Genomic DNA, 576716 nt, shown 5'->3' with positions numbered 1-576716 from the left:
ACTTCACACCAGATAAGAATCCGCTACACCCTTTCCCCACCCACTCACACTAACTTGCATTAACATCTGTTTAACTTACTAGTATCAAATCGCATCTTAAGTGTGATATCATAGCAGAATTAACACCGTCACTCTCCGTCAATGGTTTCCGGTCTTTTTTTTCCTTCTCATTTTTTTTTTCCCCTCTTTTTCCCCCTCTTGTTTTTATGCTGCTCACCCTTGTCCTTGGTTTCTTTCTTTCTTTCTTTTTCTTTTCTTTCACTGCTTCAATCACCTGCTTCCACACTCATCCACAAACAACATCCTTTATTTCGACACGATCACGCACAGTCATGCGCTCAACGGCAGCACATTTACATCAGTCAGACAGCGCACACAGACCTACCTACAGGATACACACACTTAAGCCAAGCGTACTCATATTAGTAAATATGCAAACACATAGTCAGACTCAGGGAGCATCTCGCCACACATTTTTTCCCTCTCTCCCTCTCTTTATTTATGAACAAGTGATGTATTCTCTCCACCTGTCTAAGCGACACACACAGCATACACTCCTAGTTATACACAGACATCTATGGGTGCACTAAGGTTTGTTACATGGAATATACATGGAGCTGGCTCCAGAGAAAAGAGGTTAAAAATATTTAACCAACTCAAAAAACTACAGGCAGATGTTGTCCTTTTACAAGAGACACACAGACCTCTTAGAGGTTCGAATGAACTTAAAACACCTGAGTTTCCTAATGTGTTCTCAGCTTGTTATAATTCTAGACAAAGGGGAGTAGCAATTTTAATACATAAAAATATTAATTTCACAGTACTCGATACAGTTATAGATCCAGAGGGTAGATTCTTAATCATTAAACTATCTATACTTGATGAAAAGCTATGTATTGTAAGTGTATATGGTCCAAATGTTGATGATCCCTCATTCTTTCACGGTTTTTTCAGTGCACTCTCTGAACACTTAGATGGCACACTTGTTCTTGGAGGCGACCTCAACCTTGGACTAAATGAAGAAATGGATAGGCTCAATACAGCAGGAACTCAGCGTAATTGGCAGTCCACAAATATAATCAAACAGTATATGAGCGACTTTGGTCTTTGCGATGCATGGCACTCCCTTCACCCCACCAGTAAGGAATATACTTTTTTCTCACATGTTCATCACTCCTACTCTCGTCTGGATTATTTTTTGGTCAGCAGCTCACTGCTGAGTGACATTTCAGACACTGAGATTCACCCTATAGCTGTCAGCGATCATGCTCCTGTATCTTTAACACTAATGCACAAGAATAATACTACGCCAAGTAAAAACTGGAGATTTAATACATCACTGCTTAAAGATGAAGACTTTATTAAATATTTTAAAAAAGAGTGGACTTCATATTTAGACTTTAATGACACTCCCGGAACATCAGCTTCTGTTCTATGGGAAGCAGGGAAAGCTGTGATGAGAGGTAAAATAATTTCTTTCTCATCACATAAAAAGAAAGAAGAAAACAAAAATATTCAGGAATTAGAAAAAACCATCAAATCACTAGAAGAAGCCTATGCGTCCGACCAAGATCAGGAAACATTGAACAAAATACGCAAAACAAAACTAGAATTAAATGAGATAATTGATAAAAAAACAAAATTCTTAGTACAAAGACTACGCTTACAAAATTATGAACATGGTAATAAATCTGGTCAATTTCTAGCAAACCAGCTAAAAATAAATAAAGAAAAAACAACTATATGTGCTGTTCAAGATTCATCTGGGAACACAATATATATAACCGAAACAAATAAACAACATTTTCAGGGATTTCTACAAAACGTTGTATTCACCACAAATAAACCCATCTAAAAAGGAAATTGATCAGTTTTTAGACAACATAACTCTTCCAAAATTATTAGACTCTCAAGCAATGGCACTGGATTCGCCACTGACATCAGGTGAACTCCAGGAAGCCCTGATAAATATGCCCAATAATAAGGCTCCAGGTCCAGACGGCTTTCCTGCTGAATTCTACAAAGAATTCTGGACGATTCTAGCACCAGTTTTTTACAGAACGCTGTTGGAAATCAAAGAAAAGGGCAGACTTCCATCAAATATGAATTCTGCAAACATTAATCTCCTGCTAAAACCAGGCAAAGACCCTGTATATCCCTCAAGCTATCGTCCAATATCCCTTATAAATGTAGACCTTAAAATAATCTAAAAAGCTCTCTCAAAGAGACTAGAGAAAATAACCCCCCTCTTAATTCATCCTGACCAAACTGGTTTCATAAAAGGTAGGCACTCATCAACAAATACACGTAGATTACTTAATTTGATAGACTACTCATACAGTAAAAACCTTGAAACTACAATATTTTCTTTAGATGCAGAAAAAGCATTTGACAGAGTTAACTGGAAATTCCTATTTGCAACTTTACACAAATTTGGGTTTGGATCCTCTTTCATTAACTGGTTAAAAATATTATATAATTCCCCAACAGCTTGTGTCAGAACAAATGACCAGACATCCTCCAGCATCTGTCTCCTGAGGGGCACCAGACAGGGATGCCCACTTTCCCCTTCACTGTTTGCAATTTTTATTGAACCACTAGCAGCAGCAATTAGACAGAATTCAGTAATTAAGGGCATAAAATGCAAGAACGTGGAACATAAAATCAGCCTTTATGCGGATGATGTGTTACTTTTTCTCCAAAACTCACAAACCAATATCTCTGGGGTGATTGAATTGATAAACTCTTTTGCAAGAATATCAGATTACTCAATCAACTGGTCAAAATCTACAGTCCTTCCAATTAATTGCTCCTTCCATAATTTTTCTTCTACCCCACTGCAATCAGGAAATATAAAATATTTAGGTATTAATGTTTCTCCCAAGCTTGCAGATCTAACTAAATTAAACCATATCCCACTTTTAAAGAAAGTAGAAGGTGATCTGGCTAGGTGGAAATGTCTACCCATATCACTCATGGGGAGGGTTGCCGCTATAAAAATTATGGTCTTACCAAAAATTAATTATTTATTCCCAATGATCCCAACTAAACCGCCACAAGATTGGTTCAGATCTCTAGATTCATATATGTCCAAATTCCTTTGGAAAAATAAACCCCCACGTATAAGCTTAAAAACACTACAAAAGACCAAGGATAAAGGAGGATTAGAACTACCTAACTTTCAGCACTACTTCTTAGCCAACAGGCTTCAGTTTATCTCAGGATGGCTAAAACATACCCTCTTAGATGAACCTTGGCTAGATGTAGAACAAGCACTTTGCAATAATCTAGAGATTTCAGATCTACCATTTATCAGCTCAAACATCCAACGACATGAATGCTTCAAAAGCGTCAACATCAGCTCTTCTCTGACAGCATGGTGGGAGTTTCTAAAATTGACGGAGTCTTCATTAATCCCATGCCAACGTACACCTATCTGGAACAACCCTGACATATTACAAAACAATAATATGATAAACTTTTCAGATTGGAGTGGTAAAGGACTTCAGCATGAACATATACTAGAAGGAACAGAATTTATTTCATTTGACAGACTAGTTACACAATATGGGATCAACAAGAAAAGATTCTTAGAATATCAACAAATTAAATCCATAGTAAAAAAGAAATTTAAACCGGGTCAAGTTGAACTACAAACTAGAGATGGCACGATACCACTTTTTAATGTCCGATACCGATATCATAAATTTGGATATCTGCCGATACCGATATAAATCCAATATATCTATTTTTTAAACTGTTTTTGTATAAGTTCAAAGTCAAATTTAAAAAGACAAAACACTAAAGCTATTCTCTTACGGTGTGTTCACACCGAATGCGATAGAGGCAGCCAGAGCGTCAGGTTTACATGTAAAGTCAATGGAAAAGTGCGATGACACGCGATTGCGCGTCCGGCGAAAATTCGGAAGCAGATTTGCGTCGCGAAAACGCCAAAACTCGTGAAACGCGCGTCAGTGTACCGCGTCTGGCGCGTTGGACTCGCGAAAAAAATCACGCGCGTCAGTTTTTGTGTTGCATTTTGTGCATACGCGTGTTTCGCCTCTACCGCTCGAGTTGGAAAAATCTGAACTCCAGCGTCAAATCGCGCCGCGTCAACCAATCAGGAGCCTGGTGACGTGGCTGTAACCAGGTCAAAGGGGCAGATCCAGCCAAAGCCCTTCATTCTTCAATGGAGGGTAGGCTAATCAACGCTGTAGCAAACAACCCGGAGCTGTACGACACCAGCTGCTTTCTGTACCAAAACAGGAATATAAAGGACCGAGCTTGGAGGAAGAAATGTGAAGAGATCGGGCAACCTGGTAAGTTCATTCATTTCTCTTTTTACATTTTTCACTGACCCGGGGAAGCCGCACAAAAGCTAGCAAGCCACCACTATTTTCCCACTGATGTACAAATACCGTTCTGCTTTTATGCATGTTGTCATATAGGAATATATTTTGTTTATTAATAAACAGCACAGTACAGCATTGCATTCTGCAGCCTGATTGACAAATCAAATTTATCATGTTTGGTTTTGATAACCATCACATCCAATAGAAAAAACAGCACAAAAACACCCATAACTATGACCTTCATTCGGAAATACACACCTGCACCGCGAGGGAAAACGGCGCACGAAAGTGGCAGGCAGACGAAGACAAAACACGGCATAATAATACTTTTACGTTTTGCAATCTACAAAGGTTTGCACTTTGAGAATCAACTTGTGAGAACTGTGACTAATGTTCATGTGTGTGGGGAAAAAAAGTGTATAAAGTGCGTGGCGAGGGGCTAGTTATTCTGACAACCCCTGCTGCAATAAATGAGGGACCACTGTATATACTTTCTCTATGACTATTGTTTAAAACCTGTTAACATTTAATATTGTCTTGATAGAACCAACTGATTCTGCAGCAGAGCATCACCTGTTGCTTCTCCTTGCTCCCCAGTCCCTGAGCTCCTGCTGCTGCACCCACAGGTATGCAATTGTAGCAACAGATGTACAGCACGCACTGATAGCTTTTTACTCGGTGGGATTCCCTTGTGATCACTTTTACTAAATATCTACAACTAATCTGATTATATCATGTTTTGTTTTGTTTTTTCAATGTTGAAATTAAAATCTAGTAGCAGCCTTCTCATTTCTTTGTGTTTTGTGCTGTGTTTTACAGGCCCAGAGAGGAGGACAGCTCCGAGGCAGATGAGGGACGGGTCCCAGGACGGTCCATCGGTGGTGGAGCTGGCCATCCTGGAGTTCCTGAAGAGGCCACGCCAGTCTCCAATGGAGAATTTCCTCAGCCTTGTTCCTGCTCTGGAGAGCAGCTGGGTCCTTTTTATTCCTGTCTCTCTGTAAATACTTATATTTTATATATTTGTTTTATGTTTTTCTGTTTGAGAATTTTAATATTATTTCAAATAAATTTTTATAATGACTAATGTCTCAGTTCTACTACACAGCAAATGTTGGCACACGACTTGACACATGTAGAATTTATTTCATATTATACTGACAAAATATACTAATACAGTGGGATGCAAAAGTTTGGGCAACCTTGATAATAGCCAGTATTTTCCTGTATAAATCGTTGGTTGTTACAATAAAAAATGTCAGTTAAATATATCATATAGGAGACACACACAGTGATATTTGAGAAGTGAAAAGAAGTTTACTGGAATTACAAAAAGAGTGCAATAATTGTTTAAACAAAATCAAGCAGGTGCATAAATTTGGGCACCACAAAAAAAGAAATGAAATAAATTTTTAGTGTATATCAATGTGTGTGTCTCCTATATGATATATGGGGTGCCTTTGTCTGGACGTGCTTCCCATCCAGAGCTCCACAGCAGAGAGGGAAGTTCCAGCGCTCCTGGAATCCCTCTGTGATGGACCGCCAGTCTCCAGGTGAAGGCACAGCCATGAAGTCGTCCACTAGACAGTCCCAGATGGCCGTCGCTACCTGGGGGGTGATCTGGCACACCGTGGACACACAGACTCTGAAACTGAACGCAATGATCCTGAAGGAGTCCCCGGTGGCAAGGGACCTGGACAAAATTGTTCAAAATTAGTATTATGTGTACTGCAGTTACAAAATACAATATTCAAATTCCAAAATACTTTTGTGATGTCAGATTTAAATTACAAAACATAAATCTTACATAAAACATTTTGTAATTATAAGGATAATTACATAATATATATTAGATATAATATAAAACAGTTGTGTTTTGTTTAACTTTAACATATCATAATTTGATTGGTAGCAACTTTTACCACTACAGTGAGCCAATCTCTCATAATTCCTAAACATGTGAATTAGGGCTGGGTATCGTCACTGATTTCTAGAATCGATTCGTTTCCGATTCACAAGGTCCCGAATCGATTCGATCCACGATTCGATTCGATTCAATTCGATTCGATTTAATTAAATTCAATTTGAATCTGGGAAATTTTGACAGTCAGAAATATTATAATTCAGATCAGTACATTTACATATTTTTGTATCTATAAAAAGGAAGCTGACACACGCAAGACTTTATCAAAGGTGTAAGCGTCACAGCAGATGCCTTTGTGTCAAAGTAGCTGAAGATAAAACACAGAAAAACATGAAGGTGATTTTCCTGGCCTGGGATTTTATAAAAATATTCTGCAGTACATCAAAAACGAAAGAAAACCATTAATCAACATATGAACGTTACCTCTGAAGTTACAGCGGTTTTATTAGAGACACGGCTAAGCGTTCTGCATTTTGCATAATTTTAAAAAGTTTAAATTTGTTCAGTATTGAACGGCAGAAATTAGGTTTTCTTTTCGGAAGAATGTAAAAGGAAAAAAAAAAAACAGCGGCCGACAGCGCTGTAAACAATAGTAGACTTGTGCGTAACAAGCAAGCGAATAATGCAGAAAACAGATTTTTAAACGGGAAACTGTTCAGAGAGAGAGAGAGAGAGCTGTGCATGAAGTGTGGTTTTATCGTGGTGGAAGCAAAACAGTAAAAGTCAGAGTGATTTCATGACAATGTTTATGTGAAGCGTAGTTTGGATCTTCTTTTGCTGCTGGTTCGGTCAATATTGTTTGGAGAGAGATAAAACTAACAGCTTTAGAATCAGCGCAAAAGGGGCGTGAACACAAAGCGCGGACCCGCCGAAACATCAGAATCAGCGAGCTGTCGGCTTTCAGCCCCGACCGCGTCCGTGCAGTTGTTGTGCCAAAAAGTGATTGTCTGCCAAAAAGTGATTGCCGTCCGCGGGAGCGCGCGCAGCCGCTTAAAGATGCAGCGCCCGTCAGGTGAGAAAGGCGACATCTCACTGATTCTGATCCGCGGGTCCGCCTGTGTGTTTACGTCCTTGTGCAGAATCCGTGTTCCTGCTCTCATTTACTGTCTTAGCTGTTTGGTGGTTGTTGAAATTTTGTGAGGTTTTACCTGAGATTCTGGCGTTTCGGGAAAAATAAATTTATATTAAAAAATCGATTCAGGATTTTAATGAATCGATTTCACGTTATCCAAGCCAGAATCGATTTTAATCGATGAATCGATTATTAAAACCCACCCCTAATGTGAATCAGGTAGGAATGAAGTAAGACATTAATAGAAATAAAGAGTTGTATGTTGACATGTAGCCCTTTCTTTGCTTAAATCATTGTTAATATTTTTGAAAAATTAACCTGAGATAAGACAGCATATCAAGATAGAATATGCTAGATAACTAAAGATGAACCAAACTGTTCACAATTTTATCTAGCTCTCAGATTTAAGAAAGGCTGGTGACCCCTGTTATAGAGTCTTGACAGCTGCAGGGATTATATACAAATATTCAACTATACCAGAATTAAACCAGGTCTAAATATAAAAAAAAAAGAGTGAGTATCACTACAAAGATTAGCCCACAGTGGGCCTCATACCACAGTTTGATATCAGCAAACACCGAGAGCATACATTGATAGACACCACAGCCATGCTATCATTGCAAACACTGATAACAGCATAAATCGAATTAAATCGGGACTTGATGAGACCTTTCGAGTATCACTAAAAATATTATACACAGTCGTCTCTGTACCACAGTTTGCTATCAGTGAACACCGACGGCATTCACTGTTAGCATACCACATCCATGTTAGCAGTGTATAAACGGATGGTTTAGCATATATTAGCACAGGTATCAATAAAGGACTACCGTATTAAAGACTTTTACTAACCTCAGGCTGATGGACAGGCGCTCTGCAGGTGGGATTGAGCGCCTGTAGTTGGTGTCTAGGCGGGCGATTCTGGGACCGACGCGGGACAGCAGGTCCTCAAACTGGGCAAGTGAAAGACAGTGATATCGCTGTCATCGCCGTCATCCAGGCGCAGCTCCTGGAGCAAGTGGTGAAACTCACCACACTGCTCACGCCTCTGGAGGACCGGACCCAGGTACGGCGAGGACGTCCTTAACGCTGCTGCTCTGCTCTCCACAGTAAATAGAGAAGGGAGACTCTCTCTTCAAGCGCTAGCTCGACAGCTGCCATCTAGCAAAGATACCGTCTGGCACAACTTCCTCCCACATCCCTCCCACATTTCCGGTTCACGCGAGTCAAAATATGCAATTTTGAGGCGCGATGGATTTCTGTTGGACACGCGTCGAGGTGCGAATGTGCACGCGTCAAATTAGGGGCGTTTAGGGCGTTTTCACTCGCGCCTATCGCGTTCGGTGTGAACACACCGTTATACTTGCATGCAAGAAAAAGACTGCACCCAAAATATTGCTCACTTCAACAATGCATATCTCTTTATTTAAACTTTAGCACTGTTTAGCTGTCACCACTATCAAAATATCCATCCTGAAAGTGCGCAACATAATGCAGAACTTTAAATCTAGAAGTATTTAAAGTAACATTCATGTAAATAAAAGTGCAACATTATGCAGAACTTTAAATGTCGAAGTATTTAAAGTAACATTCATCAAAATAAAAGTGCAACTTTATGCAGAACTTTAAATCTCTAAGTATTTAAAGTAACATTCATCAAAATAAAAGTGCACCTTTATGCAGAACTTTAAATGTCGAAGTATTTAAAGTAAAATTCAAGTAAATAAAAGTGCAACATTATGCAGAACTTTAAATGTCGAAGTATTTAAAGTAAAATTCAAGTAAATAAAAGTGCAACATTATGCAGAACTTTAAATGTCGAAGTATTTAAAGTAACATTCATCAAAATAAAAGTGCAACTTTATGCAGAACTTTAAATCTCTAAGTATTTAAAGTAACATTCATCAAAATAAAAGTGCACCTTTATGCAGAACTTTAAATGTCGAAGTATTTAAAGTAAAATTCAAGTAAATAAAAGTGCAACATTATGCAGAACTTTAAATGTCGAAGTATTTAAAGTAACATTCAAGTAAATAAAAGTGCAACATTATGCAGAACTTTAAATGTCGAAGTATTTAAAGTAAAATTCAAGTAAATAAAAGTGCAAATTTGAAAACCCCTTTGGTACTGAAAAAAGGTGCAATTTTAGCAGAGCAGACAAAGCAATTGCTCTCCAAACCCTAAAAAAAACCCAACAACCCCCCCCCCCAAACAACATTCTTGTAATAATGCATTTGTAACTTTTTTTTCCACTTTAACATGAGAGGTAGGTTCTTCTTCAGAAAGATCAACATTTCAACCTTCTCAGCTGTCAGCCTGCTTCTCCTTTCATTAATGATACTGAAGAGTCTCTCGCTCTCAATACTTGTGGTAGGTGCACAGAGAAATTTAGCTGCTGTAGAAGCCAGAGTGGGAAATCTAAGTTTGTTGACTTGCCAGTACAGCAGTGGATTATCTGAGCGTTGAATGGTTGGCTCACTAAGGTAAGTTTGCACTTCAATGCGTGCACTTGTCGTGGCTAACTGAGGAACAGGATCTTGAGTGTTTTCCTTCAGGATTTCATCAAAAACACTTTCAAGTCTGCTTTGGCTGGAAGATTCCACCCGTGGAGTCTTCTTTGCTGGCTCCAAGACTGCTGATGTCCCCTCTGCTGGCTCTGAGGAGTTTAATGTAGTTCTCAAAACTCCATCTTCCTCACCTCTGCCATCAAAGCATCTTTAGCTTGTTTTGAGGTTTCTACACTCGTGAAGTACCTGAAATAAAAAAAAATTCCAAACTTTAATATTAAACAATCATTAAATTTATCATTAGTATCATTCAGCAGTGTGATTAAACTATCATTCCTCATTCTTGCTATTTATTCCATGATCATTATAAAGACCTCAACATACTTTGCTGTACTACTCTGAATCAGACAATGCATGTTATAATGCGCAATGGTGGTGTCCTGACTGAATGACAAGTCTATCACAACTAATCTAGAATGTCCTCACCATTTTCTGACACACTCTCTCTAATGCACTATTGCTTACACACACACACACACATGCACACACACACACACACACACACAAAACAAGTTGACCTGTTAAAATAACATGAGTGAAGCCTTACATACCTGTCTTTATATCTTGGATCCAGCAGTGTTGCAACTGTGTATAGTGGCTCGGATTCCACGTCTCTGAAGCGTCTGTTAACCCAGGGCTCTAGAGTGCGACCAATTTGGTCGCAAATGCGACCAAATTTTTCCGTGGTGCGACTAAAGAAAAACATTTGGTCGCACCGGTGCGACCAAATGTTACCAACACTTGGTTGTACCTGTTTGGGTAACAAAAAAAAATCTCTGCAACTCCGTGTGGTCAACAACAGACACACATTATGCCCCTATCGTGGACTAAACCAATCAGAGATAGTCAGGGGCGGGACCTCTCTGATTGGCCGTGGTCCAGTGGAAAGTGCAGGTAGAAGAGGGAGGTGAGTAGCTTTAATAAGGCGATATCAATTCATTAACGGATTCCACACAAAGACGTAAACACAGAGCGACCCGACGCATCAGAATCAGCTTTGTCTTTCTCGGCTTTCTCACCGGACGGCCCGCAGACGGACACGCTGTCGGAGCTTAGCGATTCTGATGCGTCGGGTCGCTCTGTGTTTACGTCTTTTTGCGCTGATTCTGAGCTGCAGGTTTTGTCTCTCCAACCAAAATTCGCCGAGCCAGCAGCAAAAGAAGCAACAAACTACGCTTCACATTTGATCAATGTCGTCATGAATTCCCTCTGACTTTTGCTGTTTTGCTTCCCCACGATAAAAATTACACTTCCTACACAGCTCCCTGTGTGTACTTCAAGAACAGTTTCCCGTCTCAAATCTGTTTTCTGGATTATTCATTCGCTTATTACCCACCAGTCTACCGTTGTTTACAGCGCTGTCTTTTTCTTTTTTCATGTAAATGACGTCCGACAAGAAAGCCTAATTTCTGCTGTTCAATACTGAAGAAATTTAAACTTCTTAAAATTATGCAAAATTGCAGAATATTGCAGAATATTTTTAAGGTTATCTGTTATAAAAAGCCAGACCAGGAAAATCTCCTTCATGTTTTTCTGTGTTTTATTGTCAGTTACTTTGACACAAAGGCATCTACTGTGATGTTCACAATTCTGATGAAGTCTCACATGTATCAGTACTGATAAATGATCAGAATTATAATATTTCTGACTGTCTGAGGCTAAATTGAATCGAATCAGGACTTTGAGAACCGGAATCGAATGGATTATAGAAATCAGTGATGATACCCAGCTCTAGTGAGCAGCCTAGGCCTGACAGAAGTGGATGTAGCTGTGGGTAATAAGAAAAGATGAAAAGAACTATTGATAACTTTTGTGTTAAGTTAAGGCCTGATCTGTCTGAAATTCATAGCCAGCTCTGACACAGTGCCATCAATCTTTGAATGCTGAAAAAGCACAGTGTATCCAGAAAACACACTTCATGCTGCAATAAATGCACTGCCCAAGTGTCCTCTCTCCCCACTGCCTTTCAGCAGCAGGCAGTGGCAAACAGGTCATCAGAGGAGGCCAAGCTGATGATTAAGTTTAACATTTTCTACAATATTGACAAAGCACTTTAAGCACAAGATTGTTAGTTAATAATTTAGAAATGAATATTGTCTGTATGGACTTCCCCCCAAAGAAGGTGCACATGTAAAACTGCGGTGTTAAGCGAAGCGGTTGAAAAATTTGAGTGCGCCTAACTTTTGTGCCGGTACGCCTAACTTTTGTGCCGGTACGCCTAAATTTTTTAAGTTAGGCGTACCGGTGCGCCCATGTCAAAAAGTTAGTCTAGAGCCCTGTGTTAACCCCTTCAAGAAGAGTGCATTTCATTTTCTTTATTCCTTCGTCGGCCTCATTTTCTCGGGAGAGCATGCGCTTAAGACGCAGACAATAGGGATGACATCAGATACAGATGAGGATGATGCGCTTACCTCCTTTGTTAACTCCTCAAAGGGAGCTAGAGCTGTCAGGACCTTTTCCAGTAACCCCCACTGCTGTGCACTGAGTGTGGCAGGCAGATCATACTCTGCAGAATATGCACACAAGGCTCGCTTCTGTTCGGTGAGGGTCTTGATCATATAATATGTGCTATTCCATCTTGTTCGCACATCTTGTATCAGACGTTTGGGTGACATGTTCAGCTGCATTTGAATGTCCTCCAAACGTGAATATGCCTGTGGTGAGTGTTTGAAGTGACCCACTATTTTTCTGCCCACTGTCACAGCATCACATACACCACGTTGTGCTAGCAGTCCCTCATTCACCACAAGTTGCAAAGTGTGCGCGAAGCATCCCAAACTTGCAACACTTAGCCAGTCCATTGCCTTTTTTATATTGCTGGCATTGTCTCGCAAAACAACGTGGACTTTATTCTTCGGAATTTTCCATGCATTTAACATTTCCTCCAGCCCTGGCGCAGGGTGCCGCCGGCGCATCGAGCCATCTGGGGGGCTCTTCAACTGGTGGGGGAGGTTGTTACATCTAGCAGGAGCTCTCCTCTCTTCAGGAACTCACTTTGCAGGAGGGGGAGATACAGGAGAGGTGGAGGAAGATCTCAGCCTGGGCGTCTATTGTCTTGTATAGTCTGGAAGATGAGTGGATGACGGGGTGGGTGCAGTTTTCTCTGCGGTGGGGTCGGGTGGGCTGTCCCAGGCTCTGTGGGGCCGGGCGGCGCTGCTGCACCGGGCCCCGGTCCGGATGGGCCTGGGCCCCCTTTCCCTGGCGGGTTGCAGAGTATGGGGGTGCCTACTGGGGTCAGCGGGGGAGCTGGCCCCAGGGAGGGGTCACTTGCCCCTCCCTTCCTTCCCTCCCCATCTCCAGCTGCCTCCCTCTTCCCGCTCCACCACAATCACCCACACATGCAGGGCCTTGGGGTAAAGGTGTGTCACCAGGGTGCAGGGGAGGCATCCCTCCCTTTGTCCCCTTCTGGCTGCCTGTGCCTCAATTTTATCTCACAACGTAGACATTCACATTACTCACACTCTCATAACACATACATATAGGATCTTGGGGGTGGGCACGCTATAAGGACTCCAAAAGACCATCAGGGTGTACACCTCACCCCTGGCGTCGTTGCCCACCTCTCAATTTTAAATACATGTAGACGTTGAGGGCTAGCAGGAGGGGCTATGCGCTTACCTGCTGCTCTTTGGCAGGTAGCTCCATGCCCTCCTGGGTTTTAAATGCACCTTAGAACACACATGCATCAACACTACATATGAGCGGGCGGAGGGAGGTTTGGAGTCTTCTCACACCCCCGTTCTCTGCGGCCTGCTGGAGCGGGGGGGCTAGGAGAAGGAGTTGGCCATCCGAACTGGGGTCTGGAATGTGGGGCCTCCCTGCTGCTGTGGAGTCGGGGCGGTCTGCTTATCCCCACCGCAGGGAAAAGGGTAACGCCACCTGGGTCTGGGTGCAGTTTCCCCCTCCAGGGGCAAGGGTAGCTAGACCTGGGGCTTAGAGTACACTTGGGGAGTGTGATTGTGTGTACAGTGTCTCTCTATGTATGTCTCCACGTTTTGTGAGTGTTGAGTAATTGCTTATGAGAGCATGAGGGTGGGAATGGATGTTTGTATCTGTGTGTGCCTTTATGTCTGTGTCTATATGTCAGGTTGGATATCAGACGCCACCTCTCTAGGGACATCTCAGGCCCTCCAAGGTTTGGAGGCCTATCTCCCCCCACCACTTCCCCTGCCAGTGGCAGACGCCCTCAGACATCGGTGCGTTGGTGGTTCTTTGTGTCCGGGGATGGGCGTCCAGGTACACACCGGCTCACTCCTTGGTGGCTGCCTATCGGGCCCTGGAGCCTGGGGCTCGCTCGGGCCACTTCGGGGGTGGGGTGCCCTCGGCCTCTCGGCCTGGGGCTCGGTCACTCAGGCACAGCTGGCTGCCGGCGGAGCTCACGGGCACGTCACTGCAACCCCCCCTGGCTTCTGCTCCGCGGCTGCTGAGTGACCCCTCATCTGGGACTCTCCTCAGCTCTTTCTGGGACAGTGGCGCGGCTGCCCCTCTGTTGGTCTTCCTTGGTCTCTTGTGTTCTGGGGGCCTCTGGATGTCTGGAGTTTTGATCTCCTCCATACCTGCTTCAGGCCCTGGAGGATGGGGCTGTGGCTCCCCACACCCTCTAGCAGATCATTACATTAAGGAACCTTTTAAATACAAGCGCGCTCATGCTCACAGGTGTACACACGGGTGCTCACACACACAAACTACACCCTTTTTGGCTCCTACCTCAAAGCACACTGTGCGCTGTCGATCTTACGTGCTGCACAATAATGTTTAATATTAAGTAACTCCAGCTACTGAAGCATCTCAACGAGGATGACCCAGATCGGCGCACAGAATTTGCAGAATGGGCAAAACAAAAATTGGAACAGGACCCTCAGTTCACGCAGAAGATTTTGTTCAGTGATGAGGCAAACTTTTATGTGAATGGTGAAGTTAACAAACAAAACCACCGCTATTGGTCTGACGCTAACCCACATTGGATGGATCCCTCCAAGACTGTTGGAACATCAAAAGTGATGGTTTGGTGTGGTATATGCGGTACAACGATAGTGGGTCCATTCTTCACCACCGACATCTGCCTTTTGTTTGTGCCATCGACACCACCGTCTGAAAAAACAAAAGTTGTATCCAAGATGGCCGACTTCTAAATGGCCACCATGGTCACCACCCATCTTGAGGAGTTTGCCCCCTCACATACACTAATGTGCCACAAACAGGACTTTAATATCACCAACCATTCCCATGTTATTACGGTGTATCCATATAAATGGCCCACCCTGTAGAGTAAAATGGAAAAGAACTACTTCACCCACAATCATGACCTAAATCCTCAAATTCTGACTTGAATCCTTCTTGAAATGGAAAAGCCGCAAACAGTGATTCCAGGCAGGAACAAAGCCCTTTACTCTATTGAGAACTTCTACTTTACTACATACGCAAACACCAACTACAAAATATATTGACAGCTATTATTTTACAACACTATGATGGGGAACACGATTAAATTCAAGAAGGCTGAAAGTTGTTTCCTCTGGAATCTGGGGTGTGCAGTGCATTGTGGGATGTCTAGTTCCTTCTCCATTAAAAGTAACTTATGCCCATGTTATTGTACCTTTTGCTTTTTTTCCCTTCATTTTTTTAACCAAACTAATTCTTTTTGTGGTATTTTCTTGTGTTTTATGATTCCCCTCGTAGCTGGTTGGCTTGGTTTGAGGCTTAAAACTCTTTAACTTTCTGAACAACAACATGTAAAGTCCTTTGAGTGCTTAGAGTAGAAAAGCACTATATGAGAACCAGTCCACATAACTGGAGAAAATGAATGGGATATTCACTTCTAGAACCGGAGCCCTTAGAAACATGGGTGGTTACTGTTGAGCTAGCAACAAAACACCTTTGATTATATTAAACTGAACAAAGGTTTTTTGTTTTGTTTTTTTGCTCAAAGTTACCCTTACAGTTGAGCCGTTATGCTTTTCCTTGTTTTCTGCCGCTGAGGGCAGATTTCCATAATATATCTTGTGTTTTGTGAGGGTTAGCTAGTCAGAAGAAATTTGGCTCAAAGGGAGAGGAAACGATTTGTTTCAGACAGGGTCGACTGAAGAGTAAGGCTCAGAATGTGGTAAAAGGAGTTATTCTGAAGAGTGAAACATGCAAAGTCACTGTATTGGAGTCCAGTCATAATGATATTGAGCTGGCGTAATAAGTCTTCTTTAAAGTCTGGTGTGTGAAAAGCAGCAGCTGGGTCATAGGTTTGTAGCTTAACCCTATTCGCTGGAACGTTGAAGACAATGTAATTACACAGCAAAGCAAGACACAAGTAGGCAATGTTCTTTGTTTCCGTGCACGGGAGAGAACCGGACAGGCGCCGTTCCTTCGCTTGACCCCAGTTGCTCTCGTCCGCTCCCCCGTAACACTGCTCTTTTATTGTGGTTACATGAATATACATAGGTTCATTAACATATGACATCTTACATAGGTATACATGAGAACAAAGAATACCTTGTGTGTGTGTGTGTGTGTGTGTGTGTGTGTGTGGGGTCAGAGTGTGACCCCATAAACGACTTCCCTAAACCTGCTGGCCTGGAAGTCCAGCAGTTCATCTAAACAAAAGGTACTTAGCCTAAAACAGATATAGATACGTTTATCCTACCATAAAACAATAAGACAAGGTACGACCTCTCCCATGCTCCCAGAGTGCTCTGGAATGCACACAAAGTTTGCAGACTATTAAGGATCAAACCTCTACCAATCTACAACTAATTATAAAACTCTAAGAATATATAAGTAGATATTTCTAAGCATAAATGACAGTCAACAATACAAAAACCTAACATTCCCCCCTTTTTGGCAGTTATGCTAGAAAAGTACCCAGTTATGAATACCTCATGTCTGACAGTGTCAATGCAAACATTTTTATACTCAGCATACGTCAAATCACCCTAAATTACTGTAAATGCACACAGTATCACAAACATATTAGCAGTTATCCAATTTCTCATTGATCTCATTCAATGGTAAACTGCATCCTACAAGTGAACAAATGAATTGTTAATGGTCAAAAGAGAAATTAACATTTTCAAAAACACTCCAGCTTGGTGGTGCTCCTCTGCAAGACATGTAAATCACAGTCTCTCTGCAGAGTGGTTTAAGTTCTGCAGGGCGTCATAAATGTCTCTTACAGTTGTTTCCATCACTGTCCATAGGACCAGAGTCCAAATGTATGTAGAATAGACATTCAAACATACCAGTTGAGTTTGTTGTTTGTCAACATAGGTCTCAGCTATCGTGAAAGCTGCAGGCCTTGTCAGCACTCTAGTTTTATGGCTTCTACCAACCCCCATCACCTCACTTCAGGCCTCCGTCCTGCGAGGGGGATACATATGACTCCTCTACTGTCCATTCATCTCTGCAAACCCCTCTGTGGAAAAGGTGCTGGATCCAGTTGTTTTACTGCTGTTATGATCCCAGCAGTCTTCAGAGTGTCATCGTATGCATAGTACAGTGACACAGCATTAGGTGATGTTAATAGGAAACTGCTGTCATCACCACCATAGCTTCTGGTTCCTGTGCTTTTCACAGAATCATGATGCCATCCTTGGACTCCCTATGTCGATGGAGCGTGGCATGCTCCCCTCATCCTTCAGGTGCCCTTCTGTTATCCACAATCTCCTCTGTTGGCCTCTGGAAAGCCCCCTTGGCACAGCTCTCATTCCAACGCAGCTTCATGGTCCTTGCTGTGACTGTGGAATCTGATCTCATGATGGGCCCCAAACAGCTCGACCTTTGACCTCAACCAATGCCTGGACTGTCAGCTATGCCTGGAATGGGTTCGCTTCTCACTGGGCCTCTGAAGATTTCTCAGGAGATTCCTTCCAGCAATATTCTGACTGCTGCGCCTGTATTTCCTTGCTAGGAGGAAAAAACTTCTATCTGGAAAGCATGTCAACTATCATCAAACCACATTCTTTAGTTCAGTGAACTTCACTTATAGGCCATCAAAGCCTCATCTGAACATGGATGCACCACTTGCATAGGTTTAATACCCGTAAATTAACTGTTAATCACACAAATCACTGCAACAATCATAAAAAACATAGTTTAGAAAACATAGACAACATAGTTTCATGTAATTCATGTAATTCTGGACCCCTCCTCTTGACGCATGGACACTCCCATGAGTCAACTCATCAAAACCAGATTCCTGTCTAAAAGAAAAAGGCTAGCTAGATCATGTCCCAGGCAACCTCAGAGTATCTCCACCGGAGCAGCTCCGTAACCCTGCAGTAAAAGATGTTAGTGTGTTTTGCATATTAAGTTTGCTTAAAACCTGGCTCTGCCTGGAGCCTGCATACACACCATCATGGCCTGGAAAACAAGATTTGGAAGTGAAGTCAACCTTCACACTTATAAACAATTATATCATAAGAGTAATAAAGCAGTCAGCATCAACGGGACAAGTATCATGTGCAGGTTTTCTCAATTTAGAAAAATACAATTATTGCCATAATTTGCCCCAGACATGGATCATCCCATGTACTCAGTTAACATTAATGTAATCGGTGACTTCCCTTAAGCAAAGTCACTCCATGTATTTAACACTAGGAGCTCAGTAGTGGCCAGCTAATGAGCCCCGTATTAAACTATTCCATAAACACTGCATCTCTTATTTGCTTTCTCATGTTACTTGTCCGTCTCTGCTGAATCCTATACATGCACTCTTAGAAAAAACAAATGTTAGCAACACACATGGACAATCCTGGAGGTCAGGCACAAATTGACAGGGTCCAGAGGTGCTATAAAAAGACCATAAAGTTAGCCATCCATAGCTGCGGAAAGAAGTGACACTAGTTTCAACACAGGGAATGCTTTACATGTTATTCACATTGTCAAAGTAACCTTCACATTTTCCCAAAAACACAGTGTAACAGCATCACCACTCATTACTTGTAAACACAGTTTTCTTCATACATGAACCCAGAAATCCTGTAGTAGAAAAACATCAACCAGCTGCCCTGGTATAATTCACATGATCAAATCACGTGAAGAACTGTAATGCTGTAGAAAAGAAAATGCAAAAGTTAGCGCTGCGCAGGTGTATACACACTTTCTCACAGTGATCTCTGTGAGCAACACAAGCCTATGAATAACATCCCTGGTAGATGCACAGACACAGAAAGTGGCATTTAAAAGGTTAAATCGTCATGCAACCTCGAATGTTGCTGTCATATTTCTGCTCCTGTAAAAAGGAACACACATAGATTCATCTGCACCTTTGTCAGGTGGGGGTTAACTTCGCACAGTCGTGTTACATCAGTAAAGTCTTGTCAGCTTTTGTCAGCTTTTACCAGTCAGTCAGTTTTATGTCCTTCCACTCATTTATTCACGCATTCATTCTTCCTTTGCTGATAGTGGAACCTATTGTCGCATTTAGTTTCCACTCTCAGCAAAATGACGTCATTCAAAAAGAAAAAGAAGAATTTTAGGTCGGATTACTTCGCTGAATCCTTTTTGGGCAGGGACCCTCTTTTTAATTGTCCCAGATAAGTGACTTTCTCCCGAGCCCATTTTATTAGAGAAGCTCACTTGCAACAATTTTCTTGACAACGTGTCGTATAGCGCTTGTGTTCTAATCGTGCAGATCTGCTCCAAACAGAGATTATCAAACAAAACTTTCAGTGCACTGTGAAAGTAACAAAAATAAAAAGGCCTCGTTAAGTTATGACACATGCTCCTCATCTCAGGAGGGTAAATCATACCATTAGCATGATTTATCATACCATCATACTAATTGGCAGGCTCAACTTCACAACAAAAGAAAAATCATCAGCTAGATAAACTCCAAACCAACCATCAGCCGCACAACACACAACATAAGCCTCATGTCTTATTAGCTATGAATTTAATCCCTACGTCTGTGCTTTTCACTCATTCAGGCCACAGACCCATTTTATCCATTTTCTTTTCCATCATCATAAAACGTGTGACATGTCATCAGGTATTTCACAAAAAACGTTTGTTCTTATGTATTCAGAGTTGTGTATCTGGGTGCAGGATTCACTCGCACATCACAACAGGAAACTCAGTGTTTTAGAGTCTCCACTCTAACAAACTCCAACACCAACACATCCCATTCACTCGTGCTAGAATTCAGTCACCTTTCCTTAATCTAAGAACAATCAACTAATTTGCATATCAGCTATTAACCCACTAAGTTGACAGGACAACAGAAATGCATGTTCAAAATATTATCACAAAAATAGAATTTCCCTTATACAGTAAATTACTTGTGCTGCATCAGTCAAGCAGAAAGCATCTCCCAATTTACTATATTAACAACTAAATTTATTGTCTGATCACTGGTTGGTCAAACCAGAATCTTTTTCCCACAAAAGTTAAACTGTTGTCCTGCAACCTAGAGAGTTAATTGTCAGCATTGGATAAATTCAGCATTTGATAACAAGTGTCTGCTAAATTGACACTATTTTAACACTGATGAGAGATAACAAGCTGATTTTCATTGCATGTGTGTTTGTGTTATCAGGCAGGTTTAATCAATGTCTGTGGAGCTGCATCTCCAGCAGGGCATGTTCTTAAAGCTGCCTTTCCTACACACTTCTCTGCTATTAATTGATCATTTTTTAACTGATGTGCTATGAGTCCACTGATCTTTGCATCACTTCTCATCACACTAAGTGACTTGGACAAGATGGTAAACAGACTCACATGCTTAAGATGCTGCCTAATCTTCATGGGCTCTCTTGTGTTTGTGTTAGTAGGGTTAATGCATGTTCTGCTTGTGTGTGTGATTTTGTATATGTTTCTTTTTTGCAGTGTTTCACATCCCTTCACAATTTTCCAACTTAAGCAGTCAGTTTTCTTTCCCCCAGGTTTGCTAACCCAATTTTGATTTCCCACATTAAACAACAGCGCTCTCTGTGTTCTTACCTCCCCTCACTCTGTTGTCCTCTCCCACTTCAACAGTCCAACAGCCGGCAGTTCTTCTTCAGCTTTGTCCTGTGTTCCACTGTCTCTTCTTGCCATTTTACTCCAAAGGTGGCAAATGTCAACCTCCAACAGTCTCCTCAGTTCTCCTCAGACGTTCTTTTCACAAGCACAGTGAATTTGCAGCTTGTTGGAAACACAGTGCCATTCATCCAATCAGTCAGGATGATGGGTTTGTTTTTCTTCTCCGATGCTGTTTGTCCACACTGCCGCTGCTTGCTGGGTCTCTTTGCTCAGGACTTTGCTGCTGTCTCTTTATCTGCCATGTTATTGCTCTTTGGAACTGCATTCCTTGTCTTCAGGGAGCAGTGAGATCTCGCTTGTGAGGATGAGGGACACATGGTGCTTAGGGGTGCAACGATACTCGTATCGATATTGAACCGTTCGATACAGTGCTTTCGGTTCGGTACGCATGTGTATCGAACAATACAAAATTTTTAATTTATTTTATCAACTTTTCTTCTGACGATGCTGTCTGTGTTGAGAGCTCAGTGGATCTGCGTTCGACTACTCCGCCTAGGCTGCACTGTCGAGCGCAGATCCACTGAGCTCAGCGCAAGCTAGCAAGACAGAAGCTTAGCTCGTTGCAACATGGCAAATTGAACCTCCCCCACCCTCATTCAGATCTGGCCTTTGGAACTGTTTTGGTCTTCATGTGAAGTATGACCCTGAAGGTAAGCGCATCATGGACAAAAGTAAAACAGTATGTCGGATGTGCCACGCAATGCTCAATTACATGGGTGGGAACTAGTGCTTAGCGCAGTTTGCTCGTTAACGTGTTGACGCTGTCCAGCCCCAGGCACGGGGCGATCCGCGGTAGCTCGTTAACGGAGATTTGCCGTGTTGTGGCATTAATGTCATTTCAGATTAACGCTGACAGCACTAGTGGGAACACAACGAATATGACTGCACATTTACTCCGACATCATCCTAGTGCAAAGACAAGTGGAAGCAGACAAAAACAACAAGCACGCATGCTACAAACTTTACCCGAGTCATTTAGACAGCCGTTAGCACATGATTCTCCTTATGGGGACCTGATATGTTTAATATGCTGCTGAGAGTATACCCCAGAAGAAGCGTATAGTACAGCTTTTATTTTGGAAAGAGCCATTTGTCTGTAATAAACTCTCTTTTCCAAAGATGAGGGATTTCTCCATGAGATATTTATGTTTTTATTACTTTGTCGTTTCAGCAACATTAAATTTAAAAACTGTACTTTTGAGTTAAAATATATATTTATAATTTTAATAAATGACACATTAAAAAAGCATGAACATTTTTTGTATCGAAAAAATATCGAACCGTGACACCAAAGTATCGAACCGAACCGAACCGTGAATTTTGTGTATCGTTGCACCCCTAATGGTGCTGTAAATAAGTTAGCCAGAAACTTGGCCTGAACGTTTCCAATGATGTTAAACTATAACTTTCTTCCGACTGCTGCATGTGGAAAATTGATCCAGGTCTGCTTTTCATCTGAAAGTGACAAAACTAAAACTTTGTCATTAATATTATCATTACTGCTTAACCAACACACACATCTCTCTCTCTCTGTTTTTTGAACTCTCCTTTCTTAAAAGCAGAAAATGAGATTGTAGTTGTTCTTGGCTGATAAACACAAAGCCTTTTTCCTATGATTATTTTTCATCTACAATGTAGATTTTGTCTCCTTTTACTCTTTTTTTTTATTTTTTAATTGGTGACCTGCAGAATCACTGTTCTCACAATTAAAGGCAATTACTTTTACACAGCGCACACACACACTGCGACGTCAGGCACATTCACACTCAATTTTTTCATCTGCGTAAATAAACCATATGACTGATGAGATGTGCCATGGTGATCCATAAGTATGATCACAAGTTTATTTAATTATTTTTCAACCCAACGAAACAAATAAACAAGAACATGATGCTGATGTTATGAACACTCTACACACGTGTCAAGATGCAGGAAAACTGCTGCGCATCTGAAAGAAGAAGCTGAACTCACGGATATTCTACATACTTGAGTTATCATAGTTCTGTTTCCCTTTCTTTGATGAGTTCTCAGCCAACTCCCGATCTGATAATGTGTAGCTTGCTCATCAGCTCAGAAGAGACCGCAACGCAACCTCACACAGTGGTTGCATGCTTTGCCCCACAGTGGCAAAGACTTGCACTTTCATATTCAATTCAGCTTCTCCATCATGTAGTTTTAGCTGTTTTACACAGGGTTCAGCATAATAGTTGTTTTCACAGGCGTGCTCTATATCTCAACAATGGCTCATAATAAGACGACAGTCTTTCAAACAGGTCAAGTGCCTCTATGCACTTCATTAATTAAAATATTTACCTATTTTACTTCAGCTCATATGCGATCGTGCTGTATTGAGCAACCCTAAGCTTAATGCAGATTACTGTTAGCAATTGGTTAAATTAATGGTCTGGAGCACAGGCTGTTGTCGATCAGGGCAAGTTAAAGAATCATCTGTACATGTGCGTGTATTGGCAGTATCAACAGGTACTTGCCATGTATTACACTAGGGGTTTCTTGCATCAGGGCGTTTATACTCTTCAGGCATGCGAGCAGGACACTCTCTTGCGTGGTGGCCCATTTCCCCGCATGCATAGCACTTATCATCTCTTTTTCCACGGTTCCCCCTAAATTGCCGTGAGCTTCTATTTCTCCTACTCCTGCCTCTATTTCGCCCTCTTCCAACCTGTCCCTGAAACAAAATTTCATCTGCTAAAAAGGCAGCGGCCTCAGCGCTTTGTGACTTCTTTTTGTTATTTTTAATGACTTCCTGCGCATGGTGGGTACAGTTCATACATACCCGTTAATACTCGTCAGAGTTATGATTAACATTTTGTTTCCTAATGAAATCAGCAATGGGTGGGTGAAAGTCGTTCATCAGAGCATAGCTCAACTGCTGCTGATGTGGGCTGGCCTTCTCTGCACGCTCTCCAAGGCTGCTGTGTTTTCTGAAAACTTCCAACATTTGAGATTCTCCCGCGACCAGTTTACGCTCATGACAGTTATGAGAATATAGATACCTCGCGCTGCCGGGAGTGAATTCTTGCATGGATGTGTCATCTCCCTGTGAGGCAGTCTTACTTGCTCGGGAACCCATGATAACAACAACAACCGTGTCACAGACCACGCCTGGTCCACAGTCATTCACACAAACACAACAACACAAAATAGGCCTACTGTCCACCACAAAATGGACTCCGCGGAACTTGCCCGACTAAGACGGCGAACCAAAAAAAGTTCGAACTGTGCAACTCTGCGACTTAATGCTTCTGTACAACAACTTCACTGAGCGGTTTTGTACATCGCCCCACTAAGACGGCGAATTTTAGCCCCACTAAGCGGCCACGAACATCGCCCCACGCAGCCGGCGAAGACGTACAGTTATAGAGATGTACTCTAAACTTACTCGGTGTTGCTTAGCGTGTAATATCAGCCTCGGATCCCGCCGATTGTCATTCGTCGAGGAGAGAATTGTTACAGATTGTCTGCTTAGAGAAAGCACAATGTAAGAAGGTCACTGTATGCAAGATGCATGCAACACGTGTGAACCTGTGTGTGTTAATTCATTCTATAGAGCCTTCCAGATCACAGTAACCCATGGCACTCACTGTGTTTGAGTGTATTACAATAAAAACGATGCTTGACTTGAAACTGCAGTCTGCCTGGTGTTTCGGGACTTGGGATTTTCTCTCTTTTTCTCTCAGAAGTCTTAAAAAGACCCCTATATGTAGAACAAATGCTCATTTAACAGTCCAAAATGAAAGATGGTTGTTATGTCCAGTATAAAGTAATATTTAATAAATTATATTACTGGGATAAAAAGTCAATTTGTGTCTTTTCTGCAGTTCATTCTGTCCAGTAATATTGAGTGGAATGCCTCTTAGTGGTCACTGTTGGAACTGCAGCCAGCAGGTTTAGTGAGAAACCTTCTCAGCATGGTTCAAACTCGGGAATTCCATTTACCAGATTGATGAGGTTTGGTTAGAGATCCTCTAAGGTCTTGTACATTAGTAATGAGGTAATTGTATTAAGAACTGAAGATGCCTCTTGGATAAGAGGTGAAAATCTTCAAAAAAAACCCCAACTTGAAGTCCAGTCGCCTTTTTCTCAAGCTCTTAAGACTAAAGGTAATTGTGTGGTTAAACTTAAAATTCAGGTTATTCGCCTTTGAAAATCTAAAAACTATTGCTATGATTCCCAAACCTTTTCCTGGGTTACTTTCCCCAAAAATATTTCTCCAACTCAATGGAAGGATCCAGAATAATTTAAGGTAAAAACGCATATCATCAGCCAATCTTTTGTGTAATTTATTTTGGTTTACGTAATTCCCTCATTCTAATTTCACTGATGCACCTCAGCCATCAGCGTTGGATGTGACATGTGCCCTGCTTTCTGCACTTACCACCTGAACCAAAGCATTTACAGTAGTGTAAACACACGTAAAGTAAATTTTAGATGGACATGCATACATACGTACACATCGATGGTTAGGGTTCAGAACCAGGGAAAAAAACACTGATAATCCCCTGATGTGTATCAATTGTGTCCAACATTAAAGGTAAATGACTAAACATCCTGACCTGATTCTCCCAGGAGTCTTGTGAAAACAGACAAGGTGGACAAGGAGGTGGACAAATGCTATAAAGACAAATGCTGTCAGATTTGATTTTATTTAAAGTCAGATTGCACTTGTTGACAATCTGATTAAACAATTGCAGAAATCACTGAGTCACTCATAGTGTGGTTTCTGTTCTGGCCACTGTCACATGTTTCCCTTGACTTCCCATCACGGTGTAGAGAAAGGAGATGATACATCTTTACTTGGTTGCTCCTGTAATAAAAAAGAGAAATTTAATGTGGATTTGATCAAATTTTCTTTAGACTAATCAGCACAGAAGGGACACAGTAACAACTGAAGATGTGCTGACTCTGTTTTACTCATACTCACTTCCATGAATCCAGATATGTTATGAATGATCACCCCCTCCCTGCTCTCCTGCTGTCTCCTCATCTTACTCGTCCTCCAGGCTTTCCCCACAATCAGCATGGAAACCACCAGCATGAGTCCTGCCACTGATCCAGCGATAGCTATGACTACAGTGGTGTTATTGACAGCTCCCTGTGGAGCTGCTTGATCTGCTGCCTTTATCGGTCTCTCATCACCATGGACGGCAGAGTCGGGCATAGGCTGCGGCTTCAACAAGTCCGATATATCTGAGGGAAGACAAGAAAACTATATTGTTGGGGTAGAAAGCTGTAAAATCTGAACACATCTAAGAGCCAGGCAATTATGTTGGAGCCTCTCCAAAAATGGCAAGGCTAACCAAACAGGGGTGGTTCATAATATTTGTCTCAGAATTGTAATTCTGATCAAAACATTGTGGTTCCCATCTGTTGTCTAAAATCTTCCTCACCTTCCAGACTGAAGAGGAAGAAGGCGTCGTCTCCTTTGATGAAGTATCTGCTCCTCAGTCTGTCGTGGGTGATGAAGCTACTTGTTCCTAACCCTGGGCCTCGATAGTAATAACTGCCATCAGACTCAGTTATTTTAGAGCCCACATACTTGGGATTGTCCCAGAAGAACTCAGTACCTGAAGAGAAAACATGGAAATGCAACAGCTTACTGAAAACCTGGAATGACTTGGCAAATAATTAGTTAACCTGTTGCCCTGCTTCTTACCATCAGAGGACATCCTCGCAGGGTCAGTTGTGATCATTCGGTTCATGTTCATGTGCTGCCTGATGTCGGACTGCTGATCCATCAAGGTCATGGTTATCTGGTGCCATGGACATGGCCACTTGAGATTGTCGTCATTAGGGCCTGAGGTCAGGTGGAAGAAGATGGCCATATACCCTGGATTGCTGCTTTGTCCGTTTAGGTACACACCTATCTGAAGAGGACAGGGCAATATGAAGTACTGAGAACTTTAAAGGTAGAGACGAGCACTTTGTAGCTACCACAAGGTTTGCACTTTCCATGTTCATTACCTAATGTACACCGGTTCAAAAACCTTTTGTTTTTCTACCATTTGAAAAGGACAGGCTCTAAAATAGTGACTAAATGTATTTGAATATCATAAATAGACAAAAATTGTGTTATTTTTTTAATATGGAGCACCGTACTTTGAAGTGTTTCCAGTTATTTTTAATGCAACAGAATTAAAAAGATATATAAATATCAAATAGCAATTAATAGTAATTTACCTGGAAGGTGTAACCTGTTGGTGACAAGAAGCGAGGGCTGTCCATTCTCCTTCCAGCTGGTGTGGTGGCCAGCAGCTCGTTGATGCCACGGATGTGCCAGATGTGATGAGGACACTTTGTGGATGACAGGTTAATGTCATCCAAAGAGAAACCTCCCTTTGATGGATTCATTCCCCTCACGCCCTCGAAAACCACTCGCGCCTTCTGTGTCACATTCAGGTTGATGTTATGCAGCTCCCAGGAGCCCATGACACCTCCTACAACGATGGAAAAACAGATGTTAACTCTTAATTTATCAATTATGTCCAAACTTTAACACATCCGTGTATAAAGTTTTTCATTCATTTAAAACTCAGTTTAATTGTTCTTTTTACAAATCTCGGTTAAATGTATTGATGCTTTCGCTAAGTGTCACCAAATTCAGAACTTTCCAAATCACACCTTTAACAATAACCTTCACAATCACAACTCAGTCTGTATGTCATTTCTTACCTGAAATGCTGTGGAAGAGCTTCATTTTCCCGTTGGGGTTGGCCTTGTCGTACTCTCTCACCCAGATGTTGAGAACATCATCGTCTGCCCCGGAGTTATAGAGGAAGAACTGCAGACACTGGGGTCCAGATTTGGGATAAAGCCAGCGACTCTCCAGAAAAGCGCGCTCGCCAGGTTGTGCAGAGGCTGTGCTGAAGTGCATGAAGTAACCTTTCCCTGGGCAGCAAAAGTCAGTGGTGATATTAAGTATCAACATTGTGATGTTACAGTAAATCTGGTTGCCTGTGAATGACAAATAATTGTTGAAATACTGTATTTCAAACAACCACAGATGCTTGATTCATCTCTCTTCTTTTTAAGACATCTGCTTCTTCTTTTGTCTTTTTCTTTTGCCCAGTTTCCTCAGATTTTTTAAGGACTCATTGGACAACATCTTGAGATATGCCAAATTATCAGCTAATTGAGAATCAACTTCTTGGTGCAAAAACATAATTTTGTGCCTGTCAAACTGTTATCTTTAGTATTTTTCCTAGGTTCGACTAAAGAATTTGAAACAAATTATGTGTTTTTGCAACAGACTTCTAGTAACAAAGTTCCTACAGGTACAATTTAAATGGTTTCTTTGCTAAATTTTCTGTTTTGTGTAGACACAACACTAGTTCATCGAATTAGTTAATTGCTTTTTATGCTTAAATGAATAATAGGTCAGTGGTTAGTGGTTCAACAAACAACAAAGCATTCTGCTTACAGTGGTCTTGTAGAATATTGGACTGAAACTGAGTGAAAAAGTAGCCAATGACGAAAGAAAAACTTTGAAAGACCTTCAGAAAGCATGAAAAATGATTGCTCAACACCACTTAAAAAATCAGAAGATGGACTCAAATTTAGATTATTTGATATTATTATTTTGATTATGGAATCAAAATATAAAGAAATTAGGAGTGTCATGAGAGTTTTGCCAAGCATTGTACAGACTAGGCAGTAGCAGTAGTAGCTAGAGGGTACTACCTCAGTAGCAAGCAGTTGTGCACCTTAAAGGTACAATAAAGTACTTTATTTTCTGAATGTGTTAAATCTTTCACATTGATGAACCTTCCAGATCTGTTTTTGAAGTCCTACAAACATTTTTTTCATTGCTTTCTCTACATAACAACAGGATATAGGTTTGAAGACTCTTAGCAGGCATCAGTTTTTATTCTCTTGATGTACCACTGGTATTAAAGCACTGGGATACTGGGTTTGTATTTTTGTTGTTAGCACAGCAGTAGTTCAACTTAATGAATAGAAAAGCAAATAAAGAATGATTCTCTCTTTTAGTGAGATCAGTATCGAAGCATTTTATCCTTGTCAAGTTTATCATATAAACACTTTCAAGTTATTTTTCTAACAAACTAAGCGTGTTTTTGTGAAAACAATAAATCCCTTTATCTTGATTCCAGTCTGAACTTTGCACAGGTCACTGCTGTAAATCACCTCGGATCTCTTTGTTTTTCAGATACATGTAACCAAAGCAGTAACTCTTAACTCAGATAAGAGCACACAGGTAATCATTCCTTGGAACTCTGCTCAACATCTCTCCTCAGACATCCCCACCCTCCACAAACCAGAGTCCAGTTTTTGAAAGTGCACTAAATGTTTTTGTAGTGCAAACTATTCATTTAACTAAGGGAGAACTGTTGGGATTAAGAATCCCTTTGTGCATGGAAGGATCCTTCCATGAAGGCTTAGCATAATAACACACATTTTTGTGATTATTCATGGTTACCTTTGCATTGTCCCAAATTGGTGAAATCAGTCTGAGGTCCTCCAGCCACTGAAGCAAGCTGCTCCCACTTTGCATCGCCAGAGCCCTGAATCATCCCGCAGATGTTCTCCTCCTCAAAATTACAGCTGTCCACAAAGGTGGAAGATGTGGCTGTTGAGAGGAAGCAGTCACACTTTCACTGCTCAAAGGATTTTCCCTCTTTACAAAAAATACGTTTTGACTTTGAGGAAAAAAGACGGCTAAAATTGAGAAATAAGCAAAAAGGAGAGGAAGCTGACACTTTTAATATAATGTAATATTTGGCAGGTTTTTTAGGTTTATTGGTATTTCATAATCAATATATTCTAATTATATTATATCATAGTATAATATTTTTGTTTTATGGAAACTTGTTATGCAAGAGTTATTGATGTGCTCCGCTCTCATCAGCTGTGTTATCAGAGATCCAAGTTTTATTGGGCTACATTGAAGTCTGTTAAAAAGAAACAATGTGCTGATAAAGAGCCTGACAACTAAGTTGTGATAATTCAGATAAACAGCAAGAGTACAACCATCCACATGTGGCTATATTATGTATCATAATAGTACAAAAGGCTTCTAGGTCTAGTAAACAACTCGCAGACTTCCAGAGCACCTGTGTGTTTACCTGAAGACAGGAAACAAATCGGCACCTGCGCCGATCACCTGTGCCTTATATAACAGTAGCGTGAGGAAAGTTAATCTGTTGATTAAACTATGGCTTACTATTAAACTATGAAGACTGATTGTGGTTTATTGTCCAAGATTATCAGTGTATAATCTCATCATTTTCTGCCAGACAGACTTTAATCTGTGGAACACTGCTTGGTTATCATTGGACATTGGTTTTAATGAACTGATTCAATTTATCGTTTGTTCAAAGTGCCATCGGTCACATTCAATATACGTGTAGAATTTTTGGCTATTGTTTTACAACAACACCCATGATGTGTTATGAATTTGAATATTGTTTCCCATCTTCATGCTTCTTCCCTACTTGATGCTCAGCTGATGATGACTTAAGAAAAATAGGAAGATGTAAAAATGAGCTAGATATGCTTTCTCTGCACACTGAACACAAAGAGCAAATGTTTCTTTCATGCTTTGTTTCATGATCTGTGCTTAGACATCTTTAGAGTTCTTACTTGGAATCTCTTTGCTTTAGTAAATAACACATGAAGTGAAAGGAGATTTTCAGTTCTGTTTGTCTGCTACACTATGCACAAATTACCACATGAATTTTGCAGAACTTGTTGTTTGGGTTGAGTATGGGTAAATTTTAAATTTCCTTGCCATAATTGTCTAAATTGTTGGAAAATGCTCAAAGAGTCACCACAAAGTCAAAGGAGTTTGCAAAGAAAAGCGTCTGGACTTCTTTAAGTTGCTTGAAGACGTTTCACCTCTGATCCGAGAAGCTTCTTCAGTTCTAAGGTCAAATGGCCGAGAGTCCCAGATTTAAACCCAGTGGGAGTATCCCCCCAAAGAGGGACAAAGGACCCCCTGATGATCCTCTAATCACATGAGCCAAGGTGTGAAAGCGGGTGTGGGACCTAATCAGCCAGAGTTTCGGGTGAGCTCATTGTGAAACCTGGCCCCACCTTGTCGTGTGAATTCCTGAGGAATTCACAAACCTGGCCCCACCTTGTCATGTGAATTCCTCAGGAATTCACAAATCTGGCCCCACCTTATATAACACTGTACAGTGTAGCGTGAGGAAAGTTAATCTGTTGATTAAACTATGGTTTACTATTAAACTATGAAGACTGATTGTGGTTTATTGTCCAAGATTATCATTGTATAATCTCATCATTTTCTGCCAGACAGACTTTAATCTGTGGAACACTGCTTGGTTATCATTGGACATTGGTTTTAATGAACTGATTCAATTTATTGTTTGTTCAAAGTGCCATCGGTCACTGTAGATTCAATATACGTGTAGAATTTTTGGCCATTTGACCTTAGAACTGAAGAAGCTTCTCGGATGACTAAAGAGATTTCTTATTGCATGACATGATTAGTATTTCATTTGGTTAAACATAGTTCTAAGAAAAAAAGGCCATTAACACTTAATTTATGACATTAATAGTTCATTAGCACTCACTAGTTTTTGTGGTGTGAAATGTTTTCTTCCTTACCTTTGAATATTCTGTATTGTTTCTGCATTTCTTGTACTATTTGTGATTCATTTCTGACAAGTTGTCATGACTCACTGCAGTTGTAGAGGCGGTTGAGCTTAGTTAGGTCACTAGAACTGAACCCCATCCTCTGGCCAATCACATCCATGAAGTGGGGGATCTTTGTGACGATGGTTGGCTCTGAGCCGATGCTGAAGGCCGTTTTGCTGTAGTGCATCACAGAACCATAGTCATAGGGAACACCCAGTGCGCTGGACACTGTGTCATCATATGTGTTGAAGTTGTGCTCTTTACCTGAGGAATACCAGGAAGAAATTACCCTTATTTGACACAATATTTCAGTTGTCTGTCATTATTCTGACAACAGGGATATAAGGAAAACACAAACTCCTAATGGTTGTATAATCTAATTCTAGATTAAATGAGGTATAATTCACACTTGTCACTCTTACCGGACTGAATCTGATTCCAAATGATATTGACGTAGTCGTCACGGTCAGCTCTGGACTGTTCGTGCCAGAAGCCGAGAGCATGCAGGAACTCATGTTCAACTGTTCCCAGACTATCACAGTTACTACCAATGGAAAGCTGCTGCTTCCCCACATGCCGGTTGCCAACAGAGGAGAAGCATCTGTAGAGGAAGAAATCTAGATGTACAAATCTCTAAACACGCAGATCTCCAGTCTTCCAGGCTCAACTCACAAACTGCGTGACTATTAGCAGAAGGCAAACTGGTAATACAATTAAAGCCACCACTAATAATGTAATTTATCACTTAATTATTATCTTTTATTTTTAGATTTTGTTATTGATTTCATTTACCACTTACTGGTTATGTCAAGTGTTATGAATTATGTCTATTTATGTCACTAAGTTGTGTAAGAGTTTATGAATATATTTTGTATCATAAACCATAGTAATATATATATATATATATATATATATATATATATTTTTTTTTTTTTTTTTTTTTTAAATATATAATAGTACCATATTTCTAGGGAATGGGCATGGAAACGATTACCAAATGTTATCGTAGTTTCTTTAACAAGCCACCTGTTGGTTGAAGGCTGACTCACCCATTGCCTTTAAAAACAGAGATATAGTTCTCCTCTCCTTTCCACGGCGAGAAATCAATGCAGGTCTTCAGTCTGTACTGATCAAAAGCCTTCAGGATCACCCCCTTTGCATTCATCTCTACAAAGTGCAAAATAACATAGAGAAGCATAATGATTTGGTGCATAGAGTCATAAGTGCTGTGAATGGGAGTTTCCAGAATGTCTTACCCAGGCTGTCCTCTAAGTAGTAGGGGATGATTGTTGGCCAGCGATATTGATCACCTATGATAGAGTTTCTGCCGGATGTCTAAAGGGAAACACGAATACTGTTATGTTGTAAAAATACCAGCTAAGCCAATGAACCCTATTTTATCCAGCTTCAAGACTCTAATAATTACTAAAATTTAAAAAATTAATTTTATGATGTAATATGACTTGAAACTAGTGTTCGAGCCTATAATGAAAACTACAAACAACTGGATGTTTTTTTGCAAGCAGAAGAGACACCATCTGCGTGCCATTAAAGAAATATGCAGATTTAAAGGAGAGAAATAAAACAAAACACAGCTTGCAACAACCAAGGTCACAACACAGGAAATTTAATTAAAATTTAAACACAAGAAACAAATGACTATCAAAATAAAACAGGAAGCGACTAAATAGGAAATCTCTATCATCTTGGACAAAGATTTGGCAAGATACAGGAAGACACTAGGAACGCTAGACTAATTAAAACACAAACAATCAAAATTCTAAATAATCCTAAACACTAACAGAAACAAGATTACAAAGATGGTAAAAACTCAAGACTTAACACAGTGGCACTACTAAAATACAGAAAAACCCAAAAGAAATAAAAATATAAAACTCAGGAGTTTCATGACAAAGGATAAACTCACTTTTTCCTGATTAATATCTCCTTCCAACAGGTCCAGCCCAGCCGCTAAAGAGAAAAAAATAAAATAATTTCACCGACTCCTCAGAGAGAGATTATCAAGCAAAATGAAACAAGAACAGTGAACAAGAACAAACCTTCATTGATGTTAATGATGTCCCAGTCATGGCCTTCGTCAACATCAATTTCTGCAGGTAAGGAATCAGTGATAATAAGATAAAAGACCTGTGAACTCTAATAACATGAACGCAGAATTGGCTGAAAATGGTTGTTTTACTAAAGCATTAATATCCAGACAAGAGTAATACAAAGAAGTATATGGAACAGTGACATTATAAGTTCAACAGTCCTCTAAAACACTTCTGGGGTGTAAAATTGTAATTCTGCCCTTCAGTAACATCACCACCTAAAATATATTGTTTAGCTCACCTGTATCACCGGTTAGTTTGGCTGCTGTCTGTAAAGTAAATTAGAAGGCACAATAATCAATCAACAGAGAAAACTTTAATATTATCCACGTGAAACTGAATGGACTCAAATCCTGCCTGGAAATGTAATAGATACTTTTATTGTATCCACATGAAGAGGTTTCTCTTACCAATCCCAGAGCAAACAGCAGAATGATCCACCTGAGGTTCATGGTTCCAGCTGCAGGGCGATGCTCTCTGAAGACCTGCTGTGGCTCAAGTAAAGCTGTTAACCTGCTTTTGTGCAGAAGATTTTCATGATCATTTTATGACTCAGGTTGTTAAAGATTGTGTGGTTACATAATTCATTATTAATTCCATCCATCCATTTTCTACTGCTTATCTGAGTTCAACTCATGGGGCAGGAATCCAAACACTTATCTGGTGTTGTTGGAGCGACAGTAAATAACAGGTTTGAATTTTTGAAGTTTAATACAGTAGAGAAGCACAGGAGAGGCTCACAGATGCAGATGCGGCTTTACCTCGGAGAGACAGTGACACAGATTTAAGATAAGATAAGATAAGATAAGATAAGATAAGATAAGACTTCATTGATCCCACGACGGGGAAATTTTTTGCGTTACCTCAGCTCAGGTACAGATATCAGAAGGAAATACAAAAATACAAATAAGTACAACCAATGAAAAAAAGTAAGATAATACACTATATACAACGGTAGCATACACAGTATGTGATTATGGATATGGTTGGAAATATGCAAGACATAAACTATATAGTTTAGCATAACTATTGTACCACTACTATTCCTATGTATAGACATGTACACACATGTACGCGCTAAATATACATATGTATACATATACATACATATATACCTGCACATGTCCATACACATAGAAGGTCCATTATGCATGAAGTGGTGACCATGGATGCTCACAGTGTCCAGTGACTAATGACATCGTGATTGAGGAGTTATAGAGTCTAACTGCTGTTGGGATGAATGATCTGCGAAAGCGCTCCTTCCTGTAGTGAGGGTGTTTCAGTCTCTGACTAAAGGAGCTGCTCAGCACACTCACATACTCATGCAGTGGGGTGCACCACTTTGTCAATCCTGCTCCTGTCCCTGTCCGTGCATCCACTCCCCCAGCAGGCCTCTGCATAGAAAAGGGCAGATGCTACCACAGTGTCATAGAATGTCCTTAATAGAGTCCTGCAGACTCCGAAGGACCTCAGTCTCCTCAGCAGGTGGAGTCGACTCTGGCCCTTCTTATACAGGATGTCTGTATTTGTAGTCTAGTCCAGTTTATTGTTGAGGTGAACACCCAGATACTTGTAAGAGTCCACTATATCAATGTCTTTCCCTTGTATGTTCACCGGTGTTGTAGGGGGTGACTTCCTCCTGAAGTCTATGATCATCTCCTTTGTCTTGCCGGCATTGATTTGGAGTGCGTTGGTCTCACACCAGCCAACAAAGTCACTGATGACCCCCCTGTATTCCTGATCATTCCTGTCTGATATGCATCCAATGATGGCTGTATCATCTGAGAACTTCTGTAGATGGCAATCGTCCAAATTATAACAGAAGTCTGAAGTGTAAAGGCTGAACAGGAATGGTGAGAGAATCGTGTCCTGTGGTGCCCCCGTGCTGCAGATTACCACACACAGTCATGGAGCCTCACATACTGTGGTCTGTTGGTAAGGTAGTCGATGGTCCATGCAGTCAGCTGTTTGCCTACTCCGGCTCCCTCCAGCTTCCCTCTCAGCTGCTATTTCTGCTATTTACATAGCAGAAATCTTCTACATCTTTTGCGCCTCCATGTTTCACTATGAGATGGTCGACAATAATCCTCACTTCCAGGGCCCGTCTGATCCGGAGAGATACAGTGTTTTCACGTGACCACAAAATGTGCTGCTAATTCTAAATTGCTCATTACACTCCACTTCATAATATTTGAAAAAGACTAAGTGTATATTCTTGTTATTTTGTGGGTTTGCAAGTGTGCAACATCCATAAATGTCAGCTCTTTTCAATGGCCTTCATACTGAGTTTACCTGAAATGCTGTTTTATACAAATTACTTTTAGGCCAATTTAGAAGCTCATATCTGCTTGTTGCATGACATTAACACCTGTAAAAATATCCAGCTCCATATTTTTGTTCTTGGACTCTTCTGTAGTAACTTTGCATCATTCACAGTTTTTTCCCTCCCAGTTCATCCTTTTCCTCTACCTTTAATCAACTCTCTTCTGATTGGAAGCCCTCCCCAAACAGATGGCTGTGGGTGCTGTTGGTGGGCGTGGCTTCTGTTTTCAGAAGTAGTGTTCTGTAACTGAAAAATGGGTGTTTGGAGCTGTCTGAAGCCTGAGCTTAAATTACATGTACAATCAGTTTATCTGCAACCTAAAAACGGAAAACACATATAAGATGATATTACTGTAATTATTGACATTTTTAGAGTATTATGGAGGTGTGTACTCAGTTTTTTCATGTACTTAATCAGTACACTTTCATATACTGATTATATTTGTGTTGGATACAGTGATCTGTGATGGTGAATGGGATCCAGACTTAAACAGGGCCTATGAAACTGTTATACAGTGTCATCTTAATGTTATAATTAACACAGTAAACAAATGCAGAATATTTAGGTGTAATGAGTGGTTTGAATGATGGTTTTATAAAGGCCCTATGGCTCATATATGTGGATACAGTGACCAAAATAAATAAATAACAATCTTTATTAAACAGTCACCACTTCTTTTTGACAGGCAACTTGTGTTTATTTGGTAGTACATGTTTATGCAACAAAATGTTAGAAAGAAAATGTAAAACCAAGTTGTCTGTAGTATAACATGTGAAGCTGTGACTCCTCTAATATTAAGCCCAGCAGTCCTAATTAGGAGGCTGTAAAGGATTACCACCAATTTATCCTCTGCTTTAAAGTCAAAAAGAGTTAGATTAATGTGCTGTATTTGATAAGCAAGCTCGGTGATGTAAAGTAGATTAAAAAAATGTTCGGTTAATGGTTGATGGAAATAATAACCTTTCTGTTTACCATCATTCCTCTTAATTCCAGCTGGTTTCAGTTTATTTTAGTTTAACGACCATTTCTCATCTTTACTCCCACAGAATCATTAAAAACACATTTCAAAACTCACTTTAATTAACACTGTATAGCTGAATCAGTTCAACATGATATGAAAAAGGAAAAAACAATCTCTCAGAGAGACTATATAACTTGCAAAATACCTGACTTATTGTGCAGAAAGAATTCAGTTTTACATAAGTGTGGTTTTAAAAAAATGATTGTCAGGGTTTGATTGTTTGCTAAAAGTAGATTTTTAAAAGACAAACATGCTGCAAACCCAGAAATTCTGACATGTTTGTTACTCCTCAGCTGTGAATAAATGAACATCAGACTCAAAATCTGCATGATCTGCAACATGATTTCCAGTCAGTTTAAAAACCTACTTCTAAGAGACAAGACCAGTTAAGCATTATCAGCCTTTGGTATATGGAAACCACAATAATTTAAATATAAATATTTGATACTAAGCTAAAGTTTAAGAACTAATCTGTTCTTAAGGAAATAGTTTGACTTTTTGGTAAAATAAATCTCACTAACATAATTTGAATAACATAAAATGCTACTATGTTTTTAGCCTATGCCAACAATGAAGCTATAACCAGTAGTTTCTTATGCTAGGGTAAAGATAGGAAACAGTTCGCATTAAAAATACTACTAACAATTATTTTAAAAACTATTTAAAAAAAAAAAAGCGGCGAAAAACACCAGACTCCCAGCACATCATTTTCAGAACCCCGCGGTCTTTCGCTACTCAGGTTAAACATGATATATAAGTCACTTAGATAACTTTAAAATGTTATTGTTTGGCTTTTTTCAGTGTTTTATTTGTTCCTGAGTAAATTGGTTTGGCTATGATTAAAGTTATAGTTTTCACACAGCTGAATAAACGTCAAACGGAAAACCGATTAAACAGAAATGTGTGATGATCGAGAATTCACGCTAGTGTCCTGTTATATTTTAGATAGAAAGGAGAAGACAGCCGAGTTTATTAAACTCCACCAAGACAGCTAGTGACGCAAAACTGAAGGCTAGACCGTCCAATTCACAGCCGCTCACTTCCGGCCTTCGGAGGACCCGGCCCACGTAGACTGCGAAGGCTGGGTCCTCAGGAGGATGCAGCCTGTGAATTTGGACACCCCTCATGACTAGGGACTATGCTATGTCTGTATGCTAGTTTTTAAGCTAAGATGGCAATCTGTTACGTTTCCTTAGCATAAAGACAATTACAAATTTAAAAAGCAACCGGCAGGAGGGTTAATCTACACTTTTCTGAAACTTGGGTAGCTGTTTCAGTTGCTTTGGCACTACAGCGACCTTCTCATCCAGCTCTTAGCAAAAAGGCTAATAAGAGTATTTGCTAAAATATTTAACGAATAGACATATAAAGCAGAACAGGCACTTAAATATGTATGTAACAAGTGACATAAGTAAAAATCCTGTGATTTACCCACAGGCTCCACTGGAGTCAAGCATAATAACAAAGAGAAACGCTTCTTTGTGATTGTCAGAAAATGTTCGAGTCATAGCGTGTCAGCTGCCACAGACAAACCACATCTCAGCTTTTTTGTGTTTCAGTCTTGACACCATGACTCTGCTTATTGCCCCTTGTCTATGTAGCCTCGAAACCCTTCACCTCTTGATGCGGCTCAGTCTATCGCACACGACGGACAGGTACTGAGTCAGCTTCACCATGGCAATGATGACGCTTCCTCCAATCAAAGTGCAGGTGGGCCAGAAGAGCGAGTGGAAGACAGCGATCTGACTGTAGATTTGTGTCAGGATGGCGCTGTCTGTTTTGTCTGTGCGGTCCACGAAACACTGAAGTGTGTGCTGAGACCGAAGACGCTCAGAAATGTTCTGAACCAAGACCTGCATGGCTGCGTAGTCCTTACGGCACTTTGGGATGTAGAAGCACTGAACAGGATAGAAGAAGAGTGAAAGTAACAGCTGTGTTTGGTAACTCTTTTAGATTATGCTATTAGTGTAAATGGTGTTCTCTCATCTTTGCTGTGTGCTGTTTGGATGGAAAAGTGCACACCAAAGATGCCAGCAATTACTGAGTACCTCAGGGTTGTTGTCCTGCGTCTCCTCGTTATGGAACAGTCGTACCACTTTTCCAGATGAGTTAAGGCTGACATACACCTGGAGACAGGGGTAGCGAGACCTCTTCCAGCACTCTGTTCCACAGCTGTATGAACAGTTCACATCCCAAACGATAGTGGAGTTGACAATAGTGCAGCTTGTCTCATCGGTCCACACGCTGGAGAAAAAGACAAAGACTCCACTTGATGTTATGAGGAAACTCCTCTGATAAGATTATTCGCAATACCTTTCTTAAATATTACTGAAATTAATTCAGCCTATTACCTGTCAGAATAAGAGCGCAGGATGGTGATTCCCACAACAAAGTACATCATGATGGAGAAGAAGACCATGCTGAGGCCCAGCAGGATGGCTCTGTCCTCTCCTGCCCTCAGAGCTGTCACTGTCTTCCTCCTGTCCAGGACCTCATATTCACGAATCTTCTGGTAGATGGATCTAAAAAAAAGGTGAGTATTGATTATGCATCTCCTCCTAATTATAATTATAAGCAAGACTGAATTAAGAAATATATATATATATATATATATATATATATATATATATATATATATATATATATATATATATATATATATATATATATACATATATATATATATATATATATATCAAACCTGCGGTCAGATCTTCCATCTGTTGCTTTACTTCCTGCCCACAGAAACATTCTTTCTGAGGAACGCTCAAATTGTAGTCCACCGCTGCTGCCAGAGGTGCTGACCCAGCTGTAAAACATACAAAAAGTAGCATTTAAGAACCAACACACCATGCAGGATATGATTTCTGTTGTCTTGACAGTTTTCTGGTCAGCTTCAGAAGGTATTTCTAGATTGATCTGTTGGTGTCAAATGCACACATTAAAAAAAAAGAAAAGAAAGAAACAATACTTAGATTCTTACCAGCTGTGAAAGTGTGGCTGATACTGTATTATGTGCATCATCACACATTTGAAAGTAGGAACTACCACAAATGTGTTTGTCATTACATTAGTGGGTGTTTGTCTGTCTGTGAACAGAAGGTGGATGTGTACTAGGATTTGTTCTAGCTTTTCAGAATCACTAATTGCTCTTCTCTAGTTCCAATCCAACCCAGTCTCACAGCAAAACACGTAATAGACAGACCACCGTGTCCATTTCACGCTGCATTACCAGCAGGGGGAGATAATATATTTAAAATCAAGAAATTGGAAGTAAGCAAAAGCATATGAAGTGCAGTCCAGGGTCCTTAATCGCCAGAAACAATTAAACTAGGAGGCTACTATGTATATACATGTAAATACTTTAATAATGTGTGTTGAAACACTTTCCCATGATTATTTTCATGTTGGCTTGAAATAAAATATCTCCCTCTGCTGGTTCTTCTGCATGCTTGTCTGTTTCACACTTTAATTCTCTAAAGTGTGAAATGGACATGGTGGACTGGCGTGTCTATTACACATTTTGCTGCGATATCAGCTTGCCCAATTCCAATTCCTAATAAATCCCAGAGGGCTAATTGGTAGCCCACGGTCAAATAATGATGTGTAGACAACTCTGCATTTCTGTAGACATCATACTATGAACAGTTCGACACTGGGTAGCAAAAGATTAGTAACTCTAATGTTCCACTTTATTGTTTCACATAGATGTTCTGGTGCAGAACTACATTGACACATTTTGTCAGTGAAATCGTACCTCAACCATTCATACTATAGTCACAAAGCCTTATAGGAATGTAGCTGGCTTACATGAAGAGGAAGCTGAAGATGGGCTTATTTTAGTTGAAAAGTCACTGGTATCACAGCTGGTGTGATCCTATCACAAGACAGTCTTTAGAGACAAAACATGTCTTGAATACTATGTTTCTAATGCATTACTGTATTGCAGCAAACATCAGTAGGTGAGAGCAACCCCAGCTGTTTACCATGATGTGCGTTCACATCATGGTAAACAGCTACAGACCCAGTTACATTAATTGCTGACACACCCAAGTTTATTCATCAGCCATTAATAAGAGTTTCAAGCTTGCTCTGAAAGGTATATGTGTGTGCCGTGTGGTGTTCTAGGACAGCAAAAGGTAAAAGTTTGCCTTCATGGCAACAACATCCATGCAGGGAGGATGTTTAATGCAGGATTTTCATGCAGGAGACTGGGATTTGTGCCCCATGAAACCAAAAGTCTGTGTTGACTTATGAGACTTATTATTCACACAGTAGGTGTGTCCAGGGTCACATTTTTTAAATATTTTTACAGATCTTTTAACATCAGTTGTGCTAGTGTTAAAACGATATTTTTTTTATTGCTAATACCTGACAAGGACATGCAGGATTGCATTAAATTCATCAGTTCGCCTGCAGTTTCTTTTTACGCTGTAAGCTAAAATAAGTGTGAATGGCACTTACATTGTGTCTGTGCACGTGTCGTAACTAAGAACATATGTGGGTCTGATTTATGTGTAATGAACGTGTTGACTGACTGCATGCCTACGCAGGGTGACATGTGTGTCTTCGAGTGTTATATTTGTCAGTTATTTGGACACTTATGTCTGTAAATTAATGGAAAAACTCCACCGGCACACATGAAGTGGTATGTGGACACACTCCCCACTCCACATTGTACTCATTCCTGTGCAGTTTAAGACCTCCTGGACAAATAGACACCACACTGTCCGTAAAAGCTGACGTCACCAAGGTCAGACGCCATTGTCACCTGAACCAGAAAGAAACATTATATTATGTAAATGCTAGTGTTGTTTTATAAGTTATAGCACCATTTTATAGTTTAGAAGATGTGATCCAAGTAAGAGGTGTGCCCAGGAGACGAGATAGAGAGCAGAAATACAGACGAACATGATGCAAAGCATTTCTAGGTTGAATGAAAAGCTCTGTAAGAATGCACAGCGAGTCAAGGACACGGCCTCTCCAAGATGTTCACAAACATCTGAAGACTTCATGACCAAAACCACAGAGGATTCACCACAAGCTGCAAATCTCTGGTGTCATATTCGACCTGTTTGTTATTGGAGTTTTCCTGGTTTCTGTAAATATAAAGTAAAGGCTTCTGGTTTGGGGTTGTTTCTTTGTACCCCTGCCTCAGTTATGTTGCCCTTTATAGTGTTCTGATTTAAATATGGTTTGCCTTGATTTCTTTGTATTTCAGTAATTATTGTACTATCATGAGTTTGTTGATATTTTAATATTCTAGTTTCTGGTAGTTATTTTATTGGGTTCCTTGTATTTTGATTTATTGGTTATGTCAATAAGTCTGTCTCTGTTAGTTGCTCTATGCTTAGTCACTCAGAGTGTCTGGCCTGCCCTTGTCTTCGTTCTTTGTCAGAGCATGTGTTCCTTGTGGTTCCCTGTTATTTTTGGATTTGTGTTTGTTGGCATTTTGGACTTCTAAATCATAATACATGTCAGCTGGTAAGCCTTAGCTACAGAAAAACAGGATGCAGTCCACAAAAAGATTCAAAAACAACCCAATAGAGCACTATAACATTTTTTTAAGTTTTCTGTGAGCTCTTAGGGCAAAAGCAGAAAACAAATCAAGCTAATGAGGTTCATGTTTATCTTGTGTTTTTTAATTTCTATACAAAAATTGTTTCAGGGACGAGAAAAAGCAGAGAAGCAAATCTGCTGTTTGCACCTGTCTACTTAAACAGAAGTGGTCAACATGACAGCGCTTAATATTGACTAAAGCATGCTTCATTACACTCACATTCACACCAGTGCACACAGTCTGTTAAAAAATAGGACAATGGCTGATTAACCATGGGTGCCTGAGTCTCAATATTTACTTATCTTGTAGGTGTGTGTTGTGCAGTTGGTTGAGGTGAACAGTTTCAGACCAGCTTTTTAGCACAGCACCGTGGGGCTCTTAGTGGCAGCTTAGCGACACTTTACCTTCACTGAAATCTACTCTGACGATAAGACGATCAGTGGTGGGAAATGTCAACACTGGAAGCAAAGAATCCCATTTTATGACTGAAATGTGAACCACGGCCTAAATCAGAGGTTTCCAACCTGAAGACTGAGGTATTATTCCAGACAAAACACAAAGGACTGTAAGTCAACATGGCTTCATGATTAAAAGCTCCAGGCCAAACAAGGTGGATTTTGGCCGCAAAGAACAAACAGAACAACTACAAACGAGAGTAGAAGAAAGTAATGATGTGCAATGGTGGCTTATTAACACATGAGGAGTGAAAAGACAAGAAGCCTAGGAACAACAAATAAGTCTGCATTCTGAGAGCAAAGTGCTCTATTAAGATAAACTGGTACTATTAGTGGTATCTTTAAATAAGGGAGGGACTGATCATTCAGCACTTTGTATGTGAAGAGAAGGATTATAGACCGAATTCATTATTTAACAGGAGCCAATGAAGAGAAGTTAATATCGAAGAAATATGATATGTCTTTCTAGTCTCTGTTAGTACTCTTGCTGAAGCACGTTGGATCAGCTGAACACTCATGAAAACAATTTCTGACATAAAGATATCACACAAGTGCCTGGCTTGATGCTGGGCAAGAGTCATCTTCAAGTGAATGTGAATCTGTAAATCTCTCAGGAAGGAAGGAAAAACTTGTGCTAATAGTATCACTCTTTCAAGACCTGTGAGTAAGGCTGGTGTTTTCATTATACTACAGTGGTATTGCTGAACATGCTCAAGTACAGAGGCTCTGTTAGAGCTCAAGGCTCTGCTTAAATAGGTGTTTGTTTGAAATGGGCATGGATTATGTTGAGGCAAGTAATACCATGATATTACATAAGACTGCATTTCTTTTTCAAAGAATGTCTTTGTAAATGCAATATGTATCAATTCATCTCATTCCATTAATAAGGAAATAATTTCTTTTTTGTTATAATTAATATAAAAACGTACAAACATATTCAGTTCTGCACATTTAGTATGTTTTACTGCTTTGTTCACCTAACCTGAGCAAATAACTTACTATGTAATTACAGTCCCAATATTATTATGTTATATTAACAGTATCAGCAGTGGGGAAAAAAGAAGATGAAAAAGAAATAATAAAAAATAAAAATCACTTACCATAAATAAATATATTTCTATGACAGTATTTATAAATGGTATTCTTTTATTTTATTACTATGTAATTATCATTCTTCTTATCGTTTTAAGGTAAGATATACTTCCTTTATCTTGCTGTTTCACAGTATTAAATACAGCTCTTAACAGAGCTTTAAAACAGTAAACGCTTAATAAAATAAATACACTATAACAAGCCAAAATTGCTTAATCAGGTAAAACTTATATAGAAGAAGTGAAATTAATATAAAATTTAAGAACTTCTTCAAAGAAAGTGTAAATATAATATAAAAAGGGCTTAATAATTAATAACAAATAACGTATTGTGGTATGAGGTGGTAATGTATATGTCTATATCTGTAGCAGAGAAGATAAGAGCCATCTGCTATAAAATAACTGGCTGACATTTAATGTGTAAATATTTGTCTATTTTTAATTCAGCTTTTGCTTGAAAATGCAAATACAGTAACAATACTTTTACTTGAGTTCAGTATCCCAGGACTATCACAGACAAATATGCTATATTGAAACAAATAGTTCCATACTGATGGTGGTTTAAATGAAAATACTAAATCTAGAGAAGAAAAGATTTTATAGCTCCCACCTGAGCAGTGATGATGAAACAGAGCTCACCTGATTTCTGATGGCGGTGTTGGATAAAAGTCAATGGTCAGACTGTCGGAGCAGTTGTCCCCTACCATGTCACCTTATGCTTCACAACACCTTCACCCATCGGATAATTTAGCTCTTTACCTAAAGACTGCTGCCATTTAATACTGTGACTGCTGCCTTACAGAAAGCCTCAACAGTGCTTCAATTTCCCAGTAAAGCCCAACAAGAAGAATACAGTTATCGGTATCAGAGACAGTGAAATAATTTTCTTGTGCATAAAGCTTCTGTCGCTGTTTTCAAATTGTCAGTAATGTAATTTTCTGATCAATTGTTCTAAAAATAAAAAACAGCAAACTGTCAACGGTGATCCATCGAGATTCTGACCCCCCCTTCTCTGTGTCTGGGGTGAACGAAGCCTCGTGGCTCTGTTTTTGACTGCTGCTATGTCTGATGTGTCAAATCTCAGTCACTGAGCTTACATCATCCTCATCTGCATGTTTTAGGGTGGTTGTGGGAGGTGTCCGTGCTGCATGGAAGGGAGGGGCATTGTCAAGTCTCTAAGTCATGTTAAAGGCTTCTGGTGCCACTTTGGTCATGTTGGATTTTGAAATGAGCACATTAAAGCAGTTTTTAATTTTTTAGGTTTTTAAAAACAGAGAGCGAATCATTCTAAGCAGTGAAGATCCTGCTGAAAATCTGCAAACGCTGTACTGCAAGAATCATGATGTGGAGCATAAACCATGATGGCTGCCATTAATACCATCTACTGCTAGTGCTTAGGACTCTGTCAGCACTTTATGATGCTTAGCTACATATCTCAGGAGTATGACTGACAAAACACTGACTGACTTTGCCCTGATGGACCTGATTTATGATGCGGGAACTGAAGCTTTAGTGCCAACTGGGGGATGCAGAATGGATAACAATTGAAATTGTTAGGAAACGGTTTGAATTTTATTTTTCAGTCACACTTTTTGGTTGCATATTGTAGCAAATTGGTTTGGTCTTGGTGTTGCGTATAGTTTATACTGTCTTTGTGCCTGTTTTATGGCAATCCTGCTGCTAAACATGAGTATCCCATTTAACTGGCCATGTTGTTGAGCTGTCTTTTGCTCTGTTGTGTTGAGTGCTGCTAGGCCTATCAACATTTTAGATATATTTTTGTTATAATGGAAAGGTTAGTGCAGCTTTCAGAAATGAAAGCATAAGGCCACTGGGTTTAACTAGAAACAATTTTACAATTAGTTCTCATTCTTAGTATATTATGGCTCCTCTGAAACAAAGACATTGTGGAATTGGCTTTAACTTGTATTCTTTCTAATGACCAGCTGTAGGTTACAAAGAGTTGTCTAACTGTATAAAAATCTACAGCAAGATTAACATCTATCTCCAAATGCTCTGTAATTCTGGTAAATAATTCCCACAATGCATTGAGTATTTCTTCTTCAGTCACTTTTCTCACTTACTATGTGTTAATAGACCTCTCTGCATTGAATCACACTTGTTATTAATCTCTGTCTCTCTTCCACAGCATGTCTTCTATCCCGTCTTCCTACTCTCAACTCTCAACCCTCAACCCCTCCCTGAGCCTCGTCCTGCCGGAGGTTTCTTCCTGTTAAAAGGAAGTTTTTCCTTCCCACTGTCCCCAAAGTGCTTGCTCATAGGGGGTCATATGATTGTTGGGTTGTTCTCTGTATGTATTATTGTAGGATCTAACTTACAATATAAAGCGCCTTGAGGCAACTGTTGTTGTGATTTGGCGCTATATAAATAAAATAAAAATGAACTGAATTTAATTGAATTATTGTTGATACCTTAGGAGTGTGGAGCATCTTCTATTTCTTAGTCAAATATACTTCTCACTCATCTTTCCTGGCTTTGAAACACCATGCTGATGACACTATGCTCAGCTTGAGGCTTCACACAAGCACTTCACAGACTAGTGGGCGTTGTCATGGTGGCTCTGTCAATGTTTTTTATGCAGTCTGTATTCCAGCCCAAGGTGCTTCGGAGAGTGGGAAAATTTATGTTAATGTTATGAAAAAAAAATTAAAATACGAAAACAATGAATAGAACTTTGCAAGAATAGAAACCTGGAGAAAATTATGCTGCAAGCAATACTAGACTATAGAAACCACTGACAACCAAACTGGAAATGAAATGCTTAAATTATAAAACTTACTACATCGTATTTGTTTTTAGAGGTTTTATTATGTTATTTTTGATTCAATTATTCTAGTGCTTTTTTTTTTCAATCTTATACAGTATTGTAACTGACTGGTTTCCTTCATAATTTTCTTAATATATGCTGTGTTTTCTATACTGCCCTCATCTAATGTCTGGCACCACACACAGTGTAAAATGCTCTGAGTTTGACCTTTAAATGACAGATATTTGAAACAACAGCTTTGTATATGTATGTCCATCTATAGGTTTGTATATATTTTTTAGTATTTATCACATTATTTTACCAAATATTTAAAGCACGAGAAGTATTAAATTATGGAAACAGCACCAAAACTGTTGAATGCCAGTGCTGTTTTCCATGTGGTTGAGTCAGGATCATATTCAGATTTCTTTACAGATGCATGGCTGAATACAATTCTGTGCACAGAGACAAACAAGAACATCACAATAAAACGGGATAGTTTTTTTTTTTTTTTTAAATGAAGTGCAGCCAAATAAAATAAAATAAATCAATAGATTAAGATGTTATTACACATGTATAGAACATAAAACAAATAAAAGCAATATTTGCAAAATAAAAACTATGGCTTAGGTGTTCTCAGCTATTGCAATGTATCCATGGGTCATGTATTAGTATCATGTGCATTGTGAATTTAATCTGATGGCAGTTGGTTTTAGGTAATCCTAAAAATCTGTATATTATAAAAAGCAGAAACTCATTGTTATTTTTCCACTATGTCTGTTAAAAAGGTCATGGTCAGCATGTCCACCAGAGGAATGTAGTCTGATATGGTCAAAAATACTGCCATGAACACATGCTCGGACTTGGTGCCTACATATTACTGTCCTCATGTACATGCACAGGGCCACATACCACACACACACAGACGCACACACACACACCTACGCATGCTGGCTTCATCTCAAGCAGGTCATAACCTAAGCTCTTGTCTCTCTTTGACAACTTAAACCTCTTGGTGTTCCTGGAAGGCAGGAGCGTCAGGTGGTATAGTGATACCACAGGTGCTGCCATTCTCTGTGACAGGGTTAGACACAGAGGCATGCCTACACGTACACGTACACACACACACACACACACACACACACACACACACACACACACACACACACACACACACACACACACACAAAACCCCTAAATCACTTCTTCACTCTAAAATTTAATGGTTTCTGTAATGTGCACTCGCTTTCTGTCACCACAGAGCGACCATGAAAACAGATTTATGTCGCCGCTGAGGGTGTGTCTCAGCAGTGATGTCATGGGTCTGTTTCTGGAAGGTTATTCGGATGGCATCTGTTCAGTGTGTGTAATCTGCAGTTGTCTTTTTTCTGAGTGGCTGCTGAACAGACTGTGAAAGCATAACACAGCTGTTCAGCTTTGTTTAGAATTGAAATTCTGCACTCTATAGCTTGTAAAATACGTAATGTGACTGAAAGAACTAATAAAAGAGGACTAAACAGTAAAGATGTGCTTGTGATGTAAAGCCGAGGTGGATGGCACTGCTGTCTGATATTCTAGTGCGCGGTTTGATGGTACATCACTTAAGATCAGTCTCATATTTCAGCATTCATCTTGCATTCATAACTCTACAGCATTCATAGAACAATTTTAGATCTTTTAATGGAGTTTGCATAGGCAACACGCTGTACTGATAGATATTGGATTTTCCACTGGACTATTTTGTTGATGCAATAAGCAGAATTTGCTCACTTTGATGTATGGCTTGATTGTCAACCAAACTGGCCAATGTCTCCAAAAGCAACTAATTGTTTATGGTAAGGTCATTTATGCTAAATGGTTATTGTGACAGGATTTTTTTTCACCTAGGTTGAAATCATTCTGCATTTATGCATATCTTTTTGAACATTATCTATTTGTTCTTTTTTCCCTTTAACTGACACTCATCAGTTAAAAGGCAGATATGAAACATGAGGCAAGAGAAGCTATGGTGGCATTCATCCTCCTAGTTGGAAGTAGACCAGGGGCATTACAGTTATGTGGCATGTGCTTTAGCAATAAGGCTTACGTCAAAGGGTACATTGAATTTCAAATGTTTCACTTTTATAGTAACTGCTAGAAGTAGTACTTCCTTGTTTGTTTCATAATTGCAGGAACTGAGGATCATTGTAGTTCTTAGAACTCTGTTTATAGGGTCTTTTCCCCTTGACTTTAAAAATGGAGGTGCAATGTGATTGATTAAGCAAGTGTAGGTTGTTTAGTTGAAGGCACAGATGCAGTAGCCAGCAACCAAAATTTTATCCATGTAACAGTTGTTTATTTAGCCTTAAAAATGTAATAAAACAAGAAGAAATTAACCAACTGTGAAGACCTGACAAAGACGTGTGACAGTGGGAAGGAAGAACTCCCATTTAACAGGAAGAGACAGGACCAGGCTCAGGGAGGGAAGCAAAGCAATGTAGCGCAAACAAGATTACAGCAAGGTACATATTAGAAATCAGTGGTTGGCTATTACATAACTGATTGGCAAGCAAACAGAAAAAATGCTTCAAACATATGTAGCTCTCAGGAGACCTCGTCCAGTGGAAGGTAGTCCACAATGTTCGTTTCCCAGACATGGATTAAGTCTAGTCTTAAGTCTAAAAACTTTTTTCAGTGGAAACTTTCATTGAATTTTCCTTTAAATCAAAAACTAGGTGAAATGGACAATATTGGTTGACTTCAATGGTGGCTGCTGAAGTCCATAGCTCAATTTGGCTGTGCATAATGCCCTATTTGCAAGGCTTTAGTTTCATCAGAGACCATTGCTGTGAAAAAGAAACCTCCACTCCCGACCCATATCTGTGTTTCATGCTATGCACATTTTAATCCAATTTACTGAAAAATCTCGCTGAATTTGATAACAAATTTTGAAAGTGTCTGGTACACTCAGCTAGACATCTCATGTTACTAATAGGCTCCCAGATAATAACTGTTGAGTCACTTGAAAGACATTAAAATGTTCCTTAATGCATGCTGCCATCCATCTCATCCGTCTCATCATGCTTTAAGATTTTACTCTTCTAATGGAAATGGAGCTTTCCATTTGTTTGAATGGGTCCCTGTGGTGTGTAGAGATGTGAGTCATGATTTTTATTAAAAAAAAAAAAACGCAGCCTCTCTAAACCTTGAGTTAGAGAGAGGCAGAAAACGTGAGCAGACAAAACAAAAAACAACCTCAAATCACTGAGGTCACTATTTGTCATTTGGGACTAATAGCCACTGCAGGATCTCCTGTTTTTGTTATAATAAGGGAGGTAATATGTGGTCTTTATAAACAGTAAACACATGTGGGATGACATTCACAGGTCATCCGAGCAATTATTATAAATTAGTAGATCTGGTGATCCTAGGTAATAATAGTCCGGTGAGATTTGTAAGATAAAATTGCAAGTTCATTACTTCTTCATATCCTGATAACTGAGGAAAAATGAATCTTCCCTTTGAATGTTTTTTTTGCGATTTCCTTTCTCTATGGAGCTAAAAGAGGCCACCCAAACACATGAGATATCAAAGGAAAGACCAGGATGTCCTCTATTTAGTCCATCAGGACTTATTAGGATATCTCAAATAAGTCAAAAGATATAGACCAAAAACAAATGTTTATTACAGAGGACATAAATGAATGGGCTGGTTCTCAGGAGAATATAAACAAACAATAAACCACATGATAATATGAACATTCACTGTTTTTCTCATCCTGTAGGTGAAAAAGTGAAAGAGATGGTAAAGCAGTGTGATTTACTGTAGACTGGATTAAAGATGGTTCATCTGGCACATATTTTGTTGTGACTGTTACAATGACTGCTAATAGAGCAGTGCAGACAGCTGGTGTTAATGGCTGAGAACCAGACTCCCCGGCTCCTCACGGCGAGGTAACATTAATGGAATGATCCAGACTGCTGGAAAGTCATTTTGCTGCATGTAATTAAATTAACAGCTACAGTTTACAGTAGCTCTGTGGTGGCATCATTCAGTCCAAATATGGAGAAAACATTTTGAGACTATATCAAATTTATATTTTAATTTTAATTTTTATTTGTTTCCTCATGTGTATATTCAATTCTTAAGAATGTGACAATGAAGGCAGCAAAATTTATGTTCTCGTGTGGGCAGGAACTATGAGGACATGAAGTCCTATCACATTTGAAGTAATGGTGAACAAAGGGAGAAGGAGAAAGCAAACAAACAGACTCAAACTTGTATTATGAAAGAAAAAGAAACTTCTTTTTTTTTTTTTAGAAATATAACAACAGTTTGTACAATTTGTAGTTTGTATGAGCAGGCTTTATAGTCGCCATGACCACCAACAGCTACAAATGTCTTATTTGCACGCTAACATTTGTATTAATCCGTATTGTCTTCATATATAGACAGAAAAATGTAGGTTTGGTTTAAAAAGTCCCAAAACGTTCACCATTGACTTGCTGAAAGATTCAAAGAACTGAGAATAGAAAATTAATAATAATAGTATTATTCTCTGTGGGTTTGTCACTGTGGGTGACCCCTTTCATACTGAACAGAGTCATTTGATCATTAATATAAATCATGAATACAGCCACTATAACTAATTTAAAATATAGAGTCTTTTCAATCTCTAGCTCCTGGTTAATATGTCATATTTTCACCATAATAGAAGGCCACTAGAATGAGTCCTAAAATAGAGAAAATGAATTTGCATTTGACACTTTACATTACTTTACATTTAATTACCCAGTTGGTGACTTTTGACAGTGGCAAAATGAGACTACAGGAGCTGTCAAGGACAATCAATAGCATTGTACCAAACACACAAGCTCAGTGGTGCCAGTGCTGAAGTCATGCAAGCGTGCGATTTGTTTGTAGCCCCGTGTTAGCATTTTATTGCAGGCAAGTACATTTTTGCTTCACTATCATAGAGTTTGCATTAACTTGTGATGATAATCTAGCTGAACCAATCAGGAAACATACCTTAACACCCTGCTATGGAAAGCCTTTATGTATTTTTTTCAGTGTTTAATTTAAACATTGTTCCTCAGCTGGGCTGATACACAAACATCGACTCAAATGATCAAGCTTAACGTCAGACTTTACAGCCGTCATAAAAGGAATAGCATCGCTTTGTTTTCTTATCAGTGATTGACAAAGGCAGTTTTTACACAGCTGAGACAGAGGAACTTCACTTAGTGTGGAAACTGCTCTGATGCCAAGATTGCATCTCTGTCATATTCAATAACCCCAACCCCCTCTGAAACCTTTAGCAGTGTAATCAAACACCTTCCTAATCCACAAATATATCACCAGAGGACTCAATAGCTTCACAAACAGTTGTTCACCTTGTCTCAGTTTGATAAATTGTCTGAACTTACCTTCGAACGCAGCTGCAGTCAAAAAGTTTCCTGGCTAGGTGAACATTTTGCATTTAATATCCAAGGCTTCATCAAATAAGAGTCCTCTAGACTGAGCCAACAGGCGGTCCATGTCTATGAGGCATGGAGCAGCTCTGGCAGCCTTCAGCATGCCTCCCATACTGCAGACTGAACAACAGCCAGAGGAGCCACACTGCCCCTCACTGCTCCCACTAATAATTAGTGTGTGATGATGATTGTGGGATTTAGGAGAGAGAGGGTGTTTGGTGCAAAGGGAAACAAGAGTGAGTGACAGGAAACAAACTAAGAGGTGAAAAAAGAACAACTAAGGTGATGGGAAAAATATCTCTTAGAGAGTCTGCCATGTTAATCCTTAAAGGAGCAATTATTCCGGATGTTTCCTGAAACATCTGTCAGCTGCTAGATGCTGATCAATGAGTCCGGGGCAATCTGGGCTATCTGGGCTGTTGGGGCCCCTAAGCTGTTTAGTCCTTGACGATCAGTTATTTGGTTCTAAATCAAGACAGTTAAATTAAAGGGGACCAGTGTTGGGTGCAATGCATTACAAAGTAATAGATTACGTTTTTGTTAAGGTAGCAGTGCAACTCATTATTATACTAAATTCAGTAATCAGATCACAATTCCGATTATATTTGTACTCGTGTTACAAACAATTTCAGATATTTTCACACAGGCCGCTGTTTTCCGGACATGAAAAAACAAACACATCACTGCCTTTTGAAAATATCTGCGCAGACCGCATGTTAAGACAAAGCTATTGAAAAGCCCAGAGTGATGTTAAAGCTGAGTGGATACCAATTCCAGCCCAGCAGCCAAAGCCTGATCTTCAGCAGGCAGTGATGAGCAGTCAGGCTTGTAGCATTCTGCCCTCCCTCTCTCCCAGCACCGGTTTCTACAGTAGAACACAGTGGTGATTGTTTTGAAGTGTCTTCGGGCTGGTTTTCAATTTTTCTTTGTGCTAAAGCTTCAACACAAAAGAAATATTGTATGTATGGGCTCTTTAGGATAGGGACTGGTGTTAGTATGCGTCACAGTGCATATCAAGCCAGAGAGTTGGTTAGAGAGTAACACAAAAGTAATGTAATGAGTAGTAACACAAAGTCACAAAATTACTTTCTTGGTGAGTAATTAAGTAAAGGAATACATTGAATATGTGTAATACATCAAAGTCACATTAAACAGGGCCAATATTTCAGATAATAAAGTCAGGAGATGCACAGTTATTTGCTCAGAGCAGGAAGCTCAGTAATCAAATGGCTCTAAATTTACACTTTACAATTTTCAGGTAGTTTTTTTTTTCTATTCTTGACTGTGTTTGATGTCATTGAGTGGGGGTGTGCTTGATGTGGTGATCTCAGATACACAGCACTGGCTATCAACACAGAAGAAGAAAAATAAGGATTATTTTGAACTGTGAATAGTGCAAAGCTACTCTAAGAGAGTCCAAGAATAAAAGGTTCAGAGTGAGCATAACAGATCCTCTTTAAAGACAGTACTCATGATCAGGTACTACATATTCATGATTATGTGATGGTGTTATTACAACTGAGCCATTACAACTGAACATTAAACAGACTCTCATCCCATCCATCCATCTCTACATGGCTATAACTAATCCATGGTGAGAAAAAATACTATTACTAGTATTATTGTTGTTGTAATATAATTTATTTTCCAAGAACATTAAAGATTATTGTTGAAATTCTATATTTAAAAAACAAATGTGTAGAATAAGAGACATCTAAATGTGGATGTGGATGTTTAGGTTCTATAGAAAAATTTTTTTCCAGTACATGTGTTAGTCTCATAACACATGTACTCTCATAATCTGACAGTAAAACATGTATTTTATTTGTGTCATATAAACATAAAGCTAAAAAGAGTGAAAAGAGTTTAAAAAAAACAAAAAACAAAAAGGAAACATGTATGATCTGGTCTGGACCAAAAGGAGAAACAGAGCAGTGATCTCACCGTGGGGTGCAGTGGATGGTGGCCTTTCTGAAGGTCCTCTGGTGTAGCATGTTGTTGCTGGGTTTATGACTGAATGAGTAGCTGTGGACTGGCTTCACAGTTAGTCTACACAGTCAGTGAACTCACATATGAGGTCCACAGGAAGAGGTGGAATCCTATAAACAAACAGAGAAAGAATCGTAGGAAGTGGAAGCTTTGGTCACCTTCCTGGTGGTGAAAGATGTGCAATTGCAACTACAGCCTTCCATCCAGTGAAAGTTGATAGTTTAATGCGAATTTTTTCACAGTTATTCAAAATTACAAAACTTTTTTGCAAACTTGATGCTTTAAGCTTGATCTCTATAACCCATATTTTATTCACAACAGAACATAGGGGAAAAAAATACACTTTTAAGGACATTTTCGCTCATTTTCAATTTGATGGCAGCAGCACACAAAAGTTGTGACAGCTATGTCACATCGCCTTTTCTACTTCAGTGTGTAAACATCTGGGAACTCGGGAGTTCAGGACTTTTGAGCGACGATCGTTATCCCATTCTTGTCTGACAGTTTTTTTACTTTTCTGGGTGATAGGCTCAAATATCATAGGCATCCAATACTGAATTACAGCATTTCTCGAGATTCTCAGAATTTTTTGATGATATTTTATACTGCAGATGATGAGATATTTCAAAGTCTTCACATTATACATTGATGAATATTATTTCGAAACAGCTCCACAATTTGTTGTTTTTTGTAGATGCACTGAAACTAGGAAACATTTATGGTCCAATGACTGAATTGAATTTTATTGCTGTGAGAGAACAATTGCAGGTAGCTGCATTGTTCAACTGATCACTGAGAGGTTGAGGATACAAGACCCTCAACTTCTGAGCAACCACTTTTGATTGCAAGTCGACTGCAAAGACATGGTCTGGCTCAGACTTAGATTGCGAATGTCTGTAGCATCACGCGCCCTGACAGAGAACGTTAACCTCAGCATGAAGCTGGAGTTTTAGCTGAAAACACTTTCAGCACAGACAGCAGGTACATTTATAATTTAGCAACTGTATGTAATTCTGATAACTTTTACAATCTTTCTTTTAGAAAACTAGCTAATAGCAGCCTTGGCTTATTAATCAATTAGATTGCTTAATGATTGTGAATTATTTCAATGGTTCAGCAGTGTATGCATCACAGTATGAATTTTACTTCATGGATGAGAACATATGTTTTTAATAGGATGTTTTTTGGAATCTCTTTCGTTTGCGGAAGCCACGTGAGGGACAGCCAATCAGAAGAAAGTGCACTTTTAGGAAAGAGGGGGCTTTTAAACAAAAAAGGCTAAATGCTTATTTCAGACACAGACCTTAATCGCTGCATAATCCACTTTTTTAAAGCTTTGAATCACTGAAGGCTGTTGTAGAGCACAAGTTCACAAGGTAAAATTTGTGGAATACTTCTTTAATTTAAGTTACTTAAAAAAAAAACTGCATTACATGTGGAAACCAAACTCTACTACTAGGAAAAACTCTTCATGCGGTCCATGGAGTAAATGTAGAATGAGAGGTGCTCTTATTATTTTTACCACTAGGTAGAAGCAGAGAGGAGGATCTGACAGTGCTGCAAAAATTCAACATGGTTGCAGTTTTGACCAAGGCTCAGCAGGGGTCAGTATGGAGTTGCACATGTGAACAGGAGCAAGATGCTGTTTGTCCATAGGAGGCACTGTATCCACAGCCATCCCTGTTCTCTATGTCACACACAAACACATGCCGTGTTTTGAAACAGGGTTCACTCAAGGCTTAACTTGGCATCCCATTTTAGAACTCCACCCTTAACAGCTCTAAATGGACTTAGTGACTTCACCCCACCCCCGTCCTGCTGTGTTGCTCTGTGTGTGTGTGTGTGTGTGTGTGTGTGTGTGTGTGTGTGTGTGTGTGTGTGTGTGTGTGTGTGTGTGTGTGTGTGTTTCTAACACAATGTGCAAGAATCTGGGAAAGCAGAAAAGACGGAGAGGAACTAAAAGGCCAAGACATTAGGAGGAAATGTAGGTCATCGAAGATATGAGCGAGGATGAAGTGCAGTGAAGGGACATTGATGGAGACAAGGGGGAGGATGACAGACGAGGACAAGACACCTGAAAGACTCCCAGCCCTGATGTGGCCAAAGGCAAAGGAACGTCAGGGGCAGAGAGACAGAAAGAGTCAAAGAGGGATGAAGAAAGAATCAGAATCAATAACAAGTGTGTGTGTGTGTGTGTGTGTGTGGGGGGGGGGGGGGGGGGGGGTCTGACCAATCAAAAGCAACCATTACCTCTCTCCTTATACCTCCTCCCTCTCTTGTTATACAAAGAGGTGACCTAAATACTAAATCTGCCAAACTGTTGGAGAAAAACTAGGAGAAACTGCTTCCTGCCTGTGTGCGTGTGTGTGTGTGTGTGTGTGTGTGTGTGTGTGTGTGTGTGTGTGTGTGTGTGTGTGTGAGTGAGTGAGGGCAGTGTTGGGGTTGTGCTAAATGTTGCATCAGTAATGAAAGCCATATTATTGCAGCTCAAAGCTTTATTCTCGCCTGTTGGCATAGCAACTACTGAGCCAAACCAGGATGATCAAAGAGGGTCTGATTACAGTGTTTGCCTGAGTGTGTGTGTGTGTGCGTGCGTGTGTGTGTGTGTGTGTGTGCGTGTGTGTGTGCGTGTATGTGTGCAAGTGTGTGTGTGTTTCTGCGCTTTTTGGGGCTTCATACACTGTTGGATATACAGAGTAATATATAATGCATCAGTGGTGCAAAATTGCTCGAGTTTGATAAGAACCAGCGGTGCCAGCGGTACATCAGTTCCATAGTTTAATGAAGCTATCATCTCAGTGAGATCAGGTATCAAAAGAAACACAGTTTGGTATTTTAGCCCTGAAGAACCAGGATGAACGTAGGTTTGTAATAACTTGATTATTTTCCCTTTTGGTGCAGACTGCAGACAGGATATAATAAAAAAGTAAATATGTCAGAAAGTGTGAATATTGTTATATTGATATTAATATAATATTAATATTATATATTTTCAATCTGTGCAAACAACATATGCATTAAATGTCATTAAAAATAGAGTAAAAATTAAAACTTTCACTTGATAAAGTTTAGCTAGAAAGCTTCATCTGTAGACTATAGTGAACAGACACAGACCTGCTGATTATAACATTCCATAAATTCCATTAAAAAACGCTCCACCAAGAACCACCACCACCAATGTTGTGAGGCTCAGTGACCAGACACACAGAATTAAAGATGACCTGTAATAAATAAACATGAGGCTGTGAGGAATAACTCGCTTTTTTGCCAGCCTTGGGTGTCCATTTGGGGAACTGTAGCTTAGAAAACTAGCTTAGTATTTATAACAAAAAAGCAGACTGGACATTAAAGATGGGATTTTTTAAACTGTAATAAAATGTAATAAAAAACACATAATTCTTTTTTTTTCTTTTTTTTGGGGGGGGGGGGGGAGAGAGAGAGAGAGAGAGAGAGAGAGAGAGAGACTGAATTGAACCTAGTCCTTATGACGACAGCTGACATTCCCAAAACCTGTGTGGATGCTTGAAATACAGTTGAAGGTGAATTAAAGTCAGATGGAGATGAGGATGAACTTTTATTTGTGTTTTATACTGAACATGTAGATGCCTTAAGTTCTACAGATGGTCATTTTAAAATGAAAACACAGCTGATTAAAAGCGTTTTCTTACTGTTTACATTCACAAGAAGGGTTAGAAGAGATTGGATTTTTCCCTCTGTTTCCCTGTGGGTGGTTTGGTCGGTAGAGAATGGCAATGTTATTGTGTCAAGAAGCAACCCCTGCAGGATCCAGCAGCTTGATGAGCACATTGCAGAAGAGACCTAGTCAATACAAAGGTTTAAATGAGCTCCGTATGATATGCATTTAAAAAATAATCAGGTGATCACGAGCTTCTCTCGTCATTTGCTCCCTGCATGTGTTTCTGGCAATGGGATACAGTCCCTTACATCACAGATAAAATACGTTGGCTGAGATGATGTGCATCTGCACACCATTCCCACAGATGGAGAAATAAGTTTCAGGCTTCAAATTAAAGAGCTATAACCACTCACATCTGACTAAAAGTAAAAAACACACAACATGAAGAGACATTTAGATTAGCTGTTCAGTTAAGCAGGCTGTAGAATGGTAGGGCGTAGGGAGAGATTCTTTTTATGTGAGACCCCTATGTGAATTCATAGGATGCTTCTTTGCCACCATGACATCACCATGACATTGGCTTGTGCCGTTTTGAAGCACACTTGTAATATAGTGGATTATCAGTCACAAAGTGGCCCCGTGTTAAGCCGCACCCTGTTTTAAACAAACATCAGGAGAAGGTCAACTGGGATAGTAAATCAGTGTAGCATTAGGTTCATTTTCTCATTGTTTTACATTATGCAGTTGGATTATTGGGGCTGACTAAAAGCACAACCCTCACTCCCACTAAACGTCCAGTTTGATGCCATAGCTCGCAAGATGAATATGCCGTATGAGGCTTTTGTCCAAAATATAATGTTTCATTAAGTCACAATAATAACATTTTTTTAAACAGGATTTGAGTTAGTAAAATACATTTTGATGTTATTGTACCATGAATAAGTTTTTGTGCCTCAAGCAGCTGCTTGTGAGAACATGTTTACGTTCCTGTTTTGATTTTATTTTGCTCTTTTTATCTATTTTAGTCAGTGTTTGTAAACAGGAGCCATCAGGGGAAGGTTCCTGTAAATCCATAATGCTCAGGTTTTAAGGGCAAAATTGGTTTTGTGGAAAGAAAGTGAAATGCCATTTAAGTTATGACATATAATCAATGCTATATCTTTGCAAAAACAAAAATAAATTCATGGCTTTTTTTTGTCTCACATCTTGTTAATCAAGGACTATCTCACAAGTGTTGGCTAGATGAATTTGCAGCTCTTTTCTCTTCAGTAGCGGTAAAGGCACTGAACACAGACTTGATGCATTTTGGCTTTGCTCATCGTTGATACACAGTCTGATAATAACACACAATGTTTCAACAGAGCTAATGGCCTTTGTTGCATTTTATTCTCTGTGGTGTGTCTAAACTAACACCATAAAGACAGATAACTCTTGTTTATTTTGTCTGTCAGGTGAAAAGCTGAGAGTCAGTAATGTGTAACTGAAACCACAATATCTGCTCATGTGAATTAATCGAGCCAGTCTAACAAAGAAGAATGAAAAGAGAGCAGGTTTATTGCTTTTGCCAGCTGAGAAAAGAAGTGTGCGTGCATGCGTGCGTGCGTGCGTGCGTGCGTGCGTGTGTGTGTGTGTCTGTGTGTGTGCGTGCATGCAGTGTGAAGAGTCACTTTGGGGGTGAGCCTGGTATTACAGAGTTATAAAAAAAACATGTCATCATTTCTCAGAAACCACAGAGCCGGTTGCCATGGGGATGCTGCAGGGAGCTCCTCATCCTCCCACCAATGGGCTTCAGTGATCTGTTACCGCGGGAAACCTGGCTTGTTGCCTAGGAGACCAGAGGCTGTGTGCTCCAGCTTAAATGAGAGAAAGAGCTGAAACACAGGGCAAAAAAAGGTTCACAGAGATATCTGGGATTACTGGTGTGTGGAGGTAATATCGATCTCTTAATTGAAAATTAGATATCAGCCAATGAATGTAGCAGTTATATTGATTCTGGTGTTATTGCACTATTTGTCACTGTTACTGTATACTGTCTTTGTTTGGTAATATAAAAGGAAAAAAAGCCATAAAGACATGAGTAAAAGTGTGGCCAAATATCTAAATTATATTAGAAAAGATGATAGTTATTCAGTAATACTGTCCTTAGTTTAGAAAGAATGAAATGGAAGTGATGTTTACTGATGCACCATACACCAGCTAACTGCTATAGTGTACCTATCTTTACTTACCATTGATTGAGATCAAACAAAACATCAGTCAGAGCATAAAATATAACATAATAGTATCAAACTTATATCTTCCATCGCCTTGTAAAAGGTGATAGGCTCTTTAAAACTCACATTTTATAATATTCCTTACATTTTAAAAACCAAGAACTGGTGGAGCAAAACATGATTGGCTGAAAACAGAGGTTTTACAGTTTTTATAGGTTTAAATGTACAATAGAAGTGTAGGTAGACAGCAGAGCAGTGACTGATACTAGAAAAGGTGGTGGAGAGTGGCAAAGCCAGAGAGAAAATCTGCCATTCAGCCCCCAGTAGGACTGGCTGGCACATGAAGACAGTCTGGACCACAAAACAGACAAGTTAGCAAATAAGATATCCAGCAACAGTTTCCAGAAACAAGAGAAGTTTGAGGCATTTTCTACCACAACTGTTGAAGCAATCTATCAAAGACTGAATAAGAGAGCTGGAGTATATGTGTAGATGTCAACTAACTGTTGAGCTATGAGCAGGTCCAAGGACCAGGACCAATAAAAAAAAGGTCACTGTGCCCCACAGGTTACCTTTACTTTTAAAACTGAGGCACAGAGTTTGGTAACAAAAGACTTAAATACTCACAGCAGCAATAAGTAACAGCAGCACAACTAAGCTTATGCTAATTATTCATTTAATAGTACCTCCGTGCATCAGCCATGGCAGAGGTAACTAGCACAGACCCCACTGGGGCTCAGCAGCTGATGCTTATATCTAACAGATCAGACTTCTCAAAGTATCCAAGTACCCTTCATGTCTCATTGGAAAAAAAAAAAAAAGAGGTTAGTGTGTGCAGCTAGCTTTGCATCATAATTTCACTTGAAAATAGAAAGGTCTCGAGATTCTGCACTCCCAGTCGGTGCTGCTTTGTACACTGCCATCTCAAAGACAACTATTGACTGCATTTTTGTAAATGTGGTTACATTTTCCTATGAGAACTGTGTACAACGTTTTGTAGCTGTGCATACTGTCCTTGCAAGTGCTGAGTAGCCTGTAAAGGTATCCCAGTGTTTATTCATTGATTAGGTTTATTAATTTTATAGGCCTGCCTCTCACAGTACTGTCTTAAATGTGAATTCAGTGGTTACTTATGTGCATATTAGTTTATATCCTCTTCTTTTGCACACAAAGTAATTTTTTCAGTGAAAAATGAGAGTGAGGTGAGCCAAATGCCCCTACTGAAAGTTTGCTGTTTGACCACGTCATATGATCTGGCCCACACCCCAGTTGAGCCTAAAGTGTGGAAAAATAGTAAGAAAAAATACAGATCGTTGGTCTTAAACTTTCATTCTGATATCTTTTATTTCAGTTTTAGTGCTTAGCAGAAAAGGACAGAAATCTGGCATCATTAAAAAAAAATACAAGTGATGAGCGGTTTTACTTATGGTAATAATATGAAACTTTTCTTCATCAGTCTTTATCTCAAAAATGCCCACAGATTAGTGAGTTTCTAGTTTGAAGATACAAAGTCTGTATTTTACAGATTTGTGGAAAAAAAAGCTCCAGATGAGCATTTTATGTGAAAATACCAGCGCCAGGAAAACAAAGTGTGAGAGGACATATTCAACACACGATGAATTATTGATAAGTGAGCCATCTGGAGATGCAAATAACCTCCTACTTATTCACCAAGGACGTCACCTGAGTGCAATGCACTGCAATGCAGAGGGAAATATTACATAGTGTGTTGTATGGCATTGTGCCATAGAAATACACTGTGTGACTTAAGATTTTCCACTATTCTGAATTTTGCATTTCAAGGTTTTATATTGTACAGCTACTGAAAAGTTTATTTATAATTTATTTATTTATTTATGAGGGCTGAGTTTCTCCTTTAAATCTTTCCACATGAAGGTCCGAGCACAACCCAATGCTTTTAGACTGTTGCAGAGTGTTGGTGCATCCAGTAAAGACTAAAATTACTTTTTATAGAATGTTTTATACGTTCTGTGGTATCTGCTCAAATTCAGCAATATTCCTGCTGCTGACTCATGTTGAACAGCTGTTATTTACTCTAAGCGGTTGTGATTGGGCCCAAGTTAAAATGCTGGAGTTTCTTGGAGATTGGAGATTTGTTGCCCATTGAACTGCAGGATGTTCATTTTGTCCTTGCAGCTATGGAGCTTTTAAGTGATGAATTTAGGGAACTCCATGGATAAAGTCTGGTGCCTGTTGTGCTCACTTTCAACTCTTTGAATGTAGCTGTCAACCCAGAGAGCTATGGCCATGCCAAGCAGGGAGTCCCACAAATTCATCCAGAATGATTGGTGACTCTGTTAAGGGGAAAGCTGCCAACATCTATCTCTAGACTCTTTATTCAAGTCACTAATTAGGCACTACTGGGGAGGTTTTATCTTTGCTCTATTGGACCACTTGAACTGAGACTGCTAAACTTTTCTTTTTATATTTTCTACTAATACCTGACTAATAAAAGGAAATACAAATAAGAGATAGAGTACATAATAAGTACATATAAAATATAAGTTCTTTTTTTAAAGCTTCCGTCTTTAAAAATAAATCATACAAACCATTATACATCCAATGGCATCAATTAAAAATTCAATTTTTCAATGATGTAACAAAGTATATACACAATATTCAAATTGCCTGTGTGATATTGTTTAGGTTGCACACCTTCTTGGATCGAGTTTTGATGCATCCCGTAAATTGTTGATCGGACTGAGGTCTCAAGGTTTCCCAGCAGAACGCTGAAATGTGTCAAGATGCTGTTTTTTAAATTCATGTTTCAGTAGTAGGTTTTTGAACTTTGTGCAGTTTTCGTAAAGCAAAGAGTGGAAGTGGTATGGAGTGAGAACAGTTATCTGGTGTATGCAATTAGTGGATATTTTCCCACTCAAAGATGTCATTATGCATGAATAACTTCCTGTTAAAAACAAAGTGTAGATATTAGCTTGCCTTTTTTTAAATATTTAGGATACGGCAACAGTGTTGGAGTTCTTTTAAATTTTACACCGAAACATAAATGAAACAAAGAATGATTGATTGCCTCGAAACCAGGAAACAGATAGCTGCAGGGCATGATGCAGTAATGTACTTTTAGCCAACTAAAATAAAAGATAAGCACATCAGTACAAATAAATATTTTAAACTAAAGTTAGCATTTTTTCATTAATACAACATATGGTATTACTATTTCCCGACAGTCACCACAGACACCACTAACTGGTTACAAGTGACTCTTGAGATTATTTTTATGTTATTTACATTTGTGCAAATCCCTCTGTAGTGAAAGTAGCAAAGCAAACACTGCTTTGCGTGACACACCTGAACACCACATCAAACAGAATGCTTTCCACTGAACTCAAGCGATTTGACTGATGTCAACAGTGTCAGAGTTTATTTTCCAGTAGTGTACTGTTACCTTTGATAAGCGAGCAGTGCCTGAATATGAAATAGAAAAACATATACAAACAGTAAGTGTGCTACATGAAGACCAGTCACTTTAATGAGTCATGCACCCTTTCTGATGCACAAGGTTAACTAAATACTAACTTTTGGATATTCAGTGTTTTGTTAATTGAAACTGAAAAGCACTTTAGGTTATCCAAAGAAAAATTTTCCTACTTAAAAAGAAAGAGAGAAAAACACTTATCCACACTGCACACACAGGTTTGGTGTTTAAAGCATAAATTTGACCGTAAACGTCTTAAATTTTGCTTCAAAAATGAAAGTCCCCATTTCTAAAATTGCACCAAATAATGAGCTTCAATAAAAAGGCATAACTGATTGTGGCTTTGAAAAGCCTCTGAGTCATGCCTGGCTTACATCAGGATACTTTTTGATGCTTGAGTCACTCTGGTTTTATCTTAATAAGAAAAAGAGGTCAGTCTGATCCCCTGAGTGTGTCCATTTACAAAGTAGATAATGAATGGCTCGAGATGTCTGAAGAAAAGAAAATGTATAAAGTTGGATGTTGCTTCCAAACCTGGAAATGAAAGCTGCTTCAATGGCCAAAAGGGGGCGACATCATTGGTGGCGAAAAGATTTTAGGGTGTATCAAAGTGTTTGGGAAAACTGGCTTCAACTCCCATCGCTGTGACCTCAGTAAACACTTTCCGGTCATATTTCGTCCATTCATTACATTTTCGACATAATTTTGGTCGCCAAGAGTCACAAAGAAGGATTATCCATTAATGGTCATGAATGAGTCGTTTCATAGTCTGATCCATCCCTTATTCGTCAAGTTTGATTTCAGAACACCAAGATGTTTAGAAAACTCTCAGCTTGAGGCTTAAAGCCGGGACTTTGATAAGAAATGGGTGATGTCAAAGTTGCGTCTATGTTTTATACTGTCAGTGATAACCTAATGTCTCAGTTTTCCCTCATTAAGTCACTTATTATAATACATTTATCACAGTACAACTATTGTCATAACTCATAGTGCTAACAGGCCTCTTAGGTTTACTATCTCACATTGATGTGGTGCAGAAGGCCATGGGTAGTGTCTCTAAATCACTGTCAGTTTTACAGCTTTCTGAAACACCTATGGCTCTGATGAAACAGTTTGGAAAAACACTCCCAGGACAGGATCTATTCCAGATCTAATGTTGACTGGATCTATACATTTAATTCTCCTGGCCAAGACTAAACACAACAAGGAAATGACTAGATGTGATTCAAGACCAGCAAAAAAGAACTTAGCATTGAACAGACCTCATCTTATCTTAATGAACTTGTAGTACCATATCACCCTATTAGAGCACTTCGCTCTCGCACTGCAGGCTTACTTGTTGTTCCTAGAGTATTTAAAAGTAGAATGGGAGGGAGAGCCTTCAGTTTTCAGGCCCCTCTTCTGTGGAACCAGCTTCCAGTTTGGATTCAGGAGACAGACACTATCTCTACTTTTAAGATTAGGCTTAAAACTTTCCTTTTTGCTAAAGCATATAGGGGTGGATCAGGTGACCCTGAATCCTCCCTTAGTTATGCTGCAATAGACGTAGCCTGCTGGGGGATTCCCATGATGCATTGAGTATTTCTTCTTCAATCACCTTTCTCACTCACTATGTGTTCATAGACCTCTCTGCACTGAATCATACTTGTTATTAACCTCTGTCTCTCTTCCACAGCATGCCTTTTATCCTGTCTTCCTTCTCTCACCCCAACCGGTCACAGCAGATGGGCAGCCCTCCGTGAGTCTGGTTCTGCCGGAGGTTTCTTCCTGTTAAAAGGAAGTTTTTCCTTCCCACTGTCCCCAAAGTGCTTGATCATAGGGGGTCATATGATTGTTGGGTTTTTGCCTGTATGTGTTATTGTAGGGTCTACCTTACAATATAAAGCGCCTTCAGGCGACTGTAGTTGTGATTTGGCGTTGTATAAATAAAATTGAATTGAACTGAACATCCAGAGGGTCTGTGATATGTTAAATGATGAAAGTGGCTTTTCATTCCTCTACATATTAAACCAAAGTAAATAAAATGATTAGCTATTAACAATTGATTTGTTTTTCTATACTGACAACTGTAACTGAAATGGCTTTGACATTGAATAATTCTTAAAATCATTCTCACTTCTGAAGCAATTCATGCCTCATCAGTGTGTGGTACATTATCTCATATTTACAATTTTCTCCACAAGATCTTGTAATTACGAGATATTAGGCTAATGCGGCATTGATTGAACTGTGAATTGGGATAATTAAGAACTTTCCACGGGATATGATGTCAGCCAAAAAAATGAATAAATAAACACGCTGCTATGATGATGGACATTAGAGCCAAACTGATTTATCTGTCTTAAGACGGATACTGATTTTTGGTCATTTAAAAATACGATATATTGTCTGAAATTATTTTTTTAATACACATTAACCATAAACATTTGTTCTGTGTAGTTATTCATTAGTCCTTATAAATGTTGGGGTCATTGCTCAGAAAAAGCAATCTATACAATTACTTGTTAATTTTCTTAAAAGTAATGCAGTACATAACTAACTAATTACTCAGCATTAAAAAAAATTTATACACTACTCTTTGCGTTACGTACTCTGTAAAAACCATTTAACAGTATAAACCTTGTCTATATTGTGTCTGAGACTGTGTTGGTGCTACAGTCCCAGACACCAACACAAACCCCTACACTAAGAAGGACACACATGGGATTATTCTTTCAGTATTAACATATTAAAACTGAGTAATAAAAATAAGATAAATGTCCACAACTCCGCTCTAGACTGTGCCACCATTTTCCTCCTTCTGCCCACAAACTGAAATCAGCTGATTGTAGTGGGGTGGGGTGGCCCATTTATTGAGATGAAGAGCAGGATTTTTTACAGAGAGTCATTAAATATCTGAAAATGACTCAGCTTTTTAATTTGTTTTAATCACAAGTTCCAACTTGTGATTCCCGCAGTGAATGATTGTCAGGCTAGGACTGATCTTTCCACAGAGGAGTGTGACTGCTGCTCCGTATCATATCATCATAACAGCTGTGGAATCAGTTGCAAAGCCAACAAGCTGTGAGTGAAACATTTCTTCAGCGATGCCCTGCATATGAAAGCATTCTACCAGGATCTCACAGATAGTAGTGCTATTGCATGATTGCTGTTAATCTAATGAAAACAAGACGTTGCAGATGTCACATTCAGACAGGGGAGACTGCAACACCACAGCAGAGCTGCACAGTAGCCATGCAAAGAGTGATGAAGAGCTAACAGCCAAATAAAAGCCCTGGAAGGTGACCAGGTGAGAAACCCTTGGAGATCCGTAAATAAATTAGCTGCAATGTGTTAATGTTTCCTCCACAGGTTCGCTAATCTAAGGCCATGTCCACACTAATACGTTTTTGTTTGAAAACGCATTTTTTTTTCTCTCCCTTTTGACCTTCCATCTACACTGAGACGGCGTTTTCGGTCATGGAAAATGGAGCGTTTTGAAAACGCTCTCCTCAAAGTGGATACATTTGAAAAGGCCGTTTTCGCGTCGCAGTGTGGACAGCGAACGCGGAGCCTTTTCGAAAACGATGACACATTTTAGTCATGTGATGCAGTCATGTGACCAATTAAACTAAGATAGCGGAGGGCATTACACAGCAGTTGTTTTGTTTGCTCTCAATTTTGACAGCCCTATTAAAGATTAATATCATGCTCCAGATAGCTTTTCTTAAATTTCTTTAATTCTGACTCGCTTTTGCAACTTTGTACTTTTGTGTTACCCGCAGCAACAACTCCACCTCCATTTAAAAAAAACTCGGTCCTTTTCCTCGACATTTTGCCGCGACGTTTCAAAGAGCCGGAAAGTAAATAAACGGCAGACAGAAATGAGGCAGGTCGAATCATCTTTCCTTTCATGCATACGCAGTACTGGAACGTAAGCATTTTCGGCCGTTTCAATGTGGATGAACAACTCTATGAAAACGATAGTGTGGAAGCGGAGCGTTTTCAGACGTATACGCCATTTTCAAATTCATCCGGGCTAGTGTGGACGTAGCCTAAATCTTTTACAGTGGTAACCTCTTGTAGTTTTGTTAACTAAGGGTCAACATTTTGTCGCTATATCATCATAAAACTGAACTGAACAATGAATAAGCTGTGTTGGGTAAGGATTGGATACAAAAGTAACTGTTTATCCACATTATCTTGTTTTCATAATTGCTGGAAGCTAAAATTGTAACTGAAATTTTTCACGAGATCACATGGGGCTTCATAAATGTTCAAAGACATTTCTGAAATTATAAAACTCCCACACGTTAGTACAAATCTTCAGGTTTCTTCTTTTAGAGGTCAGTTGAGGTTATCACCAACTTAACGCCCTTTTGAACTTCAGTTGGCCCTTTTGCAGGTGTAACTCAGATTGGGATCTTTATAACAGGATCTGACAGTTGGATAGGAAGAGCTAATAATGCTGATGGAGTTTAGTTAGGAAGGCTTCTGAACATTTACCTCTCTTCTGTCCCCGTCAACCTCCTTCTGGCTCCCCGTCTGCCTCCTGCTGAATATTTCAGGTTAAGACTAATGAAGGGAAGCTATCTGTCTTTCACTGCAGCAGGAGCTTTAAATAGAACTGGAACATCAGTTCACTGCTAGCAGTCCCACAGCTCCGTCTCTGTGTTAACCTCACCAAATGGCCTGGCATCGTTCGAGCACACTGAGAAATGAATGGGATTATTGAGCATGGGAAATCTGACAAGTATCAAACTGACGATGATATGAATTGCAGGATCAAAACAAGGAGCCAAAGCGAAAAAATTACTGAAGCTCTGCTGCAGTTGAATGATGAGGTGGGGGCTCAGATCAGATGGATGCGTTTCATCAGGAAGCCTGGCTTTGTTGTATCCCTGTATGGTTGGGAGTAATTATACAGATTTATATTCATTAAAAGAGGGTTTTTGGGGGCGTTTTTTGTTTTCATCAGTGTGAGAACCAGATGGAGAACTGACATCTGAGTGTGTTATTTTTGTCAGGGCTTTTTGCACTTTAAAGGGATAGTACACCATTTTCCTTTATTGTTCAATGGTGAAATGCTTCTTTTGCTCTTTGGTTTTTATGGCGATTAAACCAAAGATATAAAGCAACACGTGCTCATCCCAGGGTGTAAAATGGTGCTGTTCTCTTGCTGCTGGCTTCTCTATTTTATCACATCTTTTAAAAAGTCCACATTTTGAGGCTGTAATGGTGGCAGTAGAATAAATCCAACTTTTTTCAACTTGTTTACCATGGTGTACCATCCTGTTTTATATTTTGTTTTTACTTGCACAGGTCTTGAGAACTGAAAAATTACTTAATTTGTGAAAAATGTGATGTTTACCCAGTGCATTTAAATGTGATGCCAAAGGATTCTTCACAACATCCACATATGAGTTTATAGTAAGACCTATTGCACTGTTACCATGAACCGGATGCTTTCAACACCAACACAGAAGGACATATTCTGTGTGATTTGGAAATAATATCAGTATTTCACGCCCTTCAAATTGAAATGGTATTAAAAGATGTTTATTATTGACCTTTAAAAAAGTTGATGATGTTGACTGTGGATAGAGCCAGGCTGGCAATTTACCCATTTCCTGTCTTTATACCATGCTTCAATGAGCCAGTATCTACTTCTTTCCATGGTTAAGCCACATGCATTTTCATCACATGTTGCAGTTGTCCATTAACCAGTTCATTAAAACTTCTCCAAGTATATTTGGCGCAATGGGGCGTTAACATTATGAGTTTGCTTGCTAAAGATGCCGGACTGTACAAAACATAAAAATAAATAAATCATTCTTCCAAAAGCATCAACACCTCACATACAGTGAGAAGGTGAAGCCTAGAAGTAGCAAAATCATTTTTTGTATCGGGATATGAATATGCCTTTTATTGCTAATTTATGATTACGACTTTTAACATTTAAGCCTATGGATATTCACTCGTTTTTGGAGTCAGCCTAGAGTGGCGGCTGGAGGTACTGCAGTTTTTATTTCTTCTGCATAGGCTTCGTTTTTTCAGCTGTGGAGGTTGCCACTTAGTCAAAAGATATGAAGTGCGTTCATTGAATGTTTGAATTTAAAAATAAAATGTGTGTGTAATAAATACCCTCAGCCTCAGACATGCCTCATCCTTCAGTGTGTGACGCATGCGTTTCCACGCATCCTAACTCTAACCCTAACCCACAGTAAAAGCGACTGCAGTAACACGCATCATCTGATGGTTAGTAATATTTTGCATTCTTCTGCAGATCACACAGGTCAACTTTCAGGTTTATTCTGTGGAATCGTTTGTAATATGGTAACTCTCCTCTGAATGAATCCTGCGCTCCACCTGAGCTGTCAGATTTATCCAGAGATCACAAACGTACATCGGCACACAGTCCCCAGCAATTTCTAACAGAAGACTTCACTCTTATATCAAAACCATATCAAGTCTGTTTCAACTGCCTCTCACTGATCTGAACTGCCATGCTGCCAGAGAAAAAGATGCATGAAACCAAAGCTTACATTGTATTATTTTGGTTAGTGCACTTGCCCCTTTCAATGCTCCTGGCAGAATACTGCCCTTTATTGTAATGAACTGGCTCTGTCTGTGTTGACACATTAGCACAGTGATCATCCAGATTACTCATTATTTTCTCTTTTCCTCCTTTTCTTTGTCTCCTCGGTTGCTACATCTTTACAGATAATCACCAGTATAATCCTGAGCTTTCAGCGTAAAGTTTAGCAAACCCTCAACAGCGAAGTAATGAGCCCGACATGAGTCAGGGTTCATTTTAAATCCTGTCAGTGTCCAAAACATACATCCTCTTTCTCACTTCCCTTCTCTCCTCTACTTCTCACTCCCTCCAGAGAGACAGCAAAAGTCTTCAGTAGCACTCCATATCCAACTGAGAGACAAGTTGAAGAGACAGACAGACACCCCGAGGATTACCAGCTTGCAGAGATAAAGGCAGGCAGGGGAGAAGAGATGGCAAGGCTGCAACAGATTTCCAGATGGAAAAGGTGTAAAGGTGATTAAAACAGAAGCTTTAAAAGTTCAATTTAAGTTAAAATGCCCAAGCAAAGTTCACTGTGGCCATGTCAATCCCATTAATAGGGTGTGATATACTGCAGCTGCATATTGATTTATTAATATCAGCTTTAATGCTCTCCAGATTTATGACTGACATGTCAACACTCCTCGTCAATCAGAGGGGAGCTGACATTTTGGTTCCGCCAGTTCCGGTCAAACCTAAATGAAAATGAAAGTCTTCATCATGCAGAATGTATTCTCAGGCTTTATTTGTGTGCGAGTGTGTGTGTTTGGGGTGTGAGCTGTGAGCACTCTGGGCTACAGTGCTATTTATAACTGACATTGGCAGAGTTGCATGAGGACACTGTGCTCCATGAGGACAGAGAGAGAGAGAGAGCAGCATGATGAACTGTTCACTGCATTCCTACATAAAATGTCCACATAGTGTACACACTCAGCACCTGTGTTTGTGCAGCGTTTTGTACTTAATATCACCGCTGTGACAGAGGCTTACGCTGTGTTTTAAATGAGAATCTTTTTGGCGGCACACAGTAAATGTGGCACCACAAATGCTGTCATTGCTTGAGCAATCCACAGGAGCTGCTGTACACTACAGCCCCTCCAGCTAACAGTCTCCCACACGCCAGTATTTTAAGGCTTCAGAAATTATCCACTGACAAGCCAACTGAAATTTTCTGTGCAGAGACTTGGCTTAGGATCACAACTTTTAGATAGCAAATATGAACAGGCGGCCAAACATTAATTACTCACCTGTTGTAAACAGCACAATCTCAAACAGTCCCTTGGCTGCAATTTTGTTTTGTTTTTTTCAATATCAATATCACCATACTGTATGATGGCACGTGTCTCTACCTATTAGACACTCAAGGCGTGTGGTACCTCGCCAAGTCACCCTAAATCAACTGGCAACCTCTAGAGCTTAAAAATGAAGTCAACACAGAGTTGCAAAAAACTGCAGTACCCCTAGTGGCCACTTGAGATTTCAAAAGTGATGTCTACTGTGATGTCATCCAGTGGTTTCTGAAGTCCCGTTTTGAAGCCTCAAGGGTGTCGGCGCAATCTTGGTTTCGAAAACCCGCTGAATTTTACCACGAGCAATCTGCGTTAAATGAAAAGGAGTTTAATTCCTTTTAAATTTGTAAATTCTGTCATCTACGCTTGACCCTAATGCCCGTGAGAACAGATACACTGATTGTATACTGAAGATGAAAATAATAATAATTTAGATCAGTACTTGTTTGCTTGTTTGGAAACTGAAGGAGCATTTTGACCTGGAGATGGCAAATTTTATATTTGGAACCTGCATCTACTGCATTGCTCAGTGTCTAGTGACGTCTCTGAAAAGCTCTCTGTGCTTAAATCCAACGCTTGACAGAGAGAAGCATCACTCTTCTTAGGAATCTTAATATATTAATTCATAAGCAATACAAGTCAAAAAGCTCTCTGCACAGCCCACGCAAGGTAGGCAGGTAATCAGAGAAGGCATACAGATCAGATGATGAGCCAGTTCAGGCAAGGGTCAGGATCAGGTATGCAAAAATGCTTGTGTAAGTGCTGTTCAAACAAAAGATATCGAAAGATTAACGGGTAAAGCATGTGTAAGGCCGCGGGGAGCTAGTGTTGCAAGTGGTGATCAAATGACTATTTAAGTTGTGAAGCTGTGGATCTAACCATCACAGGCCTCACAACTAACATGTGAATAATGCAGCTTTAAAGTGTAACTCCACACTAGTTTGTGTTTTTTGAAGGAGGTAAACGTAGCTGCACTGACCTGGTTAGTCAGCAGAACCGCCGACCACACCCAGCATCACAGCTGAGGTTGTATTTCTGAGACCACACACAGCTTTGGTCGTATAGAAACCACAGTACGCGTGCTGCACAGGGTGTGGAAAGTCCTAGTTGGAAGCCCATGTAATTACCTGGGTGTGGTTACTCTGTCCCTAAAAAACAGACACTACTGTCCCATTTACACTTGGTATTAATATGTGCACACTTTTCATTCACACCACAGACTATATTAGGATATATATTTCTACCTTACCTATTATTACTTTATACTTCTCACATGTAGCACACAGTCTTCAAAAATGGAAATGCTCTGGTTTCTATGACAGGAGCCAGGATACGTGATGTGCATTCACTCAAATTCAGTGGACAGCTACCAGCATTCTTGTCACATGGGGGAATTGGATATCACACAGGCTTTGTAAGGGTGAGAGTCCTGGCAGTTTGAAGAGCCTTAAGTGTCTAGTCACATTGTATTAGGTATGAATCTTCTCACCTGCGCCTCTGTCGGGTAATATGCTGTATGTGTGAGAATGGCTCATGAGTTCGTCCATATTTTGATCCTATCTCGATGGCTGGCTGACTTGTCAGCAACCAGGTGCTTTCCAGGCTGAAGTGAACCTTTGTAAGCGAAAACATGCAGCTTTCTAACATGTATTTAAAAGGGTGTATTTCATTCCATACAACTTTTTTCTTGATCTTACTCAAGCTGAGTAGTTTTGTAGTTCAAATCTAAAGAACGGAAGTGAAACTTAAAAACGAAGCGGGACTTGGCTGCATTTAAGTAGTTTCAGGAACATTCACAGTGGCTTGTTTGCGTTGGTAGGAATAAACAATGTCATTAAATAATGAGGGGCCACCGGGAGGTAATGGCCCCGTCTTAAAGATCTGCAGAGTTGTCAGGAAAGTTGAAGAAGTTGGAGGTGTTATTGCTGGGTTCAGATTTAACAGCCAGACATGGTGAAATTTTGTGGTTTGCATTTTATTTCACTATTGTTTTTCCTCATGCTGTTTGATTTTTCACTGCCGTTTTTAACTTTTGCACTCAGTCTCTAGTTAGGTTTGGATACTAAAAACTACTATGTAAACTGTTGGGTTTAGGAAAAGATGTGGTTTGGGTTTGAGCATGTCCCTTCACCTCAGTAACCTAAAAAGCTGAAAAATAACAAGATATGAGTGACAGCCCCGTCTTACTAATGCTAGAACCTGGCAATACACTGCGGGCAATAACTGAGATGCACAAGAAACTGCATTATTATAAGATTCTGGAATGAGAATGTCATGTGTGCTCACACTTTGCTATCCTCACTCCGATGTGACTCAGTGTAATGCCAGCTTTTTTTTCTTTTTTTACTTTCAAATCCAAATCACCACAGAAAGTAACTGTATCAGGAAGTAGCTGCTTATTTTAAAGGACGTGGCAAAGTCTGTTTTCACTTCTCCCCATGTGTACAGCCACTTGCAGAGAAGCATGAGAGGTGCAAAGAGGTCACCGGATTTAAAATACAATGCATTATGGATGACAAGAAAACGCCATGAATATTTAGTTATGTTGGAGTTTCTCAACTATTCAACAGAAGGTCAATGAAAGGTAGCTAACCTCTGAAGCAGAGGAGCCAGGGGCTGTTCTGTCTATGTTCTAACAAGATATAAACTTGGAAAACGATAATATTTAGTCAAATCTCCCCCTGATCACCCCAGGGATTTAAACCTGAACTAATGTGTCTCTAATTAAAGTCTCAGCGGGGAGACACAAAGTCAAATTTATCTTTAAATATCTGCTTTCAAAAATGTTTGTGAATCACATAAAAAAGTCAGTGTTTTTATATGCACTGTTACCCACTGCTTGTTCAGGGGTTGGGATTTCTCTTTGTGGACTTGTAAAGTGGTGTTACTGTAAACTGTGATGAGATTAGTTTTGTTAGGATTTGCAACTCTAGAAATAAAAAAATGTGGCTAAATTTTAATAACGTTCTCAACCTCTGACATGTGACACCAATCACCAGCAACTTATATCTCATTAAATAACTTTTACCCATACATGGGTAAAATACACCCAGAACCAGTCCATGGATCAGTCGGTACCCGATGTCCTAAAATGAAAACTAAAAACCAAACAAAAGAAGAAGCAATAAAAACTGCTTCAGTGGGGTGCATGTGTATGTAAAGGGAGGCACGCCCATGTTTTCTTACATACATGAACTCATTACTGTCATTTATTTTTTACAATAAATAGCTGAGCAAACATTAGCTGTCCTTCCACTGATTTTCTTATCATGTGTGTGGACTCAAACTCCACTGTCCACTGTAGTCCTGGTGCTGCACTGCAACCTCAGTGAGCTAACAGTGCAGCAGTGCATGGACCATTTCTCAGTCAGCTTCAAGTTAAGATTTCAATGCTCACAGAAGCTCACATGAGATCTTCAGAGTAGACCACAGAGTGCCATCACCAGCTGCACATAGCTGGTGATACACATAGCTTATAGCCTGCACAAGCATTTGATATGTGTGGGGATACATTCAAATATGTTCATAAATAATAAATATTATACAAGCTTTTCTGCAGTCATTGAAGCAGGTCTGAACTGCTATTGTATTAGCTAGCTTTGCATGTCAAAACAGAAATTATTTCATTTATATTCATGAATATAACAATGTATATGTACAAAGGTTTATCTGTGAATGCTTATTTTATCCATTTACTGATGCAGGCTTGTATTTCAAGTTAGTGGCAGCACACTCTTTCCCCTCGCCTTGCTATGACAACTGGGCTAGGCTCCAGCCACCCCGCAACCCTGAACTAGATATGTACGGACAGACGGAAGGACAAAGATCTTGATTTCTGGAGCGAGGACCCAGATTTATTTCAAAATAATCTGTCATGTCTTCTAAAATTCTTGGATTTCAGCATGTTTCAGCTCTTCGTGTGTCATGTTTCCATTTGTTTGTTCAGTCTGTGGCCCTTTGCTTACAGTTTCAAAGTCGCTCTGGCGCTGTGACAATAACGTATCCCCTCTCCCCATCCCAAATGGACCATTTCATTACTTCATACCCTGCAAATTAAACAGTGTTTACATCATTGTTAGTGTGATGTTGGGTAGTCTGCCTCCCCCTTTTTTATACAATGGATCAAGGAAGTCGTGATATGGTTTGAAATAGAGTAGCTGGCCTATTTCTCAGAGGGAAAAGATGTTTTTCCTGCACAAACTGACACAGAGCTGACTTTCTGAGTGCAAATGGCTTGCAAATCTTGCACACTATACAGCTGTTTTTCCTTTTAGCATTTCTGGGTTTGTTTGCTTAATTGATTCTAAATGATATTGCATTTTATTAGAGAGATTATTTATTTTATTATTACTTTCAATGTGGCTGTGTTTCAATCAGAAGAGAAACTGTAAATGATCCTGACAGATGAAAGAAAGATCAAATTTCAGGGATTTTTATAGGCCTACACTTAGCATTGTGTTTAAGTGAACTAAAGAGTTTAGCTTTAGGCTCAATTACATAAGCTGGCATAAAGATTCTTGCATAAATATGTTGACAGTAAAAAGTCAGACCTTGAAACAGCTACATTTAAAAAAAAAATGTAGCTGGGATGCTGAGTGGGTGGAGGTGTCGAGTGAAGTCTGTCACCTGCAGCTACTCTCCTGTTTTCTGACGTTATTATCCTCGGGTTGTTTCCATGCTTTCCTGTAAAATCTTAAATGCAACACAGGTTTTTTGGGATAAGAGCCAGTATCTAACAGATTTCAAATATTCGGATCATCGTAACGAAAACGTAAGCATAATAGCCTCGTATCATGAAAATCCTCCACTGCAGCGTGTGGTGTTATCTGTGCAGCTTCACTGTTAATCCCAGGATCAATAACTGGAGCCACTCTTTCATGATCGCTTCACGGTGGCCTCAATCTGTCATACGATATCATGTCAGTCCTCCACAGACACACGCATGCATTTTAGCTGTATGGAAGATCACACTTTAGTCAAGAAAAGAACACCAACAGTGCCCGCGTCGCACCATTGCTGTACATTTGGCACCTGTTTTTATATATATATAAAACTGTGACATTATTTATGGTTTCTATGTTCTTTCTCGGCAACAGCCTTAAACCATCCTTCACACTCGCGATGTTTACAACACAATCACATCTACTTTTCTTCTGCTGCAGCATCTTCAAAGGCACCTTGACTGGAATATTGGCAAGAGACGGTTTCTCATTCACTTTCTGTGCACACGCGTTCTCTGGCAGCCTGGATATTTGTGCTGGCACCATTGCAGCTCGCAGGTTCTCTAACATTTGCATAAAAGCCTTTTTTATTTTAGTCATCTGTGCAGAGTAGAGAGAGAAAAGCCACCTGGCAGGAGCTGCACTTTGATTATTCTGCTGACAAATGTAAAAAAAAAAATAGATGAAAGGATTAAGGGATATGCAGTTTTTAGTCTCTTATTTTGTTTTTTGAGTTTAACAGCAGACTCCTGTTAGGTTAGAAACATTATGTACCATACGGCCTCTAAACAAACAAACTATTCATTTGTTAATTGCCCCCATTTGGCCCATAATATGCAATGTTTGCTTTCTTTTTCCAAGTGCTCATACAAATGCAACAAATGACAATTCTCTAAGGCAAATGAACCCATGTAGTAAAACTATCCATCTATCTATTTTCTTAAGTGCTTATCCAGCTCTGAGTTTCAGGCCCTGGATGCTTTCCCAGCTTTCACAGGGCAATAGGGAGACTACACCCTTCAGTGACTGCCATTTCCATCATTGGGCAACAAACTAACATACTCGTATGTCCACAGCCAGTTTGGACTCACCAGTTAGCTGCGCTGCCTCAAATAAAATCAAATTACTGTCATAGACAGAGCGTACTATTGCCATCACTATTTTATTTACAAGCTACACTATCCTGATAATCACACTAAAAACCACATTCAGAGTATATACAGAGAAGCTCTTTGGACCTGAGTGGATAAGAGCTGCATGAGAGGTTTGATTCAATTTTATTTATATAGTATCAAATCACAAGAGCAGTCGCCTCAAAGCACTTTGGAATTTGAGGTAAAGTCTCTACAATAATACAGAGAAAACCTCAACAATCAACGACCCCAAGTGAGAAAGCACTGGGAGACAGTGGGAAAGAAAAACTCCCTTAAAACAGGAAGCTTCCAGCAGAACCAGGCTTGTGAACCGGTTGGGTGGTGAGGGGAGGAAGGCAAGTCAAAAACACATTGTTGAAGAGAGCCAGAAAGAAAAATAAGTAATGGCTGAGGCTATCTATGTCGCTAAATTCTGGAGGTGTGGCAACTGAAAAATTCAGAATCTTGTGTCAATTTTTTTTTGCAATGAGTTTGGTGCATTAAAGATTCAAAATGTCAGATTCATTACTTTCAAATATGCAGGAATAAACAATGATTGTGTCCTGATGTATTTAATTTTTGTAATTATTTTATGTTTTGTCATCACGCTGTTTAGATTCGGACTTAGAATTTGTTCTATTGAAAAAATAGCCGAAAGCATCAGTTTCACAGTCATAAAACTGATAGGCAAAATAACAAACTGTTGGATGGTGATCATTATCTAAACACTTTTTACACAGAGCTCCAGTTCGCTTGGTCTACATCACCTCCTGCTTCTCATGTTATTAAAGCTGAAGATGTGCCAAACAGCTGCAGCAGCACTCCGGCTTTTTGCTCCCCTGAGCTCGCTGTCAGTGGCTGTTTCTTGTGCGACACGACTTCTATCAGAGGGGGAAAAAAATGAAGTGTTAGCCCTAAACTAAAAGTGGCAGTGTGGTGAAAAAAAATACCAATAGCCAAGATAAGCCTTGAGCATTTTCAAATGGCCTGGTATAAAGTAAGTTACTGCTAGATCCCCGAATGCTAAATATAAAATTGATTTGGTGACAGTATGCATTAGCAAAACCTTTTTTCCTCAGATCTAGGTTCAACCTTGGAATAAACCTTGACTTCTATGATGAATTCTCTCAAACCTCCCAGTTTCTGTCATCCAGCCCAACAACTGTACAGAAACAGACGTGCCTCTGCTACTCTGCTGGCGCTGAGCCCATCTCCACTTCTTTTATATACACCCTCTGCTTCATACCAGCTATTTCTGCTGCTCTTATTTTGTATGTCTCTCTCCATCTTCCATTGTGTTTATCTCTTTTTGAGTGTGTGTGTGTGTGCGAATGAGAATGTGTGTATCTTTCTTACACATCCGAACACTCTTTCATTTCTTGGCTGCCTGCCTGCAGAGATTCATCATTAATTCATCCAATTTCTTAATGTTCCTCCTCTTCCTTGCCTTCACATGGCCTCAGTGTCCCTACCTCTTCAGCCTCCCACTGGCTCCTCTCCACCTGCACCACTTTTAGATTGAAGAGCCTTTTTCTTCTTTATTTCCTCCTGTGTCACTTCTGAGTAACTCCATAATAAGTGTTCTCAAACTGCAGAGAACATTGACTAATGGTGGCCCTCTATGTGCAGCATACAAGTGAAATAGATTTCATGTATGCACAGGAACAAATAGTTATGTACTTAAACAGTTATAACCTGTTACTGGATCGTGCATAACAAAGTCAGAATAAAGTAACATGATATTTAGAATCCCCAAAATATCATTCCCTTCAATACAAACAATGGCTGGGATAAACACTTTTAAATGGAACTATAAAACATTATCCGGTCTTTAAGTCTGACGTCATTAGCCCAGTCTGGGTCCAAACTCCGCTGCAGGTCCTAAAGTCAAACGAACACTGCGGCATCACTGAGAGTTGAAAAACTGTCTAAATTCTTTCATCTGTAATAAAATGATCAGTGTTGCTGCTTTACCAGGTGTAACAATTAAGTTTAACATCCAGGCATCCATAAAAACAGAATTTATTACATTTAACGGAGTTAGAAGTTAGCAGGAAGTTAGCTCACTAGTTTCCATCTAAATATAATATACCATGTTCAGCCTGAGGGATTTCTGAAACAAATTAAGACATGCAGCTCTGCTATCACTTCCGACATAAAAGAAGACAGGAATATCAACAGCAGTGATGTTTTGTAGGGTGATTCAAGTTTGGCTAGCTGGTATATAATGATGTGCTACGTGACTGCTAGCGACAGTTTATATTATGCTAACATAGGTTAGCATAATATAAACAGTGAAGCTGGAGGATGAATGCTAACTTTTTTCCACTCGATAAAAGTTAACGTGAGGGTTCCCGATGGTTAGGGACAAATGCAATCGCATGGCAGGATGCTGTAAACGGACCAAACTTCAGTCAGGAACATCTGAGATAATCCATCCACAATACGAGGTTAGTCATTATACTGCTGCATGGGCTGGGCTGTAGTTACATCGTAAGGTTTTAAAAACTGAGCTTTAAAATGAATAGCGGTAATAAAAACTGAGAGAGGCTGTGATCACTGACTGTTTTTAGGGGCTTGCTGAGACTAAACAGAACAAGATACAAAACATTAAAACGTGTTGAAAACACAACAGCCTTAATAAAAACTCAGAATAGTTTGGGCCCGGAAGCAGGATTCATCACGTCATCACTTAAAGACCGGATTATTATTACTTTCACCTTCAGATCAGTCTGTGGACCTTGAAGAAGAGGTCAGAGGTCAAATGTGATGTGATATTTTAAAATCTTTTTGGGGTACTTTCTATATGTCGACAATACACAGCACACTTGTAAAAATCATTGTTTCTAAGGTAAGGCTTTTTGTTAGATTTCAACCAATAAATCATTGAGTTGACCTTGAAGACCTTGGCGGTTGTAAGCCAAATTTTAATGGATTGTTAACATGACCCCATTCTAGACCTCTACAAAGTTTTATCAGAATTCAGTCAAAACTTTTGGATTTATCTTGTTTACAGACAAAATGATGACATCCATACTACCAAAAACATAACCTCCTTGTCGAAGGTAACTATTACACATCTGTACATCTGTACATATTTTACATCTGGTATAATACAATACACACTTGCTGAAGTACATCTATTCAAATGATTGATAATACAAGTGGAACTTTCAGAACCTGCTGATCTACTGGAATATTTGCTACGTAGCCAGGGTTTAAAGAGAAAACTATCCAGTGAGTGGCAGTTTTATGAGCAAAAATGCCAGAGGTCAGAGAAGAATGGCTAGACTGCTCTGAGCTGATAGGAAGGAAACAGTAATTCAAATAAACTCTCAATCAGTGTATGCAGCCGAGCGCCTCTGAATGCACAAGCAGATGTGCACAGCAGCAGAAGACCGCAGCAGGTGCCACTCCTGCCAGCTAAGAGCAGAAAGTAAGGCTGCAACTCACAATGCTATAATGTCAATACAGACCAAGATCTTTGAGGAATGCTCCCAGCACTCTGTTGAATTAATGTTAGAATAAAATTAAGGCAGTTTTAAAGGCAGCTGTGGATCCAGCCCAGAACTAGTAAAATGGTCTTTGCCTATAATTATATAATATGTAATGATACATTGCCACTACTGTATATTTCAATGATCTTACTGGCTGCCAGGAGAGCTTGGTAGTTTACTGAGGGCCTGTATTAGTTCTGAACCCTTTTTACTTGTAATCATGAGAAAATATTCACACATGATAACCATTAATAACAACTAACTCTTCAACAGGGCAAACAAGGAGGCACACAATAATTGGTGAAATATAATTCAATTCAATTCAATTCAATTTTATTTATATAGCGCCAAATCACAACAAAAGTCGCCTCAAGGCGCTTTATATTGTACAGTAGATAGCACAATAATAAATACAGAGAAAAACCCAACAATCATATCATATGACCCCCTATGAGCAAGCACTTTGGCGACAGTGGGAAGGAAAAACTCCCTTTTAACAGGAAGAAACCTCCGGCAGAACCAGGCTCAGGGAGGGGCGGCCATCTGCTGCGACCGGTTGGGGTGAAAGAAGGAAAACAGGATGAAAGACATGCTGTGGAAGAGAGACAGAGATTAATAACAGATATGATTCGATGCAGAGAGGTCTATTAACACATAGTGAGTGAGAAGGTGACTGGAAAGGAAAAACTCAATGCATCATGGGAATCCCCGGCAGCCTACGTCTATTGCAGCATAACTAAGGGAGGATTCAGGGTCACCTGGTCCAGCCCTAACTATATGCTTTAGCAAAAAGGAAAGTTTTAAGCCTAACCTTGAAAGTAGAGATAGTGTCTGTCTCCTGAATCCAAACTGGAAGCTGGTTCCACAGAAGAGGGGCCTGAAAACTGAAGGCTCTCCCTCCCATTCTACTTTTAAATACTCTAGGAACAACAAGTAAGCCTGCAGAGCGAGAGCGAAGTGCTCTAATAGGGTGATATGGTACTACAAGGTCATTAAGATAAGATGGGGCCTGATTATTTAAGACCTTGTATGTGAGGAGCAGGATTTTGAATTCAATTCTGGATTTAACAGGAAGCCAATGAAGGGAAGCCAAAACAGGAGAAATATGCTCTCTCTTTCTAGTCCCTGTCAGTACTCTTGCTGCAGCATTTTGGATTAACTGAAGACTTTTCAGGGAGTTTTTAGGACATCCTGATAATAATGAGTTACAGTAGTCCAGCCTGGAAGTAATGAAGGCATGAACTAGTTTTTCAGCATCACTCTGAGACAGGATATTTCTAATTTTAGAGATGTTGCGCAAATGGAAGAAAGCAGTCTTACATATTTGTTTAATATGTGCCTTGAAGGACATGTCCTGGTCAAAAATGACTCCAAGGTTCCTCACAGCATTACTGGAGGCCAAGGTAATGCCATCCAGAGTAAGGATCTGCTTAGATACCATATTTCTAAGATTTTCAGGGCCGAGTACAATAACCTCAGTTTTATCTGAATTAAGAAGCAGGAAGTTAGCGGCCATCCAGGTCTTTATGTCTTTAAGACATTCCTGCAGTTTAACTAATTGGTGTGTGTTACCTGGCTTCATGGATAGATAGAGCTGCGTATCATCTGCATAGCAGTGAAAATTTATGCTATGTCTTCTAATGATGCTACCTAGGGGAAGCATGTATAATGTAAACAGAATTGGTCCTAGCACTGAACCCTGTGGAACTCCATAATTAACCTCAGCATGTGAAGAAGACTCTCCATTTACTTGAACAAATTGGAGTCTATTAGATAGATATGATACAAACCACTGCAGTGCAGTACCTGTAATACCTACAGCATGTTCTAATCGCTCTAATAGGATATTATGGTCGACAGTATCAAACGCTGCACTGAGGTCTAGCAGGACAAGCACAGAGATGAGTCCACTGTCAGAGGCCATAAGAAGATCATTTGTAACCTTCACTAAAGCTGTTTCTGTGCTGTGATGAGCTCTGAAACCTGACTGAAACTCTTCAAATAAGCCATTCCTCTGCAGATGATCTGTTAGCTGTTTGACAACTACTCTTTCAAGGATTTTTGATATGAAAGGAAGGTTGGAGATTGGCCTATAATTAGCTAAGACAGCTGGGTCTAGAGATTGCTTTTTAAGTAAGGGTTTAACTACAGCCACCTTGAAGGCCTGTGGTACATAGCCAATTATTAGAGATAGATTGATCATATTTAAGATTGAAGAATTAATTAATGGCAGGACTTCTTTGAGCAGTTTTGTAGGAATGGGGTCTAAAAGACACGTTGATGGTTTGGAGGAAGTAATTATTGAAGTTAACTCAGAAAGATCGATTGGAGAAAAAGAGTCTAACTTAACATCAATGGTACTAAAAGTAGCTGTAGACGATATTACATCTGTGGGATGATTATTGGTAATTTTTTCTCTAATGATAAAAATTTTATTTCTGAAGAAGTTCATGAAGTCATTACTAGTTAGCGTTAAAGGGATTGTTGGCTCAGTAGAGCTCTGACTTTTTGTCAGCCTGGCTACAGTGCTGAAGAGAAACCTGGGGTTTGTAAATGATCTGAAACATACACAAGCCTCTGGGTAATGCCATCAGTAAAGAGCACTCCCCCCCTTTCATCCACACACGTGTGGCTCCAAAATAACAACACGGTGGTGGCAAATATGCAAACACTGAGGCTTCAGATGGAGTCAAGAAAACAATGGTTGGTGCCACGGTGGCTGCGGCCCTCCTTTATAGTCGCTCCAGGAGGAAACTGGTTTGATTAAATTTGTTGATGCTGGATGTAAATCAAAAGGTGCAGAATCATCCCATGTGTGCTTCAGTGTGACGATACTGAGTTGTGCATTTTTTGAGAAGCACTAATGACTCTATAAACACAACCCAGCCATTGTATATATAAAAGTGTGGAATGTAGACTTATGAAGGACGTGTTAAGGAGTCTAATATGAAGACAACACTAATTTTAGAACACCGGATACGCGTTGAAAAACCCCGAAAAACTAATAATAAAGTCAAAGTAGAGAGCAAAATGAAATGTCACTTTAACCTTTACTGTTCACTCCAAAGGCAGGCCGGTCCCATTTCATTTCTTTCTGCTTCTTTTGCTTTCATCATCCACTATGAGGGAGACGAGGGAGGGAGGTGAAAGTGTCCTTGAGATGGTTTTCTCATGCAAATAAGTGCCGGGAAAGAGATTTCTGCCATAATACCTTTACCAGTGTCACTGCAATAGAGCTGGGGTGAAGCACTGAATACCATAGAGCTGTAATGTAAACTATAGCTGATGCTGGATAGTGCAATCCCAGCTTCAGTACTAATGCATTACAGGATAATTAACGTTACTCAAGCACGCCGAAGCTAAGAACATCATTTTGATACAGTTATGTAGTAATTTAGTAATTTACTTTTTTTTTTTTTAAAAACACACCTAAAACTCTCCACAGAGATAATGAAGAAAGGAAAAAGAAAAAATGAAGGGTTGAAGTGGTGGATGTATACTTAATGTATACTTAATAGTGAACAAAATGTTACAATATTTACATAAGATAAATCCAGCACATGTCGTTAAGGGATTAAAAATAGGTGAGATGACAAAGTGAAGATTAAATTAATGAAGACAAAAAGCAAAAGTACATAATGAAGCATAATAAACTTGGATATGTTAAACTCTCTTATTTGCAGTTTTTATTAGCAGAAAGCATAAATGTCTTTCTTTTTTTTTTAATAAATATTTATCTCCCCTGCTCACTGAGCCAAAGACAGTTCATGTCATCATTGTCCATTGAGTGTGAGTCTGTTCCCCATGGGTCACAGATGTTACTGACTGAATTTGGGGATTTTTTTCTTCACTCGTTGCTGTTGTTTTGCAGTATTTCCAAAAGTCTGGGATTTAGGAGTTAAAGGGGGACCTCGAAAGAAGGCTGAAGATCTCATCCTGTTGCTGCTGGTTGCATTTTCATGACTTTTAGCCATATCTTTAACCATGCAGATTTATGCCACAACAAAACCCTTCCACCTTACCCAATGTCTGCGTAGCCACGAGATGAGGCAGAGCCAAACAAATTTTCTCATTACTGACAAATGTCGGAGACTGAAAAACCAGATTTAGTGTGAAATTAATGTTCTCTTCTGTTTATAACTGGTTCCAGTTCTTGACAGATTTCAGACAGATTTCCCAGCCTTTGCTCTAAATATGTCAAAGAGGATTTGGTGAGTCATCCAAAACTTGTGTGACCAACATAGCACCTTTAACCATGTTATTTGCCTCAGTGGGTGGGCCAGCCTTTCAGTTTGATACGTTTGAGAACAGTCTGTCAGTGTTCACCACAAAAATCCACAACAGAAATTCACAACAAAAATTCACAATCATCTTATTTTTGAAAGAGAAAAGAATGAATGCAGGGAGAGCTTGTACTGAACCTCTGACATATTCAAGTTTCTCTACCACCGTTTATCTTGACCCCAATTGTAGCCTTTCAGTGTATTGTGTAACTGTAATTCTTTAATGGCATCAATATTTGTGTTTTGTAAAATAAAAAAAATGTATGCAGGCCGTATTTCTCCCAACTGACCTCTTTTCTAATGAATAACAACGAGTTACTAAAAAGTGTACAAAGAGCTTTATGTCCTACTTGATTCTGTTTCGGTCCAAAGCTGTTGCTGGATATACATCACGGTAAATAATTCAACATCAGCATGTTTCAGGGGCTGTAGTTTTACTCTTCCAGTGCAGCATTCACATTTTAATGCATGGTAATCCATTTGCTCAGAAGACTTGCTGACTCTGAGAAACTGTTGGGACACAAAAGAGATAAAAAGGGAGAATGGTCTGGAATTTGAACCTGCTGATGGAATCTGTAAAGATGAAATTATTATCCGTGGACTGACTATTCCCGGACATTAACTGTTAAGCTTATAGATATGAGCATGTTTTTTTCTCCCGCCGTATACTGTATCTCTGTAGGGTTGTGCTGAGGGACAACGATCTTGGCTCAGAGTTGTCACCAACATCTCACCAGTGTCGACGTTTTTTGTTCTGTTTTTATCTGGTTTCCTATTACTGTATTAGATCATTATTATCATTATTAAAGTTGATTTCTCTTGCTATAGTTTCTCTCCATATAATGACACCTGCAACAAGGACATGTGTGGGTGAGCAGCAGCAGCTACACAGATCCATCATTATCTCAAAATACGAATGGACGATATTTCTGTGTTTTGTTTCGATTTTAAATTACAGTTTAGTGTAGCTGCTTACTTTGTTTGTTTGTGCATGAACACACGTGAAAGTGCATTTGTGGAGGACTCATCTAGCTATTTCACATATATAAAAACCAATTCAACAAGTTAGTAGAACTACAATATAGGCCTAAAGAAAAAAATTAACGGGACGACTAGACTAAGGAGAAGATGACCCGACGCCTAGAAACTATTCACCAGATCCACCAGACGGGCCAGTACCCAGAGCTAATAGATATTAATAATAGTTGTTTCATTATGTCTACCTTGTATTTCCTTTCATGGAAATGCCTGCATTGTGTGTATTAATTACACACTAGATTAGGAGCTGAGATGGTTGCCACTTCCAGCGGACCATCTGCTTACCTTTCAGCCACCCAGCCAGCATTTGTGTAACTTGAAGTTTGATCTGTATTTAGATGGAGCAAGTAGAGATGAGCTCTGATTAGTGTTTGCACCTGTTTTCTCCCCTTTTGTTAGTCTAGGTAGATGAGCGCTTGTATTTTTTTAATTACTTTTGATTAGGTTACCTGAGCTTTTATTGGTAAACAGTGTTGTTTGTTCTTTTGTCCTGTGTTCATAAATCTGTTGAAGACTAAATACAACTGATATTCGTGATTAAAACGTCTCAATTTCTTTGGCTGCTTGGGACATGGGGGGGTCGATGTATTTATCATGTTGTGCCTCAGCCCTCTAGATAGGACGTAACAAGAGTTTATTAATTATTCCTAATATAACATGACTAATGGGGCCAGAAACATTAACAGTCACACAGCAGTACAGCTTTTAAACCAAGCCAGCTCAGGGAGAGAAAATGAAGGTGAACAGAGTTCCACAGTGTTAGAGCCTGGACACAGAAGGCTTTGTCTCCCGGGACAGGGATAACAAGACGAGGATGGACAGGAAGTTTAAAAAGCCTGGCGCTGAGCCTTAACCCAGAGCTAGCAATAAGACTAGCAAAGTACGCTCTCCACATCTTTCAATGCTTGTATTCAGTTCTCAAAGGACTGCGCACACACTCTCCACACATGTGCACCTCTCCACTGAACCGGGAATAATATGAGACGGCTGATAGCGCTGGTTTGCAGTCTTCCTTCGCCTGTTTCCATAGATCTATAAATAACAGTGCTTATCATGCACCACAGCCTCCCATCACCCTGCCTGTTCCTGCAGCACACACACATCTGCAGACTTCTCCTTATGTTTCTTTTCTACAGTTTCCCACTTATTTTTTCTGACTCCTCCCCCTCCTTCTCCCATTTTTTAACCCCCCACCACTACCACCGCCTCCACCCTCTAATTTTATCTCACTTCCCTCATTATGCTGTCCTTTATTTCTCTAACTCTCCAGTTTCTCTCTCACTACCCTGTGATTCATTCTGCTCACCTCCCCTCTTCATTTAGTACCCTCCCCGACATCCATCATGTTCCCCTGTCTCTCGCTCATTAACTGTTAACCCAGCCTGTCTCTTCTTCCATCTTCACACACAGAGATTGATGGATTGAAAGAGGACATGGTAATGCTCTCTGATAATAGTAACATGCAGTATTGGACTGCAGTTGTGGATTGTACACAGAATCACCGCAGCTTACTGGACTTTCTCCTTCATCGTCTGTGGGTCTTTGAGCTCCTTTGCACCATGTAAGCTCCCACTGAGACTGCTAGCCACAATTTGTTATAATAACCAAGATGAGAATGCCTGCTTGCCAGTTTAGACGGTGAAAGCTACCTTTTGCATGCTAAACTTTGTTATAAAGCTGCATGTCTAAAGCTAAAGTCAAACTAATCTAATTCCGATCTTGACTTGATGATGAATACCCTTAAATTAAAACCACAGATCTCAAAGTCATGGTCCTACAAGAGAAGACTTGAGGTCATCGGTGTCCATGATCTTTTAGTGTCTGCCCTAACAATGAGTCTGAGACTGTGGTCACTACTATTGATATCAGAGAGAAACCTCCAACCAAAAGTGAGTCAAGACCTACAGACTCCTGTGTGAAAATGCCCAACTTTGGTCTCAATGGATTGTATAACAATTATGACAAGGGTGATTTTTGCTTTTTTTTTTAATAGCTAATGCACATGGACACTGGAGTTAGTGGTCTGGATGCAGTTGGCAATTGATAAATCGATAACAACATTTTTGTCCGATTATTGCAATTTTTGCCCTTGAAGCTTTAAAACTAGTTCAACCAAAGTCCAAAACTAATGGCTGATATCCTGGTTCCTACATCTGTCTTTGCCACAGTCTACAATATGTGTTCTTCATCAGTTCTGACTCTAGAAATCAAATTCCACAGGTTAACATGGAAGACATGAGTCACTGCTGCTCCTTTCCTCATCTAAAATATGAGTGTGTGCATGTGTGGGTTTTTTTTATTATTATTATAATTACAGGAAACTCCAGTTTCGTTTCTGTAAGTTTCTGACTTTGCTTTCTCTGTTTACATAATCAGATGTTTTGTTCTGTGACTTTTTGCGAACATTCTGATGTGAATTAGTGCATACTTGACCTTGATGGAAGATATTCCAGTGCTGGCGGCGCTGCACAGCTTTATGTTTAAGTCTGGGATCAGTTACCTTCATCATTTTCAGTTTGGGAAACATTGTAGCACTGTGGCCTCACCTGGCAGCTGACAGATGTTTCCTAGTTTCTAAATTTAATTCAAGTTCTTCTTTCATTTTGTTTCAACAGCAGACATCCTGTGAGATCTGGTTTGTTTCCTCTGACATTACTAATATCTTGCAAATTCTTTTTGGATGGGGCAAAAGAAATAGGTCGAGGTTTTGGGGGGGGGGGGGGGGGGGGGGGGGGGGGGGGGGGTTGCCACAGCAGTGGAACTAACGTTGGGTGAATAATGACCACACTTAAGTTGAATACCTGCCATGTCTATGTATAAGTAGTTTGTGGTCCCAATGGGATTTCATTCATTAACCCTGATCCAGCAATCACTGTCTGGCTGTCTCCACTGAAGCCTCACCATTAGTAACCTCCTTCCATTAGTGCAGGCTAAAAAGGAAAGAAGAAATCTTTGGTTTGTAGTGGGCGTGCACAGATGTCCACTTCTTCAGTCAGTCACTCCGACAGTCCAGTTCTAGCAAACTTCCTCACCTTAATTAAATCCTTAAATAATGCTTGACATTCACTTTAAGGCAAAGTAGTGACCTCAGCATTTCCTGTTCCCTGCTTCCAAAAACAACACACACACCAAACTGCAGCATATAGACTGAAGAATACCAAAGGCACCAGCTGCAGGTGTACAGTAGTTGGAGCTATTTCTGGCTACCTGCAGTTTAGATGGTTGCTAGTCTTATTGTATACAACATATGGTATAACATTATCATAAAAATGTTGAATGAAACCCATCATTCCTCCGAGATGTAAAACCTCTGTGTTTGTGCTAGCAGATCACTAACATAATAACCACACATGGACATAGCAGACCTTATACCAGTATTCCAAAAATCAGATTATATATATTTTAAAGTCAAAATGTTGTTACTTCTTACTTGATCTAAGACCTCAGTAACACTTTCCTTGTGATTTTATGGCCTTAGTCTCTAATGAAAAGGTTATTCACTGCAGTATGAAATTCATTTGTGCATTTTTTTCCCACATAAAAGTTAAAAATGAGGATAAATCATGCTGGGGGCTTTAGCATGCAGTGTCCCTTCATTTCTTGGGCGGAGTGACCCCTCGCTCATCATGTCCAGTTTCAAAACACTTAGATGGTGATATATTTACCTTGATGCTTCATGAACTCATGTATGACGTCAGGGCTTTGATCTATCTGAAGTATATGATGATGACAGTTGAGGGTAGCTTCGGCATCGATATTTGACGATAAATAATCATATATAAAGAATATTTTGAAGCTGTTGTAGTGTTGGGCTTAGTTATTCTGCCCATAAAAGACATAAATCTTACTTGATTTAAGCTTAGCTGTTACCCCCTCACAGTCTGTCAGCTCTCTGAAAGTCTCCTTCTGACTTCATGCTTATATCCACCTTCAGTTTCGACATGAAGCAAAACTTGTGCCATCCGATTCAAATGAGTTTCTTGTCTCTCTCTTTCTCACCAGATGTAAGTTTGGCTTGTTGTACAGTCTGCAATTTATTTTACTATAACAGATTTATAAGAAAAGCAAATTATGCTGAAGCTGCAGCTGAAGCGCTTCTTTTCAGTGCTTATCCTTGGCTTCATACTCCCACGATCCTCTTTTGCTTTTGTTTATTTTACAGACTTCTCTGTATACCATTTATTCTATTGCAAACCCATCCCACCTCTGTGGGAATCATTAAACATTTATCTAGTCTAATTCATCTGTCTCTCCATGCTAGCTTCACTGTGTCACCCCTCCTATTCTTTTCATTTTTAACTCAATTTTTCTTGTCGTTTTCTGTCATAAATCCATACTTTGTGCCCCACCCCCGCACTACCCAGACCTCCATTCCCCCAAATTCAATGCACCATCTCTCCTTGTCGTCCTCTGCATTTATTTAATACTCTTATCCAACCCCTTTCTCATACACATCTCCAGTTTTATTGGGACATGCACTTAAGGGAATCACTTTCTCCCCCCAAACTCCAGCCTCCCCACCCCCAATCCCTACTGAACAGAAGTGCTGCACCCCCATTAGTAGGACACACGGGCTTTCAAGAAAATGCCCTTCCAAGACATTGGAAACATCAGTTCTGAGATGCATTAAATCATGTATTTGAATGACAGGATTCCTTTTAAAGGGGAATTCTGTTGTTGGATGGTTTAAACTATAGACTGCATATAAAAGATGGAAGCAGCCACACTTTAACGTTAGTTTGCGATGTCCCGTTTTTGAAATCATCAGTTTGTGTTCTGGTAGACTTGACTAAATTCATCTGGTAAAGGAAGCCAGGGGTCATTTGTCTATAGACCTGTTTACAGCTGAATGTCTTTTTGTAACCACAGTTGTTGCCCCCTGGTGGCCTTTTGGAAGATTGCAGGTTTAAAGCACTTTCGCATTAGCGTCACTTTTTCAGAAGCTACATACATGTCTTATAATCACTCCTTTGTTTAACTGCTGTTTGAGCTTCTATAAACCAAGCATACACACTAAACCAAATTATTTTAGGATCTGTTTCAAAAACATTATTGGCTTTTCTAATATTACTGACAATGTATGCTGCCACAAAAGTTAGTGTAGTCAGTAATGTTAGCAACAATCATAACTTATTGCCCATTTTATCCACTGGCCACTGTTGCTTGACAATGTCTTGGTAATGTTCATATAGTAAGGCTGAGTTAAATGAGTGAACAGGTCTTTTTCTGCCTATATGCTTAAACACAAACCATGATTTTTCACGCGAAAACAGTGTCAGAATCTCTGTTTTAAGGGATTTGAGTGCCATAACACTTCATACTTACATTTTTGTGTGTACTTGACTCACTTCAGTCTTCTCCTACACTAAAGATGCCAGTGGAAATGGGATAAAAGAAGTCAAAACAGGAAACAAAGTGATTACGGAGGTGTTTTCACAGTTTTCTGTAGAGCATTTCATTAAACCTGTTATGGCTGTCTCTTTATGTGAAAACCCCTTTGCTCCTGCATTGTTCTATTAACCAAGTTACATAACTTGCGTTTTACATGAAGAATAACAATACAGCAAATTACATGGACATTGCCTGAGTGCAGCTGGCTTTGCCATCGCAGTGTCTCGCACTGGGAGCTTCTTAAGTTAAAGGGTGGAGAAGTGTTCTAAGTGTTTCCACAACGTGGCCAAATCCCTGGGAAGAATGAACATATCATCATCTGCTCACATATTAAAAACATAAAGGTCTTAAAATCTTACTAAATGTAGTTTGCGGTGTTCTACCTCCCCGTGTTTGTTGCATGGTAACCCCACCAACTCCTTAGTGAAATGAACAGCATGAAACCTGAGGCATTAATGAGTGTTACATCACTCATGTACGCGCATATGCATGTGCATGAACCCAGTGCAAACAAACTGTGGGAACGCTTCTAAAAACATTGCTCATAAGTGGTCAAAAATTGCACAGACGACCCACAAGCAATGCTGTGGGCAGCTCCAAGAGTGAATACTATTGTATGTAGAACTGAAGGGTGACACAGGACACAAAACTGTGAATGTTTACTCTGAGCATTTCCTCCGTAAATAAATCTGTGTTTTTTGTTTTGGTCTCAGCGTGTTTGCCGGGCTTTGTTTAGCAGCGCTGGTTTCATCTCCTTATTCCTGTGAGACACGTTGGCCTGAAGTGACCTCAGCCTTCCTACACTAACTCCCCACCACACCCCCACCCAGTCAGCAATTCATTATCTAACCTAACCAAGCACACAAGCCCTGATTCATTTTTCTTCTTCCCTCTCTCTCAGCTAAACCTCCCCCACCACCACCTCCATCCCCACGCCTGCCTGCCTGCCTGTAATTGTTGATTGTCCTTTCCAGTTTATGCCTGCAGCAAGCTCACGTAGGCGCCCACACACACACGCACACACACACACCGAATCTCTATCTTTTTATAGCACTGTCTTGTTATGCAGGGAAAGCAGATTTCTCCCCAGTGAACAGTAAGCATCTCCTGCAGCCAAAAGTGCTCTGTGTTATATAACAAGGGACTTCAAAGTGTGTCACAGAAGTATGAGCTGTCCATTTCCAACTCCAGTCGTATTGTTGATGGATCTCTGATGATGGGATGCATGAATGTTAATGTTATGGTTACTTGTGCTTTTAGAATTCTGAGAGAGATTGCTACAAAACCGCTGAAAGGAAGCTGTGGTTTCGGTCTAACTGTTTATTTGTGGCATCCACAAGCACAAAAGTACAGGATGTATTTTTGTCTGCTGGACTGTGTTATAAAACTCCAACAGCACAGAGAGGAGACTACACAATGTTATGTTAGTACATGTTGAACAAATATAGCTGGAAGTGTTAGTTTAAAACTTAAAACTATGTTTTGGTATTTTTTTATCATGAAATCACATATTAACACCCCAAGTTCCGAAACAGATAGGTTGGGTACATGCATGGGAAAAATTCTGTAATTCTGGCTTTGGAGACTTTTCATATATGGGCTAATAAGATGTGGTGATCACTCTGCAAAAATGTAACTTTCTGCTATAAACTGAATATTTTACCATGTCTGTGTAGAATGATTCACTTTTCGGAACTGCAGATTCTAGCACTATTTTATTACTGGTTTAGTTGGGCCACAGTAATACAGGCCTAAAGACCAGTTGGCAACAAGTGAAGGCAAGGGAAAATGGTCTTCCCTGTCAGGCATTACTGGCAGTTGCTATAAAATTGACTGCTAAAGATCCAATCACACAAACCTACAGAAACCAGTCAGAGATCCTCTGGTTGCCAGGGAAATATGTTTTTTCCCAAGTGTTTCTGGGAGGTTGGTTGCTGTTGCTAGGGGAAATTGGTCACAAAGACATATTGGGTGCTTCGTAGACTCCGACAAATGCAGCCGACAAATGCGTCGTCCTGTTCCCCAGATTTGAAGGATGGGTCGGGTGTATCCTTCGTGGCCCACCATATCCCAGAATTCATAGCACGGGATAGCCAATTCCAGTTTCCAACAATGGGGGCAGCTACTTAGTTTTAATATTACTCTTATTACTCTTTCTGGGTCACAAAATAAACTTTGAAGATATTTTCAGGTGAGAATGTAGCTGTGTAAACTTCAAATATCTGCTCGGTTTATCAAGATATCACATATTTATAAAAGTGCTCCGACATTTTCGGAGACGTCTGTTACCCACCAGCTTGATAGCTAGCCAGGGCGGGAACAGCGAACACCCAGCACATCGTTTTCAAACCTCCCACAATCTTTCGCTACTCAGGTTAAACATGATATATAAGTCACTTAGATAACTTAAAAATGTTATTGTTTGGCTTTTTTCAGTGTTTTATTTGTTCCTGAGTAAATCGGTTTGCCCGAGATTAAAGTTATAGTTTTCACACAGCTGAATAAACGTCATACAGAAAACTGATTTAACAGAAATGTGAGATGGTCGAGAATTCACGCTAGTGTCCTGTTATATTTTACATAGCAAGAAGTAGACGGCTGATTTATTAAACTCCACCGAGACAGCTAGTGATGCAAAACTAAAGGCTAGACCACCCAATTTCAAAGCTGCTCACTTCCGATCTACCCAGCCTTTGTAGTACCCGGCCAACATAGACCACCGGGTCCTCAAGAGAATGCAGCCTATGAATTTGGACACCCCTGATGTCTTTTGTGCAAAGTATAGGTAACCACGGCAACCTACTAATGACCAAAGCAATCACCAGGAGATTTTTGGTAAAACAACCTGTTTGCGAGCAATGTCACCCTGTGACAGCCAGCAACCATTCGCCAACCACTCATCATTAGTATTCATTGTATCTATATACCATAGTGGTTGATTATTACTACACTGCTTGGTTGATAAAAGTTATATTTTAATGTTAAGACCTCTAGCCTTCCTGCTTTTTAGATGGGGCAGAACTAGCCACTTATTTTCAGAGGTAATTTTTTAAATAATGTTATTTTTATGCATTGAAAGAGTTTGGCAGGAAGTGACTTAGGTGAATGACAGAGATTCATACTCCAGACAGCAGGGCTCACGTCTACACTGGCACCTTTGACTCGGTTCAGGCAACAGAAACACCAGTAAAGGTCATAGAAGATCATGGTTTGGATTAAATATAAATAAATATGGTGCATTTAAAGTCACTGAGGATTTCTTCTGTATTGAAGCAGGCCATGATCTTTCCCTGACTTTAATGAAGTGGTGTGAATGTCTAACGAGAACTGTTGAATAATGTATTCATTATAGGTGGATATTGCACGAAAAATTTAGATATTTTGCTGTGAAAATTATGTCAGAATATTTTAGGATGCTATCAATACAAAAACATTTGCAGCTTTTCAGTTAGATTCTCCTCTTTATGGTAATCACAAATGGAGTCCGGTTTATTCAGGACACATTTGGTGCTGCAGTTTTTGATTTAGGAATAAAGATTCTGGGCTGCTTGAACCTTTTGAGATGGTGCGTGAATAATGTGGCACTGTGGCGTGCAGTGTTGTTTCTGCAATGTGCTATCAGTGAGGATATACAAGAAAACCAAACACATTTCCTCTGTGGACTAGCATGGGCACCACATTACACTGAGGACTCTGAGCTGAATGCAGCTGCTCTTTGCTTTTTAAAGCCCCACCTCGAGGCTGCAGATATGATACTAAAAGATGGCTGCTCGAGAAAACAACAAAAACTGGCAGCTTTATTGGAAAAGTTAATCAAGTGACTTCTGTATCTTTCTCCCTTACTGCCCTTCCCTCCTCCTCCCACATCGATCCGCCTCTCCACCCCACCCCTTTGGAAAGATGGCGGGGGAGTGTAGATTATAGCTTATCCCTGCTCTGCTCAGCTCTGCATTGCCTCGCTCTGACAGCAAAGCCCTTTCACCTACATTCACTGAGAGTGCCTGCCTGCCTAGACACACACACACACACACAGAGTCTGCCTGCCTGGTCTTGTCATGCAGGGAGCAGCAGTGCTCTGCGGTCTGACATGTCTCCCTACAGGAGGGAAGTATTTACCATCTGTCTACATTTATTCTCTCAATCTTTTTCTCCTATACCCTTGTCTTCTGTTCTCTCCTTCAACTCTATCTTAAGCGTGGGGCTGAGTGTATAAACTTTTATTTGGTAGCCATGAAAGCTTCAGCTAGCCTTGGATACTTTTGTTTTTAGATAAAAGCATTAAAAACAGCTAACCATAATCCACAATAAACCTCGTCCTTGTCCAAATGTGTCGCCTTGCTTCTCAGTGTTAATATAAAAAACATATAGAGGTGAATATTTTTTAGGGTATGGAAGCTTCACTGCAGTGCCTCTTAGTCTGCTAATTGGATTCAGTGCATGTTTTTGTGCTTTTTCTTTTTTCAGAGTGATGAAAGTCGGTGTGTAATATCTACTGGTCTCTGGTATGCATTTGTGCAGATCAGTGCCCCCCACAAGCTCATGAAGTTTCTCAATCTTTAACTATTTTGGATTACACAGATACATTCATTTACACCCAGTGAACTACTTCAAAAGTCATTTTCACAACATCAGGAGCCTTTAATTTCCACCATAGTATTCAGTCAGTTGATAATTTTGATTGATACAAAGCTACATAAATACAACAACTAAACAGATGCAATAAAGAGTTCTCCAATAATAGAGATATGTCAGAAAAAAACATTGATTTTTGCTCTTCATGGAGATAATATTATTAAACCTAAAATGGTTCTTCAACCCCACTTATGCAGCAACATAAAGGTACATAAAAGCAATTTTCCTATTATATTTTTGACATAAGTGAATTTTCACGCATACACTGCACTGAACTTTCTAGGCATTGTGCAGATGGTGGATGTGTATGTGAGAACATCAGTGTCCAGTGTAGTGAGATCAGCCATCACTTGCCTACTAAGTCCATGTGATATCCAGTGGCTGTGCACAGAAAATGGTGGAGGCAATAGTCTTCAGCCTTTTGTATGTTTCAGTAGATCTGGTGCTTGAAACTACCTTTCTAAGCCAAATGACTGAAGCTATGTCTTTTTTTTTTTAAATTATTTATGTAATGCTAAAACAATCTGTTAATTGAAATGTGTGTAGGTGAGTTTAAAGTTTGTTCTTTACAAAACGGCTGTGTCAAACTGAATTTCAAGGGACCGTCAGATCTTCAATTGTGGCCAGTTTGCACAGTGACCTTTTTGCAGAGTTGTCCTTGGAGAGAAGCAGATTCTTACAAAGCTTAGCAAGGCCTTTAGATTCTTACAGTTAAAGATGCAATCTTGTCCAGAACACTGGCTACAACATTCTTTCTCTTAAATCTATTACTGAAGTAATACTCTTTCTTAGCAAAACACAAAAACCAGAAGTGTAACAATTCTGCAACCAGGATCAGAATCGAGATACAAATGCAAAATCATATTGTGGTTCCATCTTTTTTTTACAGTGATACCAAACTGTAGAAAAAGCTGTAACATGGAAATATATCTAAATAATGGAGCTTATATTTTGTTCATCACCCAGTCATAATAAATTCATCATCGCTTAGGTAGGAAGATATTTTCTGCATGTTTTGTTGTTCTTTCACTCTAAAGAAAATTTATTTTTATGTCATCACTTAATCTGAGCCTGACTTCCTAACCCCTAACCCTAAGACTTTTAGCTTATGTCTTGCTTTTAGTCCTAAAACTCAGTCATACAGCCAGACTTTGGATATGCAGCAGACAAACTGAGACACTAGTGGAGCAGCTGGTGAAGACCAAAGTAAAACCAAAGGAAAAGAGATCATTGGATTTATTTTTACATTCTGAAAAAAAATGTTAAAAACTGTTTGCGGTCTCATTTGCCTGGAAATGTGAAGGGAGGAAGCAGTGAGGCCAAAAAATATTTGGATAATGAGCCCATTTTTTTGTCATTTTGCCTCTGCACACCACCATAGCTCATTTTAAATCAAAGAATCAAGACGTGATCCAAGTTCAGACTTTCTGCTTTAAATCAAACGTTAAATTTAACCAAAAGTTTAAATTCACTGTTTAAGAACTGCATCCATTTTTATACACATCCCCCCTCCCCCCATTTTCAGACTCTCTAAAATAATTGGACAAACTACCATAATTTCATATACAGGGATTGTTTTAATACTTGGAAAAAAATAATTTGTTCAATGAGACTACCTAAAGTCTAGAACCCACGGACATTACCAAATGCTATGTTTCACACCTTGAGATGCTCTGCAGGGGTCTTTGTGGGTCTTTCTACCTTCAGTTTTGTCTTCAGTAACAAAAAAGCATGCTCTGTTGGCTCTAGATCAGGTGACTGACTTAGTCATTGAAGAAAATCACATTCCTTTGCCTTGAGGCCATGTCCACACTAATCGTTTGAAAACGCATCTTTTTCTCTCTGTTTTGGCCTTCCATCCACACTGAGACGGCATTTTCAGTCAAGGAAAACGCAGCATTTTGAAAATGCTCTCCAAAACGGATACATTTGAAAACGCCATTTTCGCATCACAGTGTGGACAGCGAAACCGGAGACTTTTCGAAAATGATGACACATTTTAGTCATATGATGCAGTCATGTGACCAGTTAAACCAAGATAGCGGAGGGCATTATACAGCTGTTGTTTTGTTTGTGCTCAATTTCGACAGCCGTATTAAAGATTAATATCAGTCTGTACATGCTCCAGATCGCTTTTCTTCAAATTCTTTAATTCTCACTCGCTTTTGCAACTTTGTACTTTTGTGTTACTCGCAGCAACAACTCCACCTCACTGTTAGTCCATTTAAAAAACTCGGTGCTTTTCCTCAACATTTTGCCGCAACGTTTCAAAGAGCCGGAAAGTAAATAAACGGCAGACAGAAATGAGGCAGGTAGAATCGTCTTGCATTTCACGCATACGCAGGACTGGAACGTAAGCGTTTTGGGCTGTTTCAATGTGGACGCACAACTCTGTGAAAACAACTGAAAACGATAGTGTGGACACAGAGTGTTTTCAGACGTACACGCCATTTTCAAATGTATCCGGGCTAGTGTGGATGTAACTTGAGAAACTCTGTGGATTGCTTTAGATCATTATCCATTTGCAATGTGAAGCTAAATGTGAGCATAACCCCGTACACTTCACAATTCATCCTACCACTTCTACCAGCACTCACATCGTCAATAAACACTAGAAACCTGGTTCCAATCCCAACCATACATTCCAGTGCCATAAGAGGCGATCGTGGCTCAAGAGTTGGGCGTTTGCCTTGTAATCGGAAGGTTGCCGGTTCGAGCCCCGGCTTGGACAGTCTTGGTCGTTGTGTCCTTCGGCAAGACACTTCACCCGTTGCCTACTGGTGGTGATCAGAGGGCCCGGTGGCGCCAGTGTCCGGCAGCCTCGCCTCTGTCAGTGCGCCCCAGGGTGGCTGTGGCTACAATGTAGCTTGCCATCACCAGTGTGTGAACGGGTGGATGACTGGATATGTAAAGCACTTTGGGGTCCTTAGGGACTATTAAAGCGCTATATAAATACAGGCCATTTACCATAACATTATCTTCACCATGTTTGATGGAATATCTTGTATACTTCAGATCAAGAGCGGTTCTTTTCTTGCTCCAGATTTTTTGTCCTGAGTTATTTTTGCGAGATCTCGCAAAATAGGCCACATCCTTTGGAGGCCGGATTTGAAGGCCGATTACACCACAGCCAGGAAACAAAGGCTGTCCTAATTCGAAAGCTGCTCCAAATGCGTCCTTCATTTCCCCGAATTTGATGGATGGGTTGGGTGTATCCTTCATCGCCCAACCTATCCCAACCTATTCATAGCGCGGCCCAGCCAATTCCAGTTTCCAACAATGGCGGCAGCTACTTAGTTTTAGTATTACTCTTTCTGGGTCACAAAATAAACTTTTAAGATATTTTCAGACGAGAATGTAGCTGTGTAAACTTCAAATTCCCGGTCAGCTTCAAGTTGGCGGCCTCCGAAGGATGCAGCCTATTTTGCGAGATCTTGCAAAAGTTCATCTTCATTTTTTTTTTTCTCCAATGTCCCTTGCGGGGCTCCGTAGTCTTCCCATCAGTGTTAATTTCATTGACCAATAGTTTTCATCATAGTTTTTGTCAGCTACCTTTTTTTCTGACAAAAACCAGATGATAACTAGGTAAAAACTAATCCATGAGGACAAAAACTATGATAAAATGAAATGTATTGACACTTTTGTTGATGAATAAAAACAAGATGAAAATGAGATCCAATCAAAATTAATTAAGTTGTGTAGAGAGGCGGGACAAGTTTGAAAGTGATACAATCAGATGTAATCTCTTGTGCAGCACGTTAGACACACTAATTTATATATGCTGGCGACAAACAGGGTGGGAGTGCGTTCTCATGGAAACGCTTAGGATGTCAAATAAAATTAGACACTCTACGAACCATGTGGTGCAACTTTTGGTGCACTTTACTTTTTACTCAACTGAATCAACTTCAGATTTAGTCTACAATAATCTTATGATATTTATTCAGCTAAAACTAGACTAAAACTAAAAGAATTTAGATACCTAAACTATGACATAACCTAAATCAAAATTTGCTGTCAAAATTAACACTGCTAGCCATTATTATCACTTCCTATCAAGTTCATCTTGATTTGATCAGACTTATTTTTTTAGAACTGTGCAGGCTCATTTAGATGTTTTCTGCCAAAGTCTCCAAAGGTTGATTCTGTTCATCTGGACGTAGCGTTTTCAGTGGGAGAAACGTTTCGCCACTCATCCAAGTGACTTCTTCAGTCTCAGCTGACTGCAGGTTTCAGCTGTTGTCCCATCTGCTTTGCCAGAGGTTGTTTGGTTTCCCCGATGTATAAATCCTGGCAATCCTCCTGGCACTTGACAGCGTACACTATGTTACTCTGTTTGTGTCGGGGGACCTGATCCTGACACATACGTGATCACTACAGGTTTTCGCTTAGGCAGCGGTTGTCCTTCTCTCCTGGATCGGCTGGAGCTTTCTTTAGGCAGCTTCCCAGCTTTGACAAATGTCCAGCTGGGATAACCACATTTACTCAGGGCCTTCTTGATATGCTGTTCTTCTGCTTCCCTGGCCGCTGTGTCTGTGGGGATGGTGTTGGCTCTGTGATGATGGGAGTCAAACCTTAAATACTGATCCGTATGCGTAGGTTTCCGGTACACATCAGCTTTTAGATATCCCCCATTACTGATGGAAATCTCACAGTCTAAGAAGGCTAACCTGCCATTTTTCATATCCTCCCTGGTGAACTTGATGTGTCGGTCCACCGAGTTAATGTGATCCGTGAAGTGTGGTACGTCCTGAGATTTGATTTTCACCCAGGTGTCATCCACATACCTGAAACAATGGCTTGGTGGTGTTCCAGGGTAGGATGGCAAAGCCCTCTTTTCCACTTCTTCCATGTACAAATTGGCCACGATGGGTGAAACTGGGGAGCCCATGGCACACCCATGTTTCTGCCTGTAGAACTGACCCTTGTATGTGAAATAGGTGGAATGAAGACACAGTTCCAAAAGCAAACACACTTGGTCGATGCCGAGAGTGGTCCTGTTGCTGAGGTTGGGGTCATCCTGTAATCTCTTACGAACTACCTCCAACGCTTCCGTGACTGGGATGCAAGTGAAGAGAGATGTAACGTCGTACGAGACCATGGTTTCATCTGCCTCCATAATGACATCTCTCACCTTCTCAACAAAATCCAAGGTGTTTTGGATGTGGTGTTTAGAGCTGCCTACCAGCGGGTTGAGGATCGAAGCCAGAAACCTAGAGATGTTATAGGTGACCGAGTTGATCAGACAGAAAATCGGTCTTAAGGTGCATCCCATGGTACTCATGGTCATTGATCAGTGGTCTTTGATCAGCGAAAACCTGTAGTGATCACGTATGTGTCAGGATCGGGTCCCCCGAAACAAACAGAGTAACATAATGCCAGGAGGATTGCCAGGATTTATACATCGGGGAAACCAAACAACCTCTGGCGAAGCGGATGGCACAACACAGAAGAGGTACCTCGTCAGGCCAGGACTCTGCAGTCTATTTACACCTACAGGCCAATGGACACTCTTTCAACGATGAGGATGTACACATCCTGGACAGGGAGGAACGCTGGTTTGAGCGTGGAGTCAAGGAGGCCATTTACGTGAAAAGGGAAACCCTATCTCTGAATCAAGGAGGGGGCCTAAGGGTACATCTTTCGCCATCTTACAATGCTGTGATTGCAGCCATTCCCCAACTCTCTGTGAATGGTACTCATGGCCATTGATCAGTGGTTGTTGATCAATGGTCATGAGAATTTGCATAATCATGATGAAGGAACTGACCTCCCAGCCCATTGTTCCTTCAGTGGGCTGGTTTCAGCCATTATGCAAATGTACTGTTTATAAGATTTGGGGAAACCTGCAGTTAGCTGAGACTGAAGAAGTCACTTGGATGAGTGACGAAACGTTTCTCCCACTGAAAACGCTACGTCCAGATGAACAGAATCAACCTTTGGAGACTTTGAGATTTACTTACCTGGATGATTGAGAATGCATCAAGACGTTTTCTGACAAAGCTTAATTTAGCCTTAGTGTTCTTGAGTGTAACCAGTGGTTTGCACCTTGTTGTACTTAAATTCATGAAGGAACTGCAGACTTAGATTGCAGACTTTGACATTGGCACACTTGACTCCTCCAGAGGGCTCTTGCCTTGGGTATTTTTGTTTGAGTCATGCAACTCACACAAGTTTTGTTAACAAAGTTTGGTGTCTAAAATCCCCACCCTGATATCTGTGAGGGAAAAGGGTTGTATAAGCTCTCCAGACATGGCTGACACAAATGCTGATTCATCTGTGCTTCTGCAAATGGTTATTAGGAATGTCTGGAATGCACACAAACAGGTTGAAAAATTAATATGAGCAACAGTCTAAATCCTGGGAGATGTTATTTGTGGATGTACTGCTTGTCAGGTTTTATGCTCTGCGAATAATAACCAAGTAGGATGGTGCAATTTAGAGTAAATATCATCTTTTTTTGCTCCTGTCTTCCAGCAGGGCAGCTGATTGTTAGCTCCGTCTTCATTAGGGCGCCTTGGGGTCAGCTAGGACTGAAATTAGACCGTGCTGATTTGGCCACTTTCCACATCTTGCTTGCCTGCTCTCTCACACACACACACATACGCACAGATATTTCATCCTGCTAAAGCTTCCTGTCAGCAACTAGGAATATAGTGTGGCTGCTTGTAGCTTCCAGCTCATATGTGTTATCACACTCATTCACTCTCAAACTGTCTGTGCTGCGATATAAATGTGCAACCGGGCACTTTATCAGTTTACTAATGAGAGCACATTGCACAAATTGAAGACTGTAAAGGGAAAGATTGCATTACTGAGCAAAGCGTTAAAAATATCAGTGTATGAAAATTAATTTATTTGCAGAATAGTTGAATTAATAGAAATAGTAGCTGTAAGAGCAAGAAGTCCTTGTTCCTGTAGCAGTAGAGATGGTAGAAAAATAATAGGTAAATCTGACAGTATAAATATATCAAACAATAACAGGGTGCACTGAACAGTGACTGTTGTGTTGGTGAAGCCAGACCGCAGCCAGCTGGCCTCAATACAGATCCATCATGTTCACTCCAAAATCTAATTTCAACAAAAACCACTCCCAGGCTCTGCATGGAAAACTGCTGAAACACTGGATTATTATACTTGCATGTGGTTGCCAGCAACACTGATGTGAACTGTTAACAGCAGTTTTATTAATATGGATTTAAATGTTGCACCATCATTTGTAGACAGGGACTCTTTTGTTGTTGTTGTTGTTGTTGTTGTTGCTTTATGATTGATTTACTGAATGAAACAAAGAGGGAACAACTATATTTCTATATATCTATTTTTGGTTCCTTGGTCAGATTGTCGGTAATGTTTGGACTGGTACATGATTACCTGTAACATAACCTGTATAACATAATAAAGTGAACCTGTAGTAGGAACAGTCTAAATTTTGTTCCCTGTAGATCTAGCTCAGCTGGCTGTTAACACTCTTTCCATTTAATGCTAAATTAAGATAACCATCTGGCTATGATTACTTTTATTTACACCAGGGCTACAGATGTTGATTTTCTCAAAGTGATCCATTATGATGTGTTTAGTCCAAATGCCCAAATCTGAACAGTGAGTGAGACTGAAAAATGAGATTTCAGTGAACAATATCATCAATGTCAGTAAATCCAGGATCATCACTAAAGGATGCTTTGAGCATAAAAGACTGACCAGTCACATTTGAACTGCGCTGATCTAAAACACTGCGGCACAAGGACTAACAGGTACTAGACGGTGAGAGCATGTATGTCCCATTCTGGATTCTCTTCAATGGCTCATATATAAACTCTTGAATAATCAGGCCCCATTACGTCTTACAGACCTCATAGCACCATATTATCCCATCAGACTGCTTCTCTCGCATACTGCACGTTACATCTGGTGGCTCCTCTCCCAGTTTAAATTCACGAGACAGACACCCTCTCTACTTTTAAGATAAGGTTTAAAATTTTCCTTTTTTTCCTTTTTTGATAAAGCATATAGTTAGGGCTGGATCAGATGACCCTAAACTATCCCTTAAGAGCAGGTAAGGCTGCTGTGTTTGATGAATTTGTGAATACGGAGCCACTACTGCATGCCATTAACTTATGTCTCCACCATCTCCTATGCTCTCTTTCTTGCTTCTCTTTCCCCCAAGCCCCAACCAGTTGCAGTAGATGGCTGCCCCTCAATGAGTCTGGATCCCTTGCTGTCAAAAGGGGTTCTTTCTTCTGACCTGTGCTTGCTCACAGGGCATCATCTGATTGCCGGGGTTTTCTCGCTAATATTGGAGGCTCTTTACCTTGCAATATAAAAGTGCCTTGAAGCCACTGTTTTTGTGAATTGGTGCTGTATAGATTAAACTGAATTGAATTAGAAGCACTGATGGTTAACACGTGAAGCACTAGGTTAGACAGGCCTCTGCACCACCCCCGTAATTAAAACACCAAATGAGGGAATATCTCTTTAAAAGCATGGGGTTCGTTCCTCCTGTAGAGCTTCAGGGAAACAGAGAACGAATGACAAAGAGCATTAGACCAGCATGCACCAGAGCTGTTACTATAAAATTGTTGTATTTTCTTTTAATTTGTCACCTACTTTTAGTTTGCTAGTCTAAAACTAGAGTTGAGTGTTTTTTCCTGCCGTTGCTGCCCGCCTGCTCTCTTTCCACGGCTCGGCTCTAAACGAAATCTGACAGTGAGAATATTTCATGTGGAAAACAGACTGAATATGAGGAAAGGAAACCTGCAAACACCTCTGACCACCAACAGACCTTTCCACCAGACATCCACGCTGTGCTGCAAGATCAGTGTATTACTGGCTGAGGTGAGGATGGGAAAGGGGCCCGCACAAACACAATGAAGGTACATTTGTAATGCCTGTATATGAAAGTAAGACTCCCTGCTTTTTAAAAAAAAAATCAATTTGTCTCTTCACTGCAACACTCTGACACTCTCAAATTCAAATGGCTTAACAATTATTGAATGGATTCATATTAAATTCACTGACATGTTCACCACAGGATGAACCCCCAGGAGCTTGGCCATTTTCTAACTTTTCAGCTAATGGCAATGTGACACGTGTGCTTTTTAGTAAAAAAATCTTCACTGCATCAGGATAGATTATGGTTAATTTTGGTTCTAAGTGATGACCGATATATTCATAACAAATGGCATAATCATGGTCAGCCATGCTTTCTGTTATTAGTGTTAATGAGCAAATGTGTTTTTCGCAGAAGCCACCCGCACTCTCCAAAGAAGAAAACAAATTAGCTCACAGTTATGACTTACTATCTCATAATTACACAGAAATGTGTTTTAATTATAAGAGCCGGATCTTGAAATGAGAAAAGGTCAATGTGATTATCAGACACGGTTATTTGACAAGTCAGAAGCATCATGATGCTTTTATCGTTATCTATGATCTATATATTGAACATGAGCATGAATATTAATGTAAAGGGGAACCGTCATGGTAAAAATTAAAAGTTGCCTTTTGTTTTAACACACGTAAACTATTGCCGGATACACAAAGTATAATATCGCTATGGACAAAGAGACTGTAAGCTGTAACGTGAGCCATTTTACCAACCCTCATATATTGTTTTGCACCAAGATTGGGGATCAACCCAGGTTTCATACATAGAGAGACTGATGTAAATCCAAGATATGACCATCTAACTGAATATGAGAGGGACAATCACAAGAAACCAGTGACTGACAGATGTAGCCCACAGATTCTTCCTGCCATGATTTCCATCCCATTAACTAAACTTCCTCTACCAAGGAGAAAAAATAAAAAGTTGCCTGAATATTTCATACTGTATTTTATTTTTTTTATCGTTAATGTTTGTTTGTTTTGTTTTTTCTGCACTTCTCCCATTCCTGGTGAATCTTTCCCTTCCCTGTTCTGGCCCTGTTGTCAGCCTATCACCACATGGTTACAACATAATCAACGTGCAGTTGGGATTTTGGAGGACTGCACAGCAGCTTGTTCATGGTGGCCGGAAATCCCTCTCTGCAGGCAAATCCACACGCAAATAGACACAACTGCGGTAGCAGTTCTTTACCAGACAAATCCCAGTGAGTCACCACATCACTGTGTCGGTGGGACCTGAAAATATCCACTAAGTTTTCCACTGGTCGCTCTTTTCTGGCTACTCTATGAGCTGACTACGCTCAGCAACCCATCAAAACCATGTTATGTAATGTGATTTATGTATGTATGTATTCAGTTATTTGTTTAATGTCAGGGACCACGCACAGAAACATTCCTCTCATGAGAAAAGATGTTTTGTGCCAGATTTAGGTAGGAGCTCATTTCCATCTGCAGCACCTGTGTAGGTGCACACAATATTAAATAAGGTATAAAATACAAATACATATCAGAGATATATCAGAGATATAAGTATAGCAATATACTATACTCAGCCCCACTTCAAACCACAAAAAATATAAACATTTTCCAACACAAAAAATGCGATGCTGTGTTAAAAACAGATGTGCAATTTTCATAAACCCGTATTTTATTTATTTATTTAACAAAATAAAGGAAGCCCATCAAAATTTTAAACTTATCATAAAATATTTCCTCAGTTCAACATTTTTCTAAAAACCTGGGTCAGGACCAGGAACTATTATATTCATTTAGATTATTTTTTAATTTGGTGTTAACCAGACCAGTTAAGCACCTGGACTCTTCTATTACAAAACCATGCTGCTGTAAATATATGTGGTTTTGCATTGTCTTACTAAAAACATGCAAAAACTACCCTGTCATCAATATGTCATCTGGATTCAAACATATACTATCAGCACTGATGGGGCTAGATATTGATGACATGATAGTATCATGTAGCTGCTGTAGATTTGTAAGCTGAACATCGATGATATAAATCTCTCATTCCACCACATTTGAAAGGTACTAGTGGACTGAGATTTAATGACTGTGGAGGCCATTTGAGTACAGTGAACTCATTGTAATGTTGAAGAAACACATTTCAGATTTAAGCTTTGTTTAAATATCACAGCAGAAATCAGGACTCATCAGATCAGTCATTGTTTTCCAATCCTCTGTTATCTAGTTCTGGTGAGTCTATGTGAACCTCAGTTTTCTGTTCCAAGCTGACAGCAGTGGCGCTGAGTGAGGTCTTCTGCTGCTGTAGACTGTCTGCTTCAAGGTTTGATGTGTTGTGCATTCAAATATGCTCTTCTGCTGCCTTTGGTGTACAACGTGGTTAATTGTGTTAATGTTGTGTTACTGTATTCAGTCCATACTCTGTAACCCTTAGAGTTGGTTGTGCAGTGAAATCCCAATAGATCAGCACTTTTTGAAATATTCAGACCATCCCATCTGGCACTGACAGCCAAGCCACTGTCAAAGTTACTTAGATCACCTTTCTTCTTCATTATGATGCTCCATTTAAACTTCAGCAGATGATCTTGATGATGTCTACATGTCTAAATGCACCAAGTTGCTGCCATGTGATTTGATGAGTAGATATTTGTGTTCATGAACAGTTAAGCAGGTTTACCGAACGAAGTGGCCACTGACAGTTCTTTATTATTATTATTTTTTATTTTAAGCTTGAATAAGTCCACCACATGTGCTTCCTTCCTCTCTTTCTTTCCGAGTGCTAAATAAGAAGCTAAATCAAAAACAGGCCATCTTAACATGCTGCAAGCTAATAAAGGAAATATTCTGACAGTACATATTCATCTTTAGTGCACAACATTTCAAATAGCATTACTGAATTCCAAGCCTTTAATTGCAGTGAAACCTGCTCCGCTGCTCTTATTTTCCAAACTCCCCTGGAGCAAATATGCTGAAACAAAACCCAACTGTACACATACTGTATACATGTTTTTCATCCCTTTGATACCAGCCTCAGTCATAGCAAAGGTTGCTAGAGTGTTGCCAAGGAGACTCAGGATGTGTCTGTTATTGGCTCAGCTGTATCCAGGCAGCCTATATTACCACAGTTACACACAAAAACACAATAATGCCCTCCCTGTTACACAAACACATATGTTCTGAGGCTGTATCAAACCAAGAAGACTCACAGGTCTCTACAGTATATTCTGGTTGTTTCACACAGGCGAATTAAGCAGTAACTGCATGCTTAATTTCACTTTTCATTTTAGCGGTTATCACAGAGCTACGTGGGTCGTCCGATTGTCTGATTCAAACCACACGTGATTCAGTTGGTCATCATGGAGACGCTTTGTCAAATGTTGCTCGCACATTTTGTCCTCCACATCTTATTTGCAAATGAAACGTGACTCACTGCATGGATGAAAGAGTCTTTTCAGCTCCTAGTGAGTGACTCTGTTCAAATCAGATTACAACAAAAGACCGGGGACATCCTGGAGACAAGACAAAGGTGGGCTCATTATTTCCAGGTTGAATAGATTTTATGCCACGTAAAGAAACTTCTACATCCACATCTTTCTGATTAGATCACTTACTTTGCTGATTTCACAGGTTTTGTCAATCTTCATTGAGGTGTTTTTCAGCACAAGTGTTTTGACTTCTGCACCTTTTTTCTTGTCCCGTGAAACAGTTTAAAACATAAACAGAGAGAGTTGGCATTATCTTTCAAACAAAGGCATGAAGGGCAGTAACAGAAAATCCAGTGGAGGATCCCAGAAGAGATTCTGTGACATTTGTCTTTCTGTCAAGAGCAAAGGCCAAAGTGACTGAGTGGAAACTGAAAAGAAAAACATAACGCATCTGCTTCAAATTTCTTGACTCTGTTGTAGATTTATATGTATTTCCAAGATAAGAAATTCTTGCTCCCTTTCTTCTGACAGTTTCTTTTCATCCTTTATTTTTATTCAGTATCATCCAATAATTCCCAGCTAAAACTCTCAGACCAATACTCTTACCAAGGTAACCATATTTTTAACTGCTGGCCATCACATCACTGCTTGTGAAAAATGTGATGAAAGAGTGCGTGCGCATATTTCAAAAAGGGGAAGAAAAAGCCTTAAGAAAAAGCCTTCCTATTGGCACATACTTGTCCTTGTACGTGTTGTTAAAAAACATGTGAAAGCTGGCTCTTGAAGAACAAACACCTTCATAAAAGAAAAAGGTAATCTATAGCTCTTCTTCTCCTGACAGATGACTCATTGGAATCTATTATGCAGATAATCAGCCTAATTAAGACAGTTATCTCTCATTATATCTGCCTGTAGAGCTGTTTTCAGTCACAGTGGGCACCTCTTTCAATAGGATTTCTCAACCTTCAACTGTCACAATTTCCTGCTTCAACCGCCATCTGATGACTTTACTGCACAAGAAAACTGAAGGTCTTGGTCTTTAGCTGTGTGTGCTTGTTAAAATGGAAGCGGCACTAATTTTAAAGGGACAGCTCACCCTAAAATAAAGCTTTTGGGTTTGTTTGGTTTTTTTCATCTGATTGATTCTGATGTCCTATAGTTATCCATATAGACTGCTATGAGTACAACTGAACACTACCACCAATCAAGAAGTCTACTTGTAAAGAGAGACTCCTGACAGTGTGACAGGATGCAAACATTAATGGCATCACCTTCAAAAAGTACTATGGCTACAAGTCAACCACTTTAACATGAGGTTCTATATTTTTGCAAAAATCAAACTGAAAAAAATAAGCTGCAGCTGTAAGATTTGAAATAAAGTGCACATTTACTCTATTCAGTTTACTCTGATGCTCAGTCTTTTTTCTGAAATACTGCATTAATCTGCTAGTTTTATGACTTTTCTGCCCATGTGGTAAGAAGCACTCTCCAGCAGTCTGTATTGTTTCCTGCTGGTGGTTGGATAGATTATGAAATTCGGTCCATGCAAAGACAAACACCCTCTTTTTACTGTCCACCATATTATCTGGCTCCTATATCTGACTCCAGATTTTCAAAATTATTCACTCAAAAAACTAAGCAAGCTCATCTGAATCTTTCTGAGTCCATTTTTTAATTTCTTTTTTTCAGCATCCAGTCTGTGCGACTCATTGCACACGCACAGTATTTCCTCTATCTATGGCCCTGCCTGCTGAGTCATCAGACTTTCCAATGGGATGACAGTGCAAGCATAAAAATAGTTTTTCTGGGCTTGAGTTCTTCCACCTACTTAAGTTTTTACCAAACTTTCTGGGAGATATTTGAATGGGTTGTAGAAAAGTCGGTCACTGTATCGTCATGCATTGGTTTTACATTACAAATTCTGAAGCCTCGTTTTTTTTAACTTACCATAATGGCACAGAGGGAGAAGTGCAAAGTTATAAGATAATGTTAGCAAGCTACATTTATAAATTCTTAAGACACACATCTACTAATTTCCTAAGTAAAAAAACTAATAAGATACTAAAATCTTACTCGCCGATACTGAATCAAAGACATCTTAGTCTGTGCCCCACACACAGCTCATATCATCTGTCAGATAATTCCACAGAAAATGATCCAAAAGACCAAATCAGTTACTTTACTCAGTGACTGATTTGTCCAATTCCCTCAGATTTGTGAGGAAACACATTGCACACCATGCCAAGATATGTTAAAGTTTTGCCTATTAGCACTTTGGGAATCACTATAATGGTGCAAAAGGTTATTTTGGACATTTTTCATTGATTCATTTAGACAGAAAATGGGAACAAATGATGTTTGAACAAGAGTCTGGATTGACTCTTGTATTCAGATGGACGAGGTATAAAAAAATTAACCTCACCAGGCTGTAAATGTGTTTTGAGTAAAATAAAGTAGGGGGGTTTGAGTCTGGGAGTCTGGGGCATTGATTCCATTTTGGAGAGCCCCCCTCCCCCAAGTGACCATTAGAGGAATTGTGGGTTTTACTGCTAAGTTGGCTTCCATTTTTTGCTTGCAAGGTTGTCCCTTGGTCGCCACGAGGGGATATTGTGTTGGAAGACCGTCTTATGAAGGCTTCCCAACAGACTTGACTTCTCACATCATGCCTTTCTTCAATCTAATCCTTAATTTTTTTTTATATCAGCAACATATAAAAACATAATGACAAGGGCAAACAATATCAGCTATGCCTCGTAAGGTAAATATCTTATATAACAAACAATACATCATATTTGAAGTTGACAATAAATTATGGCTCAAAAAACTCACTACTCATGGGTTAGACCACACCCACCTCTGAAGCTTTGTCACTGTGTTTTGCACGGTCATGCTATTGTGTTGACAAAATCCATTCTCAGACATCCAGACAGACATAAACACCTTTCAAAGTCCTCAAAACCGCCTTTGTGGTAGTTTCCGCTACAGTTAGTGCTTCTACGACCACATTTTGCAGGATGACACACACATACACAAAAATACCAGCCACATTGTTGCGGCTGGTAAACATAATTAGTAGGAGACAGAGTTTCGCAGTCAGGTCGCCCAATGTTTAGTCAGAGAAAGTGACTGGAGGAAAAAGTAATTCAGTGTGCCATCATATCGTAACTGCCTCTCGTGGCTGCTGTGGTTGTGGGCAGTAAATGATTTCTCCATAAGCTCATATATCTTTCAGTGTTTACCAAAAATTGCTTTCATCAAACACCGTTTAATATTTAACCTTTTGCATTCAGCCCAAAATGTACAAGTATTGTAATTGGAGTGTCACATAACAGGTTGGCGTGAATTTAATGGTACGCACAAAGTAGGTAAAGCTTTTAAAACCTGCTTTCGTGAAAATAAAGGACTTTTAGTAATATATGGCATCAGATGTCATCTGTGACACACAGTTAAGCAGAAATAAGTAACAGATTTGGTCGCATGCAATAGAATCTGTAGCTGTCCGTCCTGCAGTAAAATCACAGACGCTCCTATTCGAGTGCCAAATGATAACTCAAGCCTCTCTTTAATATTCGCCTTCAGAGACAAACCTAAAATTGCATCCTAATCTCCTCAGTGCTCGGGAAAGGATGAGCTGTTATGTAAAAGAATCTGGAGCTCTCTGGAGATCCAGGAGGTTTGTGTTGAAACCACAATGGCTTTGCCTGGATAATCTCACCCCTCATATTACTGGTGATGGAGGAGGGGGGCACAAGGGAGACAATGTGAGAGAGTGAAAAAAAGAGAACGGGGATGGGATGGAGGATAATGTTAATTTAGTCAAAGCTGAAATCACACACATAGGGAATGTGGGGCATCTTTGTCACTCAGACCCATTCAACCTTCACACACTTCCACCACATGCACATACACACACACAAATACACACAAAGTACTAAAAAGCTGTTCACACACACAAAGGGATTCTCTTGTCACAAAGAGTGGGTTGCTGCTGAAACACCCGTAGAGATTTTGCCTAATCTGCCCTTACAGATTTCAAATATTATTTATGTGTGAGTGCGTGCATGTGCATGCTCATAAAGAGGCAGCAGCAGAAAGTGCCATGGGAAAGACCTTGTCGCATCCAGTTTGATGCTGATATTTCACATCCCTCTGTCTGTGTGTGTACGTTAGGCTGGATTTGTGGTAACTGAGAGCATGAACGTTTGCGCACGCGCGTGTGTGTGTGTCTGTGTGTGTGTATGTGTGTAAATACTTTGATCTCCAGAGCTCCCTAGAGTTAAGCTCTTCCCTGCCTGACATCTGAAAACAGGCAGTCTGTCATGGCAGCCTCTTTACTTAGAGCAATGAGAGAGAGAGTGAGAGGAGCGGGTGGTGCAGTACAGATACAGTAAACAAAGACAACGGGTGGGGAGGAATCATAAGTGTCCAGCCACAGTGAATTTGACCCTCATAATAAAAACAAAATCTATGTAAATCTGATAAACACCAGTAAAGGCCAATTCTGCCAAACACTAACTCAACCGGGATGTTCAAGGTCAGCCTCACCCATGTACCAACATGTCTCAGGGGAGACTCCAGTGGATAGCTCCACCTGGTCCATGAATATGGTTGCAAGTATCAGTTCTTTTCTGATAGTAGTATTTACAACCTCAAGTTTAAACACAACTGCTCTTTCAAGGTTTTTACTAGAGCATATCCAAATGACACGAATGGTAAACCAATTAAAATTCTGATGAATAACAAAATAAAGTGAAAACAACCACATTCTACTAAAGCAGCCACAGTGTATACCATAGCAGTGATTCTCTTTGTATTGCCATTCTTCTTTCAAGGCAAAAGAAAGAAGATGCCACTGACAGCAGACATGACATCTACTAAGTTAGAAAACATTACAGTAGGACATGAGGTGGAGGTGAGAGCCAAAGTGTCTTGCAGAGAAGTCATAATTGTGTGTACCTAAAGCAGCTTAAATGGCACATCCCATTTGAGATGTGCCAATTGCCTATGTAGAAAGGCTTAAGCTAAACCATCAACTGATGTGAGCTGGCATTGAAATAAACTGATCTACAAAAAATTATTATTTATTTATTTATTATTATTATTATTATTTAGGCCCAGGACCGGTCCCCATATCAACCTCTGGTAAATATTCCCTGACTGGCTAGTAAGTAGTTGCTGTCTGTTGCTGGGTAAATTCAGTTAACTGCATCGAGAACCTGCCTGTGATTGCTTTGGTAACTACCATATTGTCGTGGTTACCTGCAATTTACATAGAAGATGACAACTTGTCTGCACATACTGGCTAACTAACCAGTGAGATGTAGCTAAATTTGAAAAACTGTTACGCAAAATGAAAAAGAGATTGTGTCCTTTCAAAGTAAAAGAAGTCTTCACAGTTTTGTAACCTCTTATCAAATCGCTGACGCCCATACAAACTGTGGATGACTGCAACAACTTGCTAGCAACCAAAGCAATCACAAGGAGGGCTGTAGGCCTGCGTGTCTCGAGCTTAGCAATACATTTCACAGCTACTACTAGCAATCATTTGCCACCAGTCAGGGAATTCAAATTTTTCCCTCGTGATCAGTGGCTTCCAGATGGTCTCTGGGCCTGTATGACTGAAGGGTTTTAAAGGTTTAGCAAAATAATACGGTGCTTGTAGGCTCTTTACATGCATGCGTGAACTTTGCATTCTAGTGCAGTCAAAGCCTTTAGCGTGAGGGTGTGTTCAAACTGAGTATTTCGGGCTGATTCATGTGATATCTATAATTCATAAATTTGGTTTTCCTGGCCAGTAATGCCAGATGAACTTGGGAGGTTCTAAGTACTCTTTGACCCAGAGAATGTTTGTTTGTTCTGGTCTTAGATGAATGTGTGGTTTGGTCAAAGTGTTATGATAAGTTTGGATCCAGTGATTCCAACATATGGGTGGTAAAAAAAAAAAAAAAAAAAACTTTGACATTTGATAGTCAGGAGTTTGTCGTGCTTGGACAGCCTGACATAACAAATTGAACTGAGGGAAGACCACAGTCTGATTATAAATATCAGCAATTTCTTCATCTCTTTTCCATTTTAAGAATTTGAAGGGAGGGGAAATAACAGCCATCATGCAGACAGACAGAGTGCATCATTCCAAGTGAGACTGATGATGTTTGGAATGGAGATCCAGGAGGATAACAAGATAAAACTTGGCCCAGAATAAACCATATTCATTTTTGTTTGCATGGTGTTTAGTTTGAATGTTTTTGGGAAGTGTGAAGCTAACTTATTTAAATTCACATTCTTCAACCCAAACAAAGAAAACAAACAGTTAGCCATAGTGGGACACTGCTGCGGTGAGGTGGACCCAAATACCAGTGCATCTCTGATAGTCTCTGGTTTGAAACAGCTTTGAACTACCATGCACAAACAAGTGTTTGCTGTCTTCCCAGTTAAAACGAATCAAAAACAGTGCTCGTGTTGTCCGCTGGAAGTAGGCGAGCAAATCGAGAAGAAAAAAAATTTCCATGTGCAACAGGCCACAACAGCCACAAATCACAAAGAAAAGAAACAGCTGACGTTTGCATCCCCAAATGAGCCACTTCTTTTTTAAATATGGGGCCTGTTAAAATTTCATCCAATCCAGATTCAGGATGAGGTGTTCACTAAGCAGAACCATCTGTGACAGAAGAATGTGAGGCTTGGATAACACAGCAAGTTTTTTCCTCTTTCCTTGAAAGGCTTTTATGGGGTTTTTGTATTCTGCCAAACATTCCTGCTGTGCATGATTTCCAGCAAAAGTATTTCCCAGGCCTGCAGGAATGTTCAGACCCCTCTGCCTCGACATGTTTCAAATTGTTTTTCTATTATTAAAATATTGTTTAATATTTTCCATATCGTTCTGCAGTTGCTTGAGGGTTACAGCACATATTTCTTGAGAAAGAATCAGTTCACAGGTGAGCCATTAAACTTCCCACCATGTAGGCCTGGCTTTACTGGTTCACCAGTGAGGAAAGAATTGGAAAGGATTTGCTCAGTACACCAAAATGTCCAAAATAAGACTGTATATAAAAGATAGATACGGCCACGGTCACGTAAAGTTTTTACAATGAAACAGTGGTTCTTACATAGAACTTTTCTACTCAAAGTACTCAACTGTTGCCTCCTTCATCCATTCACACAAGCTAGTTAGTTGTACTGGGAGATGCAACTCTCCCTAAACAGCAGCAGCAACCAATATTCCAATATGGTATCTACATATAATAGATAAGAAGTCCCACGGACTTAACTTTAGCTAATCTGTTAACATTATGGTCCCTGGATTTGTCCTTGTTTGATATTTAGGTTTGAGTTTCTGTTCTACTGTTTGAAGTTACTGATTCCTGTTTCCATTTCTTTATTATATAGTGATTGTGATTCCTTGTAATGTTGTATTATATTCTAGTATCTGATCTCTGTTTGGTTTCTTTTTATTTCTATTCTAGCAATGAGTTTTATTTCTTTTGGTTTCCTGGTGTTTTTGTTCATGTCTGGTAGTGGTAGTAGTCTCCCCGGCATGATTGTCTTTTTATTCCTAAGTACCTTTGCGTTTCCTGGTCTCGTACATGTTACTATATATTTATGCTTCTGCAAGAAATCTATGCTTGTAGCTGCACTGTAACCACAAACCTCTCTGAATATTTAGGTCATTTTTTTTTACTTTTCAAAAGCTAATTCCTGGAGTTTTTTGAGCATTCTTATTTCAGAAGTCATACTTTATAGCAGTCATTCTATACAGAATACTTCTATGCTCATTTTTTCAGTCAAAGGCATCATCCTATACTGGCCGTTAGGAAAAACTGAGGTTGGAGACACTTCATGATCATGAATTTATTGAAATGGAAAAATCTCTATTCATCTCAAATTACGAATGTTTCATAATTGGAAAAAGCAAAAACCTCACATCTAATTTACACTGATTTTGAAGGACTGGCACTGATTGAAAAAAGGGTGATTGAATGGGACAAAAGTTCTAGACTATTCCTGAATGAAGCTGTAAGATGCCATGCCTGATACTACTTAAGAATTCCAGTAGCCTAGATGACCAACTTAGATTGCCTAAAAGTCTCATATGGGTTGAAAGAGAAATAAATGTTGATGTTATCTACAAATAAAATGCGCTGAATGATAAATAATTTGTTAATTCTATAATTTAATAGTTGGTCATAATAAAGAGTTTAAAAAATGGCAAAGCCCTGCAAGATATAACAAGACAGTGGGGTAAAATCGGATACGAGATAGCCGATACAGATTATGGAATTTCTATTAGTGAGATAAGATCCAAACCGATCGGATGCTGCTCCTGAACAAAAACAATACATGAAAGAAGTCCTAAAACCAAACAGCTAGTTAAAACTGATCTTATTGTTACTGGTGGGAACATGCTGGAGTTGATACATCACAGCAGGTAATTTGTCTGTTAAACTAAGATAAAATGAATGTCAATATTGACGCTACTGTACAAAAGTCTTGAGCCACTCATCCGTTCTTCATATTTTGCTTGAAAAATGGGAAATAGATGCAGCAGTTTATAGGAATGTGTACACATAAATGGAAATACAATATACAAGGCCAAAACATAGTATGTAGAATTCTAATGAGCTTGAAAGTTAATATTTGGTAAGACCACCTTGATTTTTCAGCACATTCTCAAATTTTTATTATTATTATTTCTTTAGGACATATACTGTTTCTCTGCTATAGATAGGTTTTAGTTGAGTGAAAATGTCCAAAGAAAGAAATCCTAAAGATAACTGTGCTTCGATTATTTCTCTACTTCTGTCCTTGTACTGCCAGGTGCAGCAGTGGGCTGGATTCTCTTGCTGGCCAGCACAGTGGGAAACACTGGTGTTTCTGGCTTCAGCTGCTTCACCTGTTTCCGATTCCACTAATCAAACCTCACATTTTTTAAAGACCGCCTGGTGCTCACTTTTCCTTAGCTTCTGCTGAAAACCCAGTATTCCTTGCGTGGGCTCAGTCTGAAATCCTGTTCTCTTGTGTGTTTCCTGTAAAAACCTCTGGAGAATAATAGTTAAAGTCAGATTCCTCAGTTTCTCCCAACCTGGAAGATTTCAAGTCACCTTCTGTCTGGAGGGAAACTGCCTGACCCATTCCAGATGAGCAGCATTTACCAGAGTCAGTTATTCATGCCTTTAACTATTAAGCAGCGACTTTCTCTGGGCTTTCTCTGTCTCTAACAGAGCGCTTGCCTTGTGGGTTAACACTTGCATAAATTGTAAGCACGCTCTTGCAGCAGCTAGCTCCATTGAGGGCTTTATATTTATTATTCAGTAGAGATTAGGCTAGTCCGTCCCATGTTTTTGTTTTTCTCACTTTGAAACTCTGAACCTAAACCAGTTGCAGCCCAGTGAGTATTGTTCTTGTCCAGCAAGTCTTGTGAAGCTTCTTTAACGCAGCAACCTTGAAATCTGTGTGAAGCAAATGCCTCCTAGGGCCTCAGCAGAGCACAGTGAGAGAAGTGAAAATTGAGGGCTGGTGTTGTGAAGCTCATGAAACCCTTATGGGAAGAAATATAAACCACAATAACAGACAACAGGACACCTCATAATTGCTCTGCCGAAATTCCTCTTGTACTGTTCAAAGAACAGGTGCCCTTGTTGCATTTTTGATAATTAAAAGGCACCAATTCATAAAAGATGCCATTTACATTCCCACCTGTTATCTATGAAAGCACTTGTATTCAATTTAGGAGTTATATCAGTAGAAAATCAACTCCTCCTGGAGGAAGGATCTGAGAGAGGTTTTCTTTTTACATACTGGAGGCTGATCAGACATCCGAGGATTTGGGGGGGAGGGCAGAGCTCATCATCAGTCTGGCAAGGAAAGCAAGAAAGCTCAAACCTGGTGATAGCAACAACACAGCGACTTGCAAATCTGTGGTGGGGACGAGCCACATCGCTGCTGTCTATCACATAGCAATGGGCCAATTTACTGCTAATACAAAATATCACTCAGAGCACATTATCGTGAAATGGATGGAAATGAGGAACATCACCTTTGATAAGAGTGCTATGATGAGAGTAAAATACTTTATCCTTCAGTGAGCTGGTGATGTGCTGCTGTGCATCGTTATAGTCCTCACCTTTTTAACACTGCTATGAAGTCAAGCTAAATTGGCCGCTGGAACAAAACTTGACCCAGGGAAATAAACTGTATTGAAAGTACTTGGTTAGGATTCACTCTTAAATGTTGTGTAATTACTCTCTTTTCCCCCCTCGTTGTCCTGCAGGAATACACACATACAGACACACGGAGGCACAAAGACACTGTGTGTACCACTCTTCCCATCTTTATTTCTCAGTGTATGTAGGTCACTGCTGCAAGCAGGCCATCTGGGCTATCAAGGCGTAGATGAGTACTGATGGAGCCTACTTGAAGCATCTTTTTGTTTTTAAAGTCAGAACCACGGCTGGGGATGAGGGTCATTTCTCTCCAGCCATTGCTTCCCACACTGACACAATTTAACATCACTGCTACCAATTTAACTCCTAATTCTCTTCAGAACTTTATTAACAGTGACAAAACAGTAATTTTAGAAACTGTTCTGACTTTTTCATCACTTGGTGGTTACATGAAAATGATTGTTATTTATGAGTCAACAAATGGTGATTCATTGAATAGTTGGCCCTAGAAAATCACCCACAGAATTGGATCCTTTTTGGCTGCTTTGGCTGTTTGGTGAAGATTTAAATGCATTCATGTGCGCTGTGAACTCCCTATTAATGATACTAATGTGTATGTGCCCAGAAGCTTGTAAACAATGTCAGTAGGCCTTCCCTAAGGTGGGGATTATTTAGTTTTGTGTAGGAGGTGGATGAGTAGTTCACTTTCCTGTTTATGCTTTCAGAAGAGTTTCAGAAGACTTTGTTGAACGCGTAGATAAAAGGAGCCACGTTTGTATAAACTGACTGTTTTTTTGCAACTAAAGTAGTTGCCCCCTGCTGGTAAATGAAAAGAATCCAGGTACTTCCTGCACTCATTTCACTTTTAAAGCCTGGAAGCAACATTTGTTTGTACACAGCTTGTGAATTTGATTAACGCAGAAACTAAAAGACTTTAATCTGCAGTGTTAAGCTGGATAACTCAACCCAGGAATTGCATCTCATATTTTTGCAATTTTATCTCACATTAATGGTTGTGAAGAAGCTAAATTATAAGCCAACACTGTAAGCTTTTAGGATAAAGACTATTTCACTAGAGTTCACCATGACTGTTTCTGTTTCCTAAGCTACAAAATGTGAGGGAGGGATTTGTAGGTGCCACAGAAGGTAAGAACATGGACCATTTTCACACAACAGGCGGTCAGAAATGGCTTTTTTCACAACATTATCTCTACTGGCTGCCACCACACACGTAAGAAGCTACTGAAGCCAAAAGGGCCTTTTATGGGATGTTCTTTGATAGTATGACAGTTGGAAAGAGTTTGATTTCATTGCTGTGTGATAACAGAAAAGGGTTCTGAAACCTCATGAGTAAAACATGAGACTTGACAGGTTTAAGAGGTGAACATCACCATCATCGGACTGTTTGCTGATTGCAGGGATGGTTGATGCCATCTTTTTAAAGATCAGATTATATCAGTCGAGTTGGTATCGAGCAGATGGGCTGATTGTATGCCACAGCTGATCAGTACTGCGTGCGCTGCAAAGAAAGCAGAGGTACAAGTCAAAGATTTCATGTTTGCCAGGTAAAGAAAAAACAAAAAAAACACGACGAGACTTAAATCCTCTGTTTGTTACCCACATGAATGGCAGGAAAACAGTCTAGCTTAAAAGATATATCCTCCAGTGTCATCTTGAGCAGCTTAAACCTCCAAATATTAATATTAGACATTCATAAGGGACAAGCACTGTTTACTACATCTAATATTGTGAGTTCTGGAGTGGTGTCTGCTCTTACAGCTGCATTAACACCTACATGTACATTTCACCAGCATACTGCTGTAGCAAAGGGAGCAAGTGGCTACAAGTCAGCAGCACCAGGCCGTGAAATTACCTTAATTTTGTCCACTATGCAGCCTACAACACACATACAGACACATCATCATGTCCCCAGCCACAGTTGAGTGCACACACCACACTATCTCCCTTTTTTTGCTCTCCTGGACTCGCTGTTTTTATGTGTACGCGTGTGGGAGGTTGACTGGGATTGTGCTTTATTCTTTTATCTGTGGATGACTCTACATGTGGGTGTGTAGCCATACTGTGGGATTGTGGGAGTGTGTCTGGGAATGTCTGAGTGCGAGTGACTTTTTACAACCCTGGAATCCATGTCTTGCTTTTATTTTTTGAGGTATACAGTGTTTTACTCACCACCCACTCAGTGCAAGGGCATTATACCTTTTCAGCACTTCAATGATCTGTGTTTGTGTGGATTCAAACATACTCATGCACCTTCAGTGTTACTAAAAAACAAATGAAGGCTATAGTTCAGGTGTATATTTGCAGTGTGAATGAATAACTGGACTGAAACATTTTTTTTAGTACTTCTCGCTTTTGAAAATTACAGGTATTGGGCCACTTTGTTGGGTACCCCTGTTCACTTGCCTACTAAATAATAATAAATAATAATGAAGTTCAACCTGAGCACCAAAATGGGGGAAAAAGGTGATTTAAGTGGTTTTAAGCATGACATGGTTTTTGGTGCCAGGAGGTCTGGTCTGAGAATTTCAGAATGCAGATGAACTAATGAACTACTGAAATGAACTCTTCTGAAGGCTCCTTCCACCATGATAATGTGCCCTATCACAAAGCTCAAATCTTCTCCAACTTTTTTCTTGAAAAACGAGTTCACTGCACTCAAATGGCCTTCAGTCACCAGTCCAACAAAGCACTTTTGGCATGTGGTGGAACAGAGAGATTTGCATCACGGATGTGCAGCTGACAAATCTGAAGCAACTGTGAACATTGTGTAATAGACAGCTGCACTACATTCTTTTAACCCACTTCTGTTTTTATTGTGATTCTTTTGTATTTTTGTCTGTGTTTTTTTATTTCCTTCAGCAATGCATATGTTGTGTATTGACTGAATGACCATAACGGAATCTGATTCTGATGCTGTCATGTCAATATGGACCAAAAATCTCTGTGGGATGTTTCCAGGATCTTGTTGAATCTTTGCCATTAAGAATTCAAGTAGTTTGGAAGACAAAAGTGGATGCAACAAGGCACTGTAAGTTAGTTATTTGATCACAATTTTAGGAAATTTTAGTTTAGCCCTTGCTTGTCACACCTGGTTTCAAAATACCAAGATGGGGATATTGAAAACGATCAACTCCAAGCTTCAAAACAATAGCAATGCCAACGTTGATATTATCTATGGTTCTTACTCAAAACAATAATGCATTGCACATAACAGTCTACACTGTTGCAACAGAATGGATTGTAAGTAAGTTCTTACACTACTCATTACATTCTTCTTGTGTTACATTATTGCTACATAATTGCTATTTAACAATACATGCTATAACCTACATAACAATGTTATTGAGCAATATGAGCTTAAGCTACAGAATGATACAAATCCCTATCCCAATTACTCTAATAAGAACAGATCAGTAAGTAATGATATCTGGCATGCCAGCATACTATTTATGAATGCAAATATGAAATTTTTGTGTTTATTGTGAAAACAGTGTTATGCAGCTTTATAGCAATGAACTGGTAGTGGACATACAGAAGACAGAGGTATGAATTGTATTTGGGGGGCAAAGCAGACTGTTGCAGCAAAGGATTAGAAATTGAGCTTGTGGCATAGCTGATCTGACAGAGAAAGCCTTTCACTGCGCCCTACTGCTACACAGCATCTAAAGATTTACACACAGACACACACACCAGGCAGGAATGCTGAAGCGGAGTGTGGAAAATTGATTGGAATGTTGTGTAGGGCGTGTGTATTTTTTCATATAGTCCGGGGTTTGTCTGTTGTTTTTGTGTGTGTGTGTGTGTGTGTGTGTGTGTGTGTGTGTGTGTGTGTGTGTGTGTGTGTGTGTGTGTGTGTGTGTGTGTGTGTGCGCTTGATGGGGAAGGGCAAGGAAGTTACGGTTGTGATCGTCTATCTGTGTGTGAATGAGCGTGTCTGCATTTTTGGCTTTGAAGTAATACTATTTCAGGAGATAGTTTGGTTCCTCACAACCAGAAGATTGATATTAATCTGTAGCTTTATATAAGACCGAATTGTCAACTCATTACACTCGGCTCCAATCTCCAGTCTAACACCTAACCAATAACCACAAGGGAGGGGATTCAATTTTCCTTATCCAATAACTGGAGACCCACATATGTGCCTGCAGCTAACATCATTCTAAATTAACACTGACGCAAAGCCATGCCAACATGGTGGTTTTGCCAGGATTTTACGAGTCAAGTGGAGTGAATAAAAAACAGTTGCCGATGTCCGTGCCTCAGAGCTGCTGAAAACAAGCGATCACTGGAGTTTAAAATATCCATGCAGTGGTGCACAACTTGAATAAACAATTACAAATTAAAAGTGCTGATAGGCATGCTGTTAGTCCTTCAGCACCGCTCTACGGACAGCTGTTTAGAAAATGCATTTCTCAGTTTGATACCTTACAAGTCAACTTAGTGAAACAGACAGATTGAGCAATCTCACAAGTAAGCGAGTAAGCCTGGCTAGCTCAGCCCCGATTAAAGCAGCAGATAAAAACATCCACCTAATATTATGTTTCCTGCTCGTTTCAAGCTTTACAAGAACTACCTGCTTCAGCTTCAGAAATGCTTGGCAATGCCAAGTCTGTTTTTCTCAAGGTTGAGTAGTCTATTGCATGTTTTTAGCTGCACAATTTTTCCAGTCTTTTTTGAGTTTGCAGTTTTTGTGTTCAGTTTTCATCGCCAACAATATTGTCTTGTAGACTTGTGTAAAATTACTGACATGAACGTGCAGCATGTTGCCCACAACTCTGCTTGTGTCAATACATCCTCAGTGCGGTACTGATGTGCACTAACTCAGTAGGACTAGCATTAGTGCAATAGGCTCCACGCGCACAAGGAAATGCTGATACTAGCTAACTATTCTAATGTATATTTTAGTGATCTTTTTAAATCAATACTTTTAAAAAACTAAACATTTTTGTTGCATTGTAGCACAGTTATTGATGTAAGGACTCCAGCTGTAGGTCATATAATGGTTTTTCCAGCTCTCTACTCAATAAATCGGCATAACATTGATATTAACCTTGATGGGAAATGACATCTGATAACCACATTTTCTAAATTGTTGACTCTGAGATTTTGTCTCAGAGTCAAGTGTGTAAGGCTGCAAATGTGTGCATGCAAGAATGGCCTAACTGTGTGTATATGATAAACATCTTGGTCACCTGTCACTGATTCAGGCCTGCTGGAAAGGCCATTCATGCTCTTCCCCTCCCCCACCACGGCTATCTCTCTCCAGTCCACCTGTCTCTACCTCTGCTCCCTGACCTGCATTCACTTCCTCAGCCTCCAGCCTCATCAGCAGCACAGAAGATGCTGCTCTCTCCCTTTCTCTCTCTCATATGGCTGCTAGAATAAAGGCAGCACTGTATCCTACAAAACCAATGATGATGTCAGCTTGTTATTGACTCTCCCAGGTCTGAATGACTGAGCAGAGGATAGGGGGTGGGGTGGAATCTATCTATTGCAGTGAGGTGACCAGCCAAGCACAAATGAGCTATAGTGTGTGTGCGTGTGTGTTTGTGTGTCTGTGCCGGTGTGGTGTGTGTGGGGGATGGGTGGGATCCTGCAGTCCTTGTTTCCGCAGACATAATCTGTCCCAGTTGCTGCACACCTCTTACAGTTTACAATAAGCTCGCTCTCTCTCCCTCTCTCTCTCTCTTCACCCCTCCCCCACATCTCCCTTGCTGTTTTCCCTCCCTCCTGGTTGATTTGATCTGAGTACCAAGGCATAGAGATGGACATAATGGGTAGTGAAACGAGAAGAATAACCAGAAGGACCAAAAATAATAAAATTTGCTTAAATGTAAAATTACATTGCTTGTGAGCACACACTGCTAGCTATTTCTTTTATAAGTGTTTATATTTATTATCTGTTTTTAGTCAGTCATCAATAGTATTGGACAGAGAACACAACAGTCTGTATATAAAAGACAGACGTGGACCACAGACTGTTTAAAAGATGAATGAAAGCACTGAAACATCACCCAATTTGTGATGTCCTGTTATGAAACCTCTAGAGTAGTGTTTTCACAGTCACCGTCTTGGTGTTTTGAAAACTGGATGAGCAAGGTGTGAACCTGTTGGTGAAATTGGATTCTCATTAGATCAACGGTCCCCAACCTTTTTTGTGCCACGGACCGGTTGATGTCCGACAATATTTTCACGGACCAGCCTTTAAGGCGTCGCGGATAAATACAACAAAATAAAACCAGTACCGGTACCAAAAAAAAAGATTTATTCATAACACATGGGAATAGACCCAGGGAAACCAAACTAACGATAAAAACAATAAAAAATAATGTTAAAAACCGATAAAAAATCCTGAGAACCATCAATTTCACACCCGAGCCTCAACTCTGCTGGCCCGGTACCAAACGACTCATGGACCGGTACAGGTCCGTGGCCCGCGGGTTGGGGGGCCGCTGCATTAGATAACCACTTATCAATCACAAGTCATTTACCAATGAGGATATCCTAATTTACCCTCTATTGTGACTCTGATAATGACCGTAATTTACAAAATGAACTTCATATTGTATTCAGTATGATTTAGACTTATCAATTGAGTCGATAAAGTCCTCAGGAAAATGTTGTGCGGGGTCAAAGAGAAAAGTGTAGTTTTCCCACAGACTTTTATAAAGCTGAGCTTCCTGTTCAAACAAAAAAAGCATGAAAAACCTGGTTTAAACCATTTCTCAGCCTTCACTTTTCAGACCCGAGTCCATTTTAATGTATCATAAAATGAACTGCTTCTTTTTGAAAACAAGAAGTCACATCCACAGAACCACAAAACTGCCTCGTCTTTGCAGATGATGTGGTTTTGTTTGCTGCATTAAACCCTGACCTTTTGCCTGTTTCTGTCAGGTTGTGCTGAAAAGGACCCAAATGCAGATTCTGAAGCTAAACTTGATAAACAAAGACAACTTTTATTTCAATGGAGTATAAACCCATAGAAACCCAAAACATAACAAATAAAGAGAACTGAGGCCATGTCCACACTAATACGTTTTAGTTTGAAAACACATCTTTTTCTCTCCGTTTTGGCCTTCCGTTCACACTGAGACGGCGTTTTCGGTCAATGAAAATGGAGCATTTTGAAAACACTCTCCAAAGCGGATCCATTTGAAAACGCCGTTTTCGCGTCACAGTGTGGGCAGCAAACCCGGCGCCTTTTCGAAAATGATGACACATTTTAGTCATGTGATGCAGTCATGTGATAGCGGAGGGCATTACACAGCAGTTGTTTTGTTTGCTCTCAATTTTGACAGCCCTATTAAAGAGTAATATCAGTCAGTGCATGCTCCAGATAGCTTTTCTTCAAATTCTTTAATTCTCACTCGCTTTTGCAACTTTGTACTTTTGTGTTACCCGCAGCAACAACTCCACCTCACTGTTAGTCCATTTAAAAAACTCGGTGCTTTTCCTCGACATTTTGCCGCAACGTTTCAAAGAGCCGGAAAGTAAATAAACGGCAGAGAGAAACTAGGCAGGTCGAATCGTCTTGCGTTTCACCCATGCACAATACTGGAACGTAAGTGTTTTGGGCCGTTTCAATGTGGACGCACAACTCTGTGAAAGCGAATGAAAACGATAGAGTGGACACAGAGTGTTTTCAGACGTACACGCCGTTTTCAAATTTATCCGGGCTAGTGTAGACGTAGCCTGAACAGGCTGGAAACAGACAATCTGACAAAGGGAGACACCAACTATAAATACACAGAGGGGTATTTAGCAGAGACACCTGAACTAAATCAGAATAACAAGACATGTGGAAGTAAAAATAAAGCATAGCACCAGAGACAAATGACTAAGTAAACCAGGAAGTAACGTGACAGGAAAACACCTGCCACAATGATCACAATTCAGATAGCTACACTAAAAATAGGAAGGCCTGAGAATATAAAGAAACCAACAAAGAATAAAAGAATACAAAGCTCAAAACACCACAAACACATATCCAAAATACAAAACTCAAACTTATTATACATTATTTGGGTGATTTAAAGCAGCAGACGGAAACTTAGAACCATTTAGCAGGGAGTTGGTGTCCAAAGCTAAGGAGTATCCCAGTTTTACTCACAAATACATAATCAAGTATATTAAAATTAAATGACTGAATGACAGACTGTTGCTGTCAAATTAAAAAAAAAGAAAAAAAAAGTTATGTATACTCCTGTTTCACTTTCCACTCTCTACAATACTACTTTTGAATAGCCAGCTTATCTTAGAGTATGCATGTAGTCTGACTTTGGTCTGATAAAATCAGGGTAGTCAGGTTACATACGTTCATGTAAACACAGTATGAAGGCAAAAGAGGACTAAGCCTTCTTAAAATGGTAGGAATAATACATGAGTGAAAAATGGCCAGCATGCACTCAGTATAGTCCTTTTCTTTGGATATACAATTTAGTTTTCTAAGTCAGTGATGACATCTTTATGAAAATGACCCAAAACACACAATCAGGCTGTCTTATGTGTAGTTGTATCATCTTTATGGATTAGTTACATGTGCCAGCAGTTTAACATGTTGTGTGATCGTCTTTGGTACCAATCAGGCTTCTTCATAGTCCGCATTGTGCAAGAGCTGCAACTCTTTTGTAGCAATCCTGTTGTGTTTCAACTAATACAGTTATTGTAACATTTACACAACACAGGACCGTATCTGAAAGGCCAGAAACTAATCATTAATAGACAGAACAAGCCATTAGTGTTACATGTTTCTTTCTATAGGCTTCAGGCAGATGTGTCGAGATTGACACATTTGAGCAGTTTTCACACTCTATTTCAGTTTCACCCTAACTTAATAGCTGTAAGGCTACGTCTACACTAATCCGGATTAATTTGAAAATGGCGTTTTCGTCTAAAAACGCTCCGCGTCCACACTATCGTTTTCAAGCGTTTCCAAACAGATCATCCACACTGAAACGATCGAAAACGTTACGTTCCAGTACTGTGCATGGGTGAAACGTAAGATGATTCGACCTGCCTCATTTCTGTCTGCCGTTTATTTACTTTCCGGCTTTTTGAAACGTCACGGCAAAATGTCGAGGAAAAGTACCGAGTTTTTTAAATGGACTAACAGTGAGGTGGAGTTGTTGTTGTTGCTGCAAGTAACACAAAAGTACAAAGTTGCAAAAGCGAGTGAGAATTAAAGAATTTGAAGAAAAGCTATCTGGAGCATGTACAGACTGATATTAATCTTTAATAGGGCTGTCAAAATTGAGAGCAGACAAAACAACAGCTGTGTAATGCCCTCCGCTATCTTAGTTTAACTGGTCACATGATTCCATCACATGACTAAAACGCATCATCGTTTTAAAAAGTCTCCGTTTACGCAGTCTACACTGCGCCGTGAAAACTGCGTTTTCAAATGTATCCGCTTTGAGGGGAGCGTTTTCAAAACGCTCCGTTTTCCTTGACTGAAAATGGCATCTCAGTGTGGATGGAAGGCCAAAATGGAGAGAAAAAGATGCGTTTTCAAACAAAAACATATTAGTGTGGACATGACCTAAGACTGACATACACCTTCTCAGAGAAGGACATGGAGATGGCAACTGAAGGAAAGGTCATGAGGTGCATTGCATACACAGTGTGCTGATTAGAGTGAGGATTATGCCACGGTTAACCAGAATAGGCTGTAGTTGTAGGTGCAGTTGTTAGAATTCTGCTGTTTTCTGATCATAGTACCAACAATCTGTGATCTGATTCATGTTCTGAAGTCTTTTTTATTATTGACTCCATAAGATCAGCAAGTTTTCATTGACAATGAAAACCCCTTAAAGACACACCAGCAAACAAATATAAACCAGGTTTAATACCACAACAGTAACACAGTTTTACTTGATGTACATGTGAGTTGTCAGTGTATCAATACACAACAAAATTCATACATTGCTGTCTGACATTTATACATTATTGCCACAGACTGATATGGCAAGCATATCCGCAATGTAAAAGATTATTCTAAACTTCTGAAACGCAGCAACAGCAACATGGGGGATGTTGACGTGAGATTGATAGAGCAACAATACAATTTTACAGCTCAGTGATTGAGGTCTTGTTTCCACATAAACACTTGATGCACTGGCTGTTAAACTCAACACATTTAAATCATCTCCAGGCACTTTTTTTTTTAAAACTTACACTGCTGTGAACTTTGAAAATTTCTTCAAAACATGTAGGCATATAGGAGGCACAAATGTTTAAAGTTATCTTGAAAAGAAAGAGACTGCTTTTAACTTCATTTCACATTTTAGAAATAAAGTGTTTTTGGTCTATATATTTTTTCGTGAACCATAATAACTGAATTTTAAATACCCAACAAACTGTAGCGAGGGCTTAATGCATTTTTTAAAAAAGATTTTTAGTGTCAGAGTTTTGCTTCTAAGGTAGCATACAGATTGCCTCAGCTTCCTGGCAAAGGTTATGGAGTGTGGAAAAAATACCTGGAGACCCCACTCCGAATGTGCAAATTTCACTGCATCTAAATAACCGGCAGGTGAAGATGACATTTCTAGCTTTATATTTTCTTGCTAGATTTTCTGTAAGAAACATTGTTCTTGGTGTCTGAGAACCCCGGAGAGAGTGAGCATGAGGTTCATTCCTCTGATCAGTCAGTAAAGCCTGTGGTTAAGAAGAAAATACCATGACAGGAAGTCATGGTAAGACACGGTGACATGATGTCTTAATATGTTCTATTAATGATTGAAAATCTAATATCATCTTGAACATGCTGCTGTGGGTATTCATGCGCAGGGTTGTCTGCAATTAGAGCCTGTTCATATTAAAGTGTGTGCCACTTGGTCATGAAACATGGAGTACTGTCTCCTGAGAATGAAAATCTATCATATGGTTCAAGTTGTGGGTTAAAACTTGGTCTTTTATGGGTTTTTAAGTGGCAACATTTGCCATGTTTTTACTAAGCAATTCTCTTTTAAAATGGTAAACAACACACAGGTAATAGTATTATAGCTGAAATGTGTCTGTGTTCTCTATAGACAGCAGCAGTTTAGCTGAGTTGATCAAAGATCACGCAATCAATGTATTAGCACATCTACAGCTCCGTTATTAATGGGTTAGAGCCTGTTACAAACTGCTAGGCACCCTGTTTCTCTGCTTATTCTAAGCTAATCAGCGGCTGCATGCACTTTTTTGTGAACAGCAATGACTGCAAAAATATTTCCTTGAATACAAGAAAACTCCACAGGGTACCTTTAAGATGGATTCAGAGAAGTGTTCCAATACTATTTCAAGGTTGTGTCATGGTTGTGTCATATTACTACTGGAGTCATTTATACAAAATATATTTTACTCCGAGGCTACAGGGGCTTAAAAATAAACTAACACACAGCCAAACCATGCTTTACCCAGTGTGATATTAACTCTGTGTTGTGGACTTTGATGAATGCATTTGCGAGTAGGCTCCTACACACCTCTCAGCAGATACAGTAAGTGATACAGTATGTGATATGAGCCGTCACACATCATCTCTCTCCATTTTTTTCAAAGCGCTCCCCGCAGAGAAGCCCTATTTATGGAAGTCAATCATAATCTGTCATATGCCATGACTGAGTTGGAGCCTGCTGCAGGCGCTCAAGATTATCACACCATTTCAAGGCCCCGGAGCCACAGATTTAATGTATAATCCCTGTTCGCTGTATTTTCTATTATAATACATTTACCATTATTATTTTGGGTTCCACCGGTCAGCCAAAACAATTTTTCTGAATGTGTCACCTTGGGCTCTGTGAAGCAGTGGCTGATTAATTGGGAATGTAATTGTTAAAATAATTCATATTGGAGAACAAAGGCCAGATTTAATGGTCATTTTGTACAATCGTGAAGTGGGCAGGGCTATTTTTTCTCCCTTGCTTCTGGAAGTTAAACCCAGTCATAAAGTCCCACATTTCTTTCGCAGAAACTGTCAGGTGACTGGCGAATGGTACAGTATTACAGCTTGGATTGGTCTAAAATTTCTATGGTTAATTAAATTAAATTACATTTCATTTATATAGTGCCCAGTCACAACAGTTGCTTTACCTTACTTATTGTAAGGTAAAGCACTATAATAATAGAGAGAAAACCTCAACATTCAGACAACCCACAAAAGCAAGCTCTTGGTGACAGTGGGAAGGAAGCCCTGCCTGTTCAACAGGAAGAAACCTCAGGCAGAACCAGGCTCAGGGCGGGTCAGCCATCTGTAGTTACTGGTTGGGGGGTGAGAGAAGGGAGACCATACACTTTCTTTACAGTAAAAAATCTAAACAAAGGCATAACAACACTGTGTAGTTATTGCATTAAAATCCAGCGAACGAACTTGAATATAAGAACTGTAGAACAAACAAGAGAGATAAAAAACATTACACTGAGACTGTAAAGGTTATCTCTATGTTTCCCCATAATGCCCACAGCTTTTCTACTGACTGATAAAAACACTTTTATACACAGAATATTTTAACATAATTTAATAATATAAACACTTAGCTATAAATCATGAATAAAATACAGATTTGAGTCAATTAAATATTTCGTGGTACTAAGTGTAGGCTGTCAGTCCGTTGTTTACGTCAGTTGTCACTCTGCTGGGTTTCCATGTCTGTTTACTCTGAGGGAGGCTAAAAAACTTTGTGAATGTAGTCCTATACAGGTCGATGAGTCAGTCAAGCTCACCTCCGTGCAGTGACAGTGATACTGTGCTGAGTTGCTGAGGATATCCTGAACTTTTCTGTCAGTTAGCACTGCTGTTTTTGCTGCTGTTAGCCAGCATTAGTAAAACTTTATTTGAAGTGGATCTGATATTATTGGCCTCAGACTCTCATACGATGTGAGAAAATAATCAGACTGTTTATCAGAGAGAAAGTTTGATTTTTAGGACACTAATATTAGCTAACATAATGTTAGCTTGTAACAGGCCATTGTTAGCTGTCCAGAGATTTGTCGAATGTCTAATCTATTCACAATAAGTGAATTGAATTGAATAAGTAATTGTGACAATATTAGGGATAAATAAGCATGTACATTTTCTTGCGTTAGAGCACTGACTTCAGTTCAGGAGATGAAGCTTGAGGCAATGAGGAAGATGATGACATTTATCCACATGACGATCACACACTCTCTTTCCTTAGTGTTTTTCCTTCTTTGGTGAAGGGGACCCTTTCTCAGATGATGCAACAAAGGTATGATCCTTCACATGTTGAATCTGAAGTTAGGAAATCCCTAGGAGTTCCCTCCTCCTTTACCTTTAGCATACTACGCATGTGGAACAGCAATGCCCTTATCTGTATTCAGTATGGTGGGATAATACGGTAACTTCCACAAATCAGTGTGCTCTTATGTGTTTTTAATTAATTAATTATAAGTTTATGAGAATGCATATACAAAATTATTTTTTTTAATTTTGTCAGGTTTATTTGCACACCCTATTCATATTTTCTCCTCCTCCAGCTTCTCAGATAACTTCCCTACCTTTTCATCTTCCTTTCACTCAGGAGAGTCTTTAGCTGTCTGAGCTGGATTTCCTAGTTGTAAATGTTAATGTGTAAAGAGGTGAGCTGAGATCGATGAGGATATTAAACTGACCGGCTTCCCTTTGTCTTATCAGCCTGATGAGGAAGAACACACAGTGTGACACTTTGTGTGTCATTAGCACACATAAACACACATACAAGCAAATATATGAAAGACATGTCTTCCAATGTTTCTTCTCTCTTTCTCTCTCTCTCTCTCTCTCTCTCTCTCTCTCTCTCTCTCTCTCTCGCACACACACACACACACCAGAAATAGTCATGCAGTATCTGTTTTTCTCTGTCTCCATCTCTGCTCTGCTAAATAATTTAATCACTTAAGAGCAAAAGCCAACCATGCAGTCCCAGTCTCTACCATGAAGGGTAAATTATAGCCCTGTAGGTAGAGAACAGCCATTACTGTATGGTCTTATGAAGACATATTATAGAGCCATACTTTGTTGAGACCTTGTCATTGTCAAAGCACTAAATATGCCAGAGGTGGAATGACGTATTACTACTACTTTGAAGTGGATATAGTCTAACGTTGCTATGGGTTTTTAAAGGCCGATGCTGTTGTTGTTGGATGTGCCTGGCTGAAAAATGTGGCAGAAGGAAGGGCATGTTTGCTTTGAGGTTATACAGTATGTATGAGTTCTCCAGTCAGAGAGAGGGCGGGGAGAAATGAGACAATGGAAGGTGAGAACACAAACGTGAAACCGATGCAAACATCTGTACTCAAGGTTAAATACCAAATGTTACAGTTACACAAATATGGAACATATGTTTAAGCCTATTACCTCTTTTCCACCAGCATGGTGCGGGTGTAAAGCCAGTTCTGCCTCAGTTCTTTTTAAGAACCAGTCCACATTTTCACTGGTCTGAGAACCAAAATGATGTCTAGAACTCAGTAGCAGAAGTTGAAGTCATTTCTATGGGAAGAAAATAATTGTGAATCTGTGGAATCCATATACTTATCATTCTTGAAATTCTTTTGGTAGCTCTTCCCACGTTCACTACCTTTCGGGGCACTGAAGGACACCTTACAAGCAATTGAATACCAAAATCACAGTATGCATAAAATAAGTCAATACAGTATAGAATAAAAAAAATACAGCATCAAACAGAATAGGCAAGCTTAAAAAGATGTCTTTTAAGACTGACTTTAAAGACGGAGCAGAAATCAATATTGTAAATGTGATGCGGGGGAGAGATCCAAAGACAAGTGGCCAATCAGCTGGAAGCGCTAAAGCCTATGGTGGCAAGCGGGTAGTATAATGAGAGTAAGATAAGAGGAGGATCTCAGAGTATGGAAAGGAGTGGCAATGTGCAGAAGATTAAAGAGATATGAAGGTGTGAGAGTATGGAAAGACTTGAAAGGAAACGAGTAATATGTTCTAGGGAATGGCTTCTAGTAACATTATGAGCAGCTACATTTTGAAACAGCTGTTTGTGTGGTAAGCCAGAGAGGATAGAATTACAATAATCAATATGAGTGTAGCCAGAGCATGTACAAGAATAGCAGTACAGTTAGCTGTAAGAAACGGCGTAGCCAACTGATTTTACGTGACTGGAAAAATGCAGACTGAGTGATATTATTGATGTATGTGTCAAAATTTAAGGTGCTAGAAAACAACACCTAAACTCCTAACCTGAGAGGAAGGAGAGATTCAAGAATTGTAAATACACAGAGAGAATTTATCCTAAACATTTTTAGTACGTAACCTAACCTAATGGGAGAGTGGAATTAGGCTGACTGGATGGGTAGAGCTGTGTGTCATCAGCATAAGTACCTGACAAACATCCTAAACATGTGACCTACGGGTGAATGGTAAGTAAAAAAAAAAAAAGGAGCACTGTGACAGAGGCTTAGGGAACCTCACTGACAACTGGACAAGCTTGTAATCTAATTTTTTTTTAAGTATAAATATTTGGACCAATGTGAAATGTATTCTAGTTTAAATGTATGGAACCAGTTAACTATTGGACACCAGTACTGGCACTGCATCTGTGCATACACGTCGCTCAGAGTGAGGAATTTGCAGAGTTCTCATCTGACTCTGCAGCTCCTCTTTAATTTTTTGTATTTTAGTTTCTTTTAGCTGGTTTAATTCAGCATAATAAGTCTAAAAACTTCTAACAGGCTCACAAAAAAAGCACAGGTTTATTGACTAACTAGCTACAGCCCTGTCTCCTTGATGCCTTCCTGTGCATCAAAAATGCCAGTAGATTTTAAAATGAAATGTAAATACAAGCAGATTAAGATTCCCTTTAACAAGTCAGGAAACGTGAATAAATGTGTGGCTTTGTATTGTCTCAAAACCAATATCTTAACATGTTATGGCCAATGATTATGTAGCACCTAAATGTTATTGACATATTTTAGTTGTATATACAGGCAAGTTCTAGCAAACAGGGTCACTGTTGAGTAAAGTGGAGCTTTCATCATTTAAACAAAGACCTGAATCATATTATAAAGCCAAGGGAAGCTTGAGATTATAATAATAACTGGTTTTAGAACAAATATTTTCTGTAGCAGCTAAAAGCCAATAAAATCCATACCAACTATTATGTTGCCAGAGGTAAACCTATTAAAGAGACAGAATGGAAAGACACATGATCAGTGTCAAGTGTTCTGTTCCCAGTCTGGGAAGCATTTACTTGCAGGTCTATTTGAGGTGTATGTCCAATTAGACCTGATAGAAGCCCCAAAAACTGGGAGGAAAGAGATGTCTTGATATTTAACTTCATTAAAGGAGACATGACCAAAAAAGTGCATTAGGAGTGGAGTGTAATTCACCATTTTCCAGCTGAGAGTTGGAGTGATGTCAGGAGTAAAAAAAAAGAAAGAAAAAGAAATTGATCAAAAACCTTTTTGAAGCTGGATTTGGGATGAAAAGAACTACACATTCAGACTCTCTCAGACTTACAGTTGCAATGGCAACTAGGCTTTCAATCCTCTCTGGCACAGCTAATGATGCTTTATATATACACATATAAGACATTCTTGCAGGTTAAGCTACTTTCCTTTTTTTTTTTTTTTTTGGTTAACGAGCACTGAAAATAAAGTTCATACCACAGCAGAGATTTTCTAGAGTATCTTTTTTCAAAGGATTATTCCAGTGTCACTAGGTGTAACTCACACTGTTCCACTCCAGGTAATTCCTTTTGCCGTTGTAGTTGAGCTGCCATCGAACACCTTCTGGCCACAGTGAATGACAGAAATTCAATGTTATATGTTGGTAGGGACAAATATTAAATGGGACATTGGTATTGCTTTGTTTATATCTGCTATACCTCTCTCCTACTCATTGCTGCAGTTCGTAACACAATAAATTCAATCTACATGCAACACTCTGTCAATGCTAAACATCAGGGTGGAAGTATGCATGCACAGATCACACAGTTATTAATAACCTAACAGTGGAGCTGCTCTACTTGAGGACACATCAACACGTGGATTTTTATTTTTTAAATACTGGCATCAATTTGGTGGAAGCTTCAACTCCATTCTGCGCTCCTCAGAGTTCAAGGACACACTCATTATTGAACACCTTTTTGTACAGGGAGGTTTGCTAAAGTTTCTTCCTCTACATGCAGCTTTTGTCAAGATTGCTTAAGCTTGCATGAAGAGAGGAGGTTTCGTAGCTTTTCAACTCACTCCGTGGAATATATTCTTAAGAATGCTGTCAGGCTGTATGTACTGCATTCACACCTCACTGAGGTCCCATCACTATGTGAGCCAGGCCGCCTCGAAGCATCGTTTTATCTGATCACCTTGCAAGCACAATTCCTCTTGTGTGCATTTCCATATGCGCTGACGCATGCTTTTCTTTCTATCTGAAGCCACTAAATAGATTTCAGCACTTTAATTTGATTATTAATATGCTTTTCGTACTGTGACATGTCAAAATGTCTGCTGGTTGTTTACACTATTTACACTACTTTATAATGTTTCTGTCACCCCAGCTGTTGTTGTTGTTTCGCATATAACATAAAGGTATTAAAGTGGTGCTTACATGCTTCCTCAAATTTTGACAAGAAGGTAAATATGAGCATATTTATAGAACTATTTCTTTAACTGCCCATAAATGCAAGAGCTCTGACAGCCTAATCATTTTTAAATAAGATCCATTGAATTCTAAGGCTACACCCACTGTGGAAAATATACTTATACACAACAGAAAATGCACAAAGCTGTATGACAGGGGTGTAAAGTAGGACAAAGCCACGCTCACCTCTTCTGTTGCCATTTGTTCACTAGTCACAGGCTAGACCACCCCAGTCTTAGCATATCCGATCTTCATTTTGATCCCAGCTAAAGTTTTATGACTGTACCTGCCGTGTTTGCAGTGGAATATCTGCACGCGGACATGCATAAACATCTGGCTAAATACTCAAAAACCTCCTTGTGATAGTTCAATTACAGTAGGCTTTTAAAAAATATATACTACTCTGTTGTTGCTGTTAAAAAGTTTGTTTTCTGCTTCTTCACATTCACATGAAGACAAGTTTGAACAGATTATGTAAAACCAGTACAAGGAAATAAGCTCTAAAAAATATGTTGAAGACGACGTTGTCAGACGTCTAAACAATGTTGAGGCTTGTTTAAAAACTGAATGATGATAAGCTGTCTTAGGTTGTTGAAAAGTTTTCTAGAAGAAAAATTTCCCTTTGCATCTGAATTAGTTTGAAAAGTGAAAGGACATCTCTTCATGTTCAACACTTCTACAGTCTCAGACAACCAGCTGATTTGTAGCCAGCTCCTCTTGGCTTTGAGGCAGCATTGCTAAACGCTGCATCACCGTCCTGCTGTAGCATTTGGGAACAATAGGCTCTTACTATCCAGAGCGTCAAACAAATCACAGAATGTATAAATATAACAAGCATGTCTTAAAACAGGCTGTCTGGTACTATCAGTCTGAGTACCTTAAGTGTTCCTTCATAACCAATCAAAAATTAAAGAAAAAAATAAATATTTAGATAAAAGACAAATGTGAAAGTGCACAGAGTACTAGTAGTGTATAATACTTTGTGCATTTATGTTCACTAGTTGAAGAATTGAATCCCTATAGCATGAATACCATACTTTCATAAGATAACTCACTCATTAGAAGTGGTGGTGGTTGGGTGCTTACTGTAGAAGGCACAGAGAAGAAGAAAACACTGAGGCAGAGTACTGCATAGAGATAATGTGATGTGGTTTCCCAGAAAGCCATTACCCTAATAGTGGTCTGCTTTGCCCTGTGGTACTCACTTCACAATTTGCCACAGTGGAGCTGTTTCTAAATCATTGTACCCCCCTGATTTGTTCAGCCGCTATGGGGCAGAGATGCAGTGATGTACCACTGGTGGGATAGCTTCATTTCCTCCTAAAACAAATACAAGAAAAGTCATCAAAGTCTTCAAGGGAGAACAGTGTGAAAATAATTGCACCATCAGACTTGCAGGGCCCCTCTTGTACTACAAAACTCTCCAGGCATGTGAAAGGGAGGGTGAAGAAAACACACTGATGTTCCCCCTCACCCTGTATAAAGGTCATTACCCATCCCCCACTCTTCTTGTTATAGCCACACTAAAGCTCACACTACACAGCACCCCAGGGCTTTCTGTCTGTGTGTCTCTTTGTCTCAGCTGAGCCTTATCTCTGTGTGTGTGTGCATGCTGATGAGCATATGCTTTGGGGTAATACATACATGAGTTGCTGTCTGTTTTTCACAGTTTATGTCTGCAGAATACACATCAGTTTGCGTCTGCTCATGCCTCTCCTTATAGGATGAATTTACATGAGAAAGCCACCACCACACGCTTCTCTGTCACCTCATAAATGCTACTGTGAACACATGTGGTCACATAACCCCGTTCACCTCAGTACGTCTATGTATTATCCTGAATAATACTTGATGTGTTAAAAATAATGGGGTGAAATTAATAAATGTTACCAACTATAAGGCATGGCAAGTTTATTTATATAGCACGATTCAACAACAAGGTGATTCAAAGTGCTTTACAGAGACATTAAAAACAAAAACAAATAAAAAGCATGATTTAAAATTGATTAAAACAAACAAACAAACAAACAAACAAAACAGTATATAAAATCAAAAATCAAAACAGATAAAATCAGAACAGTAGATAAAATCAGTAGTTAAAATGTAAGTTTTGAAATTTAAGCTTAAGTGCGGATTTGGTGCTTTATTCAAATGCAGCTGAGAATAAGTGAGTCTTCAACCTGGATTTAAATAAACTGAGTGTTTCAGCTGATCTGAGGCTTCCTGGGAGTTTGTTCCAGATATATGGAGCATAAAAGCTGAATGCAGCTTCTCCGTGTTTGGTTCTGACTCTGGGAACTGATAAAAGACCGGATCCAGATGACCTGAGGGATCTGGAAGGTTCATACTGGGTCAGGAGGTCACTGATGTATTTTGGTCCTAAACCATTCAGAGCTTTATAGACCAGCATCAGAACTTTAAAGTCTATCCTCTGACGGACAGGCAGCCAGTGTAAAGACCTCAGAGCTGGACTGATGTCCACTTTTTTGGTCTTAGTGAGGACTCGAGCAGCAGAGTTCTGAATGAGCTGTAGTTGTCTGACTGATTTTTTTAGGTAGACCTGTAAAGATGCTCTTACAGTAATCAAGCCTACTAAAGATGAATGCATGGACTGTATTTGTTATCATGTGGGCTGCTTGTTGTGTGATTTATTCAGTTTTCTTCTTACGTCACAAAATCATTATATAGGAAGTAAATAACAAGCATTTTTTAAATTACCTGTTAAATGAATTTACTTTGTGGTTTATGTGGGAAATTATTTTCAACTGCAGGGTTTTAATATTGAGTGCAATCCCACAACTGGCCACTAGGATATATTAGCTAAACACTGTGGGTCAGCCCACAGTGTTTAGCTAATATAGCTTAAGTGAGCTTAAGTGTCAAAAATTCCACTTCCTGGAATGGCCACTAGAGACCAGAACTGTAGAGACTAGAAGTTTTGGTCTTCCTGTAAAACATCTACAGTGGTGCAATTAAAACAAAAATATCTATTTAAATTGTGTTAGGGCTAAAAGTTGTTTTTTTTTTTCCAAATAATGCATGTGTATTTGGTGCACTTTCTTGCAGTGTTTCTGCCCAGATCTGTTCACGTATCAAAAAAATTTCCAAGCATGCAGAAGACTGAATGTCGCCTTGTGCTTATTTACATAAAATTTACATCACTCAGATCTAAGCTAACCTTCGCATGGTCATGGACGTGTAAATTTTGGTATGCATCAGGGAGTTGATTGTTCATCCCCCCCCATATATATATATATATATATATATATATATATATTTGTTTTAAGCCTATTTTGAAAAAGCCCCGACAAAAACATGTAATCACCAAACCACTGACATACCATGATGGCTAGTTTAATCTTCATAGAGTTCGTAGACACCTATAGTTATAAAATTCTAACATTTCCAAATGTTACTGGACTGTATTAAATTTTGGACTTTTAAACAGCAATTTCACCGGATTTGAAATGTTGAATTATTTTGACAGCTCTTTCTTTATGTAAATACAGTTTTTACTTTTTAAATTCTGCTGGGAGACAATACAGTTGTTGAAATATAAGTGGAACTGTTTGGTTTATTCACAGCGCCACATTCCTGCACACTCTAGTTCTGTTCTGGTGAGCTATAAATATGTGCATGGTGATATTGGTTATATTTACGCTGCCTATCATCAACCGACCCCGATAGCCCTGCTTTTACTAATAATTAAGATAGATAGCATGTGGTGTGCGAGCCAGCATTGGAAGGCTTAGTTCCAAACAACAAAAGTACATTTTGTTCCTAAAATGTTGCCTGAAAAAGTAAATTGTTATCGCATAAAAGAATCGTACTTTTTTTTTACATCGTTTTTTTTTTGCATAGTTTCATAAATAACTAAAAATGTGAGCTACAGTATATTTTTCATGTGCATAACAGCATGCCTACAGCTACACTCCAAAAATAGCTACGTAGTAATAACAGTCTACTACTGAGCGACATAAACGGATAATTAATTTTAACCTAATATTTCTGAGTTGTTTTTGAGGAGTTACCGCTTACCCCCAGCCTGACTACACCATCCTTCTCCATACTGCGACACCCATTTTGATGTTTATGTGACTAGAGTGTGCTTCCTGCAGAGAGAGGAGCTCAGGCCTAGCTCATTTTCGCCTGGCGGGTCAGATGCTCTGTGTTTCAGTCTGAAGCCGTTGGCTGCTACTGAACCGTTTGGCTCTTTTCTCTACTAGCGAGCAAACCTACAATCTAGACCCAACTGTACATCCAGCTCATTTTTAAGGGGATTTATCACTATATATGCCCGTGTTTCCAAAACACATCGGTCATTGGGGATTCCTAGCCCCGCTTGGCCGGGTCTGAAGGCAGTTATAACGCTTTTTTCGAGGTGTAATTAGAGCTAGAAAACAACGGTGGTGGAGGAGATTCCATATTAGGAGCACAGAGGAGAAGGCACCCCCCTTGTGTGATTTGGAGCTTTTGGTGAGTGTTTACCGTCTTTCCGCTTGATTATTGCCGTTATAAATGATAACCTCGCGTAGATCGATTACGCGTGGCTGTGAACGCGAGGTTTCGCCGGGTTATTGCGCTGTTTCGGACGTTTATTTTTATAATTTTTCTCGAGTGTGGGGGATGGGCAGCCTCAGCGCGTGAGTAGGCGCGCGCGTGTCGTGTGCATGTGTTCGAAAGCAGTTCTCGCGCGTGGTTTGTGTTTGTGAGCGCGCCCTTCCTTCCTGCAACTCCTACTAGCTTTGAATTAAAACCAGTGTAATATATTTTTTTGTATTATTTAAACCCAAGTCATTAGAATATACATTTCTAAGATAATTTATATTGGATTCAACCCAGAATAAATTAGATTGAATATGACATCAAACTTTTTACTTTTTCACTTAAGTTTTATTATTGTGAAGTAACTATTTTCTCCAGTTATGGTTTAATTTATTCTGTTATCTCTTACTTAACTTGGACAATTTGTGTGTTTCAATGCACTTTGTACTTGTTAAATAAGGCAGTGTGTCTATAAAACTATGAAGGGTTATGAATCAAAACTGAAACTGTTTGAGCCCAGTTAGTAGTTGTGCCAGTCTGGTGTGTTGTGCTTTACAGGCTCTTGTTTATTTTTTTGTCTGTAGCATACCTTGGATTCATAATTGTGACAAAGTTCATGTCATAGTATTTCAACGTGTTATTTACTTTGTTACCTTTGTGCCACTTTGATTGAAAGCTTACTACAGAGCTGTGGAGCTGGTTGTTCCAAAGCCATGGACGATATGGGGGAGGGGCGAATACACACAGACAGACAGACAGGCACACACACACACACCACACACACACACACACACACACACACACACAGGAGGGCCACTTGCCAACCTTGCAAAGCTCAACTCAATGACACAATGTACCAGTCCCAGATAAGCCTTCACTATCTGTGCTAGCAAGGAAAAGGCTGGCAATAGAGACTGTTTAGCCTGAGTTACATTTCACAGGCTAACTGGGTTAAGATATTTGTAGGCTTTAATATATATCGATATTTTTGACATTTGTCATTATTTTTTTATTGACCTGGTCCTTTCATGGGATTTTGGTTCTTTAAACATTGTAACGAATATTTAAAGTAGGTTATGTAACACACACAGTCCTGAGTCCAGTATTCACACATAAACCTGGCTTTAAGCAGCCCTAATTTTATTAAGGGCAGCTCTTATTGGGTTTCATAGCTGATAATTATTAACTTTTTTAAGCTAAGGACCAAGCACACCATAAAACATGTCATCTCAGGTCATTGCTTTTTTTTTTTTTTTTTGTCTTTGTGGGTTTTAAGGTCAGGCAAGGTGTCCGTGCTTCATATTCACAGTGCGCAAGAGTTTAAAATTGTCTACAGGGCATACTCTGCTACATGTGCTGCAGACAATGCAGAGAGTTAAATAAACATGATACAGAAACATATATATTCTGATAGGTGATAGATGATAATATGGGCTGTTAGCATCAGCTGAAACATATACTTGTGTCCTTATTCATGTGCATCTACAGCGTTTTGTGCTACCACCCTTAGGGCTATCCATACAGCAAGTGTGCTCCAGGAGAATAAACTTGAGGTTTGCTCTATGTGTCAGCTATTTAATGTGTCTCCTGTTTTTGTGGCCAGGAGGTCACCATTTATGAATGCGTGAGAGCTGATTTTTAGATGTCAGTATAATCCTAACTGAAAGTGCTGGATCGGATATCGGGAGCAACCTGCCGATCTGTTAGCTTATCTGTTCATTTCAGTTCAGTTCTAGTGGAGAACTAACGTGGCATAGATGAAGCTAACAGCAACGGGTGAGCTGTTCTGAGGTATTTCACACTGTGGTCAAGTTAGTTTACAAGTTCAAGGCTTGTTTACAAGGCTTACAAGGCTTTTTTATTTACTTTCACTCTCGTTATATCTGTTGTTATGGGTTCATCCCCAGAAACAACAATGACACAAAGCCAGTTGTGTGACCTCACAGTTATTCAGTATTTTTTCTTTAATCAAGAATCATTGACGACTACAAAGTCTGCTGTCTAATCTCACATTGTTGGGCTGGGTATGCATATGTCAGCAGTAAGCTCTCTGTCAGTTCTTATGGTGTCATAGTGCAATTTTTGACAGCTATTAAGCAATACATCCTTTGTTTGTCCTAGTGCACAGATGACCCATAATGGGGAAATTATGGTTTAGCAGTGGTAGCATGTTCGCAGTCAGGTGGAAGCTACATACTGCCCGTCTACCTACAGAGACGTACCATACATAGTACTATAAATGAAAAATCAGTGTGTCACCCGACAAAACAGTGACAGCTATTTTTACAGCTATAACTATCAAATCTATAAACGTGAAGATATAGATATTAAAATTGTGCTACTGTATGTCTCTTTCAGCTCAGTGTATAAAGACAAATCACTTTGTCCCGTACAGTAGCTTGGTGTGACTTTTACTCTCTGTGGAAGTGTCACTGTTGAGTTCACAGCAATCTCAGATATGCTCTTTTATCTTGTTTTATGTGCTGTTATGATCAGAGCTACTCCTCTTTCCTCTGGTTGTATCAGTTCAGTTGTGTTTTTAAAGAACTGAACCACACAACAAGAGAAACCCACCAAAACCAAAAGCTTTGTGCTGATCGTTAAAATTGGGATCAGCGCTGCACATGTTATGTGGGTTTTTTGGTTAAAAAAAGGCAAAAGAAAGAAGAGCTCATACACAGCATGTGTTGGCCTCCCCTCTGCTCCTTTTTTGCACCTGTAGTGTTTTGCATCGTAAGTCACACCTGAATAGACTCTGAACAGACATCCACGGAGATTAAAATAATAATCCTGCATGTAGGAGATAGAATGGGAAAGAAACTGATCGTTGAAAGGCTCATAATGTCTGAATCACCTATTTTTACTGTATTTATAGATGTTTAAAATATAGTTCTGTCTCAAGTCTAGAACGCATACAAACACACAAGTGTAAATTGGAGCTTAATAGAAGTGATGCTGGTTTCTGTACTGTGTCTATTTTGTGTTTCACCATGTGCGTGTCTGTTTGCGGCTGCAATGATCCTCTCGAACTAAGAAGACAGTGAGAAACATTGTCTTCAGAAACATTGCCCTCATCGTTTACCCTCATGCAAACGTGACGCATATTGTCTTCAGCAGAAATCCGCATCTGTAAATACTTGACCTGAAATTGGCAACTTTGCAGTAGTCAAGCAATTAAAGCAATCTTCTTTGTAGTCTGATTGTCCTTTTGCCTCCCTGTAAAGTTGCCAGTGTCCAGCCTACTGTAAGTTGCCCAAAAACAACTGAAAGAGAAAGAGTGGGGAGTTTATTTGCCACTTCTAGCATGAAGAGAATGAACATAGTCTATATCAGGGAGAGGGAGAGGTTCCCTGCTGTAATTAGTGAACATAAGTGTGACCATTAGTGGATGATGAGGGATCGGTGTAGAAGCTCCACTTATGCACATTAATTTCACAGAGGACAAAGTTGTGAGCATGAACTTGTTTGTGTGTGTGTGTGTGTGTGTGCCTGCACTCTCTCACACACATAGATGGTATAAAAGGTGGAAGTCCGGTTATGAAGCCTCAGGGTGAGCTGTGTTTGCCATCTCCATCTTGGTGTGTAGAAGCCAAAAGTGACGAGCGGCCGGCGGATCAGACTGTGAAACTGCACACTCTTTGGCTACCAACTTGCAGTTGAGAAGTTGTTAGATAATGAGTATGTCCAGGATAATCTTCATTTCTGAGTAACTGTAATTTACACAGTGAACTTAATGTTTTATTCAGTGGGACCCAGAACTAGCGCTTGAGGCCATAAAGTCATCAGGAAAGTGTTTACTGAGCTGAGGGATTTGAGGGATCTAACTTCTGTATAACTTGAAGTCTTTTTGCAACCACAAGGGTCGCTAGAAGGATTGCAGTTAATCAGTAGAATGTAGGTTTAAAGCAGTTCAGCATCTTTTATGTCCATGGTGTGGATGCGCCCACGTATGCCCATGATGTAAGAGGTGGGTGACATACACATCAACATGAAGCTTTATATTGGGAGTTTAGGTTTAATATTTTAATGATAATATTAATGTACTGCATTAAGGGGGAAATGAGCTACAATTGCTTGCTTGGTATTATCCAGCAGCTCGACACTATTGGCTTTTTCCCTACAAAAATGTCATATTCAAAACCATCAGGGAGGTTTTGGCATTTAACTACAGGAAAACCACCAGAACTGTCATTTATAAAATACCTTTAAGCAGTGTATAGTTTATTGTGGGGTTTTAATAAGTGAAGTTTAAAATACATTTTTGTTGAAATGGCCATAGAATAACAGGAAATGCCTAAATGTGTGTCAGCTACAGTAACAAAGACTCTTTGTCTTAACTATATGTGGACCAAGGAGTGTTTAAACCAGGAAAAACATTGCCCGTTGGTAACTGTGAAACTTGAAACGGCAACATGATGGAGGTTGTGCCGTGTTTTTCTACTTTCACATTTCCTTTCACGTTACCACAATTTATCGATGAGGTAATATAGCTTCTAAAACATGCACTAGAAGAAGCTAGAATGATCTTTAAAACATTATCTTAACTGATAGCATTCTTAATTTTGGATTCATCAGTACTTGAGTTTTTTGATAGATTAGCTATGGCATAATAGAAAGCTTTGAGTGGCTGTAATTAACTTCCTGTAAATTTTACAATTTCCTGAGCTGAAGCACAACATTTCGGTAGACAGGCAGAGATGTGTCGAAATCCCGTTTGTGTGTGACAGCTAATTGCCTTGGTAACTGTTTCTAAACTGCCAAGGTTGTTGAACATTCACATACTGGTTCATTTCTCTGATTGTCTTGTGAGCACGATGTTTATGACTGACCCTATTGCGTCTAACACCAGAGTATAAAATAGGACAACAAAGGAAAGCTAGAAGTTCAAGTCGTGATCTTTGAAATATTGTGTGGATGTTTTTAATATGGACTGAATTTGCCTGTTTGTCATTGATATAGTAGAGCACATGCTGAGCATAGGACAGAAGAATAAGGTTTTGCTACAGAGCAGGCAGCTGAGTCATGTTATCTACACAGGACACATTTATTGCTTGGCCTTAATAAATCACAGAGGAAGCGTGGTGGTGGAGTAGTACAGTTATGTAACCAGTGCCCGTCATCAGTGTTGTGAATTGAAAAGGGAAAGACAAAATGGACTAAAGTGCAGTGAGTGAAAATGTCTTCCTTGGTTAGATAATGGCCTGACACGAGATGGAGAGACGCACAAATATGGAACTACCCTGGATCGTGTACATATCTGCCATAACTAAACAATAAGTAGGTCTTATTTCCTCAATGAGTACAGGGTTTGTGTGCATAACTTCTGGGATGTTGGAAACGTAATTTGAATTGACTTGATTGAATTCACCTGGAAATTTACCACAGATAGTGGTTGTATAACATAAGGGGCTTTACGTAAATTAGATCAGTACGTCACTAAAACTATGAGTTAAACACAAGATTTGGGTAGTCTATAAATAATGTTGGATAGTAACAATTAGTTTATGCTTTTAACATGATGCATCACTGCCATAAAAGTTCATTATTTACATCTTTGACTGTTGGGTTCAAAAGGACTTCAGCTGTTAATGGTGTGACATTAACCTCAGCTCAGTCATTTACTGAGTGCCACTGTCAGCAACATCTTGTGGGATTGCTGGTCACATATATGTTTGTCATTCTTGCATGGCGTCAGAACAAAGAAGATTCAGTGAAAGTGTGAAAGTTACCATGGTGATAATAGTGGGTTAAAATGATAGCGATCTTCGTGGCATTACAACCTCTGGCTTTAGGGTCAACATATGTCAGATTTTTCTCCATTTCTAGTTCATGCACTCGTATAGACAGCTCACTGTAGAGGGAAACGAGGACCTATCACCATGGCTACAGTCCAAGATGGCAAACTTGGATGAGAGACTCACTGGGGAGGCAGCTGAACATGTTACTCAGATATTTGTCACAATTGTGTAAAGTCGTAACATTGTTCTTTTGTCCTATTAACACTTAAAAATGTTGTTGTGGCTGTAGAAATAAAGATTTACAGTAACACTGCACTATTTACATACTTGAGGTAATTTAGTAGTTATAGCTTGTGGCACAAAAAACAAATGAATAACACAAAACTTCCTGCTTGTTAGACCTGACAGGGTAACAAAGGAAATGGGCCTTTGTGTGCACAATGCAGACTTGGGTAATTTGATTCTAAGTGGAGTTTTCTTTTCCTTTTTTATACAAATAATCAGATGTGATTTTTGGTCTTTAGCAAAGCATGCATTTTTCTCCTTTGGCAGGCTTGTGTTTTTTATGGTATTTGATCTGATCACAGAAATTATCCTCCAATACAGTGGTTAGCTATATTTACCAAATAGTTCAAACCTGTTATTTAATTGGTTTAAATTGTAAGTTTGAAGGTCCAGGAGTTAGGTGTGCTTATTATCTTTGAGGACTGTATTCAAAACTCACTCTCTCTCACACGCACAGTCATGCTCATACTACATGCGCATCCACGCAGATCTGCACCACGCACACACACATGCAGTTGACAGCAGTCACATGGTGTGTGTGGCAACCTCAGGGGTCAAGTTCAACATTGTGAAGAATGCTTGGTACTCAGCGGCCCCTCCCCCTCTTTACTCAAAAGGCTTTGAAGTTTACAGGCCTGCAGCTCCCTTTCCCCTCTGCTGCAGAGTGACCCAGGGTGATTATGTACGGCCTGCAGCTTCCGTCCAAACTCTGGGGAAAGTCCCAATCCACAATTTAGTTTACCTCATGAATAGGACTGCTGGATCTTGTGATATATTCCAGTACAGTATGATATGACAAATAATACCCTGTTAGTAATGAACTATTCCACTGTGCTATTTATGACGAAAGATTGGGATTTTATAATTTTATGTTTTGTGAGCTTGGAATGTACTGCATGCTCTAACAAAAATAATAGAGATCAGTAATAACATGCTGGCTGCTTGACATCACATAAGAAAGTACTAACAGTTTAGTAACTTTTAGTTTGTATTTAGGCAAACAAGAAAGAGTTTTTATACCTCTTAATGACACCTTGGTTTTCTTCTAATAGTACCTTCTCCATACGAGATTGTCCTAGCTGAACTTAGGCCTAAGCACAATCTGACTTCATGTTGCAACAGCACTGATAAAAATTGCTTACTGTGCTTTAAAAAACTGCATGAAAGTCTTATGCCTTAGTGCAGACCTTCCCAAAGTGTGGGGCCCGCCCCCTAGGGGGGGCGCAGAGCCATTGCAGGGGGGGTGCGGCATGAAAAGGGGAAAAAAAACCAATGCTAGCACGGGGCGCCCACACAAACGCAAAGCAGGAGATGAAGCATAGCTGAATACGTTTCCAAACCAACTTCATTCTAAGCCAAAGACTAGAAAATATGGTGAAGCATATCTTCCCTTTGGTTTCACCTGCACAAGTGCCGAGGTAGGTCTCCCCTGCAGAATTGGTTTTCCCTGCGTCGGGAGCACGCGCTGGGCTCTTCAAATCACGGACAAACAGTATCCCACAGTTGTTCATGTTTTTAAACCCATTTTGCACAGAGAGGCATTTTTTGAAAAATGTATTGATAGCAATGTTGAATATTATTACACATGAAAAAAACAACTACACGTAAAATAATCACACTGTGATGCCTCTGCCTTTCTAAATGGAGGGACAGTAACTGCGTGTGTTTAAGTGAGCGTGTAAAACCTGAAGATAGTCAGATTAACAGTATTTTGTCTCTATCTGCCATTCTGCAATTCATCTCATGTAAACAATAACGTGGCGCACAGCGTGACGTGGAAAAAGGCACATACCTTTAACGTTGCGTGACTAACTCTGTATTCCTCGTCCACACATAAACCCAAAATACGAGTTTTAAAAAATCTCCGTTTTCGGTGATTCCAAACGCCGTTTACGTGTGGACGAAACAGCTGCGTTTTCAAAATAGTGTACGTGCGGACGCAGCGTAAAAGAGTTAGTAGTTTACTTTCTTACTACCTGCAGATTACTTGTATTTGCTTAATTGTTTACTAAATGTTTGAGGTGTGAAATAAACCGCAATGGAGCAAAATATGGGTGTGTGTGGTTGGAGGATGTGTTTGTGCGTGCGCGCGCGCGAGGGGGGGGGGGCGAATATTTATCTTGTGAAACAAAGGGGGACCCAACAAAAAAAAGTTTGGGAACCACTGCCTTAGTGCATGTTACAGACCACAATTCAGCGCCACCTTTTTTTTTGAGAACAAGAGCAAGAAAACATCTACGACCAGGGCTTCTGTGTAACACAACAAAAAGAAAAGGAGGCACCGCCGCCAGTGGTGCTTTAGATATAAATAATTTATTGTACTGGAATCTCTGAGTCCACTAAAGTGGCAAAATAAATCAACAAAAGATGCCCACCATCATTAAACGGAGACCTATCGTTGAATTCATTCCTAGTTTTGACGTGCGGAAAAATTGTGCTTTGTTTTTCCATATGTGCCAGCATCATTTCAAAATTGTTTTTAATATCAGATTCAGTTATTTTATTTACAGCTGCTTAAATTTTCTTTCTGTTAAAACAGCATTGAAGAATCAGTACACATGCCAGGTGCAGTTTCTTGTAAATTGTGCAAACAGATGTCTGTGGCCTTAAGTTCTTGATGCATGGCAAACACAGCCAGCTGGCGGGACAAACACATGGTTTATACTTTTAAGTGAAGGCTATGCAGAGGCTTTCAGGTCTTTTTTGCTAGACTGATAAGGAATGTGAGCTCAGGGCTGGCTATAATTTGGGGAAAAATATAGGAAGGGTTCCGATCGCAGCTGTGATAAAGTCCTATCTAGGAAATGCAGGAAAGTTATCAGCAGAGCTTTGGTATGTTCACTGTTTCAGTTGAACTTTCACAAAGATTCGTCTATTGCTTGCCATTACAGGTACAACCAGGAAGAGTGCGATACTGACGTAAGGATAATTTTGGGTCTGTTGCAACCTTTAGTTTAGCTGTTGTGGGTCATGCAGACTTTGGATTTGATAGCGAAACTGTTTTGGGAAACAATGAGTTGCTCGAAACTGTGTAGCTTTATATTAATCATTTTAATTACCTAAAGTCTGAAAGTAAACACAAAAATGATCTGTCTGGAGCAGACATGCGCTAGAGTGTTGTTGAGTGAAAGTCTAGTTTTTTTAGATTCTTAGCTGAATCTAAAAGCTCATCTCCAAGAGAGGATGGCAACAAGAGACATGATGGAGTACGGCACTCACCGAGATGCTAACGTGTAGGTTACAAAATACGGTCTCCAAAACCAGTGGGCAACATAATGGTGGCTTCATCCATCTTAAATGTTGTAAATGGACTGGTATTCATAAATCCATTTGCTACTCTTACTGAACACTCAAAGCTGTTCTACACGACATGCTGCATTCACCCACACATTCATACAGTGCTTTGTTCTACTTACTCACCGAAGAATGCCTCGGGAGCATTTTGAGTTTCAGCAACTTGCTCAAGGACAATGTGGACTGGAGGAGCCAGGAATTTCACTTTGCATTGGCTCTTCTGAGACACTGTCTATTGAGGAGGTGGTCTCTTTTCTTTTATCTCTTTTTTTCCCAGCTTAATTTAGAAAGCCTGCCTTCAGAAATTACTGAATTTATACAGCTAGTGTTAATCTCACGGATTATCCATCTTCTGCAGATTTTCCAACTACAGCTCTGGGTTTTAATGTGGCATTTTAAAAAATTTGGATCTCATCTCTATCAGTTAGCGTGACCCACGTTAGCCATTGCAACTGGTTAAAATATTTAACAAAAACATGATTTGAATGTAATATTGCTAGGATATAAATATCCTACCATTAGTGGCATTAGTTGCTAATTTTACTTGGCACTTACCAGCTCATTCATCAGCTGACTCATCCAGTGCAATCATATTCATGAAGATATACAGCATGGTCTCTACAACCTGACCCCTCTGACACTGATAGACTCATTCACCTTCCTACCCTAATGTGCTATATTTCAGATACTCATTTAACTTGAATGTTCATTTAGGTTTAATAAATGAGGCTGAGTCCTCCCAGCAGAGATGTCTTTTCTACTTGGATTCTTGGAGAGCTCTGTCAAACAGCAGGTGCTTTTCTGACAGATCTAACGTTAAGACAGTATTTTTGCAAAGGACCAACTCCATGACATGAGCCTCTGATTGAACCACATGGATCAGAAGAGATGTTAAACTGTGAATGGAATGTTCACTTTGCTAATTGGCTCACAGGAACGCCCCAGCACAGCTGCTGTCACAGTGTCAGCAGAAAGAAAAGACAAAGGGCCACTGGGGCATTCCACGCCTTCCAGGTCCCGGGTTAACCCGCCAACACAGGAACGCCACGCCGCAGCTGCACTGTGGGTGCAGATTTTATCATGTTGCAGGAACTGCTTGACTGACTGTTCAGCCTGTTACACTACTTTTTTTTTTTTTGGCAAGCGTGTTCGATGTTATCACTGGTGTCGTAGTGAATGCTTAGCATGGCTGAAATCTGAGAAATGAGGTTGGCCTTAATAAAACTGGAGCAAACCGATAGTACAGAAGATTTACAGGTCAGTTTTATACACTGCAGTTTGAATGCTTTTTCACTGCAGCAAATAGGAAGTTAGTGGATTGTTTCTCAAGTTTTTTTTTAATTATTATTTTTTGTGTGGCTTTCGAACATTAAACACGTTAAACCTGCATTAATGGCCATTAATGAATGCCAGATTAAAGCACGATCTGCTTTAAAGGCTCAGTCAAGTAATAAGAGAGATGGAAGTAGTAATGTTCTTTTTTTGTTCATGAGCCAATCATCAACTACTATAAGTCATTGATTTATTACCGTAAAGTGTTTCTATATTTGTGTTCATGTGCTTGGGCGTGGCTTGGATTAATATTTTATCTGGTTTGTGTTTGTTTCATCAGTCAAATGCTTCTGGCTCTTATCTGTAGATGGATGCTTTTGCATTGCTTTGCTTTACTATCTGTAAATGCCATCAGCCTGTCAGGGACTGCAGATGGAATTTGGCCCATATGGCTAAATTTGGCATATTTATATAATGGAACTTTGTTCTCATGTGTATTAATGTGAATTTTCCCTTTTTGAATCAAATAAACATGAACCCAAGGTCCAGGAACTGGGTTATGATCCAAAGCATGGCTTTAGAGAAGTATTACCTCCTTTATTAATGCTGCCTAAATAGTTATGATCTGGTTGGCTGCAAAAGCCGCGCTTCTCAACAGACCAAGGTGAAAAAGTAGCATTAGTGAAACGCGTTCACATGTAAAGATGCCTGATGGATTTATTTGGTGATGAAGCAAGTCTGGCAGAAGTTTTAAAGACGGCACAATAAAAATTTCCCTTTGCTCTGAAACAGAAAATACTGGGCATGCAGAACTGTTGTGTTCAAATCAGTGATTCTGCTTGTGCAGTGCCAGAGTGTCCAATAATACGTAACAATATGAACGGCGACTTACTCTTTCGTATCTTCTCATGTGTGCCCTTCTTCATGCCGAATGTGTTTTCTTATCTGATGTGTCTTCTGCTCCAGTAAGCATAAGCGACAAATTGCTGACTGCATTATACTTTTGAATCCCCTGTCGTCGACATAGTATGATGATGATTTAATGTAGAATCTTAAAGAAAACAGAACAAAAACAAGGTTTTATTAGCCATGGCTCCATTTGAATTTTTACTTTATTTTTGTTTGTTTGTTTACAATTGTTTTTCTAAAAGAGTGGGCTTACTGTAATTCAATAGTAGGGCTTAATGTGTACTTTCTAGACTTAGTGGCTTTTATGAATATGGCTTGAAGCTGACCTGAAAGTATTTATTTGAATTTTGTCTTTTGACTTTATTCTTAAATTAAAAAAATAAATACTTCTTATCAGACTAAAAAATTGCAAGCAAATTTCAATTGATAAACATGAGACAGTTTTGATTCGAAGCCAATATATTAAAATATATATTTTTCATTAGGGGCATCATTTTGATCACCAAAAACTATAGCTTAAGCTAGCTTTGGGTTTGGCCTTTAGTGGACATTATGTTAATTTCGGACCAAACAGACATTGTGAAGCAAAGAAGACACAGGGCATATTGAATAAATCTCATATTTAAGCACATCTCATCCAGCTGAAGTGATACACTGTGTGGAAGCCTCAGCCACATCTGTTTGGTCCTGGCCTGTCAGTAGAGGATCCAAACAGGTATGCTGAGTATCTTCTTGGGTTAAAACCAGAAAGATGCTCTGAAACATCTCTACAGTGTTTTGTTATTGCTGCTCACCTGTTGTGGGATTCAGTTATGGATTCAGTTAAAATTTCGTAATAAACCCTGCTGATGATGGTTGTCTGTGGCTGACTCAGCACTGAATGGTTAATGCTCTTTAACCTTCCAACCATTTTCTTTTCTTCAGATCACTCCCTCTGCTCTCTCCTAATTATTTATTGTTATTTTGTAGAAGAATTCCCTGTGTTTTTGTCTGGAGCTGACCAGCACAAATTTAATGACCTTAAATTTGCGCTGCTAACGTCTAAGGTCAAACACTAAACTTATTACGAGTATCCAGATCATGAGGATGTCATTTTACACACACCAGCTTTACTGAAATATGAATTCCCATAATTCCTAAGAGGCCTAAAATGACCCACAGCGTGTCCCAGGCTCTAACAAGCTCCCTGTGATTCTGGTTTGCTCGGTCCAGGGTTTGTCCCTCCTCTGTACTTGAGGAGAGAAGGAGAAAGTTGAGGTGCGTTTAAGCCCAGCTAAATGTCATGGGATCCTGTGCTGTGATATATTGCATTGCATTATTATCAGGGATTGCCCGGGCTCAGCATTGTTTTAGTAGTTGATGTTTTTATCTGTGATTCTGGCATAAATCTGAAGGATCTGCAGTTGGTTGAGCTTGTCTCATATGTCCTTGGATCAGACAAAAGAAAACCGATCTCATCACGGATTAGTGGTATTAACAAGGACTTGGGCATATGACCCATGTTTATGATGCAGCACTGTTGTTGAGTGAAAGGCCTGCGGTCCATTTTTACTGAAGGATTTTTTTTTTTTGCCGCACATGATGTGGATTTTAGAGCATGGTTTCAGAGAGAAGGGATATTAAAAAGTTAATAAATGACATTTGAACTAGGGATGCAACAATTCAGCAAAAACAAACAGAAAAGACGGCGGTGGTGGATGTTTTTTAAGATTGATACTAGGGCTGGGCGATATGGCCCCAAATTCATATATTCTTTAGCTGGATGGCGATATACGATATATATCTCAATTTTTTTTTTTAAAGCCATAAAGTAAGAACAAAAAAAGAGTTCTTAGTCAAAGCTGTGTCCCAGATGTCACACAGGCACTTTTATTAACATACAGCATAGATGTACATGAAAGAAATTACTCAGAAACTAATGATCAGCATTTATTAAATAAAAATGCTCCATAAATAAAATAAAACAATGTTGTTTTTGTGCATAACAAAAAGCTCACAATAAAACATTTTAACATAGGCTATATCGATATAAACGATATTGTCACATCTCATATCTCGTATAAAAATATATCGATATATTTAAAAACTCGATATATCGCCCAGTCCTAACTGATACTGATATTTGGTGATCTTAAAATCTGATATTTGGCCAGTCTCTTTTTTCTTTTAGACACACGAAAATCCCACCGCCTGTCTCTGCTCTGATCAGGTGGTTGTTGTGTTAGTTGCATTTCAAGTGTGTGTTGCTAACAGGGAGGTTGCACAGTGTTCTCTTTTGGACAAAACATGCAGTGTTAACAGTTATAAGGTAGTTGAGGGTTTTTTATGTTTTAAATTTCCATTTGTTGGCTGTTATGAATGCCGATGCCGATATATCAGCAAATCACTAATAAATCGATGCAGAGGACTACTCTCCCAGACAGTGGAGTTGCTGTCCAGCAGCGGGACAGGTCATTATTGTTCTATTGTAATTTTTGTAAAGAAAGCATACTTGCGTTCCCTTTCACACATCCGGCCTTTCTGCTAACACCACAAATACAATCCAATTCTGTGAGAAACTGAATCCCACATAAGCTTTTTAGGCTTCTGTGAGGGACCAGGAAAATCCTTCCACAGCTTTCCCGTCAGCTTCACGCACACATAAACAACATTAAGTGAATTATCGATGCTATTTGGTGGAATCCTCCAATTTTATTGGAATGAATGGACCAGGTTAATATAAAAAAAGAAACATTCTGGCATTTTCTGTTTGTAATGATTGTGTATGAGGAAAAATTGTGTTGTTTTGTTTTTTTTGTCAGCACAAGCGCACTGCAATCCCAGAGTGGTATCCATTCCAAAATTGCCTCACAACCCAGTATTGCATTAGCATTGCCACTATAGCTACATCTAGATCCAGTGCTGTGGCAGTTCAGCCTGTGATTGATCAGTGGAAGTGCACGGTCCTGTGGCAAATCAAAATGAAACTGCCAATAAAGACACAAGCTTCATGCTGTGTCATACTGCCCTGCAAAAATAACAGTAGCCACGGTAGTGACAGTAATATGAATCGCTGGCAGTGTTGTCGCCATCTGTAAGCTTCCATACGGTATATAGTAGAACTGGCATACTAGGACTGGAACATCGGCGCTCTTTTCTTTCACAGCAACAAAGCTGTCAGCAACAAAAGCACACAACAGCACACACGGTGCTGTGTTTAATAGAAAGGCCGCTGTGGCTTTTTTTTATTTTTATTTTTTTTATTTAGCACCTCCATCACAATTGTTGGAGCTCACTCTTGAGGGTTTATACTTAACATTTCTGGACCAGATGGAATATGTGTGCATAATGTCAGAGGACTTGGAAAAACATGGCTTAGCTTGTAAATGAAGTCACACAATTTATATTTCAGATTTCTAGGGTCAGCATTTGGTATTATCATAGCATTTCTTTCTCAACGGTAAGGCTGGCATTGGTAAAGGCTCTTAAGTGGAAACTGAAATTTTGATAACGTTTGGATCGTGAAACTGTGGCCTGTAATACACAGCAAGTTCATACCAATTATGCCAATGTTATATTTTCTGTATCTGACTGAACTTCCTCTAAATCTTAATTTCTACTGTATTGAATCTATGTAGAGCCTGTGATGTAGTCTAAAAAGTGGCAGCATTCATACTTGTGCGTAGCGTCCCTGCATTGCTCTGCCATAAAACACTATTTGCCAGCGGAGTTTCTTTCTTTGACTTGTTCAACTCTCTTCCAGTAGATTTAGCCAGAAATGCATAGTAGGAAGGAGTGGCCCACACAGTTGTTATAGCACTAAACATATCACTGTTAAACACATCACTGTTAAAAACATCACTGATAAGCCATTAGTGTTGCGTGGTATGCTGATACTAGAAAAGTGTTACAACCCATGCGCTCAAAAATTGTACTATTGTCAGTTTTATTTGTACCACTACTTTAACAAAGAGTTTATTAATAGGTAATTCATGGACTTGAAGCTTGATAATTACTGCTGTGAGTGAGAGGGATGTCAAGGCCTGTGAAAGTCACAGGAGTAAAGGGATATAGAACACATGGAGGAAGAATAAAATCCAGAAAACCAGTCTTTAGTCTGGGCAGGGGTTACAGACAGAAAGGTAGTCAGAGAATACAGACAAAATGTCTAAATGTCCTGCACGAGAAACCCAAAGACTAGAAAACAAGTTACACAATGAAATGCCTTGAAGGCTTGACTAGCAGTAACAAGACAATCTGTGAAGTGGAAGGTGAAAAACGGGAGGTATATGTGCACTGGGAAGAGTCTTTGGACAGTTGGACATGTCTAAACAGGTCAACCAGGGCAGACAGCAAAAAATCCCACGATGGTGCCCAAGTTCAGAAGCTAAATAAAAAAAGAAAAAAAAGGAAAATTTGAATCTCAAAACAGAAAGAAAAAACAACCTAAAACCCACACAATAATTCAGTATACCCAAAGCCAAATTTTTGGGCGCAGGCCTAGAGAATCTGTCTGGAGAATAGCAGGGAAATGGTGGTAATCTCTGCACTACCCTAGTGCCATCCCGGGCCAAAACCAGAGTATTTCCAGTGGTGAATATGTATCTGAGGCAGACTATTTCCTGTTGTGTGTTACATGTATGAAAGGGCAGCTTTGGATGATGTCCCAACCTGATTTTTCTAAAAATTGTCCAGCTTCACGCGTGAAAGTGGCTTATGTAACAGGAGTGCGGTTGATTTTGTAACAGTATTTTTTTAATCAACAATAATTTGAACAAGGCAGTTGGCAGAAAGTGGAAGCAACTGTTTCATTTCAGTTAGTCTTAAATCTAACTTGATAATGTAGTCAAAATTATATAAAGAAATATATATAAAGAGATAATTTAGTCCCAGGAGGTTTAATAATAGTCATAATAGACTGTACAATTATTTCGTAATAATTTATGGTATTTGAAAAATGTGTTTTTTGGAATGCTTGCCAAGCGCATGTAAGCTATATGTTATGGAGTCAAAACTGAGCATGATGTAATTTTAAATAATCCTGTTATTAAATGGCATAAACCAGGGACATTGTATTACTGTGTATCATGTAAAAGCTTTTAATGAAACTGTGAGCTTGACCTAATACAGAGTAATCTCATTATTACTGTTTGGGTTAGGGTTCATCGTCACAGAGACACCCACATGGATGAAAACACAGATGACTCAATACAGGTTAAGGTCTGGACTTTCTAGTTTTCCGTCTAATTTAAAATTCTGGTTAATGAGAACAGTCTTTCAAAAGCAGTATACAATCTATGTAGGCAGTTAAACTTAAAACTGACATTTTAAAGTGAATTAAAAAAAGAAGAATTTTAAGTGCCGTGTTGTCTAACCCATTATTCCTTTTCTTTTCCTGATATTTCAGGTATTCTGTGGTGTTCTTATAGATTCTGTACTAACATATTTATGTTGAAATTGTATTAAACTGATAATTTTGGTGTTGTGACATTAGTAGTCAAACCCAGCTACTCCCACTCAATTTCTTTGTTCTTAGGTTATCGCTGTTTTTGCTCTGCGGCTCTACTACAACCTCACCATCACTTTATAGAGCTAGCAGAGTCAGATGAATCAATGGAAACAATGACTAAAAGGAGAAAGGCACAGAGGGAATTAAGGTCAAAGAAAACAGGGGAGGAAGCAGCAAGCTGAGAGGAGGAGCCTGAAAAGAAAAATCTTAATGTTCAGTGATTTGCAGCACACGGCGTTATGCAATCCAGTAACACTCAAGCATCACCTCAGTGTGCAGCTTTCATAATTACCACAGGGCCGAATCCCAGTTTGTCTAAAAATTGAACATTAATTACTTTACAGAGTTACTGTTTGCTTTACACTTTACATTTCTTTATGGTAACCCACTGGAAATGTGGGCAGCGAGCAGGCTCCCCTAGCGTGCTGTTGTCTCCATCTGTGCTCAGACTAAAGAGGTGAGCCATTGTTCAGATGTCTGAATGAGTGTCAGTCACATGGTAAAGCCATTCAGTCGCCATGTGCTGCTGGCTGACACAGTGAGCTTTTTTTTTCATGTTCAGTTCATTGCATTAGCGAGGTATCATTTTACATTTTGATGGTTTTTACCAATGTGGGTGCAGACGGTGAAAATATTTCCTCTTACACCGGCAGACGGGTGCTGGCTGTTTCTGGGAAGTGATGCATGCAATGAAATCTGTTTAAAGGGTGAACTACGGAGTTTTGATTTTAGCAAATCCAGTAATGCTACGTTGATTTTCTTTTCTGATAAAGGTTAAAACCGGCACTGTTAACATTTAGTAGCAGTTGGCTATCTCTTTAGACAGACTTTACTTGTTAGCCGCATATTTAGTGACTCTGTTTAGCATGTCTTTCTGATAAATTATGACAAATAATACCAGAAGTAAATTTACTGCTCAACAATCCCTTCAGTCTTATTTTGAAAGTTCAGTTGGTGGTAATAACTAGCCTGCTTGGTGGCTAAGTTGCTGTTGTGGCATACTAGGCTCCTTAGTATGATTTACCTACATCTGGTCTTGGATTCGGTGGACTCCAGTCCCGCTGTCTTGGACCACAGTTGGCAAAGGTAGTCGTTGTTCTCATGTGGGGATGCACAGCTAGCAGAGGTTCAACTCCAGCCAGAACCTGCAGCTTGTGGAGAACTGGATCATGTGCCGCTATGCCCAGTTCACCAGAGCAGAACATAAGTTACAGCTGCCAGCTGCAGACTATTTGCTGGATCAGATAATTTGTAAATTAGAAACTATTAGAATTATTTGATCATTAATTTGTGCCTCCTTTTGCATGCCCACATGCGCAGATATGCACCAGCACCACAAATCAGTGGAAAGCAGTAAATAATATGAGACATTGTGTGTGTTACATTGCATGCTCATGCATCCTAATAGTGCAATGGATCTTTTTCTTTTTTTTTTTTATAAAAGGTTTTTTAAAAAGTAGTGAAAAGTTAAAGGTTAGTAAAAATTGTGCACCTTCAGAAATGTCCACATGCATTTGCTAGTATGCAGCATAACACAGTATATAACATTGTCCAATCGGCTCTGCATCAGGTTCGGGTCAAAAACTTGAAGGGGTGCATTTAATGCATCCAAGGTAGATTCAGAGGCATGCTCCTGCATTATTATCCCTCATGACAATATTTCAAATTTGAAAGATGCAAGTGTAGTTATTTATTTCTCTTCATGAGCTCCTTTCAAGCGCATTATAAATGTGCAGTTTCCACACTTACAGAAGGTTGTGTGAACTGATAAATAATTCAAATTTAAGATGTGTTCACTCCCATAAATAAACCCTCCACTTTGCTTTTGATGCCTTTTAGAAATGTGTCACATGATGCTTGTACAGGCCATGTATAGACACTTTGCAGTGAATTCTAAAACTTACGTTTTAAATGTCGAACACATGCTGTGATATATGTTGTTTTCTAATTGCATGGTTGAAAACAACACCTCCATTCAGAGACCAATAACTGAGTTTGTAACTGCTTCTTGTTGCAGGTTCTGAGCACATGGTACAAGGTCCTGACTGAATACACTGGTGGTGCAAACAGACTTACTGCTGTGGTGAGTGATCTACAGCCAGGCTGCATTTGAACATGTTTCTATCTGCATAGCTTATGCAAGTTTCAGATCCTGGATTTGAAATATCCCCAACTCTAATAGGACCGAAAAATAAATAAAACTAAACCAAGACAGTGTGTCCTTTCACAATAATAGCTTTTGTCATCACTTCCTTATTGATTTTGGGTTTTGTCACTTGATCATATTATTGAATATTCTTGCTCATATGTAAGAAAATGAATTTCTTCCCTTACTTGTATTTTCCCTCTTAGAAATGATGTTTTAGGCAGGCATGAATATTTTTTTCATGTACCATGTATTCTAGTTGTATAGACGCAGACGGTGGTAATTCTACACCAGTGCCATGTTGCACGATTCAAACTAATTGCACAAGGGTGCAAAAGCATATATTTAATGGATAATAATTCTATTTTAGCAAGATTCTTATAAAAAAGGATGTATTTGAAGTACTTCTCAAATGTTGCTCTGGTTGAAAGGAGTGGATGGATTGGTAATGTTGTTAGTTTTGTTTCTGTTTTCTTAAAGGTTATTTTTGATGTTTTGTTTTCATCTGATTAGATCATAAAAGCAGTAGGGAACAAGAGGAAAGATTGTGATATGACGCACACTGATCCTGAGGGTTGTACTATCAAGGTCAACATAGCGAGACTTTCGTTAGTGTGCTCAGCAAGACCTAAAACTGCAGCCAGACATGAGTCTTACGTTGGTTGCTATTAATTTTCTTTGTGAACTCAGGTTTTTGGCTTCAGGCTCTGAAATGGGGTTGTTAAATGTATCTTTTGATTCTTTTTCTTAAGTTTTCTTTTTGGCATTTTAAGAGTGCAGTGGTGACAGGAATACAGGGGGTCACGACTCTGAGGAAAACTTTGGCGTGATCGTGAGCTGTAATGGTGCGCCATTTGATTCTTCTGTTTGCAAAGGTCCAATTAAGTGGTGCCTTAATTGGCAAAACTGGTGATGTAAACAAGGGAAAAGAGCATCACACCAGAAAATGGGTAATTTTCTGAATTTATAAATGAATATATTTTTTGAGCGCTCATTGCTCTTGCCATTGTTTTTTAGGATTATCAAACTTTAAACGAGCAATTTAAAAAACAGTATTATTATAAGCTTTGACACGGCTGCACAGCTTAGCAAAGGAGATGGGGAAATCACTTTTTTCCAAAGTGAAATTAAATAAATTTTATTGATTCATATTTTTGCTGGTAAATGGGCTACAAATAGACTGTTTGTGTCCTATTAGATACAGTTCCAGCTGTTAAAACCAGAACTGGCAGCAAAGTAGGATTTTTACATTTGCTGCATAACTATGCAGCACGGCTTCCTTCTGCAATATTACTAAGATACAACCGAATGGGTTGCATATATCAAACCGTTTCCTTCAGCTGAGTATCTATATTGCACTTGCAGCATGTCGCAGAGAAAAAGTCTGAAACTCTTGCCATAATGTCAGCCTAACCTGGTAAAGCCACATTTGTGACACTGAAAACGCAACACAGCTCACTAACCTGTTAATCCTGTACTGCAGTACTTTCCTCGCAGGTGTAATCAGACTGCAGACATCAGTTATACTAGTTTTTTCTTTGGCTAGCTGCTAGTAGCATGCAATGTGGTTCAGTATGGCCTCAGTTTTGGAGCCCTGATTCCTGTATGTTATACTGGAATCCAAAAATTACTTTACTTTTATGACTGTACCGAGACCACTTCATGAGTCCAGTGTGATTCATCTGGACTGAACAAACAGGTTTCAAATTTCCCCAAGGCTTACTGGCAGTTAGTCGCACACAAGTGTCATTGTTCCCCCACTGTTTTCCTGTTGTACTGAGTTTATTTTTGGTCTTTAACCACTTGTGAAAGTCAGAAAGTGTGAAAGCGTCTGTTTGAGTTCCACTGGAGGAACAGACCCCTCTTCCTGTTTTGTACCATTGAAGAATCCAGCAGGTTTCCTGTGAACCCTGCCCAAAAACGCACTGTTGCTAGATAGGACTCACATCCAGGTTCTTGGTTGTGCTTGTTTAAGTTCACATGGCAAGCGATTTTGTGCTAACTTTCTGACATTGTTGGTTCGGTTTTCAGGTTGAATCTCAATGTTTTGCTCTGACTTGCTAAAAACTCCTCTCACCCACTTTAACAGTTAGCCACGTTAATGTCAGGCCAGGCTCGTTGGAAGGCTTTGTTTTCTCCATTGTAGAGCCCTCAGCTCTGCTTATTTGTTTTATTCATGATGCTACAACTCAGCACTGGAGCTCTTAGTCACCCAGTGAGTGTGTTATTTACATAAAGAGCCTATAAGCACTGGTACAGGGTTTACATTTTCATATCAGAAACCAAGAAGCAAGTCATTTTGCAAATGGTGTTTTCTGGTGTGATGTAACGTGCAGCGGTTGAACTGCTTGAGGAAGGCGGTGATGTCAGGGGAGCATGTTGGAGTGTTTTTTTGGTTTTTGTGCTGAGGATGACATGTAACTCAGTGGTGCCAAACTACACACCCAATTTGTTTATGCCCTGCAGAAACCTTTTACTAACAACTTTAATTTCACTCTGAATGCCAGTATTGTTTCTCACATTTAAAATACTTTTTATCACCCCAGGAGCGAGACGATACGACATCCGTGTCTGGTTTTAGGAGAATTTTGTCAGGATGTCATTTCTCTTCTGAATTTTGACGAGTCTTTAGAAAACCCGGCTTCTGATTTTAGCTTGTGTTTTGTGTTTTTATTAATGCACTTGTGCAGAACACTGTGTTGCTCTCACAAGGCTGTTGTATGTAACAGGAGAAGAAAGAAGCCTTTGTTCTAAAATGATTCAGCCCACTGTATTGATCGTGTGTATCACTTTGCCTAGAAACCAGCGCGAGAGCTACTCTTCCAGAATGTGCCCCCATTTCTGAAATCACACCACAAATATTTCAGAGACTTGTCCATTAGTGTGTCCTGAAGGGACTGCAAAATTCCACACCTCCTGCAAAGGATGTGTCCCTGGTTAACCCTGAAGCTCAAACCCTCGTTTAGTGAGAGAGCGGAAAAATCAGAGTTGAATGAAAAGATATAAAGCGAGATAGCCGAATACAGATCATGCATGGCGGATAGAAGGTGAGATTAGTTTCGCCACAACTCTTTTTTCATCTTTAGACATCTCCCTCAGTGGTTTATATCTCTGTAAGGACTGTGCAATAAAATACAGCTTTGGCTACACAGAAGAAAATTACTACAATGGTGACTTGAATTTTATCGTTGTATCATTTCAGCTAAATTTGAACAAATACAACTTCTCTAGGTAGATTTCCCCACACGTAGTCTTTAGTTGGGTAGGCCACCCAGGTATAATAATGGCAACCAAAGCATACCAGCTTGGCTTGGACCTACTGGCCTCGTGTTTTCTTTATGAGCTGGCTCACTGGTGAGGTAGCTTTTGTGATGTCCACAGTAGCTTTCAGCTGCTTCCCTCCGAGAACTCATCCAGCAGTTGGGTGAACTCCAATTCGACCATCTTTGATTGCAGTTGGTATTGATTCTTCTGTCCAGAGATCTGCTGCAAGCTAATGTGCCACTGTGGCAAACTTAAAGAGGCTGCACAGAATGAGGACTGCCAACAGTGGCATTTAAATTGGTCCCCTCTTTACCAGAAATGCATTTTTGAGCCATATCAGCTCTACATGGTCCACAATAGAGGCTCATTGAAGAGACAGACAATTATATTGGGCAGATATTCTCTGTCTTTCTTCCACAATGTACATGGCAAATATAAAATAGGACTGGGTTCAAATATTTTAGGTTCTTTAAATCTACTGTCCAGTTCAAGTGAGTGTATAGTCTTTCTGAATGGCCACACCAGAAGGCAGATTGAAAAGCAGTCATCACAGAGAGTGAAGACGCTCCCTAAAAATGCAGATAACGGGGCACACTTCCAGACAGACATTGATAGAGATGTATTGAGCTGTACTCATGAACTGTGACACATAGTTGAGTAAAAAATGGGGAAGAAAGAGGGTTGGAAAGAGAAAAACTTCTCTGTCTCCTCTTTTACATTCACACGGCTGGCCCATAATTGCATGAAGTTCGAGTGAATGTTGGGTTGTCTGCTTCAGGAATGTTAGAGAGCAGTGTGGACAGGCCATAATATCACTGCCAACTAAACCCTAGTCTCCGCAGTAGCTCCTTTAAACACTTCTTTGGCATTCTGCTTCTTGTGAAAATGCTCACTAAATCATATATCTCTGAAAACTGCAAATAATAAAAGTTGGTGAATGCCAAAGCATTGGCGAGTGCATTTGCTCATTTAGGCACGCTCGACCACCTGCCAAAAGAAATATTCTACATATCTTATGTTTGCTAGTTGGACAAATTGATAAAAATAGACCTTCATGTTTTACATTAGTAACATCATGTTGGTGTTGACAGTGCTGACTTCTGCAGGAATAGAGGGAGCTGGAGATTCCAGGAGACAGCTAGTTATTATCTCCCTAAATTTTTTTTTTAAATTTATTCCTCTTTCAAAAGAACATTGATTTGCAGAGTTTTGAGACATGCTTAGAGTCACTGTGTGAATTTAATTCATGCTAGCTTTCAGCCTTTGAGAGCTTTGTTCCCCTTCTACAATCATCGAGTAATGCATAATCCTGAAGCCTAAGTACAAGAGTAGAGAAAACACACATCACAACAGACCTTTAATAGATATTGCAAAAAATTTCCGGCTAGTCCAGCTGCTGCAATATTTCCCAACTTAAGCACGTCATCCGTCGTCTTGCACCAAATACCACATCTAGATGCATGCTAAATTTTTTTAAGCTACCAAATTCACTCCAACAGCGTAACCACATGTGGTCAAGTTCTCAATGGCACTACTTTTGCTGATAATACTGATCAAGATCTCTGTCAGCATCTGTGTACAACTGTCAAATGTTGCATCACACAACAAAAGGTTACAAGTCAAATGCTTTCTTAGATGAAAGATGTTGACGTGTATCGGTGTGTCGGGGCCTGTGATAATATTCTTGCCCTACCTCTGTTTCTTTTAAGAAATCAGGACATAAATGATTGTTATATATTTACAGATGTAGCCTTCCTTTGCTTTCACAGTATGTCTCTCTGATACAAGCAGGTTTTATCAGTTCAGTTCAGGCAATGTGAAAAAAAATCACCCTAATATAACCCAGGTTAGAGAGTTTGAATTCTGCTAACAGTGTTTAGAATAAGCCACATTTGTTTTCCCTGTATTCACTATTTCGCATTTACAGATCAATGAGTTATACTGGGTTGCTTATACACGTAATGGGGACTCTTTGTCTTTACATTATGTTCTAACCCAAGATTTCACACCTGACCTGTGGTCACCTGTTAACCTCACTTGTCAGTAAATAGACTCAACTTGTTTGTTAGAGTCAGTACCTCTGATCTCACAATATGTTACTGGAAATAGATGCCTGCCTGCTTAGGGTATGCGGATTAATGGCTTACTATAGTAAATCCATTAAAAACAACAGAAAACAAAAGGCTTAATATGTGATGTCAGGTGTCATTGTGTGTGCAAAGAAGCCTAAGGGCAGCTCCAGTGTAAAACCTGAAAAGAAACCCCCAAAACACCAATATGATATATTTGCTAACTGATTACGAGGAACTGAATGGGGATCGCTTTATATGAGGAACTGAATGTTTTCATGGTATATCAGTAAAGTAATGCCCACCATCAGGTAAATATCCGACAGTAGAACCCAAATGCTCCCATTAGCATTCGCCCAGTCCCGTGTCCAACATGATTATGGGTATTGCAAAGCAGGCTGTAACCAGGACTGGTTCCAGATAAGTAGATCAGACCTGACCTTCTAAAGAGATTCTCAAAATGTGATTTGGATTCTGACTTGGGCGAGGTCTTCTAATCTTAGTCATCACGGCAGCTCGCTGTGAGATAACCACCGCTGATTCAGTGGCCCTCACTGACCTCATGCATTCAGATGGACACGAGCTGCCCATAGCAGGTTTAACTGCCCGTCAAGCGAGGCTAGCTGGCAGAGCCTACATGCTACCATCTGTCACCGACAGACAGCTAGCCTCTCTGACCTCACACTGGCCATGTGAGGCTGAGCTGGGCTTGCCAATGCAATCTGTCACTCTAAGCGACCAGTAACCCAGGAGAGGGGGAGGGGAGAGCCACAAGCAGATTATGATTCATTTCTGTTGTCATTGCATCATACACAACTACCTCGGGATGCACCGATACTGATGGAGTATTTAGTATCTGTCCGAGACCAGCGCTAATTAATAAGGTGCTTTCCTCGCTGTGCAGAAGGGGCTGGGACTCCTTCTTGTGTGTGAGTGAGCATCTTAAACAAGAGCTTTAGTAACATAGAAATAAAGGGGGTAGTAGTTTGTTTTTTTTTTTTATAAATCTTTAGTGAAAGTAGGAACTGGAATTTCCAGATAAGTAAGAGAAATTATGAGTTTTGTTCCTTAAGCTGCAGATTCTTTCTCATTAAAAAAAAACATTTCCGCTTTCTCTGTGGTTAGTCTGTATTTTCTCGTCCATGTTGTTAGAGACCATGCAAACAGCCTCTCGCTTTCTACGCTGGTGCAGGGGGGCACAGAGGAATTTTGGGGAAGCTGAAGTAAACTCAGGAAACCAAAGACTGTTGAGGACATGGCTCGAGCTGCTTGCTGCACTGGGCTCTTCGTGCTCCTGCAGTCTTTGGTTAAATGCGTTCATAAAGGTGCTCTTGTGTTTTGTGCAGCTGCTTTTCACACGAGGGGCCTTTTTTGGTAATTCTGAAGCCTCCAATGCCCCAGCTGTGGTTTAAACATAGAATCAAAAGTAGTACATCTTAGGGGGAAAAATATATATATATTTATGTATTAAAAAAATCACAGGTCTACACAGATGTTTGCAAATTTAAACCCATCTTAAATTCAGGCTATGAACCACATTTACATTTTCACTATGCTGTTTTTGGCGGGAGAGTGATCTTCCAGATTCACCCCTACACGTTGGGCTAAGCGTCATTGCGAGTCGGTGTGGTGGTTTGCCGTCAGCGGTGCTCATCTGTCTGGTGACAGCTTGCAGGAGTGTCCTTTTCATTGTTTTAATCCCAGAGCTGCCCTCATAAGAGACATTTGAGAGTGTGGCAGTTGGAATTACATCAGCCGTGGAGGAGGTGGATGAGCTAGCTTTGCTGGTTATCTCTGCAAATGGTGCCAACATGAATATAGCATGCGCTAGCAAGGCCCACTAGTTGAGTTATGTGCATAGATCATGATCAGCAACATAGGCACAAAGGTCTCTCTTGCAAAGAAGCATAAGGGCTGTGCCATATCATATTGTTCGTGATGATGATGATGATAATAATATACATTTTTACATGATATGAAAGTGTCATATTTGTATGTCATTGCTAAAGCAACGTCATGTGTCTACAATACCTAGTGCTCACAAGCCCAGGCATGTCTGAGAGCAAGAGCCGTGTGTGCGAAAGGCATAGACGGTTGCTGTGTAGGGATAAAAGGAGTTTCTGGTTATTACACAAGTTAGGATGTAAATTTCCTGCAGAAGTCTAAATCAAGCTTTAATATTGAGTAGTAACCAGGAAGTGAAAAATAAATACTAGCAGCCATGTAAGCTGTGGTTGGCTGGAGAGTGATTTGTTTCTTAACAATGCAGCCCTGTAGTGTTCGTGAATATCAGGAGTTTTTTTCAAACCATATTTGAGCATGCTACACATGACTAGTGCTAATGAAGAGCTGTAAAGGCCGAGAACGGTTGAATAGTCTTGTGTTTGCTAAAAAACAAACAAAAAACTCAAGAAACTAAGCACTCCAGGATTTTAAAAAGAAGAGAGCCTCATCCAGGAGGAGCTTTGATGTTGATGTGTCTTCACTTAACAAGCAGATTATTTGTTTAACCACCGAAGCTGGCACAGAGTGGGCAAATCAGGATGGTGGTCTAAAAGCACCAAGAACTAATAGTTTGTTCTGCACCGAGGATGGAAATGCGTTTTATTTATTTATTTATCTTTAAGGGTTTTAAGCTATGAATATTGCAGATGTGTTAGTCTAGCCCCAGAATAAAAATACAAACATGGAAATGTGTTCGAGCCTTTAAACATCAATAACTACGCCGTCTTTTGTGATGTTGTTGCTGCTAATATTTTTGGTGGTGCAGTTTTCTACATGTATTCTGAATCGCTCCAGACTGATTGTAACCTTTGTCTTGCCTTTGCTTTCAGTGTGTCATTGTGGCAGCACAATAGGTGAGAATCAGATTTTCATGTGTGATTCTGTCTGGTTTCAGAAGAATTGGACACGTTATACAGTGAGAGATGATTTGAAATATGGTTTCCTTTAAATCATCCCATCCCCCACTGCCTGAATTTTCTTTCTGCTGCTCTGAAAATAGAGCCAAACCGTCAGGTCTCAGAGACACAGAGAGAGAGAGAGGCTTTAAATAGGAATGAGCCCCATTTTATCTGCACTGGTGCAGAGTAGAATCAGAGCAGCAGACATCACAGCTTGGGTCTCCTTTACGCATGATGCAGAAATACCTTTAAAGAACACCAAACCTAAATGGTGTATATTATTGTCACGGAGTGGGAGAGACAAGAAGGTGTGCAGTGGCAGTTTGTTTGAAGTTCAGTTTCATTGCATGCACCTGCCATTTTATAAAGGCTCCTCTGGCACATACTTTAGCAAAATAGAGTGTTCAGACTGTTCCAGTAAGGCCAGCGGCTCCTTTTGTTCACACAGCCAGTGGCTGTTCATAGCCTACCAATCCTCATAAAATACAGAGAAAACGACAGGCGATGTGCCAGAATGCTGTGCTGTAACCATACCACTAATGTCACACTTTACTGCACGTAATACCACTGTAATGAAAAGCGACGATTCCTTTTTTTTTTTTCTAATGGTGCTGGGAACCATTGGGGAATTTTTGATATATCTGCAGATACTGCGGCTAATAGTCAGTGCTACAGTCGGATTTAATGGTCGTTATTTGTGTAGTGAATTTACCTAACAAGTGTATTAATCTTGAATCACTGGTTTGGTATTAAATTTGATTGGTTTTGTATGACCTGCGCGCCAAGTGATTGCTGCTTATCCGGTCTTTAAGTCTGACGTCACTAGCCTTGTCTGGGCTCAAACGCCGCTGCAGGTCCCTAAATCAAACGATCATTGTGGCATCACTGAGAGTTGAAAAACTGTCTAAAGTCTATCATCTGTAATAAAATGATCAGCGTTCTGCTCTACCAGGTGTAACAATTAAGTTTAACATCCAGACATCCATGAAAACGGAATTTATGACATTTAACGGAGTTAGAAATTAGCAGGACGTTAGCTCGCTAGCTTCCATTTAAATACAATATAGCATGTCCTGACTGAGGGATTTTGGAAACAAATTAAGACGTACAGCTCTGCTATCACTTCCGACATAAATGAAGACAGAAAACTAAACAGGAGTGACGTTTGTAGGGTTACTGAAGTTTGGCTAGCTGGTATATAACGATGTGCAATGTGACCGCTAGCGACACAGCTATGTGAGCATAATATAAACACGCTAACTTTTTTCCACTCGATAAAAGTTAACGTGACAAATGTAATCGCATGGCAGGATGCTGTAAACAGACCAAACTTCAGCCAGGAGAACAACTGAGATAAGCCATCCACAATACGAGGTTAGTCATTAATATACTGCTGCATGGGCTGGGCTGTAGTTGCATCGTAAGGTTTTAAAAACTGAGCTTTAAAATGAATAGCGGTAATAAAAGCAGAGAGGTCGACAGTGATCACTGACTGTTTTTAGGGGCTTTTTGAAATTAAATAGAAGAAGATACAAAACATTAAACATGTTAACAACACAAAAGCCATATTAAACGCAGACTACTTTGGGCCCGGAAGCAGGATTCATCACATCATCACTTAAAGACCGGATTGATACATACGTGAGCTTTTGAAACAAATGTTGTGGAGGGGAAATGCCTCGGTAGCAGTTGTTCATCAAGTTTAGAAAGGGCTGTAACTGTGCCAACGCAGGATATTTTATTAAACATGCAGTGCTTTAACACCGAGTTAGAATTTGGGAACTTCTGTTTTTGTTTTTCAGTTTTAGTGCTAGTTCTTCCTTCTCCTCTTGGTGTTTGTCTGGAACAGTTGCATGAAGTCTACCAGAAAACTATCCTCTGCTCTCGCTGCGTCACCTCTGTAAACACTTTCCGAATTAACTTTTTTGGCTAAACAGCTAGTTTCTGGTCTTACTGAATAACACAACACTTCGCATCGTCATCATTTCATAGTATGATCTAGCAAATTTCAACCAGTAATGAACTCGACACTCACCAAAAGGCCTGTAGATTTTTCCAGTCGCATGAGCTCAGTGATAAACAACACAACCTTGACGCTTTCTCTGTCACTTGGTCAGGATGTGGAACTGAAAAGAACATCGTTGCCACAATTCTTTAGAGGTGAAATGTTTGGACTGCGAGCGGTTACTACTCTGTAGAATATTTTCACAAACTTTTCATTCATCAGTCTGGGCAATCAGATGGGAATTTGTCATTCATTTGACTAAACAGCTGAGTAGTAAGTGGCACAACAAAACATTTTTTAATTATTTTTAACTTGAGTGATGATGCAAGCTGTTTATTGACCTGAGTATTTAGAAATGTTCTGCACTGCTCAGAGAGGAAATTTTGTGTGAAGATTGCTATCTGCAGTCCATGGAATTGCAGTGTGTGTGGTGTAGCACAGTATCCTGTGATAGACACAAACTGTGTTGAAAAGGGGCACCAGTTGTGCAGTCTTAAAACTTACAGTCCTACTTCATTGTTACCAGAGAGTAAAATTTGTTGTTTGTGTTAGTGTTGAAAATAAAAAGGTTTTATGTTATTTTTTATTAACTCTGTTTGGTTGTATTTTACACGATTGAAGTCATTTTTTTGTGATAAGCATCTTAAAATAAAGTGCTTTCTTCATAATGTAGGAGATGCAATCTCAAACATGATTAAAAGGCAGTTGAAGTGAATTCCTTCTTATTGATTGGGGCCTTGTGAGTGATGGATGTCAGCTGATGAACCAAAGCAAATCTAATTTATTAGCGATATTGATTTCATATTGTGAAGGTCAGCCCCACATGCCCACCTGCCCCTTTATTCTTATTGGTGTGATTTCAGTCTTGCTTCCTCGGGAGCAACTCCATGGTCATGGCACAGGTCACATGCTGCAGTAATAGTCCTGTCCTGATTTTTGTTGTTGTTGTTGTTTGTTGGGTGGGTGGGTGGGATTATTGATTGTATGATTGTGCGTGTGTGTGTGTGTCTCCTACCCTCCCCCTCTCTCCTTGAGCAGTAACTAGATCTAACATTTACTGTACAGGCCAGTCTGCCACTGGCAGCACAGAGACAGAGAGACAGAGGGAGAGAGGCGAAGGGAAAAAATGTAGAGCCAGAGATTCCCTTCTCCTCTCCCATCCCCCCCTTTACTCTCCCACACTGTCAACACAGAGGCTCCTGGCTGCCGCTCATGGCTCCACAGCGCCACTGCAGTGGAGTGGTGGTAGAGAGAACTACAGCTCACTGTTTACAAACTAACATCACTGCTGTCAGGAGGGATTTGAGCAAAAGGTCTGAATGATCTCTGACAGGACCGTCTACAGGTTCCCCGTTAAAGGAAGCACAGCAGCAGGTGGCTGAAATTATACTCTGCTTTCATGCTTATTGATTGAGGCTCCTGGCCCAGCTCCAGTCTTAATGTGAGCACCACACATTACCAGTAACTGTAAGCTTTAATACCACATAATGTAGATTCAATGTATATCAATTAGCTTTTGTCAAATAAGCAAAAATTTTGTCAGGAGATGGCTGATATGAGCGTCTTCCTGTTTTTGAGGAATGTATTGGAACAATCATACTGTGCTCTTATAAGATCATAAATTTTCAGTGTTGGGCAGCTACAGTTGTCAAATAAACCAAAGATGCTTTTGCCTTTCACGTATCCCACTCTAGAACTATATGATCTATGGAAATAGAACTTTTTAGTTCCCGGGTCACTATACAAATGTGATGTAGTTATTTGAGCCTAACTGCTGAAGCAGTTGACCTCAAAGTTGCATTTCAGTGAAGAAGCAGTTGCTTTAAATTAGCACTGGGTGAGATTTATTTGTATAATATGCTACAGACTGACTGCGCTACTTTGTATCGATCCTTTCTCAGTTAAAATGGTGCACTGGTGTCTTTAATAGGTGGAGAGACCGAGAGAGATGGAAGTAGCTACCTAAATAGACATAGAGCAAGGTGCTGTCGGGTAGAATGAGGGCTTGCCACCTTGTTTTGTCACTTTATAATTTTCTAGCTTGTTAGCAGTTTACTGGACAAATGAATACTTTCTTGCAGGGTGCACAGACCTGGTAAACTACTTTAATTTCTTCAGTTGAATTACTCTAAAGCCCAAGAAGAGGGTGTGCACAGCTCGTGTGTCCTTAAAAACAAACAGAAAGTAAGAAGGATTCACTGTGTGGCTCCATTTAGCAATTGAGCTTCACAAGATGATTAAATTCAGAGTCGAGTTGACAAACATCACAAAAAATCCTTTAAAGAGAAGCAGATCCATTCAATTCGCAACCCTAAATATCACCAGCTGAGTCTGTTTCAGTGCAGTCTTGAGTAGGCTGTCATGAATTTGCTCATTTTCTTTCTACCGTTGTAGGTTGTTCTTTTGGATTGTGCTACATCATATCAAATTATATAATATATTCACTTTTTTTTACCAGTATTTTGTCCACGACTTTCCGATACATGATTACAAAATAGCTTGAGTGTAGTGGTGTAACTAGAGATGTGATCAGTAGTGGAAGTAGTAAAATTACTTTTTAAGGGTCTTGCACAGAGCAGTTTATTTTTGTGTCATTGTGGTATTTTTCAGAGGCTGATTGTCACACGTTACGTCAAGAAGGGCAACCGCAAAGTACATGGGTGTGGCTTGTTTGAAAAGTTAGCTTGCAGTATAACACTGTAGTAAACTGGAAGTGAAAGCAGTCTGACAGCTGCATATGATTTAATTATAATAAGAGGTCTAATTTAACACAGTGTGTCTGTGGTAGTGCCGTTTCATGGGGCTGCAGGAGGAACGGCTCATTTCAGCCCCAACAAAGTGTTGCTACTTTTGTAATTATGCTGAAAAGCTCAACTCTGAGATGGTTTCCATTATTTTGTCTGCCTGCAGTTTATCTGCCCCCTCAAAACAATCTGTTTGCTGACAGTTGTCTCTGTGGAAAACACAATCCTCTCTCTTTGGAGACAGAGGGTCCAGGCATAGATAAGTATCGCTGAGCCAACATGCCAGAGAACAACACCACCTCTTCTTCATCTGCTGTCTCCTGGGTTATGAACACATCCCCAGACAGCTCAGCCATGGCACCCCGTTCTCCGGTGAAGCTGATGCAACTGACTCGCTTTACTTTTTTGTTGTCGTCGTTACTGTGGAAAAACTACTCCGGATTCTCAAATACCATTTTGTGGAGCTTCAGCAGAAATCGTCAGTGAAACGGTGCATCTCGGGAAGGGCGCATACTTTTTAGTTCAATAACCGCAGAAATTTTCAAGCATCTCGTTTTGGAACCGCAACATTGCCTGACAGACTCACCACACACATGTTGAAGTGTGGAGCTGTTAGTCAGCTGTATTTACATGTGACAGAATGTCTTATTTTCCTCTCACACAGTGCACAGCCTCGGTTTAACATTGCACATGTGCAGACTGCTCATTTACAGGTACTCGCTGTCACACAGTGAACAGTTCAGACAGAGAGAGAAGTGGATTTGCTGCAGGAGAGTGAGCACTTGCACCTGGCAGCCAGTACTGGCCACATATCCAGAAAGTTGTTGAAGTACACGTTACTCAGTTCGTTTTTGAGAAGGGGGGGAACTGAACAAAAAAAAAAATTCACATTGTCCAATATCGTCCTGCTGTTCCCAATAAATAAAATGGAAGGTTATCAGTGCTTGTGGCTGCTGTTGCAATCTCATCAATTTTGTGATCTCATTAAAAATTAGGAGATATAAAATCAGGCCAGATCGTTTGTTTCTCTGGAATAAATTAGGGATTAATAAATGACCATGGTTAGCACCGTTGCCTCACAGCAATAAAGGTTCTGGGTTTGAATCTGCTGGCCAGTGAAGACTGTATGTAGGGCTGCGCGATATGGCCTAAAATCCATATCGCGGTATAATTTGAAGCATACGCAGTAACGATTTATTCTTTTCTTCTGTATGCCGTATTTTCCGCACTATAAGGTGCACTTAAAATCCGACAGTGTGCCTTATAATCCGGTGCGCCTTATATATGAATTCTGGTTGTGCTTACTGACCGCGAACAATTTTATGTGGTACACGGCGCTGAAAAATCTGTCAAATGTTTTTCTACGACTTTGGTAAGCTACGAAGCCGTACCGCTTGATGGATTGTCGGAGCATTACGGCTACCATAGTCAGGAGCCTCGCGGAGTAATCTGGGTCCAAAACTCCGTCTGCTTCAGGTCCCAAAATCAGTGAACACTGCGTCTTCACTGAGAGTTAAAAACTGTCAAAATTCTTTCATCTTTAATAAAACGGTCAGTGTTGCTGCTTTACCAGGTGTAACAATTAAGTTTAACATCCGGGCATCCATGAAAACAGAATTTATTAAATACAACAGTGTTAGAAGTTAGCAGGAAGTTAGTGGAAGTTAGCGCGCTGGTTTCGCTAGTTACCTAAACATGATCTACAATGTTCTGACTGAGAGATTTCTGAAAAAATTAAAACATACAGCTCTATTATCACTTCCAACATAAATGAAGACAGAAAACTAAACAGCAGTGACTTTTCGGGTTACTGAAGTTGGGCTAGCTGGTAGATAATGATGTGCTACGTGATCGCTAGTGACACAACTATGTTAGCATAACAAACACAGTGAAGCTGGAAAATGAGCGCTAACTTTTTTCTACTCGATAAAAGTTAAAGTGAGTGTTCCCGATGGTTAGGGACAAATGTAATCACATGGCAGGATGCTGTAAACGGACCAAACTTCAGTCAGGAGAACAACTGAGATAATTCATCCACGATAGAAGGTTAGTCATTAATATACTGCAACAACATGGGAATAGAGCATCTGCGAGAGAATTCAACATTAATAAATCAATGGTACGGAAGTGGAGGAAGTGCAGTTTTTGGCTTTCCTCATATTCCAAAACGTGCTTCGTCTCTTTGCTATTACTGTCACCGCATAATTTGCAGATGATATTGTTTGCAGCCGCTGCAATGCTTTTGACCAAAACAGGTGAAGCTTGATGACACCATTAACATGCGGTATCGCGGTATAGTCAAAATCTCTACCGCTGGCCAAATTCATGTCGTTTCTACCAAATACAGTTTATACCGCCCACCCCTAACTGTATGTGTGGAGTTTAATGTTGGCCCTGTGGTTCCTTCCTGCTTCTTCTCACAGTCCAATAACGTGCTCATTTGGTTAACCCGACTAACTTCCAACTGACAATTTTATGTTGTGCCATGGTGCATCTAGCCTCTTACTCGGTAATAGCTGGGGATATGAATTGGATAAGCAGTTAAGAAAATGGTGTTTGGATAGAAATAAAACAAACAACAACAAAAAGGTAGTGGCATCACATTGTGATTTTTAAATGTCTTTTTCTGTCATTAGATCTTTATCAGAACGGCAGAATGAAAAACAGAATATCTGCTCAAGGAAGAAATCCATGAGTAATTGAATTTTTTGGGATCTGCTCTACTCTACTACAATACTGATGTTTCACAGTTGTAGTGTGTAATTGTGTCTTATTTTTCGTCGCTTCGACCGGTTTATCAGGTTGTCATTAAAGGAAACTTCTCCCCCCTCCCTTAGCTCAGCATCCAGCAATGCTAAGGCCACTGCTCAGTGTACGGAGATGTTGAGCTGTTCCAGATGACGCAAGGTTAAAATCCTCTGAAAAGAAATGTGTCCACAGTACCCAGGAGAGTTTCAATCACTTAACTACCATTAAATGCACAGAGAGACTCCTGCTGGGAGGCGAGTGGGGGGGCTGCAGACGAGGAGCTCCAGGCCTGATTACTCTCTGGGGGAAACAGGCTTTGAACTGGTCCTTGTTTGGAATCGGCTCTCTGCACTTGTTAACCCCGCAGTTGTTAAACTTGCGGTTCCCAGCCATATTAGTTGACACACAAAGGCAACGTCAAATCATGTGACATGTGCTTGGGCGCACACACGAAAGGAGTCCTACCAGCAGAAGTGTTTCTGTCCTGCTGATTTCCTTCCCGCTCGTGTTTTTCAGTTGAGTAGTTTGTAGTGGGCCGGTGCCCAGATGACTGCATCAGATGTTAAATATGTGGTCAGAGGGAACAGAGCAGCTTGGGGTGTGGGCACACTGTGAATAAAACACCAACTGAGAAGTAATTGTAACACATATTAACGTACAGCCAGCATGGTCTGGATCACATTGAAAAAATAAAGACGTCAACTGATGTAAACTAAACAGACTGCTGGTCCAGCTTTAGTTAGCACCAGTGCAATAGCATGTGTTTAATCTGCCTGTTGTTAAGCTATAAGCTGCAGCTGTTATTTTATTTTATTTTATTTTATTTTATCTTTGTCAATTTTGTGCTTGTGTTAATTAATGATGTCAGTGTGCCATACATTTAGCCATACAGGCTATTCTTCATCCCTGGCAGGCTGATGCCACAAACAAGAAACGTAAACGCAGAAGGATTCAAGCGCAGAGCAAAGTCAGAAACACATAAATGATCAATCAATGACATAATCAGATAAAATATTAAACAGTAAAAGCCACTTAGAGTGCTCATGAGCACAGACAATAGCACGACCAGAGTGACTAAAATGCAGACAAACAGTAAAACAATGACACTCCATCAGATGTCTTGACTCACAGGCATGTAGACACGCTGTCTCAGTAAATACATGAATCAGTGCCTCAATGTGATTGTTGTTTTTAAAAATGTAATCAAATTGTTGGTGCTAAACTTTCTTTCTTACTTCGTTTTATGTGCCCCCATGTGTTGGTGTAGATCCCCACCTCCCCACCCTGGAGAAATGCAGGATAATTCTAAGGCCCTGCAAGACGAGGGTCATGTGATCATGTTGTGCACTGAGGCAGCTGTAGGCTATGTACTTTGCTACCAGTGACGTGATTAAGTATGATCGAGGAGGTCCAGTTTAAAGCTCTGTACATGCGCTAGCTCTGCAGTAATTTCCTTTTCCACAGTAACATCAGCTGTAAACTGACTTTGTGTTTGAGCTTAAATAACTGGTGAGATTTCCCCTTCACTGATGAACCTCTCTCTGTTTTCCAGGCTAGGTGTGTGTGTGCTGACCTCATGGTGTAACAGGAGTAAAGATGAGCATTAGCAGTGATGAGGTCAACTTCCTGGTCTACAGATACCTACAGGAGTCAGGTATCCAGCTCCAGTTCTTCTCCTCTTCATGAAAACCTTTATCGTTTTTGTAATAGTTCTTTGCTTTTCTACCAACATGGCTCATTATAATTTTCATTAACAGACTTAGTTTTCATCACAACAAATGTGTGTTTTTATTCACTAATGATGATTAAAATGAGCTGTATGAATCAACAGTACTCTTTAAAAGTTTGTTATAAAAAAGTAAATCGGAAATGTGAACACCGAAAAGCATTTATCATGTTTTTTTGTTGTGTTTTTTTTTTAAAGAAGGGACTGAATTAAACACAAATTGAGCAAGAAGACAGTTTCTGATATTTCTAAAAAATGTCTCTTCTAAGATATATTATTATTTATTTGTTTGGGTGGAATTTAATCCTTTTTTTCAGGATCTGTTTTCATTACATTTATAAGATGAGAAATCAGTTTCTTTTTTTCCTTGTTGTACTATAGGCGGTAGGGTAGTCAGCAGATGCCCGAGCTGCCTGTCAGGTTGTTGGGTCATCTTTGCCACTTTGTATACACAACACGGTCAGTGTGGTGCTGCTTGTTGTTTAAAAGCAGAATATAATGACGCCATTGTAAACAAGAGTGCTTAAAAGAGGACAAACAGCACAGGCTGTCTGCAGTGTTTTAGACAGACGTCATCACACAGTCAGAATGAATCATACAGCCGGACCGGTGTCTGTCCATCGCTTAATCAGATGGGTCGAAATAACATCATGCCTGCCACCTGTGTTGTATGGATTTAGGGAAACAAGGAGAAACCAGGAGAAAAGCGGTGAAGGTTAAGGAGGCCCTTAGCTTGTTAAGCGATGTATCGATCACGGTTTTTAATGTGCAGCTTTTGTCTGTCAAAAAAGAGACAGACAAAAAATGGTCACCTCTCATTCCGCGCCACTACAGTTTGTTTTTACTGCTTATGTGCAGCAAGTCTATAAGATGAGCCCCCAGTTTGGTGTCCCAAACACCAAATACACACTAACTGAATAGTGTCACTTTGGGGTTTTTGTCTTTTCTTTATAGCAACTAAACCAAACTACATAGCAACATGCTAATGACCTCGTGCTGCAGACGGACCAGATGTGCTGTTGGTTGAAGTTTTATCTGTGTATATCTTCTTCCTGTTCTATGATGGTGTTTGTCTCTGCCCGTTATTGAGAACAATTTAACCTTCATGCAGTGTCTTCCTTGTGCCAGTGTGTTTACATGGGTCTAACCACAGCACTGTAGCTAGCCACCAGGTCAACTAGCCCAACTTCGCCCACCGCCCAAACTTTGCTGGTATTTAGTCACTCAGGACATGGTACGTAGCTCTAGATGTTAAAAGGCTAGCTAACTTACCGCTAACTTCCACCTCTTCTAAATCCTCTTTTTTTTTGCATGCCTGGACGTTGAACTTCAACACCGGGGAAAACAGGCACTCATCATTCAATTGGTGCGGAAAGAATTTGGACTGGTTTTAACCCTTAATGCTGCCTTAGTGTTAATTGGCAATGTGGTAGATAGTAAGATCATTAAGAGCCATTTGCATTTCGTTTTATATAAGTTTGGTCCTGACTTGAAGTAAAGGCAGAAGTTATCTGGAATAACCATTTTGCAGATATCACAGCAGAAATGACAGATTAGCTATGGACCATCATAAGGATGATCATTTAGATGGTTGATCAGATATATTTGAACTGGAGTCGATCTGTTGGAAGGCAACACTTTGAGGATGTAGACAAAAAAAGGCTTAAACAAAACTGCTCTGCTGCCGAGTGATGAGGAAAACTTTGGCCGCAAAGAGTGGGACCTGTTGAGATCAGATTTGTTGTGTACACAGATGAGAGTCGTCTCAGCTGTGGATCTACAACTAATGAATCAGAGGTTTTGAGAAATATTATTAAGAGGAGAAAGAAGTCGACCAGCTCTAAAATTAAAAGGGTGACCAGCTGTCCAAATTAAGGATGAGCTCAACAATAATCACATGATAACAGAAAAATCTCCACAGCTTCTTACATTTAAGCAAATATGGGCGGTGATGAAATTAGTTGGCAAGTATTTCTGGATTTGTGTTCTCAGATTTTGCCTTTGGGGCCGGCGTTGCAGCCAGCAGATATATGGATAACTGATACCCTGAGCCAAAACTTCTTGTTCTGTATTTATAGTCCAACAATGAATGAAGATAAATCATCATTACAAGAGAGCTGATGGTTTTGAGATTTAAATTCAGTCAAAGCTTTTGTCCTGTTTCTCCACACACAGGTAGCTGAGAGGTTGTACATCAGAACAGAAAGACGGAGATGTCTGGATTAGATAATTCCATTTGTTTATGGGATACCTTTTAAACGTCACCACATTTCTACAAAAGCACTTTTATGCCTACATGTCAGTGGCAACCATAAACAAAACTTCGTATGTCTGACCAGTTCCCGTGAACGCAGCATCTCAGCAGTAGGTCAGTCCACTATTTAGGTCTAGATGTTACCTGCAGATTGACAGAGGTGAGGGGGGCATGCGGTTGTGACGCAGCAGTTCTTGTTCTCCAACAGCAACGACTTCACAAACATGTTACTAACAAGTCAGAGGTCGAGCATTTTCTTTATTAATACGTCGACTCTGCAGAGGGTCAGTAACTTTCATCACCACAAAACCTTAAGGAAAAAAAGGGTTGACTTTTATAAAAAAGTATTAAAAGGCGATTAAGACTGAAAACCCCCCCACAACTTGTAGTTCTTCACTGTGTTGAAATCGAAGGGAGTATTATTTACTAATATTCTTTTCTTCTCCTCTTTAGGGTTCTCCCACTCAGCATTTACCTTTGGCATAGAGAGCCACATTAGCCAGTCCAACATCAATGGTGCTCTGGTTCCCCCTGCTGCCCTGATCAGCATCATCCAGAAGGGCCTGCAGTACGTGGAGGCTGAAGTCAGCATAAATGAGGTGGGACACAAACAAAGAACCTTTAACATCAGATAATAATTCAAGTCTTTCTAAATGGACTATCAGGATGTCATTCCCATATTAATCTGATATCAAAGGGAATCTGTAAATGTAATATAGACAGAAGCCTGTCAGCTTCTTTCACCAGCTTCTAGAGAAAGAGCTATCAATCTGTCAATCCTTTCCGTTCAAACTGGAAATGAGTCCTGATTCAGACAAACTTGTGTTTGTGTTTCCGCTCCAACCCGATTTCTTCTCTGGCTCCGCAGGATGGCACGCTATTTGACGGCCGGCCCATTGAGTCCCTGTCCCTGATCGATGCGGTGATGCCGGACGTCGTTCAGACGAGGCAGCAGGCTTACCGGGACAAAATGGCCCAGCAGCAGGCTGCAGCTTCAGCGCCGGCGTCGACCACTGGGGGCACTATCCCTGGCAATGCCAAGAACGGAGAGAATACTGCCAATGGGGAGGAGAATGGAGCCCATGCCTTAGCAAGTGAGTGAAATGATTCGTATGATTTTTGGGATTGGGGAATTCTTTTAACAGAGACTTGTATTTATGTTATTAATTAAAATGATGGAATATTATTACATTTTTTATGTATTCACTCATTGAATTTTGTGGTTTTTCATGCCTGATCCATCAACTCTGTGTTCAGATAATCATGCAGACCTGATGGAAGTGGACGGCGATGTAGAGATCCCTCAGAACAAAGCCATGGTCTTGAGGGGCCATGAGTCAGAAGTCTTTATTTGTGCCTGGAATCCAGTCAGCGATCTGCTGGCATCAGGGTGAGCCTTCCTTCCACTTTTGTACCACGTTAATGTTCAAGTCATGAAGCAAACAAGTTGAAAAAAGAGACTAAACATGAATTAATGCTTAGTGTCAGTTTGACCTGAATGTAGTCTTATGACTTGCCTGGTTGTCTCAGTGCACCAGCTGGTGGTACAACTTGGTATTACATGAAAGTGCAGCACAGCCCTATTTTAATTTCAGTCGAGGTCACCTCAACACTTAACGCAGGTGTTCTGCCCATGAGCAATAAAGTGACGCTTCAGATTTATAACAGAGATCTTTGCTTTGTACAAATGATATGTAAAGATGTGCTATAATGTTGCAGGTTACTTTTTCAGATGGTAGTCTGATGTGTGTGTGTGTGGGTGTGTCTCAGGTCTGGCGATTCGACGGCTCGTATTTGGAACCTGAGTGAGAACAGTACAAGCAGCTCCACACAGCTGGTCCTGAGGCATTGCATACGAGAGGGAGGACAAGATGTCCCCAGCAACAAAGACGTCACCTCACTAGACTGGAATGTGAGTACACACAGGCACACACAAACACACCGAATGTAACACGAATCACCCTGCTCGTGTGGATTAATTCACAATCCGTAACCTCGAGAAGTTTGTGGGATATTTTTGAATTTCAAAGGGCTGCTTGATGTGTTTTCTAAAAGGATTCTGGTAGTTTTTAATGTTCGGTGTCATTTTTAAACCCCTATTTGAAGAAGAAGAGAAACACTTTTGTTGCTAACGCTTATTGTTGTGAACACCTCAGCACGAGACATGCATCCTAAAACAAAAACAGGCTAAGCACAGGCTGTACCCCATGCACAGTCCTGTCAGCAGTGCCCTCCAAGAGCATGGTAGTAATAACGTTTGATGTTAGATAAGATATAAAAAGATATGTGAAAGAAAAAGAATCCACTATCAACTTTAATTTAAGGCTCCTGCTGTGCATTTTGCTACTTTACCAAATAGGTTGATTGTCACCACTGTTAGGTGTGGCAGTAGACGGATGGTTCATTTACTCATCTCCCACTCATGTTTTTTGAATGTTTCTACCTATGAGCATTTGCCTGGGGTCGAGCATTTAAGCCTCGCCTCTTTATCAGGTAATATGTAATGCAGTCACAATCCCAGCCATTTAAAGAAAGAAAGAAAGTATCAGTAAAACATGGAGGCCTGTGTTGGTGCTTCTGAAACTGCCCCATGTGTCTTTATTTGTGATCGCAGAGGATGGCAGTAGCTGACTGAACTTTACAGAGTAAACTCAGGTTTTTTAATGTGCGCATGTTTCTCCAGTTACTTTGGCCTGGCCTCCATGCTCCAGCAAGACAGCATGCCCACACCCACTCTATCAACCAAAACTTTAAGCAGTCACAAAATCCAGGAAGTCTTACTAGCCAGATCAGTCACCAGATTGAGACTGCGGCGAGGGTGTAGAAAACCCTCGAGGCCTATTAAAGCATTTCCAAAGAAGATACTAAACAGGTTTTTTTTAACCGTCTTATAAAATGACAACATGTAGGTAGATATAAAGAGCAAAGAAAAAATAAATTAAAAAGGTTCCTTCATATGTACTGAATTGTCAGCATGTGCTGAGTATTTTAACTGTTGGAGTTATCAGACGATGCATTCTTCCTTCAGTCCAGCCTCTGGGACATAAACCAGAGCCAAAGGCAGAGTCAGAAATTTCCTGGAAAGCATCCATGCTGATGGAGAAAACAGACCTCTGTTATAACACCAGCTGACGCTCATTCGGCCTGAAATATTTGGACACATGCTGTAACTGAAGAACAGGACTTGGGTCAGTAAATGTGTCGAAATCAGGCTCTCATTTATATGGAAACATCTCTCTCTCTCTCTCTCTCTCTGGCAGAGCGAGGGCACACTGTTAGCGACGGGCTCTTATGACGGCTTTGCCAGAATATGGACAAAAGATGGTGAGATGGCTTTAATTGATGTTACATTCACACTTATTAATGTGGTGTAATCGCTGGAATGCTTTGGGAATTGTGACGTGAATAGTTTGCCACATGCTTTAGTTAATCCTTGAACAATGCTTCCACCTAGAGGCAGGTTTACAGAATGCAGTTATTTTTCCCCCCTGCTCTGTATTTCTTTTCAGGCCTTTAAATTCTTTTTTGCATTTAAAGCTGACACGTGTTGTTCTCGGTCTACTCCACAGGTAACCTGGCCAGTACTCTCGGCCAGCACAAAGGTCCCATCTTTGCCCTTAAGTGGAACAAAAAAGGCAATTTTATCCTGAGCGCAGGCGTAGACAAGGTAAACCTGTAAATCAGCTCTAGCGAGAAATAACTTTAAGAATAGTTTCTTATTGTCTTGTGAGGTAATATTTTACTCTAGTCACACTAAGTGTACATGTCTCCTGACAGACAACAATCATATGGGATGCCCATACAGGAGAAGCCAAACAACAGTTTCCTTTCCACTCAGGTAAACAGACGAGACACCCAACAAAACTAAAATAAAAAACTGTTTGTTTTTTGCTTCTTCTTTTTTTTTGTTCCTGTCTAATATTCCTCTCTCCATCCGCCCACAGCTCCAGCACTTGACGTGGACTGGCAGAGTAACAACACGTTCGCCTCCTGTAGTACAGACATGTGCATCCACGTCTGTAAACTGGGGCAGGACCGACCCATTAAAACATTCCAGGGACACACAGTGAGTAGATTTGTGTTCATGTGCATCTTCCCAAAGCAAAGCACACTGATCACATATATAATGCTTTAGCTAACCTTCGTCTCCTCTCTGCTTCCAGAATGAAGTAAATGCAATCAAGTGGGATCCCACAGGAAACCTCCTAGCCTCCTGCTCAGATGACATGACGCTGAAGGTGAGTCGCATCGCTGCAGCTCTTCACTTCCAAATGAAGAACTTGATGATGATGACAAGAGATTAAAACATTTAGGAAACAGCTGAGCTATAAATCAGCATTCAGGCATTATAGTAACTTTCTAACCGTTAAGACGTGCTGTAGGCTTCTTGAATGCAATGGTTAAATTTTAATAATTAGTTCAACTAAAATCGAAAGCTTTTAACTTTCTTTGGGATTTTGCGTCTCTTCAGATCTGGAGTATGAAGCAGGACGCCTGTGTCCACGACCTGCAGGCACACAGCAAAGAAATCTACACCATCAAATGGAGTCCCACTGGCCCTGGAACAAACAATCCCAGCGCTAACCTCATGCTAGCCAGGTGTGTGTGTGTGTGTGTGTGTTAGAAACCCAAGAAGTAATTAAGGACACATCAGGACACTTTCAGCTCTGACAAGACTTGATTTTAAACATTGATTTAAATGGAAATGATGGTGTGTTGAACAGCCTGCCATTGCCTGTGGCAGCTGATCCATTGTGTGCACGGCCTTTTTAATACCGTCTGGTTTATCTACATGTTGCCGCTGACTGAGCAACACCTCCGACACTCAGTTTAGAAAGCTTTCAGGTTAAGTATACACATTCAAATTAAAATGGGCTGGTGTTTATATAACGCTTCTCTAGTCTTTACTGACCACTAGTGCTTTATTCTCTACACTTGAACTGCCTCACATCCGTGATCAGTGTAGAATCATCTGCTGTGCAACTAGCTAATGAGCTAACTAGCTAATAATAAACATATGTTTGACTCAGCACTAGCTGTGTTGTTTCCGAGCTAAATCAACTCCATGTTTTACAAAGCGCTCAGGTTTTAAATTAACACAGGAGAGTGAAACGTGTTACAGTTTCTGCCAAAGTGAAAGCTGCAGTTCAGCACATTTTCCCTTCAATATGTGAGATATTTCTGAACCTCCCCCTCCTTCCACAGCGCATCATTTGATTCCACCGTCCGTCTTTGGGACGTGGATAGAGGCATCTGTATTCACACGCTGACCAAACACCAGGAGCCCGTCTACAGTGTGGCTTTCAGCCCTGATGGTCGCCATCTGGCTAGCGGCTCCTTTGACAAATGCGTGCACATCTGGAATACACAGGTAGGAGGAGGACGGTGTATGTACTGTTCAAAGCTCTGAAATAAAACAAGTAGTTCGATTAAAATAACACTCGTTTGCACTGTGTCTGCAGACGGGAGCTTTAGTCCACAGTTACAGAGGGACAGGGGGAATCTTTGAGGTTTGCTGGAACGCAGCGGGGGATAAAGTGGGAGCCAGCGCATCAGACGGATCTGTAAGTCCACACACGACTGTTTTAAGGCTTTTTTTGTGATCGTTTTAGTCTAACAGATGGACCTCTGCTCTGTTCCAGGTGTGTGTATTAGACCTTCGGAAATAGTGCTGCCGTTTGTTGGAAGCCATGGACCGACCATGAATGTGTACATAGCCAAATGACTGTCCCTGCCTGCCCTGCCCTGCGTACTGCTCACGCTTACGACTTCGGCCCCGCTCACCGACAGACAGGAAGCAGGGAACAGGAACAGGAATCAAGCACCCGACACAGCAGGTCCAGACACAGGGGTGAACAGACGGACGGTCAGACACAGATGGATAAACGTGCTGATGGAAGCGGCCCTCTCTGTCTGCGCAGACTCTTAAAGAGATGCAGGAGGGACACGGCGAAAAAAGAAAAAGGAAAAAAACAAAACAAAACAAAAACACACACAAAAAAAAAAAAAATCAAAAAAACAAAACTGATAGACAAAAAAAAAAAAAAGAAGTTACAGATCCGTATATGTACCAAAATTTGGAAGCTGTTTTGCTTTTTTCGATCTTTAAACCATGCTCATCGTCATCAAAATGAAAAAGTATGAAAAAAGTGTTGATCTTTGTTACTAGTCGGATCTCATCGTGCGGACATATCTCCACCACAAAAATAGGATGGCACTTAGTTTTTTTTAAATTTCAGAACTCTCGTTTCAATGTTTTTATATTTTCTATCTTTGGGGGGAAGGGGCGGGGCGGGAGGGGGGCTTGGTGAGGTTTTCCAGGTTTAGGAGGACGGCAGACACACAAAACAGACACACACTCGAACACACAAACACGCACACCAAACCAAACCGTTATGAAGAGCAGCGTCCTCGCCATGATTTCCAAACAGTGCAGCAAAACGAAGGCTTTTTCTTCTTCATGTGTTTCAGCGATTTCCACCTGCAGCTGGGAGTGGGTCTCATGGTTAAATGCAGTTCTTAATACGTAGACACACACTAGTTCCCCCTCTGTGCCTCCATGCAGGCACATGACATTGATAACACGCTTTAAAACGGGTCAGGATTCTTTTACCCCGCTGATCAAAACTTTCTGTTGCCTTCAGTTTTTTAAAACTTAACAGCAACAGGAATTTCCAGCTCAAACACACAGTCGTCGAGGTGTCATTTGGCAATTTTAAAACTGCAAACATCTCTAATTGGATTCAACTTCAGCTGTCTGAGACCGAAAGAGTGAGAAAACTCGGCATCACGTTTCAGTGTCAGTGCTGCCAGAGGCAAGAAAAACCCCGCAGAGGGCCGAGCCAAAGAAAACAGAGTAAAGTGTTACACAGTTAAACGTGGAAAATGATCCCAAAATGGAAAAGTTTCCTTTTTCATTAGCTGGATGACTTTTGAAGAATTAAAGTTAGATTGTGTGCAAGTTTAGCTGTACAGCTACTTGTTTCAGCTAGTTTTATTCTGGTACCAGTGACGCTGATGTAAACAGGCCGTTTTCAAACACTGATCAGTCTGACTGTTAACAGGAAGTGTGCGCATACCACGGGCCCTTTTCACCTTAAATTTAAATGAGACTTTTGAATCTCCGCAAGTGACCAGTGCTGTTGCCGGCATTTATACCTGTGCATGGTGTGTATAATTCCACTGTTAGGTGGACTACGTGAAGTAGAAATTTCAGGATAAGAAACTGGCAGAAAGTCTGTGGTAGGGAGTAGCTTTGGATGCCGCCTCGATCTGATCATGCTACCTGGTGAGCGAGGTCAGTTGTGGCTTTCTTAGCTTGGTTCTGAAAACAGTAATTATTTGGCTTTGCTGTCTTGGTTGAATTCAAACAGTAACTTCATAAAAGTCCCTAAAATATTTTTATAATTGAAACTTTAGGGTTTTTTTAAAACAGTTTTTTAAAATATGGTCACTCAGATTTCCCCGGCAGGCAGCGGAGGGCTGCTCAGAGCGACCCTTTACAAAAAGAAGAACAGGGACGAGCTGTCTGCCGGATCAGAACGCACTCGAGTGCGTTAGGAACTTATTAGAGGCACCAAAGGACAAACAAACCAGACACAAACAAATGGCTAAAAGTCACAGCGTGACAGTTTTGGTGAATTAAAAGTAAAACATGACGCTGCATCTTTAGTGTATTTTTTGCTCATCTGCCCTCTCATCGTCATTCTTGGTTTTATGCGCCAAAAAATCAGCTTAAATTTTATTCCGAAGGTCCCTGCTGACGAGACGTTTTATACTCTTTTAAAGACAAATTTAAAGTTTTTGTAATTTCTTTGTAGAGCTGAAGAAAAAAATGTGAATTGATTTATTGGCAGTGTTAATTTCCATGTTGAATAAATTTTAAAGATTTTTTTTTTTTACTCTGATGCAAACAGTAAAGGTTGACCCTGTAATGTAAAAGCTTTCTGAGCTGAGCTGTCATTCTGAAGGCACCTTGCCTGGGGAGCATTTTCCCAGGAGCAAATCGCCACTAAATTTGTCTATGTTTTAATAAAACAAATGTTTTAATTTTTTATTTTGCTTGAATCCATTCGGGAAGCTTTGTCCCTGAATCGCTGTCTCCTGAAGTCCATTAAACACGAGATTGTAATTCTTAAATTGAGCCAGGTAAAGTTGGGAGTCACACAGATGTTTCTTTGAGAGAGTCGCTCCAGACGCAGGTCAGTGGTCGAGTATGGAGTTATATTTGTGTTTGCGTGTCATTGCACACGTGAAATCCTGCTGCTTCACATCACTGATGAATGAGCCACGAGGGAAAGGCAATCAGCTCTCAACTCTGTTGCATAGAAGCTCCCAGATTTCAAATTGAAACCAACATGGCTGCTCTGTTGGGCACCTACTGTGCGTCTGGGCAGGAGCTTCTCAGATGACAGTGAGGGAAACGTAACAGTTGGAAAACACCTACAAAAGCTGAGACAACTATAACTCAATACTCGAGTTAAACCTCCGAACCAAAGAACTCATTCTAGGTAAAATCCACCAAAATCCTAATTGGCCAAAAAAAGTGCATCCATGAATGCAACTTCAGAGGTTTAATTAAACCCAAACCTGCCTCGAGGGGAAGTTCTGCCTCTGAGAAAAGTTTGTACAATTGCAAATTAACTCATTTCTTCTTCTCTACCCTGTAATAAATTTCTACTTCTGGGCTGACGGTTTTCATGGATTAGTGTTTAAAGTCTGATATTTTGTACCTGTTCCTTTTGTTTTTAACTTTCCTGTACTCAAAGCATTCAAGTACTGAAATTCCTCCCAACATGTCACACAGGCAGGGTCCCCCTGATTTGGTCTGTGCCACAGAGTCAGCCCGGCAGCGCCTGCGATGGGCTCCCCGAGCCTCTTTGTTTTTCTCTGCAGCTCGCATCACTTTCATGTGTCATCATTTAAGTCCGATCAGTGAAACTTAAGTGCAGAATAAAATATATTTTGATAAGAGCTTTGAGTTTTTATTTGTGTGCCTGTAGAGTGTCGGTGCTGAAATAACACCAAAGAATACGACTGAATGGCAATCATGAATACATGTTTTTTTAATATATGTCAAACAAAAATAGCCGACTTTAATAAAACAGTAAATCTTTGATTTCAAACGTCCTCAGGCTGGTGCTTCTGCAGAAAGCAATCAAACTGAGCGGCATGCTGCATTCCCAGCTAACCCTGACCCATCGAAATTAAATGCAAGCGAAGCGGTGAAATGCTCACAAGCCTGTACTACGAAGCTAGACCCTGGCTTTTCACTGTCTTACCAAGACACATCTGCATATTAACTTGTGCTGCAGGCTTGCCCTGCTCTGCGGCAGGTAAGATATCAACATGCACAAAATCACCGTCTACTGACCAATCGGTTCTCAGGAAAACAGCATCATCATTCCTGAAGATTCCTCAGAAACTCGGTTTTGTCTTTCTCTGATGAGCATCGGTTAGAAATAGACTCAAAAGCAACTTTTTTTCTTTGCTCGCTGTTAACTAAAAGCGTAGGTTGAAGCTGAAAGCGTAGCTAAACCTTTCTTACATCAGACAGCCTGTTAATTTAAAGACAGCTGTAATTTTAATTCAGGCTCGGGCTTACCAAGTTGATAACACTGTTGGGGTAGGAGAACTCAGAAACCAATAAGATGTTCTGGGTGTGCTGGACTTTGTAGGTTTACAGGTCCCAGGTAAACACGTCAAGCAGCTGTAACACAAAGCAAGTTCAACCTACCCCAGATATATCCTTTCCTTATCTAACAAAGATGGGAGCCATCCCAGAGTTTGGCATCATGTGACCAGAAACAAACATTGATAAGTCAGCAGAGGAAATGATTGTAAAAATTAAATAATAAACTTGATTATTAGAGAAATGTAACAAGGTTAAACACACAATGTGGCCTAAACACAGCAGCTGCGTGGTAGGAAAAGCCCCACATGAATGTGTGTGGGCTTTCAAAGCTTTGCATGGTCAGTAAATGTGGAAAAGTTGGCAAAAAAGCAGTTCATGCCAGTAAGTAAGGAGACTGACTTACAAATTTTATACAAGGTCAACAAGTAAAAGGCTTAAGTGCCCTGTCTGAGGATTATATCAGTATTTTAAGGCTTACAGAAAAATAGAGTGGCTTTAAAGTTGTTTGCAACCAGCACTTAAAAAAGCAGGTCAGGAGGTTGCTTCTAATACTCTCTATTTCTTATTGATGGTGTTACAGAGAGAAAGACTTCACATAGTCTCTTAAAACTAAAGATACAGTTATTTTGTGCCTACTGAGGTCTGAGGGATCTTCTGGGAGTGGTGATGGTAGGTGGTGATTTATTTGCACTGCATGAGTTCATCTCTTATCTCCAACTTAACCTGCTGTGGTCAGAAGTGACTTACCTTTGTAACCCTTAAACATCAGGCTAATCCTGAATCCCCAAATGCTTTATAGTACATGCCCTAGACACGAGTAATTAGTCAACTGGTTATAATAAAATACACATTTTTGTCAGGTTTAGTTTGTGTATTGGGAGGCTAAATGGAGCTCATGCCTGAACCAAAAGTTCTTGCATTTGTGAACATGCAAAGAGACCACTGGGAGCCTCTCTAGTCTAACTTTTCATTGTGCGTACTAATGCTGTCTGGAGTGCAGTGACACGTTGCCTTTAAGTCCACCCGTGTGTGTGTGCCTGTACTAGTTTACATATCTTTGTGGAGACCAAAAATTGGAAGTTTACTATACATGTGAGGACCAACAGCCCTTATGGGAACAAAATTCACGTCCCCACAAGTTTGGAGGTATTTTTGAGATTCAAAATGTGGTTTTTAGTTTCAGGGTTACAGAAAGCATTATGTCAATTAGTTGTCCCCACATTGATATGAAAACATGATTGTGTGTGCGTGTGCCTGTGTGTGCACTGCAATATTATTAGTATGAAAATAATGTAGACTGCAGAAAAGGCTGAAAAACCCTGAAGAAGAGATCTTCCTATGTCATAACTATATAACTTACTCTACTATTATACATTACTGTTTAAATAAATGCCATTTTTATACTCTGCATAAGGCGTTAAGGAGTAAATCTATAACAAAGTAATAAATAGTACTGTGCAGAAGTTTCTGATGTTTAGTCCCATTTATCAGACACCATATTCAGGAAAGCAGCCCAGATTCATTATACAGCATGAAGATGCCTCGCAACAGCCAGTCATGAAAAACTAACTTCAGCCACAACAAGAACAAGAAGTCCTGTAACAGATGGTGTAACACCCACAGAACTCTGATCTCTACATCATGGAGTGAGTCTGGGATTGCATGAAGAGCCAGGAGACACAGGCAGAGGAAATCCACATGAGAACTGTTGGGATTCCTGGAACAACCTGCCTTCCAATTGACTTAAAAGAACTTTGTGCAAGTGTACCGACATGAACTGGTGCTGATTTAAAAGGCAAAGGGTGCTCACACCAAGCACTGATTTCATTTAGGTTTCGCCCTACTTCACAATCTGTAAAACATTAACAGCTGATAACTGCAAACTATCCTCACTTTACTTGCTTGAAACTTTTGCACAGCACTAATAATTTCAAACTGTATTTACCGTCATACTGGACGCAAAAAACTAAGCACGCTGAAATGTTTCATCTCAGTAGGATTTAATCGGTCTCTCACTTTTTGAACATTAATCTCTTTTCCAATCTAAATATTACCCAGTTAGTCTGTGCTCTACCCATCACACAGACTCAGAAGCAATGACTGCAGCCTGGTTAAAAGGCTGTATATAAAACACTCAAAATGAGAGTTAAGAGAAATCGACTTAATACGAACTAAGCACACCCAGAAAAATGGCACTATTGCACAGTAGAGACCAAAATTAGCTGTAACAATTCAAATTTAAAGTTACCCTAACACTAATAAAAAGATGTCATTGAGGCATAGTTTTGAATTTAAAAACGCTGAAAATACTGTACAACAAAACTGCAAAAGAAAACTTTAATGAGAATTTCTGAAGGAACCGTGATCAAAACTAGAGAACACTTTGGGATCTGAGAGACCCCATAAAAATAGAGAACAATCATTTTGAAAGATGGGGAGCTGCTGGTTGTTGATGGCTGTGGTTCAAGTGGAGGCTGAATGTATTAGAGGAGCCGGTTGTTCAAAGAGCACTGACTGCTAGAATATTCAACCAGTTTACTTCTAAAATGCTGGCCATCTATACAAGCCGAAGGAGAAGAGGAGAAAAGTCTCAGTACAGATTTGAATCAACACTGATGCCGATTCTTGGCTGAAAAGGTGTAAGGTTCTTTCTTCGTATACAGAAATCAGACTGAAAGCCCGCAGTGACCAAACCAATCATGAAACAGGAGAAATCAAAAGAGTATACTGAAATCTGCAGAGGAACAGATCATGTGGACACAGAGGAACTGGTATGATAAGTTCACACAGGAAGCATCATGTTCTGCACTAAAACTGGAAAACAAATGCACCCACACCAGTGTGAAGAAGCCAGTTAAGTTTGGAGGAGGGAGGTTAATGGTTTGGTGGATGTTTTCTGCTGCAAAGTTTGAGCCTCTTACACATCCCCTCAGCAAGGTGAATGCTAATGTCCCGATGAAGCTCCTTCAACACAGATTATTCCCTCCCTGACATCAGCTTCTAATCAGCCAACAATATTTATGCAAGACAATGCTTCGTAATCACTCTGCAGAACTGGGAAAGCACTTCCTTGCAGCTGTTAAGCCTGAAATAATGAAATAGCAAACCCTGAATCCTGAACTAAACCCAATCGAGAATCTCCGGTTGACTGCTGAGGACAATGCTATGGCTAAGAAATCCACTACGGTTAGTAGACTGAGGACGAGATGAAGAAACAGCGGGACGAAATCAAACGGAGCAGGCGTGGAATTGGTAACATCCACGCTGCAGATCTGCCAGCCGCTCCAATTAAGACGGCTTCTACAGTTCTTAATCATCAGGAATTTAATTTTTAGATGTCTATTATTTTATAGCAACAAAAACTTTTATCTAACTTTGATCACTTTAGTTACACACTGGGTCCACACTTCATTATTTTGAATAAAACCCTAGATGAGTCCTAAATCTACAGCTAACATGCCATGAAGGCCACTGAAAGGAAAAAAAACAGTCTGAAATTTTGATCTCTACTGTGTCGCTAACTTGAGCAAGGATGGCCACCGTGACATAACAAAAGAGAGCCCTCTGCATCTGACTGTTAGATTGTTTCATACATGGTTTTTGGGAAAGTGCAGTGCACAAAAAAACCAAAAAAAACAAACAAAGGTGCTAAGCTTGTCATTTTGGCAATTTTAACTCCTACCAGTTTGTGCCTTAACTAGCTTCTTAGATCAGAGGAGGGTGGAGAGATTGGCTGCTGCTAAACTCCCCGTCAGATTGTAAATGTGTGGCTCCTGATCGTGGTTGTAGAAATGCATATAATGCGCCAGATCCGCCAGGGTCTGCAGGACGTCGTAGGTTACTGCAAACAGGAAGTAGGTGGGCAGCAGCCAGCTGAGGCTGAACACGCAGTCGCCCAGTGGCAGAGGGACAGCAAGCTGTCTGGAAAGACAAGCAGAGAGAGCGAGAGAGAATTTATTATTCTCATTATCACGGTCGAAACTCCCCGGCTCGGAACGAAGAGCCTAAACAAGCTCCAACAGAAAGGGTGGAGCATGTATGCCAGTTAAACTGTGTGCTATGCCACCAAAAATCCAACTCGAATCTGTTTCTGGAAACAAAATAAAGTCTTAAAGTTTTTTTTTAAGTTAATCCAATCCTGAACATCACAGGTACTCACTGGAATCTGTCCTCTCTGGATTCTCTCAGCATGATGAAGACAAACAGTCCCACTTCAGTGTTGAGGGAGAATGACACAACTTTGTCCAACATGACAACAAAACCCTGAAGCAGATGGAAAACACGGATGACTGGCAGAATTCCAGACAGCAGTCATTACTCCGTGTGTGTATGTGTGTGTGTGTGTGTGTGTGTGTGTGTGTGTGTGTGTGTGTGTGTGTGTGTGTGTGTTATTTACCCTGGGATCACACACTGACACAATAAAGATGACAACGAACCCGAGCAGTGACATGAATCCTTTGGCCACGCTGGAAGGATGAGAAAAAAAAAAAAAGGAGAAGCATGAAATTAACTTAATCAGTCGTCGTCTGAAGAGCGTTTCAGATGAATTATACGTCATGTCACAGATCGTCCTCTTCTTCATTTATGTGGAGGGGGAGAGAAAACACACTGCCGATTAAATTATAAAGGAGAGAGGCAGAGACAGAGAGAACCTGAGTAAACAGCCTGTGAAATCGGTTCGAGTGGCTTTTTGGTGCAAATATGGTGCAAGAGGAGTGAAACTTCAAAGTCTTGTGCCCAAAGTGAATCTCCTCAATAGGCTGATGCAGTTTTTATGTTTGCTTTAAACTAAAATCATGACGAGACAAATAAGTAATAACCTGTGGACGCGCCGCATGATTTCTGCAGTGACTCCTGGTAGTTTGAGTACTTTTTAACTGAATGTTTTAGATGTTTGCGAGAGTCTCCCCTGTAAATCCTGCAGTTATTTCAGGCTTTGAAGCTACAAGTCTGGGACCTGCTGTTTCTCAGAGAGCAACTCAGTTTAAGGTTTGCTGTTAATTTTGAACTCCGGGGTATAGTTTTAGTTCTTTCAGAAATCAAGAAACCTGGGTGAGTTGGGAACTCCTAAAGAGAGTCATAATATGGGCTTAATTACAGACGCGGAGGCCATTCTGCATTTCCTTCCCAATCAGAGCAGCATTTGACACTGGACCCATCACCAGTCAGTTATCTGCTATGCTGAATCAAAGGAATCATCATATACATCTTATAAGGATCTCAAACTGATGGCATGATAGGATGTCTGCAAATCTTAGCACCCTAAAGCAGAGATATGAAAGTCATTTTACATCATGGGCCACATACAGTCCAGATGAGAGAAAGTCCTTTCTTTCTCCAGCCTGCTGAATTATCCCCATAAGAGAGAAAACAAGTACTATTTCAAAATCATGTCTCAGTGTTCTTATTTAGAAATCTGTCAGCACGACTCTGTAATAAACTGTAAGTAATAAATGTGTAAAATTACAGAAAAAGTAGCTCATTGCCCAGACTGTCCTCTAACAAAGAAACAAAGCTTTTGCTTCCTTTGTTCCCTTCCCCCCCCCCACTTTTTCTTTCTTTTTTTAAGCTGTGTGGGCCAACTGTTAAAAATAAAAAATAAAAAAAATCGAAATTTCTACTGTAGATAGTGAAAAATCTGAAACTTTTCTGCATTTTAAATGTTCAGTAGTTATTACTTCTTTGGTGTAGTATGAATGAATATGGTGGATTTCAAGCTTGCTTGCTCTTGAATCTCTTGACAAAGAAGGAGTGAGGGGCCACAAGACAAAACAACTGAAAGTTAGAGATTGTCTTCTCTTTGCTCTGGTGTAAAAGAGAGGACACCAGCTGGAAGCCTTGTGGAGAGGAGCAGTGACCTGGGTGCCACTGCTTATCCACCAGCTGGAGAGTGTTGTGGATAAGGATCACACTCACTGCTGCGCTCAGTTTTGCTTCGGAGAGTTTCTAACTGAGTGAAGAGATCTAAAAGTATCTGCCAGACCCAGATCAATCGTCTAAATGCAAAGAAATTAATTATGTCCTTCAGCATAGGACCCACTGGACAATCCTTTATATAACTACAGAAGAGACACATACAGATGATGATGTAAATTACTGTCATGTTTCCATCAGATGTTGATATGTTGAGAACCTTCAATAAACGTGACAAAAATGAATTCTAAGCTAAAATCTCTTTGATATGAAGAGGCCTGGTTTCCCATAAATACTGTTAAACCTGGATTAAAAATGTGCTCCATAATTAACTAGCTTTATTTAAACGATCAAAGAGAATTTGAGCTTTAGCATGCCATCATTTTGAGCGCTGTTGTGTTGTAGCCTTGAAGATTATTAATAACTGTATTTCAGTAACAAATGTTGAAAGCCTTAATAAAGCCAGGAGACACGCTGGATCCTGGATCATCTGGATCATTCATCACAGTGAATGGACAGGACGAGCAGGTCATCTCAACGTGCCGAGCATTTCATTTCATTTAACAGCCTCAAAATCAGTTTTTCTTTTACGTTCCAACCTAATGATGTGATAATCACCTGGATGTCTGCATGAAAGGTTTTGTGGGGGTTGGGAGCCCGGTTGTAATATGACATCTCTTTGTGTAATTATTTATATTAAAGAAAAATATTACATTTATCATATAATTCCAAGAATAAGCCATTTTCAACCATGCTCTGCAGCCCTGAACTATGAATTCTGTGCACATCACCCAGAGGAGGTCCACATAAAAGCACAAACGTCTGATGTAATCAGCAGCCCACCCCGAACCATCCAGTTCCCAGTATGCGGTGACTGTGCTGATGTGAGAATTGAGCAGCCTGCACTGCCAGCAAGAGGGAATCACATATTCTGCTTCCTCTGTGGTCTGCCCAGGCAGCACCCTCTCCTTAATCACATGGAGTATTTCCAGTAATATGCAAACCACTTCCTGCAAGGGGGCATGTATTAGAGAGGATGACTGTGGAAAACATCCCCACGTGATTCTCCAGAAAATGTCTAAAGTTTTTGTATGAAAAAGCAACTTCAACCAACTTTAACTTGCTTTTAAAGCAGAACTATAATTATAATTACAAAACTGATTAAACTATTAACCTTTTACATGTGAACAGCTGATGCTGATGATGCTCTCTGGCACACGAAGCTTTAGCATCATGCGCCCCTTAAATTGAATCACATATCATCCAAACTAAACGCTTTTACTCCCCATCATCACCTTCTTGCTGAGCAGATGTGCTGTTTATTTGGCAACTTTGGCTCCCAGGCTTTAGTCAGCCACTCCAGCTTGCTGCTCCACAGTGAGCTCACCAGACCATCGACTGAAAGAAACAGTCAAAACATAACATTACACAGCTTATTCCTTCAGTATAAATCACGACATAAACAAGAGAAACATCAACAATTGTGGCAGTACCACAGAGATGAACCACTAGTAAATAGCATATCCACAGCTTTCTCTTTTTCTCCTATAATATTAAATACAAAAGCAACAGCAACATCCAGGGCTGAAAGATGAAGCTAATATTGAAGTTCCAAAAGATGCAGTTTTCTGAAACTGAAACCAACTTTCTTAAACCAATAGCGATGTCACAGGGTCTACCTTCGTCTTTTATGAGCAGTTTATGGGAATTAGTCAACTTACTGGTGTGCTTCATAGCAGATCCCATAACCAGGAAGGACACAGTGACGCTGATGGCTATAAACACCTGGATCAGCTCAGCCACCCACGAATAAGCCCTGTAACGTTCATTAATGATCTACAGGGAATGTCATGGGGGGTGATGGATGGCGGTGGGTGTGGAAAATGAGGACACAAGAAGCTTAATACACTAAGCTGACCTAAGGTGACACCTACATGACGGTTAATTTCTTAAATTTATTGCCGGTGTTATTGAAACGTTTATAGGATTATGAATTTCACCTGAATAAAGTTCAGAACTTTTATGCAATCACTGCATTTACAAGAATGTTTTAACCTTTTTTTAAAAAACAGAAAGAAAGAAAGAAATTAATTTCCTGTTGCAGATACAGGTGATCAAACATAATGCAAAAGGCTAAATGAGAACGACATCCCTCTGTAACATGTTTTATACTGAGCTCTGGTTCAGACTGATGTTTTCTTGTAGCGCTGTGTCTGCTCGCCTTTATCGGCCCATCACAGCAAATGCAGCCAACAAACCACAGGCCTCGCAATTCTTCAGAGATGGCCTGCACATCAAAGCTTTCTAGCAGGATGTCGCAGATAGCATCCCCACTACATGGCTGAAATTAAGTTGAAACATGCTGGAGAGCTCACCTTCAGAGGGAATGTTGATGCTGGAGATCATGTTTTTGACGGCAGTAATGTTTCAGGGATTTTTAGGATATTTTGTGAGGGTCTTGCAAAATATGAGGACCTGCTCCTCTGAAACCTTTTCATTTACAAAGGTATAGGTCTTCACATTGGAACGGCTTATTGGTGCTTGTTTGTACACTGAAAAGCCGTGCATGCATAAAGGTAGATTTGGAACAGGACCAGAATCGTCTCCGCTCACACTTTGTCGTGTCTATTGTCACGAGCTGTGATGTTATTGTTGGTTGCACTATAGACCACCAGAAGTTGCAGTGCCAAAATAACTTACAGGGGATTCAGTTCATCCCCACCATGTATAGAAATAATTTAGTAAGAAAATGTAGACCAGAAAAGGCCCCACCTCAATCTCTGCAGCAAATTGCATCCAATGTACGAAGCTGACACGATGACACAGGTGGATGTAGAACTGAATTTAGCAGATATCCTTGTTTGGTGACACACAAAATCCTGCAGACTTTTGAACGTCTGTTTGTATAAAGATTAATTTCAGTCAGAAAGTTTCATTTTTGCATTAGGTTGATAACGCGTGGATTTCTACGTTACATTTTGCCTGGTGCAGCTTTATTCTCCTGAGTTATTTTCTCTCTAAAGAGATCAGGTCAGGATGGCTCCAAAGCGCGATCTGACTGCTAATTAGTTTTTGAGCTAGGCCAAGCCAAGCACTATAGCTAATTGCTGCATGTTTCCATTAGCTCCACAGGAAGCTGTTAGCAGGGTAAAATCACTGTTTCTTGTATTGTACTGAATACAAACACACTGTGATCACATCTTCCTGCAGTTGATCGCAACACAAACTATTATCTGGCCCAGCATGTGGCTTTAAGGGCACGCAAAGGTCACATATGAAGTTTTTATGTTTTCTTATTCACCATAGATGGGGAAGGAAACAGACTGATCACCATAAGCAATGTGGACATCTGTTGCTTTTCAAATGAAAGCACTGTTATTAGCTTATGCAAGCCCAGGCTATTAGAGGTAGTATGTATATACAGAGAAGATGTTACCAAAGTTATTATTGAGGCTTTTCAGATATGTGAGCATTTTTCAAGTTTTACTACTAGTACTCGACTAGTAGTTTGTTGCCAAACATGAAAAACAGCAGGACACTAATCTCTGCAACTGATTTCATCCAGTAAGAGCCAACAGCCTCTAAGAGCCACTGCCAACCAGTCAGTGAATACACAATTTTCCTTGGCAACCAATGGTTGCATCACGTCCAATATGGCGGAGATATCATGAGCAATGTGTGTATGTAGCTAACTATAATCAAATTACAACCTAAAGGAAAGTGTGAAAGAAAACTAACTGAAATAAAATCTAGACTTTAAATCATTATAATTCATTTATAAACAATGATAAAGCTAACAAACATGAATGAAAAAATGCTACATTCTGAATTACTGGAGGCAAGAGAGACTTTGAGGGAGAGGGGGGAGTTACAGTGGGCAATACCTGCCTTTTAAATTAATTTATGTGTCATGTAGTAGTCACACCATCTCCTCTACCTATAGCGTCATCTTAACTGTGTTTTATGACTGGACTGGATCCACACACCATCTGACACTTCAAACAAACTCAATTATTGCGAAGCCAAAAACAGTAGTGTTATTACAAAGCATTAGGAAAGCTACATTTTATGCCATTTCATGTCACTGTATGTTACAAAAAGCTCATTTTTATACAGCACTAAGGATAATATCATTTTTTTAATGTCGAAGATTGCAAAGATTTTTAAACATCAGACACAAGTTTACAATAATCCAAACAATTCTACAAATCAATTATTAACTGATTAATGAAAAGTATTAGTTATAATTTCATAGTTTTTTTTACAGTAAAATAACCATGAAAAAAATGATTCAAAGCCGTTGTTATTAGCTAATTTAATAAGCTAAATGCATAAGCAGTCACGCAAGAGAAAACAGTGTTTGAAGACTGTAGCACAACCAAAATTATTGTGACAGTGTGCAATGAACTTGTCACCTTGTTGCTTTGAAGATGGGAATCTGCTACAACTCGCTGTCGTTTGCTGGTTTTTTTCAAGATGTAGATAAAATGGTAAAGTGAGGGAGTCAGTCTGCTGTAGGTGTGCTACCCAGCCACCAATTGTGACTGAGGGGGTCAAGTTTGCAATCGCATGCAATCTTGTTTGCAATAACAGTGGATTACTGTGATCAGCAGGTGAAAATTGCATCTGCAGACACAAATGGCAACGTAGTTGCTGCAGGACAGCAATTTAACTACAAAAACAAATAGTCACTTGGCGACCAGCTGAGTCAAATCCCCTATTGCAAAAGACAGATTGCAGACAAGTTGTGGTGATCAGTGCAGACTTATTCTGAGTGATTGCAACATGTTAGCAATCTGTGTTCGGAGAGTAACTGCAGTCACTTCAAGTCAAACGGAGTTTGTTTAGAGACAGGTTGACGCTCCCCAGGGAATTTGTGCAGTTGCCTTGGTATTAAAAACGGTTGACCTGAGGTTGAGGGTGCTGCCTGCTCCACCTCTGGTGAATCAGGTCGTTGTTGCAACTACCTGTAATCTGTTTCAGACAGCAGAAAAATTCAATGGAATCAACGTGCAACCCTCGATTGTTGCCAGGAGGTTGCTGTTCTTTATATCTAGCGTGCATGAGCCAAAGCACTTTATCGAATCAGATATGGGGTGTGTGATCCTTCTTTCAAATAGCCTCCTACAGATAAGGATTTATGCTTATTATTATTATTATTTAATCCACAATATCTGTAATATTTTTTTTTTTTTAAAAAATCTAATTTTCCAGTTGACCAATACAAGCACACAAAAAAAGGGTTGGATAGTCATACCTTAGTCAGTGGAATAGTGGCAATCTCTCCTGCTTTTTCTGACCTGAGGGGAGCAGACAAACAAATACATGGAAATAAAAAACAGAAAATAAGTTTATCTCAGTGTTACAGATCTGTGAGGAGGAGAGTTGACTGCTGTTAACGGGTCTCTCAGCCACAGCTGTAAATGTGCCACCGAGCAACACAAATCTTTATCTAATGTCTAACGCCTGCAGTGACAATTTATCAGCATTTCTTAGAAATTTTATGAAATAACAAATGAGCTACTTTTTAAGAGAAAAACCTTTAGCACACAATTCATCAGATTCCCCACAAAGAAGTAATAAAATGATTCAGTCTCAGTCAATTTCCTCTGATATATTTCATCTATGTAAACCTCACTGAACAGAGAAATTGAATCAGTGAGTAAGTCAGAAAGGGATTTGAATGTTATTAAGGGAGGATTTTCTCCCTGTTAACCCACACATATACATATAAATAAATATATATATATATATATATATATATTCTGTGTGTCCTTTAAAGGTGAAGAAGTTTCTCTTCAAGGTTAGAGTGGCCTAAAATAAACCATAATATAATGCTAAATTAAGTTCACATCAATTGAAGCTTTTCATAACCACACCATAAATTCTAGTAGCACAGTTGCAATCCATTTCATTGTTCACTCAGAAACATTGTTGTCAACAAGCCGACCTCCACTTGCATTTCCAGAACCTTATTCTGTATGATGAGCAGGATTATCTACAGAGGAAGTGAAAGATGGAATGCACAATTCAGTTTAATTCACACGTAGGACACAAAAACTCTGATCTGTACTTTTTTTGCACATAAAAACCATGGATATGACTGTGGCAGTGCATTAGCTTAACAGACACTGGCCACACCCCAATCGCTTTTGACCAGTATCATAGATAAACCAAGTAAAGGCTTACGTCTGAGAAATGTGTCTTGTGCACTGTTCATTTGACTGTTTTGAGTACAGACTGTATATAAAAGATGGAGGCATGTACCGTGCCATCACTCACAGATTAAGAGAGTCAAATCAAGCTGTTGCCATCGTCTTTTAAAATCAGATGTCATAGAGGAGAGGTGGGGAGTTTTAACAGCCCTGCCCTTAACTGTACACTGCTCGTTTTACTTTAAATGCAACCATAATGAACAAATATTGTATTCAGTAACACTTGTATGTATCCGTATATATGATAAGTTGCATGTCTTGATTTGACCGACTTCCTTTGATGTTTGTCTTTTGGGGAAACAACATTTAACACAAGACACTTGAAGCAGAGCATATGATTTTGTACTGACATACCTGCGCTGTCTTATGCTACATTAATCTTTCTGACCCTTTACGTTTTTAATAGTAATTATCATTTATAAATGGCTGCCCTCTACATTAATTAATCTTCATTAGGAGTCAGTGAAATAGAGCCTGGCTCTCTCAGGTTTGCTGGGAGCTGGCCAACTCCCGGCCGGCAGAGGGATCTCCTGGGGAGAAACAAGAATACTACAGCAGGGGGAAAATATTGTCCTAAATATTAAATTAGCCACAAATGGTAGTAAAGCATATGGCAGGTCAGGGCTAAACCTATGAATCAGTGTTTCCATTTTAAACTCTAATTTCAGCCATTTGTCTGCTGCTGCTGTAATGTGCTGTAGGTTTCATTAGTTACTCTGTTGTTTTTCTTTGCAGCCAAACTAACAGAACTAAATGTTCTGCTGTAAAAAGAGGTTACAGAAAGTTAAAGACTCGAGAATATGACAACAACAGTCGGTGTGCACACGTGAAAACTTGGAGTTGCATCATAATTGCATAACAGTGAAATATAACATACCACCATAATGAAACCATAGTGTGATACAAAGAGAACAGCCTTCAACTCAGCTGGAACAAAACTAAGGAGCTGAATGAAACAATGAGACAAAGGTACGCCACATTGTTTACCTCACTGAAGCTGAGGTACAGCAGCGTCTCCACCCTTAGAAGCAAACTCTTATCAATGAGACTGAAGAACTCAAAAAGTCTTATTAACCACTAAAGAGAAGAAATAGGAAGCTTTCTAACTGGAAGCTTCACACGGTATGGGATGTGCACAGCCCAATATCAGAAAGCCCTGCTGTCGGGGGGATTGGAACCATCAGGGTTCCTGCAACATTTGTAAATTCAATCAATGACTCTAAAGACCTTTTAAAAACCTCAGTCTATTAAAAGAAACCTAGAACCAAGTAAGACTGAAATCATAAGTTGGGATTTTATGAAGAAAATACATAAACCTACATAAACCTCTGTTTTTTTGTGGCAGACATGACAGTAAAGTCTTTGGATTTTGGACTGCTATGTAAAACAAGGAATCTTGTAGATAAAGTTAGGGAGGGTAGGCTGAGATGACTGTAAAGAATGATAGTGGATATACTGAAAAATGAATATTGAATATGGAGCTGCTAGGTAACGGAGGTTCAAGGATGTAGTGAAGGAGGACATGCTCACAGTTGCTGTGATAGAGGAGGATGCTAGGGATAAGGAGACACAGAGGCAGATGATCCACAGCATGGCAGTGCTTAAGGATGCAGCTGAAAAAAACTTGACAAAACAGTCACTGTTGTATGAGAAAGCTTAACCATGATTTGATGTTCTCTGGTTGATTGGGCCAAAACATCTTTCGCTTCATGCTGAAAATAAACTTCCAGTTGTCTCGCTCCCATTCATATTTTTCCTTTGTCTGATGCAGGCAAACATCAGCAGCTACATTGTTTATGCTGAATGTTGGAGTACTGAATATTTCTGCAATGTTAAATGTTGAGGTTCTCCAGTCCTAAAAATCTTAGAACCATGGTGTCTAACCAGATTATTACTGTGTTACTGGCTTCCAGTAACACTGTGACATCCCATCTCAGAATGATGCTGATGATGATGGAACTAGTTCAAGCATTTATTACTTTGCTGGACTATTGTTATTCATTATTATCAGGTTGTTTTACAAACTCCATTAAAAGCCTTCAGTTGATCCAAAATGCCGCAGTGAGACTGACAGGGACCAAAATAAGAGCATATTTGTCACTATATTGGCTCCCAAATAAATCCAGAATTGAATATAAAATCCTTTTCCTCACAGACGAAGTCTTGAATAATTAGAACCTTATTTTAAAGACCATGTACTACCATATCACTCAAACAGTACACTCTTTTCTCTGACTGCAGGCTTACTTGTTGTTCCTAGGATATTTAAAGAGTAGAATGGGAGGCAGAGTCTTCAGTTGTCAGGCCCTTCTCCCGTGGAACCAGCTCCCAGTTCGGATTTGCAAGACAAACTATTTATCTTGGGCTTAAAACTTTCCTCTTTGATAAAGCATATAGTTAGTCCTGGATTGGGTGACCCTGAATCCTCCCTTAGTTACGCTGCAATAGGCTTAGACTGCTGGGGCCTTCCAATGATGCACCGAGTGTAGTCTTCAATCACCCCTTTTAAATTTTCATGTGTTTAAACAGCACTGTGCATTTAATCATTAATTTCTGGGTGTCTTCCACAGTGTGTCTTATGTCTTGTCTCTCTCTTTCTCTCCCCCCTTACCCAAAACCAGTCACAGATGGCGGCCCCTTCATGAGCCTGGTAGGACTGGAGGTTTCTTCCTGTTAAAAGGGAGTTTTTCCTTCCCACTGTCACCGTGTGCTTGCTCATAGCAGGTCATGTCATAGTAGGAGTTTTCTATATTTTTTCTGTATGATTGTTTTTTCAATATCAAGTGCCTTGAGATGACTGTTGTGATTTGGTTCTATATAAATAAAATTGAAGTGAATTTAGATTAGACAGAGAACAACTAAAATGTTGGATTTCAGAAAATATTCTACCAAGTTTGGGCAAAGCATGAAACCAGGACCTTCTTGGATAGGCTGAGCTAATATGTTTGCTAAACATGTGAGATTGTGCCGATACCCTCTTTGTCATTGCTGTTTATTTTATTTTATTTCATCGCTTAACATTTACAACTCAAATGTTGTGAACCTGTCACCGTTTTATCACAAAAAAAATTGAATGCCCCTAATTAGTTTAGAAAAGGACATTTTGAGGACTCTGGTTCTGGTGCTGTAGTTCATCCACTTACATGATGACGAACAGTGCTCCGCTGCAAACTTGATTTCTTTAGTGGATTTGTGTGTAGGTAATTTTTTAAGAGAAGGGAAAAATAAAAAAAGATTAGCAGATATATACAGGTCCTGTTAAACCAGTAATGAAATCCTATTTGAAACAAACTAATGCAAATGTGATACTGGAAAAGCAAAGTCCGAACGTATGTAAGAACTGACCGACTGGGAGACTCTTTGACAGTCTCCAAGTCAGATTTCTCCTCGCCAACCCAGTTGTTGAGGAGCACAGTTCGTTGTGTGCCCTGCTCCTTTAGCCCACGGGTCAAACAGGCTTTTTGCTCCGTTGGTCTCAGAAAGCAACAGTCACCCTTCTCCCACGTCCACTGCTGCTCCACATTCTGATCATCCTGAATGAACGAAGGCCTCCCGGTAGGAACCACCGTCACTTCCTTCCACTTAGGCATTTTACTACTCAGTAGATCTTCTTCTTTCTCCATGTCCTCTCCAGGCATCACTATTCTCTCATCTGTGGAAACTTTCGTCAATCGCTTAAACATCTCCATTTCGGTCTCGAGTTGCCCTTGGTTTATTAGCACCAAATATTCTTTTTTTCCCCAAACACGACGTTCAGTGCTGTTTGGTTTTGATCACTTCTGTCGTGTCCTGTTGCTTAGGTAGAATTCTCACTTAAAGCATTTTTTAAAAATGAAAAGAAGTGATTCAGCAGTGTCACTAAGGGAGGCGGCTTTGTGGCCTCTTAACAAGTACAGTGTGAATGATCAGGCAACACTGGGGACTGACTGCTGCTCAAGTGTAGCATGCACAGAGACAGAGCTTTTTAACAGCTACGGGAAGCTGCTGCTAGAGTGTCCTTTTTTTCACTGAAAACACAGGAGTTTTGGAGCTTTGACAGTCACTAGAAACACATTTATGGTCCTTTGGCAGACTTCCAGTGTGTGTTACTGCGCTGTAGTGAAGCCGGCTGCTTTATTACAAGAGGCTTTCTCACTATGTGTCTGTGGAGGATTGTCAGTACAAGCTGGTTAATGTGGGATGCTTCCCCCCCCTCTTAATTATCCGGAGAAGAAACACTACTTAAACATTTTAAAAATAAATTATGATTAATCGCACTGTGTACCCAGTGGCCAGTTCATTATTTTATTGCAGATTGTTTTTAAACTATGATTTATCTTTGTGTTCATTAGTTTACCTCCTATGTGAGGAGCAGAGGCCAGCAGTGTGTGTGTGTGTAGGTCTTTAAGCTTTGGTAAGCAGGTGACCCGTGGCTGCTCTATAATTGGTTGCTTCAGATTTCCCACAGCAGCTCTCTGTGCCCCAGACGCTCCTGCCTTTATTGGTAGTGCATTGGTATGTTTGCTGTTTTTTGACCTCGTGGGATTGAACTGCTGCCCCTCTTCCAAACATACAATTAACAGCGAGTTGACCGGTACTGCTGCAGACTGACAGTTCTGTTTCACATCTCTCCCTGTTTGCTGTACTGTGATGTGTGTGACAATTGAGGGGTTGCAAGACTTAAAAGAAAACAAAAATGGTTACAGCCATTTAGAAAAAATGCTATGAGGCTAAACAACTATCTGAAGGCTACAAGGCAGGCATTAAAAAGCAGTGAAGAGGTAAAAAACAAAACAAAACTCAAACCCCCCAAAACAAAATATACACATTTTGTTCAGAAAAGCAGAAATTTGTATGTCCTTCAAATATGGCTTTGCAAGAGGATTTTTCCCGTGTATTGAAAATCAACAGTGACACCACCACTTACAGGAACTCTGAAAACTGAGCAGAATTAGTTCCTTGACTGTATGTTCTGAGAAAACACATCAAAAGGATCTACAAGGATATTTTTTTTAAATTAATGCAGGCAGATGAAATGATCATACTGCCAAAACAGAGCCAAGCGTCACCCATGACAAAAATAGTGTGCTAGGATGATTATCAGTTTGTACCAGTCTGCTGCAACCAGTCCCTGTCATATAAATGAAAAGGAACCATGAGGAGAGAGTCGCATGCAAAGGAAACAAAAAAAGAAGACAAACAGTTGATGTGTCAGAAAGGCAGTTCGCATTAGTTATTTTGAGAATCCTCACGTCACACTTGCAGAGTATTTTGAATTCAGCACAGTCTTATTTCCACTGAGAACATTATGACACTGGCCTTGGATGAAACAGGTGACGTAGGAGTGCTAATCAGAAGCCACCTTCAACAACTTCTGCTTTCCTGATGACATCAACTTACTGGTAGGGTCATCAACTGCACTGCAGCATCTGCTAAACTCAGTGAATACCAGACAAAGCATGGAGCGACTCAAAAACACAAGTCACGTGCACCAGCAAAGAGCACGAGCTTTTAAATATCAAGGTCAACGAAAGCAGTGATAATAATATTTTCAGCCTGTCTGAACATCATTATCAACCTTGCATGTGTTCTCTTAACACAACAAATCTTCTAAGTCAAACACAGAATGTCTTACGCCTGTTTTGACAGCGAGTCTGAGTTTCATGTTTTTGTTTGATTGTGGTGTCGCAAAATTATTTTGCAAAGATGTATTTCTTTTAAGCAAATTAAAATAAATGATTTTCATTTGTATCAAAGTCTTCATGAAAGTCAAATTTTATCTAACAGCAGTTTTTAATTTTTAATTTAAAAACAGGCAAATATAACTAGAGACGTGTCTCTTATGCATAAAGCCTGATGGATCGGTGATTGACAACACTGATCTGCACCTCGCTGCATCCTTTTATACCAATGAGGGTGATAAAAATATTACAAATTTAACACTGTCCAGAGAAAAAAAAAACACCAGAAATCTGCTGCATAGCTTCATAGCTTTCATGCAGATTATAATTTATTAGACATTAGTTTTGGCTTTTTATACCTAACCAACTAACGCCTAGGCATCTAGGACAAAGCCAAATAAGCTTTCTATTATGATGTGAACAGGTTATCCCAAAAATAGATTTGTCATTGTGTGATTGCAGGAATTTGAATGCTCGAACTTGAGAGAAAAGATCAAATACACACTGCTCCCATGCAGAATGTAAAAAACAAATATTCAATAAAGGTTGATCTAGAAGAACCTACTTTGACTGTTGCAATACCACAAGGGGTCACCAAAGCAGCTAGCTCTGCATGTTTGACGTGGCAGAATTTTATACTGGATGCCTTTTCTGATGCAACCTCCAGCTGGAACGAAACTTAAAAATGTTTGAGCGCTAAAGTAAACGCCATTCCATGTTCATTTAGCTGGGCTTCACATAATTTTAAAAATGCTTTGGAATCAGGTTTATCTAAAGCAAAATGATCCAGAAAACTCAGTTTACTGGTGAAACTTTACATAGTCATGTGATATTTGATGAACACAGATTATCGTTGCCTTTTCTTAAAGTATAAGTTAACGTATTGATAGACGGGCCTTAAATTAGCAACATCCTGGCATTACAGCACAATAACTCACATCTGCCTTACTTTCTAATTCCTTTCACTTTCTTCTTCTTCTTCTGTAGTCTTACTGCAGTGGCTGTGCAGGCAGTTTTGAAACTCTTGGTTGTGACATACTGAGTCACAGCGGGGGGATAAGGGAGACAAAGCTAATTAAAAGGACAAGCAACAGCAAAGACGACGCACTATGCATCATTTGTGGTGTTTCCAATCGCCAAAGCTAATAAGCCTTAGACAGTCGGGGAACAGCTTTTGTTTCTCACTTTGAGCAAATTCTGTGAAAAGAAACAAGCTTCAGGACTGATGACAAATGTTCCACTTTTCAGATACACAGAGTCGCAGCACACACAACCAAATGGGGGACAATTTCTAAATAAACTGTGACATCAACATATGCACAATCTGTGATCCAAGTCAAGGGTGAGGACAGTTTTGAAACAGGGTGAGGGCCACAGCTTTCTGCAGACTGCATGCATTTGTTTCTCCAGTGGACAATTTGTCTGTGTTTTATGTAGTTGCAGAGCAGCCAAGTTGGCATTTTCACCACCCATCTTTTTCTGGTGCCACAGTATAAATCATAGACAGTATAAAAGATTGTCGTAGCCCCTGATTTCACCCACTGAATATCAAGATTAGAATTTCAATTTCGTCATCTTGACTGTTGAAGCCAGATGTGACGAGCAAAGGGCGAATGTGTCCTTTGGCCAATTTATAACCAGCTGTGTGAAATTACTGGTTGATTGGATTGGTGATTGATTGGGTTCCTTTGTTAGCCCAACCAATCACCAATCAGATATTAAGACAGATAGATTTATTATTTTGTTTTTAGTTCGTTTAGCAATTTCAAACATGTTAAAATTTAGATGAGATGTATTAGTTTGCCTCAACCTGAACAAGTATGTAAAATAATACAATTAAACTTCCTGCAGCCTCAGTGAGGTACGGGTTTTGTCCAGGTCTCAAATTAGGAGTTAACTTTCTAATTAACCTGGAGCATTAATTCCAACTTTATATAGAAATATGCATGGAAATGGGTGCAGACGACCATGACCTCTTGCTGTACTTTGATGGCAGGTGGCTCAGGAAAGGTGCTGACCTGCTTGTTTTACCTCTGAGGGAAGCTTTTTTTTTCCTGCACAAAGTTGCAAGCTGGCTTAACTGACGCTTGTACTCATCTGAATGAAAGCATGCAAAACTCAGGCACATCCATCCCAATGAACAGGGATCCATTTACAGCACTCACAGGCACGTGGGGCTTGTTTTCATGTTCTGACCTTGTAAAGTATGAAAGATGCAGTGTGTACTATGCTGCCAAAGGCAACTGTCACAACCATTTTAAACTCTGATTTGAAATTGTTTTCTGACCAACTATCCCCCCCCCCACACACACACACAGATTCATAGATGGGGTACATATTTTTACTTATTTCACCATTTGCAACTGAGTGAGCAGTCTAAATACAGCCTGCTCTAAAGCCTCCCTCCACCCAACCCTGACATCCTGTTCAAGAAACACACGGCTGAAGGCCGGACTGCAGGTTCCACTGCTGTGAGAAATCCTACATACAGCCCAACACAAGACACGCTCTAAAGCATGAATGGAAATGAATATATTAATATAATGAATATGGCCCAAAGCGACTAACAACAGTGGTTCCAACTTTGTGGCATCATAATTCTACCAGTTTTTTAGCATTGGTACCAAACTTTCTGAGTGGAAATACATGAAACTGATGTCAGGCTAGGCCTTGGCACTACTTTTGGTGAAAAAGAAGGGTTGTCGCCCTGACAGAGCCAAACCAACAAGTGATGCTTAAAACAGACTTTTACCAAACTGAAAGTAAACCATAACCACTATGAACAGATCAGCAGATGCCAATTTTGCTCTCATTTTCATTCATAACACAAAGTAAGCACTTCTTTAAGCAAGAAATCACCTTTTATCTTATTTCTACTGTTAGATCAAGACCAATATCCATTTGCAGTTTGCATACATAACAAACAACCACATTTAAGCTTTATTCTTTTTACTGAACATTCTTAACCCAGGTATGTTTTTTTAAAAGCTCTTAAATCTGCAACAGTTAAAACGCTATTTTAGATCAATTAGGAATTACATTGAAGTGGTTATTCACACAAGGGTATGGATTTTATAGCCTATAATGCGGTTTTTATTTATTAATTTAGGGGCAAGCCAGTCGTGAAAACTCTTTTTAACTTCATAGTGACAACAAATCTAAACTGAGGAGTCGAGTCAGTTGTCAACAAATTTCAACAAAGCCCACGATTATCAAGGTGAAACTTTCTCTACAGCAAGGCCATTGGAACATTCAAAGGGATGTATCGACAGCATAAGTCACTGAAGGTGCCATTTTCATATACATATATATATATAAAGAACAAAGCACAACTAAAGGTGAAGGATACATGCAAACTTTCTGTGTTTGCATGGACACTTCCAGCATGCGCATGCTTTGATGAGTGAGCCAAGGACTTGATAAAGGCAGACTTATCAACAGTCCAACACCTCAGGTGAGACTTCCAACATTTTCCAGATGGAGAAATGCTCTCCAATCACCTTTACTTTGACTTTCCAAGACTCCCAAATCTTTTTTTGTCTAATTGCAACAGCCTAAAAGCAAACAGTTGTTTCTGATCCCAGTGACACATGAGACTAGTGACAAGGCTGCAAAATCCTCAGTCCTTACTTTTATCGTTTATATTACATCCTTCATTCCACCGTGGCTTTAAAGGCACAAAGCTGCTCTGAAAGACTCAACAGATGAGGGGAACAAGGTTAGAGGACTGGGATTTGGAACAGTATAAACAACCATGTGATCTTAATAGATGATTTATAAAAACCCACTAGGGGGCACTGTTGGTATAGAAAAGCTCTGCAAAGGCAGAAGTGCAGGTACCTGTCACCGAGGTTGTCTCAGCCATGTGGGTCACAGGAGCTCTGTTTTTTTTCTTTTCTTTTTTTTTTTTTTAAGAGATGAACAATGAGCAGTGATGGGTAGGGGGGAAAAGAATAACACAGAAATAAAAATTCATGCCAAGCAATCAGAATGAAAAATGGTTGTTCTGCAAATCAGTGTAATGAAAGAGGATTTAATGGAAAGGGAAAGCCTGAGCCAGGGAGCGATTACAATTCAAAGATGCTTTGAAATAATTACATATTCAGTACAAGAGCTGCTAATTGCACATATTCACACAATTCTCTGCTGATGTATCATCACTGTCAAACTTGGCCATCAACAAAATGGCATACTGTACAATGCTGATGACAAAAAGCCAACTTAGTATCAGAAATGGAAATCTGGTGCCATTTTTTGATGATCTCAGAATGGGTGTGGATAATGTAATGGCATAAAAAGAGCTTCATACCTGCCAAATTATTTAAAGGCTGACCTGATATGACTGCTATTTGACACTGTTATTCTACTACAGATAACCCAGGACATTTAATCTGGAATATCTGCTATCCTCTGGTTCTCTCCTTTCAAGGTGTGGCATTTATGCCCTTCAATATCCAGATTTACATACTGTCCACTGAGTCTGTCTCTCAGTGCTTCATATGCTGGGATTAGAGTGGGATTTGGGAGGTGGGGACCAGAACTTCAGAGTAGCAATGCCTCAAGGTTAACTGACTCGAATAATCATTATTGTGAGCTCCGGTACATTTGCTTTCTTTATGTGAAGGCTATGACCACCTGACCAGTGCTGGTTTTGAGGCTTGCTACTCTATGTTGCTTTAGCACCAACATTCTACAATATACAGGCAGATGTTCTATGAGCCTTTGTAGCTGCGTTCCAAATAATATTTTTAAAAGCGTCTTTCCTTCAAAGTTATACTTCACCTTCATCTTTGCTGGTGAAAAACACTGTGGTCACAAAGGGATGGACATGATTTTCTATGCATTGCATAGAAAATATCCTCCTCCACCACCAGCCCGAACTGTTGATACAAAGCAGGATGGATCCATGCTTTCATGTTGTTTACACCAAATTCTGACTGCTCCATCTGAATGCTGAAGCAAAATCAAGACTCATCAGACCAGGCACCATTTTTCCAACCTTCTGTTGTCCAATTATCGTGAGCCTGTGTGAACTGCAACCTCAGCTGATGGAGTGCCACCAAGTGTGGTCTTCTGCTGGTATTCTAAATGCATTAGGTTTCTGCCATGTTATTAGCTCATTAACAAGCATTTGAACTGTGGCTAGAGTGCAGTTCATCACTATGAGCTGTACCACAGTACCGCAAACTGCCCAGTTAAGCCTGCACCTGCTGTAAGTATAACCTTCAAAATCACTTCTAAGTTTGAATTAACTTCAGCAACACCTGTCCAGATCCACACTCTGATTGAAAAAATCCAACATAAATTAGGACGTTACATAGGTAAGCTTTAAATTACCAGCTGATCGGATGTCACTTGCTACCTTTGAACGTAATCTCTCATCGTCTTCTGCTATCCTGTCTTCAATGTTTTGTGATTTCTGACAGCACAGTTATCACACATTGTTATAATTGCTTATTAAGTGAAGGTGAGAACAAAACCATCCCATGGCCCACTTTAACCCCTGTTCTTGTCTATTTTTAACTACTCTTAACTCTTTCTCAGCTATTGTTACTCAGGTTCTATGAATCAACCATCAATATTCAAGCCAACATGAGTGGGAAATCTGAGCGTTCCTTGCATCCTGAGGAGAGCCCTTTTTCTAAGCTAATATTAGCAAGATGGAAATTAAAGATGCACTGAGGCAAGGCACAAGCATGGACATCACTTCCTTTGGATTTTTATAGAAAATTTGTGTCTTTGTTTCATTCCAGTATCCAACACACAAAAAAGAGATTTCATGACAGCGAGAACGACACCCACTGAAGAAACAACACTCGGGCAAACTGAACCCTGTTTAGGACAGATTTGAAACCCTGCTTCACATATTAGCACATATTTATTCAAAGCATACAACCATAAGTGTCAGACTTGTGGCTAAAGATTGCAGTGGTTGGTTTCTTGTGATGAAAGACAGAACAGGAGAGGTAAGCACTTTAAGTACAGACTCACTCTTCTAGCGAGATGTTAGAGTATTTCTGTGAGGAGACTGAGGACGGAGGACCAGAGGGGCTGCTGTAGTCAGGCCTGGTTGTTGTTTCAGGTGTCATCCTCCTCTCTGGGAATGATGTCTGCGGGACAATTTCCAGCACTGCCCAGCACCTAACACACACACACACACACACACACACACACACACACACACACACACACACACACACACACACACACACACACCCTGTCATATTAATAAAGGGTATGTACATTAGTGCTTGATGGTCTGTGACTTCTTTAAATTTGAATTAAATATTACAATTACACACAAATCCTAAAAGCATATATATGAAAAAACTCAGTGGTTTGTTAGCCGAGTAGTATTTCTATTACTGTGCAAGTAGCAAATGTATGTGAACCTTTGCTTTTAGCAAGACTAATTTACTAATACTAAAAATGTAGAAAAACTGTTGAACAGTCCTACACACCAGCTTGGAGGACTTGTACATTTGAATTATCAGAACACATTCAGCTCTGGGATGTTTGTTAGTTTCATCACACGAATTGCTTGTTTCAGGCTGCTGGAAGAAGGTCAGGACTTTGACTTGGGCTTTCCAAAACATCATCTTGCTTCTTTGATCATTTTTGGTAAAACAACTTGTATGCTGATGCTTTTTTTTTTTTTTAAATTCAGCATCACCCACTTTCTCTTAATGTTCAGTTCATGAACAGATGTTGCTTCATTCTTTATAAATTTGCGGTAATATTCTGTCGATGATTACCGATGATGACCCGCCCTGGTGCAGATGAATTATATGTCTCAAACCATCATAATATGGCCACCATGTTTTACAGATGGGATAAGGTTATGCTACAATGTAAAGTTCTCCCGGTTCAAACAGCCTTCTGATTCGTCCTTTAGTGTTAGTAAACTTCCATTCTCATTCATGAACATGTACACAATGTGAGAAGCTGCTTAGAAGTTCTCCTGGGTTCCCATGTGACCTTCCACACTATTAGACACCGTGCTCTGTGAGTGAACACTGGACACTCCAGGGGAGTGAAGCAATGTTCTTCATTTCCTTCATTTGTAGTCTGTCTGTTTGACTGCTGCTGAACATCAATAAGCCTTTTTTGAGGTCCATGGAGACCTTTGTTCATGATTCACTTCCTAAAACAATGTTGTGACGCTCAGACACTGGGCTGATCCCTGATCTTTACATAAACCAGGGCACACACTCACACCTGACTGTCATCCCCCTACCTGAAAACAATAGAATAATGTAAATAATAATAATAAGAAAGGTCAAAAACTTGAGAATTTTTTTCTACTAGGCTAATTACTGGAAACATAAAATTGCTATATTATAATATTTAACACTTCAGAAAACTCTCTTTTGATAACTGATATATTAATAGATATATACACAATACATATTGTGAATGGCAGTTGCATTAGTAGAGAACAGCAGCCTTGGAGCTTGGAAATCTCCTTACTGTAACTGCGCGAGCAGCCAAAAGTCTGCATTCCCTGACAACGATAGCAGTCGTACTTCTAACCGTAGTTTAATTTCTATCCTTTGGAAAATGAAACCAACCCCGAGTCTGATTTGGAAACAGAGACTTTGTATCCTCTGTAGACTTTAAAAGTAGTAGACCGCATGAATGAATGAATTAATTACAAATTTATCACAAAGACTGATATAATTTTAATTATTGATACATATTAAGCAGTGGCGAAGCCTCATTTTAGTTGGCAGAGCAATACATCAAGAAAATGAGGTGATCTTTAAAACCTGACAAAGCCTCTCACGATATTATTCTACACACATAACAGCTAGTTATACTATTTTCATCCAACTGCTAGACAACACCGTTACTGGGTGTGTTGATAATTTACTCTCTCCAACACCACAGGCTGCTGTTGTGCTAGTTTCCCATTGCTATACTTGACAAGGGCATCTATTTCCTTGTGCATTATGTGTATAGGATCTCTCTGTGCAGCTTGTCTGCTGGGTTCTGCACTGCACAGCCTTGGAGCCGTGCCCCCTGCTGAAACTCCTGCTGCTCGATAGGTTGGTACAGAGTTTCTAAAGCATAGCTTATTCTGAAAAGAAACAAGTTCTCGTGCGTAAATTTAGCAGTTTGTTTAATTTTAACTGGCTTCTTCCCCCCAAAGTCATTTTTTTAGTTATTATAAATATTAATGGAGCAATTTATTTGACAACAATGTGCTGGGATTGATTCTTTAATTGTTATAATCATAAATAATTCTTCTTTTGCTCATGTTTTAAACAAGATGACAACAAACAAACTAAAAAAAAGTCTGAAAAACTGAAATTGCCAATTTATGCTTGCTCCAAAAGCAAGTCAGTCTCCAGGAACTCCCATGTTAAATTTTCCAGTATGCTTATAGCCCGCTACAAAACGTTTGGTCTCTATAGCCAATTTCCCTGCTTGATGATAATTGGATAAGGGAGGAGTTGTATTATAACTCTCCTACTTATGTTGTATTAAGGCTTGATCTGGCCACCACGGCAGTGAGGTGGAGGACAAACCTGGTTGTTAAAGTATTAAAGATATAGAAATCCCTTGTTAATTTCTGATTGAAATAACTGCGATTTACCAAAATTTTCGAAACACTTAGTTCAATTTCATTAGACAGATCCGGAGTGAGAACCATCAAACCTGTAGAATCAACAAATCACTTAAACAAAATCTGTCAGACAAACTAAAGTTGGCTAAAAGCTCTGAACAAGCAACATATTAAAGCCACTGACATCTATCAGTGTGGAAAAGCCAAACCTAAGGCTTTGTGACTCCATCAAACCACAGGGAGAGTCATTATCCACAAATAGAGAAACTTGGAACAGTGGTGAACCATCCCAGGAGAGGCCAGCTCTAAGAGCACAGCAATGACTCATCCAGGAGGTCACAAAAGAACATCACTGAAAGAACTGAAGGCCTCACTTACCTTTGTTAAGAACAGAGTTCATGATTCAACAATCAGAAAAAGACCAGGCAAAAATGGCACCCATGGGAGATTTCCAAGGTGAAAACACCACCAACCAAAACGAACAAAGGCTCGTTTCACATTTGAGCCTTTGTGTATGCGGTTTGAATTCTGCTACATCTGGCGTAAAACTAAAACTGCAATGTCTGATGTGTGCAGAAGTATATAATGTTTTTTGCAGCTACCGTGTGCCACTGCATACGATTTAATCAATGTAAGCACGGTGGATTGCTGTGCAAAATAGCACTACCCTCTGGCGTGGCAATGCCGCAGATTTATGGACGTGAGTCATGCTGCATTCAAAATGCTGCGGGGACCAAGTAAGAGAAACTTTTTATGTAGTATAAAGCTGCTGTGGACAACAGTAACAATCACTCAAATTAATATATGGATCAATATACTGGCATTCCTGATTTAACCACATTAAACATTAATATCTGATCCCTTTAAAGAAATCTACTGGTTCAGTAATGCTTAATTAAAATAGTTTATATCGGAGTCTCTACATAAAAATGGATTTCACATCACCAGTTTCTCTCAGTGCACAGAAATAAAGCTATAATATCTGCAGAAATGGGGACTGTCATCATGTGCTGGGGACTGCGTGTCGCTTAAAAAAAATCCAAGATCAATTGTGTGACCCAAGATGAGCTAGTTACGCTAATCTGCACGGTTCAGTTCTTCGAAGCCACAAGAGAATTAGATTAGCCAAGCTGGATTCAATCATCCAAGATGACTCAGCACTCTTGTGGTCACTGACTGAGGGAAATATATCAATACTGGAAACCATCATCAACAACACTGTGACTGGAGGAAGAATGAACAGTAAGGTTAAAAGTTAGAAGAGCTTCAGGGGGGATTAAGGAGAAATAACAGATGTTTTACACACGAGTAGAAATCAAAAAAAGCAACAAAAATAAAAACATGTATGAGAAGCAAAAGGGCATCAAGTTTAATGCATTAGTAATCAATACTCCTGAAATTTTCAATGTACTTTTCTACTGCAGCAGAGGAGTCATCCGAAAAGAAAACTACTACACTTCTATTACACTTCTCAGCTTCCATGCTCTAAAAGGGCATTAAAATCATTCATAAAAATCACCCTTAAGAGAATAAGACTCAGAGAGAAACTGAATAGCATGAAATTCCAAAAGCACACAGCAATGAGACGTATTTGTGTGCAATAAAGATCTTATTTCTTAATATTCAGAACAAGTAGCAGGACACTGAGGAGCTGGGAATTCACAAAATATTTAAACAGGTGTGTTGGATTTTTCAACAGAACTTAATGGGCCACAGAGCGATTAATGTTCTCTGTCCTTTTAAAGCAAAAGTGAAGAGGGAAAACGAGCTTAGTGTACACACTGATAATATTAATCTCTTCCTCTGAGGACTCGAAGGATACAGCAGAGTCGACTTCTGAGGTAAAATAAGCTCACTGGACGTTTCTGCTGTTTGTGTATCACTGATCTCATAGCGTTACGTTATTTTGTTGGTAATTGGCAGAAAATACCACACTTTCCTCCTAACATGAAAGGTAATACATTACATGTGAATGTAGTCCATTTCAGCTGAAGCAGCACTTCTCTAAAGGACAAGGTGGAGGATCACGATGCACACTCTGTTTCTCCCCTTGAAATATTCTTTTCGATGCACCAGTCGCGGCTCGGTGATGCCTATGAAGTCCTTCGCTTAATCTTGCTCTCAGGAAATTCTGACCTGATGCTGGTGTGACAACCAATCCATCAAATGATTCAAAGAGCCTCTGACATAATTTGCAAACAAATTTTGCACAGTAGTGACGGGAGAAGGGAGATGAGATAATGCGATCCTGCTGTCTGCCAAAAATGCAAAAATGTAAGCACATTAAATTTCATGACATCAAATCAACAATGCAAAACTGTATGTCTGGGTTTTTTTTTTTTTAGATTAATCATGAATTATATATAGTAAGTGCTATTTCATCACGGCTATACATATTCTCAACGTATTTGATTATTCTTGTTGACAAAAATCTGTGAATTTTAAACCAAGTTTAAAGTTTAAACCAAGTTACCAATAGTTGTTTTTGCACAGGAAGAAAAAATGTAAACATGAGGATTCTATTGCAATTCATCAAATCACCTTTTAAACTTTTACAGTTAAATGCACACAGCATTTCCCTTTGTTCTAATTAGGATAAGTGATTTTACAGGAACTAAATAGAACTGCCTACATAAATTATTATTTCATTTGAATTATCAAATATGATTGCTGTACCAACCTTTGTATGTCTGATTCATGTGAATCTGTAAAGTTTGCAAATTCCATGCTGCAAATTAGGGTGTAAGATGTTACATCTGTGCTAACAAGTCACTGTGTGACTGTGCCACACATGACAACGTTTATACTGTCATGTTACTCTAATTTCAACCACAGCCCAAGGCAACCGTCTCAGCTAGGAACCTTTTAATGAGCTGCCAGTCTGAAAATGCAGCTGTTTCACAAAGAATGAGTCGATCCAAAAGCTTTGTGAATAAAAGGGACCACAAGTTATTTGCTCATTTATAGCTCCATATTTTTGTTAATCTTTGTCTACTAGAGTAGCTTAATATGATTTACAGTTCAAAGTAATCCTTTTTAAAAAAAAATCTCATACAAGGCAACTCCTCAGTCTATCCACTGTCTGAAACAAGCTGTTCTAGCATCTCTGCTTTTAAACCTGGAACTGAGTGCATGAAAACCTGATCCATATAACACCGTACAGTTCTGAGAGTATTAATCTGTGTCCACACTGGAAGCAATCTATGGCAGCACATAGAAAGTCATTCAGCATCTTCAAGCAACTATGGGTGAAAACTACTGGTGACAAGAGTCACGTGGGTCCAAGAAGTGACCCTAGGGTGACGATTGATAAGACTAGCATTGAAAGGGCAGTATATCAGTGATTGGCATATGATGGACCCCCAGTAAATACAATAGATGGTTACCCTGGCAACCAGAGCCTGGTAGCTGGCAACCAAACATCAGCTTCAAAGTGATATCTAGTGGGGACAGCTGTAGCATGATCGAGTAACAGTTGAATTTTGGGTTTCCCATTGTCAGCACATGCGCCACAAGTCTGAAAAATATTATCCGACTCTGAACTGACCCACTGCAAAGATTTGTGCATCAGCTCTAGACATAAATCACAAGATCTAATAAGGAAGAATTGTTAATATTATAATATGTCAATATGCTATAGCACTGGTTATTAAACTTTTGGTGCCCAAGTCCTATTTGTATTCATTATAGCCAAAAATAGCCTCTATGCCATCTGGCATGCTATCATTCTTTGGATTTAATTGTTAGATGACGGCACATTTAAAAGCCCATTTGCAACATCTGGACCTAGCATGACACTTTTTGCATGAGTGACATCATGGGATGAGGATCTAGATGACCTCCATCAGCTGGTCAGGTATTTTCACACTGCCCAAACAGAAATACTGTCTGTCTGTTCAGATGCAGCACTCTTCTGAAGTAGTTTGTCCCAGAGGGAATATTTGATTACCAAGAATCTCTTTAACTCTCTCTGTATAATGTTAGCATTAGCCAAGTTCTCCCCAAAGATGATACACTCAGGTTAAGAGAACTGATGCAGTTAGTAAATAAATGAGTTTTTGTGCAGTCATGTATTGTGATAATAACATATGGTTGTCAGAAAATGTCACAGCACACCTGAAAATGCCTCAGTGCACCTTAGTCATGACTCAGCATATTATTCTGACCCATCTGTTCTTTAACATATGTTTGAGAACTGGTGAAATTTCTCTGAAATAATCATTATATTTCTGTAATAATTCAAACTACACTAATATCTCAATTATGATATAAACAAACTGATACACTTCATTAATTTTGGTATCATGCTGAATAAAATAAAGCTATTTCCAGTCATAAAAACTACACAAATGGTGATGCCAGACACATTAGGACTTTTAATCTCACAAGACATTGTTGTGCCCACTAAATGTGCTATTATTAGTGATAAACATGGCCGGCCAAAAGGCCGAATTAAGCCTCTGGTGTGGATTTCCACTTGGATTGTCAAGGTTTTTAAAGTTTGGTGGAAATGAGCCTGATAATCCTTCAGGATATGAGTGGTCTTTGAAGATTTTTTAAAACCAAAAACAGCAGACTGTGAAACAGAAGACAAATCACAAGTTCTTTGTTTGAAACCAAAGGCCGTAAAGTTCAGCTGCAGAGAGAGAGAGAAAGCCAGTCACGAACAAGCAAGTTTTCTCCTCTCTCTGCGGCACTGACTGTTGGTCTCTTTGAATCGGCAGTGCCGAGTGCAGCTCTGAGAGATTTATCCATTCATTTGTTGTGGCTACGCTCGAATGCACCCAACAACACACCATTTCTATTTTATTCTACTAGTCTTTCACTCTGCAGGGTGGCTCAACAGAATTATGTCCCCAACGATAATTATCAATCAAAATTATGGTCTGAAAAATGGAGGCAGAGGAAATTGCTTACCAGGACGTCAAGCAGGAACAGGACCCCCAAAAGAAGTAGTGTGATAAGTGAGAGAGGTGAAAGAGAGCAAAGGGGAGAGAGCAGATTTGCATTCGTGCAGTAAAAGAGCTTTTTACCACCACACAACTTATAGTAACCAAGAGAAGTAGACTTTTAAGCTTTTAAGACACAAATAAGGTCAATTCATGGGCATTACATTAACTTTTGAGTTCAGCTCCAGCTGAGCTTTCAAATACTGTGAAATGTTTAAACCTTCAGCAGCATAGTGACATATGGGATTTAAAGAAAGCAATAACTCTTTTTAAAGGACGCGTTCAGTTAATTTGTTTTTCTAAGTCCCACATCAGTTTGAGGCAATGATTTATCCAGATCTCATTTCAGTGTGGGAGAAACTGCAAAAAAGAGTTAGCTACACACCTGAAAGGAGACAAATCATTTAAACTGAAAACTTTGTTTTGCAAAGCGCTATCTTTGTGGTAGCATTTCATCTGTTTCAAAGTAAAATGACTGCAGAGTTTGTTCCATTGTCTCAAAAGGAAACTGTTAATTTGTCCAATACGTTTTCTAAAATTAAAGGGCAAATGGACTGATTCTTATATAGTGTTTTTTTTACTCCCCTGGAGCATTCAAAGCAGTTTATATGCCTTGTTCATACATATTTTTGTGCTTAACATTCACACACATTCACACTTTCATGGATGCATCCGGAGAGCAAGTTGGGGTTAGTATCTTATCCATGGACATTTAGTATGCAGATTGGAGCATCCAGGGACTGAACCACCAACGTTACGATTAGCAGATGACCTGCCCTACTTCCTGACTACAGCCACCCCGTGGCACCATAAGCAAGGATACAAATTACTGCATTCACTTAATTGAGAATTCTGATACATAGTACTTATACTGTTTAAATAGCAACCTAACTTAACTGATTGGGACCTGAGGAATGTAAAAACAAAGACTTACCAGATTTTCATTTTTTACCTGATTTTTGTTTTGACAAAAATAAGATCCACATATGATGACATTTCTTTTAAATTTTGATAGAACAGTGGCAGTATAATGTCCTCGTAAGTCAATATCAGGCCCTTGTAGAGCTAAATTTAGTATTTTGGTCTAGACAACCCAAAATGTGATGTCAGGTCCTCGGAGGTTAAAACTAAAATGGCTCGTATATGTCAGTTTTTGTGTAACAAATATATTAAATAAAATGCAAAAAAAAAAAAAACTCCTTTCACAATATTCCTATTGTTTGAGATGCAATATATATGTGTGTGTTGATTAATGTCACTGATACAGTAGGTGAAGTCAGATTGAGTCAGAGTCGGATTGAGCATACGTGGGTTGACCAGAGCTATCCTGATACCACAGTCTGATGGACACACTGCAAATGTCCCCATGCCTGATAACACCGCACTGTATCGCTGTGTTGATGCCCTGATGTGTCAGAGCTGTTTTATAGTACTGCTCGAGAACACAATTTTCCATGACAAACTGAAGCTGAACTCTCGCAAAAGGACCAAATAAATTTACTTTACCTCTGTGAGAAACGCCCTCAGACTGCATAAAGTAATCTCAGTGTGACTTATTTCCCATCAGTAAGAGGACTGTAGGCAAAAGAAACATTGTTAGGTGGTGACCTCCAGTAATGGCTGCACTAAACTGGGATCACACACTTAAAACATAGCCGCGTGGCATGAAGATTTGCAGTACCGCAAACAATCAGCATTAGCAAACTCTCTTACCGTGCATTTCCTCTCACTTGGGTCTACTGCGAGTCATACTAAGTCAACACGGTGGAGGAAATAACCTCAGTGCTGCATGAAAATGCTTGTTTGTCTGTTCAACAATGCATTCTGTAACCTGCAGCGACCGGAAAATAATGTAAAGGCCTGTTGTACCCATGTGAAGTATAACACTTAGCTGAGGGTCACGTGCTATAGGTCTCTAAAAGTGCATTTATAAAACTAAAGGTATAAGCTGAGTTTAGGTTTTTTGCAGCGCACGTGTGTTGACCAAAGGGATCTATATATGTGGAAGGAAAAGCAAACCTGTTTGAAATAACTCTGAAATGTTATCATGATTCAATAAATGGAGCCCCCCTGTGAAAAACCTGTTATTATAGAGCATTATTTTGCCACGCAACACTGCTTTCAGATTCTGGTGTATAGCTTGAACACAAAACAACAAGAACAAAAAAAAAGAAAAAAAAATGCTGCCTGAAGCTCATAAATCTTAGAGAAGCATCCCAGAGGAGAGAGACTTATTGTGTGGAGCTGCTGCAAGTTGTTTTGCCAGAAGCCGATCAGTAAAGTACACCAAAGGTCAGATACAACCAATTGTGGGTTGTAGCTCAGTGAAATTTGTCATGGGTGTGCAGAGAGCATCTCATGCAGCAGTGATACATTGTATTTGCTTAAGTTTAACATGTGTTCGCCTTGCCAAACCCAATTATTTCCAGATCGGAATTTCCAGATTTGATTGATTTTGTGCCGTGCATACCCGCCTCACTTTGTTTTAAGCTGTAGTGCCAGCACACGTGAAAATGTGCCGTTAAATGAGATACGATCAAGCACTGAAACATAGAAGAAAAGAGGACAGAAATGAACCTGAGAGGCAGATTTAGAAAAAACAATAGGGAGAGACGGAGTATCCTGACCTTTACAGCAGTGCTTAGTTATATCCTAGACTGCCCATAAGGCAAGCAGATAAACTTGAATGGAAATGCTCATAACTAATGAATTGACTCAGATATGTGAAATTGGCAGAGTGCTCCTTTAAATTTCTCCATTTTTTCCCCTTAATAAAAAGTTGACTTTTTTCACAAATGGACGGGATGACACACACTGTGAGATACGACCAGATTTCCTCAGATAATACTCTGGGAGAATATATTTCTGTTGTGCTGGGCGAAGAACAAAATTAACCACACAGTGGCTGCCTACATTACTCACTATGTTTACAGACTTATTTACTGAGTAGAGGGACGTTAAATACCAGTTTAAATATACACCAGGTGCAGTGTGACTCCAAACTCCATTCTGTTGAGGCTTGTTTCTCTGTCGCGAGAAGGAAAGGGCAGACTAAACATTCTTCCTAAACGCACCTGACTCTTCAGCTGCAAAGTGGGGGTTCAATAGACAGTGAAGGGTCTGTGCTCTCTGGTGCATTTCTAGTCCTTTGTGGATGGTTATTTTGCCAGATGGCCTTCTTAAAACTCTGGGCCACTGTCCTTGCTGCTGCTGCTGCTGCTTTTACTCTTTGCTCTCTTCAAACGTCTGCTGAAGGTCTCAGAGGATCCTACCTTCAGAGCCAGCGTATGTGACCCTGAAGTGGTCATATGTGACCATCTGGCCACAATGCCCTATGTCAATCATACTGGATCGTATACAGCTTTAACAGTTGACATTTGGCATATGGCTTAAATCATTCTTTCTGAACTATTTCATACTTTCTAAGGAAGGCAGCCTTGCAGCCACTTATTCCTTATTTATGCAGAATTACCCAGTAAACGCTTATTTGCTATAACTACTAGCAAAATTATAATAAACGATAAAGACTTTAAGCTTAATGATGATTGTGCCTAAAAGATCCTGCACAGTTTCCTTCCTCAATAGTACCTGACCCTCAACCAGGTTGAGAGTAGGTTGTGGGCAGATTGTGGTCATTGTTCACAGAAATAGTCCAGCACCCTGTGGTGCTCTCTGGGTGATAATACACCAGATGGTTTTCTGGGGGAAGAGAATTTCTATAGTTAATAGTTAAGAAGCAGCAAAAATGGCAATTGCTTGACTTAAATTTTAGTAAGTACTGAAAAAGCAATTTATTTCCACAGAGACTGCAAAAGAAAAGGGAAGGAGCTAAAGGATAATTAAATATAAATAGAGCTATAGCTTATAACTCTTAACTCACTGGATAGTCTATCCATGCTTCTTTGCTAATCTCTTATTCTTCCAAGGTTGCAGTATGGCTGGACCATATCCCAACTGACATTGTGCTCAAGTCAAGGAACCCTGGAGCCTGGACTGGATGCCAGTCCATCACAGAGCTAAGAGAGAGGCCTACATAAGGTCAGCTTAGAATCCTCAATTAACCTGGCATACATGTCAGAATGGAAACCACAGCACCTGAAAGACTTCCTTTTTCAGACCACAGTTCTAACCATGATAAAACTGTGCCAACCAATATCTGGAAAGGAATAAAGAATCAAAGATCAAACAACGAGTAAAGTGCTCACCAGAGGATGTTGAGCACAGTGCAAGTTGTCAGACCTCCAATCACTGCTCTCCGAAACCACAGGATCTAAAGATGAAGACAAAAGAGAACATGATAACCAACATCCGGCTCAAGCAGCGTAACAGAAGAACATTGTGGAACAATTGCACTACATAATCACATAACTGCACAGGCGATAATACAGAGTTCCTCAAAAGCAAACTTAGTTGCTACTATTTCACTCATTTGTGCATTTCATCTAAATGATGCTTAGGCAAACTGATCAGTAGCAGACAGAGAGCATCTAGACTTTGTGGGTCTGACTCTTTGTATATGGGCTGTGGATGTGACATGGCAGTTTTACTGTATCACAAGAAATAAAAATTAAATTACCTAGTACTGTCCTCATGGTTAAGATTTAAATTGACCTATTGTTATAAAACCTCACTTCATTTTTCATTTTTAAAACCTTTTTTTTTGCCTGATTTAAAATGTATTTAACTGTAACTGTAAATATCATGTAATAACAACTGCATGTAACCATGTAATTGCCATCCATGAATTAAGAAATGCAGCTTTTATACAGAAAATAACATGCTTTAAAAAAAAGCTGATAAACACCTCTGGCATAACTGTAACTATTGTATTAAATGACAATTTTTTTTTTCCATACATGCATTTCTAAAAATGTAGTTATTTTAGGTTGAAACACAGTACAAATGCTTCAAAAACAGTCACTTAATTGAAAAAAATGTATATACCTGTAAATTTTTTAATTTTCTCTTTCAATATGATGTTTTACAAAACAAAAATATTGTTAGTTATATATTTGTCAACTACCCATATGCTCAAAATATGCCTCTTCAAAGTAACATTAAAAACAATGACTCCAACATAGATGCTAGCCTCTGTAGTCATGCAGGTGCTTGTTTATATGGAAGGTTCTATGTTATTCTGACAATGGTTTTGAAACATTACAGCAGCAAAATGCAGGCCTGTAGTTAGGAACCCTGTGATATGAAGATATTTACATCAGGATACTTTTTCATTTCAGATTAGTAAGTGTGTTTCTATTCTTCTGTCTTTATGTATATTTTCAATTGGAGGATTTTGGATTGGCAACAAAGTTATATGGCATATCTCCACTTATGAAGAACGGAAAAAGCAATCAATCTGCGTCTTCTTTACCTGGTTTTCTAGACGTGTAGTAAATGAATAGAATTTCTCATGTTATTTTTTGTTAATCACTAAGCCCTTTTACTCTTATTTATTTATATTAATAAATGCTTTTGCATGTGTCCAGATGATAGTCTGAGACAGGAGCTTGGTCAATAAAAGACTAGACTGTGTGGCTGGGAAAGAGCCGTGACCTAACAGCATTACTTCTGACCTGACCAATAAAGACTGACCCATCCTGCAGGTAGGGTTAGTGGCCTATCAGAAATGGTGAGATACAGAAAAAGAAACCTGAATTTTTCCTTCCACAAACAATACCTATCAAGAATTCTTTATTTTGAGACCTGGGCTCTAGTTTCCCATCATTCTGTATGGAAGTGGGCAAAACTCTTTGGAATCAGCAGACTGTTATTCTGCATGCACCACAATCTGCAGTGCATGCCTTTTAAACAGCAGAGAGACCCGCTGGAGGCAGTTTTCCTTCCTCTCGTAACACTCAATAGGAGATACTGGAAATACGACATTTGATTTAAGCAAATGAGTTTAACTGTTTAACTGTTTTTTCTTACATGCCATTTGGCACATGACCCTTGTAGTAGGAAGCCCGGCAAAGCTGTTTAATGTCCAACCTGAGCGTGCCAGACACCTGCATTTCCAAATGCACCATCATGAAGGTAACATCTCAAAATTTCAGGGCTGCAAAGCATATGTCTGGACCGTACTGGGGCCACCTTACTGTGCATCTAATATCTAGATGCATGCAAAGTCATATATTAATATAAAATCAGAGTAAAACAGCTTAGTGTTGTGAAATAATTTTAAAAGGAATAAAATAATGGAGCAATTTTTGTCCCGATTATGACAGTGGGTCGACTCCAAACACTTCTATCTGATGCAAAATAGGCTTGATGAGCAAGGTCTCACAATAACTTAATATTTCTTTAAGATTTCTACATAAACTGTTTGCATCAGCGTTAATTAAGGAGTTGAAATGTTCCAATTATCTAGTTAATCTAAGGAACACTTTGTTGTCAAACCTTTCTGCTTCAGTGCTGGAGCTTAATACCGGGAGCCATCAGTAGAATAATAATATGGTTGACCACCTGTGTAAGAGCCTTTCAGTCCTAATTCTTCTCCAAAATTCTAGTTTATTTCTCACAGTGATGCCCGTCTCTCGCTCTCTCTTTCTACTACTAACTCATGTTGAAGAATACGAACACAGTGCTTTCCAAGCCATTTCTGAATTCAGTACACTGAGTCCACAGATCAGCGGGTAGTGCCAGGTGCAGTCCCAAGATTAGATTTACCTGTGTTCTGTTGTGTGAGATCTGTGAGAAAAGCAGAGGCATCACGTTTACAATCCCACCTGTCAAGACCAAAAACAGAGCAGCGCGTCATTCATATGATACCTCCGTCTGTAATCTGTGGGCTTTTTTTACTGTTCCACAGGACAAAAATGATGATATTTAATATGAGAAGGGAGACACAGAAAATACCCAAATAGGTTTCCAGATATCACTGCTTGAAATAAAAACATCCCAACAGTATTACCTTAGTAAGGAAGCAAAACTAAATTATGGAAATACTGGTATCATGAATCCCCACCTTCTCTTATTAGCATTTTAAACATTTTTTTGTCAGAAACTTTAGTTTAAATTCAAGCAACTCAAAAATTAAGCAGAAAATATAAAGCTGAGAGGCCTCTGGTTCCAAAAGTGAGTCCGCTAGATTCCCATTTTAAAATGCACTTTTTACAGTAAAAGAAACTGTGTTCTATATTTGGTTCGACTTCACATTTAACGACAGCTGTACAGCATTTATTAAGGCTTAATTTGCATTATAAGGGGCGTGGCCATGTCAGATAGCTAGAGCAGCTCCCAAAGCTGCCATGTGATTGGCTTATGCTCACTAAATATTTCATCATGAGAAGCAGCAGATATGTTGGATCCATTTTTTGCAAAACTTAATTTCTGAAGATCTGAAGATTTGTCTTTGCAATTATGGCATTTTGTTTCTATATTAGCCAAATCAATCGCTGTCACCAAGCTGCAAAATTACAGTTTCCTTGCTTGTTTGCAGTTCAGTTCCTCAATATCATGGCACTTTCTCCCTTTAAAATTCCATTTAGAGAAATCAGTCTCCAAAGGTAGCAGAGAAATAGGTCCCACCCTGCTGAGCTGCACCGCATTAGTCTTGGTTTTGGGGGAGTAGTTTTGGAGTTTCAGCATAGTCTGAATGTTGTTTGAGAAGCTTTTAAAATCCTGACCAGAATTCAGAAGAAAAAGTAATCCATTTTTAATCTTGGGAAAATGATTTAAAGTTGTTCTGTATACTGTTCCACACAACTAGCAGTGACAAACTGCAAAGCAGCTGTCATAGCTGGCAGTTTGCATGTTCAAATGGTTCTCTGAAGTAATGGAAGCGGGTAGGAAGTACAGTCAGAGCTGTCACAGAGATGCTAATGAAACAGAGCAATCACCCCTTAGCCTGCCACAGCTGATGTGTTGCAGTTACTTCAGGAAGTCAGAGTACTCGCTGGTACCCAAACACACACACACACACCAAAGCTCAGACCACTCTCTCCATCCAGCTACCTCCATCTATTAAGTGTGAGTCTTAACAGTTGTTTTGACTGAGCTTGCTCTAACTTATGTTAGAATGCATTTTGGGATATTCTACCTTCTGTTTACTTTAGTCTCATATTTAAGTCTGTGCAGCTAAACCGAAGACACTGACTCATCCTCTGAAAATTTGTTTTTGTGAAAGGAGAAGCTTAACATAAAATGTAGTGATTAGTTTCCATGTAAATTGCTGAAGTACCTCAAAGGTTCTTATTGCTTTGTGAATATTTAACACTGTATATAAAGATGGATGAAATTACGCCTTCCCAGAAGTGATGCCAATATGTGTCCTAAATGGGCACAGGCTTCCTCTTGTAACAACAAGCTGGGATGTGGAGAAGTGGCAAAAATCTGTCTATGCAGACATATCGCTGGGTGGCTGGACAACTAGTAGGTAGTAGTAGTCCAAAATTTGATGGCTGCACTACACAAAGTTCAACACACATCTGTGCCGGGCAGCAGGCAGGACTTTGATGTCTGGGCTCCATCTTCCAGTAATTCCTTAACAGACTTTGGTTTCAAATGACAGCCAATATTGCAGTGCTCATTTCTATTTCTTCCTCACTTCGAACAGTAGGAGAAGATGGCGATGGGTCATCCATCTGCACAGTCTGTGGTTTAACGTTACAAAGTGAAGACAGACGGATGAAAAGAAAAAGTTGAAAAGAGTGAAAAAGAGCAGACTGGACATATGGAGGTCACAAAGAGCAAAAATCAGCACAGACTAGCTGATGCACTAGATTAAAAAAAAATCATTTTTAAAAAGGTTTATAAACAGTTTAATAGATTCGTATTCTAAAGGGAATTAAAGATATTCTCTGTCGACGCTAGATGTTTGTTCCCAAGTTTAAATAACGAACAATCATGTATAAGACCTCTGCAACAAGAAAACTGTATTTAGATGAGGGCTGGACTTCAGAAGCAGTGCTTCTTATGTTCTTAATCCCCCTGTTTAAAAAAGAACATCTTTGATGTAAAGATGAAAGTTTGACTTTTCCGGCGCTTCCATTGTTTGTATCATTTGACTGTAGAAAAGAGAGATTACAAAAAATGAAAAACACGAAACAAAAACAAGAACAAGTGATTGAGGGTGAAAACAGTTTTTGTTTTGGTTGTGTCTATTCTGAATATTTCCCTTCTGTTCGGATGTGCAGGATATGTGAGTATGCCTGCGTGCGTCTCCTCCAGCGTGTTAAATTGGTGATCCTCCAGCTAAATTTTCACTTGGGACAAAGTCACAGCGAGGCAAATCTGGTGAATACGGCAGCTGACAAGCAGACTGTGTTGGTGTGGGTTAAAAAAAACAAACCTAAAAGCACTCTAAGTCAGCACATGATGGCACTCTGCACACACCACAGTTCCCGTTGATTCTTATGAATGTTCTCCAAATCACTCATGACGCTACAGTAAATGCCCACTAGTCCGACTCCGGGGAACAAAAATCAGGGTGAACAACTCGAAAAATGCTGTACACGCTCCTGGTTTTGTCCCTTACTTGATGAGCTGCCTTCGTGCTTTAAATCTGGACTTTTCCACTGAAACTATGGAAAACTGCTCATCCTGGCCCAGCTCATAGTTTCCTATATTATAACCATCCTGGTTTGTAAGATGACCTTGAACATTAAATTGACCAAATTTAAATTAGATAAGGTTCGTGATTTTTATGGTTCTGCTCCCAAATTCTGGGAATAACATTGAGCTGACAAGATCTACTTGGTGCAACTGTAGATTTGGCATACCTGCCAACTGTTATATCTGAAAAGACCAGAGGCTTTTCTTTTGTATTTCCTCTATTGAAAGAGATATTTGCGCTTTCACAATTTTCTGGAAAATTGAATCAAGTAAGGTCTTCCCAGCTATGCGGAAATGAGCAATTCCCTGTTGCACATATGACTTGGCTCACTATTATTTATGTTGTTATGTCTGTAAAGTCTCATTCTTCAGTGTATCTTTGCAGTAAAGAGAGCCAAGAGTAAGTGATGAAACAGCAGTGAAGTCAAACGATCAGTCAGAATTCAAATAGTCAGCCTGTGCAAACAGTAGCTTTGCACACATCAGGTGCAGTACGAGGCAAAAGTCTCGAGCCAGCCCTGATTTCTTTATATTTTCCTTGGAAATGGCATTAGAGGAAAACAAGTCTTATAGATACATCTACTTCAAGTATTCATAATACAGTCTGAGGATCATGCAAACTGTGGGAGAAACCACAAGATGGGGTTCTGCCAGCAGTTCAAAGGTATGCTTTGGTTATACTTGAAGCACATTTAAATAACTTGTTTTCTCATTTCTTAGGAGATAATCTGTTCATGTAATGAAATTCCAATTTTGGTAGCAGCTGGAATGGAAAGTCAGACCATCACTAGCTTCAGCATCCTTTGCAGTACAACAGACTGGAAAAGGGCCACAAAGACACAATGATAAAAAGATGAAGACAAAAAAGAAAGAATGTGAGCTTTATTGCACAAAGCTGAAGCTTACCCAGAGCCACTGTGCCCATTAGGAAAGGTTTTCCCATCTGACTGAAGTCACTGCTGCTCTGAAGGCCGACCTCTGACCCCACTGCAAATGTCACAGCCACCTGAGAGACACACAGATGAATGCACACATACAGGCCTTCTGTTACATCTCAGGCAGTATATCTTTCCCTAGTTCTATATTAAAGAGAAAAATCAAGCTTTTCTTTGTGCAGGAAGATAATTAATTCTTTCACTGTAACACACAAACAACACAGGACAGTTATATTAAAAAAAAAACAAAGACATTTTTTTCTTACTTCTAAAAAAAGTTATGTATAAGCACTTTGGGTGATTTGTTATGGTGCACCTGCCCTGCTGTAGGTACCAAAGCACTTTTTAATCTCTTAAACTTGCGAACCCTGGAGAGATAGCAGGTTGGAAGTTTATATTCACATCGAGTGAAACAACTCTGCTATCTAACAAACTTTCAGCATTGCTGTTAGTTTCTCTTGCTGACACCACAACATGTGCAAAGGGAAAAAAAAAAAAACACTAAAACATATGAAGAGCACCAACATTTCATCAGCAATCAGACAAGCAAAGCTGTGCAAATTATGACATTATTTTTTTGTGTGTTAGTCATACTTCCCATCTAATATTTCAGATGCTATTAACTGTTTCTAAATTGCAAAAATACTTTAGGGCAAATTTACTACACAGCTCAAATTAGTAGGTGGGAAATAGAGGTTGGAAAGGTCTGGGGTTGATCTACTAGTAATATGCAAAATTATGAACTGAGGTGTACCAGTAATGACCAAGGCACTTTGTGGCTCCACAAAAAATTGCATGGAGCCACAAACAAGAAGAACTGTGTCAGGAACCGAGACTGTACTGGCAACACATATTCAGCTTGTAACTCATCATCCAACAAAATAATCCAAGTGTACGTTTCCAGAATGAGTTTTTCTTGGAAAACAGCACAGCAGCACAGACAGAGAGACAGGAAAAGAAAAAAAATCTGCAGTACAATTGGAGGTCTTAGTGGACAAATTGAACAATTTTAGTAACATACTTCAAAATTGCAATGTCCAGCCTGGCCACAAAAGGGACACATGAAACACAACTGAGGGCAGTGTGACTGCAGCAGGAGGAAATTTCTAAAAAGATATCACAAAATTACAACAGCAATGGATGACTTGAAGTGACACAAGAAGTAAATAGCCATTTTTTCTACTTTCACACAGCCCGTGTAGACTAATGTCTTTTTTCCAAACCAAGTTTAGTAAGCTGGAGGTCTGTGGTTCTGATGAAGTCATTTTCTGGCCTGAACAATAAGCCTCTTGCTAGTTTTCTTGCAGTTATGGGACAGCATTTGAAATAGTTATAATCGAGACAGATCATCACTACATTATCAGTAGTGTTAAAGCACTGGAACTTGTTTTTTCAAAATATCCAGACTATACCTGTAAGCATCTCAGAATAGTTTAGACAGGGGTGTCCAACTCCAGGCCTTGAGGGCTGGTGTCCTGCAGGTTTTAGATATCACCCTGGGTCAGCACACCAGAATCAAATGATTAGTTCAATACCAGGCCTCTGGAGAGCTTCAAGACATGTTGAGGAGGTAATTTAGCCATTTAAATCAACTGTGTTGGATCAAGGACACATCTAAAACCTGCAGGACACCTGCCTTGAGGCCTGGAGTTGGACACCCCTGGTTTAGAGCATTTGCACAGCCTTCCTCATAGTCATCCCAACTCATCAGAAGTCAGTCACCTCTTCCTTTGCTGGTTTTGAACCTTTTTATTCTTCTTAATAATGGCCTATTAAATGTAGACCAAGTGTAAAATGTAAAAGTGTATAGATAAGAAAATATGAAAAGAAAAAATGAGAACAAATAAGCATTGATATTTCGAGTTGGACAACAGACAGATTTCCTTTATTATATTAAAATTTTAGAATTATGCTACATGATAAAAATGCATAAATTATCATGTTTATAATCACACCACAGACATGTCGTATGAGCCATGTAATACATACAGTGAATGCAAATGTTTTATACATTTCTCCCCCCACATGTTGCCTGAGGGACACAGGATAAAGACTAAAACACAAATCTCAGCAGGTTTCTTTTGAGTTTATATTGTTCTATGTTTTGAAGTAGTGTGTAATGAATGCTCAGTAGTGGTGCTGTGAATACAGGCTGTGAATTCTGAAAATGTGTGATTCTGACCACAGATGAAGCTGTTTTGTTGTGCTGGTTTGATTGTTTGGGAATACTTTGAGTTTTGTGAATGTAGTTTGAAAATTGTCCTTTGTGTTTACAGTTTAGAGAAGAGGGAGGAAGGTTTCAAGAAATGCATCTTTGCAATTGTGAAAAAACTGTAACCCAGAAATAAAGAGTTGAGTTGAGAACTGTCCACATTTTAAAGAAATGAGCTGGTTCAGTTTTTCCAGCGCTGACCGTAACCGCCAACATAACAGAGTGCTCATAAAGAAAGTGTACAGAGCACACTTTGAGGAGGGATCAAAGATCAAGTCAAAGCCTACCCTCCAGCTTGATTCAGCACAAAGATGTTGTGCCGACATGACTCACTTGTTGACTTTGATTTTTAGGTTACATTGTGCTGTGTGATGCTTTCAGCAGCATTCCAGTTTTGGCCTTTGGCTTTTTGAAGTACACAATATTTGCAGTATGGAAATATCGACTCCACAGAGAACAGCTGTACTTACTGTACGCAGTATCTAAATTCTCTTACTGACCTTTGTTTATTTTTTCAAGAATACAAAATACATTAACTTTATCATCAAACCATAAACTTTTACAGTCACCTCATGCCCTGAAATTCTTTTTCTATATTATGATGTACCATATGCTCAGTGAGGTTTTTATTTGGCCTGAGCCACTTGGTTTTTAAACACAGATGAAATTGCTTTGAGGATATCGTTTGATTATTTTCCCAGAAAATTCAATCATGCCATGAATGTTGTTTGAAAATGGGTTTCGTGTTTACCGTTTGGAGTAAAAGATGGAAGGTTTCAATGAAAGAAATGCAAGAACTGAAAAACTTTCTGCAATTTCATGTCAGGCGAGTATTTGTGATGTCTAATTTTCATTTCTGCAGCATCAAACAGGATTTGACAACATTTGTTGACATTTTCCATCTCTGGCTGAGAAACAGAAGACAAAACCCACGCTGGAAGCTCACCTGACGTGAACAACAATAGTCATATCAGAAATCTGCTTAACATTTCATAAGATGAGTAAGTGCGATCTGTATGTTGCCAAAACATGAGTGCAAGAGCAACTGGTGTTTTAGTGCACAAAAACACTATGCACATTTTTTCAAAAGAACAAGGAAGAGGAAATTGGGGTGAACGAGACCAGTAGTGTTAAAAACAAACAAAAAAATAATAATAGCAGCAAGTTAATTAGAGGTGAGAAAAAAAAGGGATGGGCTGAAAAGCAAAATGTGGAAAAAGACTAGAAAAAATGGAAAGGAGAGAAGAGGAGGACAGCAGAACTGGTTTTAATGACTTCAAAGTCCTAGACACATATTTCAGCTGATGTTTTTTAGGTTATTTCGTAGTTGTTTGATCTAATGTTAGTCCTAAGAATTAAAAAATTAAAAAATCTCCCCCTCCTTAGTGACATGGCACCTGACTGTGTCCATGAAAGTAGCATAAGATTATGAAAAATAAATGCAGTTCAAATAAACCTGACCACATGAACCTGACCATAAGTTCCATAAATTCTGCCTCCTCTCACCCTATCCCCAACATCCTCCTCTGTCACACCAATCCTCTTATCCTCCTGTCTAGCAGCTCCATCTTCAGCATCTTTTGTCCGATACATCAACAAACCCCTTTGTACATGTCCAAAGCATCTGGGTCCTGCCTTTCAAACTAACTCTCTGAACGACTCAACCATGCACTCATTTTTAATCCCGTCCCTCCTGGTCAATCCCACTGAAAAATCTTAGCTTCTTCAACTCCACCACCTCCTGTCTTTCTGTCAGTACAATAGTCTCCAAACCATACATCACAGCAGGTCTCACTACTTTCTTGTAAAGGCAAAATAATAGTCTGATCCAAAATTTTTCCCAATTTCTAGTCACGCACATGAAATGAAACAAAACTCCAGCTTTCTCAGCAATCCACAAATGCGAAGCTTTAAAACAAGGAAGGATTTCCAAGTTCTGTTTTGTTCACCTCAACCAAGGAAAAATAAAAGTTTGAAAAAAAAGTAATGAAAGAAAAGAAGGCTAAACATTTTTAGGTGCAGGATATCTGAGACTTTGAAGCAGCGGTCAAGTCTCTGGAGAGCTCCCATCAAGGAGATGATCACCCAGGTTACACAAACCATCGTGAGGTTTGTGTAAGAACAAAATAATTGGTAATAATTTGAGAAGTTTCCTCATCGTTCCACAGGTGGAGCACGTTAAATTAGAGAGAAAGGGTGGACCATATTTTACTTAAGCAGTCACCCCACAGACTCACCCAAACACAAATGCACCACAGGCCTAACTACATTGTCCTCTTCCAAGTGATTTGACCCCCTTGCACCAGGCTGCAATATTCCCTTGCTGTCATGGGAGCGAGTAGCATTAAAGGTTCAATGACAACTTTATTAGAGGTGAGGGTCTGGAATCTTAACCAATTATAAAGCCTGAATAAATGTCACGCTAATTATTTCCAGAAAACCGTGAAATTGTAGTCGATTCTCCGTGAATAATCTACCTTCAAACATAATTCCACAGCTCAGTGCATGAGATTCATTTAAAAGTGTGTGTGTGTGTGTGTGTGTGTGTAGCATTGCTATGTGTGGCTGATGTAATGGCTAAAGCTACATTCGGGCCTATTTCACAATGACTTAATAGAGCTCTTATCAAGGTGCATAAACTTCATTTGGGCTGCCCTGTTATTTTATTTAGCTGCAGGTTTTTGTGTGGAGCAATCAGTCAGACGTCAGGCCTGAAGGAGCTGCTGGAGCAGCACATCGATTCGGATGAAATTACATAAAGGAGGGAAGAGAGAAGGAATGAAAAAGAAAGGAGAAGAGGAGTGGAGGAGGAACAAAGAGGAGAGAATATGTTTTCATTACAAAGTGAGAGATCCCATGTGAGTGAAGCAAGTGTGACTTTACACACTGTATGTGTAGTTTTTGCGTTTCCTGGCAACTGAGAGGGACATGCTATGATATGAGTGGGAGATAAAAGTTGAATAATATGTCCAAAAGTACGCAACCAGGAAAGGAGTCAAAACAGTTTTCATATGTTGTGGGGAATCAGATTGGTTAAGCCAGCGGTCCCCAACCTTTTCTGTGCCACGGACCGGTTTATGCCCGACAATATTTTCACGGACCGGCCGTTAAGGTGTCGCGGATAAATACAACAAAATAAAACTAGTACCGGCACCGAAAAAAAGAAGATTTATTCATAACACACGTGAAAAGACCCAGGAAAACCGAGTTAACGATAACAAAATAACGCTGAAAACCGATAAAAACCCTGAAAACCATACATTTCACACCTGAGCCTCAACTCTCGCGGCCCGGTACCAAACGACTAACGGACCGGTACCGGTCCGAGGCCCGGGGGTTGGGGACCGCTGGGTTAAGCCATGTTTCTCATCTCAGAGTTGCATGCTAGCATCTGCTATCTATAGTAGCACAAAGAGGCAATCTCTGGGAATACCAAAAACTGCAATTTAGTGCCACCCTCATTGACAAAGCCAAATTAAAGACCCCTAAGTTGAAATGCTCCACTTCAGCATGAAAACATATATGTTTCCAGCTTTGTAGAAAACTAATTTAAGTCTTTAATACTAATCTTGCCCTTCATGACTTTTGAACTAGAGTAAATTTAAGTGCAATAAAGCTTAAAGCTACGCCTTTTGAAGGGTGAATGACAAGTAGGTGCCATTTCAGTATTTAATTAGACTAAGAGTTAGAGGCTCTCTTTCACTAGACAAAATTGGCATCATTTTATAGCACAGTGACATTGATACAACCTGTCAGCCAAGCTAGCTAGCAGCACAACAATTAGTTTGTACCCTCCTATCATACTCTGGTCAAGCTTGGTTTCAAAATAAGCAGGATGGTGAGGGCATCCTGCCTACAGTATGTCCATCTTCCAGACTGTTTAGCAGAAGGTGGCAGCAATGTTACCGTTTATGTATCTGATCATAAACTATTGGGCAAATAAAAGTCTTTGATGATTTCATTTCCTGGGAGTCAGGATTGTTGTAACAATAAATTTCAGTTCATCTAACAGACAATTTTGATAACCACACACTGGCCAAACGAATCTTTGACCACTGCTGCAAGCATGCAAGGAATACAGTGAGCTAAACATTCACTATTAATGCCTCCATCAGGTTACTTAAATAGACCTTTGTCTCACCAGAATCAATCCGAATCAACATGCCTTAAGGGCTTACTTACATACTCCCCACTCTGCCTCTCAACAGACCCCAAAACAAACAGTTATTTAAAGCCTCCTCAAAACATCACTCAACTTCATAAGTTGTTTACTGCCAAGGTTTCACATTGGCTTTTCATGAATTTGACTTAAAAAAAGCCCAGATGCAAAGTGAAAGTGGTTTTGCAGTGGAGAAACATCTCCCTGCGGCCACCATTTCTAATGTGGAATAAATTATGGATGGCTTTATTTAGGATTATGCTCCTGCAAAGGGAAGCAATCAAAGAGACTGCAGCGCTGATTTTGTTCTGAGAATGTCTGGAAATCCTGGTAAACACTGCAAAAGACTTCTATAAACTGACTGTAAATGTGGAAAATACACAGATTTGAGGTCTGTTAGAGTTTAACCACAAACCATAAATGGACGAGTCCCATCAGCCACTGAAATATACATATACATATACATCTATAGAGTGATTTTATTGTAGACATGCAACACTTAAAAGTATTCATGCACCAATGACAGATTGAGTGCAGTTTTTGTATTTTAATAACTTCGTTTTAAAAACAATCGTGAAAGGACCTCACCGATAGCCTGATGAAGTAATTGCCGAGTTGTGGCAGCAGTTTGTTGCATTAAGTATTAATTCAGTCAATTTACCCTTTTGGTTTCGCCCACTTACCAAATAATTCCAATTGTAAGCATCTAATGCTCTGTATGCTTTTTTAATAAACATGGCAAAGAATTGAATAAAAAAAATGTTTAAAAATATTTTGTTTATGTCTGTTACATTGGCTTTGATGTTTTACAGTGGTCACTGAGTGAAGGTCATACTTTATCCACCCTTTTATTTGCCAATTCATTACTTGTTAAATTCTCCAGTCTACCTCTTTTCATGCCCTTCTATCTTGGCAGCTCAGGGCCTGGAAACTGCTGTTTTCTTTCTAAGTATACCAAGATAGAAACATTAATATTTCAGCTATAAAGAGAAAAATCACATTTGGTGGGCCATAAATGGACGGTGCTTGACGACAGTGTGTTTTATTCTGGTGCAGTCGGCCTTGCCCGCCCAGCTCTCTCTCATATTGATGCAGAGTAGAGGGAATGGCTCTCAGTGCCCTGCTCCAGAACTGAGCCTCTAAATCTTAACGCCTCCCCCTGTTTGGGATTTGGCTTTAGGTCACATTTCTTTCATACTGTGTGTGTGTGTGTGTGTGTGTGTGTGTGTGTGTGTGTGTGTGTGTGTGTGTGGATCCGAAGGAGTCTCTGTGTGTACATCTCCATCTACAGGGCGTGCAGGAAAAGGCGGCTTTCCAAAACAGCATCACAGAGGAAGCACTTCGCAATGAGGTGTCAGGATGATTTTATCTATTTCCTTTTAAAACTCGGCCTCAGTAATGATGGCAAAATTGAACCACAACTTCTGTGACGCACACTCAGTTGACGTTAGTGTGGGTTTGTGCATGAAAGCGCTTATGGACTTGTGTGCTATCAATGCAATCTAAAATCAATCTGTGCAGTTTCTCCATTGTTCTTCAAGGACAGATGATCCTTTGGGGAGACATAAAGGTTCCACTGAACGCCTTCTGCTCTGGAGGGACGTCATTGATCTGATTCCGGTGTCTGGATAGCTGCTCACCAACAACCCTGACATTTATTCTTATATTCCCATAGTTTTAAAACGTATCTTAATACTTAGCTAAGGGGATGTCAGATATTTTTGTCATATTTTATACTGTAAAATATGCAAAGAGGAAAATATTTACATATCCTACTAATGGCCAATAAGTAGTAACTCTATAAAAAAAAAAAAGTTATCAATTTACTACTGCTGAACTGTACTCCTACTATATTGTACACATTTTGCATGTGAATTAGCTTATTCATTTCAACATTTTCCCCTTGTTTTTTATTTTTTCCATGGCATATTGAAATTAGTATGACTCCAGCATTTCAGTTATCCTCAAGGGTTCACGCCCTGTGAGATTCATTCAGACAGAAATAAAGATAAGGCAGAAGTAAACAAGCAAATAGCTGAGAGTGAGTTTGAACTCACAAACCTTTTGTTTGGGAAAGAGCTGTTCAAACAGCATCAAGCTTAGAAACTCAAACCAGCAACTCCCCATGGAGAGGTTTCAATTGTAAAATACTACCGAAGTCAAATACATTGCTTTTTTGGATGAGGACTTGAAGGAACAATGCGAGTTTCCACTAGTGTGATATATATTTCTTCATCAGAGAGTGCAGCAAAAGTAATAAAGACATACCAAAAGTAGTAAAATTAACAAACTATCATTGTATGGGACCATCATAAAAACTGAGTGTGCTTTAAATTGTTAATCCTGGGCTGTGCAGCAAAGTTGCATCTTTAGAAAACTAAAAAACTAAATAAGCAAAGTTGTCTCATTGTGACAGCTTCCTTTTGTTTAAAAAAATACTGCTCTATCTAAAGATGTATAAAAGTGTCTTGTAAATTTGAACTGTGTACATTTTTCATTTATAAAAAACGTTTAAGCTACAAGACAGCAAGTCCTTTCAGAACATGTGGATCAGCGTTTGTTAAAACTAGTCTCAAATTCATCTGGTAATTCTATACACTGATGGTCAAACACCCCAATTCAACACATTTATGAGTACAATGCCGACATTATTTTTATTTATATTTATATAGCCACCTGTGACGGGTACCTCTCAAAAGACCGTGAGCTGCTGTAGCACAAAACCCACACCCACACCTCACTCTCTTGCTGCCAGCAAGATAAGACTGAATAACACTGGCATCGATCTCTGCTGTTACTAATCCCCGCAGCATTAGTTCATCTGCCAATACGTCAATAATTGAGCTGAACTAATGTAGAATATAAACTGCAGAAAAACACATTTACAGGGTACACAAAAAAGACATTTCTGTCCTTGGGAAGAACGAATATCATGAAAAAAAAATGTCTTCAGCAACAATAGTAGAGAGAAGAGAAACCTTTCGAAAGATGGTGAAAAGCTGTCGAAGTATTTCTTCCAGAGATATTTCTTTTGCCAATTAGGCAGTGATTTTTAAGAAGATGGGGAGAGAAAAGTGTCAAAAAGGACACATTTAATATTTTCTATCACTGATTGGCTGCAATTTTGAAAAATCTGCATCCATTTGATTTTAAAGAGACACTGGGGATTTTCCTGTGCCACGCTAGGACAGAGCTGAAGGGAAAGGCACATTAAATACAGAAATTTTTATCCATTAACTAGCACGGATATCCCTGAAATTGTTTAAATGCAAATTTTCTGACATAATTGCTCGCATTGCATAATCACAGAAAGTGGTTCCCTGGTCCTAAACATAGGCTCCAGTTACATGGACATTCAAATATAGAGATTTGGTTACTCACAGAGAATTGTGAGGCACCACTGAAATGATACTGTTATCGACTATACATGAAGAACTGTAAATTGTCCCATAAGAAAAGCTTTAATTTACATATAAAATGAGCTTGCTAGGATTACACTAATGTAGGCGTTCAAAGTAATATTAATAATCATTTGTGTCGCAAAGAGTTGTGTCCATCAAAGGCTTGGCTAACACTGAATATAATACATTTCCCTGCAGCAGATGTACAATTCACTGAGGCAGTGTAATCTTGTGGGATGTGGTGGTGGTGTTAAATGGACTCTGAGCCAAGCCTAAAAATGTCTTTAAAGAGCACCTACTGAGATGCTGACATGCCAAGATGTTGGCAGGAACTGACCTGGAAAGGCCCAAAACCACCACAGACACACTGGGAGCTCCTTAAGTACAAAACTTCTGCATAGAGTAGAAGTGTAGAGTGCCACCTCCATCCATTTTGCCAGCATGACCTTTCATTTGCTGCAGAAACCAGCATTTCTTATGACACTGCAGTCATCAAAAAATATACAAAGCATATTTTTAGGCGGTGAATAAGCACAAAGTGGAAAAGTATGTCACGTAAAAGTGATAAACTCCTGAAACTTTTTTGTTAATATAATTAATCTCAAATCTTTTTACCTTTAATATCCTCTCCCAGTTGATACTGAAATTGCTCCCCTTAAAATTCTTAACAGGATCTATGATAAAATAAATAAATAAATAAATAAGATATTTATTTTTCTTCTATTTGTCACCCAAAAATGTATTATAATTTGATATTAAGTGTGAATTTACAACTCCAAACTGAATTGTGTGTGCTAAGTAGAATGTTTATATATGCTTTTGAGAAATATCCAAGCATAACTTCAGTTAGATGCAGAATCTCAAGCTCAAAGAAAAGCAAACTTCTAATTCTGTTGCAAACTTAAGAAATTTGACTTTGAAATACTTACAAAGATTCAAGTCAGTGAAGTAATGAGCTTGACAAGATGTTCTGAGTGGCATTCTTGTAGTAAAAAGGGCAGAACATCACGGGAATGTGGCACACAGTCAGGCAACCTTCCACAGTAACAACTGCTAAAAATGTTAGATATTGAGCAGACTGTGCGTCAGGATCGTTGCACAACAACCAGAGAAACTGTTGACATTCTTTACTTTTCATTAAGAGCAGTTCTCACAATAAATTTGAAAGTCACCACATTGTTGCCAAGTGTGTGTCACAGTAGAAAAGGCACTACATCCAAGAGAACCTTCAGTGGTGATGAGAGGTGGAGGTAGAGCTACGTGCCAAAACCAAACAAAGTCTTTGTAGTTGAAGAGTCTGTAATTTAAGACTGAAGAAAGCACATCAGCTAGAAATGCAAACAAGCCAATTATACCCCTGCGATACGTGATGAATGAATATCCAGGTGGATCTCCCCATCAGAGGGTGTTAAAAACGCTTACTGCAGTGGGGACAAAAACCTCCTGTGTAGTCAGCCTGTGGTTAGGGACCAGTCAAGCTTGTCATCCAGTAGGACCTCCAGATATTATAAGACTTCACCACCTCAGTATCCTGGCTATATAAGGAGACTGGCAGATCGTCAGAAGATCTAGGCTATCCTATCTTTTTGGTTTTCGTAGTACTGAGATGGAGGCAACTCCTACTGCACCAGTTCTGAATGCCTCAACAAGAACACCCACCTTTGCTCTTGTTGCTCATCTTCTGATCTAAGTTCACATAATAGTGAAGCCCAATAAGATAAGATAAGATAAGATAAGATAACCTTTATTAGTCCCACACGTGGGAAATTTGTTTTGTCACAGCAGGAAGTGGACAGTGCAAAAGTTATGAAGCAAAAATTAGAATAAAATAAAATAAGAATAAATACAGTACACAACTGTACAGAATAGAATAAAATAGAATACTATATACACTAGAATAAAATAGAATAAAATATACAATAAGATAAAAATGCTATATACAACTGAGTAAAAATACAACGATGCCAGAAAAGATTATTGCACTTAGTGTTATTGCACATTTGTGGATGTGTGTGTTTGATCAGTTAAAGTCTTTGTTGTGGAGTCTGACAGCAGTGGGGAGGAAAGACCTGCGAAATCTCTCCGTCCCACACCGTGGGTGCCGCAGTCTCCCACTGAAGGAGCTGCTCAGTGCTGTCACAGTCTCATGCATGGGGTGGGAGATGTTGTCCAGCAGGGATGACAGCTTAGCCACCATTCTCCTGTCACTCACCACCTCCACTGGGTCCAGAGGGCATCCTAGAACAGAGCTGGCCCTTCGGATCAGCCTGTTCAGTCTCTTCCTGTCCCCAGAAGAGATGCTGCCGCCCCAGCAGACCACACCATAAAAGATGGCTGAGGCCACCACAGAGTCATAGAAGGTCTTCAGGAGTGGGCCCTCCACTCCAAACGACCTGAGTCTCCGCAGCAGGTACAGTCTGCTCTGCCCTTTCCTGTAGAGGGCGTCTGAGTTATGAGTCCAGTCCAGTTTGCTGTTCAGATGAACACCAAGGTACCTGTAGCTGTCCACAGCCTCAATGTCCATACCTTGGATGTTCAGTGGTTGCAGTGGAAGATGTTTGTGCCTGCGGAAGTCTACCACCAGCTCCTTTGTTTTACTGGCATTGATCTGGAGGTAGTTCAGCTGGCACCAGTCCACAAAGTCCTGAGTCAGTCCTCTGTACTCCTTGTCGTCCCCATCAGTGATGAGGCCGACTATAGCAGTGTCATCAGAGAACTTCTGCAGGAAGCACTGGGTGGAGTTGTGGGAGAAGTCTGCAGTGTAGATGGTGAAGAGGAACGGAGCCAGAACCGTTGCCTGTGGGGCCCCCGTACTGCAGACGACCCTGTCCGACACACAGCCCTGAGTCCTCACATACTGTGGTCGGTCGGTGAGGTAGTCCAAAATCCAGGTAGTGAGGTGATGGTCCACTCCTGAGTTCTCCAGCTTGTCCTTCAGAACCGAGGGAAGAATAGTGTTGAAGGCACTGGAGAAATCAAAGAACATGATTCTCACAGTGCTCCCAGCGGTCTCCAGGTGAGCGAGGGAGCGATGTAGGAGGTGAATGACGGCATCATCCGCTCCAATGCCAGGCTGGTAGGCAAACTGAAGTGGGTCCAGTGATGAGCTCACAAGGCGCCGAAGCTGAGCCAGGACCAGCCGCTCCAGGGTCTTCATCAGGTGGGATGTCAGAGCCACCGGCCTGTAGCTGTTGAGGTCCTTGGGGCGTGAAGTCTTTGGCACTGGTACAACACAGGAGGTTTTCCAGAGCTGTGGGACTCTTCCCAGCCTCAGGCTCAGGTTGAAGAGGTGCTCCATCACACCATACAGTTGGTCCGCGCAGGACCTGACGACCCTCGAGCTGATGCCATCTGGGCCCGCTGCCTTCTTGCCATTAATCCTCCTCAGTTCCCTCCTAACCTGGGTGGTTGAGAGAGTCAGGTTGGAGCCTTGTATTGATTGTGTATTGGATGCTATTGTTGGGGGTGGGGAGGAGTGAGCAGGGTGAATAGAGGAGGTGTGAAGTGTCTGAGGTGTCAGAGGTGGAACAGCAGCAGTGGGGGTGGGTGAGTCTGCAGCCGATGTTGGAGACTGCCTCATGGCTGAATCAAATCTGTTGAAGAAATGATTCAGTTCATTTGCCCACCTCACATCCCTCCCAGGCAGAGAGTTCTGATGTTTGTGGCCTGAGATGGTTCTGAGGCCTCTCCAGACTTCACCAACGTTATTTTGCTGAAGCTGGTTCTCCATCTTCTGCCTGTAGCTATCCTTCCCATTCCTTATCAGTCCCCTCAACTCTCTCTGCACCCTTTTCAACTCCTCTTTGTCTTTGGATTTGAAGGCCCTCCTCTTCTGCTTGAGGACGGCTTTAATTTCTGGGGTAATCCAAGGTTTGTTGTTGGAGAAACACCGTACAGTCCTGGTAGGTACGGTGTTATCCACACAGAAATTAATATAGTCAGTAATGCATGTGGTAAGGCTGTCGATGTCCTCTCCGTGGTCGTCACAGATCACCTCCCACACAGTCGACTCAAAACAGTCCTTAAGAGCCTCCTCGCTCTCCTGCGACCATCTCTGTACTGTGCGGGTGGCTGGTGGCTCCCTGCGCACTAAGGGCTCATACACAGGGACAAGGTGCACCAGGTTGTGATCAGATCTGCCCAGTGGAGGGAGAGGTGATGAACTGTATGCCTCTTCAGCATTGGCATACAGTAAGTCCAGTGTTTTATTGTCTCTGGTTGGGCAGGTCACATACTGGGTGAAGGTGGGCAGTGTGGAGTCCAATGAGGCATGATTGAAGTCCCCTGATATTATGAGGAGGGCTCTCGGAGATTGTGTTTGCAGTCTGCTGACCACTGAGTGGAGAGTGTCACAGGCTGCATCCGCGTTGGCCGAGGGGGGGGACATACGCTGTTATCGCGATAACATGCGAGAATTCCCGGGGCAGGTAGTACGGACGCATGCTAACGGCTAACAGCTCAATGTCTCTGCTGCAGAGTTGTTCTTTCACAGTGATGTGCCCAGGGTTACACCATCTGTCATTCACAAACACTGCCAGTCCCCCTCCTTTCCTCTTACCGCTCTCTCTCATCCTGTCCGCTCGCAGCAGCTGGAATCCCGGTAGTGTCATGCTCGTGTCCGGAGTTAGCGGTGTTAGCCACAACTCCGTTAGCATCATGATGCTACATTGCCGGTACTCCCTCTGTGACCAGGTTAGCGACGTGAGCTCATCCATTTTATTGGGCAAAGACCGTACATTTCCAATAATTACAGAAGGAAGAGATGGTCGATAACGTCTCCTTCTTGGCCGACGGCGCTCCTTCCCAGCACGACACCCCCGTCTTTTCCTCCTCAGCTCGCTGGGAATGTCAAGTCTGTCCGCCGGCAGTACAGCTGCTGGACGCAGCGCTAACAGCTGATCCTTACTGTAAACAAAGGATCCCTGCTCTGGGTCCCCAGACACGGGTGAAAAAAGTAGAAAAAAACTAAGAAAAACGACCAGAACTAGCACAAAACGGTAGAACATGGTTGCAGAGTCTAATTACTAATACGTTAGTTATAAAAAATTTACGAGAAGAAAAGATAAGAAAGAAATAAACTCAGAATGAGCAGAGCTGCTGTAACAGGCTGCCGCACACGGGGGGCGCCGGAAGTATGTCGGAAGTAAGTCTACACAGGAGTCAGGTATTTTTCCACGAATTTCCACGAATTTTTCCACGAAGCACAGCAGACAACATTCCCGGAAGCATCTCAATATTTCTCAACAGTGCCACCAAATCATCAAGGTTGTCGACTACTGAGTTGACATTTCCAAATCAGAAGCGATGGCAGAAACAGCTTATACTTCCACCTGCTAGCCTTTAGTTTAGCTTAGCTCCTGCTCTGTAGCCTTGGGAGGGCTTCCTGAACTCCAGTGGCATCTGGTATCTGACCCCAGTTTGCAAAGCCACAAGACTGTCCTTTGTGTGCAGTACTCGGACTTGCCCCCACTTGGTACACTGCGTGATCTAATCTTTATATTATTGCCTATCAGTGGCAACCATAGCTTAGACCAGTGTTTCCCAACCTTTTGGAGCCATGGCACATATTTCACATTAGAAAAATCACACGGCATACCACCAGACAAAAATGTCACAAAAAGCATATTGATAATTTTTCCCGCACACCTGGCATAGCGGAATTGGCTCGGTTTGTCCCCCAGTATACCTTTTTTGCTTTCTTCTGACCACTACTCATGCTAGAGCCTTAATCTGAGTCAGAATTTTCTCCAGGGCCCAGGTCAGATTGACTTTTTCTTTTCAAATATTTATCTATTCCTATTACGCACTGCATCGTCTGACAGCATGACTATTATGTAATTTCTTCTTCGTCTTCTTCTGTTTTACTGGAAGTTGGCAACCCATTTAATTAGAGCAGGTAGCTGTACTGCCCTCTAGTGGAAATAGAATGTAATTGTTCTGCCCATTACTCACGCCAGGAACCAGATAATCTTCCACGGCACACCTGATCATTTCTCACAGCACACCTATGCGCTGCAGCACAGTGGTTGGGAAACACTGGCTTAGGCAGGCCGAGAGAAAATTCACGATTTAACAGACGGCTTTCCATTTAAATCACAAATTATACTTCATATAAGAAATGTATAAACCCTTACTGAAGAGTTGTAATGGCAGTCATTACTACACCATTCAGCACTTTGCGTGTACAGAGTGATACTTACATCAAATTATATTTCATATAAGAATGTAAAAAAAAAAAAAAAACACTTACGGAGGAGTTGTCATGACAATTAGCATGGCTACATCATTCAGAACTTTGTATGCAGAGAGTGTACAGTTCATCCCACTTTAAAACTGACAAAGTAATTGAAAAAAGTATATAAAAGCAAGGTACACAAGCAAAGAGTTTGTGAAAGTCAGAAGTGAGTTTCTTTCTTCGTTTTTTAAACTGAGATGAGATTACGAACATAAAAGAATAAACTGATTTTGAGAGTTTTATTTTCTCAGAAGTTTGGAAGCTGCAATACATGTTTGATCTCTCCTTTATCTCTCTTGATCTTCTCTTCTTTGTCTTGTTTTTGTCTCCTTTAGTGCCGGTACAAAGTATAGCTGTACAGTATAAATCTTTTCATTGCTTTCCTAGTTTTTCTAGAATAACACTTTAGATATGAATTATCTTTTGAATCCCCTTTGACATGTGTTGTATAAAGTCTTCATTATTATGCCAGCGGACTTTATAAATTCAAGGTATTCATGTTCTGATACAAGTAGAGTCTTCTTGATATATTGTAATTCATCTCTTGCCTTTCCTACGTGCTATTTCATGTAATAGCAAATAAGCTTAAAGTACTGTGATTAATTCCTTTTCTACCCCATATTCAAATCATCTTCGGTGCCTCTTTCTGCTTTTCAAAAACCGTAAGCTACATGGTGTAATATAGGACTCATTTGTGAAGAAATGTTTTTTCTGTAATTTCCCTAGAGGATCATGTTGCATAATGTATACTGCAGGCTGGATAAAAAAGTCTGAAAACCTGTTGTTTATCCAAGGTAATTTCCGATGAATTTTGCCTGGTGAAGTTCTTATTCACAAAGTTGTGCACAAATGAAGTAAGCTCAAGTGATGGACAGTGTGTGAGATTTTCAGCTATCAAAAGTCAACCACAATAAATCAAAAGGTTTTTTCCCTTCACTAATGAACACAGAAAAATCCACAGGAGGAATTGTATTTAACAACTGAAGAACTGTAGTGGTCAGAAGTTTACATAAACCCATCATGGCCATGAATGTAACAGTGATTTGAAGCTTTTAATGACTTCCTTGAACTGTTCTTTTTCCAGGTGTGGAGTGATTGTACACTTTAATGACTTTAAAAACAAGAATTGGATATAAAAGTTATGATTTATTATATATTTCCTCTAATCTGGATTACTTCAGGGTTGTACTGATACATAAGGTATCTTTTTTCCTTTATCAGCCAGTATATCCGTGATGCACTGATCACTTATTTTAACTCACTGTATTTATATGGCTGCCCCTCCTTGACCTTCATAATGCCTGCACTCTCTTCCTGTTAAATGGCTGTTCTTGGTTCCCACCACAGCCAAGGGCTTGCATATATTATAGTGTCTTTACCTTACAATGTAAAGCAAACGAGCTAAACTGGTGCTAGAAAAATTAAACTGAAATGATTAATATCCAACATCTCACATTTATTTTTACACAAATCTTTACACAACAAAGGCACAGACGTGTACATCATCTATACTTTCAGTGTTTGCCACAGTGGTGTGGTAATAAAGAAGCTCTACAGAGAAGTAGATAACAGGACTCATAACTACTCTTTTAAAACTCCACCATTATGCAGGCACAAAAACCCTGAAACAGCTTTCCCATGTAAATTTTTTTAACCCAAATTAGAGTTCAACGATTTTTCCATTGTGTGGTCATGCTATCTTCCATGTTATCAGAGCCACTACTGTTGGTAAGATAGAGAGCGAGACACACACTTGGGGACTTATTCCCCACTTCCCCAAGAGGAGAACCTCATTCAGACACAGTGATAAATGATTTAGCTTACTAACGTCCTATGAATTACTGACTTGTAGTTCTGCTAATTTCATTCAGCCCATTTCATTTTTTCCCATGCACACTGTCTTCCTCACACTGACTGGCAAAACAAAAAAGTGGAAGATGTAGCAGCAACTCTGAAAACGTACATTTTCATCGAGCTTTAGTTTAAAGTCCAAGCAACAAGCAAAAAACCCCCTAATTTAGTTTTTTTTCCTTGTGACAATTTCTTTCACTTATCAAATTCCAGTCTAAGGGGAAGGCTGAAGCCTATCCAAGCTGTCATAGGGCAAGAGGTGGGGTACATGCTGGACAGGTCACCAGTCTGTCTGAGGCCGAACACATAGAGAGAACAATAATTTACACTCATGTTCAAAGACTAGAGAGCTGCAAGCAACAACTTAAAGTCCCGAGTTGAAATTCTCAGCTGTATGCGGAGAGGCTATGATGAAAGTATCGTGAGGCAGATAAAAGTTTATATGAATAACCAATATGAATCTAGGAATACTTTTAACACTGATTATAAACATTTATAGGATAATAAGCTGAATATCAGTTCTTGGAAAGTCATGGAAAATCACTGGCCATCGGTGCAACCTTAATGTATTAAAAAAAAGACCTGGATGAACGTGTGGGAAAGCATACCTGTACAAAAAGTATGACCCATAATAACACATTATGGAAACGGGTGTCTGAGATGAGTGTGTCATTTCACCTCATCAAAATTCCAACAAGCTGCAGTATTTACACTTGTGCTAACAAACCAGAACTACTTCACAGGCATCATTCAACTAGAAAACACATCACACAACTCCAACCTCACATCAAATTCTGTTTGATATTTCATGTCTCACATTTATCATTTATGTTTCCTTTATTTTGTCCATCCCATTCAAATCAATAAAAGCAGGCTGTATAACAGAAACACCTCTCTGCAAATGCAATACAACAGCACAAGCTGCAGCTGCCAAAATGATCTTACTGTTGAAACAACACCTTCTACATCAAATCAGCGCTTTCATGAAGAGAGAATCCATTTTAGATAAGTGAACACCGTCACATAAATATCGAACAGATGGATACTCGGGACATGGCACAGCCATCAGACGCCTTTATCATTAGCGACATTCCCAAATATGTTTTTCCTTTACATGAATTCTCCTTTTTCTAATGATAAAAAGCTATTCTCAGTAAAGCCCTGTATCATTATTGCAAATGCTTGAAAATTATGCCAAAAAGTATCAAAATAGCAAAATGAAGAGAATCACTGTTACCGTGACAATGAGGAGGATTCCTTTCAGGAGGGTGAGCACTGAAGTGATTGGCTGAATAACTGTGTGGGCCAGTAAAATAGCAAGAGTCAGGGTCCAGGTGAAGACTGGGATCACATAGATGTGGCTGTGGAGAGAAAAAAAACCCCAAATAACACACATAATTAAACACTTCTGTTTATGATTAAGTTTCATAACAGAAGTCAGAAGCAAAAATCTTTTTCCAGTTAGTGAATCAGTCTTTCAATGATTTTTTTTCTTCATCTTCCCCGTCACTTGCACTCTATGCTATAAAAACCTCCACAATTTGACTGTTGACTAAACACAAGCGCTCTGCATTGATAGATAATCAAGATGCAAGTCTAGTACTTCATAAGCTTGGTAAGGAACACCTGTGGTTCAATTAACAGTCATCCTCCAAAACAAACACCTGTTTGCTGCTTATTAACAATGAAAACATCTGGAGTTTTAGCAACTACTGTTGACTGTTGCACAGTTAGAACAGGGAAAACACCTCATGGATATTCACTGTCACAGCCAAAGTAACCAAACATACAGTAAGTCAACAATTTTGTAATACGCCCAAACAAATTATTGAAGTTCATGCAATATTATACTTAAAACTGTTCTAAGCTACTTCACTGAAGCAGCCATTTTTCCCAGTAGATGCAACTTAATACTACTATTAATCCACCACTGTATACACAGAGCACAAAATACATTTTATAGTAAGCTTTATGCAGTGCTTAAAGTTAATACTTAAGCTCTAGATTAAATATTCAATACAAACGCATCATATTTATAATATAAAATAATAAATGACCATGTAATTATTGTATGATTGTTTTTTTTAATATTATTAAAAAAGTGTGTTGCAGCACATAAAGCTGCTATAAAGGACAAAGACTTAAAGTATGCAACAGTGCAAGAATACAACAATAAACCTCTTTTGTTCTCAAAACAGGATATCAAATACTGCTATCAGAAGCTGGTTGCCTTTTAGACAAGGACCTTCAGCCCTACCTACTATCTATGCAGAGGACATTACCTTAGGCAAGTAAGATAAGGTACTAAAGTACTTTCATGAAGTTGACCTGATGCAAAGATGACTAGTAATACAGTTAATGAGAGCAAATGGTTTAAAAGTAGGGATCTTCCAGGCAACTAGATAGCTAACAAGTATAAAAGTACTCAGAAAACAGCAAAAACTGCTCTGCATACCATTTAAAGTCCTGCAGTTTGTTTTTCTTTGTTTTCAGTGAATAAATTTTACTAAATGTTGGATTAATTTTACGCAACAAACTTACTTTGCTAGGCTTTAATCAGCCCCTTCACAACAACAACAACCATGTACACCGAAAAGAAACAGCAGTTAACTGTACAATACAGCATTATATTTAAAACTGTATCCTATACTGTAGACTTAGTTAGGTCTGTTTGCATGTTGTGCAGTCAGTTTTCATTTCAATTCAATTCAGTTTTATTTACCAAGTGCCAAATCTCAACAACAGTGACCCCAAGAAGCTTTACACTGTAAGGTAAAGACCCTACAATAATGGAGAGAAAACCCCAGATATCAGGCAAGCCTCGTTGGACAAAAGACACACTGTGGAAGAGAGCCAAAGATTAATAACTAAGGTTTAAATGCAAAGTAGCGTTACACAGTGAAAAAAAGGTGAGAGAAGAAACGCTCAGTGCATCATGGGAAGCCCCCAGCAGCCTAAGCCTATTGCAGCATAACTAAGCAACGGTTCAGGGTCACCTGATCAAGCTCTAAATATATGCTTTGTCAAAAAGCAAAGTCTTAAGCCAGTGGCATTTCCTCAGGACAAGCAAGGCAGTGCTTGCCTTATCAAATCTAAGAATAAGCATCAATTAAAACGTACCAAAGTAAGGCAATCTTTTTCTGTTAATCTCAGGCAGATCTGTCATAAAGCTCAGCCACTCAGACGCCACTCAAACACCAGCAGCTCAGTTACGACCTGCCCTCTGTATGAAAACACAGCTGGCATTAGCAAGTAAACAACCCTCAGTGATTTAACCTCACAACAGAAAAGTTTGGTCTTGCTAAACATGGCTAACATGTGTGATGTAGATAAGATGGAGTTTGAAAAAGCTGTTAATAACTTCCTTAAGGCATTAACAAGGAATGCTGTGACGATGATGGAGATGAAGGCAGCTCTGACCATGTCCATAAAACAGGTAAGTTAAGCAGGTGCAGGCTCAGCAGTACTTTCGGACTAACATCTATGAGAATGACTGAATGTCATAAGCTTAACTACCTGTTTTGCCAACAGCCCACCTTCATTTTTCATTCATATTTTAATCCCCTCGGTGGATATTGACAGTTAACATGTCACACTCTGCACAAGCCTTTCATTTCAGCTGATTTTTTTCTAAATGAATATTTAATATACCAAGATGTATGCCTGTAGTTCTAAGCTCATGAACAGTTTTTTCTTCATAGATATGTGGTTCTCACAGGACAGCCAATACAAACGAGTGATTTCTAGAATACGACACTGAACATTAAACAGAAATAAAGTATTTAAAATGAGCTCAACCTTAAACATATGCAGTAGTAATATACATCCATTTAGCACTGCTAGAGAACATTTTTCTGCAGAACAATTATTTTTACTTTCAATATTTTAAGCACAATTTCCCAATAATACAGTTTATGTGTAGTGAGGTGTTTTCAGAGTCTTTATTGCACAGAGGGGTAATGCCTCCATGAAGCAAAATGAAACAGCCTATCAAGTTTGGTCAGTATGCTTATTGTAAAAGTAACTGTTGCTAAAGAATTTTCAGCTTCAACTGCAACATGATCAGTTCAGCCTCATTTGTGACAGCAGAGCAACGCAGACAGGCCTGTGCTACGAAGCAGGATTTTGCCTTATCCAGGTAACTTCAAGGTTAACCCTGGGTTTTCTGTACTACAAAGGTAGTTCACGACTTATCAGGGTAAATCGCCATGGTAACTTATGCTGTAGCCCTAACCTGCTCCTGAGTAGGTTAAGTTCAAGATTACAGATCAGCACGTGTGAAATCCCCCCCCTCCCCCCTACTCAGCAATCAATTCTCCAGAAAATAGCATCACCATTCCTGGAGGATCCCTCGGAGGATTGGGGAGAGTAGGAGGATGTAAAGTTTTTCAGTTGTTGAAACCTTTGTGCTTCCCTGATGAACATCAGTAATACATATAGATTCTTAGACACAACTTTATTATTTGATTTTTTTTCCAGTTGTGGCTTAAGCTGATTGGATAAATGCTGTATGTGGAGGTTTCATGAGTCTCACAGATGACATAGTAAGAGAAAAGTTTTGGGGGGGATTGTTTTTTGTTCTTTTTCTTTGTTTCTTGAATTCCCACTTAAGTGTTCGTACAATCAATCAATCTGAATACTGTAGCTGTAATCTGACTATGACGTTCTGCAGCATTTTTATTTTTGGAATTGATTCAAATAAAAAAATGATATAAGTTTTTGTATGACCAAGGGAAAAAATGTAGAAACCTAAAATGACTTCACACTCTTTATTACATTCTTCTATATAATAAAGATATATGCAGTAATAAGGTTGTTGTATTTGTCCATCAGTTTCCACAGAGGCCTCCCTAATGTGGTTTTAAACTGTAGCAAATGGATATTTTATATAAAATATTAACACAGTAAGATAAAAAATTTATTTAAAATTAGTTCATTTTGCCAACTGTATGAATTATGAGGAACAAGACTATTAAGATTTAAGTTCAACAGACTTAAGGATGAGCTTTTGCTCCTCTTAATTAAACGCTTGCAATTTAAACTGTATTTATTGGTTAAACATAGCTCAAAGCCTCTAATGATTCCAACTAGATAGAAAATTAATATTTTCTTTATCTAAAGTGCTAAAAAATAATCTGGTCATTGGTTTGAGAATGAGGTGCTGATGTGCAATTCCTGCAGAGCTCAGTGACATTCACTCTCTGGGATTCGTGTCCACTATCCTACAGCAGTATTGACGAGAGTTTTTACACAGAGATCTGCAGTAACCTATTGATTGGGGAGAGGGAATATGGTAGTTTATCCAAAGGAGGTCTCCTAAGGTGTTTTCACTCCAGTAACCCTGTCTCCCCACAACACATCGCAGAATCCCCCCCGGCACCGAGCGGCCCGATAATGAAGCCCCCAGGTGTGCCGACGAAGCAGTCCAACCATCCCGTAGAGTGTGAATAATATTATTTGGGTTAAGTATTTACTGGGGCATGACAAAATAAATTAGCTCCGTTAACTGATAAAGGTAATTATAGGCTTGGGAAAGGAAAGGAGAGGGAGGCGCGAGGTCGAGACAACGATTACTTGAAGAGCTGGTTGGAGTTGCTGCAACGATTTTTGCTGCTTCAAGTTTAGTTTAAACAAAGTTGCTTTATTTAATACTCCACATTATCTGACAGTTCTAACAAGTAGTACACTAAGTTGATTTACTAATAATCATTTTTTTAATAAGGCTAACCTCTGACGCTGCCAAAGTGAATTTTAAACTCCTCCAGCGCTTCCCCACCTAATGGCACATCTTACCGTGTGTTGGGGGGAAAAAAACACATACTAGTTTAAAAAGCTGTTTACAGTCTGCTTTACTCCAGTGACCGTGAGGACTTCACTGAAGTGGCATGTGCAGTGAGCCTCTAACTCAGACTAAAATGTCTGTAGACTACAGCAAGGCAGCAAAGAATACAGGGTATGTAAACACAACTGTGGAGTTATGGTGTTGCATTCCTGTTTGTTTCAGTAGGTCCACTGAAAACAAAGACTTAAGAAAAGATGGTCTAAAGCAATCTTAATAACATTACAATAATTTACAATGTGTTTCCTAAGTGGGTGTGGTTGAAAGCTTTGTGGGCACCGTGTTCACCTGGCTGACTGTGTTGTACTTATTTGGTTATGGATGGATATGAGGACTTACAAGTAGGAATTACTATTAGACTGCTACACTATTACAGATATTTCATCTCCATAGGTAAAGCTTTGAAACCAGGATGCAACATCTGAGATTTTCCTGATAAAACAGAATGCTGCTCTGCAGCCCCAAATTAAGACATCTTAAGCTGCGTATATACTGAAGGAGATTTGCTCCAATGTGACAACCACAGATCATAAAAAGTGAATGATATGTGGTGCCTTTAAGTGACTTTGGGCAAAATAACTACTGGCAAAGTGGGCAGGACCCGCAATCAACTTTCACGTGACAGTTAGACTGAAGAATAGATCACGATTTCAAAAGAAAGCTGCAGGAAGAAAAATCTATGTGTATCAGAAAGATGCATTTTTCCAGCATTTATCATGCTACTGCAGCATGAAAGCGGCACGTACATATGCACAAATTTCGAAAAGTCCAGAATAGCTCGTAATGATCAAGGTGAGATTATGCCAACTTCAAGAGAGACACCTAAACCTGACATATTTAGAAATACTGAAACATGTTATCCATTTAGCTTTCACTAGGAAAAACTACTTTAAGACTATATTGAATAATCTAAAACAGAAAATAAATCCTTAATGTCTGATAATGGGATGTTTTCCCTCTCATCTCTGCAGTGTGTGCAGCCTGTACGTGTTTGTTTGCTTTGATTAAAAGCAATGCTGTAACTTCATGCAATCCTTTCATGGCCTCCCTCTCCAGTGGTCAGCTCTCAGGGTTGCATCAGTGTTTTTTTCCCCTTTTAAATCAATATCAAATAAAAATATTTTTGTGTGAACTCATGTCACCCTAACAACACGACCCTGAAGTGACAATTCGCTTTCAATTTTGTGCTAACTGAGAAGGGGGAATGGGGAGCCAGACTGATGTGCAAAATTTCTGGCAGCCCTGCATGGCGTTTGGCTTTCTTTGCACATTATTTATTCTTTCAGTGACATTTTTCCCTGCTGTTAATTGTGTTTGAATGGCACTCTCTCTGAGCTGGAACCCCTTAAAGAATTTAAGTAATTTATATGTAGAAGGAACCCAAGCTCAGAATTAAAGCAACTCATATGTCAGGCTAAGCCATCTTGATCCCCTCGCCATACTGCATGTATACTATGTAGAGGATAGCATACATAAGGCCCATTACGCTAAATCGGAAATCCTAGCACCCCAGATGCAAGCAAAAACTGACAGAGACAGCCACATAAAAGCTAATTAACGGAAAAGATATGATGAAAGGATTCCCATCCCTTGTGCATGGTTTGAAACTGGATTTAGGTTTGATTAAAGAGAAGTGTAACGTGAAATTAATCAGAATAACCTAAAAAGCAACAGTTTAACCAAGTAGCATGATTGTAAGACTTACCTGATATTAAGAAGTGCAGCGTAGGCCTCACTGCCAGCTAAGACATAACTAATTCCAATTGAAATGCTGGAGAAAGACAGTAATAGAAAAAGACAGAAAAGGGGAAAAACAGAGATAGAGGCAGAGGAAAGCAGGGAAGGAAAAGGAGAGAAAGAGAGGCTTTTAGGTATTAAGTAGTGATCAGTCATCCTCTACAGTCTTAGTGACAAGCACTCCTCCGTTGTATTAAACATTAGGTTGTTACCGCATCATAGCGCCCGAGGCAATGAAGAGATTTAATTTCATAATAGTTTCTTGTTTTCCATGCAGTGCCTTGATCCTCCACAACTTTTCGATTTTATATTTTCTCCAAACAAAAAAGGTGCCTTCGGGGGCTACTTAAAGCAAATGTTTTGGTTGTATATTTTACATGTACTTTGAACATCACACACCCACATCAAGCCAGAAATCTGCTTGCAAAATGTTGTACCTTCACGAAGAAGCCGGATGTTGCTGAACATTAGAAGTGAGTGTCTTTACAGTACGTTTCAATCCCACGTGAATGACAAGACAGGTTTTTGGAGCTCAACATCTGTTCCATTCCTTATAAGTCTAAGCTCCTGTAATCTCTCAACAGTTGGTTGTTGAGACTGCAAATCTATTAGTGGTTTCTCCAGACAGCTAAATGTTATTTTGGAGCGCGGCGTTACACCCACTCTTTCATATCTCCCCGCTTTCAAATCTTGAAAGGAAATGCCAACAAATTTAGGAAGTTTTATGCAGCCTAGTCCTCTCATCTACAGCAGTTTAAACCATATTTTTGAACATAAAAAAAAAAAACTTGCCAGAGTTGGAAAGCAAAGAACAGAGAAGCAGTGATGTCAATGTTGCAGCGAGAGATTTCAAAGTCAAGATATAACATGTGGACTTTAAAACAGAAAATACAAAGAAAAACAACGTTTACTTCTATCATTCTGAATACGTGAACATTTCTGCTAACCTGAGGTGCCACAGTAATACAGTTGTATACACATGAACTCTTTTCCACACAACTTAAGTCAAAAACATATGAAATCACACAACTTGTGCAGCACAAATGTCCTCATCAACCTCTAGTATGAGGTTAGATCAAAAAGTTTTCCCCTTAAAACGGAAAATATTCGCTCAATTTAAATTTGGCCAACTTCTCCCCTTCAAATCCTCTGATCCTCTACCTCTGGACAACATCCAGCCTTATAAAAGACTCTGGGATAAAGTTGGGATTCCTTAGATCCAATCACTTGCAAATGCACATGTGAAATACGGACTAGATCTTCTAAACTGTGTCCAAACCGGGGGTCCTTCATTTGGGGTAGATGGTAACATTTGTGCTCGTTTACTGGGAGAACACTGGTTTCTAAACTCACAAACTCTTACACAAGCTATGAACAGTCATGGAAATTATGATGCAACCAGGTCTGAACTCGTACAGGAACAATTGTTCAGGAGATGCACACGAATAGTATAAAATATATTTCTCTAATATTTTTCTCATTTGCACATTCCTGTTACCAGTCATATCTTTTATCACATCCAAAACACAATGATCTGATTAAGGCCTGGTGCCTGAGCAGGAGGGTAAAGGATTTCCCACACTGAGACACCATCACTAGCCTGGGTTGTTAACATACGGCAGGTTGGCTCCATGGAGTCATACTATTGATGCCAAATATAGAGGCTAGCATATGAATATGTCAACCCAGTTTTGATGTGAGCAGTGTAGCCTCATATTAGGCCTACAAAACATATTTTTGAGAAACATTTTTTCTGAAAAAAAAATACAATATTTCCTTATTCATTTACATCAGTATTTCTTTTATTGTCCCTCAAGCTTTCTTTAGGTTAAAAGACATGATAATATAATGTTAAAAATCTGACATATGGCTATAATGAATAAAGGTTATTGCTCTGTTAACTTTTTCAAAGCTTCCAGACAAAAACAGATATCTACTAAACTGAAAATGTTGGTCGCTCCTCCTTTTATGATGTTTGTTTACAAAATAAACAATGAAAATGCTAAAGATCCACAAAAAGCACCCAATCAATCTGATATTTTCACAAGTAAAAGTCCTGTTTCTGTAAATAGAGTCTGGTGGACTGTAATCATTTCACTTCCTTGATGGAAAGCGCAGTCCAACAGCAGATAATGAGATGAAAATGTTTCAAGTATAGTATATACTCAAACTGATACGGATTTCTTTAGGTTGCCAATGTCTATTTGGCTGCTGACAGCATTCACAGCAGTACATGTGTTTAGTTTCTATGCTAGTCGTGCACCTGTCTGCTTGGGGATGTTGCTTAGTTCTGTCTACTGCAAGTAAAACACAGACTGTGGACAGTAACATTGCACAACCCACTTAAAATGAAATATACCCAGCTACAGTATGTGAGCATTCAATAAAAAGGTTAGAAGAAATATGTGAAATGTTTTACTAAGGTTCCTGAAAAACTCCAGAGGCATTATCTTAGTTATCTAGTTATTTTTAAATAATTTTTGACATCTCATGTGTTGTTTTCATTGAAAAAAAAATGGATGTCTGTATTTGTCTATCACCTTCCACTACCTCAAATTTCTTTTTTTGTTTTGATTGACAGGGTCTGTCTGCTTCAGTGTGCTGTGCAGTGTGAGATGCTTACACTTGGTTGTAAGGTGTGCTTATCTGAGTGACCCTTCTGTCAGAGCCAACCGACATGGCTGTTCTCCTCTACCAATACAGTGATTCTCTCCACAGAACATCAGCGAGATCACTGTTTTCCTCCAGTGTTTGTCATGAACCGTAACTCCAGCTCCTGACCTGTATCTGGATGATTTTATGTACGTCGGCCACACGATTGGCTGTTTGTATAATGTTTCTAATAACATTTTAATAAAAGGTCTGGCCTTTGGTAAAGCATTTTAAAATGACAAAGATTCTGCAGACTGTGTACTTCCCCTTAAACTCACAAAAATGTAATGGAGTTTTGGTAGAGGTTCAGTAAGGCGGATATTTCACACATTTTATCTTTACTACTTGGCTATATAATCCACTCATTAGTCTGCATGTGTGGGTGTGTACGGATCTCTGGGGAAGACAAGAGAGAAGTTTTAGAGTTTCATCCTTAAATTCCAGTTTTATAAAGTCAAAAAAAGTACATGGGTACATGAAATTAATAAAGCGCAAACACATTTCATCAAGCAATTTGTGTTAGATTAGTTATATGTACTCATACATTCTGTGTGCATAAGGTGCCCTGCATGGCTGTGCCAAAATGCACATTTTACAGCAGCTCTACCGTGTAGGGCAGTACATAAAGAGCGAGGGGTGCCAAGGGTAAAAGATGCAGGTCGTGTTTTGTGTGTGCGTTAGCGGGGCTGAGCCTCTGCATTGATCGACCACTAAGCCTCCTTGAACACAATGAGGGAACTATCGATTGTCCAGGTGTTTCAGAGCTGTTCACACACTGATAACAAGACCTTCCACCGACGATGTTAAAAGCCCTGTGCCCCTCCTCTGTGCCCATAAGGACACACACATGGACACACAAATCTGTCAATGGTGCAAACAAATAATTCAAACCTAAACTGATTAACAGCACACTGGTGTATTTCTGTTAAGAATAAAAAAAGAAAAACAATGCAGGATACAACAGGATGGACAAGTCAAAGTACCTACTGGCAACATTTGGTCATTACTTTAATTGAAGACACTTATTTGGAGGGTGATGCATCAGTGTTTTTCCTCAAATTAAAAATAAATAAATATTAGCAAAAAGAATGACTTTTCTAGACCATTACTTCCACAGACTGACCCAGACAGATCATTAGTTTTGAGCCAGAGAAGAAATTGATAAGGAACAGAAAAAGAATCCAGTTCTCCATTAGGGAAATCAAACATTACATTCCCATTATTTTTGCAGGAAATATAGTGTGTGTGTTTTTCTACAATATGCATATAATTAAAATTAATGGTCAGTATTTTTGCATCAGCTGTGATTGTGCTTTGCTTTCATGCATAATCAGGAGATTTCAACCTCAGCCAGCCACAGCAGCTTCCCTGTTTAAGCATTTCAATACAAAGTTTCATTTACCAGCTGTCAAATTTAAATTAAGGACAGACAACAGTAACTGAAAACAGGTTACTTAAAAAAGTTGGTGGACTGCAGATGGTGGAGCAGTGATCATATTTTATCACTATTTGGCTCAGGCTTGTAACTCAATATTTCAAGACTGTGCAGCAGAAGCCAGTGATATAAAGTCTGAACCTCAAGGACAGTTTTTACACAAGTCTGCTGTGCTCGCTCAGTTAAGAGTAGTTGTGCTAGTGCAGGACACTGAAAATGAAATTACTCGACAGGTTTAAAATATCACTGTGTAACAACGCCCGAAGGGGAAAAACCAAAAAACAATGGTCAAATATGATATTAGGATTTATTCTAATGTGACTTTTAAAGGGACAGGCGTGAAAAACAAGTTATGAAGCCTGTTGTAGGAAAACTCAGCGCCGTGTCACTAATCTGAAAGAGTAACTATAAAAAAACAAAACAAAACCTTGAAAACGTTCATGAACCTAGCAACTTTGCGACTACAAAAAAAAAAAAAAAAATCCAGAATGCACCTTTACAGAACACTCTTACTAGACTTGGAAAGTAATGTGTGGGGCTGTGATAATGTTTATAATTCACAGGAAAAACAATTGTGGAGTTTCTCCTTCTTTGGACCCATCACAACACAACACTTTGGGTTTTTCCACTGAGCTGGATCTTAAATGAATGTCTACAAACTACAGCAGACTGTGGAACGCTACTCCACCACCCCAACTGCTTCATTTCTTATGTCATTTCCTACAAATGGGTAGTTCAGAGATAAGTGCACACACCTCGAGTTAAAAAAAAAACAAAAACAAAAAAAAAAACAGAAAATGGAAGGCTTCCTTACATTTGTAGAAAAATGCCTCTCTTATGCCCTGCACTTTGTGCAGCATCTTTCACTCATTACAGTAAGAGTGTGTGAGTCAACAATATAAGGATCTGGTGATATTCCCAATTCTTATAGAAGTATTATATAATACATCTGCCATTTCCAGGAATTTTTAGAAATGAGTTACATTTTTAGAAAGAACTTACTTTCATAATTGTGACACGTACACATTAGGGGGCAGTAATGACTGGGTGGTTTTTACCTGAGGAAAGCATATTTGGTTATTTTCAAGTTTTTCTTAATCTAATAAATAACTTATTTACAAAATAAGTTATTTCAGAAGCTTGCTTGGCAGCATTAAGTTTTCATGGGAAAATCCGAACAAGCTGTGCACTCTTGGTATGTGTAGTTTATCCCAGATGCTGACAGGCACTCTAAGCACTGCCATACTCCATGGTCAGTTTCTCAGTGAATGAGAAGAATCCGAACTACTAGTAACTTTAGCCTCCTCCACAGATTCAAACCAACTTGAATAAAAGTTCCCATGGCTTCAGACTTCTGCCATTCCACATGTACTGAGGTCATTATCTCCCAAGGGACATTTAGTGCTTTGGAAGTGGTTTTATACTCTCACCCTGACCTGTGCTATCTCAAGAGAGTTCCAAGCCACAGCTTGAGGTAGGCTTGGGTAGCATGGCGGACCTAGCCTGGTGACCCTTACTGAATACATGCCCTGGCTGGAATCCCTTACCAATTGTTCCAGAGGTTGTAATGGTGCTATTCAGCTTCTTAAAATCAGAAGGAGCATAAGAAAATAGAGAAACACCACAGGCTGAAGAAACAGCTGGAGCAGTCTAAGAGTGATCAGCCCTTTAAAAAGGAAAAAAAAAAGGAAACTAAAACAAAAAAATGCTTACAGCTCACTAACAAAGGTTGAACTTATTCTCCATCACACGTAGAGCGAAGTGCTGCAAAACACCACATTCAACCACATTCCTCCCACACTCAGTGGTACTTAATGTGTGACTGGTAAATGATGCAACTTTAAGAACCTGCAAAGATCATTGCCATGGTAACTTACAATTGGAAGAGGAGAATGCAGTTGAAAGCATGGCTCATGGGGCGGGAGAGGAAGATTCGCCCAAGCAGATGAAGGTTCGGCTGCAGACTGCCGGCTTGGTCATGCAGAGCTGCTGCATCCGGCTGTAGTAAACCTGTATCTAAAAGACACAGACAAATGCAGGAGGCAATCAATTCACTGAACCTCAAACTGCTACAGTAAAAAAAAAAAGCTGCTAAATGTTCAGCTTAGCACATCATTTCCAAAGAAAGTAGACTCGTGGCCCTTTTATCACAGGTTATAGCCTCAATGTAGACATGAATGATAGTTTCCCCTCTCAGATTTTCATTTTTCATGTTATTTGCACTTTTTCAAGCCTCCTGAAGGTGAATAGCACTAAAGAAAATATCCAGCAATTTTAAACATAAAAATAATCCATCCATCCATCAGTTTTCTTATCCAATTCAGTCACAACTAAGCTAGAGCCTATTCCAGCTGTCATAGGGCAGACAGGAGAATACACCCTATATAGGTTACCAATGTATCAGAGAGTTAACACAGGGACAGACAACCATTCACACTCACACTATGAGACAAAGCAGGAGTACCCAGACAAAACCCACACACAGCACAACACAACACAACAAGAGAGTTTAAGGTCACGAACTCCCAAAGAATCTTTTCATGGCTTTCATGATAACCCTCAAGAGACAGAAAATGAGTGAAGACAACATCTCAAAAGAAGGGTGAACATGTTTAAAAAGTTCTTTGGAGGCTTGACGGTCCTTACTACAGCCCATCACTTTTTTAATATTCTGTTTCAACTACCAATTATGCTATGCATTGTTCTTTTGAAGCTTATTTCAGCTTCCTTAAAGTGCTGACTTGAACACTGAGCTTGAAGAATGCTGCAGCTATTGCCACAGATTCTGCTCTTCAAGTAACCCACAGTCTTTGTTGCTGCTGTTCTGGGTTTGAACTCCCATGCATGCTGCAAGGACAGATGATAATAACTTTGATGAAAGTGGACCTGGCAGAGTGTACATTATTAAATGTGACAGTCAAAACCAGCATGTTAAATTAATGGCAAACATGCCTGTTAAATTAATAGCAATGCAGAAGTCCATTAAGTAAGAGTAGGGCACTGAAACACAAACACAACAGCATCACCATACAAACAAAAAAACAAAACAAAATTCCAATCCAGAACCAAGCAACTGCATAGCATTAACATGCAGCTTTCATGGTGAACAGGACTTTTTGTCTGATTTGATAATGACGGCTGGTTTATACTGGGACACATCAAATTTTAAAAGCAAATTTCCCTTGACTGTATTTTTTTAAGCTTGTTAACTGTTTTACTGATGCATAAATGTATAAGGTGCATTTCAATGCTGTAGCTGGCCAAGACAAGGCTAACATCTATTTGCAGGTTAACAACAATCTATATACATATACAGAATACATTATGTAATGTATATACCTTTACATATTGTACATATATTTATTACTTTTTAGATTAGCCATTTTTATATTTTGCTTGTTTTACATTATTGTATTTTGCACAACTCTGTTGCTTGTGAAGCTCGCACACAAGAATTTCACTCACATGTACTGTACCAGTGTACCTGCACATGTGATGTGACAATAAAAGTGATTTGATTTTGATTTGATTAAATATGTCCAACATGCCACTTTTTTCTGTTTTTTATTTGCGAATAATCCATAAACTGCAAAAGGCATAATTCAGAGATACAATAGATCTTTCAATTACTGAGAGCCACATCCTGAGTATGTACTTGAGCTTTTTCTAACCAGTTTAATCATGGTTTATGTATTGACGTTTCCTTTTCATCTCCACCATTTAGGTATACTGAAGGATTTATCTATGACTCTACTCATGCAATACTTAGAGAGGTCAGTCATACATTTAAGTCAAGTTAAAGCTAGATACTAAAGATATTATACAGATGATATATGTGAATGTAGTAATGCTTGTGATATCTACAGCTCCTCTCAGAGTATTCCAAGCAGCACTGGAGAGGAATGTGATTAATTGCAAGAGATCTTTAGTAAACAAACCCAAGCAATGAATGCAGAGAATTTATGAGAAAAGTGTGTTTATTTCTATACATGTATGTGTAAACATGCAGCACAACCATCAATTTAGAAATGCAAAAAGAAAGCTTTGAAAAGCAACTTTGAATATGCCTTATCAATAATCAAAAAATAATTATAGTTCAAAGAATTAAGCAGCAGGTTCTCACTAATGCATAGTGACACTGTAAGCATCATTTTATGATGTGCAGGGTAGTATGTTACTGAATTTGGGAGTATAAAACCAAAGTAAGTCAAAATTTGGGGGTAGACAGAGCAGGGAGAGGTATTTTGAAAAAGATCACAATTTGGGTTAAAATACACTTTTCACATGTAAAAAGGCAAATTTCTCCCATCTCTAGCAAGTGTCTTCTTATTTTCCATTACCACAGCCTCACAAAGCCAAGGTCAAGGCTTTAACTTGTTTTTAGAAATTTTTAAAAGAGTAGACATTAAGCAATATTTCTGTGCACAATATCACACAAATACGACAAATAATGTATTTGTGTGATGGTTTAAAACCATCACACAAATACATTGTTGAACCATTTGCAAATTAGTAAATTTGCAGTGGTCTTGAATTAACAGGCAAGCATTTAGCAGAAGGTGAGTACTGAATGCTGATCAGTTTCAGTATCAAACAACTACAGTGCAGATCAGAAAACACAGAATTCTTAGTAAATTATGATTATATTCCTGAAAAACTGGCTTGCAAATTAGCGCCTTACCGACGCACAGAGTGTTCTGTCATCGCTAATATTTAAAAATTATTCCTCTACTTTAGGTTATAACAAATTAGGCTTCATATATTAGCACATATGCATATCTCCTGTTTAAAACCAGTTTAATTAGTATTCTGAATGTAATTAGTGATGTGAAAAATTTAGTCAACAGAATAATACAATTCAAATCAGTCCTGCCCCGATGTATTAGTTTAAGTCCATTTAAAACACTGGGAAAAATTCCTATGGAAAAAATCAGTAACTCCCTCCCACATGAGCCGCTCAGAAACAGAATGTGTTTTTTCTTTTAGTACAACAACTTGAGCGCAGCTATTAAAGCCTGCAAAATGTGACCTTCATATTATGAAAACTGTTCTAGTTACAGGCCCTTAAAGTACATAGCAGTGGGTAGAAATTTGGCACTTTCTAAGTAGACTTCTTCTTCTTTTTTATAACTCGTAACATCTTGAGTACAAAAGACACACATGAAATTTTCAAAGTTGAAAAACACATTTAGAGTCTAAACTCTGCAGAAAAATCAATTTTACACCCACTCCAAATGTTACAATCCAAAGCTAAAAGCTCTCTTTTCCCCCCAGAACATTTTTTTCTATAACTAAGTTTGAGCATAAATGTCATGGGGTATTTCAAAGTTTTAATAGCAAAATATATTAAAAAAATATACACATATACACAAAAATATATACACACACAAACACGCACTTGGTTATAGTATACGAAATGTCTCATTTTCAGCTACATTTTGATGTAAAGATCGTGTTCTAGATTTGATTCCTTTAGCAATAAAATTACTTCTAAAGAATTTAATTTTGTATAACGGGCTTCTCACCTGCTTCTGCATTTTCACTGTCATCATCTTCTTCCTCAGTATGAACTGGATCCTCCACACCCACCTGATCCATGACTATACACTCTGCAACACCTGTCTATGATTACCACAGAAAATAGAGTCATTTAGCTTGCCACTTGACCAAAATGAAACCAGAAAATTATGAATAAGTAAGGTAAGCTTTAATACACTTCTTCGTTTGACATGCAGGGAAAGTATCAGGGTAAAGATTTGTGTTTAAAAAAAGTTCTAAATCCGTGCTCTGTATCATGTTTCTGTATTAAGTTTTCATTCCCTTAATCCTTAATCCTTCCTAAAGGCTCCAGCTATATTTCGTGTCTTTGATTATTATTAGTGCAGAATGAAGCTTCTAGCTTCTTGCCAGTTAAGTACTTTTGGACAGCAAAACATAAAATGTAGGCACTACACAGGTTTAATTCAGTTACTGACCTTTAAGGATTCCAGCTGCATCACCTGACATTTCTGAAGAAGCTCCACAAACAGGTAGATTAGCAAGGCCTGCATGGGAAAGAATATGGAAAATACATGTAGGTTTTGTGGTTGAAATGGCTGTGGTCGCTTCATGAACTATAAAACCATAAAATCAGAGGTTGTGTATTACTTACCTGGACAAAGAATCCAACAATAAAGGAGAACAGGAAAGGCACCAGTCCAGCATGGGCTATCGTTACTGGAAGACCTGCAAATTAAAATGAAGTGGAACTATTTCTGAATTTCATTCCCATCTAAGCTTACCAGAAGATATGTGCTAGACAATGTCTGACTCTTTGTCAGCATATCAACCTGCCTGTCTATCACTATCTCGGCTCGTTTTTCGCTCTCTCAGACACTCCTCTGTACTCTGGCTCAAACTTCCCATAAAATTTAATGGATGGTGCTGATTTCAATATGAGATTTAAGTGACTGAACAAGTATTAACTTGGAAGGGCTCCACCTTTGTGGAACTACATGAAGACCCTGCTGAAAACAAAGTACTTAAATGTAATGTTCCATGTAATTTCCACCTCTACAAAAATCTCTCTGGTGTTAACTACACTTCATAAACCACACTTAAATTTGCACTGCCAATGACAGCCAGGAGATGGACAGCGCTTTAATTATGCTTCAAGTGAAGTTATATTAGAAAAGTCCATCCAGTAGAAAGAAAAAATACAGCTCCCTAAAGTTTCGACCACTGTGTTAGCCAAGTCACAATACTCCAGTGCAGTAAACTTTTAATAAATACTTCTGTGAAGAGTCGGGTTTATTTTGAGACTGTGTGGGAAGGATCTTGTTTCTACTATTCAGTAAATTCTCAGAGCAGTTTGTAGTGTTGTTCATCTCATACTGAAATGTACAATATTCCTTCTTTTGTCTCATCCAGAACTCTGGTTCTTTTAAACGCTGCCTCTAAATTTGTCTTGTTTTTTTCCAATAGTTTTTTTTGCTCACCACCAAATTACCTCCAGCCAGTCTCAACATTAAGTATTAAGTCACTTGACTTACTATTCTGACTCATCATCCAATTCCAAGTGGCCTCAAGAAATGTGTATTCAGAATCCCTGCAGATGTTTTTTTTTTGCACAAGGATTCAGCACATGTCAAACAGGAGCAGCAAGGAAGGATAACATGGGAACAACTATGTACGTAAAAGTATGTAAAATTTTGCTTTTGAGGTGTTCATCTGCCCTGATAAGAGTTCACGTGAACATTTACTTTGTCATTCAGAGCGTTATTCTCACTCTGAATAGTGATTTAAGTTTCAGCGTTTTGTTCCATAAAAATCTCCCACTGAGATTGGCTGTACATGTGTTCCATAAGCAGAAATGAGTGCATCTCACAAAGAGCTTACTGAAGATGTCAACTCATTAACCTACTCTGAGTGCATCAAAGCAAGTGTTAATTCATCTAAAAACAAATATGGTCAAGTGCTGAGCGACCATAATAAATCCAAGGCTGATGACTCAGAAAAACTAGCAAACAAACAGAGAAGAACAGGCTTTAACCTTAATTTCCAAAGTAGACCTTTCAGAAGAGGAAGAACAACTACTCACTGTCCAACCATTTTTAGCACAGAAACAAACAAGCGCACACACAGAAAAAACAAAACCATAATAGCTAAAGTGCTATTGCTGCTGCGGACTATGCACCGCAGCCCAAGATGTTAACCTCCAGGACAGACTGACGTGTGTTTGCTTATCAGATGTTTTAGTTGATGGGTTAAAAACTGTGATTCATGCACCTCAAGAAAAAAAAAAAGGCTGTGAATATGTGAATACTCACCTAAGATTCCAGTTCCCAGTATTGTTGCAATGGTCAAAAAGTCTGGGAAGACAGAAAGTGATTATTTGAGGGATTATTATTATGATTATTTCTTGTTCTACTTGTAGAAATAAAATGTTTGACTTGAACATACAAAATAACACCGAGGTTCGCAGAAAGAAAAAAATTTATATATTGCAAATACCAACTGAGTTGGGTGAAATAAATCAGGAGGAATGTCTGCAACAGCCTTAAGCTGAGACTGCATGGTCAAAGGTGGCTTCTTCCTGCTCAGGCCACACCCTCCAGGGTAGCATTACTTGCCGCAGCTTCAGTTCATAAACAGCCCACAACAGCCTTTGCCCTGTTTGGTGGATGTCTTCGAAGTGCAACCCAAACAACACACATTTGGTACAGAAACTATGCCATCTTACACAAAGTAGTGCATGCCATGATCAGTTGCTATAGGGCCAACACTTGCTAAATATAACAGTGTTCAACACACACCATCAAACTGAATGCAGCCAGGACCTTCTTTACTTTCATTCATTAGATTGGGGGTGGGGGAACTCCAGGCCTCAAGGGCCGGTGTCCTGCAGGTTTTAGACGTGTCCTCAATCCAACATAGCTGATTGAAATGGCTTCAGGTTCTCCAGAGGCCTGTTAATGAACCAATCATTTGATTCAGGTGTGTTGATGCAGGGTGATACCTAAAACCTGCAGGACACCCGCCCCGAGGCCTGAAGTTCCCCACCCCTGGATTAGATGGAGCTGACTCAAACACTAAAGGTTATACAAGAGACAGCAAAACCATACGATATTTTTTTGTTTCGACATGACAACTATATATATATATATATACATATATATAGGTAAAGCATACAGATACTGAATAGAAAAGCAGGCACACATTGAGTGTATGGTCCTACATAAAAGACAAAGAAATAAACCAGGCAGCACAAACTCAAATAATTTCAGCACCCTTCCTGATATCTCAGCAGAGCTTTCACTGTAACTCCACTGTGCAATCGGCCTTTTCAGTGTAATCACAGCTGTGGAAGGAGCTACATTTTTCAGAGCTGCACACATCATCTCTGAGCTCACTCGGCCTCACATAAACAACTCGTTCTATGTAACCGCTATCACTCTGAGATTTAAATTCAGCATTACAGTGAATAAACCCAAACGATCCTTCACACTGCCTCCATCAAGCAGCAGATATCACAGATATCAACGTACACTAAAATGTTAAACAGTAAAATGAAGCTGTTAGCATTTTCCATAATTATAATGTACCACTAACTCAAATGAATGGTCCTGGTCAGTGTTATGGAGTTTGCAATTTTTATGTTTGGGAAGCATAATTTTTGCTTATTGGGAATAATATTAGTATCAATTAGTATTAATTAGCAATTAATACTGCTGCACTTTCATGTTGGTATCTCTGCACAAACCGCAACATGGATGAGGACGTGCACACCTTTGCACTCTTTGAAATTAATGTGCACACAAGAAGCCGCAACATCACATGAGAAGAGAGAACAGAAAGAGGGTAACTCTGCTGACCAAATGAGGAGGGAGGACCAGGAAAAATGACAATAAAGGACCATGAAATGTTATGCCTTTATGCAGTGTAAGCTCTCCATCTGATCCACTTTTAGTCACTACTCACTGTAGTCAACCAAGCTCTCCTGTGGGTATAGTATACATTTTGTGTCATCATGCTAAAAGTGGGGGAAAAAAACTCCTAGGTACTTCTTTTTCACTAGCCACAAAAATAGTTTTGTGTTGGGACCACATAGTATGTATTTTGGTGGGTGGGTAATGCTATGTTTACTAGAGCAGGGGGGGCGTTCAAACCTGGCTACAGAGAAAATCACTCAGCCATACGATTTGTCACACATCACCACCATGAGGGAATGAGACTGTCTCAGATTCATTCTTCACTGCATAACGGTTAGTCCAAACTAAGGTCTGACCAATATTGGGACTGTGGAAAGAACTCAAACAGTGGAATAGTGTCAGTACAACCAGTGCACTCCATACACCACACGGTAGCAGGATTTATTTAGCATATGGCCACACCCACCTTATATAAAACTGTATATCTAACAAACACTGTATTTAAAAGAGAGAAAAAAAGCTACAGGCCACTGTGTCGACATGTGAATTTTAATAATTATGTGAACAATTACTTTTTTTGACTCTGTACACAACCAGTTGATTTTAAATCAAACAATAAACATGTGATTGAAATGCACCATCTCAGCTTTAACTCATAGAGTTTAACAAAAGTGTTGCATTCGCTTTTTCAAAATCACAGCCATTTGTATACATAATTCTCCATTTTCAAAGACTCAAAAGCAACTGGACAATTGACTCAGGTGAGGCCTTCACCTCTGGAATACACTGAGCACATAAAAGATCTGGATTTGATTACTTGTTGCCACATCAACAATACAGACACTCTTAAAAAAAGAAATCCAATGGCCAGCTTAGCAACACCAAAAGGCCTGAAAGACCAAGGAAGAAAATTGAAGTCGATGATGGCATAATTTATTCTTTGGTTAAAAAACAACAAACAAGTAAATAAACCTTCACAGCATCTAGCAAAGTCAAGAGCACTCTCAAGGAGGTAAACGTGTCAATGTCAAAGTCTACAATCAAGACGCGTTCTCATGAATATAAATACAGAGGTTTTACAGCACTGTGATTAGACTCAAGAACCGAACGGCCATCTAAAGAAATTCTTTGAATAGCTGCAACCAAAGTTAACTTTCACCAGAGTGATGGGAGGAGAAACGCATTGAGAAGGAGAAGAACAGCTCTTGCTCAAAAACACACCACATTATCCGAAAGGGGAGATGGACACGGCCATGCATGGCTGCCAGTGGATCCAGTGGAACAAGATCACTAGTGTTTATTGATAATGTGACTGCTGATATAGAAATCAAGACTAATTGTGATGTGGACAAGGCCATACTCTCTGCTCAGATTCAGCCAAATGTAGAACTCATCAGACAGTTTCACATACAAGGTGTACGAAGGCATAATTTAAAAAACTGTGCCACTGTCCAAATATTTATGGACCTAACAGTAACCCTAACCCAGTTTAGTTTTAGTAGCTCAAACTATACTTTGAAAACAACACCTGAAGCCTTACCATCACATAAAAGCTTTTACATTTGTGCTACATATTACCAGAGAGTAGTCAGGAAGCTATGAAACCTTTCTGGGTAATTACAATAAACACCATCAACCAGCCTCGCCAACCACAAGCTGATGGTCGTATTGACGAGACAGGTCACTTTTCTGTCGAATTCAGATCCATCACTTGGACTCTAAGGACCTCCCATCATCACTAGAAATAGGCTGTCATTTTCAATCAGCCTGGTCGTTTTTTACGATTCTCTTATCAGTCCTCTTCTGTACTCTTTCAATGCCGTCCAAAGATGAGTGAGGCACATATGGTGACGGTAATCAGACATGTCATGAAAATCTTTCATATTGTCTGCGTTCTCACAGCTGGGCAGGCATGTAATATAACAACTCAATAACTCATTTTAGACAGATATAGACTGTAACCGCAGGAGAGGAACATGGAACTTGGACAAAGTGACCCTAATATTCATAAATAGTACTTTGATTTGGATGCTTCATTTTTGATTGACCCCTGTCTTTATTCATGCAAACAGTTTGACACTTCTTACTCACAAAATACAAACAGACAACTTTTTTTATATAGAAAGTGTATGGAAAAAACTTTGCCACAGTGACATTGGCAAAAAGAGAAAGCTTAGAGAAAAGTACAGCGGTGGGAGGCTTTAATAAGCTATAATACGTGACATGTCTCGTGATGTGGACATGAACCTAACCTCTGAACGTTGATGACTTAGGACTTAAACTAACCTTAAAGATTCCCTCAAGACAATATTTGAAGATATATGAAAGACCTGCTTTGAATGATAATTTGTGTGTGATAAGGTTTTCAATGCAATTTAACAATAACATAATAAGAAATTCAAAAATGACATTTACACCTTGTTTTTCAAAAATAAAAAAACCCCAGAATGTATGAATATGTTCAAAAATATCATTGCAGATGTTTAGGGTGTCAACAAGCTGTCTCATACATCACATGAAGTCAATTTTTGATATTTTTTGCAATGGAGGCATCAGGTTCCCAAAGCTCCCTGGTCTATGATGCTTGCTGGACTCAAACTGGCTTCCAGTCATGATGTCAGAAAATCTAATTTTGATTTTGGGAGAAACTTTCCACTTTCAGTAGAAGAATTTGAAAACAGCATAAATTATTTGTACGGGTAAGATCAAATATCAACAGGGCTACCAGCTCTCAGACTTCTGGTGTGAGTCTCTGTCAAATATAAGAGAAAAATCTTGCTCAATATAGGATGGAAAGAAAAAAAAACATACACAGTGGAAATATGGAGTTTGTGTAGCCTGACAAAGGCAAAGGAACCTTCACTAATATTGCACAATACCCTATATTGAGTTTTGATTCAGTCAATTTGAAATGGTCACATAAATGCAAAATTTGCTCAAAACATTATCCATTTGTGTTTAAATTTGTGAATTTCATAAACACAGTTCTGCCTTCAAATGTAATCCCTATTTTGCCAAAATGATAATACCTGCCATAGTATCAATAGGATTTATATAAGCATATAAGTACACCGACAGCAACTTAATTCAAATGTAACCACTAAATCTGAGATGTCTGCCTCTGTCATCTTAATTCAGGAAGAAGTAGGCAATTTTACCCTGGATACACAAAAATATGTATTTTTCCCCTGTAATGTTTATTACATATATTTTTGTGGTTTCAATTCAATGTAGTTAAATTTTCCCTGTTTTATGTTAGTTTAATAATTTCAGTGCTGGTGTGGCAGCAATTTTTCACACCAGCCTATTAATTAACGAAAGACCAAGACAGACTTTTAATTCATTTGAAAGCCTGATGCTTAGCCTCGTCCACCCCAGCTGTAAAACTCAGAAACCAGTCTTACTTGTTATTATCTATCGTCCACCTGGGCCTTACACAGAGTTTCTCTCTGATTTCTCAGACTTTTTATCTGATTTAGTGCTCAGCTCAGATAAAATAATTATTGTGGGTGATTTTAACATCCATGTAGATGCTAAAAATGACAGCCTCAACATCGCATTTAATCTGTTATTAGACTCAATTGGCTTCTCTCAAAATGTAAAAGAACCCACCCACCACTTTAATCACACCCTAGATCTCATTTTAACATATGGCATAGAAACTGAACATGTAACAGTGTTTCCTGAAAACCCTCTGCTGTCTGATCATTTCCTGATAACATTTACATTTACAATGATTGATTACACAGCAGTGGAGAGTAGACTTTATCAAAGTAGATGTCTTTCTGAAAGTGCTGTAACTAAGTTTAAGAATATAATCCACCCACTGTTATCATCTTCAATGCCCTGTACCAACATAGAGCAGAGCAGCTATCTGAACACTACTCCAACAGAGGTTGATTATCTTGTTAATAATTTTACCTTCTCACTACGTACGACTCTGGATACTGTAGCTCCTGTGAAAACTAAGGCCTCAAATCCGAAGTACCTGACTCCGTGGTATAATTCTCAAACACGTAGCCTAAAGCAGATAACTCGTAAGCTGGAGAGGAAATGGCGTGTCACAAATTTAGAGGATCATCATTTAGCCTGGAGAAATAGTTTGCTGCTTTATAAGAAAGCCCTCCGCAAAGCCAGAACATCTTACTATTCGTCACTGATTGAAGAAAATAAGAACAACCCCAGGTTTCTCTTCAGCACTGTAGCCAGGCTGACAAAAAGTCAGAGCTCTTTTGAGCCAACCATCCCTTTAACGTTAACTAGTAATGACTTCATGAACTTCTTCACAAATAAAATTTTTATCATTAGAGAAAAAATTACCAATAACCATCCCACAGATGTAATATTATCTACAGCTACTTTTAGTACCATTGATGTTAAGTTAGACTCTTTTTCTCCAATTGATCTTTCTGAGTTAACTTCAATAATTAATTCCTCCAAACCATCAACGTGTCTTTTAGACCCCATTCCTACAAAACTGCTCAAAGAAGTCCTGCCATTAATTAATTCTTCGATCTTAAGTATGATCAACCTATCTCTAATAATCGGCTATGTACCACAGGCCTTCAAGCTGGCTGTAGTTAAACCCTTACTTAAAAAGCAATCTCTAGACCCAGCTGTCTTAGCTAATTACAGGCCAATCTCCAACCTTCCTTTCATATCAAAAATCCTTGAAAGAGTAGTTGTCAAACAGCTAACAGATCATCTGCAGAGGAATGGCTTATTTGAAGAGTTTCAGTCAGGTTTCAGAGCTCATCACAGCACAGAAACAGCTTTAGTGAAGGTTACAAATGATCTTCTTATGGCCTCTGACAGTGGACTCATCTCTGTGCTTGTCCTGCTAGACCTTAGTGCTGCGTTTGATACTGTTGATCATAATATCCTATTAGAGCGATTAGAACATGCTGTAGGTATTACAGGTACTGCGCTGCAGTGGTTTGTATCATATCTAACTAATAGACTCCAATTTGTACATGTAAATGGAGAGTCCTCTTCACCCACTAAGGTCAATTATGGTGTTCCACAGGGTTCAGTGCTAGGACCAATTCTATTTACATTATACATGCTTCCCCTAGGCAGCATCATTAGAAGACATAGCATAAATTTTCACTGCTATGCAGATGACACGCAGCTCTATCTATCCATGAAGCCAGGTAACACACACCAATTAGTTAAACTGCAAGAATGTCTTGAAGACATAAAGACCTGGATGGCCGCTAACTTTCTGCTTCTTAATTCAGATAAAACTGAGGTTATTGTACTCGGCCCTGAGAATCTTAGAAATATGGTATCTAACCAGATTCTTACTCTGGATGGCATTACCTTGGCCTCCAGTAACACTGTGAGGAACCTTGGAGTCATTTTTGACCAGGACATGTCCTTTAACGCACATATTAAACAAATATGTAAGACTGCTTTCTTCCATTTGCGCAACATCTCTAAAATTAGAAATATCCTGTCTCAGAGTGATGCTGAAAAACTAGTTCATGCCTTCATTACTTCCAGGCTGGACTACTGTAATTCTTTATTATCAGGATGTCCTAAAAACTCCCTGAAAAGTCTTCAGCTAATCCAAAATGCTGCAGCAAGAGTACTGACAGGGACTAGGAAGAGAGAACATATTTCTCCTGTTTTGGCTTCCCTTCATTGGCTTCCTGTTAAATCCAGAATTGAATTCAAAATCCTGCTCCTCACATACAAGGTCTTAAATAATCAGGCCCCATCTTATCTTAATGACCTTGTAGTACCATATCACCCTATTAGAGCACTTCGCTCTCGCTCTGCAGGCCTACTTGTTGTTCCTAGAGTATTTAAAAGTAGAATGGGAGGGAGAGCCTTCAGTTTTCAGGCCCCTCTTCTGTGGAACCAGCTTCCAGTTTGGATTCGGGAGACAGACACTATCTCTACTTTCAAGATTAGGCTTAAAACTTTCCTTTTTTCTAAAGCATATAGTTAGGGCTGGACCAGGTGACCCTGAATCCTCCCTTAGTTATGCTGCAATAGACGTAGGCTGCCGGGGATTCCCATGATGCACTGAGTTTTTCCTTTCCAGCCACTCACTATGTGTTAATAGACCTCTCTGCATCGAATCATATCTGTTATTAATTTCTGTCTCTCTTCCACAGCATGTCTTTCATCCTGTTTTCCTTCTTCACCCCAACCGGTCGCAGCAGATGGCCGCCCCTCCCTGAGCCTGGTTCTGCCGGAGGTTTCTTCCTGTTAAAAGGGAGTTTTTCCTTCCCACTGTCGCCAAAGTGCTTGCTCATAGGGGGTCATATGATATGATTGTTGGGGTTTTCTCTGTATTTATTATTGTGCGATCTATTGTACAATATAAAGCGCCTTGAGGCGACTTTTGTTGTGATTTGGCGCTATATAAATAAAATTGAATTGAATTGAATTGAATTGAATTAAAAGTCTAATAAAACTTTGCAACACGGACACACACAGACACACACACACACACACACACACACACACATATATATAAACATCTATCTATCTATCTATCTATCTATCTATCTATCTATCTATCTATCTATCTATCTATCTATCTATCTATCTATCTATCTATCTATCTTCACATCATCTAGTAGAGATGGGGTGAAAGGGGGATTTTAAAATTCTCCACTTGCCCTGCGGGTGGTCTTTATCCTCCCCCAGAGTGCTGAGAGCTTGAGGATTCTACGCAGTATCTTTGCTGTTCCTAGACCTGTGCTCTTCTGGACAGAGATCTTGGATGTTGTTCCTGGGATCTGAGTCACTCACCCAGTCTGGGGGTCACTGCCTCAAGTGCTCCGATTACCACTGGGATCATTGTAGCCTTCACACTTGACATCTTTTTGAGCCCCCTCATCTCTTGGCATTTCTGGTGCTTCTTATGTTCCTTCTTCCCAATGTTGCTATAACTCAGTATAGCTAAATCTATCAGCATGGCTGTCTTCCTCTGCTTGTCCACTACTATGTTCGGTTGGTTTGCCATCCCCAGTTTGTCCATCCGTCCCACAGGATCTTAGTTTGGTCATTCGCAACCACCCTAGGGGGCAGATCCCATTTTGACCTCGGGACCTCCATGCCATACTTGCACAGATGTTCCTGTAGACTATGCCAGCTACTTTGTTATGGTGTTCCATATATGCCCTGCCTGCTAGCATCTTGTTCCTGATGAAGGCTCTTAGGGTCCTGTTAATCTTGTATAATTCTAGGCCTTCCAGGATTCATGTGTGAGACACTGAGTCATAGCTTTCTTTTGCTCAATCCAGGGAGCGCACAGGTTGGTCAGTCTCCTCTTACAGTCTTGACATGAGCGTTCTATCTACCAGGAGCTGGTGTTTCTGCCAATTCCTTTCTGTGCCCTGCTCTTGTTATGAGCCATGTGCCTGTTAATCTTAGCCCCTATGATACCTGACAGGTGTGGTGCTGAAGCAGGTTATTGACCACGAGGTGGATGTGACTAATCCATTCTGGGGATCCTTGGGGATCAGGACTGTCTGGCATTTGGTTAACCATTCTGGGTGCATCTCATCCATTAGCAGCTGGTTCATATGTGCTGCCAGACACGTATGCCTTCTTGTTGTAATAGTGCCCTTCTCATCACGGTGTCCTGATTCCTTCCTGAAGTGGACCTTGTTAATCTGGGCAACGCTAACTGCTGAATTTACAGGGTAATAGCTTTTGGTGGTTACAGTCTCATGGAAAAACAAGCTTGTCAACATTGGAGGTAATCTCAATGCAGAGAAAAATTGAGATAATATTCTCCAACCAGTGGCAATCCCATATCTCCACAGTCTAGGCGTGCTGTTCATGCCAGGGTGACCAAATCAACCACATTGGCTGACTTGAGACAAACGCTGGCTGACTAATGAGACGCCATCCCACAGCAGTGTGTGCCCAAGCAGGTGGCCACCACAAGGAGGAGGTGGCAAGCTGCTATGGCTGTATATGGTTCTTCCACATACTACTGAGGCCCCTGTTTGTTTAATGAATGATGGGTTAAATTGCCAGTATATGTTGTTTCTGGAGACTTTCATCATCTAATTGAATAAAGGACACCAAACACGAGTCCACAGCAGAATAAAGTGCTTGGAATTGGCAGAGAAGATTTGACCAATTTGTAATGGTCACAACCCACATACTCAACACTGCTGCTTCACTGATAGGAAGTGGTGACAGCCTGTAGACCAATACTAAACTTTCACTGCAGTGCAAAATTTTACTGGTTGGGAATATTAAATATCCTGTCAGACACTGTAGTGTGGAGTGTGGCTTCATTTTTCTTGTGTGAAAATATGACTCTATAGCATATATTTCCATGAAACTTTTCTCACATAACTTGCTACTTAGTACTTCAAATTAAATTTGAAGTAGTAAGTAAACACATATATATATATAAACATATATTTCCTTTGTTAAATGCATGCCGAAGTGAAATGTAAAGCGTTGTAAAACATAAGGTTTTACAAAGCTAGGTATGTATATTTACTGCGTTATGAATAGGAATTATTTTTTAATTTTTCTAGTGGAAACAGCGTCCTCCCCGTGCCTGTCCTTCGGGGCGTTTATCCGCCTCCTCCACCCCCTCTGTAACACGAATGGAGGCTCGGCTCTTCAAATGTGTTGATATGATAAATTTATTCGGCTGCGACAAACCAAACGTCGCCTAAAACAGGGATGCGGCACATTTTCCATGATTTTCTGAGCGGACTTGTGTAGCCTGTGTTCGGTGTTTGACTCTAAACGTCGTGGTGTGTGTCGGTACTCACAGCACTGCAGATAAATAAACCGCAACTTCCAGTGTCTGTCCTGGTTTTTCCGCGTTATTTTGATGGACAGAGTGCTGAGACTGTTGTCAGGGATGGGACAGGGGCTCGTTTGGTTTCTTATCTCCACTGAATCGGTCGCCATCATTTTTACTACCCTATCTCTGTCCCCCCCAATCTCCTCTCTCACTCTCTCTCCTCCTCTCCCTCCCTTCTCTCGCAGCGCGCGAACACGCGTTGTCGTCGGGATGCTGCGCGCGCCCGATGGTCTTTCTTTCTGTTTGGAGCATGATCCACCCAAAGGACGTTTGAGTCAAAGCTAGCTCAAAACAGGTATGGTGAATAATATAATGAGCATGTAAAGAGGAAGCAGCCTGCAAAAGACAGATTTAATGTGATAAAAGAGGACCAGAAGACGGGAGCGCACAGACAGAAGCAGCGCTTTTATTCAATATTTTATACAATATTTCAGAAAATACTGCTGAGGCATGATGTGGGATGATTCAGTAGATGTGACAAAATTACTTGAAAGAGTGCTCGCATTTAACATGATATTGATAAAGACAAATTGGTAATAAATATTGTGTATGTACAATGGCTAAAAAAGCATTGATGTCCATGTACTGATTTCTATTTGAAGCAGAGATTTATGGGAGAAACAAAAGGGTAGTTTGTGCATTTAGATGGGATGAGGAGCTCGATAATTTTGTTCATTCAGTAATGCTGCTCCTCCACATCAAAAGGAACCAGATGAGATTGTTTGGGCATCTGGCTTAGGCTACGTCCACACTTACATGTGTATCTTGGGACATAACGTAGCTTTTTCTATGCATTTTGGCCTTTTGTCTATATGGAGATGGACAAACTGAGCCTTCGGAAAAGCCCTGTTAGGGTGAAGATTTGCAGAAAAGGAAAACAGAGGTTTTGTCTTGTAAGGTGGGCATCTTTATCAAATTTTTTGACATCAGAATGTGCTCTTTGTTATTGTTTGTGAGCTTTTGATTGGCCAGCATTTCTTCCTGGTGTTGTAACAACTCCTGTTGCTTTAGCATGCTCTTAACAGGAACACGCTACACCTTTTCATCTTTGTGTAGAAAGATCCGTACTGCAGCATGATAATCAGCCAAGTACACATTAGAGCTCTCTCTTACACGAAGCCGAAGAACTGCTGACTGTCATGGACGTTCACCCAAAAGTTGTCTGACCTCAACCACACCCAACATTTGTGGCTGCTTGAAGACTAAAAACTCCCTTACAGCACAAGCTGTTTACAGCATTGGAGCATCATGCTGAAAGAAATGAGTTGTAGGTCAACTCCATATAGCTCAACATGGAGTAGAGCTAAGGATGGAAAGCCAGCATGTCCGTTGCCTTAATAGCTTGAACAAAGAAGGTACATGGACTTATTTAAGTTTGTAAACAAGTTTCATCTCTCAGGCGAGTTCTGAGAGCTCTGACAGTGGAAAGCCAAATACCAATATAACAATAAAAGCTTCTGAAATCCATGTACATTAATAATAATAACAACACCCATAACCCAGCTTCTCCTAACCCGAACCTATCAGAAGCAAGGGGAACCTTGAAAGCGAGTGTTGTGTTGGTAAAGTTAGGAATTCATATCAGTGTACCCTATGCACATAAAAAAGTTAAAACTCTGTTTCACAGGTGACACTGACCTGGGTGGATGTGAGCAGGCACCCAAAATGTTAAAATCTGTTTTTGCCCACTCTCCAGTAACCCCTCCACCCTCCAGCTCTTCAGAGAGTATACCAAAGCATTGCTGAGAGACATAATCTCTCTTTAACATATCCTGTGTTTGCCCCAGGGCCTGCTGCCAGTTGGACATGCCCCAAACACACATATTAGGTGTCAAGGAGGCATAATGACCAACTCAACTGACTTCTTGCAATGCGGAGGAATAGCAACTCTACTCTGAACCCTTTCTGAATGATTAAACTCCTCACTATGTCTTTGAGCTCCTCTATCACAGGAAGCTAATTTCTCCTCTTCACTACATATAGCTTGTGGCCATAGGTCAGGCTAGGAATACAGATTGATTGATGAACTGACAGCTTTATTTTCACACTCATTTTGCAGGCAAATAATAGTTGACAAAAAAGTGTATTGACCTTCAAGTGTTTCTTTTCATTTATTCAGTTTATTCCTTATCCAACCATACTACTTTCCCTAATTTAGTTTGCTTTCATCTTAATAATCACTCTTAATAATAGAGCTACATTTTTGGTTGTGTTTTAACTATTTAGCCATATTCTAAACAAGCACATATTCCTACATGTATTTCAGAATTGCAGTTCTACTTTCATAAGTTTTCCGGTGTGAGTATTTTTTATATGTGACAGTTTCATGAACAGAGATAACCTAACCTTAACTCTATTGTCCCCCTAATTTGGAATTAAAGTGACTAACTTAGCTACAACTCTAACATTATTCCAAATGTTGAAAACATAATGGCACATGTAAGTTTACAGTTGCAGAAATGAAGGCAGAAGTTTAAAACAGTTTTTATTGCATTGAAAATTTAACACGACTTTACATAGTGAAGAGGACAAAAAATCCATGCCAACAACCTGCATAAGCGGGTTAGTGTTAATATGTCATGCATAAGAAACCAGGCCATTTTAAATGTACAATTAAGAAAAACAATAACAACACAGTGTGATTAATAATTGCAGAATGCAAATGTTGAGAATTAGAAAACAGAACATTCAGATTTTGTGCAAATTCCACAATACAGCAGTTTCCAGTATTGTCTAATTTTATTAAAAATATATATTTCACATTGCATATCAGTTTAGCCTAACTGTCCAAAATTTCAAATAAATACTGTACACAGTAGACAGCTCACAGTTCAGCCAGGTCAAGTATTTTTAAACCTGTGGGTTGAGACCTCTTAAGAGGTAGGGTGAATCTGTGTTTGTGCAATTGTGCAATTTGTACTGCAATAATCATGTTTACGTGATATTTTATCCTCATACCCCTATTATCTTGTCATGCCAGTAACCTTTTCATTTAAAAAAAAAGTTGGTGAACCTCTGGTCGTTTATGTACAATATATTAACAGCCAATAGCAATAGCCAAAAACAATAATCCATGTACAAAATTGTGAAGTAATGATGACACTCTGCAAGGCTCATGCAATTACTGTATAAACCAAAACCAAAAAAGATGAAAGCATATGCTGTGAAGCAGACTGGCCATACTGTGACCCATCAGACCAAATGGAATCAAAATGACCTTTTAGTTTGTCAGAAATTGGATTAACTGTATGTGGTAGATAATTAGGTAATTTACAGTTTAATTAAATAATGTATAGTATCACTCAATAATATCGGTGTCGGTCATGCATAGAGCTCAGCTTTTAAGGTGAGACCTACTTTCTGTCCATCTAGGACTGTAGTCTGCTTACTGTATGTTAAGTCTGTGACACAGTGACAGGATCAGTATGTCTCACGCATGGACAATACACAACAGACAATACATTTACTTTACAAAGTGTACAAAGACTAATCAAACAACAACGCAACTCTTTTTAAAAAAGGGAAGATACGTCTTTTAAATATTCAAAATAAAGACCTGAACCGGAGCAGGCATAACATGCTTATTGTATTGGTAGTCCACTGATGTGCCTGGTTTGTATGTAATGCACAGCATGCATGATAGTTTAAAACCTTTAGCCATTTGTATTGACTGAATTTCTGATTAATTATATGACATATGTATTATCATATCTGTTAACTAGCTAAAACAGCAAGCTAGTTAAAAAAATAAAAATCTTAGTAACAACAATCAGTTTTCAAAAGTTGGATTTAACTTAAAAATTCAACAGTTGTTACAGTTACAGCTATTGGTCCAGTCTGTTTACCACAAGCAGCCAATCCATAATCTATAGCTAAGCTAGCTACAGGCTGAATGGGTTTTCTGTGTTTACTTTTAAACAATTACATCACCACTAAAACTTGTTTTGCATATAGTCAAAATGCAGTGTAATGCTACTCCAATAAACGATCGTGATAATCAGATATATTAATGCCACATCAATAACTTATTGATGAGATTCCACGGTCAGTCAATTAAAGTTTTTGGTATGCCATTTAAATAAATTAAAGCATTTTCTCCTCTGATAAAAGGCACATTATTTAAAGCATTCGACATTTATACTTTTTGATCCCTGAAGAGTTTTACTGTTTTTTTTCTTATCAAATCAGTATTGCATTTCTGGTTATTTACAAACTGGATAGTAACATATGTAGAAATGATCAGTTTAGCTTACAAAAATTTTGTGTATCAAATATTTTCTAGAAATTGAGAGGAAATAATAAAAAAAAAGCACGATATTTGAAAGGTTGAAATTCAACTATTTGAGTGCATCGCAATTAATGCAAAAACACTAAAACACATGAGAGAGCAGACAGATTATCTGGGGAAGAAAAACAATTGTAGTCAACGCTGTTGGTATCTCTCCAGATGCTTAATTATTTCTCAGAACATTTTATAAGTGTGTAATCTCTACAAATCTCTAATTTAATAAGAAATTACAAGATGTAAAATCTAAGCCCATCCATTACCCTCCCACCCCTTAATTATGCTACAAAAGTCTATCACATTCAAACTAATATAAATAAGTCAAGATAAGAAATATAACGTATAAAATTGTTATCTTTTTCCCATTGCTTTAATCACAGACACCACTATTACAAACATCATGCCTAACTACAAAAAACCTGAAACCAGTTATTTTTCTATTATTTATATCTCATGATTCTTGTTATTTCAAGGATTATTGAGCTGTTGATCTGTCATTCACAGCTTTAGATTGGTTCCAGCTTAAAAACCACAAACCAGGATATACTATTGCTCTTGCTCACAACAACCCTCTTCTTGTTTCCCAAACAATTTCATGATATTAATTAAAAACGGTAATGAAAAAAAGAGATTTATTGCTCAGCTCTCCATCCATGCATGTGCAGGCTGTTAAAAAGAGCACATCAGCCTTAGACTCAGAAGTGTCTTGTCGTGAGAGCAAACTGATGCAGAATGAGAGAGATTGCTTGATTGTGATAATAATGAGTGAGAGAATGTGTGAAGAATAAAGAGACAGAGGACTGTTGTCACTTAGAACACTAGGAGTTTGCAGTATGTTGTGCACACACTGAGAAAATGGGATAAATGACAAATGGAGATAGAAAGCAACTGTCAAACAGGGCATAATGGTTGTAAACATTCATCCAGCTGCCATTACAGTGTGTGCTGCGGCTCATTCTGCTTTAAAACTAAATGAATGTATGCTAAAATATTTCACTTATTTTCCAACCTGATGTAGACACTGAGATTGTCAGCAATACTACACTGGACTGGTTTTCTGAGTAGCCAAACAGGATATCTGATTCAGCTGATTAAAAATGCCTTTTACACTAACGTTGACTGTGTTAGTCTATTGATTGCCCCTCTTCTAATCTTGCATTTCTCTTACTTGTCTTTCACATATGGCGTTTGCATGACACAGCCAGTTCCAGCTTTAAGCCACCATTCATACTTCAAAATAAGGATTACACAACCGCTTCTTTTCACCTGACACTGAGGAGCTGTATTGGTTTTATCAGCAGGAGAAATTAGTGGCATTGCACATAGTCATCTATGAAGACATATTTAAAACAGCTACCTTTAAGATGATTTTTGTTGACTATGCTACAACATGGAAATTGTAGAATAGCTGATTTTATTTGTGTTATTGTGTCAAGTTGAGTTGTGTTGATGCGCTTCATCAAATGCAGCAGACCTTACAGTAACATACCATTGCTTACAGTGACAGCAAAAGGGTGATTGTTGGGTAGGCTGATACTAGAATGGCTTTTTGCTACATGAAGCCACACAGAGAGCTGAGTATAAGAATATTACAATTTGCATCTAACTTTGCTAATGCTAACGTTGCATTCCCCTGCCCAAAAGCAAAAACTTAATTCATAAACTGTTTGCATCCTGAGGCAAAATCTAGATTACATTCAATTAATTATTATGAATTCTTATAATATTTATTAATAAAACAGAAAAAGGCCTCTGAATTAGCTAAAAAATATTGGCTGCTTTTTAATTAACTAAGCAAACTAGCCATTTGGTTGGGCAGCTAGTATTTGGTTTGACACCAAATGAAAAATCGGATCTGGAACATTTTAGGGAGCAGCTTTCCCAAATTTTGTTGTCCCAGCAATTGTGCTTGCAGTGGGTACAAAGTTAACTGTTTTCTAGTATAAACAAGATTTCAAGGTTGTCAAAGTTACCCTGACCCAGACCATTTTTGCCCACTGGCTTTACAACAGCTTTCAGTACTGTATCTACAGCTCTAAAGACAGAATATTTTTACTTGAAAAAATGATTTCTAAAGTAATCTTGTGTGGGGATTTGCTCCTGATGAAAACTTTTCAGGCACAAATTACATACCTGGTGTAAAGTACTAAGAAAGTACTAATGCTGTTTATTATGTTCACTGGAAGAGAATTTATTGCAATTTAAAGAACCTCACCGTCTAAGCATCATATGCATGCATAAGCCCTATTGTGTGTTAAATTTGTTTCAATACATTCATCAATCAAGTCTCTGAGATGTCTCTCTACAATATGAACTGCATATCGCTGTCATTTGTTTGACACTAATTACTGGAGAGGTGTGGAAGTGAACACCTTTATACTTTACACATTATAGACTGGTGATACTATGGAATGGCAGCTCCAGTGTCTTTGTTTTTTTTTCAATAGGTGGATTTCCTATAACTTTAAACCTTTTTCAGGACTATAGTATGATGGGTAAGATTGGTTAGAAGATCAGCTGTCTTCTGCTATTTGCATTGAATTAAACTTAATTAATTTAATATGTGCCAGTTACGTCCGTTTCAGCAAAAATCCTCATTCACTTGAATAATTTTCAAACAAGTCCAAACCAAAACACACAAGCCTCTCAGCTGACTGGATGGCCCTGAGGATGAGAGACAGAGACTGGTTTGTGGCGCTGTGGAAAAGTACTTCTTTGTTTGCGGAGTTGTGTTTGATTGCTTTGCTGGGGATGTTGCAAGGCAGGACAGCTTCCTGAGGGAACTTCAAGATGGAAAACTGAGGAGTCTTTCCTGGAAGGCTGTATAACAGATTCCTGTTGAAGGACATAAAGAGAAGAGAGTGTCACTAAATACCTCAGGCATGTTTTAAAATGTATATATCTAACATCCATACTAATCCATTTTAGGACCAGGCCTACCCAGTCTAAAGCTCAGTGGTAGGCAATAACTTTGGGAACTTTGGTGCAGACAACCATATTCACTGAGTCAAATCAGTCACTTCTTTTTCTCCGATTCAGGAAGACAACAGAAACATCAACATTCACCATCAGTGGTTAATTAAACATGAATAAAAAGTTACAGGGGCTGCTGAGCTCATTCTCTATAGAGGAGCAGCTGTTGTGCATTTATGCATTTAACATGAAAACGTGTGCATGAATAGTCATGTGATATCTTCAGGTGTTTTATGGAGAAGACGTCTGAAATGCTGCTATGTGCACCTTTAGTTTATCTGAAGTTACATCTAAGTTCATAATAGCAGAATGTAGCATGACAGCACAGTTCAATTAAATTAATGATTACATTTATCCAGTATGGCAGTTTTATTTGTGAAGCACATTTCATATTTGTATTTTTCAAAATGCAAAAAGAAATAATAATAATAATAATAATAAAAGCAACAGCCATCAAAACCTAAACCTTTTTACAATAAATTAAAAACTGAAAAAGACAGGCAGGAAAGAGGCGTTCTGTGAGTTAGTCTTTCAAGTAATTCCGGTTTAGTTAAAGGCATAAAATCTTTTTAACATGGATATAAATTTGGTAAAAGTGGGAGCAAGCCCATTAAAACTCCAAATGCTAGTTACATACATAATGTAATGTTCTATTAATTCTAGATGACTGCCAGATGTACTGGATTTTGAACATCTGTGTTGAACAGTAACAATGAAATGGAGCACTCATTGTGCTGACAGCTCATATTTTTTTCATATATTTTCATAAGTCTTTATAGGGACACACAGAGTAAACATAATAACATAATGTTGTTTTATACTTGGCACAGGGTTTTTGTTTGATTTGTTGGGAAAGATGAAAGAGATTCCCTGGGAACAGAAAAGCTCATTGCCATCAACACCACAGAGCGCTACCTCATGTGATATCATGGATCTGTGTATAACAAGATGACACTTTAGGCCGGCCCATTTTGCATGTCATGTTTTTGCATTTTTTGCGAGAAGTCACGAGAATAACAGAATTATCAAACGTTTTGTCAAATGAAATTCATTAGCGTACTATAAAACACAAAATACTGTCCTTAAACAATTGCATTCTGTATCTCTTTGTGTTTTTGTCACATTTGCTACTCACTGCCACACACCTAAAGCAAAGCATGTATATAAATAGAGATGAGCCTTTGAGGGTAGCAGAATACTCATTTGTAGGTCAGAAAGGCAGTGACTGCAGAGTGTTGCGCTCCTCGGGGCTCAAGTACATTGATTTCTCTTAAAGTGGCTGAACTGCCAGTCTCAAAAAGTAAATGGAGTGATTCTTCATGTGTTAAGACACAGGTCGTGGGCTGCAGGGTGTGAAGGAGCATTGACCTTCAGTACACAATTTAGACTCAAAGTCAGAGTGCTATGAAGATTCTGTATCTGCTCTACAACATAAAACCACTATATGACACCAGTGACGCTTCTCCTCCAAGTTAAGGATGGTTAGGTGCAATATTTACAAAGGTATAATAGGGTCATAGAATATATGATACATGGAATATCAAAATGTAAAATTTGGCTGCTGCATGTGAGACACTTTGATATATTGCAATATCCATTGTCACAACAAACTGTTTGGAGTAAGTGTCAAAATATTTGGCAGTGACTTAGATAGTATGCAAATCTGGCCAGCAATAACTACTCTACTACTGAACAAAACTATCCTTTCAAGTCAATTACAACCTCCCTACTTTTAAGATTAGAAATAAAACCATTCCTTTGTGATAGAGTTTAGTTAGGGCTGGATCAGATTACCCTGAGCCATCCGTGATCATACTGCTATAGGCTCAGGCTGTTGGAGGCCCTCTAATGATATACTTTGTCTCTCCTCTCTTTTGCACTTTACATACTTATATTCCATTAGTGCATATTATATTAACTTTGTATTATTATCTCTCATAGTTTGTTTTTTTTCTCCTCTTTGTTGTATGTCAGTTCTTGTGCTTTCCTCTTTTCCCTTTCCCCTTTCCCCTTACCCCTACGGATCCAGGCAGATGGTCACCCTCATGAGACTAAAGGTCTTTTTTCTAATTCTTTGTCTCCAAACGCTTGCTCATAGAGGTCTTTGAGCTTTTATCTTTAATGTTGAGGGATTACTTTAAAATATAAAGCACAATGAAGTTACTTTTGTTGTGATACTTTCTTAATAAACTAAGTGGATTTTTATTGCCAAAAAAAAAGTGCAAATATGTATGGTAGATGGCAATGATAGTTCATGTGCTACTCAGTCTGTGGGGGGAGTATACTGCATTAAGCAGAAAGCCAAAATCAGGAAGTTCTGCATGCTGCAAAAATTGTAGATTTGTTGAAATTGAAAAGTTAAAAAAAGAAAAAAGAAAAAACAAAACCCAACAATATAAAATGTAGTAATAAAAAATGATTATATTAATAATGTATTTATGCATGAGATGTGTTATTTAATTTTTAGTTATCATACTTTTTTGTTTTGTCTTGTTATTTGGAAGCATTCTCTAATGCAGTGACAGAAGTTAAATTGGCAGAGAAGTTAAAATAATTGTGCATATGATGTGTGGAGATTGCCCTGCACTAACTTTAGATTTGTGTCCTGAGTTTGATGTTTTAATATCAACATTGCAGCTTTATGTTTATATGAGCTGCAGGCCTTTTCTTTTCAATCTACTGTACCCCATGAGTGGCTGTGGAAGGGAGGGAGTGGAAATGTCTTTCCTTCTCTGGAGGAATTCGAGGTCTGAGTGATTCATATAATCCTTAATCACAGTTAGTACCTCCACCTCCTTTCGTGTCCCAGTGATATTACAGTCAAAATAAACTTTAAAGCCAACATCAATCAGTTACAGTTCCACCCAAGTCTGATGCTTTGCAGTTGGTTTAATCGGCCAGTCAGTGGGGGTTGCTGCATGTAGTGCCTCAGATAAATTCTACTTAAATCAACACCTGGGATATAAATGTAACATGAGTGAATGAAAAGAGGAAGTTTGACTGGACTCGACTGATGTTTCACCCCTACCATTGCCGATGCCGTTAGAAGGAGTCAAAGTTGTCCTACGCATAACTCAACACGTTTTCCCAAAGTTAAAACATCATGTAAGGGTTTTACCTGGAATGTACTTTTTGGCTTAAACATTGAAAGCATCTTAAGACTGCTCACAGAATTAAAAGGATATTCCAAGTGTTGACTTGTTCATCATGTTCATTAGTAAAGATAAATACTCTCCCAAAAGCTCTTAAGATTCAATTTCACCAGCAGAGCCAATGAATATCTGACACACATCTTTGCGCCCAGTTTTTAGTTCACATCACACTTGAGTTATTTTAATGAGACTTTTCCAGTTGTTTTGCCTCTGAGTTCCTCCACAATGGTATTATGATTAGTTTTATTTCACTTAATGTATAATATTGTAAGCACAGCACATTGCCACAGGTGTATAAAATCAAGCATCTACAGTAGCCATACAGTTTTACTTTACAAACATTTGAGAAACTGCACTGAAAAAAGAACCAACTTAATTGAATTATTTCAAGTGGTAACACCTAATTTAATTAAGTTCTTTGAAATGAAGTTAATACATTAGATAAATCAGTTGTGTTACTCTATGTATTAACTTCATTTCAAAGAACTTAATTAAATTAGGTGTTACCACTTGAAATAATTCAATTAAGTTGGTTCTTTTTACAGTGTGTGAGCCGTTCTAAAAAGCTCATTCCCCTCTTAGATATTCTTTGATCGACTGTAAGTGATGACACATCCAAGGAGGCAGAAGTGTTTGACAGAGTGGGCTTGCCCAGTTCTGAGGGACATTGGCATAAAATTTGCCACCACTCTACTGAATCAGAGTTCCAAACCACAGCACAAAGGCCGTACACTGGCAGCTTCATGGCATGGGCTATCATGGCTGAGCTGCTATTGACTTTTGATCAACAATAAATTAGCCAGATAACTCCCATTAATGAAAAATAGCATAACAAAACAGACTTAATTATTTATTTAGGATAACCAAAAAGAAGTGACTGAGCCCATAAACTGAGCAGGAAAGTTTTCCCAGAGGAGACGTCAGAAAGCTGTTTTTCTCTAGACTTGGGACTGAAAGTCTTTTTGCAGCATCTTGCGGCCTTCATATGGAATACACGTTTTTAGGCTCCTATGCACTGGTTTAATTTTTCAGATCCAGAAGCTACGTCCATGTGTCCATGATCACAATCTGCCCTGAGACTGTGTTGCAATAATAATACAGCAAAACCAGGAAATTCCAAAAGGCTAAATCCCAAATTTCTTTTATTCTGATTTTTTTTTAATTTCTTCAAAAAAAGACATTTTCTCCTTTTAATGTTGAGACTATAAGCTGTACTGTACATGTTGGTTTTCCTCACATTACGCTTTTTTATATTGATTAAACCTTGTGTTACTGGAACAGATTTTCCTCTTTGGTATTACATGCCTTTCACTGCCGCTGGTGATCCTTGTAGTAATTTAATCAGAAGAGGTGGAATCATTTTCTCTACAACCCAAACAAAAAAAAACATCACACCAAATATAAAGTTCAGTATTTTTGCTTGGGCGGTTGCAAGAGACAAACGCACACTTTGAGTTTAAGGCTGCAGGACTTCACAGACCTCCCAGTGATAGTGTGCGCACATTTATGTTCATTATCAGCTGCTGTGTGTTCACTTCTGTAAACAAGGAGCCAGGTGTCATTATCCTACATGTTAATAGAAAAGACATTACAAGTGCTTTAAGAATGAACAGCAAAGTGAACAGAATGAACAGAGTTAACCTGTGCATCAATTCTCCAGCATCTCAGTATGTAAGTATTTTCATAATGCAGTTATTGTAGACGTTATTGACTTAAGCTTCATGGTTTACGATTGTCCTAATTTTATGACTATAGGGGACGTTTGTTCTTACACAGGAGTTTGTGTAAAACACACACACACACACACACACACACACACACACACACACACACACACACACACACACACACACACACACACACACACACACAAAAACAAAGTGCAATACAGATTAGAGAGAAAAGAGTATTACAAGAAGCACAGTTAAAGTGTTATCCAAAGTGCTTTCCATGAGCATAGTAAAAGCAATAGAATGAATGACAGATGGACTCCATTAGTTTATCCATGTAAGTGTCTCGAAAGCAAAATCTAAAGTCACTATTGCAAATTATCTACAGGCTAGATGGTTCAGATTCTCTAATATGGCATTAAATTCAGAAGGACCTGCCTTTTTTTAAATGTCCACACAGTTTTTCTCCTTTTGAGGCCTATTTTGAGTATTTTAAGATACTAGTATATTTTAAGAACACTTACAGGCCAGTTGTTAAATTTCCAAACCATGCAACGTTATTGGCTATTTGTACAGCAGCAACCTACACAACCAAACAAAAGAGTCTCAGATTCAAGGACAGTTCTGTAAAATAATTACCTCATCTCAGAATAATGAAAAAGGTATTGGTCTTTGGAATGTTTAGCTCAAGCATCAACATGTAATTCACACTGAAGTTTATTATCGAGGGTAATATCTAAATAATTGTACCTCTGCAACCGCTGAGTGTGAGCTCCAGTCATCATGGTGGACACATTTAGGTGGAGCAAAGAATCATTACAGTGAGTCATAAAGTCTAGACCATCATGATACACTTCCTTCCCTTAAAAATTATAGTCTAAGAACAGAAATATTAAGCAAATGTTAAGATGCGTGTTGTGTTAGTGTGGTAGAGCTGTGTTTGGGGAATTTTTTGTGATGCATACACAGCAGCATTCTGCTACAAAGTAGCAGTTGCAGTTGCAAATTAGTTGGATTATCAGTTGGATTAAAATTTATGCCTAGAGTTGAACATAAGTATAAACCACACATAGGACCACCCTCTTTGCCAGGGCTAATCATTATCCTGGATTTCTTTCCTGTTTCAAGACCAAGTTCATTTTTGAACTGAGACGACATAAGGCTGCACTAACTTCCCAAATTCTCAAATGATATTTTATAGCAGAAACACAGTGTATGGAATTCAATGGCAATTTAATGCTTATTCCATCTTTCTATGTGAAAGCAACACTATCATACAAACAAATGACAGACATTTTTAAGACTTAGTTAGCATTACTGCCTCACTGAGCAGACAAAATGTCCTAATTATGTGTTTCGGTTGCATATAATGCACCTCATGTTGTCAAAGTAAACATTTTAAAGACTGTTTAGCACTCTTAGACTAATAGTCTTAGTCCTGTGAGTGAATGGTAACTTCCTTTATAAATGAGTGCTATTAAGCCTTAATGCTTTCCAGGCATGATGGAGCAGCTAATTTTAGCTTGGATGCTAATGGCAGTCTAGAACAATTAACATGTCTATTACTGCCATAAACTGTGAATAACACTGAACAGCAGAAGCCATTTATTCTGTTGGAATCTAGTGGAAAAGTAGACAGCTAAAGAGGTGTCGGGGGGGAGACAGTGTACACCCCAGACACTGTGCGGATGCTAAAATCAAACATCACTGAGGTGTTACTGTTATGAGACAGAAATATAGTTGGCGAGAAAAGTCCTCACTATCAGTCAAGGTCAGCTGTCTCCAAGTAAATGTAATTTGATATGATTCATTGTGTTTATTCTTAAGCTGGACAGTTTGACTAAAATAAATTCATCAATTAATCTAGGAGCGCTCACTTTCTTGCACATGCACTGAGCAGAGCCAATGAATTACTGCTGCTCTGCCCTGAAAAGCTGCCGCCTGGGAAAAAAAGGGGGGAAAAAAGGAAAATCAAACACTGTGGAGTGTAAATTATTCCCCTTTTCACTTTTTTTGTCAGAAGGAATAAATATGTGTGAAATACTGTGAAGCAAGTTTTATGTTGCATTATTGCTGTTCTGCTCCATATGTATAAGAACTTGAAAAAGAAGTGGATCCACTCAATCCAAGATACATGGCTAATGGGGATTTAAATCATGCCTGCCCAAATGAGGAACTGCATGTGATTTAGAGACTGTGTAAAATTATTAGTGTGAGGGTTACTTGTATGTATATTCTTCTTGGATGGTATTCTAAATTTGTAGCTTTTTGTTGTCTTCTCTTCTTGAACCTGCTTTACAATGAGATCACTAGTCAAAGGTCCAAAGTAGGGGTGTAATCAAAAGCTTTAGATCATCTGTATATTCTCCCCCTGAAGGGAGGAATATGCAATCGGTTCCTTTTCTTTGTGTGTCTGTCTGTGTGTTGGGAGTCTAGGATCCACAGTTTTCAAGATGATATGTTCAAATGCTCTCTGAAGGAAGATACCAATAAAAGCTCGGGCTGATTTAATTTAGGTGAAAACTAGGTAAAGGTCACATCCTTATCGTGCTTGTTTGATTTGTATCTGTTGTCAGATCTGGTTACTTACACGTGTGTTCTGTCATCTAGCAGAACCACAACTATGATGGAAGGCCACAGTGACAGTGTCGACTGCTGTCTGGTTGGTTAGTTATATTGACCTTGTCAGAACAGCTGATTTTATATTTCACAAAAGGCTAAAATATTTAATCAGTGTGACCATTGCAGTCCCTTGATAGCTTCTTAACCGGTGCTTCGGCAAGCGACCCAGAATTGCGCTCCGGCACCTGCAATTAAAAAGTAATTAAATCTAATACATAATAAATACGAAGTAAGTTCATTTTTCATGTGCTGCAGCCTTTTGTTCCTTCCAGCTGATGGCATGGAGACACTCAATAACTAAAAGAGTAATGTCATTCCACAGCCTCCCCTGTGCACACTGCACACATCCCTTTTTCCTTCTCAGTAGATGTCAGTCGGAGTAGTTGTGAAAAAGAAAGTTTTCACAGGACTGTGTGCCGTCCATGGAAGTAAGCCCCATTATCCAAACATCTGTAGGTCCATGTCTGTTATCAGTCTCTCTCACATGGTTGAAGATGAATTTTGATCTCCTTTGCTCCACAATGTTACTTCAAGTTCATTCAGGTTTGTTTGGATTCATTTATGCACAGCTCTGTCATGTAAGTTCCTGCCACAGCATTTTGGGTTTAAGGTCTGGACTTATCTAATCTGTCCCATTGCTACACTTTGATTCTTTTCTTTTTAAACATACTGCTGGTGTGCTTGACTTCTTTGTTCTTTTGTGTCACCCATTTTCAGCTAAGCTTTAGTTGTTGAACAGATACTTTGGTTTACAGAGGAGTTCATGGTGCACACAGTGACTGCAAGATGCCTGTGGCCACAAAACAAGCCCACATCATCGCCTCTTGACAGTTGAGCTGAGTAGTATTTGAGATTTAGCTCGTTGGTTTGTGCAATTTCTCAGAGCACGGTCTGACCTTGGGGTGAATTTTCTGGGAGGTCCACTCATGGGAGGTTTGTGGCATTGTGCTAACACCTGAGTAGCCTAGACCAACAAACTGTCAAAACTTCTACTTTTATAGAGGTGGTCACATTTGCTGATGCATTTGATCAGAAGCACATAGCTGGTACTTACCTTCTTAAATCCTAAGGCAGCAGTACGGGTGTACTAGTGGACTGCATAGACCCATGAAAACTTTCTTTTTCATTTAACTGCATAACAGAGAATTGAGTTACTTTATTTTTTTGAGAAGTGTAGATTAATTTAAAATTTCAAATGTGCAAATTTCAACACTTCAAACAGCTCAAGAAATATTAGAAACATAAGCTGATTATTTGCCAAATTGCACACAAACAAACTCTGGAACTGTTTTTTTTTCCCCAAGAAATTTGAAGAAAACAGATTCTTTTCAAAGGTAAGGCCTGCTTAGCAAGTGAAATTTGATCAAGTTAAAATTTAAGACATAGATATAATATTATAAATGCAATGTTCTGGGTTTTTAAAAAAATAATTTTGATTTGATCTGTACATGATATGTTAATTATTTTTTTGATATTTTGAAATATTTTTGAAAACAGATTAAATGACATTGATTTTATGTCACTCATGAAGGTTATATATTAGTGAACTCAGCTGGTTTAATCTAGAAAGAGCAGCACAGGATAGCGCCAGTGCAGAACATACTAGAAGTCACAAATGAATTTGTTCATGAATCAGTTTAAACCGCCATACTGGATCCTAGTTTGCCAACACACCAAACCTCCCTCACTAACTTCTCTTCTTAACTAACATTAGTCTAATCACTAATCACTATTAAATGAAGCTTAGCCTAATTTCAATAAGGAACATCTGTAATCACTGGTCTTCCTGCTTTCTTGGTTGTTATGCTGCTTTTCTGTTCTTTACATGACTACTGGTTTTCCACACTGTCAATCTCAATACTGACATCATTACCCTAGTCCAATGATCTTCTCGTCCACCTGTGAGCCAATCAGCCTCCGCTTCACATGGTTTAAATCTATGCTCTCCATCACTCTCCCTTTCGGACTCTGTCATGCAAACCACCTTCTCCTCATCTCCAGTGAGAGGTGTAAGGGGCCCATCCAGGACTCCTAGTATTACTTGAATATATTTGGATGTGGTATTATAGGGTCTACCTTACAATATAAAGTGCCTGCTGTTGTGATTTGGTGCTGTATAAATAACATTGAATTGAACTGAACTTGAAGTGGAGAGTAGTGGACCCAAATCCAGACAAACAAAACGTGGACAAAACAGGAATCTTAACGAAGGGCGAGCCGTTTATTGTGGCTGATAAAGACTACAAAACAAAGGGCGAGGCAAAACAATTCGACACTAAACTAAAGCTAAACTGGGAAAACTAGAAAATATATGTGACAACTTTAAACATGAAAACCTGGGGTGGATACGAGGAAACCTGGAGACGTGGCGTGAGCATAACAGACAACCTGAAAACTGACACACAAAATACACAGAGAGGAGACGAGGGGAGTGGAAACACACGGGGAACACAGCTGATACAAATGAAGATGACGCCACAGGGGAAACAAAATTAAACACATTGAACATGAAACATGAGACTGTCAGAATAAAACAGGAAACATAAAGATGCAGACCTAAAACACACAGAGGGGCGAGAGAGATACACATACACACGGGGAGGTGAACTTAACACTGAAGACACGACAGACTCACATGGGCGACACGGGAGTGAGACAAACACACAACCTCAGGGAATAAATCATAATGAAGGCAAACCACAAAACTCAAATATATCAGAATATAATACACGACTAAACTGTGTTTAAACAGGATCTAAATCATCATGATACCAAGATAATACACAATTAGCTCAGGATGCTGGGTGAAAAGACCCAGCACCCTGATGGAACCAAAACACCCTACTCCCATGCTTTCAAATAAGTCAAACAAAGAAACAAGCCAACAAAAGTCAACTTCTCCATGGTTAAACATGTATGATTTGATACTAAGATCATTAAAGGAGACAAGTCTAACTTATTTTATTGGAGGAAAAACGATTTTCTTGGCTTTGTTGACATAAATCATGGAAATCAATCAATCATTTTGATTTTCAATTTTATAAAAAGTGTATGTACCAAGTTAGGTACTTGTATGATTTATCCGTAATGTTATCTTGTGCATTAAGAGGCTTGTGCAGTTCAAATTCAGGTTTGTACCAACACTACTGGCGAAGTTATAAGAACTTGTTGACTTCACATACTTTTCAGATTTATTATATTCAAACTTTTCCAGGAGAAGGTTTGTGCCTCATTAAGAAGTTGTTTAAATGTGTGGTCCAGTTTATATGATGCATTTGTGTGTTTCTAATACAACATTGTAGTTTCCTTTCATATTATCAGAGGAGGTCTAAATGAAGATGAGCTTGGTTTGAAGTTAAAAGAGGTCTCTTGGCCATTTGAATGGACTTTTGAATCCGTAGCTAGCTTCAGCTCCTCAGCTTCTATCGACTGCAGTATTGGATCATGATGAATAAATAAACAAATAGCATAGGGTACACGAGTCAATTTTTATCCTGCACTGCACAACCAATCTTGTGAGGATTGACGAAAAGTTAGTGAGGATAAACTTTTCTGAATGTTAGAATTATTATACCTAAAACTACAAAATCAAACCTACAACTCATACAGAAGCTACTTGTGAAGCTAATGTAAAAAGAGATACTGGCCTTAAAGCGCTAAAAACAAACCAAAAAAACCCCCTCGGTTTACGGAGCAGTTATCCTTGATGAGCATTGGAAATCCCACCACCAGTAGAAGGGTGTTAATGAGTGTACCGGCACCTATGTGCTCCTTGTGTCTTCTAATTTTAGACTGAGTTATGACTTCAAGAGGACAAAAGTTTGAGTTCGGCCAACTGGTTGGAATGAGAGGGATGGAAAAAAAATACATTACTACAGTCTTCTATAGTTTAGAAGAAAAAGGAATCCAAACAGTGAAGTAACACATATGGGATAGTAAGTAAAATTTTCACAAGAACAGCACCTTAAATGGCTTCCAGGAGTCACAGGGAATCGTTTTTAGTTAAAACGTGAGAGTTGTCAAAAGTTAATTCATTGAATTTCTTGCCTAGTAAAAATGTTTAAGACTAATTTTGCTTTGCAGAGGTGGTGTTGTTATCCAGCAAACTGACATCCTCTTCTTTACTTTATATTTATATTTTGTATGTGACTATCATCAGTGAGAACTTTGTTTTCCCTCCACTAGACTGTACTTGTTCTACTTTGCCCTCTCCCTGCACATTTCTGCATGCACCTTTGGCTCTGTGGCAGATGTTTTCTGACCCGCAGTTACTGACCCCACCAACCTGCTCACTTTTTATTGTCTGTTGTCTCCTGGCCTCTCTCTCACCCTAACCACTCCAAGTACATGGCCTCACTTCATTTCTTTTTCTTTTACTTTTTTTTTGTCCTGTTGAAATTTTTTCCCCACTTTTGCAAAGTTCTTCCTCAAAGGTGTTTGTTGGGTTGCCTCTATAATATTGTGAAGCTCTGTTGAGACTACTTATGTTAGGATTTGTTAGTATATACAGTTCTTTAATGTCATAACATTTTGTCTGCTATTTAAAAAACAAAACACAACAAAAGCATAATGTACGTTACGACAGAAAAGACATTAAGGTTAGCCAATCCAAAAGTAATTTGGTGGTTTCTATAACTGCACCAGCTCCTATAAGAGGTTTTCTGCTGCAGAGGACAAATTAGTCTTACCAGCTTCAGAAAAAGAACCACATTTAATGCTTACCAGAGTTAAAGAAGCACCAACAATAACATCAAATGTTGGGAGAGACAGAAATCAGAATTTTATGACCAAAATGCTGAAAAACAATCCAATACTGAAAATCTGTCAATAGGTAGTTAATACAAGATCATGTAAACAGCTTCAGGAGCTGAAACATGAAGCTGTTCAGAGAATAAACATAGTCTGTCATGACTTACTTACTTACAAAGGTATCAAAGCAAAAGGATGCTAATTTGAAGAACCTGTGTGTGTTACAGTATTACAAACGCTGACAGGGTCTCTCTTATACAAAATGAAATGAGATTAGACTATCCGTGATAAAGTATCTTTCCTGTAATCCCTTACTGTCGCTGCTCTATTCATCAGCAAATTTGAATTCCTGGATTTGGCCTCCGGAGTTGCCACGTGTTCCAAATGTTTCCCAGGCATAGTGGGAACTGTTTAGATGAGTCATTGCTATGCAGGCTACAGGCCATTGTGTTCAAACAGGTGTAACCTACAAGCTTGTTCTTTGCCTGCCAGGATTTTCTGAATAAGCTAGTGATTGAACCACTTTCATTCAGCTGCACTGGGCAACCACTACAATCAATGTGTACAATTTTGGGATATTTCTCATGATCACACTCGCACAATGAAGAGTTCTGCACGCTAAACAGGTGACATTTAATAAAGGCCTCTCTAATTATCTGTTTAATGACAGCTCACCAGAAGACCTTTTCAAATGAAGTCATGAATTTAAATAACTCCAGGGTATATATACCATCCAATGTGACTGCCTCATTCTCCGTATGTTATTACACATATGAACCCCAGTTCAGATCATTCAAAACTGATCAAATGAGGCAAGGCAAGGCAAGTTTATTTATATAGCACAATTCAACAACAAGGTGATTCAAAGTGAGAACAAATGAGAACAAATTCAAATGAGAACAAATAAGATCTGCTGAGGGATTCCTAAACAAAGTAAATACAGAACACATTCACAGATGCTCGTTTACCTTCCTCTTTATTATATAGGGACATCGAAATGTGGTATGTAAAAAGGAGTTGATATGGCAACGAAAGATTGGACTGGAGTGGATTAGATTTAACGACGCCTCTTAGTAGTGAACATACTTCTGTGTTCATTATGCCTTGTGCTGTGATGATAGTGGTTGCTAGCTAGTGGTTGAGGAAAAAAACTTTTAAACAAATAAACTAATGGAGTGACAAAAACTTAAAAGTCCAGACAGAAAAAAGAGACACAATGAGAGGAGTCAAAATGGCAGGAATTTAATTAGACATCCTTGGTTTGATGTACCAAAGTGATGTCAATACAATATATGTACACTATATTTTTTTGTTCTGCGTGTGAATTTTATGCACTCTGTCATATGGACTTTATGGTTTTAATGACCACTTATGTTTAATTGAGTTCACAATTTGGCACACTTACCAGTGATGGAGGGCAGAGCATTTGATTGCCCACTTGATCATCTTTAATAAAAAAGTTAACTTGTTAATACAGAATCAACATTTCTGCTCATGCCATAAAGTTTTCACAAAAAACAAAGGAAAAATCAAAAATGCAGGCGATCCAGCAGAAACCCAACTTCCAAGAACTAAAAGAGGGCGACAGAAGGCACATGCAGACAAACAGGGAGGCAGATTCTGGAAAACGATGTGTAAAAGAAACACACTTTCATTTCAGGATAGAACACAATAAACTTGTTTCGAGTATTAGTCACATGAGCTTTGCTCAAGTAGTTTCCTTCATTTTCATCCCTGTTGAATTTTTGACCACTAATAATGCCTTATAGCAGTGTTTAACGGGGCCAGTTTTTTTTATCATCTTGTAAACCAACAAATGTGCAAACCACATATTCCTACTAGTGGAGTCGACTGATAACAGCTGGCAAAAATGCTACACAAAGACCTCAAGGACATTTTTTGTGAACAAAGGCAGGAAAGAACACTGCCAGTCAACAAATATGCATATTTCTAACTATTCAAAAATTCCAGTTTGCAAAGACTTCATCAATAGGGAAACTTTATCACACACAACTTTCTTTCATGAGAAAATGCCATCTAGTATCATTGATAAATGTTATGTGATGCTGGAGTGCACAGCAAATGCAATGACTTGGCTGTATCTGGGGAGCTGAGTAGGTATGTGAGAACATGCAAACTGAACCACGCTAACAAGGAGGTAGGAGGACCAACTGTGCCATCGGTGATGAGGAGGCAACTGTGAGTGAGCCAAAGGTGGAAAAGGTTTCTGAGAAGAATGTTGTTCCAGTCATCTCCAAGTTTGCTTAGCTTAGATTTAAGACCTTTTAATGCCAAGTGGAATAAATAATAAACTTTAACAATATAAAAAGGCAAAGAAATGAACTGGTGACCCATAAAAACACAGAGAAAACAGCCACATTGATATAGGATGAAACTTCTAATGTCAAACAATTAATTAAAATATATTCAAGATTGTGGAGATTTAATTATGTAACATAATCTTGCAGGTTTTGAAACTGAAAGCATCGGTAACCTGGGGGTACATTGGCTAACGGTAAATGGAATGCTTATACCTCCCTACACCAATGTTGCAACTCTGAAGCAATAACTCTTCTCCTACCTGTACACTCCAGGCGGTGTCTGTGGGATGATGAAGCTCTTCTCCAGGTCACGGAGTACATCATTCAGCATCCGCACGTGGGAGGGGTCACGCTCTTTTGGGTCATTTGCCGGCCGCATAGTTTCTGACTGGAAGAAAGCTGCATGGTCTCTGAGAGCGGAGGCTGAGGAAAGCAGGGGCAGCGATAGTGCACTCTTGTCTAGACGGATATGTACAAAAAGAAAAAGAAAAACAACAGGAACAACGGGTGAAAAAGAATATCACGTTTAAGCTATACAAATGTCCACAAAAAAATATTAGTCTAAAAAGAGAGATGATATGGAGTCACTAGGTTGTGGTTTGAAGATGAGAACCAAAAAAAAAAAAAAAAAAAAAGAGAACCAAAACCTCGGAGTAAATGTCTCAACAAGACCTGTGAAATGAACAATTTACACCTTAAGGGCCATTTCGGGACTGGACTGCTTGTGACAAGGACCAAATCGCATTCTTATAAGCCACATCACATTTGAAGGTGATCTCATGTATAAAATACAGATAAAATGAATGCATGGCAACACAAGTTTACATCACATGTCAAAGCATAGACCCCATGGGTCAGCTGTCAGGATCGACACGGTAACAAATATAACACAATAAAACACTGCGGTGCATTGTCTGGAGTCTCGTGCATGTCAGATGCCCTTGCTGGGAACAGCAGCCTTTGCAGTATTAGCTGGAGCAAAATAAGTGGTGCAATCATAAATTTTCATAAAACTGCAAGTGTGAGTGGTCAGAACAGGGCTTCCATGGAGCAATCTAAAAATAACAGCAGCACTGGAAATCAGAAATTCACAAAGACCTTGAGTCAAAATCAGGCAAGGTTTTTGATTTTAATGAGCAGAGTCAGAGGCTTGTCTGATTGCACCTTAAAGCCAGAATCAGATGGGAAATTGCCCTGTTATAACCGGTGCCTTCTTCAGCATATACCACAATAATGGAAGTAATTTAGGGATAAACTGAAACCACATATTAAACTGAGACAGCTCATGGATGGATGAAAGAAGAGCCATGAAATACTTCTCTAAATAGTTAAAGCTGCTAGCCTTTGCATGCTCTTTTCACAAGCTTAAAGATCAGGAATGAGTTGCGTCACATGCTCAGATGCTGCTGGTCATGTTTATGCATTGCAGATATCAGCTGCGGGTATTAGAAAAATCAGAAATCAGTTATTTTCTTATTTTATCTAATCAACAGAAAATTATTACTTCTTCTTCTCATAGCATAGCAAAAGGTTTACACCATACATCTGTTCCCTATCTGGCTTCAAAATTAATTTGTGACCTGAGCAGTCTCTCTTTTAAACCTTCCACCAACTGGGCACTAAACACACTAAATTAAACAGATTCCCCCTATCGAGCTAACGCGCATACATATCCAGTAACGATGCAATGTTGTCCTCATTAGGCTGTCAACACAAAGCAGGCTTGTTTTACAGTACATTTGGCACCGCAAATCAATTACCTTTCATTTACAGTTAATTGCCTTGTATTCTTGGCTCTATTAAATGATATCTGGCTGGATTCAATGGGCCTATTTTGGAAAGGTTGAAATCTGCCATGCAACTGTTTGCATGAGGACAAAGGTTCTTGTTCAGGTGTTTAGCTCTTAATGGTCAACTATCAGTTAGCAATAAGCAGTACACAGCAGTAAGCACAGCAGTAACACTGTTGCCAAATAGCGATTGAGGAAAATAATCTATAGAGGTCATTTTTAATTAATTCTATTATACGAGCTGATTATGTCCCATGATAATAAACTCATAACACGCCATCATATTGTTGTCGTTCAGAGCATTTGGCACTGACATCGCAAGAAGGATGATGCTTTCCATGTTTGCATATGTAGAAAAACAATGATGACCCATGCATTCCAGAGGAAACACAAAACTTGCACAAGTACCATTTCATTGTTAACCTTTCCATTAAAGAATAACAATGAAATAAATTACTGCAGGATTTGCTATTTTTGATACTTATACATAAGTATTCCCATATGGTTACTATTACTATTGGTATTATGTTGTTTTGCTCCAGACCTGTTATGACAGACATTCAAAAAAGAAAAAAGAAAAAAGAAAACAACTGGGCAGGGGTGAGCTTAAGCTAGAATTACCCTAATTTACCATTAATCTAAAGGGGATCTATCGGGCGATTGCAGGCTTCACTGAACCCATAAAAGGAGATGAAAGATACGGACATCGTGCAAGGTTCAGCTGTATGAAAGTTGTTCCTGGATTCGGAGAATGTGAAGAGCTGTCTGCCTGGGATGACAGAAGAGAGAAGGGCAGACTTCTTGAGGATTATGTGTTATTATTCTAAAGAACAGCATAAACTAATGCCTTCCAAGATATTAATCGACAGACCTTCCTGCGTGTTTGTGCTCCTTCAGATAAGAGTGTGTCACAGTAGGTTTGAGAACAGAGCGTGACTCATTGCAGAGGAGAGTGGAAGACAGAGGGGACAAAAATAGACAACGAGCGCAGTTCTCTCCTACAAATTTAAATGGCTCTGGCTTCTCGCAGCCAGCTGGGACTCATGAAATATTGTTTGATTGTTGTAATCCATCACATCTTTTGACACACAGGGACGTGTGTGAGCGTGTTTGTGTTTGGGTATACAGTTGGGACATGGCCTCATGCGATGACAGAGGCAGAGAGAAGAAGTAAAGGAAAGGAGCTTTAAGGTGATGGGATTTTTTTTCAACATTCATTCATATCAAAATCTACAAATATTTGAGGAAAATGATTCTCATTTTGATGTATTCTTCAAGAATCCTGGCTTTCCGATTTTGCCTTCGTCTTTATTTAGTTTTTAATTAAAGTGTTTTATGTCTGTTGCTGTTTTTTGAAATTACACTTGCATTAGGACCAAGTAGAAAATATAACTAAACCTACAGTACCTTCCTGTGTTCTGTCAAAGATACCAAGTATCGAACTGCAGCTTTGTGACTAAAACTCTCTGTATACATAATGACTAAAACTGAAATTTTCTTTCTGTCAGGTTTATAAACCAGTGGATATTCTTTAGTGCTTCCTTATAAGTAGTAATTATTAAGCTCACATGAAGAAAGATAATATCTGCTCCCAGTCAGAGGTTGAAGTGGACACTCTCTTAACTAGTGGCGTGGTTTTTTTTTAAATCTCAGAAGAAGTAGTGTAATCTACTTTTCAGCGCTGTAAAGATTTTCAGTTGTACCAGAGCTGTCATTTTATTTATAGCTCTTATAGCGTCAATAAAATATTCATCATGCGGTGTATCTGTAAGGAAACACTGGTGTCTTATCTCAGTCATCGTCACCAAATGTCACCAATAGACTGAATAGGAAAGGAAAGGAGCACATGTAATGACACATGGAAATGATGACAAAGAGTAACTACACAAAAAATAAAATAAATGACAGCTACAAGGTCATTTTTAAACCCCTAAGCCCGCCAAGGTTTATGTCATATTTCACAATCTTACAGCAAGTCATCCAAATCTGCACCAAAATTCATTGTTTTCTTCCTCTGCAAATGCTCCATCTTATGTTCATGAAATCCACACATACACAAAAACAACACTAACACAGGCCTGACTCAAAGAATAATGCAGCATGTGACTGAAGATTTCATCTCCTGAGTTGGATTTTCACTTACAAGACTATATCACACTATGCTGTGTATATATAAAGACATTACTTATATATTGTATATTGTGGGACCTTTTATAATATAATTTTCCATATTAATCTCTTTGCATTTAATTTCTTTTTTTGTGTGTGTGGAAAAAAACACCACTTTGTTCATTGGAAGGGTGAAAAAAGTGTAAAGCACATAGCAACTCAAATAAACACATTCTAAATAAAAACCATTCAGCTGTGCACACAGTCTTGCTGCTGTGGCATTTGTGTCTTCCAATAGTTCACACAATTTGGAAAGAAAGGCTGTGTGGTTTCAAATAATGATTTCGAATATATATCTACCATGTCATAAGCATTCAGTTCAGCTCTGGTATATTGAGAACATGAACTGCAATTAATCCATAAGCGGTTCTCTTTTTACCAATAAATGACATGTTAAATCTCAAACATTTTCAAACTTTCACTCATTATTCAATTAATAACTAACTATTGAGCACACAAAGATAGCTCATTGTTGTATTCACAAAGCCTCAGAGCACATAGGTGATGTTCATGTCACATGACTGTGGAGGACTACAGGATACCTAAAACTCAGAGGGTCGTGTCAGGTTGCAACAGATTTGACGTCTGTTTCACTTTTCCAGAAAATAAAACTAAAAGAAATCTGATTTGTTTTCATCATGAGCCTGATAAGTCATAAAATAACCACCAGACTGCATCAAATGCTGCAATCAAATTCTGCACAGAATTGAAGAATGATTTCTTCTTTTGAACTAAATCCCCCAACTCTTTAAGTACTTAAGCTCAATCTTTTATTTGTTTAAATTTTTTTTCATTCAAAATCATGTGGCTATGACTGTGCTGCCAGGGCCACCAGGCACACAAACTGAGACACCACCAACACATTCGCTACCTTCTCCAACTCACCCTACGCCTCTCCACCACCTGCACTTAACACCGACTGTGACAATGAGAAAATGTGCCTCTTTTGGTTATTATTAGAATTTAGATACTGTAGATACTGAATATATGATTTTATTAGCTCTGTATGTGTCTAAATAACATGCTATGCAGATGAAAGTGGTTAGTGTCCACCTGATTTCACCAGAGGACAGTATGACAGCATCCAGCAAAGCATACCTCATGTCTGCTATTTTCTACATGAACAACACATACTCCTAATAGTGGTCAGAAAATGAGGTTAAAAAATTGAAGACTTGAGGCATTAACATAGTTTTATAAACCATTTTTGTCTTAGCAGAAAAATGTTGGCCGAATTCATTTATGCAAGGCTGGACAGACATTATTCTTCTCAAGGCCTTCTGACTGTGAAGCCATCATGATAAAGTGGAGAATAAGAGTGTCCTTATGGTGACGGGCAAGTGTGTGGAACTGAAAGCACACAGAGCAGTAAATATGTTCTGTAATTTTCCGTAACTGGTTTGAGAATAGAAATCTTTTTAGTGAAAGAAAACTTTGATCTTTTGTTAATATTAGTGGCTGTGGTGTCCTTGGTGATCACTGATTGGACAGTCAGAATGTAACTCCTTGTCCATTTAACATTCTTTCACTGATTACAAGCAGAGCCCTGAGTGTTTCACAGCTAAATGTTCATTAAAGTACTTTTTTAGAATGTGTTCAAATTGAATGTCCATTAAAGCCAAGGTCAGTCCACGACAAATTCTGAAAGAAACTTTCCTCCTCTCTGTTAATCATTTAGTGGATCAACCTCTTGTTAATGCAAGTGCAACAAAGAATCCATTACAAGTGGATTTTTAATTTTGGGTACGAATCGGAATTAATTAGCAGCTCAAACCTTGTACAATCAAAGCTGCAAGACAAAGTGTTTGGCAATGTCATTTGGAGTTTGTGTTTTTGCTCCAAAGCAGAGAAATCTGGGAAATGATAACTAAAAGTCCATAACTCAGCAAAGTCAAAGACACATAAATGAAGAAATATATATATATGTGTATATGGTAGTGGTAAGACTACATGCCTTTGGAACAGGAGTCACAAGTTCCATTCCCGCCTAGGGTGTCTGTATCCAGTAAGGGTGCTCGGGTGTTGCCCGCATTGACAAGATTTAGTCAGGTGTTGAGGAACCAGGGCACCATGATGAGAAGAGGGCTACTGGTACAAGACGGCATCGGTGGGCAAGAGATGAAAACAGGGCGCTGTTGGGATGCTACTAAGCAAGTAACCCCTGCGGAAGGGGTTACATGAAAGGAGCATTAGGTGCAGTTACTCCAGCAGATCCCAGGAAAAACATCTGAGATCTCTGACCAGAAGAGCGCAGTCCTAGGAACAAATAAGATACTGCACAGGACCCTCAAGGACCCCATCATCATGGTTTGATATGCCATGATGATTGTGGACAGCGCAGATGAAGAATGCTTTTTATTATGAATATATATATATATATATATATATATATATATATATATATATATATATAAGTCTGGAGTTTGGACTGGACACATGAATATTGGTTACATGGCTTTGGTTACATATTTAATTAGAAATATGACACATTTGCAACATTTGCACTGTGCCTCATGTCCACCTACCGATGATAAAATGTGATATTGCTTAGACCTGAGCAAAATTCTTGGGCACTTGCAGATGTGGAAGTCTACCATGGTAACTAACTCAGTGTGTGCTAAGGAAATAGCCCCCACTCATTTAGACCACCATTAGCTTGAACTGAACTACAGACTGTCATATCCCCAAAACATTAAAAATCTTCTGTATAGTTAGGGTTTTACTTCGTAGTTGAAACGCTGGAAGTTTCAGAGTGGAGAAATGCAACAGAATAAATAAAAAGCCTCATTTACGTATTTCTTCACATTCTTAATTTCAGTTTTAAGCCCTAATTTCATATATGATTGTACTGTCATCAAGAATGTGGGGATATTGTGTCCTTGCCAGAGAGACGAAATGGTTAGCACTGTATACTGATAAGATGATAGATAGGAATATCCTCACCAGTGGAATTTTCAAGGATAGAAGGGAGCCATCATAAAGAGTATAAAAATGCCTTGTCTCACAGAGAAAAGTGTTGTACTCTACAGAATATCCATCGACAGTCTCCTTGTGTGAACAAAGGCCACTTTTACATCTGAAAAGTCTGTCTGTAGAGACTTATGTTCACAACATAAGTAAGATGCCCATGTTGGTCTTGTTTGAAATCTGATAGCAGAGAGCACACAAGGTCATCATCTTCTACGCTTTTTGTGGAAAAAAAGGTTACATGGACACGTGGCATTATATATACTGAAGTCAGAGCTTCATAATATTGGTTACCTTCTCTCTTTACTCTATCTCCAGCCTTAAATGTAATTATACAGTGAAAGAAAGCTATTTGGCTTTGCCACTGATATGCCTAATTAATCCTGAAAATGTACAATGGATTTTAAGTGTCAGTCAGGTGTAAGGTGTAATTCCTTCACAGACACACACATTTAGTTTGATTTCCTCAGTGTATACTAGTAATTCTCAGTGCTGAAATTAGAAATGATCTACCTGTCTTTGAGCACTGCTGTTGAGGACCAAAGGAAGCCTTGATACTGGGCGCTATCTGAACAGTAAATTAATGGAGATTTATGTCAGATCAGACTAGACCAAAGGCAGTTTTGTATAAAGGGAGAAAAAAGGAGCGTAGTGATTAAAAAAAAAGTTGAACAAAAGGTGTTGGGTGGGGGGTTCAATTAGCTCTGGTTGTTTGATCTGAGTACCCTCCATAACTGCCAGTCATGAATACTGCTGTGCTCCATGCTGGCTGTGAAGAATCCATTAAATATCACTGGTCCTTTGCTGCAGGGGGCTGCTAAAACACCCAGAAACTCACTCACACAGCCGTTTCACATCCTCTAAATGTGCTCACAGTAAGCATTTAGAAGACTCAAAAAACCCCCCAAAAAACAAAAAACCACGAGTTACCAACCATTTAGCCTATACATAAAGAAAGACACAACAAAAGTCCTGATTGCACATTCGAAATAATAATCACTAACTGTACTCTCTTGCTCACGTGTAAAAAAACCCCTTTTCATATACAAAAGCTTTCAGCAACTGCACTTTTTTCCCATTTCCAGTGAACGTGAAATTCAGAACAGCACTTTATTGTGGCTCCCGCTCTCTTAGTCTTGTTAATAGTCTGTTTACTTCTATTTTGCTTTGCTTCTGTCAATCAATGGCTACACCCAGGGAAAACCTACAAAACCACAAAACAGCAACAAAAAAGCAGAACAATCTCCTCTTCTTTATTTCAGAAGCACATACACACACGCTGACTTAGCTGTTTCTTGAGCTAACATACACAATGCTAAAAACACATTTTAGTGTTTTCTGTTTGGCCTTTTCCCTCATCTAACTGTACATTTGTTGTTTAAAAGATAACCAGTTTTCAAATGTTGAAACAAGTTTAGCAACAGCGGTGGCAGCAAAGAATCATCATAGTTTGTTGTTTGTTAAATTAAGAAACCATCACACATGCTCATGTGAATTTTTAGAACTCAAAATACTTTTATTGACATGTGAAAGGCTCTCCTGGATCATGTTTCATGTCAGTTCTTCTCAATTCCTGGAAATTTACTTTGCTGCCAGCAAATTAACGTGAGCAGTAAACCTCCTCTATAAACGCTGCTTTGCAGAAGATTGATACGTTGGCCATATGGTAACAAATGAGCCATCTTTGGAAAGGCGTCGAATTTGACAAACCAAAACCAAATGAAAAAGCAGAACGACTTCGGAGCGGAACTTCGCAGTTAGGTTATGACTATATATATGTTTCTGATTATGAGAATCATTATGAGCACAACCTCTGACATATAAGATATTAATTCAAATTCACTTCAAAAAACACTTTATTTATCCCCAAGGGGGTGATTAAAAAGGAACAGAGAGCATCACATGAGACATAGAACATCAAACAAATATAAAAATAAATACAAAAAGTCAATATAAGAAAAAGTCAAAATAAATGCGATCTGGGGAGGAAGGGGAGGAAGGGGAGGAAGGGGGGGGGGGGATGTAATACTGGGGCAGGAAAGAGTTCACAAGCTGGACTGCTACAGGAACAGGTTGTCCAATAATTTTAGAGCTGATCTAATGGAGTTTATATTGATTAAGAAAACCTAACTTTAAAATGGTTATTTTTATGAGCTACTACCAGAATCAGGGGCTCAAGTGAATTGTTCCTAATCCTCTTTTATTTTTTTTTATCTTGGTTAAAATTATTAGGTGTTCAAATTATACTATTTACGTGCCAGCTTTATCTACAACCACTGCCATTAACCAACCCACACACAACAGCAACCCCGCACCAGGAATTATTTATCATCATTCACTATCTGTTAACACACGCACACATCAAAAAGTATTTATTTCACTGTCTTATTCCTCCTCCTCTTCTTTCTCTCCATCTGGTGCTTCTCTGTATTTTTAAACAGCAGAGATAAAAGCCCTCTCCCACCTGTTTTCTGACTGAGCAGGAGAGGCTTGTAAAAAAAAAAAAAGCATTGAGAAAATCAGCACGTTCACCAAAGTCAAATTTATAACTTTAGGACATTTATAATGCCACCTGGAATTAAATTTAATATCAATTTAATAACCACAATAAAAAGCCCAAAATCTGTCACAGCCAGTCTCTTTCTGATTAGACACAGCTGATGAGAATAGTAAAATTACATGTAGGCATAAGGAAAGATGACACTGGATGACAGTCTAAGAACAGGGTGTCCAATTGTGTATTAAAAAAAGAGATAAAAAATAAAATAAAGCTTGTTCCAAAAATGAGTAGCAGCACTACTCTGTTTCCATTCATCCTTAGCACAGTACACAATTCAGTTGATTTATTTAATCTTGATTTATTTAATTTGCCTCTTTCTCACTCTGTTGATCATAAGCCTTTGCTTTATCATAGCATCCAAGCAAAAAACAAATAAAAAAAAACTAAACAGGTTCCACAGTGCTGATACCACTGTGTCACCTGTGGTTCAGCATCCACGCTAAATCATAAAAACTGAAAGTAAGAAGACATATATTATCATTGCCCAATTGAAAATACAGTGGAATTAGTGCAACTCCTGTTTGAAACAAACTTTATGAAAGTAACTTTATAAAATTACAGGTTTATATAAATATGAATATAAATATGAATATAACATAACAGTATAAGGATTATATAAGTAACATAAAACATAATAAATAGAAAAAAGTGTAAATAACTGCATTTAATACAAAATGTTTAAAATTAAGATATTTAATATAGCTATATAGATTGTTTTTGTTTATGTTTTTGTTTTTTTGGTAGTCTAGCAGACAGCTCCTTAACCGACACTGACGGCAGCCACGTAGCAGTCAAAGGTCACGTCCCTAATATCGTATTTCAAATGTTAACCTTTGAACAAAATAAAATTATTATTATCATTATCATTAATCAGTTCACTGTAATGGGACCTCAGGCCACTAAAAATATAACAAGTGAACTTTTTGAAAAATTAGCCCCAATGGTCATAAACTTAACAAACATATTAACATACACAGTGAATTATGCGGGTAAAGTTTAAAAAAAAAAAGCTGTTTTTTACTTGTATATGACTGATTTTATACTAGCTTATTTGGATAATACACGCTCTATTACTTAAGTGGCTTAAGCATGTAAATAACGATGCAACTTCAGAATTTTTCTTACAGTGTCTTAGTGAACAGATTTGTGTTTTTGCCCTTTTTCTAATTTAACACATGATCTGGTCAGAGGCAGCATTCAGAATATAGCTAGCTAAACCCATAGCAGAAAATAAAAACTCCTAAATATACCTTTAGTAACCATAATAACGGTTGCTCCCTCTTTCCAACAACACATATCATAATTAACGAAATATTAGACTGGATGACTGAAGAGCAAATAAATAAGAAACGTGATCTAATTATCAAAACAGGTTGTTCTAATGATGGGAAAAATGCCAAACATTTGTGTTTTTTTAGAATCTGGACAGAACTTAGACTCTTATAAAGTCGTACAGTAGGTTTAGAAGGATGGCTGCAGTGGGTGATATTACCTTTTTTGACAAAATAAGATCTTGGAATTAAGTAGTGAGAGTAGCCTAATTAAATATAGGAAGCTTCACGTATGAATTATATAAAACTCAATAGTCTGGACCAGCAAAACCACAGCACATTTTTTTTTAGCTCTTCTTGTTCTGTGCTACTGCTTGATGGTGTCATTTCCTGCTGTTGTTTGTTTCTTTGTTGGATGGTTCACCTTTTAGCTACAAAGAAATGACACTCATTTGTAGTACGGTTCTTCAGCACACCACTTATGTGCAAAGTTGCCAAGACGGTGTAGCTTTCATGCTCATAAAGTGCTTTTGAATAGAACTGACAGAGAGGAGAATCAGTGGAACAGACATATGGGTGATGAAGAAATAGACATAGGGGCTACAGGCAGGTATAATAATCAGTCATCTCTCTCTCTCAGGTTATAATCTGTCCATTAGTCTCAGATGAGGAAGCATAACCACTCAATCTAGGCATTAATGGGACAATGCTTACATACTTAGACAGAGCCACTGAACCCGAGCCACTGAGTGATTGCCTTGGTGGTACAATGAATGAGACTTGAAGTTAGAGCTACAGTACGTGTCATGAAGAGCATCTCTCCATCTCCATCTCTTTCAATCTCTGATCATAGTGTGTGAATGATTGATACACCTTGGCTTATAGATTTATTTTATCATAAGCCTGAAGAATCAGTTCGGTACAGTGTGCACCACTCAAAATGTATTCATAGAACTCACTCTGTTCGACAGCGTGCTTGTTTTCCTCATGCATAACAAAACTAACATTGCATTATTTTTTATTTTTGACTTTGAGGCTGTGTGAAGACCGCGTGCAGGGTAAATGTATTAAAGCCTTTGTTGTCCATCCTCTTTGAATGGTCATCTTAATATTCAAGGACAGTCTTTGCATGTTTGGAGACTGTGACTGAATAAGCTGATTTTGGCTCAGAAGGCCGGAGCTGTACAGCATGCTAACCGCTGAGTATTTCACAATGTACATTTTCATGGGTTTCAATTCAGCCCTTGACAAAACTGCTGTTTTCTAGCTAACGGCACACATTTTTTAGGTTTTATAAATGCAAGCGTGTTTATGCAAGTCATACAACAGGGCCATTTAATTTAGTCAAGGTCTAATTTAGCTTCGAATTGATAGATTATTAACTTGACCTACAGTACAAGATACCTGCTCGCTCTAGCCAGATTCCACACAACATTTATTCAGTATAATCCAAAATATCCATTCTTAATGTTAATTATATCTTATAATTAGATTGCTTAGTGAATGAAATTGATTTTTTGGAATAACAGAGGATCGGCTGCATGCGCAGAACAGATATTAACCTGACGATCCACAGGAAATGAAGTTTAATAAATTAAAGTAAAATATGACCAGAGATTTCAAGGAAAAAAAAACCCTGCTTTACTGCAAATGATCTCTCAAAGTGAACGTGGAATCTGTATGAAACACCTCAGTGGTTTACTACAGTCCATTAGCCAAGGCATTACAGCCATACTGGACTGTTATGAATCTGGTGTTTACATCCATTACAGATTTCCAATTTCTTTTGCAGTTTCTACACACACACACACACACACACACACACACACACACGCACGCACGCACGCACACGCACACACACACACACACACACACGCACAGATTCAAGACCACCATTTTGATACAAGGATATATACTCTGCTGAAAGAGGAGAACCAAGAACAGTAAGAACAGAAGAATGAGAGGGTGCAGAAAAAGATGGGAGTTACAACAAAAGGACAGGGCTGATGTAAAAGTCTGAGAGGGATTACATTTGACACTTTGCTGGATTTACAAATTAACATAATCAAAGTCAGTATGTTGTGTAATCATGAGAGAAAGACTTTGGTTTAATCAGCTGAAACAGTGCTTCATTATTCTGTATGTCCATGTGTATGTGCCTGCATGGAGAAACATTCTGCAACTCTTTTGTTGCATGTTGAAATTGTTGTGCATCCTTATGATATCCTTTTTTCTAACTGTGTTTAAGTTAACTTTGTAGATTTTTTTTCCTTTTAAAAAATATGAAAATCTTTTTGAGAGTCATTTTAACAGTAATTAAGTAATTGGTCACTGAAATATATTAACACATATGTTCTCTGGTAGCCACATCACTGTTAATATCTTCTTTAATAGTTGCAATATGGGGCCAAATTTGTATTATGTATTTAAAAAGCTATAGAAAGGTGTGGACAGAGTTTGTGTATCCTTATTGTGTATTTCTAGGAGTTTCCCTTTGATAGCTCAAAACTTTTGGGAAGAGCATATTTAAATGAAACCTACAAATCTGATTTACTAAGGTGTACTGCAGGCAATTTGTTGCAAATTGCATTGAAGTCAGTGCAGTAAAAAGCATGTCTTTTTTTGCGCCTGAAGTGACTGTGATAGTTGCTGCTAGGACTGTGGATTTATTTGAAATGCCAGGGGAGGATGTTGTCAGGAAAAGCATGTAACTGGTGTGGGTGGATGGCTCAGTGCTCTGAGAGCGTTGCCAAAGCTTTGGATCTGTCATGTAACTCTTTACTGAGTCCAATGTTTTAAATGCACACGCAGTGTGACTTTAGCTTTTTTTTTTAACCTTGGATATCTTATATATAACACTGAAATGTCTGTCAACTTGCAGAAATTCATGATGTGTTAAATTGATATATAATATTGACTTTCATAAATACATGCTGCCTCATAAAGGAAAACAAAAGCAATGCATGGATTTACATACACCGCAGAGTAAGGGTAACTTCATACATATTTACATGGGTGAGGATCTCATTCTAAATAACGTTTCAAGTTTGTCTGCACATCATGCAGCTCAGATGTTACACACATATTTCAGGCTTATCGCATTTATCCAGAGAATCCTATAATACCTACTTATAAAGTCCCCAGCAAATTTTCACTTTACCCTTATACCAAAAACACATGGACTCTCCTCAGCGGAGAAACACTAAAACCTGTGCTTACGCTGTATTATTTTGGTAGGTAGATTACTCGCTCATTCTTTGGGTCTGGTACTGAATTTATGCTACTCTTTACTGGCTGGCTGTGTTAGAATTTAATGCATTGTTAGTAGATCACCCACAGAACTGTCCACTCTTATCAGTGCACTTTTGAAATTGTGGTCTCAGGTAAGTCTGTCACTTAGTGAATCTGACTCTTAGTCTGTCCTGGTCAACATTTGGGTAAAAGTTACTTAATGCATTATTTCAATGAGGATCCTGACAAAGGGGTCCTGCAGTTTGAATGTTGATATTTCAGTCTGCACTGTGTGAAACTACAGAAAGCTCTGTGGTGTGTGTGTGTGTGTGTGTGTGTGTGTGTGTGTGTGTGTGTGTAGTAGCTGCTGTCATGGACTTCTGTGCAGATGCATAACTCATTTCCACAGACCAGCCAGTCACCTTATGCATCATTTCCTAATTTACACTCCCCAACAACCAACATGAACACTCCCACAGATACATAAAACAAAATGTTTTAAGTAGCCTATCTTTTACAGCTGCACCCCTGCAGGCCTGTTGGTCTCAACACATTGTATGAACTGGTCTTTGGCTTGTTAGCTAAACACACAGACAGCAACTGCACAATTTTGACATAAAGAGTTGAAAAACAGACTACAGAGCCTTTTGTTTAAATATTAGCTACCTTGGATTCTGAAGAAAGAAATACAGTTATTGAACTCACATCCTTATTATTCCTAACTCATTCTTATGTCTGTCTAAAGCGGTAGATATTCAGGCATAACTGCTACTTGTTTTCAACCTGAATGATCATCTTATGCCAAATAATTAGTCTCTTTTTAAAATAAAAACCACAACTCTTTTTATTGTTATTTTTCCTTTTTACTTTGCACACTACTATATGTGGATATGAAGAAGCAAATCTCCCTTTTACTCATCCAGCAGACAAATAGAAAATCATATTATGATACTATCTTGCTTATGCCCACTTTTCTTCTTTGATTGTTTTGTTCTCCATAACAACTGAAAGAAATACAAAACTCTTCATCTTCAAAATGCGCCACACTCTTTTGCTACCTTTGTTTGTGTGCTTTTTAGTGGAAGTCAGTCAGTCTATAGTACACCTAGCCTCATCATTCTCTCCATGCACATACCACTAGACTGTATTTTATCATCACCACAGTCGAAAACGCATGATCATCAGTGTTACCTTTGAGCTTGTTTTGAACATCCAGGGCGATGTCTAGAGGGTAAAATGGCAGCACGGGATCATTGACCAGTCGGAGAATTGCTTCTGCAGTCATCTGTGGAAACACAGCCAAACAAATGGTTTAGTAAGTTAGCTCCACTTTCTTTTTTCTTGCCATTCCCGCATTCAGACATGACACCAGCATCCGTAGTAAGCATAGGTGGATAATTTTCTCAATTAAAAAAACCCAAAACAAAACAAACAAAAAAACCCAAAATAGAACTAAAACAGTAGTGGGCTAGCTAGGCTTTCTACTGTGCCAGTCATAAGGCTTACATGTGTGCTACACCTTTTACTAAGTAATTCTTCTGTCAGATTATGATTGCCAGTTGATTGGGTTTTTCTTTACTTCATGTTTTCCTGTCAAAGTTCTCTTGTCAAATGAATTTTAAATGAGAGATTACAGATTTGGAACGGGTGGTTGGTTGGCTGAAGTCCTTGTGATTGTCATCGCCAAAAAAAAGCTGTACTTCACCACTACTGATTGATTCTGCTGGTTCCAATGACCCTTTTTATTACAGTATGGTAACTGGATACCAGCTAAATTGAAGCTATTTATATCATTATTCTCATTACATAATATTACTGTAATGAGCCCACTTAATGACTTGTCACTTTGTATCAGTCCCATGCATATTGCTAATAGGCACCTCCTCTACGTTTGAGCAGCTTAAGGGGCTATTATTATCTACTTATAATCACTGATGAACACAGAGTGGCACAGATAATGTAGCCATCTAATGGTTATGTGAAAACCTATGTGAAAAATTTGGTTTGCAAATGTTATTGTAAGCTAGCAAACTCAGCTAAATAGTATGGAAGCCCGTTTCCGCCACTAAAAAAAAAAAAAAGTATCCATAACTCGAAATTTCGAGTTCTCTTTCTCAAAATTTCGAGTTAGCTCTGGTAGTCAGTAATCTACGTGAATGATATCATTTTCTTGTTATCCGGAGGGATATGGTGCAGAGGAATGTGCACTCAAAACTGGATCACAACAAATTGGCGCTTTCGAGAGTACCTTGGCTGATAGTAATGCCATGTGATTCAGCTGATAACACAAAGATTTCATCATTTGTGAAGCCACGCTGAAAATACTCAGCAATTTGTGCAATTTGTGCATTCATGGCTGTAATACTGGTAGCTTAGCTGTAGCATTTGTAGCTGAGGGCTTCAGCTTCCGGGTAACAAGGAAATGACGTCATTCATGTAGATTACTGATTGGCAGAGCTAAATCGAAATTTCGAGAAAAGTAACTTGAAATTTTGACTTATTAACTCAAAATTTTGAGAAAAGTAAGTGAAAATTTCGAGGTACTTTTCTTGAAATTTTGAGTTAATACGTTGAAATTTCGAGCAAGAAAACTCGAAATTTCAAGTTATGGATACTTTTTTTTTTTAGTGGCAGAAACGGGCTTCCATACAATAGAGCCAAAATAATGTATTGCATGTATTGCAAACTTTTAACTGTTACAGTTCAATGTCAACTTCCATTGATCCAGTTGACTATCTCTTCTAACTCTTACTGTCTGCTTCTGTTGGCACTTAAACCTAGAAACACTTTTCAACAGCCACCACTGAATGTGGTCATAGCAACTTAGCAGTAAGTCACCTTCTGGTGGAATGTATGTTACTGATAACATTCAAAAAAAGGCAACCTCTTTTCAGGTTGGTTGCTTTCTTCTTCTAGGATTTGGTATACATCATAGTCCTATCCAGCTGGAAAATTGCAACATGTTTTTGGTCTTTCAGTGCCTTTAAGAGTATAATCCACATTCAGCAACAACACAAAATCAAAAACAATGAAGCTTAAATGAAAGAAATGAATCACCTTCACTTTCACGCCAACATTTTAACATCAGATTTTTAACACCTTTCGGTTATGTGTGTAGAATATAATTGGTGCTGAGGAGGATGTAAAATTTCAATGAGTCAGATCATGTCTTGTCCTTTAAGCTATTGCCAGCCACAGATCTGATTCTGCACCCAATAACTTGGTGGTCCAGATTGTAAATTAAAAATCTGACACTCTATGCAACATTTTGCTTTTCATACTGATTAGATAACAGCTGTCTTGTGAGGGAAAATAAATAATTGGGGCACCTTTGGCTGCAATGTGAGCAAGCATTTATGGAGATTCCCGCTTGTTCTGGCACCCCATACTGAGAAGCATCATCCAAATTACAGAGAGTGTCTGTCTGGCTCTGCTCTCACACTGAAGTGTCTGTCATCTTGATGCAAACAGATCACTGCCACTGATTCAGCCACTCTCTTCACAGGTAGAGGACTTGGCATGGCTTCCACTTGTTTTTTATTGGGTGTATAACATCACAGTGAGCTAACCAATTACTTGGTATAACATCACAGCTGTGACTATGGATATATCGACTCTTACCCTCCACCTAGACTATATTCTTCTTACAGAAAGTAAACCCAAGTACATCCTATTTTGTATTTCACAGTGACACGTTGTAACTAGAATCACTTTTATCAGCCAAAGACATCACAAGAAAGATTTAATCTGAGCCATGTTCATTCGCACATTAAGATGCAAGATAGAGAACGCGGTCTGTGCCTCTTTTTTTCACCTTTCTTTTCGGTGGAAAACTAAAAAAGGCACAAACGCCTTTCAAACCTGCTTTAATGTTTCTGTTTTTACTGGAGAGATGTACACAAAAATTAAGTGAGTGGATGGCACGGAGTGCTACCGTTCCAGGTGGAATTACATCGTGGATGTTTGATGACCATATAATTAAAGAATTTCAAATTAGAACCAGAATCTTACGGTAGATTATTTTATGTCTCTCAGCCAAAACAGATGAACTCAGTATCATTGATTATCATCTTTTAATGGCACCTTTATAAGGCTCTGTGATCCTTGGAGAAGTGTTGTGTGCATTCATGTAGGTGAAACTTTGACCTGCACCACCTAACTTAGCATTCATTTCAACCACTTCACAGAATAAAGCCTCTTTTAGCAAGTTAATAATGCAACAACAGCAAAAAAAGAGAAAAAGTTCAGAAATGATCAGAAACATGTCAAAGACTTCAAGTGGGTAATCTTGCAAAGCCAGCTGAGCATCTCTAGTATGGGAAAAACTGAAGTGGCAAAAACTCAGTAACCACCTGCACTGCCAATGCAAGCTATATTTGCTTTGCAAGTCTAGTTGATGTCATGTAAAAGCAGAAAAGTCAAAAGCATTTGTGTGCACAAGACTGCATATGACTAATTCTTGGAGGCATTAAGCACCAGTGAAGATCTAAAAAGTTTTAACAGAAAAAAACTGAAAATGATTCATTTGTTTTTTTCCCAGAGTTATTTGTGAGTAAAAGCTGCAAAGTTTTCTTGTTTCCAATTTTTGAGCAGAATACAATGACGGATCCTTCTGAAATCAACAGATGGCCCAAACTGGTAGCGGCTGATACTTAGTAATGCCAACAAAACACAAATGTATGCACACTTTTAGTGTCGGGAGTTTATCAAACCAGTCTAAATGTATATTTTTGACTTAGAGAGAGCTTATGACCGGGCTGGGAGATGCTTCAGGAGTATGAAGAACTCGCAGCGCAAAGGCGGCAGTCTTTGCTAAGCATTCATCTTATCTCCACTCCTGTTTGTGATATTTTTGGAAAGGACATCAAGACACAGTAATTGTGAAATAGTCTAATGGCATTGGGACAGGGAGGCCACATTTCTGATTTCACCCTGCAATGTACTGTTGTCATGAACTTTGGGTAATGTCCAAAACAGCACAACCACAAATAGAACCAAAGGAAACCAGTTTACCCTCACGGTTGTCGCGTTCATATATGATACGAGAGAAAATCGAAAGTCTCTAGTTGCTCGAGAGTAAACTTACTGCTTCTCAACTTTTGCATGAATGGAAAATACACGCAAAAGCTACATTATCAACGCAATATCAATTCTCACGAATCAAGAGAGTGGAAATTTCAGCTTAAATTTACATCTATATATATATATATAGATATATATATATATCTATATATATACGTGTGTGTGTGTCATAAATATATATTATTGTCTGAAATGTGCTTTGAAAATAAAGTTGCCTCTTCTAAAATGTAGAAAAAGAATAGATAAGTAAAGGTCAGTATGCAATACGTCTCTCTCTCTCTCCCTGTTTGTGTGTGTCTGTGTGTTCCAGTTGACCTGTTTCATTTCTGGCCAGTGAGCCTCAAGTCTGACTCCAGTTGAGCAGACTCTTGGATGGTAACCTCACTACCAGGTTCATCCGCTCAGAGGCACACATCACTCATGCAAGTGTGAACACGCCCTCTCCGGGCCCTCACAGGTTGAATGTGTTGGAGGTCAGCTTGGCTAAGACTGGATTGAGGAGGAAGGGCAGACTGCCAGAAACTACAGCTCTCACATTCACAGATCCCTTGTGTAACTTGTTAACATCAGTATTTGATTTTCATCTGAATGTTTGCCATCTTAATGGAATTATTGGAAAAACCCAAATCATGTAGAGGTGGTAGTGGACCACAAGCTCACATGAGCATCTCTCATGCTTATAATGTAAGCTAAAATGTTTTTCACTTTATTTAAAACGGATGATTTCCACTTTTCAGATAAGTCTATTTTTTGAGTCTTCCTGTAAAAATGAATGGTTGAAAGGTATCACTGTAAAAAAATAAAAAACACTGATTTTAATTGAATACAGACAAAATATTATATAGTGGAGGTAAGTCTTTTCTCCTGTAAAGTGAACAAAAACACACTTAATTCTTCATGTTATTCATGATCAATGTATTAAAATAAGTAAATAAATGTTGCAAGTCTTGGTTCTTAGTCTCGGGTCACACAAATATACATTAACTTTCACTTTTAAGCAACAAAAATCGATATCACGCTGCTGACGTAATATGGACTTTCTTTTAAAATAAGCTTGCAAAGTGTCCTTCAGTCAACACTTAGCAGGCAGCTAAAAATGCATAACTTAATATCTTTGTATTTGTTTTTACGCAAGTCGGATTTAAACCATTTTAAACTGTAGTTCTGATAAACTAAACTGGAAATACACATACAGAAAATACGACAAATTAAATAAAAACGACAACACTAAGTGTCTCGATTAGATGTTGGGCAATTACCAGAAAAGCTTCCCTGACATTGACTCTGTAAGTCTCTGGATCTCCACTGAAGGAATGGAACAACTCTTCTTAGAGATATTTCCTCTTTTGAAGTCAACTGATTACGCTGCTGAAGTAGTCTGCTGATTTTCCCCAGCAGCTTCAAGGACATGGATTTATTATCCACACATTAACAAACAGTGATTACGCGGTTGCCATCACAACAATGAAGGTGGAGAACACAATCTAAAACGCTGGTCCAAAATCTTCCATACATGTTTAAACTAGTTGATATCTAGAAGCCACTGCATTCGATTTACATAATCTTCAAACAAGTAACGACCCCTCGCTGCCTTATGGATGGGAGCAGTGCCATCCAGGAAGTGATCACTACCATAAGGATAAAAATGTTTCATCTTAGGAGAAGGTGGTCACTCAAAATGAATTTAAATTGTTTTATAGTGATCCCTTCCTCTAAAAAAACAAGTGGATCCAAAGCATGCCAGTAAAAGTAACAGTAACAGAGGCATTCTCATTGTAGTGGTTAAGGGCTTTCCCATTTATTTGTCTCCCTTCTCTACATAATGCGTTTTTGCCTATGTGATCTATGGCATCTAACTCATTTGCTAGTATTTTGAAAATGGCTTACAGTGTACTGCACCTCTCTGCGCTGTTGTCACTGCCACTGAAATCAATCTGGCAGAGGGAAAGATTAGAGCATTGATTTGAAGCTGGTGAGTAATACTACTGCAGAAAGCATACATCAAAAGCCTGTAATGTGGTGGGACAGAAAAGGCCGTTGATTTCTTATTTATGGCCTTATTTCTGGATGGTCTCTTTCTAAGGCTTAGGCGAGAGAGAAAAAGGGAGAGGGGAGAGAAAGATGGCAAGAGATAATGATGGAGGAAGAAGGGCAGAAAAGAGGCTGTAACATAACAGAAAGCAAAAGACAAGCTAAAGAAAGCTGACAGCTCGACTGGAGTGGAAGATTAAACAAACTAGTCTGAGCATCTCTTCTCACGTTCCCCTTTTTTCACCTCTTCTTCTATCATCTTCCCTTCATTTCCTTTCCTGACCTGACCTTTGAGATTTTAATGAAATCAACCGCATCCTCCTAAGTAGCGTTTGGTGGATGAAACACGCCTCACTTGCCGTCACAATCTCTATTTACCCAAGATAGAAGAAAGAAAAGCGAAAAGCTTTTTAACTGACCAAAGCCAGTTCTTATTGACAGTTAACTGGACACATGACCCAGAGTGACCTTTGAGATCTGAGTGAGCCCTCAAGTAAACCTCAGGTAAAAAAAAAAAAAAGTACAACAGCACCAAAAAGTAGCATTAGTAGTATACGTGCAAGACAGAGCATAGTTTCTAAGCAGGTGTAGGCAGGTACTCACTTCTCAGTAATTATCAAATTAATTCAGTGGGTAGAGCGCCTCAGGTAATTATATCGACTCACTCTGTGCAGGAAAAGGACATGTTTGATCATTTTTTGTATATTGCAGTTATTGCACTGTGGCAATAACTGCAATATAGCTGTTTGATTAGTAATTTTATGTGATTATTGAATTTAGAAAAATTTATATAGCCATTTATTGGAACGTGCTTAACTCAACAGTGGTCATGACAATGATGAAATATACTTTAACCCAAACCACAGCCATTTCATAAAGTTGTTTTTAAAGCTTAACATCAGCTCTTCTCAAGTCCAAAATTGCCTTAGTTGGTGAATAAAAGCACCCACACCAAAGGACAGTGTTTATCACATGTTTGAAGTGTTTATCTCAGTGACGCCTGCAGCTTCTGACAAAATGGCAACGTTGATATCTTGAGATGAGAACAAGTTATTTGTTAGACGACCAAGAATACTAATTGGAGTGAGATACATTTTCACAATATCTTCAGATATTATAAAAATGGATTTTTAGTTAAAAGCAAAAAACCAAAAAACTGGGGCCTTTATTAGCTCAGTGGGGCACTAATGGGGTACACATGTTCCACATGTGTCTGGCTATTTTCAATAATGGATGCGTAACTTGAAAAGACTCATTAACAGTGGGGTCTGGTGGAAAATAGGAAAAAAAAGAAAACATTTGAAACACATTTCCTGCATCTTGCACCACGCATTAGTTTGATTCCAAGGAACAACCACCTACTTGTTTCACCATATCAGCTTTGCTTTCTTGGATAATGTAGCAATAAAACATAAATCCATAAAATACCAGAGGTAAATCTGAAATCCTGATCCTTCTATGGATCCGTCCATGTGAGTCAATATCAGCTATACTACACAAACAAATAGATAAACGCAGGATACCGACCGAAATGTCACTTTAACATTTGTTTGGCTGGAACATGTTGTTACATACATTTTTAATATGCTGACATTATGAAAAATATCAGCCACACAGTTGACCTTTGCCAAAATGATCTTTGCGTATAAATATACTACATGCCGCAGGTGCAACTTCCTGTTCTTTTTAGATAAACTCACAATTACTGTGTTTTTATATTTCTCTTCCTTCTCTATTCTGCGTGATCTTTTTGTTGAATAAGGACTTCTGTCTTTTCTGTTGTGATCTCATATGAACAGCTACAAAAAAAAGAATTCAAGCATGTAGTCTATGTAAGGGATAACAAGGGAGATACTCACTAATTATTACACGTGTATGTCACACAGCAAAATAACAAATAATTCATAAGCTGTGTAGTGATGCACACAAATCCCACGTTTTTAAATATTAGTGTGTTTGTATTTTTTGGTTAATTGATTTTTCCATTTTAGGATATAGATATTATTTTTTTACATTTTTCTATGCATGCTGCCTAGCATTCTCTTCAATCATAGGTATGATCATTGTCTTCACTTTTGTCAAACTGGTGTTTGACAAAAGTGACTTGGACTGACCTGAGCACCAGGTCAGTCCAAGTCTCTGTCTGCGTCTATATTACTTTATTCAGTAGCAAAGAGGAGTGGGTATTTGAGCCAGTGAACAAACTGTTTGCCCACATTCGTGCCTACAGCCAAGCATCTTTCAGCTGCTTCCTTATTCTCACAGGGTCGCCACAGTGGATGGATCCACATTTATGATTTGGCATGTGTACAGGTCACCAGTCTACTGTAGAGTCAACACAGAGAGACAGACAATCATCCAAGCTCACATTCACACCTACGGGCAATTTAGAATAACCAGTTCTAAAGTGGACATAACCCATGAATGAGGCAAAGCTGAAGCACCTGGAGAGAACCCACACGAGCATGGGAAGAACATGCAAACTCCACAGAGAAGGCCACCAGCTGGCATGATTGAAGCTAGCAACCTCCTTGCTGTGAGGCTACATTGAAAAGCATGATTAACATCATTAGAACATTTCAGAATTCTGCTGTAGATAAAGAGTGCAAAATGAAACACTGTCACTTTCACCCTATATTTACAAATGTAACCTTCAGAAAGATCCAGGTAGTATAGGTTTTTGAAAATAAGACACAGATTGAAAATTGCAGTGAAAGAGACTTTTATATGCAGATTTTTGTACAGCAAACGTTTGAAACCAGAACAGAGGACATGATGAATTGAGACTGATGCAAACAGCAGAGGGCTCTGCTGTGACATGCTACATACATTTCTTTCCCCCTCTCTCTCACATATACACAGGAGAAGCTGGTGAATCCTCAATGATGCACAGCCGACACATCCTCTCAGCCAACTCCTGTCCTGTCCAGATTGGTAGCATCATTTGCAATGCCGGGCTACATAAATGCATGCATGCAGACTTCCAGAGTTGCAGCGTTGCCTCTGACGCGGTCATACACGCACACGTCCCCACAGGCACACATACACAGATGAGGCTGGTGGGAAAATAAAACGATGATGGTCAGATGGGCGTAGGGAAGAGGCAGAGCAGGTGACGAATATCATTTTCTTTTTCTCATTCAGTGAAGTGGTAATTCTGCCCAAGTCTACAATCTTACTCGCCTGCCTGCCTGTTTTCCCCCCAGGGCATGTGGAGAGATGGAGAGATTCTCCTCTGATTCAGGACGCCCAGTTCTCTGGGCTAAAATAGGCCTCATGAATAAACCATAAACTATGTAGTTAAGTTATGTAACAGCAGCACATGAATAGATGCAGCATGTTAAAGTACAGTAGAAGGAGTGATGCTCAGTTTCTCTATTCAAACTGTGCTCAAGTGGATAAACAAACATTATTGTATACATGCGTAGCTTCTAAAGTGATAAAGTGGCACTCTAAAATAATTCCACATAGGTAAATGTCTCCTCTCCTGCTGGTACTCACTGAGCTCGCCTGAGGACGCATAATATTCTATTCTCTAGTTAGGAAGACATTTTCTGCCACAAAGAAAAAAATAATCCAGGTTGGGAGAATGTGTTCAGCACATGTAACCACCACAGCATGAACTCCAAACTGAAAAATCATTATGTCAGCATGTTCTTAGGAACAAGGTTGGACACAAATTTTAACAAGATCAGTTAGGATAGACTTAAGGGGTGTCCAAACAGGAGGAGACTACCAGTGTGGTATTTGGAGACCACAGGCAAAACACCCATTAGAGATGTGAAGCAGCCTAAGTCAAGCTTTTAAGGCTGATAAAGATGAGAGAAAAGTGTAAAAGAAATGTAATGAGGTGGTAAATACAAACATTCATAGGGATTACTATGCCAACAGATTCTTAGCTGTCCACTAGTGACCAACCCTCAGTTACCAATGTGCCATTGGGCTTAATCCTTCATAACATCAGCTGGCTGTGGAACTGGCAGCCTACTTTTATGTGACACTGTACACTGACATTATGTGTGTTTAACAGTACAAGTTGAACATTACTGAAATTACTGGAGAATCAGAACTGTCTCTAACATTGATAGCAAAAGCAGGCCAGGTACGATACAGCCTTTTGATCACTACAGTTTGTTACACTGAAGTGATTTCAACATTTCAACAGGGAGCGGAGCATGTAGCGTGATGATGACAAGCCTCTTATGGTCAAAACTTGGGGCTTGATGTGGGGCTGCATGGCGTCAACGAATTAGCACGGTTAGCTCGTTAACGCGTTAGTAAAGCCCCACGCACGGGGCGATCCGCGCTATCTTGCTAATGGAGATTTGCCGCGTTAATGCGGTTATGGCGTTAACGTCATTTTAACGAGATTAACACTGACAGCACTAAAATGAATATGTTGGTCATCCAGGTCATAGTAGTCTAAAAAGCTTAATGGGTTTTCGCAAAACTTAAAGAAGTCCAGTTGCTTTCTTTCTAGGCTCCTTAAATAAATGAATAAAACTCTGGTGAAAATCTCGATTAGTTACCAAAAACTATGAAGGTATTCCATTCACTAGTTGTTAAGATATTTCAGTCTCAACCAAACTGATGGACAGAAGAGCTTTGCTTCATCAGCAAATTCAAGCTGTTTTGCCAGCATGCCGTACATCTGATGAAGTGGCATATGTCAAGCTTTCACAAAGATGACACAGAGGGAGAAATGAGTACTCGGTGTAATTATAGCGCTGAATCCTTTTAGTTGTCATTCTGCAGGAATTTTCCTCATAATTTCTGACAGAACCGGGACTGAAATGAGAGACATGATTTATTGTCTTAAAAAACAAACATTATCCATCACTTTACTGGAAAAGAGCAAAGCTAACATGGAGATTTTTTTTTAATCAAGTCTTTTTCAAAGTGTTCCTGTGTAGTATGTAACCTTATGGTTAGCTGATATGCTTCCAGAAAGCCTCCTTCCATCCTCTGTCAGTAATGATATCTCTGCTTTTTCTCCCACTCAGAAAAACAAAAAAAATGTAAGATATTGTGAAAAAATGTAAGATGGTGATCACAGCCGGGGTGAAGTCAACTCAGGGCAACACAGCATAGGGATTAAAAAACAAACAAGCTGTGGACTCGAGTTGAACTGGGGTTCAGCTGGCAGCTATGCTGCTCTTGTGACAATGAGCCGTCTGCTGCCTCCAGGCCAAGAGGAAATCGCACTTATGTGCCAGAGGAGAGCTTTCATCAACGCTCAGTGTTCAAGGTTCAAGTGTGTTTGTAGAAAAATAACAAAATGAGTAATTAGACTTGCCAGAGAAGGGTAGGCAGGGTACAAAAACTCTTGTAACAAGGAAAGAAATAATTCTTGTAGAAGCCCTCAGCTTGAATTACGATGACTTTCTAAAGAACAAGCCTGAAAGAGAAACTTTTTGTCCTTATGGATACCAGAATAAATTAACTAACTGTACCTTCTGTTGCTCTTTGGTGTATTAACAATAGCTATAATTAAGTATTTCTTTAAACTATCACTATGAGGGAGTTCCATTTTACATTACTTTGATTGTATTTTCAGGCAAAAAGACTCTAATTTGTTGCATCTACTGATTCAAATGTAGTAATCAGCTACTCGTGCGTCCTTCTAGCAGACTGGGAAATAGTATGTCAGATACCACGGGTGTGTGTGGTGTCTGCAGCTGTCAAAGTCCGCGCCTGCAAGCGTCTGCAGTCTTAGTCCAAGGCTGACAGAACGCCACACACAACAGATCTGATTGTGGGTAAGTGAAGGAATGGGTGGGCTGAGTAGCACATAGACTACACCATGGAGTCCCTCTTTTTCCAGAAAGAGTCAAAATGGTGCCTTATCATAACTATGAGTAAATATAAGATAGATATACAGGTTTATGTTCGGGGGAGATTTGGTTCTGAAAAGATTAAGTTTATACATAGAAAGTAAGGTCAGAGAAAAAAGAAATCACACAAATCAAATGTATTAAAGTCCAACCCAAGTTGGACCCACCCTGTCTGTACTCTAAAACTTTCTCAGTGAGGATTTCTCAGGGGTGGTGCTTTTGCAGGTGATGTGTTTTTTAATTTTTCCTGCTCCTTCTTTGTAATAAATTTAATGCCCCGCATTATTTCTTCCTTAAAGTTGTGATGTGTGAATCCTACCCGAGTGTTATGATGATGATGTGCAGAGTGTTAGGATTTGTTCAGTTCAGGAAAATAAATCTTTTAACTATATAAATAATAGATGTGAGTTGCCTTCACTTCCTTGACTTACTAATTATCTAAATGAGACCAAACACTTAGGTAATTCTTGCCTTTAGCACGTTTGGAAAAATTTTTGCACACAAAAAATTCTTTGCTGCAATTTATGGTGTTCCTAGGCACAGTTGCCAGGTGATTTCTGACATGACTGCTCAGCTTCCACACTCATTAATACAAAAAAGTCACACACAGTGCTGTTCATGCAAGAACTCATCCACAGTCAGCACCCATAGCCAGTGCCAGGACTAATATTTACAGACACATAACATGCAGTGAGCTGGTTTCTGGAAGACATCTTTTCCCTGCTTCAACGAGTCTGAGCTTTAATAACAGATGATCCCATCGGCAGTATTTCTTTCTGCACACATTATGTGTGTGTGAGTGTGTGTGCATGCCCATATTACTGACACCGCACAAAATCAAAGCAAAAAATCTTTCTCCCAAAGACAAGCAATTATGAGCACACATAATTGGCAAAGCTTTATTGGATAAACACAGAGTTAAATCCCCATTACTCACAAGTGACTGCGACATCAGTGAAGGTGAAATACAGATGGATCTGAAAGCATTTAACCTGTCAGAGCTATTAGATGTGATAATCATCATCATCTTTAGATAATGGTAAAAGGAAAACAAACACAAAGCTGTTAGTGCAAGAAACTACCAAAGATGCGGGGCTCTGTTTGCTTTTATCTCCATGTCATTGAATGGAGGAAAAAAAAAAGAAAAAGAAAAAAGTCAGAGAAGAAACTCATTTCCTCCACAGCGCCTCCTTTTCGGGCTCCGCTCATGTACTGGAGGACAATTTAAGGATGTGCCAGAGAGTGACTTTGCTCCAGCTTGTGCTTTTTATCTGCTCGAGGCCTTGTTAGATCATAGAGCGTGACATATTGGGGAGAAGTGAATAAGAACCCCAGACATAGTGCTAATTAATTCACACTTTGGCGATCATAAAAGCTCGCCCCCATGCCTCCTGTCTCTGTATGGCGTTGCATGACATATGTAGCCTGGAAGATTGATACTGCAAATGACGGCATTCAGCCATGCTCATTACAGAAGCAGATGGTTGTATCTTTGTGCGCGTGTGTCTGTGTTTGCTCATGTAGGTGTGTGTGTATGTGTTTGTGCTTCATGAGAGGTCAAAACCCAGCATAGGCAAATATAGACAGGCGGAGACTGACAGATTGCCGTGTAGCATGTGCTTATTACAGAGCACGGGAGCGTGCACTGTGAGTAGGTGTGTTCCTGCAGTTAGTGACAGCTTTTTTCTGAGGGCAAGATTTACTGTTTACATTTGTGTTATTGATCAAACAAGCAGAAACTGCAGTTTTCCAGTCATCTAAAGAGCACTTCATCTGCAAGCAGTGAACTGCATATCACCCATTTGTTGATATGGATTTAAAGGGGAATCATGTAAACATCAGAGCAAGCTACATAAGTGTGACTGACAAAGCACCAAGCACTTTACAAGGGTCATTCTACACTGAAACGCCTTGCCATTCGACAAATATGGTGCGTGGGTTAAAGATACTGTTTTTGGGGTGAGACTGCATCTGCCAGCTCTTTCTACGTTGAGTTTGCCGTTGATAACAGACATTAGTATTTGAGTGTTTGATTTAATTTCATTATAAATTCAATTTAGACAGAATAAGGAAAAGAAGCATGTGCAATTTTCATGTCCGTGTCTCATTCATAGACATGAAAATTGCACCACATTGTTACCTCAGCGAACCGTGCCACTCATGTAATCTTGCTGTATTAATGTCAATACAAATATCAAAAGATCTTTTCACCGTCTGCTTTTGCAGAAAATGGGACACCTCACACAGGAAATCTAGGGTCCATGTTGGAAGCGATAACCACTGCAACAATGCCTCAGATGCATGAGTAACTATCCTGTTAGCATGGACAGAGCAAGAGGTTCTGTGACTGTCAAATTAGGTAAGCACTGTGACACTTAAAATAGCTAATTAACCTGCAGTACTGCAGTCACCCTTCATTTCTTTATATTTTTGTAAGTCAAGCAATTTACAGTACATAGAGTACATAAGGTAAAAATAGAATTTGTACAATATTATCAAGCCTGACAGTCAATATTTAGTATGACCACCTTTATTCATCAAACTGTCTTAGGCAAGCTTTTTTTAATAATTTTTTAAAAGTAGTCTTCAGGACATTCAACGCTCTTCTTTGGATTCTGGTTACATTCTCTGTCAAGATGATCCCACATTACCTTAATAATGTTGATGTCCAGGCTCTGTGAGATCATTCCATACAAATAGTATTCCACTGTATGTTTTTGTATTAATGTATGCTTTTACAATGGCAATGATTTATAGATGGCTGTAGACACTCACTGTCATAACTTTTCCCCTACAACCTCCATATATACTGATGATAATTTGAACCAAAACTTTTTGGGATTCATCGATCCATAAGACCTCATACCACAGTCCAGTTATTATGTGGGATACATTGGTCTTTTCTTTCTGTTTCCAAAAAGCAGAAGTCAAAAAAGTCAAAAGAAAAACCTCCAGAAAGACTAGAGAACTATCGTTCAAGACCACTTTCAAAAATAACAAAAAACATCTGACTCATTGGAAGCAAAATATAAAGAAAAGAGGGGAGACTCAAGACTTTTGCACAGTACTGTATATTAAACCATTTACTGCAATAAGTTGGGGGAAAAAACAATGTGCATGCCAATAAAGACATGTCTTTGTTTTCTAGCTGTATTCTTTTTGTAAATTAAGCAATTTACATATTCACATATTTAAAGTGCTGGTGTTAAATCTTTTATAGTAATTTCATTAGTGATTGGATAATTAGCTCCTCTCCTGTCTCTGTAGCCCTGGAGGCTCATTCATCAGTGGTGAGAACAACTGCAGTAGATAATTCCTGGATCACCCTCATCTGTCATGGTTTATGCAGGTCAGGTGCAACTGACTCTGGGGCTCAGGCTCAGTAGCAAGTGCATTTTTTCATTGCAAGTGTTTTAGCATAATTTTACCTCAACTTTGTACAATATCAGTACATTCTTTGTGTATGACTAGTGCTGCAGTAAAGTACTAGGAAATACTAGGAAAGTTGGGATTTATCTGTCAGCACCACCAGGTCTAGTAGATGCTTTAGCACAAGACATAACAAAGACATGTTTATTGATTGCTGTTTCTTGGTTTTTCCCTAAACTGAATTCATCTTAGGTTTGTTTGGTGTGATTTTTACAGACACTGAGCAAGAAGTAACATAGCCAGAGGGGTGCTGAGTTTAGACTGTTCTCTCCTGGAGGCATGGACATTGACTGGCTGGTCATCTCAGATGTTAGTTGATGAGATGAATAGCAAGAACCACCAAAAACTGTTGCTATAGGTATGTGTTTTTATATGCACCAGCTAGTTGTGGCGTTTAAATAGTGACGTAAATATCACAACTTAATAAAGCAACATCAGAATAATTAAAAACTTTGAGCCCATCTACATGTGATGTCTGCACAAGAATGTGCAAACAATTCCATACACACAGAGGTTCAGAGGGTGACATTTGCAATGTGCAAATTATATTACAAGGCAGTTTTGTGGGTACATGCTGAAACTGGCTGATCTAGTGCCCTTGAGTAAGTTACTCAACCTTGAAGCTCACTGAACAGCTTCCAGGGCAAGTGGTTCCATATTGCTGTGTTTGTATAAAAGCTTGTCTCAGCGGGGCTTTGATGTGAGTGTCAGCAAAACAATAGCAGGTCTTTCAGAATACATCAACCTATGTAGAATCCTTACACGTCCTCGTGTTATACCGTTCAGACAAGTGCATCTGTTGTCCACACGGCCATTGCACAAACTGACAGGATCAGATGAAAGGTATGCTAATACCTGGGAAATATGAAAATCTATAGAGTATCAAATCCATAGACCTCAGAATAATTCTGTGTCCTATATACTGTATCACCTGCTGCTGCAGTGGTAGGAGACTTCCTGTAATCAAGTCAGGAATCATGAGAAACAGAGTTTAGAAGGACAGGGCAGGAATTGATGATGGAAACAGAAATGATACAAGTAGAATGAAGGTTGGAAAGAATGATGAGGTTATGTGAAGATGTGAGGAAAGAAGAGTTGGAGGAAAAGGGAAAGGAACAGAGAAGTAAAACATCAGAAAAAGAAGAGCGTAGATGGGAGCGCCATTAAAAGAATCAAATGCTCTTTGTGCTCTCAGAAAACATATGGTGCTCCTGCTAACTCAAAGAGCTGTGCAGAGTCAATTGAAGTGTGCATTGCAAAAGGAAGTGAAGAATGTGGCAGGTTTTTAGGAGACTGTCCCAGATTTGAAGTGATGAGAACACACACAGCAAAAGTCCTCTATGTGTCCCTGGTGGATCATTTGCTCTACATAATTCTTGGCATTAACACTTGTCAGCACTAACACATGACTGCTACCTCAACCATCTTATTGTAGCACGGGTAACTTACAGTTTATGTGGTCTTAATTAAAGTGCGTCCCACCGCCCCAAAAAAACCTAAGAAATACATTTGCAGGGAAAAGTATGTAGTGAGAAATAGACCAGTTCTTATATAACACTTTTCTACTCTACGTCAGCACTCAAAGTGCTTTATACAACTTGCCTCATTCATCTATTTACACCCATTCATGTGACCACCGCAGAATTTTCTGTATAATTCTGTATCACTATGGCCTAAAACGACAAATGATCCAACATTCCCCATCTGTGAGTATAAGAACCTTTGCATTCAGTATCTGGTGAGATCCATGTGTCTGGCAATAACTGCAACTGTACAGTTATGGTAGCTTGTTAGTAATCCTGTACACCAGCGGTCCCCAACCTGTTTTGCACCACGGACCGGTTTATGTCCGACAATATTTTCACAAACTGGCCTTTAAGGTGTCGCGGATAAATACAACAAAATAAAACCAGTACAGGTACCAAAAAAAGAAGATTTATTCATAACACATGGGAAAAGACCCAGGGAAACCGAGTTAATGATAAAACGTAAATTAAAAAAAACAAACAATAAAAAATGATAAAAACCCTGAAAATCATACATTTTTTGACCCTATGCGACCCATATCCGATCATGCTATGACAGTGTGAACAGCACAAATCCGATATTTTCAAATCCGACCTGGGTCACTTTCGTATGTGGTACTGAATCCGATACATATCTGATGTTTTAGAAAGCGACTGCTGTTTGAATGGTCATGTCGCATTAAATCTGTCTTTTACATCACTGACAAAAGACACACGCCAATTATCAGCGCCGAAGAAGCGCCTGAGAAGACATCGTGAACGCTTCCTGGCCATCCAGTGAAACAGTTGGGAAGACAACGTTGGAGAAACGTGAACATTTTATTTGTACTGTATAATCTGCAGATTCTGACAGAAATCTGCAACTATCCTTTGAAGCATCGCTCCTCGCAATAAGGATCATTATTAGGCCATATATAAATAACAAAATAACTTTACAACTTAAAGCAAAATTGGGAAACGTAAAGTCCGAAACAAGTCTTTATATTAAGGGCCATCAGTCAAACAATACTGGTTGGTCTGGGTCTAAACAGAGCGCGTCTTCTTTTGCGCTTGCGGGCCTCTTTGAGGGTTCACACTAGAGTGTGTTTGCTCGCACATTTTATTTGTAGTGTGAACGAGCAGACAAAAAAATCGGATTTGATCAAAAAATCGGAATTGAGCATTAAGACCTGCAGTGTGAACGTAGCCCAAATGACTCACGGACCGGTACCGGTACACCATGGTGGGGTACACTTATCCTACCAGATCTGGTACTGGTCACTTATATTCTAAGTGCCATGCCCTTCTTGGAAAACTTTAAGTTTAAACGGACCAAAATGTTTGTGGGCTGGTCCTACACTGAGCATGTGCACAGCTTTGTAGACTGTTGTCTATAAGTTATAGCTGTGTACTGTCACCAGGGGCAGAGCAAAAAATATGTGGGCTTCTCTGTGCTATTGTCGGTCTTTCAGCCAGCAGAGTTTCTTTGCAATGAAATGAAACTGAGTGACAAAAGCAATGAAAACTGCCCACTGCAGCCACTGTCTGTGTTTCTCAGGTTGTGTTTTGGATCTTTTATATATTCTTTTGCTTCTCCCTTTGTCATGAACTCCACTGTGTCTTAATGTTCAATTCCAGCACATTTTTCAACCAATCTGCATTTGATTTATGCATTGTCATCACTGTCACGGTATGTGCTGTTGGTTTTTTGGAGGACTGCATACAAGTACATCTGGTTGTATAGCTAGAATGCTTCACTCTGTGAAACTTAAGCAGAAGTCTTGGTGGTGTATTTGCATAAGTATTTGGTGCTCAGCCAACAGGCTTTGGCATGTCCTCATGACTCTTAGCTAGGTACAAACGAACAGGATTCTTCGTTGTTCAGTGTTTGCCTGATGGTGGCTTCATGAACACTGGCCACTGGGAAAGACTTTAGCAACTTAAACCTTTTACTACCTCCCATGGTTTTCTCTTTGCAGTCTTTATTGGTTGATCATTTGTAGGGAAGAAATAATTCAATAACAACCAGTGTTGGGTGTAACGCGTTACTAAGTAACGCGTTACTGTAATTAAAATACTTTTCCACTGAAAAAGTAGAGTAACTAATTACTGTTCATTTTTAGGTATTTTAATTACAGTTACTTACAATGTACTTGCGTTACATTGTAAAATAATTAAACTCGCTGAATATCATTATTTAATTTCATTAATTTATCTTCTAAACGTAGAAGTAAACTCCGCCGCTTTAACATCGCTGTAGTGCAGCTGCACGTCATTTCGCGCCAGTTTGCTGCATAGTCGTATTCTACAGCGGAAGATGTCGGACTCGGCTGAAGCGTGTGGCTGTTTTACGAAATGGACATATTCCCGTCTCTTCACTTTTCTGAAACAAGCAGACAAGAATATTACAGCAACATGTAAGCTATGTGCTGGGGAGAAAAAACTATCGGCTGCTGTTAATAGCGCGAGTAATCTACTGAAGCGCCTGACACAGAGCATAGACGAACACTTCTGAGTGATCCTTGTTCATCATCCATGGATAACACCGCAGCAACTCCTGCTAAGCAGCAAAACGTGATTTTACTTCAGCAGCACAGAAAGCGTCTGAAGGTGAACTTAAAATATGACTGCAGGCTACATAGCTGGACTGGCCATCGGGCATACCGGTCATTTGCCCGGTGGGCCGATGGTCATCTCCCTCTGTTTCTACTTCAATCATGAAACTGATCAGTGATCAGCTGATCGGCTTTTCTCTCTTGTTTGTTTATCGCTCTGAATCTTACAACAAACGTTTTCATCTGATGTAAAATGTATAGAAATCCATTATTGTACATAGTAATTTTTTAGGGTCCCATCATAATTTCTTCAGAAGTAGCTAAGTACTGTTTATGATGCCAGCATTTTCCCACATTTTCTAGATACTGTACCAATACTGTGTGTGAAATGCAATCAAAAAGTCAATTAAGTTTTTCTTTCTCACCTGTCTTTCTGTCCCCTTTCACTTTTTAAAGGTTGCCATGTTAGAAAAAATATTTTGCCCTGCCATGCTGTTTATTGATGTGGCAAATGAATGGTTTATGAAAATATATCTAAATCTGTCATCAGTAATCAGTAATGATCATGTCTCACCTCTAGTCTTCTCTGTCTTACTTTCAGGTTTTCACTATGTGTTGTAGATAGTTCAGGAGGTTAACTCGACCAATACCAGAATAGGGAGGATGGTGTAGGTTTAAGTTTATTAGATTGATACATTTATACCAACAAGACAGTGTACATCACTGTGACAACAGCGTTTGTTTTCATTCAAAGGCTTTATGGTTTTTCCTATAATACCTGGTGGGCCGGTCTCTAGTCAAAATGCCCGGGCCAATGTTTTTTGTCCCAGTCCAGCCCTGCCAGGCTGCATTGTGGAACAGATGCTACCGCTGCGTACTGTAGAGTGTCCGTCTTTAAAAAAATGTATTTATTATTTAAAGAGTTTAATTTCTATTGTTTGTCCACTCAAGGTTTATATGGATTTTAAGAAGTATTTAGTTAAATACTTATGTAGTAATTAAGTTACTTTTCTGACACAGTAATTAGATAAGTATTTTAAATACAATATTGACTAAGTAATTAGTAATAGTAATTAATTACTTTTTTAAAGTAACTTACCCAACACTGATAACAACGAAGGAACTATTGGTGGAAATATGTGCCTTTTACTTTGTGTATTCATCTCAGCATCCTGATCACACCTTTACTGTATTTATTACATATGTAACTGCCATCTAGAGTCTTTATCCTCCATGCCCCTAACTATACTGACTTATAAAGATGGCTTTTATACACACTGCACAATGCTGTAGTATGGATTGAAAACACCTTTGCGGTACTTAATTCCTTACACTAGATTTTACTTCTGAGAAACATAATGGATGGCTGGATGCATCATTTTCTGGCAATGACACGGCCACCAGAGTTGAGTGTAGCTTTACTTGATGGTGCTTGTGATTCTACCAGGAGAGGCATCTCAGAAATGGCTCTGTTCACTTCACACCTACTTTTGACAGAAGCTGTGTCATGCTGGACAGAACAGATGAGCAGGGCAGGAAGTCAGACAAAGAAACGGCTTCTAGATGATTTTCGACATAAAAACACTATGCAGGCCAAACACCTTTCCTCTGCAATGCGCCAGGTGTTGTAAGAAGCAAGGTGGTTGGCGAAGAATGAAAAATTTGCAGCCTTGAGGCAGTAGAAATGATTACTTTGCCTCATTAAGACATTGTTGCTGAATTCTCTATCAGTAAGTCAGTATCATGATGCTGACTGCTCAGTAAACTATTTGAAAACTATTTCTCTATCTCGTATGCTGGTGGAAAAATCATTCAATCCTATCTATAGTTTATAGTCAGATTTAAAGTCTTAGCAGTCTTTCTGCCAGACTAAGTCTTCATTAACATTACTGAAGGTTTGTCTTAACTTAAACAATGTTCTACTTTTAGCTGTTCCCTTATACACAAGGGGGTGCTCCACATCTTTGATTTCGCAGATCTTTACATTGGATACCCTGCCTCACGTAACCCTCAAAGGGTTTGTATCTTTCAATGGGACCAAACCAGGGATCTTTCACTTTTAAGATGAATGTCTAAACCACTATACTGTGGAGCAATGTTCCCTCTAAGCTGCGCGTGTCAGGTCAGGAAAGATGCCCTGGTCAGGATATAATTTGCAACTTCCAAAAGAGCATGCAGACTATTGTAATTTTCAACAGTTTGACTGTAAGTGACAGGAGCAAACATATTGGCAGTTTGGGGAAAGTCCCTTTCATAATGGAAATGATTTTAATCTTTTATACATGATTGCATTTGTGCTTATTAAAGGAGCTGTGGCTCCTGGTCAAGTGAAGGTCAGGAACTCTTGGCAGACGTTATGATCAGCCGATACATGGTGAGGATGACAGGGGCTCTGAAAAGGAATTGCAATACACCTGCTTACATGACATATTTCTCAAGTTATGTTATCATCCTTTATTACTTAGATTCTTTAGCGTTAAGTTTTAAGAGTTAAGCAGTCTCGTTTATATTTTGAGTAACATCATTTGAGTGTGACATTTAGTCTAGAGATTACACATACAGTTTCAGTTGTTTACGTGCTGGCCTTCTGTCTAGTGGAAAGGTTACAAGGTCTAGCTGGGGAGCTGAGAGGTGAAACAAAGTGCAAGCAGAGGCTGACACATACACACACACACATCGTAGATAGACTCAGTTTATAGGTAAAAGTTAATCTTATGTTTTGCTTGCAACTGCAAAATTGTGCGTGCATATGTGATAGTTTGTGCAGAACGTGTGCCTGATGTTCCAGACAGATAAGCGAGTGTCCGGGGACAACAGGAAGCACCTGGATGGAGACGAGACGATGTTCTTTTAAAACTATGTTAAAAGTCATTGTGGTTTTGGTTTCTGCCTGGCAACAGAAAGGGGGGCTGTACTGTTTCACCCCTATAAATATTGTGTTCTGATTATTGTAAGAGAGTTCAACACTGAATCTGTACAGTGTTGGCTCCACGCTGCGTGTATTCATTAAAATGTCGTCTAATTGCACCCGGCCGGATCAGTGGTCATTATTTTGGTCTACCTCCTCAATTTCTGAACCCTTAACAATTGCGCACTGCTGTCACGGTCTCTGCGCAGAAAAAATCTGAGTTGCGCACAAAAAAAATCTAACCTGAATTGAAATTAAAGTAAATATGTTAACAATTCTGTTTTGCAGTGTTAGTCAGTAAGTGACTGGCTGCTCCCGTATGGGATTAGAACGATGCCACCTTATCCCATAGTCCAGCCAGTAATTCACATTCATATATACGCAGCTAATCAATGTCGTTGAGAGGCTATGACAGCGTCCTTATGTGCCGACACCGGTGTTTTAGCTAGCAAAGCGGCGTGGCTGATGTGGAGTGAAGCCACGTTAATGACAACGTGTACAAACATTGGAGATGTGAGCAGGACAGACGGAACAATTGACTGAAAAAGTGTGGACTTTATACCAGTTTTTAAATTGTGTTGATAGGCCACGTAAAACCAGAGTTATGATAAAAATATCTGCAATGTTTGGTTTTCTTCCTGAATACTGTCGTTGTTTATATTTACTGCGGGAAGAAACGGTAAAAACTGCATTTTATAAGGAAAACGCTCGAAAACACTCCGTCTGTGAGCAAAAACAAAACCAAAACACCCCTCACCCTTTCCCATTGGTCGAAAAATGTACCATGTCGACCAATCAAAACATGGCATTTGTTGTTTAGGTCGGGGGGAAGTTTTAGGAGTGACGGCGGTGTTTTGAGATGTGAGAGATTTGCCACGTTTAGCACAAATCTTGTGTAGTTAGTGTGTAGTGTAGTCAATAGTTATGTTGTGTGTGTCAGAACAATGAGGCGACTACTGAATGTTACAGGTGTTACAGGAGTGATACATCTCCTGTTGTCAGGCCTGCAGGTATCAGGCTGTGATGTTCTCCTTTATCTCATAGTGGACAGAAATTATTTTTTGGGTGGCACAAATAATTTGTGTGGCATCAGATTTGATGCAGAACAGCTGATTGTTCTGTAAATAGTTTGAAATGTTTATTTAAAAAAAACGCATTTTTAGGTAAACAGCTGCAAAAAACTTTGTTTGCAAAACTCAGTTACTTTTTTGAAGAAGTAACTATATAATTAATTACCCAACATTGGTCATTATATGAGCTTGTATTTTGCAGACAGAGAGTTACAGGACTCTCTCCCAGACCACAGACTCATACTCATAATAAGTCAGAGCTATATATATATATATATATTTTATTTTTTTTTTAAAGAAAGCAATAAAGTTGTGTTTTCAAAATTGGAGTTCAAGTTATTTTTACTTCCAATAGTGTTAACATACTACACAGGTCATGAACAAGATTTTTTTAAATTTTCATTGTAAGTGGGCTAAAGCCGTTAATTAAATGTAGTGTAACATAAATGTAAATGCTGTAATTTGATTATTTTAATAAACCATGTAACTTGGATGGATTCGATGCTGGCGTGACCACAGTGCACACGTCTGATGTCGCTCACAGTGGTCCAAGGGGTCGCTCAGGAGGTTTGTGCGGTCGCTCAGACACATGAAAAATTAGAGGGAACATTGCTGTGGAGCCGCTATTTCTTTCTTAAATTATAATTCTTCTAATTCTGGGAGCTTGAGGGTCCTGCGCAGTATCTTTGCTGTTCCTAGGACTGCGCTCTTCTTGGATGTTGTTCCTGGGATCTGCTGGAGCCACTCGCCTAGCTTGGGAGTCACCGCACCTAGTGCTCCGATTACAGCTGGTACCTGTTACCACATTTACCTTCACACTCCATATCTTCTCGAGCTCTTCTCTTAGCCCTTGGTATTTCTCCAGCTTCTTGTGTTCCTTCTTCCTGATGTTGCTGTCATTCTGTATCATTACATCTTGTCATGGTCTGGATTCTGGTGAGTCCGTGTTTATGTTTTTGATTATTTAAGGTTCTGTTATTTAGTGGTTCTTCATGATTTTGTCTTGTGTATTTCTAGTTCCCTTTGTTATTTCTTTAGTACTTTAGTTATTTTTCTAGCCCTTAGGTCTTGTTACTGTGCCTCCCTTGTGTTCCTTGCGTTATGTCTAGTGTCCTGGTTTCTCTGTTTGTGTATTTCCTGTTTTACTTTGACAGTCCCATGTCCTGTGTCAGTGTACTCTGTTTTGCTTCCTCCCCGTCTCGTCTCATCTGATTAGGTTCAGCTCAGTCTCCCTCCTCTTATGTAGTCCCTCGTTGCCCTCTGTATATATAGTGTGTGTTTTTCTTTGTCCCTCGTCGTTTCGCCTGCATATCACCCCCTGTGGTTTACCCCTTGCGTTCCTCTACCCGCGTTTCCCGGTTTCAGGTTTTCTTGTTCAATGTTTCAGGTGTCATGTTTAGCTTCTCCCAGTTTAGGTTTTTGTTAGTGTTTTTTCAGTTTTTCTTCGCTTATTGTTTTGTTGTGTTTTCGTACAGCCAAAAATAAAGGCTCGCCTTCAGTTAAACCTCCGCCTATCTCTCTGTTTTTCTGCGCTTGGGTCCACCCCTCTAATCTCCACATGTCCTTCCCTTGCAAACCTTGACACATCTATCACAACAGCCATCTTCCTCAGCTTGTCCACCACTACTATGTCCGGTTGGTTAGCCATCACTATTTTGTCTATCTGTATCTGGAAGTCCCAGAGGATCTTAGCTCGGTCACTCTCCACTGTGGGACTTCCAGTCCATACTCAGCACAGATGTGTATACTGTATACTATGCCGGCCACCTGGTAATAGAATTCCATTTATGCCCTGCCTGCTAGCATAGATTGTATGCAATATATGTATATTGTGCAGAAACAGAAAGCCTTTTTTTTTTTTTTTTTATTCGGGGACAATACACATTAGTCAACATCACTGGATGTGCTGGTGTCAGCCAAATGCATAACAGGACATGTTTGCCTATGGAAAATGAGTCTGCCTGTCAGCTATAACTGTGCAGTGACAGGCACACATCTCAGGCGAGCTATTTCCATTGTAAACAGAGAGGAAAAACTAGAACTGTGAACTATAAATCTTACATAAATGTTTTGAAAGAGTGGTTTTAACAACCACAGTGTGTACTCTAACAGGTATTCTCTTATATTTGTAATGTGCTTGGGGTAACAGGAGGTCCTTTTAAAGGTTTCTCCCCTTTAAGGGGTCTTTGGTCTGCAATTGGACCCCTGCTTAATGGAAATAAAAGCCTGAACAATGCAAGCTGCCTGCCAATGAAAAAGCTGACACATGCAACCAAAGGCCACCTACACACATTTCAAAAAAATATGTGGATACTTTATGTGCTGCCTTGAAACTGAGTTGCAAAAACAAACTGCTTTCTGAAGAAGAAATGTGGATCACACTGTAATGAATAATGAAATATGTCCTTTTTTTTACTCCTCCTGGTTTTCCTTCTCAATGTTTATACATATATATTTTCTTTTTTGTTTTTGATGTGCTTATTTATCGTGGAAAAATAGGAAAGACTGTATATACAGCTTAATCAAAGTAGAAATAGGTACAACTGATGAAAAGGTGTTGTGCTGATGTCTTATTGTCTCTTCTATTTCCTACCTTTGTGAGTTTGTTTATTAAACAGTTCTGTCAGCCCAGCTTTCAGTTGATTTGATGGGCTGTGATGGGATATGACAGCTATGGAAGCCGTAAGCGGACACGCAGCTACCCACCCAAACACACAATCCATGCACATAGATCGGGTCTCTAGGGAGATAGATCTCTCCCGCATTCATCTTTAATACCCAGCAAACACAATGAAACCTCACCTCTCCCCCGCCTGCCAATCATCGAAGCCAGATATCCCCTCTTTTTCACTCCCAGTAGAAATACTTTATTTTAAATGACAGCACACACACACACACACACACACACATTGACTTAACATATACAGCTGATAGCTCGGCATCACTGTATCTTCGGCTCTCTGAGGCATTTCCCTTCTTTTCAAACATCTAACTCACCTCCATCAACAGCACCCCGGGAACGGCTGCATCACATTTTCATGTCCGTATATTGATTAAATGGTAATGCCGATCAATTTTTTATCTCCTGCATCTTCAGCACCGCTCAGAGAGAGCATGCTAGAAAAGATAGTGATACAGTAGCCACTAGGATAACATGAAAAAAAGTAGAAAACTGTCAGGAGAGAGCAGCATAAAGACCGAAAGCAGAAAAAGGTGAAAAACAAGAAGGTAATAACAAAAGAGTAGAAGTACAGTAGTATTTTTGCAATAAAGGAGCCTTGAGCTGTTTTGCTATGTGTTCATCTAGTGATGGTTCTCGATGCCATTGGAACAGAGTTGGATTATGTTTTTGGTTTAATAATTCATCAGGCATGGGGTTTAAATATTGGAGTGCTACACCTGCCAGCTCAGCCTACAGCATGAACCATGTGGCCTTATGTTATTGGGTGTACAAACGCAAATGAGGTACATTTACTGCTGTGTTTTTGTGTTAATGCATGCTGATATGAGTGCACGACCGCTCGGGTCTGAATGGGCATTGGCTCTTCTCCTTCCCCCGAGGAGTAGAAGATGAGCATGAACTAATCAGTGTGGTTTAGAAACATACATATCTGTTAAAATTTTCAATTTGACTGCCATGTTGCCAAATTATGAATTTGTTTCTCGCTCCTTTAATTGGCTTTAGTAAGACTTGAAACACTACTGCAGGGCAGATTGCAGAAGTGACTAATAGAGAGAGAGCAAGACAGCAGAGTGGGAGGAAGGGAAGACGGGGATCACTAGAGTATTAATGCAAAACGGGAGAAAAGAAGACATCTTCTGGCATCAAAGTTACCAAGTTCATGTATCTGAAAAAAACAAAAAAACAAAACACCACAAGCAAAATGGAGAGAGGACTAAATGCATCCTTGTACTGTGAAGAGAATCTAGGAAAATGAAGTCAAAGTTTTATATTTTAAACTAAATAACAATTACAACTGAAATATTTGCATTGTTATGTAGTCTCTTCACAAATTCTGCACTGCGGTATTTACAAACATTTTCACAGAAACCACATTTGGATTTGTCAAAGGTGAAAAAGCACATGTGAAATTAATGAAATTAAAGATGGCACTGTTCCATGAAGAGCCCCAGTAAACCGTGACAGTGAACCCGCATAATAGCAGGTCCTTCCCAAAAACATTAATATACTGTGTATCTGTGCGCTTTCTGCTGTAAAATGTGATAGAAAATCTAGCTCGATAAATACACTTTGATTATCTATAGTGTTGGGATCGTAATTTAAAAAAGTAATGTACTGCATTACACATACTTTTCCTAAAAGTAATTTAGAAAAACACCTTACTCACCAGAAAAGGTAATTCTTTACACTACTCATTACATTACTTTTGTGTTACATTGTAAAATGACCTGAAACATAAAATGATGTCATAAAATTATGAGTTAACAATATGAACCTAAGGCTACAATTACACGCCAATACAAACCTCTATCCTAATGAGGGTGCAACACTTTTAGTGTTCATGTATGAACGCAAAACAACAACACAAAATGAAGACCAAAACCAGCCCAAAGAGACTTTAAAACAATCGCCACAGTGATTCTATTCCACAAACATGTACATCACTGCTTTTGTTACTTGTTGAAATTCAGGGTCTAGCTGCTGGGCTGGCGTCGGCATACAATCGGCTTTAGCATCATTCCGGGTTCCCAAAAAGTTGATTCTGTTCATCTGGATGTAGCGTTTTCAGTGGGAGAAACGTTTTGTCATTCATCCAAGTGACTTCTTCAGTCTCAGCTAACTGCAGGTTTACCCAATCTTATAAACATAATCATACATAATAAAGGTTCTTAGCTAGCTTTGGGTTAGCATGCTATCTGTGTTTGTAAAGAGCTGAAGTTAGGTTAACAGCACAACACAGTTGCTTCTGTCCTGGATGCAGTTGGCATTAGAATATCACGCCCTTGTCCTTTTGTACAGGTGACTGTTATTGTGATTTGGCGATATATAACTAAAACTAAATTGAACTGAACACAATATAAATAAAAATGATGTCCATATCTCCACTGTCCACTGCACAAAAGCTGTAGACTACTCCACCATTTTTCTCTGGGCAAACAAGGGAAAATCAAACCTGAGGTTTCTTTTTGCTTTTGGTGGCCTCAAATGGAACTGATCCTCTACCCTAAGATTGATGTGAGGGAACCGCCAACCAGTTACTAAGTAGCATACTGACACTAGCGCACACACACACACACACACACACACACACACATACACACACACACACACACACACACACACACACACACACACACACACACACACACACAATTTAATTGCACTAAAGAACACCCCATACATTGCTTGGATGCTGCAGCATTCTATACAGCTGCTCTGCGAAAACCAGTTCTCAGCTCTGGGAAATATGAAACAGGGCCTCAGATGAGCAGGGCAGCAGTTTAATCATTAGGCCTGATGGATGAAGGCCTGAGCTGGGCAAAGGAGGAGGAAGAAAGGGATGGAGGAGGAGGAACATTAGACAAGAAGGATGGTGGGAGATGGCGGGTAAGTGGGAAAGAACGAGTGGCTGAGAAAGATTTACAGGAGATGCGATGGAGGTAGAGCGAAGGAAAGAAGGATGAACAGAGGAAGACGTGCAGGCAGCCGCAGAGGAGGATCCGTCTAACAAATTACCTTCTCCTCTATTACAAAGGCTGTCAACCTGGACGCCTCTGTCAGCTCTCATACCCACTCATGCCTGTCTCAGTTGCACACACTTTCCCATACACAATGACCTATAGGTACAACCTCAGTCACCCACACCAACCAACACATACATATGACTTACACTTGCTTCACCGCTTTCTCAAAGATGCACATGCACAAACTCTACCTCCTGTTAACAGGTGATAAAGGAGCTTGTCATTGCAGCGATAGCGACTGCAGCTGTAGTAACGTCACTGCAACTCCTGGGTGAGTCAGACAGAAGTGACTGTAGCTGTCAGGTATGCATGTTTTATAGCAGCCTGTTGTAAACTGTGCTGTTAAGACTGAACGTGTGGCTGGTTGGCTGACTGACTGACTGACTCAAGCACTTCCTCACTGGCTGGCTCACACGTTGACTGGCTGACTAGCAAAGACATTATCATCTTTTTTCTCTAGCGTGTCTGTCTACACAGTACACGTAGGTGCCGATTTTTCACAAGTGTACAGGGAGAGTACCTCCCGTCCTCAGAACCACCACCAACCCTGTACACAGAATCAACCATAGAAGATACCTGTTTGCTTTTAAGATTTTGGATTTTCTTTCAAAACTCAGTACTCGTAAAAATAAATAAATAGATAAATAAGCAAGCTGTGGCACAGGTCACATCTTGTGTCAAAATGTGATCAGTTTCAGGAATACGAAAATACAATTGAGCTGTTTCTAAGTCATGCCAACTTGAAAAGTCAATCCAAATTTCTGTAGAATATGCATGCAAGTGTCAAGTTAAGCTGTCAGTAGACGATGTGCCAAAAACACCCTTAGGCCAAATGTGCCAGTGCTTCACATAGGCAATCCACCACTGTGATTACCTTTCTCCTTTGCCCCTTTAGTTTGCAGTCTAGACTGCAATCTCTCGCATGTGATTGGCCTTGAGACCAAAGTGCTGCTGATCTGTTTCCCAGCTGCACTCTGGCACACTCATTGGAGAGATGCCCAGTCCAGGGCTCAATCCCAATGTCCACACTCACAGACTCACAGATTTTGAGGAATGTTTCTGCTAAGACGGCAAGGGTTTAGGCTTGTCCCACTGGCCAACTGATAAGCGCACTCGGGCTCTCACTCATTTTGAGCCCTTCATGCACACTTTATTGAAGTTCACATTTCTCAAGACTTTGCCCCAGTTTAAAACTTCATGAGATATAAAACATGGGGTTACCAAGGGAAGCCCCAAAGCACTAAAAAAGTAAAAACGTGTGGCCGTGTGGCTAAAGCAAGCAAACCTTGTAAGCTAAAAGCACGGAAGCGCTTCAGATCAGCATGTCAGTCCCTCAAGGTCCTTGGCCATGAACAAACAAACAAAAAAAAAACTTTATGACAAAAAAGTTCACAAACCCACAGTAAATTGAAACAAGCACTTAATGCTGTCACATCATAATCAGCTCTTATGAACTCACCAACTCATTACACCTGTCCACACCGGGGATCTAAATTAAGTGTGACAGGATTTAATGTTTACATCTTAGTAGGACTGGGTCAAGCACTCGACAATCATCAGATGTGTACTGCTGCTGCCACATCATTTATATTTAATACGTCATTGGGGACAGCTGCGAATTGATGTGAGTAAATCTCTACTGGTCCTCTCATTAGTTTTTATACTTTGATAATTTTGTTGTTGTAGTCTTTGGGCTGAACTGTACTTTAACGAGGCACTCTTTGAAATACCTGGGGATTGGGCCAGGATTAGTTAAAGCGAGTGCCTCGTTAAAGTACAGTTCAGCCCACAGAGCTACAAAGAGAAGGGTGTTTCTGCCAGTTTATTTCATTTAGGTAAAATTGTAGATTTAAGATGCATTGCAAGCAGTGAATGTGACATTTTCCTTTTACAATCCAATGCAAACACTTCTTTTGATTGTTATAACGCCATTAAATGCATTTTAGAAAGTATAATCACTCTATAGAGATCACTGTTAAACTGAGTTGGCCTTAACAGTCTTCTCAATTGACGCTGATCGCGTCATGTTGCTAAAACAGTATGTGGAAGGAGTCCTTCAAATTGCAGGGACTACATGGTAGACGCTGAACTGTATGGTTAATGAAACTGGGTTTAAATGTGGTTAAAGAAAACATTATGGTTAAATTAGCAAGCACCCTTTCCCACTGTCTTTCAAATGTCATAAATGTTGATTTAATAGAGGAGAAAATCAATATAAAGCTTGATTTTATCTTGATTTTTCCAAGGTAACAAGTGAGTGGAAATTTCTTGCATTTATTCATATGATGAGGTTTTCTTTGTAGCCTAGATACAGAAAGGTGCCTATTATCCATATCTATGAGAGTCATTCCAGCTGATGATCATTTATTGGATTAGTAATTCATTGTGCATGCAGGTGAAAATGGCTCTGATGCATAATTGCCTTCAACACTTCTAACAGATATCAGTGTAATTCTATGATAACCTATACACAATATATGATATAGATGTGTTGTAGTCAGGAAGTCTGATACATTAAAACACCTCCCTAACTGCCATATATTTAGCCAAATGTAGCTGATAATTAAATATGGTAACATTTTAACAAAGACACTCTGAAACCAGTCAGTCCCTCTGTGTCTCATTAAAGAAATCTTGTTGATCATTGCAGGCATTTACATTTAGTCGAAAAGCCTTTACACACAAGACCCGTTGCATATTTGGGAATATTTTGTGCATTAAAAATATTTTTCGGACTAACCTAGTCTTAATGGAGCCGTTCAGACCAACCGAGTAAATTTGCTGGACATGTGTTGCATATATTTTTCTGATCCAGGATTCATTGTTCCAATTTTTTGGATTAAAATAAACAAATCAAACAAATCATACCACTGCATTTGGCAACAAGAATGCTTGTAGCACAAAACACATACAGGTACTGAATATACAATGACAGGGAAATAGTAAAATAATGCTATTTCACCTCAGGCATACAGCTAGCTGCTGCTGCGGGTCAATTGGCTCTCCTCAGACGTGGTCCCAACTCTGCCAACAAGAGTTCAAACTGCCCACTGACTGAAATATGCATGAAATCAGCTGTGATACAGTTTAACATCGTGAATCCAACGATGGAATTCTCCCTCCTGCTTGGATGAACCCCAAATTTTTTGTTTTTTTTCCTTTTCTTGTTTAGGACCAGTTCATCATCACTTAATGTCAACTTCATTTTTTCACATTGCTTTTGTCTACGACAGCTGCATTTGTTTTTGCTAAAATCATTTAGTTTGTACATACAAGGACACAGCAGAAAGAGCATATAAAGCATTTGTGTATTTTCATTCTAAATTTCCTAACTTAAAAACCTGGAAACACCACAAACAGTTGTTTAAGGATATGTTTTATATAGCACACTATATTACAACAATATTTCCCATTTTAGGTTTTCACAGTAATTCACTGTAAAAGATCTATCAGCACCTTTCTTTAGAATGTTTTCACAAAAGATGAGAGTCCATAATTCCAATTAGACAGTCACAGTACTTTGGATTTTAAGGTGAAACAGAAGAAAGGAACTAAATGACTCACAAGCACTAAATTTTTCATGACATCTTAACCAAACTGTCCCCAAACCAGACCTAAAATAACTTGCCTCTAGGGAGTGAGCCGACTTAATTACATGCCCTGTACCTTTCTGTTTTCCACACATTAAGTTCAAGTGCTTGAAGTGAAAGTCCAAAAGATTCACTGTGATTAGAGTTAACATTTGCAAGCATGATTATTTGTACATATACTGAAACATGAAGAGTAGAGGAGAGCTACTATGAGAAACACTAAAAAAAAGTATAGCTAGAGAGGTGAAAGTAAGAGTTCATGGTAAGACGGATTGTGAGGTCTGCATTATGCAGGTGTCTGGTCATCCTTCAGTGACTTGTGCCCTCCATAACAGGTGGCAGAAACACTGACTTGTGGGTCCCTGCATGATAATAGTAGCAATACATTTTAATGATCCAGGGTCCCTAGATGACTGATTATATTTAACATAGTAACTAGGCTGAGAGGTTAAAAGATTTGGGCTAGAACCTTCTCATGGAGATGCTAATTTGTCATAGGCTGTGCTGTATCTGACATATCCCACCTCAAAGATATAACTACACATTAGTTTAGAGTTTGCTGTCCACTTTGCTATAGCTGGAGAAAAGGCAGTGTTTCAACAACGTTTCATTTATGATTTATTAATCTGGAATAACTAATAATGTTTCTTAATTTTAACTCTAACACGCAAAGTATAGCACATGTGACTGACTTGCCATTATTTATTTTGGTGAGTGTAAAACAACAAGAGATTGAACCAGTGAACAGCATTTTTAAAATTCCTTCAAGAAGGAAACAACATGGATTGTGTCAGAAAATGTTGGACCAACATTTCCTGTAAAATTTAGCGCAAGTTCAAACCAAGAATGGGAATTTTATAAAAAGAAAACATATGGGTAGATGGAAGATGTGAAAGTCTTTATTTTACATAAAGAAAAGCTAATGATCTATCATCTAAAGAAAAGAAAACACAGTTACAAAGGGCTAAAGAGAAGCAATGGGCTGGAGATGATTGGATGAAAGTGATGAGCAGTGGTGAATTACTGAGCATCACTTTGGCCATGGAGATTATGCTGCAACCTTTGTCTGGTGCTGTCCAGGGGGAAAAATATAAAGATGACTGCCTGAAAAAAACAAGCAAATTTTCCCACTCATTTATGATATAAGGAGTTGCGTGTCAGCTAAACGACTGGGAGAGATGGCAATCATTACCTCAGCAATTAATGAACAGGTAGACACTTAAATTAGTTCAGGACATTATAAAAGCCAGAGGTGGTACAGCAACGTTACTAATTGCCATGTTTTTGTTGATAATACTTTAATTTTTTCAACTAAGAATGATCCAATATTTTTTTCTGTATGCAATTTGAAAAAAAGATAAAACTCACCAAAAATGTAAATGATTTAATTGAATGTTTAGTTATTTAATAAATTGCATTCTGTTACATTGATGGTTTATTTGCTACAAAAACAAGAACATCCTGCAAATGTGATAATTCTATAATTTTCACGATTTGTTGTTTTGTGCAATGCATTCCTCTTAGACGTCACTCAGGGGCGTAATTTCCAGGGGTTTAGGGGGGTTATGACCCCCCCAATAATCAGACCCAACCAATATAACCCTCCCAATAAAATTATTAATTATCTTGCACAAATAGGCTGTTGATTTTCTTTACTTGTTTCAGGTATTACCAGCAAAATAGTTGCATATTTAATCATCTGGGAATTTATCCAGATTTATTTATTCATTTAGACAGAGATCTTGACCCACCCAGCCCCCAATGTTCAGCACAAAGTTACGCCGATGACGTCGCTCCAGCTAAGCTGTCAAAGATTGCTGTGGTAGGTCAGTAGAGTGAAACCTTGGATGTTTAGGAAGATTATGTTGTGGATAATCAGAGGTATGCGACACATAAAAGTTGACAGTATATGTGCTTACAGTAGTAGCACTGGGCATACTCTGAAATACATTTAGAGCTACCGACCACGTTAATTGTTTGTTCGCTGGTGACCCCTGGGAAAAGTCTGAGAGGCCACAGTGCCTCAGAAGGGCGAATCTTATCTCCAAAAAGCCCCTTAGCCTTAACAAGCAACAGCACAGAGATAAGTCCAATCTATCAACACACAAGCCAAGGCTTTGATCTTAGTGGATGGAAAAGCCTCTGTTTTCCCTCCTCCTTTTTGCTCTGCTGTAATCTCTATTATATGGGTGCTTTAATGTTCCTTTGTTCTCGAGCATTTATCGAAAAAGCAGTGGACAAGGCTGACAAGCAACTGCATTACACACAGACGCAAACCCCATCTTTTCTGAAGAATAATCTGACTACCTTTGTCGAATTAGTGACAAGGTTCTCAGTCATGACTATACAGGAATGAAAGTGCCATGAAAATGACTAACATTTTCTAGAGGAAACAGGTTGATGTCCAGTAAGAGCAGCCTGTTTTGAAAGACAAAATCTGTATACCAATGGGCTTCCAAACTATTAATCTGTCGAATGAACAGAAACTAATCCATGGATTATCGAACTAAACCAACAGGTTCAATATGCAAGATGAGACCCAGTCTGAAAAGACGTGATTATTAGATCCCGCATGAATATGCCAAACAGAGCTTCACAACTGCTGCAACTTGCAGAAGTCTTATGTGGCACCAATTAGTGCGCATCAGATTCAAAATATTTGTATATTTTTAATACGTATTTCCCTCCACAGCAATTTGTAGTTAGACTCTAGGCTGCATGTCAAAAACACATTTTTCTCCTGTGATAATTATAAATCATGATGTTGTCGGAACTGCCCAAGGGTTCAGGGTCTGACTCTTGAAAATCTCTGCTGCATTTCCAGCATACAGTTACATTAATTTGGACTCTGAACGCTTTTGATTCAGAAACTCTCAAATACTTGTTTACAGAAGGTAAAGTCTGCATTTCTATGGACATCTGACAGGGTTTTCAAAGGGTCAATTTGAAGTCTGAACCTTTTTATCCCGTGTTTTAATAATGTCACACCACAACTTCTTGGTGACGTCTAGAAGAATATAAACTTTGATGGAAACCTTAAGAAACCGTGAATAATGGTCATGATTACATGACAAGAGTTTTTGTTCCCAATAACTTTTGTTTTCTTCCTTCTTCCTTTCTGTATCCTCTTTTCTGTTGTGTATGAGATCATGAAAGCATCACCTTCAGATTAACTTTCTCACGTGAAGTTCTTAACTTCCTTTACTGATCACATCTCGTGGCATTTGTGCTCTTTGGCAGCGATGAGAAATGGATGTTAAGTAAAGATGACAGAATTCAATAAAGAAGACACATGAGCCCAGACCTGGAGATAAAATGTATTAAATACCTTTCCTATTCATCTCCTTAACTCCATGAATCAGAATCTCTCCCCAGCATATTTAACTCTGTCTGCCAACTTTTTTGCAACCTTCGTATACGTGCCATCTTCTTCTCTCTGTTTTTTATTTTCATTTTTACTGTTTTTTATTCGTCTATCTGGCTCCTGACACATCTTTATCTGCGTGTCTGATCTTGTGTATTATGTTAAGTCATTCTGTCCTTCTGTCTTCATTTTCCTCTCCTGTTTACACCAATCAATGTCTCTCTGGGAGGGACATTTAGTCTTCATCACCATCACCTCCATCTATATTTGCAGGCTTATCTGCAGTTTTCTCATTCTCCCTCTGTCCCACTCTTCATTTCTGGGCCTGTTTGTTCTATTACCATCTACCCTTCCTGTCTCCCTGCCTATCTCCTTTTTTTTTACTGCCCTCTGTGTTTCTGTTTGTGTTTCACTCCAAGACAAGGACAACAAATTAATTCCAGTGATATATAGGTGTGATACTACTACTGCTACTACTAACAATAATGATTTGTTGTGCTCATACTTTTTCTTATTTCCGCTTTCTTTTTTCTTAATCTGCTGTAGTTGTGCACTCCTGTCAGGTTTAAATCCCCCAGTTTGCCAGTTTTCCAGCCTGTATGTCTGTTCTATCCTTATTAGTATCACCAGTGTTTAATCCGACACCTGTTCCCAGCTAGCCAATCAGGGTTCCTGGTGTTTATGCCCCAAATACAGTGCACATTCCCTGTGTCTTGGGAAGAAAAAAAAAATTGTTCAAAAATGTCTTGAATAATATCCTGAGGCAGACTACAACCTCTGAGTCTCCAAGATTTGTCCTTTGTGCCTTTTGTCTCCACTAATAGTCAGCTCATGTTTTGATGGCAGTGTCTTTGCTTAATTTTGCTTTTGATGATATGAACTGAACCATTACCAATTTTACTGAATAAGGACTTGAGAATTTATTGTGTAAAAGCAGCTGAAAATGAGGCAATGTTAGGGGTGCAACCAAAAATGGTTGAAATATGGTTGAACTATGGTTGAAATTAAGCCCTAGGTCATCAAACAACATCTCAAACCTTCCAGTCATGACTTTTAAGTCAAAACTGACAGGTCCGTGACCAGAACTTTCTGTAACTTTCCAAAATGGCACTGTCTATTTCATGCAGTGAGTGATTTGCTTGCTATGAAGGTGAGAAAGTATGTACCAATTTAACTTTTTTCCCAAGCTCACTTTTTATTGCTCCCAAAACTCTTTTCACTGCTTTAAAGTACACTGCGTGTAATATTATAAAGAAAAAAAAGTTTTCTCACATTCTTAGGGTGTTTTTTACACGTATAAATGTTTACCAATCCAAATCAGTTGATGGGTTTGCAGCTCGTAGCTTCTTTTTTACTTGGTTTATTTTCACACAGAGAAAAATCCAAGTCAACTCCAAGTGAACCAAACTGCATCACTATAAACTAGGGCTGTGCAATATGACCAAAATCTCATATCCCGATATAAGACATCTATCGTCCCGATAACGATATAAATCATAAAAATGTAACATTTTCTGTAAATTCTGTGAATCTCGGGCAGCTCGACTTGCGTGAAGTGTTTTACAGCTGGGCGTCGTGTACCTGGAGTCGAGTGTTTTAACCGATGCATGAAACGATACATTTTTAGACATAGGTTGTAACGGCCGCCGTTTTCTTTGTATTTATTACACAGCGTGCTGCGGGGAAAAGCCTGTTCTAACGTTTGAGTCTAAGGTTTATTTTTTAGTACCTGACGGCTCTTTTTTGCTTCTCATCCGTAAATACTCTGCATACTCTTCCATGTGATTCAGTTTATTTTGAAAAGTCTCAACGGGATCTTCAGCTTTATTGTGAAAGGTTTATGTGGAAAATAAACAAGCGGACACGCGATGGTTTTACCGTCGTTGTTACTAACGACAACGCATAAAAACAGTCGCTTGTCCGTCCGTAGCGTGGTTATATAAAATATAAGAGAAAGAGAGAACTTTAACAAATTAATATAGCCATTACAGTGACCATCAAAACGATGACAAAATATTGCCATAAACAGTTTATTTTGCGACACCACAAAACAAACGATAGCGTAAAATGAAACGATAGATGTTTTTATATCGTCATCCGATATATATCGTTATATCGAACAGCCCTACTATAAACCACGTGAGAATATTATAGTAGTATGTCTGCTCATTGGCCAGATGTGTCTGGGGCGGGACCAAGAAAAGTAAATACAGGAAGAAGGTACTATGTTCTGGAATACTGGAAGACAAGGAGAAGTTTTGTTCATTTCATAGTTATTTGCACCAAGATCACCTCCTGCAAAGGGTCTTGGTGTGGTTGTTTTGGTCCGCAATTGCACATCCCAGAGTTTGATTTAAACTGACTGCAGGTATGAAAACACCCTAATGGCAACTGCTAACATAATACTGCTTACCACTACTACTAGTACTAATATTAAGAAGAGAAGATACAAAAATATGACACATCTCAGTTCATGTTGCGTTAGTTCTTTGTCATCCCAGGGCATCAGAGATGTTTGATGTCACAGAGATGCAAACATAGTTTCCTTTAGCTTTTCTGCCACTGAGAGATCAGCCCTCTTTTTAAGAGAGACAAAATCTAAATTAGGGATCGTTGGGGAGTAAGTACAACATACGTTGGCCAGAAGAAGTTTATTGCTCTTTTGGAGCTCTGTTGCATTTTGTTTTGTTTTTACTTGTTCACAAAAAAAGGGACAAAAATGTTCTGGACGTGTGAAAGAACAGCTTTGATAAGATAACAGCACTTGATGCCCTGGGTGTTAGCGAAGACTTGCACTGAAAACATTTTGCAGGCCTGTAACAACATTAACAAACAGCTCACTAATTTACATGGAAAGCACATCACTGCCTTCAGCAGCATTTAACAACCTTGCCCTCAATTTGTGGACATACTTTTTTTCTCTATGGTTAAGATTAGGTTAGATTTAGGAAAACAAATCCACATGGTCAGGTGTGGGAAAGAAATCATCAACATTTTTTTAAGAATTCACAGGAAAGTGTTGCTAACCGCAGCGATGGTCTTCCTTTTATTAAAATCCAAAACAAAGTGGGTTGAAGTGTTTAAAGTGCAATGATTAAAATGGCCGAGTACAAATTTTCTTTACTTGAGGCAAACATCACATTTATATTTACACTTGTATACCTACTGCACATGTAAGGTATATGGCTGTTTGACGCAAACCTAGCAGTGTGCAGCAGGGACCTGCTACATGTCCTTGGCCTGATCAACGCCTGCCATACTTTGCCAACTCAGAGGACGCCAGCTTGTATACAAGACCACGTTTAAAAAATGTGCTACTCTGAGAACACTGCACACTTAGAGGCCAAGGGAGGCAGAGGAGAGAAAGAACAAAGAAAGTGAAAGATGCATGCTGTTGCCACCTGCCACCCTCAACCCTTCCAACCAAGCTGTGTCCAAAACCGCACTTGACAAATGAGTTCAGGGACATAGAGCATAGGCAAAGTCCCTGAGCTACAACACTAACAATGCACATGCACCATTCCATAGAGAGTCAGGAGGTGGTTGGGTATTGCTGTGAGGATAAAACAGAGAGAATGATACACAGAGAAAGACAATAAAACACTGCTGCAATAAGAAGAGAGAAAGAAAAAATACATATTCATATCTGAAATTGTTAAACAGAAGAACATGACACATACATACATTCATTTTCTCATTTTTGTGACACCAGCTCAACCTACTGCATTGTAGTGAGACTGTATATCAGATGTACATCAGCTAATGTCCAAGACGTGTTGTTGCCATAAGGTATTTTTCTGTCTTTATTAAGAGTTCAACCCTACTCTCTTTTAGAGCCACTCAATTTTAAGGATTGAATGTTCATTCTGACTGAACTCTATGATTTTAAGGAATAATAATTTTATTTGAAGCAAATACAAATTCTGCCCTGTCACACTGGAATGGAGAGTGAGCTCATTTGTCTTTTAGCTATCTATTTTTGGACACACTTAGGATTCTGCCTTAAATTGACCCCAGCTTTCTTTTAAGTATTTTTGGGGAGTGCTTTCTTAAAAGGAAAGCTAGGATAGAGAAGAAAGAGAGAGAGAGAGCACTGGGAAGATGCACAGCAAATGGCCATGAGCAAATTCAAACCCGGGCATCTGCAATAGCCTTATAACGTACGAGGTGCCTGTTCAACCCAGTGAGCTAAACTAGCACCCTGACCCCAGCTTTCTGAAGTCATATTATTGCTGTAAGTAATTTGTTTTGTCCTGAGATGACTTGCTATTTGCTGGTGCAATGCACTAATGTCCTCACAGGCATAATCTTATTTGTTCTGCTGTATGATGGTGACAAAAAAAGAGAAACGATTAGGATTATCTTGAGATTTCTGTTGATTTGATTTTCAGCCAAGCGACCATTTTTTGTGTGTGATTCACAGGTAGTAATGTTGAAGGACATGTGATTTATTCAACTAACAATAAGTAAATAAATTGATCAGAATATCTGACATAGACAACATGCACTTATTACTATTGGTAGTCAAAGGAGTTTGCAAAGAAAAGCGTCTGGACTTCTTAAAGTTGCTTGAAGACGTTTCACCTCTCATCCGAGAAGCTTCTTCAGTTCTAAGGTCAAATGGCCGAGAGTCCCAGATTTAAACCCAGTGGGAGTATCCCCCCAAAGAGGGACAAAGGACCCCCTGGTGATCCTCTAATCACATGAGCCAAGGTGTGAAAGTGGGTGTGGGACCTAATCAGCCAGGGTTTCGAGTGTGCTCATTGTGAAACCTGGCCCCACCTTGTCGTGTGAATTCCTGAGGTCCCTCTTTGGGGGGATACTCCCACTGGGTTTAAATCTGGGACTCTCGGCCATTTGACCTTAGAACTGAAGAAGCTTCTCGGATGAGAGGTGAAACGTCTTCAAGCAACTTTAAGAAGTCCAGACGCTTTTCTTTGCAAACTCCTTTGACTACGATGACCTGGATGACTGAGAACCTTCACAGACATTACTATTGGTAGAACAGAAACTATCAGCTGGCACAAAAACTAAGTATGTTTTTATATGTTTTTATGGTATACTTACTAACTTGCATGAATTTTTTAAAAAAAAACTTTGTTCATTATAACTACAAGATATGCAAAAGTGTTTGTGTCTCCATGTCTCTCCTCAAGTTACATTTTTTACTAATATGTAGTGAGACTTGCTGACATTTCAGAAAACACACACACACTTTCCTGTTCCCTATACTCAAAAGGACATTACAGTGATATACATTCTTTTCCTGGTGACTTACCATATCTGTAACCTCGTCTTGTATGTTTTCACCCATATTTGAATGATTTTGTTCATAAAGACTTTGACCCGATGGGGGGCGTTTGGTCACCACAATGGCTTCATTCCTTCACAACATAAGTCCAGGCACACAAACATGCACACAAGTCCAAAAGAGGTCACAGACTTCTCTGCCTTTCTGTATTCCTCTCCCAGTCTGAATATTTAACAAGGAGAATAACATCTCTGCCTCCTCCCATTTGCCCTTCATGATGACATGTTGTGTCAGTGTACTTTTGGCCTTCTCTCCCTCTCTTCCTCGCTCGCTCACTCTCTCTCTCTCTTCATTTTACAACCTGCACAAATAACATCTGGCACTTTGCCTGATCTCCAAGGATGTGATGATTAAGGCCAAATGACAGCGCTATTTCTTCTCCGCCCACCATGGCTGCAACCTTCCTCATAGACACGGACGAGCTTTGCCCGAGATTACAGGACTCGTCTGTAAATAAAAACTTTTTTTTCAGTCTATGTGATAAAAAGAATAAAGGGTAAGTACGAAACAAACCTGAATATTTGGCATGAATTGTCAGCTGGGAAGATTTTTTTCTCTAAATGTCTGAAAACACAGGGCCCTTTTGGTCAGAGATATCCACTCCAGAGTTTAAACCACTGATGTGCCCAAATATTTGACCATTTGAAAACCAGTGACTCACCTACCCAGTGAGCAAAATTCAAAGACCTTTAACACCTTTTCTTCATATAAGCACTTAAAAAAAAATCTATGGACTTAATTCATAAATGTCTCTTGGTCTTCCTCAAGAACTGTGTTCTTGTTGTCTATCCATCTAAAATGCAGAAAACTGCAATACTGCTACTTTAGATTTTCTGTGTGTGTACAATCGTCCCCATACCCTCCTTTTGTTACAACCATGAAGTGCAACTTAACCGTTTGTCATTCTTAAAAGCACATTAGATGTGACCCTTTTCCTTCCAGAACATCCCCGCCCAAATTTAACTGGCATACTGGTTGAATCATTTAGGATAACTGCTCACAAGTGTGCAGCATTTTAAAGGTATAATTACAAGCTTAACAATTTACGTGACTGTGCAAAGAACTTAAAAAACATTTCAAGTAGTACAGATGAGGAAAGCGGTTAGGGCAAATTGGCCAGGATGAGTTGATTGAGAAAGCGAGCGTAATTAAAACTGCTGGTTTTAAAGACAACTGGAGAACTTCAAGTAATAGAAGTGGATGTTATAAAAAGATTTAAAGCTACATTGTGACATCATTTACCGTAGGGGGCTGAAACTAAAGCAGAGAAAGGTCAAATTTGACCACTGGAACTAAAAACTAGCAAACAGGACAGGATGATAGTGGAAACAAGTATGTAGGAAGGCAGTAAAAGATGCTTAAGCTACATGTGGATCACTTTTCCTAAGACAAACCTCAACTTGTTTTTTCCTCCAGGTCGTCTTACCATCAGCCTTCCTCTCCAAAAAGTGGGGAATGAGTAAGCTAGGAAACATGTGGCATATGTGTTATCTCCCCTGCCAGTGGAGCACATCAGTCATCAAACACAGTTATGCCACTGTCACAATGTCAAACTTCATTTTCAAACATGCGGTCTACATGTAAAATGGTTTATAAAGTTCTATACTTCCACTGACTTTACAACCACGCATCATTGTGTTATGCAGTGTTATACATATAAAAAAACATTCAGCTGTCAGTGTGTAAGTTTATTTCCTTTATTTGCCTCTCAGTGTATCTCATTGCCTCGAGTTTCTCTCAGAAAAATGTTTCTGGGACACCTGGTCTTAGAGGTAGGAAGCATACAGAACAATGCGAGACCTAGAAAGCTCTGCTGTTCTGTGAAAGACATAAATTAACACTTAGTAAAAGCCGATCTGTGACCTTTTCCATTGTGCTTGCAAAAGTACAGTAACTCACATGAGAGCGTGCTTATTTAGTCGTTATAAAGTGAAACTTATTGACCCAAGCCAGTATCTGTGTCAACCCACAACTGTGGATAAAGTTGGATGTGATATGAAGCATGCTGCAATACCGTGAAACACGTCGAACCACAAGAATGACCAGCCATTATTGTTTTGTATTTGTTTTTAAGGTCAGTAAGTTTCCACCTTTTTTTGTCCAGATGAATGGAAGAGGTGCTGTTGAATGAAAATCAAGGGAGAAAAATGAGCTGCCAACCAGGTGCTTTTTAGGCGAGCAATCACCATCCAGCAGGGATGGGATGGACATGAAGGTCACCTGCACTGTGAACAATGACACCTTACGCTGCTGGTACACACACATGCACAAATGACCACACACTCACCATTCAAACCTGTTCTGCTTACATTTGAGCTGAATTTAGATAATGCAGTATCGACTGTCGGCAGTTAAATAACTACAGAAATAGAGTTCCAGCTTTTTGAAAGCATAAAATGAAAAAAGACAAAATTGCATTCAGTCTTTTTGCGTTTAAGCTTTATGTTTATCTTTCTGCCATACAATGATTCTCTGGTGTCCCTTTCCATCATAGAAATCGCAGCTGTGTTTGGTTTTAAATGGACAATAATTCATTTTATCATTTATCATTATACTAACTGGGGCACTGTGGTTGTTATGCTTTTGTGAAATGAAAGAGAAGAAAATGAGCTGTAGTTGCTTTTTTCCTTCTTCTTTTTTGTTTTTTTTAGAAGACTTCTATTACCCAAGAGCTGCAGGAAATAATTAGTAATAAATAGTCAGTAATAAACTTAACTCATAAATCTAGATATAATTTCCAGGCACACACATTTGGTAATCCGTTTATGGCAATCCCCATTAAGACACAGCATTGCACCAGGCTTTCTTTCTGTGTGCGATCTCCACAACAAGCTTTACATTGTGACAATAAACACAGTCAAGACAAATAATCATAAAATAATCAACCTATATAAATGCCAGTGAGTTCAGTTATTTGTCTGCTTCCATCTGGTTCCATCTCCACTCTCTGCATCAAAGAATAAAAATGTCTTTTGTTTACAGAGAACAAACCTACACAGGAGTAGGACGAGCTACTACAGTTCTGCCAGGGTGGTACTTGTAAACTAAGTGTAATTTCTCACATATGAGGTGCCAAGGTAGGGACATAACAAAATGAAGTGTCTTCATTTAGAGCTGGGCTCCATAAAAGATAATGAAAATGTCACTGTGCCTTATGTAATTTGTATGCTGTGACAGCTTACCACAGTGGTGATAGCTATGGTAAGCTGGTGGCATTTATAAGCAATGAGAGTGTTCCTCCTAACAGCAAGGGCTATTTTAAAAAGGTCCTGTTAGCTGAGATGGAAATCCTAATTTGGCAACATCTTACATAAGCAGTGTGAATTTATTCTGACTTTTACAGAGGTGTCATTGTAGAGGAAAAATATATTACAACTATAGCAAAAGAACAAGCAAAAGAACAAGAAAGGAAGGCTACAATCACAAGGGATGGCAGTGGATAAACATGCAGTACATTTAACCTCAAGTTGACTACATCTCTGCTTTTGCTTTTTTTCCCAGAGTCAGGGTTTCATTAGATGTGCTGTACTGAGGAACTGAGCATAAAGTGATTGTTCCTGCAAAGCCTGCTCATCTCCAGTAAATATCAATAGATTCTGGGCATTGACTGTTGCAGCTAAAATGGATTGTGACTTTTTATGCTTTACTTAGCTAATGACCCTGCTAATTTCATTTGCTACACCAGCTAAGTGACTGACAGCAGCTGGCTTTGCAGCTGCCTAGCAACAGCAAAAGCCTGGTACCAGTGTTCCTCCATGTATGATGCACCACCCGTTTCGAAGCATAGCAGGTATCAGATTCCGTAATGCAACGCTAAAGACTTTAAAGTAGAATGGGCTAATTATCAAAATGAGTTAGTCCTCCAACAGACTGGCACCATGTCCAGGGTATATCCCGCCTCTCAACCTGGTGCACCTTGAGGACAGACTGGGATAGGCTTTAACTCTACACCACAACAATGAACTAGACAAGTGAAAAACAAATGTATAGCTGGATTATCAAAATTAACATTAATTTACGTTATTAGAAATAACAAATGTTTGCAAAATGACCCAGTTTGTTCTTTCCATCTGCAAAAGTAGTCCAATCCAATTAAACCTTCCTTACAAAGCAAGGAATACTGATAAGGTTATTGCAGTAATAATAAGAAGAATGTTTGTGTTTTTGTTAATAAAATGATATTTGATTGACAACTATTTTGATTGGGAAAATCTTGTGAACAGAAAACCACACAGCATGTATTTACACATGAAGGATGTCTCATTTGTTGAATGGTGAACTGGCTTGTCTGGACTGTCACAGGCATCAGCAGTCAGCATTACAACCCTGTGGTGCAGCTCGCTTATTGTCTATCACTTGGTATATGTCTACAATTTGAGTCTGCTTCCTCTCCTCTTACAAGTGAGATTATTTTGTTGCCTTTTTGTTTTGGCTCTATTTGATAAAAGGATAATATTGAAATTTGCGTACATAAACTTGCAAACTTTTCTAGAATGTCTGAAAATGGCATCAGTGGGATATTTACCAAGGTTGTCCAGCAGCCATCAAGGTAACGTTTGTGATTTGGGCAAAACTTTAATTTTCAAACTATTTTTCCATAACGCTTAGACAATGAGTAAAAGTTGTTATCCCAGGTTCATTCAACACGGACATGCTTACAGTGTAGTATTTTAGCAATTTGGAGGAGATGGAGGAGATAATCTCATTTGGGACAAGAAAGTTTAAACCACATTTATGGCACAGCCGTTCTTCAGCAGTGCACTCAGTGATATCAAACTATACACTCCTTTACATAGGGTTCTACCTTTCAGATTTTATGCTCTGTTTACCGACATTCCTAACCAAACCCTTCCCAAGTCAGGATAAACCATGCTTTTTCATTTTTTTTCCATCTGGAAGAACTTCGTATTCTTTACATTTGTCTCCTAATTTTGTCAAAATTCACAGCATAGAAAATACCACATGTAGCACAGAGGTCCCAAATCAAGAGATCCTGTCTTACGTGGTAAAGTCGTCATAACAGTCACAATTCTTGCTAGAATAGACTATGTGCACGTTAGCATATGCTACTTCCGGTGCGGAAACTCCTGTGGGGAGCTTTGTTTCCGGTGTCCTATTCGCGCCTTGTTTACGGTCCAAAACAAGTTAAGCAAATGAATGAATCAAGCGCCGATTTACATTTCTATAGATGTCTTGGGCATTTACCCAATATATCTGTAAACGATGTTCATCGACTTGTCGATATTTTTTCCCCCGCGCCTCAGAGCAAAAGAGAAAAGAGATTCAAATGTTATATTTCTCAGCTGTCCCTTGTTTATCGCGAGTGTTATGTTCTAAAAATAACCAGCGATAGGTGAAATCAAGTAGCCAATTTTATTTTTTGACGGTGCAAAACGTTTCGTGGACATACAGTACTGCACTTCAGAGTCACACTGCTAGCGATCGATGCAGCGATTCTGTACTGTACAGGAGAGACGTCACGGAGGAGATCGTCTGCAGCGATCGGGACGCAGGACACAATGTGACGTAAAAATAAGCATGCAAATTTGCACTAAAAATATCCGCGAAACAGCGAGGTGAAAGGTGAACCCCGTTATAGCGACCGACCACTGTAATTTTGAAGGTAAGTCACAACATACCCTTCGTAAATACTAATGTATAGAAACCCTTACCAGCAATCATTCATTTTTTGTGTGCCTTTTTTTTTACGGTTTGTTAACATGCTGTGTAGGTGTGTACTTGACTAGCTGATATTGACATAACGGGGGAAACATCTGGTTTGACTATTCTTCACCTGTAGTTTGAATGCTGAACATTTGCCTGTTTAAATCATAAGACCAGTCACTATACAGAGATGTGCTTCTGAATGTGTGTCTTCTGATTTTGTAATGCAGTTCTGCTTGTGTTGAGTGATGTAAACAACTGATCGAGCTAAACTCTTTAAACGTCAAAATTGATCATTAGATTTTTTATGACACAACAGTGGTGAGTGTTCCCACCTTCTCCTCTTTGTAACTTAACGCGATCTTTCCGTTTTCGAGTTTTGGACATGATTTTGGAGCATATCTTCGCAATAGCGATTGACCGCAAAGTAAAGCGACCAGAAATGTACAACCCCACAAGTTAGCATTTTCTCGTGCACAGGGTCTATTGGAAATAATTACATGGTCCTACCTTAGCAATGGTCTCATGGAACTTGAAAAGTGGGTCCAGGGTTTCTGGTGTCTCTGAAGAAAACTGGGCCTCTGACAGAAAACTGGTGGTCTAAAAGAAAAGGGGTGAATAAAAAGAGAAGCAAAAAAGTCTTAAATATAAGATGATAAAGTTACTGTGTCCCGTCTTTTAAAGTATGAGAAACATTCCATGTTAGTGAGGGACAACAATGATTTGTTTCTCCATAGCATCAAATAATAATAAAAAAAAGGGACACCTTTCCCTCCAGTTTCTTGTTTTTTTTTTTCCATATATTCTAATTTGTTCTTTTCTATTATAAGCGGGATAGAGTGGAGTGGCCTGTCAAGTTTTTGACAGGAAACAACAGTAAATGCTCTCAAGGCCACAGAGCTGCTCAGCTTTTGTGTTGGGGTGTCAAACACACACATACACACAAACTCACAGGCGGATGGCTACACAAAGTCAACCATGACTACACGCCACCTAAAATTACCTCACTGTCACCTCAGTATACTATGTAACGTCCTCAAAAAACAAAGTACCTCACTGTGACTTCAAAGTCATTGTGCTGCCTTTGTAGAAGTTTCTTTCTTTCCTTCTTTTTTTTTTTTCCAAATAGAGTCAAACCAAATAGCAGAGAGTTCATGATATCAGAAGTTCAAACACGGCACACTGCAGCAGTCTTGAACATCCTATTAGTTTTTATTTCATCCAGTTTTGACCGGTGTAAATGCTTTCAACAGGAAAAGTGTTACTTTTCAGTTATTTCTCCATGACAGTGCAGGATATTTATATTATTACCATGCTATGAACAGGATATTTTATATCCACATCCAAATCTTATGTGGATTAAGCATTTTTTTCCTTCTCTGTTGTCAACATTGTTGCAATTGCTGGCACCACAAACCTGCAAACTGTCAGGTCTTCTTCTTTTCTCTGTTTGCCTTTCCCTCACATCGAAGGGTCAAAGCAGGTGGCTGCCCTCCATGAGCCTAGTTATGTTGGTGGTTTTACTGCTTTTTCTCTTCTCGCCTGTCACTAAGAGTTATCACATATGTGAGCACTTTGTTTTTTCTAGCCCCATCACTAAACAAGTAAAACTGACACTGATTCTGCAGAAGCTTTTTATTTAGATATATATCTGTATATATACCTTTGCCTTATGTGATTTTGTTTATGCAAAGTTTGTGTTTATTGTAAACATCATTTATTTAGGAAATTATACAACTAAAATGAGTGAAAATTGCAGATAAAAAATGAAAAAGGTACAATATGATCTGTGGGTACAGACATTTACATTCATTTACATTTATCTTCACTAATTTCTCACTCATTTGGACTTAAAGGAACTACTCTTTAGCATTTCAATAATATGACCTGTTGTGATGTACACTCTCCGGGAATTCTGTGCTTCTATTTTGCTGAGTGATTTTTTTGTTGTAGTAGTAGTTTGCTACTTAGCACTAATTAGCAGGCATCTGTGTCTGTAAGATGCATCCATATGGGTGTATCTTGCTAACCAAGTTCATTAGCAGAAGCTGATGACTGATAATGGTAACCTTTTGTTAAAAATCAAGATGGCAATGGTGAAGAAGATTCAGGGGTTTTGGCGTCAGAATGCATTTAAAATTCAAGGATGACTTCATGGTAGTTAAGCCTATCTTTTGGTAAAATGTAACAAATGCTCCATTTACAAACGTAAATCAAGCTTTCAGAGTTCGGTTTAAACTTGCAGGATGCTGTACAACATTGTGATGGACTGGAACAAACGCTCAGAAATGCATGACTCATCGGGCACCCTCAGGATACTGGAACAAAAACAAATGTTAAAGGGAAAAAAAAGTTGAATTCCCCATAGATGATGGGGTGAAACTGGCGATGCACTTAACTAGTCAATATAGCAGCCACGGTGAGTACACAGGGAATAGAAGTTTTACTTAACAGTTTGCATATTTATGCATTCCAAGAAGAAACAAGGAGAAAGTTTTCATCAAACCCTGTGTGCTGCCTCTGAATAAATATGTGAATTATTGAACGCAGCATCTGCCTCAAAATATGCCCCTGTTGTTGATGTCAAGTTGCATATGTGCAGAGTTCCCCCAAAAGAATCCTCACCTCCTGCATTCAGAGGAGAAGAATTAAAATGAAACGCACGGATACAGCTGTTGTGCCCTCGCACAAAGACATGGCTTCAAGAGCTATTTGAACCCTGTGGATATCTGTAGCTGTCACTCTCTGTGGTCAGACTGTTTTTTTCTGAAACTTTTGATGAGGACTTTAAAAATCATTGCTGTCATGATGAAGATAACACCACACACACCTACGCGGACACACACTGTGTTAATTAATTTTCCCATTTAAATGAATTATTCCCTGTAATCACAAAGCTGCATGTTGTGGTGTTGCTCAGTTAATATTTTGCTTTTAGACATTTTTTACAAGCACCATTTCCCATACGCATTAGTGCGTCACATGTTAACAGATGGAAGAATTAGCGGATGGCTTGTATTCAGAGACTGATAAGCAAACATTCGAACAAAGAAGTTAAGAGAAGTCAAAGGTCAAAAAATGCCAATGAATATGGAAAAAAATGAAACACAGAAAAGAAACATAAGCAGGTTTGATCTACTGATCAAGCTTGTGAATACAGGTTGAATAGTTTTCATAAAAACATAAATATTTTATAGAAATAATTTGAATTACACACTGTAGTTACTTTAGTATAGCATATATAACAAGCACTATGCAGTGCTTTATGTCAAATTGACATATTTTCTCTGTGTTTCATGGGTTCAGGATGGTGGGGTTATGGAGAACTGAAGCTGTTAAACCAGAGGAAAATGGCCAGGCTCAAAGATTCCCAAGTGGCATCCACTCTGTACTAAGTGCCCTTTGTATGGCTTATGTACAGCTCACTTTCTTTTACAGTACAGACCCTCTCTGTGCCTCAACACTTAGGTTTGCTCTGACCTTCTCCTGGTGGTTAAAATATTGTAATGCTAAAATGGGTGTAATGGGTTATTATTTATAAGAACATGAGCATTAATCAGCTTGGGTTTGACAACTTCTTAAATATTATATTGCTTTTGTGCTGAAGGTTACTGCTGGGGTTAAAACAGAGGAAAAAAAGCATGAAATGTTCAAATCCTCTGCTGGCACAAAACGATGCCTGATCATACTTTGTCTCCTTTGTCACACATAAACACGCACACCTACACACACAGACACACACACACACACACATGTTCAATCAATGTTAGTTTTTCTGAAACAAAAGGAAGAAAGTGCCTCTTTAGCATGAAGGACAGTGATACCTTTGGATTAAAGGTGTCCTACTCATCTATCAGGAATGTCCTCTATGAAACTAGATGTCCTTGACTTAAAAAAAATACATTCTGAAATGTCCATTTATTTAAGAATGACTCTCAGTGCTTTCTAATCCTAGTGATAAATGCACATCTTCCATCTATTGCACAGAATAAATCAAATTCCACCTGCATCATCAAGGAGAATTTAAGCTGCACAGGTGTTATCCCCACTGCTCAGACATTCATAAAACAAAAATATTACTTTTGCTAGTGGATCACTTAACTACTGAAACCATTAATATGGCATTGTGGGACTGTTTCTGTCTCTATGATAGTGTGGTGCTACTGTGAAACACGAAAAACAGAAAGTACAAAGCTGTGAAGAAAACAAATCTTACAGTATAATAGTGTCATTATCCATAATGAAGTGCATCATATTGGCAAAAGTATTAACTAATTCATCCAAATCATCTAATTCAGGTGTTCCTATGGCTGCTCAATTAATCGAATTTTAATCGTGATTACGATCTGGGCTTTCAACGATCATTAAAAATGACTTAGCCGATTATTAGCTCCTCCTCTCGCGCTGCTCCGTGTGGCAAATCGAGCGCACCTCTCTGCGTTTCGAACATGCGTCACAACAATTGAGGACCCGAGGGAAGCTCGGAAAGCTCGGAAAGCTAAGCAGAAGTTATTTGGTGAGGAGAGGATAATGGCTGCTGAAGAAAGAATGCCGTTGGTTGAAAAGAGAGGTAAAACGACTTAAGTGGTGTGGAAACATTTTGGGTTCGCGGAGTCAGACGTGGATCAAGTAGACATAGTGTGGAAACTTTGCTACGGTGTCGTAGCTGCACCACAGAGCAACACTACAAATTTATTCAATCATTTGAAGACCGCTCACAAAGTGACATACGATCAAACAATGAAGGAACATAGAGAAAAAACTCTTGACAACACCTGCTTCATCCTCACAGACCTCCATTCACGCTACCCTGTACAACGCGACTAAATATCCCACCAGCTCCCAGAGACACAAGGAGATAACAAACGCGGTAACGTTTTCCTCACCAAAGACCACTGCTCAATTAACACAGTGAACAACCAGTATTATGCAGTATTTTGAAGTTCACTAAACATAGATGTTTACATTTTTCATTTATTTTTTATATTGCAAACATTTGCACTGTTATGAGTATTTGCACACTCTTTTATATTATTTTTTGACATCTTTAAAGCCATTATTCAATACATTGTTATTGTTAAATAAATATCGTCAAATAATCGAGATCTCAATTTCAGTGAAAATAATCGTGATTATCATTTTTGCCATAATCGAGCAGCCCTAGGTGTTCCAATCACTTCCATCATCACAGGTATATAAAATCAAGCATCTAGGCATGCAGACTGCTTCTATAAACATTTGTGAAAGAATGGGTCTCAGGAGTGAATTTAGTACGGTACCATGATAGGATGCCACCTGTGCAACAAGTCCATTAGTGAAATGTCCTCACTACTAAATATCCACAGTCAACTATTAGTGATATTATAACAAAGTTGACACAACTGGGAAGTACACAGTGGTCACCAACTGCTACAGATGCCCCAAACTTCACGTGGTTGTCATATTAGCTCATGAACAGCGCTTAGAGAGCTTCTTGGAATGTGTTTCCCTGGCTGAGCAGCTGCATCCAAGCCTTACGTAACTAAACGCAAGGGGTCAGATGCAGTGGTATAAAGCACGCCCCGCTGGACTGAGTTGGCCCTTTCCTCTTCAAACATGACAAAATGACCTCTACCCAACAGAACACCTTTGGAATGAATTACAGCAGAGACTGTGAGCCAGCCCTTATTCCACATCAGTGTGCCAACCTGGTGGAAAGCCTTCCCAGAAGAGTTAAAGCTGTTATAGCGGCAAAGGGTGGGCCCACGTCATATTAAACCCAATGAATTAAGTATGACATGTAACTCGAAGTCATATGTGTGTGAAGGCAGACGAGCAAATACTTTTGGGAATACATACTAAAAAGCATCATTTTCTATGCTAGCTATAACAGTGACAATTTCATTGAAAACGCTACTGGGTTAAATAATTATTTGATCTAATACTGAAGTTTGCGCACTTACAAAGAACTGAACAGTATATAATTTGTATTGTAGTTTCATTTTAATGAAGACAGATAGAATAATATAAACCCATAAGACACAAGATAAAACACATTACATAAAAGTTAGAAATTTGAAATTAAGTTTTATAAATTAACCCTTGGTCATCCTAGCTCTTGGCATGTGAGGTGAGGATAATCATAAGGAAATTACTGTATCCACCCAGAACTACATGAGAGGACTTTATTAATGATCTGAAGGCAGTTGGGAACACATTCACCTAGCCAAGTTCCACACCTCAGTCCTATAGAAAATCTCGGGAAAGCACTGCAGATTCGAGTTGCCAAGCGGCAGCCAAGAAAACGAAATGATTTAGAGAGTTTCTGCAAAGAGGACAGAGCCAAAATCACTCGTGATGTGTGCAAAAACCCAGTGGCCAATTACAAGAAACACCTTACCAGTTCAATTCGCAACACTGGTTTTTGTACAAAGTCATGAGTAACGATTTGTTTGGTGATTAAATACTTAACTAACTTACTAACTTTTATGTAATGTATTTTTTCTGGATTATTGGTTGATATTCCAACTCTTTCCCAAAAAATTGGAAATGCCATAAAAATGAGTTTGCTTCTTTGAAAGTGAGCACTTACAAATTCGACAAATCAAATAATTATTTAACCCAGTGTATACAAAAATACTTGTCTTTGCAGTTGCCAACACTGTGGTAGTTTCTTGATTCTGAAAGAAGGCAATGCAAAAAATAATTAAAGTGGTCAGAACAATGTGCTTCCTTTGCAATGAAAAAAGAGACCAGTGCAGGGTGGTAACAAAATTCCACTGTAACACCATATGTGACCATTAAAAAAATCCCTTCAGAAAAGGAGGATGTAAGAACCAGAAAACAAAATCAGTTGAAGTTGTCAGATCAAGCATCCAGCAAGATAATACAAAATCAATGAAACAGCAAGAACGGGCAATGTAGGCTTCACTGAAAGCAGCGTGGGTCCAAAAGTAAGCAAACACAAGATGGACAGAGAACTCAAAGTGTGTATGAGTGATGTGATGGAGGCAGTGAAGGAAAGTGAAGAGAATAACAAGAGAAACTGAATTTCTAGGATAAAAACATGTTCTTTCAGATTTACATATACGTGATAAGCTATGCCACCAGCAAAGCCCCCTCACATTACCACTCCTTTATGCTTGACATTGGGAACCATATATGCAAATGCATAAGGCACTTTGGTGACAGTGGGAAGGAAAAACTCCCTTTTAACAGGAAGAAACCTCCCGCAGAACCAGGCTCAGGGATTCAGAGATTAATTGACCGATTAAATAAACTTACTGTATATTAACACTAGTCACCCCTCCAAAAATGACCATTTTAGGCCACTTTAGCTCTCTGGGGACCAGGGTATAATTTGCCGTTTTTGACTACTTTTGATTGTACCTCTAGATTTCACCTTTAAAAACTGTTTATCTTGCCTTGTTTGATATCATTATTTTTAGCACAACCTCAAATATCTGAAATTGGAGTTATTGTTTTCATTTTGACATACTATATTAGCACAATTGATCTAAATTCAGAAAAAAATTCAAAATCCGAGTAGAAAAAGGTTATATTTTTTTTACTGTAAAAACCACAAACATGTTTAAAGAATCATTTTCTTGAAATGCAAATAGAAATTGTACATTTCTAAAAATTATGCACAAATTTTGCAAACAAAGTTATATGGTACTATTTACCTAAAAATGCAGCCAAGGCCTCAGGCGTTTTTTATATAACCATTTAAATCTATTTACAGAACAATCAGGTGTTCTGCATCAAATAAGAAGGCACACAAATTATTTGTGCCACTCCAAAAAAATAGTTTCTGTCCACTATAAGACAGAGGAGAATACCACAGGCCTAAACCCTGCAGGTCTGACAACAGGAGGTGTATCAGTCCAGTTTTCCATGTGGAGACAGCGTTTAGACTCCAATCTGCTTTTGGCGGCTTTTTTGGATCAACTGTGACATTCACTAGTATAACTGACACACAAAACAAAACAATGACTACAGTGCACACTAACTATAGCCTCCAAACACACTAAATGATGATTTACCCCCTTACAATAATGGGGCCTTACAAAAAGAGAGTGCTCAAGTTTTTTGGTATCAGATTTTAGGTTTGAAAATAAATGTAAAACCTAAAATGTCTGTGCATCTCCTGAAACAATAAAGAGAAGAAAATAGAAGTTGTTTTGTATCCCGATAACCCCACAACTCCATTTCCTCAATGTCAAACTTACGGGCAGAAACAACACAGGGACTGACCTTGTATAAGAAAGTGTATGCTTTTCATAGGAGGCTGGAGGTATTCAAACCTGACATATAACAGGGTTTGCTAGACTTTCTAAAAACTGTAAGAACAAACCAGAGGAAACAATCAGCTTCATGCTTGAGAATGAGTTTCTGCAAAAGCTGATAAAAAAAACAAAAAAAAAAACTTACTCCAAGGATTTCAGCTTGGAAAAAACAAGCTCTACTGTGCACTGAAAACCCATTTAAAAATCTCCCCTTGGGGCACTACAGCTTCTCTGTAAACCGAGTTGATTGAGCTCTATCAAAACCTGCCTCTGCAAGAAGCTCACTTTGACTTTCACTTTCTGGACAAAACGAGGTCCCTGCTTCAGACGTTCCCTGCTTACAGAACATGGCCCCTTTTACATGCTCATCATTTGCTACAACATTCTGCTGCAAATCAACATTTTCAACGGTGGATACCAAAAGAACACAGCAGACTTCTGCATAAAGACATCAATGTCCCTGGCTAGCCATTCCTCCTTCTTGCCTATATTCAAGGACTTGATAGCATAAAAAGTGTCACTTCTGTGGTTAATACTGTAGAGAAATGTCCTTAACAAACAAAGTTGTGGAGTTTTGAAGATTTAAATATCATCAATTCAGTAAATGAACACAAAGGAAAACTGGATAGCCATATTTTTTAGACTGAAGGTATATTAAAAGGCAAATAACTGTGTTTTTGTTGGATTTAAACATTGTCCTCCCATGCCTTAGGCCATCTTTCTCCACTTTATATAAGTACAGCTTTGTGCACAGTTTCCACAGGAGTAGTTTCTCTCTTAAAGGAGTGTCAGGAGAGTCTGGCAGATCAGACATTATAATTGCTCTTACCAATTTATTCCACAGATTACATCTGATAAAGATTTGATCTGTTTCCAAAAGTTTGATGTTTTGTAACTATATAGACACGGAAAAGCATTTTTATGATATCTTTCCCCCCCCAGTATACACTTAATGGCCACTTCATTAGTCACACCTTGCTAGTACTGGCTTAAACCCTGTTTTGCCTTCAGACCTCTCTTATTTCTTCATAACAAAGTGCTGGAATTTGGTCCATATTGACATGATAACATCTCTAAAGATTTATCTGCCTCACATCCACAATGAAAGTCTCCCATTTCATCACATGTAAAAATAAGTCTGAGGCTGTTTCTTAATAGAAGATAGATTGTGGAAATAGAAGTGTCAAATGCTAACGTTACACTGTCTATTAGTACAATCACTTGTACCTCAAAGTGGTTATGAGCTAAATAAACCATGACTTTAGGAATGAAAAAACAAAAGTATAAAGTTATTTTTCCCCTATATAGCTGTCATGACAGAGACCAATTCTATTTTTATAATAAGCTGTAAAAAATTTACTATTGATTATGCCTCTACTTTTAATCCATATAGCAGTTTAATTTATTTAACCTAAAAAAAAGAAAAAAAAAGCACTGGAGAGGTAGTTTTATGTTCGTTCAGCTATAAACTTAATTCAATCTGAGAAGTATTGCACAGTGTAGATGTTTCTTCCCTACGATGTATAGTGCAAATTTGTCTCTATTGTTGTACAGTGCAGCACGGTGGCACGGTGGTTAGCACTGTTAGCACTGAGTTCAATTCCACCATCAGGCCAGCAGGGTCTTTCTGTGTGGAGTTTGCATGTTCTCCCCGTGTTTGCGTGGGTTCTCCCCGAGTACTCCGGCTTCCTCCCACAGTCCAAAGACATGCACTTTGTGGGGATAGGTTAATTGAAAAATCATAGGTGTGAATGTGAGTGCGAATGGTTGTCTGTCCCTGTCCAGGGTGTACCCCGCCTCTCACTCTATGACAGCTGGGATAGGCTCCAGCACCCCCGCGACCCTGAAAAGGATAAGCGGAAGGAAATGGATGGATGGATGTTGTACAGTATTGTTTTTATAGATTACTGCTGTATCTTGTGTAATCTCATCTAAAAATTGTATACAGCAAATTGTAACTGGAACTATTATTAGTCAGGTATTGTTCCAATGAAATTCTTGGAATAACCTTATTTTACAGTTTCAGTACACCTTTACATCATTAAGCCCAACCTAAAAAAATAAACTTAAAAAAAAAAAGGATCTTTGACACAGACTGATGCTGACAGTGTTTGAAATAATGAATGTACTGCTTATAACGTTTTAGAGAAAGCTCCCATGACAACTGATAAAAGTGAAAGCTGAGGCAACAAAAAGGTTAACCGCTTCAAAACCAGCAAGAAAAAAGACAGATGATTTTCTTTTGAAGTTTCATGCTTTTTTGTAAAATAGAACATCTTTTCTAGAAAGGACACAACACTATGACAAGAACAAGGTCATGAATAAACTCAATTATAAGTGTGAAGATACATGTGATATGGTCATATCTGGAGTCTAATATGCTACTGGAGAGCCCTGTATCTGAAGAATTACATTTATCTACCAATACAATGCAACGGTGAATATAATTTTCACACACAGGAATAAAAAAAAGGTTCCACAAAAAGATTTTTTTAAAGGCAGAACTTTGTGAATCTGAGCATGGCCAGAAAAGTTGTCTAAAGTCTTTGGAGCTAATGTTTCATTTTAGCTACCTTGATGAGGTTGGCTATTGTCATGTGGTTGCTCAGTTGCACAATACTACCAGATAGAAAAAAAAATGAGTGGAATTTGGGTAACAAATGTGTGTTTAGGTTTTATATTTTAAATATGTTGGGATCAGCTCCAGTACAATCCCCCTTAGGCTTCATCTACTCAGGAAGAAACTCACTCGAAACTTGATGTGGGGACCAAAAAGCATACAAATTGATATTTAGTGACTTCAGTGACTTAGTCATTTCAACTGAAGTAGTGATTTAATACTGCTGCTTGACATACAATAGGGTCATAAATATGTTGGAGGGTTACCTAGGCAACCAGAGCCTGGAACATCCACTAGCAACCAGCCGTCAGTGACAAAGTAATTCGCATCAAGCAAATTGCTTCCTACGTGGATGGGGCTTTAGGATTTTGTTACTATGTAGCCTGTGTTCTCTCATGACGTATCCACAGTTACAAACTGTATCAGAGAGGCCTCTAGGATGGGATCACTACCGTTACTCTAGCCTGTGTTTACTCTAGTCTGGCTGATAGCTTTTACACTCTACTATGGAGAGACCAATTGCTGTGAAGGAAGTGAAAAACCTTTTATCTCTCTTCTGAAATAGCACACACATAGCTGTTCAGTAATACCTGTATAATCCAACTTGAGCTAGACTGTATCTGACTACAGTAACTTAACAACTACTGTCAGTGTGAACTACACAATAGCTTCTGGTGTATAATTCATGTTTTGAAAAAATGTTGGTTTCATGTTTGTGTATATGTGTATGAGGAATACCAAGCAAAGCAAACACTTCAAATATTGTTGGGTAGGTGATCTCAAAATGTATTTATTAGTTGTTTCACATTTTCCATGACCTATTGCTATTTATTTATTTAGTTAGTTTTTGGTGTGCCGTAGTAACATTTTTACCTCAAGTGACTTAAAATTCCAGATTTTTGCCTCTCTTATCCACGCCAACAAGAATTATCATGCTGCGATTATTAGCATGTTAACTGCAGGACACAGTAGCTCAAGTTCAGTCAACACAGCCGTTACCTCAATCTGAAAATGCAACTGGTGGTATTTTGCGAAGGTTGCACACCATTTCACACTCACAAGATTAGAAATAAGAGAAAACAAACACTGACTAAAATGGATGAACCATCTGCTTTACTTCTGAGCGATGCATCTCTCATGCTTTATTTCTGATGAGTTTGATTGAGAATCTTTAGAAGGGGTTCTGCATATCTAAATCATAGCATATTCATAATATCTGCTAACTCCCTGTTATATGGCTTTTATTTAGTCTCTACATTTTAAAAAATCTCCCTTTCGCCTTATCATGAGGGTAAGAGGGTATTGTATTGTATTTCAGTATTCTTCCAAGCGTTTTTTTTCTCCCCATAAAGCTCAAGGGTGTTTATTTTGACCACCACAGCATCTTTGTGAGCTTAATTTTAGACACCAATTACGTATATATATATATATATATATATTAGGGGTGCAACGATACACAAAATTCACGGTTCGGTTCGATACTTTGGTGTCACGATTCGATATTGTTTTGATACAAAAAAATGTTCATGCTTTTTTAATTTGTCATTTATTAAAATTATAAATATATATTTTAACTCAAAAGTACAGTTTTTAAATTTAATGTTGCTGAAACGACAAAGTAATAAAAAAATAAATATCTCATGGAGAAATCCCTCATCTTTGGAAAAGAGAGTTTATTACAGAGAAATGGCTCTTTCCAAAATAAAAGCTATACTATACGCTTCTTCTGGGCTATATTCTCAGCAGCATATTAAACATATCAGGTCCCCATAAGGAGAATCACGTGCTAACGGCTGTCTAAATGACTCGGGTAAAGTCTGTAGCATGCGTGCTTGTTGTTTTTGTCTGCTTCCACTTGTCTTTGCACTAGGATGATGTTGGAGTAAATGTGCAGTCATATTCATTGTGTTCCCACTAGTGCTGTCAGCGTTAATCTGAAATGACGTTAACGCCACAACACAATCTCCGTTAACGAGCTACCGCGGATCGCCCCGTGCGTGGGGCTGGACGGCGTCAACACGTTAATGAGCAAACTGCGCTAACGCAGTAGTTCCCACCCATGTAATTGAGCATTGCATGGCACATCTGACATACTGTTTTACTTTTGTCCATGACGCGCTTACCTTCAGAGTCATACTTCACATGAAGACCAAAATAGTTCCAAAGGCCAGATCTGAATGAGGGTGGGGGAGGTTCAATTTGCCATGTTGCAACGAGCTTAGCTTCTGTCTTGCTAGCTTGCGCTGCGCTGAGTGGATCTGCGCTCGACAGTGCAGCCTAGGCGGAGTAGTCGAACGCAGATCCACTGAGCTCTCAACACAGACAGCATCGTCAGAAGAAAAGTTGATAAAATAAATTAAAAATTTTGTATTGTTCGATACACATGTGTACCGAACCGAAAGCACTGTATCGAAGGGTTCAATATCGATACAAGTATCGTTGCACCCCTAATATATATATAAAAAACACCCATCTCGCCCCTGCGGGAGGTTTATCCTTCAAGCTCGGGTCCTCTACCAGAGGCCTGGGAGCTTGAGGGTCCTGCGCAGTATCTTAGCTGTTCCCAGGACTGCGCTCTTCTGGACAGAGATCTCCGATGTTGTTCCCGGGATCTGCTGGAGCCACTCGCCTAGCTTGGGAGTCACCGCACCTAGTGCTCCAATTACCACGGGGACCACCGTTACCTTCACCCTCCACATCCTCTCGAGCTCTTCTCTGAGCCCTTGGTATTTCTCCAGCTTCTCGTGTTCCTTCTTTCTGATGTTGCTGTCATTCGGAACTGCTACATCAATCACTACGGCTGTCTTCATCTGTTTGTCCACCACCACTATGTCCGGTTGGTTAGCCACCACCATTTTGTCCGTCTGTATCTGGAAGTCCCACAGGATCTTAGCCCGGTCATTCTCCACCACCCTTGAGGGCGTCTCCCATTTTGACCTCGGAACTTCCAGGCCATACTCGGCACAGATGTTTCTGTATACTATGCCGGCCACTTGGTTATGGCGCTCCATGTATGCCCTGCCTGCTAGCATCTTGCACCCTGCTGTTATGTGCTGGATTGTCTCAGGGGCATCTTTACACAGCCTGCAACTGGGGTCTTGCCTGGTGTGATAGACCCCAGCCTCTATGGATCTTGTACTCAGAGCTTGTTCTTGTGCTGCCATGATTAGTGCCTCCGAGCTGTCTTTCAGTCCAGCTTTGTCCAGCCACTGGTAGGATTTCTGGATATCAGCCACCTCCTCTATCTGCCGGTGGTACATACCGTGCAGGGGCCTGTCCTTCCATGATGGTTCCTCGCCTTCCTCCTCTTTCTTGGGTTTCTGCTGCCTGAGGTATTCACTGAGCACGCTGTCAGTTGGGGCCATCTTCGTGATGTATTCGTGGATGTTTCTTGTCTCATCCTGGAATGTGGTGCTGACACTCACCAGTCCCCGGCCTCCTTCCTTCCGCTTAGCGTACAGCCTCAGGGTGCTGGACTTGGGGTGAAACCCTCCATGCATGGTCAGGAGCTTTCTTGTCTTTATGTCAGTGGCTTCTATCTCCTCCTTTGGCCAGCCTATTACCCCAGCAGGGTACCTGATCACGGGCAGGGCGTAGGTGTTGATGGCCCGGATCTTGTTCTTACCGTTCAGCTGACTCCTCAGGACTTGCCTGACCCTCTGCAGGTACTTGGTGGTTGCAGCTTTAATAGCGGCCTCTTCATGCTTCCCATTCGCCTGCGGGATCCCCAGGTACTTGTAACTGTCCTCTATGTCTGCAATGTTGCCTTCTGGTAGTTCAATCCCCTCAGTTCTGAATACCTTCCCTCTCTTTGTTACCATCCGACTACACTTCTCTAGTCCGAACGACATTCCAATGTCATTGCTGTATAGCCTGGTAGTGTGGATCAGTGAATCGATGTCTCGTTCACTCTTGGCATACAGCTTGATGTCATCCATGTACAGGAGGTGGCTGACAACCGCTCCGTTTCGTAGTCGGTATCCGTAGCCAGTCTTGTTAATGATCTCACTGAGGGGGTTCAGGCCTATGCAGAACAGCAGTGGGGACAGAGCATCTCCTTGGTAGATCCCGCACTTGATGGTGACTTGTGCTATGGGCTTGGAGTTGGCCTCTAGTGTTGTATGCCACATCCCCATTGAGTTCCTGATGAAGGCTCTTAGGGTCCTGTTGATCTTGTACAATTCCAGGCATTCCAGTATCCAGCTGTGGGGCATTGAGTCATAGGCCTTCTTGTAATCAATCCAGGCTGTGCACAGGTTGGTCAGTCTGGTCTTGCAGTCTCGGCTGACTGTTCTGTCTACCAGTAGCTGGTGTTTTGCGCCTCTGGTATTCTTGCCAATCCCTTTCTGTGCCCCGCTCATGTATTGACCCATGTGCCTGTTCATCTTAGCCGATATGATGCCTGACAGGAGCTTCCATGTAGTACTGAGGCAGGTTGGGCCCTGGTGCTGTCCAACTCTTCATACTGGAGACCCTTTCTTGGATGTCTGCCACTGTGATGGTTACTGGACCCTGTTCAGGGAGGTCGCTATGGTCTGCCCTCAGATCCACTAGCTACTGAGCATTGCCGTTATGGGTTGCGTCCTTCTCCCATATGCTCTTCCAGTATTGCTCCGTCTCCAGCCTTGGTGGTGCTGTTCTCTTATTGTTCCCTTGCCACTGAGAGTACACCTTTGCTGGTTCTGTGGAGAACAGCTGGTTTATTCTCCTGCCTTCTATCTCTCTGGTGTACCTCCTCAAGCGGCTGGCCAAGGCTGTGAGTCTTTGCTTGGCAGTTTCCAAGGCCTCAGGTATGGACAGCTTGCTGTATTTCTTATGCACCTCCTTTGTCGCGCCTTTCTGCAACTCCGTTAGTTGGCTAACCTCCCTCCGTGCTACTTTGATCTTGCCCTCTAGCCTCCTTCTCCATGGTACTTCTCTCTGTGCTGTTCAACTTGTAGCCAAGCATCTCACTGATCACTGCTGCCGTATTGTAGATCAGCTTGTTAGTGTCGGTAATCGTGGTTGTAGGTATCATCCTTAGTGCTGCATTAACATCATCTAGCAGACCTTCTGAGGGTACTTCACATAATCTTGGTAACCGGCTACGGGGGATCCAGGTTTCAAGCTTGGCCATGATCCTATCTTTCAGGTCAGTTCCTCTCGCACTCAACGATCCTTCTCCTATCGCACTTGGGGCTATGTACCCAATCTCGGGTGGGGGTGATGATATCTCCCCCCTGACCTGGCGTCCTGACTCCTCCTTGCTGTAGCATTTATGTTGTACCTCGTCAATCTCTAGCTGTGAGAGCAGTCCCTTCTTTCGAATGTTGGAACACTGAGCTACTAGTTGTTTCGCCGTCATTGTGGATGTTGGGTATCGAAGAATCCATAGGTCCCTCATCCTATTCATGTAACCCCTTCCGCCAGGGTTACTTGCGTAGTAGCATTCCAACAACGCCCTGTTTTCGTCTCTTGCCCACCGATGCCTTCTTGTTCCAGTAGCCCACTTGTCGTCAGGGTGCCCTGGTTCCTCAACACCTGACGCAGACCTTGTTGATCCGGGCGACGTCCGAGCCGGCATGCCTTCATATTAATCTGTCTCGCTCATGTCTGCGGTAGGCTCGCTTAGCATAGGGGGTCTAGCCTTAGGACCCTTACTGGATACAGACGCTATGTTGTGATTTGAAACCAGAAAGAAACTTCTCCGACATACTGTTTAAATACAACTAGAACTGTAGCTGGTCACAAGCTGATTTTTCTTTTCTTTCCTTTTCTATTTTGATAGAAAAGGGAACTTAGAAATGGGCTTAAAGTTTGAGGGAATGGAGAAATCAAATTCATCTTTTTGATGGGGGAGCTGTACTACAGCATGTCTGAAAGCAGCTGGGACACAGTCAGACATCAGCGAGGAATTAATTACGTCAACAATACACGGACCAAAGAGGACCAAAGATAAATGCCTCATAGTAGAAATCTTTTCTTCAAAAACTGTAAGAATTTTGTCAAAAGGTGCAGGTCAGGGTACAATACAAGTACAATCACAAGGATTTATAAGAGAGGGAAGAGTGCTGAAAAGAAAGTGAGGTATGTGGCTGTTGTTTAACACAAAGTTTGATAAAAATTGTGTTTTCCCAGCATGGCTATCTGGCACTCCAGCAGACTTTTTCTTATAATGTGTAAAGAAACTTGAAGTTGATCCGTCTTCCATCTTCTCTTCGTACATTGACAAGAGTGCACGTAGTATCATTCAACCACAGGCCTTTCACTGGTTTAACCTTTAAGCCTAAAAGAACCATGTCCAGCCTGACAAACAGCTGACCCCCCTTCACTGGCACCATCTTCCCAAGCAGAAGTAGAAAGAGGTGTTTACTAAGAACATCAGCAGACCTTTTTAAACATGGAACAAAAAGTCAGGTACTCAGGAGCCTGATTAGGCTGGAGTTAATGGGCAGATTCAAGGCTACATCCATAGGGTATGTGAAAAATATCTATTTTATTAGTAATGTATAACACTGATGCTTCGACAAATTTAAACACGGGAAAGAGATGAAAGCAGTGAAAGGACATATAAAGAGGTAATGACTGACTTGAAAATAAAGGCAAGGAAAAGGAAGAGAACATGAAGTATAAGGGAAAAAAAGTATGAATATAAAAATAAATCTTTGAGAGTTTTCAAAAGGCTAATGCAGTAGATTCTTGTGAAGTAAACACCAAGCAGACATTCACTTTTATCACCAAATGAATGCAAAGAGGAGAAAGGAGACGCATTGTCAAGCTTAGTTCCACCTCAGCTGGATTGTCATTGATTTTTTTCCCCTTTTTTCCTAGTCGGTATCCCCTCTGTCTATCCTTTTCAAGTTCTCACTGTCTGTCCAGGTGCTGGATGTAATTGGATTCCCTCACTGAAAACCTGTGATTTTAAAACTCTGCTGGAGTGAGTTCTGACAGCTAGTCATACTTTGCTGGCGAACACTTCTAGCCAGTCATCATTATCTAAGTGTAAATATCCATATTAATTATTTACACATGGAATACATACAATAATATACTTAAGTATACCAATACTTCAAAATATTATATATGTATACCTTCATGCATCTGACCACAGCTAAAACCTAAACTCCATATAGTCAATACATGCCAAAATGGGCATTATTTAAACATCACTTACTAAAAGTACTAAAAGAACAACTGAAACACCCAATATTGAGGAAAAGACAGAAAGTTGCTCTGTGTTGTAATAATTAAGTAGACATGCAACCACAGGAAAAAAGAAGCAAAGACATCAGCATTCAAAGACACGTTTTAACTCAGACAAAAGCGAAGGGCAGACTGTAGAGAGACTGCTGAACCCTGGTGAATACTTCATGGGTGAGAAAATAAAACATCTAGGTGTCTTCAATTGGGGTCAAGCACAGCCAACAGAAAAGCACCGAGAACAAAATGTTAATGAATGAAGAGGAGAATGCTTCTAAAGGTATCACTATCACTACCACTCATTTGAGCTGGAACCAAATGCATGTTTTGTGTCTGCGTGTATCACAGTCCAGTTTCAAATATAAAATCCAATATTAGAGGTGTTTTTAAAAAATATTTCCCTTGTGGGATCAATACCGTATCTATCTATCTGATCATTCCTATGACCTGTAGTCTCTATACACTTCTCTGTCCTCTGTTTGGCAGCATTGTCATGCCATCCCATCCCTCCTCATCTTTAATTCTCCCACATTTTCTTCATTTATCCCTGATTGTCTGTTATGTGACTTCTCTCCCTCTCTCTCTCGCTCTCTCATTCTCTTATTCTGTGGTATTACTGCAGAAGGATCTAGGGGAGTTAGTGGCTGATTAGGCAGAAGAACCAACTTAAGCCTGGTTATTGGTCTCCTTTTTTCCCTCTCACAACACACACGCGCGCACACACACAATATGGCAGGTGGGAGAACCCTAAGATGAGGTGTCATGGTGCAGCATAGGGAAAAGAATTACTGACCAATAAGTCACATAATAACTTGTTTCGTGAGCTCAAGTAGATTTTTCTCTGTGTATAGCTGTAGTCATCTGGCATGTGCTGGTACTCCAATATTCACGGCTCTACTCAAGATTATGACTTTATAAATATAAAGTTATGTCTGGTACTCTTGAAAAACACAGCCTGCAATGTACCAGTCTAATGAAGTACATCACACAAGCAAACTAACCAGTTTAACCCGCTGTACCAAATTTTCAAATTTAATGCAACTTTTGAGTAACACAAAATTAGTGTACTTCAGTTAGTCTAAGGATCTTGGAGAGGAAGCGACTGGACTTCTTCAAGTTTCTTGAAGACATTATCTAACAGACACATCAGACACATTGTTTGTTGAGCTGTATTTATAATGTTGTTTGTAGTTGTATTACGTTTTTAAAATGAACTGGCATTTAAAAACCTTACTCTGTTCCTGATCACTCATTTTTCCAAAGCACTATAACAGTAACACAACTTTATTTAAATAGGCACCAGGAAGACATCAAAGAGATGAAAAGAAAAAAACACAAGAATGTACTGAAGGTATAGGCGAGCCATGAGATGTCATTCTTGTTTTATTACTGAGCAAGTCACTCCCATGTCTAAAATTAAGTTCACACAGATGCATGTTTATGCATTTACTTATGTATAGATATTTATTTTTTCCAGTTGAACTATATCTGACTTACAAATTGATGGTGTCAGAAGTCTCAGTCTCTCTCTTTTCTGTGATGCATTGGTGTTAGCAATTAGCACAGAGATGATTTCAAATGTAAATATCCGACACTAAAAAAAACCCCCAACACACACACACACACACACACACACACACACACACACACACACACACACACACACACACACACACACACACACATACACACGCACACACGCACGCACACAAACTGGAACATTCCTCAATCTAATTTTAAACCCTATAACCCAGGCCTGTCCAGTAACTAAGCCCCTGAGTATCTTCTATTTTGGTGAGCACATTAGGTACAAGAACATGATCACACACACATACACTGAACTCCATGCCAGTTCCTGATACACTCCATCTCTGTGGCAGTTATTTGATTATACCCTGGGGCACCATATGAGTGAGAGACAATCTGAGCAAGAGAAGGGGAGAGGGTGTAGGAAAAAAATGAGACAAATTTGAATTTGACAGCGAGCAAAAGATGGAGAGACTGGGAGTGGGAGGTGGGAGAGCCGAGATAAAGAATAGTAGTGACAGTGCCTGGATCAATACCGTGTTGAGATATTCATTTGGACTCTGCTGGGGTTCCCAAAGTAAGCACACACTCTGTTCCTCTCTGTCTGTCTTCCTATCTTGCTCTCTTTATATCAGCATCTTATCCTCTCCCTCTCTGTCTGTCTTCCGTCTCGATCGTTCACCACTGGGTGTCACTGAGGGAACAAAAGAGGCAACCTCAACCTCAGTTTGCTATCGAGAGCATCTGGATGGCAAGAGTGAACTTTTAACTGATCAAAGCTGGGATTCATTCACTTTTTAATTAAGACAATGTCGTAAATGAAGGGTTTATCATTTGCAGACCAGTGACTACTTCAATCTGCATTTGGAGTTGAGTGGATGGGAAATAACATGACCCCATCATTAGTGATAATGTAATATTTTGCATTGTGTATCTGCAAATCCATGCAGCATTACTGTGAAAGAGAAGGACCCTAATTACTCCAACAGCTTCTACCAGATGGTTCATGATGAGAATGAATCCCCCCAAAATATTTTTTTTACCAATAATATTTAAATGGTCCATTTTTAGCACTGTATAGTGGAAAAATTTGAAGCTCCTGTGTCACATGAATGAACCATGTAGTCAGAATGGGGACATTCTTATCGTACACAATCATAGAAAAAAAGGATTTTTAAATATTAATTATCAAACTCAAACTTTAAGTTTTAACACCATTTTTCCATCATGTTGCTACATGTACAACATTGTTACAGTAACTCAGGATGCAATTTGAAACACCAATAAAATAAAAATCCCTAATTTCTGAAAAACGTTTTTCACCCTATAGTGACTAAGCTTTTGATATTATTGTAATATTGTTAGTTCTATAAGTATGTATTTAGGCCATCATTACTCTGTCTAACAAAGCAAAATAATGTAAACATCAGAGAATATAGTAAATCAAAATGCAGTTACTTGTTTTAATGAAAAAAATCTGAAAAATAAATCACACTGTAATGACTGTCAGTTACCTTCTGTAATCTTTGTAGTTTGAAAGCTCGGATTCTGTGTGTTTGAAAATGATTTGGTTTTAAGCAAAGCCTAACTGATCTCCTGCCTTTTGCCCCCGTATCAGGGGGCGTTGGGGCTTAAGAGGTTAACTGGGAGCAATATGCTATGCGCTGGAATTGTTAATATACAAAAATTTAACTGGTCCTTATTGGGTGGCATTAATAACAGTTTTCTTGTTGTCTTGACAGCTAAATGGATGAAAAACGAAAGAGGCATCTAAGATTTTCTGTTTGCCATCTAGGAATGCGAGTATTTCTTTATTTACAATTGAGATCAACAAAGCACATTATATTTAACATTTTCTGAAATGCTGTGCTGATTTCACACACCCATGCAGTGTCTAGTACAATACTGTTTTCTTTCTAACACCTTTGATTATGTGGTTTGAGTTCATTGAGCACACTTATTTGCCCATGCTCTGCTTCACACAATTTGATGCAGGTTCACCTAGGTATGCCCTATATAGCTACGGTCCGCTGGTTCAGACTGCTGAAAGGCTCTACTGGGGCAGCCATCAGGCATTTTAAATGATGACTTGATGCTGGCAAAATGCTTCTTGATGGAAAGGTAAGTGTACTTTTTTCCCAGATAGCTCAGGGACCTGTTCATCTTGTTTCCCCAGCTCATTCTAAAAATAGGTTGGAGAATCATTTTATACACCACTAAGGTTCGGTTCCCTAGTAAAGCAAGACTCCAAATCTATCAAGTGACAAAATTTTGCCTGGTTAAATTTCACAGCTAAACTTGCTTTTCAGCTTAAATCACAAATTCAAGCTTCGACATGTAAACATGCAACTCTCTCCTCACCATGAATCATAACGCTCAAATTCACCCGTTAAGTGTTCACAGCCTTATGAACAGTAGAACCTTAAACACCATTGAAAATGTGAAAATGAGTTAAATGAAAACATCTATACAAAATAATCTAACAGCAACATGAGTGGATCTTTTTTGAGCAGAATAGCTGATAATAGATGAAACCCAAATAAGCACTACCAGGAGATCCACAGTTTTGTCACCCAATGCTTTTAAAAACAAAGAACTTATATGTTATTTTGTATCAGTAACTTGACCGACACCTCCCCCCACAGCATCTTAATGGAATTCAGATCTGAGCTTTGACCTAATCATTCCAGAACTCTCCATTTCTTAGTTTTTAGTCAGCCCTTGTGTTATTGTCATGTTGCAGAGTCCAGTTACTGCTTCAACTTTACTTTTTTCTACAGATGGTCTCACACATTTCTGACACCTCCACTGACACTTCATGACACTTCCATCTCCATGCTCCACAGCTGGTATGAGGTTCTTTTCCTAAAAAGCTGAATTTAGTTTACTACAAAAATTCATTTTTAGACTCATCTGTCGAAAAACCATTATCCCAGAAATCCAGAAGTAGTCTTTGTCTACGTTCTCTCTGGCAAATATCATGCTGGCCTTCACGTGTCTCTTAGAAAGCAAAGACTTCTTTCTTGCACCTATTATTAGAATTAAACTTGTGCTGTCTCTTTCTGACTTTAGAGGCTGCTGTAGGTCAGGCAATTACATTTTAGGGTTTTTGGAGACTTCTTTTAGCTCTCAGGGTGAACTTGCTTGGACAGCCAGACCTGGGCATGTTGGCAGTTGTTTTGAATGTCCTTCACTTGTAGAGTATTTTCCAGACAGTGGGATGGCTGGTTTCAAATTATTTTGATATCTTTTTAAATCCCTTACCAGGCTCATAAGCTGCTACAATCTTCTTTCTGAAGGCCTCAGACAGCTCTTTTGATCTCACCATGGTGTTAACTCTCACTTCTACAGTTGGGAGCACACCAAATTAAATGTCTGAGGTTTAAATAAGGTTAGGAAGATTTAGAGGGCAAGGCTCCATCAAAATGCAGAGTAACAATGTCCTACTTATGTCCACCTGATGTGATACACCTTTGTTTAGGCATTATAAGTGGAAATAAATTACATTCTACTGAAAATGTTTAAAATCTTTCCTTCAGTTTTAATTGTTTAGTTATATTGATTTTAAATATCTATATGTCAAAGTATGCTAAGAAAAAACCCACACATACTATTTTTTTCACATGACCAAAATGCTTAACTTCAGTCCAAATAAACTATTTAATGGGCCCACTTATGACTGTTGACATTGCTCAGTTTGTCCACCAACCCATGTTTGGAACCATAAAATCTTAAATCTTAAAAACTGTATACTGGTCGGTCTCTGCTGGTGGCCAGTACTCATAAAAATGGTGAAATTATTCAAGCAGGAAAGTCATAATAGCAATTTTATCATAAACAGGGCAACCCAGAATAAGGACTTAGTATCCCAACCATCAAAATAATAACAGCAACAAGCGAAATTAAACGAATAAGAGAAATTAAATGAGTAGTCCATTAAATTATATAAAAAATATACATGCCTGGCAAGCCAACACAAGGAAGGATACACTACTTGTGTATTGTTGTGTAGCTATGTCTCATTAATAGAAAGGATTAATCTGTCTTAGTGGATGGATATGCTGCAGTTTGAAGGCTGCCAACCCCAAATGGTGTTCAGCCATTTCATTAATGCCAAACCACATTGTTATTAAACCCAGCGATACACGTACCTCCACAGGACGATCAGCCACTGGGAACTTGCCAAAGAAGTCAAACGACGAGAGTGCACCATGTGTTATACAGCCTGTTTTCAAAGCAGTGCAGATTTACACCACAGTGTAGCACTCTTACTACAAAGTTTGTACATGTTCACACACATGACCTCACTTAATCGAGATAACTTTTTTTGATTTTGTTAATAACTTGATTTAGAATGAGAAAAAGTCATGATGGGTGATAATAATAATAAAAAAAAAATACACTACCATTTTGTTATTGTATAGTTATTTTAATAATGTTATAGTCCCCCAAGTGTTATAATACCTTTTTTTCTTAATTACATTAGATCAATCTAGAACTTGGAATCTAGACTGGACTCAATTTCTTTTTAAAAGTCCACAATGTCTACATAATATTGCAAAATTCATATGGCATACAAAGCCATAAAATCAAAGGAAATATATGTACACCAATATCCTAAAACTGTGGTGAGGGAAAGATCAGGCAAAGGTACTAAACTCTTTCTGAAACTTCACAGGACCTCAATAACGGTGCAATGGAGCAAGTGTGTAACTACTAGCACTCTTCAGTGAGTTGTCCATCCAGATAATCTCAGTAACTGAGCAATTCTTTTCTCAAGGTTCTTGATCAAAGAGGTGACAAGGGACTTAACAGTCACTCTTACAGAGCTTCAGAAGTCCTTTGCGAGGATAGAGCCATTCGAAAGGACAACTGTTTGAACAGCATGGCATCAATCCCCACTCTTGTCACCTAGAGTAGCTGGAATTATGCCACTCTGCTCAGAAGGCACATTTAAGCTTGGTTGGAGTTTGCCTAACTCCTTTTAAAAGATTCTATGATCTGCAAGCTGAAAACTGGGCACATTTGGAAGAACTTCAGAAACCACCTCTGGTAGACACCAGGCATTGCTGTTGCCTGTCACATGGTGGTGGTAGCAACATGCTATTGGGGGAGATTCTTTGTTCTGAAAAATAAATTTATCAGAACGAGTGCATGCATTTTAAGACTGAAGTGGGGATTCAGCTTTTAGTGCAACAGTGAACCAGCCAACCAGAGCCAAGTCCACACAAGAATTGCTTCTGACTGTTACTGAGTGGCAAAGCAAATGTCTAGACTGTGACTTTAGCACACATTTAAATGTAGTGTTTCCTTCTTTCTTTTTTTCCTACACTGGTTTCCCCAAAATTAATTTTATGTATGCTCATGTGGGTCTTTACTGTATGCATCCCTTACAGTGAATCTCGGCACTTGCAGCATCTTCCTGCATACCAAATTAGATGCATGTTGATCTGTCAGTACATGTTATGGTTGCACGACAAGAAAACACCGACAGACAGCAGTGGCGCTGGGGCATTTTGCATGCATTCAGTCATGTATGATCCTATTACACTCACTGGGTTCGTGAGGGGAAATGGAACAGTTGAAGGACATCAAGTGAAAACTGCTGTTGCTCCCTGCATTTGACCAATGGTACCTAATTCTCACTAAAATCTACACTTTAACAAGCATACAAACATATTTCCTGACATGCATGGAAACACATTTTGCTTGAAGACACATTTGTTGAACCGGAGATATGTACTCAGACATGCATGAGAACACATATGGAGACTTTAATATGCCTACTCATATGGATCAGAATACCTCGTAGACCCATAGAAAAGGTTTTCACTGAGATTAGTGTAGGGAGAGAAATCTATGCTAAAACTGTCACCCTCTCTTCTAATCATAAATTAGCCACTGGGTTATGAGTTTGAACTTCAAATGGCCTCATACCCTGTGTCTCTCTCATTTAGAGGCATTTGACATGAGAATGTGGTTATGCAATTTCAAACTGAATAAGAAGAAAGCTATTATTGTGCTATAGTTCGAAACCTCTCCCTAACAACAAGACGCAGCATTTGTCTTTAATATGTTTAACCTGGTGTACTTAAGCTAAACAGGGCAAAGAATCAGGTTTGGAAAAATATAACACAACCTGAATATAAATCTAACAAACCTGCAATAAAGCGACGCATTTATACACACTTTTTATTTTAATTGTTACTGTTAATTTAAGTATAGCAATCAGATGCTGTCTCAGCTGATTCTTGAATCAGAAGGACTGACTGATTAAAGGTTTACATGTCACTGTCGTAGTTGTCGCACATGTCGTAGTTATAAGGTACATGTCTGATGTATTTAATGGTGTGTGTGTGTGTGTGTATTTAGCAGCAGCATAGTGGGATGGATTGATATCAGGTGAATCACCAAGGCAGCCTAAGACATTCAATTTTTCCACATTAAAGAGCTCTACGGCTGCCTTTGATTGTTTAAAGCTATTGTCCTGAATGATGATATGGTACCAATAAATTCTGATACTTGTGCCTGGATATCAGCAAACAAAATGCTTGTGTTCACTCTGCATTCATTCTGTTTACTTCAGACAGTGGGAAGGTCAGAAGCAGTGTTTAATAGATGATTTGATTTCCATTGTGTTTTCAACATTTACACATTTGAATTGTTTTGATTGAGCTTGAATTTAGCCTTAAACTACAAAGAAATTTTAAAATTGTTTTTGTTTCGTTTTTTACGTATTTTTCTAGTTACAGAAATGTCAAAGGTATATCCCTCATAAGTGTAAATGCAAAAACTGCAGCAAAAATGAAAATAGATATAATTGCGCACAATTGACAAAAAAACAGCATGTGCATCAAAATAAATGATTTCCAATACTGCAATCAAAGTTCTAAGTGTCCCAGGAACTATAAAGAAAGGCATAAAGTGACTTTCAATAGCACCAGTGGACCTTTGAAAGACCCTGAAGAAAAAACGTCACTTCCGGTTTTTGCAGTTAATGACATTTATTCCAACATAGAAAGTGGTATGAACAGTTGATGATATTGAAAAAAACATTTGTCTGAATTATAATGTTTTTGTTATTGCATGCACTTTTTACATGATTTTTGCAAAGCCATTAGTGGAAGGAAACCATGGCGTGAGACAATTTAATGCATGATATGTAATTAAAACTTCTCCATTTTCATATGGAAAAAAATGATTGCTCTAGCTTATTTGGTTGCAATTCTACCGGGAATTAAAAATAATTACGCAAATTGGGATCGCTGGTGATACCATGGGCTTTTAAGTGCTAATATAAGGGCTATATTATATTTTTTTAAGGTTCCTAATACTTACATGCCAACTGATCAATTTATGATCATCTGAGAAAACAATATTCACTTTTGTCATGTGTGTAGTGCACGTATTATATGTCAAAGATGGATGATTCAGTGTAAATGTGAGTCTCTAGTGTAAGATTTGTGGGAACACCATGGTCTACCAGGATCCACTAGTCTATATAGGTCAGACATTTAGTGCTTCAATGATTTGCCAGAACATTAATCCAGCCAAGGGACATAATCCAGCCAGTGGTCACACTGTCATGCTTTAAATGAGAAGAGTTAGCTAATAGTGAGTCCATCAAAATAGATGTATAAATAAATCATAATCTGTGTGAACGATTTAGTGGTTTCTAAGAAGAATACAGTACCTACTGAATGAAAGTTAATACACAAATTAAGTATGTTATTAAAAAAGGATCTTGGTGTTTTACCTGGTTAAAATCAGAAGGCAACCTTTGTAGCTGAAAAGTGAAGCCAATGCAGAACTGTCGAAAACTGCAGCCCCTTTGGGTGCCACTGAAGGGTGGCTTGAAAAGGGAGTCCGAAACTAATGGATGATGTCACTGTGGCTACATCCGTATCCTGGCTAAAATACAATTTGGAGATACCGGGGAATTATACAATTTCCTCTGAAAGCTCCTTGTTATTTTCCTGTTCACAAAATGTTTCAACAAAATGAAAGGCAAAATAAGGAAAGCCTCTACAGAGGCCCCTTTCATTTCCATCGTCTCTTCAACAGATTATAGAGGGTATGGGAGTATGGCTTGGGAAAAACTTTGGCACAGTCTGTTCCTGAGGAGGTAATTGATACCAATACTAAAACCTCTAATCCAGTTGATTGGACTGAACATCTGTTGAGGGTGTATATAAGTATGTTCGTGTATGTGTGTTTGAGAGAACTGGGCACTGCTGAGGCAGGAATGAGAGAGCGATGGAAAGAACCTTTCATTTTCTATTAAAGTGGTGTGGATGACACACAAAGAGGAGAGATACAGACAGGAACAGCAGTGAGAGAGGGCTGATGAAGATTAATAACTAAGGGATGCAGGGAAAAGTAAACCCTTAAATCAGTTTATCTACTTTATTTGCAGAAAAGGATTTACTTGCCTTATTGGACTGACATTAATCTTTATTTTATGGAATTTGTGGTATATATCATTGCACTGGAAGTTATATGAGGATACTGTATGTTAATGAGGAAAATAATGGACAGTCTCCCATATATCTGCTTAAGTGTCTATATTCTTGGGGCTGTGATGACTTACCAGAATGTTTATGCTCCTAGTTAGGATAAGGAGACATGGAGTATTAAGAGAAAGGGGATGAGATGTCAGCGGAAAGGACAAAACAGCAAAAGCAAGAAGAAGTATATAGCGTCATAAAACGAAGAAGTGAAATATGACGAGGAAATTAAAGCATGGGGAACAAACTTGAACTCTTTTATTCATGCTGGGTAACAGAGAAACACGAATAGAAATGGATTTGCAAAAACATGCTGCTTGAAGGCCCTTTTATGCTGGATGAATGGGTAATTTATACCTGGCAGTTTAATAATGACATTGATCACAGTTATTTTATTTTTTTTATATTTCCCCGAGCTTTGTTGCTGGAGTTCTGTTTTTTATTGTGACCTAAGCAACACTTTACAGTGAGTTAATAAAAACCTGCTTAGGTTGTGAAGATCAGGTAGGGAAAGAATCAGAAATGACCTTCAAGTCAATGAATCGTCCATTAATACCTTCCTAACTCCTAATCCTTTGTGGACTTTATGGTAGATAATGATTATTTAATAAAGAACCAGCTAGAAGATATTATAATTAATAGCTAACAAATAGTGCCTAATTTTCTATTAACCACTTTTTCCTAATTACCAACAGTTAACTTTTAATTAACTCGTTTCTCTGTCCATCAATTAAAGGGACGCATCGATGTAGCGTCACTTTTTTTCTTGACTTTTGTGGTAAACTGCTAATTTGGATCATGTAACACTTTATATTTCTCTCCCTGATGGACTGAATGATGCTGTTTTCTCAGAACTCTATAATAAGATGTTATCTCATCTAATAGAAAGAGTGACTTTAGCTATTAGTTAAAAACCCTTCTGGTAATGAAGCATAATGATTCTTTAAGGAAGTATGACTGCAACCATTACGATGAATGCACTATTTAGAACCCTGGAAACCTTGGTGTCTGGGTGGATATGCACAAAATGAATGAGTGGATAAGGAGAAGATTTAGAGGGATATGAGACTTACCATGACTTTAACCTTTCTGAGCCTTTTACTTATCACTTTTTATGATAAGCATTTTGTGAATCAAAGGTATTTGGGATTTCAGATAAGGCAAATCCAGATTTCAGCAAAGCTGATAAGTAACTGTACATTGAGACATTAATCTTAAAACCGGGTAAGTATTGTAACCTGATGAAACATTTGGTAATTCTTTTGGAACCACAGTCAGTCACAAAGATTCACACATGAGACTGGTATGCTGTATAACTTTGTTTGGGGGGGGTTATATATGCATTAGGTTAGTAGGACGATGAAGCCTCAGCTTTGTCTTCAATAGCAATGTTTAAAGATTTTGTCAAGTTAAGCTGTGTTCCTAAGTAGTCTGGTATTGATAGTAGTTTCAGTGCAGTTTATAATTGTTTGCACCACTAAGCTACATAAAGACGGGATCAGATGTGCTGTAAATATGCAATTATGAATAAAAGCATAAAACTGGCAAAAAAAATCCCATGAAACTAAAGAACAACAAATGCGAGCTGTCGAATAAGAATTTACCGTGTACTCTGAGTCATGCTCTGAGCCAACGAACTCCACTGTTGTCTAAACACAATTAAACACACATAGCTGAGTCATACTGTTGCAATGGATGACATGTCGCTTTATTTTCATGAACATACTATAGGAAGGCAATTTAGTGCATATGACTCACTTCTGAAAAGAAAAAAAAAAAACCAAAAACATCCCACCACCGTAAATGCTTTTTACAGCATCAAATGTGAAATAATAACATTGAAAGTCACCAACTTAAGCTAGATTTCTGACTCTTGAAAGAAGGAAAGGAAGAAAGAAAACAAAATATGCTAAATATCTGAGCTTTGTTCAGTGGCTTAAGTTGGCCTGTTGGCGTACAGTACTGGAGTTATGTAGTAAATTTTTAGAGAATGTGAAATGCAGTGCACGCATTTCAAGTTCAAGCATTCATACAGGCTGCTTGTTCTACTAGTTTCGCATTGTAGCGTGGGAGAGGTCCCCACTGAGAAAAAAGAAAAGAGAAAAAGGTTCGAGTGCTACAGCACACATGTACAACACATATTTTTACAGCATGAAACTACATTTGTTTTTACTTGACCTTGTTAGTTAGGAATATATTATTATTAAAATCATTATTAAATAAAGTACTTTTAACATTAAACATGTTTAAATATAAACATAATTATCAAGGCTGTTACAGGCTGCTTTCAGAAATCTCTAAGGACACTATTTAGTGCAGTATAAAAAAATATGTATCAATTTCGAATGCACTGTACAGCAGTGCATCAGGAAGTGGTGTTCCACTGATGCACATTTTAGTTTGATACCAGCCTCACCTCCCACATGATTTAGGGATATATGGCTAAATCATGCAGAAGCACATTCCACAGATCAATCAATTATTTTGTACACAGACCTGTTCATCCCTCTGCTGAACATCACTGACGGTGCAATATCAAAACAAACCGCTGAACATCCAATATCAAAACAAGTTCTAGATTGAAAGAAAAAAAATCCCAATATTCTGACCCCATCTTTGATATTACACCAAACTTTCATGCTCTGCGCAGTTGTACAACTTCATAGGAACTTTTAAAACACTTGACCAAGGCAAGAGATGGTTTAAAAAATAGCTTTTCATATTTCAGTCTCCACTTTTAAGTGATACTAAAATAGGGGGTCATATGATTGTTGGGTTTTTCTCTGTATCTATTATTGTACGATCTACTGTACAATATAAAGTGCCTTGAGGCGACTGTTGTTGTGATTTGGCGCTATAGAAATAAAATTTAATTGAATTGAATTGATATAGAGGCCATTAAAGCAAATATCAATAAATAATCACTTCCATAAACAGACCGCTGTGTCATGAAAAGATTGGATTCAGTTTTCTGGACTGTCTGTATTTGCAGAACTAAATAAAAATGCTCGGCCTACAGAAAAAACTGATGATCTTCCTCAGTAATTGTAACTGGAGCAAACAGCCTCTCATAAATCAGCCCTGCTGAGTCAGCTACTACAACTGTGTATTTTATTGCCTCTTTACACAGAATTTAGTTTACTCCTAATACACAGATATGGAGATAAAAAAAAATATTTAAAGCATTAAAATTTTAATGTTCCAGTGGGAGTATAACCAGTAGTCCACTTACAACAGTATGTAGGAGGAAAGTTAAAAATTAGGCTAATGCAATAGCGGTTTCTAGTTACAGTCAGCGGTTGTAAAGAAGCCTGTGGAGTGGAAGACATGTAGGGCGAAGGTGAGAAAACAAACAAACAAAACCATTACTGGGCCCCAGGCTTTAAACCACTGCAGAGTAGGAAGTTTGGCGTTAAACCAGTAAGTCTTCAGTTCTCTATTCAGTTATAATAATAATGTATACTTTATTGATCCCCATGGAGAAATTCCTCTCTGCATTTAACCCATTCACGTTGTCACTTTACTGTAATCTGATTACTTTTTGCAAGTAATGAGTAAAGTAGGGGATTGCTAGTCCCCAAAAAAGTAATTAGATTACTGTTACTATCTCATAAGCATGCTGCGTTACTAAACTGTGATTTTGTTCGTGAGAGCATCTCATGACAGTAACGTATGAGTCTGTGGCAGCAACAGACGTGTGTAGATGAACAATGGATAACATGGAGTACGGGAGAGAGTATGACAACCCAGCGTTTAACGTTTGGAAGTAAACACAAAAAAATTATTTTATTTTATATGCTGGAAAATGCAGAAAAGGTTTAATGTTAAACAAATTTCTTCCAGTTAGAGGCTGTTGCATATAATTAAATTTTTGCTTGATGCAATGTGCATAAAGTTAAAAGATTAAAACTAATAAAAAAAAAAGAGAAAACCAAACAACTGTCTAACGGATTTACAAGCATCCTGCCGTGTACTTGCGGTGTTATCAAGTGTTTTGGTAAATGATAACTCTACTCAATGATTACTGACGACCTGTCTAAACTGTGCACAGAGGACGACTGAATATTTTTTTTAAATGTCCATCACAGGATCATGGGGCTTCAACTGGATAAATTATAGGATGAGAGACCGGTAACACCCTGGACAGGTCGCCAGTCTATGACAGGGCTAACACAGAGAGACAGATGCCATTCACATCTTTAGAATCACTAATTAACCTAAACCTACTAACTGCCTGTCTTTAGTCTATGGTAGAAAGCTGACACCCCTGGAAAGGAACCACAGACACGGGGAGAACACACAAAAGCCACACAGAAACGTCCCCAGATGGTGGTTAGAACCCCGGACTTTCTTGCTGTGAGGAACTGTGCCACTGTCTTACTTTTTTTTTTAAAGTTTATTTGCAACAGTTTTGCCTAACTTTAAAGTCACTTCCACACAGTTTTTTTGTGGCTCTTGGTAGAGTCCTTTTTCTTTTGTACTGTGCAGTAAAGTTAGCATAGAAGACTCTAGAGACTCTGCAAGAAATATATGTAAATTTGGTCAATATTAAAATTTAGTACGGTAAGGTTTTATTGACAAATCACAATTTCAGTGTCATTTTCCCAACTTGTTCCTTCTCCTCACTCTCACTGTCTCTCACGTCTACCCTACAGACTTCATTCGTGTCCTCTCACCACCAGTAACTCCCATCTTCAAAGCTGCAAATAAAATTACTTCATGTAAGCTGTGTCAGATGGAGATTTGAACAGACACACGCACACTGGTGTGTGTTAGTGTACTTTAGCTTGCATGACTGTTGCCTGGTATCATCACCACTTGAAGCACCAAGGGGAGTTTGGGCCTGACAGCTGTGCAGGGGAAAGCTGGATGCAGATGTAATATCCTTCTATCATTCCCCATCAGCTTTAGACTTTCAAGAAGGTTGGAGGCACTGACAGGTATCTACTGCCACTTAACAAGACTTCACTTACTGTGTTTTACAACCAACACGTACAGGATGAGGAATACCATTTGAAAAGGACCAAATGCCACTGTAAATTGCTGTAATAAAATGGTATTTCTCCTGCTGGAACCAATGATAAATCAAACCTCGATATGCTCCTGGAGAACTGGTGTAATGAAACTGGAGCAAACTTCAAAGCATCTGGTCAAATATGCATTAAATGACATGTTTACTGATGTGTGTGTAATACAGTGTGTATCTTATTTGCTTGCCTGACAAAATACTTTGGTAAAACTTAATCACACTATAATAATAAAAGCTCCTTGCAAGCAATGGCTCACACAGAATAATTGTGAAATGTTGCAGCTGAAACTTCTATCTGATAATGCATAAACTACTATATTCTATATGCATGCTATCAGAATACATACATTTGGAGCCCTAGTCAAATATGTATATTTGTAGATCTATGAGTTTGTGCAACTATTGCAACTAACGTGTTAATCAGGAACGACAATGAGTGAGCAATGTTAATAAAAGTAAGTAATGTAAGTAAGTTACATTATAGCATGGCCACTAATAGAACAATAGTTCACTCAGTGTTTTCAAAAAACTTTTTTTTCCCCGCGTGAATCCGTTTTTACTGAGAGGACATCAAATAAAATGTAGACTTTTCTGGCGGCTTTGTGAAGATTTGCTGTTGCTGTCAAGTTCAATAAAGTTCCATGATGGTATATAATGCTTGAGTAGTAACCACTGGTTTTTAATACTTTTTTGAGATACCGCTAGTCAGCTTTACTAATATAATCCACTACAGTATATAGTAAAAGAAAACAGTGATTTCTGAAACAAAAATAAAAGCTAATTAATAATAACGGATTGCATTTATATAGCGCTTTTCGAGACCCTCAAAGCGCTTTACAATTCCACTATTCATTCACTCTCACATTCACACACTGGTGGAGGCAAGCTACAGTTGTAGCCACAGCTGCCCTGGGGCAGACTGACAGAAGCGAGGCTGCCATATCACGCCATCGGCCCCTCTGGCCATCACCAGTAGGCAGTAGGTTAAGTGTCTTGCCCAAGGACACAACGACTGAGACTGTCTGAGCCGGGGCTCGAACCGGCAACCTTCTGATTACAAGACTGCCAACTCTTGAGCCACGATCGCCCCTATAATTATTGTTAATGTATACACATCCTACTTTCCAGACAACAAATTGCACAGCAAACCATCACTCTAACTATGCTGGGTAAAATCTTGTTGCACTGGTGTGGGTGTGACTGGAATTTTATTTAGTTTTTTTTCTTTCTTTTTTTTATGTATCTAGATCATGTGATGTTTTATCTCCAGAACGAAGGTCTATTCTGGAATATGTCTTTTGCTTTGTTTGGATTGTGTATTCTTACTCTCGCTCTTCTCTTAGCAAAGCTACTACATTTACAATGCAGGATATTACAGGACATCAAAGGCTAACTGTCCAATTAAAAACTGCCTTTGCAACTATGCCAACAGACAGGAAACCTACAAGCACAATAAGCAGGTGAAAGAAAACAAAGCCAATACAATAGAGGCTGATTAACTGTGTTTGCTTTTTACCACCAAGAGCTCATTTTCAGAGTCAAAATGGGAAGGAGTCAAATGATGAAAGCAATTATTTTCAGCTGCTTTCGCGAACATAATAAAAGATTTGTATTACAGGATTTGAACAATACTCGCACATAGGTTAAAATGTACAATGAGATAATTATAGCTGTTCCTGGTGCAGTGGGAAAATAAATTAAGGATGAAGCCAGAGAAGAATAATTTGTGGTTGTTACAGAAGATAGATTTCCTGATACCACTGTTTTTGCAAAACTCTCTCTCTAAAAGTCATTTAGGCAGCACTGCTGTTTATCACAAGTCCACTCCTGTCACAAATTGTGGGAGGGCAGAAGATGCTGCAGCCCTTGTCCTTACATTTTTGGAGGACTCTAATTGTCTGCACAAAGTTGCAGTAATGGCCTCCGGTCTAAACAGAGTACATGCCAAAGTCAAGATGAAGATCCTTCTGACTCTATTAATTCTTGCTCTCCCCACCTGAACCCGACTATAGCCCTGAACCAATGATCTGCAGAGATGAGGGGATGTCAGATATTCCTCTCACACCTCAGTGGCCTGTCTGAGTTCTCTGCCAGGTCCCCAAAGCCAAGGCAACTGCCTGATGACACATGTCAAAGATGACTCCCACGCGTAGCCCCGACAGGATGGAATTTTACATCCAGATTTCTGCACATGGCAGTGAAGAAAAATATGCTGAAGGAGATTTTTGAGCGTATTACATTACATAACAATGAATTATTCAAACAATGTGTTATATAGCTCATCTCGATAACTTTAGTCACATCATTCTCTCACAGCAGAACATGTTTCTCAGTTTTTGTGCATAAAACAGGTTTAAATCTACTCAGACTTCAAAACAAAACAAAACACGCAAATGTTTTTTAAAAAACATTGTAAAAGTATTGCAGGCGGTGAATAACAAAAGGAAGTTTTAGGAAGCACTGTGAGTGCAAAGAGATGAAAACTTCCATAGAGTGAAAGAAAAACAGATGTTAAATGAGAAAACAAATGTTCAGTGAGCCACACTTTTGTCATGAACACCACAGCAATGGTGCACAACATCTGGTTGTTTCCCCAACACATTACCAGCACAGAACTCTGTTTGCTCAGCATATGAGGATGAATGAATGCAATTACAAACACAGTGGATCACACACAGTATAGTGACCTGTTTGGAATATTGAACAAAGTTGGAAACCAGACAGAGGTTGCTCAGAAATGCACCCACGCAGTTGGAGCCATATGTACCTGCTTTGATTAATTACCTACATGGGATCAGCATGCACACCTGTATACTTTGTAATCTTTGCCCAACTCAGTTCACTGTTCTAAAGCTTTTAGCTGGAAAACACAAACAGTCTCTCTCTCACACAGAAAAGTGAGTGCCTATTGTTTTCTTTTTCTGTTAGGAACCTAATGTGGGCAAATAATAATCACTATATTTTAATTGCAAACTCTACACAGAAAAAGCAGATGTATAAATATTAATTCTTTGCCTTTTAATTGTTCTTGTTTTTCAGTTTTGTTTGGTTTCATGGATCAGCAAGTAGCTACACAGTACACCATCTACTTGGATCAACACAATTTAATTTACTGATCATAAATTAATAACAATGTTTGCCTTAATAATCTTTCAAAAAGAAGAAACATGAAGTATTTAAGTTTTTTATACATACATATGTCTTTTTTTCTCCTACCTGTGGTATGTCATTGATTCATATCACACACATAATTGTAACTGCATTGCCAGTGATGAGACTGAATATTAATTCTAGTCATCAAAGCTCAGTAAACATTATCGTAGAGTGAAAACACCAAAATAAAAATAAATAACATCCAAGAGGGTTAGAAAATAACAAACTTCAGCACAAAAGCAGCTTGCATATATAGCATTTTATATTCCATATGAAATGAATTTTACCTTCCAGCTACTTTCATGTTCATGACAATGCGCTATTCTTGCCCTTTCCCTCTTGATGTGGGTCGAGACATGCATCACTGACTGCATGACAAAAGTCTCAGATGGGATGTCAATGCACCAGCTAAAAGCTCAGCTAGGGCAAGAATGAGGTTGTGTTCCTTCCAGAGAAAGCATGCCTGTGCCAAGACCTGTCCACCGCCATTAGCGGTGAGGTGATGCCAGAATGAACAATGAGGAACTTGCATGTAACTAGTTTTCCACTGAATATGGAAGGATGGCAGATGGGCTTGATGCTCAATCACAAGTTTTCCTAAACCTTGCACGGGGACTGTTGCAGTTATCAGAAGGGCACGATGAGATTATGGCATGTTATGGTACAGTACCAACAGACATAAAACCAGTGCTGAGATCAAATTTGTCATTCCGATGACCATTAGGTCCTTTTCACTATTGAAAATTGGCCATTGAATCATTCGGTGAACCCTATACTTTCTTAGCTCTAGTGAAGCCAACAAAACCTAACTTTTTTCCCCAAACACAGCCTAAAAGTTTGTGGTTGAATGTATGGCCTGTGTTACATGTTTACATTTTAGGCCAAACAAATGGAAAACACACAATTGCTCATTTTCACACGAGCTATATTCAGGGCATCCCTGAAAAATATTTTGTTGACCTTTTAATACCAAATGTACTAAACCCCCTGTACTCAGTTAATATTTTTAGCTGCTTGTTTTTATGCTTAGTGCAACTCTCCACCTTTGTTGAAATTCTAGCTCTAAATACAACTGACTGAAGAGAATGTGAAAGTCAGGTCGTATCACAGCTTCACTCCCACCTCCTCAAAATCAGGGCCATTCACCATGACAACACTGATAATATGTAATGGTGGGAAAGCCTAAGAGCAGAACACAATCTGTGTTCAGTGTGTGGGAGAAAAATAAGAGATATGACTAACACAGTGTTTGACAGAATGAAAAAAGATGACATTTACAATTGTTAAAAATAACCGAGGGTAATTTGAGATAAACATTTCCTGTGCACTCAGTGTGTGGTTTTTTTTTTTTTTTGGGGGGGGGGGGGGGGGGGGGGGGGAATTTGTGGCATTTTGGGCCTCGATTGTCAAAACTGTTGTTGAGGAGAAAAATCCAAACTGACAAAGCAGTTTTTAACTCACTGTTCCCAAGTGCTGATACATAGTGAACTTCTGTTTCCAGGTCTAATGGTGTCCCCTCGTTTACTCTCCATATTGTCTCCTCTCCCTATACATTTTTGCAGGTCTTTTTCCAACAAACTCTTGGTAATAACAGCCGGTTTTTGATGTTCTCCCGTTACTGCCGAGAGCTTGCTATTTTTGTTGATGTTGACTGTCATATCTTTATGCTCTTGTTTCTCCTCTTTGCTTCCTCTCACTCCAAACAGTTGCAGTATTTAGCCGCCCTCCCTGACGCCGTTTCTGATTTTTTTTTCCAGTTAAAAGTTTTTTTTTTCTTTTTTCTCAGAGTTTCTCTATATAATACAGTGACGTCTTTATCTTACGATGTAAAGTGCACGGCAACTGCTGTTATATAGGTAGAACTGAATTGATGAAGGATGTCTGCAGATATCAAAAGCCCTTTGAGCAGCAAAACCCATTAAAGCTTGACAAATTAAAAAGAAAAAGAAAACAAAAATAAAGTCACAACTATTTCAGTTTGAAGGACCATTTCAAGACATTTGGTATATAACCGTTTGAAAATCCTATGAATACAGGTATCAAGACAGTGCTCTAACCTACGAGGAGTGAAATGAAGACGCAATGGAATATAAATAATAAACTGTATTACTTTTGTACTTTCTTGTACTGAACTGTACTTTTGTCCTAGTGAATATTTGACCTTTACCTTCACAGTTAGACGTGTTATTTATAATGTAAACAACAAACCTAATTTTGTATTATCATCTCAGAGTGACACATTTTGGATACATTTTTTGTTCTTAGAAGTAGATCTAAATGACTCCTGTTTGTGCTTGTATTTAGGGTGAACTCCACAGGTGTTTTAAGTGCTTGGGAGTTGGAAATATGCGTAACGACAGTAAGGTTACAGAGAATTATAGGCGGTTAGAGCCTGCAAAACTTTACTGTAGCAGGAAAATTGCTTTTCATATGATATCTCTGTAACAAATATTATATAACTCTTGTTATTCCGGCTTGCACTACTTCTCAGAAAATACATATCCATTCATTTGAGTGTGAGGGTGTGGAAACTAAACTGTCCCATACGAACACGAATTTATTTAAAATTACTCATGGGAGAACACTATTAAAGATGTGGTCACGCTGTGAAAGCGGAAATTGGCCATTAGAAGGAAATATAAATTCCGCATATTTAATCAGCATGTCTTGAAAATACATGTAGGTGCATTAAGCATTTGTTGCTTGCAGAAGTTGTACTGTTTCCCACTTTCTGTAATCGTGTCACTGTTCAATATGCCGGCATCTGCAAAAAAAGTGAATATGGTAAAACGAGTGTGGGAACATGTTTCAAATGGGTGCTGCAGGGTGGAAGCATTACGTTTAAGTTAGGGAAAGCCCCCACAGCAACTATATTTTTTAAAAGATCTGTATGAATGATTGCATGCCATTAAATGTACATTAGTTTTGCATTTTCTTATATAATCCATGTCCATGTCCTTACATGAATACTTTAATACATCCCATCCCAGGATGTGTGTTCCGTCCATCTGCCTGCCAGTTTAGTTTATGTATTTCCAGTTTAGCCAGTTTCCTGTTTTTGTTATTTAGTAATAAATCTTTGTTTTGAGTCTGCACTTTTGGGTCCATCATTCTTCCTATCCTGCCTGCACACAGCCTACACATGACACAAAACATAGGCAACACAGACACTGGTTTATACGAAAGCCAGATTTAAACGATCAATAAAACACTAACACCATTAACACTAATGAATCTTATTTACTTAAGCAGCCCAGGAAAGCAACACAGTAGCTAAATATTAACTCTGATTGGACAGAATACTTGGCTATCATCATGTTTAGTGCTAATGTTAGTAGCAGTTTTTATACTTTTTGAACTTATACCTGGGATAAACACATACTTGAATCTAAAAATAACATACAATTTGTTTGTTTTTTAATTTGTAGTTAGGGAATAGTTGACTATTAATTAGTCTCTTATTTCCTCAAAAGCAATATAATCCTCACTGACTCTATCAACCACGGTCTGCTATGCCATTAAACTTGCAGCTTAGCAGCTGAATAGTCTTTCTCCTTCTCCAGACTGAACAGTCAATCTGAAAATAATTCGGAACTGTCTTGAGAAAATTCAGTTTCTAAAACATGTTGAGCATTTCTACAAGTGGAGAAATTAACTATAAATGGAAGCTGTGTAGGTTCTTCTGTCTGTCTCAGCTTCCCCAGAGACCCGGTTAAGATATAAAGCAGTAGAGGAAATTTTATTGCCCTCTGATTTTAAACGCTGGAGTTCAATCCAAATGCTATTAAGCCGTTACTAATATATGGATATAGGGTGTTCCCTAACAGAGTCAAGTTTGTTTACAGATAGTTTTTAATTTAATTTAGGTTTTGTCTTTCCTAAACAAACCCAGTGCTGCAGATTTCACTCTCCACCACCTATTATTTTCAGGTTGTAAAGGCACCTTGAGGGCAGATAAACATCATGAAGATCTCTCGCACTAATTAAGCTCAAAGTTGCCGTCCTAGCCAGAAGTTCCAAATTTGAGTGGGCCGATAAGCTGAGGCTAAATCACTGTGTTTCCACCCCAAGGCTGTGCAACAAACATCAATACTGCATTTTTAATGGAAATAAATGGGGGCATGCATAATTTGTGAGCACTATGATGTGCATTTTTTCCTTACAAAAGAGACAAGCTATACTGCACTCTGCTTAAGTTTGAAAATGTTCTTCATATCGGCAGTGACACTATATGGGCTGCATATGGTTGTTATCACAGTGTACCACATATGGTCATGTGACATATCTGGAAAAATGTCTTAAAATGTAAATCATGTAATGTAATAAAGTCGTTAATTTTAGATCCAGTCCACTTTTTTTTCTTTGTATATATGAACTGCCCTGTGGTAGATCTCCCTCTGACTGGCACTCCAATTTAACCGAGTTTGACAGATGGGATCCTTACTAGATTTTCTTTAAAAGAAAATTTACACAAACTGAAACAATACTCTTCTCCTTTTGGTTTAATAATTTCCATTATTGTCTCAGTGCATATTGTATATATTAGATTATTTATGTGAAACTAAGGCTGGGATGAAGTAATTACTACAGTCACACAACTGGTATATATTCATACAGACTTTGTTTCACATGCTAAAACATTAAAGCATGCACTTTAACATATGACAGACACAAACTACTTAAAGGTAAATGTACTTTCTCAAAGACAAGTTTTGCTCCTAATTAGGGAATTTTTACTATCAGAAACTAAAAGACAAGGTGTGACTGTGCCTTGTATTATGGTAGTTCCTCTGATCTCAAGGGACAACGTAGCATGGCATAAAATCAAAGCAATGAGCGTCACAAGAAAAATGGAAATAAAATAATTGGGTCTTTTGGTTTAGACATACCTCTTCTGCTCTAGTCTGTTCAAAGGCAAACTCCATGGTGGGCACAGCCAATTGGTTGGCAAAGAAACCCACATCTCCAGGCAACTGCAGTGAGCTGACGTTGGGACCAGGGCAGTTTCCGCCACGAATACAACTCAGCAACTGCCTCTAACAAAGAAGAGGAAAGAATAATGGGAATAAAACCATAGTGAGAAGAGAAAATTAATTGGTGGAAAGACTAAGAGGAGAGACAGCAAAGTCTTCAGAGGTAAGTCTCGCCACTCAGAAGTCATTTTGGTAACATGCCAGGCAGATATTTTTTGTCTAACAAGACTGGGCTCTCAACTAAATAAATGTGCAAAGTGCAATAAGTGCACTTTGAATGGTCACTGGGACATGAAAGTGTATAGCATAACAAAACAAATGTCATTAATCCTCTCAGAGTTGCCAAAATTAAGTTAAAAAAAAAAAGTATACCTGTGCCAAATGCGCAGTTTTTATGACCCCAATGCACTTACATTAGTGGAACAAATAATACATCTCACAGCTGAGTTTTTGAGGAAAAGGATATGTTTTATGCGAAACACCAGCTTTGGTAATGTGTATAAAAAACACTACTACCCATAAATATCCCATAAATCATCATACCACCACCATAAACTTGAACCATTCATACGGTGATTGGTCCATGTTTTCCTGTTATTTACTTCAAATTCTGATCCTACCATCATGACGACTAATACAAGCAGTTGAGCGTTCAGACTGGCACCAACAAAGATGTCACGTTCAAAGTAATTTAAAACACTTTTCTTCCTGATGCGTGGTTTGAACTTCAGTAGGTCATTTTGACCATGTGTACATGCCTAAAAGTAGTTAGTTCCTGCCATTGGCTGATTAGATATTTGCATAAACAAGCCATTGAACAGGTGGACCTAATAAAGTTTTTGATGAGTGTATATTGGATTACTAAAACAAAAAAGAAAAAAAAAGCGTATTTAAACCATAGCTCCTTTTATTAAGCTCATTAAAACTACAATGCGGTTGCAGGCGCTGAATAATAATGTTTGACTTGTCTTTATTAGGGTACTAAATCAAACTTATTTACAATTTTCCTCAAGTGGTTTCCTTCCACTAACCAATGTTCTACAATTATTGTAACAGCAGCTGCTTCTCTTTCAATAGCAAATAACACCGGAAAGCAATAAAACCAGGTGACAAGCCACATGTTAGTGGTAGTGAACTGTGTCAAAAGCTAGAAATGTGCAATTATCTACAATAACAGTTTCATATCATCAGGGCCCCAAGCACAATATTGTATTTAGCAAAACATATACCCATATCTGACAGTTGTCATTAGCTTCGGCCATGAAACTAATATGAATTTAGATATTTTTTTAGTGGAAAACTAACTTTTATCTCCGCTGTCTTCCATCGGTGTTCAAGCCAAAATAGCAGTTTATATTCTAGAAAAGATTTCCAGCTCCAAACACTTTGCAATGTAGAAATACAGTGCAAAAATATTCTACATGTGATTTATGTCCAAAAACATGCTTAGCTCATCAACAGAGGTGATTATACTGTAACACAGATACAGTTGTGATAAGATATGCTAAGAAAACAGGATGGAAAATGGTTGTATTTGTATATTTATATTAGGTATGGTGAAAAAATGGGAAAGAGAACAATTGCATATATGATTATTCTTGGATAATTTACATGTTTTTTTAATAAAAATTATATAGTCCATAATTCATAATTCTACAACTAATGTAAAACAATAGCTGCACACCACTGCTATTATCATTTAAAAAACTTTCAGATAACACATAACAGAAGCCAGAACTTAAAACAAATAGTTATTGAATGAAAAGTTAATAATTATGAAATAGACGCCATAGAGCTTTAATATTGTTGAGGTACACCATTTGAATAAGGCAGCTAGCACCCTATTCACTCAAAATGTAACTTAAATGGTAACTAGAAGCATATATATATATATATATATACATACATATTTAAATCACCATGCCAGGTATGAAAAAAAGTTTCAAGGCTGACACTAATAAGAATTCTCAAGTAGAAGTGTAAATTGTACTAAGTATAGTTTAGTGCTTAGATGGGGGCTGGACGAGGTGAGGGTGTTATTATGGCTAATTGCACAATTCAAGCTTTTGTCACAGTTCACCACTAACATGTGGCTTGTCACCTGGGTTGACTGCTTTCTGGCGTTGCTCATAATTGAAAGAACAACACAGCTGCTGTTGCAGAAATTGTCGAGACTAAAGTGGGTAGTGGAAGGAAACAGAATGCAACAGTCAATCAACTGGAGGCTTATCTCAACTGTCCATATCCTCTGTGCCTGCCTGATGTCACTGTGTTCTTCTGTCACATTGCATTTAATTAGAGTTTCCCTTTTATCAAGGTCTGTCAAGGGGAAAGTGTTCTGGTGTCCAATCATCCCCGCCACTGCCACTGACACAATGTTGTCAACCTTTTCTGTTTTATTCTTTCTAAAGGCAGTGGCTCTCTAAACATTAACTGCTGCTGTGACACATCACCACTCCAGCTGAATGAAGGCCAGTAAATAATACCTCCAACCTTGACTCGCAATTAAATTTCCCTTTAATCACAAACTTTTTTCTTTTTTTACTTCCACAAAAAGACTGGAAGGACAAGAACATCCACATGAATATCAATATTCATGCAGGGCATTTCATTACCTACTTACGGCTGATTGTGGGAGTTAACAGGGTGGGACTGAATGCTTGTTCATGTGTGTACAATTTAAAACTTGATTGAGAATCATAACAACGAACTTGTACACAGAGGACACAGTTATCACAGTATTGACTTAAGTATTTGGCTTTTCATTTATTGAAAGCCATGTATTAGTGTAGAATTCAAGCAAAGGTTTATATGTGAAGGCTGTTGGATTTAAAAAACACTACATTTCAGATTTCTTCTTTGTTTTGGAGGAAATTATTCCATGCAGTGACAGTCCCCATAACTCAATCAAGGAAGAAAACTTAGAAAAAGTTAAGCTTTATCAACAGAAAACAAATAGACTCTACTACAGCAAAAGCTGGGAAACTGGGAGAGCATCCCTATGTATGAGGCCAATGTGCACTGAGATCTTAACATGGTCGTGTTAAACTACTTGAGAATCCTGGACAAATATGTGTTGTTGGACAGATTCTTCTTATAAAGTAAATGCCAACTTCATTATTTCAGAGATACCCAGAAAGACTGGTCAGACCGGCCATTGGTCAGTTGAATTCATTTGTTAACTAAACGATTGGCAGTGAATCTTTTGACAGTATTTTTTTTTTTTTATTATAGCTGCTTAGTTAAAAATACCTTACTGAAATGAAGTAATAAGACCTAACATTTCTTCTTCCAGAGAAATAAGGCTGGACAAGCCTACAGTCAATTACGTGTCTAAGTCTGGTCACTGCTATGCTCACTTTACTACCTTTGAATGCAACTGTCAACCCAGAGAGCTATTGCTATGCCAAGCAGGGAGGACGACAAATTCACCAAGCAGGGTTGGCGACTCTCTTGAGGGGAAACTAGTCTGTCTCTATACTGGAGTTGAATAAAGTCACTGATTCTGCAACACTGGGGAGGTTTTATATGTGGCCCATTGGAGTAGCTTAAATAGTCTAATGCACAAATGTCCACTTAAAAAAAAAAACTACCTCTGTGTAGATGATTGATTACTGGATATTTTCAGTAAGAAGGGAGACTAATTTGACCACTTCTGCAATCTTGTTTGATTTGAAACACCTGGGTGTATTCCAGAGGGTCCATGCCTGATCTATTTTTTGTTTGTGATAACGACTGGCCCATGAAAGATCTCTGCTGAAATTGTCATGGCATATCTGACATGGTAAATTATTTGTCAGATGTGTTTTTATTTCAATATAGTCTTATTACAATATGAGTTTTTTCACACTGAGACGACGACTCTGTTGAATTAAGCAGACTAGCCTAGCTGAAGATAATGATGTGACACAAACTGACATTACATATAGGAATATGTTCATGTCTTCAGTTTAACCTGTGGGATGAAATCTGTAGTTGAAATGTCACACAGTAAAATAAGTTGGTTAGACTACATGTATTTTGTCTTTCCTTTTTTAAAAAAAATTTACTTGCAATTAAAGTTGACACACTGGCAAAGTAACTAGATTTAGTGGGAAGTCTTTGGCCACACAGCTCAGCTGTGTCCCTATACAAAACTGACTAACAGCAGTACTTAATAAATTCGGGATATGTTTAATTGCCTACAACCTGGCAACGAAATATAACCCAAATCAGACAACACAAGCGGCTGTTGTCTGACTCTTTTTACATGACCTATAGCATAATGAGTAAGGTACCATCATCCCAGCTGCTTGGCATTGTTGAATGACTGAGTGAAGCAACACAAACTAAAATTAGTAATTATAGCATAAAACTGTTTACCCTAAAAGAAAATATTGCAATATTTCAAATGTATTATGTTACATAATACTGACACTACATATAATGTGCCTCTAGCAGGTTTTAGGTCTTTTTAAAATAACCTAATTAAGTCATAAGTCACCAGATATGTGAGTCAAATCTTACTCAACCTGAAGTCATAATGACTGCAGTCTAAACTTGTACAGCTCAGAACCAGAAAAAGGAGACAAACATCCCACTACTGCAGCATAGATATAGAAGCAGAGACAATAAAAGAAGCTCTAATGTACATAAACTGTAGTTCATTCAACTGCTCTGCAATCAATGCTTTTCCAATGTATAATGTCAATGCTTGAAGTATTAATTAAACTCTATGAACATTTTGAAGCCAATGTATAGATTACACAGAGAACATCTTACTGTTTTCTTCATTCATCAAGTTAAATTCACATTATAACTGTAGATGTGTAAATATAGCTGTCTGCAAATCTTTTTTGTTGTATGTGCATTATAATGGATCAGTGTTGCTGAGCAAGATATTGAAATGAACTTCATTTGAACCTGATTTGCACAAAATCCTGATTAGAGAACACACTAGCATTACTGAAATTATGGCATTTGACAGACAATGACTTTACATTTATGAGTGGTCACCCATGAAGCTTAAAAGCCTTACAGGGGTAGCACTATAGATCTAAAGATACAAAGTAGTGAGCAGAATTTGGAATACAATAATCTAATTGTGCTTTACTTACAATATTTGCAGATATAACAAAGAATGGATTTAACCATGAGAACTTTAAAGGGACCCAATCTGCATTACATAAAAGAACAGTCTTTGAGTACAACTTTGGCTACAATATTACACTCTCTGTACTGAAAAATTATATTTTAACAGTTTGTGTATTGTTTGTTTGTTGCATTGGATGACAATCTGTCTAAACCTCTTAGCCTTGTTTTTATCAAACTAAGGTTTTAGAAAAATACATGGCTACTTTGAGATTTTTGGATGACCTGAGGTTATGGCATTTACTCAGAACTTTAAAGGTCTGTGAAGTTTTTGAGTCCCAGTAGAAAAAAAAGAACTAAGTCGCAATATGAATTATATAGAGAGGCACACTATCATTCTATCAGCTAGGGAAAAGATTTAAAGTCATGCCATGTACAGCTTCTCTGCTTTTCTCTATTACAACCAGTCACAGTGCATTAAAAGAGTGTCAGAGGGGGAAAGGGAAACAGACAGTCAGAATGAGAGGAGAGTACTTTAGAGAGGGAATAATAAGATAGGGAGGTATAAAAATTGGGATGCAATGGGAGGACAGACAGAATAAGCAAGTGAACAGGGAGGGAAAGAATGAGAGAGAGCAGAGAGAATGGTTAATTTCAGCCTGTGGTGCCACACCGGGAATCAATATTTAATTTCTTTGTCTGCTATGATAACAGAAGAGTGAAATCATTTTGAGATCTCAGCTTACCACTCAATACCACTCTACCAGTCTACAAAATCCTATGTGCTACAGAGAATGGCTTGCTGGACTTGAACGAAAAAGCTTGAAACTAGATAATCTTTAGGAGTGAGTATATTGAGGCTGTTCTTGCTTGAATAAGGCTGTATTATTGTTAGAGTTCATATTCCACTTTTGTTTTTACAATAAAATCCAACCAAGTTTTACTCTCAGACTGTCACGTGCTGATGCTCTGACAAGTGGGGCAGTTAATGAGACTGGTGTCAAAACTTGTTGCAGATGGAAGGAGTATTTTAGCCTTTGAAATGGTGTATTTAACCATTTTCTTTGCCTAAACCTAACCAAGGAAATTTTAGTGCTTTGTAGTGTTAACAGTAAATGAAAACAAAAACTCAAAGACAAATGTAAAACTGTGAACTCTAACAGCCTTCTCAGGGTGCATATGATTTCAAGCACCCTGTTTTGGAATACCTGCAACTTTATTCAAACTTTTGTCAGTTTTTATACTTGGGACAATATACTACTTTATGCTGCATGTTGGGAAATAATGGTAAAAGAGAAACGTCTTAATGCATCTTAAGATATATATATATATATATATATATATATATATATATATATATATATGTATATGTATGTGTGTGTGTGTGTGTGTGTGTGTGTGTGAGAGAATGTACTTCATTCACAAAATAAAATGTGAAAAAAAATAACCCTTTGTAAACTCAGTGTACAGCAGTGAGGCACATCAAATAAGCAGAGTGTAACAGGGAAGGACGGTGTGCAATAATCAAAATGCAATGCGCTGCAAGAAAGTGCCAATGACAAAAACAATTTTGCATTATGTCTGTGATGATAATAATAATTCCGTTCCAGACTGTGGTCTTTGAAAAAGCAATTTGCAGCTGTTGAACTAAAATGCATGTACAAGCCACTCAGAAATGAGTGACTGGGATATTAAATAGACAAAGAAATAGAGCAGGGAAAGGCTCAAAGAGATTGCAACAGACTAAAAGTTGTCGTCTTCTGTTACTTATTCACTTCTGTGTTACCTAAAAGAAACATCAGGGTTCAAGAAGGAAGATGCAGAGAAGCAGACACAGTGTTTGGATGAACAACTTTAGTGCTAAAACAGTGTTGCTGAATATAAAACGATCTGCAAGGAATGTACATTTAATCTAGAAATACATTTTAAATGTCTCACGTGCGTACATATTTTCAACTTTACTTTAAATATCACTTTATTCTTTTTCATTTCCACCGAAAACTAATGCAATTAATGGGACAGCATAAACTATAATTTAAGGCCTGCTGCAACTAAACTTCAAGTGTCACATTTTCCAAATAGGTAAATAAATGAGTTAAGTTTATTTATAAAGCAGTTTTCAGAGACAAAGTCACACAGCACTGTACAATAAAATCACCAGCACAATATCAATAGAGAACTATGTTAATACAGAAAAAAAAAAGCCCACAAAAGGCCTGATTAAGCAGAAACATTTTAAACTGCTTTTTAAAAGCTAAGTGGAGCTGAAGTGGTAAACACAGCCTTGGTGCCACAGTCTAAAAGGCTGTACCTCCTCTACTCTTCAATATTAAACAAAGGAGAACTAATAGATTTTGAGCTTGTGAGTGCAGACAGTGAGCAGTGTATTGAACAGAGTTGAGATATTAGTCTGGAACTTGTCTATTTTGTGTTCTCAATGTAAGTATGTGGATTTTAAAACAAATTCTAAAATCAACAGGAAGCCAGTGTAAAGAGAACAAAATGTGGGCAATGTGAGCTTGCTTGCTTGAGTATCTTAGGAAACTGGCTGCAACATTTTATATCACTTGGAGGTGTGAAAGAAAATTATTTACCTAAGCCAGTAAATAATGCTACAATAATCTAGGCACAATGAAAAAAAAAGCATTTTTCTTTGCTCAGAGGAGAATACAGCTTGCAACTTAGAAATATTCTTTAAATGGAAGAAAAAGGAACATGAAATAGTGCGAATCAAAGTCCAAAGAGGAATCAAATATTAGACCACGATTAAAAATACTGGTCTACCCAGATGAGCAAAAGGAAAAAATTACTTGACTGGCTCTCCAGTTGTTACCTTGTTTTAAACTCCAGGCCATGATTATAGCTCCTTCTAATATCCATCAAGAATCAGTTACTAATTCGGGATAAACAGTCGATTAGGGTGGATAGCCTATCTGGCTTGTGAGACAAAGGATATGTACAGCTGAATATCATCAACATAGAAATGATAGGAAATGTCAGAAAAAGACAGAGCACTGCCTGGAATGATTACAAGAAGGCCTATGACTCGATGCCCCACAGCTGGATACTGGAATGCCTAGAACTATACAAGATCAACAGGACCCTAAGAGCCTTCATCAGAAAATCAGTGGGGCAAACAACACTAGAGGCCAACTTCAAGCCAATAGCACAAGTCACCATCAAGTACGGGATCTACCAAGGAGATGCTCTGTCCCCACAGACTACGGAACAGAGCATTCATCTTTGTTACCATCTGACTACACTTCTCCAGTCCGAACGACATTCCAATGTCATTACTGTATAGCCTGGTGGTGTAGATTAGTGAATCGATGTGTCGTTCACTCTTGGCATACAGCTTGATGTCATCCATGTACAGGAGGTGGCTGACAACCGCTCTGTTTCGTAGTCGGTATCCGTAGCCAGTCTTGTTAATGATCTCACTGAGGGGGTTCAGGCCTATGCAGAACAGCAGTGGGGACAGAGCATCTCCTTGGTAGATCCCGCACTTGATGGTGACTTGTGCTATGGGCTTGGAGTTGGCCTCTAGTGTTGTACGCCACATCCCCATTGAGTTCCTGATGAAGGCTCTTAGGGTCCTGTTGATCTTGTACAATTCTAGGCATTCCAGTATCCAGCTGTGGGGCATTGAGTCATAGGTCTTCTTGTAATCAATCCAGGCTGTGCACAGGTTGGTCAGTCTGGTCTTGCAGTCTCGGCTGACTGTTCTGTCTACCAGTAGCTGGTATTCTTGCCAATCCCTTTCTGTGCCCCGCTCATGTATCGACCCATGTGCCTGTTCATCTTAGCCAATATGATGCCTGACAGGAGCTTCCATGTGGTACTGAGGCAGGTTATTGGTCGGTAGTTGGATGGGACCGGTCCCACAGCCTTCGCCAGCCGCTCAAGGAGGTACATCAGAGAGATAGAAGGCAGCTGTTCTCCACAGTAGTAACCCTTCCGCCAGAGAGATAGAAGGCAGGAGAATAAACCAGCTGTTCTCCACAGAAGTAACCCTTCCGCCAGGGTTACTTGCGTAGTAGCATTCCAACAACGCCCTGTTTTCGTCTCTTGCCCACCGATGCCTTCTTGTTCCAGTAGCCCACTTGTCGTCAGGGTGCCCTGGTTCCTCAACACCTGACGCGGACCTTGTTGATTCGGGCGACGTCCGAGCCGGCATGCCTTCATATTTATCTGTCTCGCTCATGTCTGCGGTAGGCTTGCTTAGCATAGGGGGTCTAGCCTTAGGACCCTTACTGGATACAGACGCCCCAGGCGGGAATCGAACTTGCGATCCTCTGCTCCAAAGGCGTGTAGTCTAACCACTACGGTTCATATGTGTATATATATATATATATATATATATATATATATATATATATATATATATATATCTGTAGCTGATCTACACTATGGCAGCAGTGATCAGTGAGATGCTTGGCTACAAGTTGAACAGCCACATGAGGCAGTACCCTCCATGGAGAAGGAGGCTAGAGGGCAAGATCAAAGTAGCACGAAGGGAGGTTAGCCAACTAACGGAGTTGCAGAAAGGCGCGACAAAGAAGGTGCATAAGAAATACAGCAAGCTGTCCATACCTGAGGCCTTGGAAACTGCCAAGCAAAGACTCACAGCCTTGGCCAGCCGCTTGAGGAGGTACACCAGAGAGATAGAAGGCAGGAGAATAAACCAGCTGTTCTCCACAGAACCAGCAAAGGTGTACTCTCAGTGGCAAGGGAACAATAAGAGAACAGCACCACCAAGGCTGGAGACGGAGCAATACTGGAAGAGCATATGGGAGAAGGATGCAACCCATAACGGCAATGCTCAGTGGCTAGTGGATCTGAGGGCAGACCATAGCGACCTCCCTGAACAGGGTCCAGTAACCATCACAGTGGCAGACATCCAAGAAAGGGTCTCCAGTATGAAGAGTTGGACAGCACCAGGGCCCGACATGGTTCACGCCTACTGGCTGAAGAAGCTGACTGCACTCCACGAGCGTCTGGCAGCACAAATGAACCAGCTGCTAGTTAACGAGAGACACCCGGGATGGCTAACCGAAGGTCGGACGGTCCTGATCCCCAAGGACCCCAAGAAGGGACCGGTTCCATCCAACTACCGACCAATAACCTGCCTCAGTACTACATGGAAGCTCCTGTCAGGCATCATATCGGCTAAGATGAACAGGCACATGGGTCAATACATGAGCGGGGCACAGAAAGGGATTGGCAAGAATACCAGAGGCGCAAAACACCAGCTACTGGTAGACAGAACAGTCAGCCGAGACTGCAAGACCAGACTGACCAACCTGTGCACAGCCTGGATTGATTACAAGAAGGCCTATGACTCCATGCCCCACAGCTGGATACTGGAATGCCTAGAATTGTACAAGATCAACAGGACCCTAAGAGCCTTCATCAGGAACTCAATGGGGATGTGGCGTACAACACTAGAGGCCAACTCCAAGCCCATAGCACAAGTCACCATCAAGTGCGGGATCTACCAAGGAGATGCTCTGTCCCCACTGCTGTTCTGCATAGGCCTGAACCCCCTCAGTGAGATCATTAACAAGACTGGCTACGGATACCGACTACGAAACAGAGCGGTTGTCAGCCACCTCCTGTACATGGATGACATCAAGCTGTATGCCAAGAGTGAACGAGACATCGATTCACTGATCCACACTACCAGGCTATACAGCAATGACATTGGAATGTCGTTCGGACTGGAGAAGTGTAGTCGGATGGTAACAAAGAGAGGGAAGGTAGTCAGAACTGAGGGGATTGAACTACCAGAAGGCAACATTGCAGACATAGAGGACAGTTACAAGTACCTGGGGATCCCGCAGGCAAATGGGAACCATGAGGAGGCCGCTAGGAAAGCTGCAACCACCAAGTACCTGCAGAGGGTCAGGCAAGTCCTGAGGAGTCAGCTGAACGGTAAGAACAAGATCCGGGCCATCAACACCTACGCCCTGCCCGTGATCAGGTACCCTGCTGGGGTAATAGGCTGGCCAAAGGAGGAGATAGAAGCCACTGACATAAAGACAAGAAAGCTCCTGACCATGCATGGAGGGTTTCACCCCAAGTCCAGCACCCTGAGGCTGTACGCTAAGCGGAAGGAAGGAGGCCGGGGACTGGTGAGTGTCAGCACCACAGTCCAGGATGAGACAAGAAACATCCACGAATACATCACGAAGATGGCCCCAACTGACAGTGTGCTCAGTGAATACCTCAGGCAGCAGAAACCCAAGAAAGAGGAGGAAGGCGAGGAACCATCATGGAAGGACAGGCCCCTGCACGGTATGTACCACCGGCAGATAGAGGAGGTGGCTGATATCCAGAAATCCTACCAGTGGCTGGACAAAGCTGGACTGAAAGACAGCACAGAGGCACTAATCATGGCAGCACAAGAACAAGCTCTGAGTACAAGATCCATAGAGGCTGGGGTCTATCACACCAGGCAAGACCCCAGGTGCAGGCTGTGTAAAGATGCCCCTGAGACAATCCAGCACATAACAGCAGGGTGCAAGATGCTAGCAGGCAAGGCATACATGGAACGCCATAACCAAGTGGCCGGCATAGTGTACAGGAACATCTGTGCCAAGTATAACCTGGAAGTCCCGAGGTCAAAATGGGAGATGCCCCCAAGGGTGATGGAGAATGACCGAGCTAAGATCCTGTGGGACTTCCAGATACAGACGGACAAAATGGTGGTGGCTACCATAGTGGTGGTAGACAAACAGAAGAAGACGGCTGTAGTGATCGATGTAGCGGTTCCGAATGACAGCAATATCAGGAAGAAGGAACACGAGAAGCTGGAGAAATACCAAGGGCTCAGAGAAGAGCTCGAGAGGATGTGGAGGGTGAAGGTAACGGTGGTCCCCGTGGTAATCGGAGCACTAGGTGCGGTGACTCCCAAGCTAGGCGAGTGGCTCCAGCAGATCCCGGGAACAACATCGGAGATCTCTGTCCAGAAGAGCGCAGTCCTGGGAACAGCTAAGATACTGCGCAGGACCCTCAAGCTCCCAGGCCTCTGGTAGAGGACCCGAGCTTGAAGGATAAACCGCCCGCAGGGGCGAGATGGGTGTTGTATATATATATACACATACATATACATGATCCATTCAAGGCCTTATGTTATACAACAAAATTGTCTGTAATTGGTTCTTAATTTGGAGCCATCTATTAAACAAAATAAATGTCAAGAAAGCTCTGGCTATGAACTGCAGCCGCTTCCCCTTTTTACAAACAATAGGTTTGTTGCAGAGTATTTTCTGCAGAATAGGCAAGGGAAAAAAAAAAACCCTGTTCGAAAAATGCATCACCCCACAGCATCTGACAAATATCACAGCCACAAGTAATGACAGTCGTCATTCTTCACCTAACACACATTTTCATATGCATTCCCCTACTTATATTTTTTCGCTGTGATTTGAAACTGTGATGGAAGGGCCATGCTGTCAGCAGCATAAATGCCTTCTGAGACCGAGCAGCTTCTCCTTGTGATTATGCAGATTCATTGAGGCTGCCGCAGTCACACAATGCCTTTCCTGACAATACAAGAACTATGGTAATTCAAACATATTGCCAACAGCGTACTATTTCAAACATTATGCCAAGTGTGCCGTCGAGCCATCTTGGAAGGCCATAAAGTCACACACCCATTCTGGTGATTTATCATCAGCTTCCTTTCCGCTGGCTTTATGTGAGAAAACATATAAAATAGACATATAAATTAAACCTCCCAGCTAATGTGGATGATGTTCATATTTACCATATACAGTGTGATTCCAAAGCAAGCCTATTGTTATCCATTTCTTTATGTTTGAAAACCTGACATGGTATTATAATTCAATTAAAGTATCATCCATTGTTTTTCCAGTAGAAGCATACTCTATGAGCATGCATAAGAGTGCAGTTTGTCACAGCGAATGCTAATTGTGTTCAAAATCCAACATTCTGGAAACACACAAAGGTCTATGGTATTTTAGATACATTTTATGGATGACTTAAATTATACGTTTTTATTGGTTTTGAAATGGCCTTTGTGTGAGATTTTAGAATTTTAGATTTTTTGGTAGGAGAGGAATAGACACAAAAATTTCTCCTGTGGGTAAGTATTTATGATTGCTCCTTTGGGCCATAAAGATATACATTGTCATGGGTATTTTCTATTGTGTAAACTTGGTTTCTCAGACTCATATTTCATGTGCAAAAGTTTGGGCTGGATGTGGGTTGTGCGTTTGATCAATGTGAGAAGTCATAAACTGTGATGCATAAAGGGACAGGAGGACACGAGGAGGAGACCACTACACTTGAAGATAAATGTACATGTATATCTACTAGCTCCAGTTTTTTATTAGTTTTTCATTTACATAATATGCCACCTGGTGTCATAAAATAATGTACACCTGAGAACTTTCTGTGTATTTCATGACATGAAATTTGCAAGCTTTTCTTTGCAATCTGTGCGATATATTGTGCTATATGACCTGCCTTACTTCCAACTTCAAGACACTACCACAAGACAACAGAGTGCTCGTGTATGTGACCCCCAAACTTAAATTGTCAGTTGTGATTTACATCAAATTGTCAATCACAATTACCTCAAAAGAATAAACAGTAATGTGCCAAAATCAAATTAATTGAATAATAAGACCTACAAAGTGTTTTTGATGATGCCTTATTTTCCAAGGCTACATGGAAGATACATAATAGCTTATATAGTCAATTGCAAGGGCATCCTCTCTTGTTCAATGGAGAGTTGCTTCCCAGCATTTTTCTCCCAAACAGTACAACCTATAGGGGGTGGCACCCTGGATTTGTCCACTGAAAATGAAGTCATCACGACATCATCTTTCATCATACATGGGGTCAAACTAGAGGGTTGTTTTGTCTGTGATTTTTTTTCCCCCTTGAAAGGGCATCCAATTCCGCATCCTGGTATGCTATACTAAATAGCACTTTTGTGGTTTTTTTTTATTTTTTATTTCACTAGAAGGGTGACATCTCAGATTCCCCAGCTGAGCCCATTACAACCGCAACTCATAAGGCACCACATTACATCTTTTTCATTTAAAGGGCATGTCATTTTTTCTTGCTTGGGGGGAGGCCTACAGGTCACCGTCATGTTTTCTTCCAATGAAAGGGCACCCATGAGGGTTCTTCATTCACATATAGAAGCACACTACAGGACTGTTAATGCTGATTTAACCACAACTAAGATAGTCACCACAGACATTTTGTGTGTTTTCATCATTGTGTAGATACATTAGAGGGCATTTTGTCATGTTTACTCTTCACTGGCGGCAACTTGGAGGGCATTTTCAGTGTATTCCTCTCTCTCGTTCTCTCTCTCATATATATATTCTTTTTCAGAAGAAATGCTCCTTTTCAGAAATGCTCCCATAGTTGTGTCTACAGTTTTTCACCTTTTATTATGTGTTTTACATTAGAACAGCATCCTCTTTCTGTTATAGTTGTTCACATGCATTTACGACAAATAGATTAATAAAACCAAATCTGTATGAACATGAAGCTTAGTGCATAATAGATTTCAAAGCACTGAGAAGATTAGGTCAGACAAAAACACCACAAACCAGGAATGTTAAGAGGATTATCTCAGAAACACCACGATACGAATATGTTCCTAAGAATATTTGAATATATATATATTTTTACTGCACTGTCTACAACAACATTTCTGTATACTGGAGAACAGATTTTAACTCTTAGTGTCACATGGAATCACAAGCATAGCAAATGACCAGAGATGGGCAGTAATGCATTACTGTAATCTGATTACTTTTTTCTAGAAACAAGTAATGTAAGGGATTACTATTGCAAAAAAGTAATTAGATTACTGTTACTTTCCCGTAAGCACACTGCGTTACTGCGTTACTAAACCGTCGTGATTTTGTTTGTGAGCGTGTCTCATGACAATGACGTAAGCACGTGCGACACCCGTGACAGCAACAGACGTGTGTAGATCAACAATGGATAATATGGATTGTGGGAGAGAGTACGGCCATGCAGCGTTTAAAGCGGGGACATACTTACATTAAAATTGACAAAAACATTAGCGTCCACTGTACACTCTGCGTGGGAAGAAAACTTCTGTCTACAGCGAAAAATGAAACTTCAAATCTGAGCAAGTACCTAGCATGCTGCCACGGGAATGTGAAATTCATAAAGAAACCCCCGGATCCCCCCAATGACATGACCGCTGCAGCACCAGGCAAACCTCCACTTTCCCCACTTGTGCTAAACAGGTGAAAATAGATTTAAAAGCGACAGGACAGTGGCGCCGAATCTTTGATTTTATTTATTTTTTGCTGTGTTTTACTTGCATCTATTTGAAAGAGTGAGTGTAAACACAAAACATTATTTTATTTTATATGCTTGTATATGCAAAAAATAGTTTTAAATGTTAAACAATTTCTTCAAGTCAAAGACAGTTGCATATAATTGAATTTTTGCTTAATGCAATGTGCATAAAATAAAAGACTAAAACTCATAAAACAATTTTTAGAAAGAGGCTTTCCATTTGATTCAATTTTGTATGATGGATTATGCATAAAAAATAGAATTGGGCTGAAAGGTCTGTTGCTTTATTATGTATTCAGGTTGTGTTTCATGTTTTTAAAAAGTAACTAAGTAACTAATTACTTTTGAAAATAAGCAATCAGTAAAGTAACAGGATTACTGTTTTGGAGAAGTAATCAGTAATTAGTAACTAATTAATTTTTTCAAGTAACTTGACCAACACTGCAAATGACAATGTGTTTCACAGCACGTCAATATTTTTTCTGTCAGTATCCTCAAGCCACGGTGTATGTATTCATGGTACTCGTAAAGAGGACTGAAAATCTCTTTGGTTAGCTTTACATTTTGACCTGCTAGCATACTGTAAATGAATATTGCGTATTCATGAAATACATACATACAAAAAAAACCCTGATGTAACGATAGAATAGGAACAAACTAACACATGAACTTGCAATGACACTGAAATCTAGTTATGTTTGGCCCAGTCATGGGCTACATACATCCGCTTACATACACCCTTCTGTTAGTGTTGCAAACTTAATTCCTTTAGTAGATACAGGACTAGTCATAGCCCATTTAAATTATTTGTCCTTGTTTTCCTCTTTAGAACAAGGCTTCTGTTTTGTATTGGTGTCTTCTTAGACCACTACATGACCGCCTGTTTGGATGTTGAGATATTGTCATGGTGTAGTCATTTTTTGTCTCAGATGCTTTGGATGCAATGGATTCATTCTGTCCTATACTGCTCTTGTAGTATACTCTCATGTAGCCTTAGCTGACTAAGGTATTATTCTTTTCGTCTAGATTCAAAAAACAACTTTTGAACCTCAGTGTTTCTGTAGGCAATACAGAATAGAGTTACAGTGACTAAAGGTCTATTTAAAATGGGACACTCAGCAGCATGTATAATAAACCACTTACCCACATAAAGCCCATACAGAGGGGTTTAAATCACACAACAGTAACTTGCCAAGTGTGCACATATACATGTAAGATCCTGCAATTCCAGTTACTTACACACACACACACACACACACACTGATAAAAGCTATTTTGGAGAGAGGTATATATAATCTATGCATCCATCCATCCATCTTCTTCCGCTTTATCCGGGGCCGGGTCGAGGGGGCAGCAGCCTAAGCAGAGAAGGCCAGACCTCCCTCTCCCCAGCCACCTCCTCTAGCTTATCCGGGGGAACACCAAGGCGTTCCCAGGCCAGCCGAGAGATATAATCTCTCCAGCGTGTCCTGGGTCTGTCCCGGGGCCTCCTCCCGGTGGGACATGCCCGGACATGCTCCTTCACCAGGATGGCGCGGCCACATCCAGACGCCTTCCTGACCGCTCCGCTCCGACACTGCCCCGTGAGTTCACCTCGGTCATCGCCACGGTGGTCTACATCCCACCCCAAGCGGACACAGGTATGGCTTTGTCCGAACTACATGATGTGCTGAGTTCGCTTCAAAACAAGGATCTGGGCGCAGCCCTCATTGTAGCAGGAGACTTTAATAAAGCGAACCTCAGACAAGTCATGCCAAACTTTTACCAGCATGTCTCGTGTCCAACGAGGGGGGATCGAATTTTGGATCACTGCTACACACCATACAAGCAGGGCTACAAAGCTGTCTCACACCCGGCTTTTGGGAAGTCTGACCACAACGCCATCTTCCTCATTCCCCAGTATAAACAAAACATACGGAGGGAAGAAGTAACCACGAGGGAGGTGAAACGGTGGTCTGCCCAATCAGAAGCTACGCTACAGGACGCACTCGACGACGTCGACTGGGACATGTTCAGAGCATGCGCAGTCGACATCAACGAGTTTACGGAAGTAGCAGTATGCTTCGTCAATATGCTAGCGGAGGAGATTATCCCCACTGCGAGAGTCACCACATTCCCAAACCAGAAACCGTGGATGGACAGATCGATCCGCGCTGCAGTAAACGCCAGGACCGCCACCTACAACGCGGGTCTCGCCACTGGCGATATGAGCGCCTACAAAGCGGCCTCATATGGCGTGCGGCGCGCAGTGAGAGATGCTAAACGCTGGTACCGGGAGCGTGTGGAGTCCCGCTTCCTCCAGGGCGACACACGGAGTATGTGGCACGGACTACGCACCATTACGGACTACAAACCCAGGGACACTGCGCCGATCAACGCCGACTCTGCATTCACCAATGAGCTGAACCAGTTCTACGCCCGTTTCGAGGTTAGCCAGGCGGCTAATGCCATCTACCGCCTGACTACCGAGGACAGTGACGTCATCAGCGAGAGACCGGTGACCAGCATCGCGGAGCATGACGTCCGAGCGGCATTGAGGAGGGTGAACACAAGGAAAGCGGCGGGGCCAGACGGCATCACCGGCCGTCTGCTGCACTGCTGTGCTGACCAGCTAGCAGGTGTGTTCACTTACATCTTCAACGAGTCCCTGGCGAAGTCTGTGGTCCCCACATGCTTCAAAAGATCCACCATCATCCCGGTGCCCAAGAACAGCAAACCCTCATCCCTGAACGATTACCGGCCAGTTGCGCTGACCTCGGTAGTAATGAAGGTGTTTGAGAGGCTGCTGAAGAACATCATCTCCTCCTCCATCCCAGACACCACAGATCCGCTCCAGTTCGCCTACCGACCCAACAGATCCACTGAGGATGCCATCGCCCACGTCCTGCACACCACCCTCAGCCACGTGGACAAGAGGACAAGAAACAGGGTAACTATGTGAGAATGCTGTTTGTTGATTACAGTTCAGCGTTTAACACAATAGTGCCCTGCAGACTGTTCACAAAGCTGAGGGATCTGGGACTCAACAGCCGTCTGTGTGCGTGGGTGTTGGACTTCCTCACTGGCAGAACTCAGGTGGTGAGGGTGGGTAGGTGTGTCTCCGACAGCATCACCATCAACACAGGAGCACCACAGGGGTGTGTCCTCTCGCCACTGCTCTACTCCCTCTACACTTCAGACTGTGTGGCCACCCACGGCTCCAACACCATTGTGAAGTTTGCTGACGACACAGTGGTGTTGGGTGCCATCTCCAACAGTGATGAGGTGGCCTACATGGACGAAGTGAAGAATCTGGCATCATGGTGCCAGGACAACCACCTCCAGCTGAACGTCGGCAAGACCAAGGAGCTGGTGGTGGACTTCAGAAGGAGTCAGCACAGAGACTACAAGCCCATTATCATTAATGGAGCTCCAGTAGAGAGGGTGCAGTCCTTTAAGTATCTTGGCGTCCACATCTCCTCAGACCTGACATGGGCTGCCCACATTCAGGCCCAGACCAAAAAGGCTAGGCAGCGCCTGTATCACCTACGACAACTGAGGAAGTTCAGGGTCTCTCCAAAGATCCTCAGGATCTTCTATACAGGCGCTGTGGAGAGCATCCTCACACATCGTGGTTTGGAAACAGCTGTGTGAAGGACCAAAAAGCTCTCCAGAGAGTGATCCGTACAGCAGAACGCTGCTGCAGGATTGCTCTCCCCCCGCTTCAGGACACCTACACCAGGAGATGCCGGACTAGAGCAACGCAGATACTGAAGGACCCGTCCCATCCTGGCAACAAACTGTTCCAACTTCTACAATCTGGTAGAAGGTTCCGCATCATCTGGGCAAGGACAGAGAGACTCAAGAGGAGCTTCTATCCTCAAGCCATCCGGGCCCTAAACCAACCCCCCCCCCCCCCCCCCCCCACACACACACACACACACACACCCGCCCTCTCACATCATCTATAATTGACTGAGACTCTCCTCCAGACACTCAATTCCTTTAACTTTAAATATGTTTATATTGTCCATTCTGTAAAATAGTCAGATGTCTATTCATATTAATGTACAGAATTCACCTGCTTGCTGCTACTACTGCACATTCACCCAATGTATATACTATATATATATATATATTTATAATGTTATTCCTCTACCCCCCCCCCCCCCCCCCCTTTTTTTTTGCACATGTTGAGAAGCGTGTCAGGATACATTTCACTGTGTGTTATACTTGTATAACTATGCATGTGACAAATAAAGAACCTTGAACCTTGAACCTTGAACACCTCACCCAGGAGGCATCCTTGTCAGATGCCCGAACCACCTCAGCTGTCTCCTTTCGATGTGGAGGAGCAGCGGCTCTACTCTGAGCCCCTCCTGGATGGCTGAACCTCTCACCCTATCTCTAAGGGAGAGGCCAGCCACCCTTCGGAGGAAGCTCATTTCCGCTGCTTGTATCCGCAATCTCGTTCTTTCGGTCACTACCCACAGCTCGTGGCCATAGGTGAGGATAGGGGCGTAGATCGACCGGTAAATTCAGCTCTCTCTTCACCATGACAGACTGGTGCAGCGTCCACATCACTGCGGCTGCAGCACCAATCCGTCTGTCGATCTCCGGCTCCCTTCTCCCATCACTCGCGAACAAGACCCCGAGATACTTGAACTCCTCCACTTGGGGCAGGAACTCATCCCCGACCCGGAGTGGGCACTCCACCCTTTTCCGGCTGAGAACCATGGCCTCAGATTTGGAGGTGCTGATCCTCATTCTCGCTGCTTCACACTCGGCTGCGAACCGCAATGAAGCCAACAGAACCACATCATCCGCGAAAAGCAGAGACGAGATTCTGAGGCCACTGAAGTGAAAGCCCTCTGCCACTTGGCTGCGCCTAGAAATCCTGTCCATAAAAATTATGAACAGAATCGGTGACAAAGGGCAGGCCTGGCAGAGCCCATCACCCACCGGGAACGAGTCCGACTTATTGCCGCCAATGCGAACCAAGCTCTTGCAATGGTTGTATAGGGATCGAATGGCCCGTAGCAGTGGGCCAGACACCCCATACTCCCACAGCACCTCCCACAGGACACCCCGAGGGACACGGTTGAATGCCTTCTCCAAGTCCACAAAACACATGTAGACTGGTTGGGCAAACTCCCATGCGCCCTCAAGTATCCTTGAGAGGATAAAGAGCTGGTCCAGTGTTCCGCGACCAGGACGAAAACCGCATTGTTCCTCCTGTATCTAAGGTTTGACTAGCGGACAAACTCTCCTTTCCAGCACCATAGACTTTCCCAGGGAGGCTGAGGAGTGTGATCCCCCTGTAGTTGGAACACACCCTCCGGTCCCCCTTCTTAAAGATGGGGACCACCACCCCGGTCTGCCAGTCCAGGGGTACTGCCCCTGATCTCCACGCAACATTGTAGAGGCGTGTCAACCAGGACAGTCCTACAACGTCCAGAGCCTTCAGGAACTCGGGGCGGACCGCATCCGCACCAGGAGCTCTGCCACCAAGGAGTTGTTTAACTGCCTCAGTGACCTCGCCCCCGGAATCTATAATCTATGCAAATCATATAAAATTTACTCTATTATTGCACTCAGCCAAGGAATTATAAAGTAATGGGTTAATTATACCCTTTTGTTAAGAATAACAACATTACATCAGAAAATACAGTAAAATATACCCCCAAACCGTGAGTCTTGTGTTCCAAATTGCGCATGCGCCAGGCCGCGCATTTTGACTGTGCGGGACAGCAAGCAAATTCTGGGTCGTCTAAGGAGCTTGGAAAGAAAAGCGTCTGGACTTCTTAAAGTTGCTTGAAGACGTTTCACCTCTCATCCGAGAAGCTTCTTCAGTTCTAAGGTCAAATGATTGACCTTTGACCTTAGAACTGAAGAAGCTTCAAATTCTGGGTCCTTTCTCCGGCTTCCATCGAACCCCAGAAGTGAAGGAAAGCTATTTACATAGGGTGAATAATATATAATAGCGCATGCAAATTGTAATTTTTGAAGTGATGAGATATTACACTTTACTTGTATTGCTTGCGTCTGTGTAATGCGCCATTACTTGAAATGAAACTTTGACTCTGTTGCTGTCTATTAACCGTCTAGACAACTGCAGGTAAGTTGCAATGAAATGTGTTCGTGGTGCGCTTTTTATCAGTCAGCATGCATGACTAGTCCCGGACTGGTAATCGGAACACTGAGATTTCCCGGTGGCTACGGCCCGAAGTGGCCTTTAGAATAAATAATTACAATCGTGGTCTTTGCAAACTACTTTCCTGCCTTGATGGAAAAGAAAATGGACGTCAGACGATTTTTTTTTTTTTTGAGAAATGAGAGGGGCAATCCTTAAGTTGTGGTGGCTCTCCTTCTGGGCCAACACATAAAACAGGTAAACAAACTTAAATCCTGTATGTCTTTGAGATTCTATGAACATTGTGCAGATCATTCCCAACAGTCGTGTTTTAAAACTCTTAAAAAACAGCTGTTGCATCCATCTGCATCTCCCCATTGATCTTCACTGCAGCTCCTCATCATCTCGGAGAGCTCACTAAAAGCTTTCTCCCAGCCTGTAACTGGCTGCTTTGTTTTAGCAGCACCAGAACTTTCTGAGAAAGCTCTGAAGCATGCTTGCTTGTATTTAAAAATGTGCGCGGCAGTAGTCGCTTGTTCTGTCATGCAGATACAGCTTTGCTCATGTATCTGCGTCATAATCCGCTCAGCTGTTCGCACTGCGGGGAAACACTGGGACAGAGCAGCATCATGACTTATATATCACGTTTAACCTGAGTAGCGAAAGACCGCGGGAGTCTGAAAACAATGAAGCCGGGAGTCCGCTGTTCTCGCCGGCTCGAGTGACCATTGAACCCCCCGGGGCTAGCTATCGAGCTGGTGGGTAACAGACTTCTCCGAAAATGTCGGAGCACTTTTTCAAATATGCAGTGTCTTGATAAATCAAGCAGATATTTGAAGTTTACATGGCTACTTTCTCGCCTGAAAATATGTTAAAAGTTTATTTTGTGACCCAGAAAGATTAATAAGAGTAATATTAAAACTTAGTAGCGGCCGCCATTGTTGGAAACTGGAATTGGTTGGGCCGCGCTATGAATTCTGGGATATGGTGGGCCACGAAGGACACCCGACCCATGACTGTTAGGTTAATTGGCCTCTCTAAATTGTCCTTAGGTGTGAGTGTGTGCGTGCATGGTTGTTTATCCTGTCTGTCTCTATGTTGCCTTGCAATTGACTGTCCAGGGTGTACCCAGCCTCTCACCTGTTGAAAGCTGGAGATAGGCACCAGCCCCCCACCCCCAAGGGGATAAGGGGTATAGAAAGTGATGTAAATATTGCTTTGTTGTGCACGAAGTTAACCTCCTTACCAACATATCAAACTACCTTTTAACATCAATCTGTGAAATGTTATACAATGTTTTTGTTTTTAAGGAATTCAGTATTAATGTATGTAAATCACTCGACTTAGTCTTTTCACTAAATTGTATCTCCCTACAGACACAGAGCATTGAGAAGAAAAGGGATGTCGTTATCTGCTGCCTCATTAGCTACCTCGGGGAAGACAAGAAGATCTTTTTCATGACTGCCAGATATGTCATATTGATACTTATTAACTCAAGGGATCCTAATGTTCTTCTCTCCTGTCCTCTCCTATCCCCTGTTCTCCCCTTCTCCATTCATCTTCTGTCCACTCCCCTCTTTAGATAAACTGAAATGTATTGAAAAAGCATCTTAAATAACATAAAACATGTGTATCCTTTTTGTTTCTTTCTTTTTAACACGTAGGAATGTGAGGATTACACAGACAATATGATGAAGGTGATCGTGATCCACAACATCATGGCTGAGGAGGATCCATCAGATGTGTTCATTGTGATTGAGGGAAACCAAGTGATGGAAGGATGTGGAAGCCGAACAAAGGCATGTGTACTGCTGATGGGACTGATGTATGCCCTCAACCTCGAATATCCGAAGGAGCTGAAGAACACATTTGACACTTTTCAAAAACGTTTTTTGGAACTTGACGGGGCGAAACTACTGAAAAAGAGAGAAACTCCTCTTTTGCTTCTCTGTTCCATTTGCTTCCTCATCTGTTCCAGCTGATCATATAAAGACTGATTTTCAGATTTGATGTCTTCCAGTTCTGCTTTGATTACACTGATCTCAGAGCCCATCTTGAAAAAAAAAGGGATGTGTTATTGTCCAACATTATTGAAACAACTTTTAAAGTTGTTAGTTTAGAAGTTAATAAACAGGTTCATTACTTGAAATCTTGCTTGAAGCTGTTGTGTTGCACTTTATTCTGTGTTTTTATGGAATAAAAACACTGAGATGATGAACCATCTGTCTTTTTTGGGGGGTACATTTTACCTTATATGACTAGGTAATGTTTATCAACTGATAATAATTAAATTTTATTAGTAATTATCAGGTATTACCAACTAGCAAACAAGAGATAATTTTACCTAATTTCAATGAGTAAGTAGCTGTTGAATAGATACATAAATATGGGGTAAATTTTACCCAATTTAATTAAGTATTTCATAGCTTTTTATTGAAGCTATTTTATACACAATATGTTGAATTAAATCTACCCCAAAAAAGCCAATGCAAATTGTTACCTCAGATTTATTGGGTAAATTCTATGGATTACTTCTTACAGTGCACAAACAGAAACACAATTGTAAAAGCAAACAACTACACACACTGTTGACCATTTCTTTGAGAGAGGGAAGATGAACCATTTGCCACTGTGGTCTTTATTTCACTCTAACAATGTGCTATCCACTGGCGACCATTTGTTTTCAAATAGGGGCACCTGCCACAAGCCACCCACACTCCAACTGCAGACAAGACCAACATAAATCTGGAACAATACCCAATTAAAGCACAAGGTCCTCTCCATTTGTTTTGTATTCTTCTAGCCACCAAAGCACCACGTGTATCTCCCTTTCCACCTCTGTTTCTCATCCTCTTGACTTCTCGCAGTCCTTCGACCCCCTGTTGCCCCCTCTCCTGGTATAAATCCCCTACAAAACGAGTATCTAGTTTTATTATAATTGGTTCCCAAGCACCCATTCCAAAACTATCAGTGCAGCAGCATCTCAGTTTGGAAGACAGGTCCAAGCAAAGTAAGATAAGTAGCAGGTATTACAGCTGTTGCACAAACAAGATAAATGACATGTGTAGACCTGTTTGTAAATACTAGAAGGTGAAAAGAATACCTGGGGCAACTCAAACACACTTGAGATGATGAATGGTGTGATAGACTGTGCCAGAGACACAAATACCAATGAATGAACATGTATGAGGCAAGGGTAGAGGAGACAGGAAGGTAAACAAAAAGTATACACAGTGGAGAAATGATTTGGTTAGTTCAGTGCCACTCTGCAGAGTTGTAATGATGCATTTGGCTGTTTTGATTTGTTACATGTAACAAAGCATTGGCTGAGCCTCTCTTGGACCAGAAAGGCTTTGTACACAACACTCACATGGCTAGATGAGCATATTGCTTAATAAAAAGTGTACATTTCTAAGAAAAACAAAAGCATTATTTACTTATTTTTACAGTTTCACTATACATTTATCTACTATATCTACTAATGAAAACAACAGTGAAGCTTAAAAGGAAAAGGGGAGACAGACAGGTGATGTATAAAATCTTGATGTATAATGTGGCCTTGTTTACATCCATATTAATAATATTATTGTTATTTTTTAATATACGCAATGACCAAAAATGCAAAAAAGGACTTTTGAGTGTTTTCTTTAATGGGACTGGGATTTCCTCAACTTTTGGAAAGCTGCTAACCAAAAGATGTTCTCTGATTAGATGGTAACTTTTCACTCCAACCATTATCTGTGTTATAAAGAGTTTTTTTTAATAAACCATTCTTGACAGAGTTCCCCAAACCTAGCATATATAACAGCACATGTGCCTAGCACCCACTCAACAAGAGTTTTTGTATAGGAGAAGCCATTTCAAGTATTATATCAAACTCAAATTCAAACTTGTAAAATCAATATCCTATGATGTGATTTTCAGTTTTCTGTGCTCCACAATCTGGGCAACCTGAAAGATTTGCTGGCACCAGCCTCCCCAGAGAGAGAGAGCAAGAGAGAGGGAGAGGGACGATAGAAATCAGAAGTAGAGCTAAAATAGATTAAATACTGGACTCAAATACAAAGTAGACAGATTAAAGTAAATAAATGGCAACACTGCTCTGCATCTGCTTGAGGTGCATTTACAGTAGGCAACAGTTTTGTGCCATGTTCACCATTTCCATAAAGTAGTCTTTAGAGCTTGTTTCCTCATATAAAGTTTGTCAACATTTTAAAATAGAAGATTTTTACACACACTGATTCAGTTCATTTGACTTTGCGGGCATTCATTTATGCACAACTGTCTTAAGGTCCTGCCACAATCTCAATCAGGTTGAAGTCTAGACTGGGCCTTCTTTTTCTGATCAGACGAAGACAAATCTATGACATGGTCTTCTACAGCATCATGCACCTCTTTCAGTCTGGTACAATAAGCAAAGCAGTGACAACCGAAAGTCCATAAAGGTATGGCCAGAGAAAAGAGTAACTTAGAGGATAATTTAATTACCTGCTCACGTAAAACTGAGCTCATAAGGAGGAGGATCAAAGTGAGTGGTTAGATTGTTGTTGTTTTTCCAAAAAAAAATTGCTTTTCAGGAGCTAGTCCAGCATCTGGACAGGTAATTATTGCAGGTATGGCTAACGCCCCATAGATTAGAGTAGGCACATGAAGCAATGTGTCTGCAAATAAATTATAGGTAGCGATATCTGAACTGAAAAAGTGCAGTTAAGTGAGAAATTGTCCTTGGGTGATGAAGAGAATGCTTTTCTTCTTTCAAATTATTTATAGCACCAGTGTCCCACTGGTATTTACAGTATACACATTAAGAATGACGCCAGAACAGACAAAACAAAATTTGTAAATGAAGCTGTGGCTGTAAGTATGAAACACAGAAGAATGAAACCTGACAAAAAAGAATGACTTTTATAAATCCAAGCAGAATACGTGCATGCATTGTGGATTTTTTTTTTAATGTTAACATGTTTCCTTAAAGAAGATCAAAGGTAAGCTACATTCTCTTTCTCTCTTTTAAGGCACTGACAGAGGTTGTCTGCAGCTAAATTACAGCCAAATGTGACAGGGCCCTTTCTACCTATTACTTTATTTTAGATTAGGGGATTAAAGGGACATTGCACTCGTATCCATTTGTGACCTCCTGTACCTGAAACTGATTGGTAATTGGCAAGAAGATAAATCTTCCCTGTGGATGAACGACTTAACTCTAAAAAAAATTATACTAAGCATCATAGCCTGAACAGACAAAGAGAGCATGTAGAGCAGAAGTAAGAGAAAGATTTTAATGAAGAAAATGAGAGGTTAGGGAGATGCAAAGCCTGCTGCTGATGAAAGAGAAGGTTAAGAGGTGATAGAAGGAAAGTGAGCAAGGTGGGGAGAGGGTTGTAGTGCTTAAGGGACAATGAGAAAAAACAAAAAAAAGGGAAGAGGTGGTGGTGGGGGTGGAGGAAGGAAATGAGATAGAGTAACGATGAGGTGTGCTTTTTCAAAAGGCAAAAGTTTTCCGAGTTTAAAAAGATGGTAGAAGTTGGGAAGAAATCCGCGAGGGCTGATCATATCTGCAAAACACCCCCAGGTTGGATTAAAGAGACAGTTTGGGAGGCTGAATCATTGAGCTGCTATACTTAATCAGCAGAGTGGCCAATGCAGATTGTATATGACTGTGAAGTGTGGGATGGGGTGAGAGGGAATATTTAGCTCATATTAGGAGTGCTATCCTCCCCCTTGCACACAAGCAACATTTCAAAGAACAGTCAAAGTCTTGCTTTTATTGTGACGTTTCACACATGTTTTAACTTTTATGTTATTGATGGAAATGAAATAGTCATGGTATAGGTGAAAAAAGGGTATTTGCACACATGAAGGCTAAAGAGTTAGGGAAAAAAATATCAGTCCCAAAAGGAAAAGGAACAACAGCAAAAAGTTCTATTTGTTCTACATATGCATTACCATGCATATGTCATACATAGAGTCATCATTGTGACCAAAAAGTAAAATATGTTCAAACTGTCAGCATAATGGAATCAGTCAGTGATTACATGAAAAGAGTGAAACAAAGGACTATAACAGTAACCGTAAACATGCTAAAGTGACACTGTTTTAACTGCAGTCCATGCTCACGCAAACTATTGGTAAGATGTGCATTTATTATGATTACGGTACTTCATTTGAAGTTCAAAATTTATAGTATTATGATATGGTTTCCTTTAAGTGTATGTCAGTGAAGTTCAGTACATTACTCAATATCATGGTTTGTAACACACACACACCAGTCTACTGTGTCTATTTCACACTTTTCCTCTCTGAAGCTTGAAATGGACACATGCAGTTGCAATACCGCATGCAGAAGGTGGAGTACCAGCAGGGGTAGATAATGTATTTAAAGCCAATAAATTGCTAGTGAGTAAGTAAGGTATGAAGTACATTCAAGGGTTCTTCTATTCCAGAAATTATTAAGCTAGATGGCTAATATAGATTTACATGTAAATATGTTTAAACGCTAACAGGGAATTAACGGAAAGCTGTTCCATTGCTCAGTTCATGGTGCAGAAACAGAGTGAGTGTTGGTAAATAAGTGAGCCCTCTGTGATTTATCATATTAACTAATAAGCTTTCATTTTCAGACTACCTTGGCCATCATAGGATATAGCAGAGTTAGAGAGTAGTGTTAAGAAACTTTTAATAACTCCTTTAACACATTAGCAAAGAAAACCCCTGATGATTGAGAGGGGATGCCAGCTGCTGCCATGTCTGGCTTAATAGAAAAGGCCAGCTGAATAGGTGCAGGCTGCACCTGCATTTTCAGATTAGCAAGAAAAAGCGAAAAAGACAGAGAAAAAGCTTGGTTGACCAAATATAATAGATTTAACAAGCTGCTTTGCTAATACAGCACCTTTATTTTTCCATTATTGGTTTATAAACTGCACTGGAGAGATTGACATTTATCAGTGTCACACAGTGCTTAAAACTTTTAATTTACCTGTGATCTTTTTATTTTATATTAATAAACTTTTTTTCTTTTGATAAAGTTGTAGCCCTATTTTCTTTGGAGGTCTTTAAAAGCTGTTTTTAGAGATCTGTGGTCCTCACAGCAGAGCCACTAAAACCATATGATTTTAAAGAGGTTTTCCTGTAGAGTAAACAGAATATAAAGTATTTCAACTGATGTCAGCCCTAAAGATCTGCAGCAGTAATATTGATCCATAGATCTATATAACACTGATGGGAAACATTTTTCTCACATTTCTACAGAATAATTACTTTCATCTTTGAAACTTTAAGTAAAATGTGCCAGTAATACAGCTTTATATGCAGTGAGGTATATTTCACAGTGTGATATTGCTACTTTTGCTAAGTGGTTCAGGAAATGGCAAATATTTTAATCACTATAGGAGGGATACATTTTATAATTCAGACAGGAAAAAGTGAAAAGTTCCAGGGAGAGTGCAGCATATATAGAAACAGTAAATACAGGAAGCACAAAGTCATAAAATTATATGTTTGGGGTTTTTTTATTGGGATGGGGGGAGGGGGGGGGGGTGTCTCTACTACACCACTGTATTAGTCTTGACATATAAGCATTCAGTTCTTTACCATTTATTATAAACTGATAAAGACCTTGTAGTGGTGGTTTGATTATTAAAAAAAACATCATTCATTAAAGAATTATCAGCTCCAATAAATGGACAGGTTAATAATCAGCTGAATTCTTGTACAAGCAGCTGCAGCAGCTGTAAAGTTGCCCAAGGCCTTTGAGAGATGTTTCGCTTAATCTGCACCTGCAAGGCATCTCTACCAACTAATTTCAGGAAGAAAGAGAGGGACCTTGGTTATGTAACATTTTTACACCATCTATTTTACTAAAGCTGTTATGGCTTTAGTTACCTGTCTCTCATTCATAGTTCAATGTAGCTGATTTGGTATTAGGGTCTAGCTGGAAGCATTTTCTAACCAGGCTTTACACCCCTGACGTCTTGTTTCAAAGAAACCGAGGACACCTGTGAGGTATATCCTTAACTAATTTCTGCAAGGCAGAGAAGGATCACATAACGTTTTTATCCTTCTATTATACTAAACGTAAGGGAGAATTATCTTAATGGATGTGTAGAATGAGCATAAAATTACTCCATTAAGAATGGCCTTCAAAACAAGGTGGCAGTATTTCATGTCAACATCTGGCCATCTTTATTCTTAATACTGAGCTTGCTGAAATCAATGTGTCTGCCTAAGAGTCTGCTGGCAGTTGTTCCTGCACAAGAACATTTTTGAATTAAATTTTTTGAGGAAAACTTTAATCAAAAAACATCAAAGCAGAATTGGAAATATTAACATCTTGATTAGTGGCGGGTAATTACAGAGAAACAAACAAATAATAGAAATGAAGAAGCAAAGTAAACTGAAATATGGACATATAGTGAGATATTCTAATGAGTTACAACAAGCCCGCTGTTGGTTCTTTACAAAGTTGCAAAAAAGCACCAAAAGATCTCCAAAAGTGGCATTAAAGATGCAACGGATCCTTTAGGTCCTTTAAGTTGTGAGTTTAAAGCTCCAACACAACCACTAACATCCTGTCACTGGTTTGGTTTGTCTGTAAACTAGAAAATCAGTGATAGCTCTGCGATCTGGGAGAGGTTCCAACTCCACAGCCATGAATATTTGGTCCCTGTTAAAGTTTAAGCATTTACATCTGCTCATTTCTCCCACATCCTAGATGCAGAGTCACGGGTATATCGTGTCATGTCCAGTGTATGACAGATGTCTTTCGCATTTATGAATTTTCATAATGTTCCGGTTTTTCACTGTATTCAAGTTGCAGTACTATTGTTACCTAACTTTTTTAATCACCTCTAATCATCTATATTTAAGCTACAGTTGGATTAATATGGGTATTAAAACTGATACTAATGCAGACAAGCATTGATGAAAGCAGTGTGTTATCCAGAGAAGACCTTCTATGAACACTTTTTTTTAAGGGTTGAAATAGATACAAAGTTGTTTCAACAACAGTTACAAAAATAAAGAATATGAAAACTCTTTCTTTTAATCATGCATGATCGGGGCTTTAAGATGAACTGATCGTGGGTATTCTGGATGTCTGAAGCTTAAAATATTTTTTAAGCCATTCCTTTATAAAACAGGGAAAAGTCATGAAGTATTAAGCTGATAACACACAACTTAGTGGGAACTGTGCCTCTAGGAACTCAAATAGAAAACAAGATTAAGTCTTATTTACTATAGTTTACCCTCTTAGGGTTAAAGCTTGCAAAACAACATAGTTTTAAAGTAACAGAACCGTCCTAGACACCGCAAGGGTAATCTCTAATATGGTGCTTAGCAGTTGGTGGTTTTTAGCAGATCTTTTCACACAAATTTCAACATTAACCTGGCAAAATCGCAGCTGTGGCAGCAGCTGTAATTTTGAAAAAAAAAATGAAAATGCCAGTGCTTTATATCCTTTCACTGAAAAGAGGCGATTATTCATTGCCATATTTTAGGTGAATCACAGTGCTACTACTAATATTGAGGGATCCCTGATAATTTATATGGTGTGTGTTGTGATAACACTGGACACTGTAGCAGGACATCATGTTGGAGTGACAGTAGCAGTACATGGAATCATAGTAATAGTTACCCTCTGTATATCTGAGGTGAGCTGCAGAAGAGTTGGTGAGGCTGTAGCTCTGAGAGCTTCCGTCCCTCTAACTGGAGAGTTCAGGCTGACATAGGCCACTGCACTGCTCTGCAGAACAACACTGTTATCCTGAAAGGAACACATAAATGTACACCACACACCAGCTATTATGATTTCAATCTACTATGATAATCATATAATTGTTGTCATTACACTCATCACACCATCATAATTAAGCCCCAACCCCCCACACTCCTTTGACAAGAAGTGTCTTCATGTTTCTAGTGATCGGTATTATTGTTCAGTGTTCATGTATGTTGCCAGTACTCTATTTTCAGACATTTCTACCCTTGACCCTCTGACATTTAATAAAGCAGAGGCTCTTGTGTTTGCTGACCTTTCCCCACTCATAAGATCCAATGTTTCCCAGGGCCGAGCCTCCCCATGAGCAAAACACAGTGGTACGGTCTGGTACCCATCCGCGTTTGGTTTGCTCTGTCAGTGCTGCAATCAGTTGATTCATAATAGCTGAAGTCCCGCCTCCATGGTCGCTGTCATGACGGCTACCAACCAGCACATAGCGATCTGAAGATAAATAGATAAATAAAACAAACAAACAAATAAGTAAATTTAAAAAAAAAGAAGAGAAATCCTTTTTTTTTAAAGACATTTTCATCTCCTTATAGGTAGATACTCAAGCATGTATGGTGAAAAATGATGGAGGCTACACAAAGTCAAAATAAATAAGGTAAAGGATGATATACAAATATGTGACAACCACTTGTGCCTTTTTATATTTATTACACTTTGCACTATGGAGAGCACAATGGTCTGGTGGTTAGCTCTTTTGCCTTACAGCGAACAGGTCCTGGGTTCAGAGCCACTGGCCAGCTGGGGGGCTTCTATGTGTTTTGTACTTTTATGGGTTCCGCCTCAGTACTATATCTATATCCTTGTAAATTTTGCAGTGTTGAAGCAAACTATTAGAGACAATGTTTCAATCATGCTAAAAGAATATGTCCAGAGATGCACAAATGCACACAGATGAGTGCACCTACTGTAACAGGTTTATTTATTCATCCTCCCACAATTCACAGTACAAGGTCACTCGCTGTTTGATGGACCTAATGTTGAACAAATGTTGTATCACTGATTATCTGCTCCTGAACAAACCCCCCCCCCCCCCCCCCCCTCACACACACACACACACACACTTTCCACAAGTGATATGTACTTTAAACAGGTCTCCATCTGGGCAATATTTAAATCCCATCGTCCTTTTCGACATTTTTTCCTTCAGTGGCTATCCATTTAGAGTTGGTTGTATTTAAAATGGACTGCCTATTGGCGCCCTCTCCGGCACCTCACCTATTGACTCAAAATGGCTGTTATTCGTCACATAGGCACATACTACAGTAGGGACCCATTCCCCTGATCCGAAGGCAAGAGAGAGGCTCTTGGTACCTCCCTTTTCCCATGGGAAAAACCCCAATGTATAGGGAGTGAACCAGGGGGATACAAGTATACAGCCCCTTGCCCACTACCAGACTCAGGGAGGGTGGGGACACTGAGTCCCCAGTGGACCATGTTCCACACCTCTATTGCTGAAGCTCATTGTTGGAGTCAAATTGTTAAATGTTGCCATTATCGTACTTAAATTTGTAAGTCTTGGTTCAAACTATATGATCAAAGACATTCCTTTGTTTCTGACTCCCTCCCCAGCCTGTTGAATGGTGGGGGAGGCTGTAGTGTTTTATTATAGGCACATCCTATGTGAGGGTTCTGTTTTCTTGTTTAGTAAACTTCCTGCCTTTATGACCCTTTTGTGGGCAGGAGGTCACACAAACGCACCCCCAAACACAACCACACACACTCATGTGCACATCCATGCACATACATACACACACACGCACATGCATACACACACACCTAGTGCCTGACACCATAGGGGGGGGTTACAATGAGTGTTTGTGAAACTGTGTGTCACAGAAATAAAAGGCTGCTGTGGGGTGATGGTTCTTCGAAGTGGTCTGACACCGAGGGCAGAAGGGCTGCTCTGAGATCCTTCCCTTGCTAGCAAGTAAAATCGATCCATGGCTGATCGTCTTGCTTCTTTAACGGGAATAAGTCTCTAAACCAGCGGGGCCTATGGAAGCGCAGACCCAACACTCATCCAGGTAGCTGCAGCTACTCGGGTATTGGTGCCTAATAGGGGTAATTTTGGTTGGCCAGCCTTAAGATGACTCAGAAGGTTGAAGCAGAACTCAGAATCTCTAGAATAAAGGGGAAGAGTTAAACAAGTTTGCATGACCCATGGAACCACAACAGACACATCAAATTCAAATTCACCAAACTGTCCTTAATTACTATAAGAACTAAACTGCTGAATTGAGAAACATGGCTTTTAAGGACTTTGTATAGGAAGAAATTTGACTGAAGGGTGATATTTCTTATGCTAATGTGAAGATACTTGTTGGTAAAAGGCCCAAATATGTCTCTCCATCTTTTTGTGTTAAATTATAGACAGTAACAGACAGCAGGGATTATTTCAAGAAATCAGATACACAGCACATTATATAGCTAAACCGAGAAAGGGGTTTTAAAATGAATATGTACAAATGCTGTGACTTAATGAAAGTAGCATAAAGGCATTCACACGGTGTCTTCCTGTGGTTTACCAAGGTAACAAACTCACTTGCATTCACACATGAATGCTTCAGGCTTCTTTGTATGCCTTGCATTTTCTACAAAGACAGAGAGATGAGTATGGATGCACAAAGCAGAACTCCTGCAGGCAACAATAAGAACAGAGCAAACCTCACAACTGCAACACAGAGCACTGATGACTCTGTCTGAGAAAAGAGGTGCTTAGAGAAGCCTGCTAGCTTAGCCCAAGACAACATATTATTACATTATATGGAGCTTCCTGGGTGAATCTTATGAACAGCGATTAGCGTAAAGTACTTTAAATCACTCATACGTGAAAGTGTAATTTACTTTGTTCATGGGTATGTTTACTGGGAGGAGGAGATTAATATATCAAAAGCTAAATTAATTTTTCATAAGAAACCCTAATTAATAAACACAGATTAAAAATAACATAAAATAACATAGACGTGATGCCCTTAGGCTAGGACAAATTATTATTGGTTCAGCTGAAACTAACTGTAGTTTAGTGCAGTAAGTCAATGGAGGAATGTTTTCACTTGCATAAATAAATGAGCTACCAACCATGTTTTATTTTGTTTTTTTCCTAAGGGCAATTGATTCTTGGTAGAAGTCCTTCTCTAACATTTGCTACAGTTTTGAAATTTGCGAGGAATTTTTCTACATTGGCGGCATGGTGGCAGAGTGATTAGGACTGTTGCCTCACAGCAGGAAGGTCCAGAGTTTGATTCCACAACATGCAGTTAGTGGGGTTAGGTCAATTGGTAATTCCAAATTGCCCATAGGTGTGAATGTGAGTGAGAATGGTTGTTTGTCTATATGTATTAGACCTGCGACAGACTCTCGACCCGTCCAGGGTGTACCCTACCTCTCGCCCTTTGATAGCTGAGATAGGCTACAGCCCCCCGCGACCCTGACAACGACAAGTGGAAGAGAATGGATGGATGGAGTTTTCTACATTAGCAATTTAGCAGTGTAGGTATCTTGAGTTTACGTGGCCACTCAAGTTCTTTATCTCATATTTCATATGCATGAGTTTTATTAATTTATTTCAGGATTGTGTTGGAATTGTATAGCTTCGGGCTTTTAACTGAGGATCGTGGGCATAAGCTAATATTTCTGTGACTATACTTTATGTTTTATTTGGTCATATTTTGCCTTTAGAGTAACAGTAAAAAGTATAAAGTCATGATAGCTGTTCAAAGCCTGGCTTCATAGAAACTGGATGAGACACTAATTAGTACAAATGTGTGACACTTTTGTCACACAACAAACAAATAAGCAAACAAAAAAGCTGCAGTTCTTTAGAATAAGAATGTCTTCACAAAGTGAGTGCAATGTTATAAGACTCCTACATAAACCCAAACTTTACAGCAGAAATAAACCTTTTATGTGCATGACGGACAAAAAAATTACAGACACGACTGATTCAAGTGGCAGGTGATGCCGATAAGGCTGCTCTTAACCATGTGTCTGATGTTGGTGCTTTTTGGAAAATGTTTTAATGTTATTTTCTGACAAGTAATATGGATTGCTGCAAAGACATTTGTACTGTTGTAACAGTCCATGGAGGTAATCCGTGCTCCAGTTCTAGTGCTTTATTTAAATGCTTATTTTTGCTATGTTACTTAGCACACTGTAGGCACTAATTAACTGGACTCTGTGATGTAGCCATATAGTGTATGGATACAGCTTTTTAACCAAGCCTCCCAGCCTTAGCTAGTTGAATGCATGTGAATGCAGATGTCTGATGCAGTCTTTAACCACTCAAGTGCCTAGTACAAAATCCATGTTGTCTGCACCTATATGTAAAAAGGTGTCAAACTGAATATTTCAAGCACAGCACATTTTGAAGTCGCCCTTTCCAACATGTTTGCTTGGGGCTGCATATAAGAAAGGGCAACTTTGGACAATGCCTGAAACTGATTCTCCCAACACTGTCCAGGAAGGCAACCAAATAAAATAATGGTAGATTAATCACAAAATGTGCTATTAGTGAGCAGTTGATAGACTTTCTACATTTTTGTTGCATTCGAAACAGTTTGAACCAGCTTTATACTATAATTATATACAAATCTAAATTTATGAATTCATTTCAGTGAGCTATTATTAGAATATAAACAGTTATGTCCCTGGAGTATTCACGTAACACTTGTGTTGAACCACACTGGCTCAAACTACAGGGCTGCTTTGATGTTACAGTGTGCCTGTTTGGCAGATTTGTTATGCTGCTAGCTGTAGCTGCGTACAGCAGGAAATTATTTAAGAAAAACAGCAAAGATTAATTCAGAATTACCCATTGCCATCATGCATGAATATTCAGTCTGTTTAGAGTTAAGTGTGGAACAGACATATGATGAAACCCCCACAACCAGTTAAAGCATCACTCCTTCCAGAGATTTGTGACCCATATTATCTGCTTTAGTGGGCCATTATGCCTGCTTAATATTACACTGTAAATCAGCAAGATAATTTTCCACTACTGAGTGGGCAGGACAGGTACAGTAGCGTGACATTGGAGGAAGGCTGTGTGGATGAGGCAAGGGCAAGATAAAGAGACAATTTAAAATAAGGATAGGGGTAGTTTTAGCTAAGAAGAAAGAGCCAGGGTTGACATTTAAATATTAAAAGACCACAGCATACAGCATGTTTGAAATGGGCAGAGTTAACAAAGCCTTGTAAATGGAAACAGAAAAAAAAGATACGTCTCCAATGTTCCATTTTCAAAAGTCTTTGCCAACATCAATGGGCAACTTTTTGAAATAAATAGCTGCAAATGGCGGACATTTAAGAAGCACGATGGTTGACATTCAGAGTGCAAAAGGCCATTAATGTCTACTTTAGTAAACATTAAGGTGGTTAATGTCTGCTTATCAGAGCTTAACCACCTTTGGATTCATGGGATGAAAATGAAAGTGTCATAAAATCAAGTTAAAGCTTCTATTATTGTGTTTTGATCTAATGTATCCATAAAAACCTACACCTGCATCGTCTAAACCTTAATATGAGTTTATAAGAATCACTTTTCAGGTGAAATGTAACCTAAATGTGTGTGTGTGTTTTTTTTTAATGCATCTGAAATAAAGAAATAATCTGAACTAATTAAAAGTAATGTAAATACCTTACAGAAGTAAGCTAATTAGATTACTTGGAGAAAGACAGCTCCTGACAATGTGAGCTGTGTATATAAAATACCACCCACAATAAGTTAAAACTGATGATGAGACCTTAAATATTATCCAAGAACTCTTGCTACTATGAATATATTCGATATTCTCAGCCATTCTGGCTATGACTGGCTGGCTATGTGCTTTCGAAGAATTGCACTGACCTCCAAATCTAATAGATGTTCTAAAACAACACTTCTAAGTGAGAAAGTCATGCATTATTTTGATCCCTGTGCTTACTACATGTGGATAGAAGTGCAGTATGCAAGGAAAATAATAATTGTTATGGCAGCCATACAATTCAATTTGAGTTTAATTGTGTTTGCCATAAAGGTGACATCAACCGGTTAGTTTAGTCATCAAATCGGTTAATTCCAAATGGAAAGATAATATAAATGATTATTATTATCTTATTTATCAGAAGCCAGTGGTTCATGTTATGTCACTGCTACAAACTGCTAGTCTTGTCTAAATACCCAGTGGTTCAGTTGCTCAAGAGCACTTTAAGAGAAGTCATTTTGGCTGTGTCATTTAACCACCAGTGAGAATATTTGTGTAGCACAGAATGTGCTTAGTTTCTATAATTTGCTCTTCTGCTGAGACACAGATGTAAATAGCATTGATGGTGGTAAGCAGAAACTGCTTCCCCATTTACAGGATTAGTGGCAAACTGAACTAACATGCACTGTTTGTAGCCTCATTTATGATGGCTATGAAAGTGGTATTGATATTATCATGAAATTTTCTACCAGTAAGAGAATACAGATGTTTCCAAATTTCTCCTTTAATCTTTTTTTTAATGATTTCTACTGCTTGTTTAAAGCCAAGCACAGACAGATTGAGTTGAGGAATGAAAGCAATATTTGGTGACTAAGTGCATTATGTTGCAGCAGAGCTAAATAATACAAGCATCATCAAGGAATCATTACCTTTTCTGTTAACGAAACAGGAAAAAATACAAATGTAGCTAAAAAGGAAAAATGGAGACAGAAGAAAGCTGAGATTGTTTTTTAATTTTAAGGCAAATCTGCAGTGGATTTGTACAAACCTGGGTTCCTCTTTCCCTTCAGATATCCCACAACGTTGTAAATTTTCTTGTACGAAAACTGGTTTCCAATTGTCAGGGTTATCTTCTTGCGCTCTAGAAAAAAGAAAGAAAAAGACAAACTGTAAGATGAGTAATTCTGAATTATTATTGATTCATAGTGTGACGATACTGGGAGATTTTGAACCATTCATAAGTTTTCACTCAGAAAAAAGAAAATATATTTATATAGACAGAACCTGGTTAGAATGCTCTGTTCTAAATCAAATGTGCCATGGGGGATATTACCACTCTGCAGGTAGTTATTATTAATCTCTGTAGGTTTCTTCCTGTTAAATGGGAAGTTTTCCTTCCCACTGTCGCCAAGTGCTTGCTCATAAGAGGCTGCATGATTGTTGGGGTTTCTCTGTATTATTGTGTTGTTGTTTTTTTTAAACTTAGAATATAAACAGTAACCTTGCAGTCATATTGAGGTGGCTGATTTGTGATTTAGAACTATATAAACAAAATAGAATAGAATTGACTGTGCAGGTTCTCAGTCATTCAGGCCGTGGTAGTCTAAAAAGCTTGGAAAGAAAGCTCCTTGGACCGAACTGATTTGAACTGAACTGAATTGACTTTAATTACATTTTCAAGCTAAAAACCAAAAACAAAGTAGACTGACGTAAAATAAATTAAATCAAAGGAACGTTGTGGTTAGTATATCCTATAGCTATTGCTTAGGTTAAAAACAGCCTTCAAATTCAGAGTGAACACAATGAAACAAACCACCTACCAATCAGCAGTTAGGTTTTATGACATTTTTATTGATTTATCTACCTTTAGGTTCATATTTCTATTTAGCAATTACATATCTAACACCTTGTGGAGGAACTGATGTATTGATTACATTCCTTGACAATGTTTTCTCTTTTTTCTTCTCCTCTCCTGGATTTTTTTTGTTTTTGCTCCACATCGTATACATTCGGATAGCCATCATCGTTCTTCACCAGTGTCCCACCAATAGTTTTTAGACTTTAGTCACAATTGTTGAAATTATCCTTTTGTGCATTGGCAGTTCCAAATAATTCATCTGATTGGACAAATTGCACTCTCAGAGTGCGGTCAAAGTGAAACATCACTTGAACCTTTAACTACTTTACAGGTGTCCTAAAATTGTTAAGTTGTTTTCCAAGGGTTAAACTCTTGATGGTTGTCAGAAGGGAAGGAAACACACAATCTTCAGGAAACTGGAGATCAGAATGCATTAAACTACTACTGTTCATCTGTTAGACTGCTCTGTCAAACCCTCTCATGATGAACTAAAAAGTGATTTGGATAAATGACCTTGACCTTGACCTAATGAGTGGCATTAAAGTAATTACAATAGAGTCCATTTGTGTTTTTGTGCGCTCTGGTGTGTCTGGGTTCATTTGTGTTTACTTCTATGTGTATCTTTACAAGGACACATTGGTGTTGGATTCTTTCAGAGAGAGAGAGACGACGTGTGGAAAGTGAGAACATTTGCTTGTCTCTAGTTGCTTACACGTCTTGCAGGGCTGTTTGAGGGTTAAGACTTCATGTTAAGGCAGGGTAGCGGTTTTACACGAAATCATGATGTGAGGGTAGATGGCTAGGGAATGTATGTGCATGCACTTGCATCAATCTCAACCAGTTGGAAAGTAAAGGTAATGAAAGGCAGATATAAACAATATTGCATAGAGCCGCTTAAAAAAGCACCTTACTGGGGTCTTGTGACTTCCTTTTAGGCATTTTCATCATATATGGGACAGTGAGAGAGTGTTAATAGGGGAGTATGTAAGGAAAGTCACATATTCAAGTAATAATAGAAAACTAAATGGTATTTTGCACAGACTAAAAATCCTTTAATAATAACAAATTGTCAGCTCAAATTTCCAATTTCAGTTTATGCTAGATTGGAGATGATTATTTTTATGATTATGATGTTTTTGTATTTACAGCTCTATCAACAAACAGCAACAATACATAAAAATGTGAAACATAAAATGACCTTCGAAGACTTTCATGTGATGGTCTTAAAGTGCAACTGGCTCTTGTAAGAACAGCAAAAAGACCACACTTAAAAGCACACACAGACGGCCATATGATGCATTTGACAGAGCAGTCACTAGATATTGTGTCTGCCAGCTCAGCTGCCTTGCTGGATGGCTGTGAGCTCTTGGGGGGCTGATGGCTGGATATCTGAGGGAAATACAGAAGAAGTGCCAGCAAAGATGCGAGCTGGGGCTCAAACTGTGTGTGACAGAGGTCCCCTGCTTACAGCACTACAGCATGACAGCCCACTTTTCCAGCTTCACTCCTGTCCCCCATCCCTCCCTGCCCGCCTGTCTGCTTGCCCTCTCGCTCCTGTTTAATACATTATAAAAATTCACTGCTTTCTCTCATAGGCGCCACATAACCCATTTATCACTTTTGACATTGGCACAAATGACTATGGCTAAAGAGGAGGGATGGAACATGTGGACCGTTTGTGTATTCAATCTGCAAACGCACAGAGAGTAGGGAGAGAGATTTGTCATAGAGTAATTCCCCTCATGATGAATGGGTTTACAGATACGGCTGCTTCTACAGGTAAGAGGTGACTCTAAGTTAAGTTTTGAGAGTTGATGAAAATATTTAAAGGGACAATAGTACATGTTTGACTTCCAAGGGCTAAATGAAATGGAAATGCCCTTTTCCCCACAGAATGTGTCCTGATTTCAGCAAATATAAAACTCAAATACACTGTGATGTCACCAACAGAGCTAAGCTATTTAGCACCATTTTATCCTGGAGGATTGTATGAATTCCCTATCACAAGCAGTATGGCAGAATAAAAGGCAGCATGTTGTTTTAGTGGTAAGAGCTGTTTCCTCAGAGTAAAAGAGTCCTGGGTTCAAACCAAGGCAGAGCTTCTGAGTAGAATTTTGAATTTTCTCCCAGAGGTTTACCTTTGTAAGTGAAATTAAAGGAACCAATGTGCTCAACCTGTGCATACTTTTACTTTCCCTACAAAATGTAGCTTCTGTATGACCAAAGGTTCATGAAGACTTCAAACACATGTAGATGCCTTTTAAAACAGCATATACGACTTTATTCCATTTCAAGTTAGTTGAGACAATTAGTAGCACTGCCATGTCTATACTCGAAATACAAAACCTACCTACAAAATCTAAATTACCTTAGCGTCAAGGCTAGTCTGGCTCTGTCTGTAGTTGGGAAAGATTACCAGTGCCACTGATACTGCTCAAAACTAAACTGTAATCAGATTGTTTGTGCTTGTAAAATTGTTTTACACCAACTAATTCCACACTTGTTCAGGATCCTTGGAACTGCATTTGAACACTCTGGGTCTCCTCTGGTATCACTCATGGCTGAGTTGCCGACGGGGATAACGAACTGCAATCTTTTCCTAAACCATCTAAACTCTAAACCTAAACCTAACCAAATGGGAAGTGAAATGAAATGTAACTAAATACACAACCAAAGCTCCTGCGACAAGATCCTTGGTCTCCTGCTTGACAATCTCATAATTTACACCACTTCTGCTTACTAGTGCTGATTTCCGTAACTCTAGGACATCTAGTGCATCTCAGCCTCTTTGATTAAATGGTAGAATGAGACATAGTAAGAATAGGTGGCAGATATGTACCCTGGTTACAGCGGCATGGTGGATTGGTAAAGACATAAACTGCTAGTAATGGTAATGGTCTTTTAGTAGCATTGTAACATTGTGTCACTCTGACTACTGGATAGATTTATTAGACAAACTTATACTTAGCATTACATAGAACTTCCCCAGAATTAAAATATGTAATACATTTTTAAGGCAAAAAAGAAAGAAATCATATATGCAATAACCAAATACATCCATACATTCTACTACTTTAAATATATAAACTACATAATAAAAAAAGATATTATGTATAATCTTATAAAATAGTCTACATTCAGAAGCAACTAAGTGCAATTCTCTGCTGGGTATTAAATGCATAGTTGAGAGGAAAAAGCAGCAAATGAATGTGGGAAACCTGCACATAGCAATCAATAGCAGTGTAATTAAAGGGCCTCGGAGTCCTTTATATAAAGCCATTTTAAGTTGCTCTGCTTCACTCGCCTCTCCCTCTGCGGCTTTGCAATGTAATTTCCACGGAAATTTGGTACACTTTTGGCATTTGTTCTGAGTGGGAGACAGAATAAAACAGAGTGAGAAAGAAGAATTGTACATGTTAGAAAAAGAAAAGGCAGACAAAAAGACATTTAGGTACCTCTGACTTTGTTTATTTTTTTTAATCAAATACAATTTTATACCATTAATAACTGCAAGATGAATGTGTGGTGCTGTCAGTATGTTTCTGTGTGCCCATGAGAGAGGGAGGACCAAGGTAACATCTTGCCTGTATATCTTGGTCCTCATTTTAGAATGAATATTGCAATATTAAAGTCTCATTGCATATCCAGATCTATCTTTACATGTATGAAATCTCTGAACTGTTATTAAACAACTAAAAATCTATTTTAAAGATTACAATGAGAAAAAACAAAGACCTAGAAAACAACGCACACAAAGGAAACTGTATAATCATTCTAAGTTTTTAAAAATACTATAGTGCATTGTATTATAACAGGATGTAACACTTTTCTGGCTATGTAATGAAAAGGTCTGTTATATAATCACAGAACATAATAAAGTCTAGCCTTTCTAGAGGGTATTAAATGTAGAGTGTAGCAGAAAAAGCAAGTTAGAGAATTATAGGAAACCTACTGTAACTTTCAGTAGAGGTGTAATAGTGCCTTTGGCCAAAATAAGCGTGAAAGAATAATAATAAAGGAAAAATAAAAAGTGCAGAGTTATAATATCAGTACTGTTCATTGAACGGAAAGGACACATTGCAGTATTTACTCCTATCTAAGTAACATAACATATATAAGCCATGAGTTTTGTTTTTAAAGATTTTTGTTTGGCTGTAAAACATTATTTTAGTTTCCTTTAGTATTTATATTGCTTATAGTGACTTATATAAGAATACAGTCTACTTTCACATGATTATATGTAAAGCATGTTGTTGTGGACTTTCAAAGGGGGCTGTTCCTGTCGTCCCTGATACGTTGATATTTTAGGGCACTAATTCTGTTACCACTCAGGCACATTCTGCAATGCCAACTTTTGACCTTTTCAAAATGGTGGAACATATTTCTAGACTTATTAAAATGCACTGCACTGCCATTTTCACAAGTAGACACAGTCCTATCCCACCAATCAGTAGAAAAGGTTTCAGGATAACCGTGTTGTAAAATATTTTATAGTTCTTTAAATTTTGTCTTTCACTTTCAGTAAAAACTTTAAGGATCAAAATGAAAACAAACTGCGAGTATTTCCAACATCTCAAGTCTCAAGTCTATGTTTTTTAAACTTTTATTTTTTATAAGTGTATCTTAGCTGTGATATATGCCAAGCATAGATCGGAAGAAGAAAAAGCATTTAGCTTCAATTTAAAAAATAAATAAATAAGTAAAACGCTGTATATGAGCAAACACAACCAATCACAAGTACACCTGCTGGGTCATTATATATCAGAAGGACATTATGAGTCATTGTCACATCTTTGTCAGTATCTGCAATCATTCCATCTGCTAATTCAACAAACACTCTGGCCTTGCAAAGATTCTGACTTCAAGTCCAATAAGATATATGAACATGCATGAATGCAGAAAAGTGTGTGAAAGTGTGTACTTGCTGGCATTTGAAAGTGTAAATGTGTGTGTACAATTAATCAGCCTCGCCAGGGTAAACTGGGGGTTGCAACAGGCCTTAGAGATAGTGATGGACTAGCTTGGTAATTGTCTGGTCAACAGACACACCACTCAGATAGAGTTGGCGCCAAAGCCCCAAGGCCCGATTTAGACAGGGTGTGCTCAGTGAATTAATCAATCTTTAAAGGGCACAAGACATGGGGGAAGTGACATCTATCAGAAACACACACTCACACATACAAATACATGGCCACAGACTACAGAAAAGTACCAGGTATTCATCAACGTATTAATTAACATGAGCAATTAGAGATGCAAGAACGCAAAGAACAACAATAGTTTCAAACTAAAATTCAAACAAGAAGCTAATTGAAAAAAAAAAAGGAAGATTTTAAATCTGAAATTTGACATAAAGGACCAGCTGGTTGGTAGTTTGCTTGTCAATGGATCTTTGAAAGCCAAGTCATCTCCAATGTGCCTGAGTGTGTGTATAAGTTAATGTTAACAAGGTGCTTAGCTATAGATATAACATGGGTATCAGGAGTATTTTCTTTCTAAACACATTTGCTACAACTTTACATTTCAAAATGGTAGCTATATGCTTATAAAATAAACTGTCTGGCAGTGTCTGACAGATGAATGCTAAACAATTTGAATGTTAAAAATGTTTCTTATCTGCTATGTAAAAGGTTGTATTCATGAATCCTTTTATGGCAACTCAAGAATATGAAGTATGTGGGGTTATAGCAGGTAGGCTTGCATATTGCACAGCAACAGGGGAACTATTTATTAACATCAAATAGATCATATACAGAATAAGCTAGTGTCTTACACAGATCTAATAAAATTAGATCTTTAATTTAATATATTATAAAAGGAATAATCAAGCTGGACACCACTTTAAATATGCACACATTAAAAAAAATGCCAACATACATGCACAAATTCACTCACACGTACATTGCTAAAAGTACTGTGAGGTCAACCACATCATCTCGTTAAGGTCTGGTGAGCTCCATGGAGGGCCCCTAAGCAATTAACCAATGGCCAGCCAATATACCCAGCCTTAATTGAATGGGAATTAAAAGAGAAAATAAGGAGAAACAGAATTAAAAAGAAAGAGAAAAAAATGAAAGGAGGCAGACAGATGGAAACAAATGATAGTGGGATCCCAAGAGTGGTCAGAGGTGCAGCCAATCGATTGGAGACAGATTACATCTCTCTCGCTTTCTCTCTTTGTCTTCCCTTTTGACTCGCTCCCTCCCTTGCAACTATTCTTTCCCTCTTTCAGCCTCATTTGAAGTAATGGAAACACTTGAAAAAGAAGCCTACCTTGCAAAACCATTGGCTCTACAATAAGATCAGTCTTCGAAGATGCCTTTCTTCTAAGAGCAGGGACAAACACATGCACACAAACACTCACACACATTCAAAATGTCCACTCGAAAACCAACAGTACCCCTGCCAGAACTGGAACAGCATCTGACACACCATTTGCTACACAGAAATCATCTACTGTTTTGCCCAGTAGAGACCTAAAAACAAATAACTGAACCAAAATATCTACAAACTGAGACTCATGGTATAGATTTTAAGGGATTCAAAAAAAATTATGTTGACTGCGATACTCAAAAGCACCGAAATGTTTTAAACCTAATGTTTCAAATTCACAACTGGAAAAAAAGCAATAAAGTGAATGTGGTACACACATGCCCAATCACTCAGTCAATAGTACTCATGTCTTTGGCCACTGGGTTTTAAGGGTGCATCACTCCATCAGACCACATGGGTGCATAAACGTGATGAACTGTGTGTGGGCTGTGTGACTGTTATCTGTGCAACATTGGAAAAGGGCAGAATGCAGTGTTCCATTCAATGACCAGCTGCTTGGATTTATCGGGAAATAAATGGAAATAGACAGACCATACACACGTTCAATAGGGGAAGCATGCGGACAACAAGAGATGACGACTGAGCAGAGAGTCAAGTGAGAGACAGAGGGCTCAGGATAAGAAAGTGAGGGAGCTGAAGGTAGTGTTGTGATAGGGAACTGTAGTAAAGATACTGAGATAAAAAAGGATTTAAACTTTCAAAAGCAGGAAAGAAAGAATTTTCCATTTATACTGTATACATTTCATTTTATATACATACTCACATACACAAAATGCTTCAATAGAGTACAAAAGTGGGAACATACATGTACCTCAATATGCCAATGCAAATATCCGTAGTCCTGCTTGTGTAGTAGTAAAGATGTCAAAAAACATCACCGCAGTCATAGTAGAACAAATGGCAAATTTAAAACTTTTATTAGATCTGTCACGGTACTGGGTCGTGTGACCCAGTATGTGGGTTTTAATGTATCATTTTGTATTCATTGGTGTTCTAGTTTCAGTTTGGCTCACCTAGTTAATTTCCAGGTTGCTGTTTAGTCCTTTGTTTCTTAAATTCCTTTTGTCATCTCCCCCTGTACTCAGTCTCCCTGGTTCGTGCACCTACCTGTCATGTGTCATGTCTGTGTAGCTCTTGTTGTCAAGTTCGTGTAATGTCTATGTCTCCATGTTTCCTGCTTTATTTTGAAAGAGTCTGGTGTTCTTTGTTCATTGCATTTAGTTTTACTCTCCCCTGTGTTGCCATTATGATTCATTCTAGTCAGCTCTGGCCTCATGTGTGTATTTAAGTCCTCAGTCTTCCTGTGTTCGTCGTCGTGTTGTCTGATTCACCCACCCTGTTATTCTAGCTGCACGTCATGATTCTAGCCTGCAAGATTCGGTATCGGACATGTTCATAGTCTCTTACTCCAGTCATATTCTCCTGTACCTTCATGTGCCGAGATCTTGTTCATAGTTTTTCATGTCAGAGTTCAGAGATTTTGTTCAGAGATTTTGACTGAGGATATTGTCAGGTGGTGGAAGGAATATTTTGAGGACCTCCTTAAACCAACTCACATGTCTTCCATAGAGGAAGCACAGTCTGGGGATGAGGGGAATGACTAGTCCACCACTGTGGGTAAGGTTACTGAGGCATGGCCTCCTTGGTGGCAGGGCCCCTGGGATGGACCATGTTCGACCTGAATTCCTGAAGGCTCTGGATGTTGTAGGGCTGTCTTGGTTGACATGCCTCTACAATGCTGCATGGAGATCAGGGGTCATACCTCTGGATTGGCAGACTGGAATTTTGGTTCCCATCTTCAAGCATGGGGACTGGAGGGTGTGCTACAACTATAGAGGGATCACACTCCTCTGCCATCCCAGGAAAGTCTATGCCAGGGTCCCAAAAAGAAGAGTCTGTCTGTTAGTTGAACTTTAGATACAGGAGGAACAATGTGGTTTTTCATCCCAGTCGTGGAACACTAGACCAGCTCATTCTCAAATATACTTAAGGGTGTATGGGAGTTTGCCCAACATGTGTTTTGTGGATTTGGAGAAGTCATTCGACTGAGGTGCTTTTGGAAGTATAGGATGTTAAGGTTAAGGGAGGTTAAGTGCCCACTCCAGGTCAGGGACAAATTAGTGGAGGATTTTAAGTATCCCGGGGTCTTGTTAACAAGTGAGGGGGGCGGGAGATCGACAGACTGATTGGTGCTGCGACTGCAGTGATGTGGATGCTGTATCGGTCTGTTGTGGTGAAGAGAGACCTTAGCATAAAAGCGTAGCTCTCGAGTTACCGGTTGATCGACATCCCTATCCTCACCTATGGTCAGAAGCTTTAGGTAGTCACCGAAAAAATTAGATTGCGGATACAAGTGCTGGAAATAAGCTTTCCCCAAAGGGTGGCTGGCCTCTCCCTTAGAGACAGGGTGAGGAGTTCGGCCAGCTGGAGAGATCATATCTCATGGCTTGCCTGGGAACGCCATAGTGTTCCCCCAGATAAGCTGGATGATGTGGCCGGGGAGAGGGAGGTCTGGGATTCTCTGCTTAAGCTGCTGCCCCCTGACCTGGCCCAAGATAAGCGGAAGATGATGGGTGTATGGATGGATGAAAAACAGGTTAAAGTAGCTCTTAGAATTAAAGCTTGGCCTTGCACCTCTTCTTCTCATTCACAGTAGGTTAGTTAACAGCTGTTTCTCTCCAGCAAATAAAAAAGAATGGGCATACTGTAGACCCACTATGGACTTCTTTCTGCTTCATGTGGGCAGTCCACAGTCAGCCCACACTATGTGAGGCCCAGATGTGCCCTACAGTTAATACCAGTACTGGGCCTAACAGTCGGTAGCCCACTGTGGACCTCTGGCGTTTGCCCAGAGTGGCCCCACACAACCCCCAAGAGGACATATTTGCGGCTGATGACTTGAACAAGATGTGGAACCAAGAAAACAGGAACATTTCATGCCAATCAAACTTTACAGCAATGAAAGTTCACATAATTAAATATTAAAAAATAACATGAGGAATAAAAATACTGAAATTAGGAATCTACAGAAATCACTGTCAAACTGGGTGTATAATATGACTTACAACGTATGCACCTCTATTTCTCTTGTAATTCTTTATCTGGAAGCTCACTAATCTCTTCAAACTCACTAGCTGCATACTTTTGATTAAAGTTACAGAGCTATTACCTTATGGACTAGAAAAGTTGAAAAGCCTCTGAAGCCGCACTGAGACAATGAAGAGGCATTAAAAACTAAATTTCAGGTTGCTAGTATTCCCAATACAGAGTAGTTTCATTACCAGTTGTAGAACCTATTAACATGCTCTTCAAATTAAAGGGCAAAATACAATCAAGTGTGACATTATGATCGCCTGCCTGATAATGTGTTGGTCCCCTGTTGATGTGAAAACAGCCATGACCCGTCAAGGCATGGACTCCACTTGACCCCCGAAGGTGCCCTGTGGTATCTGGTACCAAAATATTAGCAACACATCCTTTATGTCCTGTAAGTTGCCAGGTCGGGTCTCCACGGATCTGACTTGTTTGTCCAGCACATACCACAGATGCTTGACTAGACTGAAATTTGGGAAACGTGGAGGTCAAGTCAAAACCTCAAATGCGTTGTGCTCCTCAAACCATTCCTAAACCATTTTTGCTTCGTGGTATCATGCTGAAAGAGGCCATAGCCATCAGGGAGTGCCATTCCCATGAATGGGTGTACATGGTCTGCAACAATGCATAGGCTGCTAGTTTGTGCTAAAGTAACATTCACGTGGCAGGACCTATGATCTCTCAGCAGCACTTTCCCCAAAGCATCACACTACCTTCTCCTTCCTATTACATATCCTGATGCCATGTGTTCACAAGAAAAATTGATGCAAATACACCCAACCATCAATGTTAAACTTTTTGGTAACTGAAGCTACAGTAGCTCATCTAATGGGACCAACCTTTGTTCCCCAAATACAACAATTAGCCTTGATCACCCATTACACTGTCACAGTTACTTCACCGTTACTTTCTTGGACCAATTTTGAAGGATACTGACTACTGCAGACTGGGGGCACCACACAAGACCTCCAGCTTCCAAGATACTCTGACCCAGTTATCTAGCCTTCACTCCTGCTTCCAACACAAACTGTTCACTTGCTCCCTAATATATCCCAACCACTAACAGGTGCAATGATGGTCATATTTGAAAAAAAAAAAATAGTGGTACAAAAACATATATTTTTAGTTATAATCAGAATTATTCAGAAAAGTGTAGTTCATCATTAGCAATCTAACTTACACACATTGCACAGCATTACACACCAGTATTAAAACATTTAAATACTGCTTCCAAGTAGTGTTCATATATATTTTCTTTTATGAGCTTCTTAGCCTCTTTGCCATTCGCTGATTGCTTTCTTCTGGTTCTGTTTCTTTTCTCTTTTGGAACATAAGTAACATAAATGTGCGACTTGTTGTGACCTGTTATAATAAGGCTGCTATTTACATTTTGATTTTCAGTTTAGATTAGATAGAAGCATTTCTTTTAAATGACAATACACACAGGTAGACTATTTTCAAAACTCTCCCAAGTTTCTCTTATCCATGCAAGCCAAAATGAAAATGTAGGCCACGCTTGTTCATTTTGGCCTAAAACTCTAAATCAGTAACTGTTTTGTGTCTTACTTTAGCATGGGAATAAGTGGATTCATATTTGTATGGTTCAATATTTTTTTCCGTCTATAGCAGATTTTACTTGTTTTTTGATACTGTACACAATACAACTCATTAACCGTTTTAAAACTGGTTCTGAGATTATGGTTTTGTTCATGGCTTCCAGAAGCCCTCAGTCACCAATTTAAATTCCAATTCTAAGTTAGAAATTTACTGTAAAAAACATTTTTAGACAGTTCAGTGATTGATTAAAAAAAATTTCACATGCTCTGAACACATCTAAAATCTTTAGGTACCAAAACCCCCTATCAATTATCCTTTAAATTGAATATGTTTGACTATGACCTCAATGCTGTTAATGTAGTGTACACATTTTGTACTAATTGCAAATCTAGATAAGTAAATTCTATAAAATGATATGACAATGTATTCCATATGGAGAACATATAAAGAATAAAAAACAAAGGACTTAAGATTTGCTCAGGACATGCTGCTTTTTAAACCCTTCCACAAGACCTTAGAGTTGCAGTGGTGAGGAGGCATTTGGGTCACATCTGTGAGTTAACCAAGCAATGTTTGCTGGAAATTCCAGGTTATGAACTCCATGAGTCACCATAGAGTGTGACTGATATGCAAGCACGGGTAGGTGCTGGTGAAGGTTATCCATTTGAGTGCTGCAGAAACAGCATCTCACACACTTATTCTTGCATTTCAAATCTAGACTTTCTTTTAACACTTTAATTTATATTTTATTGGTTATGTAACTTTATGCGCCTTTTCAGTGTTTTAAACATCTCTGTTTAATGCTGTCTTGTGATTAAAAAATATCCCCACATCTATGATGAAATAAATTAATAAACATCCAGCAGTTAATAAATATTTTCCAAATTATTTCTAGTTCAGCACTGTAACTAGATTAATTTCATTCGAAAATGTTTTGGCTGGCAGTCAGTTTTATGTTGTTAAATAACTTCTTTCTTCTATTTAACAGGAGCTAATATCCAGTCAAATGATGAAGAAAAGCCAGAGCTAAATTAACTAACTCGAACTAAAGATGATTTGTGATTGAACATGTAAACATGTTTTAAATATGTATTGATTCAAATTTGAAGCTAAATATTTTTCTTTTGATTAGCTAATTTTTAAACCAAATAATTTTTTTCAGCTGTAGTCTGAATCAAATCTAGGACAGACGTCTTTAGTGTAATTATAGACAGACTGTGACATGCCCTGATACTGGACTCAAAATGATTGAAAGGGATCCATGCAAAGCCTGTAATTGGATTGCAGCAGGACATCTGTAGGACAGTTGATAATATACTCTACACTGCTTGCTCATGCCTGACACTTGTTAAAGGAATGTTTTATTCTTTCAAAATGAAGTTACCTGCTATAGTAAATAGAATCACTTTCTACATCTGCAGTTACTGGTTGATATTTGACATATTTTTTATTGCTTCGAAGTGCTCAGCTTTCCTCTGTCTCTGCTCTTCCCTAACTTCAATCAGTTGAGGCAGATGGCCATCAAACGTGAATCCAGTTCAGCCCAGGATGATTTTATATTAAAGGAGGGTTTTTTCCCCTTTCCATTGCAGCCGCTCCACAAAGGAAATTACTGACTTTCTCTATGTATTTGCCTACTGACAGGTCAACACTAGGGGTGTCAGTTCTGACCTTTATTTCTTTTGTCTCTTCTTTAATGTGATGGATTCTCAGTTAACTTTTTACACACCTTTTGTCATTACTTTTACAAAACTAGCTTTTATGTTGCTCTCAGACATTTACACTGCAAAGTGCTTACTCATAGGGGGTCATATCATTGTTGGGTTTGTCTCTGCATGTATTATTGTAGGATCTACCTTATAATATATAGCGCCTTGAGGTGACTGTTGTTGTGATTTGGCGCTGTATAATTAAAATTGAATTGAACTAGCAAATACAACATTTTGTTACTGCTAATTAGCATAAAAAGCTCATCATAGTTTTTCTCAACCTATGTTTAAGCATCAGCACAAAACATGCTCCTATAATGATTAAACTAAAACTGTATGTCACCATAAACTTTGTGTAGTATACTAGTAGCTAAAAAGAACCAGTAACAATAAGCTATAGTAATGAAGCAGTCCCTTCTTTAATCTCCACCATGACTGTCACATAATCCTCCTTATATGTCTCTTACCTCTTATACTCCTTTCTGCCTTTTTACATTCATGCATCAAGCTGCTCTACCTTAAATAACATTTATAATGTTTCTTATTTAAAATCTATAAGTAATGTAATGAGAGCAGTAGGGTTGGAAGCTTCCACAGGATCACAGAGGTCCAATTTAGAAAAGTTATATATGTAACTTTTTCACTCGGTGAGTCTAACTAGACTATTTTCAACTATGAGTGCTATATATACATATGCAGTGGTTAAGAAAGTTGTCCTAACAGAGTGGTTTTGGATGGAAGATAGACAGATCCAGTACAAAAATGCTAGCTCTAGACACAGACCCTAAACTCACAATAGGCATCCTAAGGATAAGGGAGACTAATGGAACCTAGATGAACTGATAAATCTATATCCTATTCTTTTAAGCACAATGCTTCCTTGATCATAATGCCTGGTTTAATCCAAACATGTCCTAGAGCTGTGTCACTCATGTGCTCCATACACTGCTCCATTCATGCATGCTGTAACTTTTCGCTTGTGATTGAAGCTGGTTTGTTTTTATTAATTAAAAAAAAAAAACCCTCATACTTTTGAAAATACTTTCTGTTGAATGAGACATTATTAGCAACTCTGGTTTCCTGTAGTTTGTGTGCTTACCTGTATTGGGAGGCATTGCTAGAGGAATACAAGAGCCTTCCTGGCCCGTGGATGGCGATGACAGCAATGTCTTGGCGAGGAGGGCAGAGATGGGCTGAACCAACAAAGATGTCAGACTTCCTCCTGCTTCCTTTGACAACCCAACTAGAGATAAGAAAAAGAAAAAGAAAAAGAAAACATAGCCAGAAACTTGAGAGGCTATGACAAAAACAGACAAAACTTGTTACTTGTGTAATTCAAAGTAACTCTATCATTACAGAGACTTTATAAAAATCAAAACAAAACACGGAAATACTCAAAATTCTCATTTGGAGTTTGTCCTATTTACTATGCTAACCCTGGAAAACATTTATAAAGGTCAGTACAGAACTTGTATAACAAATGGACAGTAAACTGACAGATGAAAAAGAACACAGAAATTAATAGAGAATTAACTGCACATTAAATGAACTGAAATAAGATGAACTAATGACAATGAGGAAGGCAATCACAAAGTAGCATAAACACATAGTGTGCAATCAAGATTAGATAGATTAGATATTTTTTTTAAAATACAGTGCTGATCAAAAGTTTAAGACCACTTGAAAAATGGCAAACCCCCCCCCCCCCCCCCCCCCCAAAAAAAAAAACAAAAAACAAAAAAACAAAATCAGGTAAAAAAAAATCAGAGCTTCAGTATGCAACAAAAATAAATGGGACTGAGACAAAACATTTTTTTGAGGATGCAATTTATTGAAAAACAACACTTAAACTGAAACAGGCTGTTTTACAGCTGATCAAAAGTTTAAGACCACACCTCCAAAAAAAACATGTAACCCCCCGCCAAAAAAAAAGAAAAATCAAAGTTCCAAACATGAACTCAGTAATGAGTAGCTCCACCGTTATTGTTGATCACTGTTGATCAAATTCGTTGCGGCATGCTTGATGCAAGCGTTTCCACGAGGTAAGTGGGCACATTTCTCCAAGTGGTGAAGACGGCCACACAAAGGGCATCTACTGTCTGGAAATGTTGTCCGTTTTTGTAAACTTCCCTTGCCATCCATCCCTGAAGGTTATCAATTGGTTTTAGATCAGGGGAACAGAACATGCAGGATGATCCAAAAGAGTGATGTTATTCTCCTGGAAGAAGTCCCTTGTCCTGAAGGTATTGTGTACTATAGAGTTGTCCTGTTGAAAACCCCAGTCGTTACCACACAGACAAGGGCCCTCAGTCATGAGGGATGCTCTCTGCAACACCTGGACATAGCCAGTGGCCGTTTGACACCCCTGCACATCCTGAAGCTCCATTGTTTCACTGAAGGGAAAAGCACCCCAGACCATTATGGTGCCCCCTCCACTGTGGCACGTAGAAAACATCTCAGGTGGGATCTGCTTGTCATGCCAGTAATGTTGGAAACCATCAGAACCATTAAGGTTACATTTTTTTCTCATCAGAGAATAAAACTTTCTTCCACCTTTCAATGTCCCGTGTTGGTGAAATTTTTTGGGGTCTTCCACTTGACTTTTTTGTTCCATAACCCTCAGGATCATTGAAGAAATTCCAAATGACTGTCTTACTCCATCCGACCTCAGCAGCGATGGTGCGCTGTGAGAGACCCTGCTTATGCAGTTCAACAACCCGACCAGGTTCAAAAAGGGGACGTTTTTTTGCCTTTACCATCAGAAAATTATGACATTGTAACTACCTGACAGAAAATAATAATGAATCCACATTTTTTGCACAGATTTGGCCTGTGGTCCAAAACTTTTGATCAGCTGTAAAACAGCCAGTTTCAGTTTAAGTGTTGTTTTCAATAAATTGCATGCTCAAAGAAATGTTTTGTCTCCTTGGAATCTTGTTCCAAAGGAGACAAAACATGCAAAATATAATTATTTGCCATTTTTCAAGTGGTCTTAAACTTTTGATCGGGACTGTAATAAAAAAAAACAAAAACAAATGAAAACTAAACATTGGTTTCAAGTTTTCTTTCCATTTCCTGACTTCAATGTAATAGACTAAAAAATAATAAAACATGGATTATTGGTATAACATAGACTGTACAGTCAGTACAGTTAATGAGGTTTAATGAGGCAGTTTGTTGTTAACATTTGGTTGATTACACACTTGAAACAACAGAATGATTACCATCAGTTGGTCACAGTTTAAATTTCTGTGTTTTTGTTTACTGATAAGAACATACGTCACTATTATGGAAATACAGAAATATAATTGATTTATCTTACTTCACAGGATACTATTCATCAAAAAAGTGACAAAAATTCAAAAAAGAAATCAACAAAAAACAACACACTGAAGTCTGGCACACGATGAAGAACACATTATTTGTCTGTGCCATATCCTGCTTAATTCATCATTCAGTTATCATTATGGGCAGGCTTGTCTGATTATCCTGACTGCTCTCCTGTCACTACCAGAAACACTGTTTGTCCTTCACAGGTTTCATCTATCCAGGGAAAAGTTGTGTCCATGTTTCTGGGCACCTTTTATCTTCATTCCAATGTTATCTTCACTGTTATTGTGCTCTTCTTTTGTCCTTTTCTCCTTCAGCCCTTTAAGTTACTTCTAACAGAAATGATTTTTAAATATTCAGCCAATATGAACAATTGTCATCACTTGTTTTGCCGTCATTAAGAAAATAAAATAAAATTCACTTACTTAAGGTCCATGCAGTTTGAATAAATAGCCAAGCAACATCATTCCCCCGAGCCTTAAATATATATACTTAGGGTAGACAACATGTACTAGGTGTAGACAAATATTCTGACTGATTGTAACAGTAACAAAGGCTTAAAAAACAATAGCAGAAGTGCTACCGTCCACCTTGAGTAATCGCTATTGTAAAAATCCAGTCATCACTTTCCCTTAAGAGAAGTTAGAACAAGTTGAGATGGACGACAAAATTTCCAAAAACTCACTCATTTATGGCCATGAGCTCTGAGAAATGAGTAAAAGAATTAGACTGTGGATACATGCAACTGAAATGGAATTCCTCTATATGGTTTCTAACCTCAGCCTAAGTTGTCTGGTAATGAGCTTAGATTAGAGCCTCTGCTCATTTGCATGAGAGAGTCAGTGGAGATGTTTCAGGCATCTCGAGATGCCTCATATATGTCTTCTGTTGGAGGTCTTTACTGGCATGCTCAGTCAAAAAGAGGCCCAGGGTAGCCCCTGAGCACACAGGAGAGATTATATCTTATCCGGCCTGGGAAAATCTCAAGATCCCCCAGGAAGAACTGGAAAATGTTGCTGGGGAAAACAACATCTGGAATATCTTGCTGCTGCCAAAGCAACTCAGATAAGAAGAAAATGATTGGATGGATGTTCACTTTATTTGTAGGTGTTTTATATACATACTTAGTGTCATTTAAAAATTGCTTGTAACATATCTCTAAGTTAAATTGTTCAAATGACAAGCAAAGCATATATTCAATACCTCCTTATTACTACTGTAACTAAAACAAAAACAATATAATCAATTCAGCAAACAACAGTTTAAACACTTTTGTGGCTTCCTTACTGTCATAAATTCAGTTTTAATTTTAATGTATCTGTTGTATATCTTCTGTATATCATATCATAAAATGGCAGGATTTTTTGCAATGTAGTACACACACAGAATAAATATATATAAAAAAAGATCTGTAATCAAGGTAAAGGACTAATAATTATTCTGACTTCTTCATCCTAAAAATTCAGAGTTATAGCTAAAACAAAAGTGTGCATGTGGTTACTGAGTATCAACTTCATGTCATGTGCATATGATTTCATCAAGGTAATCACTATTTGTATGGTTCTGATATACTTGGTGAAGAAAAAAATAATCAACCTTTAAGTGAATATAAAAAAAGTTATAATACATCAGGGTTTTTTGTGTGTTTTTTAATAACATGACATTCTATATTAACAAGCATTATCTCTATTAACAGGCTATGCACCACAGGTCTTTAAGGTGGCAGTAATTAAACCATTACTTTAAAAGCCTTTACTTAACCCAGCTGTCTTAGCTAATTATATATCAATCTCCAACCTTTCTTTATTTCAACAATTCTTCAAAGAGTAGTTGTAAAACAGCTGGGGGATTGTTTGCAGAAAAATGTTTAGAGTTTCAATCAGGATTCAGATTTCATCACAGTATAGAAAGAGCACTAGTGAAAGTTATGAATGATCTTCTTATGGTCTCTGACAGTGGACTCATCTCTATGCTTGTCCTGCTAGACTTCAGTGTAGCATTTGCTACTGCTGACTACAGTGTTTTGCTATATTTTCTACATATCTCCACAGTGATTAGAACACATCGTAGGTATTAAGGTACTGCGCTGCAGTGCTTTTAATCATATCTGTTTAATAGACTCTAATTTGTTCATGTAACTCTCCTGTAGGCCCACCACCTACAGGAAGCATTGCAGGGTCGGGTGCAATGTGTGACAGATCAGTTCCCGGGTATCGAGACTGGCAATTGGGACATGGAACTTCACCTTCCTGGTGGGGAAGGAACTTGAGTTAGTACGTATGTTTGAGAGATACTAGCTAGATATCCCCAGTGCATGGCTTTGGCTCAGGAACCATTCTCCTGGCCAAACTCGGTTCTAGTCTGGAGTTGCCCTTGGCAAGAGGCAGCGGTTTGGGGTGGGTATATTTTTAAGCCTGTATGTTGGACTAGAGGGTTGTTTCCCTGTACCATCATGCAATTGAAAGGATCCTGACTCTCATTTGAAATTACGCATTGGGCAACATTTCAGTGTATCCAGCCATCTTGGAGTCACTGAGTGGGTGGCTCAAGGGAGCTCCATCTGGTGACTCAGTCATCATAATCGGAAACTTCAACACTCATGTGGGCAGCAACAGTGAGACCCAGAGGACCGTGACTGGGTGGACCGGCCGGTCTAATCTGAACTCTAGTGGTATTCTGTTATTGGACTTTTCTGTGAATCACACTTCGCCTTTAACAAACACCATGTTCAAATATAAGGATGAACATAACTGCACATGGCACCCAGACACCCTAGGTCAGTGGTCCCCAACCCCCCGGGCCACGGACCGGTACGCTGTAAAATCTAATTAGTTCACAGAACTCAAAAAAACTATGCAAACTCGTTGCCTCAAAAAAAATTGAGTAAAGTTTTACTTAAGATGATAAAGTTAGGGCAACTTACCCATTTTGAGTACACTGTACAACCTCGTTAGTTCCCAGAACTCAAAAAAACTATGCAAACTCGTTGCCTCAAAAAACCCTAAGTAAAGCTTACTTAAGATGACTGTTAGGACAACTTATTCATTGCAAGTCTGCAGTATTAAGAATAACTTGATATTTCTGACTGTACAATACTAATTGTTTACCTACTGACAAACATTTCAAGTTCAACTAAATGAAAAAACAATTTGTGGTAACCTGAATATGATTAAAAATAATTAACAACACTTTTTGTAATGATGTTAAAATCAGCCCAACTTTTATTTTCAAACACAACAAAGTATAACAGCCAACATACTGGACACTGTTCTCTTGAACAACAAACAATTATATTGCAATCACTGTTATAATCTTACAATGAAACAAAGTCTCAGATTTAATTATTCTGAAAATAAGTTTAGGCCTACCACAAGTTTGTTTTGTAATTACATTACTTATATAATCAAAATAAAATATATTTATTGTTCTGTCACAAGTGCAGTCTCTAATTTAAACAACACATTTGTTTTTCATTCCAACACAGGAGCTGGAATGTTGTAATATTTTAAGGATGGCTTGTTTCCAGTCCAGGCATTACTGCCTGAATGACTATCATGGATCGAGGTGATCCAAATGTAAGTGCAGAAGAAAGTCTTTAACTTCCCTTAAGTACAGTGGCAGTGGATGTGGGTTGGAGATGCAATGAGCTTGAACCTGCAGGCGACCATCTTCACTGACCACACCATCTGTGACGGGGGACTCATCTCTCCTGGTGTCCTGCAAGCAAACAATCATATTTTTTGGAACACGAACTTTTCTGCATTTGGTATAGAACAGACTCCAATTTAGACAATCTCAGGCTCCCTCCCCACTTGAGAGGTGACATTCAATGTCCCCCTTGTCAGTCTGGATAGCCCTGACCACCACCCAACATACAATAATGTCATGAAAGCATCATTTTAAAAAGGGCTATGCAAACATGGCCAGTCACTTTCATTCTAATGATCTGCAAATTGATTTGGGCACAAAACAAATTTTGCTGTTAGAAAACTTGCAGACTTCACTATATACAGTGTAGACCCTCTAAACTAAGTTTGGGGGATGTGATCTTTCAAGAAATGCAGACCAAACTGTTGTTGTTTGTTTACTTACACATCATGTCTTGTAGAATTAACTTGAGTCAACAGCAACAGCATAGTGCAGTCACATCTCAAGTCTAATAACAGAAGACAGGAAAAGATCAGTATAGAAACAACTTCCCCAAACCAAAGCACAAATAAAACAATAAGTAAAACAGGCTGATCTAAAGTATGATTAAAGTTCAGCCTGATTAATATAAATGTCACTGACAGTTGCTAATATATTGGAAAACCAAAATACTTACCACTGAGTTGATGTCTTTCTGTCCAACAGCAGAAGTGCTGGTCCCGAGCCTCAAAGACAGTAAGAAGCAAGCAGAGGGAGAAAAAACAGAACTTTTTTTAGAAGCTGATTTGATCCTTAATGGCTGTGCAATCATTATAACTTACAACACAGAAGGTCAGTGTAGACCCCATACAACCAAATTAGACTAACACATATAGTAAAACACATATTAAAAACACCATCTACTACTGTGTCTGAATGTGTTGTATTGGCACTGTCAGTTTAGGCCTAAAGAGATATGTGTTTTAAAAAAAAACACCTAATTTAAATATAATCATTTCATGCTTGTTAAAAGTTAACTTCCAATATATAAAGTTTCTAATAAGCAAATTGACCAGATCTAACATATGGCAGGGTTTATATGTAACATAATGTTTCTTATTATTCAACTATGGAGTTTAACTTAATTCTTTAGAAGGACAAGCTATATTACTTTATTCTCAATTATAAAGTCAACCTAGACTTTAACCATTTAACAGGCCACTAATCTGGATTATAGCTTTCACAATAAAACTGGTTTTTAAACACATTTTTAACAAAACAAATACTATTGTTGTTGTTATTATTATTATTATTTAAAATGTAATTAAACAGAAAAGTGGGTTAAATATAAAAGCAGTTTGCTTATGTTGTTAAAGAAAGGCTAGATTTGACTTTAACAGATGCCACAGATGTTCAAAAGCTGCCACAAAGCATTAAAAAATTAGACGTCTCTGAAAACGCCAGAGCATTTTTGCAAATATGTGTTGTCTTGATAAATCGAGCAGACATTTGAACTTTACACAGCTACATTCTCGCCTGAAAATATCTTAAAAGTTTATTTTGTGACCCAGAAAAAGTAATATTTAAAAGTTTGTTAGCTGCGCTCCTCCGCTATTGCCGCGTTTGAGTTTTGGACGAATTGCATTCTGGGATATTTAGCTGTACCACATCCCTCGAAGTCCACACAGGTCACCACCGATACATGCTCGATAAAACGGGAGGAGCAAAAACATATCCCGGAATTTTTCGCGTTCTCGGCTTCATGTGAACTTTGAATTGGAACAGTACTTGGTCTCCGACGTATCACACCTCCACCAGACCACAAGTACACACAAGTACACATACACAGGCTCTGACAACTGCTGCCGACAAATGCAGTCCTCCTTTTTCCCAGATTATCCTTTCTGGGTCACAAAATAAACTTTTAAGATATTTTAAGGCGAGAATGTAGCTGTGTAATGCTTAAATATCTACTTAATTTATCAAAATATCACATATTTGCAAAAGTGCTTCGACGTTTTTGGAGAGCTCTGTTATCCACCAGCACAATAGCTGACCGGGAGGTCAAGGCTCGATAGAGCCGGTGAGCACAGCTAACTCCTGGCGTATTGTTTTCAACCCCCCTGCGGTCTTTTGCTACTCAGGTTAAACATGATATATATAGTTAGTTAGTTATGGCTATGGATTGAAAATACCCCCCACACCCCACACCACCCCTAACGGCTGCACTTCCCGAAAAATTTTGTCTGGGCTCTTATCTCACCTATTTATTTCAAACAAGCAACAGAAAATTTCACAGACATTTTTCTTATATAAGGTTTTTAAAGCTGTGGGGTTAATTATTAAGTAACATGAGCCCAGCGGCAGCAGCAACGCTGGGCTAACACTAACTAGCTAGCAAGTTCATAAACCTGGTGCTAAACTAAGAGAAGCCACAAAATCAGTTTGAATAAGAGTAAACATTTACTCACCAAGTCAGTGTATCAGGTAAAGGTCCACAGCAATGACAACAATAATATCTTGAGCTGAAGCTTCTCCAGGTTTGCTCAACATATTCCAGAAAAAAATGCTGACACAATGAACATTAGTGGTGTGCGGCTCGATATTGAAATATCGATTCTTCCAATACCAGTAATTTATGTTCTAGAATCAATTCTCATATTAAAATATCGATATTTAATACTTTGGGGTAAATTTGTAGTTTTTCATTAACAGGAACACAGTGGAAAGAAACTATATCATTTGGATTGTCTAAACTGGAAGAAACTACTTCCTCTTACACCTTTCATAGTCATATGAGAAATACTGCTGCATAAATGTGTCCAGCCCCTGGCCAGTGTTACCAACTCCTCAGCAAGGAAAATCGCTATTGGCTATCCTAAAAGTCTCTAGAAGTCGCTAAACAACGTCATCGCCTAATTTGCATAATTGGTCATGCTAATGTCATTGTAACCCATGTTGTAGGAGAGAGAAAAAGAAGAGACATAAAGTGACTAAAAAAACGTCCTAAATGCATTTAGAATTTATTTAGAACTACAAATTATATTTATTTTAGCGATTATTGGGGTTTTTTTTTGTCACAATTCAAACTTTACTCCTTCATCTGCGCTTGGACCGGCAAAACTCCACCAGAGTGCCTATTTCGGGTCAAATAAATTGAGTTGATCAGCGTTTTTGCATAAAAACTTCTGGTAACTTAAATTGAGTTCTAATAACATCTTGATAAAAATTGAGTTCATCCTACTTAATATTTTTAATTAAACACAATATTAGATTTTACAGTGGTCCATGAGTCGTTTGGTACTGGGCCGTAAGAGTTGAGGCTCGGGTGTGAAATTTATGGTTTTCAGGGTTTTCTATCGGTTTTTATCGTTATTTTTTAATCGTTTTTATTGTTAACTCGGTTGGGTCTTTTCCCGTGTGTTATGAATAAATCTTCCTTTTTTTTGGTACCGGTACTGGTTTTATTTTGTTGTATTTATCCGCGACACCTTAAAGGCCGGTCCGTGAAAATATTGTTTGACATAAACCGGTCGGTGGCACAAAAAAGGTTGGGGACCACCGCCCTAGGTAATAGGTCAATGATTGAACCTCATTTGTGGGATGAGTTTGGTGAGGCTATGGACTTTCAGACTGTCTCAAAGCGATTCTGGCAAACCATCACGTGCCTCAGGAGGGGAAAGTCTTGCTTTATCTAAAAGGTGTATAGTGGGGTACTGCTGATTTTAATATCTGAGGACATAGTCGCACGGTGAAATGAATACTTTGAAGACCTCCTTAATCTCATGAAGACAGAGGTTTCAATTAGAGGAAGCACTGTCTGGGGATGACTTGCCCATCACTGGTGCGAGGTCACTGAGGTAGTTAAACAACTCCTTGGTGCCCTAGCCCCTGGAGTGGATGAGATTTACCCGGTTCTTAAAGGCTGTGTTGCGTGGAGATCTGGGGTGGTGCCTCTGGATCGGCAGACTGGGGAAGGTGGGCTCCAACTACAGGGAATGACACTATTCAGCCTCTTCAAGTCTATGCCAGTCTATGTACAGGAAAGACTTGTTTCAAGTTGGTGTTGGACTCCACCAGGATTGCTCTTTGTCACCAATCCTGTGTATAATTTATGGATAGAATATTTAGGTGTAGCCAAGTGGCGGAAAGCTTCCGCCTTGTTGATATCAGAATCTCATCTCTTCTCCCTTAGAGATATGGTGGGGAGTTCAGGCATTCGAGAGAGTATTCAGAATAGAGCTGCTACTCTTCCACATCAAAAGGAGCCAGTTGAGATGGTTTGACTAGGATGCCTCCTGGACGTCTTCCTGGTCTAATATTCTGGACATGTCCTGCTGAGAGAAAACTGGGGTAGATTCTGAACACTCTGAGTTCAGGACACGAGAGCTCATATCTCTCCACTGGGAATGCCTCGGTGTTCCCTTAGATAACCTGGAAAGAGGGACATCTGGGTGTAGTTGCTGAGGCTGCTGCCCCTGTGACCTGGCCCCAGACAAGTGAAGAAAAGGTTTGCAAAGCTACGCTGTACTGCAGTGTTCTTTTGATTGAGAAAGACGTTTTCTCCTCAGGACCCTTCCAAACAAGCTGTACTTGTTCAGTTTACCATATAGACCATAGGTGTCAAACTCTGGCCCGAAGCCATACCAAATTACTATTAGAGCTGGCCTGCTGGTATTATACAGCTAAGATATATATATATATATATATATATATATATATATATCGTTTAGTATTAAGCTTTGCTTGTTCCATATTCAGTTTTTCGGCAAAACTTGTTTGAGTCCATAAGAAAAGATTCATTCTTATATCTGGAGGAAGATTTTTTTTTCAATAAATATGAATGTTAGCCCGCGACTTTGTTCCAGTTTTGAATTTTGGCCCACTGTGTATTTGAGTTTGACACCCCTGATATAGACCATCACAAAATACAACTTAAAATCTCTTGTCTGAGCTTTTGTGCTCGTTTTATTATGTTTTATTTTATTTTGTTTTATTTTAATAATTTATTTATGTATTGTTATTAGTTTCTGTACTGCATGGTCTGACCTAGAGGTAAATTTGGTGTGTTGAGTTAACACCGACATGTTCCAGATGAGCTAATGCCAAAACTTGTGCTTTAAAAGGTCATCACACTTGCAATTATGATCAATTAATTTGTTCACTTTCAGATCCCAAATCACTTTGGAAAACACTATGTGATGGCGACAACATGAAGCTATTTTATTTTTGAATTATCAGTGATACTTTCATGTGTTTGTGTTGGAATAGACGGCTGGAGAATAGACGGGGCAGTCTGCTTCTCCCCACTGCAGGGAAAAGGGTAACACCACCTGGGTCTGGGTGCAGTTTCCCCCTCCAGGGGCAAGGGTACCTAGACCCGGTTCTTAGAGTACGCTTGGGGAGTGTGATTGTGTGTACAGCGTCTCTTTATGTCTGTCTCCACGTTGGTTGAGTGTGGAGTAATTGCCTATGAGAGCATGAGGGTGGGAATGGATGTTTGTATTTGAGTGTGCCTGTATGTCTGTGTCTATATGTCAGGTTGGGTATCAGACGCCACCTCTCTGGGGACATCTCAGGCCCTCCAAGGTTTGGAGGCCTATCTCCCCCCACCACTTCCCCTGCCGGTGGCAGACGCCCTCAGACATTGATGCGTTGGTGGTTCTTTGTGTCCGGGGGTGGGCGTCCGGGTACACACCGGCTCACTCCTTGGTGGCTGCTTATCGGGGCCTGGAACCTGGGGCTCGCTCGGGCCACTTCGGGGGTGGGGTGTCCTCGGCCTCTCGGCCTGGGGCTCGGTCACTCAGGCACAGCTGGCTGCCGGCAGAGCTCACGGGCACGTCACTGCAACCCCCCCTGGCTTCTGCTCCGCGGCTGCTGAGTGATCCCTCATCTGGGACTCTCCTCAGCTCTTTCTGGGACAGTGGCGCGGCTGCCCCTCTGTTGGTCTTCCTTGGTCTCTTGTGTTCTGGGGGCCTCTGGATGTCTGGAGTTTTGATCTCCTCCATACCTGCTTCATGCCCTGGAGGATGGGACTGTGGCCCCCCACACCCTCTAGCAGATCATTACATTAAGGAACCTTTTAAATACAAGCGCGCTCATGCTCACAGGTGTACACACAGGTGATCACACAGACAAACTACACCCTTTTTGGCTCCTACCTCAAAGCACACTGTGCGCTGTCGATCTTACGTGCTGCACAATAATGTTTAATATTAAGTATGTAGTGTTATATTCCCATATATCATTGTGATGTTGTTTATTCTATTACTCTCGTTTTCTTCTGCTTGTTTTCTTTTTTCTTTCTCAACAGGTGATCCAGGTGATCGATATATGTATTTTTTGTCTGCTTATTTTGTTGGTTTTTGTTTTTTGCCCTTTATCCCCGTCCCTCTTCTCCGCTGTTTTTTTTTTTGTTTGTTTTGTTTTTTCCCCCCTCTTTCTTTCTCCCTTTTCTTTTCCCCTGTCCCGTATCTAGCAAGTAAAAAAAATAAAATAAATAAAATAAACAATAAAAGGTAAATCAAATGGACCATTACGGCAAGGCTGGGATGGTCCATTTGGTAAAGTAAATCCGTTGGGCATCTTTCTTCGCCTTTAGACAATAATTCTGATGGCAAAAGAACCAAACGGGACAGGTTTATAAAAAAAAAAAAAAAAAAAAAAAAAAAAAAAAAAAAGGAATAGACGGCTGGAGCCTCTGCTCTAAGTGTCTCTTACCGCCGCAAGCGGGTTTATATTGGAGTCAATGGAGAACCCAGAGCGTTTAATAAGGATGTGGAAGGGTACCTTTTGCTTAACTATGAGATGCCTAGGGGCGTGACAAATCGTTGGTATGTTACTCGTTGGGAATGATAATGCTCTCGACTATCACTTACCTTCTTGATTTCTATGGAAGCAGTAAGGGTGTATTACACAAGACTGCATAATCTACTGAAAACCTTGTTTTCAACATAACTGTAAATCTCTTGTTCCAGTGTGAGCAAGAAACAAACTTAAATACGTCCTTCAAATTCTACAGCCATTTTTATACAATCAAAAGATGTCTCTTTAATGTAATTTCATTGCTCAGCAAAAAAAAAAACTGAATTCCAAAATAAAATATGTATTTTTTAATCTCTTTGCCGTAGTTGAACTATAATATGTTCACAAATAAATAGAATTTCCGATCACCCATAGCCAGCAGTCATAACTCATTACAAAGGCATGCTCTTTGGTCCCTAATATCTAATTTCCTCAGCCAGTTGCTTTTTGCATACCCCATTAACTTAAGCATATTGTCACTTCTCTGCTTCTCTTGCAACTGATCTATCCATACTAAGTTTGTGAATTTACACTAACACTAACACTAACCTCAACAGAGAGGACAAGTTCAACAGCCACTGAAAAATCCCTTGTGGTATCTTGAACCAAAATTAAAGTCAATAGCTTTCTGCCGCTGTTCTTGAGAGTGTCGCAGCAGCATTCCAGCTCAGGAGGATGATTAATAATCCATGAACGACATGGAAGACAAGGACGGGGACGGGGATGGCTAGGGGTTATCAGGAGGAGGCAAGGGTTGAAAAACTGAGCATGGGGAATAAGGCAAAAAGTACAGACAAAAGGGGAGGTCAGAAGATGGATGAAAAGATGGGGGAAAATGGTCTGAAAGGAAGAAAGATGAGAGGTTAGAGAACAGAATAGGGGATAAGACAAGTGAATAGCAGATGAAGTGACAATATAGGCGAAGGTTGACAGAAGATGAACACAGGGGAAGAAGAGGAAAGATGACATGAGGATGGAGGAACAGAAAGATACTGCAGCTAGGGTAAGAAAAAGGGCAGTGAAAGTGTAAAAAAGACAAGAGAGTTCAGATGGAAAACGATGTGGGAGAAATATGAAAACAAGAACACAAATGCACATCGGGAAAAGCACAAAGTGTTATGGATTCAGCAAGAAAGACGCTCAGAAATAAGTAAAATTGAATTTATTAAGGATTTTCTAATTACGTTTTTAAAGCAGATAACCATACAGTAATATAATTATTGGCTATTATTTTTGTTAACTTATTAGGATACTAGCAAGTTCCATTACAGCACAATCACCTGATATTTATTCTCTTGTTTATGTAAGTGACTGATGCTTCAATTACACTTGCATATTCTTGGCATCTTGCTGTTAGTTTTCTCAACAGTAAACCATAGCCACAGCTTACCGTAGATTCTCTGTGGTATGAACTGTACTTGTAGTCAACTACTTGTCAAGAACATGGTGAATAAAGATGACTCATTTGACCTTTCTCTCCACGTACCATGTGGAAAAATGTGTGCATATAGTTTTAGCACTTCAACTCTATTATAACATCCTCTGCAGCTTTAATGTGTTGTTATTGGTGACACTAATCCGACTGTCAGCGCATTTGGATCTGCACTCAAGGAAAGGTTGCTGTTTCTATACAGCACATATGTGTTAATCACAATCATAATTTTGACCACAGTTTTTGGCTGTATTTACTGAAATATTTTCTATAGATCTAAATGTAGTGTAGACGTTTTAAAAGTCATGGCTTTTCTAAAACAGCAGTTTTTATGTCTGACAGTCCTGCCATGCACATCCCCAAAACAAAGGATTGAAAGGATTTTTTTCCATTTCTTAAATCTCAGAATTATGTGGGCCATTTTAATGATTTTATACAAAACACAACATGTCTTTAGATCTGAATTGCTTAATTGTACCATATCAGGAGGAACTCTGAGTCTTGTCTGGGAGGAGCTATTAGGAGTAGGACTTATTCCCTAATACTGCTTATGTTTTTTCACCCCTAAGAGAAAACAAAAAAGTTTTGATTAGTGGCTCGGTCTGAAATTAGGTTGTATTTTGTATGTCACCGTGGTGGAAACTACACAGACTTTCACTTACACATTCTTTGCTTGCCTTCCTATCCTTCCAGCCAATGCAAAATCAGCACAATTTCGCTATGAATACCAACCTCAAGTCTGTTCATCAGTGAAACTTATCAAACTTATCGAATATCTTACTGTTTATTTTTTTTTAAATAATGATATTACGTGTAACACTTCTCAATTTTTCTTTCTCACATGGTAAATTCTCCTATTTTATCTGACATTTTTTGTCCCATGGACTTTAACTTCAACCTTTCTTCTCTTCGCTTTTCTCCATCGTCTGAATGTTCAGTAAAGCAAGAACTCCATAAATCAATACCTGGGCAGCTTCCACACTCTGTAAATCAGTCTTTCCATTACTGGACACTGATATTAACTGATACCTGGACTGACAGACTGGCTCTATAGGGCAATGATTCTTTGTGTGTGTTTCCTTACGTGTTTGTGTGTAACCAAGTGCAGGGATCTGACATCTTGACATATCACGGAGGCAGGACCAGCCTCCATGGTGTGCAGGCCAGGCAGAACTCATCAAATCATTTAGTTGAAAAACTGTCAAGAAGTAGATTCTTTACGAATTGAGAAAAGATTTAAGTTAATGAAATCTACATTTTTAATTTAAAAAAAATGCTTATTTTGTTTATTTGATGCCAGCACATGCACAGTTAGCTCAATTAACACAACAAATCTTTTTTTGCTTGTTTGTTTCATGTTAATGGTGATTGTGTCTGAAACAGCTGTTATGTCTAGATTTAGGAAGTGCAGAGTGGCAGGTTCAGAGAGGAACTGGTTTAAAGGTAGTAACTGATGCAACTTTTTAAAATTACATTGTGCATGTTCCAGGAAAGAAAAACTACTAAAAGAAGCAAAGCATAAAATTTTGATATTTATGATATATGTTCCGTTCATAAAAAGCTGAAACATATTAGCATTTTGGCACATGTTTGTACTTTCTTACTGTATGGTATTCTGTTAACTATTTGATTTCATATACAGCTGGAGAGCATCTGCACAGTAGCAAAAATTTCTGCACTATTTCCTAATAGCATTATACCAAAACTCTGAGTGATACCAGAAACTTGTGGAAATCAATAACTAAATTTTGTTTGTTTGTGAAAGAATTATAATTTATAAGAGCAAACTTGAATCTATCTGATACATTTCACTAAAAAACTGTAATAGTTTTCATTAAACCCAATGATATGTTCCAGTCTTTGTAAAAAATACAAAAATACAGATGTCTTGATCAATAGTGCCAAACACATCCCCGAGGTCTGGCAGTTAAATTAAAATGACAAATGCATTATCTGGGACAATGACATGATCACACATTGGTTGGGGACTATTTGCAGGTGCACTAGTGTGGAGGTTCCTCATGTACCACTAATGCATTAATGAATAAGGTAGCTAGGATAAGGGAACTGCTAAAAGTAGCAGTAGAGTGCCAGTGTAGTAGCAGAATCATAAGAAGGACAAAGAGGTATCAATTTTAGGTGAATGGCAAAGGAGGTAAAAAGCTTAAGCAAAGGTAAACTTATTTTAGGTGCATTCTTCATTGCTATAAGTCATTGGTGTCATACCAGTTACTGGTGTAGTGGTAAATACGACCTATGTTGAAACATATAGGGTCTATGTAAACCCAAATGAGGAAGCAATTACAAGGGTAGTTGATTTCAAGGCATTTGAAAGTGTCTGAACATTTACAAGTAACATTGTCATGACTTGTATTTCATATACAGTATATGCACAGGAATTATTTTAATGCATTCATTCATTTATTTCCCACCAGCACTCAAGTGTATCAGAGTTTGCCAGAAAATAGAATCCTTCTTCCCTGTTAATTAACACAGCTAAACTGCCAAATTATTAACTGCTTTTTTTTTTTTTTTTTTTTTAAGCTAAAGTTATTTAAGCTTTTTCCTCAGTTTCAGGAGCCCTTATGAATTATTATTCTATTCACAACATAAATAGACCGACATGGCCATAAAGCAAACATGCCCATTATCTGTAAGAAAATACTGGTCTGGCAATACCTCACATATCCATTTTGATCTTTCTGTTTCTTTGGGGGGGGGGTGGTTTGTTTGTTAACAAATCCCAGCAATAATTACAGTAAAACACACAAAAAACAACAACAACAAAAACAAAGCTCAACGACATACTGTGTTAAAATTAAAACAGATACATTTACTACACATGATAAGTGCTTTGTGCAATATAATAATCACCTAGAAACTTCAAAAAACATTTGAAGAAAATTACATTGTGTGAGCAAGACTTAAGCCATGATTCCTGTTCAATTATAATCTTATTTGCTCTACATACTTTACAAAAAACACCCTAACATGGACACTTGTGTTACAGTAATCAATCTGACTTCAGTTTATGTAGATGGAGTAGCAAAATAGTAAAATTTCTGACGAGAGGCGGTATGAAGATTACTTTCATTTTTATCACAGATTGCAATCTGTACCCAAGCCAGAACCCAGAATTATGTTTTCATTGTCTTGACCTTACAATATAAAGCAACTTGAGGCAACTGTTGTTGTGAATTGGTGCTGACTATTTTGTTACAATTTGACTACACCTCTTTTGTCCAAATGGCATTCCAGTGTTGTTGCTGTAGATCATAGTGGTGTGGATCAGTGAACTGATGTCTCGCTCACTTCTAGTACACAGCTTTATGTCATCCATGTAGGTGACTGTTTGCTCCATTCCATAGTCAGTATCCGTAGCCAGTCTTGTTAATGAGTTGCTGAGGAGGTTCAGGCCTATGCAGAACAACAGTGGGAACAGAGCAAATCTCACACTGGATGACGACTTGTGTAATTGGCTTGAGACTGGCCTCTAGTGTTGTTTTCTTGATTCCCACTAAATTCCTGATGAAGATTCTTACGGTCCTTGTACATTTGTAGGTATTCTAGTATCCATGTGTGAGGTATTGAGTTACAGCTTTCTTGTAGTCAATCCAGGTGGTGCACAGGTTGGTCAGTCTGGTCTTACAAGCTCAAGTGGTTGTGCTATCTACCAGTAGTTGGTGTTTTGAACCTCAGGTTTTTCTACCATTTCCTTTCTGCACCACATTCATGTATAGAACCATGTGCCTGTTCATCATAAATGGTAAATGGACTAATTCTTATATAGTGCTTTTCTACTCTTCCGGAGTACTCAAACATGCCACATTCACTCAATCACACAAGCACTTTCTTCTAAGCTTTTTAGCTTCCTAAGTAACATTCATACACATTCATACTCCGATGGATAGATCAGAGAGTAACTTGGCATGCAGACTGAAGGAGCCAGGGATCGAACTAATAACCTTCCGATCAGTAGATGACCTGCTCTACCTCCTAAACTACGGCAACCATGATGCCTGACATCTTGTGGTGAGGAAGTTTATTGGCTAGTAATTGGATGGGACCAATCCTTCCTGGCGATCCTTGCGGAATACGACTGTCCGGCCTTCAGTTAGCCATTCTGGGCACATCTCACCCATTAGCAGCTGCTTCGTTTGTGTTGCCAGATGCTCATGGAGTGCAGTTAGCTTCTTTTGCCAGCAGGTGTCAATCATGTCAGGGCCTGGTGTTGTCCCACTAGCCACTGAGCATTGTTGTTGCCTTCTTGCAAATGCTCTTCCAGTATTGCTCCATCTCCAGGCTTGGTGGAGTTGCTTTCATATTGCTGCCCTGCCACTCAGAGTATAATTTGGATGTTTCAGTGGTGAACATCTGGTTCAGTTTCCTGGCATCTATCTCTATGGTATACCAGAGAGAAACCATGAAACCATCAAATCATCTATCTTCTCAGTCCAAAATGTGAACACTGACATCTTTGAACCAGTGTCCTTGAAGGACAACAGATCTATTCCCAGGTGCCCCATGGGGGAACTCACACCTTGCATCAGGTGACCTCAATAGATCATATGATAGGGAGGGGCAAGGTCTCACAGTGATTTTATTTGAAACCTTTGACGTTAATGACCCGTGCCTTATTGCACACATTAGCTCACATGATAATACACATGATTGATAGTGGGTCAACAACCACCTACTAAGGGACAATCCCACTATGGCTTAAATTCCTGGGTTAGAGATGTTAATGTACTAACATGTAAAGAGAGTGTCTGGGGAAGATGGGAGGAGTATTTTGCAGTGCTAATGAATAAGGAAGAAAGGAAAGTTAGTGAATCAGGAAGTGCAGTGAATTAGTAAGAAAGAAGTGAAAGTTGCTATGAAAAAGAAAAGTTGTTAGTCCAAATAACATACTAGTACCTGTGGAGGTATGAAAAGAAGCAGTGTCCTGGTATCAGTTTTTAGGAACAAGGGTGATGTGGAGAGCTGTAGTAACTAGAGAGGGATAAAGTTGAGTCAAATAGCTCTGGGAAAGAAATTAAGCTAGTTTAAGAAGAGAGAATCTGAAGAATCACTGTTGCTGTGATGTAGACACCTGGTTGGTTTCAGTGCTCACTGTAGCAGCGCAAAGGCATACTAAGAAAGCGTTCTAGAGATGCAATGTTTGCTTTGTGAGTTTTGATGGAAAAGTATAGAGAAGGTCAGTAGAAGTTTGGACAATTGCACTGTGTCTTTATGGATCTAGAGAAAAACATATAATAGGGTGCCAAGAGAGGAACTACTGGATTGCAAGAGGGATTCAGGAATGGCAGATGAGTATGTGAACATGGTGCAAGACATGTATAAGGACAGCGAAACAGTAATGAGGTGAGCAGTAGGAGTGACAGATGGCTTCAAGTTGGAGTTACTTTAGGGATTAGCACTGAATACTTTCTTGTTTGCAATGGTGATGGACAGGTTGACAAATAAGAGCAGGTAGAAGTCTCCATAGACTATATTATTTGTAGATGATATTCTGATCTATAGCAAGAGGCGGAAGCCTACAGAGATTGAGGTCTGACGAGAATCAGAATGAAAGTTAGTTGAAGCAAGACATGTGTGAATGAGAGGGAGACAGGTGTAACACTGAAGATACAAAGAGGAGAGGTAGTGCATGTGGACAAGTTTAAATACCCGGACTTAATCATTGAAAACAGCACAAAGTCCACAAAAGAGGTGATGAAGTGAGTGCAGGCAGGGTGGAGTGAATGAACATGAGGGTCAGGGAGAATTTGTGACAGGATAGCAGCAAAAGTGAAAAGGAAAGTTTGCAACATAGTAGTAAGACTTATTATTTTTCACTGTTTGTTGTAAGGAAACAGCACACTGTTCTGTTTGCAAAAGTACAGATGTCAGACAAAGATTCTTCAAATCTTTTGTCAGTATCATCCAATCAGAAGAAATCTGACTTAAGTGGGAAGGGAGCTAAAGAAGCTTTTTCTTTAGAAAGAGGATGAATTGATGAGCTGCACCAAAGCCTGGCCTTAAGGTAAATGAAACAGGGTTTAGAGTAAAAACTAAGTAAATAAAATACTGTAAGTGCTAATTGTTGTAGATTGTTGTCCACAAGAACCATATCTATCAATAAATTTTAAAAGCAAGCAGCATCCTTCATGCAGCAACTTACCCATCTAGGTGTAAAGTTAGTGCTTTCCATTTGTGCCTGTATATTAGCACTATCTGTTTGATAGCATTTACACTGTTTTGAGAAACACAAATTACTCACAGTACATGTGTCAAAATAACGTGTGGTAACAGTTTTAACATTGTGGTTTTTTTTTTTCCATTCAGTTTCATTTTGAGTCTGAAAACCTAAAGTGTGCTGTAGCAGTGAAGCTTCTGAGATTGTGTCTATATGCAGATGACACTTATCTTTGTAGTCACACATAAAGACATTATATATATTTTGTGAATAATTTGAAAGACCCGGTTATTGGACTCCCACTGGACGCCATGAATAATTGGTTGCAGTACATAGTCAAATACATCACTAGATTTTGAGGGCCTAAATACTACACATGATATAAGACTCCACAAAGTATCTAACACTATCAGATCATCAGACATCAAACACCATATGGAGCTGAAACCTTTGGCATAGTCAGGCCTTGAAGCGACTTTATGAGAAGCAGAAAGTTTCAGACATAAAAAAATAGCATGACATTAATTTTTGGTACATCTAGTACCTTGACCAAGTCAGTACGAAACTACAGTTAGAAATGTCATTGTTTTTTTTTTTAAATTCCATTGAAACCTCTACTCTAGGTTCTTAGATGACAGTAATGGCTTCCATAGAACTCTAAATACCAAATGTTTCTGATGTTATTCAACAAATCAACAGCTAAGGAAAAGCAGCTCCAATGAGGTCCTAAATTCATCCTTCCTTTGTCTATCGAGCAAATATTATTATAAAGTTCTATTACTGTCATTAGCATCTTAGTCTTCTGCACTGTCCAGATGTGAAGTAGTGCTCCCAGTAGTGTTTGTTCAGCAGCTTTGCTTCAGGCTATTCTCAGAAATCAGCATGAAATCTAGCTCTTTGGCTACTATTAAATTGATTTATATTCTGGGGGAAAATGTTGATTTTTTTGCTGTCCTGTAGATGTGTTTGTGTCATTTTGAGCAGCATTAAAACACATTTGAACCTATAAGTTCAAATAACATATAAGCCACTTGTGCATTTCCAGTGACATGGTATTTTAGCAATGTTTTACTTCATGGTGAATTCCACCAATCATTCACACGTGTTTACAGATCTAATGTAACACATCACATGAGAATCTAGGTTAACCCTACTTCAAGAAGAGCTGAAAAAAACACAAGTTGAAATCTAACACTGTAATAGAATAGCAATAAGAGACTGATGAAGACATTTTTAAAAAAAGAAGAAAAATATAAGCTATCTTACTGGTAAATTGGTAAAAAATTCCTTGTATTGGTCAAGATTACCATTCACTTCTCTTGGCTTCTCATTTTCTTGAGAGTAAATGAGAAGCTGAATGTGTATGTGCTTCCACAATAGATTAGCTTTTTCAGAAATGTATTAATCAGAGTAACTATTTCCCTTTTCATTTCTTGTACTTGTAGCTGCTAGTAGTTCTCTACACTGAATTTCACCCATCTCATAAAGCTCTCTAAATTTCATTTATGTGTAAACCTTTTACTTGGGCCATGTTTAGGAGCTTTCCAATGCAACGTGCTTGCTTTCCAATGCAAAGAGTCTAAGAGTCTTTCCCTGAAATATACTAAATAGAATAAAGCATTCATCACTCTGAAAGCAGGCATTAGGAAAATAAGTAAAGATGTGACTTGAACAAGATTGGTAAAAGAGAACCACAATAGCGCTTTTTATTTCCTAGTAATTGTAGAGACAGGTGGTAAAAAAGAAAAATTATATTTTCAACATTATTTTTTAAGAAAAGAGAACTGAAGTAAAGTTGTAAGATAAAACTTAATGTCACTGTGAACTGCATATCTAATTTAAAGTTGTTGAGCCGAAATGAGTTTCACAGATTTTTAAATCTTCTATTCATAACATCAATTTTCTTACCTTCCAAAAACTGCTAAAATTGCATTTAATAATTGTTTGCAATGATCTTCAAACAGCTATATATTTTAAAGTTAAATAATAAAAAATACTCTATTTTATCAGATCTTTACTTAACTTGCTTTGCCTTGGTGGTAAATTTGATGGGAAAAAAACTATTTTCAGACATTTATATGAACCAGATTTAACAAAAGACAGCAAGACGTTTTTTGTTTGTTTGTTTTGGTTTTTTTTTGTTTTTTTAGAAACATTTGCTTTGTCCTTTTCAGAAACATGATAAATTTGGATGTTCCAGGCATAACTTGTATTGGTATAACATGTTCCCCATATCTTTATGCCGTATTTAGATTGCTTGCTTTGCATATACTATTTGAAAGGACAGCGTCCCCTAGACACTCATCCACTGTGACATTTGGACTTGGGAAATAGATGAGCGACTGGCACTCCACACACTCCAAACCTCTCTTATCACTACCAATTTGTCTTGTTGACGACGGTCTGGTCTTGTACTCAAAGCAAATCACCCACAAGAACATGTAAAATTTCTTGAGTGACACAATGGCCTGAAAAATTGTCTGACTAGAATCTACATTCCATAAACTGCTGGTAGATTCATTTCTCGATCAGTATACACCACTCAAAATCAAGACTTATGTATGCTTTGATGATTTTCTGGGTTACCTGCTTCCAGTTGTCTTTGTAAGTCTGTTTCCCCTCTAAGTTGGCCAGGTTTACCACTATGGTTTTGATGGACTCAGTTACGAACAGTTCAAAGCAGCATTTGATCTCATCAATCCAGGACATTTTGTCGGTCCTGTGGTCATCCTGATGACATTTTCAGCTGAAAGGCTAACTCGATTCTCAGGTGGGGAGAAGTTCCCATTCCTTGACTTGAATGTGATAGCAGCTTCAGCATGGTCATTGTCCTCATCACTGAATTCGTCCTCATCAGTCATTTCTAGGTCTGGATTATATTCCGTGCTGTTGTCAGCTTCCGATTCTTTCTTCTCTAAACAATCCTCACCATCAGTTTCCTGCTCACTCTACTCAACAGTGTTGTGATCAAATATGTAATCAAGAGCTTTACCTAGGGTATAGCGACCTGCCGTGGTCCTGCTACACAGTGACCTGTCAGCAAGGCCACAAAGAAGCATTATACACCAAAACTATGAGATAAGATAAGATAACTCTTTATTGTCATTGCACAGTCATACCTTGTACAATAGTACAACGAAACTGGAAACCATCCCATGTCCGCACTACGCACAACAAAACACAACAAAGCACAGCAAGTGCAAGAAAGGTATGAGCAAAAAAGGATTGACTTAATAAATGAGTAAAAGAATGAGTGAATGTTTATTGCACATTGTTATGGTAAATGGCCTGTATTTGTATAGCGTTTTATTTAGTCCCTATGGACCCCAAAGCGCTTTACACTACATTCAGTCATTCACACACTGGTGATGGCAAGCTACATTGTAGCCACAGCTGCCCTGGGGCGCACTGACAGAGGCGAGGCTGCCGGACACTGGCGCCACCGGGCCCTCTGACCACCACCAGTAGGCAATGGGTGAAGTGTCTTGCCCAAGGACACAACGACCGAGACTGTCCGAGCCGGGGCTCGAACTGGCAACCTTCCGATTACAAGACGAACTGCCAACTCTTGAGCCACGATCGCCCCACTATTAATATTATTATTGTTATTGCCCCCCAAAAAGTCCAGGGAGATAGCCAATCAGGTCAGCTAGCATTGATTTGGGCTATTGCCCTGTTGTAAAAGCTGTTCTTAAGTCTTCAATGTTATTGAAAAAATGTTGCATCTCTCTCCATCTCTTTAATACATAGTTTGCAACAATACTCATGGTCTTTGTGGGACCATGAGTATTGGTCCCCCCCCAAAAAAACAAACAAAAAAAACCAAACAAAAAAAACCATAAGGTAGTAAAGGCAACTGCTTCCAAGTGGGCTAGCACCACAGTTGTTTTAATAGACTTTGATTGTGTTTTGATATTCCTGAGCTGCTGAAGTGGTGGATCCAGGGAATAACTAATCCTTCTCTAATGATGATGGTGTTTTAATGAAAGCTTAATGACACTCTTAACACCCTGGTGTACTAACTGTCAGTGTCTGCCAAAAACAGAGAAAGATGAGGGTAGAACCAAGACAAGAAGCAGGGGGCAATAAAGAGGAGAGACACGACTATTATGTGTTGCATTAGAGAGCACTGAAGTTTCTACACATCCTTACTAAATCCAGCATACACCTCTATGTTACTTCCCATGAAGTCCAGCCATGCATTTTACAGAAACTTCAGAGTGTTCAGTACACTTGGGATTTGGATTACTACGTACCTCACAGCAGGTCAAATGGCCCTAAATGTTTAAATGGAAGTGTTTATAAGAACATAATGGTGACTATTATGGATTAGTGGAGTTTGACGATTTGCCAAAATGTGTGTGTCAAAGAATATCTAATGTTCAGTATTTCTGGCAAATGATTTCTTAACGGCTTGTTTCTCTATTGATCACTTTTATCCCAGACTATATTATGAAAGTACAGAGCTTTTAGAGCAATGTAAAAATAAATACAAGATTTATACAAGAGACAGATTCACGTTTATCAGTGATGTTCCTTTAAGACAAGCAAGGCAAGCATTGCTAATGTCCTTTCCGATAGTTTCAGCAGTTTCAGGACCATCTCTCCAGTCCTTATATGAATGTTATGATTATTATTTCGTATACTGAGATGATTATTGTGATAAATTTAAAAAAAAGAAGAAGTCAGAAATGCACAGGAGGAATCGATAGTTTGGAAAAGGCCAATTACAATCTTTCCTTGCTTTGTCAACCCGACATGTATTTCTGTGGAGGTGGATGTCAGATTTTACGTAGGTTGCATAGCACAGAGTTCAGGGCCGTTTGCTGATCCCACTACAGCAACTGTATCAAGGTGCTCTCTTTTATTTTATTTCATTTTCTATTCATTCATTTTTTTTCGTTGGTGGAGGATAATCCACCACCTTTCTGTAAAAGTGAATGGTTGGTGACTGTGTATGCAGTATTCCCTCGCCACATCTCGGTTTGCTTTTCCTGGAGTCACTACAACGCGGATTTACCTGTAAACCTATATCGTGGGAATTTCATTACATGTATACTATTGAGTAATCATTTCTTTTTTTTTTTCTTCTTTTTTCATTTCTTTACTTTTTTAAAAAAATAAACAGCATTTGGAAAACTATTCATATTAAATTTCAATTATATCTACTTTATGCTTAATTAATTATAGTAAACGTACATAATGGTTAATAATTTAAGGCCAAATATAGAATTCCTATCTTGTGTTTCGATCAAAGCTTTTAATGACCGTTTTGCTTTTACTGAATGTTCTGGGTAGGATTTGGTGAGGAAACCAAATATCCATCCTTATTCTTTGCTCATTTTAAGTTAGTTCTTGACATTTTATTAAGATGCCTTTAATACTTTGTACACCTGAAATCAAATTCTTCCTTTAATATATAAGTAACTGTACATACTTTAGTTGTTTAAATACATTTTTTGTTGTTTTCAAATATGCTTTGATGATGATGAACCAGCTAATGTATTTAATTTGGAAATGTGCAGTGATGTTTTCACAGCGATCTTGAGAAAAATCAGGATCGACTCTACAAGGAGTACTTTGTGGATCTATTAGAGTATTTATCAGAGATGTACAAAGTTTGGAAACTACTGAACCTCTCTTAAGTGGATGAAGTACACAACAAAGGGACACCTACTCATCCTCACAGTGTGCTGAGATTACTTCCACTTCAGCTACTGCTGTGTGCCTTCACTTGCTCCAGTGAGAGTGTTTTTTACTGGCATACAAACTCTCCTAGACTCAGAGACATTCAGTTCATCCTGCTAAAGGACATCCGAGCCCACCATTTTACATGTTCTTCAGTTCTGATGCGATGCAGAGCCAAAAGGCAGTTATGGCATTGTGCTTATCACTCACTGACATGTCGACAGTGAGAATGTTCCATTTTCTCAAAACACTGAGATGCCTGTGACAAACTAGAAGACATCAGGACTGTTCCTTGGTCTTACAATTGGTAAATGTTAATTGACTTAATTAATTAGAGGGAAAAATAAACAAAAACAACACAACTAGACTATCTAAATCCATTTAATTTGAAAAGTTAACCACCAATGACAAACCAGCATTTTTGTTATTTGTGTATACTATGATACCGCGATACTTTGATATGTACCACTCATCACATTCTTGCAGACCAAGCACACCTTCAGTGGAAACAACACTGTCTGATGTGAACTGAGACCGTCAACTTAGTCTCTAAATAATTGTGTAGGTGGTACAAAGGCAATTATCAGGCACTTTTAACATTGTAGCTGACTGGTATATTTGTATAATGCATACACAAAGGCTTAAATAGAATCAACATGACAGAGGTCTCCTTTCCATATACATGAGGAAAGATAACAAGATACGAAGCCAGTCAGAAGTCATCAGATGCCAACAGCGTATATTATTCCTTGTGCAGAGATGTTAATAAAGAGGTTATGTCCCGGAATTATATTTCTCAGCAGGAAATGAAGCAAAGTCACCACCATACTAGGGTTACGTGGAGCTGTATAGGCTTACAGTCCACATGCATTTATTGAATGCTAATGCTATTTTATCTGCATTCAATAAATCAGCTTGTTAGCTGTGATTACGGCACATTGACATTAGCATGTTATGTATCTTGCTAAATGCTTTATTTGCTAGAACTGAAAATAATTTAAGTTTGTTTATGCATGTTTATATTCTAGAACAGACTCTATTTATTTTATTTATTTTTATGTTCAAACTACAAATCCTTTCAAATGACGCAAGTAAACAAATACATGTCATGTTTCTGTTTCACAAGGTGGCATGAGTGGCACCTTCGTCCTTGCAATGGCTACTGTATGGACTACATTATACTGTGGTGAACTGTTAGTCTAACCCACAACCCACAGGAAAGCCATTCTCTGCCACTGGCTTCAGTGCACAGTGGAACTTCTAAAGCTGCTTATGGAGAGAAAGAAAATGTGAGAGATAAAAAAGACGTAATGACATTGACAGACAGGGGAAATGAGTGAGAAAGGAATGAACACAAACTGTCTTGAGTTGACAGACTTTGTTCAACTCCAATGGGGAGATCCTCTTTTCTCTCTTCGGTTGGGCTGTGAGGTTAAGTGTCCTACACAAGGATGCTTTCGCTCTTTCTCTCTCTCTCCTTGTGTGTTTCTGTATGTGTGTATTTCAGTTGTGTTTGTGTGACTGCAAAACATCAGCTCTGTACCCTGTAAATCCATAGTTAACTGGGCCTGGGTGCTGGACAATCCCGATGGGGTTAACAGAGTCGACAATCATCATATAATTTCGAAGTGCTATGAAAAGCTGCCTTAGCTTATAAACTAAACTACAATGGGTATATATATAACACATGATTCCTCAGGACTATTTATTAAATGTAATAATTTCAGGACTTTCAATCCATCAGTATTCTATTACTTTAACAACACAAATTTTAAAATAAACTACCAACTCTAGCAATTAATTGAACTGTTTATTAGTTCAAGCACATCTTTAGAGGAAGTAAACACTGAAAACAGGACAGAAAAAATGAGCTTGCGCCTTCAAGGTTGTCATCTTGTGTACTTCTCTGCATTGTTTTAGACCGGTGGTCCGATTCCACCTACTTATATTTGTGTATCCATGATATATACTGGATCTCCATTCTATGAAAATGTTAACCCTTTAACTTGAATTTTATTTTAGCAAGAAAAAGGCAACCAGATCTTGTCAGCAGAGCCAGTGGTATTCGGTAATTAGGTTGATGAGGCCAAAAATGTTCAGTTCATTGCTTGTTGGCACACGATAACAGACTCAGGAAATTGCAAGTCCATATTGACAGTTTGACCCCTGTCAAATTCACAGTGCACAGCCCCTTGAAGCATAAAAGCAGTAGTGCTGGAAACAGTCCAGAGGTGCAAAAGGAGACAAACTGTGAAGGAGAGAGCAGCCAAATTTATCGGAAAACACTTGTTACTTAATATTCCCTTAAGCATATTAACTCAGCCTAGTTTCACTTCCTTTTTCTTCACCTGCAGCATTTTGCACTGGCCTAACCTGATCTTACCCACATTTTTTCCTACATTTTTACTGCAAAATAACATTTTATCAGTTTTCTGCATACTGCGATTTCAGTTTTTACTGCATCTGAAAAATGACAAAATAGTAAGAATTGCTTTGCTGTTGTCAGAGAGAAACACAAGCGTAAAACGTGAGCTTAGACTGTATTATTTTGATTAGTAGGCCAGTGTCACTCTATCCTTCACATTCCTCATTGGGTCTACTTGTTTCTGAGCCACTAATGTGCACTGCTCTTGATAGAATGCTGGTTATTACTAAAGTGATTTTATATAAATCATAGCGCAGTTAGTAGATCACCCTATAATTGCAGGATTATAATAATTTATCACACTTGGTAAATTTGTCTCATTGCCTAAGAAAATTGTATATTACATATCTTATTTTTCAGTTTCGCCTGCTTGATAGTGATCCTGCAATTTGTATAATTTCTGTGATTCCTGTAAAATAAAATGATCTCCCTCTATCGCTCATCCCAGCTGACCCAAATTAAAAATTGATTTGTGATGAAGGCTAAAGGCAGTAATAATGCTGCTATACAACAATGGAAAGTGAATTAATCAAAACCTTGAAAGCACTTTGATCAATTAATATAGTTCATAATCCGGATTAAGAGAGCTTATATAAATCTGTGTTCATGAAAAGCAACAACTGGACAAGAAGCAGATTTTATTATAACAGTCTAATGTTCATAGTTAAAGTGCGCTTAACAAAATTAAAAACATTTTGGTTAAGTTATGGTATGACTTAAGCTTGGCTTAAATTTCCCAACGTATCCTATACTAAAGAAGATAATATAGCAGAAACTAATTAAGATAATAACAAAGGAAGCATAAAACTAACAGCAAGACACAAAAAACTGAGAACTACCAAAACAGAAAGTAACTAAATGGGAAATCAACTAGCACAGATGAAAACTTGGCAACAAGATGTAAGAGGACACTACAAGAAATCAAATACCTATAAGGAAAGTCTATAAAGAATACAGAATTAAACTACACACGTAATTAAAAATTTGTCAGAGAGAAGACTAAATAATAATAGAAAACCCTGCAAGAAAAAGTAGCTTTTACTTTTGACCAAATCGGGACATTTGATATGGTTAACCAAACTCCTTTGTGGCCTAAACCTAACCGAAAACAAGAAAAATCTTCCCCATATAGCACAGCGACATTTCTGGACATATTTGATATCCTTGACTATAGAAAGCATAAAATGCAGTGACCTGAATGTCAGGCAGCAACACGGTAGAATGCCTAATGTGAAAGAACAGAAGTGGGGAGTAGACAAAAGAAAATGCCTTTGACAGCTGTCACTCCTGTCAGTAATCATCTCCTTCACAATTGCACATTCAAACAGGAATGCATTTATGTGTTGAATAACACAACTTTGCAATTCCCCCAGACTTAAGTTTCCATCTTACACTCAATCAACTGAAAGTTGCAATGGCCAAAAAGGACAAAGAAGGGACAAGAAGCAAGAACAGAAAACAGCTACATTTGCCCAGGAGAGGACACTACAGCAAATATAGAAGGTTTGGTTACTGATGCTGCTCAGGGCTTTTAGCCATTCAGTGTAGGCTGTTTGCTGGGCAGGACAAAATTTAATGAAGGAGAGGCATGCATGCTACTAGACTACTGACTAAGAAAATGAGAACAATAGCTCCAGAGAGTAATTGCGAGAGTATCAAATTTATGTCATTGCTGTCTCACTTTTCTCATGCTGATCTTTATTCATTATTGAGCTAAAGAACCAACTTTTTTTTGTGATTGATTAATCTGAATGTAGCCCATAAAACTTTATTTTTTAAACCTCAAAAACAACCAAACACATCAATAGACTGAGCAATCTGTCAGGCGAAAGCTCAGTCTACTCAGCTATTATTTTATTACTTAATAAATATTTTTTCAGCATACAAAACTAAATTTGTTGTCACGGAATGCAGGCATAAGGTTTTAAGAGCCTGAATCTAAGACAGACAGACTTCAATCCTTGCACCTTAGTCTTTCCTGTGGATGTTTTGACACAGAGTACAACAAATACTCCTGGTCATTCAAATTAATGACAAATATCACACAATATTTGACTATGCTGACTGACTTTTTCTCAGTACCCCCAAGACACATATTGATTTAGTTTGAGCTTCTCTGCAAGCGCACAGCCTACAAAAGCTGAAAAAAGTAGACTTGGTACATAAACATAATCCTTAAAAATTGTAGTGGCAAATCAGGAAGTAGTGTATGAATGATTTTGAAAGTCTTTTTCTGATATCTCAAAGAGCAGAAAAACATTTTAGAAGGTGACAATCTGATATCCACAGGAAAACCCTTTAATAGTTGATTTTGTAGTAAAGGAAAAAAAACATGGTTATGGAATATAGGTTAATGAGTAAATGAGTTTTACATGCACATAAAAATAAGCAAGTAACTTCCAGGTAAAGCATATGTTACATATTTTTTCCCCTTTTGATATTATACCTGCTGAAGCAGAATCCTTATAGGCAAAGCATCTATTTTCTGAACTCTCCTGGGCTTAGCGAGGCAGCGAGACACAGATGTTCAAATTTCCCACTGGACTCTGTTCTTACACACATGCACATCAAAACTGCACAAAAAAAAAAATCTTCAGGCAGAGAAATTGTCTTGAGAATGGCAATAATTATGCCAATGCAATTAAGAAAACATGCTCCACATAAGCCACATCTCTATTTGTCACCCTATTAAATCAGAAAATCAACAGGACCAAGGCTAAGCTCTATAAACACCATTTACACCATTCTTTTTTATGTGAGTCTCAGATGCTGTGGTAAAGTAAATGCATACTTGAGTGAGAAATAAACTGGAATATATAAAAATTCAATTATGCAAGCAAGGAGTGAAGTCATACTGCTGTATGATGTTGGAACTGATAAGCTATTAAGTCTCACAAATGGAAACGCTGACAGTTAAAACAGCCGAGAACACGGAATGTGCTTGCACATGTTCCGTTTGTTGAATAAAGTAAAATGAGAAAAGGAGTGTAGAACTTTGATCACTTTTTCTTTCCACCTCTCTTGCTCATTTCTTTATGCATTTACAGTATATCGTTCTCTTTGGATCTCTCACTCTTGCTGTGATACACGGTGTGTATCAAAAACGCCTCATTCTGTCACTGTCAGTGTGCTAACAGGCTCATTGGACTACCTTGTTATCCAACTCAAACAGTGAGACCTAAAAAAAAAAAACACAGCACATTTCCATAATGTTATTGACGGAGTGCTGAGATGCGACGCCGCCTGGAATATACACACATTTGCATGTCTATTACCTCAAAAAACTGCAACTCTTGACATGAGGCAAGGAGAGCCAATTTGAAGCTCTGCTGCACATTCAACATCCTCCAAATATCCACCCCCACACACAAACCCTTACACACCAGAATCACATTAAAGCTGGAAAGGAAAGCATTTCGGGAGACAGGAAGTAGTGTAATGAAGGCCAATGATGTCCTTTAGAGGGTTAAACACACACACTTGACATGCATGATGGATCAGCTGTGAAATAGGCTGGAAGGCAAAGTTCAGCAAAGCCAGTGTGACAGGAATTTCAAATAGGATGTACCTGTCTATCTTTGCAACATGTCAGGCACTACTAGTGGTGTTTAGATTGTAAAAGGAAGATAATAGGATCGTGTATGACACAGGTGGCAGATTTAGCTGTTGTGACAGCAAGAGAGGATTATACCAGAGAATCTGAGGATGTGAGGCAGATCCTAGTAGCTCAATGAACTGAGGGCTGTACACTCGGTGTACTTGTAGCATGATTAAAAACACTGATTACAGTTTACATTTATAGCTCAGGTTTCTATGTATTAGCATCCTGCTCTTTCATTTGAGCTATTGGATGTACAGATAGAGAGAGTGTTATGTCTTTCTCTCTTACACACACAATGCTAGAGGTCAACTTTAAGCAAATTGCATAAATTGTCTTCAAGTGCTGGCTTTATCAAGGAGATCATGTTTTACCACTGCTCTTATGCATAGGCCTGAACCCCCTCAGATGATCATTAACAATACTGGATACAGATACTGACGAAATGGAGGAAACATTAGCCACCTCCTGCATATGAACTACATCAAGCTGTATGACAGGCGTGACCAAGACATTGATTCACTGATCCACACCAATAGGATCTACAACAACAACACTGGGATGTCATTTGGACTGGAAAAGTGTACTTACAGAGAGTAACACAGGGGCGATCATGGCTCAAGAGTTGGCAGTTCGTCTTGTAATCAGAAGGTTGCCGTTTCGAGCCCCGGCTCGGACAGTCTCGGTCATTGTGTCCTTGGGCAAGACACTTCACCCGTTGCCTACTGGTGGTGGTCAGAGGGCCCGGTGGCGCCAGTGTCCGGCAGCCTCGCCTCTGTCAGTGCACCCCAGGGCGGCTGTGGCTACAATGTGGCTTGCCATCACCAGTGTGTGAATGGGTGGATGACTGAACGTGTAAAGTGCTTTGGGGTCCTTAGGGACTAAATAAAGCGCTATACAAATACAAGCCATTTACCATTTAAGTCCTGAGGAGTCAGCTGAAGGGGAATAACAAGATCTGGCCACTCAACATTAAGGCTAAAGGTCCAGTTTACCATCCTGGAAATGGTAACTTGGATAGGGTTACCTGTCCCAGGTAGATATCTGTATATGTACCCTAATGTGCCCTCCATTCCAATCTGCAACCAGATATTAATAAATCATAAGGAGATCTATGAGAAATTTTATCCTCCTTGCATAATTCAGGTTGCACTGATGTAAATGCTATCGCTGTTGTACCAACATTTAACTGTTCAGCAATGTCCCACTAAACAGCCAACTGTGTGTAATGCATACAGCAACTCTAAGCAAAAGTGCATTCTCTTGAAAACCATGTGAGTTCATTCCTGATGAGAACTCACTAAAGGTTTGTTTTTAACCTTGAAACAAGATGGGAGGTCAGACACTGTTGTGCTCAGTATAGAATACCCTGATTTTGAGCAGGATGAGAACTGCGTGGACTAACACCAGTTGTGATCTTGATTAAATTGTCTTTAAAATTGAAGTGATTTGTTGTAAAGCTTGACTTGATTGGGTGCTTACTGCTATTCCCAGCAGTTCAATCCTTAGTATTAACACCTGAAAAACAGTTTTAGAAACAGAAGCTCAGTGCTCTATTTTATTACCCAACAGTAGACCATTTGATGAAAAACCAACTTTCAGCACTCTGTTTCATTTTATGATCATAAATTAAGTCTCAATATGAACTCTGACCATAAGAAATCTAATTTCTTTTATAAAAATGGAACAGAACAGTAGAATGAGAGATTATTAAACCACTGTGTCATCCTGTGTAATTTAATGGAAATTAATATAGTGAAAATACTACATGATTGCGGACCTCCCAGTCAGTGGCACCATTCTATGTCAATAGAGTAAGCCGTTATGTATGAGTGTACCATTTTAGTACTTATAGTAAGTATTGATACTTCATGTTGTTGGTATGTTGCAGAGCTGTGATTAATGTTTTTTTTCTAATCCAAACTTACGCGAATACTTTAAGTGATAACTGTATCTCTTGCCAGTCAGATATCATAGTAATGCCACATAGTTACACAGTGGCAGTGAAAGTGGAAGGAAGATTATGAATATAATTTCCTGATAGAGGTGTGGCTACAACTAGAAACCATCAAGTATTAAAGAATTCATTGACTTCTAGCAAATGTTGTTGAACCAACTAGAACCTAAAGTACTAGACAAAGTGTGTGTGTACCGAGGTAATTTTATTTCAACACTGAGGTGCATGGATATTAGTACATACAGACAGTTGCCTCTGCAACCAGAATTCAATTCAATTTAGTTCAATTCAGTTAAATTTTATTTATATAGTGCCAAATCCCACAATAGTTGCCTCAAGGCGCTATATTGTAAGGTACACCCTAATTTTAGTTTAGTTTTTTGTTTGTTTGTTTTTTAGTTACAGTTAAGTATGAAAATCTTGATGCAGATGACAGCCATTGTGTCTTTCCATTTTAGTTTTTAAATTAACGTTGCTATATTTGGTCAGTGAAAGGGGGGGAATTGATGTCTTACTACCACCTTGTATCTGAATCAGTATGTTAATGACTACATTTCCATTCCTTGGGTTCATTTGAATCCAGCAGGTGTCTAAATAACCCAAGGGATGCTGTAAAAATGACCCATGTGTCAAACAGTTCAAAAATTAACACAGTGCAATGGTTTGAATATACTATATTTGGCAACATAAGGACTGCAGAGTAAGAATTGCTACATATTAAAGTTTAACACAATTATGGAATCGTAGCCATATGCACAACCAGTAGTGTATACTGAAATATCAAAGTGAACTCATAATGGAGAACAATCATAAGCCGATGACCAGCAGTGCTCATTTGTTTATCACAGCAAGGGGATCCAGAAATAAATCTGTGAAAGAAAAACTGCACGCATGGCAGCTACATTAAAAAGACAGAGGAAATTGCCTCACTACCAGAGGCAACAGCTTGGCAAAAGACATGACTCGTCTGGCAGAAAAAGGTGCCAGAAACAATTATTTTTCTCTTTTCCTCACAAAGGAAGAACACAGTGTCTGTTTCCCTCCTGTGGTCTGCTCTCATATGAGTCTTGGGCATGGCATGCCTTTCATGCAGATTGCCTCATTGTTGAAATTAAGAGAACAATGTCAAAAATACTTATTTGTACCACCACTGGTGCCAAAACCCTGACTATATATCCAGACAGAACCTGTTCAGTAAGTAAAACATTATGATTTCACTATCGAGAAATCAATGCTATCATTATCACTTCAAACAAGGTTGTTTTTAAGGTCAGCTCTGAAGAAGAATGCACTCAGACTGATATAGCATTTAGTTTCAATTCAGCAAGACAGGTTGAAAATGGGTTTCAGCAATATTATTCAACATCATTGCACTAATAATAGTAAACTTAACATTTGCATACTGCTGTTTATCATTTATTCAGAAAGTTAGCCCCTGGTTATCTTTTTTAGTTCCACAAAATCAACCCTCGTAGAAATAAAACATATTGGTCAGTGTCTTGTTGGGGTATAGGATGCCTCTAATTCTGATTTGATAACAAATAATAACCTAGTTAAGATCACAGATAACCAGAGTTGGCAAAAGTACAGACTTTCTGTACTGTAGAAGTACAAATACTGTTAAAAAATACACCAGTAAAAGTTCAGGTACTGATTCATGTTATTTATGCAAGTACAAATAAGAAAGTATAGGCTCGGAAATGTCCTCAAAGCAAGAAAGTAAAAAGTAGCCCTTTGGAGGATGTCTCTATTTTTGTACAAAGCTAACTGGACCTTGTACTATGTTAATGTAACGATAAAATAATATCAGTAGATGGAAATACAAACTTTAGGCTAACCTTCTTTATTCTACTTATACTCTGCTTGAATCTGAAGAATGAAAATAAAATTATCTCTTTTCTGTTGCCTACATTATAGAGGGTGACGTTGCTTCTAAACAGGAAAATATATATAGTTAGGGGTTAAAGTGGGATTTAGCAAGTGGAGGAACCCTTAAATTAGTTGTAGTGGCTCAGTATGAGGAAAAGAATCATAACTCTAAATAATTTCTATTGTGAGCTCCAGTAGATTTTCTTTGTGTATAGGCTGTGATCAGCTGACCTGTTGCTCTTTGTAGATTTGCAAAATGTCAGCAGATGTTTCATGAGTTGTTCTGGCTGATTTCCATCCTCTACACTGACTTTATGCTGTGTTTTTCTAGATCAGGGGTGGCCAACCAGTCAGAGACCAAGAGCCACTTTTTTATTTTACTGTGTTACCACAAAGAGCCACATCATACACATGGGCACACATGGACATCACCCATCCTTTCCTCCCTCTCTCTCACACACGCACGCACAAAAAATACACACATCTCTGCTCAGCCAGATTTATTGTAAATGTCACACACCAACATGATGACAGAAATGGACTCCTACAGTACTAAAACCACAGGCCAGTCACTTTCAACAATGAACATTGTGTGCACTGTCTCACACACACAAACTCTCAGTTCAACCAAGTCCACAAACAAAAATATAATAATCTACAATAGCATTTTTCTTTTACAATGCATGATGTTTAGTGGGACATCTGGCATTCCTTGCCTTGAACAGTCCTCTTCAAATCTGGCTTGTATTCCGTTGTTGCCAATCGAAGCAATTCTTTCACATGAGTGTCAGTACGAACAGATCGATGCTTTGATTTCACATGTTTTAGGGTAGAGAAAACAGACTCGCAGACGTATGTTGACCCAAACATTGACAGTATCTTAAGCGCAGCCCATTTGACATTGGGGTATTTTTCCATTGGTACACCTTTCCAGAACTCAATGGTCCCTTCCCTTAAAGCAGGTTTCAATTGGTCCTCCTCACAAAGATCGATCAACTCCAACTCAGCCGCAGCTTCATCTGTGACTAGCAGGACTTTCAAACAGCCGGTCTCTGCATTAAATGGGTCGACGAGAAACGTAATCTGTGGCCTTTTCAATTGTAGATCATGGAACCGGGTCACGAAGCTTTCGTGCAAGTTTTCAACCAGCGTTGCATATCTGGCTCTTTGCTTACTCAGGGCGGCGCTGGCGACTTGCCCGCTGGCTTTTAGCAGAGTGGGAAAATGCGTTAAATCTCCCTTTTGAATATGCGTCTTGAACAGCTTCAGTTTGGTGCAAACACACTTTGCACCAGGTCATGCAGCATTTTTAACTTACCCTGCAGGGTCAGGTTCAGTCTGTCCAAGTGACACAGCATGTCGACCAAAAAGGCCAGATCCATAATCCACTTGAGGTCCGAGAGCTTGGGATAGTCCTTGTCCTTCTCTTCCATAAACAGTTTCACGGCATCCAAAAGCTCAAAGAAGCGAGAGAGTACCTGACCTTTTGACAGCCACCTCAGAGTGCAGTGCAGCGGCAGGTCACCTGGAAGCCCTTGGTCCAGCTCAGCGATGAGATTCTTGAATTGCCTGTGATTAAGCGCATGTGTGCGGATGTAGTTGACGATTTCCATCACAGGCTTCATGACGTTATCTAAATTAAATGATTTAGACACGAGTTGCTCCATGTAGATGATGCAATGGAAATTCCAAAACTCAGGAAAAGTTTGGTCAGCTTTGCACAGCCCGACAAGCCCGTTCACAGATCCCATCATGGCTGGTGCTCCATCCGTGGCTATTGCAGTTAATTTCGTTATGGGCAGATTTGCTTTTTCAAATGCAGCCATCATGGTTTCTTTCACATCTATGCCACTGGTTCTGTCTTTTAATGGCACAATATGCAGGAGTTCTTCTTTGATCACACAATCGTTTGACACAGACCCTGCAAATATTGCCAACTGAGGCTTGTCTTGTATATCACAACTCTCATCCAATGCGACACTAAAATACTCACATGCTCGAAGGTCAGAGTGCAACTGTGATTCAATAGCCGTGTTAATGTCCAATATTCTGTGTTCAACAGTGTGGCGGGACAGTTGGACGTCTGATACCATGCTTTTTAGTTTGTTGTTTTCAGGAGACAAGATTTCAACAACGTCACTGAGGCATTTTTTAACGAACTTCCCTTCATTGTATGGCTTTTTAGCCCGTGCAATGTTCCAAGCCAGCTGATAGGATGTGAGCGTTATGGTCTCTGACTGCTTCGTAAACTTTTGGAAAAACTGTATCTGCTTTTCTACCTGACTTTTCAAAGTGGCCAACTCGTGCTTGCAAAGTTCAGTCCCTTTTGGAAATTCCTGGTCAATGTTAGCATGGAGTGAGCTGAAGTGGCACTGAAGATTTGAAACTTTGAAATGCGCTAATGATGTCTGACATATAAGACAGAATGGCTTGCCATTGCGTTCAACAAAAACATATAAACTCTCCCACTCTGTTAAAAATGTGCTGTGTTCATCTTCATATTTTCGTTTTGCTGTGCATTTTTTCCCTGCCATTTTGAGGGCGAACTTGCCACTACTGGGAAACCTTGTGGTATTTTCATCTCACACACATGCGCATTTGATGAAAATACCATATTGAACTCAAGCAAAGCAAACGCGCACATTTTAAAACAACAACAACAACAACACAAAAAAACCCCAAAACACAAACTTTGATATGAACGTAAGAGCCGCATGAAACTAGGCAAAGAGCCGAATGCGGCTCGGCCACTCCTGTTCTAGATGGTATAGAGTTGGTATGAAGGTGGAATTCAGTGAATGAATCTAAGCATCATCAGCTGAAAAATCATGAATCTCTGCTACAATTGAGGTAACCCAACCCAACTCTGACCATGAAGCCACAGCCACTGTGCACCAGTCACACACTGTTTGTTACTTTAAATCCATCACAGTGCAGCGAACTAACCGGTTTATCCTGCACTAAACCGCAGAGGATTTTCATGCAGCCTTCCAGTTTATCACATCCCACTGAGCAGTCCTAAATCTAACCTCTCTTCTTGTGACAAAGTGGGTGAGAACACCATTTGCCCAGATTTAAGGCGTGTCATTCTTAGTTAACATTCTTGTTTTGATTACTTTATTTAAACTTATTCTGTAGTTTGCAAACGTTTATTATCCCAAATTTGTTTATGCTTTGCACTTTTAAAGATTACTTAGTATAACATCTTGGTTTAAATCATCTTTGACAAGTTTATTAAGTTAACATTTTATTTATTTCAACTGTTAGTTTGTCCACTTTACTTTGTTTGAACTCACCTTACTTACCTGTGTTTCAGGAACAAAAGGAGGAAGTGTGCCCTCACTTCCTGTATTTATAGCTTCCTGTTTACTGCTGATGTCACAGGAAGGGGGGGGGGGGGTGAAAGGGGAGGTAAAGAGCTGGCAAAGAGTAGCATAAGTGTATAATTATGATTGTAATGTCTAGTCTTACCCATTGAATGGAGTATTCCTTAGGAGAACAGTGTGTTTGGATAGCTTAAGTATTTAAGCAGAAGAAAGCTTGCCAATTCAAGTTCAGTTATGTTTATTTACACCAAGTTATCTTTGGAGTTATTGAGTTTTTTTTATGTTTGTAAATATTTTTGGTCATAATGATGATAAATTATGATGATTATGATGTTTGTGTGTTTGCTGATGTTTGTTGAGCTAAAAGAAACGTTGCATTTGAAATTACCAGCCACTTAAAAAAAAGTCACTCCCCTTATGTTCGCTCCTTTTCTGTAGGGCTAGCTAGATGCCGGAGTACCCTAACCGCAACTTACAGACACCTGCAGTCGTTCCGGTATTGTGCCAAAAAACAAAACAAACCACTGTCCTACTTTTAACACACGCATGTCTCTTTATGCAACATCTCCTTGTGATTAATACAAGAACAGGATTTTCTTTCATGTGTTAGTGTTTAGAAAAACTCCCCCCAAAAGAGCCTGTTTTGAAAATGTAAGGAGCAGAAAGTACAGATATTTGTTTAAAAATGTAGGAAGTAAAAGTATAAAATAGTCTCCCCCTTGCTGTAGCGTTTGCGTTGTACCTTGTCAATCTCTAGTTATGATAGCAGTTTCTCCTTCCGGATGTTGGAACTCTGGGCTACTAGTTATTTTGCTGTTAGTCTAGATGCTGGATGTCTGAAATTTCATACCTCCCAAATCGTCTTCATGTACCTTCTTCCACTGGGATTACATCTGTAGTAGCCTTCCAACATTTCCCTATTCTTTTTCCTTGTCCACTTCCTGTTCCAGTAGCTCACCTAAGCGTATTAAAATGCTGTTGTAATGTCAGGAAGAGTTAGGTACTGCTCATGTTTTCCTTTAAATGAAATTTTAGCCTTTTACATGCTTACATTTTACCAAATAGATCACATTAAAAATACTTTAAATTAACCTTTATCTGTTTATCCAACCTGGTTGGAATGTAGCTATAAATGGTAATTCATAGTGCTTTGTTTCCTGATTTCAAAAGCATGCAGATGTTTATAATTGCCTAATGTCTACGACGCTCATGCAAAGTTTCACTGAGATTGGCTGATTTGTTGAAGATGAGATAGGGTGCATACATACATGCATACATTACAATGATTATAGTAAGAAGATGCTCCACGAACGATGTTGTTTATTAACTGTGTAAGTGAAACTCTGCAACTATGGTTTGCAAATTAAAGTCAAGGTAATCAAGCTTTTATACACCACACAAACACCATTGCAGCCAATGTTTTCTGAGTCAGTCATTTGAGTGTGTCTCTATAAGAACAGATTTTTGTGTTGGCACTGGTTCAACTTTATACCAAGTGTCAAGACAGTTATATGGCAAGCCAGAAAATCCAAGCTGTGGCATCTCTTCAGAGAATAAATGAATGCTACAGCAGCATGGTGCACATCAAACTAGATGAATGCTGGAGCAATGTGGAGTAAAGCTGACAGCGAACACCTGCTGATGATATCTAAGCAAACACTGTGGGCTCTGCAGGAATCTGCATACAACTAGATTTTTTTCTCTTTTCACTCATGTACTACAGTATGTGACATTAACAGACATGTATGGAAGGAAAATAAGTACGAAACAAGAAACTTAGCAGGGGTGAGCATTTTAAAACCATCTTACTATTTTTTTAAATTAATGCATATAAAATGATTAGTTCTTCTCAAAGGTCCCAACACTCAACAACCCACACGTACACAGTGAATGCATACAAATATCCACAACTGTGAATGAAAGACTGCTGGTGTTAGAGTACATACAGCTTGATTTGCTGTAGCTGTCTCAGCAGACAATATAGCAGTGATACAAAGCTACTAGGAAGAGTCAAATTAACAAGCTCAGAAAGGAGGAGGAGAGAGTAGAGAGTGAGGAAGACAACAAAGTCCAAACAATACGCTGAGAGGCGGGGGAAAGTCTAGGGTAACATTATACAGAGCCCTCCAAACAGTGGAATTACATTTACTCTAAAAGGCACTTCCACTGGCAGCATTTCCACTGGGAAGCACCACTGACAGCTTCTTGTGTCTTATTTTTCCATTTGAAAAGGGAGCTACTTTTGACACCACTGAGAACCAAGTGTGTTTTAAAGCTCTTAAAACACCAAGGGCCGGGAAGAAAAAAGCGTTTCAACTTAAGCAGGTGCACCACAACAGCTTTTTAAAAGTCTCACAAAACGGCACAATATGCCTCTGTTTGGGGAAGAAACTGGCCTACATTTCAGTAAATTGTAAGTGCTTAGCATAAGGGCATGTGAAAAAGATAGATCCACCCTGAAATGACTAGAAACCTCAGGATATTATTATACGGGGTATTATTATTATTATTATTATGTTGTATTCTACATCTCATTCTCCACCTTACCACCAGGAGAAGCAGTGATGCTTACTTTAGGATACAGTAAATTCAAGGCTTGTTAGACATGTTTTTAGACAACCCTACAGTTTTGTGACATTGAAAAACAAATGTAATATATTGTAATGAAGATGGAGCACTTTAACACAGACGTCTTTCAGAAATGGATGTTTTTTATGGAATAATGGTGCAGGTTACTTTATTGCACTAATGGATCCAATTTTCATCTTGACCTCATGAAGATTCATTTAAAACTAAAGAAAGGCAGCTGATTGTTAGCGGCAAGCACGGAAGGTTTTATGTAGATTTTAGACCAACTACAATTATAAAATTGAGGGCATAATATCTTCTCATTCTGCTTGTATGGCAAAAGCACATTCATAATGATATTTTTCATTATGTAGAACACCATTTCATATGCAAAAAAAATGTAATAAATGGTTTGCATGTAGTTAAAATGGCAAAAAAAAATATCTTGACCATTTTTTAATGATCTCCAAGAATTAGACACTTTCCAAATAAAAGTGCCACATGTACTCCAGTTGTTCCACTAGCCTCCATTCTACAGAGGAAAACAAAGGCACTGACAGATGGTAGCAAACAAAAACGAATAGTGAAAGTAAAAGTGCAGCTTATTTGAATTTTGCCATTATGTAGCAATTTGAAAAAGTTTCCAAGACTAAGCAGACCCACTTATTCAGCAGGTTATAGAACCACTTTTAGTTGAAATAACTTGAAGTTATCGTCTCTCTCATTTTGGAGGGCACTTTCATTATGTCCTGACACATAATTTAAATCGGGTTGAGACCTTTATTCTTTTTCTTTTTCCAAACATGGCACTATTATGGTCAGACATCTCTACTTTGGTCTTATCTTCCCAAAGGACTTTGCTTCAGAAGTCTTGTTTTTTGTTCAGACACGCCTAGGTAAAGCGGAGCCATCTGCACTATTCTTTTTAGACATAAAGGGCTTTTTCCCCTGTGAACCCACTCAAACAAGCCACACTTGTTCAGTTTTTATCGAATTGTACTATCATGAACTTTCAAATCCCATAATGGTAACATTAAAATGCATTCTGCGGCATGTAAAGTCTGAGCTTTAGCTCTCGGCCATTTATGCAATTTCTCTGACTGCACTGTCTGACCTTGGGGTGAAAGTCTACTGCTGGGAAGAATGGCAAATGTAAGTTTTCCTTACATGTATTAAACACACTAGAAGAAATAAACTTGTTAGCTGTCTTGGGAATGCCTCCTATTAGTTACCTGGAGTCAACAACAGAATCATGACCTCTTCTTTTCCTTTGACAGCATCCTTTGAATCACTACTTTATCAGCTTGCATAATAGCAGTGCAGATGTCCTTGGTATTTTCATCATAATTTTAGATCTTTAAAATGCAAGCCAGTGTTAATAAATTACACAAAAAATGTCCCATTCACTTTATTTCTCTATATGTGAAATAAATAGAAAGCTCTAGCATCACATTTTTAAGTCAAGTCTTTGTCGGGTACCCACTGAAATTCTTGGTAAATTCAAATTTCCAATCCTAGAGTATTACTGAAGGATACTGCAAATTGTTAATAACTTTACATTTGTTTTTGGCGTTTTTTCCAAAAATCTTAAATTGCCAAGTTACAATATGCGGTTCCTTGCTAAAAAAGCATAAAGGATTAGGAGTTCAAGTTTCAGTTTTACCAGTTAAGCAGAAGAAAATGGATGGACGGATGGATTTTTAAGGGCACCCTGACTAACTCTTTTATTTATTGATGAGAAGACTTCACTGGTGGTACATATGTGGGGGGTAATGAAACAAATGACCACTGCTGAGAATCGGTGACAATAAAAAGTATCACACATTAAGAAAACATCAGCATATTAATGTACTTTAATTTATATTTAAATCGTGGTTGTAACATGTTCACATGACACTTCTTCTTATTATTAATTTCACTGAATGTATGTTTTTGAGTAACAAAACACAGATATTAATCTTGGCAGACTCTTGCAGTTGAATAAAGTATGGCTTATATGAGTAATGAGGTGTCCTTTCACATCCTCTGTTCTTCTGAGCTGCATTAGCACAAGGGACCTGAGAGCATTGCGATTGGTGAGAGATCAGACAGCCAGCATCTGTCTCTCTCTCTTCCACTTATATACAGCTCAACACACCCGTTCACATATACACTCTTACACATGCTCACACAGCAGCCCAGACATCTGGTGGGGCTCTAGTGGGTCTTGCCACTGTGGTGCTGGGACTCTTACAAGGACTAAAGATACTTCAGCAGTAATGACATATCCCTATTGACCAGACCGGGCAGAAAAACAGGAAGTAGGGACAAGACAGTGTCAGAGAGGTCATTCATCTTGGGAGAGTGATTTAAATACAGTAGAATAGAGTCAAAAAGATATTAAATCCTCTGCCAGAGATCAAGGTAATTTTCAAACACTGACCAGTATCCAGAGAGAAGTGTTATTGAACTGAGCTTTACTTAAAGGCAGGGGTTTAACTGAACCATGTGTTGTCATTGTTTTTTTTAAATAAATATAATTTGTAGGTTTTAACACAATAATGCTAAGTAGGTTTATTTGTTCCATGCTGCAGCTTGGCTTTGCTCACAGACTATGACTTTGAAATACTCAGTAAATCAGAACATAATGTCACCCCATGACATGCCCTCACTCTCTTTGATATTCTTATGCTTTCCCATCAGAGGGGTCATGCAGGCAGATGTCGTAAGCTTGCAGTTTGTGTACTTATCATCAGTATCTAGCTAGATAAGAATAGCAGGAATATGTGTTTTAAGTGGTAAAAAGCAGCCTTTCAAAACAAACTGACAGCTGACAGTTATTGTCAGACTGTTCAGCAAATTACATTTGATTAATTTGGAGAAATACATTACTTTTTTTTGCAAGTTGGATACGTTATACTGTAAAAGTTGTTAGTTTGTATTTTGAAATATCTTTTTTTTATAAGCTTTATTTTAATTTTTAAATTGGAAAACAGACAATCAAAACAAACAAAGCGAACAAACAAACAAAAAGCTCACAACTATGGCACACAGCAAACATCTACAACTAACCACAACATGGCAGGCCATTGTGACCATAGGAGCACTCCTAGGTGCACACTCTTGTATCCATGCCTTTCACGGATAACCTCAGACATCCGAAAACCAAGCACAAAAAGTAATAACATAATGGAAATAATAATAATAATAATAATAATAATAATAATGGCATTGGTAGTTTGGACAAAAAACAAAAAAACAAACAAAAGAAACAAAACAAAACTTGGTTTTGTTTTGAAATATCTTTGACAGAAAATTAAACCTGTTTTTTGTTGTTACATGAGAACCCTATGGATTGACATGAGAAGTTTGTTTAAAGGGTGTATATTGCCTATAATGTAACTTGTACTTGTACTTTTAACTGACTTATTACTTTTGACACTGTAAAAAGTAAACTCTACTTATTTAGCAAGTTCAGCCAACTCTGAACTTTTTCGGCCTTAAAAGAAGCATTGGTTGTAGCCTTTCGATGCATGCCTTTTCTGTCTTCTCCTAGCCCTTAGTACCAACCTACCAACAGTGGCAAATGACTGCCCACCCTTGAAGCTGATTTCTTCCTTCCCATTGTACTTACTCAAAAATTGTGTAATAATAGGAATTCTCTCTCCAATCGTGTTCATTGTTTACCTTAGAAAATAAAATGCCTTTACCTTTGTTGTGAAGTAGTTCTACAAAAATAAGCTCAAACTGAATTAACTTTCGGAAAAAAAAAATGTACATGAAAAACACAAATTGCTCACTTACCAATTGCAGGATTTCCTCCAGGGTTTAAAGTGACTCTAAAGGCTTGACGCCAAGTGTGGCGACTGGGGGGACCATCACAGGGGTCAATGTAAAGAAGAACACCTCCAAAACCCAACTCAGACAGTAGGGATAGCTAGACAAACACAAAGATTCAATGATGAAAACAGAAATAGCAAATATCTGTGTATACCATCACTATTAAGACAAGACGTGCAAACCCAGATTCCTTTTTCATATAGTTATTTTATTCATAAACACTGTCTCAAGTAAATATTTACTTCACTATCATGCAGTAGATGGTGATAAGTCAGAACATTAAGCATTAATTCAGCAACATTAAGAATTAAACATTACTGTGGGTGAAATCACGGTAAAGCATGCTGTGGAGAAACCCTGAGATGCTCATTGACAGTTTTGGCGTACTTCATCTCCTCCTTCATCAATGTGTAGACTAATGTTTAGTCACAACTCAAAATTTAGATCTAATAAAACAATACACCAAAAGATTTTTGATATGATTTTGTAATAATTTTTTTGAAGTTTATTTCTTATTATATAAGCAAAATTAACGCAGTGAGAGGGGGTTTCTGATTTTCATGTTGATCAAAGGTTACACTTGTGTTTATGTAGTCACCCTCACTGATAATAATGCAGAAGTGTTTCTGAGAGAGATGAAGTGTGCTGCAGCTGCCACTGTGTAGCACAGTATTTTATCGTTGTCCATGGAAGATGTAGTGTCCTTGTTTTTTATGAGCGTAGATGACTATTTTATTGAATATGTGACACCAACCACGGTCACTCTACTCTCATCACAACTCTGTCCTTCACTGGAAAACAGGGACACAACACAGGCATGGACTCAGAGACACACAGACACACACAAACTCAAAAATCAGCCTCTTTTAATGAAAATCCCTTAATACACGTATTTTTTATACACACGAAAGTCATGCAGTTTATACACACCAAAAGGCAAATTAATGGTTCTGTGTTCTGTGACTGTTCCTAAGACCAGTCACTTACAAAACATGCACACACACACAAAAACGCATGTACAACACACATACACACAGTTTGTAGTCCATGATAAAAGCAGAAAAATTTGTGGAAAACCAAAATCAGAAGAACACAAGCTGAAAAATGTTTACTCAACTCAAATTTATGATAATTGGATATCAAAGATTTTAGGAATAAATACGCAACAGTAGGAAAATATACTGAAATAAGAGCATAATGCAATTAGTAATGTCTTTCCAAAATTAGCTGCTATTAATGGAGCCAAATAAGTTAAAACACACTGATAAGCACATCAGTGTGTGTGTGTCAAATTTGACTGAAGCTGCATGTGTAACATTAGGCCCTGCAGTCACCGTCACACACTCATTAGTGAGAGTACAATTCTCATCAATCATCCTTCCCTACTTCTACGTAAGGAGTGATCATTTCTCTCAGCCACTGGTACATAGAGACATTATGAAACACACATGCTCATATTTGTCACAAACTATGGGTGAAGAGGAAAAAATGGGTCAGCAGCCTGTTGCTTGAAGGGGTCCCATGTGACAGCTGTTTCAGTTAATGGATTTTTAGAAGTCTAACCAAGCCAATGCAAGATGAAGTACAGTGACCTGACTTTGAACATTTCCTCTCCTTCCCTTGCTAACTTCCATTTACTCCTGTTATACCTCATTAGGCTGTCATTTATCAATAACTTAACATACAAAAGTTGTGTAATGTCTGAAACAAAGGAATTAAGTACAGAAGTATTCCTTCAATTATAGCAGAATAATAATGAGAAAAAGTATATTCTGTCTGAGGTTATGCAAGTTTGTGAGTGACTCTAAAAACATAATGATCATCTTTACAAAAACTTCTTACCACATTGGCTTTCCAGAATGTTAAAAGTACAATGCTTAAAAAAATCTAACTCCTGGAAATGTTGAATACAAGCACAGATATATTTTTGTCCAAATTGAGTTAAGCATCAAATTTGATCTTTTACCTTACTCAAAGTAAAAGCATTATTCTCCCAAATACATCCACACAATTTTCTGCAGAATTTTGACATCTGTAATTTAAATAAAATTCAATAGTTCCCTTTTATCAAATATATTCATGTTGTTAACCCAACCTAATGATCTCTTTCAGATTAGATTGGTTTAATGCACAACGCATGCACAAAGAGTTTTGTTATACACTGACTTCTGGCCGCTGAATCAAAACAATGAATATGGTGACTAAGTGATCTGTATTGCAAGTTCATGTTATCAGATCATAATTTATTCTAATCATTACACAATGTAGCGTCAAGGTTGGCATTTATGTATCGCCGTAATCAATGCAATGCATGGATCCAATACATTTACATTAACTTTAAATTTCATTGCTGATTATGTCCTTGTAGAGGCTGCCTTCATTTTTTTCAACAGAATTCATTTTGATTTAATGAAAAGTGAAACAATATTAATGAGCAGGGTAATTAACATGTTAGTATGTGTTTATGTTTTAATTAACTGGATTGGAACATATATTTTCCCTGTCATCGTCTTATTGATGGGAAAACTGCTTTGAGTAGAATGTGGCAGACATCCAAGGAGAAACAACCCTAATAAATCAATGTATTGCTAATATTACTGCTCATGAAGCAAATGGATTGAGATGTCATTGTGCTAAGGAGGTGCAGATAAAAAAGTTAGGTATGGTAATGGCAAACAGAAGAATTAGTCATGTATGACAACCCACGTGGACTAGGTGCTATTGAGTATAAAATCCCTGTACAACAAGCTGCACTTAGATTCAGAAGGCAGTGTGCTACTTTTCCATGCAAGTTAAAGGTACTTCATTTAGGACACTCTGTTTTGAAGCTCTGATATTACAAGAAAATCATTTTTGAGTCATACCTTGGACTTTTTTAAAGATCAAAAGATTTCATTTCTCCTCCTGCAGGATTACCATTTCAGACCATATCATTTGATACCTTTATTGGCACAGTATAGTGAGTATTACTTTGTGGAGCTTTCTATCTTACCTTGTATAGTAAAGGTATTTTGCCAAGTTTGACAACAGCAATCTGGTTGGTGAGGTTCAGGGTCTCTTTGGCTCTTCTTAGGTCATCGACACTGCCATACTGGATGTCCACCACCTCACCCTGGTGAGGAAAAACAAGCAGAACATCAGGGATCTAAGATACTAAATTAATATAAAAAACTCTGATCGTTTATTAATATGTTTGAGGGTAACACCACCCAGATTTTAGGTGGCATTTATGTATTTATTTTCCAAGTCAACTGGAAGCTCACTGAATAATTCATAATTCCTGCATGGCCTTACTGGATATCAGATCTTTATATTTACTGTCTAAAAGTGACATGCTGACATTGGCTGCTCATTAGGACAATATTAAATGACTTTCAGTTTTAAACTTGTTGAGCCCCCCCCCCCCCAAAAAAAAAACAAAAAAAACCCAAAAACCAAAAACCAAAAAACCAAACAAACAACCAAACAAAAAAAACCAGATAGACGTGCAGGCCCAGAATTTACAAAGAATCTGTTGACTTTGCAGCATCCCGAAATCACTTTGACGAAGTGTCTTTGTATCTGTATGTGAGTGTGTGAGTGTGTGCGTGCGCGCATGCGTGTGTGTGTGCGCATGTGTACTTTTGTCTGCATGCATGTCTGGGTAACTGAGCAAGTGTTATCACCTCCCAAATTAAAGTGACCTAGAAGCTGTTGAGGAAAGTCAAAGCATTACTTTTTTGGGGTCTCTCTCTCTCTTAGTCTCTCTCTTTTACCCTACTCCACCCATCACTACTTCCTCACCTGGGCCTGATTCATTTTTCATGTGGCCTGGGGGCGAGTGTAACACGATGCTGCAGTAGGGTGAATGTGAGTGAGGGGTAGAGAGTGCCCGACTGTGTGAATGCAAGAAAGTGAGAGAGAACACATCTTTTTGCATCAGGGGACCCCAGTACATGAGAGCGAGAGAGATTTATCACTCCTGCCTGAATTTGCATTATAAAAGTCTTCCATTTAAACCGAAAGCCATGGAACAGTACAAGACACAGCAAATTGTAATACAGAAGAATTCTATACGGATTGAGATGGCGCTGCTTAAACTAGATCAATCTCCTTTTCCTCTCTACCTTTATTCTTTCATTTCATCTTGACAAGGTAATAAAATTAACGATGTAAGCGTCCTCTGTCTGGCTGAAGCAGTGAGCATCTTTCACCTGTTAAGGTAATCATTTTTCTTAACATCTTTCCTTTCAACCTAGCCTGTCAGTCAAACCAGGTTTTGGTTGACCAATATATATCCAGTATCTTATCCTAATTCTGTTCTGTATGTATTTTTAAGTGCAGGCTTGTCATGCATGTAAATTTCTTTTTTGAATGAGAAGAAAATAAATGTGAATATTTACCCAACTATCAAACATATCAAAGATGAAATCATTCAATCAGAAATTAATTTATGTCTTTGCTAAAACCAGCATTCTCACAATCTTATACTTTAGGATCTTAGGTGTGAGTGGACCCAGTGTATGTAAAATTAATATAAAATTAAATGCAATGATGGGCAAAGTTTAGTACGTGGATTGTCTAGTTATGGTACAATGTTCTCCAGGGAAACTCTACATCCTGGCATCCATGCAAATGTTACTGTACCACATGGTGCAACAATTGTTTCAGACCTCCAGCCTAAGAAATGACTCGAGGAACAGCACACGGACCCAAAGGCTTTGATTGACAGAGTCCAAATGTGAGCATCCTTTGACTGAGTCCCAAATGATGCCCTGCCAATGTCCTTGTGCTAAACAACATAGAGAATACCCCACAAAGTCTTTCAGCCCCGTCCGGATGTTCAGAGCTGTTTTCAGAGGAGAGGCACTTCTACAACATTAGGTAAAAATGTGGCTGTGGCTGATTATAGGGATTTAATATATAAGAATACTCTAATCTGCATGAAAGCAAGCACAAATCAAGGAAGAATATGGGCTACATAAAAAAACAAAATAATTGCAATAATTTTATATCTCAGTCTCTGTTTCTAAATGCATACAGCATATGAAGAAAGAAGAAATGATGACGTGAATTAGAGCAGCCATACAAGGAAAAGAAAGACGATTAAGTTTTTTTTTTTCTTCTGTAGTCTGCTGATTAAAGCCTGCACATACCTTGCAATTAAGTCTCATCACATCAAGTGGAAGCCGTACCTTCATACAGGCATTATGTCAGACAGCATGAGGGGACAGGTTGAAAGAAGGCCTGCCTGAGACAGACAATTGTGTGTCTGGCATTAATGCAATATAGGAAAATTGACTATTATACTTTTATTTGTAGAAGTGGCCTGACTGGATCTTAAAAAATCTTGAGTCTGGACATTTCTTCATATGTTATAGTACATGGCTATATGTTGCAGGAAGGCAGTGGCGTGTCCAGCGGGGTGGCCTGGGAGGGCACAGGCCACCCCCCCAACCAGACTGGCCACCCCAGGTGCCAACCCGAAGCTAAAACAATAAAATTCAATCAAATATCAAATGTACGATTATAGGGATGGGTACCGGTGTCCGGTGCCATGATGGCACCGGTTCTGACATAAACGGTAGTAACCAGACCGAAAAGCAGCGCACATTTCGGTGCTTTATTTCGGTGCTTTTTTTCCCTGAGATGTGATACGCTTTAGAGTCTAGCCAATCATTTTACGTTTCCGAGGATAGTAGGCAGGCCCAGGTACGTACATTCTTTTAGAGCAGAGCTACAGATTAAAAATGCCCAAGGCGAAGCGGTCAAAAGTCTGGCTGTACTTCACAGCAAAAGATGCAAACTCAGCAGCCTGCAACAAGTGCTTTAAGGTGATACTGTGCAAAGGAAGTAACACCTCGAATCTGATGAAAAGCCTGGCGACGCATAGCATTTTTTTAAAAGCCGAGAAATGCACCGTATTTGATAGCTTGCTGCAAGACCGAGCACCGAGCACATCTACTGCGGGTGTGGTGCCTGTTATCGGTCCCAGAGTTAGCAACATCCCCCAAAAACCCGAAGAGGAGAGTCCTGGCCCCTAGCCCTGCCAGTGTAGCAGAAATGATGACGGATGGTGATGGCAGCAGCAGCCGTTCTTCTCTGCGTGAGTAGCTTAATGTTGTTCGTGTGTAATTTACGTTGAGTAGGCTAACCACGTTATTAAATTAATAATGCATGTAAGGTGAACTAGCAAACACCGTTGTAGTTACATGCGGCTGTCTTCTTGTTTGGTGGCAGATGCTCCCTTCACCCTGGCCAAAAAGGCTAAAATGACCAAAGAAAAAGTGGAAAACAGTTAAACATGAGAGGTTTTTGGACAAAGTTTGTGTTTTTTCCATTGTTTAAGCACTGCTTCCAGCCAAGAGTGATACCATATATGCCCTATAGCTGCAGAAAAGGCTAACATTGTTATCTTTTTACAAAAAAACAGCTAAACATGAGAGGTTTTTGGACCAATTTTGTGTTCTGCATTCTTTAAGCACCGGTTTAAGCACCGTTTAAGCACCGGCACCTTTTCAAAAGTACCGGTTTGGTACTGGTATCGGATAAAACCTAAACGATACCCATCCCTTTACGATTATGTTTTCACAGTGAAGGTCATATATCCGAGTGTAAGTGAATGCAGCATCGGCTTCTGCACCATGAGCATCAGGTTAGCAAAGGTAGGAGAGCCAAGCACGATAGACGGCACCGCAGAAAACAATTTTTCGGCAAAAGAAAATGAGGAGAGAATAAATGTCCCGGTAAGTAATATTAAGTTTGTTGAGTTTAGTAAATTTGGGTGAAATTAGAATACCAAGGAAAAAATAACACTTAAAGAATTATTGCAACCATCGAATATTTCAGACAGTAGGCTACTGGGGGGAGCTAGCATAAGAGTTATGAGTGATAAGATATAATCCAAGTCGTAACATTGCTGTATGGAGCTGCAGATTTGGTTGCAGGTTAACATAGCTGGACTGGCCATCGGGCATACCGGGCATTTGCCCGGTGGGCTGATGACTTATTATTATTATTTTTTTTTGTAATGGCATGAACAATGAGAGGTGGTGGTTTGGCCAGATGCTGGCCGATGTGTAAAAATAACTCCGTTGTTTGGTGGTGGCTATGGTGGAGCTTCCACAGAGGCCAGCATGTGGATGAGGGAAGGGGAGGCAGGAGGAGGAGAGACCCGAGGCGGCCGCCGGTCCGAGTGTCAGGTGAACTGAACTTCAGGTAAGAAGTTATGACCTGCAGTCTGTCTGGGTCAGATATAAACCAAGTTTAGGTGGAGTTTATTTTTGTTGTGCTGACTTTTTACAGTCAGTTACAATAACTCGTACTGCGTACTAGCTAGCATGACGGAGTTTCTATACAGCTGGGTCGGTGCTATGATGTTACTGATAGTGAACTTTATTTTATTCATAAGGTTAGTTAGTAGAGTTACCAACTGCTCCTTAAAAAATGGAATGGTCCCTCATTCAGAGAAAATATTACGCGTTTCGTATTGAGCTGAGTAGAGACGCAGGTTGTCCCGTACTTTAGCTATAATGAAAAAAAGACTCAAAGCTGGAGTTATTCTGTCGTTACGCTGCAGCTGCCTCTTCTTCTCTCATTCTCTCCCCTCCCTCTCCTGTTCCTACTTCAATCATGAAACTGATCAATGATCAGCTTTTCTCTCTTATTTATTTATCGCCCACTTTGCGCCAGAAACAGGAAACCAGCGGATGTCGCGCTAAACAACAGCAGCACGTTTAAGCTTGATCAGCTGTTGTTAATAATCAATATTACTATAGTTTACCATAAGGCAGCATAGAAAGTATTTACTTGCTTTCAGGTTTCATTCAAATGTTAGTCTTTTCATTTGTTTCCCCACTTTTTTCCTGTTTCAAAATCAAACACCAGTTTGTGAGAAGATTATCTTCTTTTTTTATTAGGCAGATAAAGTTTTGCATTGGCATTGGCTAATTTGCCAATTGTATGTTAAAAATGTTTGTATTTTAATATTCAAAAATGTTTTTGCCCAAAACATATGTGCACTATATGTCAGTAAAAATACTATGCAAATATTGCTGTCCTTGAATGCTGAATAAACACTGACAAAGCACTGATTGTATCTCTTGTACTTTATCAACGCAGTATCTAAAAACTTTGCACTGTAGTGGTTAAAATCTCATTCTAATAAGAGTTAAAAGCGCATTCGGTTATTAGGTTTATAGGATTATTGAATTATGGTTAACGGTTGGTAGAATTTTTTTTAAACATTATCTGCCAATTACATCTGCCACCCTTCTCCAAATCCGTGCCCCTACCTGCCCCCCCCAACAAAAATTTTCTAGACACACCACTGCAGGAAGGCAACTAAACTTTCTATAAGAAGTTGTCCTGATTTCTATGAGGATTTATGTACGTAGAAAAAAAATTTGTATAGGAAAGATATGTAAGCTAAAGTATAGTTAAATAGTTACAAATTCAGAATTTCAACTGCAAAAGGATTCATTTGTTTTCTTTTTTTTTAGATTTAACACAGACACATATAATTTTACTGTCTGTGTACTTTTAGAAGCACACATATGACATATTGTTAAGCTACTGAAGCAAACATGTGCAACTTGTGACATTTTTATAGTACTTTATTGTTATGGGGGTTGTTTGAATGCAAAGTCTTGCTTGTACTGGTATAGGCAAAGATAATGCTACAGCAACTTCCAACGTGAGCCTTAAGCAACAAAAATGTCATGTTTTTTCCTCACAGATGGAAGCCATATTCTATTAGTTTTTAAAAATGTAGGCATTTTTGCCATCAACTTAGCTGCCGTTCTTGCCAGTTTCCTCAAACATCTCTTGTAACAGCACCCTGAGAGGCCGTCTGTGAAATTACGGTGTGTAAACCATCAACGTAGATATTTCACAAAGCTCAAGGTTTCACTGTTGGCAGGGGACAAATTATTTGACATGTGTTTCTGAAAAGAAATCTTTAAGAGGAACTAGACTCCTATCTGCATCTCCAGAACTAGCCATAGTGGGAGTCCTCTAGCAGCAGTTATGACCATCCCTATTAACCCACCATTGTCCTGTGGTCCAACGGCAGTATAGTAAATCAAGTGAGTCTGGTAGTAGCTGAAAGGTTGACTCCATTCTTTCTTCTGGTTCTGACAGCAGAAGGCCAAAAGTAGTTTCTTATAAAGGGCAATGCTTCATACATTATATCCTTACTCTTTCTAAACTCTCAAATACCTCTAAATCTCAAGCAGTCTCAGTGGAGATGTCAGCTCTTGCCCCAGGGCATCTCACCCGGGGTTGGGTGTATCATTCTCCATCCTACCTGCATTAAGGTAAAGTTAATAAAGAAATATCAGATTCTTGCGTGTAGCTGTCATAGTCCACTTTATCTGCTTTGCTATGGCATCACTCCTCTTTATTAACAACGAGGTGTGAGCCACCATCCATTTATTCTTTTTATAAACTGCACTAGGTGTTTTTGCATTCTCTTCTCTCATTGCTTTTCCCCAAACTTTAACTTTTAAAAAGAAAGTTTCCTGCAACCTCTGACAGCCTCAATGTTTAGAAAGTGGTTTAGGGAGAAACAATTTTCACGTTTTGTTGAATTTTCCACTTTGAGACACACCTAACCTTCCCCAGTCAAAGAATGACTTCAAAGGCATGTAAATCACTGAGTTAAAACAATGATGATGAAGCACTTTTAAAATTTTTGAAATTGTAAAGACAACACTACTAGTAGCACCGTACCTCAAAAGTCTGATTGATGATTAAGGCTGAGCATGGCTTTAATCTTTACAGCCATCACCTTCAATTTTCACGAGTTACTTTATAAAGGACAGACATGATCACACTCGAAATATTTCTTTCTTTTTTTTGAGACCTCGAGTAATACCACATTTATGTATCTATGTACAGCCCCTAACTGCATGCACATGCCCCTTGGTCAGAGTTCAGTAGGCAATGGACCATGGCAGTGCTGCCTGAGAATACAGAATAGGCATTTATAAGCTTTCTGGGAGCAAATGCATTCTTGGATCTCCAATTACTCCCGTCATTCATTATATAGTGTATGTTTGTATCCGTATGTGTATAACTGACAATGGAAAGGAAAATTCATATAAATGACAATGAAAAAAAAAAGGCATGACAAAGTGAAAAGAGAAAAGGGAAAGCAACAAGGACGAGTATTTTTAACTCTACCTGTGTTGAATTAGTCAGAATCTTTTCCCAACAGTCTATCCTTGGAAGGCTTAAAAGTGAGCTTTTATAAAGCATTAGCGAGCTTTTTTACAGCGTGATATTGAGTCACATAATTGAGCCTGTGGGTTTACATAAAATTTCTTTCAATACTGACGTTTGCTCAGCCGGTGGATTTGAAGTGAATTCAGTTTATCATATTCTATTAATAATTCATGTCAAGAAAACCTGTTATTTACAAAACTTTGGTCAAATTTTAACTTCATTTAAAACACAGACACACAAAACCCCTCATTAAAGCAGGTGACCAGTATAACACTGCAGAAAAAGTAAGGCTCCATTTACGAATAAATGCTGGCATTTTTTTTTACCCTTTCTTTAACAATTGGGTGTGATTTATTTTATTTATTTGTTTATTTATGTTAGTTACGTTCTTTCTCTCTCTTTTTTTAATAATTCCTGAATAGTTTATCAGGAAAAGAAGCAGTCCAGCAAGCTTTTTCTTATAGTTGATTAATTCCCTGTAAAATAAGACAAATTGGGCAATTTTAGAAACCATTATAAATCTATCGAATTTTCACATGATGTAGCTCTTAGAAACTAATCTACTGACTCCAGAGAGAATGTATATAAACAAGGCTTGTATTTATTTACTGGTAAATCAGGCAAGAGTAGTATCATATCCAGTTTACATGACAGCTACTTCAATTTTTAAGTAAAAAAAAAAATTTAAAGCAGAGTTTTAAGATATTCAGACAAGCAAACTGACTGAAAATGTTTGATATTCAAGCAGCATAATGATGATCTAATTTATTTTTGGGGGGGATTAGAAACAGCACATAGAGCTTTAGGTAAAAAAAAAAAATCAAGAATAGATTTTACCTTTTATAATAGAAAAGCATTGCAAAAAACTGAAGTTCTTAGTTGTTCCTATGTTGGTCGATACTTTGTCTAACAACTTTTTTGCATGCATGTCTTGCATGTTTTACTGTGTTCTTACAGCTGTGACCGAATGGCCCTGAGGCTCTACAGGGAGGCTGGTATCTTGCTTCACTTGATGGATAACATCCTCTGGTGAATGCGTGCTATACCACAAGGATTTTCTGTTCTTCATGGATGTTCATGACACCTGGGACACTGCTATTGTATTTTCACTGTTCGGTCTATACGAGTCCTAAGGGTCCTGTGGCAACTGGGTCTATCTCTCGTAGAGTTTCCCACATCTGTTGCCATTCTCTGTTATTACTTATTAACTGAACAACCTCTTTTCCACTTAAAACAGTCCAGTTAACCATGCTGTGTAAACGATGCCCTTCACTGAAATACACTTTGCCTATAGCAACATAATGAACATGGTCATATCATCTTCTTCTGTTCCAGATCAAGAATTAATAATACAAGCTGCTGTTATTGTATTTTACTTTCAAATTTAACACAATAGTTGAACTTATTATTTTTTAGAGCACACAGTGCAGCACCAGCAAAACAGGGCCACCAACAGCAGGACTTATTAGTCCAGTATACTTGCTCTGGGCCCAATCCATCCATCACAAATGCCATATTTAATTGTCTGAAAGCCATGTTTAGATCCTGCAAACCACCGCTTAATTCAAGGCAGCGTGCAGGAACAGAGCTAGGAAATAATAAAGTGATGGATGACTGTGACCCTCCTTTGGGTAGACTTCGACGAGTGGACAGCTGGATGGATCGAGTAAAGCGGAGAAAGGAGAACGAAGGGAGAGGAAGGGGGAGAAAAGAAGAAGAAAACTTGGTATTCAAAGAATCACTCCAACTTTTCATCTGCCCTCAGGCCGGGCAGGGGCTCAAGGGAATAACAAGCATCTCCTTCAACCCCTTTCTCTGTTCCCAGGATACAGAGAAGTAAAACCCTCTAAAAATAGTGTGACTGTATGCTTTGTGTATGCATGTCTGTGTGTCTTCTAGCTAGAGTGGGTGGACTACATACATAATGACTTCCATTAACCTTCACACTCTTGAAGGATGGTAAAAAGATTAACTGTGCACTGTGCATGACACAACTACTATGGAAACATTTTTTTAAGAACTCTGCATTGAGTGTGTTGTGTTGTTATTGTATTGTACAAGTGTATTATTATCTTTCTAATGTGTATGTAATAATGTGTGTTAATGAGGTTATCGGAAAGAGGTGGCTTTGGACAGCCTTTAAGAAAATGTCCCTTTTGGTTCTATAAAAATACAGAAAAACAAAAGAAAAAAAAACATCTTGAGTATGACCCATTTTAAAGACTCTACTCCATTTTGTTCAGTTACCTGTGGAGATACAATATATTACATTTTTCATTCAACAACATCATTTAAAGAAGTTAAAATTGGTATAAAAATGAATTCCAAAGCACATCCTTTATCAAACACATACAAAAATATAATAAAGCTTAATAAAGACATTGTTGAGTAGAATTGGGGGTTTTTTTGGCCATCGACTGTCAATGAATCTGCCTTAATTTTCAATTTAATCTTGATGAGCTTTTTTGTTGTCTTTTGTTTGTTTTTTGTCAAACTTAATTGGACTGCTTCATTTTTAGATTTGAACACAGTGTGCTATTCAGTCTAACAAATCAGTTACTTGCATTTACCTGACCACAGCTAGTTATTCTGTCCACTTTCCATGCATTACCTCCCTAAAATCTGGGGGTTTTCTGCATTTTAAACAACCTGCTATTAGAAAAGCTGCTTAATATAACATATGTGACCTTCTCGTTTAGACAGTTATACCAAATAAATCAAACAACAGTTCAACACTGAGCTTTGGTTAAACAAATTATCAGCATTAGAACTTAAAAGTTCTTGCCATGACCTTTGTTCATGACCATGGCTGGGGTTAGGGGTGAGAAAGACTAGGACCGGGTTCCAGCAACCAGAAAGGTTACACAGCCTTCGCTTCAAGAAATGTCAACATGACACAACACAGCACAGCCATACCTGCACGCTTCCCATGGCAGAGTATGCAGCATAGGAGAACTGCTGCTTTGGCAGATCATTTGGTCCACGCTGGTCACAAGGGGTCCCATTTGGCATGAAACACTGGTGGCTAGATCTGTCAGTGATGGTGTTGGGTGTGGAACCAGGCAGACTGAGCAGAACAGTGTGATTGGATAGGTGGACATCAGTTAAACCAAGTCCCACCCACTGCCTGTAAAGGTACCTGGCTCTTGACTCTTCACTGTCATCTGACAAGCTTGAAAAAGACCTAGAAATAGTGGAGAAAGACTTGTTACTTTGGAGATAAACAGAAAGCAAGATCCCATTATTTCCCAGAACTGTTCATTGAAATGTATTTAGTTTTCCTAAGCAAACTTACTTGATAAGTGATTGTGTTTGCTTAATAATGAATCATGAACAAATACTGTGAAAAGCTGTGAAATTATAATGACGTATTGCAAACTGTCAAGCTGTAAAGCATCTACATTTCTCTGTAAAATTTAACAAAAACTGCTTTAAATTTTATACACCTCCTTTTTAGGTTGTCTCTTTGTGCACCTCTGGACCACTTCCAGAAAAATTGCACTTATTTTTAGACATATTGTTTTTTGTTTTTTTTTTATCTTCACTCATTACCAGTTTAGCTCATGATATCTGGTTGCCTGAACTATTGTCTTCATACGACAAAAGTATTCCAGTTGAAGGGTCGATCATTTGATACATTGGAAAAGATCATGTGCAAATTACAGATGCACGTCTTCAAAGTGGGACCTCCAATTAATGATCTAAAAACAGCAGCCACTCTTGAGTTGGTGCAGCACTCCTCAAAGTGATGACCTACAATGGGAGACTGGCCAAATCTGAGTCAGACTGTTCTTGAAATGTTTTCTTTAGACAGAATTACTGTGAGGTCATGGACCAGTAGAAAAATCTATTTTGTTAAAACTGAGTGAGGATTAAACAGGATGCCATTCCAAACATGATAAAAATCTATCAAGCTGTCAGCAATTTCAGTTCCATTTAATACAATTTAATTTATACAGCACCAAATCACAACAACAATTGCCTCAAGATGCTACCTGGAACATCAAATTTGTAATACCATAAAAATGTAGTCTGATAAACCCGTACAACTCTTAAGGAACTGACTGAAATCGTTTGTGCACAAGAACGAAAACTATGAATCTGTGAATATCTCCTTTTTTGTGCTTTTGAATTGGGGAAAAGGTATCAGCACGCAAAATGAGCCTGCAGTCCTCTACGACATTATATTTCACAGTTGGAAAGACATTCATGACCATAACATTCACATGGAGGCTTTTTTTAAAAAAAAGACCGCATGACATTCTTCAAAATTGTTCGTTATACTAAAGTATTTGTTCACATAAAAACCCAACTCCATTTAGCAGTTCAACATTTGGAGAATTCGACTAACTGAGCTTCATTATTTTTTTATCAATTAATAAAGCAGATCTTTTTCGTATGTACTTCTTCTATTTGGCTGAGTTCTTTGAAGCCTTTCTTACACCCAGACTCCTCACAGGAGCTGTCAGTCTGTCATTTCCGTTTTCCTAATTGCAGGAAAGAGATGTCAATAAAACTTGATCCTTTGGCCTTATTTGAGTCTTCTCTTCAGGTTTGTTTGGTTCCTGATGTTTACTCTCTTTATTGTTCTGACTCTGAGAGGTCTGGACTCTAAAGTTCAGCAATAAAGACATTTCCAGATTGGACTGGCTGGTATTTCATCCTCATGCTGAAGAAACATTTTTCAGCACTGAACAAAAGCTGGTTACAAAAATACAAAATATCTATCTATCTACATTTCTTTTTTGGCTTGAGCGATGCTAAATAATATAAGAATAACATATGGATAGCCTTGATAAAGATGGGTCACGGTCTATATCTATTTTGTCTATCTGTAAGTAGGAGGGCAACATTTATGTATGCCTGCAGAATGTGCTTGTGTGTTTAGTGTGTGTGATATCTATATCAGTCTCAGCAGCAGATGGCCCAAACACACAATTGTGCCATTCTCTAGTCAGCAGGCCACGTCACATAGCTCGCCAGGAGCAGCAGCAGGAGGCATTGTGTGTATTGCTGTGTTAGTTTGTGTTTTCTTGTGTATGTGTGTGGAAGACCTTCATCTATAATCCAAGCTGTTGGAAGGGCTCCCTGTGGTTTGGGACACATGCCCAATTCTAACGATACGTCATGTCTCAAGTGACTTGAGTGTGTCTGTGTTTGCTTGTATGTGTCAATCTACACAGCTGTGTTGAAAAGACTTGTTATTGCTTACCTACCAAACCCAATTTTTCAGAACACATTTATCTGTCTTTAAATTTAAAAGCCAAATTCAGATCCTTTAGTAAAAGTAGCATTTTTAGCTAGCATTATGGAACGAGTCAGAACTTCTGTTTTCAGCTAACTTGTATGAGCATGTGAAACAAAGGGTCCTAAATGTCCTACATGCATATTAATTTTGGGATACAAATAAGAGCATAAACCTAATTAGCATCATCTGGCTCTAGTGTTTCAACTGTGTCTACACACAACATAAGCTGTAAGGCCACACGAAAGCAATTAGCTAATCACATCAGCCTCGGAAGCAATATTATAACTATAGCTCATAAACCATCCATCCATGTTAATTGTCCAACATCAGCTGCCACAGCTAATTTTATTGCAGGCAAACCTGGACTTTTGCTTGTGTTTTCAGGTTTGGCTGGGTAAAAATTTATATATGCTATGTGTCAACACATTCTTCTTATCTTGTTCACTTAAAGTAACATCTAAAATCACACCAACTAGTCAGACAAAGGTGGTTGCCAACTAAGTTGACCCAGGGTTTCTGAATCATGCACATTCACACGAAAAGGGTAGCAGTGCCCTCTTTTAGGATAATTGTGAAGGTGTATAGAACAATAAAATTGTCTTAAAATGATTAAAAAATGAATGTATTAATGATGTAATGAAGCAACACTGTCTTACAGACCTTCATAACACTAAAATCCCAGGTTTGTCTTCAGGGTCAACCTGAAGACAAACAAGCGAATATATAATGTGTCATTCCCAAAGGACACTGGTCACTTGGTGCAGCGGGCCACATTACCATTTTGTGATATAATTTATGAAAACTTTAATGGAGCCATGTTTGAGACTCCAGTAAAACTGTCATTTCAGAAGGTTACTACCCCATCAATATCATGTGAAGATGTGTCCTGTTTAAGCCAGATGGCTCTTCTTCTTCTTCTTGACATTTTCTTCCAACTAATAGGATTGAGCATGGATATCACATACAATATCTGTATTTATTTTATGGCAAATAATTCTAAAAGGCTGTTCAGAAACTTCAAAAAACAAGAAAATCTGTGTTATTTCCATGCTGTGTAACCTTTCCTACGCCTGCAGAGATACTCTGATTGTTTTGAAGTGTTAATATGGCCGCATTTGAGGGCTGGCAAATATCTTTATCTGATGAGTGGATTGAATCCTTTCCTCTGAAGCCGCTCTACCCCACAGAGATTGATGAAAAACTGTTTATTCAAACTTCAGCGAGCTGCAATTGTTTCATGAAAGGCTTTTTTTTTAATGTTTCATATCTCGTCTCTTCTAAAGCATCTGAGCTTTAATTAATTCTTTATTCACAATATCACTGACAAATGGGGTGAGGAAGAGAAATGCCTCTTCATCCTGATTTGAAATAACAGTTCAAAGTCTGGTCCCAAACTCCCAAGCTTAAATTTCTATGCAAGTCAAAAGCTTTTCTATTATTAAAGATGGAAAATGGCAATGCTTCTTCAAAGCCAGTTTTTAGCATCTATGCACCATCTCCTTTCAAACAGAGCCAGACAAATTAACTTTGGCAAAGAATACATTTATGGCTTTATTTTGATTTGTGTTTTTATTGCATGTTTTATGTTTGCTATAATGGTAATATGTAAGAGCTATTAGCATGAGAGCAGGCAGATAAATCACATGTTTCGCCCATGCATATTGCATATATAATTGCCTCTGTGGGAGCTCGATGTGCTTTCTTGGGCCAAGCAGACTTGGGATATGAGCTGCTGTTGCCTCTGCTGGCAGCTGCTGAGGATAATATATTCCTGTAGAGCACAATCATTTTAATAGCTCATCCATTTGTTGAGGAGACAATTGATTTTCTCTGTTTCCATACACGTTAGTCACATTTGATTTCTCTCGTCCCATTTGCATTTGTCACATTTTAAGAGCGTGGCGCCTGTGCTCAGGCTCCATGATAGGAAATCTTTATTCAGGTGCCAGGGCTAGTGTTAAGGTGGAATGCAAGTGATGACAGAGGCTGCCAATAAAGGCGACTCCACTCATCACTGGCACTTTTACGCACATCAAGTAAGGCTGGAGAAATTAGCAAAGCACATCAGAGAGACAGCAGAGAGTTAAATCACTGATCCAAGGACAGTGAATTCTGTGGCTACGTTGAAAAGATGATTTGAAACATTTTCAAATATTTCTAGTCTGATAGATCTAATTCAGTGCTAAATAAACTAATATCATAATATTCTATTATTTTCTAAAAAGAACTTAGAGAACTGTGCAAAAGTCTGGAGTCAGCCCTCATTTATTATGCTCCTGAGGATCGAACAATAACTCTAAAGGTCTTTCAACATTTTACTTTAGCCATTGGCTGCTTTTTCATTTTCAGTCCAGTCCTTGTATCTGACAGTTTACAGAGTAATGTCTGTCTATGAATCTGTCAAACTACCACTGATATGTGACGCTTTGTTGCTTCACAGACCTGTCTGTTGGAAATGAGCAGCAGAGATGGAGCATTTCCAGTACTTGACCAGACCACCTGAAACCCATCAGCCCAATAAGCGACAGTTCAAAACAACCAGCGTTGCCATTCAGACCTCACAAGATTATTCAGCTTACTCAGGGTGGTAAACAGGCTGCGTTTTCCTCATGTAATTCTCCTTCATTTGCTAACTGCTTAATTGTTGTCTCCAGAGTTTTCTCTGATGGTCCTGGGAGCGATGTTTTCACATGAACCTTACTACCTTGGTCATTTTCAACCACCTTTGAGTTTGTATCCCAGTTTGACCTCAGAAATTCCAGGCCATACTCACCATAGCTGTTCCTCTGTACCATACCAGCCACTTGGTTATGGCGTTCAATGTATACCATGTCTACAAGAATCTTGCACCCTTCTGTTATGTGCTAGCTTATCATAACATGTCCTTGTGTGGTAGACTCTAGCCTCTGTTGCTCTTGTGCTTAGAGCTTGTTCCAGTTCTGCCATGATTAGTGCATCTTTGCTGTCTTTCACCCCAGCTTTGTCCAGCCATTAGATCAAACACAAATTCCTTTGGCTTGACAAGGATTTTTGTTTTTGGACAATTATTTCTTTCGTGTAACAATGCTTCTTGGCAATTAAAGTTATACCACTGGAAAAGAGTCCTGTAAAAGACAACATTTAATGTTTAAAATGTAATTCTTGGCTAAATTGTATAAGCATAGAGGCTGACCTTCAAAAGTGTTTTATGTTTTTATTGTCATGAAAGTTGTATTATTATTACATTAAAAAAAAGTTTGGAGATGACAGACAGAAACCAACTAACTAAACATAAATACATAACATAACATAATAATTGTTTCTGTGGCTTAAAAAGTGTAGATGTATAGTGCCAAATGATGGTACAACATGTATATGGTGGCTTTCTTACTGTCAACAGTAACACAAGATGGTCTGAATGTGTGACTGTGCCATTGAGGATGGCAATGCAACTACGAGTCTAACACGTCAGTGATGGATGAAGGCACAGTTCCGAGAGAAGCTGTCTTTGAATACAGCAGCAGTTAGAGGACCGCTTCTCACTGAATGTAAAATAGGTCCAGTGGTGCTGCGCTCAGCTACACTGCTGAATAGTAATGCACACACGCGGACAGCGCATACACTGTACAATTAACCTTTCACATCCCTGAACAAAATATTACATTTTGCTCTTTGAGTCCTGGTAATAAGGGCTGTCAAGAGATTAGAAAGAGAAAGTGGAAAAACAGTTCAGTTTTAACCACTCACAGCCATCATGATCCTGGTTCATACAAATCTAATAATGTATTGGGATTGGGACCTTTCCTAATTAATTAATTTAACCCCACCCTTTGACTTTCACAAATCTAATTTATATTATGGTAATAAAATTCAGTCAATTCAGTGTTGCCAGAAAACAGATGTATCTCCTTCAGGATTTAATATCAATAAGTTAAAACAAACTAAAGAAATACATCAAATAAACAGTGAAAGTAAAAAACTTTTTAGTTTTTAGTGCTCATTTATAAAAAAGATGAATAAATAAAATTTCCACCCAGCCTGTGGGTGGTCTTTATCCTTCAGGCCTGGGTCCCCTATCAGAGACTTCAAGCTCAAGGGTCTCTCACAGTGTCTTTGCTGTTTCTAGGACTCATATATATATATATATATATATATATATATATATATATATGTATATATATGCATGCCTGCCATCAGCTGAAAAACTGATGTACAAATTGCTGTCTATACAAGTAAAACCAAAAACAAAACAAAAAAAGCTACTGACAGACATCCATGGGACCTCAATTGCAAAAGGATAAAAAGACTTTTATTTGGTGGCAGGAAATGCTTAGTTTATCTAACAAGTTGCGGATTCTAATTTGAAAGATATGGGGCTATAGAAGCCATTTGCTTGTTAAAGCAAACAAATTCTTATCAATTGCCTCGTTCTTTAGGTCTAAACATTTTTTTAGATATGGCTGTTTTGCCAACCTGATTCATTGTTCTTGTTTATTAAAAGAAAAAAGAAAAAAAAAACAGTGAGAGGTGAATGCCAAACTTTAAAGGGACGATCTTATCCTACCACTTTGCATTTTGGTGGTAGGAAATGTCCACATTACATTGTTTTGAAGCCGAAAGTAGGATAAACATAGTTGCTTATAATATGCACACTGAAACAACTTCACAGGACAATTGCAAGAATTAGAGCTAAATCTCATTGTTGCAATTTCCACCAAATTCCATGCTTAAATATTGGTGACTTTGAGTTACAGTGATAGTGGATAGGGTTGCAACATCTATTAAAATATATTTGAATATGACAACCATTTCTTTGTAACTCTAACTTTCTCTGTCATTGCTTCTATCAAATTTAAAAATAGCCTAACTCACGGCACACCTGTATGCAATCTGTTTTTCATGACAGTCATTTTGTAATGCAGTTATAGTAAAATAGTGATTCTCTTTGCAGCATATCGCCATAGTAATTTTGGTGCATGGGATGTACAAAAGTAGAAGACGAAGTTACTAAAGTAGCTTATACCGTTGTTGAATCCAGCAACCGATAGGCCAGAGGTGGCAAATGAGAAATCAGCAGAATCTCTTCTTGTGATTGTGTGACATTAATGGGAATGATGATTTTTTTTTTCCTTACACAGTTTTCACGATTCTATGCATATTTGTATGCAGGTCAAATGAACTGATTACAGTTCAATCCAATAAAGTGCAATGTAATGCAATACAAGTCGTATAAATTTTATTCAATTTTATTCATATAAAATCAGTTTACAACAGCAGTCCAGGTTCACAGTCTTGTAAGGTTAAGCCCTAATAATATTTGAGAGTGGGGACACCAATAAAATACGCAAAAAAGACATTTAGCCACAAAATACAAAATAAGACAAAATATTTTTTTCTAGCTGAGTGTGTGTGTGTGTGTGTGTGTGTGTGTGTGTGTGTGTGTGTGTGTGTGTGTGTGTGTGTTTATCAAGGAATGTACTTGACAATCAGAATGAAAAGGCACTATAATGTCCCCTAGGACCCAGAGGCACACAGAGAAAGACCCAGGAGATCCTTAATGTTCCGCAGACCCATAAGAATACTGAAGACCCGAGGACACACATCCCGATGATAACTGCATGCCCAGCCCAGCGGAAGGAGGAGGGATGCACCAGATGCAGTCCTTGCGGCCAAAGGGTAAGAGCCCAAGAGCACGAGACGCAACAGGCAGCCTGCCCCACCAAGGGGTTTGGACACCAAGGCCCCAGGAGCCGAAGAACCCCCATCCTCCACAACCATGTCCCACAGGGAGCAAGACTCAGCAAGCCCGACACTCAGGCTAAGCCATACATATACAGACGCCCACATATACACACATACACACACACACACACACACACATACACATACACACACACACAAAAGCCATTCACTCACACATACCCATACAACAATGACACAAAGAGTCTAATAGGGCCGAACATTAGCCCACGTGACTTCTGATTTCTTCCAGATTTTTGTCAACTCTTACAAACAGATTGAGCAGGCTCATGTTGCTAGACAGCATAGAGACACTTACGGACAGTACAATCTCAAATTCATAAAGAAAGCCAAATCCCAGTCATTACACTATTTGTCACTGTATCAGCAGATACTGTCAGTACACTTGAGTCTAATAATTTACTAATAGCTTCTGTTTACATTAATGTCTATAACCTGATGTTTTGACAGTGTGCATGTCACGTATGAACACATGCATATGCTGTTTTCAAATGCTGTGAGTTGTTCTTTCTGTACAATGTTGCCCAGTTTAAGCAAAAACTATTTTGGAATCTACTTAAGAATAATAGCACCAACTGAAAGGAGGACAGTTTTTTCTTCAGACAGTGCTTTAGTTCTGTATAAACAAAATCAATCTCTCCTCCTCCCTCACTTTCTCTCGCTTCATTTACCAGGTCATGGTGGATCTCTAGCTGTGTGTTAATTGGCCCAGCTCGATGTGTTGGCATTGATTATTAACCCTTCAGAAGATCCCAGTGGGATGGCTTTGAATGCTGAATACAATCACACTCTTAATACCTTGCTCACTCTACCATTTTCTTCTTGCTCATTAGCTTCTTCATGTCCGCTTCATATGCTTCCTTTTTTCCATTCCAATAGTCTTTGCTCATTTTATTTTTTCTCTATACTTCTATGGCTGTGATTTCCCGGCTCCTTTCGTGTCAGTTCACATGCGTTCTCTCAAGTGTTGTCGTTCATTATTTCCCAACTCTCAGTCCCTTTTAAGCATTACTTACTGGCTGGTGATTGACCCTGAGCAACTCAGGAGATACATGTGTTATTAAGAAAATATTATGTACGCTGGTGTGAAAAAACCTGTGCCCCTTCCTGGTTTCCTCTTTTTTTTGTATGTTTGTCACACTTAATGTTTTAAATCATTAAACAAATTTCAATGTTAGTCAAAGATAATACAACTAAACACAAAATGCAGTTTCTAAATCAAGGTGTTTATTAATAGGGGTAAAAAAATCTCAACCTACATGGCCCCATGTGAAAAAGTGATTGCCCTCTAAACCTAATAACTGGTTGTTGCCAGCAGTTGTTGCTTAGCAGCAACAAATGCTATCAAGTGTTTGCGACAACTAGCAATGAGTCTTTTACAGTGCTGTGGAGGAAGTTTGGCTCATCCCATGTGGAATTGTTGTAATTCAACCTCACTGGAGGGTTTTTAAGCATGAACTGCCTTTTTAAGGTCATGCCACAGCATCTCAACGGGATTCAAGTCAGGACCTTGACTAGGCCACTCCAAAGTCGTCACTTTGTTTTTCTTAACCCACTAAGAGGTGGGCTTTGGATCATTGTCCTGCCACAGAACCCAAATGCATTTAAGCTTGAGGTCACGAAGAGATGGCCGGACATTCACTACTGTATACAGACTGAAGAAAAAACACAAATATTCTTGCACAAAAGGTTTTGCAAAGGCCAGAGGTGAGACCTGTTCTATGAAACAACTTTTTCTCCACAACTTTAATTAACTACCTCAAACATCAGAAGGGGCAATAATTGAAGAATCTGAATAATCAAAAACCAAGACCAGTACTAGCACTAGAGTGCCATATTTTACAAAGAATGAGCAACCTTAGAAAATAGAAAAAAATACAAAGAAGTTAAACGCATAATAGCGGATTAAAGTAACACAATTGTGGATCAGTATCATTCTCCTATCATTAGGGTATGGATAAATCTGATTATAACAGATACAATTAAAATAATGTGTTACTTCTATGTATTCTTTTAATGTAAAAAAACCCCCAAAAACCTGTTTAATTGCAAATTTTATGTAAACTCAACAAGTACAACGACTTTAGTTCAGGCTCTCAGATTTGCAATTACTTGGCTGGAAATCACTTGCAGTCATTACGGAGTAGTTTCCTCCACTGGCAATCTATATCCCTCATTTTTGCTCATCAAGTCACAGGGATTAGATTCTCTCCAAACAAGCACTTGCCCACTGAGGACCAAGGGATTGTGTCAGGAAAGAGACATTATTTTTCAACATAATTAATTGGTCAGGAAGTGATGCTTTTATACCTGCTACTTATCTTGAACATAATCTTCTGCAGTGCAGGTTAGACTTGCAGCATAAGCTACCATGATTAGAGAAACACCACATGATGCTGACTAACCAAAGTTTAACCCTAAACAAGCCACAAAGAACTGGTCGGCAATTCCTTGGCAACCACTGGTCACAAGGGATAAATGTGTATTCCCTAACCAGCTGGCAAGTTGTTGCAGAAGGTTTCTGGCAGTCACAAGGTGAAAATGATTATAAGTTATAAAGTGCAGGACCAAACACCTTAAAGGAAGATAGAGACTTATTTCTAAACACTTGCCAACTAGTCTAGAATTTCACTAGAATTCTGCTAGTCACCAAAGCAAGTCACTATTCACAAATATTTAAAAAAAAAAAGGAGAAAAAGAAATAGCAGAAATAAAACAAAACTATTTAGTGACACATTATTAGGGAATGTGTTACTGACAAACACTGCAGGGGTTGCTGCAGCATCATATTATTAATGCACGATAGTAAAAATGAATCTAACTTAACATCTCACCATTTTAAAATAAACAAAAAGCAGATGGGGTGTTCATGGTCATTACACTTATTAATGTGGGCTAGATGGTCAGTGACCTGCTAAAACACTATTACTGTGTTTACAGATGTGCATTTGGATGCTCTGGGATTCTAGGCAGAAAACAAAGCACATCAATGCTGTGTAACCTTCTGACTTGCACCGTAAGATAGTGGGTGATTTGGGTCACCTAATTTTCTTTAAATACTGCACCACCAGCTGTCATTTTTGTGAAGAATTCCTTTTAAGTATTTGCTGATGTTGCTGTAGCTCTTCTTAATTCAGGTTAGCTTAATCATTCCTACTGCATTAATCAAAAAAAAAAAAAGAAAGACATTTTTATTTAACTTAATGAGTAACACTAAGATTCACAAATAATTTTGCTCATTTCGAAATTATTAATTGCCTTTGCCAACATTTTGGATACTTATATTTTGACATCTTTCATGCATTTGCTGATTAGAGCTGGGTGTGTAATTAGCTGTTGCTTTTGCAAATTAAATGTTTCTACAAAACATCAGAGGTGTAGATAAAATGAAGGTCATATTTGTGATATACTTTTATGTATTTAATCTGAGATAAAACTGAGAGGAAAAAAATGGGATGAAGATTTTTTTAAAGTTAAAAAAGAAATTTTCCAAAATAGGATGGCAGGTATTATCATATCATCATTAGAGGCTGGCTGTAAACAGAAGCATTGCTTATTTTAGTGGTCTTTAGTAGCATGACAGATGTGTATTTGAATTAAAATGTCATCAGAATTAAGAACAAGTGTCTATGGACAATATCAGCCAGGTGCAACGAAAGAGCAGCTGACACACCAGCTGATTCAGTGACATTTAAACTGCTCACAACTTCTTTAAAGTCAGCCACATTAATAGTTTATCTACCCTATGTGTCCGGATGCTTTAAGTCAGGTTGTGATTGGCTACAGAAGAAGGGGAAGCTGCTCAGTACCTTAACAACAAGCTTAGAATCTCATGATATTCCTTCAATTATTATGGTAAAGTTTTGCTAATTGTGCACATTTGAATGAATAAACCAATGATCCAACATATTTTGCAACCACACTAGCGCTGTTTGTTAGTGCTTTGAACTCAGCTACATGCTGCTACAAGCCAATGTAGTCCTAGTGCCTGTCCCAACCCCCAATACATGGTAAGGATTGCAGGAAGGGTCTTGGCCAAATCAAATGTGAATCATAAAGAATGAGCTTTCCACAACGAATCAGTCAGAGCTCGGGTTAACAATGGCCGCCTCTGGTGCTGTTGGCCAGCAGGGTGATGGTGAAAACTGTGCTAATATCGACCAAAGACAAAAGTACACACTGTAGCAAGGCAAGGGTACCAAACTCAAGCTCTGTAGCATTAGCTTGCTAAAATAACAGAGAGGTGAGATAACTATTTTAAACTAATAAACCAACTATTCCCACTCATTGTGTTGAGAGGAGTGGGCTTGCTAGCAAAGCTAATGACTGACATTATGTTAACAGCTTTACCTTTTCAGCTGCCTGTACACATTTAGTACAGCATTTATTACATATTCTTCTTTGAATTTAGACAGATGTATCTTTTCAAGAGTCCCCTGCACTCACACAGACTTGCTTTTCTTTCTCTCAGCAGATTCATTATATGACTTGTTGGTGTGAAAATGTGAGTTTGTACCATAAGTGTGCATGCTGTATAACAGCTTGCAAGTATTCCCACAAAAATTACAGTGCTTTCAAATAACTTGTTTACTGTAACGATCAGCTTTCATCTTCAGTGTCAATGTGAGACTTTGTAGGGACCCTTTATAAACAGTTTATTGTTTGTATTTAATTCAACAAAAGTTTCTTCAAATCCTAGCAAAAGGTAATAAGGGGAAGAACACTTTGAGCAGGCAGCTGATGGTCATCTTCCCTGAAATTATGTGAACCTGCTCTCACCTGTGAAGACAACGGGATGCCAGTTGTAGAACAGCCAGAGTAGCAGTCCCACTAAAGGACTGGCAATGTTTGTTCTGTTCCTCCTTCTTACTCTGTTCCTTTTCTCTCAAGGCCAAGGTAAGCCAGGGTAAGTAACCAGATACATGAGTACAATAACCTTAGTTTTTGTCTGAATTTAGAAGCAGCAAATGAAAAGTCATTCAGGCCTTTAAGTGTTTAAGACATGCCAGTATTTTCACTGCGATATGGTCCAATCTCTGTAGTAAAATATTGTGGTCGCCATGCTATGCTGCACTGAGGTCTAGCAGGACGAGCATAGAGATGAATTCACTGTCAAAGGCCATAAGAGATCATTTGTAAGCTTCCTTAGAAACCTGCTGTGTCTGTGTTATGATGCACTCGAAATCCTGCTAAAACTATTCAAATAAACAATTTCTTTGCAAATTATAAGTTAACTTTTTAACAACTACTCTCCAGCAATTTTTGAAATATAAGGAAGGCCAGTAATAATTGGTCTATCATTAGCTAAGACAGCTAGCTCAAGTAAAGGCTTTTTAAGTACTAGTTTAAATAGCACCACCTTAAAAGCCTGTGGTACATGGTCTGTTAATAAAGACAGATTAATCATATTTAAAATTGAAGCATTCAGTAAAAGGTCTTTGAACAGTCTTGCAGGAATGAGGTCTGAAAGACTCATTCATGATTTAGAGGAACTAGAGAAAGAGTAAGTAAATATCAGCAGTTATTAAAGTCTCTATACTTAATGAGATATCTGTTGGGACGGCTATGAATAATTTGTTTTTTTTTAATGCTTAAATTAAAACTTTTATTTGTGAAGCAATTCATAAAGTCATTGCTAGTTAAACTAAAGGGAATACTTGGCTCAACAGAGCTCTGAATTACTTGCTTGCGAGAGTGTTGAAAAGAAACCTGGGGTTGTTCCTGGGCCAAAATGCTTCTACAACAATGTGAGAGACTTATAACGTCATATGCAAAATGATTACTTTAAAGGTGGTTCTACAAGCTACAGGGTCATGAAGTGTACCTAGATCTTCACAGAAGTGCAAAGGGTTCTGTGAAAATCTTTTTTCTCACAACACCTTTTGGGGCAATTTTTAAATAATGGGCCACTTTGACATTTCTAATGCACTGAGTCTTTAGTCGTTGTTCAGCTGTTTTTAATAAATCATTGATTAGATGTGTCAATACCCAATGTTTTCAGAGTCAACATTCAAAGATTCTCATTTGAGCTCGATCTATTATTTTTCTAATAAATCAGAGACTTGGTTTTCCCCCAGATATCGCTGTGTAGTGAACCTCTATCTTTAGCACCAGCAGACATGGACATGAGTGTGTAAGCCTAAGATAAGGCAGAAAGGGACCATCAGAAAGAGGATCAACTTTTTTCAGTTTACATCATTCTTACTTGATCCTTCATTGGCTTTATCCTGCTCTCTGCAATCCCTCTATCTACCTGCTAGTATGTGTGTGTATGTGCGAGTGTGTGTGGCTCAGTATCATGGGCTTTAAAAGCTTCATGAAATTTGTAATCCTCCCTCTGCACCGTTATTGATCCTTGCGTAAAGGTTTATCTAGTTCTTTTCATTCCTCACTCATGCAGTCAACACTGTGTTTCGTACACATACGAAGCATCGTAATGTTAAAATGCATTGTGCTCAGAAGGAAGTAGTATCTTCTTAGATGGAGAGGAAAAATACCATACACATGTGATCACGTTGGAATACGCAAACCCCCGGGCTAATCACATCAACCAAAGCTGCTGGCAGCATTCATTTCAGAGAGATAATCAAGAAATGTTGATAAATACTATTTGCCTTAATACTAAGTGTTAAATACTCTTAAATACTGAACAGTAACTGCCTAAACACTATCTGCTGTCGCTGGAAATTATTGCTGCAAAAGCATGTCCAGCAATGAAATAAAAACAAGTTGCTCACTTCCTACCACTGCTGGGAATGTTTAATGCTGTCTTGGTAAATCCTTTCCTTTTAGAAAATTATGAGAAACCAAATGTAACAAGATGTTTTATCATTTTTGGTACCTTTTAATGGCACAATAGCAAAAATTTAACAATGGACACATTTAAGTTAAATTGATTAATTATTAAATATATGGTTTTATTTTTTATTTAACTGTCAGTAGAGGGTAGGAAGAAACATCTAAACTGTAGAGAACTAAAGAAAACACAGAAAAATAAACAAGTAGAAAAAGATGTTCCTCATTAACCACTCTTTTTCTTTTCACCTTTTTTCTTTTATTATTATGATTTTTTTTTTTTGCTTAGGTTTTTGAAATGAAAACAATGTATTTTACATTTTTTCATCTTTTGTCAGATTTTCAGGGGAAATCAGGCTCAACATTCTGCTTATTAACTGTGGTTTTCTGTTTGCTGCACAGAAATTTACACATTTTTCAAGAAAACTTCAGTTGCCGTGTGAAAAAAATAGACTGCACTTTGTTGCAAAAAAATGAAACTCATACATCCTTTCACATCCTTTCACTTTGGCTTACATGCATACATTTCCACAATTTAAAAACGAAACAGAAAAAGAGCATCCTTTATTGTAAAACGCTTCTCAGAATCTATTTTGGTATAATTATGGTTGTGTCTGCTTAAATTTGCTCCTACAACTGTTCATTAACAGACTCATTCACAGGGACAGAGAAGAAGCTGACACAATTAAACGGGAGGCACATGTAAGGATGCGCTACTGTGTGATTTTAGCCCCAAGGAGTGTGTTTTCCATGTAACACGCATGCTCACATCCTATGTAACTTCTAACCTTCCAGTGTGCCACCCGCTGACACACTATTGTTCACTGCTCACCTGTTTCTGTTTGAAGTCAGAGCACTACCCCTGGGTTATGAGAAACATTAGACTTTATGATGAAACCATAAACACACGTACATGTACATACTGATATGCAAATGCTTTTTGAAGGAATTCCAGCTGCGGGCATTGGAAAGACTGATAGCAATGCAGCTCTTTAATCTTTTGAACCTAAGCTGTTAAATTTTTTTGTGTTTGTTTGTTTTATTTTTTTAATATTCATATCCCGGATGCTCCAGCAATCAGTTATTAGCTCATATGCAACTAACCTGCTACACATGTGACATATGTGACAGAGCTTTGGAAATCAAATAGGATTAGGAAATGTCAAAAGTGCTGGCATCAGAAAGATCATAAACTGGCATGGCAAAAGGAAAGCAGTAGAAGGAGTTACAATGCTAGTGAGTAAAACGGCATACTACAACTCAACTTCAATAACCGGAATGAAAAGAAAAAGGAAATCAGTTGAGAGATAAAACTACCATAACAAGATCAATAATTGCAACTACATGTTCAGCTCTAAGTATGGATTGCTATAGGATAAGAGGTCATGATGCACAAGTCTCATTATATCACAGTAATGACAGCAGCTGACACTGAAAACAGACTGATAGATGGTGAGACAACCTCTGACAGTACAAACCTACATCATCATTATCATTAACCTTCCCCAGACAGCTTACTTTCAGCTCTCTCACACATTTTCTCTTATCACACTGTCGGTTGAAAAGAGAGCGAGACAGCTATTTCATTGCTTTGGTCCTCACTGAAATATCAAGGGGATGATGAACTGCAGCAGCTCTGGTGATCAGCAAGTCCTATGCCAATCAGCTCTAGCAGCAAATTCAACATCAGCAAATACTCGAGTGCCTAAGGTTTTTGATAACCACATTAAACATGGGTTATCAAAAACAAGTTAGCATGTTGGTATGCTGCCATTAGCATTTAAGATAGCATTTGGTTTCTAAAGGTATAGTTGTGATAGTTTCTTGTCTCTTTTCACAAGGAGAAGCTCACAGATCAGATGCATTCTCGTAAAGCCACTAATGTCACTGGAATCTGCAACATCCATAAGTTGTCCTTTTTGTATTGATGCCTTAGGACAGTGGCTGTGACAAATATTAGATGCCAGAAGAAAGTGGTCCTCATTTAAAGAACAGCAGAGTCAATACTGAGACAAGAAAGAGAAAGAAAGAAAGTCAAAATGCTTCTACTTCATGTCTGCTTTGTTTTGACTCGCTGACAAGTTTTCTGTGGACTTGTGTTTTACTTTTGCTTTCATTTGCTGGTTTAGTTTGAAAACCAATAGTTATATTGTAACAAAAATTAGGGTCTGGATTACAGGAGACCTCACTGGACCAAGTGTGTTTAATTGAGAAACCAAAGGTTCCTTACAACGATCCTTGTGTCATGAGTTGGAAGTGAGAGACAACTCTCATTATCCCCAAAAAGTTCTGCAACACAGCACCAACACCTTGCATGTGCTTGTGAGATGCAAGCGGATTTGACAAAATTGCTGTTTTTCGTGCCTTTTTAGTGAGACTGGCCTTCTTTTTTTCTAAGAGTGAACAGACTTCCACATGTTTTGATGGTCAGATTACACATTTGTGATGATGAATCAACTAGTGAGTCAATTTCAGCTTCCCATCATCTGCTGAACTTGGCTATCTTTAGCTGTCATTGCAAAGTTTCAAAGGTGCCTTAAACATTGAGGAACTCTCCCACACAGGGACCTTGCTGAGATACATTTACACATTTACATATGCGTAGCAATCGTTGGTGATTGCTACAGACTTTAAGGGGATAAAATTGTTATGCTGTGCTTTAGTGTTCAGCTTCATTAAGCTGTCTGCTCATTTGCACACCGAATGCCAGTTTGAGAGTGGTTCAAGTGGAATAGTCACACACATTTGCCATTACCTTGTCACCCATCTATGAGAAGATTAACTGTACCAAAGTGCCATCGCTCCATCTGTGTGACTCTCCTCCATATCCAACATGGCTGATATTTGTAATGAATTACTAAAAGTTCACAAGTATATGAAATATGTATTGAATACCAAGTTTCATCAATACGGTGTTAAATTCAGCATGTCACTAGAATAGCAAAAACAAAACAAATCCCAGCTTAGCTCAGCAAGCAGTTTCTGGGTACAGTTTCTGACAAATCATTACTTAGGGATGTTTAGACTAATGCTTCTTCACCACTGATGTCTGTAAATTTAAAGAAATCTTGACAGATGTCAGTATTCCAATAACAGCAACAATATAACTACCTCAAACTTTTTCCCACTTGCTTTTTAATACTGCTGCATGACACTAATGTTTTATTCTGGAGTCATAACCCAAGAGCTTCAGGGGGAGCTCTAGATGGATGGGTGGAGCGTTTCAGTGGTTTGGGAGGATGATTTTGGAGCTGCTGCAGCATGGCTGCTTGTTGAAATCAGTGTGTGTGTGTGTGTGTGTGTGTGTGTGTGTGTGTGTGTGTGTGTGTGTGTTTGTGTGTGTTTGTGTGTGTTTGTGTGTGTGTGTGTGTGTGGCTCTGGGTGAAGAGCAGTAGATGAGGCGGCTGGCAAAGATTCATGGTGGAAGGATGACTGTGTGTTTACTGCTGGGTCTCCTAGGGCAACATACACTGGGCTGGAGAGGCATGGCTATCAGTCAGTGTGACATACTCACATTTGTGTAACCCAGAAAATAAACACAGGCTCATCCACATGCACAAAGAATTGTTTTAAAAACTGTATTCACATATTCTGTATTGGAACATCTGCAAACACCAGATGTTTTATTTTATTTTATTTATTATTATTTCCAAGCAAAAGGCACCAAAGTTCTGGGATATTAACCTATCAATCTACAGTGCAGTGTAGCTGTTTTTTTACTTCTTCTAACCTGTCACCCTGTTTTCTCTGCAGTCTGTTAGCTCACTGTAAGAGTTTGACAAGTGTCATTTAGTAATGATGGCCCTAGGCTCGTCACTGTACCAACAAGCAAAAAAAATGATGACTTCATAGACTGTGGGGAGCAGTTTCTCTTATCACATGATGACATGAAGCTACTTTGTCACAAAATCCCAAAGCTATTTTCACATGTGGCGACATCATTACATCACTTGTATATGGATTCACTGTTAGCAAAACATGCATGATCGCATAACTGCGCTTTCAGTGTTGTCTGCAAATGGCGAAGCATGCTGGAAAAAAACTGAAGAATGTTAAAATAAGAATGAAATTTGTTATTGTTTTGCTTAGATCTTCATTATTTGTGTGGCAGCTGTTTCAGTGTTGCGAGTTTCCCTTTTAGGGAGCAGAAATAAAGAGTGAGAAAAAAACTTTGAAAAGAAAAATGGGATGGGGTGGGCTGCCAGGTGGACCAGTCAATGTTTTGACAGTTTACCCACAGCACGGTATAGTCATGGCAGCAGCCTGTCACTCTCAGATACCCTCCTGAGGCTCATTTACGTCTGTGTGTCTCCTGCTTTCTCTGCCTTGGTTTGTGCTCCTCTCTTTTTCTCCATCCTCACACTGGCTTCAATCCCTTCCCTTCTCCCCATATATTCATCCCACAAATTCCTCTGTTCTCTCACTCCTTCTTCCTTTCCTTTCAAGTTTCATGAAGACAGAGCTAGAAAGAAAGTTAGCTCCTGCTATGCTGTTTGTCTCCCTCCACATCCAGACCTCCTTCTGTGCTTTAGAGTTCCTGAAAAGGCTGAGAATAAAGGCTGAAATATCCAGCATACTATCAGATGCTATATTCGGGCTGTGTAATGAGTTACTTGAGAGGGCAAATCTGGTCAATGATTTTTTAATGTCTTTTAGTACTTAAATTCTTTTGGTGAATTGTTTCAGTGTGTGAATTGACACAGTAAAATAGGTCATTTGGCATGCCAGTTGCATTTCACAACTATAATAGTTATGTGTTCTTGGCATGGATTCTATATGTGGGGATTTTATCTGAATCATATATGAAATTCATAAAATATCATGGACATTCATATTTTTGTGACTTTCTCTTCAAAAAGCTTACGATTGTCACCCAGAAGAAAGATAATAATGGAATCTATAGGAGAAGCAACATTTCAACATCATGCAAGATGATTTTTGTAAACTTACCGATATCCTGGCATGCCCAGTTCCTCTCTGTTTTGTGAGCTATGAACTGCAGAATTTTCTGCAGAATTTTCGTTATTATCAATAAAAAGAACAAAAAATTTTACATAATACAAATGCAAACCCATCTAGTAAATATGACTTTTCCAGTATCTTTTAATGGTCGCCTAGACATGGTTTCCAAAAGTGTTTTGGTTTGATTCTTCCAGATGTTACATCAAAATCTAGTCCTCCTGCTGTTACAATGTGGTTTTTCCTTCCCACTGTTGTCAAAGAGCTTGCTCAGAGGGGGTGATGTGATTATTAGGGTTTTCTCTGTATACTTTTTATTATTCTAGGGTCTTTACTTTATAATATAAAGTGCCACATCCGCATTCACGGACCAGTCCCACTTCTTCACTCTTCTCATTGATGATGTCGACTATTTTCTTATTTCTGTTTTTCTTCAGATGGTGAAATTATTACAGTGCCATCTGGATACCTCAGATTATTAATGAGGTCCCCACCAAGCACAACTCCTGGCATTCCTTGAGTCTCAGGAATGATGTACTTACCATACAGAGAAATATGTCAGGTGACACCACACCCCCTTGCCGTAAAGCTCTTCTGATTTTGACAAATTCTAAAAAAGAATTTCTCACTTCTGTTTACTACAGTTTGTTCCCAGTTCAGGTTCTTCTTTTTAATTTCAAAAACAATGTAAAAATACAGTCAAAATAGGAATGGGACTGTAATACATTAGATTAGCAACATAAAGGTGGACTATAGATTTAGTGTATATGCTGTAATGTTGTGCTGTGTCTGCATTTTTAGCTCACAACTATACAAATGACTGCTTATTTGATAAGTTGACCTAGAAAGATAAACTGTAATTCTGGAATGCTCAGAAGTTTCAGAAACCTAACAAGTCAGTACGATATAATACAATAACCTCTGCATTGGCAGATATCACTGCTTTAAAAAACTTGCAGGCAACTAAGAGTCTTTTCATTTTCATTTTACAAATATTCAGCCACTTGTCCTTGTAGATCACTCCAAGCCCTGAGCTACTTTTCAGCTGTATTATACATAAAGCATGCTTAAGATCACCGAGATTGATTTTCAGTAAAGTTGATGTGTGAGTCATACTAAAATGTAAAGCTTAAGATAACTCGTCTTTTGTAGAAGCCATCCTCCTTTTAGCTTTCATTTCTTAATTAACTGCATGATTAGTGATTTGGAGGCTGTTAGTTGATTGGAGGTTGGGTATAATGTATACATATTAATAGACTTAATTATTAACTGTTTTTTCTTTAAGTTTTGATTGCACCACTTAAATAAGGCACATTGTAATAAAATACTAGAACGCCCCGTTTTTTTCTTTTGTTGGACTGTATAAACTGAACGCATGTTTATGTGCATTTCATGAGTGAACGTAAAATGGATCCATGAGTGCATGGCATTTTAAAATTATTTCGAGATCCTCTCCTCTGAAAATAAAGGTTAAGTCACTACTAAATTAAAAAAAAAAAAAACATGTTAAAAAGGACATTTTGTAAGGATTTATTTTTATTCCACGAGCGCTTTTATAAGCCACATGTACAGCTTTAACAGAAGCCCCTGGGGAAGTTTCACTGTATAAAGCTGCTTGCACCTGCTGCTAACACAGGTATTGATCAGAGGGATACTGCTGTGGCAGACAGCTCTGTGGTAAAGTAATTACCTGTAGGCTTCACACTCCAGGGAGGTGTTTATAAGTCTATGTGAGCATGTGTGTGTGTCTACAAGTAAAGTATGTCAGATGATACACACACACACACGCATGCAACTATAATTGAAAGTGGATGGCTTGTCTCAGCACGTTCACCATGACGAACTAAACTACATTAATGTCTCGGTGCCCACCTTATTACAAGCTTTGGTAATTACCCAGCTGGGCAGTCTGAAGGACTCACAAGAGGGAGAGTGGGACAGTAAGTGGATGCATATTGGTTAATAGAATCCTTGATTAATGCCTTTTAGGTATAATCCTAATAATGAGTAAAAAGAAGCAAGAAAAGAAACTTTTTTTTCTTAAATGCACACAGGGAAAATTTTACAGCTGTCCACATGACAAAGACTTCACATCATGCTAGTCGATATACACCTTCAATTTTATTCAGACAATACTGCACGCTTGTTTAAACTTGTACATGAGCAAGCACGTGTTGGCTGCACATATTATAATTATCACCATTAATATTTCTGTTCATTAGGACACAATTAATAATTGTAAAAAGATAAATGTGATAAAATTGGAAGTATAACGGTTACAATTTCACTCCATGGCCGTACCTTTGCTAAAAGCCAAGATGATTTCCCAATGGAGCCAATAAAACTGTGCACATTTACTGTGTAAAGCCAAGTGTTTACCAAATAGTATACAATCTAGTGGAGCCTCATGTGTGAGCATTTGGATGAGTGAATGAGTCTCAGCCATCTTAACAGCCTCTATTCCCACTGGCTCCAGATAAATGAGTTTCCACTGTAATTTGCACTGAGCTGTGCAAAACGACTATACTGACTTTTTTTTATTTATACTCTGCAAGGGTAGAAATTACGCAAGGGAAATTCCAAGTGCTTTCTAAAAGGAAAAAAAAAGACTAATGACTACAAAACTTTGGAACCTACTTTCCTTTACAAAAAACAAAAAAACTTTATATACATACCCAGCAGCAAAATGTGTACCTGCCCACTAGCAACTAAATATTTAGTTGTAATGTGTCAAACTCATCAGCAGCCATCAAGAAAAAGAGTTTGATGCATGTCTACATCAAAACGACAGGCCGCAGAGACATCTGTTCTGATGGCAAATAATACACAAAAACACACACGCATACTCTCCCCACTGAGTGCCTCTAGCACCAGCCCTCATCAACACTGCTGATTTGTGGTCGTGGCAGCTCTCAGCCATGTTCGACTCTGATTGGCCATGTAACCTTTTAGTTGATGTCTGACTGTCTTGTCACATCTCAGCAACAAACACAACCTACAGCCCATCAACTCGCGCAACATTGACATTTGTCTGTCTTGTCATGTCTCAGTGCGGCAGTGTAAGAAATGATGGATGTTGGGTGTTACATAAGGAAAAAAGGGATGGGACATCTTGAGTAAAGCAGCAAGAACTGTAAAAGCAGCAGAGACTTTTGTCATTCTTGAATGAGACATTCCACAGATAGAGAAGGGAATAGCACTGAAAACAGACCAGACGCACTCCAAACTCCTAAATCTATCCCCAGATGCACACACAAAGCTCGCTTGAAGTGGTGGAGGATATTCTGAGCATGTCTGCATTACAGAACAGCGGGAGCTCATCGTAGCAGCATTTTTATCAACACAAAGTTAAAGTAATAGTGACATTAGAAAGCCTCTCTATCGCTATTTTATTTTATTTTATCAATTTATTTTTTTCTCTCTCTTTCAAACACACTCTTTCTGATGATCATCGTGTGGAGATTATTCTGTAAATGCAGTTCAGGTTATCAGCTAATATAAAATAAAGGAATCAATAGGAGTTAATGGCTGATATGCTCCCATAGTATAGATTTTTACACTGGACTAAGGCATCTTTGCTGACTTATTGTAAGGCATTTTCATTATGATCAAAGGAAACTAGCTTGTAAACTAATGCCGTGCTGTATATTCTGATATGCAGGCGGTGACCTGGCATCTTTATAATACATCGACTATGAAAACACTTTTTTATTCACATTTTTTATTGTTAACAAGTCCGATGAATGGCTAACAAATGTGATAGCTGTTGGCTCAGTATTTTAAACACACTTGCCTTTGGCACTCAGCTCTAGGCTCGTTTGCTCCTGCTGTGGCTATAATTCCTCTAAAACAACAAAACATATTTAGTTTCATTTAAAAAAAAAAAAAAGCTTAGTTATTTTAGTAAAACAGGTGGACATAGTGATTTTACTGGTAAAACAAGTGGAAATACCAAATTTATTGAGATTTTCAGCCGTAAGAATATTGAGTATTTTAAAACTATTGAGTAAGTGAGTATTATTGGGAGCTGGGTGCAGTATGGTGGGAGTGAGTCAAAACAAACTGCACTGTGCTGTCATGTTGAAGGGTCATGCATGGTTGTGTTGGGCTCTGTTCAGTTTTGCAGAGCGTTTGCAGTATTTGGCCTCTGTAAACTTTAAACTTAAACTGGACTGTGAACTATTGACCCTTTTGACTGGATTGATGTTTTTTCAACATGACATTATGATAATAAATAGAATATGACACATGTCACAGCTGCACTACTGCTGTGCTGCAGATTGTTTGGATCAGCCTTGGCATTTGACCTTAAACAAAACCTTTCTGTCTATCAAACACACACACACACACACACACACACATGCAGATACACTTATATTGTAAGCTATCACTCATCTGTGCAACTGTGACAATTTTTTCTCTCTTTTTAAAAAATCAAAACAATAATTTTTAATAGTGCACGAGCTTGCACACAAGAAAAAAAAATCAGAACTGGATTGCTTTTCTTATCATGACACCTTGTCAGAAATTAGCAGTATTCCAATTTCTAGCATGCATCAGTGGACACATGAAGGGTAACTATGTGTTTTCGTGTGTGTTTGTGTGAGGTGAAACTGCAGGATCATTACACCGATATAAAGCATTTACTTTACATTATTTTTAAATGTTTGACAAAAGTTTGCTTTTGCTAAAGTCATGTGTTTATGCGTTAAACCTTTTTACTCACACATATTTTGAATGAATGGTAATGTCCATAGAAGACCTTCTGGTTAGCTAATAAGATACAACAAGCACAATAATCCAAAAAATCATGGTTTCTACACAAATAAATTCTTTCTGTGAGAATGTTTGTGTTCTCATTACACATGATCCATACTGTAGTGTTGCCACAGTCATCTTGATCTTGAGGCAAAACAAAAACACTTTTATATTACACCAATAATTTCTGGATTTGGTGTCCTATCAGCAGGGATTTGGTAAGGCATATAAAGACACCCCTGTCAAAGAAAAGGCCTCCCAGACACTTTTGGAGCAGCAAATTCTAGCTGTCATGCTGACAGGCTTCGTCAGTTAAGAAAGGTACAATATAAAAAGATGACAACCTAGGTTTGAGTGTGATCCAGGACCTTTGTAGAATGTGATCCAAATCTTTGCTTTGAGGCAAATTCACAAATTATAAATGTAAACACACACGCACAAACACAAGAAATCTGAAAGATTTTGTGTAGGTGGAATCAGTATAACAGCAGTAAATAGCAATATGTAATGTGAGATGGATATTGTAGCATAGACTATAGGAGTCACGGTGGTTGATACTAGACATAAATTGTCTTCTGGAGCAGTAATTGACTGCAAATCAGAATACATTTTCAGTTCATCCACTTAAAGCAAAGCTAAAAATCTCATTCAGAAAGACTTTCCCTTCAGTGTGTTTAAATGTACAGGAAAGCACGTTTCACCAAACCCACCCTGGTTAATTGGACCATGTTATAGTAAGTTAAGCTAAAAATAACACCAATGAGCAACTAAGGGCCCACTGCAGTGGCGTTGGCATGTGAAAAATGTTAAATATAAGGACATCAAAACATACATTAGATAGCTTTTTTCTCATAAATCATCACTGTATAGAAGCTTAAGGTGCAAACTGCTGTATCAGTTAACTTTATAGTAAGTGGAGCAAACAGATCATAAATATAATAAATATCAATATTACCTCTGACCACAAATATTCAGATACACCTTTAAAGTCTCCTTGAAGTGTGCTTCAGGACTAGTGTGAGCACATTGTACTGTACTGTCTGTGGGGACAAGACCACAAATTGCAGGGCAAAGAGATGGAGACTCACATTCATGCTCTACTGACAAAATATGCATCATTTGGATCCTTCAGACCCCCACATACTTGTGGATGAGCCAACTCTAAAAGTTGCATCAGATCAACTGGGTCTTATTCATAAACAGCGAGTAGGCACAAATCTGTGTGCAGATGTTTTACCCACAAATATGTGATGTAGAAATTTTCAAATGAATTTAGGCCCACGGTACCGTGGAAAAAGTATGCTGTCTTTCCAATTTATTATTCTTTTGGATATTTCTTTTACTTAAATGTTTCAGGTTGCCAAACAAACTGTTAGATGCAGATAACCCGAGTAAATGCAAAACACTTCTAAATTAAAATATAATTTATTAAGGTGAACATTTTTTTTGATACGCTTTTTTTTTTTTACTTCTTCCTTGAATACTATTATTTGAGATTATTTAGTCACAAATTCTGATTTGTAACAGCATGGTACTATGCAGAATGCAAGCACTGAAACATACATACAATGGTAAGAACCAAACTGCCCTTTAAACATATTTCACATATTTCATAAATCTAGTAAAAATTGCATTGCACAAAAATTGCACTTATTTAGTGCACAGAAAGAAAATTCGATGTAGATCTTAATGATATGTGTATATCAGTGTCTTTAACCTCGTCATATAATTCTAAAGTTGCGCTATGATTCTTAGATCAGTGCTTTATGAGGGCCATAGAGGCATTTGCTAAACTTATGGTTAATATTTTGATTCCGTACAGTGTTTTATAATTCTGTCCAGATGTACCTCCCTGATGTTATAGCCTAACATAAACAAAGGAGCAGATTGCCTTCAAGGAAATTTACTGTCTTAAATGTGTCTACATAATCATCATAAAAGATACACACTTTTTAAATAATTATGTATTTCCTCCCTCCCACCATTTTACGGAACTCGCCTTCCTATGACCCCTATGACAATCAACACATGATTTAGTGTGTCTTATTCATTCATGTGTTATTACCCCTACTGAAATTGTAAAACATAGTAGTGGATTGAAGAGCTGTCTTCAAGCCAATGAGTCCAGTTTGGTAACGCAGTAGTTGGATTTGCTCTGTTCTCCCTTTTCAGTAATCTACATACAAGGTGTGAATTCAGTCAAAGACTGAGCCATATAATAAGGCTAATATTACAAGCTATTGAAGAATACAACTGCACCTCACTCAAATCCCACTGAAGTACACACAGTAACTCGCACTGAAAGAACGATGCAATTAATTGCGCCCAAAACTGTTAGAGTGTGAAACTCTAGGTACTGGTTTGTGAAAACCAATTTAAACGTGTCTATGCACATTCTGTACGTATGCTTATTTGTGTCTGTGTGTGAGTCGGAAAGAGTGAAAAGCAAAGTGCAGACAGAGAAAGACAGAGAAAGGAGAACCATGAGAAAAAAAACAAAAAAACCCCACTGCCGTCAGTGCCTTTTGGCTTTGTAACAAATTTTATCCCTGGATCAGATCCAGAGCCTCGGATCGGAAAATATTCTGTTACACAACAGTTCAAAAGTGGTAGAACAAGAGTGTTAATAGACTTGGCTGTAAACGGTGTTCTTGGTTCCTTTTTTGTTCTTCCAACTACACTTACATCTAGAGATATTTATATACATTTAAGAGCATTTTTTTTAATGCTCAAACGTATCATTACAATTATTTTAAAAATACTCTCAGTGATATATGGCATCAAAACGAAAATCAGACCAAAGACAATGCAGTGGCCAAAAAACTTAAAGGAACACCTTTTAATCAGAGTATAGCATCAAGTCAAGTAAACGTCTGGAATATTGATGTGGTTCTAATCTTTTCTTACTGTTTTTTTCCCACTAGCTTTGCATTTAAGACCACCAGGTACCGGAACAGCTTCTTCCCTACAGCTGTCAGACTCCTGAACTCTGCCTCCTGACACCTGACCCACATTAATCTCATGGACTGAACATACACACACCCACAACCACCTACACACACACACTGGACAAAAACAAACAAATGGACAACTGTACCCTCATACACACAATACTAACATGGACTGAACCATCACTCACAACCACTAGCATTTTATAGCCTCTGTAGAAATCATCCACATATTTCACTTATCTTAACTGCACTACTGTAAATGCTGTATAGACAATCATTCTATACAATACGATAATTATAATTCTACAACTGTTTATAACTTGCATAGCTCATATTTCTGTATAGCTTTATATTTCATATTTCTATATAGTTTTCATATTTATATCCTGTTCACAGCCTGTACATAGCTTGTACACCCACTACAGCCTGTACATACTTATAGTTATAGCATATTCATAACATACCTTCATATCGTGTACATTGTGACATACCCATAATAGACCCATATTTTGTACCTTCATACCTATAACAGACCCATTTCTGTAATATATCTATATATCTATATTATTGCTAATATATATTTTGTAATATATCTATATTATGGCTAAAGCACTTCTGGATGGATGCAAACTGCATTTTGTTGCCTTGTACTTGTGACATGTGCAATGACAATAAAGTTGAATTCTATCCTAATTCTATTCTATTTAGCTATAGGGTCAGTGTCACTACTGGTAGGTGATAACTGGATCCTACAGAGTTTGCACAGGTAGTCCAACTAAAGGTTGGCACATTAACATGTCCCATTGCCGGAAGGTTTATTGAGTCTCCCAGTCTCAAGAGCATGGAGGACATGCAGGAGACAGGCAGTTATTTGAGGAGAGCTTGACAGGGCTGTGAAAGGTTCTAAACCTATCAGCAGGACCGCTATCTGCTTTTTTGTGTAAGGAGAAACAGGATGAGCATTGCCAGAGCCCTACCAAATAACACCCAGGAGACCACTGGTGTGACTGTTTCTTACCAAACAGTCGGAAACAGACTTCATGGGGGTGTTTGTTTTGACCTAACATAGTCGGCCCTGTGCTCTATGATTATTGCCGTGCAATATCAGAACTGGTGGGTTAACCACTGGGTCTTGTGATTTTCACAGATGAGAGTAGATTCGCTCTAAACACATTCAGCCATGCATTTTGCTTTATTGCTGAATTGCTTTTTTTCGTCTTATTCAGATTCAACATAACTTGCAAAGCTGACTCGTGGACCAGGAAATGGAATACTTTAATTTCTCTGTTGAAACTATGGTATTTGTTGCTGCTTTTTGACATCAACACAGTTTGATCAAACTTACATTATAATATTACTTTGTAATATATTACATTATTACAGAAAAGAAAGAAAAGAACACACAAATACAAAACAAGAGGGTAAAATCTCTCTACTGTACAAATGTACTTACACTTGCAGTATCATTCAAAACCAAATGCTTGATCATGAGGGTCATTTACATATTGGGATTTTTTCTGTTATTATTATTGTAGGGTCTTTACCTCACAATATAAAAAGCATCATGTTGCCTGTTGCTGTTGCGTGCTATATAAATAAAATTGAATTGAACTGCGAAACTGATTCATTAAAATCATATAAGATTAGCTCCAAAGGATGGGGTACACCCTCTACAGGTTGCCAGTCAACCGACGGGCTAATACTAATCTATCACAGGGTATACAATAAATCTCTATATTTGGAAGGACAAAAATTTGTGTAACAGTGTAATCTGTCTTTTGATGACTGTTATGCATCCGTGTGAGGCTGGTAAAAAGGATTTGCTTTTAAATAAAAGTCTTCTTCTCAGTATATTATTTTAAGAATACATACTTCTAGAATCCAGCAGCAAATACTTTTAGAAGCTAAAATCCACAGTACATTTCATATTATTTAAGCTTCAACAGCCAGAATTTGACAAAACAGGTGGTTATATTCCATCTGTGCTCACCAGGGAACATACACCAAAACTGAAAAGGTAATGTCTCGATGGATGCTCAATCATTCAGGTAAGGAAATCCCAGAAAGTTGATTTTGTTCATCCAAGTGGCAAAACGTTTCTCCCACTGAAAACTGCATCTAAATGAACAAAATCAACTTACTGGGATAGAAGCTAATGTTGGTTAGTCTAGAATATCGCAACTACAATCTTCTTAAGTACTTCTGTGCCTTGTTTTTGCAAAATTTTATAGTTAGTTTGCTCTTTATGAACAAATCCAAACATACAAGTGATCTGCAGAGAACGGTGGCTTGTCTGCAGGTGTAATTTGCTGCCCAAAGGCAAAGGAGCACGATTGGCTTTACAGCCATTACAATGAATTGGCATAACAGTTGTTGTTTTCGCAGCTGGACGTGTTAGTCAGCTCTGTATCCCCCCCTTTTGTTTCCGCTCCCTGCACTGTCTGCATCACTTGCTATTCCCGACAATAACCTACGGAGTGCCCAGTGGTATCGCAATCTTGGGTAGGATACTGTCCAATCAAGTAAAGTCCGGTTTCAGGCTGAGGTCGATGTCTGTCAGTTCCTGACGATGGAAGGTGTTTAGTGCGTTGCAGGAAGTCGCAACAAAAAGGCAGAAGAAACACAGAAAGGTGCGCAGTAGTTCAGAGCACTGTGCTGCTGCATAAGTTTTAAAATAATTTTAAGACAAAATGGTAATAGATTTCTTAATCTGGTTATGTGGCACATTAAAATTTTTAATTTTTGAGTTTGTTATTCCTAAAACACTGTAAAAGTAAGCAATCAATATGATTTTGAAGTGTTATATAGTTTCCTATTCACATCAATTTGGACAAAAAGTGGAGATCAACCCTTGCCATCACAAAACAAAGTCTGTGATCACAAATATACTGCATATCCATAAACAACAGTGACACATGACATATCACCGGCACCTAATGCTCCATAACCACAGATCTTAGAGAGTGTGTGTTATCGTAATGAATAGGGATGGGTATCGTTTAGGTTTTATCCGATACTGGTGCCAAACCGGTACTTTTGAAACGGTGCCGGTCCTTAAATGGTGCTTCAACCGGTGCTTAAAGAATGGAGAACACAAACTTTGTCCAAAAACCTCTCATGTTTAGCTGTTTTTTTGTAAAAAGATAATAATGTTAGCCTTTTCTGCAGCTATAGGGCATATATGGTATCACTCTTGGCTGGAAGCAGTGCTTAAACAATGGAAAAAACACAAACTTTGTCCAAAAACCTCTCATGTTTAGCTGTTTTCCACTTTTTCTTTGGTCATTTTCGCCTTTTTGGCCAGGGTGAAGGGAGTATCTGCCATCAAACAAGAAGACAGCCGCATGTAACTACGACGGTGTTTGCTAGTTCACCTTACGTGCATTAATTTAAAAACGTGATTGGCCTACTCAACGTAAATTACACACGAACAACATTAAGCTACTCACGCAGAGAAGAACGGCTGCTGCTGCCATCATCATCCGTCATCATCTCTGCTACACTGGCAGGGCTAGGGGCCAGGACTCTCCTCTTCGGGTTCTTGGGGGATGTTGCTAACTCCGGTTCTGATAACAGGCACCACACCCGCAGTAGATGTGCTCGGTGTGAGCTCTTGCAGCAAGCTATCAAATACGGTGCATTTCTCGGCTTAAAAAAAACCCCGCTATGCGTCGCCAGGCGTTTCATCAGATTCGAGGTGTTACCTCCTTTGCACAGTATCACCTTAAAGCACTTGTTGCAGGCTGCTGAGTTTGCATCTCTTGCTGTGAAGTACAGCCAGACTTTTGACCGCTTCGCCTTGGGCATTTTTAATCTGTAGCTCTGCTCTAAAAGAATGTACATACCTGGGCCCGCCTACTATCCTTGGAAATGTAAAATGATTGGCTAGAATCCAAAGTGTATGACATCTCAGGGAAAAAAGCACCGAAATAAAGCACCGAAATGTGCGCTGCTTTTCGGTCTGGTTACTACCGTTTATGTCAGAACCGGTGCCATCATGGCACCGGATACCGGTACCCATCCCTAGTAATGAAGCAGAGCTTTAACTGAGCAACAAAAATGCACTCTCAGCGAAAAACAATATCATCACTTTCTCACAGTTTCTTATGTACTCCTGCTGTTACTTGCTATTTCTTCTAAGTTTAAACTGGGATACACAAACTATATCTTACATTATGCTGATGGACGGACTTTTCATTAATTTTAACTAAGGCTTGATTTCAGGACTTATTCCTTACCAGCTGACTTAAATATGAAGAGATGAAATAAGTAGAAATGCAGCAGCCCAAATGTCAGATTATATTCATATTTGCTTAAGAATATCTGTATTATTATTATCACAATATTTAGATTTCAAGTGTCTCTTATTCTCTTTCAAACATAATACTTAGGAAACCTCTCCAAGCAGCACATCGGTAGATGAGAACTTATGGCCGATCAGACAGGTTCAGTTTTCCGCACCATAGAAGACTTATATGTCTTTTGAGCTCTTCTCAGTTCCAAAAATGACTCCCACTGTTATTTATCAGTGCTGTTGAGATTTTGGCCCAGTCACACAGGCCCATAGACTGGTCACCAGCCACCAGGCTGTCTGTCACAAAGAAAAACTTAGTATTTCTTCACAAGGAAAGGTTTGGTGCAGCACCTTTTGCAACTGATCTCCCCTAGTAACACCCTGCAACTTTTGCAAACCATTCATAAACATTTTTCGTTAGCAACCAGAGGCTGTCAGAGGGTAACTGTTAGGTTTATAGGCCTGTGTGTGTCTCTTTCCATTCTTTTTGATTTATCCAAGACACAGAAAGACTTGCATAAACTGGAGAAATGTTACTGTTATCTTTATCTTAGAGCCCCCCCCAAAAATAGTGTAAAAGTTGCATTGTAATTAATTCAGCTGCCTTCGCTCTCTGGACTACAGACAATACTGTAATACTGTATTGAGATACTGATACTGAATACTGAGATGCCATACCTTCTGGACAGAAGTGCAAGTAGAGTGAATGTGAAGCAAGGCAGTAAATATGTGTATTTAAATATGTGTAAAACAAATAAATGTTAATACATATATTAAATCTATTCTCAACCTTGGTTTTAAAGCAGCACAGCTAATTTTAGTTTCTGGGCCCCACAGCAACCCAAGTGGATCTCAATGCAATTTAAACATTTCCCTTTATTCTCCCATTCACTTGATTGCCATTAGAATATAGAATATTTCTTCATGATTGTAAGAAGTAGTTGTGGCATAGGAATACATTAAGTCCATTTATCTCATATTTTTATCCCTGTATAATCATTCATTCATCTCCATATCAGGAAAATAAGTTTATTTTATTGAAAAAATGACTTAAAAAATGTCTCCTTCCCTATTGTCACACATTTATCATCGTTAAAAATTTACATGAAGAAATTTAAAAAAAAGATTATCTGAAGTACCTTTAAACTTATTTCTTGTTCTCGTGTTTTTTTCAACAAACATCGCCATGTTAGACTATATCAACACAATGTTTTTGTGTCATTGTCAAATATGGCCTCTTTTTTCTTTCCCTCTCTTTTTATTCACACTCTGTTGACTGCTTACCCTTTCCATCTTCATTTGTTTCCTTCATTCCCCTCTTACTGTATTTTCCTCCTCTGTGCTTCCCTTGATTGCTTTATATGAGCAAGAAATCACATTCATGAAAATAAAATATGTCTATATTTCAACACAAAACCCTGGCACTGAACATTGGAATAATCTAAATGGAACTACTGCAAATTATATAATGTCTTACTTATGCTGTGGATTTGTATTCATTTATTCTACTTCATATTTACCATTCACAGTCTGATGTTATTGGAAACACCAAACACAGTGTTATTGATATGGCTGTCATGTTGCTCAGTGTTATTTTGACAAGGGCTGCATTTCAAGTTAGCATACTGCACACACACATGCGCTCAGCCACAACAGCTTCCACGTCTTTTGACATGGAATATTACTTGGAATATTCTATATGTCTGTGTGAATATGACTTAAAACAACATAGATTTTCAGAAACCATAAGCTTTGTCATTCTCAACCACCCTAGGGATGTATCCCATTTTCACCTTGGTACTTCCAGGCACAGATGTTTCTGTATACAACACCGGCCACTTGGTTGTGGCGTTCCATGTATCCCCTGCCTGCTACCATCTTGCACCCTGCTGTTATGTGCTGGATTGGCTCAGGGGCATCTTTGCACAGCCTGTATTGGGGTCCTGCCTGGTGTGGTAGACCTCACCCTCTACTGAACTTGTCCTTAGAGCTTGTTCCTGTGCTGCGATGATTAGCGCCTCTGTGCTGTCTTTCAGTCCAGCCATTGGTAGGATTTCTTGATATCAGCCACTTCTTAAGTCTGCCAGTGCGACATGCCATGCATGGTAAGGAGCTTTCTTGTCTTGGTGTCAGTGGCATCCACCTCCTCCTTTGGCCAACTGATTAGTCCAGCAGGGTATATGATGACCAGGTGCTGATTGCCCTAGGCACTACTGAATGGGAATCAGCTGACTTCTCAGGCCTTGACTCACTCTGCAGATATTTGGTGGTTCTGGTTTTCTTACTGGCCTTTTTATGGTTCCCATTTCCCTATGGGATTCCAAGGTACTTGTAGCTGTCCTCAATGTCTGCAAAATTCTATTCTGGTAGCACAATCTCCTCAGTTCTGCCTACAATCATCAATTCAAATGTGGACTCGTGCGCATACACATAATTATAAAGAGTAAAAATGTTGTAAAAAAGCTTAATTGTAATTCCATCAATATAGAAAGGTTACTGTGCTATCATGGCCAGAGAGTCTCTGCAATCAGTCACTAAAGCAACTGATTTCAGTGATTAACTCAACTTTAATGAGGAGATGAAGTAATCAGTGAAATGAGCTGCAGTGATGTCAAGATGGATGAGAACCTATAGATGATGGGTCACACTGCAACACAGCAGGATCATGACTGTACACGAAACACCCATCTAAAGCATGTCTGCTACACACAAACAAGCTCATCTAAATTTTCTTATTTAGAGGCAGTTATTACAGGCAGCTGAAGATGAGGGGTTGTTTTTCTAAAGAAAGTGCAAAAATGGGCATTGGCTTTGGTAAGGGAAGTGCTTGCTCTGTGAGATTTTGGTTAAATCCTAAAAAGATTTACGGCCTCATAAGTTGTGAAGCCGTGTCAACACTGGAAGCACTTCACAGCAATGTGGTGACTTCATGCCCATAAAAAGTTAATGACGTTTAGAGACATTCAAGTGGTTAGAGGTAAAAAAAAAAAAAAAATAGCTGGTCCAATTGGCAGTTACTTAGATAAACTTTTCATTACTACATGAACAGGTAGTAGATACATTAGAGTTACAAATAGTGAGGACTTGGTCAGCTCTAAATCAGTGATAAGTATCTAGCACTGCTCACACTCCATAAAAAATAAAAGAAAATAATTTAAGAAAGCCATAAGCCAGACATTTTACTGAGTAATCTTATGAAGGACACCCATATTCATTTCACTTTCAGCGGCTTTCTCCATGATCAAGACATTTGAACTATGACCACAGAAAGTTCAAATTTCTGCATTGGTCATTAGCATGCAAAACATCACACAAAATGTACAAAAAATAATAATTGACCGACTTAGTCAAGGGATAGGCAATTTGCAAAGAAACTCACACAAAATAGTAGATGGAGCTAAATAGAGACAGATTCACTGTTTTAACAGCCATCATCTGCTAGCTAGTTATCTAAAATTGCAGTTTTCCACAAAGCTTAAAAGTCCACTTTTAAGCTTTTTTTTTTTTAATTCATTTTTGGGTTAATAGCTTGTGATGTATGCTACTGCTTGTTCTGGTGCTAGCACAGCAAGATCTATATCATCTAGATAAGACTAAATCAGCTAGATAAAGATTTGCCATCTGATCATATCACCAAACCGGAATCTGCAGTGATTGCAGTCGTAAAAAAGTGTGTCAGGATTTACTCCTAAAATCTCTAAAACCTTAAAAACCACAGGCAGTTGTTCACATTTGAGATATGTGCAAACCTGTATGCAGAAAAGCAACAACCAAAAAATGTACTTCCATATAGCTCAAAAATTTATTACAGGAGTATAATTAGCAGGAGAGAGATAAGTATTAGACAGGCAAAGATACTAGCAGTGAGAGCCCATCTTCTAAGGATTTGAACTTAATCCATTTTCTCTCAAAGTAGCTCTGCTTGCTTACACACCTCTTTGAAGTGTAAATTGAAAAAGAATTGGTTGCATAAACTTTCTACAGTGACAAGCTTGGAAAAAAAAGTCTGTTCTGTTCTGCTGTGACACCCCTATTTTGCTAAGAAACAAGGCCAAAGATGGAAATATTATATAATAAACAAAAGGAGACTTAATTAGTTTGTGCAAAGACAGTCACAATTCCAAACAATATGTACACTGATTGTTATTTGTTGAATATGGGAGCTATTCATGCAAATGTAATAATCACTCAATGTGGGAGAATCCTGCAAACCAAACAGCAATTAATTCACACGAAGATATTTCCCCTGTCTAGTCAAGCAAAGCTGTTTAAATACGCTCCCCTTCTGCCATCATCTCCTTAGACTCCCCTTTTTCCTCTTACATCTTTCTCTGTCTTCAGAAGTCCTTTCATGTGTCTCTTTTGCTTTGTCTGTTGCTGTCTTAGTTTTGCTATCCCAGACTCAACACAAAGTCAGATATTCACAGTTTTCTGTGCCTTATAAAGTAAATAGTCAAAAAAGAATGATCAGACTCTAGGTTAAGCAAATATGGGAATATCCACTGAACCAAACTATAGATACCTAAAGTATCTACCTATATGTAAAGAGTCCATAAATAACAGATTTTTATCATAAAATATGATTGTGAATATAGAATCATTATCGTAATTGATGACAGAGATGACTGGAGAAACCCTAAATGCCATCAGTTTCAATGAATGGCAATATAAAACTACATACTGCCCCCTTCAAAGTGTAGTAATGATCACATTTCACCTTTAACTGTGAAGCTTTTTCAATAATAGCCTTGAAGTTGTGAATGTAAATGTGAAGGATTGTTGAAGTAACATTATAGAGAAACAAGAGAAAATTATTAAGAATATTTGCTACAACAATTTATCATTTATTTGTGGCTAACCACATCTATTGGACTGGATCCAGGGAAAAGTCCTGATGTATTTGCAAATTTGAACCAGAGAAAGAGGGATGATGGCACAGGGACCTGCTGTTTGTCTACAAAAGTTTCTGTTGTTCTATGTTGAGGTCTGCTTTTATTCATACATATACTATTGATACAGGGGTATCTGTAAAATGGCCTGTGTTTGTATAGCACTTTACTTAGTCCCTATGGACCCCAAAGCGCTTTACACTACATACAGCCATCCACCCATTCACACACACATTCACACACTGGTGATGGCAAGCTACATTGTAGCCACAGCTGCCCTGGGGCGCACTGACAGAGGCGAGGCTGCCGGACACTGGCGCCACCGGGCCCTCTGACCACCACCAGCAACGGGTTAAGTGTCTTGCCCAAGGACACAACGACCGAGACTGTCGGAGCCGGGGGTCAAACCAGCAACCGTCCGATTACAAGACGAACTGCCAACTCTTTAGCCGCGATTGCCCCATCTGTAGCTCAGGCGGTAGAGCAGGTAATCTAATCAGAAGGTTGGTGGTTCAGTACATGGCTGCTCCAGTCTACATGCCAAATATCCTTGGGCAAGATACTAACCTCAACTTTCTCTCTGATGCATCAATCTGAGTATGAATGTGTGTGAATGTTAGATAGAAAGCACTTAAGCTTAGGTGGGAAAAAGCGCTGGTGTGAATGGGTGAATGTTGTATAAAGCGCTCTGGGAGAGTACAAAAGCGCTATAAAGGAATCAAATCATTTACCACACATGCATCACTATTTCTAAAATTGCAATCATCATCATCATCATCTTTATTTATAAAGCACTTTAAAACAACCACAGCTGATGCAAAGTGCTGTACATTGGAACTACATAATAAAATTTGCATGAATTGTGTTTAGCTTTGCCACCTTTACCTTACCCTTGTAATATTTCATATAGATAATTCTTTCTGCCTTCTTTCTTTTGTTTTAAACTGCATTCTGATTTTTTTCACAGCATCCCAACAAACTGTTTTTCCCATTATTAAAGAAAGCCTAAATATATCCTTAATGGAAACTGACAGGATTTGATATGTGAGGGCTAGTTTTAGGGTTGTTTGTCACAAAAAAAACCCCCAAAAACTTGCTGCCGCTAGTGCTACCTCTCATCTTTCTAGATGATGCAGCTAGGGTATGTCCTAGGTGACTTCCTTCTTGAGTTATCGGATTCAGTTTTCAGAAAACTTGACCTTACCATGAGGTAATGGTAGCCAAAATTCAAACTTCTTTGACATTTTTATCAGATGCTATTAGTAATATTACCAATTTGAAAATCCTATGTGGTCCTGTTCTCGAGTTATTGTGTTCACAAAGCTGGGTGTCTATAATGTCTACAAAGACAATGACGTATGTACATTCTATTTTAGCACCATTTTCTATTGCAGACCACTCCTCTAATTGCATGTTTCACCTATCTAAAACATTAGTCATATGTGTTGATGTTCTTAGTTATAATAAATGACAAACTCTTCCATGAAGGACTGACAGGAGCAACAAATAACCATTTAAATTCACTGATAACTGCGATGGAGAAAAACTTCATCATTCACACAGATGGTAGAGATGTAGTGTGTAAGTGTGTGTGTGGGTAGCTTTGGTGGTTATGGAAGGTTGGATGGGGGTGTTTCTGGCACCCTGAAATATAAATGTGAGAAAATAAATTATAAAAAGCATGGAAAACTCAGAGAGAAACCATGGTGACATGATTGTTTCAGTTCAGTGGCAAAGCCTGTTATCTCACACAGACACATACACCCAGGCATCCCGTGATCCTTTGGCTTGGAGAAAACAACGTTCAGGTTGATGGAGGTTTGTATCAGTGTTAGAAAAATAAATAAATTAAAAAAGAAAAAAGATTTGTTACCTGCTACTTTTTATCTCTCATTTTCTCCCCTTTCTCTCTTTCTGCTATCTCTGGATCTTTTCTTTCTTCTTTGGCTATAAATAGATCAGTGTCTGGCTAGAAGGTAACAAGTGAAAATAATAGTGAACTTAGGAGCCCTCAGACGGGTAGACAGAGACTTCCTCTCTGTCCACCTCTGTTACTACTTTTAAAAAATAATTCAGCCCTACTCCATCATAACCTTATTTTTTTCCCTTTATGATAACACCATTGATAACGCAATTAGTCTGTACCTAAACCTTACTGAGCTGAATAGTGTTTTTGAAAGAGTGGTTCCAAAGAAAGGCATTTAATTCGAGAAGGGCAATGTAAATTTTGAAAGTGGGGGCTTACCTTTGAAGGGCATCTATCTTGTCAGCAGTAATTCCTTTTAACAACTCCTCCAGCAGGTCGGAGCTATCGGGTGGCAGAACAGGTGTTTTGATAGTAGATGTGTGAGTAAACCAACCAATCAGGGCACCAAGGACAAAAAGAGCCACCCCTGCCAGGAAGTATCTACAAAGAAGAGAAGGGAGCAATCACATATTAATGCTAAAGTTATTCCATTATATAAGGAATCAAAGATGCTATTAAGATGTATTAGATATATATTGTATAATGATATCATCAGTATCATCTGGCTTTCGCTAGGAATGTATATATCCTTTTGATCTTGGCCTATCCCTGAGTCTTACTGAAAAAAATCTGTTATATTTACAAAATGTAAATACCTTAATTTCTAAAGACAACCAAAGCTTGCAGCTGCTTAAGGTGTTATCTGATGTTTACAGCCTATCTGATGCATATTTGGTTTTGGCTTCATATATTATTTATTATCCAGATAATTAGTTTACCCTTCTTAATCTATCTAAGACCTAGGTAAAGAACTGCTGTAGAATATCCATACACTAAATTGAGATCTACACCTACATACATGCCAATATAAAGTGGATTTTTTTTTGATTATTTTTTTAAACGCTGAGAATGATTTTTTGTTCATCAATAAACAAATTTAAAAAATCAGTGCTGACTATTTAACAACATTAAACAGCCTGTATTTTGCATATGCCGGACTCGATCAGTCCTGCAACCCAAGTCAGTCCTTTATAACGCAGACTTCTTCTTGCTTTTAATCATATTAACTATATTGCTGAAATTCTTGTTGTAGTACACTTTCTAAGACTTATTCTCTTCTTGATTTAAAAAACACATTTGGATATATGTGTATGGTAATATGTGCTTCTGACATTGAAGATTAGATGAAGAAGTTGGAAACACAATTTGGAGAAAAGTGCATTGCTCACACCCCCCTGTAAGTCCCTAAATGAGTTGAAACAATGGTTTATTTGTACATCCAATTCAGTCTTATTTGGCAGCTTGTTTATTTCAAAACCACCAAACATTTATTACGAACGAAGTAACAACTGAACACTCTAGTCATAAGTACTCCTCATAAACTTGCTGTTGTCTTGAGGAAATACAGATCAATAGAGTCATCTAACTAAGTTGAGAGTCTTAAAAGTAAAACAATGCTTGCACATAATGTAAAGTTTAATATTCAAAAGGCATTCTAGCAGGTACTGTCAATTACAGAACGTCTAAGAACACAGAGACCATTCCCAAACTTTCTCGTAATGGCACTGAGTAGGGTAATATAGATACAGTATGTAATAATTAGACATGAAAGAAGGAGAGAGGAAGAAGTAGATTCAGTGAAACATTCAGATTAGATGATGTTTAGCGTCAGCAGTGAGAGGACAAAGGGCAAGGACTTTTTTAGTTCCACTTTCAATTCAATTTATATGCGGGGAACAAATATTCATTGGTATAGACACGAATGGCAAGAGTCATATAATAAAAACAGATAAATGTCATCAGTGTTGGGTGTAACAGATACCAAAGATGCAATAAGATTACTATAATGACATTACATTTATCAGTAACGCAGTAATGTAACAATGCATTACTCTACTAAAATCAGTAATTACATTATGGTTCCAATTATGCTGTTATTTGCGTTCCAAAGGCTCTTCAGTTTTTTTTGCAGATGATTTCAGTTTGTTTGAATGGACACGGAAACTAAGAAGTGGTTGACACTTTTTTAAGGGTTAGGGAAATGGACAGTGTTTTTTTATGGAGTAATGCAAAGATTGATCTCATAAGTTAGACAAGAGGAAAAAAATGTTTCCTGGACCAGTGTTTTCATTACCTTCTAGCAAATGAAGGCCCTGAATGCCGAATTCTTTGTCCACAAAGATTAAACGATAATAAAACCTGCATGGGTTAAAATTCAACTCACTCCAAAACTGCATTGCTACTCTTTAATTGCTTATTTGTTTTTGTTTTTTTTGTTTTTTTTATCATAATGCTATTGCAAACCTTTGTCAAAGGCAGGCTATAGAGCAACAGTATGTTGTAATAACCGAGAAACGCAATGGCATCCATTGTGAAATTACACCATATTTATTTTATAGTTTCATGGTTCTATTTTCCAGTCTTATTTGTTCCCGTATTTAAAGTACTATATCTTTATTATATATATATATATATATATATATATATATATATTTATTATCGTTATCATCTGTTACATCATTGCAATGCATAAACTGTCAATATGATCTAAGTTCTAAAGTGAAACAAAATTCTACAAAGGTGAGTATGGGCAGGTACAGTGATCCTTGAATTACTTGACTAGGAAACAGTGCAGTCGTCTTTGCCCTTTATGTCCAGGAGCCCTGGTGAAATGGGAGATGTAGTTGGGATCTTCTTGAAGTCGTTCAAATCGTCCATGTGGTGAAACTGATACAGAGGGCTGGATGGGTTCCATCAGTTCAGGGTCAGGGTCAGGACCAGGGTCTGAACACCCTGAAATTATAGCATTGAACACAATTAAAGTCAACATTACAGCATTACTGTCACAGGAGTTTGTGTGTGGAACAATTGTAAAGATGAAGTTAAAAAAAAGTACAACGCTACATAACTTCATAAGTTTAAAAACAATAAACAGCACGAACATAGAAAATGTGTCCCTCTGTGATGGAGCAGTATAATTGTATTCTAATGAAGCCTTGTCTTCATTTATGTTGATCAAGGCGAGAGTAACCCAAGCTGAAAGTATTCATTAAGGTATTTGTTACACTTCATAAACGCATGGCACAACATAGAAGAGCCACCTCCACAGGACAAGACTTGGCTGTCCATCCACATCTAAAGGATAAAGGTCACTCTTTCGAGGATGCCAATGTTCACATTTTGGACAGAGAAGACAGATGGTTTGAAAGAGGAGTGAAAGAAGCCATCTATGTCCACTGTGAATGACCATCTTTGAACAGAGGCGGTGGCTTACGACATCAACTGTCTGCCATCTATAATCCCGTTTTGAGGTCCCTTCCCAGATGCCTTAACGCTCACTCACATCCTGGGCCATCTGACCTCAGGAAATCACATGATAGGGTGGGGCTAGGTTTCACAATGAGCTCACCCGGAACTTTGGCCGATTGTGACCTACACCCGTTTTCACACCTTGGCTCATCTGATTAGGTAGAGGATCATTAGGTGGTCCATTGTACCTCGTGGGGGATACTCCCACAGGGCTTAAATCTGAGACTCTCCACCATTTGACCCTAGAACTGCAGAAGCTTCTCGGATGAGAGGTGAAACATCTTCAAGAAACTCAAAGAAATCCAGACACTTTTCTTTCCAAGCTCCTTAGAGTATTCGTTACATGGATATAATTTCAAACACAACTCAGTTTACAAAACAAATATAAAGAGATCATTTTTACAAGGCACATATATTTAGTGGGGTCTTAATCACAGGGTTGATAGGCCGATGTAAAAATGTAGCTCGTTTTGGTTTGTAAAATTGTTTTATGAGTGTGTAGACTTGTATATAGTTACGAATTACTATTTTAGTTATATTTACATGTTCAAATAATAAAAGTATCAATTAATCAATCAGTCATGAGATTAAAAGGGTTCAATACTTTTGTTAGTTAGTTAGTTAGTTAGTTTTCTCTGCCAAAACCATAACATTGCATCAAACTCAGTTTAGGGAGGTAAATGCTAACATGCTGAACTAATGTCAAATAAATAACCATTGTGAGCATATTAGCACATCATCATGGAATTAATCTCAGGCAATAATAAAGCCAATCATACTGAAAATAATTTGAAACTCAGTCTTTTTTAACCACAGGCAGATTGGATTGGGTTATAACTTTCTAATTCTTTCTAACCTTTTACTGTAATTAGGAGAAAACAGACAAAATAATCAATATTTGGTTTTCAGTCGTTAAACTGATTAGCCTACTTGCTTCAGAAGGCATAGGATAGAAAGCTTTTGCTTATACAGAACTTCAGGCACAACTTAAACAGAGACATTCAAAGCTTAGAAACTCAAGTTTTGCTTTAGGGTACTTATAAGGTTTTGAAACCATTAGCAGATATCTTATCAAGCACAAAGTGTTATAGGGAATTGCAAATGAAATGAAATCAAACCTCACCTGATCTCTGGCAGTCTATATGTTGCATCTGCATGCGGTCCATGCTTGGCCCCGGTTCCTGCAGCTCTTCCTTGTCCAGATCCCAGTCAAGGTCTAGACCTCCAGAGCAGTGCAGAACCTCACCGACCAGCGGACCACCCTGGGCATCACACACCTTCCTATATGCCATTATCTTACCTGGAACACACATGCAAATAATTTAAAATGATTTTATGTTTATGTAATAACACAAGTTTCAAATTTCTAATAAATGTTTCTGATACTATAAAATTGTTTCATGAAGGAAACATTAAAATCCTTGTACAACCCTGGGTGCAAATGTTTCCATGTTATTTGTTATTGAGATCACAGGACTTTCAATTCTTTGCCTTTTCTTATATTTAATATCACTATGAATGTGAGCTATAAATCACTTGCTTCAGCTGAAATAGAGCATAATAGATCATCTTTCCTTAAAAGCATCATCTCCTCTCGTTATCTGAAAGTAAAAATAAAAAGGGAAAAACATATATAATGGGTGCAACAACTTTTAATGACCAAAAAAGTTAGCAGATCCTTAGAGCAGTCCATTTTAGACAATGATAGCATATTGCATATGTTGACATACGCAGTGTCTACTGAGACTTATTTGGAAGTAAGCCAGGCAGTGTGAAATGAAAGTCCACCACCTGGGTCGGATTAAAACTGCCTCATTTGACTTAAGGTAATGGATGTTACATTCGTGTGGGACAAAGAATAAAATTTGATAAATGTGGTTAAAAGCTACTTGGGCTAAGTGACTGACCAGAGCCTCTCAGCACACAATTATGAAGAGTAAAAGCACCACAGGGGGCTGCGATTCATTTATACACATTAAAATGACAGAGAGAAGGCCAGTTACAAGCTGTTAAGGCAAGTTAAGTAGTGAATCTAAGTAGATGTAAGTGTGTGTGTGTATGTGTGTGCAAGTTTGTGTTTGTGCATGCAGAATTTGTCGAGACTGTAGGATAGTATACGTGTTGGTTGTGTTTTGGCCAGTAAAACCAACTCTGGGTTCAATACAGCTCCTTAACAGCATCATTAAATCTCAGTGTGGCTGGTATCACATGCATGCATAGACTGCGTGTCTGTTTGTGTATGTGTCTGTGTTATCTGAGTGAAGATCAGGTTTATAAAATCTCCCAGCTAGTGTCTCAGCATGTCATCAAGTTTAACAGTGCTTTTTATACGCTATTCCATCAAAGTCCACCATGAATGGGCAAATGAACTGCCCAATCAATAACCGCTTGTGGTAAGATAAAAAAAAATAAGAGAGAGGGACAGAGAGAGAGAGAGAGAGTGAGAAAATAAATACAGAACAGCATCAGACTGGCTGTCAAACTTACTGGCCCTTATTCTGTGTGCATTGACCACTTCATACTTGGCAGTTTATTCAATGTTAACTGGTTAAAAAAAAAAAACGAAAGAAGAAAGGACACAAAAAGAAAATCATGTTAACATAAAAGTCAGTGATGCGGGTTTGAAATAGCAAGTAACGTGGTTACGAATAAGTTACAACTATTCTCATTACTACAGTCATTGTTTGTGTAATTGTACTTATCTTAAGCCTTTTTATACTGTAATGTTACTTGTCCTTAAGTATTTATTACACTAGGCCATTTACTTTTAAAATTATTATTAGCAATTGAATGGGCTTACAATTGTGGTTACTTTAACCCCCTTTCAAGAGTTGTTCCAGACAAACATTGGGTGTGGATGTGTCCCAGAAGGGGTTCCCCACTCAGTGTTGCTAAACAATGATGCTGGACCTCTTTCTGTACGCAATTTTATCAAGCTGAAGAGAACAAATTAAAAAGGGGCAGGAAGTCGGAGTCAGGAAAAAAAAGGAAAAAATATGCACAGAACAAACATCAGAAATGTGCCCAGTGTGAGTTAAAACCATGCTAAGGATGCAAGATGCTACTCACAGAGATAAAACCAGATGACGTTTGACCTCATCTTAACAAACATCCCAACAAATAAAATCTTTTGTATTTATTTTTCAAGTTTTACAATGCAATATACAGTATATATACAAGATAAGCCTCTGTGATTGACTGCTATGTTTATCGTCACCAGACATATGACTACATATATATAGTATAACAGTCAGTATTAACAATGCCAATAATAACTACAAGTAAATCAACAAACATATAAAGAACATAGTATATTTTGTGTTTTTTTTCCTTTCTTTGTTTGTGATTGTTTCTTTTTATTAGCAAAGGCAATTATTGCACTAAATACCAAAATAACAAAAGAACACAACAATTGTTGGTTATAATAATGATTGTGATTTTATTGTTTCTAGCTCAGAGGAGCTGTGAATCGATTACAGATCTGAATTGTCCCTGTTTAGACACTGCATCGGTTTCTGTTTTACTGATTACAAAGCCGGATTTAGATAGAGAGGAGACGTGTCAGTGTGACAATTACATGAAGAGTTTTAGAGAAGAGAGAAGACGGATACAGTGAAAATGGTACAAAAGCAGTGGCAGAGATACAAAGAAACATAGTTGAAAACGGGAAGCAAGGAAAGAACAGAGTGTTTATAGATGAATAAGAGAGGGTAAAAAGCAGAGGAAAGAGGTCTGGGAGTTCCTTGGCATCAATCTTCAATGCTCTACCACACTTTCATTACTTCTAGCTCAATGCAGATGAAGGCTCCTCTCAGTAAAATGGAACAAAAGTTCATTTAACTGCTGACCTTCTGTTACAGCCTCACACACACTGCAGTGGCTTTCACTTGATACCTATCACTGCAGGAGTTATAAGATTCTCACTCTTTTTTATCTTTTTTTGTACATGTAATTTAACTTGTTGCATTTTTCGTATCGATTTTTCATGTGACATCCACAGATTTTATATATATATATATATATATATATATATATATATATATATATATATATATATATATATATATATATATAAATATATATATATATATATATATATATATATGTTACTGAAAATGTATGTTAAAAGATGTTCAGTATATCTTAAGTTTCCATATATGTACTTCAGACTGAATTCCATGGACAGAAAAGACAAAAAGTATAAATAAATGGACAAATAACCATCTGTTTTTACTATCTTTCTATTGACTGGGGATATTGACATTAGGAAAAGCAAAAATCTGGATAACTTTACCAGCATCATTGACATCACAAATTGATGTTGATTGATTGTTGCTGTTCATGTCAATTATTGAGTGATTTTCAACTTTTCCTGTACATCTTAATCCAAAGTTGTATTAAACATGGTGTCACTTAATTTAGCATTAAGTTGGCAATTTATTTCACTCTTCCCAGTATTTGTCTTAAAATTAATTATTTGATTTACTGAAGGCTTCTTGATTTCTCCAATCCACACAAAGACACATTGTTTTTTTCTGTTAATTTTATTCTTAGAAATGTGCAATGCTAACCACTGCTGTCTTTAAAGTTCCTGAAAGTTAAAATGAGAAATCCTGACAAACTGTAATACCAATAATTCCTTAAATACGGAATATGCCTGTTAATCAAAAGTAACCCTTGAATTAAACTGACATTCTAATTTAATTTCCAATTATCAAAATTAATCAAAAGTAATTAATGTAATCATGTTTTATTCAATCATCATTATTCCGGTGGAGTTTTAAGTACACAATCAGCAAACTGTTGGTGTCACACCTGAGTAGCAATCCACAAAAATTTCACTTTAAGTCTAAATCAAGATAATTATTGCTCTTCATCCAACACCCACTCCACTCTTTGTCAGTTCGAGTTAGATGCCGTCTCCCAGCTGTAACCAAAACATCACCACACTTTAAAGCTCTTTTTCAATAAATGATGTAGCGAGGGGGCAACTTTTGCCCGTGGGTTTGCCTGAACGCGTCACAGAATTTTTAAGGCTCGTTATGCTTTGAGAAGTAAAACAAAATGTTGCTCTTTGAGCTCACGGCTTCATTTCAAAGTGTAACAACATTTGACAGTGCCAGTGTATTGCCATCTGTATGCCTTTTCTGACTTGATCTTAATTGAGGTGACAGACACATCATTTCAGAGGATGTAGGCATAGCAGCTACATTTCTCTAACAAATTAAAAGCATTTGTGCAGTAAAAAGTTCATATAAAATTCAAAGCCTACAGGAAAAGTGCAGCATTCAACTCTTGACACTAACTTCATACATTTATCATTTATTTATTTGATAATTGTCATTATATCAGACCTTTACATTAAATTGTAGTTTTAGAAACCAACAATAATTTCAGGGATGATCTGCAGTTAAATTTGAGAAAAAAATCCAATTAGAGATTGACATTAAAAAAATGTAACTTAGGAAGGATTATAAGCTATGCTTTTTGCTGAGCAATGACTTGAGTGCAATAGCTATGACACATCAGCATTTAAATGGAAAAACTTCTCAAACTTAGTTCTATTCAATGGAATAGTGCTTAGCTCATTGAGGAAAAATAAATCTCTGAACATTTTGCTGGATATTCCACTTCTGGTGAATTTGATGCAAGTTTGCAATGTCTAGCTGTACATTACTAGCTGTAGACAAGGTTTATTGTTCTGCTTACAACTAGGCTAACTTACTTTAAAGCTGCTGTGACTGACTAGCATTAACAAGTTCCTTGGTTACAGTGTTGTGTATAATATCTAGCACCTCATTTTATCGTTTGTCTTTTCATATTTTAGGAATTTATTTAAAATTTTCACTAGTGCTAGTTTCACTGCTAGTTTCAATTGTGCGTTGTTTATATTATATAATTTACATTGGTGAAGTAGAAGTAGTAGATGTTTTAGTAGATCAATTTTATAGCAACAAATTTTAGGCAAATATGCTAAGACATAAAAAAAAACGTTGAGCAGCCATAGTGAGGGAGAAAACAGTCCAAAACAATTACGTAGTTTGTTCAATGAGTCTTAAATGGCTCTGTTATGTGCAATTACAATTTAAAGTAGGCTTTTTAATAGCAATCAATTTCAGAGTCAAACCAAGAACAAATTCTGCATAGCAAATGAAACGCCTGATGCAAAAGCTACTCTTTGACCTTCAGAGCGAGCGCTCCATAATGAGACAGATCTGTTGCTTTGAAGAGGTGTAGAACAATAGCACTGGTATGCTGGGACAAAGACCCTCATCAAATTGTTCTTCTGATATGAAATACTTGCACAGATATTTGTGTAAGATTACTATTTATATAGCAGGGCAAATGCAGGCTTGAGGAACAAAGTTGTCATTCATCTTTTGTCTTTCAGCTCTAAGCAGATTGACAAGCCATCTGCTGTATCTGCTACCTTTCACTACTATTCGCCTCTCATTCATAAATTACTGCATCACCAGTTTGCTCTAGACACAGCTGAATACACTTAGTGTGATCAGGGCAGAGACAAAGAGTGAGAGAGAAAGAAAGAATATTTTCCCAAACACTTCTCCTCACCAATCATTTCATTTGACACGACCTTGTCAGCTGCCGTACTTACAGAGCAGGAAGTATGCTGTCAATCATGGATTTCCCTCTCCCTGCCACAGAGAAGCACAGACCACAAATTATTCATTTTTTTCACATAAATCATGCATTAAAAAAAAACTCAAAGTTGCCATTCACTGTATACTTTCACATCCACGAATACTGTACAATACACACAAATTTTAAAATAATTTCTACCCTGATGTGTGTCCCAGTAGTGTTCTAGGTTAATGCAAGAAAGGGTAAGACCACTGGGGACAAATAAGAAAAGCAAACAGCAGTGTAATGGAATAATCAAGCATCTCCATTAAGACTCTGTTCACATTCTGTGGTGGTTGGTAGCAAATGAGGTCCTTGCATGAGTGGGAGTGCTAAAATGCAGGCTTATTTGCTAACAGATACATGGGACTGTCTGGTTTAAGTCAGTATTTAGAAAAAAAATAACAATCTTTTTTCTTTTTTTCTTTTTTGGTAGAATGGCATTTTACTTCATGCCATGCATTTACCTTAACTTTGGAAGCATAAGTGAAAGGAGCCTTTAATGTCCCAATGTAAACCTTTTACACTCTAAACTTCTAACAAGGGTTGCATTTGGTTATATTTTCGATTTGCAACATATCATCATTCTAATGGGTCATCTATTATTTATCCATATCATTGTGGATTTCGTACAGTTTTAAGGTTAAAATTCATGTCACAGCTTGCAAAGCAAAATACAGCCACATCCTTACAAACTCCAGATAATATTGCTGATATAATTTTTCACACTTATGTGACTAAAGGTTAAGGGAGAGAATACTGTTAATATAATTTAATCTGACCATGAATTCTACAAAGTGCATCAGTATAATAAGCAATGAATTCAATGTTCAACATTAACCCTCTTCTGCAGAGCATTGGCCTTAGGCAACAGAAATTTTCTTAAGCCAAATGTCTAGTTAATGCTTTTAGAAATGATTAAAACAAAACAGAAATGGTCAAGCAGCATTTGAAGAAAACACTTTTTTGACACTTGTCACAGGAGTACATGGTGTAAGATGAAGGGAAGATTATTTGCCTTAAAAATGTATTAAAATGATATGACATAAACTATAAATAAAACAATGTGTGTGCGTTTGTCTGTGTGTGCGTGCAAGGTCTGTGTAGAGACTGTCCCTTTTAAGTTTTCTTCATTTTGTCTGTTTAGAATTGTGTTTTTTTCTGCCTTCTCAGGGCAACACTGTTTGGCAATGGTGACTTTTTAAGCATACCTACAAATGTGTTTAAATATATTTGCATTTTTATTTACCTCACTGCTTTAAACATTTTGAGTCAAAAATAGGCACGACATTAAGATAGACAACAACGACAGTGAAGAGAAGTAAAGTGGAGAGAACAGTTTGAGAAGACATGAAAAATAGTATTTTAAAAATTGCCTGTCTAGTTGATATAAAGTCATTTACACATAACTAAATCAAATGTGTAAATAATTTTTTCTGACATATTTATGCCATCTGAGTAGACTTGCAGAGCATAAAGCATACAAAACAGGAGTATATTGCTATGCTGTAGTCAGTCTTGCTGTATTTTCAGTGTTTTCTTAAACACACACAAACACACACACACACACACACACACACACACACACACACACATGTGTGTATTTATATCCTTGTGGGGACATCTCATTGACACAATGCTTTCCCTAGCCGCTTACCCTAACCCTAACCATCAAAAATGAATGCCTAACCCTGACCCTGACCCTAAACCTAACCATAACCTAATTGTAACCCTGACACTAAAACCACATTTTGAGTCTCAAAAATGCCTTCAAACTCGTGGGGACCGGGATTTTGGTCCCCACGAGGGCTGATTGTCCCCACAAGTATAGTAAACTACCAATTTTTGGTCCCCATGAAGATGTTAATACCCGTCCACACACACACACACACACACACACACACACACACATACACACAGACACACACACGAGAGTAGCTGAGCTGTACCTTGGACAGAGACCTTTGATGTTACACCTTAAATCTGTTGGAGCAACTCTTCCAATTTTTGAGGTTACAACTCCTAATGGTCCTATTACTACTGTGACCACTTTTGACTGGCCCTTCATGCTACCCAAGCTCAACTTGGAACATGAGTAAGAGATACATATCTAAAGCCATACCGGCTCAGGCAACACCCAACATTGGCACTAAGCAACCAGGATGTATTAATGAGAAGACTACTGGAACAAGGCATATATACATCTCTATGTGGTGAGCTGTCATTATGGGGAGGCCCAGGTCACACCGGGTTTACTGTAGGGTTTTTTATATCACGGACTGTCTTATGTTTTGGTACCATATGTACTAGACTGTATTATACCATATGATTTTCCAGTAGATAACTATACACCTTTTCTTTTAATTTGCAGAGACTTATGAATTCAGAAGTTAGTACCAGCTTCTATCTCGATTTGCCCCCAAGTTGTGGCAAGTGTTGGGGAGATTCTGTAACATTCAAACTGGAAAATACTTTAAGGAATGAAATGACAGTACACCATTATAGATAGCAACAGAAATAGTTAATTACACAATTAGTAAGATGTTTTGCTACTGTTAAAAGACTTTCAGATTCACAGCTATGACAGGATCCAACACCAAAACTGATGTGCTACATATAAATTGCAATATGGGCTTGTTAAAAAAGTCTTGAAACTTGGTTTACATTCGATAGGATCTCTCTAAGATTAAGAAGTGTAACTACTTCTTTTATTTTAGCCAGCTATGCTAGCTTGGTACTACACAAAGTCTAGCCTTCATGTGTCTGTCTTATCTCTGCAGAGTAAAAAAAATCAACATGAAGCATATTGGAATCCATTTAGCAGCACAGCCAAAGGTAGACTTTATTTCTGCATAAAATATATCCTGGGTCTCGCATGCCGGTATCCATCCATAACCACAGCATTAACATCTGCACGGTGCCATGTAGCTGTGAGAGTTTGTTACAGGCTGCAGGGCCATCAGAGAAAAACCTTTATTTTTATAGTGTTCATGAATTAAAGATGGCTTCCCCTGGGGTGTTGGAGGAGAGCAGAGGCTTTATGGATCCCTCACTCTCTCCTCCGCATTAAATCTCCTGAATACCACAGGCCATGTCTCACGATGTTAGACACGGAAAACAATAACAGCCAAACATTCTTATCTGGTAGGGTGTTTTTGTATTTCTTCCTCTCAATACCAGTTTTCTTTTTTGTTTTCTCTCTTGGTTCTCTTGGATGCTGTTATGCTTGCTATATTCCTGACTCTAAAAGTTCAAGCCAGTCCATTAAAAACTGCATTACCCACAAGTCAACAGGTTATGTAGCCCATTACAGCTGAAGGTCAAGTTTTCTTGTTCCGTGGTGGGTGGATTTTGGAAAACAGAACAGTCAGATATTTAATGCAAAAGTACCGCAGGCAACACTGAATAACATTTTACATTTCAGATATTAGCAGTCCATCGCTATGTTTTTTGTGATGATCACAAATGTAAAGACTTAATTTAACAACAAAAAAGAAGCAAATGATAAATATTTTAAATGTATGAATATCTAAAATTTGCCAGCATGGAAATGTGTTTTTGTCAGGTATTAATTTGTTTAAATTGTTAGTATTTTGATAGAGAGTGGGAAAGAAGACTATCGAAAAACAGACTAGTGTAAAGCCCTTGTCCAAATTACAGTTAGGTAATGAGTGCAACATCAATAGAACACTAAGCTTGTCGAGAATGCGATTGAAAATTCTGAAACCAAATGATATTTTAAATGAATTATACTTAAGATCAGAATAAAAATTATTATGTAAATCACATACAGATAGGAAGTAAGTATTTTGACATTTACACATTTTTTTTTTAAATATCAAAAAAAGATCTGACTGAAGGAAACTTTCAACTTTAATTTAATTGGTTTAAAAAGTACTGCATTTAGCATGACTGTAATTAAAGGTTTACAAGGTGCAAACCACTGGTTGCACACAATAACAGTCAAGATGAGACTTTATCAAAACATCTAAAGCGCATTCCTAGTTATGGAAGTCACCTCAAGGTGCTTTATATTGTACGGTAAAGACTTTCCAATATTAGAAAGAAACCCCAACAATCATATTATGGCATGGGAACATATAGCTGCCATTGTAACTGTGTCACTTGTGTGATAAAAGCAGTCAAATCAATAGCATAAACTGAATTGAAAATATATATTAACTTGAAAATAGATATAAACTGAAGTATGCAGGACTACACTCTCTGCTGAGATTCATCCAAATGCTACAAAACTAACTCACAGTGCAAATGTGTAACTGTAACACTTTGCACTGTTTGTTAAACCCTTGAATTAAAGCTAAAAGCTAAAGGTATCCAATTCAATCATATCTTTGCTGTCCAAAACTGCAAAAACTGTGTTGTTGTTCAAATATTTATGGACCTAGCAGTTTATACTATGGTGGACTCAACTGAGTCTCAGAGAGCAGCCCTTACTGCTACTGACTAATTCTTGATTCTTCTTTAACTCTTTTAAGCTAATACAAAGACGAGCACAGACACTACCGATTCCAGAGTTCTAAATGTAACAAACATCTGGCACTTGTGATCGCTGTGGGGAGCACTACAGGAGTGAAATTAAATCAACTGCCTGTAAACACCAGAACAGAACACCAGATGAGTTGTAAAGGGACCAAAACGGGTTCAGTGACTGACACTGGACAACAAACAGCGACAAGGATCTATTGCTCATATACTTGATCTTGCTTTCAGCGTTATATGAGAATATATGAGCAGCAGAAACCTATATTTTGTGGTACATAAAAACATAGAGGCCTTAATTAAAACTTTTTTTTTAACTTTTCATTCCCTTTATACTCTGAATTGTTATTTAGAGACTTTTGAACTCAACTTACCTAATGCACTTATTTCAGCAGCACACTCACATAATGAGAATTCTACAGTCTCTGCTGTATTTTCAGGTGCTCATCACTGGATCCATGCTCAGCAAGAGAAAACATGGGCAGCACTTAAATAGGACACATTTTAGTCCATCTTTGTCTTAAAAATGTAAAACTGGTGACAGTCATCTGAAGTGTCTTCATGAATTACTGACTGTGAATACGCAAAATCCCTAAGGGACTAGTTAGAGTGAAGCTATTAAAACTTTTGTAAATCTAATTAAGCTCTTTGAAGAAGTATTTTATGTCTTGGTTTCAACATAGATTTGACACTTGATGTCTCATATACTACAAATGATGCAATCCAAAAATATAATCCCGACTTTATTCTTGAGACTTTCTATCTGTTGAGCAAATACAGTGAAATTTTGACAACACCAATCATTTCATTGCAATGCAGTCATCTGCTGGCTAATCTTGGTTTTAGGCGTTTATGTTTTTGTTACTTTGATAACTACCACTTATGCAAAATTTGTCATGAATGGCACCGATCTCTCCCAGCTGCACAATTTGGACCTCCCCATCATCAAATAGTTAAAGACTAACTTGAGAACAAAGATGTTGCGCTAGACTACATCTCATCTCTGCAGGTCCTGCCTCACGACCCTAATCTGAAGTTCTAAAAGTATAGTGTTCACACCCAAATGTGTCACAGACGTTTTGGTTGCATGACGCAGTCATTCAGAATATTAGGCACTGTTGTGGCTAAGTGGTGTGCTCTTTTGCCCTCTCTCTCTATTTCTCTCTCACACACACTGCAAAAACTGTTTTTGCCATTAGCCCACTCAGCGTTCAGTCCCTTTATATGGCAAGAGCATACACATACATGCACCTTCACTGGAATAAACACCTCCATGTCCCCATTTTTCCAACCCTTAACACCTTTTCTGTGATCTCTCTCATCCATCCCCTGTTTAATCCCCTCTTTTTCTATGGCCTTCACCGAATGAAATGCAAATAGCCCAGCATAACCTGGGGCGTCATTTATCTAAATTAGAGTGCCAAGTGTGGATCCCCATGGGGCTCCCATATGCTAGCGCAGTTAGCGTCATTAGCTTCATTAGCCTGTGTCAGACCATTAATTACACATCAAGCCTATCAGTTAGCTGTTGCTGAGAGTTCTCATCCACTCTGGACTTCAGTCAGCAGTAAAAGAAGTAAAATAAGCATTTATAGCTAGGAATGCAAGAAAAATACATTTATCTGTATCTTTAAAATGTGGGAATTATTAAAGAAGAAAAGAAAATGTTATAAGTGCACTACTTTCACGTCAAGCTCGCAGATACAGGACAATAGGAATCAGGAACAATCACGATTTAAATGTACTTTGTTCTTTCATATCTAGACTATATCTAAGCTATTGATGAAAAAAGAACTCAAAGTAGGCAACCTGCCATCCAAGTATCATTTGGAGCTTCTTTTATTTAGTTATATAAATATTTAAACTTGTTGTAAAGGTGTAAAATATCGACAGTGTGTGAGTTCTGATATTCTAAAGGGATGTTTGATATTGTGGTGAACAGAATCATTGCATGCTAGATCCAAGAACCACAGCTGAGTGTCTGCTTTGCGTGCCTGATATAGAAGACAAGCTATGGTAGTAAAGGGATGTTTTTTGCCCTGAGGTGAGCCTTTCAGACAGCACTTAAAGTACTTTGAGACTGACAATAGCCCTCTGGCAAAATAACACACAGGTCTATGTCAGTGTGGGCATGTTGCTAGAGGTCAGCAATGAATCAGAAAATTCAATTTAAAGTTTACAGAAAAAAATGGCTTTGATGGTAAAAAAAAATAAAATTAGATGGTAGTCAAACAAACATACCACAATATAGTTTTGGTTTTAGGACACTTTATGACTCCCTAAATCATAATGTGCCAGAGTTTCCGAATACGGTATTCGGAAAGGCACAAATAACGTTGTTTTTTACGAATACTTATTACAAACAAATACTTGGACAACAAACAGCGACAAGGATCTATTGCTCATATACTTGATCTTGCTTTCAGTGTTATATGAGACTATATGAGCAGCAGAAACCTATATTTTGTGGTACATAAAAACATAGAGGCCTTAATTAAAAACTTTTTTTTTTTTTTTTTACTTTTCGTTGTCATTGTTATTTAGAGACTTTTGAACTCAACTTACATAATGCACTTGTTTCAGCAGCACACTCACATAATGAGAATTCTACAGTCTCTGCTGTATTTTCAGGTGCTCATCACTGGATCCATGCTCAGCAAGAGAAAACATGGGCAGCACTTAAATAGGACACATTTTAGTCCATCTTTGTCGTAAAAATGTATGAATACGTAAAATCCCTAAGGGACTAGTTAGAGTGAAGCTATTAAAACTTTTGTAAATCTAATAGCCAGAGGGCTATTTCGAATAAATACTAAAAAAAAATATTTGTATTCGGGAACAAGGACAATCTTTATATCAAAAAGCGGAGTTTCCGTATGAAACTGCAGTGCATGACCGGCTGAGTGACGTGTGAAAGAGGTGACTGACACGGGCTGCTGAGTGAAAAAAGACTGAACTGCATCACTATTTTTGTTGAATCGATTTTTTTGTACCTTAACTGGGTTCCGGACACAGTTTAAAACTTTCGCGAAGATCGGGAGATTATTCCATTGCGCTGCATTATTGACGTCTGCAGTCGGGAGCTCTCATGTTCACTCTGTTTACGTAGCTCTTTTAGCTCGGTAATTTAGACAATAGGCTGTTTACAGAGTAATGTTAACGTTCGGTTAAAAAGGTTAAAACAATGCTTGCGTAGTCACTCACTAACTTAGCTGAAACTCCCCACATGGATTTGAAGAGTGTTGCTGCTGCTGCTGAGCCATCTGGCAATAACATAAATAACAACAGCCAATGGCTATTATTTTCTTTTCTTTTCAATGACATTCCTTGTTACATGTTTATTGCTGGATTTATGGAAAAACATCAACTAATATTGCATATCCATAATTATTATAATGAATAAAATTAAAGAATACTTACACTATAATGTTTGTTAGAAGTGTAAAAAAAAACCCTGGATTTTTATGCCTATTTTGAATTTTACTCGAATATAAATACTTTTCCCTCCTCAACAAATACAAATACAGATACAAATACCGGCTCATCTCTAGTAGCTATACATGTGGGTTTTTTTTTAAGGTGGTCAAAAGTTATTGGAAAAATTAACATATGTTTAAATATAATGATTGCTTGTAATACTTGGGTCATCATTTATTGTGAGTCAGTCAGAGAAGTTAATGTCATCCATCCCAAGATTTTTTTTCTAGAACTGTCTAGGCTTCTTCTTTTAGATGTATCCTGATAAAGCCTTATCTGGCCTTCCACTTCCTGGGTGTATCCAGTTCTTTTCACCTTGTTATAGAATAGAATAGAATAATCCTTTAATTGTCCCACAAGGGGAAATTTGGTATACCCTTACATTCATGAATCCATGTCCTCATTATACACTCTGACAATAATACCTCTTTGCTTGATGTTGTGAAGGGGTTTCTCTGAACCAAGGAAAGAATTCTGTAATCACTCACTTTTGTGGTCTTCCAAGTATTTTAATTTAGCTGAGCTTTTAAGAGTTTACCATATTGTAGATTTGGCCACTTGTAAAGTTTTGGGTATCTCTCCAATTCGGTCTTTTAAGTCTGATGTCATTAGCCGTGCCTGGGCCCAAACTCTGCTGCAGGTCCCAAAATCAGACAATCACAGCAGCATCACTGAGAGTTAAAAACTGTAAATTCTTTCATGTGTAATAAAATGATCAGCGTTGCTGTTCTACCAGGAGTCACAATTAACTTCCATTAACATCCAGGCATCCATGAAAACCAAATTTATGAAATTTAACGGAGTTAGAAGTTAGCAGGAAGTTAGCTCGCTAGTTTCCACTTAAATATAATATACCATGTTCTGACCGAGGATTTTTCCGAAACAAATTAAGACGTACAGCTCTGCTATCACTTCCAACATAAATGAAGACAGAAAACTAAACAGCAGTAACATTTTGTAAGTTTAATGAAGTTTGGCTAGCTGGAATATAATGATGTGCTACGTGATCGCTAGTGACACAGCTATGTTAGCATAATATAAACAGTGAAGCTGGAGGATGAACGCTAACTTTTTTCCACTCGATAAAAGTTAACGTGAGGGTTCCCGAAGGTTAGGGACAAATGTAATTGCATGGCAGGATGCTGTAAATGGACCAAACTTCAGTCAGGAGATCAGCTGAGATAATCCATCCATAATACGAGGTTAGTCATTAATATACTGCTGCATGGGCTGGGCTGTAGTTACATCGTAAGGTTTTAAAAACTAATCTTTAAAATGATTAGCGGTAATAACCGAGAGAGGCTGACAGTGATCACTGACTGTTTTTAGGGGCTTGTTGAGATTAAATCGAACAAGATACAAAGCATTAAAACATGTTAAATACACAACAGCCTTATTAAACGCAGGGTAATTTGGCCCCGGAAGCAAGATTCATCACATCATCACTTAAAGACTGGATAGGTTTATTTGGGTTTTCTAGTCTACCAATGACCTCCTTCACGCTGACATTCTTGTAGACCTCATATTGAGAGTTCCACATGTACAATTACCAAATGCAGGTTCAACACTTGGATTTGACTGCAGATATTTTATTTGCTTAACCTTGGACAAAAGAATGAAGGAACAGGTCTCATCTAGCCATAAATGTTCTTGTAAGTTCAGTTACTTTTGATCCTCTGAAATGGAGGTCTGTGTATAAAAATGGCTTTTATTCCTAAATATTTCAATGCAATATTTTTATTCAATCATTTTAATTAAATTTGAAAGTCAAATTGACTAATCCAGATGTTCCAGAATGCAGATGCTGATGTTTGAAGTTGTAAATTTTAATTCCCATCACATCGCATAAATATGGATTCAGTTTGTAAATCAATAAATTACAACTGCTGTGTCCGCTCTCCTTTACAAGTTATATGTTGGTTTGCCTTGAATCGTTTTTAGGTGATGATTCTAAAAGAGAGATTAAATGTCTTGCAAGTTCTAAGGAATCAACATGGTTTTAATTTAAAAATCAACTAAGTGGCTAACATTCCACAAACTTTTTAATTCTGCAAAGATATGTGAGGAACACCCACATTTTCACAAACAGTGTCATGAGGAAATCAGGAAGACAAATGAGGTTGTTTTGCTCACCCACCCTGTGACTCAGTTATGATGAACTTGTACTTTGTTGAAAGTCACACCTTCTCTCAAACCCTCTGTACACAAAAACACAATTAGCGCTAAATATAGCCTGGATCATGCTGCTGAACAGCTAATGCACATCACTCATTATCACCTGCCACTGTCACAGCATGCTGGCACACATACACACACATAATCAGTGTCACCTTCCCACTCCCTTAAAACTAAGACCATCACATAGCTTGTGTGTTGTCAATGGCAAGTATATACAGATAAAGCAGGTGTAGAACTGGGGTTTTATGGCAATGACTCTCCAAACTGCATGGATATATTCATTTTAGAGCCTTTGTCAAGAGCATAATGCACAGCGCACATATGTGAGTGTGTAGTCTAGGTATTACTGGACTATTATTGTGGGGATCTACATCTGTTTCCATATTCACATTATGCAAGATATCGAACAAAAAAAGCAAATCCCCATAATGCCAATTATTATAGTGAAGACATTATTTAAGGTAATGGTAAGGTCAGACTTCATACATTTTAGTTTTGTTCATTCATGGAGAGAATTAAAAAAAAACATTTCTATGTCATATTTATAAACTTTAATGACCCACTCAATTCATCCATCCATTCGCTTCCGCTTATCCTTTTCAGGGTCGCGGGGGGCGCTGGAGCCTATCCCAGCTGTCATAGGGCGAGAGGCGGGGTACACCCTGGACAGGTCGCCAGTCTGTCGCAGGGCTAACACATAGAGACAGACAACTATTCACACTCACATTCACTCGCACATTCACACCTAGTGGCAATTTGAATTATCCAATTAACCTATCCCCACAAGTTGCATGTCTTTGGACGGTGGGAGGAAGCCGGAGTACCCGGAGGGAACCCACGCAAACACGGGGAGAACATGCAAACTCCACACAGAAAGACCCCGGCCTGATGGTGGAATTGAACTCAGGACCTTCTTGCTGTGCGGCAACAGTGCTAACCCCCGTGCCACCGTGCTGCCCCACTCAATTCAATTCAATTCAATTCAATTTTATTTATATAGCGCCAAATCACAACAAAAGTCGCCTCAAGGCGCTTTATATTGTACAGTAGATAGCACAATATTAAATACAGAGAAAAACCCAACAATCATATCATATGACCCCCTATGAGCAAGCACTTTGGCGACAGTGGGAAGGAAAAACTCCCTTTTAACAGGAAGAAACCTCCGACAGAACCAGGCTCAGGGAGGGGCGGCCATCTGCTGCGACCGGTTGGGGTGAAAGAAGGAAAACAGGATAAAGACATGCTGTGGAAGAGAGACAGAGATTAATAACAGATATGATTAGATGCAGAGAGGTCTATTAACACATAGTGAGTGAGAAGGTGACTGGAAAGGAAAAACTCGATGCATCATGGGAATCCCCGGCAGCCTACGTCTATTGCAGCATAACTAAGGGAGGATTCAGGGTCACCTGGTCCAGCCCTAACTATATGCTTTAGCAAAAAGGAAAGTTTTAAGCCTAATCTTGAAAGTAGAGATAGTGTCTGTCTCCCGAATCCAAACTGGAAGCTGGTTCCACAGAAGAGGGGCCTGAAAACTGAAGGCTCTCCCTCCCATTCTACTTTTAGATACCCTAGGGACAACAAGTAGGCCTGTAGAGTGAGAGCGAAGTGCTCTAATAGGGTGATATGGTGCTACAAGGTCATTAAGATAAGATGGGGCCTGATTATTTAAGACCTTGTAAGTGAGGAGCAGGATTTTGAATTCAATTCTGGATTTAACAGGAAGCCAATGAAGGGAAGCCAAAACAGGAGAAATATGCTCTCTCTTCCTAGTCCCTGTCAGTACTCTTGCTGCAGCATTTTGGATTAGCTGAAGACTTCTCAGCGAGTTTTTAGGACATCCTGATAATAAAGAATTACAGTAGTCCAGCCTGGAAGTAATGAAGGCATGAACTAGTTTTTCAGCATCACTCTGAGACAGGATATTTCTAATTTTAGAGATGTTGCGCAAATGGAAGAAAGCAGTCTTACATATTTGTTTAATATGTGCCTTGAAGGACATGTCCTGGTCAAAAATGACTCCAAGGTTCCTCACAGCATTACTGGAGGCCAAGGTAATGCCATCCAGAGTAAGAATCTGGTTAGATACCATATTTCTAAGATTTTCAGGGCCGAGTACAATAACCTCAGTTTTATCTGAATTAAGAAGCAGAAAGTTAGCGGCCATCCAGGTCTTTATGTCTTTAAGACATTCCTGCAGTTTAACTAATTGGTGTGTGTTACCTGGCTTCATGGATAGATAGAGCTGCGTATCATCTGCATAGCAGTGAAAATTTATGCTATGTCTTCTAATGATGCTGCCTAGGGGAAGCATGTATAATGTAAATAGAATTGGTCCTAGCACTGAACCCTGAGGAACACCATAATAGACCTTAGTGTGTGAAGAGGACTCTTCATTTACTTGAACAAATTGGAGTCTATTAGATAGATATGATACAAACCACTGCAGCGCAGTACCTGTAATACCTACAGCATGTTCCAATTGCTCTAATAGGATATTATGATCAACAGTATCGAACGCTGCACTAAGGTCTAGCAGGACAAGCACAGAGATGAGTCCACTGTCAGAGGCCATAAGAAGATCATTTGTAACCTTCACTAAAGCTGTTTCTGTGCTGTGATGAGCTCTGAAACCTGACTGAAACTCTTCAAATAAGCCATTCCTCTGCAGATGATCTGTTAGCTGTTTGACAACTACTCTTTCAAGGATTTTTGATATGAAAGGAAGGTTGGAGATTGGCCTATAATTAGCTAAGACAGCTGGGTCTAGAGATTGCTTTTTAAGTAAGGGTTTAACTACAGCCACCTTGAAGGCCTGTGGTA

General features: G+C 39.0%; 5 protein-coding genes across 7 annotated transcripts; 1 reads left to right on the top strand and 4 right to left on the bottom strand.

Annotated features, from left to right (window-relative positions):
* Positions 1 to 25576: 25576 nt before the first annotated feature.
* Positions 25577 to 34666, bottom strand: LOC134620794 (meprin A subunit beta-like). Its single transcript, XM_063467089.1, has 15 exons — positions 34082 to 34666; positions 33913 to 33940; positions 33621 to 33671; positions 33488 to 33531; positions 32817 to 32895; positions 32610 to 32727; positions 31983 to 32161; positions 31606 to 31824; positions 29378 to 29527; positions 27613 to 27828; positions 27121 to 27377; positions 26597 to 26807; positions 26331 to 26507; positions 25865 to 26130; positions 25577 to 25747 (listed from the first exon to the last, which is right to left on the bottom strand). Exons 1-15 carry the CDS (start codon positions 34121 to 34123, stop codon positions 25703 to 25705), a joined length of 2082 nt encoding a protein of 693 aa, XP_063323159.1. The 5' UTR covers positions 34124 to 34666; the 3' UTR covers positions 25577 to 25702.
* A 1977-nt stretch (positions 34667 to 36643) lies between these two features.
* On the bottom strand, positions 36644 to 54379 carry s100p (S100 calcium binding protein P). 2 transcript variants are annotated; one of them, XM_063467091.1, is made up of 5 exons: positions 54286 to 54379; positions 39717 to 39824; positions 39367 to 39537; positions 39064 to 39259; positions 36644 to 38913 (listed from the first exon to the last, which is right to left on the bottom strand). In XM_063467091.1, the coding sequence occupies exons 1-5, from the start codon at positions 54333 to 54335 to the stop codon at positions 38629 to 38631; spliced, it is 810 nt and encodes a 269-aa protein (XP_063323161.1). In that variant the 5' UTR covers positions 54336 to 54379; the 3' UTR covers positions 36644 to 38628. The 2 variants fall into 2 exon arrangements, with proteins under 2 accessions (XP_063323161.1, XP_063323160.1); XM_063467090.1 differs by lacking the exon at positions 54286 to 54379 and adding an exon at positions 52294 to 52445.
* An 86034-nt stretch (positions 54380 to 140413) lies between these two features.
* Positions 140414 to 185895, top strand: tbl1xr1a (TBL1X/Y related 1a). 2 transcript variants are annotated; one of them, XM_063467943.1, is made up of 16 exons: positions 140414 to 140705; positions 159778 to 159843; positions 177192 to 177293; positions 180073 to 180218; positions 180488 to 180713; positions 180877 to 181009; positions 181390 to 181531; positions 182880 to 182943; positions 183189 to 183286; positions 183397 to 183457; positions 183564 to 183685; positions 183783 to 183857; positions 184091 to 184218; positions 184825 to 184990; positions 185082 to 185183; positions 185262 to 185895. In XM_063467943.1, exons 3-16 carry the CDS (start codon positions 177236 to 177238, stop codon positions 185286 to 185288), a joined length of 1548 nt encoding a protein of 515 aa, XP_063324013.1. In that variant the 5' UTR covers positions 140414 to 140705; positions 159778 to 159843; positions 177192 to 177235; the 3' UTR covers positions 185289 to 185895. The 2 variants fall into 2 exon arrangements, with proteins under 2 accessions (XP_063324013.1, XP_063324014.1); XM_063467944.1 differs by lacking the exons at positions 140414 to 140705; positions 159778 to 159843 and adding an exon at positions 166087 to 166168.
* Positions 185896 to 185906: 11 nt separating this feature from the next.
* Positions 185907 to 278930, bottom strand: si:ch211-51h4.2 (uncharacterized). The gene is made up of 18 exons (XM_063467942.1): positions 278740 to 278930; positions 268376 to 268417; positions 266719 to 266792; positions 266543 to 266611; positions 266093 to 266189; positions 262445 to 262583; positions 256449 to 256514; positions 250142 to 250265; positions 231018 to 231117; positions 227226 to 227284; positions 224765 to 224829; positions 213033 to 213182; positions 200424 to 200466; positions 196888 to 197002; positions 196462 to 196564; positions 193650 to 193719; positions 193413 to 193516; positions 185907 to 193174 (listed from the first exon to the last, which is right to left on the bottom strand). Exons 1-18 carry the CDS (start codon positions 278882 to 278884, stop codon positions 192964 to 192966), a joined length of 1776 nt encoding a protein of 591 aa, XP_063324012.1. The 5' UTR covers positions 278885 to 278930; the 3' UTR covers positions 185907 to 192963.
* Positions 278931 to 285653: 6723 nt separating this feature from the next.
* Positions 285654 to 558385, bottom strand: LOC134621242 (inactive N-acetylated-alpha-linked acidic dipeptidase-like protein 2). Its single transcript, XM_063467671.1, has 15 exons — positions 558217 to 558385; positions 556400 to 556577; positions 554064 to 554225; positions 515102 to 515369; positions 504972 to 505091; positions 501944 to 502076; positions 456458 to 456601; positions 441857 to 441949; positions 435372 to 435559; positions 434975 to 435103; positions 403755 to 403901; positions 363094 to 363183; positions 315726 to 315819; positions 300807 to 301005; positions 285654 to 285894 (listed from the first exon to the last, which is right to left on the bottom strand). Exons 1-15 carry the CDS (start codon positions 558383 to 558385, stop codon positions 285654 to 285656), a joined length of 2355 nt encoding a protein of 784 aa, XP_063323741.1.
* Between the last annotated feature and the right edge of the window lie 18331 nt (positions 558386 to 576716).

This window comes from Pelmatolapia mariae, linkage group LG23 (genome assembly GCF_036321145.2).
Source record: "Pelmatolapia mariae isolate MD_Pm_ZW linkage group LG23, Pm_UMD_F_2, whole genome shotgun sequence".
NCBI classification, from domain to species: Eukaryota; Metazoa; Chordata; class Actinopteri; order Cichliformes; family Cichlidae; genus Pelmatolapia; species Pelmatolapia mariae.
The sequence above is the reverse complement of the archived record's forward strand: the minus strand, read 5'-3'. Positions and strand labels throughout refer to the sequence as shown.

Coding starts and splice junctions, on each gene's coding strand:
- LOC134621242 (XM_063467671.1), bottom strand. CDS start 558,385: ATGGCATATAGGAAGGTGTGTGATGCCCAGGGTGGTCCGCTGGTCGGT. Junction 556,578..558,216: donor TATAGACTGCCAGAGATCAG/GTGAGGTTTGAT, acceptor CTATAATTTCAG/GGTGTTCAGACCCTGGTCCT. Junction 435,560..441,856: donor GAAGGGAAAGAGGAACCCAG/GTTTGTACAAAT, acceptor ATTTATCTTCAG/ATCGCTATGTGCTGGTTGGT.
- s100p (XM_063467090.1), bottom strand. CDS start 52,346: ATGCAAAATGTTCACCTAGCCAGGAAACTTTTTGACTGCAGCTGCGTT. Junction 39,825..52,293: donor GACTGCAGCTGCGTTCGAAG/GTAAGTTCAGAC, acceptor TATGTTTTACAG/CTGGGTCAGCACCTCTGGCA. Junction 39,538..39,716: donor GATGGAAGATCTGACCGCAG/GTTTGATATATA, acceptor CCTTTTTTTTAG/ATCCATCTACCAGAAGATTC.
- si:ch211-51h4.2 (XM_063467942.1), bottom strand. CDS start 278,884: ATGATGGCGACCGATTCAGTGGAGATAAGAAACCAAACGAGCCCCTGT. Junction 224,830..227,225: donor TCTCACACAACAGAACACAG/GTAAATCTAATC, acceptor CTTCATCTTTAG/ATCCTGTGGTTTCGGAGAGC. Junction 196,565..196,887: donor ATCTGCTATGAAGCACACCA/GTAAGTTGACTA, acceptor TGTTTCTTTCAG/TCGATGGTCTGGTGAGCTCA.
- LOC134620794 (XM_063467089.1), bottom strand. CDS start 34,123: ATGAACCTCAGGTGGATCATTCTGCTGTTTGCTCTGGGATTG. Junction 32,896..33,487: donor GAGATATTAATCAGGAAAAA/GTGAGTTTATCC, acceptor GTTTCCCTTTAG/ACATCCGGCAGAAACTCTAT. Junction 26,808..27,120: donor CAACAGGTTACACCTTCCAG/GTAAATTACTAT, acceptor TGTCCTCTTCAG/ATAGGTGTGTACCTAAACGG.
- tbl1xr1a (XM_063467943.1), top strand. CDS start 177,236: ATGAGCATTAGCAGTGATGAGGTCAACTTCCTGGTCTACAGATACCTA. Junction 183,287..183,396: donor TGAGCGCAGGCGTAGACAAG/GTAAACCTGTAA, acceptor GTCTCCTGACAG/ACAACAATCATATGGGATGC. Junction 183,458..183,563: donor ACAGTTTCCTTTCCACTCAG/GTAAACAGACGA, acceptor ATCCGCCCACAG/CTCCAGCACTTGACGTGGAC.